This window comes from Equus quagga, chromosome 12, assembly GCF_021613505.1.
Source record: "Equus quagga isolate Etosha38 chromosome 12, UCLA_HA_Equagga_1.0, whole genome shotgun sequence".
Lineage (NCBI taxonomy): Eukaryota > Metazoa > Chordata > Mammalia > Perissodactyla > Equidae > Equus > Equus quagga.
Window position 1 is genome coordinate 97,540,093 of NC_060278.1, and position 449,591 is coordinate 97,989,683.

At 49.4% G+C, this 449,591-nt stretch overlaps 2 protein-coding genes across 2 annotated transcripts in view; one reads left to right on the plus strand and one right to left on the minus strand.

The window, feature by feature from the left end:
* The first annotated feature begins 126,278 nt into the window (after positions 1–126,278).
* Positions 126,279–378,069, plus strand: EYA2 (EYA transcriptional coactivator and phosphatase 2). Its single transcript, XM_046678181.1, has 16 exons — positions 126,279–126,717; positions 201,405–201,523; positions 214,548–214,602; positions 218,182–218,324; positions 226,898–227,014; positions 277,280–277,347; positions 279,216–279,393; positions 290,000–290,142; positions 296,026–296,109; positions 331,086–331,175; positions 354,254–354,312; positions 359,313–359,473; positions 362,452–362,566; positions 364,190–364,311; positions 369,371–369,471; positions 377,217–378,069. The coding sequence occupies exons 2-16, from the start codon at positions 201,415–201,417 to the stop codon at positions 377,295–377,297; spliced, it is 1,626 nt and encodes a 541-aa protein (XP_046534137.1). The 5' UTR covers positions 126,279–126,717; positions 201,405–201,414; the 3' UTR covers positions 377,298–378,069.
* A 13,063-nt stretch (positions 378,070–391,132) lies between these two features.
* ZMYND8 (zinc finger MYND-type containing 8) overlaps positions 391,133–449,591 on the minus strand; it is a 100,243-nt gene continuing 41,784 nt past the window's right edge. The window contains exons 8-21 of the mRNA XM_046678053.1: positions 449,558–449,589; positions 443,198–443,679; positions 431,116–431,256; positions 421,808–421,960; positions 418,690–419,196; positions 414,023–414,259; positions 411,761–411,951; positions 406,891–406,971; positions 405,053–405,131; positions 403,023–403,262; positions 400,865–401,025; positions 399,865–399,931; positions 394,604–394,687; positions 391,133–392,823 (exon numbers count right to left, since the gene is read on the minus strand). Of these exons, the coding sequence (XP_046534009.1) occupies positions 392,684–392,823; positions 394,604–394,687; positions 399,865–399,931; positions 400,865–401,025; positions 403,023–403,262; positions 405,053–405,131; positions 406,891–406,971; positions 411,761–411,951; positions 414,023–414,259; positions 418,690–419,196; positions 421,808–421,960; positions 431,116–431,256; positions 443,198–443,679; positions 449,558–449,589 (2,595 nt within the window). The 3' untranslated portion in view covers positions 391,133–392,683. The remainder of the gene's footprint in view (positions 392,824–394,603; positions 394,688–399,864; positions 399,932–400,864; positions 401,026–403,022; positions 403,263–405,052; positions 405,132–406,890; positions 406,972–411,760; positions 411,952–414,022; positions 414,260–418,689; positions 419,197–421,807; positions 421,961–431,115; positions 431,257–443,197; positions 443,680–449,557; positions 449,590–449,591) is intronic.

The following is a 449,591-nucleotide window of genomic DNA, read 5'->3' on the forward strand; positions in this document are numbered from 1 at the left end:
AGGAAAGAAGGAAGGGAGGAAGGAAGGAAAAGTAGGTAGATGGATAGATGGATGGATGGATGGATACATAGATGATAGATTGATGGATGCATGTCGGTTAGTGAGGAGCACTAAGAAGAGATAAGGGGCTAAAGAGAGATGGGAAGTGGGAGGCAGGTGGGGACATCTGCATGCTGTTTTAGCTAGGGTAGGCAGAGAGAGCCTCTTTGAGGTGGTGGCATCCGAGCAGAGACCAGCACGAAGGACTAGAGTGAGCCATGGAAAGAGCTAGGGGAAGAGCATCCCAGGCAGATGGCCCAGCAAGCACAAAGGCCCTGGGGTAAGACTGAGCTCCTCATTTTGGAGGAACTCTAAGGAGGAGTGAGTGAAGGGTAGAGTGATGGCAGAAGCAGAGGAAGAGGTCAGCAGGGGTCAGATGGTGAAGAATCTTCCAGACCACAGACAGCATTTCAGATTTGTTCTGAATGTACTGGGATGCCACTGGAGGATGCTGAACAGTGGACTGACACGATTTGACTTAATGCCGTAAAATACTCATCATTGATGATGTTGGTGACTACAGAAAATGAGTGTCAATTACAGAAATAGGAAGAAACCATAAAAATACTACGAAAGCAACACAGTTTCACTAAATTCTGTTGTCTACTGAGGGCTCTGAACCCAAGGCCTCATCTGTGTTGAAAAAGGGAGATAAGCAGGCGTGAGACAGGCGTTCAAGACACAGTAGCCAACCTAAGACTTTCTGCATGTGGAGTGAAGGCACGATGATGTGATTCAGCATATTTATATGACGTTTGTGACCCACCTAAAATCGTTTAAATGCTTCAGGTAACATGCTTCCCACTCTTTGTAAATACCAAGGATCAAGAAGTCATAAGCGTCAAGAAAGAGACAGGTGGCCTTTGTTAGTCCTGTGTCGCAGCCTCCCAGAGAGGAGCGTTGGCACCACCAGCGTGGAGCCAGTTGAGAGCAAGGTCCCCACAGCAAATGTCCTGGGAGGAAGGAGTGAAGGAAGGAGGTGGAGGAACGGGTTCCTCCGGTAGAGGAGAAGGCTGTGTAGTCGCAGTTACATCTTCCTGCTGCTTCTGAAGGGCTGGCCATCCAGAGGGAGAGGGGAGGAGTAAGAGAAGGGACAAGATGTGACACCAACCACCTCCCACACCTGAGGTCACCAGACCTGGGAGCGGAGCTGCCATCCCTGTCTTGCAGAGAAAGGAAACTGAGGCTGAGGAGGCAGATGACTGACCCCTTCCTCTCCAGCTCCTGCCAGCCTCGCCAGGGACCTCACATCCGCTGGATGACCCCTCATCCGTGTGGCCTCTCCTGGTTCCTGCACTGTGCAGTCCTGGGGGCCTCAAGCTCCACTTCCCCTCCTCCACCTTGAACACGATAAACCTCAAACGCTACTCACTTTAGAGGTTTTAAATCAAACACCCCAGTTCCTGGTCCCGTGTCCTGTTGTTTCTGCTAATACTGCAATGCTGCCCATGACAACAGTTCTCTGACCTCATCGAGACCTTGGACCTCTAAACCCACTGCTTTTCCAGCATCCATGAAGAGGTTCACTCTCCACGGCCTTCACTCTCCCTCTTGTCCAACCTATATCCCACCCCTCAACCTTATCATCAGTCCTTGCAAACACCCTCTTGTAGACGTAATCATGCTAATCCTGTATTAATTTACACACCTATCCTCTCTCTGCAGAGAATGTTGTAGGAGAAAAGTCATATGACCTGACAAACAGGTTTCACTTGAAATCCATGAACTCCAACCTCAGACTCACCCCCCAAATGCTCCATCTGCACAGCAAAGGAAACAGTCAATAAACTGAAAAGGTAACCTACAGAATGAGGGAAATGCAAACCAAAACCACTATGAGGGATCACCTCACACTTCTTAGGATGGCGATTATCAAGAAAGCAACAGGGGCCGGCCCTGTGGCCGAGTGGTTAAGTTTGTGCACTCAGCTTCAGTGGCCCCGGGTTTCCCCAGTTTGGATCCTGGGCGTGGACATGGCACCACTCATTAGGCCATGTTGAGGTGACATCCCACATGCCACAACTAGAAGGACCCACAACTAAAATATACAACTATGTACTGGGGGGATTTGGGGAGAAAAAGCAGAAAAGAAAAAAAAAGAAGATTGGCAACTGTTGTTAGCTCAGTTGCCAATCTTTAAAAAGAAAAAAAGAAAGTAACAGCTATCAAGTGTTGGTGAGGATGTGGAGAAAAGGGAACCCTGTGCACTGTTGTTGGGAAGGTAAACTGGTACAGCCACTACGGAAACCAGTATGGAGGTTCCTCAAAGAATTAAAAACAGAGCCTCCATACAATCCAGCAATCCCATTTCTGGGTACATATCCAAAGGGAATGAAATCAGTGTCTTCAAGAGATACCTGCACCCCCACATGCATTGCAGCGTTATTCACAATAACCGAGATATAGAAACAACCCAAGTGTCCTTTGATAGGTGAGTAGATAAAGAAAATATATATACAGTGGAATATTATACAGCCATAAAAAAGAAGGAAATCCTGCCATTTGCAACAATATGGATGAATCTTGAGGGCATTATGCTAAATGAAATAAGTCAGACAGAGAAAGACAAATACTTTATGGTATCAGTTATACGTAGAATCTAAAAAAAAGAAGCGAATTTCATAGAAACAGAGAATAAATGGTGGTTGTCAGGGGCTAGGGGGAGGGGAAATGGGGAGATATAGGTCAACGGTACAAACTTTTAGTTATAAGAAGAGTAAGTTCTGAGTACCTAATGGACAGCATGGTGACTATAGTTGATAATATGGTACTGTATGCTTGAAAATTGCTGAGAGCAGATCTTAGGCTTTATCACCACAAACACACACACAAGCGTTAACTATGTGAGGTGATGGATGTATTAATTATCTTGATGTTGCTAATCACTCTATAAGTGAGCAAAAGCGGGGCCATCTTGTTTCGCTGAATGGCCCCAGCCCCTCCTCTGTGTGACTATTCACTGCTCTGCACGTAGTCTAAAAAACTTCACATGTTCTCCTGATTTATGGCCTCCGCTTACATATGTACTCCCCGATAATTTGATAAATTAAAACTTTGTTCTATGAGTTTCTCTCCAGGAACAGGCTGACCACAGGTGAGAAACACACCTGCAAGATATCCATCACAGCTGACAGAAGAATGGAACAATGTGATTCCTGGAGCCCATCATGCCTGGAGACCAACATCCCTGGACCCCCTCCTTACTGACCGTTTTCCCTATATAACTGCCTCAAGATTCTGTAATCCTTGAGGATGGGTTTTTGAGACATTAGTCACTCATCTTCTGATTTGCCAGCTAATCTAGTTAAACTTCCTTTCTTGATCTCTAACTCATTGTGATTAATTGGTTCAGATTGCATGAAGCCAGCAGAGCAAGCCCATTGCTTGGTATCAGTTCCACAGTGCATATGTTTATCAAATCATCACATTGTATACTTTAAATATATACAGCTATATTTCTCAATTACTCCTCAATAAAGTTGAAAGAAAAAGATCCCCTCAAACCAAAAAAACCCACAAATGTTCCCACGGCACACTTCCCTGCTCCCTGACTTAGCGATTCTGTGTTGTCTCCTTGGTTGAACCTCTCCGGGCCCTTTTATCTCCCTCACTCTCAGTTGCTAACCTTGCCTCACACTTCACTGAACAAACAGACGTTCTCAGAAGTGGGACAGAGGCTGCCTCCTAATATCTGTTATCTCTTTTATGCATTGCAATAGAGCCCTGATGTTTAACTGGGAACATGGCCACCCAGACCAAACACTACATTTCCCAGACTCCTCTGCAGCCAGATGTGGTCATGTGACCAAGTTCAGGCCAACGTGAGTGAGAAGAAGGGATGTGTACACTGTCCTGGCAAGGCTTGTGGCTGAGAAGACTAATTGTCCCCCAAATCCACCCTTTCTGTTTTCCTTTTAGCAATAGAAATCCCTTTATTTTAGCTGGATATGTGGCCATCCAGCTAAAGATGACATTTCCCAGCTTCCCTTTCAGGAGAAGGGGTCATGTGACTAAGTTCTGGCCAATAGGATGTGAGCAGAAGAGATGTGTGCATCTTCTGGTCATGTCCTTCAGAGGGAACTGCTTGCACTCAATAGACACACTCTTCCCATTTCCGTGAGCCAGAACGAGTATGTGGTGGTCAGCTTCCACCAGGCAAAGACCAGGGCTGGTAGAATGACAAGATGGAAGGTACCTGAGTCCACGGGTAACTTTGGAGAACTAATTCATCCGCTGGCCCTATTTCAACACCCACCACTGGACACGAGAGAGGAGTGAGCTTCTATCTTATTCAAGCCAGCTGTTTTAGGGTCCCTTTTTGGCAGCACCATAGCCTGTGACTTAATTAATACATGTCCTTGAATGGAACGGACGTGCCTCCCTTTCGCCTTCTCCCATTCCCATTGACAGAAATGAGGACATGTTAGGGACAACCCTAGAATGTGCAGAAAAGGGACAACATCCTAGGGATGGTGGGGCTTCAAGTTGTAAGGAGCCTGGATCCCTGATGACTTCACAGAGCAGAGCTGCTGCACTAGCTCAGAGTTTTAGATGACAGAGAAATAACCTTTATCTCGTTTAAGCCACTGTCGTTTCATATATCCATTACTTACAAACTCAGCCTGACCAATCAGAGGGCAGCTCCCAAAATTACAGACTTGCTTTCTATCTTTATCCCCATCTTCTCCTTCTCTCTCCTTCTACCACAGAGATCCCTTTACATGAACTGTGGGGCAGATACCATGCCCACGTGACCTTTGGTGCGCTCCTCTATGCCCTAATTATCAGCCTCACTTCCTGTTGGGCCATTCCGAGCCCCTTATTTATTTCCTCCATGGCACTTACTTTGCCTTTTAATTATTTATTTTTTCAAGTGTCTGTGTACTAGAATTAGAGTTAAAATTCCTCCATCCTGCTTTCCCTTCCTTCTTCTTCCTCCAATCCTCCTTTCCAAAAGTAATTTGATTGGGAATGCGGATTTGAGCCAGTTATTCTGTTTGCCTGCAGGAATTCAACCTCCATCTCTCTTCACCTGCTCTGCGTCCGCAGGCGGCTTGTGTGGGCCCCATCAACGGGCCACCTCATGCTTCTGGCTTCTGGTTGGGTTTGGAGGACCAGTAGCCGGTTGTAGGGAAGGGGGAGAATGAAGGGGCCTATTTCTTCCCCAGCTGCCTCCCTAGGTCACAGCCCTTCTCAGGAGAGGCTCTCCCTACAGCCTCTCTCTCCAGGTTCACAGAATTCCTTCCACCTCATGTCCCGTCAAGACTAATGGTGGGGGCCGGCCCTGTGGCTGAGTGGTTAAGTTCGTGCGCTCCACTTCGGTGGCCCAGGGTTTTGCAGGTTTGAATCCTGGGCACAGACATGGCACCGCTCATCAAGTCATGCTGAGGCAGCATCCCACATGGCACAGCCAGAAGGACCTACAACTAGAATATACAACTATGTACTGCAGGGCTTTGGGGAGAAGAAGAAGGGGAAAAAAGATTGGCAACAGACGTTAGTTCAGGTGCCAATCTTTAAAAAAAAAAAAAGACAAATAGTGGTTGGCCCAGCCCCAGTGGCCTAGCAGTTAAGTTCAGCAAGCTCTGCTTTGGTGACCCAGATTTACTTCCCAGGTGAGGACCTATACCGCTTGTCTGTCAGTGGCCATGCTGTGGCAGTGGGCAAACACCAAAAAAAAAAAAAAAAAAAAAAAGAGGAAGATTGGCAGCTCAGGGTGAATCTTCCTCAGCAAAAGAAAAGAAAAGAAAAGACTAATGGTGGTAACACTCCCTCAATTACTTGTCCTGGAGCACTGAACTACCCCTTGTGGTTTCCTATGTCCTGACTACCACTTTGTAAATGGAGTCTCTATTAAATTTTCCTCAAACGATCCAAGTTGAGTATGCTCAGGTTTCTTTCAGTCAAGATTCTCAGTGGCAAACAGTGTTTCTTGGGGCAGGGGCAGAGAATCAGGCTTAGAAGTTGGAGTCAGGAGCGATGCCCCAAATAGCAAGACTGTCCAGTGGAGACCCCTCTGCTGCCACCACTGGGCCAAGACAGTGCAGCTTCACCTGCTGATGGGCAGTGGATGCCATGCTGGAACCTCTGTCAGTGCCGCCTCAGCAAGCCAGATGCTCCTGCCAGAGATGGCCACCCACTGCACCTGCTTCTCTGCAACGCCAGTTCTTGAATCAAAGACTTGCGTGGATGCACTTGATTCGTGGAGCTGTGTCACATGACTGCATCCTAGCTGCAAGGGATGCTGGGAAAGCACAATTCTGTCTTCCACCTGGGGAAGGTACAGGTTCATAAGATGGAAAATACCCCAAAACAGGAAAGTGTCCAGAGATGCTGGGCAGCCCTGTAGAGTGACAAACGTTCACTCCTGGGTGAGTTTGGGAGAGCCAGTGAGAATTGTGGGGTGGAGACCATTTCCATCAGTGCCTTTGCTCTTTCCTTAAGGTCTACTTGTTAGCATCAGCAGAGGCAGACATTAGAGATCAAGGGATCCAAAGTGTGGATGAATGGGGAGGGGGGAAGAGAATGATCTAGGTATTGCCAAGCGGGAACAGACAGGCAGGAAATGGAGAGGTCCGGCCTGTGTGTAAGGGAGATGCAGTCCCTTTCCCGTACCCTTGGGTGGTTTGGCCTGGGCTTTCTCTGCTCAGGTAGTACCTTCCACCTGGAATTCCCTTTCTGTTCCTTTCCTAGTTTACAAAGCCTTCCCATCTGACGTCACTTTTTTTCACTATGACAGAAGCCTAATCCAAACTGTCACAAGAAAAAGATGAATTTATTGGCTCACATAGATAAGAGTCCATTCATAGACTTCAGGCTCAGCTTGATCTAGCACCTTAAGTTATGTCACCAAGAATCTGACTCTCTTCATCTACTGCCTCTGCTTTCTGCTATGGCACCTTTTTTGTAAGGTGAGCCCTTGCCACAAGGTGGCAAAGATGGCCTCAGCAGCTTCAGGCTGACATCCTACTGGCTTAGCAGCCCCAAAGGAAAGAGCCCCCAGGGGCTGACTTACATTCCCCTGGATTGAGTTAAATGCTGTCTCTGAACTCATCACTGTGACTCTGCTTCACCAGGCTTTGGTCACATGTCCATTCCAAGAGCACATGTTAGGGGTCAGCTTCTGCACCCTGGTTGTGTACTATGGGCAGGACCAGTGAGCTACCAGCACTACCTCCACATCCGCCATGCACCCAGCACCCTCTGCCCTTGGGGAACATTATCTTTGGCTTCAAAGGGAAGGATCAGAGCAGAACACTTCTCCACTTCCTGCTGGGGCTTCTCTACCAAGGTCTTCAAGGCCACCCTACCCGAGCCCTGTCCCCCAGACTAGGCCAGGAGGGAGATGAAACCAGCGCTGGGGAGAGAACAGCGGAGCTGGAGGAGAGAAAGGGGCAGCTTCACATGGAGATCAAAGGGCTGGAGGCTCCCTGCACTTGCCCTGGGAAAGAAGCACCCCGGAGCCCAACTGAGGAAGTGACAGATGCCGCAGTTCGGTAAGTGGTGAATCTGAAGGAAACTTTTCCACAATGTCAGTAATAAAAACCGAGTTTCAAGCCACCATGCTAAAGAAAAATTTCATTATCTTTTTATTGTCTGTACAGAAAAAGATCTTATGATATTGTTGTCATAAGAAGAGAGTATGTACCAAACATGTAATAAAACAAGAATAACAGAGGAGCGTCAAGCAGATAACAACATTATTGAAAACTTGGTATTTTTTCTGATTTTGGCGTTTTTGTGGTATTTGCCAGCTTTTTAACATACGCAAGTTGTTGTGATCTCTTTTTTCACTTTAAATAAATATTCATTCCATATCTAATTTTGTGATTATAGTTTTATTTATTTTTTTCTTAATGAGAGCCCCTGAAATTGAATAAGCCTGGACCAGCCCCGGGCTGGCGAGAAAGGTGCCAGAGCAGAGGATGGGAGAGGAGCTGCCAGCTGTGCTCTCCAGTCCCTGGAGCCCCTCGCCCTCCCTCCCACCACTGGCTGCCTCAGGATCCAGCTGGAATAGCCAAACCCCAGAGCTCAGCCACAGGGCTGGCTCTCGTGACCATCTTTGTGCCCTCCAAGGCTGGGCAAGAGGTCTCTTCCAAAATATCATCCCAGGGATATATCAGGGCCCCTGAATCTTAGTTTTTCTGCATAGAGGTATGGAAATTAACAAAAGAAACCTCAACTAAATTGGAGTCTGGAAGGCCTGTAGGGGGAGTTCTCACCCCTATCATACATCGTCAATTACATCAAACAGGAAGGAATGGACGCTGGCATCTTAGACAGGAAGTAAGACTACTTTGCAGCTGAAGGAAGATTTCTCTCCCCACTGGGCAACAGCCCAGCCAAGAGAAACATCACAGTTCAGCCAATGAGAAGTGCTGCAGCTCAGCCAATGAGAAGTGCCGCAGCCCAGCCAATGAGAAATGCCTCAGCCCAGCCAATGAGAAATGCCGCAGCCCAGCCAATGAGAAATGCCGCAGCCCAGCCAATGAGAAATGCCACAGCCCAGCCAATGAGAAATGCCGCAGCCCAGCCAATGAGAAATGCCACAGCCCAGCCAATGAGAAATGCCGCAGCCCAGCCAATGAGAAGGCATTGCCGCCCTGAACTGTTACTTTGCCCCAATGAACTTTCCTTTAGAACAGCCCCTCCCTCTCCCCCTTTTTCTCTGTGAAAGCAGCTCCCCTTCCCTGTTTGTTGGATTTGCCTGTGGTTGGCACGTTCGAGTTGCAATTCTTTGGCTGTTGCCCCAGTAAACTGGTTTTGCGATAAAGTAAGGGGCAAGTTTGCTTTTAAGTTGACAGGAGGGGCCCTTACACTTCCTTCCATCAAATCACTCCTCCATTTCCATCCCTCAGCCCTTGCTCCCGAGCGGGCGTGAACTAGGATTAACCGAAGTCTTGAATATGTGTTTGCAACATCACTTTCTCAGTTATTTGCCCTCTTTAGCTGGGCTGGGGAATGGCCAGAAGAATCCAGAACTTATTTCTAGGCTCATTAAGAGAGATGAGTGAAGAAAAACCACATCTTGGAGGCTGTATGGGCCACATACCCATCCCGTGCTGGATTCCCTATAGTAATTAGAAATCTTTTAGACAGAAACCAAAACAAAACAGGTGTAAGTTACCATGGAATTTGTGTTCTAAAGTTCACAAGCAGACTCAGCTTGGTCCAGGTCTCGGATGATGTCACACGATGCTACTTTTTGCCCCTGTTCTCAGTTTTTCTCTATCACAAAGTCTCCTCTTCCAGCGGCAACTCTGACTGTATCTTTCCAGGTTCACATGGGGTGAGGAGGAGAAAGAAAACTATTCTTGGCTAAATGTTAGCAACCCCCTCCTAGCATCGTATTGGTTCTGCTTGGGTTAAACGTCCATTTCGGAGCCAGCCCTGGTAGGCAGGGAGCTGGGAGACACAGAATAGCTTGGATGGAGCAGGAGCTGCAGATGGGGTTGTTTCAGTGTCCTCGGGCTGCTCTAATGAAGTACCACTAATTAAGCAGCTTAAAACAGTAGAAATGGACTCTCTCACAGTTCTCGAGGCCAGAAGTCTGAAATCAAGCTGTCAGCTGGGCCAAGCTCCCTCTGAAGGTTCAGCGGACAAATCCTTCCTTGCCGCCTCCAGCTTCCGGTGGTTGCCAGAAGCCCTTGGCCTTCCTTGGCCTGTAGCTGTATCACTCTCATTTCTGCCTCCCTCTTCACATGGCTCTCTGCCCTCTGTGTCTCTGGGTTAAACTTCCCTCTTCTTATAAGGACTCTACTCATTGGATTGAGGCCCACGCTAATCCATTATGGTCTCAGCTTAACTTGATTACAGCAGCAAAGACCTTATTTCCAAAGAAGGTCACATTCACAGGTTCTGGGTGGACATGAATTTTGAGGGACACTATTCCACCCAGTACAGAAGTCGGTCACCCCAGACCCTATGGCTGAGATGGGGAGAGGTGAACACCCAAAGGAATGTCAGGTTACCCTTGGCCAGAGAAGAGGACGAGATGCCAGTTATCACTCAGCACATTTCTCAACACAACATCCTAGCCACCTGTGTGTCCCTCTCTGTTTGCACACCCCCACAGATGAGGGGGTCACTACTGAACGAGGCAGCCTGTCGCACGGAGGGGTGAACCGCAGGTGGCCCTGCCCTGAGGTTCACCCTAGGTTTTATTTACTGTCTTGGTTATGATTTGATCAAGGATCATGGGGTTCCGTGGCACAAAGCTGACCTGAAAGGAGTTGCAGGAGTGGGAGTGGGGTCCTTAGAGAGGAGGTGACCTGGCCAAGAGGGAGGGCCCAGAAAGTGCACAACATGTGCAGTTAGGAGACAGAATTGAGTTCTGCCTCGGCTACTTGCTAGTTTTGTCTCGATGAGCCTCAGTTTCCTCATCTGTAAAATGGGGGCAGCAGAAGGCTCTATCTCAAAGGTATGGGTTGAGATACCAGATGGCAAATCACTTTCCAAGCTGTAAAGGGCAGTGCACCCATACAGAGTGGGGTTCTGCAAAACTGTCCCCCAGAAGTGGGCAGGACTTCCCCTCCCACCCACGGGCTGCCCCCTGCCCCTGCTCTGATCCAGCCCCAGACTCAGTTTCCGTCTTTGTTTATTTTGCTTTCCAGCACAAATATGTTTTTCATCTGTGGCATAGGAGGAGGATGGAATTTTGATGTGAGACACAAAATTGTCACAGAGCCACGCTCTGAAAGTGTTTCCAGACCCCCCATGCTGGGACCTGTCCAGGATAGAAAAGAATTATCATGGGTGGTTTCACGTATGGTTTTGGAGTTTTCCGTCCTCATGAAATTTTAAAGTGGAAAAGCTCACAATCTGCTTTTAATTGATCCTCACAAGATGCAAAAAGTTCCCAAGTAAGTTGTTAGTTATGTTGAAAACTTCATATTCTAAATGAAATTAAATAATGAAGTCAAATGTATTTCTCAAAAACTATCTTATTTAATGTTATGAATGGTGGCACACCAAAATATTATACAGATTTCCAGATTATTATAGAATCTAATCTATTTAGCTCCCCTTTATACTAAAATTGTATAAAACATTTGTTGACTCAAATTTAGGTCTTCCTAAATTATTTACTTAATAGAGTCTCTCAATATTCATATGCATTCTTTCTTTTTTGTTAGAGGATTTGAGAATCTTTAACGATCGTTATTGCACACGAAGCCAATAGCTTTCACAATCTGTGTGTGCGTTTTTCCACTGGATTTGGCACTACAAAATTGCTAAGTTCTTCCAGATTTGGGCTCTGTTGCCATCCCAGCTCTTCTGATCTGAAAGGCTGGATTGGTGGTTACTGAGATGTGATCCCAAAAGCTCTCTCTGTAGCATGTTATTCTGGCAATAACAAATATTACATTTATTTTTAAGCTGATCAGTACAATTAGAACATCTAAAGCAATAAGGAGCTTTTTTTAAACCTCCCATCTATGTATAGAAAGTAAATAACATGCCTTGTGTATTTCATTGATTAGATGGACAAAGCATCCCGAATACAGAACCATTGGTGACACACAGATTCAGGGATGCCAGAAATAACTATAAAGTGGGAGTTCGTCTCTGACTTTGCAAAAGCTAAAGCTGAGCTTAAGGCGAAATGGCCATTATTGTCTGAATGCCACAGCCACCAGCAAACCTGCATCTACGTGAATTTCCTACTCTGAATAAATATTCTTCAAAATATTAACAGTGTTCATCTCTAGATAGGGGAATAAGAAGAAATTTCAATTCAGTTGACTATGCTTTTCTGTATTGTCAAAATTTTCAACAACAAACATATAAAATTTGTGATAAAATTTTAAAAGAACCTCAATAAAAATTACTACGAACCATAAGATCAAAGTGAAGTTCTGGTAGATTCGATTATTTTTCATCGAACAGTCACTCCCTCCCCACTCTCAGCTGAGTGTACTTTGTGGCCTCGCTGATACTGAGCTTGGCCACGTGACTGCTCTGGCCGGTAGGGTGTGGGCTGAAGCCGCCAGGTGCCAGTTCCCAGCCTCGACCTTCAGAGGCGTTGGGTGTTTCCTCGCTCCTCTGGGAACTTCCTGCATCTGTCACCAACATGCCCCAGCCCATCAGCCTGGGCGGCAGAATGAGAAACCTGTTACAGATCTGGACCCGACCCGCCACCTGAAGCAGGGCTGTCCCAGCCAACTTGCATAAAAACCTGAGAAGGAAACGCTCACTGAAGATTCTGAGCTTGTTTGTTATGCAGCAAATGCTGACTGATACAGAAACCAACCAGGTAGCAGTGTTTTCACCTCATCCACTGAGTACACCTTTGGCAAACCTGAAAACCCTAAAATTAATAATAATAATAATACAATCTTTGCTTTCAAAAATACAAAATACTAAAAAACAGAGAGAGGAATAAAACCACCATGCCCTACCACTGAAACACAGTCACTAGCAGCATCGTGGTGTCTCTCCACCTAACCTCTTACCTCTGATGACACACGGAGCGAGTTAGGAAGATCGATAAAAGGCAGCCTCGTCCTTCTAATCATTCCAATCAGAACTGGGAGGCATCCCTGACTCCTCGCTTTCTCTCTCACATCCAGTCTGTCAGCAAACCCCGCAGGCTCTGCAGAATTCAGTCTTTCTCACCACCTCCTCCATCACCATCACCACCACTGCCAGCATCTCTCACTTAGAACATCGCAACAGCCTCATAACGGTCTCCTTGCTTCTGTTCTCACCTCATCTGTTCCCCACACAGCAGCCAGAGGACCCTTTAGTAACGTGAGCCAGCCCCCGTTACTCTTCCCATCCGACCTCCCCATGGCTCCCCTCTTACTCAGGGGAGTGCTCATCACGACCTCTCAGGCCCTCCATGGGCTGCCAACCTTTCCTCTCTGACCTCATCTTCTCTCAATCCCCTCCTTGCTCGGTCAGCACCAGCTTTTTCCCTGTTCCCCCGACACACTCGGCCTCCCGTCCTCGGCTCTTTCTGTGCCCTGTGGAAGGAAGGTGCACACGGCAGGTTCTCGTGTGACCCACTCCCTTGCCTCCTTCCATCTGTCACTCAAAAGTCGTCTTCTCCAGAAGGCCTTTCCTGGATACCCTAGCTAAAATGTCACACTCACACACGCACACACACCGATACTTCACATTCCTCCTTCCCTGCCTCATTGTTCCTCCTTGGCCTTTGACACACTCGAACACACTATACGTCTCACTTGTTTGTTAATTCATTATCCTTATCCTCTGCTAGGACACATGTTCCACAAAGGCAGGGCATTTTGCCCAGGTTTTTTTTTTTTTTAACCACTGTATTTCCATTGACTAGAACAGTGCCTGGCACATAAGCAGACAGTTGATAAATATTTGTTGAATGAATGAGTAGATGAGTGAATGTAAGGTGCCTGGAGTGTTGCAGATACATAATAAAGGGTAATCATTCACATCAAAGAGGCTAAAGAAAGATGCTTTCAGGACCGGCCTGGTGGCACAGCGGTTAAGTTCGCACATTCTGCTTCTTGGCAGCCCGGGGTTTGCCGGTTCAGATTGTGGGTGCAGACATGGCACTGCTTGGCAAGCCATGCTGTGGTAGGCATCCTACGTATAACGTAGAGGAAGATGGGCACAGCTGTTAGCTCAGGGCCATTCTTCCTCAGCAAAAAGAGGAGGATTGACAGCTGGTGTTAGCTCAGGGCTAATCTTCCTCAAAAATAAATAAAGAAAAAGAAAAAGAAAAGAAAGATGCTTTCTTCCTCTTACATTGTAGATGCTGTAAAAAGCTGATATAAATTTTTAAATGGAGCATAAATATATATATAAAGTCATAAAGAGCACTGGCAGAACAAGTAATAATACAATTAATAAAAACAAGGAGGTGAAAGGAAGACGCGGCAGTGGAGGGGATGCGCGTGAACAAATTTCCTCACCTCTCTTAGGCCTAGGCATTGTTTAGAGCAGATAAATTAAGAAACAGCCCTCCACGTTTATTTCTTAAAGCAGAGGACTCAATGCTCTGGAATCTGGTCCTAATATGTATTCTATTTGGCACAGACATTGCTTTTAAACTTTTCAAGTTAGTGGCTAACTTTTGAAATTTGGCCTATTTCACGTATGACTCCGTATTTCTGCCTTCTCTTGAAATAGATTGGGCTGCACTGGGCCTGCCTTCTGAAGTCCAGCCACCAGAGAGCGCTGAGCATCCGCTCCTCCCGCTACACGTGGCTTGAACCCTCGATTGGTTACAGACCCCGCTCGGCTTTTCATTCCTGCTATAAATATTTCTAAAAGAAAATAGAAACAAAAAGTTCTAACAGTAGTTACCTCAAGGCGGTGGGGCCTGGGAGTCCTGGGAAGATGGGAGAAGAGAGTAGCTCCCCATTTAGAGCCTTCCATGCTGTGTGTGGGTGCACATGAGTTCAGGTCCCTGTGTCTTGTTTCTATAACAAAGGCACTAGTTAGGTAAAAAATTATTTAGAAGTACATTTTTCACTTTAGAAAAATTTCAATACTCTGAAAAATATAAAGATCAAAAATAAAAACTGCCCTACCAGTGACTAACAACATTTTGGTGTATATTCATCTAATCTTTTATCTATGACAATAAATCAAGCCAGTTACAAGTGAAGACCGCTATCTGGAGAGAGAGAGATTTCCCTTCATTGAGACCACTGTATGGAAAAGGTTCCAGCATTTACCTTTTTCGATTATCAAATATCTTCCACAAGCCTGAATTCATATCCACATTGCCCTCGCTCACGTTAAAAATTGCATCAGCAATTTCTCCCAGTGTCTGGCTTTTTCTTTACTTCTGAGTGTGTAGAAAATTGAATTATGTGCATACCAAGTCAACATTCCAGTTTCCCCGGCAAAAACTGCTTTCTGCCAGTGGAAACAGAGTGTTTTCATTTTCTTTCTTTCTCTCTCCCCATCATTCTACACTCTTCGGGTTTCTCTGTGTGCATATTTTCCCCCTAGATTTGGCACCATGAAGTGGCTAAGTTCTTCCAGATTTTGGGGTCTGATGCCATCCTAAATCTCTGGGTTTGACAGGCTGGGCCGGTGGTTGTGGAGATAGACTCCAAAAAGCTCTCTCTGAGGCCACCTCTCAATCAGATGTCAGCTCACGAGGTGGGAGAATTTGGCAGGTACGCTGTGTTTGGAAGCCAGAGGGCACTGCCTTCTCCCTGAAATGCATCTGCACAAAATAAGAGAACGTATGCAGGCTAACTTAAATAAGATAACTTATTTTGGCACAAAATAAGTTTTCACTACATCCTTGACAGTTGAAACCAGATCAGGTAGCTCTTGGCAGGAGAGAGAACATTTTTTGCTCCAGGTCAACTCTGCATTGCCCTCATGATCAACATCTTCCGATCTGAGCAGCAGTTAAAGCTTTCTCACGTTGTAGTACCAATGGCATACTAACTTCTTCTCTAATTCCATCGTGAGCTAATTTTTGAAGACAATGACAGTGTGACTCCCATGTTAGCACCTGAGATTTCCAGCCTTCCAGGGTCACCCTTTCTGTAACCTGCTCTGAAGCCTCATTCCGCACAAGGCGGGGGAAACCCAGATCTACCTGCCCGCCTGCCATCACGGGATCTTCGAGCTTCCAGTCCACGGAAAGAGTGGGAGTCAGAAGGTGCAACCATCAACCCTGTCTTCCCGCCCAGCGCCACGCACACACTCCATGGGAGAGTTCTTTACCTGGCCTCGCGTGATCTATCGGGCAGATCCCACAGCTTCTCTGCTCCCTCTTAGTGACCGATAACGATATGATGATGATAACAATAAAACGTCTTCCAGTCACTTCCAAGTGTAACAACAGTCCAAATTCAGTAATTAAAATGCGTAGTTGTGTCAAAACTCCAAACTTCATTCATGTTACACTTCTCCCCCCGCCCCACTCTTCCTTCTCCTCCCCACCCCCTACCAGACTCTGAAGAGGGAAGTGGACATGAAGGCCTTAAGTGGCCGGTGCTGGTAGGACGTGGCATCGTGCTTTCTAGGATCAGTGGGTGTTTCCTTCTCTTGGTAGGGTGTGTGTGTGTGTGTAGGGGGTTCTTGGCAATTCTCCCACTGGGAACCTCTGAATCTACTTTCAGATTCAAGTGGTATGTTCCTTCTGGCTGACCACTCTTCGTTTTGCCCACAGATTCGTGGCATCCCTCACATTTCCAGGTAGTCCTGCCACTGGGAATCCCAAGTGATCCCAGGCCAGCTGCTCCTGTGGGGTTCAGAACCAGTCCCTGGAAGAAACTCGCACCTCTCACCCACTCGAGAGCCACTGCCTGTTGCAGCTGGCAGTAATCCAACATCGTGCAGAAGCTGAGCAGCCTCCATCTCTAACTTCTAGACTTTTCTAGGCCTGGGTCTGTGCAGGAGACACAGGGCAAACGCTCCAGGACCTCCCCCACATCTCTCTGACTTGGCTTCAGTGAAGAGCTGGCGCATCCTTCTCTCCACCACAGGGCTGGGGTGCTGACCGCGAGGAAACCCCACAGCACTCCAGGAAATTTCTCCAAAGCAGGGTCTCCCCAAACAGTCCTTTCTTTCAGCCTCTCCAACCTCCTCAAGGTAGGTGCTGAGCTATGGGGTCTCAAAACCAACTGTGACCGTCCCCTTCGCAATTCCGGCGTAGGCGGAGGGGAGGGCGCTTGCTCCGTTGGGTTACTGTTGGCCTTTGGGGCTCCCCCCAAACTGGAGGCAGAGAGTCCCGTTCTCGCACCCCGGTGCGTTCGTCTCTCCCTTCAACGCTCGCCTGGATCCTCGGGCTCCGCCCCTCACTGTCTGCTCTGCCTGCAGCTTTGGCAGCTGTGGTCTCCAGCCTGCATCAGCACCGGCACGGGAAGCAGCTCCATTTTCTTTTGATTCTCTTGCCCCTTTCTGAAAGCATCACTCAAACAAGGCAGAGAGTCCAGCAGACGTTTCGTTTCTGGGAAGGGGAGAGTAGCAGAAGCGGACATCTGCTGTTTGGACACCAACCTCTTCTATTCACCTTCAAAGTTCTGGAGGATGTTCTCCTTGGGGACCCGCCCCCTCCTCCCGCCTGACCAATGAGAGCATTCCATCTCCCACCTGCCTGGCTACAGCGATTGGTTCAAGAACGGGGCATGACCATAGCTAAGCCAATCAGATCCAACGATACTGCATCCTGGGAATGATTTTTAAATTTCATGAGAGACCCTCTGTTTTTGCTGGGCTGCTGAGGGAATAGGATGTCTGCGCCTTCGTGCTACCAGCAAGGAGCACCCGGTTGAGGATGAAGCCGAGACAGAGGAAGGCAGAGCGAGGAGAGAGAGAAATAGATTCCTGATGACGTCATTCGAGCATCTCATGTCCAAAGTCAGACCCCTCCACGGACGCTTTAGATGCGTGAATCAGTAAATTTCCTTTTGTTCTTTTAACCAGTTCATATTATCTTGTCTTTCACTTGTATTCAAGAGACCTGGCTGATAAAGAGGAGGAAGCGTATTCCAGGAGGAGAAATGGCTAAGCGTTTAATGAGACACGCCTAGTCTTAAATGTCTCCTTAATCTAATTCCCATCAAGATTTTATCAGTTCACTCATTCAACAGGTATATCGAAGCACCCGATTTCCCTGACACCGCCAAAGTAAGGATTATTATCCAGATTTTGTAGGTAAGGGAATTCAGGCGTCAGCGAGGACACGATACCTGCCTGGTGCCGCACACTGGAATGGCAGAACGGGGTCTGCCCCGGTGTGTGTCCGGCTCCAGAGCCCTTGCTTTCCCATTGGCCTGCACCAGCAGCTCGGAGAGGGGCTGCGTTACCAGCCCACTCTGGGTGTGCGATCACTGGATCACATTCCATGAGTGAGCTCCCCGAGCGGCGGGGTGCAGGCTGGGCCACCCCGGGGGGTTGACAAGGCCTGTCAAGGCAGAGGCGAGCGGCCACCTCTCTACCTGCTAGACAGCCTTCAGATCACACCTGTGTGGCCCTGTGCGTCTCATTCATCCTGGAGTCTCTCAGGGGACGCAATGCCTTGCATCCCGTAGTTGCACAACAGTAGTTTACTGAGTGAAGAAAGCAATGGGAAAACTGTCTGCCACTGCAAGCAGTGCTGGTGCGATTCAAAGAAAGGACTGAAGACACATGCAATTCTCTAATAGTTTATCCCACAGATCCATTTGCACATAGACCCACATCAGGGCCATGGCGCAAGGTTGGGCAGGTTGTGCACTGCCCAACACGAGGGGGCACCTTTCACATTATAGGGGGTGGGGTGAGAGGCAGACAACTTTTACCTGTCTACCTTTGTGTGCTGTGCGATTTTTTTCTTTCTACCATAGTCATATATAACTTATTTCAAAGAAAATCTTTATATTAAAACAGTGAGTTTAAATTTCTTAATACATTGCTTGGCACATCAGCCATTGTTGTTGTTGCTATTTTTAAAGAAGTAGTTTTGAAAACCCTACGATGTTATTACACCATAGAGGCACAGGAGGGCGCACGAGGCAGCTATGAAACAAATGTTTGCGGAGCGGCTGCCCTGGGAGGCTGTAATTTTGAGAGAACAGGGGCGGTGGGGAAAACAATCTTGGGGGTCCTACAGGGGACAAGGGCGATTCGTGGCTCCACCTTGGTCCAGTCGGCCAGCCTCCTCGACGGAATACCAGGGCTCGTTTCCTGAATGCTTTCGTAATGGAAACCAGGGGGAGAGTCCGTTCTCCGGGGGTCGTGGGGAGGGGGCCGGCGAATGGGAGCGCCGCCCCGGAGCTCCTCCCACCCCCGGACCTAGCGTTCTCGTCTACGCAACAGGGTCATAAACCCAGCTCGCGGGGCTGTTGCCAGGATGAAGCAGGTACCCTCAGAGAGCAAAAGAAGCCTGAGCTAGTTCTCTCTTGGGGGGGGGGGGGGGGGGGAGAAAAAAAGCCCAAAATAGAGTTATCAAAATTGAAGTCACTTTTATAGGGTTGGGTTTTAAAACTCACGGCTCTGACGCACACACACACACACACACATACAACACAACCTAACGGTACTAGTCCCTGACTGGGGATAAGCTGATTTGAAGACAATACACTCAGGCCGGCGCGGAGGCCTGCAGTGGACAGATTGCCCTCCTCCCTCCTTCCTAGCTGAGGGAACGCCCCGTGTTCCAGCATAGAGCAGCCGGCAATGTGCTCAATGGAGAGATGCTCCACCCCCAGTCCCAGGGGGCCAGGTGTTGTTGGTCTCAACCACTCCCTTTTGGCAGCAATTGCTTTATAGATGGGTAGATGCCCTGGTTCTGTCCAGTGAGATGTAAGTGGGTGTCTCCTGGGAGAGATTTTCCTGTGTGATAGAGTAGAGGCCCTTGAGAAACTTCTCTTCTGTCTGTCCTATCTTTGAAAGTAGTCAGAATGTCTGGAGCTGCAGCAGCCATCTTGTGACCACAAGGAGAAAACCAAGAGAATTGCAGAGGCCCCCACCTTCATGTCCAACATAATTGAGCTGCTGAATTAGCCAACCTTGGAACTAATTCATGACTTCCTGTTATAGGACACACTTTCTAGGAAACTTAGAGTTTAAACCTCTTTTAGATGATTTGTTACTTGCAGCCAAAAGCACAGCTGATGATACAATGATGTTCACAGTGATGCTCATTGTGAACAGCATGAGGCACACGCCAAATGCCTCCTTGGGCAGAACCCAAGAAACCTGCCTTTCTAACAATAGCATGCGTCTCAGCTCTTTCTTCATCTAGAGCAGGAGCCTGCCAATTGGGCAAAGCTCAGAGCCAGGCAGGTGTGTTTCAAATCTCATCCCCATCCCACAATGGCTGTGGGACCTTGGGAAAAGGAGTCAATATCTGTGGACCTCAGCTTCCTCATCTATAAATTGGGGAGGATAAAAGCACTCCTGGTTTTCTCCTCACGCCTGTTTCTCCACCAGTTTCCCGTCTTTGTTTGTGCAGCCCCATTCTTCCAGAAGTTGAGCCCCATATACTTGAGCCCCCTTACTGAGCTCTCCTTCACTCACACCCTACATTCTGTCTGAAAAACCTGTTGGTTCTACCTTCCAAATGCGCCCAGAGTCAGACCACTTCTCATGGCCTCCGTTGCTACCATCCTGGTCCAGGCTAGCATCGTGTCCCCCCCCCCCCCCCCCGGTGGTCCCTGCCTCCACCCTCACCTGGACACTCTGTGCTTCCAACACGGCCGGAGGGATCCTGGTAAAAGAAGGGTACATCCTGTCGCTCCTCTGCTCAGCCCCCGCACAGCTCCCACCTCACCAGTGTCGGAGCTGAAATCCTGCAGTGGCCTTCAAGGCTCTCACAGGTCTGGCTTCCTGGGGGCTTCTGACCTCAGCTCACTCCACACCGCACACACTCTCCTTAAACGCTCCAGGCAAGCTCCCGCCTTCTGCCTGGACGGGTCTTCCCCAGAGAGTCATGAGGCTCCCTCCCTCGCCTTCTTCCAGCGTCTGCTAAAATGTCACCTCCTCGATGAGGCCCACCCTGATTGCTCACCTAGTAACCCACCCCCCACCCAACTGCCCCTTTCCCCTGACACTGCCTCGTGCTTCTCCTTATCCCGCCTTGAGAAGGGTGTTATGTGTTTGCCTATTTGTTTATTTTCCCTCTCTCTCTATTTGAAGGTAATCTCCACGATGGCAGCCTCCATCTCTCACTCTCTCTTTTCCTTTTTAATTTACATAGAGTAAAATTCACTCTTTTTGTGGTTCAGTTCTACCAGTTTTGATAAATGCATAGAGCTGTGGAACTCCCCCTGCAGTCAAGAGACAGAGCAGTTCCATCGCCTCTCCAACAGCTTCAAGCTGCCCCTTTGCCAAACCCTCCTCCCAGCCCGCCCATTGGCAACCACTGATCTTTTCTCTGCCCCTGAGGTTTGCCTTTTTTGGAATGTCAGAGAAATGAGCCATATAGTATACAGCCTCTGGAGACTGGCTTCTTCCGCTCAGCACGATGCTTTGGAGGTTCATCCATGTTTCTGCATCTATCCATCGTTTATTCCCTGTTATTGCTGAGTCTCAGGCCACTGTGTGGATGTGCCACCGTGTGTTCATCCATCCCCAGGGGAGGGACACCTGAGCTGTTTCCACTTTGTGGTTATGAAGAAGCTGCTTTAAACCTTAATGGACAGCCTTTTGCATAAACATAGGTTTTCATTTCTCCAGGTTGAACACCCAGGGGTGGGAGTGCTGGGTCGCGTGGTGAGTGTGTGTTTACCTTTCCAAGAGGCTGCACCCGCCCACATCCCCACCAGCAACGTGGGAGGCTAACAGTTGCTCGGCACCCTCTCATCTGTGTTCTTCTCACCATTGTATCTCTACCACCCAGCACAGAGCCTGGCACCCAGTAGGTACTCAACAAATATGCACACAGTAGGTGCTTAACAAATATTTGCTGAATGAATAAATGATGACTAGAGGCTGTAGGGGAGGAAGACAATTCCTCTACCCTCATCTAGGTCCTTCTGGCTGTTCGAAGAATTAAATTGATATGAGACAGAATAACAGGAGAAAATCAAACAAAGTTTAATAACATGTATACATGGGAGAAACCCAGGAAAACTGAGTAACTCCTCAGAATGGGTGAAGCCATCACCTTAAATACCATCTTCAGCTAAAGACAAAGGAGATGTTGGGGGCAGTGGTTTGGGACTTCAAAGGAGAGGAAGGCAATTTACAGGGAGATGGAAAAGCAAGTGCTCGATAACCGTGTTTCTTGAGCCATCTATAGGCGGTGAGACCCGAAGGAGAACTGTGATAAAAATGGCCTGCTAGTGCCTCCTGTCTGCACACCGAGTTTACCGACATTACAGTTATCCCACGGGGACAGCTCCTTCCTGGGACAGGCCTTCTATCTGGAATTCTTTCAGGCAGTTAGGGGGAAGATCAAAGTTTCTTTCAGAGTCTTTTGTCCTTAAAAATAATCAAGCCAAGGAGACACATTTAGGGGTGGCCAATTCTGGTCCCCTACAAGGCTATCACACCGGGTGATGATGAGGATTAATGGGATAAAGTTTGTAAGCAGTGTCCGGCCCTTAACATATACTCAGGATCTGAATGTCGTTGTCAACGTCAGAGGGCACGGCCCCGGGGCGGGGTCCCCAGCTCCCCCCGCAGCGGGAGGAGCTCCAGCAGAAGCTTCCTCTGTTCTGATCTCTGGCTGCCTGAAGAAAGGTCTTGTCTCCCCAGGAACTGAGGACGTAAGACTCCCCTCTCCCTAGCAGGACCCCCAAACCTGCAGGCACTTTCCGAGCCGGTCTCGTGGCTCCCTTGCCCCAGCCGAGGAGGAGCCCAGGGCCCTGGATGCCGCTGTATTCTCCGGGTCTCCACACTCAAGGATGGGAGGCACACTGGCCGAGGAATGGAGCAAGTCTCTGTTTTCCCAGCTGGCCCTGTCCCCTCGAGGGGACACCAATGACCCCACGCCACTGAGGTTCTCCCAGTTTAGCCAAGCCATTTGGCCTCCTCTATCCACCCCACCGGGGGGCCATTTGCCAGACTCTCTCACCACCCTTTCTTTTTACAGTAACTCCCACCCTTACTGCTGTTGCTTTTCTAGGTTCATCGACTACGTTCCCCCGGCTGTGGAGGCCGGCAGAGAGCGCCAAGCACAACAGGCCCAGCGTGAAGGCAGCCTGGGGGGCCCACCCCACCTCTGCAGCCCGGGGCGCTCAGGCAGGAGCACGAGGACACTTCTGAGGACCAGGACTGCAGGTCACCTTGCATGCGGGCAGCAGCCAGCAAGAAGGGGGGTCAGGCTCCCTTTCAGTTGCCACTCTTCCTTCTTCCCGCCTTGTCTTATCAGAGCAGATAATCCCTAAATTACTCCTCAGTAATTCATGTTGGCGTTTTCTGAGCACCTTCTACCAGCAGAAACCTGCAGCGAGGTACGGGGTGTAGTAACAGAAACCGAGAGAGCCGTGTTCTCAACCAGGGGCGACTGCGCCCCCCAGGGGACGTTGGCAATATGTGGAGACCCTCTGGGTTGTCATGACTAGGGGATGGCGTGCTGCCAGCATCTCGTGGGTGGAGGCCAGGGGTGCTGCTAAACTTCCTACAACGCACAGGACGGCCCCACCACAGAGTTGTCTGGCCCGGAACGTCAACAGTGCTGAGGCTGAGAAACCCTGATTCATTGCAACCCCATAGGACACCTGAGGAGGCAGATCCGGGGCAGCTGAGGAGAGTCTCCAGTCCACAGGCACGAAGTGTCAGGCCCATTATTTCAGCCCAGAAAGCCCGCCGCTGCTGTCCTCCTGTGCCTCCCACTGCTGGAGCTCTTAGGGGGGTGGGAGGTGGGGGGCTGGCAGGGAGGGGCTCATGAAGATGGGAAGGCATGGGCTGTGGGGGTGGAGTCCTGGGGATCTTCCACCGAGGATGAGGGGACTGGAGAATCTGGAAAGATGCCCAGGGGGTGGGGGAATCTGTCATGATCCCGCCTCTCATCCACTTCTAGTACAGGGAAAACCCGCTTCCAAGCGCGGCGGGGCTCCTTTCCCCATCACCCCCAAGTGCTCCTCTTGGGGCAAACCCCGGAGCTGCGCTGCAGTACCAGGTGATGAGCAGCAGAGGGCGCAGGAGTCCCTTCGCTGCCTCTTCATTTACGGCTTTTTCATTATAAAGGAAATAGGTGTGCCTTAAAAAAAATGCGGAAAATACAAAAGAGCTGAACAAAGAAACATAAACCGCCCAGAGTCCCGCCTCCAGGGACAGCTCGAAATTTAAACAGTGAGTAATGTCTTCCTGCCTTTTCCCAGGCCAAGTTGTTTACGTTTTTTTTTTGTTTTGTTAGTTTTCCAACACAGGTGTAATCGTCCCAGACACGCGATTTTGTGGCCTGGATTTTCACATAACGTTACATCAGGAGGTTTTCCCGTTGTCTAACACGCTCTTCCTACCACCTGTAGTCACTGAGTGATGGCCGTGGCGCCGGGGTCCGCATCCATTCGACAGCCGTGTTTTAGGCTCCCGCCACATGCCAGACTGTGTTGTGCACAGTGGGGCGAGTGTGACAAGCAAGGAGACCAGAGTCTGGGGAGCGAGACGATACCCAGGGTCATTTCAGATCCAGAGCAGTGCCGCGGGGAGGCAGGACACACCCAAGGTGATGTGATGGGAGCTCCCGGGGGGTGGTCCGCGGGACAGCCCCTCGGAGGTCAGGACATTTGAACCAACACCTGGATGATGATAAGGAGTCAGCTGGTGGAGAAGGAGCTTCAAGACCGGTGCTTTTGCCAGGAACGTGCCCTGCACGTTTGAAGAACAGGCTGGGAAGGGGGCGCCTGGCTGGAGGTCGGTGAAGAGGAGAGAGTGGGCAGCAGCCAGCCCAGGGGAGCCCCGTGGGTGGCCACAGAGGGGACATCAGTATCCATTCTAAGAGCAGTGGCATGTCTCTGGGGGGTTATGCACAGCAGCGACATACATGCTCTTTACGTTTTTCCTTGGGGCCGGGGAGCTGCAGGAGGAGACCAGCGGGAGCTGTTTTGGTTGTCGAACAAGAGAGACCGTGGCCCGGCCAGGTCAGGAGGGCGAACAGAGGTGGGATCAAATTCAGGACCCGTTTTGGAGAAAGATCCCTGGGATTTGGCGAGGGATGGGATGTGGGGAGTGGAGTAAAGTGAGGACTTTCTTCTCTGTGCCTCCGGGGGATGGTGGTGCCCTATACAGAGACTGGAGAGGAAGAGCCACGATGGCCTGCCCTGCTCACCCTGCTCCCGAGCCCAGAGCTCGCTGGCCGGTCCCCAAGGAGGACATTCTGTTTTTCTGCTTCCTTAGTGAGAATAAAGAGCAGTGGTGCTGAAAGAGGAGGATAAAGACTCAATTTTGTTCTAATAAAAGTAGGACTCCCTTGCATTTCGTTTTGAAAGATGATCGTTTGCTCTTTCCCATTGCAGAAATAATCACCAGCCACTGTAGCAACATTTGTAAAACATAGATCAGCACAAAGGGGAGTAGTGGGGCCATGATCCAGAGACCCTCAGAAGCTTTTTGGAGTTTTCCTTTATACTAATATCTTTATCAATATCTGTTTCTGTGCCTCATTCATTCATTCAAAAGGTTTTTTTGAGCACCTACTATGCGCTAGTCACTCTTCTAGGTGCTGAGGGTGCAGCAGGGAATAAAAAGACAAAAATCAGGGGCCCAGGGTGTCACTGGTTTGGATCCTGGGCGTGGATGTGGGACCACTCATCAGGCCACGCTGAGGTGGCGTCCCACATGCCACAACTAGAGGGACCCACAACTAAAATATACACAGCTATGTACCAGGGGGCTTTGGGGAGAAGAAGAAGAAGGAAAAAAAAGAAGAAGATTGGCAACAGATGTTAGCCCAGGTGCCAATCTTTAAAAAAAAAATTACCAGTAATTCTGTAGTGGCACCAAAAATCCAGTCAGTGTTCAAATCTCCCTGATAGTCCAACTTAGTTTTACAGTTTATTTGCTCAAACTAGTATGCAAAAAAAGGCCCAGATATTGCAAACAGTTGATCTGTCCCTTCAGTCTTCTGTAATCTAAAAGTTCCCACCTTTTTTGTGTGTTTCTTCTTTTTTCCTTGCAGTTCATTGTTGAAGAATCTGGGCTGGCTGTCCTCTGGTGTTTCCCACATTCCCAGCACTTGTCTCCTCGTAATATCCTAATAATTTACTTTGATTCTTTTAAAAATCCCCCTCGCTCCCTCTAGAAAGTGGCCCCCCGAGGGCAGGGATGTTCCGGGCTGTGTGCCCAGCACTGCGCCTGCCACTGAACAGATGCTCAAGGACAGGAGGACTAACGCAGAAGGGGCGTTATTATCCTATTTTACAGATGAGGAAACTGAGGCTCGTCGAGGTTAAGGAAGCTTCTGAAGGTCACACACAACCAGGAAGTGAGGGCTTTGGGATTCTTCAGACTCAACCTTTCAGGCTTAACCATCAATTTAACCACCGTACCCCATCCTGTCTCCCGTGACCCACCTCCCTCCTTCCGCCAAAGATGGCGGCCATCTGTGAAAGGACCCAGCTCCAAAGACAGTCCCCCAGTGTCCTCAGTTTCCTACTTCCGAGGGGCCGGTGGCCTGCTGGAAGCTGCACCGCCCTGGAGGAACGAGGCTGTGCTGGGCCACCAAGGATGCTCGTCTTCCATGAGTTGAGAGGTTCTCGGTAGCCCCGTGGGTCCCAAACTCCCCTGAATTAGCATGAAGCCCAGTGGCCCCAGAGGGAGTGGTCTGCAGCACTGGTGGGGCATTTGGTCCTGTGCATGGTAAAGAAACCAGAAAGTCCTGGGCGAGGAGGGAGCCAGCAGAAATGACAGTGACCCGGCCCACAAATTATATGCCCATAAGTTAGGCCCTGGGAATACGGCAGTGAACAAGGTCCCTGTTCTAATTCATGTACACACAATAAACAAATACATAGATTATGTCAGATAAGGGCAAGAAAATAAAACCAGGTAAAGGCAGACAGTGTGGGAAGGGGGCAGGCAACATGAGGCAGTCAGGGAAGGCTTCCTGGAGGAGGGGACATTTGAGCTGGGATTTAACAGGTGAGGAGGAGCCGGCCAGGGGAAGAATCGGGTTTAACTACTGTATTTAAAACTGCAATCATCGCCCTTCCATGCTTACTGCACTTCTCACCTTCTGACATGGTCCCTGGTTTCCCTATTTATTTTGTTTATCGTTGGTCTCTTTTCATTGGCATGTCAGCTCCATGAGGGCTGTTTGTTTGCCAGTGAAAGCTCAGTGCTGAAAACAGGGTCTGGCACACAGTAGGGGCCTAATACATCTTTGTTGAATGAATGAATGTGGTTTCTTGTCAGTGGTGAGCTCCCAGCAGCCAGAGGGATCAGTCAGAGCAGGCAAAGGAGATAAACCCAATGGCTAGAGGGATTCAAGAAGAGGAGACCAGGGAATTGTCAAACTGCCCCGAGCTTCCAGCTGAAACCTATCTGTGGGCTTCTAAATCAGACTGAGTTTGTCTTAAACCCTGGTTCCACCACTATATAAGCTGTGTGATCTTGGACAAGTCAACTATCCTCTCTGAGCCTCAGTTTCTACATCTGGAAAATGGGGATAAATAGTAGGTGCTTCTCAGGGTTGTTGATAAGATTAATGAGATAACATATGTCAAGTGTCCCGAAGGTCACAGGAAGCGGGGGGGGGGGGGGGGGGCGGTCAGGACCACTGAGTTCCATCTTTAAGAAGACTCTCTGGGGGTCTAGTCCAGGTGCGAAGGCAGATGAGGTCAACACAAAGCTCCTGGGAAGTGGGGGAGCCGGGCGGGAGGAGTAGGGGCTGCTTCAGGGCCTTTGCACTTGCTGTCTCCTCTCCCTGTCCTCTCTTGCACCCCTTCTGGTCGTTCGGGTGTCAAGTCAAATGTCGGCTCCTTAACAAGGTGAGGTCCTCCCTGGTCACTCCATCTGAAGCAGCCCCCGCCCCTCCTGTCATCCTCTCCTCCATCATCCTGTCATTTCTGTCACAGCTCCCATCACCATCTGAAAGTCATCACTGATTTGCGGTCCTGTTTCTCGTCTGCTCACCCTCCACCAGCCACCCCTCCCCCACCAAGCCCAACCATAAACTCCACGAGAACGAGCCCTCGCTGTTTCGTTCGGCACCTGAATCTCCTGCACCTGAAGGATGTTTGGCCCATAGCAGGTGCTCAAGAAGTAAGTGCCGGCCCGGTGGCACAGTGGTTAAGTTCGCACGTTCCACTTCTCAGTGGCCTGGGGTTTGCCAGTTCAGATCCCAGGTGTGGACATGGCACCACTTGGCAAGCCATGCTGTGGCAGGCGTCCCACATATAGAGCAGAGGAAGATGGGCACGGATGTCAGCTCAGGGCCAGTCTTCCTCAGCAAAAAGAGGAGGATTGGCAGCAAATGTTAGCTCAGGGCTAATCTTCCTCAAAAAAAAAAAAAAAAGAAGTAGGTGTTCAGTGATGGAATAAATGAGTGAGTGAGTGAACGAATGGGTAGAATGGTGAGCAGAGCCACGGGGTGAGAGAACAGGAGTGAAGGGGGCCGAGAGGCCGGCCTCCCAAGAGACGGACTGCGGGGTCTCAGACCTTGCGGGTGGAAACGTAGGAACAGATCCCCAGGAAATACCAGGCCTCCTGCACCATTCCTGGTTTTTAAACGGAGCCTGAATGTGATTTGTGCGTATTGGGAGTAATAAAATGTAGGCGATGTCTGCTCAGAACAGACTCCCCGATTCAATTTCCACTCTGCTCACGAGCGTGTTGTTAAACTGTCTGCTCCCACGGGTGGAGACCGATAGACTCGCAGTATGCTGGAATCGGAAGGCCCAGGGAGGTGATCCAGCGCAGAGCTTTCCAGTGCTTTTGACGGCCGCCCACGATAAGAACCGCAGTTTACACAGTGACCCAGTAACGCACAAGCACATGCGTGTGTGTGCGCACACACACACACACAAGTTACAGGAAACTGACTCGCCCTTCTTCGTGCAATGCACTCTGCTGTTTTCTATTTTTTTCTGTCTCATTTGTTAAAACGATGGTCACAACCCACCAACTTGATTGCATGACCCATTTAATGGGTCACAGCTCACAGTCTGAAAATCAGAGGCCTAACACCTTCAGTTTACGGATGGGGAAACTGAGGGAGACCCAAGGTGGGCTGATGATCTTGCCAAGGTCACACAGCAAGTTAGTGGCAGAGCCAAGACAGAGGAACTTCCACTTCCTCCCAGTGTAGACATCTGGGAGCCTGAGTCCAGGGGGCAGCAGGGAGCCTTCGAAAGGAGGAGCTCCAGCATCCAGGACAGCGATTTCCCTGTAGTGTTCTGTCTGCTCAGTTAAACGCCCGGCCAAGCCACCCCTTGTCGCACCCGCCGCCTGATGGTCTTCACAGCTCTTGTCGCCGCTGACAAGAGCACATTCACTAGTTTGTTTCCCTGATGTCTGTCCTCTCCCCTCCCCCACACTGTACCCAAAATGTAATCTGCCTGCGAGTGATGACTTCAGTGTACTGTGCGCTGCGGCGTCCCCAGCACCCAGAAAGGTGTCTGGTGCATAGTAGGTGTTCAATAAGCCTTTACTGAATGAATACAAGAGTAAACGGAGCAGCTGGCAGCTGGCATCCAGGTTTTGATGAAAGTGAGTCTCAGACCACACCCAGTTTCCACAAATGGACATGTATTAACAGGCAGCAGAAAACGGCCACACAAGCCGGTCTGGAAACTCCATGGACTGCCAGCTCCCTATCCTTTTTTTTATTTTATTTTAGGAAGATTAGCCCTGAGCTAACATCTGTCGCCAATCCTCCTCTTTTTGCTGAGGAAGACTGGCCCTGAGCTAGCATCCGTGCCCATCTTCCTCTACTTTATATGTGGGATGCCTGCCACAGCATGGCTTGCCAAGCGGTGCCATGTCCACACCCGGGATCCGAACTGGTGAACCCCAGGCCGCCAAAGCAGAACGTGCGAACTTAACCGCTGCGCCACCCAGCTGGCCCTCCCTGTCCTTTTTGAGGCTCAGAAAATGCTGTACACAGAAGCCTCACTGGGGCAAAGGCAACAACATTCCAGCAACAGGCTTTGTCTAACACCCTTGGAGGGCAAGACCGAGCCATTTAGGATCAAGCCTAGGGCGTGATCCCTCAGGGTAAAGGGCACCCTCCCCAGGTCAGCTCTGTCCAGCAGAACTCTCTGCAACGATGAATGTTCTCCTCGGGCTGTCCGATACACTAGCCTCCAGCCACACGTGGATATTGAGCACTTGAAATTCAATTGACTGAGCAACTGAATTACCTATTTTAATTTTGGTTAATTTACACTGAAATTGAAATAGCCACCATGTGGTTGTGGCTACTGTATAAAGACGGCCCTAGATTATTAAACCCTGCTCATGCGAGGGCAGAGACCAGCTCTAAAATATTTTCTCCCGTCCACTTATCTTGAATAGCCCTGAAGTCACTGAAGAGAATGCATTTCTGACACATGCTTCGCTCATCACCGGCCATGACTCTCACCAATGACCACTTCTGTCTGACGTTCGTCGTGCCAATTAGCAAAGCCTCCGGTGTTGACCAAACATAAAGTTGGTAGGGCCAGTGATGTCACCGCCTCCAGAGTGCGGTCCCTCTGATCCCATGATAGGGGATCACCCCTGGAGAATAAATTCCTGGTGCGAACCACTGGCCACCGCTAAAGTGGAGACTGAAATTAATTAATACGTTTATGCCTCCCTGTCTCTGCAGAAGTAGCAGAAACATTAAAGAAATTTTCATGTAATTACACTTGTGCTGGGTCATGAAGGATGTTGAGAGAATGAATAATAGCAGAGGGTTGTGGTCAAGCCCAGTTTCCCAGAGGAAGTGATTTTTAAAGTGAAGATTTTTGAAGTTGAAGGCTAAGAAAGCCAGGGGAGGACAACAGGAAAAAGCACTGCAGGCAGAGGTCAAGGCATGTGCAAAGGTCCAGGGGTGCACTTGGTCTGCCTGAGGGACAGAACAAAGACCAATGTGGAAAACTAGCAAGGGGCGCAAACTTTCTGGCTGTGCTCTCGTGGCAAGGATTTTGGATTTTGTCCTCCCACCAGATTTTCTCATCCTTTGCTTGAGACGCTGGCAGGTACTGGGTTAAGCAAAGCTCAGAAGTAGCCAGAGATTTCCAGTTGAAATAAAATTCTTTGTATATGCTTTCTGCTATAAGATCCAATTTAGTATTGATATTCTCATTTAAAAATAATAATTTCCATTAGATTGAGGCCAGAATGCCCTGCGAAGCCTAGTGTGGTTTGCCAATTGATTCACAGAATGAAATCTTATCTAAAATCTTTTTATTTTATGCTATTAAGGACACTGGAGGGAGAAGCAGAGTAAAAAATTTCCCTACCAGGTTAATGCACAGGGTCAGCTGGAAACGGCCCCAGGGCTGTCTTACAAAGTTTGTCATTTGTGATTTCCCACTATTTTGTTTCCCGTTACCCGTAATTGAAATTTTTTTTCTTCCCTTCGGGTGAAGTTAATGGATTGACACCTCCTTGTTAGCGCCTGCGATCTTTATTGGCAACTCCTTCCCAGGACTAGCATCACCCCAGGGGCCCTTGGGAGGTGCCGGTGGTCAGCGTGGTTTGCTCACATTTCTCTCTGCTCCCTGGGCGGCGGGTGGCAGGAAGGAGAGAGTGCAGCCCACAGTCCTGAGACCACAGGCCACTCCGCAGCAAACCCTTGGAGAGTGGCGTCTCTCACGCTGACCACGCGATGACCCAGGGAAGGGCAGACTTGAAGGGATGTTCAGGTCTTCCAGGAAGCCAGTCACGGTGCAGCAAGGAGGGAAAACCATCAGCTCCACATGGGCCAGAAAGGAGGAGACTTCTTCCCTCGCCCTCTCCCTTCCACGCTCCTTTTCTCTTCCTTTAAAGTTAATGAAAGGCTTTTATTTCCACTATACCAGGGCTATACTCTCTTTAGAGAAAACACAGAGGGCGCAGCAAGCCACTGTCCCCTTCCTCCTTCTGCTCCAGCCCCACTGGCCACCTCACTGCTTCCTACACACTCCTGGACCAGAACCTTCTTCCCCCCAATATCCTCACTGCCTCCTCTCCTTCCAGTCGTTGCTCAGCTGTCACCTCCTCCATGAGGCCTTCCCATCGCCCTACCTGACCTTGCAAGCCCCGCCCCCAAGCCTGGCCCTCCCTCCCGCCGCCTGGCTTTATGTGGTTCTCCCAAGCACATGTCAATCCCCAACCTGCTCTGCAGGCTACTTATTTAGATGTTTACTGTCTGTCTCCACCCACCAGGGAGTTTTGCAATTTTTTTACTCACTGCTTTTTCTTCAATGCATAGAATAGCACCTGGCACGCAGTAGCTACTCAATAAATATTCGTCAATGAACGAAAGAAGGCGGCAGGAAAAAATCACCCACACTCCTTCATATTCAACCACCGGTTGAATTTTTTGTGCATTTGCTTATCTTTTTTCTATACAGAGAGTTTTGTGTTTATTTCTACAGTGGAGTCATCCCATACACAGGGGTTAGGTTATAAAGATAAATGCCTCTGGGGAGAAACTGCAAAAATGCCCAGGAAAGCCTGCTAAATTGCTCCCAGATGGCTTGGTCGACACACAGAGGAGCTGGCTTCCATGCTGCATGGAAATTACATGTCTTGAGATGCCAGAGGGGGATGCTAACTCAGCAGGTGAGATGCTCGCCGAAGAACTGTGACCCAAAGATGCTCCCCAGATTCTCGCCGCCCGCTCCACGCTCCATCAGTGGCAAGTTGTCAATAAATTGGAGGAGTTACGTGCACTGTGTAAGTGACTTTTTTCTCTCTGTTTCAGATGTTTTTGATCAAGAGAATATAAGTAAGTTTACATGCATGTAATGGGCACATAGACAACTCCCTGTATACAGCTCCCGTCATACCAGATAAAGTAATTTTGAACCCTGCTTTTTCACTTAATTGCATTGTATTCATTTCCCATGTTATTATGAACCTTTGTAAATATCATCTCTAAAGGCTACGTAATCTGCCATCAGGACATGCCCTCGTCCTGTATCCTGCTCAGCCCATCCCATGTTCTTGTATACTGAGATTATTTCTAATTTTTCACAGTGATAAATAACACAGAAATGAACATCTTCGTGTATAATACTCTTATTGGATTTCAGGCTCTTTCCTTGGGTCAAAAGCAGGGAGATTTCTGCCAGGGGGAGCCCAGGTAATCAGTCAGTAATCTGACAAAGTGAGCAATTGCAAGAAGATAATTTTGTCCTGGAAGTAGGGGTGGGGGTTGCAGCTGGAAAGTGTGCCCTCTAGTTAGGAGGGCATTCCATGAAGAGGGATGCCAGGAAGAAATGAAAAGAGGCAATCTGACCACTAGGGGAAGCTAGGGGGCGTATGGGTTAAAGAAAGATGGTATTAATGAAGATCTAAATTGGAGAGTGAATCCTAATAATATTAAACATAACAGCCTCTAAATTTACTGAGTGCCTGTGAAGTTCCCAGCACTGAACTATTACCATATGACCATCATCTCTAAGCCTTTCATAACCCTCTAAGGGAAGGATCATTATCCTCCCTTAGCATTGTGACTGAAGTGGGAATTGAGGCTCAGAGAGGCTAATGGATTCACCCAGCATCACACAGCCGGCGAGCAGCAGGGCCAAATGTTCAAACTCAGGATGGCAGACATCAAGGCTTATATCTATTTCTATATCACCTTAAAAATCAGACTTGAGGTCAAAAGGATCCAGGTTCATGGCCAGGAAGACCCAGGATGTGCCAGATCCGAGGGACAAGATCAGGCTGGCAAGGGGTGGGTAAATAATACAGGGATACCCAGAGGTGAGGTTGACACAGGGGCCTCTATTCATTTGGTGGAAGGTGGCCCACTGGGTGGTATGGTAATTGCCAGGTGTGACCTCGGCGTGGGGTCTTGGCTGGGCGTCTTCCATTCACCTCCTGCCTTTCTCCACCCTGCTCTCTCCCCAGGAGGCCCACCGCGCAGACCTGCCAGCAGGCTCCCAGGCCTGGGTGGGGTCAGGTTGGGGTCCGCCAATGGGGAGCTTTCGCAGGCCTGGAGTGAGCAGGGAGCTTTGTTCCTGGCCCCGCCCTGAGAGCGGCCTGTGCTGGCTGTCTCCCTCCAGCCGAGGTCAGGCTCTGGAAGTGGCCTCTCCCTGTGCTCTCTATCCAGGCTCCTGTAACTTCTCTTCTCCTCACACCTCCAGGCCTTGGGGCAATAACAGAGGCCCTGTGTTCGGGGCACTACTCCTTCTGGCTTCCCATACTTTGTAAATAGAAAATGCCCTTCAAATGACCCCATTTAATTGCCTCCCTGTTTCTTCCTTGGACCCTGACTGATACAGACCCCTGTTAACTCACATTTACTCTTTCCTCAGCTTTCTAAGCCAACATTGGTGGCCCCTGTGGGTTGAAGTTGGCTGTCACACGTGCTGCATTGATCCAGGCAGCGATCAAACATTCTTTCAAATTACAATCATGCACCGCATAACGATGTTTCAGTCAACAACAGACCACATACACAATGGTGGTCCCACAAGATCAGTACCACATCGCCTGGGTGTGCAGCAGGCTGCACCGTCTAGGTTTCTGTAAGGGCGCTCTGTGATGTTCGCACGACAGTGTCGCCTAACAACGCCTTTCTCAGAACATGTCCCCGTTGCTAAGTGAGCCCTGACTGCAGTCCACAACCTTTGACCATCGGGAGGGTGCGTGCAGGTGGGAGGTGGCGTAGAAGTCTAGAGCCAGCCACACTGGGGGGGCCTTCCCCAGGGTGGCTCTCAGCCAGCCTGCAGGAGCTGTGGCCTCGGATGTCTTCAGAAGCTGGCCTGAGCCCTCCAGGGACCACCCTCTCTCTCACCCATCCGTCTTATTTACATGACCCACCTGGCCCCCTTGGGCATCGGGTTCATGACCTCTCAGGTCGTCCAGGCTTCACCTGCCTCCAGGCTTGCGTCCTCGGGTTTGGGGGAGGAGCTCAGAGGGTGGTCAATATCTGAGAAACGGAAAAGCAGTGCTGGCCAGTGGGCTTGGCGGCCGCAGCGGGGTGGGGGCGGCCGGGCGGGCTGCGGTATAGATCTGCCCGAGTGGGCGAGACTGTGCTTTGATCGTGGGGGAAGGTAGTTCAATTTGGGAATAGCGGCCTCAGTAATTAGCCGGCTGAGTGGGAATGTGAGCACTTCTCGTTGAAACTCTGTCTGTGCGATATTGAGTTCAGATGGCAGCACGGAATCAGAAGCCTCTGGATAAAAGAGCCACCTGTGCAGTTCTCTTTGGGGTTTCGATGGAGCTCTGGGAGCGGGTAAGAGGGAGAAGACCAAGGCCCTTGACCTTCTAGTGAGAAGATGCTGCAAATTTCCCCCTATTTGCTTATCAAGTTTACCAGCTCACCCTCACCAAGTGCAAGATTTGGCTCAGAGAGAGCTCCCTTCATTGTCAATAAGCTAAGAAAGCCCTTTGGAAGGTTCCAGCACACACACCCTCCATATCCCAGCACAGGAGAGAGCTGAGAGAGAGCACGGGAGTGCGTAGGCAAAGGATCTCGGTTCGGGCTGGGGATGGCTCTGCGCAACAGGCCCCACGGGGCTGGTCCGGAGTGGGCACCGTGATTTTCTGATGTGGAAAGTTCAGGTTTGCAAGCCCCTAGGGGACACTGTTCAGCCTGGGGGTCTGCAGCACGGCAGGGTGGTCATCAACATCAGCATCGACTCTGGAGTCTGACAGGCTTCAAACCCAGCGCAGCGCTTAAAGCTTGGGCTTTAGCAGTTTAATCAACCTTTCCAAGCTGGTTTTACTTGTCTGTGAAACGGATGCCGGTCGTTGTAGCTGAGTGCTGGCTGCTCAGAGTGTGGCCGACGACCAGCAGCGTCAGCATCCCCTGGGAGCGTGTGGAAATGCAGAATCTCAGAATCACCCTGGACCGACTGATCCAGGAGCTGTGTTTTCACAAGACCTCCAAGTGATTCACGCACATGTTAAACTTGGAGAATTATCGATCAGGCTCCCAGGACTTTTGTGAGGAGTACATGTAATTCATTGATTCAACACATATTTATTGAGCACTTGCTGTGTGCCAGGCTCTGTGGCAAATGCTGGGAGTACAGCAGTGAACATGACAGATAAATCCCAGCCATTGTGGGATGTACCTTCTAACGGGGAGAGACAGACAGACAAGATACAGGTGTAAACTAGGGGATTTGTTAGACAGGATGAGCACAAAAGAGAAAACCAGAGCAGGGCTCCCAGACGGGAACTGGCAGGGAGAAGGATTATGACAGTACGTAGAATGACAAGAGGTGACATTGGAGCAACGGCCTGGTGGGGGTGAGGAAAGATGCATTGCAGGGGCCTGAGAAGCGCATGAGAGACCCGCAGCAGAAGCAGGCCTGCTGGATGTGAAAGGTCGGCCAGGAGACCAGCATGGCTGGAGTGGAGCCAGTGAAGGGAAAGTGCTAGAAGATGAGTTGGAGAGAAGTGAGGGCAGGGGCAGATGACGGACGACTTCAGAAGTCACTGAGGACCCCCGGCTTCTCCTCCAGCACTCAGGGCTCCGCTGGAGAGGTGGGGAAAGCAGCAGCAGCTTATGATAAGTAAGGGTGACCGCCGCTGTGGTTGTAACTCTTGCTACTGTTCAGAGGTTGTGGGAGCAGGTTGGACCCGCTCTTGAGGTTTCAGCTTCCGTGTCCCTTCTCCAGAATTCCCTCCCTGTCTGCCCAAGCCGGAGGAGGTGCAGCCGTCCACATGCCCACAGCCTTCCGAAAGCTTTTGGTGGGGCCAGAGTGGGGAGCTGGCCGATCCTATTCACGATCATATCTCAGAGCCCAGCTCCGAACTTGGCACTGAATAGATGCTCAATAAATCCTTGTTAATGAAAGGAATGGCCATATACCAAGGCACGGGGGTGTGAACCGGCGGGTGTGCTCAGGAGGCTGAGAATGTGGCTGGGGAGGAGTGGCGGGGTATTGTTAGTTGCAAACACCAGAGCTTAGTCCATTCAAGGCGCCCTCTGGAGCCTGACGCCCAGGAACAGGACAGCCCTGGCCGTTTCTGGTCACGCAGCTGGGTGAGGTAACCCAGAGGCCACAGGAACTCTGTGCCAAGAAATCCTAGTTTTTTTGTGGTGAACTTGGCGAGGCTCCTCCAGTCTCAGGGCCACCATATGCCTCGGTCTGGGCTCCTCCACAAAGCTTTCTCCCCAGCAGCGATGCTCGGGCACTGCTGGCCGGAGGACGGCCTCTCTGAGAGCAGGAGGCAGCGCTCAGAGAAAGTTACATGTGCGCATGCTCTCTGACGGGGCAGTCCGCTCCCAGGGCTAGAGCCCGGAGTGGTGCTTCTCAACCAGGACAATCTTGTGCCCTAGGGGGCACCTGGCAATGTCTGCAAAGCATTTTTGATTTTCCAAACAGGGGGCTTGCTACTGGCATCTGGTGGGTGGGGGCCAGGGATGCTGCTAAACCTCCTACAATGCACAGGACAGCCCCCAAAACAGAGAATTACCTGGTCCAAATGTCAACAGTCATCACTGTCCCCCCAAGGAGCCTTTTTAAACATTTTTTTCTAACTGCTCCCCAATGAAATTTCAATACCACAGTGATACTGTCTATACTGTACATTTATTAATGTGCTGTGGGTATAGCTGTGCTTTATACATAAAGAGTAAGATTTTTAAGATTCATCGACAGATGAGTGGAAAAACAAAATGGAGTATACACATATGATGGAATACCAGTCAGCCTTGAAAAGGAAGGGAATTCTGACACGTGCTACAACATGGACGAACCTTGAGGACACCGTGCTAAGTGAAATAAGCCCAACACAAAAGGGCCGATGCTACACGGTTCCACTTATATGAAGTACCTAGACTAGCCAACTTCAGAGATAAAAAGCACAAGGGCTGGAGCTGGGGAGGGGGCCCGGGAGTTGTTGCTTCATGGGTATAGAGTTTCGGTTTTGCAAGATGAAAAGACTTCTGGAGATGGAGGTGGTCATGGTAGCAGAACCACGTGAATGTACTTAATGCCACTGAACTATACGCCTAAAAATGGTTAAGATGGTAAATTCCATGCTATGCGTATTTTACCACAATTTAAAAAAAAGAGTAATGTTATTCCAGCCCCCTTCTCCAGAACCGATTCTTGTCCCCTTGGGGGCAATATCATCCCCATTGAGGATGCACGGTGGAGAGAGGTCCTTGCACAGGACACACGTGTTTGGATGTTCACGGCAGCACAGTTCAGGGTGGTGGAGGTGGAGAAACCTAGGGGTCCTCCCCAGAGACCTTGGGAGAAGGTCTCTGGGGAGGACAGTGCCCACCCGCCGTGCAGCGTGGAGGTACTGACGGAAGCCACTGAGGCAGAGCCGTCACAGAGAGACAGCCTGCCACGGGTGCTCCGCACTCACGCTCTCCAGGTTTCAGAAAATCCATCAACAGACAAAAGGGTCTGCTTCCTCTAGTCAATGACTCAAAGACAACTTCAAACTGACCTCTTCACGAAATGCCAGATAATCCATTTATCCCACTCATCTCTCCCAAAATGAGATTCACTGTTTCCAGCCAGCCTGCAATTTGTGTTTTCCTCTCACTTATAAATGCTGGGTTTCGCCTTTGTTCCCTGAAACAGCCTGGGAACGTGAGTCTTCCTCACATGAGAACTAAATAGCATGCCAACAACTAAACGCCTCTGAATTATCCTATGACGGTAAGTAGAATGTGCCAGCTGCACACCACGGAAGATTATGAGACGGTCACAAACAGCGCCCCAGATGTGCACTGGGGAGTGTGGAGAGGTCTAAAAAGCGCAGCACGATGCCATTTTACAGAAGTTAAAATTAGATGCCCACAAAGCAATTGTACGTGTTCTGCCAAACACACATACAAATGGAAGAAAACACTCCAACATGCCTGTGGGAAGAAGGGGCGTGGGGAATGGAGCTTAGAGAACCAAATAGATTGATGGAACAGGAGCAGGACCTTGCAGAGCCCAGGAGAATGATGTGACGAGCTGAGGAGGATGACTGACAGCCTTCTGCACCAGGGTAAAAACCAAAACAAGCAAACAAAAACTCAAAAAAGAGGGAAAGTAGTCTACCACATAATGCCACATATATAATTTTAAAATTCATGCACACAAAGCAATGCTTGCGTTATTTTAGGCAGAATCACACAAAATAAAAGACAGACAGAAAGCACGCGTGAGCAGCTGACAGTGGTGGAAGGCGGAAGTGGAGGACGGAATAAAGGGGAACAGACACAAATGAACACGTCAATCAAGGGTTGGGGCTTGTCTGGACCAATTATGATAACACGTCATTAACTGAGGAGGTAAGTTAGCCCACTGTCACTGCCCAAGGTCTAAAAAAACTGCCAAATACCCGTGAAGCATCCTGCCCGAGTCCCCTGTATTAGTTAAGACTGGTAGTTACAGCTGACTGATACCCACTGAGTTGGCTTCAGCCCCTACAGAGCCATAAGCTTGTAAAGAAGCTCTGGGGTCTCCCACACGCGAAGGCTGAGAGGCAGGTGGGCTTCATGCCAGCCCAGACGTAGAGGGCACCTGTCTCTGTGGCTTCTCTGTTTCCCTTCGGGTCCCTGCTTCCTCCTCCTCCATCTTCGGACCCACTGCCTCTGCTTCTGCTCAGAGAAGTGTCGCTGTCCTTCCTGGCATGGACTCACCCCAGACCGTCACATCAGCATTTGCAAGGATGAATTACAGCTGTCTCTGTGGACCTAGAGAGATTTCTATGAGAGATGTCTGAATAAAAGAAAAGCACAAAGTGCAGAAGAGACCAAAATAAAATCTCATTTTTATAAAACAAAGAATAATTGAAAAAACCCCAATACCTTTGCACAGGTCTGTATGTACCCCACAAACATAAACATAGGTATAAACGTAAGCACAAATAAAAATAATTTTGAAAGGATACGTTCTGCGGTGTTAACGTGGGCCGCCCAGCACGGGGCTAACAGAGATGATGAAGGCGACAGTGGGAGGAGATAGAAACCACAGAATCCAGCACTGCACTAAAAAGTATGCATCATGACGTGTGCTCCTTTATGTAAGATTATGTAAATTAGCTAAAATTATGTATAAAAAGGATTAAGAAAGAAAAAGAGAGAGCAAAAGAGGAAGATAGAAAAGTACAGCCAGACCGAGAGTCAAATCCTTAGTCACATTTCAGATTCCCAGGGAAGGCTCTGATTGGTCCAGTTTGGATCAGAGTCCACCGTTGGACCAATCACCTGTGACCAGGAAGCAGAGTCATTGGGTGCAAATGTGTCTGTTCCCCCTTTATCTGCGTAGCTAAGGGGAGGAAAAGAAAGATCCAGAAACCTGGGGGCTGGAATAGCTAATCATATAATACAAGTTTTCCACTTGTGTTTTTTTTCCTCTGAATTCCTGGGAACTTAAAGAGGAAGGATGAGCAGAGGAGGGGCGGGGACCACGCAGGGCCTGGAAGAAGCTGGGAGTGAACAGGCGGGTGAGGCAGCGGCAGCACATGCAGGTTCTGAGTAAGGCAGAGCCCGGACCCTCAGGGCTCTCTCAGCAATTCCAGACGGCTGCAGCAGGAGAGAAAACAGTGAGAGAAGAGAGTAGAGACGTCAGCAGGGCCAGACCTTGAAGGACCTCGGGAGCCCCTGCGGAGCCAGCTTGGCCCACGTGGTCTTGCACAGCATTCTAAGGACTCGGCTTTTTCTGGAGTGAGTTGGAAGCCCCTGGCGGGTTCTGAGCTGTGGTGGGACATAGTCTGACTTAGGTTCTAACAGGAAGGAGGTACCATGGATACCTGCCCCCCAAAACTCAGCCAGGCCCTGAAACAGATTGAGGTTTGTTACTCTCTTATCTCAAGGCGTTTTCAAGATGAGAATTTCAGCTCCTCACCCCGAAAAACAGTGAGGCCATTAGCCCCCCATCTTAATCAGATCTCTGCTATCCTATTAAGCAATTTGGGGCCGTTTCTAGAGAAGATTTTGTCATTTCCCTAAATCTCAGGCTGCTACATCGAGACCCGTGGCTTAGGCGGAATGCAATTAACACATTCCAAACCTGGTTTCCCCTGAAATTCAATCAATTGTAACTCGTTTTCAAATCACACCGCTTTCTCTAATTGTGAGCCGCGGCCTCTGCAGAAGAGTGATTTACGTCAATTACTGCATCGCCTGCATGAAAATTGTGCTATTCATGTTGGCAGCTCCCCACATTACTGATGAGCTTCCTCGAGCTAATGGAATAATGAAAACACAAAACAGATTTACCGTTCTTAATAAGAGAAAGAGATAATGAAGCCAAATTAAAATGGAAGCTCAGATCCGCACGGAGAGCAGGTAATGCGGTTTCTCCTTTTAAATGAACACTCGAATTCTCAGACGCTGATGGCGGGGAGGGCAGGAGCCACTCCGCGTTCTGTGGGACACAGTGCACCACTCAGGCTTGCTTTGGGACGTTGTGGTCCTCCATGGCCCTTCCTGGGGTTCAGTAACGGGACACTGTCAGGACCGAACCCCACAGGGGCACTACCCCCATTCCCACCTCCCGCCCCATTTATTAGAGTCAACTCACTTCCCACCAGCCACTAGGTTCAACTGGTAACACGCATTAGGCTGTTTAATCCTCCCCAAATTCTACTAGCTTGGTGGTGTTATTATTGCCATTTTGCAGAAAGGCAAAGTGGGGTTAAATAATATGTCCGAGGTTTAAATCTGTGTGTGACTCTGGCCCAGGGTTGCTCAGCTTCGGCACTCTTGTCATTTGGGGCTGGTAACTCTTTGTAGTGTGGGGCTGTTCTGCGCATTGTAGGACGTTTGGTAGCATTCCTGGTCTCCACCCACTAGATGCCAGCAGCACCCCCGCCCCCCTAGTCGTGACAACTAAAATGTCTCCAGACATTGTCAAATGTTCTCTGGGGACAATATCGCTCCCAGTTGAAAACCGCTGGTCTAGACTCTGGATGCTCACCCGTCGGCCCGGACGGCTCCTCTGGCTGCGGAGGGCAAGCAGCACAGGGCTGGGCGTCAGGAGACTGGGCTTGATGTCCCGCCCCTGCCTCATGATGGGACCCAGGACAAATCACAGTCCCTCGCTGGGCCTGGGTTCCCTGACCTGTCTAAGGGGTGTAATGACACCACACCCTGGACTCTGGCTTGGCCAAAGAAGCTGGCCAAGGTCATGGAAGGCTTGGTCCAGGGGAAGCGGGAGTCAGGGGGCATCAGAGAGGAGAGCAGCCGAGAGACACCAGGGGCCAAACAAGCCAGCCGGAGGGTCCAGAGGTCAGGCCAGCCGAGGCCCTGGAGGGCTGGGGGCCAGCAAAGACAGGCCCAGACCCTCGGAGGCTGGGAGAGGTGGACTTACACCTCCCTCCCTGTCCCATCGCCTGGGGCAGATGCTCTGAGCACCACCTGAGGCTACTGAGGATCATCATAGAGATCACAATCAGTCTCAAAACCATAGCAATGTACATGACGCACCATGCTAAACCCTCACGCGCATCACTCCGGAGGTCCCCCAACAGCTCTGTGTTCCCATCCTTATTAGCCCAGTTGGACAGCCCATTGTTAGGGGTCCCAGAGGATAAGGAGAGAGAAGAGAGGGCCTTTGAAGCCAAAGAAAAAGGAAGAGAGAAGGGAAATTTGCTGGTAAGAGCTGCCATTTAGTGAATGCACACTCTGTGCCAGGCCCTATCCTAGGTACCTTTGGTTTCACTCACTCGCCCCTTACCATACCTTCTTATCTCCATTTCGTAAATAGAGAGGCACAGAGAGGTTAAGCCAGCGGCCAAGTTTGCACAGCTAATAAGTAGTAGACGTGTGATTTGGACACAGGTGGTCTGGCTCTAGAATCTGTGCCCTTGACATCTGCCCCTCAGAGCCAGTAGCTGCACGGTGCACCTGGGGGATTTTAAGCCCTGACTAGAGGGCCCAAACATGGCATGAGTGATCCGGGCTTCCTGTCCTGAAGGGACCGTATGGGAACTGGCCATCTCATTAAGTGGGGACTGTGTACTGATAAGAATGGCCTCTCCTGACTCAGGCTACCCCAGGCCACAGGATGTTTGCACAGCACTTGGATGGGAACACCAAGAAGAACTGAGTTTGGCTTTCCCTACAGTTCACAGACATGGCATGTGGCTTGGAGACCAAAGGAAGGTGTTTAAGAAAATAAAGCAAAGCGAAAAAAAAAAATACCTGAGTTTGTGGACCATGAGTAATCCAGGAACAACACTTGAGTGGTAAGAAAAGTGCCCAGCACGGAGGCACTAAATGCTAGTTCCTTACCACCCCCAGCTTGGCCCTGACCCTGCTGCCTGGGGGTCCGCTCGGAGCAGCTTTTTTGGTCTTCTAACTGCTCTCACCTCTCATTTCCCTCAGGCCATTCTCTCTTGGTGGCTCATCTTTCTTTTCTGAGGCCAATGCTTAGCTGTGTGACCTTCAGCAGGTTGCTTGACCTCTCTGAGCCTCTGCTTCCTGGGGAATTGGGCAGGATCTGTGGAGTCCCTTCCTGCTCTAAAATGCTAAGGATCCCCACTCTGCTCCCTCTCGCAACCCCCTTCTCTCCTCTTTGCCTTCCCCTCCTCCACCTCGATCTGTCGTTTTCCCCTGATCTCCCAGGGCTGGGGTCGGGGGACAGGATGGGGAAGACCTCCTGCTTTTCTGAGGGCCTCAGGCTAGACACCAGGGCCCTCGGCTTGCCTTTTCGAGAACCTTCCAGCCTAGGTAGAGCTCCGCTGACGTCTGGTCGACAAGCTAAATATTTACGGAGCTCCTAAGATTTCCCACCACGTTAAGCCCCGCTTTATCTCCCGGCTGCACACGGCCCTTCTCTGCTGGCCTCGGGGCAGGCGGCTCCCAGAAGGCTCGGGTTGGGGGCACCGGCTCTCAAGGGGGCGATGAAACCCGCCCGGTCCTAATCACTTCCAGGAGCAGCAAGAGCTCCTCGCGTCGGCTAGGATTTCTCACAGCGCATGCGCACGGTGTCTCCCTCGCCGCTCGCAGTAGCCGCGGGCAGACTTTATCTTGAGTCCCATTTGGAGAGGCCGCTGAGCCACCTGCTCCGGGGATCACACCACGTGGGCAGGGCCGCCGCCGAGGGCCGGTCCCCGCGGGCCAGGACCGGGCACGAGGGAGCCCACGGACCCAACGTCTAGGATGCAAAGTGATAAACAAAGCGGAACATGTTTTTTCGCCTCCTCCCTGGATAAATATACGTGGAAGCCAGGTTTGAACTGAGGGATCTCGGACTCAGAGTTTCCCACTGGAATGTGCTAGAAGCCGTATTATGCGTGGCCTTTTTAGTTTCAGGAGCCAATAAATTTTCTTGATGTTTAAGCCAGCTTAAGCTTCTGTCACTTATGACTAGAGGGCCTGATACGACACGGCTGCGGAAGACAGACCAGGGGACAACACGGTAGCCAGGAGTCCCTTGAGGACTCGGAAGGTCAGAGACCCACAGTAATTGATGTCCAGACCTTTTAGATGAAGGAGCCGTAATATAAAGTGGAATCGAAGAAGGGGATCAAAGATTTATAAATCTTGGCACAACGTGCACACACGTCACACCTTTTTAAAGGAAGAAAATAATACAGCAGTACTGTGGGCACCTTGAATCCCTCAGCCATCGCTTACTCCTGTAGAGTGTCACAGCTCATCTGCTCCATCTCTCTTTTACAAATGAGGAAATTGAGGCTCTGAGAGAACAAATGACTAACTTCCTCCAGAATCATTCATCAGGGCCAGCCCTGGTGGCCTAGCGGTCAAGTTCAGCATGCTCTGCTTCAGTGGGCCTGGCACGGACCTACATGCTGTGCTCATGGCCCACATACTGAAAAACAGAGGAAGATTGGCATGGATGTTAGTTTGGGGCGAATCTTCCTCAGCAAAAAAAAAAGAAAAGAAAAGAAAAGAATCATTCATCAAATCAGCAAGTATTTATTGATCACATACCACGTCCAAGATTTTATGGTAAACATTGGGATACCACAGGGCTGGGGTCAGAAAACCGTGGCCCACCACCTGTTTTTGCAAATAAAGTTTTATTGAAACATGGCCCTGTCCATTTGTTTATGTATTATCTGTGGCTGCTTTTGTGCTGCAGGGGCAGTGTTGACGGCGGAAACAGGGACTGTGTATCATGAGAGGGATGGGCTCAACCTTGGGCTCTGACCATCTACAGGGCAATACACCACGTCTTGAAGCTTCCACCATCCTCAGTGGAAGCCCCAAGGATCCCCGGGTCAGAGGGGCAAGTTTTCCATCTCGTCTCTCCCCCTGGAAGGGGCCAGGGCGGCAATCTTGACTTCAGAATCTTTATTGGAAAATAAACACCATTAATGTACAAGAAATCCCATCCAAGGGTCCAGTCAAAACATCCCCGTGTGGGATCGATGCCATCCTAATGCGCTCCAGATGTCCCCCAGACTCTGTGTCCCGGTGACCTGAAGGCAGGCCCCAGAGGGAGACCCGGGGCGGGCTTGGAACCCAAAGAGGCATCTTCAGCCCCCAATTTCCCTCTCTGTGGGGAAGCTTGGGGGCCCCCTCACCCCACCCTGCTCAGCTTCACAGACCCTGTCCAGCTCTGCCCTCAGTGGTCTCTACAGCCCCTTTTCTTGAGTTTATTTACCCAACCAAAGGGAATGCCCAGCCCAGTGGTTCTGATTGTACCAGGGCCCGGAGCTGAGCGTGACTTCCTCGGGTCAGGCCGAGCTGGAGGCCCGAGTCTGTGCCAAAGCCAGCCACAGAGACAGCCTGGCGCAGGGGGAGTGGGGGAGGGAACTGGGCTGGGGAGGGGGCGGGGTGAGCAGTGCTTGGAGGGGCCAGAGAGAAGTGTCAGAGACCAGAAAGGAAGGCACAAGTTGGGGGCTGGAAAGGCAACCCCAGAAATGGGTCTATTGATAGTGTTTTTGAAGGTTGCTCTTCAAAATTACACCCTTACATTTCAGTGCCTGAGCTGGCCCCCCGCTCTCTCAGAGCTCGTTTCCAACAACACCCCCATCGCCCCTGGCCTGCTTGCTGTTCCTCCAGCAGGGTGAGAGTTGGTCCTGCCTCCAGGCCTTTGCAGTTGCTGGTCCCGCCTCCTGGAGGGCCTTTCCCTCAGCATCTCCACGGCCGCTCACTCGGCTTGGATGCCATTCCCTGGAGACACCTTCCCCGACCATCGGGTTCCCTCCCATCTCTTCTTCCGTCTCTTTTCACTTGTTTCATTTTCCTTCATTGCACGTCTCTCTACCTGCCGTTCGGTGGCGGATTTCCTGGTCTGTTCATTTCCTTGTCCCCATCCCTCTCATTAGACTGCCCGGGCCACTTGGGGGGGGGGGGGGAACGTCATCTTGTTCAGGGCCCGGCACCTCCCGGACGCTCAGCCAATATTCACTCAACAACTGCTGTTCTAGTACATTCTCCATGTCAAAATAGTTAAACAATCCAAGTGGATTATTTAAATAATCCAGCAGATCAGACTCATGCCCACGGGAGAGTTGGGGGTCCCTGCCGGGCCTCTCTGCCCCGCCCCTGCCCTTCCCTACCCCATGTCCCTGGAGTTAGGAGCAGGTGGCTGGGCCATTCTGTGATGCAACTGTGTCCATGTGCTCCCAGAAGCTGCCAAGGGCCTGAGAGCTGGGGGCATGTCTTACGGACGACGTCGATCTTCCTCCCTCACACCCACGTGGCTGCCAGGGCAGAGGGACGGCCACAGGGGAGGGCCCAATAACAATAAGGGCAGTAATAGTAACCCTGGCTAAAGGGCACAGAGCCCTATTGGAGCCTCACAACCACCCCGGACAGGAGATTACACACGTCATTACCCCATCAGCAGAAGAGGAAACTGAGGCACAGAGAGGCGAATATTTGCCCAGGGTCATGCAGCCAGCAAGTAGGGGAGCTGAGAGTTGAACCGCAGTGAAGATGGTTGGGGGTTTGGCCCCAGGCCCACCTGAAGCCAAAGCCAGTGTCCTTGCCTTTCCTCAAGGTTCCCTCAGTGTGCTGTGGGGTCCAGGAGCAGTAAGTGCTTTCTAGCCTCAGGTGTGGCTCGGAAGGGGAAAGAAGCCAGGGAGGAGAATTGCCTTTGTGGGCGGGGGGCCGGGGCAGCGGCGGCTCGCAGGCTGACCGGATGTACGTGGTTCTGAGGTTCACCCCAGCCCAGCAGTCACGGTCCAGGCCGGCCTTCCCTCCTCCTGCCCTGTTAGTGCCCGGAGGTCGGAATCAAGGTTTGCAGGAGCTGCAAGAGAGAGCCCCGTGCACTCCTGCCAGGCCGCCCTCACTGAGAGAACCAAACTTACAGATAACTCGTGATTTGTGTGAATTTCCAGTGATGTACACAATGCAGGTTTGGGTATATCAGCCAAAGGGAAGCAGAGACTTCTAGAAATCAGCCCTGCAAGGGGACTTAGAAACCAGCGATCTACTCTCCCTTTTTCTCCCCCTGTTCCACTTTCACTGCTGTTCCTTAAGCACACAGGGCAAGCTCTGACCCCAGGGCCTTTACATTTGCTGGGTCTTCTGTCTGGGACACAGTTGCTCTCCTTCCTGTCCTGGCTCAAATGTCCCTTCTGAGTAAGGCCTTTCTTACAGTTGCAAACCCCCAGCTCCCACCAGCACCTCTGCTCCCCTTCCTGCCCCCATGTTTTCCCATGGGACCCATCACGTCCTGACACAGCTGGCATTTTACTGATTTTCATGTTTATGATTGTCCTCCACCCTCTGGGATGTCAGCTTCACGGAGGCAGGGGTTCCCTCTGTTTGGACTCCCGCAGGATCCAATGCCACATAGGAGATGCCCAACACACATCTGTTGAATAAATCGATGTCTAAGAACATCCCATCTACAGGTGAGCCAATCGAGGCCCTGCAGAGGGAGGGGCTTGCCCGGGTCCATGCGGTGAATTAAGGCCTGTGCTAGTGTTGTAGGGCTGCTGTAACACCTTACTACAAACCGGGCGGCATAAACCAGCAGGAATTGATTCTCTCCCAGTTCTGGAGGCCAGGAATGTGGGATCGAGGTGTCGGGAGGGCTGCGCTCCCTCCGGAGGCTCCCGGGGAGGATGCGTCTTGCCTCTTCCAGCTTCTGGCAGCCCCAGCGTTCCTTGGCTTGGAGCTGCGTCCCTCCCATGTCTGCCTCCGTCCTCACAAGGCCGTCTCCCTGTGTCTCTCCTTCTTCTCAGGACACCAGTCACCGGGTGTAGGGCCCACCCTGGCTCCAGGATGACCTCCTCTCGAGATCCTTAACTAATTACACCTGCAAAGACCCCATTTCCAAGTACAGTCACGTTCTGAGGTTCCAGGTGGACACGAATTTGGGGGGCACTATTCAACCCCTACACTGGCAGAGATGACGAGAACCCAGGTCTCCCCGCCACACACAGGCCCCAGGGGACTCCCCAAGGAGCTCTGCTTCCGGAGGGGGAGTTGGAGCCGACGGCTGTGGCTGTCAGTCTCCCGCGAACTTGTCAAGAAGGAGAGGGGAAAATAAACTCCGGGGTTAATGAAAGCAGAGAGCTGATCCCGGCTGATCCCCTAATCCTTGCTCTGAGCTCGGCTTTCCATCATCAGTTGAGGGTTCTTTTTTTTCTTCTTCAGGGTTTCCCCAGAGAAGCAACCCTCCCAAATTTAATAAACTTCCCCCCGGCCCCTGCTTTCTCTGAAATAATGTAACAGCAGGATGATTTTCAAACGTCTGTCTTGTCCCCATGACTGATGAATCCAATGAGAAAAAACGGGGGCTGGGGGCTGAGGGTGGGGAGCGGTTGCGCATGTGGCTGTTTGTGTGTTTGAATCTGTGCGCAGATGCCCGTAAGCGGGCGTGCAAGCAGCTAACACGTACGTGTGCACGGCACTGTCAGGCCAGGATCTGGGACTGCGTGTGAGGGAAAGTGTGCATGGGCAGGCGGACACTGGTGAGCACGTACACGTGGATGAATAGAAATGAGCACACAGGGGGGCCGGCCCGGTGGCACAGCAGTTAAGTTCACACGTTCCTCTTCTTGGCAGCCCGGGGTTCGCCGGTTCAGATCCCAGGTGAGGACATGGCACCGCTTGGCACACCATGCTGTGGTAGGCGTCCCACATATAAAGTAGAGGAAGATGGGCATGGATGTGAGCTCAGGGCCAGTCTTCCTCAGCAAAAAGAGGAGGATTGGCAGCAGATGTTAGCTCAGGGCTAATCTCCCCCCCCCCCAAAAAAGAAATGAGTGCGCAGGAGCGTGCAGGCGTGTCTGCAACTGTGCATGTGCTGGTGCACATGAGTACATTTCCGAGGGAACGTGGGAGAGTGCACTGGAGTAAAAGGATGTGAGTGTGCGTGTGTGAGGAGACACGTGGACGTGTGTCCAGTGTGAATGTGTGTGTTTCCGTGTCCACAGGGCAATGTGGGCGAGGGTCTGAAGTTGTCGATGGGCCTGTGGGGGTTTGGGTGTGTTGAGTGTGTGATGAAAAATACGTGTAAGTCTTGCAGCGTGGCGACCGTAATTAACAATACTGCATCGCACACTTGAAAGGTGTTATGAGAGCAGAGACTTAATGTTCTCCCATAACAACAGCAACACCAAATGGTGGTTTTGTGGGGAGAAAGGCGTGCTAACTAACCATATTGGGGTAAGCATTTCACAGTACATAACGTGTGTCAAGTCATCACATTGTACAGCTTAAACTTAATGTTATATGTCAATTATATCTCAATAAAGCTGGAAGAAAATTTATGGAACCAAAAAACACAATGTCTGTATCTCTGAACCTCATGTCAATATTGAAATAATACCCAACTCCCTGCACAGTCTGCCCTCTCATTCACTTCCTCTCTGACCTCATCTTGTACCACGCAACCCCTCATGCTCTCTCCTCGAGCCACACTGAGCTCCTTGAACACAGCAGGCTCATGTCTGCCTCAGGACCTTTGCACTTGCTATTCCCTCAGCCTAGAATGCTCTTCCTCCAGAAACCCACCTGACTCCCTTCCTCACCTCTTCCTGGCTCTTCCCATATGTCACCTTTTCAGAGTCTCCTGCTGCCATCACCACTGCTAGCCCCCAGCACTCCCCATCCTCCGTCCCTGGGGTGGGGCAAGAGGTCAGAACAGACCAGGAAGAGGGAGTGGAGGAGTGGCCAAAGGTAGGCAGTGAGCTGGTGACTCCAGGAAAATTTCACTGGCTTGATAAGCTATCCCAGATCACGCAAAATTCTTCGCTGTCAAATTTTGGAAGGGAAGGTTTTTAGAATGTTTGGCTGGAGGGGAGTTTAGACGTCGTCTAGCTTCATGCTTCTTAAATGATTTGTGGTCATGAACTAGCATTAATCCTCTTTGGATAAGAAGTGACAAAAATATAAAACCTCAGACTGGCTTAAGCCAAAAAGCAAATTTGTTGGCTCAAGTAACAAACATCCAGAAGTAGAACCGCTTCACGCCTGGCCGGGCCGGGGACGCACCGGGCTCTCAGGACCAGCCACTCTCCATCTCCCGGCTCCGTTCCCTTCGTGTTGGCTTCAGACCCCAGAGCCCCCTCTGCTCGGTGGCCTCGAGTGGCTTCGGACTTTCGTTCAGTCAGCTTAGGGACTCCAGTTCACATCCCTGTGGCGAGAATTCCAGGGTGACCCTCGCTGGCCTGGCTCGAGCCATCTGCTCTCACTAGAAAGAGACTCGAGGTTCAGGGCATAGTGAGCGCCCGTATTTTCCCTGATCGACATTCTTTCACCAAATAACATGATCCTGCTTCTCCTCTGGGAAGACACCTTCTCCGCCACTCAGTCCACAAGCCGACCGGGTGATCAGGGCTCCTGGCCGGTGATCAGCTCGGGGGTCACACACGTCTCAGTCTGCTCAGGCCACCGTAACAAGACGCTGTCGCCTGGCTGACTTAACAGCAACATTGACCTCTCGCAGGTCTGGAAGGTGAGAAGTCCAAGCTCAAGGCGCAGGCCCATCCGGTGTCTGGTAAGAGCAGCTTCTGGGTTCCCAGACGCCATCATCTCGGTGTCTCCTTACATGGCGGAGAGAGGAAGCAACGTGTCTCTCCTCATGGCGGCACGAATCCCATTCCTGAGGGCTCCACCTGCGTGACCTAACGCCCTCCCAGAGGCCCCACCTCCTGCCACCTTCACACTGGGCATTAGGACTTTAATTTGGGTGACCACAAGCCCTCAGTCCATTGCAAGGTGGCTTCAGCCAAGCCAGGTGAATCCCACGGCTTTTGCTTGAGCAACTGTCAAGGGGATTTGTTTCTCTCGCCCTCCCGACTTGGCGTCACGAGGGCGTCAGGCTGGAGCTCCGTCAGCCTTCCTGACGTCCCAAAGGGAAATCCCATCTCAGAATCAGCCTGGGCGACAGCGTTGAGGGGTGAAATCATTCGAGCACAGGCAACAAACCACGGCAGAGCCAGCCCACTGAAAATGGACTTTTCAATTATAAACCCCAATAAATTCTAGGGGGATGAGGAGTTACTGTTGACTGGGTACCGAGTTCTGTTTGGGGTGATGAAAATGTTCTGGAAATGGCCAGCGGTGATGGCTGCAAGACATTGTGAAATGTACTGAACTGTACACCTAGAAAATGGTTAAAATGGTGAATTTTATATGTATACTTTTAACCACAATAAAAATACCAATAAATTCTTTTTTTTTTTTTTTGAGGAAGATTAGCTCTAAGCTAACATCTGTCAACAATCCTCCTTCTTTTGCTGAGGAAGACTGGCCCTGAGCTAATATCCATGCCCATCTTCCTCCACTTTATATGTGGGACGCCTACCACAGCGTGGTGTGCCAAGCGGTGCCATGTCAGCACCCGGGATCTAAACTGGCGAACCCCGGGCCGCTGAAGCAGAATGTGCGCACTTAACTGCTGTGCCACCGGGCCGGCCCCAATAAATTATTTTTTTGTTTAAGTGCATTTGAATCGCATTTTTACGTCTTAGACCACAAGTCCATGGCACACCAGTCACACGCCTTCACATACTGGAACATCTCTGTCCTGTGTCCCACCCCTCATGGGTCCACGGGGACTGACGCATCATCTGGATGAAGGTTTTGGCAGGTGCAATGTGCTGTCTCTTCTGGTGCTGCAGGTGTGTAATTACAGGGGTTCTGACGGGAGAGCTCACGTCACACGCGGGAGCCCAGTGGTGGGCGACCAGGCACAGCGACACGGGAGTGAGTCGGCTTCCCCACAAATCCACAGTAGAGTCACGCAACAAACAGCACTTCCTGAGCTCCCGCTGCCCGGGGGTGGCGAGGCCCCCAGCACACTGGGCTGCAGAGCCTCTGGGATTGCCATCCCGCAGAGCAGGCTCTCCCCCCACAAGGAAGCGGACCACGACAGGCCAGACAAGCGTCCCGCTCACCCCCTCTGCTTGGCACTAAGTGCTTCCCCAACCGGATTTTTGTCCCTGGGGCAATTACTGTGATTTCCTGGTGACAGATACTGTCAGATTCCAAGGCCCTCATTGGGCAGGCAGCTGGGGGCGCCCCTCCCTCCCTCCTCACCTTGTCTGGCTCCCTTCCTCCGCCTCCTGACCTCCAAATGCTTATTAAAACAATAAGCAGCATTTCTGGTCCAGCTGCAACATTTCTGACGGTTACTGCCACCACTCCAGACAGGGGACGCCACACCCCTTCAGGGGCTGGGACGGGTCTGCCCCAGAGGGCCTCCCCCCGATTTCTACAGCTCTGGGCCATCTGCTCAGTCACTCATTCGTTCACTCCTTCATTCCTTCGTTCTGGCCACCGTGACTTCTCTGACCTCATTTGCAGGCTCTCTGGTTTTGATGGTGGGCCTCTGTCTCGCTCACTCCTTTCTGCTCCTCCAATGTGCCCAGCTGCCCGCCCCCCTGCCCCACCTTTGCACTGGCTGTGCTCTCTCCCAGAACACCCCCCACAGAGCTGCCCGCGGCTGGCTTCTCCTCATCCTCCAGCTCCAGGTCAGATATGGCCTCCAGGAGACCGCCTTGACCACCCCGACAAAGACAGCCTTCTGCCCTGACGCTTCCTACATCATGGCCCTGTGTATCCCTCCGCGGCAGCAGCATTATCAGATGACTTCCTTGTTATTTCCTGGTGATCTTGTTTCTGATCTGTCCATCCCAACCAGAGGGCACGGGGTCGAAGGGGACCTGGCTACTTCGTTTCTGGAGACCAGAGCCAGGGCTGGTCCCAAGCTGGTCCTCCGAACCTCTGAGTGTCTTCAGTTGGGTCTCCCCAGAGGCAGACTCTGAGACGAGGATTCAAGTGCAAGAAGCGTATTTGGGAAGTACGGGCAACACCACTAAGCGGGTGGGGAAGGAAGGCAGCCCCCCAGCGTGCAGTATCCAGCAGGTTCCACGGTGGCCACTGGAGCTTAATCCCATTGGGGCACTCGGGGTGACGGTATAGCACACACACCTCAGTTACGCCCCCCCCCACCCCACCCCGGGGAGCGAGCAAGCTGGACTATGTATACCCCAACACCCATCCGTCACCAGCTGAGGACGCCCCCGGAGGGGAGAGGGCGCTTCATTCCTTGGTACCTCCCACCTGCCACGTGCGGGGCAGAGCTCAGCTCAGTGGCTGTGAAAGTCCTCAGGCAAAGAAATGCACATGTTGGCAGCTGGAAGCCAGGCTGGGGCGCCCGGGGTAAAGACCAACGGACGCAGGCAGCAGCTGACAGTGTCTGCTAGGTGAATACATGAATGAATGGACAAACGCAGTCATTAATTCCAAAGCCTGAGTACCTACAATATATAAAGTGCTGACGACAGAGGGATGCTCAGACAGACACAGTGCTTGGCCTCACGGAGCTGGTAGTCTGAGAAGGGGACAGAGAAGGACACGCAGATCATCGCAAACTTCACTGTGTAATTTTAATTGTGGTCCAGGCTCTAAGGAGAGTGGGGGCGGGGCTGGGGGGGGGGGCCTCTGAGTGTTTGTAAAGTGAAGATCTGAGGCTGGGGTAGTGGCAGGATGTATGCCTCTCCCTGAGAAGGCCACGTTGAACCTGAGCCCCATGGAATAGCTTGGAGGAACAGCATTCCAGACAGAGGGATCAGCATCGTGAAGGCTCTGAGAGAGGAGAGGAATTTGTTCCAGAACCACTTCATCAGAGCGCGTGTTTCTGCAGAGTTCTTTCTCCACCAGCCCGCCCCCGTCTCCACCGGCCCTCCCCCGTCTCCACTGGGGATCCAATAAGCATCTCGGATTAGCGGGTCTGAAAACAATTCTGGGTTTTCCACCCCCAAACTTGCTTCTCCCACAAAAGTTCTCCTCATCCTGGCCAGTGGCACTTGCGCTCTCCCCTGTCCCTCAAATGTCACCTTGTCCCGCTGACCGCCAAGATGAACACGAAGTAACGTCCCCTCCACCTCCTACCTCTTGACCCTACTTGTTTTTGTCATCGCTGGCATCTGCACCTCGCCTACTGTACAAGCTTGGTTCATCATCCGCCTCACTGGAACGCCAGATTCTTGGGAAGACAAACACTGCTGTGTCTCCTGGGATGTCCCCAACCCCCAGAACAGTGTATGGGACTAGTCAGTGCTCAGTAAAGATCTGCTGGAATAAATGAACGGGAGCAAGAATGAAGGAATGAGGGATTCTGTCTCCGCTAGCAGACTGGGAGCTGCCTGAGGACCAGGACTGTGTCTGACTCGCGGCTGAGGCTGCAAGAACCAAAATCCCCAGCCAGCAGTGGCTTGAGCACTCAAGACATATAAGACGTATTTAACAAGATCTCTAGAGCAGCCTTTCTCAACCAAGGGTGATTTTGCCCACTGGGAGACATTTGACAACGTCTGTGGAGACTTTTTTTGGTTTTTTTATTATCATGACTGGGATGTGGGAGCTACTGGCATATATTTTCCAATAGTGGTGGTCTCTACCACTATTCCTGGTGGAGACCAGGAATGCAGCTAAGCATTCTACAGTGCACAGGACAGCTCCCCACAAAAAAGAATTCTCTGCTCCCACATGTCAATAGTGCTAAGGTTGAGAAACCCGGGTCTAAATAGAAGTGGTTTCAGGAGTGGTTCAACTGGTCTGCAATGGCAGGACTCTGAGGTTGTGCCACTGCGATTCTCTTGAGTTTCTCCTCCTGGTTGCAACATGGTTGCCATGGCTCCAAGCATCACACTCATCATTCCAAGGAGAGACAAATCTCTCTCTCTTTTTCTCTCTCTGTCTGTCTCTCAAAGGAAAATCTGTCATTATACGGCCAGTGACACACACTGGGCCACATGTCCACCCCTAGTCCAATCACTATCCAAGGAAGACTGAGTTGCCATGGTTGGCTTGGATCAACTGACATCTCATGGGACTGGACATGGGACAGCACCTTGGAACAAAATCAGGGTTATACGAGCAAGAAAGAAATGGGAATGGCTGTTGGGTAGTCAACTCAACCAACAGTGTCTGTCATTGAAAATTATTTCATTTTTCACTTCTTATTGCTCTTACCACCAAGACCAAAACCAACCAAAAAAGGCCTTTCTCTTTCTTCCAACTGCTTTCCACTCAGAACCCCACCTTTGCTGACCCCACCCCACATCCTCACTTGCTGGAGAGAGGAGGGCAACTCTTCCCACGGTCCCCATCAAACGCATCGGGTCCTAGGTTTGCCTTTGAATACGGCTCAATCGGATGCCCCTTCCGGGGTCCCCTCAACAAAGCCAGGCCCCCTCTCCTTCCCGCCCGAAGTCTGTTGCTGGCTCGGCAGATCTAAGCTGCTGGTGGCAGGGGCACAAACATCCAAGTTCGGCAGAGAGGCCTGACCCCGGGGAGGCAGGTGGGAATTAAGCAGCCTGAGCCGGTCTGCAAATGCCGGACAGCTGTGCACATCTTTGGGGCAGAGACGAAAAACAGATACTTAATGTATCTGGTTGGAAATGAGGATTTTCTGCTTTGGTTATGCCTGTCATTGTGAATGTGTCTCTTCTATTATTTACAGCATTTGTGCACCTGACCTTGTCAGTTTCACCCCAGAAGCAACGTGGCGAGCCACCCTCAGAGCCCCACCCGGGGGCTGGGGGCAGCCCTCCACCCAGCCCCACCCCTCTCAGGCCTTTGTCCCGGGAAAAGGCCGGGGGAAGATGTTCGTGCAGGAGAAGGTTTAGGAAGCTGTAGATAATGCTTCTCAAGTCAGGGCCGAGCCAAAGCACACTGGCTTCTTGATCCTCCTCTGCCTACACCCCCACACCTGCTGATGGCCCCAACATCCGACCAGTGCCCAGCCCCACGGTCTCCAGCTTCTCCCGGTTTCCTTCCCTTCTCTCATATTGCACATCCTTCCCATCAGTAAGTCCTGTTGGCTCTTCAGAAAACCTATTTCCCAAATCCATCCCCTCCTCAACACCCTCACAATGCACAGGACAGCTCCCCACAATAAAGAATTTTCTGCCCCAAAATGTCAATAGTGCTAAGGTTGAGAAACCCAGGTCTAAATAGAAGTGGTTTCAGGAGTGGTCCAACTGGTCTGCACTGGCAGGACTCTGAGGTTTTACCTCTATGACTCTCTTGGGTTCCCCTCCTGGTTGCAACATGGTTGCAGTTGCTCCAAGCATCACACTTATCATTCAAAGCAGAGACAAATCTCTCTCTCTTTCTCTCTCTGTCTGTCTCTCAGAGGAAAATCTGTCATTATCTGGCCAGTGACACACACTGGGCCACATGTGCACTCCCATAGCCCTCAGCCTGATCTCAGCCCCTGTCATCTCTAAATTACAGCAGCTGCCCTCTCTCCGGCCTTCTTGCTTCTGTTCTCGCCCCCTTTTCAAACCAGTCTCCATATAGCAGCCAGAGGGATCTTTTTAAAAAGAAATCAGGTCCCTATCTGGCTTAAAATCCACTAATCACTGCATTTAGAATAGAACCCAAATTCCCGGCAATCGCCTCCAGGGCCAGCGTGACTGGTCTGGGAGCTCCCCTCCAGCCGGCCCACCCCATCGGTCACCATGACATCACCCCGTTCTATTTTCTTCACTACTTTCCTTCGGTCGCTTATTTCTTAATTCAGTTACTACCTCCCTTGCCCGGTCAGAATGTTCTCTCTGTGAGAACAGGTGCGATTCCTAACTTCCTTAATACTATTTTCCCAGCACCTAGCGTGGTACCTGGCACATAGTTGGTGTTCAACAAATTACCCCTGAACTGATTAATGATGCTCAGGAGTGGTCCCTTCACCAGGGAGTTGTTCCAATGTCCCCGGGCCCGGGACTCCTGCCCTCTCTGAGTCCCCGCAGCCCTGACTCTGTGGGGTCCTGCTCCAAAGAGAGGAGAACGCCCTGGTTCCTCAACCAGACGCCACGCTCATCAAGGACAGAGCCTGGCCTAGACCTGAGGACGTGCTAGATGGTGGCGCACGGAGGATTCTGCATTAGCGTCAGAGCAGCACCGAGCGCGAAGCAAAGATCGGTTCCTCCTTCCTTGTTTGCTCGCAGCAGCATCCATCTGAAAATTCAACACCTCTGACACGGCGCTTCCATTTCTGGGACTTAACACCCCAGAAATCGTCACACAAGCGTGAGGACAATGTGCGCGGGAGCCGTGTTTCCTGCTGCCTTGTCTGTCCTCGTTTTTAAGGGACTGGCTGCGTGAACCACAGTCACCCTGTATTGGGAAGTGCTCTGCAGGGACTTGAAGGCGTCAGAGGGCCGTGGGTGCCGACAGGGAAGTGCTGGGAAGCACTGCCGTTCCCTGAGCGCCTGCTGCTGTGCTGAACATCTGGAAGGTAAGGAAGGAGCAAGGAGAACAAAAACACCTGCTTGAGTGGAGGAAGACAAAAAAAACTAAATCAGAGAAAGAACACCGCCGCAGGTGAGAAGCGCTGTGGAGAAAAATGGAACAGGAGAGAGGGACCCGGGGGGCTGCCTCCTTGTCGCCGAAGTCATGTGCAGACGAGGGTCCTGGGAAGCGGGGTGACCAGGGTCTGGGCTTCCCGGGTGACTGATGTAAATGGGGGTCAAAGGCTGATCAATCCGGACGGCCTCAGGGACAAGGAAGGAGGAGGGGGCCTCGCTGAGAGTGAGACCCCGGCACCCCTCCTGTGCCGGCTGATGAGGGGGAGGGGAGGGGGCAGGAGATGTGGGCCTCCTCTGCTGCCCCCCAAACCCACCCTGGAGGACCCCCCGCCGAGGGTGAACCCGAGGGCCTCCCTTCCCCCAGCTTCCTGTGGGTTCCACCCATGGGAGGCCCCAGCAGGGGATGCGGGCGGGCGCAGAAGCAGAGCGCGGGTGGGGTCTTCATCCCCGCTGCTCCCTGCCAGGCCCACGTCCTCCTACAGAGGCCACAGTCTCTCTCCCACATCCCTGTCTGTGTCTGCTGACCGCTCCCTCCCTGCTCCCCTTCAGGCCTGGAGAGGCAACGCTCCCCACGTGGCTACCCCAGACGCCCCACACCATTCTGTATTGCTTTCCCCGCCCCCCGCACCTCTGGAGATATTTCCTTCATTAAACTCCCCTCTCTTACCCAGCCGAACGAGCCATCTGTTTCCTGAGGGGTCCTGACAGATGCAGAGGGTATCATCTCATTTGTCGTGAAAAGCAGAATTGTCCATGTACGTGTGGACACAGAGAATTGTCTGGAAGCAAACGCCGATCTGTCAATAGTCGTTACCCGCTGGAGGGCAGATAAGGGTGCTTGTCTTTCGTAATAAATGTGTATTGTTTTTGTAATTTGGAAAGTACAGGACTGGAAACCAAACACCACCAGCCCCGCTGGACTCACGGTGGCCTGGACAGAGCCTGCACCCTCCAGACTGGCAGGGTTGACAGATGTCCTTCTTGGGGAACTCGCGTGGAGTTCAGGGATGGTCCGACTCAGACAGTGTGAGGGTCATTGGAACAGCAGCTCCTAGAAGTCGCTTGGGAAAATAGCATGTGAACAGTACCCTCTGCCAGCACACCCGTCCTTCCCCGAGGCCTCCGGCACTGCTGTGAGGTGGCCAGATGAAGAGGCAGCCACACGCTGGGAGCTGCAGAGCCCTCTCCCGGAATTCGCCAATGATCCTTATGCAAGAAAGCTAGCATTCCCCAAAATCAAAGCTATTTGCCATTCATCTTCTAAAATTCCGACGTCCACTTCCGATTACAGCTCACCCTTCCACCATGGTACATAGACGGCCCTCCCAGTTGTTGAAGACGTACTTGCAGCTTGCGTGTGTTCATCTGCAGTTTGTATCATCTCGTGTCCATATATATCTTTATCTCCTGTAAATGGTATTGTGCTGCACAGCTCTGAGCTCTTGCACACCACACGAGGACTAGGTCCTTAGGATCCGGCCGTGTCGTGATGTGCATGTCTCCTCCATTACCCTCATGGCTGCTCTGAACTATGAGGGTGCGTCCTCATTTTATCCATCGACTCCCCCCACAGTGGACATCCAGTAACCTCCGTCTCCTCCCCACCACCGCTAACACGGACAACGCCGTTTCCAGGTCCTTTGATGACCCTCGTGAGAATGTGTCTGCGATTGGGACCCAGGAGCGGAAGGCTGGGTCCTACACTTCTGCGGGTGCTTCTCTGGCCTCAGCAGGGCCTGTTCGCTGTGCAGAATGGCTGCCTCAGGCTACCCTCCCTCCAGAAAAGTTTGCTTTCTCCATTTTTGATCACTTTTGACATTTTGAGTCTCCGTTATTGTGCATACCAAGATTCAAGGCTCTTCTTGGTGGGGTTTCCTCTGGTCCATATGCAGTTTCCTTCTTTGTCCTTTTCAAAGCTCTTCACCTTGAATTCTGTTTTGTTGAGCCCCACAGCCTGAGCACTTACCAATTTTCCAAGCTGCCTTTCGGACTCCAAACTCGTGCCTGCTAATCCTGTGTGATCGGGCTGTATGTCCATGCCTGTGGTGCGTGCACGCCCATTGTCCAGATGGGGTAATTCCTCTTGATGGATTCTTCAGAACAGCCTCATTCAGGCAAAGAAAAAGAGACTGACTGTCTGAGAGGTGCAGTGGACATCTGTTGTTTATGTCTGCCCAGAAAATTCCTTCTTCTTCTGGGCATAAAACCCCAGTTTCCATCTGGGGACCCACTGCTCCCCCACTCCTAGTCTATGAGGATCCATCTTTCCCCCAATCCAAGTTCTGGACAATCAGAGTATTTCATACCCAGCTACAGTGATTGGTTCAGCAATGGGCAACTGACCCAGGCCACTGGAGAAAATTTTAACCCAGGATATTAGGTGGAGATTTCAGGAAGAGGTGCTCTCTTTTCTGCTGAGGTTTCTTAGCTTGGAGAATAAAGTGTGGCCACCTTTGCCATGACATGAGGAAAGCCTGCTTGAAAAGGGAAACAGAGTCGAGAAAGAGAAAGAAAGAGAGAGTCGCAAGTTCATTATGCCATCACCATCTTTTGAGCCACTGGATTCAACCACACCTGAAGCCTGATTACATCTATTTTTTTTAGATACGGGATCTAGTGAAGTCCCTTGTTGCAAACAAGACAGCTTGAGTTGGATTTCCATGACATACAGCTGAAAAGGGTCCTACAACATGGGGTGGTAGGCAGTTTACTCCAATGCCTATTGAAAAAAACCCTGTCCATCAATTATTAGGTCCCTGCCCACCTCTTGAACTTCATATCCTACCTTGCACTCCATCACCCACTCTGTTCCAGCCACTCTAGCCTCCTGGCTATTTCTGGAGCACACCAGCTTGTCCCCATTTGTACTTGCTGTTCCCTCTGCCTGAAGGGTTCTGCCTGATTGCCATATGTCCACTTCCTTCTCATGCTTAGGACTCAGCTCAGACATCAGCTCCTCAGAGGGACTGCCTAGATGAACCTGTCTTGATGGGCTCCCCTCACTCTGCTCTTCAGCGTGGCACAGCAGTCACACCCAGGCGACACCTGCCTGTTTATTTACTCCTTCACTCAGTTGCTACTTGTCTCCTCCAAGAGAAGACACCACAGCCTCGATGATTAGAAGAATGCCTGGTTCATGAAGATGCTCAATAAATAATCTCAGAATGATGAAGGAATGAGGTTGGGAGGGAGGGAGGAAGAAGAAGAAAAGAAAGGAAGGAAGGACAGAGGAAGGGAGAGAGGAAACGAGGGAGGGGAGGGGAGCGGTGGGGGAGGACCGACTGATACCAGCGCTCCAGGTTTAAGAGCCCTTCCCTTTTTCTTCATACGCTCAGACTTGCTCCACAACCAAACTCAGAAACAAGAGCCTTTAAAATCCCATCTCAATGTCCCTCTGGCCTGCCACTTAATTAAATGACCCCATAATGAAATTTCTCCCCATTGAGTCTATATTTAATAATTAATTGACCTCTTCAGCCCAGCCACGCTTGGAGGCTCATCAATTATGCATCTCTCCCTCTGCATTCAACACTCACCTCCCAGGAAAACAGGCCCAAACAGGAGGGGCTGCGAGTGGCTGGAGGCGACAAGGGGTCCTCTGAGGGGTGAAGGTCCCCCCAGTGTTGACCTGCTGGAGACGGATGGGGAGGGGGGGCATGGGGATGGGGGGATGGGGATAGATCCAGGCTTTGGCCTGAAGCTTATACTAGCTGACGGGCCCTCTTTAAGAGGAAGAAGACAAAATTACCAACACAAAATCAGGCATAAAAGTAAATATTCACTTAGAAAAAAGAACCAAGTACTTTCTTAAATGCTGACACAAACCACAAAATCCAGCAAAAGAAATCCAATATTTTTATTAATTAACTACTTGGCACACTTTGGGAGTAATCAATTTAGCGAGTATTTAAGATTAGTCATTTCACAAGAAAACTTGAAATGTTTTAGCTCATGTAGGGAAGAAACTTGATCGCCATTTTCCCTTTTGACCACAGACTTCTTGATCATCTCTTCTTATAAATATCATTTTCTGCAGAGAAAAAAGAAATGGAACTCATTCTTTCTGCTAGAAAGGTCGATCTGGAAAAAAAATTAATTGACAGTTTAGAAACGTTTCTTTTGGCTCTGTCACCCATTATTGGTAATGTCACAGACTGTATTAGTTTGCTAGGGCTGTCATAGCAAAGTACCACAAACTGGGTGGCTTAGAAACGAGAAATTTATTTCCTCCCAGTTCTGGGGGCTGGAAGTCCAAGATCAAGGTGTTGGCAGTGTTGGTTTCTTCGGAGGCCTCTCCCTGGCTCGTAGATGTCAACTTCTCCTTGCATCCTCGCGTGTGTCTGTGTCCTCATCTCTTCTTAAAAGGACACCCGTCATACTGGGTTAGGGCCCACCCTAATGACCTCATTTTAACTTAATTACCTCTCTAAAGATCCTGTCCCTAAATACAGTCACATTCTGAGGTCCTGGGGGCTAGGACCTTAACATGTGAATTTTGGGAGCAACAGAATTCAGCCCATAATACATACCTTTGTAGGAGGGCTGTCAAATTTGGGGAAACCACTATCAAGTTTCTTTCCTACATGAGCTAAAAGCTTTCAAGCCATTTCAGGATTTCCAAGCATGGCAATTCATCTCAAATACTCACGAACTGATGCGTCTCATCAACCAGTTTGTCGGTGACATCCATCCTCATGCCGTGATGGTGACTCCGGGGCCACAGTGGGCGGGAGACGTTTTCTGGGAAGCCATTCTCACACCTGGAGGACAGGTGTGGACAAGCGATGACTTGACCAAGCACAGAGATGACCGTGAGCCACGTGAAATATCTCACGAGGCCAACTGGACGCAATCCCAAACAAACTTCCCTTTGGCCGGCTCCCTCGAGGGCCACAGCCACCCAGACACCAGGTGATGCCCTGGGAAGTGTGCCAGGAAAGTCAAAGCAGAAAGAGACAATGGTCGTAAGGGGCAGTAGTTCAAACATCATACTGCTGCAGATTTCACAAACACGGCCCCGTGAACGTGGCGTTCCGGCCCTCCCCAGGGTTTTGGAAGGGCAAGCGTCAGGCGCGGATGTTTAAACGTCATCAACTTCACAGGAAATCTGCCTCCAGGTAGGTCCAGGTTATGAGCTTTCCCTCCTCAAGCTCCACATGGTCCTGGCCAGGCCGGAGTTCCCGAGAGAGAGAGACAGCAAATGGGGCTCTTTTGGTAACGGAGGCTGTATTTGTTTCCTGGATCGCTGCAACAAATTCCCACAAACTGGTGGCTTCAAACAAGAGAAATTTATTCTCTCCCAGCTTTGGAGGCCACAAGTCCGCGATCAAGGCGTTGGCAGGTCCACACTCCCTCCAAGAGCTCTGGGGAGAAGCCTCCCTCGCCCCGTCCAGCTTCTCACGGCTCCTCGCACGCACTGGCTGCAGGCCGCATCTCTCCCACCTCTGCCTCCCTCTGCCCCTGCCCTTCTTTCCTGGGTCTCTGTGTGTCTTCTCTGTCTCTCACAAGGACACCCGCCATCGGATTTAGGGCCCACCCTGATCCAGGGTTAACTCATCTAGAGATCCTGACCTTAATGACATCCGCAAAGATCCTTGTTCCAAATAAGGTCACATTCATAGGGACCAGGGTTAGGGCTTGGACATATCATTTGGGGGGACACTATTCAACCCACTTCAGGAGGGTCAACAACGTCCTCCCCAGCCATGGACTCCGGAGAGCAGGCCTAGGCCTCAGTGGTTTCACTGAAAAGGAACGACCACCTGCTCATGATGGAAATCTCTGCTTCAGGCTCTGCTGGATCCCAGCGCAACCGTCCATCACCCGCAGGACAGGGCTCAGAAAGCAGATGCTCCAGGGGCAGGTTTTTCTCCAACACAGCAGAGCTGTCCAGCTTCAGTCATACTCTCAACTCTCAGGAGGATTTCCATGTCCACAAACCACTTAATCAACGTTTTATTATTCATTGACTGTTTTTCTTCAAACGGATATATATATTTTTTAATTCAGCCTCATCCTAAGCAATACTATCCATGAAACAGTACCCACAAAGGGGTCTGATATGCCTCTTCCGTTTTTTTTTTCCAATACACACTTGAATGGTTAGAGCTTGCACACATTGATCCGTAGCTTTGTGCCCAGTGGTCTCTAAGCCCTGGTCAATTAATCCTCATGGCAACCAGGCAAGAAGGAGCTTTTATTATCATCCCATTTTACAGGTGGGAAAACTTGGGTACAGAAACGGCAGGTAACTTGAGCCAGGTAATTCAGGAAAGAACAGGGAGCTGGGAGGCAAAGGGACAGAGAAAAGAGACAACAGACCAACAGATGGTTCTTGGTACCTAAGAGGTGGGTGGGGAAGGGCAAGGCGGGGAGGAGAGGGAGGGAAGTGGAGTCTGAAGGCGCGTCCAGGACTCGCTTTGCAGAAGTCCACTTTGCCAGGCACTGTTCTCCCTTCAGCATCACGATGAGTCCCAGGTCTGTCCTGCAGGTCAGGGCTGCCCTCAGGCGCTCAACACAGACACTCAAGAAGAAACTGCAGAGGATGGGAATCATAAGGGCAGAGCGGGTCTGAGCCACTCCACCACACTGCCCTGCCAAGCCACTCCTTTACTGGCTGCTCTCTCAGCCCCCGCCCCATCAAAGCTTACACAGCCTAGGCTGCCCCAGCTGCCTCTGCCTGAAATTTCCCCATCACCAGCTTAGCTTCTCCCTGCCCCCACCCAAATTCAGCCCGCAGTTCTCTCCGGCTCGTTCAGTGCTCCAGCTGGACCCACAGACCGCCTTGAGCTCGAGGCGCCTTCAGCATGTCATTCAGAAGGGCTGCTGTGTCCTGAGTGCCAGGCACTGGTCTAGGCACTGGGGAGACAAGCGGGAGCAAACTGAAGTCCTGCCCTCACACATCTGACGTTCCCTGAGGAGTGTCATAGTGCGGGCCCCCACTGCAACAAACAATCCTCAGGTCTCCATGGACTCATTTCTCCTTTTAAAAAAAGGTGTATTTCTCATTCACATCAGAGCCACTGCAGGTTGGCAGAGCAATGCTTCAGGGACCCGGCAGCCCCTTCCACTTAACGGCTCCGTGGATGCCACCTAACAGTATCTATGGACTTCTTTGTGGAATAATGTTTTTAAATGTAAAAAATAAAACACATAGGATTATAAAGGACACCAATTATACTGAAACATAGTTATTAAAATATATTTTTCAATTTGTTACACAGTAATATGCATGCTTCCTTATGAACACATTAAATAACAAGACACAGTAGCAGGTCTGACGACTACTGTAATTTCTGAGTAGTGAGGAGTATAAATGCAGAGGCAATAAGCTACCCGCCAGGGGCCAAATTGGGTGGGCCTGCCACCGGTTTGTCTAAATAAAGTTTTATTGGCACACAGCCACGCTCATTTGGTTACTTAATGTCTGTGGCTGCTCTCGTGTTTCAAGGGCAGAGGTGAGTAGTTGCGACAGAGATCACACGGCCTAAAATATTTATTAGCTGCATCTTTACAGAAAAAGTTTGCTGTAACCAATATTTTCGAGACATTTGCAACAACTATTGTGTAATACGAAAACATTTGTAAGTTCTCCTGGAAGTAAAAGGGACAGGGCTTTGCTGCTACTATTGTGGCTTGTTGGTGGCCTTCATAATTAGCATCACATTCATAATGGAAGGAAATGATCATTTTTAATTAGAAGTGAGTGAAAATAGAGATGTGATCTTTAAAAATCCAAATTTAGGGGCCCCTCCTCTGCCTTCTAGCCACAGATCCCTTGGGGGTCATTGGACCGACCCCAGGTTAGAAAGTCCGGCTTAGAAGTCTCTGCTCCAGGGTCTCAGAGCTTCCTGTCCCCGTCCTCTGCTCCCACAGCCCCTGAGGGAGGAAAGCAGAAGGGAGGATCCTGCAGGAGGTTTCCAGGTCCATCACTCCCACCACATTCTCTTGGTCAAAACTCAATCACAGGGTGACGCACACTTGCAAGGGATGCTGGGAAATGTAGTTAAGTGGTGTGGGGAGAACTTGCAACAAACAAACAAATGTATAGTATGTCAGAGGCTGATTAGTGCTATGGAGACAAATAAAGCCAAATAAAATGAATAGGGAGTTCTAGCATAGACCATGATTTTAAATAGGCTAGTCAGGAAAGGCCCCACTAAAAAGGCAACATTGAAGAAAGATCTGAAGATTCTAAGCATGTGAATTCCTGGGGAACAGTGTTGCAGGCAGTAGGAACAGCATGTGCAAAGGCCCTGAGGAAAGGGCAACTGTGATGATTTGAAGGACTGAGTTAGCCACACTATGCATTTTAATTGTCTGTTTCTTGTCTGTCTCCCCTGCTAGAATGCCAGCCTCGTGCCAAAGGGATTTTTGTCTGTTTTGTTCACTGCTATTTCCCAAGAGCCTTGAGCAGTGCCTGGCACACTGTAGGCACTTTATTGTGGAATGCTGCCCCAATGTGGCAGGATCAGCGCATACCAGGGAACCAGAGTATGAAATGAGGGCAGAGAGGTGTCCTGGAGCAAGGCCACTCAGGCCCATAGGCCATGGTAGGAATCAAAATTGTATTCTTGTAGAATAGAAAATTATGGGAGAGTTTTCAGCAGCAAGGGAAGAGCCCTGATTTTCATTTGGAAAAGATCACTCTGGTTGAGGCAGGTGTCTGACACTGGGAATGTGGGTTCCACCCCACTGGCCTCCGGGGCAGCCGGGGAGGAGGTGTTCTGAGAGGCGGGGGACGAGACCAGGAGCACTGTGCATCCCGGAGTTGCACTGCTGAGCAAGGCCCTCCTCCTGGGCCTTCCGGAACGACCTCAGTCCCAGGGACCAAGGAGCCGGCAAGGGATGCGAAGAGCAGCCTCACCACCCACAGAGAGGCAGCTCCCCACCCAACTGGACCCTTCGCCTCATTACTGGCTCACCCTGTCTGCAGGCCCCAGGGAATTATAATTGTACAAATAAGTCCTGTCAACGCCTTAGGAAAAAGCGCAATTTGATTGCACCTTGATTGGTATTTTGGGGGGAGGAGGGTGTTCAGAGGAGTTGATAGATACAGTCATTATAAACACGCAAAGTAGGAGAGAATTTCAAACTCCGGCTGCAGCATCTTATCTACATAGCTGGAGTGGTGAAACCGGGCGTCACCGAACACCACCGCGGGGCTCGGAGATAGCCCTGGACTGGGAGGCCCTGGCGTAGCCACCACTTGCCGGGTGTCCTTGGGCGCGAGGCCGGTCCCACCCGGCGTCAGTCTCCTCCAGGGAGTGAGGTCACAGGCGCTAAGCAGGTCCCAGGAGCTCGAAGGTCCTGGCGGGAGGAGACTCTGGGTGCGACAAACGGGTGCGGGGGTCCCTTCCCCGCCCCCTCGCCACCACCTTTGCCCCTGCGCTCTCTCCATCCACCGCCTCCGCGCGCCCGGCTGGAAGGCCCCGGGGAGACCGCCGCGGTAATGACCCTCGACAGCTGCGCCTCCGCTGAGCAGCCGCCCCTCCCGGCCCCCGCCCGCCGCCCCGCCGCCTCCGGAGACAGGTTCGCACCTGCTCGGGGCCATTTCTCATCAATTAGGCCTTGGCAGCGCCTGAATGGGGCCCGGCGGGGGCGCGTCCCGGCGGCCCCTCCCCGGGCGCCCGGGGCGCACAGATGGCAGCCCGGGCGCAGCTGCCCGCCGGGCTCGCGGGGCCACAATCGGCCCAGTGTTCGCGGCCCCCAGGCTGGGCAGGGGCCGGGCACACCTGCGCGGCACAGATGGTGCGGCCCGCGGCGGCAGGCACCGAGGCCCCTCCAGGGACTGGGGGGCGGCACGAGAGCAGGGCCCCTCCCCGCAAGGCGGTTGCTTTCCGAGCTTGGAATCTGGGGCAGGGGCCACAGAGAAAATGGTCAGGGCTGCGGTACCAAGCCACGCCCTGGTCCCTTCACCTCGCCGCGCCCTGCGCCCCTGGGCAAGCCCCAGTCCCCCTTGCTGCAAAAAGAGCGAGTCCCTTTTGGTAACCTAAATGCCCAGCGATAGGGGATTGACTAGAAAATGTGTGCCACGGCTCTGCGGGCCACTGACACGCAGCCGGGGGAAAAATATGCTAAAGAGGAAACGCAAACCACAAATCAATGTGCTCAGTGTAATGCTGCTTTGGGATCCGCTGCTGAATTCTGCTCCATCTCCTTGGAGCTAAGCAAGCATGGTCTGGTCCCTTCATCTTTTCCAGCACCGGTTTCCTCACCTGTGGAATGGCACTAGAGGAGAGCTGTTAAATGAGATAATGTCTCGAAAGAGCCCAGCAGAGGACATGGTACACAGTAAGTGCTTCATAAAGTATTTTTTCTTATTTCTTGTTATAAAAAATAACATTCTCATTGTTAAAAATTCACACTTTATCAAATTATATAAGATTCAAAGCTAAAGTATCCTATACTTTCACCTCCACCCGAAATAACCATCAGTAACAATTTTTCCCCATGATTTTTTTCTACATTAATAACTACGTACATAAGCATAGACTCCAAAATCAAATGAGAGGACGGTTCAACTTAGTGGCTAAAATCTTGGACTCTGGGGCCAGACTGCCTGCATTCAAAAAACCGGATTCTGCTAGGTGTCCCTCAGAAAACTACTTAACTTCTCTGGGCCCCGGTTTCCTCATCTATAACCTTGCAGGAGAGTTGTGAGATTCACCGAGCAAATGCACACTAAACATCTCAAACAGCGCAAATAGAAATATTCACCCTATTGTAGCTATTTTGTAACTTTTTTTGGTAGTGTTTCCTACATGTTTTTCTGTGCTGAAAAAGTCAAAGCAATCATATTCCTTTGAACAGCTGTAGAATCTGCCACCCCGTGACGGACTGTCACATATTTGAGGGGTCCTCTCTGAGGGGCTTTGGGGCAGGTGCCCCAGGACGGCAGGAAACACCGCTGAATGCACATCTCTGTGCCCTGCTGTTAGATTCTCTGCAGTGTCGGGCCCTAGAGGTGGTGTGGAGGGGGAAGTCTCCCTGGCTCTATAGGGCTGGGACCAGGGTGAGGCAACAAAGGCACGAACCCATGCACAAAATTTAAGGGGACACCAAAAAAACTCAGAAATCCGGATAAATCTTTTTTTTTTTTTTTTGAGGAAGATTAGCCCTGAGCTAACTCCTACCAATCCTCCTCTTTTTGCTGCGGAAGACTGGCCCTGAGCTAACATCTGTGCCTATTTTCCTCTACTTTATATGTAGGATGCCTGCCACAGCATGGCTGGACACGTGGTGCCATGTCCGCACCCGGGATCCAAACCAGTGAACCCCGGGCCGCTGAAGTGGAACCGCTGAGCCACTGGGCCGGCCCTTTGGATAAATCATATTTTAATGCAATATTTCTAAAAATCAAAATTAATGCTAAAAACAATTCATGAGGAACAAAATATCACAATTTCACAGACAGGATCTGGCAGAGCCATACGGAACTATACTGGAGCCTGTGGCCAGGGAAAATGCGTGCCACTGCGTTTATATTTTTCTGTATTCTTCAATGGTAATTTCTTCCAGAACATTGAAGTCGTTGACAAACATATATTGGAAAGTTGAAAACTAGGCATATTAAACTCACAGCATTATTTTATGTTTAAACATTTTCTTTCTACCCCAAACAGAATTTGTATCAATTTTAGTTTTTTGGCTTGAAAAGTAGCAAACTTGTCACTAATATTTTCAAATTCTGCTTCTGGAAAGAAATTAACCATGAAAAACAACGAGGTAAAAACATCTAGCTATCAGGGAGCACATTTTTCCTTCAGCCTCAGGCTTCAATATGGCTCTGCCAGACTAGGGGCTGGATGTTGACAATCTGCCTTTCCAAAGGATGATAACAATTGACGCTCCCACTGAGGCCGACTTGGCTTTTCAAGCCTCCTTGGGGACTCAGCTGCTTTGAGTAGCGGGTCATTACCTCCGCATTTGGCCCCTGTCTGAGAGGAGCCGGGAGCTGGCCTGCCTACCTGGGCTGGCTTTCTGTCCCCACTCGTTTGGAGGGACACCCGGATGGCTCTGCCACAGCCTGGGCGGCTCAGGCTCCTGCAGGCTCCGAGCTGCCTCATCTCAGATCTGCAAAGCCCCTGCCCGCACTTCATTCTCAGCCAAACCTTTCAACTCGGGGGTACACCCACCCTAACATCCCTGGAGCTGCCTGGGGGGCACCGAAAGCTGCTCCTGAATCGACTGGATCTGGGACCCCTGAGGAAATCATCTCACTCATGTCCCCTTCTCTGTGGCAGCAAGAGCTGCTCTGCCCTTCACGTGTTTATCCCCTCCGTGGATCCCCTGAGCCGCTGCTGTGAGCAGCCCTGAGGGAAGCCGTGGGCCCGAGGCGAGTTAGTCACGGTCCCCGGAGATCAGAGCTGCAGAGAGCAGGGAAAACAAAGAATTTTCAATACCCTTTCATGTCTGTTACTAACTCGCCACATTGTCCCCGGAGAGCGGGGAGCACACGGGCCAGATGTAATTGGATGTCAAGGGGCATCGCAGTCTAACATACGAAGCAGTGGTCGTAGTAATAGTAATAATTAATAGCAATAACAGTAATGACAGAGTGTTTACTGTGCCCGGACTGTTGTAGGCACTTTACATATATTAATTCCTTCAATCTTCATCGGGACCCTGGGAGGCACTTTTTAGTTCCATTTTATAGACGAAGAAACGGAGGTAGGAGGGACTTGGTCACTTACCTAAGTTCCTGCCGATGACAAGTGGCAAAGCTGGGATGTGACCCCAAGGGGCCGGCTCTGGAGACCCCACTCTTGACCGATACACTGTGATCTTCGATTCCTCCTTGTTCTCCCTCAGTCTTCCACATCGCAGAAATTGGCACCCCCCCCAAAAAAAGATCCAGGCACCATTTTTATTCCACTCTTACCCAATTCTTTTCACAACTGACTTCTTCTCATCACTCAGATGTCAGAGAACTTGGCCTGTGGGTTTCCCGGAAGCGGGTCCCTGAGACACGGCTCGAGGGCGTGCGGTTTATTCGGGAGATGAGAGGCGATGACTCAGAGGGAAGCATCGAATGAGTCAGGGGACAGAGCAGCAGGGTAGCTGCCTCATCAGCCAGTGACCACACGGGTGACCACAGCTTCATCCCTTGGACAAACCAGGGAAACTGCCGAGTCCACGCCTCAGTTATCCTGCCCGAGGGGCGAGGGGGCTGGGGTGTTTCTGTGCTAGCGCCTGAGTCCCTGGATGAGAGCTGCTGGGGGCGCAGTGTTACACGGTGGGCTCCTCTTCCTGCCAGCAGCAAGGCTCCCACCGTTTCCGGGAAAGGAGCTCCAGGCTCAGAGGCCGAGACTGGCAGTTAGAAGTTACTGGGGCATCCAGGGACCGTTTTCCTTGTCCCTCCCATGCTCCTTCTGATCCCCTCTCTCCTGGGACATACAATGTTCTGGACCAAATGTTGGTGTCCCCCCTCCAAAGTCATATGTTGAAATCTGACCCCCAATGTGATGGCTCTTGGAGGTGGGAACTGGGAAGTAATCAGCTCGTGAGAGTGGAGCCCCCGTGACTGGGAATAGTGCCCTTAGAAAAGGGACCCCAGAGAGCTCTCCAGTTCTTTCCCTGACAGGTGAGGACATAACAAGGGGGTTGGCAGTCTGCAACCTGGAAGAGGGTCCTCGCCAGAACTCACCCACGCTGATCTCAGCCTTCCAGCCTCCAGAACTGTGAGAAATAAAGCTCTGCTGTTTATAAGCCACCCAGCCTGTGGTCTGTTGTCACAGCAGCCCAAACGGACGAAGGCATAAGAGAAGACAGAGAAGAGAAAGAAGCCAGGAAAGCGTGCGTGACCAAGCAGGCTGCCACGGTGGGCAGCTGGGGCTGCGTCCCCCCCGGGGTGCTCTGGGAGGGAGCACAGGACACCTGCCTCCTGCGGGAGAGGGAGCAGAGGTGTTTATCCTCCAGCGCACATCTGTCCTTGGCTGAGGGCTGCTTCTGAGAGCATTCACTCGTCAGCAGTCTGGCTTGCCGTGAACATGGGCCAGGCACACTCCTGGGGCCACAAAAAGAGCCTCGAGTGGAGAATTGGGGGTGTTTGCAGAGCACATTCTTTGAGGGGAGGAGGTCAGTGCAAGAGGATGTGGGTGGGGCACCAACAGTGGCTGCTCCAAATGGCTTACTCATCAGAAGGACAACGAGGAGATGACGGCCCTGCTGCTTGCCTGGCACCACTCGGGGTGATTACTTGTATAAACTTGCTCACGTAGCCCCATCGGTAGATGAGGAAGAAAAACTTGAGAGAAGTTTGGACTTTGCCGGAAGCCACGTACCCAGTTAAACGTGGCAGATTAGGATCAAAAGCAGGTCTGTCTGATTTGCCAGACCCAATATCGTTCCCTTCCTGTTGTTTCTCTGGATTTCTCTGCATCCCTGAGATTCGATTCTCCCCAGCCTGGCCATCCGGGTAATAGGTACCAAATCCGTTATGAGTGCCGAAGCGAATAAAATGCTAATCCTCATCAATAGATTAAACTGAGAAATGCTTAAAGCAGAGATCTTCCTGTAATAAAAGCAACTGCGTTATTTCTTTGTAATTTGACTGCTCACATGAGCCCAGGAACCCGCCTGATGGCTTTACAAATCTGTGATAATTTCCTTCAACTTCTCCGTTTTATTGCTGTCATTAAAATCCCGTTGTGTTCTTAAAAGAGGAAAAAAAAAATGATTAAAACAGATGTGGCTCTTAAAGTTACAATATGAATTTTACAACCCCAGGTTTTATGATACTGAGAGAAATTTCAGCCACCCGGGTCAGAGGCAAGAAAAATGGGACCGGATTTCTGAAACGGGTTAGGGGAGGAGGCAGGAGCGGGGGGCGGGGGGGGGGGGGGGGCGAGGGGTTCAGAATGAGAAAGACAGCCCACAGAGCCAATTTCCTGACCGTCACATCCCTCTCCCAACTGTGCAGAATGTCACATTTGCAGCACTCTCTCTGCCCCCCCCCCAAAGCCAAGACCCTCGAATACTGAGGCTTGACGGAACCACTTTCCCTCTCTCCAGCCTCACTTTCAACTTCCTCTTCCCAAATCATACTTTCCAGTGAAACAGTCTGCAGTAGTCTTTTCGTCTTGTTTTTTTGAGGCGGCGTTTTGTCGTAAAAAGAGCATTGAGATCCAGGTTCTAGTCCCAGATCTTGAACAAATGCACCATGACTTGAACAGATCACTGAACTCGGGGCTCCTTCAGGTTTTTCGTCCCCAAAACCAAGGAGTGGTCGCAGGTCTGAAGTTTTCCCGAGGGACTGCAGCTCCATGACCTCACCTGCAGGAGCTCGGTGCCCGGTGCAAAAGGAAGTTCTGGAGATCCGTTGCTCGAAAAAATAAGTGAATTCCTAAATTCACCTCTATTTTTCTTTTTAGAAAAACCAAGTTATTAACTTCTACTAATAATTGAAAAAAAGAATTGGAGAAACTATGCAATTGGTTTCCTTTTTTTAAAAAAAAAAAAAAGATCAGACTGGCAATGATTTAAAAGAGCCAAACACAGTGCTGGCAAAAATATGGAGATATGGGGATTCCTCTATATTGCTGGTCGGAAGATAGAATGCTATAGCTCCCACTATCAGATGTTAAATGAGTGTATCCTTTGAACCAGCAACTTTACTCCCAGGAGTTTATCTTAAGGAAATAATCAGAACACATGAGAAAACGCCCACAGTAACAAGTCCCAGGAAAAGAGAAAAAAAGAATATCAAAACATATGTATTACATCAGTCCAACTTCATGTTTAAAAAAATAACTGCCTAGAAAATAATTGAAAGGAAAAAACCAAAATGTTAAATAGAGGTGTCTCTGGTTGGTAGTGCTGTGGATTATTTCTATTTTCGTCTTTCTATATTTGAATGCTGGTCTCACTCCCTCTGTCCCTCCCTTCAGGTCTCTGTTCGAATGTCACCGCATCACTGAGTCCCTCCCTGACCAGCTGACCTGAAACAGCAGACCCTGCTCCGCATCGCCCGTCGCTCTTTTCCCCTTGCTCTCTTTTATTTTTCTTCACTGCCAGACATTGTATTTTACGTGTATTTAATTATGTCCTCACCGTCTGTGCCCCACAACTTGAGTGTCACGTCCATGAGGCCTGTGTCCCCAGCACCTAAAGTGCCTGGCACATAGGAGGCACAAAAACATGAATGACGATTTGAATGATGGATGACGTGTGCAAATACATATACACAAGGATAATCATTGCAGTGTCGTTTATAATAGTGCAAAGGTGAAGGCCAACTAACTGTCTAACAGTAGGAAATTGGTCAAATGTCATATATCTGTACATCGGAAGGCTACGCAGTATGTTTTTCAAGTTTTTAAACATCTATGTGTGTGTACACGTCTGTGTGTATATGATTGTATTTTTCTCTCTAACAACAAAAGGAACGCGTGCTATTTGCAGCAAATCAATCAACAGAGATCAGTCTAAAAAAAAAACCACTCATGCTCACCCTGAAATTCAACTCACACCTAAGCTTTAGTCATTGAGTGAGAATCCTTCCATATACATTTTTCCTGATGCTCGTATAAACGACTGCCAACATATGGTCACATAAATAAGATCCCCACCCTTTCTAAAATTTGGTTAATCATTGTCCACTATAGACACTTCTGTGAGTTGACATACAATTTATTAATTTATTACACTGTGTCCATCAGGACATTCAGATTGCTCCCAGTTGACTGCCTGTGTAATCAGTGCTGCAATAAACATCCTTGGTGCTATGTCCTGATAATTTTCTTTATGTAGAATGGATTCCCAAATGTGGGATTTCTGAGTCAAAGGCTCCAAGCATTTTTAATTTAATAATACCATCATAATAATTTTAATTTAATAATACTTTCATAATACTCTTTAGTTGATGCTGCTTAATAATACTTCAAAAACCATTATAGCAATTCACGTTCCACCAGGAATCTGTGACTGTTTTGTCGCATCTTCACCAGCCCTGGGTGTCATCAGTCTTTTCACTTTTTGTCAACAAAAGAGCGTAAAGTAGCCCATGACTATTCAGATTTTCTTGACCATGAACAAGGTTGCAAATATTTTCAGGTATATTGGCCATTCTGTGAACACCCTTTGTCCATTTTGCATTGAAATGTTTGTCTTTCTCTCGTCAATTTCTAGGAGCTCTTTGTACATTAGAAATATCATATATTTGTCATTTTTGCTGCAAATTTGCCCCGTGCTATCCTGAATGTATATAAATGTTCTCTGAAGTATTATTCAAATCTTATTGTTATTTTCCTACATTTAGACATTTGATCCATCTAGAATATTTTGTATAGAGTATGAAGGAGAGTCTAATTTACATTCTTATAAATGGGCAGCCACTTACTGGAGTACCATTTTTTAATAAAATATCCTATTTCTCCTGAATTTAAATGTCACCTTTATATAGACAGAAATATATATATAAATTTCCCATATATACTTAGATTAATTTCTGGAGTTTCTATAATGTTCCCCTGTTCTGTTTATTCCCATGTTTTTCTTTCACTAGCTTTCTAGTAATTCAGCAGCCAGCAGCCAAGCAGAAAACAAATGGTCCACTCAAGCAGGACAAGGCAGGAGGGTTTCATAAAGAGGCTGTTTGCTAAGGGATGGACAGGGTTTATGAAAGCCAACGAAGGGCAGGCAGCAGGGGGCTAGTGACAGGGAAGCTATTACTATTGCTAGAGCTGAAAGGGAGGAGGGAGGAAGCCGAGGAATGCTGGAGCCAGCTCACCCCAGCTGGCAGCAGTCAGTTGTTAGCGTCTCTTTCCAGCTACTCACGACTTCAAATGGGTGACCTGAAATCAGCCACGGTGAGAATATTTTATACCAAGGAAATTGGCCAATGCTATCGATCAGAGCTCCTTGCTCCCAGAGCCTGCTGCTCAGCCCTTACCAGCACACCCAGAGGAGGAAGTGCTTTCGTGGAGAGAAGAGTTGCATGGAAAGGAACTGTGGTCCTGAGTAGGAGGACTGAGCCCACCCACTGTAGCCCACAGGGAAGGAGGAGGACAAATCTGCTGACTTTGATCTCCTCCTACCCTCCTACCCTCGCAGTGCCTCCCGCGCCCAAACTCCACATTTCAGAGGACTGGGGGGCTCAGACGCAGTCAGAGGGGTCAGCTTCCAGGGGCACGGAGCAGGGTGGAGATGGGTGGATCCAGATGGACACATCCAGCCCCAAACCGTTGACAATCTGGTAGGACTGCCTATCTAGTCCCCCCAGCCCATGGTCTTAATTTTCAAAAATTTCTCTGAGATTTTTATCCACATCCCCCAAAACTTTGTTGAGATAAGGGTTGGAATTTTATACGATTTAAAGATTAGTTAATCTTTCAAACAGGGAAGGACTGAAACTTTGTGAAATTAAATCTTCTCGTTCAGGAACATGAGCTGTCTCCATGTACGCCATTTACTTTGACTTTTGTTTCTAATTCTTTAATAAAATCTTACAATTGTTTCCATATGAGCCCTGTACTTTTATTGTTAGATTCTGTTGTATTTTATGGTTTTGATCACTGATACGAGTGAAATATTTTTCTACGTTCGTTTCTAACTGGTTATTCCTAATTTTTTAAAAAGCTATTGATTTCTTCATGTTAGAACATATTCAAGCAATTTATAAATTAACCATTTACAAATACCAAATAATTATGCAAATTTTATTTTTTTAAATAACCTCTTTTGAATTTTCTAAGCTTACAATGATATCATCTGCCAAAAAAGAGATAATTTTGCCTTTTGTTTTGAATATTTACACCACTTATTCCATTCCCTTATATAATTGCATTCACTAGAAACTCTGAAATAACAGTGTGGGCAGCAGCCATCCTGCCTTATTTCTTATTTTACTGGGTCTGATTCATGTTTCATAGTATCATAGTATGTCAACGTTAATTTATAATAATTTTTTTTTATTCTATTCATGTAGTTCCTTTCTATCCCTGGTTTTACTTGGAGTTTTTTCTAGGAACAGCTGTGGACTTTCATCAAATGCCATTCCAGCGTTTTTTATATAACCTCTGGCTTTCCCCACTTAATTTGCCGATATGATGAATTATAGTGTCAGGTCTAATGATGAGTCGTTCCTGCCTCCTGAAACAGACGTTATTTGCTTGTAATGTGTTATTCTTTCAATATGCCACTGAATTATATTTGCTGACATTTTATTCAGAATTTTAGCATCTCTGTTCATAAGTGAATATGATCTAGAGCTTTGCTAATTGTACTAGGAACCGCAAACCTTGGCATTAAGGTTGTTCTTTGCTTTGATAAATGATTTGGGACCTTTGTGCCAAGTTTTGTAAAACACTCAAATAACGTTTTGGTAAATTTTTTTTTTTTTTTAAGGAAGATTAGCCCTAAGCTAACATCTGCCACTAATCCTCCTCTTTTTGCTGAGGAAGACTGGCCCTGAGCTAACATCCGTGCCCATCTTCCTCTACTTTATATGTGGGATTCCTACCACTGGCTTGCCAAGCAGTGCCATGTCCACACCCAGGATCCGAACTGGCGAACCCTGGGCTGTCAAAGTGGAATTTGCGCACTGAACCACTGCGCCACCGGGCCGGCCCTGATTATGGTAAATTTTTAACCACTTCACTTTTTCCTATGGTTAGTTGTCTTTTAACATTTCTAACTTCTTCTTGAGTCAATTGTGGTCATTTATATATATTTTTTAAATCACCTATTTCCTCTAGATTTTCCTTGTTTTTGCCATAGAGTTCCCAAATTGTTTTCTTTTTTTTTTTAAAGATTTTATTTTTTCCTTTTTCTCCCCAAAGCCCCCCAGTACATAGTTGTATATTCTTCGTTGTGGGTCCTTCTAGTTGTGGCATGTGGGACGCTGCCTCAGCGTGGTTTGATGAGCAGTGCCATGTCCGCACCCAGGATTTGAACCAACGAAACACTGGGCCGCCTGCAGTGGAGCGCACGAACTTAACCACTCGGCCACGGGGCCAGCCCCCCAAATTGTTTTCTTGAAATTATTATTTTACTTTCTTCTTTCTTTGTACTTGTATTTCTCTCTCATACCTGATGCATATTATTTTCTTCATTTTTCCTCGAGAAGGCTCACAAGGGATTTATCTAATTTATCCCCTGCCCCGCCCCCTGGAACCAGCGTTTGGTCTTTGCCCTCAGAGTGGTGGGGGTGGCGAGATGGGAAGGGGCGTCGGGCACAAACGTCAGTTCTGCTGTTTACCAGCTGGGGGACGTTGCCAATCATTCACCTGGCTGAGCCACAGGCTCCTTATCTGTAAAGAGGAATCTGCCTCACTCCCGGGGCGATGCTGTAGACAGAACAGGAAAAGTCGGTAAAGCAGACAGCGCCGTTCCCAGCGCACAGTAGGACCCCCGCGTGGTTAGGGTGCTCCAGAGAAACGGAGCCAAGATCTCTCTATAGATATATCGCACATATTTATGGCTTATCTAAATCTTTCTATATCTATATAGATATTTATATAGATATATAGATATATAGATATTTATTGGTTCAATATATTGATATCGATATACATCTCCTATTGGTTCTGTTTCTCTAGAGAAACAAATACATAGAGAGAGAGAAAGAAAGGAATTGCTCACATGATTCTGGGGCCCAACAAGTCCCAGGATCTGCAGGGTGACTCAGCAAGCTGGAGACCCATGAGAGCTGATGGTGTAGTCTCACTGCAAGCCTGAAGGCCCCAGAACCAGGACCACCAACGGCATACTTCCAGGCTGAAGGCCAGCAGGCTCGAGATCCAGGAACGGCTGATGTTTCAGTGTGAGCTCCAGTTCAAAGGCCGTCAAGCAGGAAGAATTCTCTCTTACGTGGGGGGGGGGCCCCGCCTTTTTGTTCAAACTCAGGCCTTCAACTGATTGGATGAGGCCCACCTATGTTACAGAGAGCAATCTGCTTTACTCAGTCCACCAATTTAAATGTTAATCTCATCCAAACACAGCATCACAGAAACATTCGGAATAATGTTTGACCAAATATCTGGGCACCTGGTGGCCCAGTCAAACTGACACATAAATTTAACCCTCACATCAGTCATTAGGCATGCCACCCAGCCCAGACTGTCTGCTCCCAGAAGACACTGCGCCTCCCCACCTGAGCACTGATCATACTTTATTTTATTTCTTCCTATTTTATGTTGTTATTTGTTGCTAGTTCCCTGTTAGTCTTCTCCTCGGTACCATCCATGCCACTAGGACAGGAACATGCCCATCTTGCTCACCCTTATGGCCTCACCACGTAGTTCAGCACTTGTACTCATTACAGGGTGACAAATGGCTCTGAACAAATTGATTCTCCACCCCGTCACGATCTGATGTTTGCCATCGCGAGCTCTGGATGCGTCTCCCTGAGGCCAGAGGATTGCGCATTGTTCAAATCTGTATCGATAGGACTGGCTCTGAGACGGGCACACAGTGGGGACTCAAAAGATGCTCATTAAAGTGAATTCATCTAAAGTCAGGCACTGAGTAGGACTGAGGGTGGGTCTCGCGCGGTGGCATGGGAGGGACGAGAGGATGGTGACCTCTGTATGAAGTGGGGTGTTTTCAGTTGCAAGGGACAGAAACTCATCTCAAAAAGATTTAATTTAAAAATAAAAAGGGAGATGTTCTTGTTTAAAATAAGAAGGGAGATGTTATGGGCTTAATTAACTAAAAAACTGTCTATCTAGATATGGAGTTTAGGCGAAGTTGAATCCGGGAATTCCAGTGACATCACGAGAACTTCTGTCTCCGTCTTATAGGAGGATCCCCGTGTTACAGCGCCGGCAGCTCTAGGCATCCATTCTGAAAGCTTAGCACACTCCACAGAAACAATGTCATTTCCCCAGGAGGCGTCCTGGAGATGCCTCACTCCCACTCATCCTGAACCTTTGGCCAAGAGGGTGGAGTGTTCCCACCGGCCAGGCCTGAGTCATGTGTCCCCTCCTAGAAGCTGGACGCAGGGTCATCCATTCCTGAACCTGGCCTAGAATGTGCCAGCTTGGGGGTGGGGGGGCACTTTACTGGCCACAAGCACATGGCGTGGGATAAGAAACCAAGAGAAGAGTTTTAACCCTCTATGGAACCCATAAACATCCATGAATCCCCACAGTTAAGATCCAGCGTCTCATTTACAGAAACGTGACCCAGGCAGGAATATCAATCTTCCCTCAGGACTAACAAGTATTTGGAGGCAGGGGGTAGTTTGTAGAGTGGTAACTCTTACTACCATCGTTGTGCTCTCCTCTTCTCTAGCACCCTGAAACTCTAGCTCCCAGTTGCTCTGCACCAGGCCTGCTGTTGGGGTGTGCAGCCCCTCTCTCCTCTGCCTTGAGAAATCACTCAAGCAGCGTTGTCCTTTCTCCTCTTTGGAAAACAGAAGGACAAAGAGTAGGGTGCATTTTCCACCTCTTGGTGACAGCATACTTGAGAATAAAACGAACACAGGAGAGCAGAACCATGTGACCTTGTGGGCCTGAACGCTGACCAGACACCCTGCTACCCTGGCTCCAAGGCTGAGCATGTGACCCAGGCAGGGCCAATCAGCACAGTTCATTCTCCTGACCCCTGAGATTGGTTCAGGGATGGACACGTGACCCAAGGCAATGGAACGAGGCTCAATCCTGGGAATTTGTTTGAAATTATTGAGGAAAGAAATGTTTTCTTCCCAGTAGAGTGGTTAAACTGGCAGGAAACAAAACTGGAGCTACTGAAAGCCATCTTACCATCACAAGCCTTTTTCTTTGTTTGTTTGTTTTTTAAAGATTGGCACCTGAGCTAACAACTGTTGCCAATCTTTTTTTTTCTTTCTTTCTGCTTTTTCTCCCCCGAATCCCCCCCAGTACATAGTTGTATATTTTAGCTGTGGGTCCTTCTAGTTGTGGCATGTGGGATGCCGCCTCAGCGTGGCCTGACGAGTGGTGCCATGTCCTTGCCCAGGATCTGAACCAGCGAAACCCTAGGCCACTGAAGCAGAGCACATGAACTTAACCACTCGGCCACAGGGCTGGCTCCCCAATCTTTTTTATTTTTTCCTTTTCTTTTTTTTCTTCTTTTCTTTCCAGAAGCCTTTTTGAGAATGAAGCCAATACAGACAAAAACAGATAAGAAAGGCAGAGGGAGACTAAGTCCTTAGGACTTCCACTGAGCACCTGGATCCAGCCAGGCCTGAAGCCTTCACCCCTGTACTTATCCATTGTATGAACCAATAAAAGTCAGTTTTAGTTGAGTTTCTGTCACTTACAACTAAAAGAGACCTGAGTAACTCTGAAGGGTAACCTACAAATTCATTAGCAACTGATTTTTTGACCCAAAGGATCCCCTCTCATTGTTTTCACAGCCTCCAATGCTTCCACCATTGTGTCCGTAATCCTAGGGTGTGGCAACTGCCTCTTCTCGTGTCTGTCTCCCCCAAAGACTGCAGCTACTTGAGGCCAGAAACCTGCCTTTTTCATTTCTGTGTCCTCCAAGCCCAGATTAGGGTCCAGAACCAACAGTTCCTGGGAGCCTACAGTGTGGGGAGCTCACTCCCAATACTAATGCTTCCCACCCCTTAGGGAGACTGAGGCACAGAGTGGACACTTTCTTAGGAATTGAATAGGTGACAGACTCCAGATTTCAACCCAGGCCCTCCTAATTTCAAAGCGTCCTTTGCTGAATGCTTGTTGAATGAATGAATGACTCCACAGGCTGACCATGACACTGACCCTAATGAAAGTTTAGCTTGTTAGTTCTCACCCACAGATCCTGACACTCGAGGACTCCCGGAATTTTGCTAGAATGTGCCATGGGGCCTGGCGCTCCTAGGACAGCTGCTCCACAGCTGACTTGGGGCCTCCTTTTCATCACTGCTTCTGGGCCCCAATCCGCAGCCCCCTGGACCGCTGTTCTGAACAGCTGCCTCTGCCCGTCCCCGCCCTAAGCCCGGGCATGCCTTCCTGCGACAGCAGCTCCCGAGTTTTGTTTGTTTGTTTCTGAGGGGAGGCCTCTTTCGCAAATCCTCAACACCTTGATGCTGCTTCCCCCCGATCCAGGACTCCAGAAGACGTCCGCTTTCTTCTCTGTGGCCGTCCCTGTCCTGAGTCGCACGCTCCCTGCCTCCTGTTGGATGCCGCCGTCCTTCAGTTCCTCATGACACTGAATCTGCTTCAGTGCCCACTCGAGGCCGTGTCATCTCCCACGTCGAGGTCCCTGCAGCTCCACCCGGAGTCGTCTTCCTCATCCCAACGCCCTGGACCTTGCTTCCTTCTACTCATCGTGCAGACAGCTGGCCAAACCCTCTTCCACAGGGAGTTCCCCACGCGCCCCCACCCAGGAGCATCAGAGGCCCCCCTTTTACCCACCCCTAACATGTACTTCTCCTTAAGACCTCCCAACACACCTGTAATTACCCACCTGTCTCCCGCCTGCACACCTCTAGGCCGTGCACACCATGGGGACAAGGATGCTGTCCCGCTGGCTCTTGGCTGTGTCCCCACCCCTAACACAGGGCTTGACACACACCAGGAGCTCCATAAATACCTACCGACTGGATGAATGAATGCGATCATCTAATTTGTGATCAGATATGGAGGATTCTGACGGGTGAACAATCGGCCTGCCTCAGTTTACAAACTCACTGGCATGCCATCAGACACCTCTCAGTATTCACCTGGAGCTGGAATGGTGAGCAGCACAGCAGGTGACTTCTCACCTGGTCTGGGGTAGCATGAGGACACCTCCCACGCCCACCCCTCCCTGGGCTACCTCCCTCCTCCGGCCGAGGCCACACTTCCTGTCAGTGCAAAACTTCCTGCGTAACCTCTGCTCTTTCTCCCCGGAAAATCTCATCTTCTCTCAGCTTTGAAAGGATAATAAAGATAATACAAACCAGCATTCATCATGTGCCAAGCACTTAGCATGTTCCAGCTCCTTTAATCTTCCCACAAACCATATAAGTCGGGGTAAAATTATTATCTCCATTTTACAGACCAGGAAACTGAGGCCCAGAGAGATTCAGTCAGTTATTCAAGGTCACACAGCTGGGAAGGGATGGAGCCAGCCAGTCTGACCCCAGAAAAACCTCACCTAACCACTAAACTATATAATAATAACTTCCCCACATTTTTGACGGTGACTCATAGTAACAAATACTTTTTATATCATGACCCCATTCACACATAGGCCTTCACCTACCAAAGGCTGAAAAAAGTTTCACAAAGCAAGACTCACTTTTATTATGTGCTGTGCATTCTATCTAGCTCCTTAAAAATAAATGATGGTTATGACATCATTGTTGGGCAATTATTGGTTGTACGTTTTAAGTAGGTTAAAATGAGATATAGTCCACATTTGAAAGTGCCATGCTGCTTTTTATTAGGATTTAAATTGAAAGATGTATTTGCGTATGTATGCATAGGTTGTCTCTTAAAGGATGCTGGGCTAGGTGGAATAACGACCCTCGAAATGTCCACATTCTAAAGGCCCAGAAACTGCAAAAATGTTAGGTAACGCGGCAAGGGGACATTGAGGTGGCTGACGGAATTAAAGTTGATATCCAGCTAACTGAGGTGGGGAGATCATGCTGGATCATCTGGGTGGGTCCAGTGTGAGCACAGGGGTCTTTCTATGTGGAAGAAGAAGGCAGGACAGTGTCAGAACGATGTGGCTTGAGAAAGATGCGGCCGGCTATTGGTGGCGTTGACGATGGAGGGGGGCCAGGAGCCAGGGAACCGGAAGGCTTCCAGAAACCGGAAAGACAAGGCAACGGATTCTCCAGGGGGGGTCCTCCTCAAAGGAACACAACCCTCGTGACACCTTGATTTTAGCCAGTGAGACCTGTGCCCAACTTCTCTCCGACAGAACTAAAAGACAATAAATTCGTGTCGTTTAAGCCACTAAATTTGTGGCAATTTTTTACAGCAGCAGCAGCAGGACACCAATACAGATATCAAGGAACTGGGAGCATAGTTGCCTCCGGGAGAGGAAACAGTCAGCTGAGGGATGAGCGGAAACGCACAGAGTAAAAAGAGCATACCGTTTGAATTTTGAACCGGGTGAATGTATTTTTTTTTAACTTAAATAAAATGTTTTGAACGTTTGCAGACTCCCTCTGAGTCTCCCCAGAACCTGGTCTAGAAGCCACTGACCTGCTCCATCCCCCCTGCGACATCGCTAATTCTGTCTTCCCCGCCTGAATCCCCTCTCCTCCGGCTCATTCGGTCTGACTTTCCTTCTGCAAAAACTCTCCCACCCTCACTCTCTGTCCACGTGGTTTAGGGAGGTTGATCCGTGTCCCAGTGCCGGGGGCGGGGTGGGGGTGAGCATGTGACCCGGGCTCAGCCAATCAGAGCATTCCTCACCCAGCCCAGTGATTGGTTCAGGGTGGGCACGTGACCTAATCCTAGTCATTGAAAACGTCCCCTCTCCCTGTGCGCTGTGAACGGTTTCGGGATGGGCATGTGATCCAAGTAGAAAGAATCAGAGTCCAACTCAGGACTCAGGACATAACTAACAGCAAAGGGGGCTGTTGAACTAGTGAGAGGTAAACCTGGAGCTGGTGAGTCCCTCTTTGCCACAAGCAGGGGAAAAGTCCACCTGAGAGTGAAATCAAGACGGAGGATATCAGAGCCAAGAGATGAAAAGAGCCAGACTCCTGAGGCATTGATAGAACACCTGGATCCAGCTGTGCCTGAAGCCATATATAGTTCTATAAAAGGGTAAAATCCCTTTTGTGACTTACATCAGTTTGATTTTTTTTTCATCACTTACAACCAAAAAACCACTGATATACTACTCATTTTGCAAATGAGGAAACAGAGACCCAGAGCAGGTGTATGGCTTGTCCAAGTTCCTGCAGAGAGTCTGTGGCATAGCTGGAGACAGAGTTTGTTCCTGACTCACAGGTACTTTTGCCACCAGAGCACAGTCGGCCTTTCACTGACCCTCCTCCCATCCACACCTCCCCCGCACGCAGCGTCCCAGAATCTGATCTCACCGTCCCTTAGCTTGGACCAGATCTCCTTTGCATGGGGAGGGGGAAGAAGTGAGGAATGACCCTCAGTGTAAAACAGAAGATGTTTTACGAGGCACCCCAAATCTCCACGACCTGGGGGACAACATGGAGACACTTTCCAAAAACCCCACCCAGTTCATACTCAGCGAGCATGTGAGATCTCAGCTTGGACCGCACTTCCGGGGATTGTGAAAAGATTAAATCGGCCTGTGACCGGCCTGGACGACTCCCAAACGGGAGGACGAGGGCCCTAGGAAAGGGGGTGGTTTGCTGGTGGGGCAGGACCCTCGCAGGAGCTGTGGCCATGCTCTCAAATGTCAAGATAAGAGAGGGTCACGTGGAGAAAGGAGGACTTGTAAGCAGAGGAGATAGCCCCATCATTTAGAAACAGGGCAGCGCAGGCATTGACCAATCAGAACAGCCGCGGACAAGAAACAAGCCAATCAGAACCGTCACCAGGCAGAACAGCCTGACTCCTCTGGGAAGGCCTCTGGGGAGAGCCTTGCGGCTCTAGGCCTGCGCTCTGGAGGGAAACTAAAAGTCATCTTAGCTGCGCTGAGTGCCTACTCTGTGCCAGCGCAGCGCTGGGCCCTCCACAGGCTTTAGCCCAAACCATCCTCACTCCGAACAAGTCTTTGAAGCAAGTGCCATTTTATGCCCCTTTAACAGATGAAGAAACTGAGGCTCAGAGACGTTAGTTAATTTGTCCCAGTCAAATAGCTGGTCAGTGGCAAAGCTGGACTTCAAACCCAGGTTCCAAAGCCCAGGCTGGACTGGCTACCTAATTTTCAGAGCCCAGTGGAAAAAGAAAATGTGGGAGTGCTTTTTAAAAAATTATGAAGAATTTCAAGATGGTGACAGCACAGCATTAACCCAAGTGCAGGACCATTCGAAGCTGAGGCCCGTGTGACTGTGTAGGTCCCACCTATGAAGCTGAGCCTGGCCCCAGCCCTTAACCAGGAATGGCCTCCCCTAAGGCCACAGGCCACACTATTTGCAAGGGAGCCACCGTGGAGACAGGAGCTGAGGGAGGAAGCGTGGCGGCCTCTCCCAAGGCTGGGGGATCTGAGAGGGGCCTAGCAGTAGTGTCTAGACCAGTGCTTCATTGCTTTTCATTATTGCCTCCCTGAGGAGCCTCTTTAGACATTTTTTCCCTAATTCTGCCTCCCCTCCATGGAATTTCAATGCCACAGATGTACTATTTATCTGTGTTTTACACATAAAGAGAGTAAGGGTTTTGTTGCCCCTTAAGAACAAATTTTCAATCCCTTGGGGGCAAAACTCTGCCAACCCCTTTTTTTGGGGGGGGAGGGGGGTAAAGAACGGTTTATTACAAGCAATGGACAACACCAGGGATCTCTCCCAAAGCAGTGTCTCCCCAAACAAGGGTTTGGGGTCCTTTTACTGTTAGATCGTAGAAGGGTCCATGAATACTCGGTTAAGGAAAAAGCTCGGGGTTTGTTGCCTAATAGTCATGTTCCTTTAAGGCTCATGGTCCCCTCCCTCCTTTGGAGTGTACAAGGTCAGGATGAATAGAACTCATACTCTTAATGCCTGAAGCACAGAGGTGCAAATAGGACATAAACAGGTGGACGAAATATCTGTGTATGAAAATTTCATGGTGGGATGATTAAGAAAAAATTGTCTAAAAAGCTCCTTAGGATATAATTTTAAAGTTCCTTAGCAATAATTTTCAGAAGGTTGAGAGACTCTGTCTAGACAGGTGGTTTGGCGTTGCCCGGCGAGGCCTACATGGGGTTAGGAGTGTTGCAAGTGTCATGCCAAGGAGGGGCGGTGTCTTGGAGGGGCACCGGTGGGAAAGGGGGGCCTCTCTCCCTCTGGCCCTGAACGTCAGCAGGTAGCACGTAACCACCCGCTCACTAAAGTTAGGGTGTCAGAGTGGCCCATTGGCAGGCTTATTTGGCCCATCAAACATTTTTTAAGAGTTTGAATTCATTGCTAACATTTAAAAATTGGGAGATTTCACATCAAATACGGATTTATGGCTCTTTATAAAAAATTGGAAGATCTGACAGCACTGGGACCACGTTTCTGCATATCAACAATCAGCTGGAGTTGATTAGTGACTGCCCCATTCAGAAATGCATAACCTCTCTAGTTTACCACAGTCCACACCCCTCCTTAAGCTTCTCCATTGCTGAACTCAAGTGTCTGCTCCATTCGTCAATTTGGACATTCCATCATTCTTTATGACTGACATATTTCACTTGTTTACATTCCTGTCTGGCCACAGTACAGGGGTGGAGCAGAAGGAAGGGACAGTGGGAGAGAAGGCAATTTCTTCCCCACCCTTATTTCTATTTGTTAAGGAGCCTTTGGCAATTAATAATAATTTTTATCAAACACTTACCGTGTACCAGACACTGTATGAAAAGCTGAGCTTCACTATCTAATCTGCTCCTTGGAGCTCAATGGAATGTATGTAATATAATTATCTTCATTCGCCTGATTAGCAAACCTGGGCTCAGAAGGGTTAAGTAACTCACCCAAGGTCACACAGGAAGTTAGTGGCACATTCTAGTTATTATTCCTGTATGACAAACCACCCAAACTTGGTGCCATCAAAGAACCACCATTCTGTTGCCCTCCTGTGTACTGTGGGCTGGGGATACAGAAAGGGCACAGCACGGATGGCTTATCTGTGCTCCACAGTGTGGGGGGCCTCATCTGGGAAGACTCAAAGGCTGGGGATGAGTTGGTGGCTGGGGCTGAAATCGCTCACTCACATGCCTGGCACCTGAGCGAGGATGACAGAAACGCTCCACTCAGCGGGGACTGCCAAGCGACCAGAGCACCCACACACGGCCTCCCCTCCTGGCCATGGCCTCCCCAGGTGGCTTGGGCTTCCTCACAGCATGGCAGCCTCAGGGAAGTAGAACTTCTTAAGTGATGGCTCAAGGCTCCAGCAGGAAGGTTCCAGCAAAGGGGAGCAGTCCAGCCTTTTCTGACTTAGCCTCGGAAGTCCCATAGTTTCACAGTCCTGTCCAGACTCAAAAGAAGAGGACACAGATGCCAACTCTGGATGGGAGCAGGGTCAAGTTTACAGTGTAGAGGAGCATGGGGGATGGAAGGCATTGTCGCTGCATCTTGGAAAAATACAATCAGCCACATGGCAGAACCCAGACACAAACCAGGCGGGTGGCTTCAGAGACATTCTTCCCCACTACGCTATGTCCTACTAGGTGGCAGTGGGAGCTAAATGAGAGAAGGCAGCAAGTGTCCAGGGCAGAGCTCTGCATAGTAAATGCCAAGCCCATTACACGTTGCTTCCCCGATTCTGCACACTCTCTGCCACTGCCCCTACGTCTGTGCGTCACCTCACCCGCGCGCACCTGGCCACGTGCTTCTGGAAACCTGGTGTCGGCTGACCTAAGAGAAAGCCTGAAGTCAGTCCACTCCTCACGACAGCTCTGGATGAGAATTTCTCTGAGGTCTCACCCCAGAGGTGGCCGGGCCGTGTCACTGAAATCCCAGGTGGGGCCCGAGAGCCATGCCCTGGCCCCAGGCAACTGACCCGGGGAACTGAAGTTCAGAGTTGAAGAGTTCAAACCCGGCACAGTTCATGAGTGTTCCTGGGCCCCAAAGAGTAACCTGAGAAATTGTTTGTATCAGCTAGGAATGACTTAACTCTTGGCAAATCCTAGAAAACAGCCTCTCTTCCTGTTTCTAGAGGCCTTCCAAAGAAAAGAAACAGTTTAGGGTTTGCTCAGCTCTGTGGTTGACTGTAGACTCCCGCCCCGCACGGCACGGGGACCCGCGGGTGAGGTCTCGGCTCCCAGGAGCAGCGGGAGGGAACAGTCAGAGCAAACGAGGCTGTTTGGTTTTCTCTGGCCAAGGGGGCCTGTGAGTCAGCGTCAGGGACCCCCGAGGGGTGGAAGGGTCTTCAGCACTGATCGCAGTCTCTCTCCTGGAAACTGCACCTTCCAACCAAGCGAGGCCGGTCTGCTCACCGTCCCGACCCACCTCACCCTGTTCCCTTTCCCAGCACCCTGGCTCTGCACCTGCGGAGCCACCTTCCCGGAATGCCCGCCCTCCCGTGACTAAGCAAACCCATCTGAACTTTCAGCACCCAGGGGGAGCTCCGCGTCCATCACGTAGGAACTTCCCTGAAACCCGAGTTCAACAAACCCTTTTATTCCTCTCCCTCCACTTGCTACACAATTTAATCCTTCGCGCATTCATCCAACGGATAAGTTTTAGGGAAACCAGTTCTTAAGGTTTTGGGCCTCCCAACCCCTTTACACTCTTAAAAATTATAGAGGACCCCAAAGAATTTTTGTTTACGTGGGTTCTATCTATTGATTTTTTACCATATTAGAAATTAAAACAGACATTTAAAAAATATTTATTAATCTATGTGAAAAGAACAATAACAATTCCATTACATGTTCCTATCAGGGGGATGATGTCATCACATGTCATGTAACCTCTGGAAAACTCCACTGCACACTTGGGAGAGGAGAGTGGAAAAGACAAATAGCATCTTAGTATTGTTCTATGCAAACAAACGTAGTTTAGACCTTGTGGATTCCCCGCGGATCTGAGCCCAGGGTCACTGGAGCCCACGCAGAGAATCACTGTCATGGGGTAGTTAGCACCAAGACCTACCCACCCACTCTGTCCACAGGCCTTGTCATCTTTTAGGTATCACTGGCTTTTTGGTGTAACTCACTATTTATTTTACTGGTCCTGCTTAACATTTTTTTAAATTAAATAGATAAGGATAGGAAAGGAAAAGGAAAGGAAGGAAATATCTGCGTGCAAAGGACAGATTCTTAGTAAGGATTGGGGCTGTTATCTTAAATACTTTTGTTATGCATTGTTCTGGATACAGATGAGAATATAGATACAGACGTGAATATGAATATGAATATGGGTATACGTATTTGTTACCATAGGGTGTGGTCATAAAATTTTGAAAAATCGTCTATTACCAGACATTTTATGGAGGTTCCTCAGTGTAAGGCAGTGTTCAGTAAAGTGTGGGGCCTTTTCCCCTAAGGGTGTGGGAAATGGTGTTTTGGCGATGATATGAAATAATACTTTGTCACATAGCGATGGCATTAATCCTCCCTGTTCGGTTATTTTTCGATCGTTCTGGTTAAGTCCAGGAGAAAGCCTCATTTGGGGACTAGGATGTGTTTAACACTTTCCGACATTTGCTCATCTCCCTTTGTAACCGAGACAGAGACAGCCTCAGGCTCAGCACTCAGCCGGCCACAGCATCTAGATGGGTTTGAGCAACATCATTTTGGTTTCATAAAAAATATATATATATATAATATATAAAATATTATAGTTATTGTCTATGTGTTACAATGATGCTGATTTTCCATTTTGAGGAGAGAGGTAATGTTTCTTATTTAAGTAAATTTATTGCAGTAATAAAATGAGTTGATTTAAAGAAATACTTTAAGAAAATGCTATTGCAGGTCATGTGGGTATCTGGCAAAAAGTGTGAGGTGAAGGCGGTTCCTGAGTGGTTGAAGTTCCGGAAACACTGATGTACTTGGGAAGAGCGCTAGTGGGAGTCAGACATTTGTGGGTTCACATCCCAGGTCCGCCACCCACTGGCTCTGTTACCTCACGCAAGTGAACCAGCCAGTCTGGGCACATTGCTCCTTTAGGCTCTGAAAGTTTTCAAGGATCAAGGACATCCTAAGGTGACATCAGATGACCTCAGGTGACAGAAGGAGCCCAACAATTATGTCCCACACTCTGTGCTAAATAAACACTTCACAGCCCTTATCTTGTGTTGGGTTCACAGCAACCTTGAAGTAAGGCCGTTATTTCTACAGTTGGGGAAGGAAGGGCTAAGAGGAAGGACAATGACCTGCCCAAGGTCACACAGCTGGAAAGCGCAGAAGCGGGGATTTCAACCCAAGCCCGTCTGGGTGTGAAGTCCATTTTGTTCCCACTACGCCTGTCCATCTTCCCAGGGACGGTTTTGGAAGCAGGGGTGTCCACTCAGGCAGGGTGACTCCCTCCACCACCCCATCTCCTTCTGCCTCTCTTCTACTGATGCTGCTGAGCATCATGGGAAAAGTCGAGACCATTTTAAGCGTTAACCATAACTTAGCTTTACTTGCTTTGTAATTTACACATGGGAATAAAAACAGGTTCTTTTCCCCTTAAGTTCAAGAGACTAAGATCAGTGAAGTCATTGTCATTGAGTTAAATATTAAGAAGCTGGTTTGTAAATTCGAACTCGAGGTTACATTAAAAAAAATATAGTTGAATTGAGTTTTATGAGGCCAAGTTGTAGAATATTCATAAATCTGATAGGAGACAATCTTCCCATCCACCCTGTTAATATTTATATTTTTGAAGTCTTCACGGTCTGACTTACAAACATCCAGCGGTTTTCGCCCTTAGTTAGATAACCCGTTGTCATGGCTGGCTAGTGCTTTGTATTTTGCAGTATTTCATCAATAGTTCAAAATTTCTCTTTCTACTTAGATGCTATTAAAAACATGTGGCTTCTGATTGTGAATTTAATTTTACTCCAGACTAAATAAAGGAATCTTGGAATCATCATTTTAATTACTCCCAACCAACCAATAATCTTAGTTTCAAATTCAAATTTCCCCAAGGGAGGACCATTGCTGGGTACAGCTTTCTTTTTCTTTTTCTTTTCTTTTGTGAGGAAGATTGACCCTGAGCTAACATCTATGCCAATCTTCCTCTGCTTTATGTGGGATGCCTACCACAGCATGGCTTGACCAGCCGTGCGAGGTCCACGCCTGGGATCTGAACCTACAAACCCCAGGCCACAGACGTGGAGCGCACAACACCACTACACCACCCAGCCAGCCCTGGGAACAGCTTTTGCATCAGGCATTTAGGCAGAGGGAAGAGGAAGGAGAGAGCTCTTGAGCCGAGAGTGATCCTAGAGAGTCTAAGGAGCAGCCAGGAGGCCATGGTGCCTAGAGCCGAAGGATGGCATAAGATGGGGTCAGAGAGGTGATGGGAGTTGGGAAGGAAAGACCATTCAGGGCTTATTTTCCATTATAAGGACTTTGGCTTTTTCTCTGAATGAGATCAGAGGCAGCTGGAGGGTTTTGCACGGAGAAACAGGATATTCCATCTTAGGTTTTCATAGGATCACTCGGGAAACTGCGTCGAAAACAGACCTTGGCGGAGGGACTAGCAAGGATTCCATACAGGAGCCATGTGAGAGACCGTGTTGGCTTGGGTCAGCCCGGGATGGGGTTTGGGCCCCGCGAAGGTTGAAATGCCCATTGGACAGGCGATAGCAGATGCTGAGTACACGGGAGCGGGGCCGACTCCGGAATGCAGGGAAAAGTCTGGGCTGGAGGAGACACTGGGAGCTGGCCCCATAAAGATTGTGTTCAAAGCTGGAAACGTTTACTGAATGACAAAGGTGGCCGAGGGGAGAAAAGCTTTTCATTGAAAAGGAAATTTGAACGCTAAGAAGTTAGAGCTTCTCAAGAAACAGAGGGAGTTTTCTGAGCCCGGGCAGAGAAAGCAGAAGCCACAGGACGTCACCCAACCGGGACCCCAGCTCGAGGGTAGAGATTGCCCAGGCAGCGCTGTGGACCGAATGTTTGCGTCTCCCCAGAATTCGTATGTTGAAATCCTGGTGCCCGAGGTGACGGAGTTGGGCGGTGGGCCTTTGGGAGGTGCATTAGGATTGGTGCCCTTATCAAGGGACCCCACAGAGCTCCCTCCCTGTCCACCGTGGGAGGTCACAGTGAAAAGGCACCAGCTATGAACCAGGAAGCATGTCCTCACCAGACACCACGTCTGCTGGGGCCATGATCTCGGACTTCCAGACTCCAAAATTGGAGAAATAAACTTCTGTTGTTTATAAGCCCCCCAGTGTCTGGTGTTTTGTCATAGCAGCCTGAACAGACTAAGACAGGCGCCCCAGCCAGGGCCAACCGCAAGCCTGGCTGCAGAATCGCACCAGACATGTCTCTCGGAATGATGACTGAATCACAGGCTTCCGTCTCTTTAAAATATTTTCCTGGAGGCTCTTCTGGGAAAGAGTCTGCTTCTGGCTTTCCCATCCCTCTCTCTTTTTTGCATGGACCCGGGTCAAGAGAGCTACCTCTGGTGGTTGATTGTTTAATGGCCGCAAATTCCTCCCATCCAGGATGCACCCGCCTTTGCACCGGGACTGCTTCTCCCATCCAGAGGTGCAGTCTGTTTCTCCACCCCCTGGAATCTGGGCTTGACCCTGTGACTTGAGTTAATCCATATCATGTGGTGGAAGTGGCATCGTGTGAGTTCCAGTGTTTGGGTCTTAAGAGGCCTTGAAGCTTCTGCCCTCACGTTCTTGGAACCTGCCGCTATCCTAGAAGGAAGTCAGGCCAGCCTCCGCGGGCATGGCACACTCGGTGGAGGAGAACCAACGTCAACAGCCAGCCAGACGGAGGAGGCACGCTGATGAGCCCAGCAAATCAGCCGAGAAACCGCCCGGCCGAGCTGCAGAGCCGTGAAGAGGAGAAATCCCTGTTGTTTTACGCCAATAGTCACGGGAATGATTTGTCCCACACCCACAGAAAGCGGGTGCACCTTATCGTTTCCTCATCAGTGAAAGCAGGGTAGCAGTCCCCATCGAGTAGAGTTATTTTGCACATTTTCAATCTACTAGACGTGAAAATACTTACAATCTGGAAAAAAAAAAGATCAAGTGTCTGTTTATTGTTAACAGACCTAAAGATGTTGGTAAAATAATATCTAGGCTCCCCTGGAAAGGTGGCCTGAAAGTATTTTGGCATGGAATATAAAAATAAGAGTTACTGTGGGGCCGGCCCGGTGTCTGAGTGGTTAAGTTCACGAGCTCTGCTTCAGTGGCCCAGGGTTCACAGGTTCGGATCCTGGGCGTGGACCTAGCACCACTCATCAAGCCATGCTGTGGTGGCATCCCACATAAAATAGAGGAAGATTGGCACAGATGTTAGCTCAGGGCCAATCTTCCTCACACACACACACAATAATAAGAGCTAACACGAATAGAGTGTCTGGGCATGTGCCAGGTGCTGTTCTAAGGCCTTTGCATGCATTAACTCATTTAATGCTGATAATAAAGTTGGAACAGTATTTTACAGATAAGGAAACTGAGTCCCAGAGAGATTAAGAAATTTTGCAAATAACAGATGATGGAGCTGGGGTCTAACCCTGGTGATCCTGAGCCCTTGAGATAAAGGGAGGCAGCATCTTTAAGCACCTCTAAGGCACATCCACAAAGACACCCCACACAGTTCGACTTGGGAGGGAAAAGCTGTGCCCTGCTTTGATGTGGTGGGCAGTTTCCATCTGGGTTGTTATGTGGTGGTGGCTGGAGATGGGAAGGGGGAGGTCGATCGCCTCTGGGAGGCGGGCTGTTTCAGACACTGATTGATGTCTCCTCTGGCCTTCCATCACGTTTTTTCTCTCCCATTCAGAGAGGGGTCAGGCTCTGTGCCACCTTGTTTCAGGAGGGTTTTGTGGCAGGGTTTCCAGATTCCGTTTCCCAAAGCCATAGCCCGTTTGCAGAGAATTGGCATTTTCCTGAACTAGGAAATGCTTTCCCAAGCTGGGTAAGAGAAGAGAGAATTCCGAGGGTTCTGGAGCCCTGGGGCTGCTCCCCAGCTGCCCTGCAGATAAGGTAGGGCTCAGAGGGGGCAGGCACCACCCGCCACACCTGTCACTTTAGCTCCCCATCTCAGCCAAGGTCCCCTGCCCGAGGCATGGGAGGGGCATCAGAGCCTCTCTATATAAAGGGCCTGTGGGCTGGACCATGGGCCTCTCACGCACAGCCAGTGTGTGCCAATGACGGGTACTGCCTAAAACTCCAGAACCCAAATCTTCCTACAGCCCAGAGGCGTGAGCCCAAGAGCCCCAACCGTGACACCGATTCAGGACTCAGACTGCAAATGAGGTGGACTCAGAGCAGCATTTCCAAATTTCCAGTCCATTGAAAACCCCCTGCAAGCAGGGTTGCCAGATAAATCATGCTAAGAAGAAATTAGCTGGGCAAGCTTTTCTGGGCTATTTAGTCTGTTTCTCTCCTGTCTACCCTTCTCCCCGCTCCCCGCCCAACCCTGTATTTGGGATATACTTATACTAAACAGTTATTTGTTTATCTAAAATTCACATTTAACTAGGCACCCTGTATTTTTATTTGCTAAATTTGGCAACCCTCTCTCTAAGATTTTTACCATAACCACACGAGCTCATATGTTTTGTGAGAACAAAATGAACTCTTCTAAGATTTAGTTAATATTTTCTTTAAATTCACATTACTTTTTCATTTAGATAAAGTTATTCTTAAAGAGAACTTCACCTTAAGATATCACTTAAACAAATAAGCAATAAGATATCACTTATCATCTTAAACAGAGGTAACTGACAAAATGACATGCAATGAGAGCCAAGCAATTCACAAACTCTAGCTGAGCCCTTTGGCCTCCCCGAGACCTTTGCTGTCTGCTGCAGAAAGAGACGGGTCAGCGAGGTGTTAGGACAGGCAGGTCCCCAGGGAGACTTGGTCCTTGAAGGAATGAAGGGGCACTGAAGAGGGACTCAATTTCTCTCCGTGTGAGTCAATGTTCTATAAAGGTAGGTCCGTATACTGAAACCTGCTCTTGCCTGAAATCCCCGTAGCCTCATCCACACTGGGAAATAGTGATTTACAGAACAGAAAGGAATTCGGTATTTGTTGCCCACCTGAGTTAGTGGCCTGAGATTGGTATCCATGACCTATGATTGACAAAGTTCAAAAGTAATAAAATAAATCTCTGCACCAGACCCTGGGCATTTCACATGCGTGACCCCACTTGCTCCTCCCAACCATCCCAGCAAAAAAGGCCTGTTATTTCCTCATTTTTTCTAATGCAACAGCAGACATGTCACACCCCAGCGTCATCCAGCTAATTGGTAGCAGAGTCTGTGTTCTCAGCGACCTTGCCTGTATTCTCTTCCTGCGCCCTCCTCCCAAGCTGCAGCTGAACGGGCTAAGAGGAAAGTGTCTGAACAAATCTTTTGGGGCTGCTTCACCTATTTCTCCTCCCGACCACCCACCCCCCAGCCCTGCTCCCAGGTTATACTTGGAAAACTCAAAAATGTCCAATTTGAAGGCAATGAAAGTTTCCAAATTTCCCAGCAGACAGGAGATTTTGATCTCAGTGTTTCCCACAATTTGCAACGATTTGCCTTGTGACAGGCCCCGGATGCTTGTCTCTCCTGACAAGTCAGCAAGAGCCAGCTCATCTCTCAGGAGGGCTGAGGTTAGCCCGCGGAGAAAACACTTGTGTGTTTCGCAAACACCATCCAAATCTAGCAGAAATGTTTCCATTTTTATTTCGCTTTTTAAAAAATTCAATCAATTAACTTAGTTTGAAACTTTATTATTATTAGAACAACTCGAAACCTCCTCATCCCTCAGAAAAAAACCAAACACATCTTTAATCTATTTGCTTAAACATATATGCATATTTCTTTCTGGTCTTGTTTAACCCTTATCCACGTACGTCATTTGTGGTGGGAGCAATATAGTTCCAGTTTTTCGGTTTGCTTTTTTACACTTGATAAAATATTGTATTCACCAGGGATCAGCAAACTTCCTGTATAAAGAGCCAAATAGTAAATATTTTAGCCTTTGCTGGCCATAGGGTCTCTGTTGCAACTACTCAAGTCTGCCATTGTATTGCAAAAGCAGCCACAGACAATACGTAAGTGAATGGGTGTGGCTGTGTTCCAAAGAAATCTTTTTACAAAAACGGGTGACCTGTGGGCCCTACTTTGCGGACCCCTGGCACACACTTTTAAGTATGCTATACAGCCATGTGGTTAGGGGCTGAGGGTTCGGTACCGGGGAAGCCTGAGTTCCAATTCGGGCTGTTCCAGTAGGAGTTATGAGATCTAGTTGTGCACGTCATATGATATCTCTCTGCGCCAGTTTCCTCATTTGTGTGATGGGAGCAGCAATTGCTATTGCACAGTGTTGATGGGATTAAATGAGCTAAAGTGAGTAGCAAACTCAGGCCGGGCGCTGGGGCACAGGAGAGCCTGTAGGGGTGGTGGCTGCTCTGATGACCTACCACCAGGAGCCAGGCTGCTTGTTTGTCTTCCATCCGTCTGCAAGTTAGTCCGTTGAGTAAACACACTTTGATCTGCTTCATTCTATCTCTCAGACTGTCTACTTTAAAAATCATTCAACACCCTCGAAGCGTTGAGGATGAAGGGGAGAAGCTGATTTTCATTTCTGGACTAAATGTCTGGGTAAATGTATGTGCTTGAGGCGGAGCGTTAAAGACATAATCAACAGTGAAATACTTGCGCTGAGGAAGAATTTTCCTCCCCTCCCGAATCGAGGACGCGTCCACTAAAAGACGTGAATGCACTGCAGGATCCTTTGAGAGGTGGGTTGGGTTAGATCAACTCTTCGTTGAAAGTAAGAGAAATTTAAATAAAATCGCAATGGGGTCCTTCTAAACAAAACAAAGGAATTTGTTATGGGGAGTCGGGGTGTCCATGGATTCCAAAGTCCAGACTCGCAGGCTGGCCTCAGCAGACACGGGACAAGAAGGAGTAGCCATGGGGGCCGAGACAATGGCGCCTCTCATTCCGAGGCAGCGCAGTCTCTCCTCTCTGCAATTCCCGGCAGAAACAGGCCTGTCTGCAATTTTGCCCTTTAAATCTCGTTCTACGTGCAGCTGCCTTCCTGGGATCCCAGCCTCGAGACTTATTATCACAAGGTGGGTGCAAGGAATCGTTTCACCGTGAGAAGGTGGAGAGAAAAGCAGGCACCTGTGTCTTAACTTCCCACCTTGGGCTTTGGCCAGGCAACGGGGCCTTGCGTGTGACAGGTGTGGGAGGCACTCTGCCTCCATCCCCTGTGAGACTCTGGAAATGGACCTTCTCTCTGGCTTGCTCTGGCTCACTTGTCCACACCTAGAGATGTCACACAGAAGTGACCTTTGAGTGGCAAGTTGGTGAGGCTGAGGGCAGGCTTGGTGTTTGGCCCTCTCCCGCTATTCCTGGTTCCTGGTGACCTCTGTGGCTTCACAAGGTGGGACTCAGAGGCAACTAAGTTGATATTTAGCACGTCTGTCACGGGGCCCAGGGTGGTGAGGGCAGTGTGACCCATTGAAGAGCCTGGGGTGGAAGGGGGACTTTCCGGGCCAGAGAGCCAGTGGAGAGAATAGCAGCCACTCAGTGGGGGCGTGGCTCAAAGCTTAGGAGACAGCAAGTGAGCGGCTGGGTTCTGGTCAAGCTGAGGAAGAACAGATGCCCTGCAATATCAGCCATCAGCTTCCACTACAGAGGCCCCAGGGCCCCCAGTGACCCAAGGAGCCACCATAGCAGGACAAGCTGTGGGTGCAAGGACTCTCCCCTCCAGATCACCCAGGCCACCTGCGCTCACCTGGCTCCCAAACTCCTGGAGTCATGTCAGCAGAGCAGCCACAGAAGTCGGGGACCTGAGCTTTCCCCAGAACAACTTGAAGGGCTCCATTGGACGCTTTTTGTAAAACAGTTTTTAAAAAATGTTCTTCCGTAATGTAATATTTAAGGAGTCATCAAACTTCTTCTATAGTGGGCCAGATAGTAAATATTTTAAGTTTTCCAAGCTGTATGGTCTCCATCACAGACACTCAGTTCTGCTGTCGTAGTCAGAAAAGAGCCACAGACATTTGTAACCAAGTGAAGGTGGCCGTGTTCCAGCAAGACTCTACGGACACCGAGATTTGAATTGCATGCCATTTTCCATGTGTCATGAAATATTCTCCTTTTGATTTTCTTCAACCATTTCAAAATGTAAAAACCATTGTTAGCTTGCAGGTCTTACCAAAACAGACCCCAGGCCGATTCAGCCCATGGACTGTCGTTTGCTGGCCCCTGTAATATCTGATTCATACAAAAAATGACATGTAAAATATGTTATAAACATAACAATAAATCAAAACCCTGCAAACTCAGCACCCAACTTAAAGCCCGAAATATTACTTAACACCATTCCCTCTGGACGCCTTTCTCCCACCACCCGGCACAAGGGGAGCACATTCTCAATTTTGTGTTTCTCTCTCAGCTTTTTCTTTCATAGTTTTATCAAGTATGTATGTCTCTCTAAGCAACATTTTTCTTGGGTGGGAGCTTTATAAAAATGGTACCATCTTGTCTGTAATGCAAAAGAACTTGCTCTTCAAACAGGACATTTTATTGCTCAGATTTATCCACGTTGCTTCTCGCAGCTGTGGTTCATTCCTTCTCACTAGATAAAGTTTGAACCAAATAGAGATAAGAGTAATTTTCTTTCCATGGAAAGGGGCTCGTGAGGAACCAGTGAATTAGAAAATCACTAAAATTTCTCCGTACGGCCGTGCCCAGGCCCCACCACCTCCCCTGCCCACTGCATGCATTTGCGTTGTTTCCTATTTCACTTGAAGCTAATTTTTCCTTCCCCAGCAGGCAGCCGGGCAAGCACGGCCAGCTGCAAACCTGAAGCCCTTCTCGCATTGCTATTGACGGTTCGGATGGGATTATTGTTGTGGGCCGTCCTGTGCATCGCAGGATGTTTAGCAGCATCCCTGGCCTCCACTCCCAAGATGGCAGTAGCATTGTCCAAGTGGTGACAGCCAAAAACGTCTCCAGACCTTACCGTGGGGGACATAGTCACCCCACGTGAGACCCACTGCTCTGCACACATTGACTTGTTTTAAATTGAGCCACTGCCCAGACTGCTCGGTGATTGTGTGTCACACGTTCTCATTCCCTGGAGAGCAAATCTGATTGGCCCCGTGGGAATTAGGTAGGTCAGCGATGGCCAAGGAGGTGGGGTCATAAGGTAAACCTTTGGCCTCAGGCCTCCTTCCACAGGTCACTGGAGGCTGTGCTGAGCAAATGGGATCGTGGGCCAGGTAGATAACCCCAAAAGTGGCTGTCCCATCAGTTTATTTTATCAGTACTTGTCCAATCTCGTCCTTCGCAGAGGGAATTTAATGCATGGAATTGACTATTAAGGCGCGGGAGGGATGGGGGAGCAAGAGGAGGGTGTGAGGTGCCCAGAGTCCGCAGGTGTGAGGCCTCTGAGTCTGCTGCTGAGGAGAATGAGCCATTTGAGTGGATCAGAAGCCACGTCACCCCTGGCACCACTGCCGCTGGTGGGGCTGCCACTGTCCCCTGTCAGAGGCATCACCAAGAGCTGGGACAATGGCCTCTCCCTTCTCCTGCCTTCCATTAACCCACCAACACCTCCATCCAGTAGAAGCTGTAGGAAGGCAGCTAGCTAGCGGTCTGGGAACGTGAGGTGCAGCTTTCCAGCCCCCACAGGAGAGAAGAGAGCGGAGTGTGAGCAAGCGGAGCTGACAGCCAGCCCACACTGTCCAGCTCACTGATTTCATCCCGAGGAATTCTTGAAGTCTGTTGTTTATTTCTTTCTTAGAAAATATTGCAACCTTTTGATTGGTATGATAGCCGTGCTCCTAAATGCCATGAAATAGCAGCTGCATTCTGTTAGTCAGGGTTCTCTGGAAAAACAGAACCAGTAGGAAATATAAATATAAATATATATATAGAGAGAGAGAGAGAGAGAGATTGCTTTATTAGGACCAATTGGCTCGTGCAATTATGGAGACTGAGAGGTCCCACGATCCGCTGTCTGCCAGCTGGAGACCCCGGAGAGCCAGCGGTGTGATTCCGAATCTGAGTCCCAAGGCCTGGGAACCAGGGCAGCCGATGGTTTCAATCCGTCCAAGGACCAGACATAAGATATCCCACCCAAGCAGGCCGGCAAGAAGCGAAAAAGGGGCGAATTCCTCCTTCCTGCACCTTTCGTTCTCTTCACACCTCAGTGGATCGGATGATGCCCCCCGACACGGGGCGGGCAATCCACTTTACCGAGGCCGCCTGCTCAAATGCTAATCTCATCTAAACACCCAGAAATAATGTCTAACCTGAGCACCTGCTGGCCGGTCAAGTTGACACATGAAATTAACCATCGGAAGCATCTAGGAGAAAGAGGAGGAAAGTGTTGCTTCTGCCTGTCCTTCTGGCTATCCTAATCTGTGAATGAGGAAGTAATCCCCGGCCTCGCCCCCACTATGCGGGGAGAAAGAGGAGGCTGATTGGGTGGCCACAGATGTGACGTCTCCAATCTGCCACTTTGAAAGAATGTAGGTCTGTCTGTCACCAAAGGTTTATTGAGCAATTGTATGTCAGATCCAGAGAAGTTAGTAAAGCTCGAAAAGCCAAGGATTTGACCCATGTCTTCAAGGAGGTTATCATCTGATTGAAGACACAAGATATTCACTTGTGGAACAGATAGAGAGCAAAGAATCACAATTCAGTGAGAATACAGACCAAAGATGGTGACATGTGGCACACGTATCGCAGGGCTTCATTTCCAGACCTAAGACATGCATCACTAACCAATCATAGCAGTTTTTTGGTTCTTTCTTTCTTTTTTTTTTGTGAGGAAGATTGTCGCTGAGCTAGCATCTGTGCCAGTCTTGCTGTGTTTTATGTGGGACGCCGCCTCAGCACGGCCTGATGAGCAGTGTGTAGGTCCATGTCCAGGATCCGAACCTGCGAACCCTGGGCCACTGAAGCAGAGCGCACGAACTTAACCACTACACCACTGGGTGGGCCCCAGTAGCATTTTTTTTTTTTGATGAATCTGGATTCAGTCTCAGAATTCTCAACACAGTGATTCAGACATTGACTCTTAATCTCTCAAAATTGATAGCTGTAGCCTCCTAGATACAGGTTTAGCAATTTTAATTAAATAAGTAATTTATCTGATCAACAAAAATCACTAACAGCACGATCTACACCAGGCACAGAGCTGGGCACAGCAGTAAATATCACAAGAGGACTCATGCTTGTGGCTCAGAGGCTAGGGAGGGACCCAAAGAAGCCAAGAAGAAACTACACTGCAGTGGTATAAGTGTTAATATGTGGAAAATCCAGGGTTCTGGGGATGGACAGAGGAAAGACCCAACCCAGACCTGAGAATCAGGAAGGCCTCTAAGCTGATACATGAAGGATGGACAAGAATTAACCAAATAAAAGGCAAAGTGTATTCTTGAGGAAATTTTTAGTTGCAATTAACAGAAGCTTAGCTCAAGTTTCCTTAAGCCAACAGGGAAATAAGTTGGCTCATGTAACTGAAGTACATTTGGCTCATGTAAGTGGAAACGCCCAAAGTAGTTAGCTTCAGATATGGCTGGATCCAGGTGCTCAGTGATATCCTCAGGAAGCTGTCTATATCTCTTGGATATGCATTCTTCTGTGTGGCTTCATTTTCAAGCAGCCTCCCTTCTCATGGTGATAAAGATGTCTCGGAGCTCTCAAGGCTGACATCCTGTCTGCTCAAAACTCCAGTATAAAGCCACCTTACAATAGTGCCAGCCAAGTCCTGAAGTGGACCAGCTTGGCTAGACATGGGTCCTGTTCCCCCCGCGTAGTTTGGTCACACCAACCCAAATTATGCAGACAGAGTCTGGGGGAGGGTGGGTCCCCAAGGAGACTGAGATGGGATTGCCAGGAGAGGGAATTATGCTAAGCAAGCAAAAAATAACTGATCTCTGCAGGAAGAAGGAGGGAAGAGAGCATCCCAGGCTGAGGCCCTGAAGACCAAAGAGAACCAGAGATGCTTTGGAGGGACAGGGAAGGCTCAGGACGTGAGGCCTTGCATCTGAGCTTGGAGTGGGAGAGGTGACGCTGGGAGGCCAGGCCGGCAGAGGCCAGGTCCCGCAGGGTGTCTTAACCAGCTCAGGGTTGAGCCTAAATCCCAAGGGCAGTGAGGAGCCATAGCAGGGTTTGAAGGAGAGCAAAGACTCTGAACTGCCTTCACATGTGAGGAGCTCACGGCTTTGTGGGAAGTGAGGAGAGAGGGGAGAAGTGTTGCTTTTCAAGATAAGATTTTTTTTTTTTTATGAAGATCAGCCCTGAGCTAAGGTTAGCTGCCAATCCTCCTCTTTTTTTTTTTTGCTGAAGAAGACTGGCCCTGAGCTAACATCTGTGCCCATTTTCCTCTACTTTATATGTGGGACGCCTGCCACAGCATGGCTTTCCAAGCAGTGCCATATCCGCACCCGGGATCTGAACCAGTGAACCCCGGGCCGCCGAAGGGCAACATGTGCACTTAACTGCTTCTCCACCAGGCCTGCCCCAAGATCAGATTTTTAAAACAGCCCCATTAAAGCAAACCATACACTGTGGCAATCATGTTGTCCAGTGAAACCCGTCCAGGTGATGCGTGCTCCTCCAACTGGTGTAACAACCCAGAGACGCTTTTCTAGGACAAGATGGCCCTCTCTCCTCATGATCTTTGCTACCATTCATTCATGGGATTTCATCCTCCAGCTGAAAGAAGAGGTTGCTTGTACCAAGGCCACCGCACACCACGCACCCCACGATTTTTTTAAATGTACTTCTTGTAGCATATCCGACCAATAGCCCAAGTGCTTCTAGAAAATGGGCAGCATTAACCCTTCAGCGGACTCCGTCATTGCCCGACTGGCAGCCCTCGGCCGTCCTCTGTGGGAGGACGAATCCCACCTTGGAAAGGACGCTGTGGGGCCAGCCTCAGTCCCGCCCCTCAGTCAGTGTCTGCACGTCTGTTTCCAGGCGTAGTTAAATTGCACAGAAAGTACAACTGGATTCGGCCCCGGTTTTCCCATCAGGCATAATATAAAGTGGAGGCGGAAGGTAATTGAGTTCCGAGTTCACTGTGTGATGTCAGGGAATTGGGATTCTGGCAAGCAGTTCCTGTGCAGCATGTGTTCTGAGGGGTAGCGTTTTCACATGACCTCCCTGGGGGAGGAAAGTGTTCGTTCACCAGGACTGCAATCTTCAGAAAACAGGCTTCTGGGGCCCCAAAGGGGCTTTCACCTACGGTAATGGATAAAGGGCTCATTTTGCTTATGGAGACTTTCCTGCAATGGGGCATGCTCACGATATTTAAGAAAAGGTCATAAAGCCCCTGCCTTTCAACAAGAGCCATAAAGTCCCGGGGTTACGAACAGGGGCCCCGGAGCCAGGCTGCCAGATCGCTCCCAAGTGGGAGACCAGGGCTCTGATCATTTAAACCTGGGGGCCTCGATTTTCTAATCTGTAGAATGGAGTATTCAGTTGCACCTACCTGGTAAATTCACCGTGAGGATTAAATAAGTCAATATATGTCAAGCGCCCCCCGGAACATCCCCCAGCGTGGAGAAAGTGCCATTTGCTGCCTGTTTGTACTGAGCGCTTCTCTGCTGGGGCACAGCGCTCAGTTCCACACGCGCCTTATTTCATTTCATCGCCAAAAAAATAAGGATAAAAATGCTGTGGGTTAGCAAAGGTGGATTTACCTCGAAGCTATTAAGGTTTAAGTGTCAGGGCCCTCGCTTGTGTGGCCTCTTCTGAAGCCCTGGGAGGGCCCCGGAAACAAACTCATGAGGACATGTGTTGTGCTATTGGCAAAAGTAAGGCCTGTTTCTATCCTGTTCTCAAAAAAGACCCCCAAAGTTGTATAAGCTTCGGGCCCCACAAAACTGGATCCTCCCCCAGAGGAAAGGATTCTAACTCTGATTTCACAGATGAGAAAACAGGCTCAGAGAGGTGAAGTGACCTGCCCAAGGTCACACAAGCAGAGAGGAGCAAAGGCAAAATGCCAACCCAAACCTGTCCGTTTGGCACCCACTGCTCTCCACTGCCTGCCTCAAAGAGTGGACGAGCTCAGCCACAGATCCCTGCCAGCCAGGACTGGCTTCCTCTCACCTTTCCTGCCTGGGTCTGGCCCAGGTGGCCATCCCAGAGCTTGGCCCCTGGTAGGGACAAATGAAACATTTTCTGAATGAATGAATGATTTTCTAACCTCTCCTCCCATATCTAGTCCAACGACTATGACTGCTCTTCCCGCACTGCGTGTGTCTTGGCGACCACAGCAGTGTTGTTAGTCACTGGGGCAGTGTGACCCTCCTCTGGCCTAGGAGAAGGCATGGAGTGACACACATTAGGACAACCGAACACGAGGACAATAGAAGAGTAAACTGCTTATCTTGCCTTTCCTTGTGTGGAAAGGCATTGCAGAGTGGGAAATGCCAGGATGGCAAGTCCAAGAAATCTATTTTTCTTCCTTTGTTTCTTCCTTCTAACTTTCCTCCAAATTTTCTTCCCCACGTTTCTTTCTCTTGGGGAAAATTCACTTGTCTACCCACTAGAGTCCAGGTGAGTCCTGTATAAGGCAGTGCAGCTCTAAGATGGGTATTCCAAAGTCCTTGCTTTAAACATACACATACCCTATGAAGCAGCAATTCTGTTTTTACTCACCCTAAAGAAATGAAAGCATGTGTCCACACTAAGACTTGGACATAAAATGGTCACAGCAGCATTATTCACGATAGCCAGAAAGCGGAAGAAGCCAGGTGTCCATCAACTGGTGGATGGACAAACAAAATGTGATATATGCGTGGAATAGAATACTACTTAGCAACAAAAAGAAGGAAATTCTGTTCCATGCAATAACATGGATGAATCTCAAAAACGTGTTGAACCTGAGAAGCCAGACACAAAAGAGCAGATCTTGTATGATTCCATTTATACGAAACTCTAGAAAAGACAAATTCAATCTTTAACCATGGAAAGCAGACCACAGTTTCCTGGGGCCAGGAATGGGGGTGAGCACTGACTAGTCAGGGACACAATGGAAATTTGAGGGGTGATGCCGATGTTCTGTATCCTGATCACGGTGGTGGCTACACAGGTGCAGGCATTTCCCAAACTCACCAAACCATAACTTCAAACGCGTGCATTTCATTGTATGTAAATTACACCCCATTAAAGTTGATTTTTTTTTAAAAAAACGATCCTCTCGACAAGCTCTCAATCTGATTAGACTCTTAGGTGGGCATCATTCAATGATCAAATAAGTTCTGCATATTTTTAAAGGTAAAGGTTTGTTTTTAACTTTAAGATTACCTTTGTAACTCTAACGACATTCAATAAAATAAAATAATTTATTTGGCAATACCTAGTATTCAACAGTATGTGGGGCAACAGGAGTTGTCACAAGCTCCTGTTGGTAGAACAATCCATCATTATCCGGTTTCTCCCAAGGCCTCTCTCCTGGGCTTGTCGATGGCTGTCTTTTCTCTCTGTCTTCACATGGTCTTCCCTCTGTGCATGTCTGTGTCCAAATTCCCTCCTCTTATAAGGACACTAATCATAAAGGATTAGGGCCCACCCTAATGCCCTCATCTAACTTACTTACCTCTTTAAAGACCCCTGTCTCCAAATACAGTCACACGGTGGGATATTCGAGTTTAGAACTTGGGCATACGAACTTTAGGGGAACACAACTCAGCCCATAACAATTGGTTTCCTAATTCTATTTTAATTTTTGTATTAACTTTTAGCTATACTTCTTGCGTGATTTTCAGTGGTTGCTCTAGGCATTACAGTGGATATCTTTAACTTTTCCGTTGGTCCTGTACCACTTCATGTAAAATGTAGAAATATTGTAACTGTATGGATCTACATTATCCCATCTTTTATGCTATCCTTGTGATAGGTAAGTCAACACATGTTATAAATCCAACAGGACGGTACTATAATTTTTGTTTAAACAGTCACACGTATTATAAAAAAAATTAAAAGGGAAAAAGCAAAAACCTGGTCTTTGGTATTCTTCCAGGTATCTAACATGTGCAGTGGTCTTCTCTCTTTTCTGGGCAGCAGGTGTCCATCTGGTATAATTTCCTTTCACCCTGAAGAACTTTCATCAGCTTTCTGCTGGCAAAACAAATTCTCTTGGTTTTCTTTTATCTGATAATATTCTTCATTCTTGAAGGATATTTTCACTGGATATAGAATTCTAGGTTGACAGGGTTTCTTTTCTCTTTCTTTCATCATTTTAATGATGTTGTTGTGCTCTCCTCTGTGCTCTGTGCTTCCCCATGGGGTGTCAAACATTAATCAGGTCATTGTCTCCTGTATGTAATGTGTTGTTTTTCTCTTGCTGCTTTCATGATTTGCTCTTCAGGTTGACTTCAGCATGGCCTTTATCGTCTTCCTTCTTGGTGTTCATTGAGCATCCTGAATCTATGAATTTGTGTCTTTCATCATATTTGAGACATTTTCAGCCATTATTTCTTCAAATATTTTTTCTGCCTCCTTCTTGCTCTCCTCTCCTTTTCCCTGTCTCTCCACTAGATCCCCATTTCAAAACGTGATTTGAGTCTCCTGCAGGGTGAGGGTTGGGGAAGGCTTGTTAAAAATGCAGATTCTTGGGCCCCACCCCAGACCTGTTGATCAATATCTCTGGGACTGAGTCCTAGGACTTTGTGCTTTGATAAACTCACCATGTGATTTTTATGCATCACAAAGTTTGAGAATGGCTGCACAGCATTTTACAGGCTTCAAGGGCAGGACCCCATCTTATTCACTTCCAGGATGCTCCTTACTCATTCTGTAGTGCCTTGCACCATGCCTTCTACATAGAAAGTACTCAATACACATGATTTGCATGTAACATCCTGACTAATACATGGGATGGTTTATTCTTCATAATTCAAAAGGCATTCCTTATGCTAGTCTTTACCTCATGTAAAGAGGTAAAGGTCTTGCCAGGTCTTAAATGAAGTGGTTGTAGTTCATACCAAGTTAATCAGGACTCCTCTGGCTACTGGTTACAGGAGCACAAGCCTAACCAGCTTAAACAAAACAGAGGAGTTTTGTTAGCTCATGCAGCTGAAAGTCCAGTGGTTGTGTCAGCTTTGATCCCAGCTGAATCCAGGGCACTAACTACACATCACTGGTACCTTTCTCTCTAGCTCTTGCCTCTTCTTGTCTTTGGGTTGGTTTGTTTATAGGCAGATGGCATCCTACTTTGAAACAAACACCTTTGTCAGCAGTTCTGGGCTCACACGTCCTCCTACTTACGTTCTCCATGTAAATGGAGTGACACTTCCCCAACAGTTCCAAACAAAGCCCCAGAAAGGGCTCCTCACTGGCCTGGCTTGATTCGTGTGCTGCTTCTTGAACCAAGCACTAGAGGGGGGGAGATGGATGGCTCTGATTGGTCCTCCTGAGTCACATGGTCAGCCCTGAACTGGGAGAGGAAGGGCCATGCCGTTGACAGCCCCTCTGCAGGAGGAAGGAAGGGATGCTGAGCACAAGAAGTAGCAGATGTCTCCTACCACAGTCTTCGGAACAATGGACGTGAACTCTTGTCAATGCCTCTCAGTCGAGAAACTTTAGAATCACATTTGTGAAATGGGCCCCCTTCTCACTCCAGGGAGGTTACAGCAAATTCCATAAACCCGTCATTCCCAGTCTTGGCTGTAAATCAAAATCCCTTTGGCATGCTTCCTAAAAATACAAATACCTCCTCCCCAGACCTAAGGAAACAGAGTCCCAGTGGGTGTGACCAGGGAGGGGATGTAAGATTTGACGTGCAGCTTGGCAATAATTTTTCCCAGCCAGCATATGTTCCTCTTTCCTCTAGAAACCCCAGTTTTCCTTCTGAAAACCCCTTCACCACGTTTCAGTGCATGGAGTTGGGGAAGATGACCCCGCCCCAGTACCAAGAGTGAGCACATGACCTAGGCCGGGCCAATCAGAGAATCTGGTCCCCCTGTTCACGGCCATTGGTTCAGGGATGGGCACTCAGTGCAACCTGAGCCAGCGAGCCCCAGTCCCAGAATTTTATTGGAAATCTGGGATTTTATTGGAGCACCCACCCGAGAGCGAAGAAATGGAGCTGAAGAGGGAAAGAGATGATTCTAGAGATTCTTGGGGGAGCAACCCACAAATGGGTCAAGATGCAGAAGACCCAGAGAGCTGAGATCGTCACAGAGAAAGGAGGCCAGAGTCTTGAGAGCATCCACTGTGGCCCAATCCACCTGCAGAGAGAAGTCAGTTTGAGTTGTGTTTTTCTGTCACCTGTAAAGAGAATATTCCTAAGTCCTTCCTTCATGTTCCAAAGCTTATTCGTTCATTCCACAACTGTTTAGTGAGTGTCTCCTATGTGCTTAGCGCTATCCAGACACTGGGATTCAGCAGGAATCAAAACACACAGCTCCCTGTCCACATGGAGATTTCAGCCAAGAGAATGGACAGGCCGCCAGTAACACCTGTTTGCATACACGCATAAACATCAGTAAAAATAGCATGCCAGGTGGAGAGCCTGAAAGCAGAGGAGGAGGATAGAGAGGGCCAGGGCTGTGAGCTGGATGAACGGGGTCGTCAGGGAGGGCCTCACTGAGAAGGCGACGTTTGAACAGAGACTCAAGAAGTGAAGAAGCCACCAAGCAGATATTGGAGGAAGGAGTGTCTCAGGCTGCGAGAACAGCCGGTGCAAAGGTCCAGACGCGGGAGCATTTTCTAGGAAGAACGAGGAAGCCAGTGTGGCCCAGGGAAGGTGAGCGAGGGGAAGAGTAGGGTGGACGTCATGGGGACCAGATTGTGGGCGGCCTTGGAGACTCTTGTCAGGACCTTGGCTTTTCCCCTGAGTGGGATGGGGGCCACGGCAGGATTCTGAGCAGAGGAGGGTCAGAGTTTTGTGGCCTGGGGCAAGTCACTTTAGCTCTGTGAGCCACAGTTGCCTCGTGTATGAAATGAGGGTGAACCCCATTAGGCCGACACCATGGTAATAACTGTTGCAGCAAGATCCCCCCACAAATGCTGACATCAGTGGGCGAAAGCTTGCAGAGAAACAGGATGCTCGCATAGCCTCAAAGTATCACCCCCAAGACATTTACTAATTACAAAGGGAGATCTGGTAACTCTACAGTGGAGAAACCCAGCAGACACCAGTTCCACCAAGCGATCAAGGTTAACATTGTCAGTGAGAAGACATACTGACATCAAGTAGTCCCGGGTAAGACGCCCTGAGGATGCAACATCACTTCTGTAGTGTTCTTGCCAAAGATGCACAACCTCAGCATAATCATGAGAAAACATCCGACTAACCCAAATGGGAAGCCATAACTGGCCACTGCTTACCACAAGTGTCAAGGCCATGGAAAACAAGATGGAAAAATTGTCACAGATTAGAGGAGACTAAGAGACTAACCATCTAAATGTAATGTGGGTTCCAGAATTGGATTTGGGGACAGGAAAAGGACATGAGTGGGGAAAATGGTGAAATTTGAACAAGGTCTGTAGTTTAGTTCATCGGATTGCGCCGATGTTAATTTCCTGCGCTTGGTGATTGATATGTGTACTATGGGCAGCAAATTGTTCACAGTAGGGGAAGCTGGGAGAGGGATATATGGGAACTCCCCGTACTATTTCTGCAATTTTTTCCGAAAGTCTGAAATTATTTCAAAATGCCACATTTGAAATTAGAGTGAATAACAGTTCTTCCCATAGAGGGATGTTGCGCGATTTCGCACATACAGCCCGCAGTGCAGAGCTGGCTAAGCGTCCCATGAACCACGGCGACCTGACCGGCGGTTCCTTTATATCTGTGATCAAACACTTGTTTGCGTCGCGCCAACATGCTCACCACTGTTTGGTGGATTTCGCTGTCTCTTGACCTCAGCACTGACTTCTCTGAGACTGAGTAAACAGGATTCCTCAGATCAGTCCTAAAAACCAAGAGTTTAAACAAAAGCAAACTGTGCCTTCGGGCTGCCTGCATCACTCCGATTATGAAATAGAAACCAGAGGCTCTGAGTCCGAATGGAATAGACTCCAGCCCCACCCCCTCATCCCCCAGAAGCAGATGGCCTAATTTATTTGAAAAGGTCTAAGAGGAAAAAGAAGACAGCATCCTCTCTTGGACTGACCTGCAAAAGCATCCAGGACAGAAGGGGCCAGTTTGGGTTTTCTCCTGGATCACATTCGACCCTCAATCAGTGGTCTCCAAACTCCTGATCCGGCAAAACATTTCCAAACAACTCCCCCAATGTTTATCCATTTACTTGTAAATTATATGCATCATCGATTCTGTTAACATATCCTTTGAATGGTAACGCAGATGCAAGAAAAAACAGCAAGGGGAAGTGATAAAGAAGAAATAAATAATATTTTGAAAAAAATCATTCAATGACATTAAAAAAATCTTTTTACTTTCACTAAATTGTTATTACTCTTTGAGTATTGAAAACACTGTAACTCCATAGCCTTCATTATCTTTAAAAACTCTTTCATAAATGAAAAAGTCACCTCATAAAGACATGTCCTCCAACTGGGAGAAGAGGACCACTCGCTGTAGTGATTTTTTAAAATGCTTTCCATCTTTCAATTCTAGACACCAATTTTGCAAAGGCTTTTGTTGAAATTTGTTGGCTTATTTCTATCTTCTCTGTGGTTAAGCTATTGTTCTTGAAAAGTGTTCCGTTTTTACACTTTTAGCACATGAGTTTAAAACCCACTGAAATGTTAGGTTGGAATGATTTTTAATTATATTAGAAAATTCTATTTCCAGGTCTTTAAACTGTGTACAGCTTTGAGCATTTAAATACGTAATTGCCATAATTTTTGAATAATGTAAATATATCAACAGTAATCCCTTAACAAGAATATTTGCAAACATCTGTTTTCAAAGTGTTCTCTCTATAGTCCAATTTTCTTTAGAAAGCGATCCCTTTCTCTCTCGTTTTTAAGTGCCACCTTTACCCTGAAGGCCCTGAGTAAGTGTGTAGCTGACCAAGCGCCCGGAGCGGGAGGAATATGAACTCTGCCCTCTTCCTCTGCTTGCCTTGTTCCTACCATCTTCTCCCCAAGGAGTCTCTTTGGCCACTTGTTCCTTGCCACTTGGGAAGGGTTGGTTCAATCGAAACTAAGCAGCCACACAGCCCTCATCTTGGCGTCCTCCGGCTGTGCCTTCCCCATGGGGAGGAGTCAGCGAGGCTGTGGGGACGCACACACCCACAGTCCACGCTCAGTCTCCCAGACCAAGCACCCCCCTGGGCCGTGGAATTTCCTTCCAAAGCCACGTGAGCTTCTTCCCCAGGGCCGTCCTCCCAAAAGCAGATTGCATCAGGAAGGTACACACCTTGCAGCCCCAGAGGAGGCCAAGGGGGTGGGCGAGAGCTTAAACATACAGGCTGCCCCCTGCAAACATGCAGGCACAGAGCCCCTCGCAGTAGGATGGAGCTGGAGGTAAAGACAAAGGGGAGGTGGGCTGTGGGCTGGGTGACATTTCAGCCAGAACATGGAGAAGTCCCAGAATTCGAAACCCGAACCTGGCTCTCCAGGTCATCGTGAGGGTATATTTGTAAAAGCAGGGGGTTAGAACATGTTTTGTTGAAATTTTGACATTTATTGTAAGTGGGCCTCCGTTTGTACACTTGCCCTGAGTCCCACAAACTGATAGGGGCAGTCGATTGGGTAAAACTGGTGTCACTTGGCTGCCTCCTCTACGCGGACAGCCACTTCAGAAGGCCACTTGAGGGGCTCCTCTTTTCCCGGACGAGTACTGGGCAACCTCGCTGGAGCTCTGATTGCGAGAGGTCTCTCCGTTTCCACTTCCCTGGCAACACTGGCTGCAAAGTCCTTTTCCTTTGCTCTGTCCTAACACCCTGCCGTTTACTTCTGCTGAAGATGTTTACTCGCCGGGAAGCGGCGCCTCCCTAACAGAAACATTTGTCTTAGCTGTTGGGGCAAATCATCCATTTGCTGGGGGAAGAGGAAGAACAGCCAAACCTTTTCCCCCCACAAACATCTCGTCAGGCCAGCTTCTCAAAGCGTTGGCAGATTTGTTTCTCTCTCTAAACAGGGCAGAGTCGTCTTGGGATGGGAAGATGTGCAGACGGGGCGCAAGTTCACATCCCAGCACCCCAGATTCAGCATCTGACGGGGAGACCCCGACAATCACAGTGAAAGTTCACTTCCTTGCCATCCTAACACACAACGTCCGTGTGAAGACCAGCCTCCTCCCTTCCTCTTTCTCCTGCCCGTCTTTGTTCTCTGGGCCTGCTTCTTGATTGACGTTACCATATTTTTGAAAGGATTTCAGGTTAACTCCTATCCTCCTGGCTTCACACAATTTCATGCAAATGATCGCTGTCTAAATGCAAACTTCAAAAGGGACTCATTTAATTTGATCCTTCCATCTTAGCTTTGCCCTCCAAGTATGTCACAGTTACCCAGAGCCTCAATTTTTAATACAATCGTACAAAAAATTATGGGAAAAAGCGGAATCCAAATGATGGAATTGATTTTTTAAAATAATCAAGCAGGAATTAATTTTTCAAAATAATTGTCTAGAGGGGATGGAATTTCCCTCTTTAAATATGTATTTTTCGATGCTCTGTGGCTTGAAGGGACAATTTAAAATTAGTGTATATAGCAGGCTCTGAATCATAAAATAAAAACGCTAGCAGTAAGCTTTGTCATCCTTGAAAACGAAATTCTGCCTTCCTGATAAATCCTCTTTCCTCTCCCTTACCCCACTGTCTAAATAATCTCATCAGTGGAAAGATAGAGATAGCTGTTTTAGTAATTGCAACTTAGAGCTGTTGTGACAGGTGGAATTCCAAGACGGTCCCCACGATCTCAGCTTCCTCGTATTAACGCCCCGTAGAATTCTCTTCCCAAGTGTGGGGGGCACTGGTGACTCGCTTCTAGCCAATAGAATTTGGCAAAGGTGATGGAGTGTCGCTTCCTTAATCAGGTTACACTATACGGCAAAGGTGACGGGAGTCATTCCTGTGATTTTATATATATAAAATCTCATTTCTGCAATTTTATATATATATAAATTACATATATTCAATAATATTTATTTGGTAATATATACATGTAATTTATATATATACAACCACAGGAATTTTATATATAATAAAATTCACAGGAATTTTATACACAAAATCTGTATATAAAGATTTTATATACATATGTGTGTGTGACCCCATCTTGCTAGCATGTACTAGAGTAAGGGAGATTCTGGCCTTGAAAAAGCAAATAGCTGTGTGTGAGCTGCCTATGGTGAGGACGACATGGCAGGAAACTGCAGGTAGCCTCTGGGATCTGATGGTGGCCTCCAGCCAATGGCCTTTAAGGAGCTGGGCCCTCAGTCATACAGCCACAAGGAAATGAATTGTGCCAACAACCCAAATGAGGTTGGGGGTGGGTTCTCCCCTGTGGGTAAGACTCCCAGTGAGAACACAGCCCAGCCACACCCTGACTGCTGCCTGGTGGGACATTGTATAGAGGGCCCAGTTAAGCTGCCTGCATTCCCGACCCACAGAAACTCTGAGCTGGTACATGTGTGTCGTTTTAAGCCACTTAGCTTGTGATGATTTGTTACAGAGCAATAGGAAATGAATACAAAATTCATTGGTGAGGACTTTTGCAAAATGTGTCTAATCATAGACTTTTAATGCTGAGCCAGACTTCAGTCCAACCCCTTCATTTTACAGAGCAGCAACTGGGAATCAAAAATAGGAACAGTCACTCAGCAAGGATGTGATGTCAACTTAAAGAGTAAATTGTTGGGCCAGCCTGGTGGCATAGTGGTTAAGTTCCTGTGCTCCACTTTGGCAGCCCAGGGTTTGCCAGTTCAGATTCTGGCACAGACCTACACACCACTCATCAAGCCATGCTGTGGTAGCGTGCCACATACAAAATAGAGGAAGATTGGCACAGATGTTAGCTCAGGGCCAATCTTCCTCACCACAAAAAAAAAAAAAAGGTAAATTGGCCAGTTGTTTTACCTACAAAATGAGGTTATTTGTGAACAACCAAAAAAACTGCAACTCAGGAATGCAGGCTCCAGCTGACCATAGGCAATCCAGAGAAACAAAGCAAGAGGCTTTCTTTTATAGAGGAAAAGGGGGAGGTGGCAGGGATTGCAATAAACAAAGACTCCATTGGAGGAAACTGGGAGTCCAAAGTGTAGTGGCTTCTCATTGGCTGAGCTGCTACAGTCTCTCATTGGCTGAGCTGTTGTCAAGGAGAGAGATATCTTCCTTCCTCCTGCAGGTGGGGAGGTGGAAAACACACTCCTGTCGGAGATGGGAGCTGTGCCCCTTCCCATTTGGAGTAATTGATGATGTGTGACAGGGCATGAGAGCTCCCCCTACCGGCCTTCTAACTCCAATTTAGTCCAGGATTCTTTATTAATTTCACAGTGATAAAGCCAGGAACCTGGAATCCTGTCTCCTGGGAAATGGATTTTGTCAAAAATCACATACCTAAAAACAGAATAATGATGGCTAGCATTTAATTATGTGCCACATCTGCACTATGTGCTTTGCATATATCTTGTAACTTAAATAATTACTCTTTTAAAAAATGATGGGTCTTAAAATTTATTTTTAATAACCCCAGAAACATATTAGTACATTATCATCATTAAAAAAATCAAAGAATACAAATAAAATAAAGTTTCCCTTGACCTTTCTTGCACCCTTCTTCTAAAACCAAGCTTCTTCCCTGTAAGTAACCACTGGTATTAACTTTATGTGTACATTTCCAGAGTATGTGGTGTTTGGGGGCGGAGGCGGGGGCGGGGGTGGGGGGGAGACAGAGGGAGGAAAGCGGGGAGGGAGGGAGAGAGAGAGTTGTGTTTTGTGGGATTTTGTTTTTCCACAAATGGGACCACATTTTGCATATTTGTTTTGTAATTCCTTTTCATTTACTGACATATCCTGGCAAGTTTTATGAACGCACACCTCTACTTCATGCTTTTTAACTGCTGCATAGAATTTTTTTACTCTAATTTATTTAACTAATTTCCTATTGGTTTAACTGGTTTCCAGTTTTTTGCTGTTATAACACATGGATGAAAATCTTTATATATGCTTCCTTGTGCCCCTCCACCACTCTTCTTCTAAGATAGAGAAATAGAATTTGAATTTCTGGGCTGAAGGCTGTGCATGCTTTAAGTTTATATGAGTATAGATAAAAATTCAAAAAATATAAATGCATATAAATTTAAAATGTAATATATAAAAATATATACATATATTTTTATTTAACTTTTCTCTAAAAAGGCTCATCTGTCTCCCAATATTTTATAATCATAACCATTTCCTTACAACTTTACCCAAACTGGTTATTATTAATCTTTGCCATGTTTACTAACCTGCAAGTACAAAAGGATATTTCAGTGTGTTTTATTTGGGATATTCCTGATTTTTAATAAGGTTGAACATCCTTTTAATGTTTACTGGGCATTTTTCCTTCCCGGTTTATCAGTCGCATAGTCATACCTTTACTCACTAGCATACTGGGTTATCTGTCTTTTTCTTACTGATTTGTAGGAACCCTTTTTTTCTTTTAAAGATTGGCACCTGAGCTAACATCTGTCGCCGAACTTCTTTTTCCTTCTTCTTCTCCCCAAAGCTCCCCAGTACATAGCTGTATATTCCAGCTGTAGGTCCTTCTAGTTGTGTCATGTGGGACGCCGCCTCAGTGTGGCCTGACGGGCGGTGCCATGTCCGCGTCCAGGATCCGAACCAGCGAAACCCTGGGCCGCCAAAGCGGAGCGCAAACTTAACCCCTCGGCCACGGGGCCGGCCCTGATTTGTAGCAACTCTTGATAAATGTATTTGGAATTATTAATAATTTATTCTGTATTTAACAAATGTTTCTTCTAAATGGTCCCTTGCCTTTTAATTTGGTTTCTGATATCTTTTGCTATACAAAAGTTTTAAACCTTTTGCAGTCAAATTCATCGATCGTCTTCATGATGGATTTTTGTTCATTATTTTGTCTGTTTTGTTTTAGTTGTTGCTACTGTTGTTTGAGCTGCTCAGAGAAGGCCTTCCTGTCTTAATGGTATAGAAATAGTCCCATGTGATTTTTCTCATATCTTAATGCTTCCTTATTTTTTTGATGTGTATCTCATTACATGGAATTTAACGCCTAAAGAAAGGGGAGAATTAGCCTTCCGCGACGGGGAGCCGATGGTTCCAACAGCATTGACTAGGCCGTACCTCCCCCACCAAGCAAAACAGATTTGCATAAGTGTGTTTGTTCCTAGACTCTGTATTCTATTACATTGATCTATTTCTCTCTTTATGCCAGCACTTCTCGGTTTTAACTATTATAACTCCTTTATCTATTTTGATATCTCTTGCTCATTTTCAAGATGTTCTTGTCAAACATTTCCTCTTCCAGATGAATTACAGAATCAGCATCACACTCATTAATATTGATGTTAGCGTCTGCCCGTGTACATGGGTCTGTGTGTATGCGTCTGTGCGTGGCAATGCGTCTACATGTATCTGTGTACACAGCTCTGTCCACTGATGGGGCCTGAGAGCGGAGACACAACAGTAGCAATGGACACAATTAGTGCCTGGATCTTGGTTTATAAAAATTCTTTTCCACTAAAAGGAACCAGAGATTCTTGGAGAAGTGGCTATTCCAGGACTGAGTCAAGACACTGGAAGATGAACCTGAACACCTTCTTGTGCCAGAAAGGAAGGAAGTGCTCGGAGAAAGATGGGGACGTATCAAGTGGACACAGAAGCCGGTATGAAGAGGCTGCCCCACGCCATAGCTGGGACCATCTGGACATGAAAATAAATAGGATAATAACAGATTATACCCATTGAATAAAAGAGTATGAAAAAATAAGTTAACAAACTGGAAGTTCGATGAGGAACAGGATATGCACATAGTCTTGAAGGGGAGCCCCACAAAATGCTGATTGATTACTAAGGCAGAAAAGAGTAACTTGATAGCGGAGAAACCCGGCAGATGCCGCCTTCGTTAGGCATCATAGTTAATATCATCATTAATGGGACAAACTGAAAATACTTGCTACGAACCACACATCATCGCTTCTGTGTATCCTGACCAAAGATGCATAACCTGAATCGAATCACGAGAAAACATCAGATTACTCTAAATAGGGATATTCTGCAAATAACTGGTATTTTAATAGAATATTATATAATCTACATCATTATATTATAGTATATAGTGTTAAGTATTATATATTGTATAATAAGTAATTGTATATATAGTATATTACAGTATGTATACTATATATTGGAATATATCATTGTTTTCTTTTAAAATATATATTTTCTCTTAAAATATATATTCAGACATATATGTGTTTTCTTTTAAAATATAAACCCTCCTGAATCTTTTTAATATACAAATTCTTCCAGTTCTCTGAATATTTATAGGTGTGTATACACATATATTCTTTTAAAAATATATAAACACTGTCACTCACACTATTTATGACATTCTACAGATTACACATCTGGTACATACAGATTCACCTCCTTCTTAAGAACTCTAAAATATGGGTATACCAGGTCATTGGCCATTTCTCTTGGATTACCATTTGGTTTGTTTCCGTCTTTAAACTCCTATGTGCAAGGCTGGATGGGCATCTTTTGGCACATGCACACTGAGACTACTTTCTGTGTTTCTCTGGAGAGCAGGTGAGTAATAGAATCCCTGGGTTACACTTTACATTTTAATAGATATTTCCAAACCTCCCTCTAACAATTTGAACTTACAAGGAATATTTCTCAAGAGAAATCATGATGCACACAAGACTCAAAAACCTGTAGAGTTTGAAGTTGAAAGTGGCAGAGACTGACAGCTGCCCCTCAGTATCTGTTCTCCCTCTCTACTCTAGTCACAGAATATTTAGTTTGACCATGTCTGCCAAGACGAAGTCTACATTTCCCAAACTCCCATGCAATGAGGTCTGGTCATATCATTAAGTTCTGGCCAATAGGATGTGAATGGAAGCAATGTGTTCAACTTCTGGGCAGTTCCCTTAGGAGAACAGAGTTAACCTTACAGCTTTTTTTTCCTCTTCCTGCTGGCTGGAATGCAGATATGATGGCTGGAGTTAAGGCAGCCACCTTGAGCTATAAAATTGACGCCAGCTGATGATAGCAGAACAAAAAAACAGAAGGACCTTGGATCCCAAATGACCGTGGAGCCACCAAACTGGCCAACAACTGCCTACTCAGCCTTTTAAGTGAGGAAAAAAACGTATCAAATAAAAGCCACTTTGGGAGGATGTCCTTCTGTCACAGCAGCCAAACTGATGTCCTAAATAATGCAGTCACTGAATGCTGAAAGGGAATTACCTGGTAAAGGAAGTAATCATTTTAAATTGGGGAAATTATTTGATTTCATCTTCCCAAGAATTCTGTGAGGGGGGAAGTTTGTGTATTGGTATTTAACTGCCATGAATATTGTAAATTGCTAAAAATGCTTATTGTACAACTATTTCATTCCCCCTGGGATTCTTCTCCACTGTTGGAGAGGGCGGGCCACGGGCTTCAGCTCTGCGGAAGGAACCGGGAAAAAATGCTGTGTAAACCAACTGGGGTTTTGGCAATGAGTGCACATTTATTCACCAGTTGAGCGTTTGTTTAGATTCCACTGTTTTGAAAATTTAAATGGTTCAGTATTTTAAATTCGTTCCTAAGCCGAGTGTAACGAACGGCCTTTCTTCTCCTTAGGTCACGGAAAAGAATCTTCTTGTGTTTGTGGCTAATTCCTCAATGGCAGAGGCCCAGAGAAAGGGCAGAGGGATGCGTAGGTCAAAAATAAACACGAGACAAGAGACGGGTCCTGGATTTCCCGTGGCCTGTTCATTTCCAGTCATCCCTACTGTTACATGTGAGTTGGGTGGGTTCTGTATACAGAGTAAGCTGCGCACAAATTCTAGGAAATAATTTTGAATTACTGAAATTACAGTTTACCCAACTTAGTTTTTCCCCTTGAGTTTTTAAGACTCTTCAAATCTATTGTTCTATTTCTAAGAATAAAACAACAAAAATCAGCCATTGTTTTTAAGGAAACCACTGATTAATATTTGCTCCCATTTACAAGCTTAGCTAATTAAATGCCTTCGAATCTTTTAAACCGCCTTTCTAAATTTGATATTCTGGATATTTGACTGATCTTCTGGGTACTTCAACTGTCCAACATTTGTACTAACTCAATCCATTCTTATAAATCTAATAAATCACGCTTATACAGCCAATTTTAAATTCTCTTCAGTGTTTCAACGATTGTAATATAAACTCAGTAAGACTTCCTTTGAAAAATTGTCCATTTCAGCAACGATTCGGTTACCTTCTAAATTACAGTCAACAAGTCTGACCACGTTACTCCAACAGCTGAAGCCCCTTCAGCATAAATCTCTTAAAGTATGTAATTTACTAAATATGAACAGATTCCTTCTTAACAAAAAAAAATTAACATGATGATCTTGACCCTGTCAAATATTTCCACATTTATTTCTGAATCTTATCTCAGTTAAAATATACTTTCTGATAAAATCGCTTTCCCATTTAGGACATTTCTATAATTAACTCTAGATATTCCTGGAGTTTAAAGATGCTTACCAGGGCCCAGCCCTACGGCCATGTAGTTAAGGTCGTGCACTCCATTTCGGCAGCCTGGGGTTCGCCAGTTGAGATCCTGGGTGCAGACCTACATACCAGCTCATCAAGCCATGCTGGGGAGACATCCCACATAGAAGAACTAGAATGACCTACAACTATGATACACAACCATGTACTGGGGCTTTTGGGGAGAAAGAAAAGAGGAAGATTGGCAACAGATATTAGCTCAGGGCCAATCTTCCTCACCAAAAAAAAAAAAAAAAGATACTTACCTTCTAGGGAGATGATTGCCTTCAGGTAGCTGAGGTCGCTGCCAAGTAGAATTTTTAACCTGGAGTCCGTGGTTATAATTCATGGGGTCTGTAAACTTGAATGGAAAAAAGTATGTTTCTGTTCACCAACCTCTAACTAATATTTAGCAGCCCCTTCGAATACGAATGTGGCAACAAACCACAGTAGCGTTAGTGGGACCTGTGACTCTGTCACCAACAGGAATCACAGGTGTTTTCATATCACATTACGGTTGTTACAAATATCTTGAAATATCTTTTATACTCAGCACTACTTTGAAATTATGGAAATGACTGGGCCCTGCTGCTAGATCTTATTATTTAATGCATTAGTAAAGAAGCTCGTATGCCTGTACCACAATATTTTAATATTTATTGAGGCATAATTGAAGTATAATAAACTGGAAATATCTAAAGTGTTAAATTTGATCATTTTGGACAGATATCTGCACACCATGAAAACATCACTAAATCAAGACACAGGACTTTTCTGTCACCCCCACAGTTTCTTTGTGCCCCTCTGTAATCCACCCTTCCCCTACACCCATCCATGGGCGACCATTCCCTTGCTTTCTGTCACTATAAGTGAATTTGCATTTTTGAGAATTTTACATAAATGGAATCAAGCATTGAGTCTTTTTTGGGGGGAGGGCGGGGTCTGGCATTTTCACTCAACATAATGATTTTGACATTCACCGGTGCTGTGTGTGTCTCACGCCTTCCTTTTATTCCTTTTCGTTCCTGAGTAGCAATCCATCCTATGCACATACCACGTTTGTTCATTTAGCTGCTGATGAACAGTTCCGCTGTTTCCAATTTTTAGCTGTTAAAAATAAGCATGCTATTGACATTCATATACAAATCTTTGTGTGGATTTGCGTTTTCCTTTCTCTAGGGTGTCAAATGCCCAGGTCATATGGTAGGGGAATTTTTAAGAAACTGCCCAATTCCAAAGTGGTTGTCCCATTTCACATTCCCACCAGCAGTGTCTGAGCGTCTGGCTGCTCCACAACTTTGCCAGCATTCGATACGGTCACTTTTTTAAATTTCAGCCTATCTGATGGATACGTAGTGGTATCTCATTATAGTTTAATTTGCATTTCCCTGATGACTAAGGATGTTGAGCATTTCTTTATGCGCTTATTTGCCATTCATATATCTTCTTTTTTGAAGTGTTGGTTCAAATGTTTTGCCCATTTCTTTTTTTTTATTTGTTTTCTTACTATTGAGTTGTAAAAGTTCTTCCTGTATTTGCTCTATATATCCCATATGTATACGGGGCGTGACTGAAAGCTGGGCATGACTGACAGATGTGGGCGGTTCCATCAAGACTGTTGCTCCACGGTTGGGTTTCACAGTCAACAGACAGGAGCTTCACGTCTTCTCCTCTCGTCTGGCACCCTCTCTGTGGCCTCCGAACCAGTCCCTGAACGGGAGGATGGACTTCAGCCCCCGGGTCCCTCTCTGTTCCCACCTTCGAATCCGCAGGGTCTTTGCCGAAGAATAAATAGAAGGAGACAGCGTAAAAGAAAAAGAGAGGAAGAAAATCTCGACCTTATCTTGAGCTCTCTTCTGGTTCTTAGAAGATTGGGCTTCTCGGACACCTTTATTCCTGTTTATTTATTCCGGGGTGGGTGGTGAAGGCAACTGGAAAGGGCAATTGGTCCTTTTGTGGGCGCGGCATCAAAACTCACACCGTTTCATTTGTATGTGTCGTTCATTCTTCAGCTGTTGGTTGCGGGTCTACACACGCAGCGGACACTGTTCAAGGCCCTGGGGACGCAGCCCTGAACCAGTCAGCCCCTGCTCACGTGCAGCTGCTGTTCCGGCGGCAGCGACAAACGATGCACAGGTAAACAGGTGAACGCGGGATGTGGTGTCGCGGAGGGATTCGTGCTCTTGGGGAGAAGGATGGGGGACAGTGTGACCAGGCTGCTGTTGGACACAGGGGTCGGGGGGGGCCTCTCTGGGGTGGAGACGTTTGAGCAGAGACCTGAGTGGAATGAGAGTGAAAGCCACGGGACTCTATCCGGGAAGGGTGGTGCGGGTGGGGGACCAGCGTGTGTGGGCGTCTCCAAAGCCACTCTCCATGTGGGAGTAAGCATCTTCCACTGAACCCTGATGAGCCCGAAACTCTGATGCTCTGCCTGAAAATGCGCCCAAGAGTTGATTTCCTGTTATTTGAAACGGGAAAAATTGTAATGCATGACGCCTCACCCCAAGCCCCAAAACAATTTCCTAAAATGGAACTAAGCGCTTAAAATGCCTACCGACTACCAGACTAGCCTGTTAGGATACAAAATGCTTAAAGCATGGCTTCCTGACCCATCCCCGAATAATTCCTAAAGCTTTCAGCAAATGGTGTGTGTGTGGTGACACGGCCACATCGATTTCATGTCCCCCTTCTTTACTTCTTGGTGGTTTTTCAAAATGAGGTTCTGACGTCCTCTCAGTAGTTAAAATGTTACTTTCCCTGTGTGTTATTTTGATAGAAATGCTACATTGAGTTTTGGGGATACAAATATAAGTTTTTCTGTATAAATATTGGTCCGATAATTGTGAGAAACATGCCTTGTATGAAGCTGGGGTATTAAATACAAACGCAGTCTACTGGGAAGTTGTTTACTAGGGAGCTGCTCAAAGTTGGCTTGTATTTGTGGGTTATTACATTTGGGTTAGGAAGGATGTGAGGTTTTTTGTTTTTGTTTTTGTTTTCGTTTCGATGAAGGGGTATTTAATATTTCACGTGTTTGCGACAAACCCCTGCCCAAACCCCACATACCCACTGTGTCACATACCACCTCTTTTATAAGGATCATGGGGAAACTTCTCCCCTCTATCAATATCAGGCAAAGTTCTGATTTGTTCAAGTAGTTCTGTTTGTTTCTATCTTATAGGCATTGAGAATTATGAAGATAGTGAAGCACTTAAAAAAAATTTTTTTTTTGAGGAAGATTGGCCCTGAGCTAACATCTGCCGCCAATCCTCCTCATTTTGCTGAGGAAGACTGGCCCTGAGCTAACATCTGTGCCCATCTTCCTCTATTTTATATGTAGGTTGCCTGCCGCAGCATGGCTTGATAGGTAGTGTGTAGGTCTGCCCCTGGGATCTGAACCAGCAAACCCCGGGCCACTGAAGCAGAACCTGGGAACTTAACTGCTGCACCACCGGGCTGGCCCCAGTGAAGCACTTTAAAATCCATGGTTTTCAGTCTTGACTCTGCAGAGCTTTGGCAGTTCCCTCAAGACCCTTTACGAGTACCCACAGGAGAAAGGTGTGAGGCATGAGGCTGGGGCTGGGATCCCTCACCTCCTTTTTCCACACGGAGCTTCTGTGCATGCTGGCTTTCGAACAAAAGAAAATTTGAAAGTGCTGATGTAATTGATCACATTTTCCTCTTTGCATTGCCTGCCAGGAAGCTCAATCAATTCTCAATCAATTCCCATGCCTGACAAGTGCTCAGGACCTCTTAGCCCACGTTTTGAGTGCAAACCTCACCCTGGCTTTCTTTTCTTCTCCTTCCCATGTTTCCCCTTCACTGCTTTTCTTGTTTTCTTTATTCTACAGCCGTATGTATGTTTTTGCATACTGCCTCAAATCCCTTTTGGAAGGAGCCAAGCTTTAAATGAATGCATTTTTTAAAATGGAGTACTTTTTTGTAGAGGAGATCTTTCAGGTGAGAAAGGACTGTGTATAGAAATAAGGCATGATTTGGCACGGAGAGTATACATGTGTGTTTGTAGGATATGTAGATACACGTTGGCTAGTTGTGAAACTTGTAGTTTTCAGAGTTAAGCTGGTCTTCTGGCTTCAGAGAAGGTTGACTTGGAAGACTCTGGGGGGCAAAAATGTTTTACTCCAGGGTAGGCGTGTCTGTGGTCTACACTCCAAAGAATCTGCTTTATGGTTTAGCATGTGCAGATTTTGTCTGAGATTATTTTGCTGGTCATTATAAAATGAGAACAAATTCTTCCTAAGAAGAAATCAAGAGAAAGAAAGAGATGGAAAGGGGGCACTTGCCCCTACAGGGGAAAGCGGCAGGATTTGAAGTGGTTTTCGGTAAGAATCGGGAGCTTGAGTCCCAGCTCAGCTTCTATGTCTTCTGCTGTGAATCTGTGATCAAAAGTCCTCATTCTTCCAAGATGGAGACTCACCCCCTGCAAACGCCGGCATCCTCCCGGGAGCTTTAAAAAGTACTGATGCCTCAATCTCCCCCACAGAGGCTCTGGTTTAATTGGTCTGGGGCGGGGCCTGAGCATGGGGATTTTAAAGGCTCCCCTGGAAATTCTAATGTGCAGCCGAGTTGAGAACCACTGCCCAAGAGAAGGAAAAAATAAAATTAATAAGCACCTGCCTCCTTTTATCTCTCAGGGGGCCTTCGGGCGTGGCTGCGATTTATGAGCTAATGGGCCAGATTCTGGTGAAGGGGTCAAGTGGGTTGAGGGAAACCAGTTAACCCTTTGTACCCCTTAGAGTACCCCTCGTTAATAAGTGTTCTTCAGCAATTTCCCCCATGATCTGCAAGAAGAAATACATTGCACATCCTGACCCAGCTTCACACACACTTACTCTTATTGCATACAATTCACTTGATATTTTCCATTCCAGTCTCTTCCTTTAGGGAAAAATATTTTTTGCTTACTGCCATTGTTTAAACAACATTAGATTAAAGCTCACGGGCCAAGATAAATTAGATATCTCTGGAGAGCATTAAGAAGTGCAATTTATAAGGACTTGGAACTTTTGCAAAGATGCTATGGGAAGTGAAGTTGTGTGTACAGTAATAATATTTGTTGAGCGATGGCTGGTGCCAACTCCAGTCACAGCAGAAAGTCTTTTACGAGCAGATCTCAGTGAATTGTCACAATAATAATAATACAAGATGGGTGCCATTATCTCCGTCTTTGAGGTGAGAAAGTGAAGGAGAAGTACCTCTGGATGCCCCGCACCGAGAGAGCAGAAGACTCATCTTCAGCCAGGACCGGCGCGTCTGATGTCTACCTGGCTCGTGCGAGGAGAACAGCCAGGCTGACTGGATCCATTTGCTTCTGTCTGAAGTTTGGGAGTAGAAAGGGGACGGAAGAAGCTGTGACAGAGGTGGATCGAGGTGGACGGAGGCCTCTGCGTAAACAATTCGGGGACCCTATTTAAGAAAAAGAATACAAACTGATGAGTCCAAAATTAGGTCCCAAAGTACATATTTCTTTGAATTAACAAATCACAACAAATTCAGATTTTAAGATGCTGAAAAATACCACAAACATCACAAAATTCCCAACTCAACTTTCCCTCAGCTGGATCCCCAAAAGCCAGTGGCCACTCCCACCCCACCCGGCTCAAGGTCAGGGCCTGCAGTGGGAAATCACAGTGGAGAGAGATGGTGGTCTCTGCTGATTGGGGCTGAATGTCAAAAGCAAAGCACTTAGAAATTTTACATGAACAGGTGACCATGTGAACACATTTCTAGGCTCTTAGAAAGGGCCCTAGAAAGGGCACAGCAAGCGGGGGACCCGGAGCTTAACTCCATCAGCTTCCCAGTGGCTCTGTGTTTCTTCTCGAGAGCGAGGGCATTGGAGACGGCTGGACCTCACCTTCAGCCCTGGGTCGGCCACTCTGCCTTCTGAGTTTGGACTCAGTCATCGGTAACATGGGCACACTAACAGTGTCTGCCTTTGGGTCTCTTTTGAGGATTAAATGAGATAAGGAAGGCTCACCCGATGAGCTTAGGGTTGGCAGGTTTAGCAGAGAAAAATATAGGACACCCAGTTAAACTGGAATTTCAGAGAAACTGAATAATTTTTGAGTATAAATATATACCACCTATTGCAGAGCACACATATTAAAACTTTTTTCTTATTTCTCTGAAATTCAAATCTATCTGAGTGCCCTGTATTTTATTGAGCTTAACAAATGGCAGTAGTTGGTACTGTTTTCGGACTGAAGCACCCTAGGTGTTCCACCCCCGGAGTTCGTAAACAGTGGAGAGCGAGTGAGAGGGAGAAAAATATTGCACAGACTCCATTCCAGGCAGTTGATTGTGAGGAAGATTGAAAGAGGCGGCCTTCAGAGGAGGAAGTAAGTGGGGTGCCTTAATTTAAGGTGTGTGTGGAGGGCGTTGCCCCACTGACTTTGGGTAAGCCAGTTAAATTCTTGGGACCTCGGTTTCCCTGTCTGTAAAATGGGTGAAGGGTAGGGGGCGCTTCCTGAACTCTCCTCCAGGAGACAGCACCAGCAGGGGCACTTTCTCATAATACAGATGTCACCGCCTCAGAGAGGTCTTCCCTGACTGCTGTAAGATTTCGTGCCCGAGCCCCCAGTACATCATGTTTTCCCCGCCACGGTAATCAACTTTCTGAAATGGTCTTGCTTCTTCACTTGGTTGTTAACGGTCCACCTCCCCATGTGAATGTAAGTTCCGGGAGGGCAGAAAACTAGTCTGTCTCGTTCTGGCTGAATCTCCCACAGCTGGACCTGGCACAGGAGGTGCTCAATGTACCCTGAATGAATGAATGGGTGGGTGAATGAATGAATGTCAGTGTAATTGTTGCAGTTCCTTCCGAGCAGGCTTTCTTCTCTCAGGGGCCGTACCGGGTTGCAGAGGGAGGAGGTGTGGGTGTCGGTGGGTGGAGAGGAGGCTGGGCCCTCGCCTCCTCCGCGACCGGCGAGAGGGAGCGCGCTCGGCTCGGCTGCAGGCGCTCGGAGCAGCGCGGCGGCAGTGGCAGCGGCAGGGCCCGAGCCCCGCGCCCAGCGCCCCGCGTCCAGCCGCCGGGGGTGTGCGCCCGCCGAGCCCGGCGCTGCGCCTCGGAGCCCGCACGCGCCCACGCAGCGGCGCGGGGACCGGGCGGGGGCAGAGGGAGGGCCCGGCCGAGGGAGGGGAAGGGGCCGGTCCTCCCCGCGCAGGCGGCGGCCGCGGCAGCCCAGGAGGCGGAGGCAGCGGCGGCGGCAGCGTGCCCGCTGCAGTGGCCCGGCCGCGTCGGACCCGCGCCCGCACCCGCACCGCGCCGGGGCGCCCTCTCCACCGCGCGCGGTGAGTACCTCCCGCCGCGCCCGCCCCGGCCGCCCGCCGGGATTCGCCGGGCCGGGGTGGACGCGGGCACCTCGCCGTGCGCCTCTCTCCCGCACCCGCCGAGCGGGGGGGCCTCCGCAGCTGTTGGGGCGCTCGGGGGCGCACGGGCCGGATCGGGGCGCCCGGGGCTCCCAGGGCGGCTCAGGCACAAGGGCAGCGGGCACAGCGGGCAGATCCTGTCTGGAGAAAGTCCGTCCCGGGCTCGGGGCCTCAGTTTCCCCGTGCGCTTGGCGGGGAACGACCCCGAAGTTTGCACTCCCGCGCGCGGGACAAGTGCATGGCGCGCAGGCGGTGTAGACGCGGCTGGGTCCTCTGCGTTTGGTTTGTTTTATGACCCGAGTGGTTCGCGATGAGGGACGCTCTCAGTCGGACCGAAGAGGCGCCAGGAGCCGGGAGACAAACGCACGCCCTCGGGCGCTGTTTCTGGGGTAACCGAGGAGCAAGCGGCTGGAACCCCTGGGATGGGGCTGGAATGGCCCGCTGAGCCTTGTCCTTCTAGCTACACTGCGTTTTCAAAGCCCGTTTGCGCTCGGCCTGCGCTGGTCCGGCTCCCCGGCTTTGTGCCGGAGCGGACGTCCTGGCGCTGGCTGAAGTTGGGGTTGAAACTTGCAGAACTTTCCATCAAAAGAAGGTTTAGAAGGAAGCGAGGGTTTGGTTGTGATGGGAGAGAGTGGAGAATGGAATTGCTTTTTAGCCTCGCAGCCTGGAGGTAAAAGGGCCGTGCTGGCCCTCGCTCCTTAAATGTGTTTCCTGCCCCCAAATACGTAGTTTATAAGCTCAAGGAATATTAGGAAAGCTTGACCGGTGAAAATGTTCGCATCACAGAATCCTCAGTGCGCCTTTCCCGGCTGTTGGGAGCGAAGCGCTTTGGCCCTGCGGGGTTGCTACTGCCCCGAAGCGGGAAGCCCAGGCTAAGAGTTGACAGCGTGCACGCTGCTGCCGTCTGAGTTCTTTTTAAAGCAAGACTGATGCTGCATTTTTATGGATACCATTTTCTTCTCTTCCCCCTTTCCCCGAAATGTAAGGTAATCTTTAATTACTTGTTTTTTTATAACGTTGAGGTATAAATCACCCCCGGTGGGGGTACCTTTTCATTACGGGGAGCAGTGAATCGAGTGCACATCAGAGTTGGGTGTGTGAGCAGGACAGAGGGAAGCAGAATGATTTACAAACATAAAGTCAGAATGTGAGTGCCGAATTAGGTTTGAGTTAGGGAGCTCCCTTCCAAAGGAAATTATAACCAGCGGACAATTGTATTTCAAACCGAATCTGTTCATTTCATGAGCGGTTTCTTGCTTGTTTGAGTGAAATTTCTGCTTCCAGAGTATGAGAACCGAGCAAGTAGCCGCATACCAGCCTCTTGCCCTTTTGAAAAGAGAGAGAGGAACTCCGTTTCAAACCTCCTTTTAAAAATAATCTTTGTGAAAAAATCTTTTGGGCAACTTTACTCAAGAAACGTTCATCTTTTCCCTCTGTTCTCTCCGCATCACCTTAAACCCTTTAATCTTTCTACTTCCTTGCATTTAGACATCCTCAGACTAGGGAAAGTTAATAGATAATTTATATAACAAATGATGATTGTTTGAAACTTGCTTTAGACTGAGCGTGAAATCGTGTTTGCAGCCAACATCCCCTTGCCTTTGAAGGAAATTCTACATTTTGCACTTTCGAACAATGTGGCTAGATCTGAAAGGACCTGAACTTTTTAAAAGCAGTTCGTGTGTCCCATACATAGTTAGTAGTTACTCCATTCTCTTGTAACTTTAGCTTCACAATATTATTAACTATTTTATCTTAAAGGAATGGACATTTTTCCTCCATCTTGAAATAGCTCACCTAGTGTGCTGGCTATGTGTCTGAGAATACGCCATAAACACATAAATCTCTTTCCTGATATTAAATAACTAAAGGAAATAAAATAAAATAAAAAGATGTTATCCCAATACGTTGGGATTTTTAAAAACGTGTTTTGATCACTTAAGTTTTAGAATCTTCTTTTCATGCCTTTTGTGTTGTGTTAAACGCATCATAAAGAGATATGATTTGTTGACTTGTTAGAGGATTACCGTTTGGCAAAAACACCCAAATACGCTGTTTCAAATGTGTGGTATTACTTCTGCTTTAAATTGCATGTAAGAGATGGCGAGCCTTGTTCCAGACGGATAAATTGATAAAATGCTAGCTGCTGCTGGGAGAACGGAATATCCTCAGAGAAAACACTCTGTGCTGGAGCTGAGTGCGTTTTGAATTAGGGTGAGCAAGCTGTTGAGACCCTGGCAGTTTGTGAAAAAGTATGCGCAGTCCAGGCACGTCCACTTTAAGACATTTTTGGTTCGCCCATGACAAAAAGAGTCCTTTCCCACAAAGAAGAAACCGTTCCCTTATTTTTTCAGTTACTTTTCCAAAGATAACTTGTGTCGGGCACGAGAGACCAGAGTTATGCAGAACTCTAACCGTAACCGGCTCAGAACCAGGACTCATTCTTGCTCCTTCCACCAGATGTTTTTTAGGTGTCCTCAGCTGGAATGCCCAGTTTGAAACTAATTAGACCAGCAATAAACTCCTTGTATAATAAAATCGCAGGCCGTTATGGTGCATAAGTGGGGCTCCCAGCCACTTATGACAGATGCCTCTCTCTCGGAAGAGAGAGCCTGTGGCTGTCAGGAGAAAATGAAGGCATGGAGATGTCTTGTTTAGACGTTTGCCTGTCCCTAAAGATCCGCTAAGTATCCGTGCACAGCGCGTTATCTTCTGTAAGGGGTGGGGGGACGTTGCAACTGGGGTGGGGTATTGTCTTTGTCGGGCAGGCCTCCATTGCACAAAAATGCTTGGGGAAAAAATAAAAGCATAAAAATGAGGCAGTATCCACAGGTCTGAGGGGTATGTGTTGTGAGTTTGAGTATGGAGTGTGTGTGTGTGTGTGTGTGTGCGTGTGGGCTGGGTGAGGCTTCCCCTCACTTAGGCACACGTGAAATGTAAGGCCGTCCGGCCTGACGTGAATTCCTTGGGAGAGAGAACTTTCTCCCCAAAGATTTTTTATAAAGGGGGCATTTGCCTAACTCCGTAGTCCTCCTTGTCTGTGGGGTTGGTGGAGGTGCAGTGGCTGGTGACTCAGTTCCCTCCAAGGCCCACAGGTTCTGCCGCTTGCCAAGGCTGGGTTTTGTTGGTGGAAGGAAACTTTTTTTCTTAGCTGGCTGCTCTGAAAAAGGAGTTGGTGGCCTCCACTCAAAAGGAATCTCTTTTCAGAGAATTAGCCCCAGAGTTGAGAAAACACAGCCTGTTGACAGAACACACACACGCACTCACACACTCACACACACACGCCCCAGAATGCCTCGCTCTCTCCCCACTGTCCTCCCTCAGCCCCACCCCCAGCATCACAACAGCTTCTGAATGGCCCACTTCTTTCCCCTCTATCGTTTGTGGCATTTCAACAGACCCCACAAACCAAACACAAAGAAGATTCTGGAAGGAAACAATTAGCAGAGAACTCACTTGAGACAATGCTTCATTTTCGCTATTTGAAGATCTTAACTGGCCTAATGGTGTTTGAGTAACACCTCTTCTAATCTGAGGATAAACCCCCTCGGTCAGGTGGCAAATACTTGAAGTGACTGGCTGGGACCCGCTGGTCTCGCTGTGAGAGGGTCGGAGGGCAGGAAGGCACGCTGCATCTGCATCGCTGCGTCGCTTGGGGTTCCAAATCAGCTCAGGGTATGAAAGTACCACCCAGCTGTATTTAGGGGGAGGAGGACGACGGAAGTCACAAGCTTTGAAATTTATTTTTCCTGCTCTTTCTTTCTTTTTGCTCACTTTCATCATGTTGGTGCCTTTGCCTGTCTCTCCACTTACAAATTATATCTTTGTATTTGATAATAATGATGAAAATCACTGCCATTTATGGAGCACTCATATGCCAGGCCTGAAGTCAACTCCTGCCATGTGTTTTTAGCATGGGTTCTCATAACAACCCTTTGGCATAGGAATTAATGTTATTATTGTTATCCCAACTTTGTTAACGAGGAAACTGAGTCGAGAGTCCACTGACTCAGGAGAGGCCAGAAAGCAAGTGAACCCCGGGATCGAGGCCTTCCGACCTCCAGACTGTGCCTTTCCCATGTGCTGTGAAAACCTTAGCTCAGAGAACATTTCTGCTCTCGCTTCCCTTACAGAGAGATGCTGAATTTGCATGGTTTTAAATGCGCGGAACGCAATTATTTTCTGACTCTGCCGTGATGTTTGCTGTTGTTGTTTTAAACGAAAGAAAAATCATATTAAGTGTTCAGAGGACGCAGATATGAGCCCTTGTGAGTCACGATAGTTAGCAGGTTGTGTGTGGTTCTGTAAAGGAAAATGACTGTTTATTTACAAGGGCTAATGTGATTTGTGCCTTCTATGCTCTAACGCTGCGCATTTCGGTTCCTAAAAAGAGTCAATAAATTTACCGGCAGTGGCAAGGCCCTCCAATGTTACGGTAGGCGGTCCAAGTCCAGTTTCCCAGAAGGTGCTGGGTTGCTATGGATAGGTGGTTGTTTGGGGGTCCGACTGTAAACATTTGGAGAGGGAAGAATAATTTGGAACAGGTGGTCCCCAGAGTCAGGTAACCGGCACAATTTCTCTCTGCCACTTTGAAGGTTAAGGGAGGCCGCAGGCTGCCCGAAACTGGGACAGGCGGAGTGAGGGTCCGTGGGGCCGCGGGGGCCCTCCCTTTGGGACACAGCCTGGCAGGATGGATGGGAGGGTCTCTGCTCCCCGGTCTATAGAAAGCAGGGGCTTCATCATCTCTGTCATCGCCCCCTGCTAGTGCTGGTTCGGGCGCAGCTGCGTCTGCTCCTGCTTTTTTGAAAAGTCTGCCTCTGTTTTCAGATACGTACAGAAATTTAAAACAGGAACTTAGATGAGCAGATAGCCAGGACAGGTTCCCTTCTTGCCGGTTTGGAGAATGCACACACAGCCGACTGTCTTTGCCTGATAATGCCAATTTAGACATGTTTAAATGCACCAAGTGTTTAAAGGAGGTTAGAAATTATTTTGTCATTTAGTATCAAGAGCATCGTGTCCACAACAAGAAAATGTGTGTGATTTCAGTGGCCTTGGATTTTTTTCCCCGTTTTCCTTTTGAGCATCTAATAAAGTTAGATTTTTAAAATCTGTGTGTTCCCAGCTGTAACCTATCCGTGCATATCTACTCAGTCATTCCGAGGAGAATTGTCAACTCTCTGTGAATTTAACTAAAAGAAAAATGATAAAATCAACATTTTTTCCCCCAAAGAATGAGGAACTGGCAGGTCCTTGTCCTATAGAGATATGACAACTTACTTTTGTCTTGCATCAGCTGAGTGTGTCAGTTCTCCTTTCTTTTCCATTCTTCTCCCAGGAACCGTCTTTCATAACTGACCTGTACTGTGTATTAGCCAAAAGACATTTTAATTTTGTAAAGAAAAATCATGCCAGAGACGGCCGGGTCTGTTTCAACCATTATTGTTTCTGTATCGTGCATACTTTGGGTTTCATGGTAAGATGTGGGTTTGCCAAGAAAGAAAATTACAGCAAGAAACTATGTTGAAAACATATACACTTCTGTTTAAGAAATGGGAAAAACACAGAAAAATTCCGCATGGTAATTGCTTTAACGTGAGTTTTCAATGTCATTGTTTGACTTATGTCAGAAAGCCCCTCTTAGCTAATTCTCACTTAGGCCGTTAGCAAATATCGCACCTTAAAAACGGCAAATGTGGGTCTGAACTCGGACAATCTTTAAGACTTTGAGACATCCTTAACCCTGGTGGAAACATTCCAGATTTTTAGATTGTGCAGGCTGGTTTTTTTTTTTTTTTAAGGTTACTTAGATATCGATTTTATTTTCTTGACCCAAAATAAGAAAACACAGGGAATTCTCAAAAGCTTTTTACGGGCTGCTATTATGAGAAGAGAAGCCAAACCAACATGTATTAGGTCATGAGTTTGAAGTGCATAAATAAGCCCAATGAAGGTCACCCAAACAGGGCGAAAACCACCAATTCTCCTTCCGTCGGCCAAGTCTGCATTCCTGCCTGTTAGACATGTTTGGTTGAAGTGGACGCAGAAGAAGGCCCACGCTTGAAAGATCTCGATTTGATTTGGAGTCCTGAGGACGACTGAAGACGTTCTTGGGGTAAAGTGACATGGGGGGGCTGGAACTCCCACCTCCTTCGATCCCCCCTCACTGCTCCGAAGAAAAAGCAGATTCCGGGGCTACCCCTTACTCCAAAGCACATGTTTCATTCCTGATTGGAAATGCGGAAGCCAGAGGTGGAAAATGTCGAGCGTTCCTTGCGTCCGTCTCCTCACCTCCCACCCCCTTCCTGTAGTAACTTTGTGGTTAAGGTATTAATAGTTTGCGAAACAGTTTTTCATTCTTAGGAACGTGGATGTGTTTTTAGCATTTGGGGTGCACCATGTAAGTACAGACCTTTAGGACTCCCTTGATTGGCAGCTCCCCGAACTACAGAGAGAGATGAGAGTATGTCCACTGTATCCCCGAGTTTGGTACCAACCCTGGCGCTGATGGAAATTCCACGTAGGGAGAAAACTTCCTCTTAGGAGAGACAGCCAGGGTGTCCGTGCAGATCGGTTATTTCTTTTGTGGGTGTGTATTATTTGCACGTATGGAGACTTTTGTTTCTGGGTGTTCTAGAAACATTTGTCTCTCCAGCAAAGGTCTGAATGCCCGTCTTGGCTGGGAAGGGTGTTGGGGGGAAGGAGCACGGGGCGGATTCCTGCCCCTCTGGCCTTTGTGTGACTGGTACTGTAGGGGGAAGCGGTGACTCGCTGCTCGGATGGTGTCATGTGGCATAACAAGTTGCGACTTGCCTCTTGTGTTGTAAGCAGAGTTTTGGCCCCATCCCGCCGTGGAAAAGAAGGGGAGCCAAGAAGATTATCTGCTTCGGGTCTGCGAGGGGCCTGAGCTCTCTGGTGCTCTCCTCTCACTGAAGAGACTATACTCCCTGCAGCCTGTCATGTTGGGGTGTGGAGACAGGGAGTGGGGGGAGAAAGAATGTCTTAAAGTCAGGGAATGTCTGAAACGCTCCGAATATCTTCCGCATGGCTCTGGCACCCTCAACAAGACAAATGATGAAAGGATACGGAAGCAGACTTTTTTGGGGGGTGGGCAGAGAGATTGGGGGCCTTGCTAGTGGTTTGATCGAGAGTGGAGAATTTTCTGACACCTTGGGACCCCTGGAATGTCTTGCTGGAGTGTCTTTAGGAACCTGGTTTTGGAAGTGTTGTCTTTTCCTGAAGCTTTGCTGTCTTTTCTTTGTGCTTATTTTTAGTGAATTAGGTTTTTTGGTTTGTCTTTAAGAAAACACGAGACTTGTTTGGGAATAACAAGTGGCCCGTATTTATTGATCACTTATTATGTCAGGCACTGTGCTAAGTAAACACTCAGATTTCTGGCTCCAAATAGCCTTCGATGGAATGTGCTATTATTATGATTCCTTGTTTACAGATACGAAAATTGAACCCCAGGGAGGTAAAGTAAGTTGTCCAGGGTTACATGGCTTGTGTCATAGCCAGGACTGAACCCAGTTTTGATTCCTAACTGCTAAGCTATCCAGCCAGTGCCTCCACATGTCTGTCCTGGAGAAATGGATTTTAAAGTCAGTCTCCACTGTTTTTGTCTCAGTGATATTAACTGACGGTCAGGTACAAAGTTGGGCTCAGAAATAAGAGACATCCAGTGATTCTCAGAATCTTCAGCCTGTCCTTGAAGGAATTCTGAAGGTTTAGAGTTGGAATCTGTTGAAATGGGGGCTGCGTCACGGCAGTTAGCTGGTCTAAGCTGTTGCGTGTGGTGGTTTTTGTGCTAAAATGGCAAGGTTGAGTAGTCCCCACAGAGGTCACATGCCCTGCAAAGCCTAAAACACTCTCTCTCTGGCTCTTTACAGAATGTTTGCTGGCCCCTGAGCTATTGCAATATGACAAGATAAATTTAGTGGGTGAGGAAGGACATGCTCTCGAGAGGTTTCATACACCGTTTCGCTGCCTTATTATTTACCGAGTGCCTCCTGGGTGCCTCATGCAGGGCGTGGTGATGGGAGAAAACTGCGAAGGCATTCATTCTTTCCCTCATTTATTCAGCGGTGCTTGTCGAGCTGTGTTCTAGGCATTGGGCTAATTGCTAGGGATTTAGAGGCAAGAAGGACCCCATCTGGCACCTCTGATGGCAGGATCCCGTGCGCTTCCACCAGAAGGGCACTGCCTCTTCTTTTCCCCTGAGGATTCAGAGGAAAGTGGCATGACTTCTTGAGGCTTCCAGTGTTCAAGCAACAGGATGGAGAAAGAGACCCAGCTCTGCCGGCCCTCACCCGAAGAAGCCCTGCCTAATTCAATAAGAGCAGGGCGTTGGCTTCTGTGCTGAGAATAGCTTCAGGCAGAGCCCACGGCCCACTCCCTGCTCAGACAGACAACCTTCTGCTTCCCTTAGGAGGTGGTGGGGAACGGGCAGGAGCTGGGGAGTCAGACTCCCTGGACTTAAACCTTGGCGCTGACTGACAGCCTAGAGATGAAGAACACGAGCCCACGGGCCGGGCTGCTTGGCCTCAAATCCTCGCTCAGCATTAACCAACTGTTTAACCTTAGGCAAGGTACCAAACTTTCCTGTGCCTCAGTTTCTTCATCTGTAAACAGGGTGGATAATAGTGCGCCTTCTTCAGAGAGTTACTGTGGGTGGAGATCAAGTTAATAAATGTAAAGTGTCTGGAATAGTACGCAGCAAAGAGTATGAATTATATCAATGTCAGTTTTATTATTATTGTTATTATGATTATTATTTACAAGCTGCCTGACGTTAGGCAAATGACTTAGGCTCCCTGGATTTCTAGTTCCCTCTATAAAAGGGGGGTGATGATGATAATAATAATAGGGGCAAGCCCAGTGGTGCAGCGGTTAAGTGTGCATGTTCTGCTTTGGTGGCCTGGGGTTCTTGGGTTCGGATCCCTGGTGCGGACATGGCACCACTTGGCAAGCCATGCTGTAGTAGGCGTCCCACATATAAAGTAGAGGAAGATGGGCACGGATGCTAGCTCAGGGCCAGTCTTCCTCAGCAAAAAGAGGAAGATTGGCAGCAGATGTTAGCTCAGGGCTAATCTTCCTAAAAAAAAAAAATAATAATAATAAATAATAATAACTGCTTCAAAGGGCCATTGTGAGAATTTAAATGAGGTCATAGCTGTAAAACACTTCGCTGTGCTAAGCCAGCTGTCGTGACCTTTGAGGTGATAGGGAACTGCATACTGGGCCGATGATGGACATGAAGCCATCGGTCAGTCGGGTCCTTTGTCAGTGTCCAGGGAACGTAGGGCGGTGGTTAATAGCACAGCCCTGAACTCAGACAGGTCTGGTCTGAGCCTTAAATCGTCTCTCACCACTTATGTCACCTCGGGTCAGAGGCCACTTCCCACGCAGTGGAGGGACCAGCGGCTGTCCCCTGGTGGTGGTGAGGGTTAGAAGAGTGGGAGGCGTAAAGCACGTAGCAGGGTGTTAGGCACACGGTAAGCACTCCATAAACGATGGCTTGTATTATTATCGCCCCACTCCCGGCTGCACCCCCGCGCCCCAGAAAGCACTGAACATGAGTAAATTTTAATTTGAAAATAAAAGAACACATTTTAAAACTGCCAAACAGATTTAAAATAATATTCATTAAACAAAATTAAAATAGTCTATTAAAGCCAGACTTTGGGCTCAGACCAAATTTTTATAACCTAAGCTTAAAGGCCAAGGAGTTCCCCCAGCCACAATGGGGACATTGTGGTTGAACTTGAGACTTCAACGCGGCTATTGAGTGGTCTTTGAAATGCACCCTTCCCTGTTAAAATGCAGGGGAGGGAAGTCAGGGGAAGGAAAAAACGAGGTTCTCGCTCACCCCAACAAACCTTAATGAATTGAAAAAGAAAAACAAAAGATTTCTCATTTTTCTCATGCTGCCTCATCCTGCCAAAGACGCGTGGCCGCCTCCTAACCCCGGCGTTGAATGGTACCCACGCAGAAATTTCCAGATCTGATATGCTCTATGAGCTAACCTCGTCTAAATTCTGGTCTTCCCCCTTACAGATGGCCATGTGCCGTGGAGAGCTGGGACTCGGGGGCCCAACTGCCCAGGTACAAATTCCAGCTCCGTCATGCCTAGCCGTGCCTCAGTTTCCCTATCCACACATGGGAGATCACATGGCTCCTGCGTGGGGCTGAGTGAGCGTATGTAGGAGTTAGCTCTCTCTACTGATGTTTTGACCTCGTGCTGTTATCTAATGAATGAAACTTCCCCAGACTTCTGGCACTTTGAAGAACTAAAGTATACCCGTATGACTTTATCGGAGAATTTTGAATCAAAATAATCGTAATGTTCAGGGAGGGGAGAAGTGGGTTTAAAAATCTCTCAGGAGTTGCAATGTGCCAGACACTTTTAAAGCTCATTTACTCCTCTCGAAATAAAAATCCCATGACATACGTGTGTCTGTGTAATGAATGGGGAAGCCGAAGCTTGGACAGGTCAAGTGGCTGCGCAGTGACAATGCCGTTCCACGCCAGGGCTCTCTGACACCCACCCCCCGGGCCCGCTCCCCCACGTGGCCTGCATGCCGCCCCCGCGATCAGACACACAGACCACCGCAGAGGCTCCCCCTGAGCGACGGGTTGTTTCCAGTCTGTTCGTACGTGTCAGCGGCATCCTTTGCCTTCCCCGGGCCTCAGTCCTCGCGGCCTTTTACCTGCCCTTGCGCTGAGAGTGAATGGACTTGTTTCTCCAACAACAAGTGGAAAAAGTAATGGCCATGGATGGTGACATCCTTCTCTCGGTGGCATTCTCTTAAGAGCCTCTGACGTTTCTTGCCAGCGGGGCGAGTGACCTCCTCCTCGGGCCAGCCCTCGGCTGCGATGTGGGGCCACGAGGAAGAGTCGTGGGAGGTTGGGCAGCCGTTGGGGATGGCATGAGACAGGGTCCCTCCTCCGTCACCCCCCTGCTGGGTGACTGTGGGCAGGTCACTCGAGCCCTCTAGGCCCCAGACTCTTCACCAGCTCGTGGAGCAGACGTCGTCTATGTGGGATTTGTCATCCAGCTTAAATACGATGATGGGGGGGAAGCACTGCCATTCTGAGAGTCATGTTCTTAGGGTCCTGAGGGATTGCACCTGCCCCAGGATGCCCCAAGAAAGGGGTGAAGGTGAAGTCAGAGTATTCCTGACAGTTCTTCCGGTAGCTACAGTCTTGGGACTTCGTACATTCTGGAAGTTTCTACTAGTCTGTGAGGGGCATTCTTTAATGGAGTGTGTACCCTTCCACACTGACTTAAAACATGCATGAACTTTTTTTTTTGGAGTTCTGTCTTTATCATGTATTTGGAAAAAATATAACAAGCATTTCAAACAAATGGTTTCACCCGCTTTTACTACTTGAGATAAAAATGGTTTAAAATCAAGCCCATCAGGTACTGAATCTCCAGCAGAGCGGCGCACAGCCGGGGCAGAAATCCTGAGCGAAGTCTGAGAAACACGAGTCTGAGGATGTGAAACTTCCCCGAGGTCTCTGCATTTAGAGGAAGTCATTTCCTTCTACGGCTCGTTTCTGCAAGCTGCTTACAGAGAGTGCCCCTGATAACCAGAACCTTCTCCTACCCAGAATTGCAGTTCCGCCCTCTGTCCTCAGGGGAATAAAAGGAAACAAATGAGATCTCTCAAGGAGGTGGGTGAAGTCTCTCAGGGCACATCAGTGTCTGGGCACATTTATTTCGTGTCTCCTACCTTCTGAAAAGAATGGCCAGCCTTTGGATGAATACAGTGTTATTAAAAATGACCTCTGGGTGGTTATTCCATGCCAGGATCCAATCTGAATGAGTATAAACATCAGCTCATTCATTCCTCACAATTCTATGAGGGAAGTGCTATTAGTATTCCCATTGTAGATGAGGAAGGCAAGGCACAGAGAGGTTAAGTGACTTGGGCAAGGTCACACAGCATCAGCAGCAGAGCCAGGCTTTATGCAGGGGTATGGTTCTAGAGGTTGTCTTCACAACCCCTGCACTCCCTGCGTCTTTAACCGCCATGGAAAGAACTGAACCTACGTTCTCTCTGAACCTTACTTAACTGGACAACTAAATAGGGACAGGCATGAGAGGCAAACAGGTGACGTTGGTCTCAGCTGTAATTGCTCGTTTGTTACAAGGATGCACTCGTGTCTTCTGGTAGCTTCAGGTGCCTCGTGGCGCAGGGGTGAGGAGCCGGGCCGTCCAGGGTCAGTTCCAGAGTCCGGGACTTACTCGCTTCCCGACCCTGGGTTTCCTAACTTCTTCCAGCCTCAGTTTCCTCGTTGATGCAGTGAAGCCACATGCTAAGTGTCAACAGCTGTGACTGCAGAGGAGCACACCACAGCAGGTGATTGTCAGATGCTGCCGCTTACCTGCGGAGGAGGAAGTGACTGCAGAGACGAGGTGGCCCTGTGGGGATGAAGGCGCCTGGTACAGCTTGGGGTCTAGAGAAGGGACCGGTGCCTGGGACGTGGGGCGCAGGCTGGACAGCAGCTCAGGTTTTTCCAGATGAGTTAAGAGAGGGCGGGAGACACTGGCTTTCCTGGTCCCACGGCCGAGGCTGCCGGGACGGGTCCTCAGCAGGCGGCCTGGGAGGCAGCGGCCGGATTAGAATCCGCACAGGAGGCCCCTGGGGAGGGGCTTGTCACGCGGCCAGTCCCTGGCAGAGCCAAGACCCCCAGCCCCCACCAGGAAGAGCTGGGGACTTTGGGCAGCATGGATCAGAGGCCGAGAAGAAGCCTTGATCAAACCCCCAGGTGCTTGTCTGTGTGAACTCCAATGCCGCCCCGGGATCCAATTCCAGGATTTTCATCTTTCTCCTCATTTTCTTTCTTCTCTTGTGGAAAATGTCTTTTTTTCCAGAAGCAGCTGCCTGGTTTTCAGTGATGAGGTGGGCAGACTTTCTGGGTTTGCCTCCTTTCATCTTGCTCCTCCCCCTCAACCCCCTCCATTTCCTCTTGAGTATGAAAATTAAACTGCTTCATTTGTTCAGTCATTCATTCATTCAAAACCAGGTATTGAGCACCAGCTGTGTACCAGGTGCTACACTGGACAGGAGGAATACAGTAGAGAGAAAAAAAAACCCAAATCTACTCTTTCCTGGAGCTGCAATTAAATGGAGAAAGACCCAAAATAGACGCCTAAATATGTAAAGTACACAGGATGTCAGAGGGTGATAAGTCTGTGGGGAGAATCAAGAGGCGGCGGGTAGAAAGGCCCGGGTGGGGAGGCCTCACTGAGCTGGCGGCCGCTGAGCCCAGCGCTGCAGAGGTGAGGGGGCTGGCTCTGCGTGTATCTGGGGGAGAACATTCTAGAGCAAAGAAACAACAAGTGCGAAACCTTGAGATGGGAGCGGCCTGGAAGGGCCAGTGAGCGAGGGAGCAGGGGGGCGGGGTCAGGTTGGAGGGTCCCCGAGGAGTGGGGCCTTGCCCAGAATCCAGCGACCATTCTGTGTCGATTGGACCTGTCTGAAGTCAGAATTACTATAATTCTTGAATGACTTTTAAAAAAATACACAGGACCTAAATCTGAAATCAATAATTGCAAACTCAGATACCCAAAGTGGCCAGGTAGGTAAGGAAGTTAACGAAGTGGATGGTGTAATTAACCAGGAGGAACGTGGGCTCTATGTTGCCATGTATTCTGATTTTTCAAAAGACGCTGAAATCTGGATTTTTATGAGAAATTGCTCGATTTCTAAATCACCGCCAGGAATCACCAAAATGCACGTCCGGCTCCTGATTTGTGATCGCTCTCCTGAAGATCGCCACGACCCTGGGGATCTAATTTCAGGGAACAGGCATTAAGCGTTTCTCTTGCTTTCTCTCTTCTTTTCTTTTCACTAATTCCTGAGCAGAGGATGCCAAGAGATGCTAAAAATTGTTTCCAGGAAAAAGTAGGACTTGATTCTCCTGGGGATGGGAGCTGAGCCATCTTCCAAGGAGCAATCAGTGTGCCTCATTTTTATGTGTTTCTCAGGCCTTTTTCCTGATCAGCCCTCATCATGGGTAATGGCAACACGGCCCAGATCCATTCTCCTTCGGGTTTTCATTAGCTCCGTGATGATTATTATTTTGTCATCTGGGGTTGATTTAGGAGTGCTGAAATGTTTGCAGGTTTCATAAATGGTTGTCAGCCACTGTTTAGAATGGCAGAGAACTTCTCATGTTGTTCTCATTGCAAGGACTGGGGTGATATTTTCCAATGGCTACAGACGTGAGAGGGGAGAAAGGGGAGGCCCTGAAGGATTCCACACAAGGGGATTGGAACATTGAGTAATTAGGCAGGGGTGGTGGGGGTGCAAGGGTGAGGAAAGCTCTCAGAGCTTCAAGACCTAGGATGCCCAGTCTGACAACACTGGATTCCTAGTCAGCCTTCTTGACCCCAAAGCTGGAGTTAAGCAAAAACCCAGCCCAGGGGCCACATAGCTGTTGAGATTGTTCTGGATGTAAATCACAGAAAACTTGCTTCTGAATTGGTTTAAGTAAAAAGGAAGCTCATTGACTTGGGGAAGTGAAAAATTCTGGGGCAACTGGTTTCAGGTATGGCTGGTTCAAGCACTCAAATGTAGGTGATGTGCCCATCTCTTAATTAATTCCTGTTCAGGGGGATTCTGTACTTTGTCATGGGCTGCCTCTGGGACTAGGAATGGAGTGGAAGAAGGATAGAGTCTCAAACTGTGAAGTCAGCAGCATTTGCTAGAAGTAAGGGGCCACCTGTGAGGTTGGTACTTTGAAGACATGCTCCTATTCTGCCTCCCGCATGCTTTTTCCCACAGGCCTAGAGGATTATCTTTTACTTCCAGTAAGGGTCTTTGGGGAGGGTCATCTCTTTTTGTGGTATCTTGTGCAAAATTAGCACTCAAAATTTGGGACACTCCAGCTGAGCATGGGGGCGCACTGGACTTCAGAGGGACAGTTGGAAATGACTCAGGATCACTTGGAGGGGAAGGAGTGGTCCAGGCTGTGCTGTGCTTACATTCCCGGGCCTCTGACGAGCAGCCTGTTTCCTCCCCTCCTCTGGGCTTTGCCCTCCATTATAGCCCCCACTGGACTTTTTCATGTTCCACCAGTGGCACTGCAGTAACGGCTGATGCAACACAGAGGTTGCAAGCTGGAAGCCAAGATGCGTTTTGTTTGGTCTGCAGAACATTTAAAACAGAAAAGGGAGCCAAACATTTGAAAATCTGGACATTTCACACAAAAAATGCAGATTTCTGGCTTCCATTAAAAAATCAGAAGATCTGTCAACACTGTTCCCACATTTCCACATGACTTTAATTGACTACAGTTGGGAAAGGACTGTCCCTTTTAGATGGATAAGGTCTCAGTTCACCACAGTCCCCACCCCTCCCTATTGTCTCCCCAACGCTGGGACTCAGGGTTAGTTGTCATTGACCATTGGGATGGTGCTGTTGCCCATCCTACAGTAGATTTAAAAGGGAAAGGAGATCTCTCCTTTATCCAGGTCTCCATCAAAACTATGGAAATGAAGTGTAAACCAACTTGGTCATTAGTATGAAGAAAAATGAGAGAAAGCATGTACTTTTGGGTAAGTCAGGATTTCTCAATCTCAGCACTATTCGCATTTGGGGTTGAACAACTCTTTGTTGTGGAGGTCTGTCTGTGCATTATGGGGTGGCGTTTCACAGGGCCACTTATGGACCGTACCCCCTTTCAGAAGTAAGTAGCTCCCTGGGCTCTGGGCGCCCACCACCAGTTTGGTACAAAGAGTTACCGTAAGTGAGAAAAAACATTCTTGCTCTGAATCGCGCCCTGGCGGGCCCAGCATTGGCAGCAGAGGTTATGAGTTGGCTGATTTTGATTTAATCATAGGTGGCCTTGCCAACCATTGAGGCTGTTTATGACTGCCTGTCTAAGATGTTATAGAAGGAATTCAGCACTGGAGGAGAGGTTAAACATCTTAAAGGGTCTTTGGAGAATTTTCTTAGCTTTTAGCTGACAGAGGCGGTGGTGGATGCTACTTTCAAAATTTTTGCAAACAGTAGGTTCTACTCTGGAGTGTGGGCAGCGATCAAGGCTTGTCGGGGAGCGGAGGGAGGGACCAAGTGGCCTCTGGGTGTCTCGTCCAGCTCCGGTTCCGTGAGCTGTGGCACAGAGTGAGTTTCCCCAAGATTCGTTCAGTATGTTGCCTGCTGCATCTTCTCAGCTTGTACCGGTGGTCTGCGATGGAAACCCAAGGGGACGTGAAGGTCCGGGGAGGGAAGTCAGTCCCCTAGGCCAGCACTGTGTCCCACGTGGGGTTTCCTTTTTGACCTTTCACCTGTGCTCCAAATCCTGTCAAGTGTCTGAAATACCGTCCATGCTTAGGTGTCCCACGCTACCAATAATAGATGCCATTCATCCATTCCACACATATTTACTGAACACCTCCCAGGAGGCAGCCGCTGTTCCAGGCCCGTGGCAGGCAGCTGGGAGTACAGCTGACCGACTCCTTGCCCTCATGGAGCTTGTGTTTTTCGTGGAAGGGAAATGGACCATAAGTAAGAAGACAAGCAAATATGCATATAATGCGTTAAGTGCTAGGGAGAAAAATAGAGTAGGGAGCGGGCCTGGGGCTGTTGGGGTGGAGAAGGAAAGAGAGGTGTTTCAAATTTTAGTTCAGAATAGAGTGGTCACTGCAGGGGTGGCTGGTAATCTGGCTCACTGGAAAGAAAAGGCCTTGATTTGTGGCCACTTCCCGTGGTGTAAATTCTCCGATTTCAGTGGTTTCACAACCAGCTCACAAAATTCATGCCAGATTAACAGCCGTCACTCGCAGGCTGGTCGGGGCTCCAGCACAGCCCTGGCAGGGACGCCTCACTGTGGACGGTCAGGCGGAAGAGCCCTGCGTGGGTTGTGTGGGGTGCGTTCAGAAACAGCCAGGGTCCACTGTAGCTGGAGCAGAGGGGGTGAGGGCAGAGGTGTGGTCACGTGGTGTGGGGCATTTTACAGCGTGGTCCCGTGGGAGCCACCGGAGGGCTCCGAGCAGAGGAGGGACAGTATCTGACTTCGTTTTGGCAGAATCCCCTGCCTGCCATGAGAGCAGACTGCCAAGGTGGAGCAGGGAAACCTGTGAGGAGGCTGTTCAGGGCAGAGGTCCTGGTGACTCGGACCGGGATGTGGCAGCAGGCGTGGTGAGAAGTCGCTGGATTCTGGGTATATTTTGAAGATGGAGCCAGTAGGGTTTGCTGAGGCGATGGATCTGGAAGCGATATAAAGTCAAGGTGACTCCCAGGTTTTGCGTAAGGATCAGTGATGATGGAGCTGCCTTTGCTGAGAGGGGGAGGAGGGGGGGGGAGCGGGTGGGGAGGCGGGAGAGGAGCGCCTCCTGTGAAGGAGCCCCAGCAGGTGCTTCCACGCACCGCCTTCTCCCATGCCCGCACGTGGCTGCTTTCATCACCCCACTCCAGGGAGGAGGCTGAACAGCTCGCCCACGGTGGCCGGGCTGGAGCACGGCCAGGCCAGCCTCCCACCCCAACCCTGCTCTGCTTTCCCGCCGCGTCCTCTTGGCTCTCCCGGCGCCACTTCTCCTCTTTGTTTTGAGGAAATGGAGGCAGAGAAATTCTGCGAAGGAACCAGCCGAGGACCCGAGACGCTCTCCCTGTTCACCGGGAGCTGCCCAGCGGTGGTGCTGCCCCGTGGATCCGTGGCTGGCCTCTCTCCAGGACAAATTTGTTGGATTACCCCCATGAAGATTAATATTCTGTAGCAGAACTCACACTTAAAAAAAAAATTAATAGCCAGTAGCTTAGCAGGATTTGGATTTGTGTGGACATAGGTTTAAATCCAGCATTAATAGCTTTACCTGCCTGAGTCTCAGTTTGTCTTCCGAGGAGTGGGTGTATTAGAGTTCCTCTTGGGGGCTGGCCGGTGGCGCAGCGGTTAAGTGTGCACGTTCCGCTTCTCAGCAGCCCGGGGTTCACTGGTTCGGATCCCGGGTGCAGACATGGCACCGCTTGGCAAGCCATGCTGTGGTAGGTGTCCCATGTATAAAGTAGAGGAAGATGGGCATGGATGTTAGCTCAGGGCCAGTCTTCCTCAGCAAAAAGAGGAGGATGGGCAGCAGTTAGCTCAGGGCTAATCATCCTCAAAAAAAACAAGAGTTGCTCTTGGATTAAATGAGATAATGCACATAAGTGCTTAGCTGGCCTGGCCCAGAGTCCACACTCAGCAAATGGGTGGGGGTCTCATGACCATGTGTCGACCAAGGAAAAGTCCATGACAGTTTAAATAGCAGATATGTATCTGGGCAATTAGAATTGCAATTTGGGATACACAGATTCAGGTGGAAACCCAGAATGTGTTCCGGGGAAGACAGAGGAGGGAAGGGTTTATGAAGGCAAAAAAGAGAGAAGTCACACATGTGGTTTTGTAAAATTTGTGATGGGTGCCGGCAACAACCGCTTCTTCTTGGCTGCATGATGGTTGCTAAGGCCATCCCTGAGGGAGACCGTCCTTATCTTGGGAGTCAGCATATTTCTTGAAAGACGGTCAAGACGACAGCATGGGGCACAGTTCCAAAGTTGCGTTTCATCTGGTGTATGTACATAATCCCCATTTCCTTAATGGCCTCCCAGCTCCATTTTAGAAGCCTTGACATATGTTACTCCATTTTGTTATCGCTGTCCACAGATGCTTGCTTAAGAGAGGGAATTAGAAAGTTGGGTTTAATTTTAGACAAAGACTGTCTTGCCTCCAAAGCTGGGGTGGGGCCGGGAGGTCGTGAGGCACGTGGTGCCTGAGAGCTTGTGGTTGGGCCTTTTTCTTTTCCTTTTTTCGGGTCCTGGAGATTGGAGGCCTCCATCTGTTTCTGCCGAGCTCACCAAGCGGCCGATCCCCGGCCATTGTCTGCTCTTCCGGCTCCAGGAGGAGCCGGCCTCAGTCCCACAGTCTCCTGTCTTGAGTTGTCATTTCTCGAAGGCAGAACGGCATGTTCTCTCAACAAGCAGATCCCCAGATGTGAGCCCGTCTGGGGCTGCCACGTTTTTCCTGATGAAATTCCTGACTTGGTGTGTTGTGTTTTTTTAAAATACGCCCACTGCCTCCGAAACCCTCAGCCCGGGAAGAGAAACATTTCTCGTTGAATTACCGGTTTTTGAAATGGTGTCAAGTTATGCCCCACTTCTGTGGCCTCCGTCGCCACTCTTTCCACTTGCAGCTTTTGTGGAGAGGCTGGATGGCAGGGTGTGGATACTATCCCGGCCAGCCCCTGCCTTCTACGGATGGGAAACCAAGGCTCGGAGAGGCCTAGGAGGAACGTCGCTCACTAAATAGGTCTCAGAGCCTCAGCCAGACCCAGATCTCTGGATTCCAGGCCCATTTTCTGCCTCCTTTATCAGAGGTTGCAAACGGGCAGCCTGTGGCCACCTCTACCCCACAGATATGCTTTCTTTGGCCTAAGAGTGTTTTAATTTGAATGAGTTGCCAGCATTTAAAAATCAGGAGATTCCATATGAAAGCCCAGATTTCTGGCTTCTCTTGGACTATTGGGAGATCTGCCAAATGAGGCTGCATTCCTGCATGGTGACAATTGAGGATCGCAGTAACAACCACTCCCTCTAGCCAGAGCATGGCTTCAGTTAGCCGCAGTCCCCACCCCTCCCTCTAGTGTCCCTGGACACGGCAGCTGAATGTCATTTGCCATCATTGAACCCCCTTCCTGGTTCTCTTGTGGTGGAGTTAAGAGGAAAGTAAAGTACTCCTTGAACTTGTGTCTTTATCAAAAACAAAGAAACAAGAGATGAACCAAAATGGCTACTTGTTTAAAAGCTAATGGTACAAAGCATTAGTTCTTTGTGGCAGGGAAGAAAATTTCTTTGACTTTAAGATGCAAACAGAATACATCCGTGTCAAAATAGCCGGGCCCCTGTGCTCACTGATGCCACCGTCCCCTTCTTTGCCGGCATTGTATCGGTGACCCCTGCGTGCCAGGGCCGTAGTTCCCACTTATTTTTTTTTAAGGCAAAATGAAACTTCTTTGACCTAAATCTGCGCCCCCTTCTCTGAAACTTGAAATGCTATTAAAGCAAATTAAGAAGCTTAAAATTTTTTAAGTAATCTTTAATTGCTTAAGAAAGAGCGAGTAAGTATGAGTGAGTATGCGTGTGTGTGCGCTGGGCACATATGTGATGTGTTCTTTCTTTATGGGATTTCCCCTGGATAGAATTGGATGAAGGTGTTTTTCCCTGGCTCTGGGACTGGCACTTCTGGACTTTGCTGTAAATCTAAGCATGGCTGCAAAGCCAAGATGGTTTTAATTCTCCTTTAATGGCATATCCGTGAGCTGGGTTAAGCTTGGGTTAAGACTGACTTTCCTTCTTTCTGGGGCGTTGCGGGGGGCTCGTGGAGAGAAGAACTGGGGATACCAGGTTTTAAAAATGATCATCGCTCTCTTTCCAGGAGAGTTGACCGAGAGAAAAGAGACTCGCATTTTCAGAATACCTGCTGCGTGCCATAACTTCGTGTGCCGATTCACTTTCTCTGAGCTTTGGAACTTTCTTTTAATACTGACATGCCCATTTCAGTGTGTCAGGGAAAAATAGAGCGAGATAATCTGTAAAGTACATGAATTAGTAGTATTTCTTAGAACGAGGGTCAGTTTATTTAAGGAGGAATAGAGTCCAGCAAAAGAAAAATATGTAAATAGTACAGGTGGTTTGTGGATGTGACAAAATCATGAATGACTGATTTGATTTCATCCTCTCAGTACTGGAGAGGGTCAGGCGTCAGCCCACGGCGAAGTTTGTCAACCCTCCGAATATCTCGTACTTCGTCAGAGCACTTAAAGTTGTCATCAGATGCTGAGTTGTGTGATCTTTTGCATAATTCTTTCTAGCTCCTTCGAACTAGGAGGTGACAGTCATTTCATGGTCGTATTCCCAGCATCCAGCAGAGTGCAAGCACACAGTAGGTGCTCAAGAAATAACAGTGGGTGAATGCATGGACGCCCTGCAAGGCAGGAATTTCTGTCCCTGTTTTGTAGATGAGGAGAGTGAGGTTCAGAGGGGCGAGTGACTCGCATAAGGTATTGTAATGAGCAGGTGGCAAAGGCAAGATTCGAACTCGTGACTCTCAGGCTACAGGAAGCCTGTGGACTTTTTGCCAAACATGAAACAGAGGACTCAGGTCAGACCAGGACGGCTGGACCGTAGCCAAATGAGGGTGATGAAGTGGATGCAGGGAGTTTCACAAAGCTAGACTGGTTCAGTTTAAAGAATGTCTGTTGCTTTTATTTCCTTTCCATTTTGAGGGTCACCTGCCTTCTTTTGTATGGTGATAAAATGTCTCATTTCTTGCTTTTGAATACTTTACTTGACAAATCAAAATGGCAGCCTCCTTCTGTTGGTTCTCCCAGGTTGTTCTTGTTTTTGAGATCTTCTAGTTGGTGGAATCCTGGAGTCTGGGAATCCTCGGACGACTTGAGTTTCCTCTTGAGCTGTTCTCAAGGTCCCTGACCCTCTTTGACTTCCCGCAGAGTCACTTCACCGTTTCCCCTTCTCTGGGCGAGGGTAGGCATGTCTCCCTCGCTCCAGGCGCCAGTGACACAAAGATACAAACCAGAACAGTGTCTCCAGGACTTGTCCCCAGGCCCCTCCAGATGGCCAGAGCCTGCCCGTGGCGGGTCGTCCGGGCAGGCAGGACCCCCCACCCCTTGGGGGGAACAGGAGCCTCAGGCCACCTGTGGTCGACACGCCATCTCTTCCTGGGCTCTGTGCACCTGTACCGGCTTCGGCACAACGCAGATTTTCTTTTCCTTTTCTAGACCCACCCAGACCCCTCTCCTAACAGTTCTTCGTAACTACCTGCTGAGCAAGGTTTCACCTCTGGACGTTGCCCACTGTGGACCCCCGGTCACTTCTCCCCAGCTTGGAGGCTGGCCGGTGCCACCTCTCCACGCCCTGCCAGGACATTAGCTATGCCCAAACCTTGGCTGGCATTTTTTGTCCTTCCAGTTTTATTGAGAAATAGTTGACATACGTCACTGTGTGAATTTAAGGCGTTCAGCATGATGGTTCCTTTACGTATATGTGAGACGATTACCACACCTAACATCCATCTTCTCATTTAGATACGAGAAAAAACAAAGAAAGAAGAAAAGAGAAAATGAGAAAATGTTCTCCTTGGCATGAGAACTCTTCAGGTTTACTCCCTTAACCCCGCTCCTCCGGCAGTGTTTGCTGTAGTCGTCGTGTTGACATTGCCTGCCTAGTACTTACTTATCTTATAACCAGAAGTTTGTGCCCTTTGACCCTCTTCCTCCGATCCCCTCCCCCACCCTCCGCCTCTGGCAACCCACAGGTCTGATGTTTTTTCTCAATGAGTTTGGTTTTTATTTATTTTTTTTTAGATTCCACATATGAGTGAGTTCATAGAGTATTTGTCTTTTTGTCTTTCTCTGTCTAACTGATTTCACTTAGCATAATGCCCTCAAAGTCCATCCATGCTTTTGTAAATGGCAGGATTTCCTCCTTTTTATGGCTGAATGATATTCCACTGTGTGTGTGTATATACCACACTTCTCTATCCGTTCATCCATTGGTGGACGCTTAGGTGTTTCCGTGCCTTGGCTGTTGTGAATAACTTGGCTGGCCTTTCCCTGGGGAGACTCCAGGATAGGGTGGCTGTGGCAACAGCCATGGAGACGAGGCTGGAAATACCCTAGCCCTCCTCTCAAAGAGTTCAGAGTCAGGACAGGCCCAGATGTTTACTGGGGACAGGGTTCTAGGTCCTGTGCTGAGGGCTGGAGAATAATCTCTTATGCTTCAGAGCACTTCATAGTTTACAAAGGGCATCATGACTTCCTTGCTCTCGCTTCCTGTTTGAGTCCTCTGCCGTGGGTGATGCCGCACCCTTCCGTCTTCTGCTTTTCTTTTCTGGCTCCTGCGCACTTGCAGACCATCGTCTTATTCCTCAGTGTGGATCTGTGACCGAGTATAGGCTTTACCCCCGGTTCCAGGTGTAGACCCAGATGATCACGGCATTCCATCCCTCTGCCCTCAGGGACTGGTTCAGGCACACGGACGGGACTCAAGTTGAGCGGGACCCAGTCCGGGGAACTTTGCTGGAGCAGCTAGGACAGGTGCCTTTGCTGCTCTGGCTGGCTCACCGAGCCGGAGCTGGCCTTCTTGCTGAGGGGAGGCCTGCCCGCAAGTGAGGGCAACTCGGAGGGAAGCAGAGGCGAGACGTGGAGGCAGAAGATTCCCGATGACATCCCTTGAGCACCTGGACCCAGCTGCTCCCACAGCTAGATGACATGGGTTATTCAATCATTTGTCGCTTAAGAAGTTCGAATGGGCTTTTCTCTCCCACATGCTACAGATTTAAACAGTCGGCTTCCTTTACTGAGTTGCCTTGCTTCGACCAATCATAATAAAACTCCCTTTCATTTCTGAAGCCCCCTGGAAAGCCTTCTCACAGCGATCGGACTCCCTTCCTCAGGACAGCACGGGCCTGAGCTTGTTGCTGAGGGTTCGAGGCACAGAAGAGAAGCAGGTTAGCTCTTTTCCCCCTGCAGCATCCTCACCGACCGTCAGTTTGAGAAAGAAGAAGAGTTTTGGACGGCCAGGGCACCTGTGCTCCAGGGCGGGGAGTGCAGAGGGATTCGTGAACAGTCGGAGACAGCGCAGGGAGGACCCTAACAGCATCCCAGAGTCATAGTAAGGGCAATCCTAATGGTAATTTGAGATGCCTAGGAAACTTCTGGAAGATGGGAGGGGAAAGAGTTAACTGCGGTTACTCTGGGGCGTGGCACGGGGAGAGAGGAGAGTTTTATTTTCCACCTTATATACTCTACATTCTGAAAACTTTTACTAGGGGTGTGGGCTGTTGTATATTCAAATAAACAGTGAATTTTGAAATGTGACCATTGCTGACTTTCGTCTAGACAATTAGAGCATCATGTAGTGGATTACAAACCCTTGAAAAAATATGAATCCATGTGTCTGTGCCAATCATAAATAGAGAAGTAAAGAAACGGGAGAGAGAGGTTTCTTGTTGACGGTAGAATGACAAGGACCAACTGGAAATGTGAGGGGAGGGCTGGGTTGCAACCGTTGCGGTAAAGATTGGTTCCATCAGGGGTCGGCCGTGGATTCTAAATCTGGGGTGGGGATGTCGAGGAGGAAGGGGAAATTTGCATGCTCTTCCCGCGGATGGCTTATTAATTTCATAGGGGAAAATAGTCACTGCGCAGTGACAAAATCAGACCATGCATTGACCGGGTGATCAGTATTAACATCACCAGGGAGGGGAGGACGGATACGTGACACCCTCACAAGGACAGCCATCACCAGGTTGTGTTCTTGCTGAGAATGCGTGACCTGAATCTAATCGTGAGGGAGCAGCAGACGAACCTGGAACATGGACCATTCCATTTCAATACAAGGCACCTTATTCTTCAAAAATGCTAATGTTGTAAAAGACAGAGAAAAGCTGAGGACACCTAACTGCAGTGCCTAATTCTAGACTGGATCCCACGTAGGAGGGGAGACGCAATAAGGACATTATTAGTTAGCTGACAAATTGTAATACAGAGAGTGGATCAGATAAAATATTGCATTGGCGTTAAACTTACGGACGTTGATGATTGTCCTGTGATTATGTAAGAGAATGCCCTCATTCTTAGGAAATACACACTGAAGGAGTCAAGGGCTGTGATGTATGTAACTTACTCTTAATTGGTTCAGGAAAAAAAAGTTGAGAGAGTGTGTGTGTGTCTGTGTGTGTGTCTGTGTGTGTCTGTGCAGACAAAGAACAATTGATGAATGAAATGAGATGCTCACAGAAGGTGCATCTTGGTAAAAGATAGACAAGTGTTCTTTGTACTAGTAAGTTTGAAATTATTTCCAAGTAAAAACTATAAAAATTTACTACCGGCAAAAAAACAAAATAAAGTAAAATAATACACACACACACACACTCTCACACACACATATATATATGTATCATAATAATAGTAGTCCCTGGCATTTATTAAATAGCAGGATGCGGGCACACTGTCAAATACTCCTCCAGACCCCTAACATCGGGCACAGTTAACACGCTTGTCTTCACAGGAGGTGAATCGGAAGCTCAGGGAGGTGAAGGTGCCCCGGGACCCACTGGCAGTCAGCAGTAAAGCAGGTTCTCATGTAATTCAGTCTTTCTCCAGAACCCATGCTCTTACCAGCTAAACCAGTATGTCTCAAAGCGTGGGACACCTTCCACGTGATGGCTTTTCAGTGTGATACCAACAGAGCGTTGGATAACGTTAAATCACATAGTGATTTTTAAAAATCTAATTTCCATTCACTTTCAAATCTTTTAAATCCAGAAGAAAGTCTCAAGCTGGAGCTCAGTGGTTGTCAACACCAAGCACGTGCTGATTCTCATTGAATAACAGAGCCACCAGGCAGGCCCCGGAGGGACTGAACCTTTTGCATGTGGGTTCATTATCTTTATTTATCTAATCACCTTCTGTTTTGGGGGGGCAGGGGGTTTGGGGAAGGTTAGCCCTGAGCTAACATCTACGACCAAGCCTCCTCTTTTTGCTGAGGAAGATTGGCCCTGAGCTAACATCCGTGCCCATCTTCCTCTGCTTTATATGTGGGACACCTGTCTCAGCATAACTTGACAGTTGGTGCGTAGGTCTGTGCCCGGGATCCAAACCAGCAAACCCCAGGCCGCTGAAGCGGAACGTGTGAACTTCACTGCTGTGCCACCGGGCGGGCTCCTAATTACCTTCTGTTTTTTGGGGAGTGATTTATATTTGTGATTTTTACAAAACTTCCTTTTTAGGTATGTTAATTTAAGTTTTAAAAAGCAAATCCACCTAAAGAAAATATTAAGGGAACGACAGTGGCATGGTGTCAGGGGGACATGAATATGGCAGAGTTTGGGAAGGACTAAGGTTTGAGCAGCTGCAGGTGAAAACTCTCGAGTTCATGATATTTGGGTCAGAGTGATACTTTCCCATCGGTGGTCTCTACTCTCTTAACGCTGTCATTTAGGAAGGCCCTATCACTTACTCCATTCCCTTGTCCCTTCCTTCAAGGTTGTGACCAGAGTCACTGAGCCCTCTGTCTTTTGCCAATACATCACGTTTCCCTTATGTTTCACATCCTTAATTTCCAGAATCTGGAGGAACGAGGCATAGACTGGAAATTCAGAGCTAAGAAGCTGTATTCCTTTTCCATGGCTGCTGTAACAAAGTACCACAAACTTAGTGGCTTCAAACAACAGAAATATCTTCTCTCTGGAGTCTGGAAGCTCGAAATCAAGGTATCGGGAGGCGGTGCTCCCACAGAGACCCGCCTCTTCCAGCTGCTGGTGGAGGCCCCCGTCCCTGGCCGTGCTTGGCTTGTAGCTGTGTCACTGCAGTCTCTGCCTGTCCTCCCGTGGCCTTCTCCCTGTGTGTCTTCACATGGCCGTCTTCTTATAAGGACCCCTGTCACCTTGGATTGAGGGTCCTCCCTACTCCACTCTGACCTCATCTGAACTAATTATATCTGCATCAGAGAGGTTCACAATCTTAGGCGGCCAGTAAGTGGCAGAGAGAGGATTTGAAGCCTAGTCTCATTGATTCCAGAGCCTGGATCCATCACCACCCCCTCGGGGAGCTGCCTCTGGGGCGAGAGCTGCACTTTACGGGGCGCCTGGCACACGGCACCGGGCGTGCACAATCACCAGAGCTCGGGCGGTGATGTCACATTGGCTCGTGGAAAATTGACCTCAGCTGTGTTGGGGTCTCCCTGTCCTCCTCTGCTGGGTCAGGAGGCAGATGGCAGTGGGGGGCTTCAGGGACTGCTCTGTGGAAAGCGTTCTGGAAGGTTGTGTGGCCCGGAAGCAGCCCTGTGCTGATGTCGGGGGGCCGCTGCCTCCACCACAAGCGAGTTCTTCCCTCCAACAAGAGCACATTGTGTTCCGGCCCTGCCCTCCCACCCGGGCTACTTGACATGCAGGTCCCGCTGCCAACAGCTACTTTTAGCAAGGGCAGGCTATCATAAGGAGAGAAATTGGTGAGAAAATAGCAAAATGGAAGCATTGTTCCTGAGGGTTTGGAGCAGGCTCAGGGAACGGTAGGGTGGGAGAGGCCTGGAGATGTGCTTTGCCATCACAAATAAGTTGTACAAAAAATAATAACAAGAATAAAAACGTCACTTGAAGGTTTCCTTAAAGCTGAAAGGCAGGAAGGGCAGGCAGAACGAACCGTTGACAGGTCAGGATCCCTCTGTCCTGTGGAACCCCCTCTGAAGGAGCCAGGGAATGTGGGAGAGGGAAAGTCATGTCTGGAGGCTGAAGGCAGCACGGTGAGATTGGTGGCATGAATTTTTGTGAAGGATGTGAGGCAGGAGAATAAGCTTGTGGGCTAAGAGTGTAATGGAGAAAAGCCACTTTTTTGAGGAAATCAGAGTTCTCAGGGATGAACTAGGATCGTATGATAAAAGGTTGCAAGGACAGTTCCAACTCCACAGGAGTTAGAGCTTCTAATGCTGCAAGGTGGCTCCCTTGGGCAGTAGTGAGTGGACCGTCCCCAGAAGCATTCAAGCAGAGCCTGGGTGATGACACAGGGATTCCAGCTTTGAGCAAGGATGCAGGACTCGAGCCGAGCTTCACAAATACTGGTCCATGAGCCAAGGCACAGAGGACTGAGTAGTGAGGTTTTAATCCAAAAAGTGAATTTGATGTTTATTTAAAGGACTGCCCTTTGAGTCTGTGCCCTTCCTATATTTTGATGTTCCAGCGTACTTCATAAAATTGCCAGTTGGTGGAATGTACAAGTCTGGAAATATGAGGATTAGATAATGTCCAATTCTTTTCCATTGCTAAGATTCTGTGATTCTAGGAAAATATGCTTCTGATTTGGATGAAATAAGAGAGGGGGAATGCATGTAATCTCAAACCTAAAACTAACACATCAAGAAATGGCTGTGTCAGCATGTTATCTAGAGATGTGAGCTCAGCATCAAGAGGAACAGCTAGAGAAGCTGACAGTGGCTGCCCCTGGAGAACTGAGCTGGAGATTTCTCTTAGGTATCACTTCTGTATTATTATATGAATTTTGAAACTACATGCATGTATTATAAGATCTTTGATCAAAGTAAAATTTAAAAATAAAGGCAGATGGTAATAGCTGCCAATGCAATAAGGATTCTGTGCTAAGAGCTTTTTATAAATTATTGTGTTTGATTAATCCCATCTTAGAGAGGAGGAGACAGGCTCAGAGAGGTGAAGTGACTTGCTTTGCTGTATTGAGAGGGTGACTGTCAGTTTTTTTGACTTGAGAAGCCAAGTCAGGCTCATAAACACAATGCTCTGTTGTCCCCTGCCTAGGGGCAGACTTCTGTGAGGTTTGAGGAGAGAGAGAGGACAGAGAGGTGGGTGATGCTGCACAAAGGACCAGAAGGTAGCTGGAAGAGAGATGATGACCAAAAAGGAGGTTGCGGTTTGGTTTCTGGGTTGTACATTTTGAGAAAATCTGCAGAGAAGGCACAGATGCACGTTAAAAGAGAAACTAATAATTGCACAGGACGCTTTTGTTCTTTTCTCCTTTCACTTTGAACTTGAAGGGAGGGAGGCGGACCTGGAGAAAGCAAACTGTTTTGAAGAGTCTGGTCTGTGCCCGGCGCTGTGCTAGACACCTTTTGTAAATATCAGCCCATCTAGTCCTCACTGTGACCTGAGAAACAATAATATTCTCTCTGGAGCTCCCTTTGGAACGCCTATTGCGGGGTTTCTCAACCGCACACTGCTGACATTTTGGGCCGGATAATTCTGTCCTGGGGGGCTGAGTACTGTAGGACGCTTAGCAGCGCCCCTGGCCCCTGGCCACTAGATGCCAGTAGCATCACCCACCCATCAAGTTGTGACAACCAGAAATGTCTCCAGACACTGCCAGATGCCTCCAGGGAGGCAAGACCACCCCCAGTGGGGAACCACGGGCCTCATGTGACCGGGTGTGTCCTATGTATTGTCTTTAATCGCCTTGCCAACTAGCACTCATGATGTCCACTTTAGAGATGAGAAAACTGAGGCTGAGGGAAGGAGAGGGTTTCTCCCGGGGTCGCATAGTTGTTAGTCGTAGGGCTGAGAGTCGAGCCAAGTCTTTTCAGTACCAAACTTTGCAGAAAACCAGCTGATGAAGACGCGGGCCCAGACCTGACCCCAGGCTGGTCCTAAAACCAGATTGACTCTTTCCTTTTTTAACAGCCGTGGACTTCCTAGAGGAGGTGCTGGTGTTTGATTAAGTTGTAGAAGGAGGCCGGAGAGCACCAGAGGCTGGCGAGGATGTGGAGCAATGGAACTCCTAAACTTCCCTGGGGGGAATGCAAAGTGCTGCAGCCCCTGTGGAAGACAGTTTGGCGTTTCTTACAAAACCAAACACACTTTTACCAAATGATCCAGCCGTGGTGCTCCTTGGTAGTTACCCAAAGGAGCTAAAAACAGGTCCACACAAAAACCTACATATGGATGTTTATAGCAGCTTTATTGTTATTTGCCACAACTTGGAAGCAACCAAGATGTCCCTGAGTAGGTGAGTGGATAAACAGGCTGAGGAATGTTATTTGGCACTAAAAAGAAATGAGCTATCAAGCCACGGAAAGACATGGAGGAACCTTAAATGCATATTACTGAGTGAAAGAAGGCAATCACATACTGTGTGATTCCAACTAGATGACATTCTGGAAAAGGCGAAACTATGGAGATGGTGAAAAGCTCTGTGGTTGCCAGGGGTGGGGGACGGAGCACAGGCGGAGCACAGAGCACAGAGGAGCTGTAGGGCGGTTAACCTGCCCTCTGTGACACTATAATGAAGGGTACATGTCATTACACATTTGTCCAAACCCATAGAATGTGCACCAAGAGCGAACCCTCTGTGAACTGTGGACTCTGGGTGATGATGATGTGTCAGTGCAGGTTCACTGACTGTCAAAAATATACCCCTCTGGGGGCTGGCCCCGTGGCCGAGTGGTTAAGTTCGCGCGCTCCGCTGCAGGCGGCCCAGTGTTTCGTTGGTTCGAATCCTGGGCGCGGACATGGCACTGCTCATCAAACCGCGCTGAGGCAGCGTCCCACATGCCACAACTAAAAGGACCCACAACAAAGAATATACAACTATGTACGAGGGGGCCTTGGGGAGAAAAAGGAAAAAAATAAAATCTTTAAAAAAATATATATATATACCCCTTTGCTGAGATGTTGATGGTGGACGTGGCTATGCACGTGTAGGGGCGGGGATATATGGGAAATCTTGGACCATCCTCTCAATTTTGCTGTGGACCTAAACTGCTCCCAAAAAAATTGTCTTAAAAAAAAACAAGGCTGGGAGTGTGGGCTCTGGAGCCAGATGCCTTTATCCAGCCCACTTACCAGCTTGGAAACCTTGGCGTGTTACTTAGTGTCTCTGAACCTCAGCTTTCTTCTCTGTAGAATGGAGTTAATAACAATTCCTCTGCATAGGGCTGTTGTGAGCATTCAATGGGATCGTGTGGGTAAAACAGTGCCTGGCAGGTAGATACTCAGCATCCATAATATGAGCTGTTATTCTTATTTGCAGGCTTTTAAATCTGTTTCACATACTCAGGCCTGGAACTCAGACCCCAGTGACGTATTTCAGGGCCCCATCTCTGAAGTGGCTGACTCTGCTTCTTTGCAGTCAAGCCCTGGGGTTGCAATTTGGGTCGATTTTTCGCTGACCACTGAGCAGTCATCTCCGGGCTGCAGGAGTAGCCGGATTTGGCTTGAGCATCTCGGGGAGAAGCCATCCAAGCTGATCAAGCATTCGCCTTCCCCAGCAAGAGGAGTCTCAGGAGAATTATGGAAATATCTTTGCACATGGAAGAGATTAATTCGTGTGGCCACAAATAGCTCGAACACTGTGTCCTCAGTGCTGTGATCTCGCATCCCTGAAATTTACTCAGGGTGCCAGCTCGGCAGCCAGAAGAGCCACAGGGCTGCCTTAACTGCCCAGCGCGCCTAGCTGGGGGACTGCTCAGGAATTCTGGGGGGCGGGATGAAATCAAGGAGGGTTTTTTTTTATTTCACCAACCCCCCGCCCCCCAAACCTAGCCTACTTCTGCCCTCCCACACATCAGCCAAATGGAATTGTTGTATGGCCCCCTGGGTTCCCACCTCCAGGGGTTTTTCTGCTTAGTTCCCCCACCTGATATACGACCACCTTCCAGTCTCCACAAGGTTAAATACTTCTCTCCTTAAAGCCTGGCGCCACCACCTCCGCCTCGCCCCAGCAGGTCATACGGGGTTTTAGAGGGTGTGGGGTCTGGAATACGTTTAAACCCTAGCTCTGCTAAGCACAGGCAAGGGGCTTCGCTCTGAGAACCTCAGTTTCTTCCGCTGTAGAATGGGAAGACTGATCGGCACCCGCCTCCGAGGGTCGTTAGAGACAGAAAGGAGAGAAGGCGTGCTAGGCGCTTGCACTGGGCGCGTGCGGTAAAGAGTAAGTGTTAGCTCCGGACGGGTGAGGCAGAAGGGGACCCTTTTAGATAGCTGGGGGCTGCAGAAGAACATCGGAAGAGGCAACGGGGAGTGCCCTGTGGTCACACAGTCCCTAAGCAGCAGCGCGGTGGCAGCTGCTGGCTGGCTGGCCACACCTCCGTGAATTTGGCGGGTAAGGAGACAGGGCGCCCCCATGGATTTAGACATCAACATCGGCATGATGAGCCTGGTGTCAGCTTCACATCCCTAGTCCCGCAGGGCTCCTCCACCTCCCAAAAATCCTGGAAGCCCCAGGATTCCTCTCACTGGTCCAAACAGGGTCATGTGCTCTCCCCTGAACCGGTCACTGTGGCCAGGGATGGAACAAGGCTCTGACTGGCCAGGCTTGGAAGTGTGCTCATCCCTGAACCAACCACAGTGGCTAGGGATGGGACAAGGCTCTGATTGGCCTGGCTTGGGACATGTGCTCATCCCTTAGCTGTGGGATTTGGGGATGGTCCTCTCCATCCAGATACTGTGCAGGGAGAGTGGAGGAGTGGTTCTCCAAAGGAAGGCTGGGACACTGTTAGAGAAGTAGGTGGATGCTGGACAGGTACAGGCAACAGGTGTCCATGCACTAAACCCTCACAGAAGACGGTTCACTCGAGCCTGTTGTGTGGACTGAATGAGAATTGATCCGGTGGGACACAGGAACTGGAATGGGGGAAGGGAATCTCAGGCAGAGGGAACAGCATGATCAAAGGCCCAGAGGCATACAATGACATGTTTAGAAAGGTGCTCACATGAGTGGAGCACGGGGAATTGGACCGGGAGATGCGTAGGTGAGCAAGGTTGAAGAAGTGAGCAGGAGCCAGGAGGCCAGAGGCCTTGAATGCCCAGTGATTCAAAGGAAAGGGCTGTGGTCCAATTTGTGTTTCAGAGTTTATTCATTCATCCCATACATGTTTGCTGAGCACCTACTATGTGAATAAACTAAGTCTCTGGTTATGATCTAATAATGCCCAAGGGCAGCGGCGGGAGACCAGACTGGAGGCAGGAAGGCCAGGGGGAGGCGGTGCACCAGTCCAGGCAGGAAAGACTTGGCTGAGGTGGGGAGCGTGGGTCCCCGAATCACAGCTCTGCTCAAAGCCCAGCCAGCGCTGTGCAGAGAGTGCTCGCAGCGGACTTCCAGGCTGCCATTCATGCCCCTTCAGGGCACATACTGGCAGCAATTTTGTAGCATCTGCTTCAGAGGCTGCCACCCACAGAATTACTCGGCCTAGGTTTGAATCCTTGCTGCTCCATGCGCTACTGGCTGTGTGGCCTCTTCACCTCTCTCCTCTGTCTCCTCCGTCGAATGGCTTACTGATAGCCCCTACCTCGTGGGGTTGTCATGAGGATGAAATGGGACTGTGCCCGAAAGGTGCTTGGCACATAAGAAATGCTCAACCAACGGCAATGATATTAATTACTATTATTATTATGACTGTCTTCAAGGCACCTCCCAATACTCATCTTCCTCTCTTGGAAAATGGGGACCATGGTAGATAACGTGTATCTGAGCAGAGAGCTAAACCACTTAGTGGCTGTGTGACCTTGGGCAAATGATGTCACCTCTCTGTGCCTCAGATTCCTCATCTGAAAAAACAGGGCTAATATTAGTCCCTGCTTCAAGGGCTGCTATGTGAATTAAATAAATCATGTTAAGTGCTTGGAAGAGTTCCTGGCACACAGCATGCTCTCAATATATGTCAAAAAAATAAATAATGGAAGCAGTATCTTTTTAATGAGTAGAAGTGATCGTGATAATTAAGTGAGGTTATGACATAATAAGGGCTTATTAAATGGTGGCTATTATCAGTGTCATCATTTTCCCATCAGATACTTGGAGGGGAAATGACAACATTTGGTTTTGGGGACAAAAGGGACACCATTTTCCCTTACAAAGGGTGATGCCTTTCCCCCTAGAACACATAGATATTAAATATTGCTCCTTGGGTGAGGTGAAAAGACATCCATTGAGGAAAACTGCCCCAAACCCTTTCCAGGCAAGACGAGAGAATGAGGCTGGTTCCTCCCCGACCCGCTTTTCCCAGAATAACCTGAGGGGCGGGCCCCACTGCCCGTGATGCTTCTGTCGCTCCCAGAATGCGACTCCAGCTGGCGTTTCAGTTTCCTGACTCGGGGATTTCTTTTCTCCCTCATGCCTGGAATAATTTGTGGCTGTATTTACAAGAGGAAAGCTATTTGAGATCAACCCCACTCGGGTCCCAGAAGCAAGGATGCTTGGAAAACCGTTTGGAAAGGTCAGTTGAGGGGAGAGTCCAAAGTGATTTTAAGTGGCTCAGCTAAGTGCCCGGCCGAATGGGGAGCCTTTTAATTTATGACAGCCGTACCCTATGAAGAAAAAGACAACACTGCTCAGGGGCAGTTTGATTGCAAAGTAATAAATCCCTCTGTGTATATAAAAAGGACAGACATATCTTGCTCACGTTTCAGAAGGAAAAATGTCTCCGCTGGTTGGGGCACTGAGTTGAATTCATGTACGTGAACCTATAGGTGGAACTTCATGGAGAATAAGGATTTTATAATTTTTATACATTTTTAATTTATAAGGATTTGATCTGAGACTGTCTGAGATCACAACTCCCAAAGCTGTGTGACCTTAAGCAAGTTACTTCACCTCTCTGTGCCTCAGTGAAAAGAATAATACTACTAGTTTCTAGGGTTGTCATGAGGCTTAAATGGATTACTAGATATAAGGCAATTAGAACAGTGCCTGGGACAGTGGACACACTTGGTAAATGTTGGTTACTATTACCTTATGAAAACTTTTGTTTGGGGATTAGTGGCGATTTTCCACCTGAAACACAGGAAAGCCAGTCTAGAGAATGACCTTGTTGTTTGCAACAGAAAACTATAATTGTCCGTCTCTGCTTGGTTTTCCAGTCTGGGAGTCCAATGCACGTATTTCATCACGCTTTGACTTTTTTTTTCTTTTTTAATCCAACCGTTCAGGATATGCTTCCAGGAAGGCATTTTGGAATTCTTGAATTCCAGAGAGATTTTTCTGGCCACATGAGCTAACAGAAGAACTCTTCAAAACCGAGAGAAGCCTGCAAAGCACTGGTTAGAAAACTGACCCTTTCATTCATCCCCTCCTTCTACAAATATTTCTTGTGGGCTTACTCTGAGCCAGGTCTCGGTGCCAGGCTCCCGGGACGAAGTGAGCAGGACATAGTAACGTGGAATCTCGGGGGAAAGGCCCTGATTGAAGAGTTGTACGCACATCAATCCACTGAACCATCACCACGACCCTGTGAGAAGGTGCTGTTTCCTCCCCATTGTACAGATGAGAAGACCGAGACACAGAGAGGTTAGTGACCCCAAGGGCACAGAACCGGTCAGCAGAGTCCAGATTCAGACCCCAGCAGCCTGGCTCCAAAGTCTATACTCTTCTCTTTTTCTCTCCACTTTTTTAATTTAGAAAATATCAAACCTACAGAAAATTTCTCAGTATGGTACAACGGACATATACCTGTCCCATGGATTCACCAGTTGTTAGAAATTTGCCCCATTTGCTTTATCGCTTTCTTTCTCTATAAATTTTTGCTGAACCGTTTGTGAGTTACTTGCAGACATCCTGACTCTTCCCTCCATATTTCCATGTGTGTAGCTGTTAGCAATTGCTGCATAACAAATGACCCCAGAATTTAATGGCTTTTAAAAAACACAGATATTTATTCGATGTTAGTGCTGTGGGGAATCCAGGAATCTGGATGCAGCTTAGCTGGGTCCTCCGCTTCAGAGTCTCTCACTAGTCTGGGATCAGGGTGTCACCTGGGGCTGCTCTCATGTTGGGCATCATTTGAGCTCACTCCTCTGGCTGTTGGTGGGAGACCTCAGTTCCTCTCCCGGTGGATCTCTTCGTAGGGCTGTCGGTGACATGTCAGCTGGCTTCCCCCAAAGCAGATGATGAGATGGGGGTGGGGGGACACAAGGCACCAAGAAGGCAAGGTGAAAGCCACAGTCTTTTCTCACCTAATCTCAAAAGTGACATATCTTCACTTCCATCAAATTCTATTGGTCGCGCAGACCAACCCTGGTACCATGTGGGAGGGGACTTCACAGAGGCACAAAGATGAGGACGCAGAGATCAGTGTGGCCTCTTGGATGCTAGTCACCATATTGTGTATCTCCTAAGAACAGGGACAGTCTCCTGCACAACCCCAATACTGTTATCACACTCAGGGCAGTCATTATTAATACTATACTCCTCTCTAATAGTCAGTCCATCTTCAGAGTTCTCCAGCTGTCTCCGTAATGTCCTTTGATCAAATTTCTTACTCATTCTGTCCAGTTGAGGATCCTGCCTGGTACTTACTAGTTGTGTCTCTTTAGTCTCCTTTAACCTGGGGCGGTTCCTCAGTTTTTGTTGTTGTTGTTGTTTTGTCTTTTGAAACACTGGGGTTTTCTGAAGAAGCCAGGCCAGTTATTTTGTGTAATGTTGTCTGCAGAGGGCAATGGTCAGACGTTTGGAGGGGACAGAGGACGGACAGAGGGAGAGTCAGATGGATGCTGTGCATCGTCCCAGCAAGACAGAGGGTGCATCCTGAACTAAGTATTGGCCTTGGGATAGAGAGGAGGGGAGAGATGGAAGAGAAATCTAGGTTGAGTCTCCTTCTGATTGTGGACGTGGGAAGGAGCCAGGGAGAGGGAATCGGTCAGATTTAGGAAGAGAAGGAGGTTAAAGTGTTTTTAAGAAGTGGGGGTGCGGAGGTGGGGGCTGCGGTCTGGAATTCTGTGTACCAGCTTGTGGTGCTGGGGCCAGCGTGAGGATGGGAACTGCTCCTCCACGGACAGGTTCATCGTGGGGTTCAGATTCTGCCTCTCTCGGGAGGGGTATTCGGCATGGTGGTTGAGACTCGGCAACCCGCTGCCTGGGTTTCAGTTCCAGCGCTGCTCAGCTGGGCAAGTCGTTCAAATGTCTATTCTGCCATCTTTACATGGGCACACCCCCTCCAGGGTTGTCATGAAGAGAACCAGCCCATTGGTTCTTCCAGACCTGCCATTCCAAGCCAGGCCCAGAGAGACCGCTGAGGCTTGGGGCAGGCTGACATTCCTTCCTGTTCTTTTGGTAACTTGCCTTGGTTTCCCCTTGAGAAGCCCCTCATCCACTCCCAGGTGGCCTGCCTTTGCCTCTGTTCTCATCCTGTGTGTTGTACAGTTTCATTATTTTACCCATGACCCCGTAGTTCCACGATGAGCTCATACGTCCCTCTCTGCTATTGGACTGTGAGGTGCCAGTCCAGATCCATTCTCTCTCTTGACACAGGAGCACCTTGATTGTCTTTTTGGAAACACTCCCTCCTGATTCTCAGTCCAGGTGGTTCGGAAGGGGCTGACTCCCCTCTTCCCACCATAGGCAGGCATGTGACTCAGTTCTGGCCAATGAGTGCACAGCATCACCCTAGCCACAGTGATTGGTTCAGGGATGGGCACATGACCCAATCTGGGCCAATCAGAATAATTCCTGAATTTTAGCTGGAATTTAGCTACTATTAGGAAAAAGGTACTACCTTACCACTGGCTGGGGTCACAGGGGGTCAGGCTGAAGGTGCCAAGGAACATCTTTGCCAGCAGTCTAGGGGAGAGGATCGTCTAAAACGAAGGCAACATGGAGGAAAGCAAAATCAGGAGAGAGAGGGAGAGAGGCAATGACTATTATTTTTCAAATCCCTTGATCAAGCTATGTCTGAAGCTGGCTACTCCTAAGGTTTCCAGTTACATGAGTCAATAAGCTCCCTTTTTTACTTAAACCACTTGGAGGTAAATTTCCTGTCATTTGCCACAGAAAGCATCCTGACTAATCCATGCATCTTTCAGGGAAAGAAAATGATTTATGGTAAATCCCTACCACAGAAACTAATTTGTTTGCAGCTGAGTTGGTCTGAGAAAGCAGTGCTGATATTCTTCGACATCAGAGCTCTCTGCTCTCTGCCTTCTCTATGTAAGAGATGACACAGGGAAAGCTCGAGCCCTGCCACCTTCCCCAGTGGGCTTGCCCCCCCCGCCAGGAAGTTCAAGGGCCAGTGGTTCCGTGTGTTATTGCTGGGATCTTGGGTTAGTCACTTAGCCTCTCTCCGTCTCTGTTTCCTCATCTGTAGAACGGATCTATTATTGAGATAGGAAGTTTGAGGGGAAAGTAAAATAAGATAGTATGTGTTAAGCAGGGGGAAGTCCTGGATATACAGTAAGTGCTTGATAAAATGTAGCCATTCCTGATTCTTATTAGATGAAGGAGCTACCGCTGCCCGGTGTTGTGCAAGATCTGTGAGAAGACGCTCAGGAGGTGTGGTATGCCCACGCTGGCATCCCGGAAGGCTTCAGGGAGGAGAAAAGGGAAGATCTGGCCTTTCAGGGATTCACCCAAATTTAAAAACGTAAATAAATAGATAGAGGGCTTCCTCGCCAGAAGGGGCAGAAACGCAAACCAAGACTAGTCCTAGGTAACATTTATTGAGCACTGACTGTGTACCTGGAGTGGTGCTTCCCACAAGTCACCTCTCAGGATGCTCCCAGCAGCCCTCGAGGGTGGCTGTCATGGTGGACGCTTTTTCAGATGAGGACACAGAAGCACAGAGAGGTTAAATCATTGGCCCGAGACCACTTTGGTCCTAAGTGGGGACCCAGGATTGAATCCCCCCCCGGGGGGTTCTGCACCCGGAGCCCACATTTTTCACCACTCTGCAAATACTACTATTACTAGTTTAAAATAAATGAAAAGAACAACAATGTTAATTACTGAGGTCACACGGCTTATAAGCCCAGGCCCCAAACTCGAATCGTGATAAGGATGGAAAAGAAAAGGCACGAAGATCAGCCTTCTCGCCGGGGCTCAGGCCCAGCTCTGTTGGCGTCTGGCCCTCGAGGGGTTAAAGGCTTTGTTTGGTGAGGGTGGCCGGGCCCAAGCAAAGAACTCTGGGAGGGGGAGGTGACAGGCTATCCGAGGGAGCGGGGGTGGGGGGTGGGGGGAGCTCCAGGCAGCTGGTGGCACTGGGGGCTGTGGCCAGCTGTCTCCTGCTGACCGGGCCTGAGCACCCCAGGCCCCTCCAGGCCTCTCCCAGGCGAGGCCCCAACAGCTGTGGGCGAGGAATGGTGCCCGCCGGCTCGGGCGACCCTCAGGGCCAGCCGGTGACCCCGAGGTAGAAGATGTGCCTGCCGGCTCCTCAGCCTCCTGACTCGCCATCTGTCTCGCCACCTGGAAGTGCCGTTTCTGATTGTTCTCTTTAGCGTCAACAGCTACGCGGGCGACAGTGAGAGCTGTGTAGGTCGTCCCATCTTCCAGAAGCCCCGAGCCTGCCAGCTGCCAAGGTGTGTTTGGCGGAGAAGAAGGGTCAGGGGCACCAGTGAGGAGACCAGCTTGCCCCGTGGTGCCCAGGGAGGAGCTGTGCCGTGGACTCCCACCGGCCCGGGTTCAAATCCTGGCCTACCTGCCAGGGCTGTGGCTCAAAAACAATGCATTACAACCTGTCAAATGCCTAAGACACTTCAGTCGGCACTATTAAGAGAGGTCATTTAGCTGAGTGGTTAGGAGTACTGGCTCTGCCACCTTCCAGCTGTGCAAGTTACTTCCTCTCTCTGTGACTCACTTTCCTCATTTGTAACAAGGAGATAGTCACAGCCCCTAACTCGGAGACTTGTCCTAAGGAGTAGATGAAATATCAGCAAAGCCCTTGGAGCAGACATTGGCTCTTCCTGTTGTGAAAGTGCGTGTCTGTCGTGAAGTGATCGTTACTAGCATTCTTATTAACATTCTTTCTAGAACATTCCTCACCAAGGAGGGGGCAGAGGAGAATCTGAGGAAAAGCACCATCTTATAACAGAGAGACCCTCTTAGAGAAAAGATGAGGAATGGGGCAAAGGGCCCACTGACATTTGGGGACATTTTTGGTGCAGGCAAGAGAACCTGGGAGTTGGGGTCACCCAGCATCTCAAAGGCCTGCAACAACCAGCTGCACGTCTTCCAAGATGCACTGACCCACGCGGTCAGGCGTGAGAGGAATGACACACCCGGGCTCTGGGGAGAGACTCGCTGGGCGCGAGTCCCCTCTCTGGCACTAGCTGTGTGACCTTGGGGAAGGGCACGAGACTTGACCTCCCCAAGCCGGGTGCTGTCATCTGTAAAGTGAGGACACCCAGAGGCTGCCTCGCAGGATTCCCTGAGTGAATCCACAGAGAGCAGCGCTGCCTGACCAGGGCGGACTGTGCCCCGCCAGGGGACGTTTGACTGTGCCGCTAAACATCCTACAGTGCCCAGAACAGCCCCTCAGCAAAGACTGATCCAGCCCCCAATGTCAGTAGTGTCAGTGGAAATCCTGACCTAGCCTGCAGGCCTGAGCACAGTGCCCATAAGCGGTAAGTGCTCATGCTTGTTGAATGACTAAATGAACTTGCTCTTTCCAAGACTCAGTTTCTGCTGGCATGGAGAAAATATATATCTCACAGACTTGTCATGAGACTCAACGAGAAAAATCCACTGAAGTGCCCAGCCCAAGGCACGGTGCTCTCTGGGCCCGGTTACTGTTGTCAGCTGTTGAATGAATGTTGCAATCAGGGGGCACAGGGGGTCCCAGATCCAGGATGTGGTCAGAAAGGCTCACCCAGGAGGCCAGCTTGTGCTCAGCATGAATTTCTTCCAGCTCAAACTGTTTTCTCCCTGAAAGATTTCAAGCGTGACATATACCCAAACGAAAAAGGATGGCAGCGAAGTGCGCAGAAGGAAGCCAGAATCGATTGGGCCCTGGGTGACCCCTCCTCACTGATTTCCGAAGTTGTAAGAATTTTAAGGGAAACTTAATCCACGTAATTTGGGCGTAATTCATCAAAATGCCCTTCTGTGACAGAACCTCGCGTGGCTTGGTGCCCTCTGCACACTTTTGTTTTGATCTTTTCCTGCTGGCTCGTGTTCTCTCTCTCCTTTTCTTTCTCTTTAAAAAGATGCTTTTTTCTGTCAAGTACAGGAAGTTGGCTGGTGCCAAAAACAAACAGGGTGGATGCTGAAAGCTCCCGGCCATGTCGGAGCCTCCAAACCCTGGGCCCCGAGGGAACTCGTGCCTCGGAGCCTCCTCCCCTTTCTGTCTTCTCCGCTGGCCCGGGGCGCCTCAGGACGGCTGAGACAGGGAGGCGAGTGTGCGGCCGGGAGCTGCTCACTCCAGCCTGAGGACGGGGCCGGGCTGGGGACAAGGTGCCCAAAGGTCCCGTCCAGCGGTGGGCGTCTCCAATTCTGTGGCCGGTTTGTGAGGACGGCACTAGCTCCGGGCCGGTGGCAACCTCACTGTCCTCATCGGGGCAATGGGATAGCGGGGGGCGGGAGGAGGGACCATTCAGAGTGTTGGGGTGAGGGGCCCCTGAGGCGGGGGACACAGAGTGTGTGCCTGGCACTGCCGGCCGGGGCTCAGAGCTTCAGGGCCCCTGCATATTGGGAAGAGGCGTCAGCTGGAAAAGGAGGGGAGCGTAAACGGTGAAGGCACACGTGTGTCGTCTCCTGGCTATTCATCTGGGTCTTAGTACAGAATGTGCCTCCTGCAATGAATGGTGGGAGGGTCCCTCCTTTATCTGGTGGCCTTCGCCTCTCTGGGCCTTCGTTTCCTGAGCTGTAAAATGGGGTTCATTATAGTCTCTGCACCATCGGGGTTTGTGCAATAAAGGTGATCGTCTGTGTGCGGTGCTTAGAACGGGGCCCGCCATTCCTCGGTGCTGGGGAAGAGGTGAGCCGGCCCTGGGCGTCCAGGGGTCAAGATTCGGTCCTCTCACTGTGGGGCCGGGTTCATGTCTGGTCAGGGAACCACAACTCCCATCTGTCGGTTGTCACACTGTGGTGCCTGCGTGTGGCTGGGTTGCTGAGAGCTATGTCACCAGGACTTCAGATACCGCAGGGTCACTCGTGGTGGACGGGTTTGAGCGGAGCTTCCAGACTGGACAGACGAGGAAGAAGGACCCGGCCACCCCCTTCTGAAAAAATTGGCCACGACAACCCTATGAACAGCAGCAGCGGAGCATTGGCTGGTAGAGCCACGGAAGGGGAGAGGATGGCACAGACAGACGGGGCAGGGCTCTGCTCTGCTGCGCACAGGGCGCTAGAGTGGGCATGGCTCCCTGGCGCTAACAGTAATAGTGAGGGACTCGGCCACGTGGAGCCGCAGCAGCTGGAGTCTCGGTGGTTATCTGATGGACTTTCAGAAAGCTCAAGCTCCCTGTTTTTAACCACCTCTGGGCACCTTGGAGAGCCCAGCCCCCTCTCCCAGGCCTCATGTTTCCGTCCTGTGACGGGGAAGCTATTCTGCCTGCCGCCCACCGAGTCCCCGCAGAGCCACGCAGTGTCGCCGAGCCGCAGGAATGCTGCGGCAGTGCTAGGACTGCGATCCACGTCCTCCACTGCTCGGGGACCTGGGGCTCGGGCTTGTGCAGAGTTCTCGTGACTCTGCTCGGGTCATCGCTGGGGCATTTTCTGATGCTCGAAGGGTCCCCACGGTCCCCTTTGTGGCTGCGCCAGGCACTCCTGGGCGTGTTCGGGGGGAGTGCATCTTGCTCCCCTCTGCCTAGGCAGCTTGTGTAGTGAGCTGTTGATAGGACGGCTGCGTGTTTGGATTTAGCTTCACCACAGAGGGTGGGGGGCTGGGACAGTCCTGTGGAGCCATCGGCTGCCGATGTGGCCCCGCCCAGGTCTCACAGGGTGGAAGACGCACAGCTGTCCCCCTGGGGCTCATGTTGGGACAAGCCAGTGTTCCCTGAGTGCTGAGGGTCCCCAGGATAAGTGTGGGCCTCGGAATCCCGCTCCCGTTTCCCAGGGGAGCTGGAGTCCCTGCGGCCATGGTTGTCTGTCTCCAGTGCCGGCTTGGATTCGAACGTCCTCCTCCTCTGGACTGCGCCCGCCGGGTCCCCTCTGGACTGTCAAGCCCTTTGCCACGTCTGGCCATCGATGGGGAGGGCTGCTCCCTTTGTACTGCTGAGCTCGAAACCCCGGGCAGCCCTGCCGGTGGAGACGGTGTGCGTGGCTTTGTGTTTTGTTACTATTTATTGTTCTTGTTATTTTAACATTTACAGCGCACGTCTTAGCTGTGAACTCACTTCTTGAGCGTCACTGCGGTCAGAGTCTCTCCAGGGTGCGGGGCCCGGGGCTCCTTTGATGCGTATTTGGCTTTTGGCCTATTTACTTTATTAAAAATATCGTTCTCCTCGGGGCTCCCTTTGCTCTAAGGGCTTTTCTGGATAAGGCCCTGGGGCCGCCCTGAGCCCCTGACCTCCATTGTTTGAACGTGAACCTGGGCGTGTGCGAGGCCGTGTCGGCTGGGGGTCAGCAAACATTTTCTGCCAAGAGCCAGATAGTAAATATTTCAGGCTTTGCGGGCCAGATGGGCTCTGTTGCCACTGCTTGACTTCACTCAGTGCATGAAATCAGCCATGGACGGCATGTAAACGAATAAAACTTTATTTACAAACACAGACGGCAGCTGGAATGTGGCCCACGGGCCATCTTTCCTGGCCCCTGATGGAGATGACGGAGGTTTGTTCTAATAGGAGCTCATCTTTAGTCCTCCCAGTGCAGTCCTCCTGATATTTCAGCCGGTTTCGGCCCCTTTCTCTGGAGCAGGGTTTGGCAACTGCGGCCCACCGGTCAGATCCGGCCAGCCGCCTGTTTTGTAAATAAAGTTTTGCTGGAACGCAGCCGGGCGCCCTCACTCCTGTATCATCTCTGGCTGCCTTCCCTCTGCAGCGGTGGAGTTGGGAAGTTGCAACAGAGACCTCTTGGGCCCCAAGCCTAAAATATTTACTCTCTGGCCCTTCCCAGGAAATGTTTGCTGACACCTGCCCTAGAGAGTTGGAGCATGGCTGGAAAACACCCTTTTTTGTTCCCGTGTACACAAAGAGTGTCCAAACCAGCCTCTCCAAACTCACCTCCTTTGACCTTTTCTCCCAAGTTCTCTGGTCTCGTCGTCCAAGTATCTTAGATGTTGTGTTCGGGACCCTAAGTTTTCCCAAAGTTCTAGGCCACCGCCTTTACATACTTTTTACCATGATTCTCAGTAAGAAACATATTTATTACAACTTTGTAATGATGTAAAAAAGGAAAACTATGCATGCATACAGACATACCCCCCCCCTTATACACACACACAAAACACGCATATAAACACAAGTTTCAGGAAACAACACTTACTCTCTCCACGTGCGGTTCAGTCTTGTGTTGTCTGTTGAGATCAGTCGGGATGGGCTGGACTCTGTGGTGGTCACGAAGAACCCCACATCTGAGTGACTTTAACACCGCACATGTTTGTTTATTGTTCCTGCTCCGTGTCCCTCCTGGGTCACCCGAGGACCCCGATGCTACAGAACATCACACGCTGGCTCTCCAGGTGTCTTTCTAGAAGGATCACTCGTCGTTGCCTTTAACACATCTGTGGCCAAAGCAACTTGCATGACCATGACTTTAAACAGGGCGAAGAAGTGCAGTCCTACTGTGGACCCAAAAGATAAACCTGAAATATTGGGTGAATGGCATTCGTAACTGCCATCTTAGCTATCCCAAAGACAAGGTTTTCAGTTGCTATGGGTGCTTAGACCCTATTTTTAAGGCTTAAGAGTTCAGTTTGAAAATGTCCTATAATGTGCTTTATAAAGCAATTCCAAAACCATACAGGACTCAGTTTCTTTTATGGAAAAATTGGAAGTTAACAGTGAAATTGGGGAGCAGGGAGAGTTTAATGCCTTAGAAACTATCCTGCTAAGTATGAGAATGTCAGGCCAAACCTACTCTCACAGTCAAGACTTTCAGTTACAAGTGACAGAAAACCCAACTGAAACTGGTTTAGCCAGTAAAGGGGATTTATGGGCTGAAGGAACTGAATCCAGGGTTAGCTGCATTCAGGTAGAGCTGGATCAAGGCTCAGATGATGCAATCAGGATTCCCACACTTGCTCTACGAGAACCTCATGCTGGGTCAGCCCCACTGGTGTGGAAGCAGGGCATCCTAAGGTTTTTGTGGAGGAGTTTGCATTCCCAGTTATTTTAAGATGCAAAACTTAAGGCATTTCCCCAGGGAATGAAAGCAAAGGAATCACTCTATTTCTGAATACATGGAAAATGAGACTTCATCAATATTTCCATTTCACTCTGTTTCAGTTTTGCACAACTCATATAATTCAATCTTCAAATTTTATCCCACTCTAAGAGACCTGATGTTTGAAGTCCTGGAACACTAGTTTAAAAATATTTTAACAGCATTATTTCTCATATGAAAGCTTGAAAAAAGCAAAAGAGAGAGAGTTGAGTCATCATAATAGCTAACGTTTCTCTTGTACTCAATAATGTGCCGCTATTTGGTGCTTTATGTATACTGATTCATTTAATCTTCATGACCACCCTTTGAGGCAGATGTTAACCCCACATTACACGTGGGGAAAGTGAGGTCACAGGGCTCAGTAACTCCCCAGGTTAACTCAGCTGGTAGGAGGGGCCCAGAAGTTGTGTCCATAATGACCATACCATGTTAACCCAGTTATGGTACCCAACCCTAAGGAATATGATACTGTCATGGGCAGTGTTTGTAAAAAAATCTGGGGCATGGTTATGTCTTCATGTTCGGTGGCAAGTGCAGCATCGATGTGGAAGGCTCAGTGGGCGCTCATCTACCCTAACAATAAATGCACAGAAGAACTAGCAGGGTTGGAGGTAGGGGAAATGTCCCAAAATGTTGGCCTGGAGCAAGGTCTCTCAACCTTGGCAGTATTGACATTGGATTCTTTGTCGTGGGGCTGTCCTGGGCATCCTAGGGTGTGTGGCAGCGTCCCTGGCCTCTACTCACTAGGTGTGCCACCCGCCATTGTAACAACCAAAATGTCTCCAGACGTTGTTCAGTCTCCCCAGGGGACCAACCACCCTGGTTGAGGCCGTGGCTGTAGAGGCTAAGATCGCGGTGGCATTTTCCCTTCCTTTTTCTTTTCTCTGGTTTCCACATTTCCTTTAATAGGCATGGGTGTCATGATTAAGTTGGAACAAAGAAGCTCTCATTAGGAACAATCATGCCACTCTCTTGTTCAAAACGTTCCGGTGAATTCCCAGTATACTTAGCCTTCCCAAGGCTATGAGGGCCTGTGTGATCTGACCCCTGGCTCCTTCTTGGATGCGCTCTACTATCCATCTTGGCCTCACGCACCACATTCCAGCCACTCTATTATTCTTTCTGTTCAGACACACCTGGCTCATTTCCACCTCAGGGCCTTTGCACATGCTGCTCAGCCTGTTGGCTCTTCCCTACATCTTCTTCACATCACTGGTTCTTCCACATCACGTGTCTGCTCCAATGTCACCTCCTCCAAGATGCCTTCCCTGGTCACCATGTCTAGAACATTTATATGCCCCCTGTTCATTGTCTCTCTCCCCTCTAGAATGTCAACTCCAGGGGGCTGGGACTTTGTTTTGTTTACTGTTTCTTCCTCCAAACCTAGAACAGTGCTGGGTACATCCTAAAAGTTCAGTAAACTCTTATGAAAGGAGGGAAGGAGCAAGAGAGGGAAGGAGGGAGGGAGGAAGGACAGAGAACAATTAAGAAAAATAAAATCTGTAAGTTCAGGAGCTTAGAGTAAAGGGGCAGTCTTGCAACCCACACAGCTCTGTTTCTCTCTAAATTCCAGCTCATTTGGACTTGCGGTTTACAGACAAAAGACTTGCGTGGCAGATGGGCTCCGGGCAGCCAGCTCCCTTTGAGGGAGCACATTAATATCATTTTTATGCCGCGTCTTTCCAGAAATATCATGCTGACGAATGGCTTGTATTAAAACAACAGCAACCATAAAAACGGATGCTCCTCCCTCCAGGCTGGAGAGCGGCTCTAGAAACTCTCGCGCCTTGTTCCTCAAACGCCCAGAAACGCCCGGAAACTTCCGGAGCCACCTCTTCCTTCTCGTGGTCTTGTTCCAGCCTCGCACAGAGCTGTCATTCACACCAACCCTGGACGGGCCTGAGGGCGAATGTGCTCTGACGACGCTCCGGTCCCCCAAGAGGCGTGCGCAATGCCAGGGGGAGGCTGGAGCGAACATTTTTGGCGGAGGACTTATTCTAGGCTTTTCTGTTTGTTTGTTTGCCTTCATTTGGGCGGGGAGGGGAAGCCCCAGCAGTACCTTTGGTTGCTCTAAAGGTCAGAATGCAAGATGGGCGTGTCCTGCAGGCACGTTCTCGGCCTGGGTTCGTTTCCTGGTGCTGCTGGATGAGCGGACAGAGGTGGGGTTTCCTTTTCTTTTCTCTTCTTTTCATTCTTTGGCTGTATTTTTCGTTTTCTTCAACACTGGTTCACGTAGTCATCATACGTTTGTTAGTGAGCACCTGCTGTGTGTCCGCCAGGCCCCAGCCTGAAGAGCTGTGAGAAGTGCCTTCAGCCAGTTCCGCTGCACCGGCATCATTTACACGCTTTTGCGTTCAAGTTTCTTGTGACTTTTTTTCCCCTTATTGGCTTTAGTTTTCATTACAGAAGTAATTAACATGCTGATCGTAAAGCATTACGATGACACTGAAGTATATAAAGTAGGAAAGTGGACAGTCCCCAGGTCCCCTCTTCTGACGTGACCTCCACTAACTGTGGGGTGGGCACACCTGCGAATGAGTTTTAACATATACTCAGCCATCCTACAAATGTGTATAGTTTTCTTTTTACAAAAATGGCATTGTACTTTACACACGTTAACTTACTATTTTCCACGTTTAAGTTGTGGACGTTTTTGCATGTCAGCACCTCTCAATCTCATGTGCCTGATTACTAATAGTGGTTTATTTGTGGATATAGATAATGTTTATTTTTACTATGTTGGTCACCTGGAACAAGGATCAGCAACCTTTTTCTATAAAGGACCAGATAGTAAATATTTATGGCTTTACGGGCCACACAGTGTCCATTGCAACTCGGTCATTATTCATGAAAGCAGCCGTGGACAGTGCGTAAAGCAGGGGTGTGGCCGTGTTTCAATAAAACTTTATTTACAACTCAGGTAGTGGACCAGATTTGGCCCGTGGGCCATAGTTTGCCAACCCCTGACCTTTTAGTCTTCCACATTTTTCTCCACACTCGTGTGTTCCTAAACAGATGGATTTTGGTTTGGTTGGAGTCGCTTTTTGGTTTGATTTGGGGTTTTTTGGGAAGAAAGGAGAAGGCAAGGAGGACTCACTGGTTGTTTTTCTAAGATGATGTGTTACATGCTGAGCATCTTTTTTTCCGCCTCAGCGATATTATGGAATTGCCTCTGAGACAAGTAGAATAACTCTTACGTACTGTTTTCAAGGGCTGCGTGAACTTCCGTTGTGTGGAGAGACTGTCTTGGTTAAGGTAGTGCCAGCTGCTGTAACAAATAAATCCTGTGGTCTCAGGGCTTAACGCAATCACAGCTGATTTCTCATTCACGTAAAGACCACTACACTGATCCTGGTGGATCAGTGTCCTGCATGGGGTCCACTGGGGACTCAGGCTCCTTCCATTGTGTAGCCCTACCTCCTCCAGTGCCTCAGAGGAGAGTCCGTTTGGCAGGTAGATGCGGAAAGAGAGGGAACTATCAAGGGTTAGCGTCTTTACAGGCCAGGCCTATGTGTTCTGAATGTCACTTTCGCTCATGGTCCGTGGGCCAGAACTCACTTATTGGCCTCACCTAACTGCAAGGAGGGGCTGGGAAATCGTCTGGATCTGTGTTCAGAAGGAAGAAAAGCTGGATTTTGGTGAGCACACAAGCATCTCTGCCTCAAGAACTAAATGATTTAGTTGAGATAGAGCAGTTACCGCCCGGTCTGGGATGGCGGACGCCCTCGGCGAATGCTACCCCGGTTGCCGTAAACCTGTCTTCTCGTGCTGTTCTGCTGCTGTGATGCTCTGAGACCTGCTATGGGCCCTTTGCCTCTGCAGATAGCTTGACTTCTGCCTCTTTTTCTACTGCTTCTAGTCATGCAGCAGCTGGAAAGCAGACTGTCCATCTTGTCAGAATATCTCTATATAAAAATCAGTCAATTCTGGGTGTAGTAGATTGAACATGGCCCCAAAGATACCTGGGCCTGATCACGGGGACCTGTAAATGTTACGTCATGCAGCAGAGACTTTGCAAGTGGGACTAAATTAAGGATCTTGAGAGAAGGAGATTATCCTGGATTATCTGTGTGTGTCTCCCAAATGCCATCATGAGTGTTCCTGTAAGAGAGAAGCAGAGGGAGGTCTCACACACACACACACACACGAGAAGGCAGTGTGAAGATGGAACAGAAAGCGATTTGAAGATACTGGTCTTGAGGATTGGAGTGATGTGGCCACAGTCCAAAGACTGCTGGCAGCCACCAGAAGCTGGAAGAAGCAAGAAAGGATTCTCCCCCTTTACCTGCAGAGGGAGCGTGGCCCTGCTGACACCTCGATTTCAGACTCCTGGCCTCCCAAACTGTGAGAGAATGAATTTCTGTCATTTTAAGCCACCAAGTTTATCATACCTTGCTATAATAGCCACAGGAAACTAATATATGAAGAAGGTTTCTGGGGGTCTCTCATGAACGGCATACGTAGGCAGCTAACTTGCGTCTGTCCCAAACCCGACCCCGTGCTGTGCCTGCCAGGTGTCTCCTGCGGGCTGTGAACTCTGCCAGCTGCTCCTGGCTCCCGCCAGCGGCCCTGAAGCCTGGCTGCGTCCTCCCAGCCCCTCCCCTCTCTCATCCAGTTGCATCCGTCCTGAGTTTGTCAGAATGGCTCAGGAGGAGCTCTAGAGGCACTTCGTTCCCCCCTCACGCCCTGAGTTGCAGCGTTGGCATTTTTGCCCACCCCAGGACGTTAGCCTACTGAAGCGGTCCCCGTGCCTGCGCCCGGGCCTCCCTCTCCGCCTCTGGCCGTGCTGCTGCAGGGTGCGCTTCTCCAGGACTGTTCCTCCCCCGGCATTGTCCATTGGCTCTCCTGCTCCCAGGACAAGCGCCCAGACAAGCGTCGGAAACGCCCTCATCTCCAGCCACCTCCCAATCGTGATGGAGATGTTAGATGCGAGACAAAACAGGCCTGGTTGCAGTGAAACTTCATGATTTTTGATGAATCTGAGCCCATGTTTTCTATCATTATGAGAAAAACATGACCATATATAGTTTTTCACTGACAGTTGATGTGAAAGCAGTATGGAAATGAGAGATAAAATTCCCATGAGGGCCTCTCATTTATTCCTCATCACCCAACACATACGTCATGAGTCGCTTAACGATGGGATACGTTCTGAGATTACATTGCTAATCAACCTCATCGCTGTGGAAACATCGCAGAGTGCGCTTGCACGAACCTGGATGGTGCAGCCTCTACACACCCAGGCTCTATGGTGCTCATCTTAGGGGACCCCCGTCATGTCTGCAGTCCGTCCTTGACCGAAATGTCCCTATGTGATGCATGACTGTAGTAGATGCTCAAAAAGTAAGTGGTGAACGGATGAATAAATATGTGAAAAATGGATCTGCCTGAGTTAGGAAGCTCTTTGCAGTTGCATCTGCTTCTGTCGCCGTGTACAGTAAAATTCTTCCCCTTTGCTCCGAGTTTCTCAGCCTCGGCACCACGGAGATTCTAGACTGGAGAATTCTTTGTTGCGTGGGGCTGTCCTGGGCATTGTTGATGCCATACCAGCTGCCACTAGCCCTCCTCCCCAAGTTTTGACAACCAAAGATGTCCCTAGATATTGCCCAGTGTCCCCTGGGGACAAAATTGCCCCGTCACTGCTTTAGCTGATGATAGTGAGGTGTTGTTCCTCCATTCTGCCCCCGACAGGGTCCTCTCCTTCTTCTGGCATCACTTTGCTACTTGTACCCCCAACACACACACACACACACACACACACACCTCTCCCTTCAATTGTTCCCACTTTGGCATATGAAAGTGTCAGAGGAAAAGAGTCTCTCTCCCCCCCCCCCCCACGCCCACTGTCCATTTACTGAGCCCAGTACCCGGCTGTCATCGAGGGCGTCCCTTCTCTCTGAAAGTCCCCAAGCATCCCGTCCCATTGAAGTCGTCAGGAACTCCGGATGCAGAGGTATGGCGCCCGGGAATGTTGGGAACCGCCGGCCCCATGTTCTCCTCTGCCTCCTGAGATCTCAGGAAGGAGGTGTGTGGAAAGGGTTGCAAGAAGACAACCTTAAAAAGGGCCCCTCGGGCCGCCCCTCCCAGATGCAGGCTGGGTCAGGCAGCCTGAGCTCAGGGCCAGGGCTGCAACGCACCCAAGTTCTGTTTTGATTTGCTCTGTTTTTCCTTCGGTGTCATTCTGGGGAATAATAATATTGACTTTGGCTGTGGAGCGCTTACTGTTCACTCCAGCAGATCACTTGGCGTGAGTGCACTCCTTTCATCCCACAGCAACCCTGGAGCTGGGGACTATTGTCCCATTTTACAGCTGAGCAAATGGAGGCTGAGAGCGACTCCTTGTGCAAGGACACCCCGAGGAGGAGGAGCAGCTCAGGTTTGATCTCAGGCCTGTCTGCTTCCAGATGGTAATCATGAAAGTAGCTGAAATCTGATGTGTTTACCGAGAGCCAGGTACTGGCTAGAGTGCTTAACGTGCATTAATTTATTTAATCCTCCCAGCCACCCTGTGAACCAGATGCCTTTGTGATTCCCGCTGATGAGCGAGGGAACCAAGGCACAGAGGCCTGCCCAAGGTCACATGAATGGGCTCCAATAGTCCAGCTCTTAAGCCCTACACTGTAGTGCATGGGGGCCAAACTGTGTCTTAAGGACCAGATTTGGCCCACTGCCTGCTTTTGTAAATAAAGTTTTATTGAGACACGGCCATGCCCGTTCACTTATGTGGAGCTGGTGGTTCTGATGTGCAGAGAAGCTCTGGGCAGAGGGAACGGCATGTGCAAAGGCCCAGTGGCAAGAGGGAATATGATGCAGGAGGTTGGGCAGGACCAGAACTTGCAAGGAGTGGGTGGGGAGAGATGAGGCTGAGGGCTGCCAGGGCCTGGGTCTGGGAGCTCCTAACCCAGTGTTGTTCGGACTGCAGGTCTTACCCCATCGGTGGGTTGTGAAATCAGTTTGGTGGGCTGCGGCTGGCCCTGGGAAGAAAACAGAAAAGGATAGAATAGAAAATACTCGTGTGTGTCACACAAGAGGTCAAGGTGGCTTCTTGAACTTTTATTTCAAGTGTTATAAAGGTGTGCCCTGAGCTGCACCGTAAGTGTGTTTCTCACTGTGAGTCTTGGTCAAAGAGTTTGAAAGCCACTGTTTTTAGCCCCTGTGAAAGTTTGGAATTTAGCCCGAGGGCAATGGGGAGCCATTAAAGAGGTTTTAATGGGGGCATGACAAGGTCAGATTTATGTTTAAAAATCTCACTCCAGAAGGGTGGAGAACGGATTCAGGGGAGGCAAGCGGTGGAGCCCGGGGGCCCCGGGGGTACCGGAGTCCGTCATCGGTCATCGGAGAGTAAGGCTGGGACTGGGTCGTGCCCGGCGCGCAGAGGGCCTGCGGTAGCCGTTGACGGCATGTGTGTCCCCACAAGAGTGCCAGGGGGTGGAGGGGCTGGACGGTTGAAAGGTTCAGGTTCTGCCTCCCGCCTCCCTGGGGAGCCCTGACCCCGACTTGTCACCTTCCCTGTGGCCCAGGTCCTGCAGGGACGACAGACTTTGGGCTCTTCTTTGAATGCCTCCTCTTTGCCAGACACTCTGCTAAAGGCTTTCAAGGGTTAACTCATTCACTGCCCTCACAACAACCCCACTGGTAGGTACCCTTATCCCCATTTTACAGGTGTGGAAACTGAGGCCCAGAGAGGATAAGGGACTTGCCCAAGGTCACTGCTATCATCGAGTTTGTTGCTGGGATTCCGCCAGGCAGCGTGGCTCAGAGTCTGTGTTCTCTGGCACCTGCAGTGGTTCCGTGGGAGCCGAGTTGCTGGAGTTTGAATTTATCAGATAATGATAGCTACGGGTTGTTGTGAGGATGCCGTGCACAGTACGTTCAGGAATACACTTGAGCGGTGACTGATGGGAGCTTAGTAAATGCTGGGAAAATGCCAGTTCTTAGTGCTGCTACATTCCCCAGCTTGATACAGCAAGTAGGTGGTAGAGCTGTGTTCAAACCCATGTAACTGGTGAACGGGACGGCAGCTCCAGCTGCTAGGGTTCAAATCCTGCCTCTGCCACTTGCCGTCGGGGCTGCTGGCAAGCGGTAGGTACCGTGTTGCCTCTTGTCATTAGGCATCTGTGTCAAAACTTAGCACTGAGCCTGCAGTGGTGATCCCTTGCTAAGTGTGAGCTTTTGGTCCTGCTGTTCACTGTGAAACAGAAATACAAGCACCAACACTGGGGTTCAAGTCACAGCCAGCTTGGTGCTGAGCAACTAAGATCCAGTTTAAAAGGGGCCGACGCCAAGTTTGGTTTCTCTTCTCAAATCCTTCATCTTCTCTCCCTGACTCTAAGCCCAATAATGGGTCCAAGTTAGAGTGTCAGGCCAGTGGGGCCGTCAGGGTCCTGGGCACCCCAGAGCCTCAGGAGGGGGCAGCCCCCAATTGCGGCAGAGTCACGGCCGTTTCAGGGCCCCCGTGCCACCTGGCTCCCGAGTCGGACCTGGTGCGCCTTCTTCCTGTCTCGTCTCGGAGAACTGTTTTCCTTGGCGTGGGATGGAGGCAGGTGACCCCACCTGGTTGGTTCGGGCCCGGGCTTGTTCAGCCTCCCAGACACTCCTGGTCTCGGCCTCTCGACTTCCCCGGGTTGGCACAGCCTCGCCCGCCTTGGCTGCCATCCGCCATGCCGTTTCCTGCAAGGACGAGTGGCTCTTTCTAGAATGTGCTTGTCCAGTCAAGGTTGACAGGCTTCCCCAGCCACCGTCTGTTGACTTTCGTGGGAGACTGGCCGCTGGTCGCCGCGGACATTGCTCTCAAGACTCGTCTTCTCGCTTGGGGTGTGGAGTTGGCTCAGCAAGCAGGGGCCGGGCCGCGTTCACGGGATCATCTCTGAAGAGAAAGCCAGGGCCCGTGGGGGACTCGGCATGTAATCCACAGATGCAGCAGCGGGGACCGTGGGGAGAACTTTAAAATGCAATGCAAGCAAACTGTTCTTGACAACTGGGGTACCAACAAGGCGAGCTCCTACCGTCTCTTAAATTTCACTCATTCATTCGACAAACACTTATTCAGCACATCTTCTGTGCCAGGCACTGTTCTAAGCACGAGGGGTAGAGCAGGAACAATGTAGTGATGAACTCTTTCCTCGTGGGGCGTATTAAGATTTTAAGCAGCACTGTCTGATAGAAACATAATGTGAGCTAGAGAGGTCAGCCACGTGTGTAATTCTCAATTTTCTAGTAGCCACATTAAGAAATATAAACAGAAACAAGTGAAATTAGTGTTAATAATATATTGGAACCCAATATGTTAAAAATATTATCATTTCCACATATAATCAATATTTTTAAGATTACTAATGCATTATTTTACATTTTTTTAAATACTAAGTCTTTGAGATCTGGGTTGTATTTGGACACATCTCAGTTTGGACAAGCCGCATTTCAAGTGCTCAGGAGCCACATGTGGCTCATGGTTACTATAAAGGGCCTCATGGGAGAGGTAAGCATTACACAACTTAATACTCAGCTAATTATTAAAGCAATGGTAATAAAGGCCATGAGTGAAAAGTTCAGGGTGCGGTGAAAACTGCTCCAGTAAGGGAGGGTGGTGGCGGTCACGGAAGACTTCCTGGAGGCAGTGACTTCATGACACATATTCAGAAACTTAAATCAAGTTCGTTGCTGGACTCCTCCAGGCGGCATGGCTCAGAGTCTCTGTTCTCTAGCACCTGCAGTGGTTCTGTGAGAGCCAGTGAACACAGAACCCATGAACATGGCCCTGCTCGCTGAGCCAACTCCACACCCCAAGCGAGAAGGTAGTAAGTGAGGGAGGCAGGGTGAGCATCAAAGGCAGAGGGAACAGCTGTGCATTAGACCCCAAGGTGGCAAGGAGCTTGCTGCTTTAGCGGGACGACAGGTAGAATGTTGTCATTGCTGGAGGGTTGAGTAGTGAGGGATGTGATGGCAGACAGCAGTAGGAGCCAGGTCACCCGAGGGACCCGGCGTGCGTCCGGTGCACGGTGAGGCTGCACTCAGAATGACAGCTGGCACCGGAGAGTCGGCCGCGGCTCGGAGTTATTTCACGCATCTGGAAGATCGGCTTGGCTGGGAGTGTGGGATGCCTCCAGGACAGCCCCAGCTGACGGCTCAGCCAACAGCCGTTGCTCCACTTCTGGTACAGCAGAGCCCCACTCTTGTTTAGTTGGCCATGTGCTCAGGCCAGAGGGGTGCAGGATGATTAGACTAAGCCCCTTTACCGTGGTCCAGTTCTGACCCGTGAGACCTAAGGGGGTGTCTGCTGGAGGATGCTGGCAGGGATGCTCCTCCGAGATAAAATGAAAGGGCATGTGGGGGGCACCTCTTTTCCACTTCCTTCCTTCCTGCTTTAGATAGGGTCATGTCAAGATCTGTTACTTGGGGGCCGTGGTTCTCAACGTCTTGTGACCACAGAGGAGGCCAAGAAATAGGCAGAGGTGCTTGCCTAGGCCCGTTGTTGACCATCCTGGCCCACGTTGCCAGACGTCTTGCGAACTGCAGTCACCGTGCCTGTGCAGTTTACCGTGACGTGCGTGGTGTGGATGAGCAGGCATTTGCCAGCATGTGCTGTGTGCCAGGCAGTCTTCGAAGTGCTTCATCTCACATCGTCCTCTCAGCATCTCTTATCCCCCATCGTACAGGTGAGCCGGGATTCACACCCAGGTTTTTTGGCCGTTTTTAACCACCACGCTATCCTGTCTCTCCGGTTTTTAACGTGTTGGTTTCGAAAGTTTGTTTCACTCCTGGAACAGCTTTCCTCTAAAACAGGGTTTCTCAACCTTGGAGCTTTGGACATTTTGAGCCAGATGCTTCTCTGTGCTGGGACTGTCTTGTGCATCGTAGGACGTTTAGCAGCATCCCTGACTCTACCCACTAGATCCCAATATCACCCTTCCCGAATTGTGACAACCAAAAACAGCGCCGGGCGTTGCCAAGTGACCCCCCAGAGGACAAAATCGCCCCCCGCACTGAGTTCTCTGCTCTAAAAGATGTTTCATGGCTGGCCACCTGGGTAGCCCTGTATCCTTGTCTACATCAGTTAATCTTTCTGATCCTCAGTTTCCTCTTCTGTTAAAGGGAGGGACAATATTATTTACCTCGTGGGTTATGGTGAGGATTAGATGAACCAGTATATGCAAAGCACCTTACATAGGGCTTGGCGTACAATGAGCCCTTTCTTAATGGGAAGATTTGGCTCAGAGGTCCCTCTGTCCTGTCTGGCTTCAGCTCCCAGGAACTGCGAACTGGATTTTACCAGCAAGAATGAATTCCATGATCCGCAGTGAAATCTACCTGCGGTTGGCTCTGGGAGTCAGGGGCATCATCTGTCTTGCCCCCCCACTGGATTCCCGGGCTTTAGATCAGTGCCTAGCCCATGGTTGTTGCTCTGTAGTGCTTACCAAATGAGTAAGTGACTTAAATCCTTGTGAATATCTGTAACACTATTTTTTTAGATCTCTCTTAAGGTTTCTCCCATTCTTCTTTGTCTTCCTTTGTATTTGTTTTTATTATTTTTTGTTTTTTACTGTATTTCTTGTTTTTTGCTTTGTTTTTGCTGTCACTGTGTTTTTGCTACCCTAGAAATTACAGGTCCTGAGGATTCTTCAGCGCAGCTGTCGGCTGAAGCGTCATCAGCTGGGCCAACCTAATTCGGAGCCCCAAACCTGTTTTAGTAATCCCCTCGGCTGGTTTCAGCCCCACGATACGCCCTTTTGGGGTTTGTTTAATTTTTCCCAGCAGGTTCTGGCTGGATGTTACACCTGGCCAGGGGCAGGTCTCAGCAGAGAGGGCGTGCTTAAGGCTGTTGAGGTTAGGCTTCATTTAGAATTTGGAAATCCCTCCCCCTTTGTGTACAAACACCATGTAATTTATTATTAAGAGTAGGAGAGAAGGGGCACTCAGAGGGTCATGCAGTTTCCCTGAAACAGAGCCTACAATTGAAAGTGTGCCAGCCCATAAAAGTGAGGGTGTTGTTCCATCTCTGAGCCGGTTGTGTAAAATGTGTCTCACGTTCTTCCCCTGGATCCTCCGATTGGAGACATGATGTTAAAAAACAAGTCAACTCAAGGGGTCTTTGATTGACGAGGTAAATTTACAGATACTAGCTGCAGCTTTTGTGCAGAATAATGCTCAGGTTTTCAAGGTAGGCATGACGGAAGCACAGTGAAAGTATTTACCAGAATCCGGAGTGGGTGTGAACTGATATTTTTCTCAAATGGCTGCCGTTTTTTTGTTTGTTTCTTTCCTTTTTCTCCCCAAACCCCCCGGTACATAGTTGTGTATTTCTAGTTGTGGGTCCTTCTAGTTGTGGCCTGTGGGATGCCGCCTCAACGTGGGCTAATGAGCAGCACCATGTCTGTACCCAGGATTCGAACCGGCAAAGCCCTGGGCCACTGAAGCAGATCGCTCGAACCTAACTACTCGGCCATGTGGCTGGCCCAGTGGCTGCCATTTTGAAAGCTCCTGTTTCCATGTCTCTGTTGGCCTCCACTATAGAAATTGGAGTTTTCTACTTGCTTAAGTGTGTATATTTATAGGAGAGTTTCTCAACTGGGGTAATTCTAACCCCAGGAAATTTTTGGCAACGTCTGGAGATATTTTGCGTTCTTGCAAGTGGGGGAGAGGGGTCCCACTATTATCTAGTGAGGACTGGGGCCAGGGATGCTGCAAAACAGCCTGCAGTCCACAGGCCAGCCCTGCACAGCGAAGAATCATCCAGCCCAAAAGCTCAAGAATGCCAAGGCTGAGACATCCTGAGATAGATAGAGGTTCATTGCATCATTGATTAAAATAGCAAAAAACCCCATAAATAACCTGACCATCCATTTGTTGGAGAATGGCGAAATAAACTTGGGGATCTCATCTCAGTGGAATATTATGCAGCTGTTAAAAAGAATTAGGTGGCTCTGAGTGTACTGATGTCAAAAATTGGTCACAGTGTATTTTTAATTGAGAATTAAAAAATATACAACACAGTTTTTATTTTAAGATAATTTAATATCTGCTTTTGGTAATATTAAGGAATTTTGTAGGCATGGATAATGGTATTATGGCTGTGTTTTCAAAAGAAGTCTTTGGTTTTTCCTTTTTTTAGGGATTCATACTGAAGTATTTACAGTTGAAAGAATATGCTGGCTGGGATTTGCTTCCACGGACTATGACGGGAGAAGTAGATGGGGTGGAAATGGGATAGGATTGGCCATGAGTTAATGGTGGTTGGGCCTGGGTGATGGGCATAGGGAGATTCGTGAGATGAGTCTGGGTATTTTTGTGTGTGTTCAGAATTCCCCATAATATAAAGTTGTTACACACATGCACACACACACAGATACACACACACATAAATGCATTGAAGAAAGTCTCATAGAGATGATAGATGATTGATAGATACATAGATACAGACAGACAGACAGACATCGACTTGGCTGTGTGTAACACAGAACTGAAATCATAGTGGCATAAACAGCCTAGAAGATTGTTTCTCTCTCCTATAAAGTCTGAGCCGACCCCGCAGTCCTGCTCTGCGAAGCCATGGGCGGCCCAGACTGCTTCCATCTCGTCACATCATCCTTAAAGAGCCACCCTATCCCTCATTGTCCAAGATGGCTCCCCATCACGCTGCATTCTAGCGAGTAGGAATGGGGGAAGGGGGAATTCACCCCCTCCTTTAAGGACATGACCTGTGTGTCGAATGCATCACTTTCGATTCCATCTTGACTAGAGTTTAGTCACATGACCACAACCTAACTGCAAGGGAAGCTGGGAAATTCTTTCTGGGCGGTGCATGCCCTGTGAAGGATCAGGAATTCCTTTACTGTAGAAGAAGAGAGAGAATACTGGGGACCCCCCAACAGACTGTACCGCAGTGACCCTCAAACGGTGAGTGTTGTTAGTGCAGACCAGTGGAACTGTGGGGACCTTTATCTTTTTACATTGTATGTTGCTCTATTCAACTCTTTTACCACGAGCATTTATTTCTTTTTCTTTTGTAGAAAAGAGTTAAATGTAAAAAATGCTGTTGATAAATGGTGCATGCATGCTTCTTGTGTGTGACACTGTGAGGCTCCAGGGTCCTTATTCAGTGTTCCTTTAACTGCTCCTTATTGGCTGACTGTTTAGTGCCAGTTACAATTGCTGTACTAGATGCTAAGGATGCAGCAGTGAACAAGACAAAGTGCCCCTCCCTCATAAAGTGAACCAAGAAATATGCAGCATGTTTTAAGACAGTGATCAGATACGTAAAGACCAATGCAGCAGGGTCAGGGGATGGAAAGGGGGGGTGGTTGGAGAAATGGGGAAATGGGTTTGATAATATGATCAGGAAAGGCATCTCTGAGGAGGTGACATTTGAGAAAACACCTAAATGAAGTGAAGGAACGAGTCACGGAAAGATCTGGGGAAGAGGATTTGTGGTGGATGGAACAGCAAGTGCAAAACCGAGCGATGGCAACCAACTCACTAGGTTTGAGTGACAGCAAGGAGGGCAGCATTCCTGCGGGAGAGGGAGAAAGGGCGGGACGCCCAGAGGCGAGGTGGGAAGGGCGCTCCCGGCCCCATCCTGTGGCCTTGGATTGGGTGTTATCTTGGGCTGTTTGGGTATTACGCTAAGTCATTATGGCCAAAAGGTGTTTTATCTAATTATTTGCAACTATTTTCAAAATGTGGAAAAACATTTCATTGAATAGTGTAACCCAGGGGAATGAGATTTCTGGTGTGGGACCTGAGGACGTTTGCTTAGCCTGTTGGCCTCTCAGTTTCTTCACTTGTGAGGGTGGAGGAGGAGTTCACTCTGTGTCCTATTCCGTTGTAAGAACTAACCAAGTAGTCCATCCTTTCATCCTTACAGCAGCCGTAAGCCATGGGTACCATTTTTATCCCCATTTGACAGGTGAGAAATTGAGACAGGAAAGTCAACCAAGACCGCATGCCACCAGTAAGTGGCAGAGCCAGGATCTGAACCCAGGCACCTGGGCCCCCGACAGAGCTGCTTAGTCACCCTTCTGTTCTGGCCTCCTGCTGGCTCTGTCCACCTCCGGGGCTGGCTGGGAGAGTGCACTGAAGAAAGATTTGTGACAGCAGTTTGCAAGAATGTAGATGCTGGACAAGTGTATTAATATTACTGCCATACTCTTGAATCTCTCTCTTCATTAAAAAGTATTTTTAAAAGTTTCTAAACCCCTAATGAAATAATTGATTCGGGCCGTGAGCGTCAGTGGATGAACCCATTAGATCAAAGGTTTACCGGGAGCTTCCTAAAGGAGGAGGAGCTTCCACCTGGACCCACTGACCCCTATTAGTATTAGTAGAAGGGGGACACCTGGATGTGGTTCCCCTCCTGACATGGGGCAACGGGAAGAACTCAGCGCCGGTCCGAAGCCTTCCTGCTGCACCGCCCCCCCCAACTTCATCTAAACCTATTTTCAAGTGAATTTGTGGGAAATATGGTAGAAAGAGAAATAAGTTAACAACTCCATGAAGAAACAAACAGAAGAGTCCAGAACATGAGATATTCTGCAAGACAGCTAACCTAGTTTCTGCAACATGTCAATAGTCTGTATGTAAAGAAGGGGAGAGCTATTCTAGATTAAATAAGTGTGAGAGACACAGGAAGCAAATGTAGTGTGCAGACTTTGCTTAGATCCCGGATCGTATAAACCAACCTTAAAAAGGGCGTGTGGAGACAACTGGGAAAGATTGAATATGGCCTGTGTTCAATCTGGGACAAGGAATTATTGTGAATTTTGTTAGGTGTGATAATAGAAAGTGTCCGTGTTGTTAAGTGAGGTATGGCAGAGAGAAGAGACTTCAAGTTCAAATTTGTTTTAAAAACTTCACCAAAGAGAAAAATCAATCCAAAAGCTTAGAAAAGACATACGTGGTGAAATCTTGTTGAATCTGAGTGATGAATGCTCAGTGATTCGTTTTACTATTCTGTCTGCTTCTGCATATGTTTGAGATTTTTCATTAAAAAAACTTCTAGCCCTCACCATGAAACCATCTTACAAAGAAAGGAGGGGGAAAAATCACTATGAAATGGCGTAAAATTGAGCCAACCCCAAAACAAGAAGAAGGACGTTTAAAAACTCAGGAGTCATGGCCCGGCCTGTTCAGGTTCAGGGTAATGATGTAATTAGAGACGATCAGTCATTAGGAAAGATTAACTTTAAGACATCTGCTGCTGTGGCAGATGGCGGCCGAGCAGAACGTTCAAAGTCAGACATCCTGGCTTTCAATCCGCCTCTGCGACTTACCAGCTGCTTTTAGGGAAGTGACTTAAGCTTCCCGTCCTCGCTTTCCTGATCTGTGAAATGGGATCTGAGCTCTGCTGATCTCATAGGGGCTTTTGGGATGATTAAGAGAGCTCAAACGTGAAAATCACCTAAAGCGGTGCCTGGCTCCTAGACAGCGTTGGCTGCATGGGAAGGATTATTATTTTCAGTTTTGTAATGGTCCGTGCGTCACAGGGGCACAAAGAAGGGTCGGGGTAGAATGAAGATATTCTAACATTCAGTTTTTAGTATTCCGTTTCTTACCATTTCTCCGGATTTTTCTCCCACCCCTTCCCCTCACTGAAATTAGTATACCCTTGCTCTGTAGCCTCGGAACCAGTCTCTCTGTGGTTTAAAATGGGTCCAGGTCATGGCGGTGGGCTGTGGTTGGATGGGCGAGGGGGAGAGGAAGAGTGATGGGCAGCGATGCTGGTGTGGAATGTCCTGAGGGTCGGAACTGTAAAATGCCTTTGCAACCGGCGAGAATGCAGCCTCCCGCCAGCTGCGTGCTCACTGCCTTTTGGAGAGGGGGGGATCCTGGGGCTCCCCATGGCCTTCAGCACTTGACGTTCTCCAGCCATCACTGGCAAGGGCAGGCCTTCCCTTACGGTAAGAGTCTGTGGTGTTTTGCTCTGTGCCTTGTTTTGTTGGTTGCGGGTTGGGGTTTTTTTATGGCTCTGCATGAGAAATATTCTATAAAGTTCTGCGTTTTGCTCCAGGGCCCTGCTGAACCCAACCTGAAATCAGCAGAACGTGTGTGGTCCTGTCGTGGTCTGTCGCCACACACTGGGTGCTTCGCTGAAGGCCGCCTCTTGTGGGCCTCGTGAATACTGGAAAACGAGTTGTAAAATGCGGGCATCTGAATTTGAGTCACGTTAAAAAAAAAACAAATCTCAAGAGGTCATAGACTGTATGATTCCATTTATATAATGTTCTTAAAATGACATTTTTAGAGAAGGAGAATGGCTCAGTGATTGCCAGGAGTGAGAGGTGTTCGGGGGTGGGGAGGACGAGGGTGGGTGCACCCGTGAGGAGCAGGACAAGGCAGGACAACGGAGAGGAGGGGCTGCGGTAGTTCTGTCTGGATCGCAGTGATGGCTACACGAATCTACACGTGCGATAAAATGATGCAAAGCCGCGCACACGCGCACACACACACACAGTGCACCGATGTCAGTTTCCTGGTTTGCTATTGCACTCTGGTTATATAAGATGTAATCACTGGGGGGAAAGGGACTGAGGGGTACCCAGGACCTCTCTCTACTATTTTTTGCAACTTCTTGGAATCTATAATGATCTCAAAATTAAAGGTTAAAAAAAAAGTCCCGTGGACAGTGAAACTGGATCAGCCACAACAACAGGGCCCTTGTCTTTCGTGCTGTCAGGAGCGAGGGCAGCGTGGTAAAGCTCTCCCATCGACCTTTTTCCTTCTGCAGCAAGTTCACGTGAAAGAGCATTCATCAACTGAGTGAGAAAAGTTAGTCTGGGGCTAAGACTCTAGTCCCACGCTGGGTTTCCATTCTGACATGACTCTCCCTAGACCTTAACCTGCTGGGCTGAGTGATGGTGTTGAGGGGTAAACTGCTGTGGAGGCGTATTAAAATGATCACTCACGTCTTCCTAAGGGGCTTTTGGATAAAAGCTTTCAGATCAGGGAATAGAAACAGTGCAGAGGGTGAGGACAGGACGTGGCCATTGGGGATATAAATTGATTCAGCCACTCCGAGGGGCAATTTGCAAATGTCCTTTACAAGTTTAAAAGTGGACCCAGCAATTTCACTTTGGGGTCTTACTCCTAGAGAATTGCGTGCGTGTGCGCCCAGGAAGACCTGTCCTGAGCAGTGCGGCGTTAGTTATAATGACAGACCCTGGGAAACCCAGGGGCTGGCGGGAAGAGCTGTGGTGTGGACATACCTGGGGATCCTCCACACCAGCTAAAAGGAATAAACTAGATCTTGGTGTCATGACGTGGAATGAACACGAAGATATTTCATTATTAGAGCAAAAAACATCTTAGAACAGGATGTACACATCAGTGACATTGATAAAAAGACATTCAGAAGATGTTTATAAAACAATACTGTATGTTTTTAGGAAGATGTGTGGGAGTTCATGTGTGTTTATGACTAGGAAGAGGTCTGCAGAGCTATTCATTACATTAGTAACTGTGGATACAGCTGGTGGGAGATAGTGGCCAAAAGCAACTTTCATTTTATTTTAAAATTTTAAATTTTTAAAACTTATTTACAAACATCTTGAGATATTACTTGGGTAGTTAAAATTTTATCTTAAGAAAGAAAAGGCAATCCAGTTCTATTCACAGCAGCAGGAGACAATCTATGTGACTCTGCTGTCTATACCCCAGCCGTCTGAGGTCACCCAGTGATGAATGTCACCTAAGGCAGGACACCAAATCCCTCTCTAGAGTGTCGCCTTCATGAGAGCAGGAACTTGTCTGTCTGATTTGACACCATAGCCCCAGTGCCTGGAGCGGTCCCTGGCCTTCCAAAAAAAAAAAGGGAAATAAATTAGTGAGTGAGCTGCAACTCTCCTCTTTGGTGTGCCATGTGAAGAGTCGGCGATTGCAAAGGCTTGGCCGCCTCACTCAGTGAATGCATCAGTGAATGAATATAGCGTCAGCTGTGTCCCTCCTTTATCTGCCTTCTTCATCGCCTGTGGAGAGGACTCTGAAAATGTCTTGCTCATCTGGGAGGACGGTTCCCTCTGTATCCCAGCCCTGCCCCCACAGCTTCTATTAAGTGACACCTTCCCCAATGGAAGGGAGACGCGATGGGGGATGGAGATATGGACAGGAGGAGGGGCTTGTGGCCTCACCTGTGTAGCATGTGGGGGTCCTTCCCCCTGGATGTTGAAGTTGGCCACAGTGACAGCAGCCCCCTAAGTTCGCTGGCTGCAGCTACAGTTTACTCCTACCTGAGCGTCCACACTGAACACCAAAGATGTGATGAGCATGTATCAGAACGTGCTACTCAGAGGTAGTGTTGGGACCTGCCCTGCCAGCAGCTTGCGGTAGACACCTTCCAAGTTTCGTGTCCCGTGGGAGAGAGCATCTCTTCTCCAACAGTTCATCCTGGGGCTCTCATCGGCCCCCGTTGACTCACGTGACCACCACCCCTGAGCCAATCACTGTAGACGGTGGGATGGGAGATGCTAATTGCCAGGCTCGTGGCCTGTTAGTAGGGTCAGCACCACCCAAGCCATAGGGACAGAGTGTGAGGGAGAGGCAGTTCCCCCAAAGAAAGAAGAGATGCTACTGCCGCAAGATCCACCAGGCCAAAATGCCAGGAACCCTCTGCTCCCGCCACTTTCCTCCTGGGCCAGGACTTTCTCCTCCGTGCTGTGGCTCTGGACATCCCCACTTTCCCCTCCTGCTTTCTTAGCTCAAAGCAGGACCACCAAAGCCATTTTGCAATACATGCATGTATCGAATCTTCTCATTGTACACCTTAAACTTACACAATATATCGATTATATCTGAATAAACCTGGAAAAAAGATAAACCTAAGAGAGGGGAAGAAAGAGCAGGATGGCCAAGGGCCTGACAGCCAGGCAGAGCTTAGTAGTGTAATCACCATAATTAACAAGCACCTGGTGTCAATTGGACAGGAACTTTGGGACCACTTCTCCCTTCTGGGATGGCCTTAGGGACCGTAGCATCCCACGTGCATGTACCTCTGATCATGTCCTACATACGGTACTGACGCTGCACAGAACAGTAAACCAGGGGTCTCAGACTCCGTGTCCAGAGGGCCAGGAGGGGAGGTGGCTGCATGCAGCATCTGGGTGGTGACAATGACAGTGACTGGCGCAGTGTTTGGCACATATAATAGGCACTCGGTAAATACTGGTTGAATAAATGCAGTTCATTCATCAGCACATTCATTCATCATACAACAAATATTTATTAAATCTCAAGGGCAAGGCCCTGCAGATTTGGGGAATGTCATGGTGGATAAAATATTGGACAAAATCCCTGCCTTCAGGGAGCTTACAGTCTAGTTGGGAAGACGGATGGAAATTAAATAACACACAAATCCCCATAAACATTGTTATAGGGACTGGTGTGTGAGAGAGAGGGACGTGGGCCTGGGGAAGCTGCTGTAGGGGAATGAGATCCCCTCAGGGAGGGCCTGGGGAAATCGTGATACGGCTGAGACCTGAAGGGTGAGCAGGAGGGCATGGCGTTCCAGGCAGAGGGAACATCATGTGCAAAAGCCTCACGACAGGAGGGAGCGTGGAGTGAGAAAGGCCAGTGTGCTGGAACGAGAAGTCAAGCAGAGAGAGGCCCCATCAAGGCTGTGTTCAGAGGCCTTGGCTTCATTCTAAGAATAGTGGGAGGTTATCAGCAGGGATGAAGTGAGGGGGGCAGGTTCAGATTTATGTTATCGGGAGCCCCTCAGGCCACCCTACAGAGAACAAACTGCAGGGAGGCGAGCGTGGCTCAGGGAGCCGGGCCCAGGGGCCGTGGTAGTTGCCCAGGGAGAGAGGGTGGAGGCTTGGCCCTGGGTGATGGCCGTGCAGGTGGAGAGCACCCGGTGGGTTCCGAGGATGTTTCAGAAGCCGCCTTGGCAACACCTGGTGACGGACTGGATGTGAGAGTCGAAGGACAGGGAAGAGCGGGGCCGGTCCCGGGCTTTGGGTGTGAGCAAGTCCCCCCTCCCGAGGTGGGGAGACTGAGGGCAGAGCCAGCTTGTGCTTTGCAGGTGTACCTTGAAGGAAATCACCTGGGGGAGCTGGAGGCGGCCAGAGGCGGCCAGGTTTGGGCCACAGCTGTTGTCTTTCCAGGAGTGTGTGATGGCTGTCGCAGGCTTGGGTTTCTAAGCCCTTGAAAGATGCCGAGAGGTGGCCCTCTCGAAGCCCCTTGGCCGGCCTGCCATCTGTGCTCTCCATCCAGCAGGCAGGGCCACTCTCCTCAGCCGAGGTAGCCAGTGCGCTGGGGGGCGTGGAAAGGTGAGCCGCTCCCCGCCTGGGACCCTCCATCTGCTTTTGATCCTTCCCAGCCTTTGAAGTTGCCCCCGCCCCCACCCTCCAGCTGTCATCTCTCAGGCTCCTCAGCGCTCCCCCAGTGCTTCCCGGTCCCCAGGGACCGGGGTGGTGACAAGGGTAACAAATGGTGCAAGCCGCTGGCAGCAGCAGGCCAGGGACAAGGCCAGAGGGCCGGGCTCTTGAACGCCCCTTTCTTCCAGCTCTCTTGGCCGCTTCTGAAGCAGCAGGGCATCGGGGGTTTGCAACAATGCAACGCAAGAAAAAAAGAATTGTTGTAAATGAATGCCATGCCTTGGCTTCCTTTCTGTACCTCCATGAAAGAGCAGCGGAGTCTTCCTCCTCCCCCAGACCCTGCTCGGACTGTCTGCTTTTTCTCTTCCCTCCCCAGCGAGGAGAATAAGCTGGTCTCCTATTTCAGGTAATTGCCAGGAGAGGAGAAGGGGAGAACGTGAGGGAAGCCCCCCTCCTCATATTGCAAGAGAACTCAACTCTGCCCCTCCGACCACAATAGGACCAGGGTTTCTGGATAATCCTCCTGACAGTTCCCAGGGTCCACCTGGAATGAAGCTAATTGTGTGTTTCAAGCTTTTGTCGATGTGAATGCAAATCACGTCAGTAGCTACCCTGTGTGGAACACCCACCCGCTCACACCGCCTCTCACTTCACCTGCAGGGTAACCTGCCGGGAGGGGACTGTTATTTTCTCCATCCGTATGGATAAGGCTCAGAGAAGTTAAATAGCTTGCCCAAGGTGGTACGGCTGATAAGACACGTAGCTGGGGTTTGAAGCCCTGTAGCAGATGGCAGAGCCAGGACTCGGACCGGGTGGGTTAGCAGACACTGCGGCTGGATGGACCCTGGGTTCAATTTCTGACGCAGTTCTCCTTGCAAGCTGTGGTTATGAGCACAGACCCCAGAGCCAGACCACCTGGTTGTGAATCCTGCTTCCACCACTAGCTGGCGGGTCACTCTGAGCCTCAGTTTCCTTATCTCTACCCACTTCATAAGATTAAATGAGCCAATAGATGCCAAGAGCTCTTGGCCCCAGAGTCAATGCTCTTTAAGTGTTAGCTGTTTTTATTCCTAGTATCTGTAAAATGAGCACTATAATCGGCCAGGTTAAGACCTTCAGAGGCTTCAAAACACCAGAGAGATCAGCTTTGCCCCTCCGCTGCCCCGTGTCATTCAATAACAAAGCCAGATGACCCTAAATACAGACGGAACTCAGCGCGTGCTGAAATCTAAAGGGCTGCTTTTTAGAGCCTCATGGCGGAACAGGGTAAGGGTCACCAGACAGGAGTGATGAATGTGTCCCTGGTGCCTTTGGTTTGCTCAGACCCAAATCTGCGTTTAGTCGGCCTGTTGGGAAGTAGAGGGCGATAATGGTCTCTCCCAGAGCAGTTGAGAGAAGTAGAGAAGATACTGCAAAAGCGGTCGGGGAAGTTGCCCGGCACGTGATGGGTGCTTGGGAGATGGGAGCTGAGATTAGAGTTTTGGGGAGGATTTTTCACACTCTGAGCTGCCTTAAACTGTTTATCCTGCTAGACTTTGTGATCCGTCGTTTGCTCCTGGAAGGTGGCGGTGCCTGGAAGCTGTAGCTGGCAGCGGGACAAGAACAGCTGTCAGGTTCTTAAGTCGGGGTCCTGTTTACTTTGTGACCAACGTTTCTGTTGCTTTGGCTTTATTAGCAATATTCACTTATTTGCCTCCAAACGATGCTGTGTTGGCATTGCTCTAGGTGTGTTTGAATTTTAGATCTTGCCTTGCCTAACAGAGACCTACACTCGGTCTATTATATATGTCTGTATTCCTTTTCGGAGTCAAGACCATGCAAATTAACTTGCGGAAGGGCAAATTTTTAATTGTCGCATCTTGGTGGATTGATTCTTTTTTCATTACTATATGTTCCTCTAAATCTCTAGTAATAGTTTTTATTTCCAAGTGCACTTGAAATTGTGTCAGCCTTCTTTGATTTGCTGTTTACATCATATGGATGTTTCCGGTATTTTGCTTTAAATCTTTGAGTGTCTTTTTCTTTAAAAGGAATCTCATGTAATAAACATGTAGTTAGCTTTTTAATCCAGTCTTGTAATCTTTGTCTTTTGATGGGAGTATTAGAATATTCTGTTTCGATTTAATGTACTAATTGTAATGTAATGTAAAGATACATTAAATGTTTATATTTAACATAATTATTGATAAATTTGAGTTTAAATCTATCATTTTAGGTTTTTTTCTGTTTGTTCCATCTCTTCTTTGTTTCTTTTTCTCTACTTTCTTGCCTTCTTTTGGATTATTGTTTCTATTATTCTATTTTCTCCTCTGTTTTCACTATTATTCTCTAAGTAGTTGTCCTGAAGATCATAGCATACATCCTTGGTAAATCTTAAACTTTACTATAAATTGGTACTTGTATCTCTTCCAGGAAAATGCAAAGTCCTTAGAATATATTAACTTCATTTATCTCTTGTGTTGCTCTCCATTCCTTGCTGAATTTCATGCTTCCAGAGCATTTCTTTTGTCGTGCAGGTCTGCTGGTGGCAATAATCTTAATTTTGGTTTGTTTCATTTTTGTCTTCATTTTTGGAGCTTTTTGCTGGCACAGAATTCTCCATTGACAGATGAAATTCCGTTGTTTTCTAGTTTCCATCATTTCTTTTGAGAAGTTGTATTATTCCTTCTTTAAAGAGAATTTGTCTGTTAAGCGGAGTGTACAGTTTGACTGTGATATGCCCAGGAGTATTTTTCTCTGTATTTATCCTGCTTCTGGCTCACAGAACTTCTTGATTCCATTGGCTAGATGTCTTTCATCAGTCTTGGAAGATTTTCTGTCAGTTTCTCATTACATGTTGTTTATGACTTGTTCTCTCTCTCCTCTCCTTCTGTGGCCCCTGTGACATGTATGTTAGACCTTTTCTCCATGTCCCATATTTCTTTTATGCTTTTTTTAAACCTGTTTTCCCAGCTTCTTTCTGAAATTTGTCTACTGACTTATCTTCCAGTTCATTAATCTTTCCTTCTGCTGTGTCCCATCTGTGGTCCAACTCCTCTATTGAGTTCTAAATTTCAATTGTTGTATTTTTCAGTTTTAGAATTTCCATTTATTTTTTAAAGATTCGAGTTCTTGAGCCAGCGCTGATGGCCTGGTGGTTCAAGTTCAGCATGCTACATTTCAGCAGCCCTGGTCCGGTTCCATACCACTCATCTGTCAGTAGCCATGCTGTGGCGGCGGCTCACACAGAAGAACTAGAAGGACTTACAAGTAGAATACACAACTATGTACTGGGGCTTTGGGGAGAAAAAAAAAAGAGAGAGGAAGATTAGCAACAGATGTTAGCTCAGGGAAATTCTTTCTTTAGTAGCATCCTCCATCCTAAATCTATTTTCTTGATCATGTTATCAAGGTTACTGGGAATGCCAAGTTTGGTAACTCCAGTGTCTGCATCTTATATGACTTTGGTTTTTGTCTTGGTTTTTGATCATTTCATCTTCTTTCCTTGCATGCCTGGTAATTTTTTATTAAATGCTCAACATTGTGTGTGAAAAATTGTGGGAACTCTGGAAGAGGACATCTTCCCCAAAAGAAAAGTAGCTTTTCTTCTGGCAGGTGGTAAGAGTAGAGGCAGACCACACTGATCCAGTGATGGATTCAGGTGACTCAAGACAGGACCTGTTTGGTTTGCCCTTGCTCCAAGGGATTGGCCTTTCAGGTTAGAAGCCTGCTGTGTTTACCAAGGATCCTCATCCTTGATGGGCCGTGAACTCCACTTTCTGCCTCCTTGGTACGGGGAGAAGGTACTTGCCAAAAGCTCTGCTTGGTTTCCTGCCTTCTTAGCTGCCCCTTCTGCCTGGCTTCTCCGACTCTCACCCCATCCCACTTAGGAATCAGCACATGGCTTGAAGCTCGTAACCATCAACAGATGCTCCCTTCTCCGTGGTTCTCGCATCTCTAGGGCATTTGTTCTTTGGGTCCTAGCTGCCTGAGTAGCTCTGAACTCCAGTTTTTGTCCCTCCAGCCCAGTGAGACTGGAACACTCTAAGCTGTTCTTTTGTTTCTTCTGTGCTTATAAATCGGCAATGTCTTGAGGGGAAAAATAGGAGAGGTCCGGCTGAACTCAGTCCATGTCTCATCTCTCCGGGATCTTGGGCCCTCAAGCCCTGCCTTGGTTGCCCTCCAATGCCTTGAAACAATGGGTTGTAGCTTGTATTTCTTATTGTGAAAGTGAGATTGAACAAAAAACACAAACTACCCCATCACAGCCGGGAGGTGAATTCGGTTGGAGAGTTTAATACATATTAGGAAAAATGGCTTATTTGCATTTTCTCCAATATTGGAGAAAAATGGAACTTTAAACCATCTTAAAAGGAAGACTTCAGATGAATTAAAGATAAATCTGAAATGTAAAATTCCAAGTCAGTAGCTTAAAATGTAGACAAATTTTAATATCCCAGGGTTAGGGAAAGAATTTTTACACCTAGAAAAAAGGAGATTATGGGGCAAATATGTAAGAATTTTTTGTTCTATAAAATACCATAAATAAAGAGAAGAGACAAATGAAAGATTAAGAAAAGAAATTTAAAGCATCTAAAACCAACAGTGAACTGCTGCCTGGACTCTACAAGGCACTCCAGCAAACGAACAAGACAAGAAGAAGGAAAACAAAAGAAAACCCAGTAGAAAAATGGGCAAAGATAAAAGATATAAATAGTTCCCAGAAACTCATGCCCCACCATTATGTGAGTATATGTTCGAACTCACTAGTAATCATAGAAATGCAAATTAAAACAGCCATGAGATATCATTTTCCATCCATCAGTTCGGCAAAATTAGAAAGCTGGGCAATGCCCAGTGTTAGCAAGAACTCAGGAAACTAGACGCTTCCGTACTTGTGGTGGGATTCTAGGTTAGCACGGGGTTAACAGAGGCCAGCGTGCTAGTACTTGATCGGGTTCAGATCACGCACACCAGCGACACAGAAACCCTCCTCCTCCAATAGAATAATTGTAAGGATAATTTTAAGAATTACTTAAGAATTTTAAGAATATATGTGTGTGTGCACACATGTATATGGATATACATAAATTATATATATATATTTTTAATGAAGATGTTCGTTGCAGCATTGTTTATAGAGGCTGAGAGATAAAGGCTTCCTAGCCGTCATCACTGGGGCAGTGCACATGGAATCCTAGCTATCAGCTAGATAACCAGCCATCAATATGTATGCATTTTAAAATCAGAGTACAAGCTGAAAAAAGAAGTGTAATAGACAGAATGAGATCTCGTGGGCAACACTATTCATGTAAATTAAAACACACAGGGACCGGCCCCGTGGTGCAGCGGTTAAGTGTGCACACTCTGCTTTGGTGGCCCGGGGTTCACCGGTTTGGATCCTGGGTGAAAACATGGCAAGCCATGCTGTGGCAGAAGTCCCACTTATAAAGTAGAGGAAGATGGGCACAGATGTTAGCTCAGGGCCAGTCTTCCTCAGCAAAAAGAGGAGGATTGGCACCAGGCGTTAGCTCAGGGCTAATCTTCCTCAAAAAGAAAAAAACAATTAAAACAACATGGTATCATTTTTAAAGACATATTTAATATGTTAGAGTCATTGTCTAGCATGGGGTGGAAAATATGGATAAATGGGAATTTTTAAACATCGCGTTGAGAGAAGCTAATCACTCATTTATAGATTTTCTCCCTCCCTCCCTCTGTCCCAGGCCCTCTGCCCTCCATCCCTTCCTTCCTCCCATCTTGCAACAGATGTTAATCAGGTGACAGAATGAACAGGATTCCGTGTCAGGTACTGTGGGGGAAATAAGGATGATTTCCACATTGGCTTGGCCTTCAGGGATCTTAGGCAAGAGTGTAAGACGAATACGCCACAAGCTTTAGTAGCAATACTCTGTCCCAGAGGTAAAGTTCACAGACACATTCCTGCTCTGCTGTTAGGTCAACAAATGCTGTTTGGATGTGCTAAGAGCTCTTGAGGATGACAGCAACACTCAGTAAAATAAATGAGCTATGTGACTGAGGCCAGAAGTGCCACATTGCTGTGTCTTTCCTCATCAGGCTTTTCCGATGATGCGTATGCCAGGATCTCAAATGCAAAGCCCTATAGGGACCGGGAGGAAATACAAATGGAAAAAGAGAGTCAAATGTAAGGCACTAGGGAGTGGTGGGGACTGTGACAAACTGGAGCTCATATGCCTGGACCAAAATGGGCAGCTGCTACTCAGCTCCAGCTGATTGTTGCCATGCAGAAATGTGACAATATTTTTCCATTTTCAAGAGAAGCTGAAAATCTAGATTTTTATGTGAAATTGCCTCATTTTTAAATATTGGCAACCACTTCAAATCTTCAAATATTTTTAAACCCTGAGGAGGAGGAAAAAACAATTCATTTTGTTTATAACTGGATTTGGTCATTTAGCTAACAATTTGCTGCCTCAAATACCCATACTTATAACACCTGGAAATTTAGAGACGAGTGCTATTTTTTACATCATTGTTTATTTTTTAATCTTAAATTATTTGTACACACCCAAAAGGATGAAGGGAATGAGTTTGGATAAAATGTAAATTTCTGGCACCTACAGTCAGACGACAGGTCGGACGTCTGCTCTTTGCCGAGCTCCACACATAATGCTTTGATGTATTAAAGGAACGAGACACCTAGGCCTCTCTCCTGGAGGGCCTGATGGCAGTCAAGGGACAAGAAAACAGGCATTCAGGACATGCGTATACATGGGAGTGTTTAGGACCCGAACGTTTATCAGCTAATGTAAAGACATAAACGGTAGAAGCTGATTTGCATGAGATTCTCCCATCAGATTACAAAGTATGTATAAAGCGCTTCCTGTGGGCAAGTCCTGGAATAAGTGATGTCTTTTTAAAAAATTTCTAAGTGCATCAGGCATGCAAAGATGTATAGTAACCATATGGCAGTTTTCTCCTCACACCCTAAAACAGAGGTTGGCAAACTTTTCCTGCCAGATATTAACTATTTCAGCTTTGCGGGTCTCTATGCCCACTGCTCTGCTCGGAAGACGCAGTGTGAAAGTGATGGGGGACGGTACCGTGACCAGTGAGCAGGGCTGCGCTCCGAGAAAACGTTTCCATGGATGCTGCACCTTGGCTTTCACATCATTTTCACATCATGAAATGATATCCTTCTTAGGAATTTTTTCAACCATTTAAAAAGGTGAAACCTATTCTTAGCTCACAGGTGGCACAAAATCAGATGACAGCTGGATTTGGATAGGCCATAGTTTGTGTCAACCCCTGAACTAAAACGTTACAAACACAGTTGAAACCCCAGGGCACCACTTCCCAAACTGCAGCCCCCCTTTACCTGCAGTAAGCCGTTCTCCTGAAATCGGTGTTTGTCGTTCCTAGACATACTGCTATCGTTTGTTGCTTGTGTCTGCATCCCCAAACAGCAGACAGTATTGATTTGTGTATTTTTCACTTCATAGAAATGGTGTCATACCTTGGGCACCCTCGGCGCCTTTGCCCGGGACTCCGTTTGGCCATCTCTCCATCATGCTGTGTGGCGCTCCAGTTCAGTCTTTTTCCCTGCTGTATTGTATTCCGTTGTGTGAGCAGTCTGCTCCTAGCTATTCTTCCTGTGGTAGCCAATGGGCATTTAGGTGGCCGCCTGTGACGTCTTTTCTTGACACACATCGTCTCTTTTCGTCTTCACCTGACTGTCAGGGAGGTACTGTGATCATCCCCCTGGTCCAGATGAGAAGACTTCTCGCTTAGAGCAGTGTGCTAACTTGCTCAAGGCAGTGAGCGGCAAAACTGGAATTCGAATCCGTGATCTTTTCACAGAATCTGAGTTTATAACCACGTTGCTGTCAATCAGTGCGTTGTGTTTTATTCATGCAATGGTGACAGATCTGCCGAGGATGACCTTGCGACGCTATGTGGACTCAGAAAACTTAGCTTTCCCCTGAGGACAGCTTGAGTCGGCATCAAACCCAGCTGGTTGTAGTTTCGTCCTTTGAAAACTGCCGTGTGTGATGTTGTGCGTGTTAACCAGAACCCTCGTTTCCTAACCACGGTGGGTAGGAATTTTGGCGAAATAAGTACTGACATGGTGCAAGAGCTGGAAAAGTTTTCAGTAAAAAAAGAAAGACCAGGGAGACTCGTCCCCCGTCTCACTGGCCCCCGTCAACATGTTGTCAAAATCGTGAGTAATTCTGGAGCTGGTGTTTTCTCTCTTGGGAGGGACCACCATGATGGGCGGTGGAGGTTTGCCACCTAAGGGACCTGTTAAATATTGCCGACGCCTTTTGACCCTTTGTCTGTCTGTACAAGTCACACTGCGTCCGTTTTTCTCTCTTCACTGCAGTCAACTCGCACTTCTCCCCAAGCCTCTGGCTTTTGAAAATCCACATCCATTCCCTCTCCGCCTGTTTCTCCCTTCCTCTTCCAGGAGGTCTCCCTGGCTTGCTCCAGCTCATTTCAGATGACATTTGAAAGAGACCAAAATATAATTTTTCTAATGGCAAAATACAGTAGGAAGGAGGGGAAAGTTTTAATCGTGTGGTTCTATTCTCCAGAGGGGAGCAAATCCTTCATTTTAATTCCTCATTTCCCTTTGATGAAAAGTTTAGTGAATTTTTATTATGTAGAATTTATAAGACGGCTGGGTTTAGGTAATCAGCTTTAATATTTATACTCTTAGGGAAAGAAGTAGGAATCATTAGTAAGCATGCATAATTAATGAATAAATTATATTTCCCTTTGTTTTTGTTCAGGTACAAGGAAATGCTAGAACTGGTGATCTCACCCAACCTCTCCGTAAACAGTGATTGTGCGGGGAAACTGAAGCTGGGCCGCGCTGACGCCGATGTCTGGACTCTGAGTGACGCTGCAGGTAGGCCTCCTGGCGTGGGTTTTGGTGGACCCGTGGTGGTCCCTGCTCGCCCCGCTGAGTATGTAAGGGACTGATGGCCTTAGACACACGTCCTTCCAGAAGTACTGCCGTGTGACAGCTTCTCCTGCTGCTGTTTAGAGCGTTGCCACTGGACCGAAACTTGGGCATACGTAGCTGACAATTTTTGTCTAGTCATTAGAGGGAAAAGTGTGCTAGTCTGTGTTCTGAGCTTCCTGCCTTGGTCTCCAGTTTCAAGAAATGCCGACACCTGCCGCCCCTAGTCAGTTTCGGGTGTGTTCCAGGCCCGGCCCTGGGCGTGTCCCGCAGGGTCGCGGTCCCCCGGCTCCGAGCCTCTCAGCTCCGTCCGGCCAGCGCCGCCTCCAAGCAGGCGTCTTGTTTACCGGGTTTTGACGCTGGGACGAGAACTCCTCTGCTCTTTGCTTTCAGGTCGGGTTGGAGTCAAGGAAGCAGAGGAGAGTTAAGCTGTTTAAAAAATTATTGGCAAATGATGCAGCCAGACTAGTTTTCGCCAGAACAATTCCAGCTATTGTTAGCTCTGTTTGGGATCTGTCAGCCTTCCTGGGAGAGCTGGAGTTAACAAAAGGCATTTAAGCTATTATGTTTAACCCTCGGGCTTAACCCTTTCTTTAACCGGCTTTGGGATTTGCTGCTGATGTTCTGGAACCCTCGGCTGTCTCTCCTTCACTGTCTGTGTTTGATGCCAGCTCAGGGGCACAAATACTGTGTAACTGTCGTGGAAAAGCAGAGAGACGTGTGTCTAGTCGACTATAACAGCCCAAGGAAGTGGCTTTAAGCAACTCCAGGGCTCCAGGAGTAATTAGTGCTGTCCCCAAGACTGTGAGGTTTCCCTTGCATGCTGGTGATGAAGCTGGAAGAGCCAGGAGGGTCTGGGCTCCCTCAGGCCAAACCCACATGGCAGAGAACATGCCCTCGTTCTTCCTGGCCCTTTGCAGCATCCCTGTAAACCACCCCGGGCTCTTTGAGAGTTTGAACAAATTCACTGAGCCGTGTTCAAAGTCATCCTTTTCTTTCTGAGTAGAGGCACACGTCACCTGGAAGCTGGCTTCCTTTCAGAGCCAGAAGAGATAGGAGAAGGCATGGACTGTGGAGTGAGGAAGGGCGGACTCTGAATCCCGGCCCCACAGCCTCCCAGCCAAATGGTCTTGGGCAAATTCTTGAACCTTTCTGAGCCTCGGTTTTGTCACCTGTCCAATGGGGGCGTAGGGTGTTTACGGCAACAATTGAATGACATGCTGTGTGTAAAGTCCCTCACACCTGGGGGCATGGCGCGCTAGTTGAGTTTATTATTCCATTGTCCTTCTCCCCTGAATCAGATAACCACAGTGAATTCAAAACCACAGTTGCAGACCCCCAGCTCCTAGCCAAGTCTGACCCTCAGGCATGCCTGTGTTTGGTTCACACTGTGTTTTAAATAAAAGTGACCTTGTAAGGGGCTGGCCCCGTGGCCGAGTGGTTAAGTTCGAGCCCTCTGCTGCAGGCGGCCCAGTGTTTCTTCAGTTCAAATCCTGGGCACGGACATGACACCGCTCATTGAGCCACGCTGAGGCGGCATTCCACATGCCACATCTAGAAGGACCCACAACTAAGAATATACAACTATGTACTGGGGGTCTTTGGGGAGAAAAAGGAAAGAAATAAAAAAGAATCTTTTAAAAAAAAAGGTGTAAAAATCCGGCGAGTTCACATAAAAATCTGGATTTCTCTTGAAATGCCGAGTGCTTTGGCAACGCTGGGCCCACATTCCCACCTGGCTGCCGCTGGTGGACACCGAGAGGCACCGCCCTTCAGATGAGTCCCTGCCTCTTGTCTTTAACTTATGTGAGCACATACTTAGTGCCAGGTCCTGTTCAGAGCAATAGAATGTAGGTTAATCCTCCTCCTCTTCCTCTGTCATCATCCGAGCAAACAATTGGCACTTGCTGTGTGCAGAGCAATAATGTAGTAACTCATTCACTCCCCGCAACTCTGAGAAGTGGCTAGTGATATTAACCTGATTTTACAGATGAGGAAACTGAGGCACAGAGAGGTTAAGTGGCTCGATCGAGGTGACACAGTTAAGTGATCGTCAAAATTTGAACCTAGGTAGTCTGACTCCAAAGTCTGTTCTCCTAGTCAGTCGTGGACTGTTTCTCCTTCAATTATTACACTCCTGTTAGGGCAGGAGCCCCTTCTGCAGATGTGAAAGTAGAGGCACAGGGGAGTTAAGTCACCAGCCTCAAGCTGCACAGCTCACAGCAGGGCCAGGAATCAGCCCCCGGCCCTCGGGCCCCAGAGTCTCATCTCCCTCTCTCAACTCAGCATCACTTTCTGCCAAGCTCTTAAGAGTGTCCACAGCCCTGATGTCTGTCCTCACAGTGATGGCACCCACAGGCACACTGTTTCTCTCCTATTTTGTGACTGGGAGCTGTCTGCGCCCTTTCCGTTGCCCTGGAGCAAGCTGGTGCCAAGGCGACGGCTTGGGGTAGGAGCGATGGGGCAGAGAGAGGTGGCTCCCAAATTCAGAGTGGGCCAGGCCGGCAGGGTCACCTCGCACACACACACTTTCCTTTCTCTCCAGTGGGGTGTGGGCTCCGGGACTCTGCAGGGGACATTCCACCCCAGCTGTGGCCTCGAGTGCCAGGCTCGGCTTCCCTCCCTGCCAGGCCTCTTGATCTCCCTCCTTCTGGGCCCTTCCTTCTGTTACAGGGTCGTTGTTGAGTGACCGCAGCACCCAGCTCCAAGGAGGACCCCAGGGAGACCGAGCCACAGGGCCTGCGCCACTCAGGGCGACTCTGGGGGGAACGTGGACCCAGAAGCCCCCAGTGGCTCCTGTTGAGTCCAGCTCTGCCTCTTACCAGTCATTGGTCCCTGGCCTTATGGCCTAACCTCTTTGGGGTTAATTTGCCTCATCTATTAAATGGGAATAGTTATCCCACCAACCTCATAGAGCTGATGTGAGGATGAAGGGAGTTAAAACGTGGAGAGGACTTAGTGTTTTAAAAAAGTATAGAATACGATCTGAATTCCTCCCTCTGGCCGGCAGGGTCCGCTTGTCCGTCCCCGCCAGCCTCTCGGACTCGTCTCCCCTGTGCCCTCAGCTCGCGGGGCCCGGCCCCTGGCCTTGTTTCCTCTGCTCTCACTCACAAGCGTGGTTCGGCCCTCAGGGCCTTTGCCCTTGCTGTACCCTCCGCCTGGACCAGGCTCCCCCAGGCTCTGCAGGACCATCCCCTCACTCCTCAGTTCTCATCACAGAGGTCTTTCCTGGCAAAAGTAACGGTTCATTGATTCATTCGTTTAGCAAACGTTTATTCAGCCACATGCCCAGCATTGTTTCACATACTAGAAAGACAACACAAAAACCCCTGCCCTCCAGGAGCCTGTGCTAGGTTGCTGGTGGGGCAAGAGGCTGATAATAACAGTAAATAAGCAGAATAGATAGTGTGTTGGATGAAGATACATACTGTGGGGGCGGGGGGGACATTAGGAAGGAGCACGAGGAATGCAGGGAAGTGGGTTGCCCTGTTCCATTAGGGTAGCTAGGAAAGGTGTCACTGCGAAGATTACACTTGAGCAAAGACCTGAAAGAGATGAGGGAGGGCACTTGATGCAACATGGAAGAAGAACCTTATGAGCAAAGGAAACAGCAAGTGCAAAGGCCCTGAGGCAGCAGTGTTCCCAGAGCACTTGAAGAGCAATAAGGAAGCTGGTGTGGTTGGCCCCAGGGAGAAAGGGGACAATGGGGCAGATGAGGTCAGAGAGAGAACGAGGGTCAGACCATGCCAGAGTTTGTGAGGCCCTGGAAGGACTTTGACTTCTACCCCGAGAGAGATGGGAGCCATGGGAGGGTTTGAGAGCCTGCAGAGCCCTCAGAACACCCAGCCAGGCTGTCCCGTGTCCTGTTTCATTTTCTTCATATTCCTGCCCTCCTCAGAAGTCACATGTTGGCTCCCTTGTTGTCTGTCTGTCTCCCCCGTGAGAAGGCAAGCTCTTTGCATCCAAAGTTCCAAAGTTGCCTCCGCATCTGGGAGCAGGGGGTACTTAAGCACATAGTAGGTGCTTAAGAACGACTTGTGGAATGAATGGGCACAGAAGACAAAGCAGTCTGCAAGCCCAGAAGACTGAGCCATTGAATGAGCGCCACCCTCCGGGAGCCTAGTGTAGTTTCACACCTTACGGCCTTTGCACGTGCTGTCCCTGCCACTGCCTGAACAGCCCTTCCTTTCCTCTTTTTTTTCTGTGAAAGATCCATTTCTAGCCACCAGGTAGTACATAAATACACGATGCTCATAAATATTCGAAAGGTTAAGTCCATTCTCCTTTGCCGCATCCACCAATCTTCGTCTTTTCCTCCCTCCCTGGAAGTAACCACTGTTACCGTGTTTTGTGTGCGTCTTATGAAGACCTTTCTCTATGCAATTACATATGTGTGAGTGTATATTTATATAATTTGTGTATGTATATTTATGTCAATATATATTTATAAATGTGTATTAACTATAGACATCGTAGTATTGCTGGAAAAAATTTTGAGGCACGAAAGCCATCCTGCCCAACATATTTTCCATAACTCGCTTTGTTCACTTCAAGATACATTAAGTAATGATCCACTTCTTTTTTTTTAACTGAATCATGTACCAGAGAATGGCTGTGCCCCCGTTCGTTTTGTCATCTCCCTGCGGATGAACACTGAGGTTATTGTTAATTTTTTGGTCTTACAAGCGGTGCTGCTGGGTATCGTCATGCGAGCTGCTGTGTGAAGATGTGCACTGTCTCTCTAGAGAAGTTGCTGAGGGGTGGGAGGGCGGCATCGGAGGACTCTCTTCCCCTTCCCTTCTGCCTTACGACCGCCCCCCCCCCCCCCGGATCCAGCATCACCTCTGCCTGCTTGTGAAACTCCCTGAGCCCCTCCACAGAGAGAGGTGATGGTTTCTCATTCATCCCGTCATTTCTCCAATCAGGCAGCCAACAGATTATTCAAAGCACCTGTTGTGTACGAGGCACTGAGAATTCAGCGGAGAAACAAGCCCGCCCACTGCCCGCCTTCAGGGACTTGGCATCCTGACGGTCATTCTGCTCCCACCGGCACTTTTTGCATCTCCCCATGGTCACTGCACATGACATCCTACAGAGTGTGGGCTCAGCCTGGCCACGTGTGTCTCCCAGCCTTGTCACTGGCTCACTGTGTGAACCTGGGAAAATTCCTACCCCTCTCTGAGCCTCAATCTCCTCATCTAGACAATGCAGATTATGTTTGCTGTGTGTGTTTATTCAGCAAATAGTTCACGAGTGCCTGCTGTGGGCCAGGCCCTGGTGCAGGTGCCAGGGTTGTAATGGGGAACAAGACAGACAAGTCCCCCCTCCCACAGCCTAGGTTCTAGTGGAAGAGGCAGGTACTGAATTTTTTAACAAATAAGGGATTATAAATCGTGGTCATTTCTGTGAAGAAATGAAGCAGGAGTGTGATGGAGATGGACCTGCATGTGGGCCGGCGGCTGGGAAGGCTTCAGGGTGGTGATGTCAAAAGCTTTGCAGATGCTCAACGCTTAGAACACTCTCAGGAGAGGTTAGCTGTGTGTCTCTTCCTCTTCAATGTGCGTAGAATGACCTGGGGACCTTAAATTGCATATTCCGATCCAGCCTGAGAGTCTGCATTTCTAACAAGCTCCCAGGCGATGCCGATGCTTCTTGTCCACCAGCCACTCCGAGTAACGAGATGCTAGCTCGGTGGTCCTCAGGTTCTCCTGTGCATCCGAATCACCTTGGGAGTTTTGTTAGCGCTCAGATTGCAGGGCCCCATCCCCAGCATTTCTGATTCTATAAAAGTTTGGGCCAGGGCCCAAGAATCTGCATTTCTAACAAGTCCTAGGTCATGCTGATGCAGCTGGTCCAGGGACCACACTTTGAGAATCAGGCTCCAGCACTGGTTTTAAATCTGGATGTGCATCTCCTAGGAAGTTTTTGAAATTGTTAATAAAATGCTAATGTCCAGATCCCACCCCCATACATTCTTACTTAATTGGTCAGAAGTGTGGCCAGGCAACAGGATTTTTTCAGAGTTCTCCAGATGAGTTTACTGTGCACCCAAGGTTGAGAACTGTTGTTCTAGATGGTGAATTCCTCCAAGACAAAGACAATTTCTTATTCTTATGTATGTATTAAAATTTCTGTTTCTAATAAGCACACAGCTCAGTGCATGGCTCATGGTAGATCCTTAAAAATTATTCATGGGTGGGTGGGTAGGTAGATTAATGGATGGATGGGTGGAGGACGGATGCATGGATGGATGGATGGATGGAGGATGGATGGCTGGATGGACGGATGGATGGATGGATGAGTGGATGGATGGATGGATGGATGGGTGGATGGATGGGTGGATGGATGGACGGATGGATGGACGGGTGGATGGACAGATGGATGGATGGATGGAGGATGGATGGATGGATGGATGGGTGGATGGACGGATGGATGGATGGATGAGTGGATGGATGGATGGATGGATGGACGGGTGGATGGATGGATGGATGGATGGATGGATGGATGAGTGGATGGATGGATGGACGGATGGGTGGGTAAATGGGTAGATGGAGGGTGGATGTGTGGTGGATGAATATAGAGTGGTCTTGAGGAATCACAGATAACTTCAGGTTGATAATGGCTTTGAATCCTTAGTCAAGTTTCCTTAACTTCCCCGTGCCTCATTTTTCTTCTCGTAAAGTACAGATAATAACTTCCTCATTGGTTTAAGGGGAATAAAGGAGATAAGACTCATGCAGTCCTTAGCACACTGCCTGGCTTGTAGGAACCATTTGAGAAACATTAGCTATGGTTCATTACCTCTTCAAGGGAAAATTGGATTTGAATTGTATCCCGCCTTCTGGAAGGAGGGAAAAAACATTACAGAACTAAGGAAGCAAAGCTGAATAGAGAAAATTTTTCTTTTCAAATGCAGATACGCTTTGCAGAAGCCACGGCTATAATCTCATTAAGTGTTTCCTCGGAGGGGTGAAACCACTGCCCCACGGAACAGGCGGGGCCGTCACCTTTTCTGACTTCCTCCACCTTCTCTGCCCTGGGCGTGAGTGACAAGGTCTAATTTTCAGTTTGGGCCTCTCCAGTTCCAGCCGGGCTGGCAGATTTTGAATCATTCCGCCCAAGCCCGGTGGAGCTGCCCAGAGCTCTGCCCGGTCCTCACCTGGGCACAGATCAGCTTCACCTTCGCTGCCTTTGAGCCTTTCTCAGCTGGCTTCCTGGGGGTCTTAGCACCTCTCGAGGCCTTAACAGCCTCTGCCTGCACGGAGCAGAAATCACGCTGTGTGGGCTGTTGGCGTAGGACAAGGGAATTCCCAGGCCCCTGTTCATGGAAAAGGGCTCTGACTATTGTTACTATCTGATGCCCTCCACGGGTAGAGAACGTCCACCTGTGGCTGTGTCTCACAAACTTCACACATTCTCAAGCCACTTTCTGCTGTATATTCACACCACCAATCCTGTTACTTGCTTACTAATTTTTCTTTAAAACAACTCGCTTTCAATAAATTCATTTTAAAAGGACTTAAAACCAGCTCCAGAAATGAAAACTTAGGACCTTGATAGTCTTGTTGTGATTTAGTATGCATGACAATAAATCTGTGATGATTTAAATAGGAGAATGTGTGTTTACCTACCCCCGAAAATGCTCACGCTCTGGGGTGCCCTGGCCTCGTTCCTTTCAGTCCTCAGACACAGCCCTGAGAAGGACAAATGACTTCTTCACTGTCACACAGCCACTCAGTGAGAGTCGAAATTGGGATGCGCACTTCAGGACTCCTAATACGGTGCTCCGTCGTCCTGTCGCTGTCCCTGGTCTGGGAGCAATATAAACCGCTCACACGAGGGAGATGAGCTGTTGCGGTTTGCAGACACACACCTTTTATAGCAAAGACCTGCCTCGAGACGTCGCGCACTAGAAATTGTCTCATTCCACAAGGATCAGTCAGAAGTGGCCCCTGGGGTCCAATGAGGCAACATAATAGCAGTTGCTGCTTTCGGAATCATTAGCTTCTTAATCCTCCCAGTGAGAGGTAAAAAAAAGTGTGAACATTCAAATTGGACTCACAGATTTCAGTGGCTTAAGCAGGGGCCCCCGGAGAACGGAAAGCGAATAATAGCTCCTGTGTGTTGAGTGGTTTCCCTTGGCAGGTACCTGCCTGTGCAGTCCTTGTGCAGCGGCCCTGTGCGTACGACATACCGTCCCATTTTGTGGGTGTGGAAACTGAGGCTCAGAGAGAGGAAACAACAGGCTCAGATGACACAGTTGTGTTACAGCAGAGTCAGGATTCGAATTTGGGTCTGGCCCCTTAAGCCACATGCTTTCTTTGGAAAGAACGTGAAGTTAACAAATTAGGAGATTCGGGTTGTAGATCTGGCCCCCAGCAGGTGCACGGTGAACATTTGTTGACTGCGTGAATGAACGAACCGAGAGCGTGTGTCCTTGAGCAAGTCATTTGACACAATCACATACTCACATCATCACGTGTAAGTGTGTCCTCACACACACAGACCCCAGCTTTAGTTTCCTCAGATTAAAAGTGGACCTTATGCTTTGCTCATTTGTGTTACCTTCTCGGCCCCAATATGCGTTTGAGCTCGTGACTTCTGGAAGCGAGGTTTATCTTTGAACCCAGAGTTGTGATACTTTCTAATAATTTGCAGTTATTAGCCCATGGTCTAAACTCTTGCTACTCAAAGCGTGGTTTCAGACCTGCCGCAGCAGCGTCTCCTGGGAGCTTCCTGGACCTGCAGACTCGGGTCCGCACATTTACAAGCGCCCCTGGCGAATCCCGCTCACGTTAAGGTTTTAGGCGCACTGCTCCGTACCATCCACTTTCTTCCTTTGCGCCTTGTTATAATTGTCGTCAAGTTCTTATTTGTGTAATCATTTGTTTGCCATCCTCTCCCCCACTGAACAGGAAGCCCTGTAAGGGCTGGGACCCTGACTGCTTTTGCTCACTAGACTAACCCGGTTCCTGGCGCATGCCCAGTACATGAATGAATGAATGAATGAATGAGCTCATCCAGATGCTCTGGCCATCTGTTTGGCTAATCCTACGCCCCTCACCCGTAGGAGGCTCGGGAGGAAGAGGAGGCTTAGAGTTTTAAATTCAGAAGTAAACAGAGGCGGCTTTCTGCCCCTCCCCGCCTGAGAGCTGGCGGCCCCATTTTCTGTGCCAGCCACATCCCCCGAGACACGTGGAGAAGCTCGGTGTAAATAGATTTGGCTGTGTGGAGTCAGGTCACTGGGGCTGCTTCCACCACAGGCAATGTGGATGTAAGTCACCATCCGTGACTCCGTCGACCTCAACCTCGTCTGTCATGGCAAGTTCAATGGCACTGATGAGGTTGACAACAGGAAGCTGTGGTCAATGGGAAGTCCATCTCCATCTGCCAGGCACCAGATCCCACCAATATGGAGGGGGAGGGCGATACTGCTGCTGAACATGGTGTCCTCACCACCCTGAAGATGCTTGCAGCTCCCTGGAAGAATGGAGAGAAAGGGTCATTTGCCCCTTGTGCTGATGGTGCCATGTTTGTGATGGGGTGACCATGAGAAGTATGACCACACCCTAGGTTGCCAGCATGCTCGCCTCCCCCCACCCCACCCACCACTGCTGCCAGGGTCTGTGACACTTTGGCATCATGGAGGGACTCATGACCACAGTCCACACCCTCTCTACCGCTCTGGCAAGCTGTGGTTATGATGGCCATGCTGCTGTCCAGAGCATCTGCCTGCCTCCCATGGCGCTGCAAAGCCTATAGGCAAGATCATTCCTGAGCTGCACGGGAAGCTCGCTGGCCCGGCCTCCCATGTCTCCACCCTCAGTGTGTCTGTCTGGCTCTGACCTGCCATCTGGAGAAAGTGTCAAACACAGTGGCTTCCAGAAGTGGTGAAGTGGGCATCCAGAGGGCTCACTGAAAGACGTCTGGGCTGCACTGAGGACTACGTTGTTGCCTGCCCCTCTGACAGTGATGCCCACCCCTCCACCTTTCACAGGGGGGCTGGCGTTGCCTCCACGGCCACTCTGTCAGGCCCACTTCCTGGTGTGCAGGTCATGTGCGGATACAGCTGCAGGTTGGCCTCCTGGTCCTCATGACCTCTGAGGACTAACAGCCCTGGACCACAGCAAGAGCAGCAGAGGGAGAGAGAGGCTCTCTGCCCCGGGGGAGCCTCTGCCCCAGAGCACTGAGCATCTCCATCCTGACACCGTCCCACCCCAGACCCCTGAAGAAGGGGAGGAGCTTGGAGAGCGCTGCCTCATCACATTCCATCAGGATTCTCACTGAGCTCTGCAGCATCCTCACCAGGGAGAAAAGGAAGAAGGAAGGGAGGGAGAGAGGAGGGAAGAGGATAATGGGAATAATGCACCCATTTTGTAGGTTCTCAATTCCCCCACGTCTCCTAGGATGAAAACATTAAATGCGACACCAGTTTTTTTTTAATAGATAAAAAGCCTGTATTTTTCAAAAGTCACGCAATCTGCAAAAGGAAATGCTCCTTGACGGAATGCCTGTTTCTCGCCTGCACAGTCCTCCCGGGGGCCGCTGGGGTGGGAAAGGGAGACTGTTCTGGGTCTGCACCGCAGGAGAGGGAGACCTGCCCGTGTGGGAAGGCAGGCTGCTCCACGATGCCGAGGAACTGAGAAAGCCGGAGTGAGCACACATGCAAATCGTGGCACGGAGGCTGTGGTGGGGGAGAAATGGCTTCAAACGTGTAAGGATGCCGAGTTAATCCGAGCCCGTAGGAATGTTTCCGTAGATTTAGATTGTTATGAATATTTACATATTTATTAAAGAAAACATATTCAAAATGTTTAATTCAGTAACTTATGTATTACTAAACACACTCAAACGGTGGACTTTGATCGATAATGAGACTGGCTGCTTTGGAATGACAGTTCATTCTCTGGTCCTGGAGGAGAGTGGAGAAGGGGGTGCAGGAGGCCCGGCCTGGGGCAGCACACCCAGAGTAGGGGCCTCAGCCTTGAGTGAGCACCCGCTGTGTGCCGGGGCTTTCCATGGTGTTAGACCACTGCCGTTCCAACTTATTTTTAATAAGACACATAGTAAGAAATATGTATTTTTACACCGTCATGCAGCACACACACACACACACAACACACACCCATCACATTCTCGTATCTATAACTGGAACAAAAGTCTCACACAATTGCTTCTTCCTATGGGCAGTATTTGGTGATATTGTCTATTCTGTTTTCTTTTTTAGTCTAGTTGCAGCTCTCTAAATGGACTTCAGGACTCCCACCCCCACCCCAGTGGTTTGGGACTCAAACAGAATTTGACCCAGCCGGGGAGTGGACTTGGGACTCAGAAGTGTTTGGGTTCAAGTCCCAGTTGCCGTGCCCACACGCTGTGTGGCTTGAGCAATGCACTTAGCCTTCCTCAGTTTTTTCATCTGTAAAATGGGGATAATGACATTGCCTGCCTCCTGGTATTGTCATGAGCACTGAATGAGATCATGCATATGAGCAGTTAAAACGGGGCCTGGCCCGTAGTGCACTTCTAAGTGGATGCTGGTTGCTATGATGGTGATGGCTGTCATCGTGGGCTGCAGTGTTGCGGTGGAGAAGACAAACTCTGGAGCCAGAACACCTGGGTTCAGATCACAGCTCCATCCCTTATGATCTGTGTGGCCTTGGGTGAGTTACTTGAACTCTCTGGGCCTCCAGTTCTTCATCGATGACGTGGGGGTGTGAATAGAACCCTCCTCATGGGGTGATGATGAGGATTAAAATAATTAATGCAGGTAACGGATTTAGAGGAGAGCTTGGCACGTAGCAAGTGCTGGGTAAACGATGGGCGTCGTCATCATCTTCTCCTTGAATCCTTACCCGTCCTTGGGAGATGAATATTTTTCCCCATTTCACAGGGGGGACCTCTGAGGCCCAGCGACTCCAGGCAGCCTGCCCGGAGTGTCATTGCTGGAGGGTAGGAGCTGGAATTACATTTGGCCCGCTGAGCCTCCAGCTCAGGGGCTGAGAGAGGCTCGGAGCTCCAGGGACCTGGGGGCATTTCTCGGGAGGCACAAGGACACCAGCCTCTGCCCTCCATACCAGGGAGCGTGAACTGGCAATCAGTACACACGTTGTCTAGCATTTGCCAGGGCTCCACAGTGAGGCCCTTGAGTTCTGTTGTTAAAAATGACGCAGCACCAAACGCTCCCCAGGGAACTGTCCATCTGTGGAATTATCCTCTCGCAAACGTCCCTCCATCTGAATTCCACCGCCTTTCCGTCACTTCCTGCATTATTGTCTCCTGCCGATGGCTGGATGCTGGGTGCCCAGGAATACAGTGTGCACAGGGACACAGCCTCATCAGGAGCTGGGGCCGCTTCCGTCTCCCTGATCCATGGTCTGCCTTTCCCTGAGTGCTGGGGCCAGCCCCCCCGAACCCCCTGGCTGAATTTGGGAGAGAGGGGAGGAACATCAAGGTGATGTCGTTGGAAGAAGGGAAATGGATGTTGGATAATCAAAGCCAACGGCTGCCGGCCATTCTGGGGTTCTTGGGGTTGCCTGTGAGGCAGGGGAGGGACTGGTTCTCCATCCTGGAGTGGAAATGGCTCCAGCTTGGGAATCAGGAAACCCGGTTCAGGTCCCAGTAGTGCTGCTGTCTAGTCACGTGAGCTGGCTCAAGCACGTTTTTTCTGTCCCTTTGGCCTCAGTTTCTCCATCTGTACAATGGGTGGGGTGTGAATTCCCCTCTGATGTTTCAAGATGCTATAGATTCTTCCTGTGTACCTTCCATTAGTACCTGGAGACAAGGCGCACCCGGAAGGGGTTTTCAAGGAGGAGAACGCTCGCATGTTGCTTCTCGGATGAGCTTTTGTGGTTGAGAAAGTCCCTGGCAGCAGCTCTCGATTTCTTCCCGCTTAAGCTGCCGTCTAAAGTCACAGCTTCTGTGGAGCGTCGCTCTGACAGCTAAAGCCCTTCCAATTTTCCTTTCCCCCCAGGCATCACGGCATCAGCCCCTCCGGCCCCTCCGAGCGTGTCCCAGCTCCTCGCGAGGTGAGTACCTCTGGTTTCTCCTTGGCTCCCTCTTTCTCTTTCTCTTTCTCGAGGGCAAAGGCTCTGGAGCCAGACTCCCTGGACTGGAGTCTGAGTGCCAGCACTCGCTGGCTGAGCGACCTTGAGCAACTGACTCCACCCCTCTGGGCTCAGTCTCCCCATCTGGACAAAGGGGACAATCATGATGTCTGCCTATGAAATGAACTAAAACATGTAAAAAGCGCTTAGAAGGCACCTGGAACAGAGTGTTCTGACAGTGTTGGCTGTGGCTTTCTTCTTTTTTTCAGTCTTTCCTTCTCTTCTTTCCTATGATTAGACTCTTTCTCAATCCCTCCCTCCTTCCCTGTTTCCCTTTTTTTCCTCCTTCCTTTCCTCTCCCACTTTTTCTCCCTCCCTTTCCCTCCACCCCCTTATCCTTCTCTCTCTACCTCCCTCCTTCTATCCTATCTTCCTGCTCCAACATTCACCCAACACTCCTCATGCCAAGTCCCCTGCCGAGCCCTGGAGACTCAGAGATGAGTGAGACAGAGACCCTGCCCTCGGAGAGCTTCCAGTCTAGTGGGGGAAACAGACAGACAGACAGACCAGTCAGAGATCTCAACACAGCGGGCGGCATAAATGCCCCCCCTCAGTGTGCGCAGGGGCAGAGGGAGCTCGGGGACGGACACGGCTTACCCGGGGTCCCCCCGTGCCTGCCCTCAGGGAGCTGCCACTCTGCACCTGAGAAGCCCTGGGTTTGGTCTGGCCGGACGGTCAGCGTGCCCTGTCTGGATGGTCAGCTCCTCCGTATCTGGACACGCTCCACCCGTGACGGCCCTGGAGCAGCTGTATACGAGGAACATGCTTTCTCCACCTTCCTTTCCCTCCAGATGTTTTGGGGGTTGTGTTCAGTCGGCCGACTTCTCTTCACGGCCTCGGGTTAGAGAGCTGCTCTGTCCTTCCTCTGGGTTTTCATTTTAGCCCCGTTTACTCCGAGGAGGGTAAGTAGGTTTTGCTAGGAAGCAGGAGTTGGTCATCTCAGATTCCCACCTTCTGCTCCTAAGGACAGGTGTACATCGGGGACGTTCTCAGGTAAGGGTCTCCGCTCAGCACAAAGTCCTGATGCACCGCGTGCGTGTCCAGGCGCCTCACAGAGTGGGAATAATGACTAGCAAACGCCTTCCAGGAGTGGTTCTGGCGTCTCCAGCCCAAATGAGTTGTCATGCATTTTGGAACAAGTTCCTAACCCTTGATCATGTAGTAGTCAAAACGAAAGAGTGCATGAGAACATCTTTTTATAACTCCGTAAACTTTTGTATCAGTCTCACACCTGCCACGAGGCCTCAGATGTCGGAGGAACTCTGGAAACGAACAGGTCTTCACTGAGTGACGTACCCAGAATGGGATCAGACGCGGGTTTGGGGGTCTCATGAGCGTTTGCTGGGAAACATGATAGTTAGAATGCTTAGATAGAGGATGGCAGGTGCACGTGGCGCTAGTGTCCAGGTGTGTGATCTACGGGGCCAGGGGGCATGGCCTCTGCAGCCAGCGTTCAAAGTCTGCACCAGCGGTGTGCTTTCAGTGTGTCTCTCAGTCTCTCTCCGCCTGTTTTCTCATCTGTAAAATGGGGATAGGAATGGTCCCTCCCCCCAAGGATTGTCATGCTTGTTATGAGGTTTAAACGAGCTGATCAACATAGAGTAATTAGGACAGTGCCTGGCACATAGTAGGCATGAGTTGTTAGCTGTTTTCATCACAAAGTGAAGTGGGCCGTGGAGACTGTTGCAGACAGAGGGTGATAGTCTCAAGAGGTGGCTGCTCCTCACACCCAGCTGATGGTGCTACACAGGACAGGACAGACCCAGGCTTGCCAAAGCGTCTGCTTTGCAAGAGAAGGGGGAAATAAAGAGCATGTGTGTGTTTGTGTGTGTGTGTGTGTGTGTGTGTGTGAGAGAGAGAGAGAGAGAGGGAGAGAGAGAGGGCGACCTCCTGGTTTTAAAACATTGGCAATGAATTCAAATAAAAATAAATAAATAACTGTTCCAGCCAAAGAAATTCTATTCCCGGACCCCTGGACCTCGTGTGGCCCCTGGGCCGCCATCTTGCTCTCTTCCTATTGGAAGAGCCCACCTTGACTTTCTTTCCTGCTGCTGGCAGGGCCGGGTCCGTGGCAGTCTTGTTACAGGTGCTGGCTCTGGAGTAGGGTCCTGAGGTCAAGGTTGAGATTTCCCACTTTCTAGCTGTGGCTTCAGGTTTCTTCCCTAAATGAGAGCCAAGAGCCCCCACCCAGAGTGTCGAGATGAGCGTCTGTGGAGATTTCCTGCTCCCGTGGGGCCTGAGTATCACAGTTCCCAGCTGGTGATAAGAACGCAGTGAAGGGTAGCAGTCGTCACGTTGCAGGTGTCTCAGGTCAGCGGCCCTTCCCGTCCCAGCCCCGTGGAGCCTGTTACTCACCACGGAGGGCAGAATCCAGTTGAGTTCTTTAGTTGTAAGTGGCAGAAATCTACTCTGGCTGGTGTAAGACCACCAGGACTTTTTGGGGAAGGTTTGGAGTAGCTCAAAATGTAAGTCAAAGTGGAATAATCAGGCTTCAGGCAAGACCAAGGAGGGGCTGGCCCCGTGGCCAAGTGGTTGAGTTTGCGCACTCTGCTTCGGTGGCCCAGGGCTTCACTGGTTTGGATCCTGGGGGCGGACCTAGCACCCCTCACCAGGCCACGCTGAGGCAGCATCCCACATGCCACAAGTAGAGGGACCCACAACTAAAGTATACAGCTATGTACTGAGGGTCTGGGGTAAGAAAAAGAAAAAAAAAAAAAAAGATTGGCAACAGATGTTAGTTCAGGGCCAATCTTTAGAAGAAAAAAAAACCGAAAGACCAAGGATAGGACAGCTTCTGGGATCCAAGCAATAGGAAGGAACTAAAAGACAGCTCCTCTTTTGGTGTGGCTGTTGGAATGAATTATTCAGCCCAAGATTTAAATTCCCAGGGCAGAGTCTGATTGGATGGTCTTGCATCATGCACCCACCCCTTGGCCAAGAGCAGGGCATCTTGATTGACAGCGCTGCCAAACTACAATCAATTGGAAGGTGTCTAAATTAGGACAATGGCCGGGTGGGGCAGGCTCTGCTGCAGTAATCAATAAATGCTGACCTCATGACTAAACACCGCAAATAACAAAGGTTTGTTTCAGTGTGGGTCCGATGAGATCTCTCCTCCACACGCTGACTCGAGCATCCAGCCTGTGTCCGTATTTTGGCTCTGCCTTCTCCGCCTGTTCCCTCCACAGTCGCTGCCTGAAGAGGAGAGAGGGCAGGAGGCGTCACAGAAGTTGGTTTTATTGGCCAGACCTGGGAGCGGCTTATACCTTCTCTTGGGCAGAACCCAGCCACATGGTCTAATCTGACTGCAAGCGAGACAGGAAATGTCTCTTCCTGGTGTCCAGGAAGAGGGGAAATGAAGTGGGATTTGATGAACACCACACTTGTCTCTGCCCTGGAAAGAGTCAATACCCAAAGCAAAATGGTGCTGTTGAGACCAAAATCAGGAGGAAGGGATGCTGGGCTGGGCCTGGAGATTTAATCTTCTCTCCTTCCATGCAGACCCTGCGCGCGTATCCTACCCAGCCAGCCTCCCTCCGCCATGGCAGCCTACGGCCAGACACAGTACAGCGCGGGCATCCAGCAGGCCGGCCCCTACACGGCTTACCCGCCTCCAGCACAAGCCTATGGACTCCCTTCCTACAGTGAGTACCAAAGCAAGCCCTGCTTTCCCCCCGGGGTTCCCAACATCATGGTCTTTCCTTTGCCCTGTGGCCTCAGTTAAATGCAGCCAGCCTAATTTTGGATTAGAGATAGAGGAGAAGGATAGACGCCTTAAATATAGTTCAAGTTCTGCAGACTATATGAAGGCCTCTTTTAATTTCAAGAAGAAGAAAGTTAGCCCAAGCTGGCTTAGGGAAAATGGAAATTTAATGATTCACATACTGGAAAATGTAAAGGTACAGCTGACATCAGGTATGGCTGGATCCAGGTGCTCACATGACATCAGGAGGAAGATGTCTCCCTCCATCTTCAGATGTTTTCCTCTGAGTTGGCTTTACTCTTGCACTGGTTCTTCCCACGTGGCAGCAAAGATGGTGCCTATCAACTCTGGGTTTTCATCCTTTCAGCTCAGCACTCCCAGCAGTTCCACCAGAATCTCATATTGACCCCCATTGGCCCAAATTGGCCACATGACAATGCTTAGAACAAGACAAGGAGTGAGGGTGAGGGACATAAGGAGGTTGAAGCGTATGGATTGTACATGAGGGATGGATGGCTCTCTCAAAGGAAAACACAGGGGTGGTATCAGAAGAAGGAGAAATGGGTGCTGGGAAGGCAAAACCACAGACCCACAGACCTGGACTCTCAGAACCTTCCTGCCGAGAGCTGGAGACTCGGTGAGCCAGGCTCGCCACGCACTGCTCACCTGTCCCTCTGCGTTAGTCAGGGTTCTCCAGAGAAACAGAACTGGCGGGGTGGAGATAGAGATGTGTGTCTAGAGAGAGAGATTTCTCGTAGGAATTGGCCCGCCCAACTGTGGAGGCTGAGAAGTCCCAAGGTCTGCACTTGGCAGTCTGGAGACCAGCTCTCCAGTCTGAGCCCAGAGGCCTGGGAACCAGCAGGGCTGATGGTGTCGCATCTGGTCCAAAAGTCAGCAGGCCCAAGATCCAAGAAGAGCTGACTTTTCGGTTCGAGTCTGAAGGCAGGAGAAGATCAATCTCGCAGCTCAAGCACTCGGGCAGAAGGGCTCCCTCTTCCTCAGCCTTTTGATTCTATTTGGGTCTTCAACTGGTTGGATGAGGCCCACCACATTGGGGAGAGAACTCTACATAACTCAGTTTACAGATTCAAATGTTAATCTCATCCAGAAACACCCTCACAGACACACCCAGAATAATGTTTGACCACATGTCTGGACACCTCGTGGCCCCGTCCAGTCTAGTCAAGTTGACACAGAAAATTAGTCATCACACTGCCTGTGGTTTTTATTCATGCTATTTCCTCCCTTCTTAATTTGTGTGTCAACCGAAGCTCTTTTGGTAGCCTATGACAAAAATCTAGTGGTAATTAGATTAAGGAAATAGAGGAGTTTATTGCAAACTGAGCTGAAAAATCTTAGAGGACTGGCTTCAGGCAGTGTTGGATCCAGCTACTCAAGCAATAATATCAGGAATTAGTCTCTGCTCCATTTGCATGGGCTTTAATCTCAGGCAGGCTTTCCCACTGTGGTGCTGAAGAGATCTCTCTCGCTGGACTCCCATGGCCATCCCTGACCCAGACGCTGGGGCAGAGAAGATGGAAATGCTCTGGTCGGCCACATTTGGCCATGTCCACCCATGGAACCAGGGGCCAGGTCAGGCTCACTCGGGAGAACAGATCTGAATATGAGAAAGTGTATGTCAGGAGTAGGACGAGGGGCAGGTGGAAACCACGGATGGCCAAGCAGACGGCTTTCCAATCCAGCCACGTCCACGGCATCCGGGGAGAGACCACGGGGTGAGGGGCGGGAGACTCACCTCCCAGACCCAGTGCCCCTGCCTCCTCCAGGCCTCAGTTTCGTCAACCATAAAGTTAATGCACCCTTCTCGTCTTCCCAACCGGATGACGTGGCTGGCGTGCAGGGACTGAACTTTGCCTTCTTTTCTCTCTCTCTACCTCTGCCTCGTTCTCTCGCTGGTTCATTCGTTCAGTATTGGGGCCCATGCTGGGCATTCAGTGGTCCACGAGCAGGGCGGGCCCTGTGTTTGTGGAGCTTCCTGTCTAGATCGGAGGCTGCCAAGTGAAGGCTGATGGGTAATGTGGCCTTTGGCTTGTTTTTTAACCAGGAAAATATACTTGACATTTTTTAAATTAATGAACAATTTTAAAATGAGAAATGTTTACATAAGAATTCATATTTCTAATATCTTAAAAAAAAACAAATGATCCATGGGGCTGGCCCGGTGGCACAGCATTTAAGGCTGTGAGCTCCACTTCGGTGGCCCAGGGTTCACGGGTCTGGATCTCCGGCACGGACCTACACACTGCTCATCAAGCCATGCTGAGGGGGCATCCCACATCCAAAATAGAGGAAGATTGGCAACCAGTGTTAGCTCAGGGCCAGTCTTCCTCACCAGAAAAGAAAAAGATCAGGCAGCACTGGGCCCATATTTTCTGTGTCAGGAGTAAGTGGCTCTGAGTAGGGCTGTCCCCGTTAGCCTCAGTTCGCCATGGTCCCCACCTGGCCCACATCACTTGTTTGAATTATCTGTCTGTCCCCTGAAGACATTTGAGTCTTCAACCTCTGGCCTAGAGGGGCAAAGAAATTTTTTAATTCTTTAAAATTTTATGTTATTTCAAATGATCACGCATGATATAAAGGAAGAGGAGGAGGTCATGGGAGAGAACAGAGCAAGGAAGAATCAAATAAGTTCCAATTAATTGAATTCTAATTAATTCCTAAATTAGGTTCCAGCAGGGAAGGCCTTTTAGAGGAGGTGCTGACCCAGCTGAGAACTGAGAGAGGACTTTGTGCAAGCTCAGGAGGGAGAGCATCCGGGGGAGGGGACCGCCCGCGGGAAGGCCCGGGAAGGCACTTGGCAAGGCCTGGGAGCCCAGTGGCTGGACACAGTGGGGGATGAGGTGGAAGAGGTGGGCGGAGCCTTAGAGGCCTGGGAGGGATTCAGGATTTTATTCCAAGTGAAACAGGAACTCATCGCAGGTCTACAAGCAGAGGGCTATGTGAGACAATCTGGGTTTTTTCCTTTCTTTTTTTTTTTTTTGAGGAAGATTAGCCCTGAGCTAACATCTGCTGCCAATCCTCCTCTTTTTGCTGAGGAAGACTGGCCCTGAGCTAACATCCATGCTCACCTTCCTCTACTTTATATGTGGGACGCCTACCACAGCATGGCTTGACAAGTGGTGCCATGTCCACACCCGGGATCCGAACCGGCGAACCCCGGGCTGCCAAAGCAGAACGTGCAAACTTAACTACTGTGCCACCAGGCCGGCCCCGCAATCTGGGTTTTTAAGGATCACCTTGGCCGCCGTCGGGAGGTTGAGTTGGAGGGAAGCAGAGGAGAAACAGGAAGGCCAGCTGGGAGGCTGATAAGGCCTGGAGTTGGGCGCTGGTGGAGGCCTGGGGCAGGGCAGTGGACATTCAAGAGCAATTCTGGAGGTGGCAGTGACGAGTCCGGTGGGGCATCAGAGGAGGCGTTGGTCGTAGTCACGGTTGTTAAGTTGCCGCCACCCACGACTCTCAGTGCTCCACGTCCAGGAGTTGTTTTAATGCCCCTCAAGCCTACAAGGAAGTTCTTATCATTATCTTCCTTTGAGGGATAAATAAATGGAGGCTCAGAGAGGATAAATAACTTGCCCAAGGTCACCCAGCCGGTCGGCTGCAGAGGTGGAATTAAACCCTGGCAGCCTGGCTCTGGAGTCCAAGCCCTTAACCACTGAGCTCCCCGGCCCCGGCGTGCGTTCTGTAAATCCCAGGGGATTCCCTGTGACTCAGCTTCGCCAACAGGTGTGAGCATCTTTTCTAACTTTCTGTCCCTCCTGTGCTGGAAGACCTGTGACACAAGCACATGGAAGTTACCCTGCCTGGCTGACAGCCCAGAAGAATGAAGCCGTTGTATTTTTCAGCAAAAGCAAGAAAACTAACCCTGTTCCCAGACAAAACACAGTGTCAGGTGGAAATTAATTTGGTTCAAAGTCATTTTACCGTCTTAGTTACTGTCAGTCTGTTCCCTGACCCACAGCATAGGAGGTGAGAGGGCACGTCCTCGGTTCACACTGTACCTCTGCCTCTTGCTGGTCCCAAGACCCCAGGCAAGCCACCTCTGTTTCCTCGTTGGTGCAGTGGGAGTGATGCTGAGTCTGGCCTCCTCACAGCTGTTGTGAGGATTAAATGAGGTCATCTCCGTCGGAGGTCAGCTGCCTTTTTCTGTAAAGGCCAGCTAGCAAATATTTTCAGCTTTGTGGGGCAGACTGTCATTGTTGCAACTCCCCAACTCTGCCACTGTAGCGTGAAAGCAGCCGACACTATGTAAACGAATGGATGTGTCTGTGTTCCAATAAAACTTTATCAACACAAATAGGCAGTGGGCCACATTTGGCCCATGGACCCATACCCTTGATCTATATGAAGGGCTTAGCTCTCAGGGCCTGGCCCGTGGGAAACACTCCATCGATGCAGTAGAAGCCAGGCTGCCACACACACACGGGATGTCCGTGCCACTGCAGAATGACAGGTGGCATGAAAAGCCGTTTCCCTCCCATATGCCTGTGCCCGAGCAAGCAGTGTTTGCTCACTGTCTGGACAAACCTTGTTGAATCTTGTTAGGAAGTGTTTCTCATTGCTCCTTGGCAAATAGTAGTATTACCTTTGTTTAAATAGCTTCAGGGAAATAACACAATTGAGCAAACTAGAGGCAAGGAGGTTGGGAGTACTGAGTATTTTTTCCCTCAATTTATTATACAACGTTTAAGACATAGGTAAAAGCATAAAGAGTAATATTACCAACAGCCACAAACTGACCATCCAACTTAAAAAATAAAAAATAGAGGGAGGTCTGCCTCCCTTTCATCTCAGAGACACCCACACCCGTGGATTTGCTGTTTATCATGCTTCTGCATCTCGTTATGTGGAATAGGGATCAGTAAACTTTTCTGTGAAGTGCCTGATAGTAACCCTTGGCTTTGCGGTCATACATTCCCTATCACAACTACTCAAGCTACTGTTGTAGCTCGAAAGCAGCCACGGAAGATACGTAAATGAGTGGGTGTGTCTGTGTTTCAGGAAAACCTTATTTAGGAAAACAGGCAGCACGTCACATTTGGCCCATGGGCCACAGTTTGCCGCCCCCGATGTAGACTTATTTTGCATGTTTGTGGAATGAATGAATGCCCCGTGCATCACTGTTGTTGACATGCTTTCTGAAATGCACGCACTCACTATCGTGCTTCCAAGAGCTAAAGACAGCAAAATCTGTAGGTGGTTCCTGAGCATCTTATGGAGGCCTCCTTCTCTTTGCCACAAAGATATTCACGAGAAACACTTGGGGAGCAGGAGATCTGATGTGGTCAGACTGTCCCCAAACCGGACCTTCACCGGATTTCCTTTGATCTTAGTCTCTTGGAGCAGTGCTACTCATCTGGGCTAAAAGCCCGGTACTTATTTTTTGCTTTTTAATTTCCAGTTCTTTGTGGACTGATACTTTGGTAAAATGCAATAAAAATGAATTACTAGAAAAATGAAATTAAAATAACAAAACAGTGATACAAAATAGAAGCCCAGAGATATGACCTTAGATGTCACATGATGTCAAGTTGCTACGAAAGTTTCTAGATGTTTCTGTACTTTCTCATGGTAAGCTGGTGACTGGTCCATGGACACAGTTGGGCCGCCCTGATTTACAGGACTAAAGCCTTTCACGTGCTTGCCAGAGTCTCTTCCTTTCCTCATAAATTAGAATTTTGTGATCCAACCACTTAGCAAACAAAAGGAGATGTGAAAACCTTTATTTTGTTTTCTTCCATATTTGTTCATTGGGCAGACATTTATTGAGCGCCTACTGTGTGCCCAGCAGTGAGGCAGGTGTGGAATACCACAGAGGACAAGACGGGCCTGGCCCTGCCATCCAGGAGTTCTCAGCCTAAGGAGGGAACAGATGGTAAACAGATGAACTGTCATGAGTTCCCTGAAAAGAGTGGGGTGCTGTGGAGGGACTCAGGGGAAAGGGCCTGACTTAGGTCATGAAAGGCCTTTCTGGGGAAACAACATTTAAGCTGAGAAATTGAGGATGAGAAGGCATCAGCCTGGTAAAGACGGGGATGGGATGTAGTGCGTTCCAGGGCAGAGAGAAGAGCATGTGCAAAGGCCCCGCGTCTAAAGACATCCTTGCAGTTTTGTCTGCATCTATTTAAAATGAAAAATTTATGTACCTTTGACTCAGCAATTCCGCTTCTTATAACCAACCTAGACAAACATTCTAACATTGCGTGAGGAGGCACATCCATTCCATCCTGGGCTGTGATAGCAGAAACCTTGGAATCACCCTAGAGTTCATCGTCAGGGGACTGGCTGCATAGGCAGTGATGGTCCTCACTTGGATTTCCGTTCAGCCACTAAAATGAATGAGAGTGGCCGAATGCACAGCTCGAGAAGGGTGAGCGAAGGAGCTGAAGAAGGCAGGGGTCGGAGGCATGAGCCAAGCCCCTGTAGGACCTGGTCACCCAGAGAGTTTAGATTTTACTCCAGGTGCACCAGGAGGCAGCCTGCACCAAGTAAACCATTACCCGCTCCTAGCAGACTGAGCAAAAGAAGGTGCTTGTTGCTCTCATCATCGTTGTTACTGAAGTCTTGCACCGTCTACTGCATAAAGTCCTTTCACACCCGTTGGTAAGAGGCATCAAGAGAAGGAGAGGAAAACCTTGACTTCAGAGTTATCAGCTAATTGCGAGACCCCAGTTGAGTGGCCTGGCTTTCTGAACCTCAGTTTCCACATCTTTAAAAGGGAGCGAACAGTATTGCTTGTTTTGTGGGATGGTTGTGAGGATGAAAGAGATGTGTGCTTCTAAGTACCCCAGTCAGAGCCCTATATGTTCATCCTCTCCCCTTCCTTTAACCTCCTGACAACCTTCTGGTGGGATCAGCATCTTATCTCACAAGGGAGGAGACTCCCAAGCTGGGGTTGGAGGAGAAACTGCCCAGGTCACCAAGTAACGAAGCGAACCGTCCAGGACTCCAGCACAGGCCTCCAGACCCAAACTCCATCATTTTTACCCCACTAAGCATTCGCCTCATTTATGGGGATGAATGAGTGAGAAGGAGGGAAACCACAATTGCAAAACCATCCCCGGAACTAGAAATGTTCTTTAAGGAAATGCAGACTTAAACAGCATTGAGATACTCTTTACAGCTATAAGACAGAGAAAGATAAGCAAAGTTTGATAATGCATTTGATGCAAAAGGGAAGCAGACACCCGCTTATCGTATGGAGAGGATGTCCGTCTACCCTCCGGGGAGCACCGTTTAGCAGCATCCATAAAAATTTAAGATGCTCTTGCCCTTGGACTCAGCAATTCCAAATACCGGGATTAACAGAAAGATGTATGTGTACCCGAGGGGTTAAATGATGAGGCAGCCACACAGTGGAATACTGCACAGCCATAAATACAGAATAAGAGAGAACTTTATAAGCTGGTGGAGAATGATCATTATCATGTATTGTCAAGTAACAAAAAAAAAAAGAGGAAAATGTATAACAGTATAGACTGCTCCAGTTTATTTTTAAAAAAGAGGAAAAAATATATATATATATTGCACATACATGCATAAGTTTGTATTTGCACAGAACATGTCTGGAGGTAGATACAAGAAACTGGTAACAGTGGTCGCCTGTGGAAGGGGAGCTGGAGGTTTGGGGTCAAGGATAGAAGAGATACTTTTCTCTATGCCTTTGGTACTATTTGAATTTTCTACAGTGCATTTATTACATTTTCAATAAAAATACAATGTGTGGGCTACTGCTGGTAGCGCCCCTCCCTTCCCAGCCAGTTGCTCATGGAATCAGTGCCTGTGCTTTCAGGAAGCGTGTCAGATAAGCAGGCCCCCCCAACGAGAAGGGTGGAGAGTGTGCCTTAGGGTTAAGTGGCATTTTCTCTACAGAGGAAGGATGCTTCCTTTAACACCTTCACCCGAAATGCTGATGGCTGTTTAAACCATACATGGCTTCACTCCATGGTGTAGGGGGTTGTAACTCACTGCCCTCAGGGGCAGGCAGGAAGCATGAAACTGACCACATGTGCAAAATCCAAGATGCTCTTGGCCTGCCTTTCCCTTCGCCACTTTTGATAGTGTCCTAGAATGTAAAAAAGAAAAAGTACAAAAGCAATGAAAAATAGCACCTTAAAACCAGCCTCAATGCAAGGGATCCATGGTGATATGGGAAACACACCAATGGGGAGCTCCTGGGGGCAGCTTGTCATCACATGGGAATACAGGCATGATGCCACTGGATCATCTCGTTGCTCAAGAGAGCTGTAAGTCCAGATTTTTGGGTGAAATCTGCTGATTTTTTAAACAAAAGGAGCTAATTCAGGTTTTCCTTAAAAATATGCAGGCCAAGCAAAATATGTCTGTAGGCTCATCTCAGCTCACCAGCTACCAGTTTGCAACTCCTGGTTTGGAAGCTGATAAAATTGCGTGCTGTCTTGACTCAGTTGCTTTTCTGCAGGTGACAGGAAGCATCCTAATCTTATGTCCCTGGTGCTTCTTTTTCCCCCTTCAAAGGCATCAAGACAGAAGACAGCTTGAACCATTCCCCCGGCCAGAGTGGATTCCTCAGCTATGGCTCCAGCTTCAGCACCCCACCCACTGGACAGAGCCCGTACACCTACCAGATGCACGGTCAGTGTGGCGCTGCGGCCCCTCCCTGCTGGTCTCTAAGGCACCTCCCGAGTTGGGTGCCCAGTCATTCATTTCTTTATTCAGCTGATTTATTGAGCACCTACTATGTGCCAGGATCTATCTCAAGTAGCAGAGTTACAGTGGTGGACAGAATAGATGTGAGAGCTACCCTCGTGGCAATTACACGGCAGGAGAGAGAGATTGACAGTCAAGAAGACAACAGATAAATTGGCTAATTTGGGGTGGGCTTGGGTGCAAGGAAGCCGATAAACACGGTGTTTGGATAGAGCCTGGTGAACAGCTGCAGGATCAGGAGCAGTGGGATATGGTAACTTTAGATTGAGTCATCAGGGAAGACTCTTGGAAGAGATGACATTGGACCCAAAGGGTCAGCCATGTCAGACCTGGGGGAAGAGCATTCCAGGCAGAGGGAAGAGCCAGTGCAAAAGCTGTATGGAGGGGAAATGTCTTGATGCGTTTGAGGCACAGAACAAAGGCCAGCGAGGCTGGAGCAGAGTCAGGGATGGAGGAGGGAGCCTTGGAGAGAGAGCGGGGCTGAATCACGCCGGGCCTTGAGGGCTGTGGGCAGGAGCTGGCTTTGATGTGAAGCATGATGGAACTGGCAGGTCCACTGGAGACTCAGAGAAATGCCAGCTGGGGGAATATGGGGCAGGCGGGTAAAGGGGCTGTCATCCCGGGCGGCAGGTTCAAGGCTCTGCGTTCCCAGAGGGTGGCCTTAGAAAAGGAAGAAGGAACTCCAGTGGGTAACTCCCACTCCACAAACCCTAAGAGGCGGTGTGCTGGGTTCTCCTGTGTCCACCTCCACTCTTTCACCCTCCGAGAGCCCCTTCTCCTCTCTGGCGCCTCCCTGGGAGCAAGTTGCAGCTGATGCATGGAACAGAGGGTCGGTGGCAGTCATTTGGGGAATCCTCATCCTGGTATTTTATTCCTTTATGAAAGCTGGTTAAAATGACTACCAGGGGTCTGAAAAGTAAAATGCAAAAATGAAGGGCTAATGACAAGGTGGAGGACCAATGAGTGACTGTTCTTTTCTTTAAAAAAAACTATTTGTGGGGCCGGCCCAGTGGCTGAGTGGTTTAAGTTCTGCGTGCTCCACTTCGGCGGTCTGGGTTCGCAGGTTCAGATCTCAGGCATGGACCTACACCACTTGTCACCCATGGTGTGGTGGTGACCCACATCCAGAATAGAAGGAGATTGGCCCAGAGGTTAGCTCAGGGCTAATCTTTCTCAAGCAAAGAAAAGAAGACGATTGGCAACAGCTGGTAGCTCAGGGCAAATCCTCAGGAAAAAAAACTATTTGCAAGTATTGTCACTTCATCTTTTTAATTAAGGAAACAAGAAAAATGGATGTCAAGGGCAGCCTTTCAGGAAAAATCATTGAGAAGGGACGGAAAATGACTTTAGGGTATGCAAGAGAAAGGGGATGATGAGCATTAATGCCCAGTCCTTGGAATAACTTCCAAATAAAGATCTGCATCGGAGTCTGTTGGTGACACCATCAGCTGACATTGGCCAGATCTTCGCCGCCTGCCACGTGATGTTGCTGGATCTTATACCATCTTCAAGATGCTCCAAAGGATTGGTGCTGGTCTTCTTCCCATTTTACAGAAGAGGAAACTGAGGCATCAAGGGAATGACTTATCTGCCCAACATCAGGCCAAGGAATTTAGATTTGACTGCAATCAAAGGGACTGAGTGGAGTCTCCTGGGCGTCTGGGAGAATCCCAACCCCCCCCCCACCGAAAGCCCGCACTCTTAGCCATGGTACTCTCCTGCCTCCTCTGCCTCTGCTGTCACCTCTGCCTCCCCACAGTGGCCTTCTGAGTTCCACTGAAGGACATAAGCTGCCAGGACCCATCTCCACGTGGGAAGTGAATTATGATTCTGATCCCAATAATAAAGACTTAGAAGACCCTGAACTTGAACTTGCTTTTGGGTCAGTCTCAAGCCAGGTTTTTCCAGCTCGGCCAGTAGAAACGGAACTTACTGCCTCAGAGCTTCTGAGGCTACAGAGGGTGAACAGGAAACACAGTCCACCCTCCCCCATTCTGGCACCCCTCCCCCATTCTGGCACCCTCCCCCTGCATAATAAGTGAGTTGAGTTATGTAGGAGTGGTTCCCCATCCATTCATTCGTTCTTTGAGTTTTATTGAGCACCAGTTCTATGCCTGGCACCCTTTTGGGCTCTGGGGTCACAGCAGTCAACGAAGACAATTAATTCCCCCATAGAGAGAGATGGACATTAGTCAGTTAACAAATAAATAGATGGTTACAGATTTTGATAAAGCTTGTGAAGGACAAAAACAGGGCGGTGTGATGGGCAACGGTGAGGGGAGTGGTAACGGACATTGCCCAGCTTAGGGAGACCCAAGGCATGAAAAAGGAGCCGACCACCTGAGCAGCTGGGGACAGGTCAGCCCAAGCAGAGGGAACAGCGAGAGCAAAGGCCCAGAGGTGGAGAAGGACTCCAAAGGAGACTGATGAATCTGGGCGGAGCAAGTAGAGGAGATGAGACGGGAAAAGGGAAACAGGAGCCCTCCTGGACCAGGACATGGGGAAGAATGTTATTTCTTCTCTGGTCCTTACAGCAGCTACATGAGGTGGTACCGTCAAGCCTGCTTTACAGATGGGGAAAGTGAGGTTCAGAGAGAGAAGGTGACATGCCCAAGATCACAGAGCCAGTAGTGTTCAGAGCTGGGATTCAGACTTGGGTTTCTAGAATACCAGAGCCTGTGCTGGTCCTTCAAGTGCTATTTCCTGGACTCCTCAGGACTCCTCAACTCTGCGTACACCATTCCCCTAACCCTCCCAATAGCCTGTGAGGTGGGTTCCAGCATTACCGCCTCGTACAGGTGGAGACACTGAGGCACAAAGTGGTAAAGTAACTTGCCCAAGGTCACAGGGCTGGAGCAGTGGGATTTGAAGCCAGGCAGTGGCACTCCAGAGCCCAGGCACGTACCCCCCCACACCATCCCCCCTCCGCACTCCATGCTCCACACTCCATCTAGATGATGATTCTGCATGCCTGAGTCCTGGCCTGGACCCCACCCCCGACACAGCCCCCACCAGCCCCTCAAAATCGAGACACGTCTCCTGCTCGCTTCCCACCCGACCACAGGAATAATCCAGGTTATTTTCTTATTGTCCTCCTGGCCCCGATGCCAGAAGGGAGCAGCTGGACTTTGTCCCAATTAACTGCCGTCAGTCTAATGCTAATGGCCATAAACTGCTCTTGAGACAGCCCAGGCATTTTGCAAGCCTGACATAGTCGTCCTGAAGGATTTTTTTTCAAACACAAACACACAGAGCGCTCACACACCGTGCCCATGTGCTTCCTATTAACTTTTTTTTTTTTCGAGTTGCTCCAGAGGAGAAATAAACCCTCAGACGGCTCTGCGCACATTTCAGAATGGAAGACACAGGTCGGACTTCGTTTTCACGCTAAGAAGAGAATGAAGAGGGAGGTTGAGACTGATGGAGTTTTAGGCCCGAAAGCACTGACTTGGAGGGAAACTAGTCCACATTTATGAAGCTGGAATGAGACTTTTTTCCTTTGTAAGAATTAAAATCATAATTTTGCAGAGGCGAAAAGAACTTCAGTAGGGACCACCCCGTTGTTTACAGATGAGTAAACTGAGTCACGGCAGCACAATGGCTGGTGTCCAGTCATAGAGCAAACATTCGATAAGCTGGGATGCCTCCCCCTACGTCTTTTACCTAGTCTCAGAAACTTCCAGAAACTTCCGCAGAGCCAGCGCCCCTCCAGCCCAGATTTGAGAGCCTCGTCTGTTTGGATAACTTCACTGGCCCGCCACCGAACGTGCAGTCAACGTAAAAGAGAAGAGTTCACGGCACTCATTCGGCCTTTGCACGGTTGTTTACTTTCTTTTTTTAAGTTCACCTGAGGGTTTTTACAGCTGAAATGTGTTTCTTACGGGTTTGGTTTTTTTGTTTTCTTTTTGGCTTCTCCCCCTGAAACACTGCTATTCACAGAAATGACCGCAAAGATTAAAAAGAATAGGAAAAAACACCTTGAGAGTGTGTTCCCAGAGCTCGCTGGTCCCGTGGAGGGGTTGAGAGCGCTGGACCTGAGCCACAGGCAGTCTGGATGTGTCCCCCACCCCCAACACGACTTCCACGAGGCGCTTGACTTCTCTGTGCCTCAGTTTCTCCATCTATAGGACTGGCATCGCAGCAAGAGAGATGACCTCATGGGGCCGTCGTGGGGACTAAGTGGAGTGACTTGTGGGCACACCGGATGAGGCCCATAAAGATGGGGTGTCCTTGTTATCATTCCCATTGTTCCTTTGGTAACATGATAGTTTAAAGCAGTGACTCTAAAGTCAGGCTGAGTTAACTTCCCAGTTCTGCAAAGTACCCCCGTGTGACCTTGAGCCTAGTTACTTCTCAGTCCCTTGGTTCCTCCCCCTGTAAGATGAGAATCCCAAGTGCATCTGTGCATGGGGCGTGAATGAGTTAAAGGATATGAGTGTTTAGAACAGCCGCTGGCACAGACTAGTGCTCTACAAATGTTAACTGTCATTATTCTCATCCTAATTTCAGGTTTGATGGTCTTTGTGCTTCCCAAATTCACTTCTTTTCCCTGAACTCTCAGTTTTAGTTAGTAGTCGCGGTAAGAGAAAAGAGGAAGACTAGTTTGAGACTGTTGAGCTATCCACGTCAGCAGAAAGCCTCCATCGGGTGAACTCTGCGTTATAGGGGAACTTAAAACAGTGGGACCCTCTCAATGGGAATCCCTTTTGTATTTACCAAAGGCCAGGGAATGTTAGTCCTGGAGCTCAGAACCCAACATGAGCCATTCAGGAGCAACATGGAAATGTGTGGTTCAAGGATGCGTAGGAAAATTAAAAGTCCAGTCAAAGGGTTTGTAAGCCAGTGATCTCAGCCCGAGACCTCCAAGGCCAGTTTGTGTCGGCTTCCTGAAATCTGGCATCATCTCTGGCACCAGTAAGCTGTGACTTCAGACAAGTCACTGAACTTTCATAATCCAGTGCTCACAAGTGCTCATTGAACGAATAACAAGGTCAGAGAAAGTCAGGGTCAAATGCATTTGGTAAACAGTGGGTAGCACCAAGTTAACAGGTGTCTTCACTGCAGGACTTTCCAGAGCCTTTGCAGACTGATGCACCTTATGACTCACCAAGAATGGAATCCAGCAGTCAGTTTTCCCAGGTAGATTTGAACAGGGGCCCTCTCTCCAAACGAATGTTGTGTGCTCACTCAGAAGCCCTGGATGTGATGATCTTTAGGCTCCTTCCTGTATTATAATTCTTTGATTCTCTAAGTTTTTTAAAGTTATGAACATGCATGCATTCCCTTTTTTCTACATTTTAGTTTATTTTTTTGCTAAGACATAATTCACATACCATAAAATTCATCCTTTTAAAGGGTACAATTCAGTGATTTCCTATATTCATAAATTTCTGCAGCCATCACCACTATCTAATCCTACAACATTTTCATCACCCCAAAAAGAAACCCCATGCCCGTTAGCCATCTCTCCCTATTTCTCCTCCCACCAACATAGTTCCTTTTGTAATAAGAAAAAGAGATGTGTTTAAAGTTACTCTTCCTTTATATTAATTTTTGAGCAGGTTCTACATTTATCTAGTTTAAACATCTACAGAAATCTTTATCCCACCCTTATCCCACATCCGCTCAATTTCCAAACCCCCAAGGTTAACCACTTGTACTAGGTTCTTGTGAACCCATCCAGAATTTCCTTTTGCAAATATACACAAATGTGCACGGAGTCTATTATATTGCATATTTCTGTGACAAGAATTTACTCATAAATGATTCATAAATATGGAAATGATGTCAGTGTAACTCGGAAGTTGCATTGGTTCATTTGCTTTTAAGGTTTTCTCCTTATCACTGGTTTTAAGCAATTGAATTTGATGTGACTTCGTGAGTCGTCTTCATGATTCTAGTTCTTTGCATTCACTGAGCTTCTTACATCTGTGAGTTTATAGTTTTCATCAAATTTGGAAAATTTTTGGCCATTATGTCTTCAAATATCCCCCCCATGTCTTCAAGTTCACTAATCTTTTCTTCCATGGTATCTGATCTGCTTTTAATTACACTCGGCATTCTTTTTTTGGTTTCATTCATAGTTTTTTATCTCTAGAAGTTTGATTTGGATCTTTTTTAATATCCTGTCAGTACTTAAAGTGTCCAGTCTTTCTTCCAGCTCCTTGACCGGACAGAATACAGTTATGTTAGCTGTTTTAATGTACTTATGTACTGAGTTTGTCATCCGTGTCATTTCTGAGTTTTCATTGATTCTTCTGCTCATCAAGGTCATATTTTCTCCTGCTTCTTTGCATCCCCAGTACGTTTCGATTGGATGCTAGACATGGTGAGTTTTACCTTCTTGGGTGCTAGATATCTTTATATTCCTGTGAGTGTTCTTGAGCTCTGTTCTGGGATGAAGCTAAGTTATGTGGAAGTGGTTGGAGTCTTTGAATCTTGCTTCAAAATTCATTCAGGAGGGCAGAGGCGCATTTGGTCTAGGGATCTCTCTACCTAATGGCTTTTTTCCCATGACCCGGGCAGACCTTTCTGAACCTTCTACCCAGTGCCCCGTGAATTGTGAGGTTTTCCAACCTGGCTGGTGGGAACAGGAGCTGTTCTTGACTCTGTTATGAGCTCTGAGGATTGTTCCTCCTAATCTTTTCACGTGGCTCTCTCCCAGCCTTGAGTAATTTCCCCACAGGCGTGTGCTAATCGGTACTCAGGTGGATGCTCCGGGGGAAATGTCTGCAAGTCTCCAGAGCAGCCTCTCAGTGCAGATGCCTTTCTTTTTGGTACCGTACTCTGTGAGTTCTAACTATTTTGGCCTCCCTGGACTTGTGGCTGCGTCTCTTCAACTCAGAGTGACAACTGGGTGCCACCTGGGTCCCCTCCCTGGAAACTCTCCACACTGGGGCTTTCCTAAGGCTCACCTCTTCTTTCCACTCTCTCAAGGATTGCTCACTTTCATTGCCCGATGCCCAATGTCTTGGAAATCTATGGGGGGTTTTGGGTTTTTTTTTAAAGATTGGCCCTGAGTTGACATCTGTTACCCATCTTTTTTCTTCTTCTTCTTCTCCCCAAAGCCCCGCAGTACATAGTTGTATATTCTAGTGGGTCCTTCTGGTTGTGCTACGTGGGGCGCTGCCCCAGCATGGCTTGATGAGCGGTGCCATGTCCGCACCCAGGATCCAAACTAGTGAAACCCTGGGCTGCTGAAGTGGAGCGCACGAACTTAACCACTCAGCCACAGGGCCAGTCCTGGAAATCTAGTCTTTAAACTATTTCATGTGGGAGGGTAAATCCAGCCCCTGTGACCCAGTCTTGGCCGGAAGTGGAGGTACTCCTGCACTGGTTCATTTGTGTGTTTTCCCAGCACATGTGGTAACAGCAGCTGAATGCAAAATACGTAGCACAGTGAAAGGCAACAAGCCTGGTGGGAATACAGTTCTGTGCCTGGGGACGCATTCTCTCCCCTCATTTTCTTCTCCCAATCTTTGTGCATTTTGCCCTTGTTTCCATCATTCAACACTTCCATCGTCCTTACATCCCCTTCCATCAAGATACCGTCGCCTCCTTTTTAAAGCAAAGTCCTCTATTTAATGTGGCACTTCTCTGTATATTACTTATTTACTTATTCATTTTTTTCACTGTGCTATTATTTTTGTTGGGATCGTTATTGCTTTTGTCAATGCTCTGGTTACAAAGTTGCATTGTTTCAGAGCATTCTGCCCCAACCCTCCTTTTTCCTATAAGCTCCAGTATTTTAGTGCACGATTTTGCACAACACATGGCCTTTCAGGAAGGCATTAACATGTATGGCAGAAACACTTGTGTATATTCTGATTTTCATAGGTAACATGCTATACCCACTCTTCCATACTTTCGTTTCTTCATTTAGCTATGTATGTTGGAGAACTGTCTGAGTCAGTATATAGAAAGAGCTTCCTCGTTCTTTTCACAGGTGCCTATTATTCTGATAGGCCTTCAGTGATGTGTCTGTCAGATGTAACCAGCTCCTTGTTGGGTGTTTCCAGTCTTTTGCAGTTACCGCCTCTACAGCTATGATTAATCCTATATGTGCATCATTTTGTTTTCCTGCAAGTATTTCTGAAGGGCAGGTTGCCAGAAGTGGAATTCAGGGTCAAGGAGACAGTCTGTATTTAAATTTGGTAGCTATCTGCAAGCCACCCTCCACAGGGGATCTACCGGTGTGAACTCCCACGCGCAGCGTCTGAAAGTGCCTGTTTCACCAGCTCGGTGCCATCTGGTTGTTGGGGCTTCTGCCAATCTGATGCGTGAACAACAGCATCTCAGTGTAGTACTGATTTGTAAGTGTGTCTTACGGGGTTGAGCATCTTTCCTGATCTCTGACCGATTAGTGTTTCCTTTTCTGTGAACTAAGAGATTAGACTTGAAAAACTGTGCCAAAGGAGAGCAATGAGGTCTTAGGCATACCAATATTTAAACATATTATAAAGTTTCAATAATCAAAACAGTGTGGTTCTGGTATGGGAATGGAATAGTGGACTAGTAGAGGAGAATGTGCCGTACAGAAAGACAAAACGTATCAGGGAATCTGGCATTGAGGGCAGATGGCGTCCTAAGTCAGTGAGAAAAGACAGAGCATTCAGTGAATGATGTTGGAACAACTGGTTAGCCATCTGGTGAAAAAAAAAGATCCACCCCTATTACTAGATACCAGAAAAAAAATCCAAGTGGATTAACAGTTAAAATGTCAAAAGTAAAACCATAAAAGTATTAGAATGAGGAGCAAAATTTTTATAACCTTGGATTGCAAAAGGCTTTTCCAGCGTTGTCTCAGAGATCCAGAAGCCGTCATTGAGAAGATGGACAAGTTTGACTATGGATTTTTTTTTTTTCGCATGGCAAAGAAGACCAGAGGTAAAGTGAGAACAGCAAAAACAAACAAGCAAAACAAAAAACAAATGGCAAACTGGAAAGAAACAATTGTATCTCAAATCAGAAACAAATTGTTACTCTTTTTTAGATTATTCTGCAGTTCTGTGGATTGAATTCTGTGAGTTCTATGGATGTGGTTCTTCTAAATTAGAGAAGTGAGCAGGTACAGTGTTACAGGGAGTGGTGGGGACTGTGGCAAACTGGAGGGAACATGCCCATCAAAGCTGGGGGCGGGTCTTACTCAGCTTCAGCTAGTTGCTTCCACACTAGAATGGGGCCCCGCAGAGCCCAGATCTTTCCATTTTTCAAGGTAATCCTCAAAAGCATATTTTAGTGTAAAATCTCATTCTTTTTCAATATCGGCAACTGATTTAAACACTGTCTTTAAAGTACCTTGTGAAGCAGACAGACATGTATAAGGCTGGTCTCTATGCCTTTGTCTTACGATCTGGTTCCATATTTTCTTAACAGAACCACGGGTCATGGAATGACACCAGGAATGGAAGGAGAAAATGACAAGCCAAGTGGTGACTTGGGGAACTGGAAAGATCGCCCCTTTTGCTCCCCACCTCTGGCTTGTTTCGTCAGTGAGGCGTGTCCCCAAGGCCTTGAGTGATAGGCGTGGTCATAAGTCAGTTGGAGCCCAGTGGCCTCCTCTTGGTGAATTGGGTTATTTCCTATTTCTTCGTGGCAGCAGCGCCTTTCAGGCTGTCCCAGCCCAGCCAGTTTGGAGCAGGCTGAATCTGCCTGGTCTCACTTTGTCGGTCAAGGCAGGAGCCAGGCTTGGCGCCTCTTGGGTTCCTGGACTGAAGTCAGGTTTCCTGGTGTGAATCAGCAAGTCTTTTGCACGCGACGCAGTGGGTGGGTTTTCCAGCACGTCAGCCCTCTCGCGCCGGGCGGCGCCTCCACCCCGGTGGCCACCTTCTCATCACCTTCACGTGTGTTGGTTCCTGCTTGAGCTGAAGCCTTCTGGATTTAGGACATGTAGAGCTCAAGTGAATGGTCTGTGCCTCTGGGTGTATAACAAGTTTGGTCTGGTCACCCCCATCTCCAAAAGCTGCTGGAGACGACAGACGAAAACAGCTGGAGAGACTGAGTTAGTGTGGGGATCAGGAGGGGGTTCAGTAAACAATAGTTCGCTCGGGCAGTGCTGTCCTGTAGACCTTTGTGTGGTGGTGGAAATGTTCCAGAAGTGTCTGTCCAGTGTGGTAGCCACTTGCCACGTGTGGCTGTTGAGCATTGAAATATGGCTGGTGCAACTGAGGAACCGAATTTTTGTTTAATTTTAAGTAATTATAACATAAACCTAACTGTGGCTACTGGCCACCATATTGGGCAGCATGACTCTAAGCGATGATTAAAAGCCAGCTCTTAACCTCGTTACTGCAGCGGTGGGGGAGGGTAGTTGGTAGGTATTATGGACTGAATGTTTGTATCCTCCTAAAATTCGTATTTTGAAGCCCTAGCCCCCAGTGTGATGGTATTTGGAGATGGGGCCTTTAGGAGGTGGTTAGGGTTAGATGAAGTCACGAGAGTAGGGCCCTCTTGATGAGATTGGTGTCCTTGTAAGGAGAGGAGAAGAGAGAGATCTCTGTCTCTCTGCCCTCGGACACACTGAGGCAAGGCCACGTGAGGCCCAGCGAGCAGGCGGCCTCTGAAGCCAGGGAGAGGGGTCTCCTCGGGAGCCAGGTCAGCCGGCATCTTGATCTTGGGCTTCCAGCCTCCAGAACTGTGAGAAATAAGTTTCTGCTGTTTAAACAACCCAGTCTGTGGTGCTTTGTGACAGCCCCAGCTGACTAGGACAGTAGGTGTTTCTGAGATGTGCAAAAGCAGAGGCGGAAAAGCTGAGAGCTTGGAACGCTTTTTTGTTTCTCATTGGAGAAGCTTCACCTCCTTCTCTGCTTGCCCCATTATGAGAGGGGTTTTCAAGGCAAAGCTACAGAATGGGGGGCATGAGAAGCATAAGAAGCCCCCCCAGGGGTCTGCATGTGGAGTTGAGAGCCTGTGGGGGCAGACACTGGTGCCTTCAAACAGCCGTTCCTCCAGCAGATTACAGTGGAGCAGTGTCTCTGTGCCGGTGCTGTGCCAGGTGCAAAGAACACAGAGGTGAGCGAGACAGATGTGGGCCCAGCTCCCATGCAGTTCACAGCCCAAGGTGGGGAGACAGGCAGTAATCAAATGATGGCACAACACATGTAAAATTGCACCCATAAAGTGCTAGGAAGCAGAGCCAAGACAGACGCTGAGACTTCTGGCTCCAGCCGTGTTCTCTTCACTCTGCCGCTGGCCACAGACCGAGATGCCTCGGGAGACCAGCCCACAAGGCCAATGTGTGGGGCTGACAGGAGGGGGCCTGTGATGAACTGGGAGTCCTGGTCCTATTCTGTTAAAGCTGATTTTTGCCATGCAATGTGTCACTTATTCCAAATTAAAAAAAAAAAAAAAGAGCCAGCGCTAGTGGTCTAGTGGTTCAGACTCAGTGCTCTCGCCGCCATGGCCCAGGTTCGTTTCCCGGTCGTGGAACCGCGCCGTCTGTCTGTCAGTGGTCATCCTGTGGCGATGGCTCACATAGAGAACTGACCCTCAGGGCTAGGATACACAACCATGTGCTGAAGCTTCAAAAAAGGAGAAAAACTAGGAATCTGGAACTTTATAAGATACTTCCCAATTTAAAAAACTTAAATTGGTGGCAACAAATTAAAAGAACTACTATGCAGGCCAAACAAAGCATGTGTAGACTGGATACTGCCCGGAGGCTGCCATTTTGCTAACCAAGCCTGTCCTACACCGTAGAGAGAGCTGTTATCAGGGCGAGGGACTCTGAGCCCATTCTTCAGGCCGTGCCCTCCAGGAGCTAACCGTCCAGCCCACGGGGAGTGCTGACAGCCAGCGTCAGCACACAGCTCCCGGGTACCTTGTCTCTTGGGCTGTCTCTGTGGTGCTGGTGGAACGAGGTCATCCATTCATTCGACAAATATGGACGGAACCGAGCAGAAGATCCTTACCCTCCTAAAGCTAACATTGTGGGGTAGGAGACAGATCATAAAGAAGAAAAGCAAGTAAAATATATAGTATGTGAGATGGTGATAAGAGTTAAGGGGAAGACTAAAGAAACAAGTGCTGGGGTTTGCGATGTGTTTTTAGATAGACGGATCAGGGAAGGCTTCACAGAGGAAGAGAGAGTTGAGCACAGGCCTGCAGAAGGTGAAGGAGGGAGCCGTGTGGCCCTGTAGGGGAGAGCAGTCCAGGCCTCACGTGCTTGAGGAACGTCAGGATGGCCCGTGAGGCTGGAGTAGAGCTAGCGCGGTGGGAGAGAGGGGGAGAGGGCCGCTCCGGGGGCTGCAAGCTGTTGGAAGAACTTTGGTTTGTGCTGAGATGAGGAGCAGTGGAGGGTTTTAAACAAGGGAGCAACAGGATGCGTCTTGGTTCTAACAGGCTCCCTCTGGCCACCGTGTAGAGAATAAACTGTGGGGACGAGAAGGAAAGCTGGAGACCAGTGAGGGGGCGACTCCGGTAGTCCAGGCGAGAGATGACGGCTTGGCTCAGGGGTGACGGTGGAGACCGTGAGAAGTGCTCAGATTCTGGGTGTGTGTTGAGTTTGAAATTGACAGGAATTGCTGGTGGGTTGCGTGTGGGGTATGAAGAGATGGATATGGCGCATGGGGGGATGGCACGAGGCTGGAGGGGCACCATGACCCCAGGTGTGCTCCCTGTCCAGCATCCAGACTGTGAGAGAAGGAGGCTCCTGGTCTGCCTCCCTCCATGGCCTGGGGATGGAGCTGCATTTTCCAGCCATTTCCCTTGGGGAGTAGTTGGGGCCTGGGCTGAAGGGCAGTCTGGACACCAGGGCTTACACCCGTGGTTCTTAACCCGTCGGATCCAGTGCCCCCTTCTTACAGCAGGTGTCCTAGAAAGCCCTTTCGACATCTGGAAATTTAATTCATAATAATTTAACCTACTTATACATAATTTTTAAAAGTCAAACAGAATGACTTTATTGTAAAATAAACAGTTTATAAACTGTATTTTTGAACATGTGACTGCCCAACACGAACACACTAGATGACACTCATACGAACTCATGAGAATGTGGCTGACGAGCTGGGCTACACGGGCAACAGAGACACCACCAGCTGTGCGGCCATCAGCAACGTGACTTTCCAGCGGTAGACAACTCTTGGTAAAATCTGAACGAGACAAAGGACAGCCATCCTTCTACTGACGGTGGTGTCCTCGGGAAATTGCCCTGATGCAGTGACAGCCTCCAGGGACGTGTTATCCCAGAGGGCATGGGGATAAGATGCTCGGGTATGGTGGTTTATTAAATCGATTTAAGACAAACTGAGAAACGAGGGAAACAGATGGGAGCTGACACATTGAGGATAGGGTGCGCGGAGGTGGGAGGGCCGCACGGCCTGGATCCTGGGCTCTGTGTGTGCCCTGTGTCTCTCACAGCACAGTCAGCCTTCCCCATGATGGCGTGTGGTCCCTAGGACCAGAAGTGAAGCTGAACGAGGGCTCAGCAGGTGCGAGGTGCCTGGAGCCAGTCGCTCCTGCTGTCTGGGAGACGCACAGAGGTGGCTCTGCCTGGCCCCACTGCAGCACGTCAGGTCACCCTGATGGGCAGCTGCGACTTTTAGCCATGTTTCTGGGACAGAGGGCATGTGGGGCCAGCACAGTGCCAGAATGGTTGTCACCAGTGGGGGACGAGTTTGGGGTTGACATGACTGTCCGCGTAGAGGTGGCACGAACAGCTGCTTCTTACAATTAAAGGTTTACCTGATCCTTCCACCCCTGTCTGTCTAAAGGTAACACCTGTGTTCCTTCCATCTTTTTTTTAATCATTTCTTCTATTTTTAATAGGTCATACAAGGTTACTAGCTTTCTCATTCTCTGTCCTGAACACGTCTTTAGGATTTTGCCCGTATCTCCAAGCTTCTCGCTAAGTTTACATAACCCTTCCTGCGAGTGTCATCCATCTCATCTCTTCTTTTTGTTTTCTACATGGAAGTGACTACATTGTAGGACGGCACAGTTGCAATTGAACACATTCCAGTAGCATTCCCGCAAGGTTTGGTGCCTGTAAAACCCTGACAAAAAACCCTTTGTGTTTGTGTGTAATATGGACTGATGTGCTAGGACAGGGTGAGCAAACTTTTTCGGTAAAAGGGCCAAATAGTAAATATTTTAGGCTTTGCGGGCCGTTGGTCTCTGTCTCAGTTACTCGTAACTCTGCCATCGTCGCTTGAAAGCAGCCACAGACACCGTGTGAATGAACGGGCAGGGCTGTTTTCCAATAAACCGTAATTTTCAAAACCAGGTGGGAGGCTGCGTCTGGCCCTCGGGCTGTGGTTTTCCGCCCCCGAGGCTGTAGACTCAGGTCACTAAAGCCAGGTCTTCCCCTGCCTGAATGTCTGGTCAGATATTCGAAAGCCAGGGGGGTCCTGGGAAAATTCTCCATTTTGCTGGACTATTCCATGAATTGCAGACCGTCTAGCCCACTTGTCACCTGCCCACTGCTACTGGTGTCCCCACTGGAAGTGTCCCCACAAGTTTCCAGGCACCACCAGTAGACAACACCCTTGAGAATCACTGGTTTACACGGCAGCAGGCACAGATGTGGGGAGAGATGACTGTGTGTGCAGGGAATACCATCTGGTACTCACTCAGCAAACACTCATGAGCACCAGCTCCGTTCAGACAGCATGCTGGGTTCTGGCCATACAGCCCAGAGCTGACGGTCAAGCCCTGCTTTTATGGAATTTATCTCCCAGTGGGAGGATGCAGACCGTGTATTAGTCTGCTCCAGCTGCCGTAACAAAGTACCGTAGAGTGGGGGCTTAAAGAACAGAGTTTATTTGCTCACCGTTCTGGAGGCTGGGAAGTCCGACTGAGGTGCCAGCAGATTCGGTTGCTGGCGAGAGCCCTCTTCCTGGCCTGCAGACTGAGCCTTCTTGCCGTGTCGCCGTGTGGCCTCTCCTCTGTGCGCACGAGGAGAGAGAGATCTCTGGTGTGTCTGTTCCTCCTGGACACTGACCCCATTTACCTTAACTACCTCCCTAACGCCTCATCTCCAAATACAGTCACAATGGGCTTAGGACTTCAACGTATGAAGTGGGGAGGGGACAACACAATTCAGTCCATATCAGACAGTGAGCAAGGAAATGAGCAATGACGAGATGGCGTCGGCTGTGATGGGTGCTCTGAGGAAAGTGAACAGGGAGACGTAGCAGAGAGAGACTGGGGAAGAAGGGTCTAATTTGGGGGCGGGCGACAATCGAGCTGGTACATGCAGATTAAGAAGAGCAGCCAGGGTCATGAGTGTCGCCTGCAGGCAGGAGGCCAAGCGTCTGGGGGTGAAGGGGAGGCGGTGGAGGATGAGGTCTGAGGGGGGCGAGGCCGGACCTCGCAGAGCCCTGTGGCCCTGTGGAAGGGCTGCAATTTGTCTTGAGAGCACCAGGCAGCCCTCAGGGGTTCCGAACAGGGAGGGTGCTCTGGTCTGCATCTTAGAAAGACCAGTCAGCTGCTGTGGGTGAGTGGAGTATGGGGGCCCGTGGAAGATGCCAGGGGACCAGGAGGAAGGGCTCTCCCGCGACACCCCGCCCCTGGTCCACCTTTGCTCCAGTCCCTTAGGTCGGGCACAAGGGAGCCAATATTCACAGAACTTGCCTGTGCCAACACCTGCCAGGTCCCTGTGACTCCATTCAGAAAATTCTAGAACCATCCCCATTTATCCTTTCACTCCTAAAGGAACAAAGACCAGAGAATGGCTTTAAGGTTGTTGCTCTGGTGTCTTTTTTTTTTTCATTTTTATTTCTAATGTGTCCATGAAATAGGAACTGAGCCCACACCAGGTCTGTGTCTACAAAATTTGTTAAAAATGTGGTAGAATAAATCTCTCTGAAAATTGAGGTGGGGAGTGTAAAAAGGAAAACAAAAACGAACCCCAAAACAAAAAAAAAACACAGACACAAAAATGGAGAGTCCTGTTCACGGTGCAAGTCCCTGCTGGGCCGCGCCTTTGGGGTAAAAGGACGGAGCGGCGCGCTCCCAGCCCGGGCGGTGGGCCTTCTGCTCAGGAACTGAAAGGGATAATTAGGGGCAGGCGTCAGGGAAGGGGGACACAGCCTCAGGCAGGGGGCCGTGGATTAGGCGAGAGACAGACAGACACGGCAAATCCATCTTCGCTCAGAAAGAAGCCACAGGCAGGACGGAAGCCGGGCTGTGGGTACGTAATTTGCACCCTTAGTGCACCTCAGATTTTTTCTGCTCCTAAAAGTTCAGTAGGTAGAGGGGGACCAGAGCCCAGATCCCCCTGGAGGCCTGTACCTCCCGCCCCGATCCAAGATAACTCGCGGGAATTTCTCTGATTCTCTCGGGTCAGGTTCTCTCTCTCTGCCTTATTTCACATTCAGTAGTTTCCACCTGCCCCAGACCCTAATAATCCTCCAGAGCCTAATCCACCTGCCTTTGTAGACTCCTTTTTAATTTTTCATAGATTTCTTTTAAATCACGTTGAGTAATATTAGTGTGTATTTTTCTGGAACTTGTGTGTGTGTGTATTTTTCCTCCCAAAACTGAAAATTTCCCCTTTTTTTTTAAATAAGTGATATCTTGCTGTGCATCTTGTTTTATAAATTGCCTTTTATATTTTTCACTTATTTAGTCAGTTCAAATAAACCCCCGTTTTTCTGTTTTCTGGCTTCCTGGTGCTCCATAGAGAAAGCCAGGCGCCTAGGTTTGAATCTGGGGACCCTCAGTTGCTGGCTGGGTGACTTTAGGCAAATGACGTCTCTAAGACTTGATTTTCTCATCTGTGAAATGGGTTCTATAGGAGTGGCTGCCTCATGGGCTATTGTGGAGGTGGTAATGCATGCGCAGGACTTGGGACAGTGACGGGGACAGTCAGGGCACTTGGTGAGTGTTGGCTGTTGTCATTCTTATGGATACAGTGTGGTACTAGCCGTCCCCTTTGGTTGGGCAATGACATTGTTTCCATCATCTGTCTGTTTTTACCTCGTCTGAAGCCCCCTTTTCTGCCCCTGGAGTATGGTAGCTGCGCTGGAACTTTGATGCTAGGCCATTTGCTGCTCCTGCTGCTTTGTGCTGGGATCCCCATCTCTCTGTGTGTGTTTGTTCCCGTTGTGGCAACCGGGGGCCCTGCCAACTTCTGTGGCAGCCCCACCGCTCTCGCCAGACCTTGCGTCTCTGCTCCTACAGCCCTAAATTGTGGCCTCCAGGAACCGGCTGTTCGAAAGGCTTGTGCAACCCCCAAACCGTAGCCCGGGGCTCTCTCAGCTGCTGCTGCACGGGGGCCCCGGTCAGCTGCCTGACCTCCAAATTCTCCAGGCATCTCCGACTGGTCTCCTTACAGACCCCTGGGACCAAAATAGGGCTGTGGCTAAAAAGATGCCCAGGACTCCACCTTGAGAAAGGCGGGGGGAGATTTGTGACCGCAGAGGCCCAGAGTCTTCGGATTTGCTGATGCTGAGGCTTTAACTTTTCTCGTGCCTTGTGACCTGCCCTGGGGTCCTTAATCATGTGGCCGGGTGATATTGCACATTGGAACGGCCGCCGATGGCCCCGGCCTGGAAGGTTCGGGCAGGTTCTTAAATGGGGCAGGTGGACTCATCTGGGGTGTGCCCAGTGGGGGACGATATCAGGGATAACAGACCCTTCTCTCTGGGACTCAGCTTGCCCATCCGTAAAATGAGGGAGTTGGACTAGGAATCGGTGGCTTCAGCCTCTTTTGATCACAGTCCACGCTAAGAAAGTCCACACATCACAGCCCAGGACACGCTTAACAAGGGGATGTTTGCATGCACATGAGTCACAAATGTTCTACAAAAGCAACGCTCACTGTTAGCATGTGTTCTGCACTCTGGTATTTTCTCTTTTATTTCACTGAAGAAAAACAGAAACATCTACAGCTGGCCCGCCAGCAGCCTGTGTTTATAAATAAAGTTTTATCGGCACACCGCCTCGCCCATTCATGTTCGTATCGTCCACAGCTGCCGTCTCACTACAGCGGCAGAGCTGGGTGGTTGCGACAGGGACCACGTGGCCTGAAAAGCCTTAAAATGTTTACTCTCCGGTCCTTCACAGGGAACGTTTGCTGACCCTGGTCTAACTGATGATGGCACAGGGAGTATATTTGCATTCACAGAAGTGTGCCGTGTTTGGCTATTTCCTCCTTCTTAAGGACATAGATTAAATGTATCAAATGTAATTTGGTAAAAGTCTGACGTTTCCAGCTTGCTTTGGTTCCCAGAATGAAATGTACATGACAAAGTTAAAATGAAGTAAAAAAAAACATGTCTTTGTATGTGATGGTACTATGGTTGGAGTAGCCATGTAATTTATTGCCTGAACCTGGATGTTGTTTTAGTATGAAAGGGAACACCATTAATAATTATGCCAGGACAATAGCATAATCCAGGGTGGCCAAGGGTCCGTAGGGCACATCCTAGCCGTGGAGAATCCCTGGAAGCTTGTAGAAGAGAGGCTGTGGGTCCTGGTCTTCCACTAACTGCTGTGTGACTTTGGACAGATCAGTGTGCCTCTCTGGTCCTTCGTGTTCTCCACAGTCATGCCAACTTCCCCAAGGCTCTTCTGTGAGTTACCAACACCCAGTTCAAACCAGGATGGGGTTGAAAAAGGTCTGTGTCGGCTCGTGGCAGCAAACCACCTGCCGGGGCGTGGAGCTGGCCTCAGGGACCCGGCACCAGAGACGCAAGCCTCTCACGCCTGGTTCCCTCCTCTCGTGTGTGTCCTTCTGCCAAGTGGCTCCACAAGGCTGGAAGCACGGCCCTCTGTACCTTGGGGCGAAAAGCTTCCCAGTTTTACGACCAGGGAGGAAAATAGGCTTCTGTCTCCCAGCTCCAGTTTTAAAAGTCCCAGAGGAGATCTCTGACTGGTCCTTAAACCGTCCCTGCGGTCAGGGGCTGCGATTGGCCAGCCTGGGTCTCGCGCCCATCCCTGGGGCAAGACAAAGTAGGGAGAGACGGGGGGGCAGATGGAACCGCAGACAGCTGATGTTTGCTCCCCCTGTCTGCCAGCCGGCCGACGCGTGGAGCTGGTTCTTTGAGATGAGAAGAGCCGTTCGTTTTCAAGTCTTGTTTGTCGATCTCTCCACAACGTTCCCTGTGCGGAGAGCTGCTGTGGAGAAAGTGGACCGAGGCGGGGCCTCACGCCTGAGCTGTCTCTGGGGGAACTTTCCCACCGTTTGTCTAGGTTCCAAGAGTTTAATAGACATGGTAGGTGTTTTATTCACTTTTAATAGCATTAACTGGAAATCCTACTGACCTCAGTCTCAAGAAGCAGAGCCAAGAGGGGTCAAGTGAGTGTGTGGCCTCTGGCGCCTGGCTGCCAAGGTCTAGATTCCAGCTCTGTGACTTTGGTGGAGTTACTTAACCTTTCTGTGCCTCAGCTTCTCCAGCCAGAAGGACAACAGTAGTCTCGATTCATGGGATTGTTGTAAAGATGAAGGGAGTTAGTCTTTATGGACTACACAGAATATGTGCTGAATAAACGTCAGCTTTGTGTGTGACAAATTCTGTCATTTTTTTTTGAGCAGTTATCTTTAATGTTAGCTGAGGACGCAAGGGCATGGAGTAATTTCGGCCACTGAAGGACAGGGGAATAGAGGCCAAGAAAAAGCAATGTCAAAGCTGGCTAGAGATAACCCAGGATGCAGAATTGCACTTGTGGAGGGGTGGGAGGGATCCTCGAGGTCATGGGTCAGCAAACAGCCGAAGAGTAGGCCGTACAGCCTGTCACAGCTATTCAGCTTTGCCGCTGTCCCGTGAGCGCTGCCACAGACGATGCCTACACGAGTGGCACAGCTGTGTCCAGTGAAACTTCATCTGCACACACAGGTGGCAGCTCCCAGGCTGTGGTTTCCCACTCCTGATGTGGACTGACACAGGTCGACCCCTCCCTCAGTCCGGGCGAGTCACTGTGGCTGCCGTTAGTCTTACTGCTAACTCTGAGTGAGCCCAAAGGACCCAGAGTGGCAGGATGGCAGTTATTGCCCTTCTTGTAGCCGAGCAGGGCTGTGGGGGGAGGCAACCAATTAACTCTGGCCACTGTGCTGAGAGTGGAAATGACCACGTGCCTTCTAGGCCCCGGCATCCCACAGCCAAGGTGAGACCCTCCAGGAGCTCTTTTCCTCAGACAGTGTTCAGAGTGGAGGGTGCCCCTCTGGAGACAACACTGGATGTTGCTTTGGGTCGATGCCCCTGCTGACCCTCAGGGGACATTCAGCATGAAAGAGAGAACAACTTTGATCGTATTCAAGCTGGTAAAGTATTGGGGATGTTTGTTACAACGGCGTACCATGACCTCTCCTGACTGATGCACTGGCATGGAGGTTATTTCAATGGGACGTGGAGGTGGCAGTGTAAGCCGTTGGTTCCCGTAGTGAGGAAGCCTTTCCCTTTCTGTTCTCTTTCAGTCTTTCCGCTTCAACAGTAGAGCGAGTAAGGGAGTCTCTGATTAGTGCTAGTCTGTCTTTAACGCCTCTCTCATCTCTGCAAATACTTATTTTTAACCAAAGGAGAGCAAACCCCAGGTTTAAGGCCTTTAGCAGGCAACAGTGTTTAGCTAGAACAAAAACCACCTATTTTCTATGTATTTTCTATTCTTATGTTTTTATTATTAATGGCAAGTGACATTGGCAAGATTTTCTCTTTACAGTAGTGATATAAAGTCTTTTTCTCAGACAAATTTATTTAAGTAAAAACAATGAGTGATTTCATAGATATTATGGCTTAGGACAAAGCTAAGTTTTACAAAAATGTGAGTCAATCTAAAGTGGATTTAAGGTAAATATTAAGTAAAATAAGTACAGATGGTTTGAAAATATGGTAAAAAGCATAAAGGGGTAGGGAGATGAGTAAAGTTGAGATGCAGGAATCTGGTTTGAGATCTTCCTCGCACAGATGAGGAGGCTCAGAGAGGGGACATGCTCTCCCTGGGGTGACCCAGCTTCCCAGTGGCAGCGCCAGGAGGCATCCCCACATTTTGCAGTTGAGAGGCCGGCAGCCCTTGTGTCCTTGGCCCTGTCCTGGCAAAGTTGGAAAGAAAACTGATAAATGCCGGCAAGTCAGCAGGGTCCCCTGTGTTCGCTTCTAAAGCTGCCATAACAAGGTACCACAAACTGAGCAGCTTAAAAGCACGTCAGTGGATCGTCTCACAGTTCTGGAGGCTAGAAGTTTGAGATCAAAGTGCTGGCAAGGTTGGTTCCTTCTGGGGGTTCCGAGGGAGAATTTCTTCCATGCTTCTCTCTCCGAGCTTTGGGGCTGTTGGCAACCCTTGGATTCCCATCTCTCCCTCAGTCTTCACGTGGTATTCTCCCCGTCTGTCTGTGCCATTTCTTAGAAGGGCCCCAGTCCTTGGATTAGTCCCTCCCTAATCCAGGATGACCTAGGTCATCTTAAGTTGAGTCCATCTCGAAAGACCCTATCTGTAAGTGAAGTCACATTCGCAGGGCGCCGGGGTTGGGAGTTGAATGTATCTTTTCTGGGGACACAATTCAACCCACAGCATCGCCCCCCGGGGCTCCCTGCTGGAGCAGCAAGAGGCTTGGGGCTGAGGGCTGTGTTCTGTCCCCAGGACGGCCGGGCTTCGCAGAAATTGAAACCACCCAAGCGGGAGGGGGGGTCAGGGCCCGTGCCGCTCAGCTGGCTCGCATTAGTCTCAGTGCAAGCCTGTGGCGGCAGAGGCGGTCCGGACCCCGGCCCGTTCAACAGGGAGAGGCCGCCGCCAGCAAAGGTCAGGGCTGGCTCTTTACAGTATAAATATCGCCCTTCCCGCCACCCCCTCCCAGAGCCACACAGTATCTCTTTCAAAGATCTCAGAACACCAAAGCAGACCGTACCAAATTGACTTTATTGTTTTAAAACTGGCCCCTTCTGTCTGCCACCACCCGCCGCCCCCTCCCCGAGGGGAAAGAAATTCATAATGGGTGTCTCTCCAGCGTGTGCCTCTCTGTTCTCTCTGCTGGCAGCTCCGAACCCTGAGGCGGTGACTCTGATGGTGTGTCCTGACACCCAGCATTTGACAGATACTTAGTGACTGCCATCCTCACACGGCCACCACAAATCCAGGGCCAGTTGAGTGGCAGGTGCGAATAATCGTACAAATAGCTGACACGGCATGATGAGCGCGTTCAGGGCTGGCACCAGGCTGAGTCCTCTGCCTGCCGTTACTCCTGAGGTCCTCACTCCAGCGCTCGGGGCGAGCTCCTTGCCATCTGACGGGTGGGAAGACTGAGGCTCCGAGGAAAGAAGTCACAAAATTGGGAAGTGACATAGTCCAGGGCCGGGACTAAGGTGCGGCAAGGAAGACATTCTCCTGGGTGCAGAAATTAAGGAGTTGCCAGAAACTCAGTAATCAAGATAATTTTTTTTTTCTTTAAGGAAGATTAACCCTGAGCTAACATCTGCTGCCAATCCTCCTCTTTTTGCTGAGGAAGACTGGCCCTGAGCTAACATCTGTGCCCATCTTCCTCTATTTTGTATGTGGGATGCTGTCACAGCATGGCTTGATGAGCAGTGTGTAGGTCCACTCCTGGGATCTGAACCCACGAACCCTGGGCCATCGAAACAGACCATGTGAACTTAACCACTAAGCCACCGGGCCAGCCCCTCAAGATAAATACTTTAATGCAATATTTAAAATAGTCAAAGTCAGTGCTAACAAACTCGGATGCACAAAGTATCACAATTTTAAATAAAGCCAGACTGTTGGTCTTTTTCACAACTTTGCAGTCTTGTGCAGGGGAACCAGCCGCTTCCAATTGTCCCGTGGTTCCAGTACACACGGTCATCGAGGGCCTGCCAGCTGGGTCTGTGGGGGGTGCCAACACGGGGCTTGATGTATAGTCATGTTTTTGTTGGGTTTTTGGTTTTGGGGGGTTTTCTGCTGAGGAAAATTCGCCCTGAGCTAACATCCGTACCACTCTTCCTCTAGTTTTTAGTATGAGGGCTGCCAGCTCAGCATGGCCACTAAGAGAGCAGTGTAGGTCCATGCCCGGGAACCAAACCTGGGCCACCGAAGGGGAGCACGCTGAATTTAACCACTAGGCCACTGGGGCTGGCCCCTATAATCATGTTTTTTTTTTATTGTAGGCTGTTTAATAACTTTTCCCACTTGGTTCAAAATATGGGAGGATGTTTCAGTAAACGCATATAGGAGCCTGCGTGTTTCCTCTTGCCTGTGGCTTGGCCCGCACCAGAATTCTCCTCCAGGCAGCCTGAACAGAAGTCTCTGTCCTTAACTATCCCCTTCTGGGAGGTTCTACAGCTTTGCACAGGCGGCCTCATGGAATCCTCATTACCAGGTGTGGGGGCTCGGAACGTGGCCTCTGATCTCAGGCCGCCTGAGTTCACATCCCCGCCTGACCACGTCATCGCTGTGTGGTGCAGGCAGGCAGCTTCTCTTTCCTGGGCCTCAGGGTCCGCGTTTGTCAAGTGCGGTCACAGGAGCCCCCCCTCATCGCTGAGTTGTTGTCAGGTTGTTGTAAGGACCAAAGGCGTCCGTCCGCGGAGGACGCTGGAGTAGAGCGTGGCACAGAAGAAACCCAGTGTGTGCATGAGTATCCTTATTATTCACGGCAATTATTATATTCATTTTCTATTGCTGCTGTAACAAATTATCACAAAATTAGTGGCTTAATTTGGTATCTTACGGTGCTGGAAGTCAAAAATCAGACCTGGCTCTGATGGAGCTAAAATCACGGTGTCGGCAGGGCCACATTCTTCCCCGAGGCTGCAGGGGGGAATCTGTTTAGTCGCCTTTTCTGGCCTCTGGCGGCTGCCCGCGGTCCTTGGCCTGTGGCCTCTCCCTCCGTCTTCGGAGCCACAACAGCGGGTCAAGTGCTGCTCACACCGCATCCCTCTGATCTTGTGGAGTCATCTCTCCACCCATCCCCCATGCCTCCCTCTACCACTTTATGGACCCTGAGATTATGTTGCACCTGCCTGGATAACCCAGCATACCCCCCGTTTGAAGGTCAGCGGGTTAGCAGCCGTAACCCCATCCACAGCCTCAGTTCCCCTTTGCCATGTAACCGGCTTAGTGAGAGCTTCTGGGATTGGTGGGGGGGCATTACTCTGCTTCCCACACTTGCTCACCCATCAGTCAGCATTTATTCACAGTATCCACCGTGCACCAGGTGTGCGGTCACAGCAGTGACAAAACAGATGAACACTCTGTCCTTGCAGAGCTTACATTCTAACAGGGAGATAGACAATAAACAAGATTCTTTTTTTAGGTAAAACTCATAGTGTTTTGGACAGTCGTGGATTCACGGGGGGAAATAGAGCGGGAGAGGGGACTGAGCAGCTGGCACGGAGCAGACATGCTGTGAGGTAGGGGTGGGGGCTGGCGAGAGCAGAGACCGAGGAGAGGAAGGGAGCCCCCAGGGAGGTCTGGGGAAGGGCATTCCCCGCAGAAGGAATAGCACTTGCGCAGGCGGCTGCACCTGCGTGTCTGAGGAGCAGCGAAAGGACCAGTGTGGCTGGAGGGAGAAAGCACAGAGTGATGCCTAGAGCTGGTGATGGGCCAGGGCGGGTGGACCACTGGGAGAGCTGTGGCCTCGTCTCGAGTGAGGTCAAAGGGCGAGAGGAGGGACGGGATCTGACTTGGGTTCTGTGTCACTTTCCTGTGGCTGCTGTGACAAATTAGCAGGAACTGAGTGGCTTGAAACAACAAACATGTATTCTCTCGAAGTTCTGGAGCCCAGAAGGCTGAAGTCAAGGCTCAGGCGGGCCACGCCCCTGAAGGCCCCAGGGGAGAAGCCTTCCTTGCTCCTACAGCTCCAGGGTTCCTGGAGTTCCTTGGCGTGGAGGCGCTTCCCTCCCATCCCTGCGCCATCCTTGCATGGCCCTCTCCTTGGGGGGTCTGTGTCCTTTTCTGTCTCCTACAAGGACACTGTCGTTGGGTTTAGGGCCCACCCTCATCCGAGAGGATCTCACCTTGGTCCTTACGTGATTACATTTGCAAAGACCCTGTTGCCAAGGAAGGTCACATTCTGAGGTTCTGGGTGGACATGAATTTGGGGGGAGACACAATTCACCCCACTAGAGGTTCTAGCAGGATCTGCCGTGTGGAGCGTGCTCTGTGGGCAGACAGACAAGGGCTGGGTGCTGGGAGCCCGGGGACCAGGCCACTGCAGTGGTCTGGGAGAGGCGGGGCGTGGGCCGGGGAAGCAGGAAGGCGGTGACAGCCCTCAGCAACCCTGTCCTGACCTAGCCCCAGAGATCGTGGCTCCTGTGGCCCTGGGCAGGAGGGTCAAAGTTCAGGGGAGGGCGTCCTCTGTCCCCTGCCCTCAGGGACACAGATCACTGCTGCTCTGTCCACACGGATGCCCCCAGGACAAATCTACAGAGGCCAGAAGAAACCCTGTGCAGCCTGTGTGTGTGTGTGTGTGTGTGTGTGTGTATTTATTGTAGCAAAAAACACCTAACATAAAATTTACCCCCTTGGCCATTTCAAGTGTACAGTATAGTAGTGTTAACCATGTGCACATTTTTGTGCAGTCGATCTCCAGGGCCTTTTCCTCTTGCAAAATTGAAACTAAAGCCATTGAGCATCTCCCCATTTCCCCTCCCCCCACCCTGGCCACCACCCGTCCACGCTTGCTCTGAGAGTTTGGCTGCTTCTGATGCCTCCTAGAAGCAGGATCCTGAGTATTTGTCTCCTGAGAGGGCTTTTTAGAGAAGAGAGAGACTTCTAGAAACAGGAGGGCGGGTGTGGACAAAGCCCTGTAGCCGTGTCAGACGGTTTTGACCTAGACCAGGTGGGCCAACCACGCCGCCTGGGCCATCTGTTTTTGTCCAACCCGGGAGCTTAAAATGGTTGTTACACATTCAGACAGTTGGGGGAAAAAATCAAAATAAGAAGAATATTTCAGGACACATAAAATGACATGAAATTCAAATTTCAGTGTCCCCCAGTAAAGCGTGGTTGGCACACAGCCCCTTCCAGTCACTGACATCTCGCCTGTGGCTGCTTTCGCACTGGTTGAGTGGCTGCCACAGAGACCATGTGGCCAAAGCAGAAAATATTTCCTGTCTGGCCCTTCACAAAAGATGTTAGCCTGTCCCCTGACCTAGACCCACAGAGAGAAATACAGTTTATGTTTTAACACTATGCAGGCACTCGGGTAATTGAAAGAAAGTCCCGACACACTACCACTTACCCCGACCTGAGATAGATCCGTGTTTTCAGTTCTCTTCTCTGCTGTTGTAACAGGATCTTGGAGTGATAAGAACACAGACTGAGGAGCCAGGCTGCTTGGGTCCAGATCTTTGTTTTGCTGTTGGCTGTGTGACCATGGGAAATTGATTAACTTCTCTGTGCTTCAGCTTCTTCACTCCTGGGGTGGTTGTGAAGATTAAATTACTTCATAGACGAGCAGCATTTAGCCGTGCTTGTTGCACATGGGGCCCCAGACAAATGTCAGCCACTTCAAGCACTGAAATTCATCTTTTCTACGGTGATGGTTCCGCCTGCTAGATTCATTTCATGGCCCACTCGGGGTCCCCAGTTTGCCGATACTGTTCCAGACAGGAGTGGAACAGTGAGGTCTTTGAAGAATAATGTGCTGGGGCTAGACCCCGTCTCCAGGACCTCAGGAAAGCTTCTCCCATGCCCTGAGCCTCGCTTTTCTGCTCAAGTACACGACGCTGTTAACAGCAACAGTATCAACAGGAAGGTGGTGAAATTAGCCTCATATGACCGAGGAGGAGACTAAGGCACAGAGACGTTAAGCAACTTGCTTGAGGTCACACAGCTAGGAAGTAATGGAGCTTGAGTCTGAGGTCAGGCTTTCAGGTCAAGATTCAGTGCTGTTACCAGAAATGGGAGTGTCTGGGGGGCAGAAGGAGGGGAGGGGGATCCAGGGGCTTATCACTGAATGGCGCTGTCCGGCTCAGCCCTTGGTATGCCCCCCGCTGTGGCCTCCGAGCTCCAGGGGGCCAGAAGCACCCGATGGGGCTCCTGCAGGTAAGCAGCCTGGCTGGATGCATTAGCCACCCCCGCTGCTGGAGCAGGACAAGGGGCTCAGCTGCCACCTCCTCCCCTGGGAGTTGGAATTCTGTGCACAAACCCGCTTTCCGTTCTCCAGTGTTTAAAGGACCCTCCGATTCTCAGGAAATCCAGAAACTTTGGCAACTCCAACTTACCAGAAAACCCCCTCCCCAAGCCCTGTCCTTCCATGATAAACTAAGCTTTCTGGGTGGTTAACTCATGCACGTGGTACAGAGCAGCAGTTACGTCCTCCTCCCGTGTCCTGCAGCCTCCACGACTCTCCGCGGAAGCAGCCCTGTCCCCGGTTGCTGGTGTCCTTCCCGAGAGTCTGTGCTTGTCTGAGCGTATGTGTACACTCGACACTGTTTACTTAAATGGTAAAAACCCGACCCCCAAACTACCAGGACTCCTAGCCTTCAGCTGCTGCCGGCGGCCGCTCCGCTCCACTCTTCCCATCACAGGTGCAGCGTCAGGTTCTGGATTCTGTCAGAGACCCGGGCCCATCGGGGACGCCATCAGTGAATTTCCTTCAGTAACCAGCTGCGGCCTCGTCGGCCTCAGTGGGAAGGCGTGCGGGAATCAATTAGTGATGTCTGCCGTGGCCAAGGGAGCGGATGGGCGGGGTGGGTGCTGCAGACTTTCCTCCCTGGGTTTAGAAGGTGTCTCCCGAACTCCGGGCCCTCAACTATCTTATTCACAATTTTGTCACATCTAAGTACCACCTGTACTATTATTTGATTTCTTTTTTTAAATCTCCAGGCTTCTTTTGGCTTAAAATAAATCCATTTTTAAAAAGGCAAATTTATAGCGCTGCCTTTAGTGGAAAGCCGGCATTGTTTGCCATAAATGGAAAGAATTGGTAAAAATAAACTCGTTGGAAATAAAACAGTATTATTAAACTCTTCCCAAGGCTGCAAACCTGAAGCCAGGGCTCTCTCAGCTAAAAAGAGAGACGAGCGAGTGTTAGAGATTTTCTCCCGGGCCCAGGAATAATCAATACACACTGAATATTCACTGTGTCCAGGGGCTGCCTCATTAGATGCTCGCAGCTGCCGTATAGTACAGAAATTATTATCACGTCCATTTTATAGAGCAGGAAACTGAGGCACAGAGAGGGCGGATCCTGTGTTCAAGGTCGCTCAGCTAATGAGCAGGGAAGCCAGGATTTGGATGCAAGCTGTCTAGCTCCAGAGTCCAGGCTTTTAACCTCTGAGCGAGGCTGCCTATGAGATAGGTTGAAAGAGTCATTTAAAATTGTCCTTTGAACCACCACTGGGAATTTCTGTCCCACTCTGGGACCCCTGGACTAGTAGAAAAAGCAAAACTAGATTAGGATGTAAGTCTGGATTCTAATCTTGTCTCTGTTACAAGATCATCTGTGGCTGTGGTCATTCAGTCTCTGATCCTCGGTTTCCCCATCTGTAAGGTACAGGAGTTGGGCTGTATTTGAGTTTCTAGAGGGCAGGAACCGTCCCTTATCTCGCAGGACCTATGACATCTGGGACACATTATCTGTTAGAGCTCATCCAGTCCCAGGCAACAGAAAACGCGGTGTCCTGGCTTCCCTCTAGCTTTCATCCTAATATTCACAAGATGGCTGCTTCACCTCCAGCCCTTACCTCCATATTCCAGGCAGAAAGAAGAATCAGGAAGGAGCAATGCCGTGATCAGGAAAGCTAAAGTTTTCAGGTTTTGTTTGATTGAGTGGATTTGTGTCCTGTGGCCACCCTTGGCTTGAGAGGAGACTAGAGAAGTGATTCTTTTTAGTGGTTGCTTTGCTGTGGATTCTCTTAAGAATGGGGAGGAAATGGATATTGGGTGGGCAGCCATCAGACAACTCTAAATACTTGAAGAAGGAAAGGGGAGCAGGCTCATCGCTCAGACCCCTTGCAGCTGTGCAGAGCTGTGATGAAAGAACATTCATCCTCGCCTCCCGTGCAGAGCTCAGTGCCCAAAAGCTCGAATGTTCTGTTTTTCCATAAAAGGGCTTCTCTGTGAACCTCTACATGACGGGGCCACTTTTGTTTTTACTGGCAGACTGGCTCCAGGGGAATGAGAGTTCACCGCGGGGCAGATGGAGATTTGAAATCTGCAGGAGGCGCAGGCAGGGAGCCCTCGCGAAGGGAAGGTTTGAAGAGGGGAAGGCAAACCTTCAGCCTGGAAGGTCACGTAGAAGTCGTTATGTGTCAGGTGCCTGCCAGCTGCAGCCGAGGGCAGGATGTGGCCTTGGGGCCCGGTTACCTCTCCCTGGTTCCCCGGTCCTGAGCGTGGACCCCATTTCTCGCCACAGTGGCCCACCGGCACCCTTCCGATGCTGTGTTCGTAAGGCGGTGTTTCTCCTTTCCTTTATGACCTGGCCTGACTTAGCATTTTTCCCATCACTTTCCAGCTGGGCGGCCTTAGACAAGTTTCTTAACCTCTCTGTTCCACAGCCTCCTCATCTGCGTCGTGGGCTGAGAATAATTCCCACTCCGTAGCATTGTTATCAGGTTAAATGAGTTAAACATATGAAGCTCACAGGCTTTCCTGGTGCATGATGAGCTCTCCCTTCAGGTTCTTGTATCATTGTCATCATTGTCCCACATGAGGGGGTGGACAGAAGTTGACACCTTCCCAAACAATGTTGGGTGGGTTTGGGGTAATTATCTCCTTTTTGCCGTGGTCGGGAGGAAAAGTTCAATGTGATGAGGTTTCTAGATCCCGATGAAGTTATCCCAGAACATCTTTAACCACAGGCCTCAATCCGTGTTTTGGAGGGAGGGCGTGGGGGGTGTCCATGGCCCCCGTTGGCGTGGAGCAGCGCTGGGCACCAGGGATCAGCACAGCCCTTCCCGTCGCCTCTGCTTGTGGTTTCACACGACTCCGGGGCGCCCTTCCCGTCAGAGTCATCATAGACCGGCCTCGTCATCAGGACGGTTTTCAACAGGTGGCGCTCAGGTGTCAAGAAGGCGATGGCTTCTTCCAACGGGGCTGCTTTTCGTCCGCTCGCGCCCACGCGTCCAGGAGCCGCGGGGCCCACCAACACTCCCTGCATTTATTCGTTCATTCAGTGAGCGTTTGTTGACACCTGTGGGATGCTGGGCATTGTTCCAGGTGCTTGAGATGCATCAGGGAAGAAAATAGACAAGACTCCACTTTTGTGGTGGGAGAGACAGACAGCCAGCAACAGAGGTGATGGAATGAATAAGCACGTCGTGCTGTGGGGTGGTAAACGCGATGCACGAAGAACAAACCAGCGTCGTCAGGAGGCCTGGGGCGAGGTGGTGGGATGGCAGGCTGCACCTTTGGTGGGCGATCAGGTGAGGTCTTTGCTGAGAAGGAGGCACTGAGCCGCTGGTCCCTTCAGCCACCGAGTATCTGCAGAACTCGGTTATGCCAGTTCTTTCAGTCGCTCACTCAGCGAGCGTTTATTGAGGGCGTGCTGTGCCCAGACACCGTGCCGGGTGCTCGACTAACAGTCGCTCATTTGCTCCCACGGAAATCCCGTGAGATAAGTACTCATATTTCTCCCATTTTGTAAATGAGCAAATCCAGTCCCAGAGAGGTCAAGTGACCTGCCCAAGGCCACACAGCCAGGAGTGGCAGAAGCTGCTTCTGAAGCCAGGTCTGAGAAGCTGTGTGTACACGTCCAACCACTTCAGTGTACTCGGCAGACACTCCCACTAAGCACATCCCTGCCATTGGGATCGTTGCTGTGAAGGACGAGCACAGGGCCCTTTGAGGAGCAGTGACTGGGCCTGGGGAAATGCAAAGAAAAATGGAACAGTTCCTGCATATAGATTGGCTATTGCTGTGTAACAAACAGCCCCAAACTTAGTGGCTTAAGACAGCAACAATGTATGACTTCTCAGGGTTTCTTGGGTTGGCTGGGCTCAGCTGAGTGGCTTTTCTGCTCTTCCCGGTGATCCCTCGGGTCCCTCCCGAACCACATTCAGCCGAGACGTCCGGGAGGGCCATGCTCGCTCGTCTGGCGGTTGGCGCTGCCATAGGCTGAGCGCCTTGATCCTCCTCCACGTGGCCGCCCCTCCGCCAGGTGTCCAGCCGGCTTCCTTACATCGGGGCGGCTGGGCGCCAAGAAGAAGAAGGCGGAAACTGCCAGCTCTGTCAAGGCCTGAACTTGGAAGTTCTGGAACATCACTTCTGCCACGTATTGCTATTAGTCGGAGCGAGTCACGAGGCCAGCCCAGATTCAGGGAGAAGGGGAAGCTCCCCCAGGTGGGGGAGCATCCACGTGCAGGGGTCGGAGGAACTCCTGGCAGCTGTGTCTGAGGGCAGCCTACCACATTCTGCCTTAAAAACTGCTCGCAGGTTTCCAGAGTAGCTGCAGGGCAGTGTTCCCGTCAATTTGTCGCTGGAAGGAACTTTCGTCTGGGGCTGCCCCGTCCTTTTCCTCAACATCTTTTCCTGGACAGCCACATAAGCAATGGAATTGCCATAGAACCAGGAGCCCTTTTCTCAGGAATTGGCAGGGCCCGGCCTTTGAGCACGTTGTTTGGCATCTCTGGTGTGTGAGGATTTGCGAATTTAAGGGGTGTGCTCAGCTGCTGGAACAGAGACCACAAGTGACATAGGTTTGAAGGGACAGCGGTTCGTTTCCCTCTTACGTGACAGTCTGGGTACGAGCAGCTCTGCACAGTGAGGGACCCAGGCCCCTTCCATCTTGTTCTTCCACGATCCCTCATTGCTGCCCTCATCCCCATGCCCCGGGACGGCTGAGGCCAGGCCTAGTCCAGGCGGAGGGAAGGGGGAAGTGGGGGTCACACCTTCCTCTTAAGGACACATCTCTGACGTTGCAAACCACCCATCATCTCAGGTGATGTTGGCCGGATCTAAGACGCTCGACCACACTTAGCTACAGGCCAAGCTGGGAGATGCAGTGTTTGAGACCACGGCCCAGCTCAGACCTGCGAGCTTTGTTACTATGAGCGAGAAGGAAAGAACAGACACTGGGGGCAGCTGTCCGGCTCTGCCCCGCATGGTGATGAGGGGAACCAGCAGATGGACATGCCCGGGGATGACGGTGACCGAGTCTGCCGTGATCTCTGCACAGAGCACTTGGCCACAGGCCGCCCTCTGGAGCTCCCAGCCCTCTGGGTGTAAGCATCCAGTGTGCGGGGAGCCTCGTGGTGGGGGTGGACTGGCTCCACGTCCTCCCAGCTAAGCGTGAAGTTAGTGCAGATCTGCTTTTTCTGGACCAGTCCTTTCATCTGCTCACAGCGTGTCGCCAAGTGGCTGCAACCACAAACCGGCCAGCCCACGGCCAGCTCTGGGCCAGGTTTGTCACTACAAAATGTGCCGCTGCTTAAGTGCAGGCTGTTCAAGTGAGTTCAAGAGTTCAGCAGCTTGGTGTGTTCCTGGGGGAGGTTCCGACCGACAGATTGAAGCTGCTTCGTGGAGAAACGGACCAAGCACAGGCTCTTCCTGGAGCTAGCTTGCCGCTTACCAGCTGTGCAACCTTACACATGTTCCTTAACTTCTCTGAGCTTCAGTTTCCTTATTTTTAAGATGGTCAGGGTGGGGTATGATATCTGTCCCCTGACCCCAGGCTATTGTGAAGGCAAAACTGAAATAGTATCAGGGCAGCTTGTCCATTTTCTAAAATTTATTTTGTGTATTTCTCAAAAAGTGTGATTTGTCTCTTTTCGAAGCTTAGATGTTCTACTTAATCCCCTTGAATATCCACTTAGACTGTAAGACCCTTAAGGGCAGGGAGTGTCTTATTCTCCATGATATCCTCAGTGAGGGAGTAATTAGAAGCATGCATGTGTGAATGAGTGAATGGATGAATTAGTGATACGAGGCTCCTGTGGGATGGGGTGGGTTGGGGCACAGCAAATGCAGATGCTATGGGAGCAGGCAGGCTGCCCAAGTGCATAAAGTGGGCTGAGCCTGAGAAGAATTGGCTGGCCCTGCTGTATTTTTCTCTTTCTTACTTTTGGTAGAAACATAGTGCTGTGTTAGCATCCTCTGGTGCTGTAACAAAGTACCACAAACTTAGTGCTTAAAGCAACACAGATTCCTTATTTTGTAGTTCCAGAGGTCAGAATTCTAAAATCAGGGTGTCGGCAGGGCTGCATTCCTTCTGGAGGCTCCAGGCCAGCATCCCTTCTGTTGCCTTTTCCAGCTTCTAGAGGCTGCCCGCATTCCTTGGCTTGCGGCCTGTTCCTCCACCTTCAAAGCACATCGCTCCAGCTTCTGCTTCCAGGTCTCATCGCCTCTCTCACGCTGACCCTCCTGCCTCCCTCCTGTTAAGACCCCATGATCACATTGAGCCCATTTGAATATCCAAGATAATCTCCCCGTCTCAAGATCTTTACCCTAATCACGTCTGAAAAGTCCCTTTTGCCATGTAGAGTAACATAGTCACAAGCTCTGGGGAGGAGGACATAGACATCTTTAGGGGCCATAATTCAGCCAACCAGATACACAGAGACATTTTTTAACTGTAAGAAAGATATCAGGCCTACGATGATAGGATTAATCCTCAGCATTGGGGAGACAATAAGGAGGGGTGGGGAGTGTGGTCACATGGCGAGCACGTGCTCCATGCAAAAGGGGCAGCCGCTACTCATTTCTAGTGTATGACTGCATGTGAGAAAGTGGGTCCAGTTTTCCAGAGCTTCCCTCACTTCTTTGTTCAAATAGAAGCCCCCAATCTGGATTTTTGTGTGAAATTATTAAATTTTGTTAGTTTTAAAAATGCTATGTAGCAGTTCCCTGGCAGATGTATGAAATGTACCAGGTCGAGATGCTGTAAGAGGAAACCGAATTACTGTACATATTTCACCTCATTCTCTTCATCAAAAGAGAAATAAATAGCAGAAGTGAGAGCAATGAGAATCATGATATTAACAGTGGTTGACACGAGTTCCGGCGTTTCTGAGGACCTGATACGGTTCTCAGCACATTCCGTGTATTTATTCATCCGATTCTCACAATGCCCCTGTAAGGTGGGTGCTATTTTTAATGCCCATTTTACAGACGGAGAGATTGAGGCACGGAGAGTTAAGTAACTTGCACGGGGTCGTGTAGCCAGTAAGTAGCAGATTCGAACTCCATCAGTCAGAATCTATGTTCTTTTTCTTTTTTCAACTTTTTAAAGTAAGTTTAGAGTTAGAGAAAAGTTCCAAAGACAGAGAGTTCCCATGCACCCTTCACCCACCTTCCCCTAATGTGACATCTTACCGAACTGCCGTGCAGAGACCAAAACCAGGAGATGAACCTTGCGCCATGCTGGTAACTGAACCACAGACCTTATCCGAAATTCGCCAGTTTTTCTACAAACGTCCATTTTCTGTTCGTCATCCCACATTGCATTTAGTTGTTGTCCCTCTTCTGGTTTTGGGTCTGTGACAGACCCCAAGTCTTTCATGACCTTGACACTGGTCAGGCATTTGGCCAAACGTCCCTCAATTTGGGTTTGTCTGATGTTTGCTCGTGATTAGATTGAGGTTGTGCGTTTGGGGCAAGGAGACCACACAAGTGATGTCGTGTCCTCAGTGCCTCTGATCAGGGGCTGCATGGCCTCGGTGTGTCTTATTACCGTGCCATTAACCTTGATCAGCAGAGTCCACGCCCTATAACCCCTGCGTTTAAATGCATTCCTTGTGCAGAGAGAGGAGAAAATGAAAACACAGAATATTCAGGATGCGTCGGCCGGCTTCACCTGTCCCTTGGGCTGAGCTGATACATAGGATGTGCTTTGCAAATGTGGATGGCCCTCCGAGTTTTAAGACAGGCTTAAAAACACCCGCTAGTGCCGGTGGGAGCAGGGACGAACAACACCCGAGTTCTGGGACTTTGGGATCATTTGAGCTGCAGAGATTGGAAGAGCGGGCCGGAGAAGGGCAAATAAATCCAGCCGAGATGAAAGGCGAGGGCCGCAGCTGCTCAGACCATCAAATCTTTAAAAGCAACGTGAGGTTTCAGGGCGAGGGGTGAGTTATGGCTCTTAGGACCCAGGACAAGACGGCTTTGATCTAAACGTGGGAGACATCTTAAGGGAAGCTGTGGCCTTTGCCTAAGTTATTCCAGGGGTGCATTAGGGGGACCCGGTTGGAATTTACAGGTCTGCACAAGGAACCTTACTGCTAATGGCAAACACTTGAACCAGGCAGCTTTGTAAGCAGAGGAGCGGAGTTGACGTTGGAGGGAACCGGCCGGCGCTCCTGCGAGGACCTGACGGGGAGGCACGTTTTATGAGGCTCTTTGCCCGTCATGCCGGACAGATGAGGATTTGCGATCTTAGGAGGCGGTCAGGGATTGCCGTGGGAGGTCATTTCGGTGCGCACTTGACCTCTCTATTTGAAAAAGTATCAATTTGGAGAAGGCTGTCTTTACTGGCAGGAAACTTTAGACCAGAGGCCTTCCCGTGGCTTTTTGGACAGCCACCCTGTCGCAAACCAGATGTTGGCCTCTGTTTGCCCCAGGGCGAGCCCCTGGCCTCCAGCGGGCTTTCTCCTCTGTGCCGAGCCAGCTGCCAGGGAGTTGTACGAGTGCCTTCTGCAGGGCCTCGCCGTTGCCACACAGCCTCGGTGCCTGCGGCTGGCGTCGCAAACCTGGTCCAGTCAGCCCAGCCGCAGGGACAACACGCAGGGGTCACGGCGAGGAGGAGGCGGACAAGGGTTTTCAGCCGGGCTAAATCCAAACCCCGCTGAAGCTATTAATGACCCTTCCAATGGGAGGGAAACTCCAGCAGGTGGGAGCTGGAAGAGCACTGAGATGAACAACACAGGCCCTGCAGTCAGACAGTCCTGGGTTCAGATCCCGGCTCTGCCACGTAGGACTCTGAGTTGCAGGTTGCAAGTTTCTTAACCTCTGTAGCTTCGATCTCTCACCTCCCACAAGTGTTACTGAAATGTGGAGCTTTCCCTGGCCACCCGCCTGCACCCCGCCTTCCCTCGCCCCCGCTCTCACCGTCTGACACGTTATCTTACACACTTACTCACTTTTAGCCCTCCCCGCTACGATGCCGGCTCCACCGAGGCAGTGGTTTCCGTCGTCTTGTCCATTGCTGTGTCCTCAGTGCTCAGGAGAGACTGGCACATCCTAGGTGCCCGGACAACGTTGGTGAGATGAGTGAAAAGGGGTCACCCTAGGGCTGCTCTGTTCTTGTTCCCCCTTGTCGGGCGGGAGGTAAACCGGAAAACCAAGGAAAGGGGCTTCGCGGAGCTCCCGGCGCGTGGTACGTGCTCAACGGTCAGAAACTGTCATCAAGGTCAGTTCACTCCCTTTTTAATTTATTCACTCAGTGAATAGCTATCGAATGTTTGCTACTGCCAGGTACCGTACTGGAAGCTGGAGATAGTGCCAAGAACGAGACAGACATTCTTTTTTGTTTCCAAAAATTATTTCCAGAGAGCCACGTGCTGCCTACTCTTCTAGAAACTGAGCAGAAACTGAAGAAAAGACAAAGTCCCCGCTCTCAAGGAGCCACATCCTATTGGGAATGAGAAACAATAATGTGTATCTCACACATAAGATGATTTCCGCGGGTGGACGTGCTACCAGCAGAAAAAAGTCAAAACCCGGGTAGAGTATAAGGTGGGGCTAGAGGGGGCTGGGGGCCACTTTAGCTGGACTGGTCAGGGGCGTTCCCTCTGAGCTGAGACCGACTGAGGAGCAGCCAGCTGGGGGAGGGGTCAGGGCCTCCCGCTGTGGTCCCCAGTCTCACAGCATCAGCACCACCTGGGAGAATGAGAGAAATCTCAGGCCTTTCCCGGAACCTGCGTAATGTGCTTTTTAACAGGATTTCCAGATGATTCCTGTGCCCACTAATGTTTGAGAAATGCCGGGCTACCAGAGGGTATTCCAGCCAGAGGGAGGAGCAAACGTAGAGGATGCTCTCGACGGCCAGGTGGCTGGAGGGAGGGGAGAGGGGTATCTTGGTTTGCTAGGGCCGCTGTAACAGGTACCACAAGCTGGGTGGTTTGGAACAGCAGAAATTTACTCCCTCACAGTTCTGAGGGCCAGAAGTCCAAAGGCAAGGTGTCTGCAGGGCTGGCTTCTTCTGGAGGCTCCAAGGGAACATCTGGTCCTCGCCTCTCTCCCAGCTGCTGGTGGCGGCCAGCAATCCTGGGCGGTCCTTGGTTGTAGACTCGTCGCTCCAGTCTCTGCCTCCATCTTCATGCGGCCCTCTTCCCTCTGTGCCCCGATTTCTCTCCTCTTAGGAGGACCGCACTCGTGGATCCGGGCCCACCCTAACCCAGTATGACCCATTTTTAACTTGATTACATCTGCAAAGACCCTGCTTCCAAGTAAGGTCACGTTCATAGAATATATCCTTTTGGGGGACACAGTTCAACCCACACCAAGGCGGAAAGGTGGGGCTCAGTGAAGCCAGAGCGGAGACGGGCCAGCCGGGCCTGTGGACGCAGTGAAGGGTTATAAGTGAGAAGCCAGGGAGGCTGTGACCGACCTGGAAAGGAGCTCTGGGCGGCTGTGAGGACAATGGACTGAACCCGAGGCAGGGTGGCTGCAGGAAAATCAATGAGGAAACCGTGCAGCCCCCGGGCAGGGAGATCCTCGGCAGTAAGAATACAGCCTTTGGTCTTGGGATCCACTGTGACCCCCGATCTGTTTCCACCGCCCTGAGTGAAGAAGTCGCACAGTCAAGCCTTCCCTGTGTTGTATCAGATCACGTCACTCCCCTGCTTAAAAGCCTCTGTCTAGGGCTTCCCATGCAATGAGAGATAAACGCCAGCGCCTTCCTGTGACTCCCTGCCGCCAGGCCCTGCGTGACAGCCCTGAAGCCCTCTCTGATCACATCATAACTTCTGCTACCCCCACCCCGTCCTCTCCATTTCACTCCCACTGGCTTTCTTTCCATTCTTCCCACCTTAGGGCGTTTGCACTTTGCTGTTCCCCAACCTGAAATGCCCTTTCCCCAGATCTCCATGTGGCTGGCTCCTCCCCATCCTTCTGCTCAACTGCCACCTCCTCCAAGAGGCCCTCCAACTTCATCAGTGCTCTGCATAACTGAAATTAACCAATACCCATGCCTGGTCTGGTGTGATCTCACAGTGGCCTCGCGACCCTGCGCCGTGCCTGTCATCACCTGGCGCCGCGGCCTGGACATCTTTTCATGCCGCACGTGTGGATCCGCGTGGGGTCGCTCTCTCCCCGGCAGCGTTTGTGCCCTCTTTGGCCCCTTCTCCCCCATCTCTGCCCCGGCAGTATTCCGACTCGTGTGGCAGAGACGCAGTGACAGGGCAGCCTGTCTGAAATGGCATTCTCAGGAATGCGGATTGCTTTATTGCCAGTTAAATGTGCTCTATGCTACCTGTGAATGAGGCCATTGTGACATTTAGCAACTGATTTGATCAAACCCAGATGTGGACTGGACTCCACGTGGAGCAAAGATGCAGGGGGACAGGCTCGGGGTGCGCGTTTTGGGTTTTTTAAGTCAGCAAAATGGGGAGACTACTCAGCGTCAGCAAGACAGACGTGGCGCCGCCCTTGCTGGCCTGTGGACCAGGCGTCCTTGTTGGTCTCAGAGCGAGAGCTCAGTCTGGGTCCCCCCAGTCCTTTGTTTTCATTTGGGGTCGGCTGTTTGGCCCTATCCAAGTTGTTTTGGTTTTTTTTTTTTTTTACTCTTCCCCGGATATTTTTGTTCCCGTTAATATTTTTTTAAATGGCAGGTCAATGAAACACGAGCATTGTTGACACCTCCGATGGTAATTATTAGCACACAAAGAATAATAACCCCAGCTACCATTTATTCACCGCTCACTCTGTGCTCGGCTCTGCCCTTTACCTGCCTCATCTCGCAGAATCCTTGTAATAAACCAGATCAACTAGGCTTAGTTCCATCTTACAGAGGGGGAAACTCAGGCTCGGAAAGGTCAACCACTTGCCCATAGTCACCAGGCCACATCCTGTGTGGATTCTCTGTTGTCTTCCACTTCTTCCAAGCTCTTAGATCCAACAAGACAGGACCCACCTCTTTCTCAAGGTAGAAACCTTGGCACCTACTGGGCACTCAGCAAAAGTTCATGGAATCGATGAGTGAATGTCTGAATGGAGGAATGCAGGTCGAGGGCGGGGCCAGCCTTGGCCTTCACCTCCTTGTATTCTGGGTGAAGAAAGGAAGCAAAGGCATCAGCCTATGAAGATCTGTGGGCTGTGCGTCTCTGGAACCTGGGCCGTGGTTGGGACCTGAGGGGTGGGGTCTCATTCAGGCTCACCTCTCTCTGCCCACCGGTGGCCTCTCCATCTTCTGCATTGTCTGCGGGCAACTTTTTGTATCAGCCACCAATTACATAGCCAGCCCTTTGGACTTACAGGCCTGGTATGTTTTCAGCACTTTTATTTTAACATTGACATCATTAGGACTTAATTAAGATGAATGAATATGTGCTTTTGAGTGTCGCTGTGGACCCAGAAGAGCAGGTCCCCCTGCTGTGGGGAAAGAAGTTGTAAGATGGATTCCAAAGTGGGTGACATGATGAGGGGCAGCTTGTCCGCTGGGCTCATCCGTGAGGCCTTCTTTGCACTGCCTGGGGTGGCCTGTCAGATCCGTGGGGGACAGTGAAGTCGAGTTGGCGGAAAAGAACTGAGGTGGGCGGTGACTTGTGCCATTTGCCACGGCTGCTGGTGGGCGGGCTGCACAGTCGCCGGCAGGGAGCCTGGCCTTGCCCTCTGCTCTGCCACCTCCTAACAGGACCCACTTCCTAGGTTGTGCTGGAGATTAAACAAGATAACGCGTGTAAAATGATGAGCCCTCAGGCAGGTAATAAGGGCTCCATAAATGGAGCTATTACTGTTACTTTATTATTATTTGTCCAACTGCTGATGCCAGGAACTGAGAGGCTTCCAAGGGCCTGGATTAAGTTAAAGCTGAGGTTGGCCCAGGAAAGGGAGGAGAGGTTTTCCGTAGTGACTGTCACCATCTCCTTAAGAGAGGAGGAAATGCCGAGGCCAACGAGCCCCAGAAGGGATGTGCAGAGTCCCCAGGAATCAGAGAAACGTGAATTTAAGACAACAAATGGCTACCACGTTAGTCCTACTAGGAAAGCCAAAATTCGCAAGTGCAATTATGCCAAGTGCTGGTGCGGCCGCAGGGCTGTGGGAACTGTCAGCACGCCGATGGGACCGTGCACCTGGCATCCCTGCCGGGAGCTGTCACCCACCCCTTAGGGAAGTTAGGTCTGGATGGCCTCGGCAGCCAGCTGTGCCTCTCCCGGTGAAACATCCTGAGGAAGCTCCACACAGGCCCACAAAGGCACGAGTCCGAGGATGCTCACGGCAGTCTTGTTGTGCATGGAGATGGAGGTATCCCAGGTGGTCTCCTGGAGGAGGGAGCAGGAGAGACATGGAGAACGGCCCTGAGGGAGGGCCGGGCCGCTGCCAGGACGACTGGCGAGACGCACCCACAGCAATGTGGATGGAGCCCGAGCACTTAATGCTGGGCGAAAAAACTGAGAAACCACATGAGATATAAAGTAATGAAATGTAACAGACAGACACACCCACAGCAACATAGATGGGTCTTAAGAACTTGATACCGGGTGAAAAAAATGAGAAACCTAAGAAACATGACACATCGAATTTACAGAAATTATATACCTGCCCACAAAACACTAGTGCACTTTTTGCAAGAACACATACCAATGAAAGGATGCACGCCAGACACACTAGTTATTGCCTGTGGCTTGATGGGGAGTGAGAGGAAACAAATTTTTAAACCAAGAGAGGTCCGGGTGCACTACTGAGAAAATGTGTCATGAACTGAATTAATTCAACATTAGCCCCTGATGTTTTGCAGGATGAGAAAAAGGGATGCTTTCCATACGAGTTCCCTGACGTTGGTGGAGGCACAGTTCCAGGGACATAAAGAATTCCTCTGTCCTCTGTATAGTAGGCACATATGTCAGTCTGTGAGCTCAGGCAGGTGCAAAAATAGAACGCACTTTATTCTTGGTATTTCAACAAAATTTCTATTCTGAGCCGCCGTTCCCCTGGGCTGGTGGGAAAGTTGCATCTTAGACTTTTAGGGCTTCCCCTACACTCTCCAGAATTTAGGCCGTGCTTCTGGAATCTTACCCAGTGCCAGTGTGTTGTGGGGTCGGGGGCTCATCCGGTCCTCCAGCACTGTGACCCAGGCTGCCCCCGAGTCGCCCACTCTCTCGGTCCGTGAGGCCCCTTCTCATCTGCAGCTCTTCACTGCTGTGTCTGCCACAGCAGAGGCACAGGAATCTTCCACTGTTTTGCCTGTCTAGACGAGAGGTCACAAACTGGAAACCCACAGGCTGCATACACCCTGCACGTGTGTTTTTGTTTTGTCCGACTAATCTGTATTTGTTGCCTACATTTAAAAATCAGGAAATTTCATGTACAAACTCAGATTTCTGGCTTCTCTTGAAAAATCAGAAGCCCTGGCTACACTAGACTCATGTTTCTAGGTGACAGAGGTTGGCTGGAGCTGAGCAGCGCTGTGTCAGTTAGCAATGCATTTGGCTGCAAGTAACAAAAAGCCCAACTAACATTGGCTTAAACCATAAGGTATTTATTGTGTGTTTGCAAGAAGTCTAGACCCCAAGGTTGATTTGGCAGCTCACATCCTGAGGTGGCTGCTGTAACTTTAGGGTGTTACATCCTCACATGATCCAGGGGCGGAGCCAGCAGGGGAACAAAAGAAAAGTCTTTCCCAGAAGCCCCTTGGCCAGAACTAGGTTACATGGCCACCTGGAGCTGCTATGAGGGAAATTGGGAAAGCAAGGAGAGAAGCTGACAAGGAGAAAGGAGTTGGGAATGCCTACTGGGAGCCAAATAGTGTCTGCCACAAACTGCCACTGCCTTAATAGAAATTGTGCATTCCAGTTTGCCTCAATCCCCACCACTCCCTATTGTCCCCCAACACTGAAGCTCTGTGTCAGTTGCCATTTATTGTTGTGGCTGCTCTAGCTTCTCCCTCACCTCCCTCACCTGTTGGACCCATAAGGTTTTGAGCTCAGCCTATCTCAGACTGAGCACACCCGGCCACTTCCAATTCGGGGGTCTTCCTGCTTTCTCAGCAGCTGTGTGTGGATACAGAGACCAGAATCTCTGCCCCATGGCTCCATGTTCATTCTCATTCTCTTTCTCCCCCCGCTCCTTACCCTTCCCTCTTGCCCCACCCCATTTCTCTAGCCAGGAGAATTGCTCCACCCTTAAGAAAATCCCCCTTCCTTCGTATTTCCTATGAAGCCATTTTAGCTACATCAGTCTAATTCTTAGCCCGCCAACGGGAGTCAGTCCATGAACTGTTACTGGCCTGTGATCACATAAATACAGAACCAAGAGTAACAGTGAGAAACTGCCACAGCAATTAGATGTTGCCCCAACATGCAAGCACATGCTCATAGATTCGGCTCATAGTGCAGAGTGTAGACCTCTTCAGGAGTTCTTGAATCACACAGGGAATTGCTTGTGGCATGGGTCACATGCTAGTCATGCGCAGCAAACCACGCCTTTGTCCCCAAAGGGTTAAACATTTTATAACTAGTCCTTCACGGAGAGTTCCAGAAGCATTAGCCTGCACCTCAAATCCTCCAGACTTTGGGGCCTGAACTTTGGTCCACGGGAGCCAGGATAAGTCATTTCTGCTATTTCTCCTGCCCACTTGCACATCCCAGCTCAGGGCCCGTGACCTGGCGGTGACTGTCTGGGAGGAGAAATCCCATCGTACATCAAAACGTGGCGGTGACACGCTTGCCTTCCTCCCCTCATCCCGGACGCGCTTTCCTCTTCTCACTGTGATGGCGCGTGAGGAGTCTCCGGTGGGGGAAGGGAGAGTGAAATCGAATCGTCCACCGCGGGCCACCACGGTTTCTAATTGTCTGATCCATCGTGTCAGATCTGCCCTGGGATCCAGCAGGCCGCTCCGCACGGTCCTCTGGATTGCACAGCTGGTGCGGGGCGCGCGGGGTTCTGCCGTGTCGCAGGCGGGCCCCGACCCTTTTATACGATCGTCTCTGGTCCTTGGGCAAACAGGAAGGCTCAGGATTGTGTACAAATACCTGCGCAGTAAACACGTGCGCGTGCCGATTTACACGGAGCGTGTCCCCCCGGCAGACCCCGGCCCTCCTCTTGACAGCGTCATAAAGGAGGATGGGTCTCTTCGAACTGACGGCATTTGAAAGATCCCAAATCTCACCATGTTGTAAGCGGGCGGCCCCTGCGTGCAGGCGCTGTTTTGTGATCTGAGCGAGTGGCGCGTGGTGCCTGGGCAGCCGGGCCAGCTCGTCTTCCCTCGTTGGGGAGAGCCTTCTGCAGGGAATCTCTGCAGCCTGCTTAGATGAAGCCACAATATTTGCCAGCAAAGGCAGAGAAAAAGATGGAAAGGGAGCATGAGGTTGATGCTGAAAGAGTAGGGACAAAAATTGTTCCCTGAACTCGGCGTGGGGTGGGGGGAATCCCAGAGACGCAGATGCCGTCTCTTCTCTCAGGGCTCAAGGTGTGGCGGGTCCAGAGTTGGGGCAGAGGGAGGGATCCTGATCTTTCTGGAGCTCTCGGGACCCTTCCTTTGCTGTTGTCTGAGAGCCAGGCTGTGAGACAGTCCTGGGAGGCAGCGAGAACAGCAATTTTCTTTTCCTTTTAATTGAGGTAAAATTCACGTAACATAAAATTAACCATTAACCATTTTGAAGCGTTAGAGTTCAGTGGCGTTTAGTGCATTCACAATATCCTGCAACCTCCACTTCTATCTAATTCAAAACATCTTCCTTCCTCAAAGGGAAACCCCATACCCATTAAGCTGTCACTCCCAATTCCTCCCTCCCCCCACCGCCGGCAACCCCTTATCTACTTTCTGTCTCTATGGACTTGCCTATTCTGTATATTTCATATAAACTATGGAAATAATGCAACATGTGGCCTCTGGTATGTAGCTCCTTTCACTCAGCATGTTTTCAAGACTCACCCATGCTGGAGCACGTATCAGTACTCCCTTCCTTTTTACAGCTGAATACTACTCCATTGGGTGGATGGGCCACATTTTGTTTATCCTTTCATCACTTGATGGACATCTGGGCTGTTCCACCTTTGGCTGTTGTGAATAGTGCTGCCGTGAATGTGAGTGTGCCAGTTTTTGTTTGAACACTTGTTGTCAGTTCCTTTGGGTATCCTCCCAGGAGTGGAATTGCTGGGCCCTATGGTAGTTCTCCTTAACTTTTTGAGACATCATCAAACTGTTTTCCATGGTGGTTGCACCATTTTGTATTTCCAGCAGCAACGCACAAGGGTTCCAGTTTCTCCACATCCTTGCCAACACTTATTATTTCCCGTTTTGTGTTCTTTGGGGGTTTTTATGGCCAACCTAGGAGATACGAAGGAGCCGCAGATTTCAGCTCAGATGTTGTTGGCGAGTCACGGGGCTGTCCCGACTCGGAGTTTCTGTAGCTGGATGACGCTGTCCCCCTTGGAGCATGGACCAGCAGCATCGAACAAGTCACTACACACAACAGCATCCAATGCTGGGAACGTCTTTCTTGGTACCAATGTCCATCTCCCGGTGCGGTATCACCCACTTCACATGCTCACTGTGGTGAAGGACCAGGAGTTTTCCTTAATTTAGTGTAAAATACAACAAAAATGAATCACTAGAACGTCCTTTCTCAGTGGGGACAATATCACCCAAGGGAGCAAAAACTGGTTTCCAGGAGTGGCGGGGGCAAAAACATCTTACTCTTTCGCTTTTAAGCACAAATATATATAAGTACCTAGCAGATATACAGTATGTCTGAAATATTAACATTTCCTAGGGGAGTGGCAATTAGGGGGAAAGTGTTCAAAAGGATGGGAGGGGGGAGAAGAATGGAAATAATTAAAAAATTTGAGAAAAAAGGAAAATTTTTGAAAGGCGTACAAATGACAAGCTTGATTTTTTGCTATCAGATTCAGCGGACAATGGATGTCCTACCCCCTGGCTCTGGATTTCTGTGTTTCTCTCGTCGTGGATTGGTAATAAACAGTTTGCAGGCAGGCTGCAGTCTGCCACCCACTCTTTGGTAGTGCCACACGAATGCACCGCCACCTTTTGATCCATTGGGAAGTATCTTCCTTCCTGTGTATTCACTTGATTGTGTTCTATCTCTCCTCTCTGAACGTAGGTGTCAGCTCCTTGCTTATGGTAATATCTACAACAGTGCCTGGCGCAGTAATATTTGGTACAATCACTAGGAAATGAATTGTTGATGAGTAAATGAATATCCACTTAAAAATTGTTTTATTGAGCCAGGTGTTAAAAGGCTACTTTTACTTAAAACCCAAGAAAACCAAGCAACCAAAAAAAAGATGGCAGTGCTTCGTGAGTCAGGTGACCTGCAGAATAGTGGTATCTTCAATGAGAAAGAAGCATATTTTGTTCTCACCTGGAAGTCCAAACTGATGTGGCGGTTCTGGTCTACAGACATGACAGGGGCCCAGGCTCCTTCTGTCTTGTTGCTCAGCCAGGGGATCCAAGACGGCCCCATGCCTCAGGGAAATGGGACCCAGCCCTGCCCTTCAGGGCACAACCAGGAAGTTGCACACTTTAATTTACCCCACGTCCCTTGTCTAGAATTCTTCACACCGCCACACCACCCACAGGGGAAGCTGGGTAATATAGTGCTTATTCTAGTCAGCCATGGGCCCGGCTTGAAAGCAGAGATTCTGTTCATATGAGAGGGAAGAGGTGGATGGATGTTGGGGGCCTCCAGCAGGACCTGCCTCCATCACCTTACGAGAGAATGCCTTCCTCCTCTTGTGCTTGTCTTCCCCAACCTTCAGTGGACGTTCCACCAGCCAGACAAGGGCAAGAAGTCAGAGTTTAACATTCCAGCTCGAGGCAGGTCCATTTGCAAAACCCGCCAGAGACCACCTACTGCGGTACAAGATTTCCAGGGCCACGTGCCCCCTTTTGGCCGGGTCCTCTCTGGCATGGGACGGGTCTCCCTGCAGGGGCCCATGACTGCCCTCGGCACACTGCAGTGTGTTCAGCTGTCCATTCTTCAGATGACCCTGGGTCACAAAATAAAAACACACTGGAGGCTGTTTTGGAGAAAGGATACCAAGGGATGAGTCTGTGGCCTGTTTGTTTCCAAACCTGCCCTAAGTCGTCACTGAGAAGGTTGACACAAAAGACAAGAGAAATCAGGAGAGAAACACTGCATCCGGGAGTCTTCCTAAGGCAGGCCTGATCCTAAGCTTCACAGGTACGGTTGCCATGGCAACCAGGACCCAGAAAATGGCCTGGAATGGAATAGGCTGGCCTGGATCTTCTGCTAGATGTGTCTGCACAGGCTCTTGAGGACAGAATGGGATCCCGGCATGCCACAGCAGTGTGGACAAATTCGGTGGTTTCTGGCCCTTAGACAGGCCCCGAGGGAATGGAGATCGGGAGAGAATGCTCAGAGGTGGCCATGTTCCCGGTTCTTGCTTTCTTCACCTGGCTAGCTCCTACTCATCCTTCAGAGATTAGTGTAGATGTCACTTCCTCCAGGAAGCCTTCCCTGGCCCCAACCCCTCCCAGCTATTGTTATAGAACCCCTCGCTGTGCCCCTCGAGCTCCTGGGGAAAGCACATCCTGGCAGCTTCCTTCTCCACCACCTTCCCAGTGCCCAGCCCACACCCCGCACCTGGATAGAGAGATCGTTTATTTTGTAGACTCACTTTGGAACCATTTCACTATTTTCTATAATTATAAAACACATTTGAAAAAGTAATTCCTAAAGTTTGATAGCAAACTGTTATGAACATAACTGTATGTTGAGCTGGCGGCATAACCAGGCAGAGAGAAGAATTTATTTACCCATATTTTCACTCTTTTTTTCTCTTCCTTCCTGATATTTCAGGATTTCTTTTTTCTCTCTCTCTCTCTGTCCAAGAACTTCCTGGACCCTTTCTTTCGAGGTGGATCTGTGGTGACAGGTTCTCTTCCTTTTCCTTCATTTGAGACTGTCTTGATTTTCCCTTCATTCCTCAAGGATGTTTGCTCTGGATGTGGAATTCTCGGTTGACACACTTGAAAAATGTTATGCCACATCCTTCTGGCCACTAAAAATTGACAGACCTGTTCTCAGATTGATAGGTCAATGCCAAATTTACCCATAGAAGCCAAAACAGTCTTGAAAAAGAGAATTTTTTGGAGAAGTTACACTACGTCATGTCAAAACTCACTGCGAAGCTCCAGTAATCAAGACAGGATGGAATCGGTTTAGGGTCCATACATCAGTGGAACAGACTAGAGAGTCCAGAAATAAACTCTCACATTTATTGTCAGTTAATTTTTGGCAGAGATGCCAAGTAATCCAGTGGAGAGAGGGTAAACTTTTTACAGGGGTGCTCGCAGTACTGGATACGAAAAGATTAATTTGGACCTTTACCTCACCCTGTACCCAAAAATTAACTTACAGTAGGTCATAGACCTAAATGTAGCAGTAAAACTATGAAATCTTTAGAAAAAAACATAGGAAAGAATCTCTATGACCTGGGTTAGGCAGCGAAAGTGAGACCCCTGAAAGAAAAAATTGATAACTTAAAAGCTTTTCTGCTTCAAAAGATGCCGTTAAGAAAGTGAAAAGGCAAGCTACAGACTGAGAGGTCATATTTGCATATCATAATCTGATAAAGAACTTGTGTCCAGAATAACAAAGGAACTCTTACAACTCACTAGTAAGAGGACAAACCTAACTTGTCTTAAAAATGGGCAAAAGATTTGACTAGATCTTCATCAAAGAAGATAAATGGCTGATATGCCCATGAAAAGATGCTCACCATAGTCATTAGGGAAATGCTACTTCGAGTCACCATGAGATGCCACTACATACCTGCTAGTCTGGCTGTAATCAGAAAGACTGGAAATACCACGTGCTGGAGAAACTGGAACCCTCGCGCATCGCTAGTGGGGGTGTAAAATGACACAGCCGCTCTGGGAAAGAGTTTGGCCGTTTCTTAAAAAGCAAGACATGCTCTTACCACGTGTTTCCACAATCTTACTTCCAGGGATCAGCCCAAGAGAAAGAAAAGCATATAGCCGCGCAAGGACCTGGACACAAGTGTTTACAGCAGCATTATCCATAGTAGCCAAAAATTGGATGTAGTGCATCTGTACCATGGAATACTATTCAGCAGTAAAAAGAAATGAACTATGGATATACATTACAACAGGCATGGGCTTTTTAAGCGTTATGCTGAAGGAAGGAGGCCAGATCATATGAGTACATTTTGTATGATCCCATTTCTAGGAAATTTCTAGAAAAGGCAAAACTCTAGAATCAGCAACAGGTCAGTGGCTGCCTGACGCTATGGGGCAGTGGGAGTTGACTGCAAATGGCCAGGAAGGAACTTTGGGGATGACAAAAATGTTCTAAAACTCCATTGTGGTGACGGTTGCACAGTTATATCAATTTACTTAAAAAATCATCCAACTGACACTTACACTGGAGGAATTTTATAGTATATAAATTATACCCTGAAAAACAGTTTTAAAGAGAAGCAGCAACAGCAGCATAGAGTCGTGTTGAAAACCCAGACGGGAGCCAGACTGCCTGGGTTCCAGCCCCAGCGTTGTCACTCGCTCTCTGTGTTGCCTTGGGTGCATTACTTAACTTTTCCGTGTCTCGCTTTCCCCACGAAGAGCTCAGAATGGAACCTGACACACTCGAGCTCGCGGCTGTCGTTGCTGTGGCTCCCGCTTCTCTCTGGGCTCCTTTCCCGTGGGCCATCCTCCTGTTTCTCTACCTGCCGCGCTAGTTCCTGCCTCAGGGTCTTTGCACCAGTGACTGTGAATACCCCTCCCCTGGATGTTTCCATCACTGGCTGCTTCTTAGCTTTCATGTCTCAGCCCACCGGTCACCTCAGAGGCCTTCCCAGACCAGCCTATCTTCAACGACACCCACCCACTCATTCGTGTCCTCATTCGAATACTCACTAAATAGCGTTTTCTAGTAATGGTAGTGTTTCTATTCCCATCCCATAGATGGGGCAACTGAAGCTCAGAGGGTAAAGTCACGTTATTCATTTATTCAAAACGTAATTATTACCACCTCACACCCCTTAGGACGGCTACTGTCCAAAAAAAGCAGAAAATACGTGTTGACAAGACGTGAAGAAATTGGAACTCTGCTGCACTCTTGGTGGGAGTGTCAAATGGTGCAGTTGCTGTGGAAAACAGTATGATTGTTCCTCAAAAAATTAAAGACAGAATTACCATGTGACCCAGCAATTCTACTTCTGGGTGGATACCCAAAAGAACTGAAAGCAGGGTCGCGAAGAAACATTTATACACCCGTGTGTCCACGGCAGTGTTATTTGCAATAGCCAGAAGGTGGGAGCAACTCACGTGTCCATCAGCAGAGGAGTAAATGAACGGGATGTGGTCTACACTTAGAATGGATCACTATTCAGCCTTAAAAGGAAAGGAATTCTGACACAGGCTACAGCGTGCATGAACCTCGAGGACATTGTGCTGAATGAAATAAGCCCATCTCAAAGGACAACTACTGTATGATTCCACTCATACAAGGCCCCTAGAGCAGCGAAATTCATAGAGACGGAAAGAAGAATGGTGGCTGCCAGGGGCCGGGGGAGGGGGATGGGAGTCAGTGTTTAATGGGTGCACAGTTCCGGTTTTGTGAGGTGAAAAAAGTTCTAGAGATGGATGGTGGGGATGATGCACAGCCATGTGAATGTACTTAATGCCCTGAACTGCACACTTAAAAATGATTAAAATGGGGCCGGCCCAGTAGTGTAGCGGTTAAGTTTGTGTGCTCCACTTTGGGGCCTGGGGTTTGCCGGTTCGGATCCTGGGTGTGGACATGGCACCGCTTGGCATGCCGTGCTGTGGCAGGCGTCCCATATATAAAGTAGAGGAGGATGGGCACGGATGTTAGCTCAGGGCCAGTCTTCCTCAGCAAAAAGAGGAGGATTGGCAGCAGATGTTAGCTCAGGGCTAATCTTCCTCACCAAAAAAAAGGTTAAAATGGTAAATTTTATGTTATGTACGTTTACTACAATTTCTTTAAATAAATAATTTTTTTAAAACATGATTATCGAGTACCAGAAAGTGTTGTGTGCTATCTTGTTTATTTCTCACCACAGTCCTTTGATGAAGGTGTCATTTTGTTCATTATGGAGAACACTGAGGTTCAGAGACATCTGGTAACTTGCTGAGGCCACAGGTCTGTGCCAGCCAGTCAGTCCTCACGACCCCAGCTCTCCACTGCATGCCTGTCCTCCATGCCCCCTCGGACTCTGACACAGCTCACCTGTACCCTGTTCCTCCTTCCGCAGGCACGGCGGGCATCTACCAGGGAGCCAACGGACTGAGCAACGCGGCCGGGTTCGGGAGTGTGCACCAGGTAGGCGTAGCTCCCCGCTGGTTGTTCCCTCCATTCTTTCCTTAAATCAGGGCGCCCAGAGAGCCCACTCGTGCCCACGATCCCCGCCAGAAACCCAGCCTCTTATTCCCTGCGTTTGGAGACTACAGGAGCCAGATTGTGCCAAAGGTCATTGGAAAGACAGAGTGTACAGGCAGAGAAATGAGAATTCCTAGAAGATTTCCAGAAAGACACAGACGGTATCACATGCTCCATCTTGACCTGAGCCCAAGACCCCCATTAACTGTTGACTCTAGAATATGCGAATGCAAAGGCCGTGTGCTTTTCGCCAGGCCCTGAGCTGCTCAAGGGTGCAGATGCATCTTCTGGCCTCTGCATCCCAGAGTCGAGGGCCCGGCGCACAGTGGGGGCTTTACAAGTGTTTTTTCTATAGAACTCAGTCACCTGGAAAGATGAGTAGTGTGATTCTCTTGGTTTCACTTCGAGAGTGAGTTAAGAATTAACCTGCTAAGGGCGTGTGGGGAGCCTGTACTGTTTGTGTACCTTTCCTCTCATTCTCCAGTTATTTCACAGCCAAAGGTTAACCTGCGTTCAGGCTAGCGTTTCAACAAAACTGCCCTGAGGAGGGGGCTTTAGGGATATTTAAAATCTTGAAATATGAGGAATGCACTGTTTCTTCCTCAGTGAGCTGAAGAATCTAAATGAGTGAAACCTTGGAACATAAGAAAATTGTTTCCTATAAGTTGATATTATTCCAGTGTCTTATATACATAGATAAAATACTTGTAAATGAGACAGTACTTTTTACTGTGTGTTCTTCACCCTGGGTGTCTGTCCTTTTCACCGTAAGAGCTTGTCAAAAACACAGCCTCCCTAAATGCCCCCCCTGGGAATTCCAATTCTGTAGGCCTGGGATGAACTTTCCTGGGTGAACAGGGTGAACAGGAAGCTGGACTTTCCCTGAGTCTCTTGCAAGCTGAGAAGCGCTGGTTTCTGGTGCCGGTGGAGCAGAATACTTGGAACAATGACTGTGTGGGAGAGTGGGAACCTCTCGTTGGTTTAAGCACAGCTTGATCAAAGAGGATGGGCGTTCTTCAGTTTATTCTCCAAGATTCCTCATACAAGACTCTGGGTCCCTAGTGCTGTGTGGGTGCTGCGTACTTGCTCCCGTCACGAACCTAAAGCATCATCTAGTCTCCTGGGTACATGCGTGTGGTCTGTATCACTCATCCATTTGTTCATTAATTTATCCAGTATTTATTGAGCTCCTGTAGGTGCCCCACACTTTTCCAGGCACTGGGGATACAACCGTGATCAAGATGGCTCCCATTGGGTCCACCCCCACGTCCCTCAGGGTGCCCCTGCTGACCTCCAGTTGCCAGTCTCTGCGTCCCCCTGGGCCCAAGGGTGTTTTCCAGAACCAATGATGGCACAGGCAGGATCTGCTGGGGGATTAAAACCCTGAGGGGAGGTGGGCAGCTCTAAACAAAGACTGGCTGGTGTGTAAACACCCCGGCTCGCTTGCCGCTGGACGGATCGTTCTGAGATGTGTGTTTTATCCGATCCCAGCATTTGCCCAGTAGAAGTCAGCCCCAGTCCCCACTCAGAGGCCCCCGTACCGGCTGCCCTCCCTTCTTCCCTTCACTGTCTCCCTTCCCCAGGCCCCAGCGGGTGCCCCCTTTCCTCGCAAATGTGCTACTTGTGCTTGAATCCTTGCCTCAGGTCTGGGGGAAGCCCCTGCCCTCATACAGCTTTTATTCTAATGCGAGAGAGACTCAGAGACCCACCCCACGAGGCCCCTTGCCCTCATCTGCCTGTGGCTGGGCCCACTGAAGGCCCAGGTCCAGACAGGCTGCCTCACTCACCACCGTGTGTCTGTCCCTTTCCAGGACTATCCTTCCTACCCCGGCTTCCCCCAGAGCCAGTACTCCCAGTATTACAGCTCATCCTACAGCCCTCCGTACGTCCCAGCCAGCAGCATCTGCCCGTCCCCCCTCTCCACGTCCACCTATGTTCTCCAGGAGGCATCTCACAACGTCCCCAACCAGAGTTCTGAGCCACTTGCCGGTACGTACACTCACTGTCATTTGGTCATTCGTCCCTGTGGTCTGAGCTCTTATACGAAGGATGGTTGGGACATGGGTCCCTATTGTGATGAAATGGTCGCCCAAGGGCTAAATCCAGCCCTCAGACAGGTTTTCATGGCCTTTCTGTGTGTGTGTGTGTGTTTAATTGCACTCATGTTTAAAAGTCAGAAATTTTTACCTAAAAATTATCATTTCTGCTTTCTCCTGAAAGAAGATCTGGTCACTCTAGGTCCACATTCCAAGTGATAAGCTTGGCTGGAGCCGAGTCATATCTGCCCCCTTTAGACAGGCACTCACGATTCCACGTCCCGCCAGCTCCCCTCACGTTCATTACCTGCCCGGCCCGTGTCGGTGCTGCATTTTCTGAGTCCCGGTCCTCAAGGAAAGGGAACTGGGATTTATTGCTCATCCACAATGAGCCAAGCACATACCCATGTGGTCTTCTCTAATCTCTTATTTACGTACTGATTCAACAAATGTTTATTAACTATGCGCTGTTTTCCAGGTAACCCTTAATTTGAGAAATAAAGTGAGGTGTAGGCTTGATCTTTGCAGACGGTAGTCAGACGGCCTCACAAATACCTCATTACAAGCTGTGACAAAGAAAGTCATAACCCTCACAAAGTAGGCGCTCAACTGCCCGTCTTTTCCAGATAAGAACCATGAAGATCAGAGAGATGGGTGACTTACTGGTAATTGGTGGGGCTGGGATTTGAACCCAGGCCCGCTGGACTCCATAACCAGTGCTCCCGCCCCTCATAGCCACACACAGCTGAGACTGTGTTCTCTAAAACCCATTTGAGAACACAAGGGCAGAGCCCTTCAAACCTTGGTTCTCTCTCTAATCCAGGTCCTCGAGAATTCTAGAATCTTTCACAACACCCTTAAGCACTTGCCTTTCCAATGGCTCAACAGTTTTAGGAAACCCTTTTGTTAGTCAGGACTTTTTGGCTTCAAAGATAGAAAATTCAATTCAAGCTAGTGTAAGCAAAAAAAGAAGGAGTTTTTAGATGTATGTAACCAAGATGCACAGGGATTCAGGGCTGCGTCCAGGGGCTCAGATGACATTGTTGGGACTCCATCTCTCTCTTCCTTCTGGCTCTGCGTTTTCCTGGGTTCGTTTCACCCTCAAGCAGGCTCTGGCTCTCTGGTGGCAAAGATGGCTGCTGGCTGCTCCAGGATCCAGTCCTGCCTGCTATCCACCCTGGCAGAGAGATAGTTCCTCATTCCTAATGGTTCCTGCAGAAGTACTAGCTCATGCTCCCATTGGCCCAGCTTAGGTCAGATGCCCATTCTCAAACCAGTCTCTGTGGCCGGTGGGATGGACTGCCAGGACAGGACAGGAGACCTTGTTCTCATGCCCACACCTAGAGCTGGAGTTGGGGTCAGCCCCACCCAGATCACATGGACTGAGAGTGAGCGGGAGGTGATTTCCCAAAGAAACCCACAGCACTATACCCAGAAGAAGACGGAAGAGGCACTGAGTGGGCAAAACTCACAAATGTCCACAACTTTGCTATGGATCCCGCCTAGATTATGAGCAGCATGTGGCAGAGTCCACAGCCTGGCCCTTTGGTGATGTACATCCCTGTGCAACTCACCAGCCTATGGATTCATTCATTCATTGCGCAAATCTGCTATGCACATGTCTGTCTTTTATGAGATGCTTTGGGTTTATCAACATTAAATGACATGACAGCAGTAAATTAGGCCGTCCAAAAGAAAAATAGATATCCTTGTGTTTTGTTCTTTTTTTCTTCTTTTCTGAAACCTACTGATGTTCTGGAGCTTTGTAGAAACTAAGCTAGCGTGATGGTATGTGGACATTCATTCAATAAATATTACTTGATTGATGGTTAGAAAAAGAGCAATAGTGAAGACCCACCTCATTCGTTCCTGGGGTTCTCTATGCAGTTGTTGCTTTCAGCCCTTATGTTTTCCACCACTGGGGGTGGGCTGGTTATCCTTGGTTTGGTGATCGATTGAGACAATGTGACCAAGCATTTTTAAGTCAACTTTTGGGGAAATTTAGGGCTTGAGCATTGATTCTGGTCACTGTGATCTCATCACAGAGTATTTAATGAGTGCATAGTATCTATCTAACAGCTTCCAAAGCGCTTTCTTTGAAGGGTGTGAAATTTAACAAACTTTCCTTTGTCATAATCCTGAATTGTCTTCGACCGTCCCTCTTTTCAGAAAGTGGCCTCTCAGAATGCTTTGCAAAAGAGAAACAAAAAACTAATGAGAAATTAGGGCAGAGAGGAAATACAAGCAGGAAATCTTCAAGTAGATGCCACTATCTATAATTCAATGGTGAACCAGATTCCAGAGACTTACTTCCCAAGAATTTGGGTTATGTGCGCAAGTCATCTTTGTTCCCCATCAGGAGAGAATATAAAGGTTCATTGTGCCTCTTTGAAATTTTTCTTTATTGTTTCCTCCTGTTCTTCTTTTATCCCTTGGTCTAGGGTTCAGCAATAAGTGGTTGAGATGGGTTTTACTGTGTGTCTAACAAGCTCACATAAAATCTAATGACATAAATAATTGTCAACTATAACCAAGGTCTCTTGCCTCTTTTCCCCAGTGTCCATTACAAAGGAAGAGCATGTAAGAATATGTGTGCACACACACACATGCACACACACACACACTCATGCACTGTCTTAAAATTTCCCATAAAAACCACTTTTGAAATTAGCCAGGATCTCCTTGAGTGGTTGGTTCCAAACTCCAGAGGCTCAAGAGGTTTCCGTGTTACTGACAGATCATGTTGACTCTTTGTGTTGCCCGGATACGGTGTCCTGATGCTCCTCTCCAGGCCCAGCCCCCAGCCCAGCCGCAGGACCGTCCGCGGCGACATGCATTCAGTTATCTGAAGCCCCAACAATTTGCAGATGATTGCAGGGCAATTTGCTGATGAAGAGAGCAAAAGCTGAACATCTGACGTTACTCAAGAAAAAGACAAATCAGTAGTGCTTGTTTCAGGACTTTTTTCTTTTTAAATTTTTGAGTATGATACAAATTATCTAAAAAGAAGTTGTAGGAATTTTTTAACTTCTTAGATCGTCTGCTTCAGTCAATAGAAGGAGAAATTGTTTTGAATCTCTCCAGAAGAAGCTTGGCAGGCTCTTTTCTGCAATTTGGCGACATCTAGCACAATTAAAAACGCATGTCCTCTTTAACCCAATTATTGCACTTCTAGGAATTTATCGTAAAGAGAAACTCCCACATAGGTACAAAGATGTAAGTAAAAAGAATATTTGTGGTAGTATCGTCATAGCAAAAGACTGGAAACAACCTGAATAGCTATTAACGGGAGTCAGGTTAAATAAATTATGGTGCATCCATCAGTGACACACTATACGTCTGTTAAAAAGAGTAAAGTAGATATATTTACATTAATACTGATCTCTCTTGGAACTATTATGTTAGGTGAAAAAAAGCAAGGTGCAAAACTACGGCTATAATAAGATCCTGGGTTTTTTAAAAATACTAGTTTAATACTCATATTTGCATAGGAAATTTCTGGAAGGATGCAAAAGCAACTGTTAACAGTCATTTTCTCTGGCAAGGGAACTAGAGTGAAAAGAAAAGACTAGATGTAACCAACTATCCATAGGCCACTCCACGCAACACAGCAAAATGCACATTTTTTTCAAGTGCACATGAGATGTTTACCAAAATAGACATATTCTGGTTCATAAATCAAGTCTCATTACATTTAAAAGGATTCAAGGCATGCAAAGTATGTTCTCCAAAAACAATGGAATTAAATTAGAAATAAAGAACAGAAATATTTCTGGAAAATTCCCAAATATTCAGAAGCTAAATAACACACTTCTAATTGACCCATGTGTAATGGTTATTTTTACGTGTCAGCTTGACCAGGCTAAAGGATGCCCAGATAGCTGGTAAAATGTTATTTCTGGATGTGTCTGTGAGGGTGTCTCCATAAGAGACTAGCATTTGAATCAGCAGACTGAGTAAAGAAGGTCTGTGCTCACCCATGTGGGCAGCATCATCCAGTCCATCGAGGGCTCATATCAAACAGAAGGGCAGAGGAAGAGTGAACCCTCTCTCTTCTTGAACTGGGACATCCGTCTTTTCCTGACTTCAGACACTGGAGCTCCTGGCTCTCGGGCCTTCAGTCTGCAGGACCTACACCAGCAGGGCCTGAACCTCATCCCCTCCGCCCTCCTGGTTCTCAGGCTTTCAGACTCGGACTGAATTATACCACCAGTTTTCCTGGTTCTCCAACTTGCAAATGGCAGATTATGGGACTTCTTGGCCTCTATAACTGTGTGAGCCAATTCCTATAATAAATCCTTTTATATATATTTGTGTAGATCCTATTAGTTCTGTTTCTCTGGAGAACCATGACCAATACACCAAAGGTCAAAGCAGAAATCAAAGGGAAATAAAAATTATTTTGAACTTAGTGAAAATAAAAACACAACACAGCATATCAAAATTTATGGAATGTCACTAAAGCAAAACTTAAAGGGAAATTTATAGCACTAAATGTCTATATGAGAAAAGAAACTGGAAAAAAAAGAGCAAAGTACACCCAGAGAATCAGAAGAAGGGAAATAATAAATATCAGAATGGAAATCAATGAAATCTGAAACAGAAAAACAGTAGACAAAATCAATGAAACCAAAAGCTGGTTCTTTGAGAAGATCAGTAAAATTAATAGAACTCTATACAGACTGATATGGAAACAAAAGAGAAGACATAAATTACCAATAAAATGAAAGAGGTTTTATCAAATAAAAAAAAATTTTTTTAATGAGATGACATCACTACAGATCCTACAAATATTAAAAGGATAATAATGCAATTTTATGAACAACATCATGCCAATGAATTTGATAATTTAGATGGAATGGACAAATTCTCTGTAAGACAAAAACTTCCAAAGCTCACTCAAGAAGAAATAGATAACCTAAACAGGCCTATATTTTATAAATAAATTGATTCTTTTGTTAAAAATCTTCCCACAAAGAAATTGTCAGGCCCTCATGGCTTCACTGATTAATTCTGCCAAACATGTAAGTAAGAAATTCAGTTCTACATGAATTCTTTAAGAAAACTGTAGAGGAAGGAATATTTCCCAACTCATTCTGAGGCCAGCATCACCCTGATGCCAAACCAGACAAAGACAGTATAAGAAAAGAAAACTACAGGCCAATATCCCTCGTAAACATAGATACAAAATTTCTAAACAAAATGTTAGCAAATGAAGTCCAACAATATATTAAAGAAAGAAAATGACTTAATGTGATTTATCCCGAGGATGCAAAGTTGGTTTAAAGTTTGAAAATCAATATAAATTGCCGTATTAACCAACTGGAAAGAAAAAAATAGAGATCATCTCAATAGACACAGAAGAAGCATTTGACAAAATCTATCATCTATTCCTAATAAAAATTGCAATTAGGAGTAGAAGGGAACTTCCTTTATCAGAGAAAGGCATGCCATAGACCGAATGTTCGTATTTCCCCCAAATTGGTGTATGGAAGCCTTAATCTCCAATGTGATGGTATTTGGAGGTGAAGTCTTTGGGAGGTAACTAGCCCATGAGGGTGGAGCCCTCATGAATGGGATTAGTGTGCTTATAAGACGAGACACAAGAGAGATACATCACTCTCTCCACCACGTGGGAATACAGCAAGATGGTGGCCATCTGCAAACCAGGAACCCCATTGGCCAGCTCCTTCATCTTGGACTTCCCAGCCTCCAGGACTGTGAGAAATATCTCTCTGTTGTTTAAGCCATGCAGTCTGTGGTATTTTTGTTATAGCAGCCCAAACTGACTGAAAGAGGACAGCTGCCAAAGACCCACAGCTACACCCCAAGATCAGAAACATGACAAGGATGTCTACTCTTACCAGTTCTGTTCCACATTTTACTAGAGGTCCTAGCCAGTGCAATAAGGCAAGAAAAACAAATTAAAGTCATCCATATTGGAAAAGAAGAAGCAAAATCTCACGAAGTAAAAAGAAGTGAAATGACATGACTACCTCTGTAGAAAATCAGATAGAATCTACAAAAAAAGCTACTGGAAAAAATAAGTTTAGCAATGTTGCAGGGTAGTAGGTGACTATATAAAAATCAATTATATTTCTATGTGCTAACAACAAATAGTAGGAAATAGAATATTTTTAAATGCCATTTACAATAGCATCAAAAAACATGAAATACTTGGGGATAAATCTGACAAGATCTGTAAGACTTGTATACTTAAAACTATCGAACGCTACTGAGAGAAGTTCAAGAAGAGACTTTAATACGTGGGAAATATGCCTCGTTCATGGTCGGAAGATGTAATATCATTAAGATGTCAATTCTCCACAAATTGATCTGCAGACTGAACACAATCTGTGTCAACATCCCAGGCCTTTTTGCAGAAATTGGCAAGCTGATTCTGAACTTCCTGTGGAACAAAGGACCTGGAATAACCTCAACGTCTCTGATACGGAAGAACAAAGTGGGAGGCTGACAATACCTGATTAGAAGACTTATTACAGAGCCACAGTAATCAAGAGAGGATGATATTGGCATAAAGATAGCGGATCAATGGACCAGAACAGAGAGTTCAGAAATAAACCCACATGTAAGCAAACAATTGACTTTTGACACAGGTTCAAAGGCAATTCAACAGAGAAAGGATAGTCTTCTCAACAAAAGATGCTGGAACAACTGGATTCAGAAGACTACTTTGATCCATATATCACCTGATATACAAAAAATAAGACAAAATAGATCGTAGACCTAAATATAAAACTATAAAACTTCTATAAGAAAACAGGAGGAAATCTTTGTCACTTTGAGTTAGGCAAAGAATTCCCATATATAACCCCAAAAACATGATCCAAAAAGGAAAAAATGATATAAGTTGGATTTTATGAAAATTTAACTTTTTTTTTTTTTTTTGAGGAAGGTTAGCCCTCAGCTAACTTCTGCTGCCAATCCTCCTTTTTTTGCTGAGGAAGACTGGCCCTGAGCTAACATCCATGCCCATCTTCCTCTACTTTATATGTGGGACCCCTGCCACAGCATGGCTTGACAGGCGGTGCCATGTCCGCACCTGGGATCTGAACCGGCAAAACCCCGGCCACCAAAGCAGAACGTGCAAACTTAACCACTGTGCCACTGGGCTGTCCCCTAATACTTAAAACTTTTGTTCTTCAAAAGACACGGTTAGGAGAGTGAAAACACAAGCCACAGCCTGGGAGAAAGTAACTACAAAGCAGATATCTGTTAAGGTAAGTTGTGTGAGTCAGAGTTCTCAAGAGAAACAGAACCAGTAGTATACATATACGTTTAGATAAGAGGAGATTTATTATAAGAATTGGCTGGTGTGGTCATGAAGGCCAAGAGGTCCCACGATCTGCCTTCTGCAAGCTGGAGAATTAGGAAGGCCGGTGGTATAATTCAGTCCAAGTCAGAAGGCCCGAGAACCAGGAGCTCTGATGTCTGAGGGCAGGAGAAGATGGACGTCCCAGCTCAAGAAGAGGCAGAATTCGCCCTTCCTCTGCCTTTTTGTTCTCTTTGGGCCCTCAGTGGATTGGACAATGCCCACCTACATTGGTGAGGACGATCTTCTCTACTCGGTCTACTGATTCAAATGCTAGTCTCCTCCAGAGATGCCCTCAGAGACACACCCAGAAATAAGGTTTTACCAACTATCTGGGCATCTCTTAACCCAGTCAAGTTGACACATAAAAGTGACCATCCAGAATATGTAAGGAACTCTCAAAACCCAGTAATAAGAAAACAAATAGCCTAATAAAGAAATGGGCAAAATATTTTAACAGACACTTTACCAAAGATAGACGCATGACAAAAAAACCCATGATTAAGATGCTGATCAATAGTCATTAGGGAAATGCAAATTAAATCCACAATGAGATGCTACACCTGACCCGTAGAATGGCTATAGTCACAGAGACTGACCATACCAAAGGTTGGCAAGGATGGGGAGCAGCTAGAACTCTCTTACCCTGCTGCTGGGCATGTGAAATGGTACCACCACCTTGGAAAACAATTTAGCAATTTCTTAAAAAGTCAAACATAGACCAACCCTATGACCTAGTGGTCACGCTCATAAAGAGAAAGCTTACATCCATGCAAAGTGTGAATGTTCATAGCAGCTTTATTCCAACCAAAAACTAGAATCAACCCAAATGTCCATCCACAGGTGAACAGATGAACGCACCATGGTATATCCATTCAATCGAATATACTCAGCCACACAAAGGAATGAACTGTTGGTATATATAACAACATTGAACGAATCTCAAAACACTTCTGCTGGCTGAAAGAAGCCAGGCAGAAATATACATACACCAAGTGATTCCAAAATGCCAGAAAATGCAAACTAGTCTGTAGTGAAAGAAAGGAGATCCGTGGTTGCCTGGGGAGGGGAGCAGGGGGAAGAGACCCCCAAGGGATTACAAGGAATCTTGGAGGCGCTGGATTTGTTCATCATCTGATGATGGTTTCATGGTGATGAAGCCATCACTATGGTTTTCAAAGACGTATTGTTTCAGTGATGGTTTCATAGACGTAGACACATGTCAAAACTTGTCAGATTGTGTGCTCTAAATACATAATAGTTGACTGTGTAAATTAGACCTCAATAAAGCTGTTAAAATATGTAAGTAGAAACATAAAAGGGGAGAAAGAAAAAGAGTGAAATTACTCCAAGAAAGGTCTACATAAATTTTTCTAGCCTGTGTACCTCTGACTGTGACCTTCAACTTTGCCTCTTCGTTCTCAAGAACGTGTAAGGTTGGGAACAGGACTGTTTTTTATTTTTTTTTGGCACCCCTAGTAAATTGGCTTCCCATACACCTTATTTAGATGTTTCTTAGGTGGCTGGTGTTTCTCCCTTTTCTAATAATATTTGTCTGGATTTTAACGGGGTCAACAAATGTTTTCTAAGCTTCCTGTAGCCTTAGAATTGCCGGCTGAATCAGGATAACCCTTATTTATGACTCCTAAGCATCTGTGAGTTTAGTTCCAGCCTGTTCCTCATCCTCCAGAACAAAGTCTTTGCTGGATGGATGTTTGGGGTCTCTGCTGCTGTTTCCTGAGAAGGCGGGGGAGTTGCGGACGGCCCAGCGGTCCTGACAACTCAGAGTCACGTCTTCTCTGATTATGTCCTTCGTCTACTGAGAAGTTTTATAAATATTAAATAAACAAAGTTCAGTCCCTTGGGTTTTAGAGGGAAATAGTCCTTCCAGGTTAGGAAAAAAAGTCAGTCCATTGCCAAGTATTTTTAGACAAAAGCATTTCCCCTCGATGATCCAAGAACTGGCGATGGTGGAAGGAGAGATGGAGTCCACAGGGTCCATTTGGAAGCGAAAACAAGCAGCTGTAAGATGAGAAGCGGGACGGGATGTCCTCTGAGGCTCCACCCTGGTTTACAATTCTGTCACTCTGGTGACAAGGACAGGCCCAAATTTTCGCTCTGGCTCTGGCTTTGATTTTCAGGGTAACCACAGGCTTTGGTCATCCGCTAAGCCTCACTTCCCTCATTCGTTAAATAAAGATAATAAAGTCAAATAAAAAGCCGTGTATTTAAAGCTTCAGTGCCTAAAAAACAACATGACCTGGATGCTGGCTGGAGGCTCTAGATCCCGGGAGGGTGCTGCTCACTTGTTCAAGGTCATTAGAGTTGCCCGAGGGCGTGAATGTGGCAGCCTCTCAGCGCCCCGAGTCCAGAACTACCACCTGGATGAGAAGCAGCAGGTGCCCACCCTCTGCCTGCACCTTCTCACTGATCCTGTGTATGGATCTAGTCGCGCCAGAACTCGATTCAAGTCATTTATTGACATCTCCTAATGGCCAGCCCTGTGCTGGATGCTTTCGCATATGTAATCTCATTTAATTCTCAGATTGACAAAGCTTAAAGAACGTGCTCTTAATAGGGAGTAGAGGAGGCCACAGAGGGACAGGAGCTTAGAGAATTCTCCTCCGACTCCCCCGTTTACTCCAAGGGAGCGGTCTCTTGAAGAGTTCACTGCCCAGCTCCGTACAAATGTTATTTCCTTCCTCTCGTTGGTCTAGGGATTCTCAGGGTTCGGGCTATATAGACAGTTGTAACACAAAACCCTGTTCACTGTAATTATAGCTCCCCCAGGGGCCCCGCCCTCCCTGCTCTAAGCTCCCTGCTCAGGTGTCCCCTTCTCCCCTCCCTGACCAGCCCCATATGCGTGAGGAACCCCGCAGCCCTCCTTATTCCCCATCCGGTTTATTAATTCTCTCTAACGTGTCTCCCCAGCCGGCATGTTATCTCTTTACCTGTGTGATGTCTCTCCTCTCTCTAGAATTTGGGTGCCATGAGAACCAGGGCCTGGAGCTGTGCCTGCTCAGTCAGTCTTTGTGGGGTGAATGAAAGATTGTGGGTGGGCCATTTAAGGCCCTGTCAGAGTGATTTTGATTCCCTGTGGTCTTTGCCTTCGCTGCTGCCCTCGAGGCCTCCCACTCTGGGGTTAGACGGCTCTGGTGGGATATTTCCCGGGACGAGACACTCAACAAAGCTTCTCACACGTCCACCCTTCCCTTCCCCACCCCAGGTGAATATAGCACACACAACGGACCTTCCACGCCGGCGAAAGAGGGAGACACGGACCGGCCGCTCCGGGCCTCCGATGGGAAGCTCCGAGGCCGGTCTAAGCGGAGCAGCGACCCCTCCCCAGCAGGGGACAATGAGATCGAGGTAACTCCACACGGCCTCTGTGTGACTTGGTAAATGTCCTCTCCACCTGCAGCCAGAACAGGAAGGTGGGGCACAGTCCTGGCCAGGTACATGGGGGAGAATGGCCCTTTGTGTTCAAAGTAACAGAGAAAAGAGCACGTGATGGAAAAGGAGGGGAGAATTATATTGGCCCTACGGAAGCACCGTTGACTGACCAGGCTGGGAAAAGGGACCTAGAGACAGTAAAGAGCCGTGGTTCTCAGACTGGAGCAGCAGAATCACCCAGAGGCTGTGAGAACCCAGACTGCTGGGTCCCACCCCCAGAATTTCCAGTTTAGTAGATTTGGGGCAGGACCTGAGAATTTGCGTAAAGACAGGAGTGGGCAAAGGACCTTCCCAGCTGAGCTAGAGTGGTTCTTAACCCTGGCTTCATGGTATAGAATCACCTGGGATGCTTTTTCAAATGCAGATGCCCAGGCCCCATACCAGACTATTGAAATAAACATTGAGGGATGGAGTTCTAAACGCTCCCCCAGTGGTTCCAGGACGGCGCCAATACTATCTACCTGGAGACGGGAGGCTGGCTCAGACGGGTTTGCGTCATTTCTGCGAGTCTGAGTTTCTTGGGTGGTTCTCACTCTGGGCTGCGCCTCAGAATCTCCTGGGGAGCTTTCAGAAACCTTCGTTCTCAGCTGCACCCCAGATCAGTTAAATCGGATTCCCTGAGGGGGGGACCCAGGCATCGGTATTTTTAAGCACCGGGGTGATTCCAGAGTGCAGCCCAGGCTGAGAACAGCTGGTCTCAGGGATGCTCCAATCCTTATTAGAATAAAGCAAGTGTAGGATTAGTGGTCAGGTACTGACGTCCTCCCAAAACAAAGTAACAGAAGAGAACAGTACGCATGAGAGAGCGGGGAGGGCACTGGTGGGGACAGAGGCAAGATAGATGCCCAAAAGACAGATGTAAGCAACTGTCATCTATCAAGGGAGAAAAACGGGCGTGTGCAGCAGCTCATACTTCTTGGCAGAAGGCAGTCAGTGACTCGTTGGCTTGAGTGTGCAGTGGGTACCTGGGTAGTGTTGGCAAAGCCTGTGCCAGTGCCGAGAAACTCAAATACCTCATCCTCGCATCCCTGTTCATAATCCTGGACAGGTTAGCTGCAAAGCTCAGCCCACAAACTCAGATATGCTAAGAAATACCATTTTCATCATTTCCTTAAAATCAATGTAATTTAACTCTGAGGCCCCATCCCACCAAGGTGGTAGGAAATTCCATCTCATTCTTGGGGCCTTTCCCCCCTCCCGGAATTGCATGAGAATCTCAGGGCATAAGTGTCTCAGAAAACAGAATAAGAGGCTGCGATGTCCAGTGTGGCTTGGTCACTGCTGCCTTCCTCTCGGTCAGTACCTGCAGAGGTCAGTGCAAGTCCAGCTGTTCTCTGGGGTCTCCATACCACACCTCAGGCGTAGAAAACCTTATTGCGGACAAGAGCTTTGGAGTATTAGCTACAGTCCTTTGGTTGCAGGCAACAGAAACCAGTTCCAGTGACTTAAGCAAAAAGGAATTTACTGGGAGGGAACCACGTGGAGAGGAAGAGAGACAAGCAGGGTTAGAAAGAACAGTAACCAAGGCCTTGCCGAGGAATCTCGGGCACCTGCAGGGCACCAGCACATGCTGGAGAGTGAACCATTTGCCATTCTAGCGCCGCTGCACTCGATGTCGGATCCCACGGAGACAGCAGCCCGTTGGCCGGGCTTGGGTCATGTACTTGCTCCTGATGGACGGTCCCACCAAAACAGCATACAAGGGGCAAGAAAACGAGGGTGCTCTTTTCAGAAGGCGGTGGATGCTGGGGGCACACACAACAAATGCCTCCCACCAGGGCATTTGATATTTCACCAGTGTTCACTAGTAGGGCTGTACTAGTTAGCCAGTGTTCACTAGCAGGGCTGTAGCAGACGTTTATGGCTGGCGTCTGCTCCAGTCGTCCTAGAAGGTGTTAAATATTTTGAGCATCACACTTGTCCCCTACCTTGGTCAGCCTCCTGAGGATACAGCAGCCACCTCCTCTGAGAGCTTGACCATCCTGGGGACCTGCCACAAAGCGAGTGGACGGGACTATTCTCAGTCCAGGGGACTCTGTTCTTGCTTTTCCTCTAATTCTCACGGCTCCCCACCTCCCAAAACCAAGGGGATTTTGCCCAATCCCTTCCGTGGGACTAGGCCTTTGCAAAAGGCCAGAAGAAAATTGATTGACTTCATGTTTTCCTTGCTCTCTGCCCTCCCATATTCTGAGGATTTCCTACCAGCTTGACATTGCAGAGCGATGGAAATCACAAAGAGCAACACCTACTTTAATATTACAAAAAAAGAAAGAAAAAACTATTGGGTCCCCTAATGTGGCTTCTGTTCTTGGTAGGGGTGGAGGTGGAGAGACATTTTTCCATTAGACTGAGAAGGTGGAGGTAGCATGGACGTCGGGGATTATGGGGTGATATTATTCTGGAAACATCTGCTTCTCGATTGCAGGGTAAGGACCACTGGGCAAGCGCAGTTGCAAAGGTGTGAGCCGTGTCACTTCTGTGCATAACGTCAGCGTGCACGGGTCGCACCTCTTAAGTCTTGGCAGTTTTGCTAATGGCCGAGCCCACAAGAGAGAAATTATGTAGAGAAGTGGAAAGGAGGAAAATTCTGAGTGTGTATTAGTTAAAATCCCTCGACTGCAGGTGCCAGAAATGCTCTCGAGCTGGCTTAAGCAAAAAAGCAGAGTTTATTTTTAGGATACAGGGATTCTCAGCGAATCCAAGGGCAGAGGGACCGTGGAGTGTCAGCAAGATACTGGAATTAGAAGGTAGACGGGGCAAGGAAATGCGTTTATGCCTGCTCTCCCCACGTGCCACGGGGAAGGTGCTAGAATGCCCAAACAATAGTGTCTTTGCAGTTCCCCCTTGCACTGGTTACTGGGCACGGCTCTCCTCCAGGCCCCTCACTCTTCTTCCATCTGAAACCAGGTCCAGCAAGTGTTGGGTTATCTTTGCATCTTTCACCCCTGTTCCTCTCTTTCTGCAGACTGGCCTTCCCTGTCCTTCAGATCATGTGGCCACCAACAGCCACCCAAAGACAATGAATTTCTTTCTAGGCCCCAATTTTTTAAGTTCCCAAGGAAAGGCCTCTGACCCAGCTGGGGTTAGGGCCTCACCCTGGCCCAAACCTCAGCAGGCCAGGGGTCACCTGCAGAACGGCCACCAGGAATTCACCCGCGAGGCATCTAGGGCAGGGGGTAGAGTGGTGGGGTAGCGGGGAGAGGGACAGACCTTCTTCAGAGAGGATGTAATAGATAAATCAATGGGATCTGCATTAAATTTGAAAATATTCCCTGATTTTTAAAAATTCTCTTACCAAAATTTCTGTTTGACTGAACCGCTCAGTTCAGATAAATTAGGATTTAGTCTATTTAGACCCCAGAAGCTTTCTCCAAAAACAATGGTTTTCAAACATTTTTTTACTATGACCCATAATGAGAATGATACTTAATATTGTGACCCAGCGCATGCATACATGTAAATATAACTAGACGAAAAAAATCACAAAATAATACTCAGGTCTGCTAATTGCTTTGAAAACCTCTGCCCTGATTGACCTTTTTTCCTTCTAGATCCCACCTTTCTCTCCTTTTAAAGGCATGGCAAATGCCAATGTGTAGATAGAGCCACTGGCTTCCAGAGAGTTGTCAGATGTGGCCCATTCAAGATGGCGGACTGAGTAGGTACACCTGCCCCCGCCAACCCCAGCTACGTAAATGATCAGTCAGTCCCTTTGTTCTTAAAAATAATGATCTCCAGAAAAATGGGGAAAACCAACAGCATGAAAAATAAAGGCCAAGCTAACTAAATAAATGACGGGAGGTAATTTAAGAAACAGAAAAGAACTTAGAAAAATTCTGACTGGTTTTCTTACAAAGATTTAAGAAGATTTGTATCCATAAAATAAGAAGTGGATCCTCTTGGGAGGGGAACACTCAGATGCCAAGTAAGAGCTTTTGGAAATTTTAAAATGATAGCAAGAATCAAAAGTTTAATAGAAGGGTTGAAAGAGAAAGTTTAAGAAATCTTCCAGAACGTGGATCAAAAAGACAAAAATTATAGAAAATATATTTTTTAAAGGATAAGCAATATCAATCTGAAAAGTCTAATTTGACTACAGGGAATTGGAGAAAGAGAGAACAGTGGAAAAGATGGGAATAGATTATTTAAAGGAATAGGATTGGAAATGCTTGAGTGCTGACAGGATGAATGAAAAAAGACTACCCCTAGATGTGTCCTCATGGGACTTGAGGATACAAAGTATGAAGAAAAGATCCTAAAAACTCCAAGGGAGGAAAAAAGTAAGAGCTATGAAGGAGTGATCAGTGAAACATCAGACTTTGCATCAATCCTGCTGGACACTATAAGATAGTGGAGGAATTCTTTCCAAGATCTAGAGGACATTATTTTCCAATTGGAATTCTGCACCCAGTGGAACCATAAAGCAAAATAAAGACAACATCAGATTTTCAAGCATTTGGGAAGATTACTTTCCATCCATCCTTTCAGAAGGAGCAACTTAAGGATGTACTCAAGCAAAACAAGGAAGAAAACCAAGAAAGAGAGAGACTCGGGATCCAGGAAACAGTGGATTTGACCCAGAAATGCAGTAAAGGGAAGTCTCATCATATTAGCTATGTAGGAAAGCCTAAAAATGATCCAGTCCACACTGGAGCATGCTGTCACCGAGGATGAGCATCTTTAATATGGTGGATGTGGCTGAATTTGAGATCATCATGAAGGCACATTATTGCAAACAAGAAAATAATTAAAGTGATTCATAAACTCCAGAAAACAGAAAAAAGTGATACCAGACAGGCATGATTCCTATGTAACAAATATGGCATGATTTATTCGGGATAGAGTGCAAGAAAGGAGAATGCACATGACCTTGATGATAGGAACAATCTCCTTAAAGTGACTCCGGGGTTAAGACATTGGACACCTAGAGAAGGAAGTGAAATCCTAGCTCATTACTTGGCTCTGCAGCGAACGGTAATCTCAAGATAGAAATGCTGTTTACTGGTTACCAACTTTTAAAATCTACATATGGACAGAACACAGAAGACTTCAGTATAGTTATAAAACCAAATTCACACACCAGTGCATCCACACTGACGATGAAAAGTAAGCTCAGGCTGATGGGTATTAGAGAGAGGAGGAGGCAGGAGAAAGGGTGGGCACCCATATCTTCCTTATGGGGTTTACCGGTTTAGCGAAGGGAGAATGTCAAAAGCGCATGGAATTGGAAATAGAAAGGTTCACATATGTGAAAAATATAAAGTTCAAGAGACATGAGGGAAATTACCATGAGCAAAACCCTCATCTTTCACATTGCCCAGTCAAAAGACATTGTCTAAAGCTGGCAAATCGATAAGGTCTAAGTGTGTGTGTTAGAGTTATGGAGGTGATCACCAGAATTGCTCGAAACAGAAATGGTTAGAAGTAGTTGGGCTTATGGCGAGCAGTGAGTGCAAAATGGTAGTATTTCATTTCGTCAAATGAGTTATGTGACTTTTATTGTTGTTTTTGGACTGAACTCCTCCTTTTTTGAGGTTTTATATGCAAGGCAAGAACAGGCTTCTCGGTTCTGGCGTCTCTCGCGTTGATAGGAGCTCAGACACTGGCCATCCGAATATACTTTGCACAGCGGAGGTTGGATGGGGGCTCCAAGACGCATCAGTGGGTCGCATGTTTTATAACTTAAAGATAATGTTTTTCAAGATTTCTCTTTCCTCCCAGGCAATTAATCTCTGCAGACGTTAAGTCAGATGCAGGCAAGTCCATTTGTCTCCATTCTCTTCCTCTCTTTCATCACAGCGTGTGTTCGTGTGGGATCTGGACGAGACAATAATTATTTTTCACTCCTTACTCACGGGGACTTTTGCATCCAGATATGGGAAGGTAAGAATCCATTTTCTCTCTCTTTTTTTTTTTTTTCCCACAAGACAGTCTGTCCAGCTGCTTTGTCCCGGGAACTGTGGGGGCAGTTTATGAGGCAGCTTCTCCAACAAAAGCTGCCCCCTTGGGTCAGCCCAGGTTTGAGAACTCCTACAGAATTTTCCCTGGACATGTGAAAATTTAATTAGTTTCCCTTCTACTGTCTCCCACGCCTTTTCTTCCAACCCATGAAGCCTTCAACATCCACTTGATAGGATGTAAGCTCCCACATAGTCTTTAGTTGTTTCCCTCCTAAGGGGGCTAGGATACACGGCAGCCAAAAACAGTCATCTCAGCTAAGAAACGAGGTAACGGATTTTGCTCCATCCCTGTTGTTTATCTTAGTGTCTCCGGCAGATGAATTCAATTTTCCTTCCGTTTTTCTGAGACAAGGGGGAGGCGTTTTGTCAGCCCCAGCGTGGATCTTAGCAACAGCTTTGCAAATGTATCATGGACCAATTATCTTGAGGAACCGCCCCGTCAGAGTTCTGGGCAGATGCTATCAGCTGATTGGTGGTGAATGGAGGAAACGTTGAAACCAACTTCCTAACGCAAAAATGACCCCAGCTGCTAAAACCCAGACCCTGCTGGATTTTTGCGTTCATCCCGTGGGATTTTCAACCAACCGCCGGCGGATGCTCCAGCTGGCTGCCCTCTCTTTGGGGAGACAGGTGGGGGTGAGGGGCAGGGCTTGGGAGGACTGGCCAGTTATCATCTCACCCAAAGTGAGCGACCTGTTGGCAGCCGCTTCCACGCCTGGGTAGGAACCAGGCGACTTACCAGCGCCTGGAAAATATTTCTGTTTCTGTTTAGAGACCAGGAATATGATTTGACATCACCTCATAGCTTTTCCAGCTGCTCGTGGTTTTTATGGGGGTTATAACAAGCTGGATGTGTAATTAGCAACATAGATTTATCGTCTGCCATTAGGTTGTAAAGAGTCTAAAAATGGTGTTGGTGGTGCAGAAATCTCTTGCCGCGTAGGAATGCCGTTAATACGTCTAGCAGTGCTGCGGGAAATCCGGCGTGCGTTTTTGGACCGTGCACAGCTTAGGTAAAGGATGGCAGAGTGGAGAGCTGCTGAAAAGCCCAAGGCGTGGGCCTGGCAGCCTTTGTGAAAAGTTGGGCCGCCCCCAAGGGGCTACAGTAATGGGTTGCCCACTAGGTCTTGGTGTTCTGTGGGTTTTTTAACCTCTCCAGTAAAGTCACCTCCCCTAAGAAGCGTCCCTTGGCTCTTCTTGCCCTTAGAGAGAGCCCTCTGAAGCTCTGCAGCCCCACGCGACAGTTCAGTTCTCATGGATCCCGAGGACTTTGTAATCTTGGGGATGGTTTTTGTGTCTGTGTCTCACCATCACTCCTTAAACCGAATTGTGCGCTCCCTGAAGACAGGGAGAAAGCCCAGAGCTCCTTTCTGGGCCCCATGCCACCCGGTCCGTGTCATTCCTTATTGCCTGCTCCCTCTCTCCCGCCCTACCTCCTGACTCCGCCTTCCAGGGTCTTTCATGAGCTCTCCGGCTCTGTTTCCTACTGTTTGTCCTCAGTTGCTTTCTGTCCTCATGCCTGCCACATTCCCCCCCATTGCTGCTGGGCTCCTCCCAGAAGCAGAGCCTGAGACAAGGAGTGAGTGCAGGTGGTTTATTTGGGGGAAGCACCTGGTACAGAGTGGGAAACTGAGACAGGGAAGGGAAGGTGGCCAATACAGGGTACAGAAATAGTTATGCTGCGGTAACTGGGGCTCAGCCCCACCAGGGACCCCTGGGAGACTCTAGAACAAACCTCAGAGTTGACCCACCCAAGGAGCAAGGATGCTGGGATATTTATCCACAAATCCCCTTCCATCATGGGCTGAGGACTTCTCCTAGGAACCTTATCTCCCGGCCTTGCTGGCCTGCCCCGAGAAAGCCCTGGGGCAGGACTCGCAGGTGCTAACAGTAGAAAACCGCTGCGTGTATGAGAATAGCAACAGCTGAGGGGACACGAGGGCGGGGCACTCTAGAAACCTCTGAGATAATCCAGAATGTTCTAGAAAGTTCTTTTACTGGATCAAATCTTACTTGTCTTTCAGTTCTCGTTTTAAATATAGCTTCCTCCAAGGGGACTTTCCTAACCGCTCTCCTCCATCTAAATTGCGTCTCTCCCCATAACTATGTTTTTCATTTGTGTTATAATTATGCACTTATTGTCTGTCTTCCTTCCATGCCATACATACCACAAGGGCAGGGACCATGAACATTTTTTATTGACCCAGCTAAGCTCAGGGCCAGAGTGACTCAATAAATATTTGTCGCCTGGATGTATCAAGACAGTCGCCTAGAATGAAAGCTGTATGACGACAGGCACTGGGTTTTTTTCTGTTTTGTTCATTGCTTTATCCCCAGTGAATAGAACAGTGCCCCACACTCAGTAGGCGTCAAATAAATATTTGCTGAGTGACGGAAGGAAGGAAGGAAAATAGTATGAAAACAAAAAATTCCTAACCGGTGGCCACCCGCCAAATGCAGCCTGCAGACATTTTTGTTTGGTCCCTCAAGTGTTTGAAAAAATGTGAATTTAAAAGTCAGGAGATTGCACAGACCAAAACAATCTAGATTTCCAACTCTTCTTGAAAAATTAGAAAATCTGGTAACCCTGCATTCCCATGTGGCAGCAATCCACAGGAGCCGAGGAGTGATGGCCCTGGTCAGGGGCGGGGGGGAGGGAGGTGGGAGGGGACACGCTCTCCAGCCCATCCGCAGCCCCTGCCTGGCCTGAGTAACCCATTTACGGGACCCTCCTGGCCCCATTGGCATCCAAGTTTTGACATCCATCGTAGAATTTAAAAACCACAAAAGGTCCCAGCTGGAAGGACCATGCTGGGAGACCGTCATGCCCAGTTAGCCTCTGCGGTGCCTCAGGAGAGACGAGACCCAGAGAGAGCAGGATCGTGCAGGAGACAATGGGAGTCAGCCTCAGGCTCGCTTGCCTACTTGTGTGTTTCCAGGATGTCCAGGGAAAGCCGAGGTGAGGAGCTCTTACAGCCCCCAGGTCTCTGGGACCATCTTCATTCCTTTTTTAGAATGTTCCACTCCCTCCTCCAGCTGTCTTAGGTGAGGAATGAGTATTTTTTTATTTGCTAAATCCATCCACCCCAAGAGAGACCCAAAATGACCATGGCTTAAACAAGATAGAAGTTTATTTCTTTCACCTAGCAGTCCAGCCACACATGGTTCAAGCTGGTGAGGCTGCCACACAGAGCAGCCGAGGACTGGGACCCCTTCGTCTTGTTCTCTGCCATCCCTGGAGCGTTGCCCTCATTGGCAAGATTGTCTGCATTCCAGCCAGTGAGAAGGGGAAACAGGAAAAGGAGAGTTTACCCCTCTCTTTTGGATATTTTATTTGTATTTTTTTCCTTCTCTTTTAAGGGCCAGACCCAGAGGTGGCACATATCGTTTCTGCTCACATCCCCTTGGCTGGAACTTGATCACATGGCCACATCTAGCTGCAAGGGAGCTGGGAAATGTAGTCTAGTCACCTGCCCCATTAAAATTCAGGGATTCTGTTAGAGAGAGAAAGCAAGAATGGATATTGGAGAAAACTAGCATTTTCTAGCACAAAGTATCACGTAACACAAGGAAGAAGAGTAAAAGAGGAAAATGTTGAGGAAAAATAAAATTAGTTCTGTTCAAGAGACCTAGAGGGCAACTGTATTTATGGGTCTGAAGCTCCAAAGAGAGTTCTGGGCTACAGTTACAAACTTGGAAGTTGGAAAAGTGTAGAGGATCTTGAGGAGCAGGAGTGTGAGTCCCATTTTGCAGACAGAGTAACTGAGACACAGGGAGGTCATGTAGTCAGGGTATTCGTAACAGAACTGAAATACATGACCTTGACTTTTGGCCCACAGCTCTTTCTCTTTATGCCTTTCCAGCAGCCACAGCCATATGGAAATATTAACAGCTGGTATCAAGCAGGACTCTCAGTTTGAAATACGTAGTGTTTAAGCTACAAAGGGAATTTATTGGATTGCAATAACTGAAAAACCCAGAGATATCTGGGATTCAGGTCAGGCTGGATCCAGGAGCTCAAGCAATGTTCTTAGGGCTTGGTCTTTCTGCATCCCTCAGCCAACTTTCTCCATGTAGTGACTCCCTCTCAGCAATCCTGACTAAAATAGAAGATCTTCTATTTCCCAACTTCCAGTACAACTCCCAGGCTTGGATCTCATTGGCCCAAACGGGGTCAAGCCCATCCATATGCCAACTTCTGTGGCTCAGATTGGCCAGTCTAGACCGAGAACCCATTCCAGGCATAGAGAGAATGGTGGAGGAACAGGTCAGCTCCATCCCAGCCAAATGGATGGAGTGGGAGAAGGACGGTCCCCCAAAGGAAACTGAAGTGCTCTTTCCAGAAGCAGTGCGGACCGTGGAGGTCCACACGAGAGGGGAAAGAGCAAAGCAGCTCTCTGCTTGTGGCCATTGTGCTGAGCGCTGTACAGGAAGCAGAAATCATCTCCACTGTGGTCCCAGCCAGAGGAGCAACTCCCTGTTTACTTAGGGAAATAAGACCAGCAGAGCCAGAACGATTAAGGGATGATTCAAAACAGAGTGTTTGAGTTTTAAAACAGAAACTGGGCTCCCTTCCTGGTCCCAATCAAGGCATGTGCTGCTCGAGGCTGTCATCTCTCCACTTCCTTTCCGTCTCTTCCCACCCCAAACTCAAAGCCAGAGCCAGAGCCTCCCTTTGGTAGCTGTGCCTCCCGCATCTTGTGGATCCATTAGGATTCCCTGGAGAGCCGCAGCAGCCAGCGTTCCAGCCCCTTTCCTAGCCTCCCCTCACTCCCACCTGCCTCCCCGCGGTCCCTGAACTGTTTTTTTCCAGCTGGGATCAGGCAAATGCAGGGTGGTCGGGAGCGTCCGTTGATGGCCAGGAAGAGATTCTAAGATATTAATCAGCAGTGCCCCCCCCCCCCAACCCCGGGAGGGCACAGTGGCTCGGCCCTGCCTCCTCCTCCTTGGAAACCTTGCCTTCCAGGCAGCTCAGTACCAACTGGAAGCCCAACTCCAGGACCAGTTGTGTTTTTTTTAATAACAGCTCCATTGACGTCTAATCCACATACCGTAAATGTACCGTTGCAACGTGTACAATTCAGGGGTTCTTAGTGTATTCACAGAGTTGTGCAGCCATTGCCACTATCCAATTTTAGAATGTTTTCATCACCCCACCAAAAGAAACGCCACACCCACTGGCAGTCACTGCCCATCTCCCCTCCCCCCAGCCCCTGGCACCCACTCATCCACCTCCCGTCTCCGTAGATTTGCCTCTTCTGGACATTTCTTAGAAAGTGAATCATACAGTAAGTGGTCGTCTGTGCCTGGCTTCTTTTGGTTAGCACAGTGTTTATCCCTGTTGTCGCATGTGCCATTACTCTGTTCCTTTTTATTGCCACGCAATCTGCCGCTGTGCCGATGTATTGCATTTTGTCTGTCCGTTCATCAGTTGACAGACAGCTGGGTTTGGGCTGTTTTGGATGATGCTGCTGTGAACATTCGTGGACAAGTTTCTGCACAGACACATGTTTTCACTTCTCTTAGGTGCTCACCTCGGAGTGGAATTGCTGGGTCACGTGGTAACTCTAGGTTGAACGTTTTGAGGCACTTTGTTGCCAGATTGTTTTCAAGAGTAGTTGCAACATGTTTCCTTCCCATAAGCAATGTATAAGCGTTCCAGTCTCTCCACACCCTCACCAACGCTTCTTATTATCTTTTGACTATAGTCCTCTTAGCGGATGGGGGGTGGTATCTCACTGTGGTTCTGATTTGCATTTCCCTAATAACTAATATGTTAACTAATGACTAATGATGTTTTCATGTGCTTATTGGCCATTTGTAATATCTTCTTTGGAGAAATATCTGTTCCAATCCTTTGCCCATTTTTTAATTGGCTTATTTGTTGTAAGAGTTCCTCATATATTTTGGATACCAGTCCCTTATCAGATATGTGATTTGCAAATATTTCCTCCCATTCTATGGGTTGTCTTTTCCCTTTATTGATGCTGTCCTTGAAGTATGTAAAGTACTGCAGGGGGAGGGGCTTGAAATTAAATTTGAGAACAGTCGGCCAAGGAAGGAGGCCTCCTGGAGAAGCTGAGTTTTTTTTAATATACACAAAGTTTTGAGGTTGTATTCAACGTTGTATTTTAATCTTACATTGTAATCATTTTTTAGAGGGCAATCTGTGTCCAGAATGATGAAATTACATGGCGATAAATACAGTATTCAACCTAAAGAGACAAAAATACAGAAGGGCACAGAGCAGTAGTCTTATCGGTGCGACACATTTTAAAATTTACTTTCACATGCTGAATCAGAGGAATTTAAGCCTAAATTAAATTGTTATTTTTATCTGTACAGTTCTTTAAGCTTTGAAAGTCATTTTTAAAGGCCAACGGCTAAATAGTGTCAATATTCTATACTTCTAATCACAAATACATCTTAACCTCCTGGATTCTAAAGACACGGGCCACCTAAAAATCACGGGCAAACACGCACCCACAGACACGCACACCCCCCACCATAGAGGGTTAGAGGGTCAAGCTTTGACAATTCTTTAAGTAAACAGTAGGCAAATTCAAGCTGATACACATCTTAATGAAAAATAAGCAGCCAGAAAGAAATCCATTTAAAAAATAGATTAAGGAGCAACAGAGACTTGAATCTGTTAGTCTTTCTGGTGGAGGGGAGACTGTTCCGTCTACGCCTCGAGTAGCAGTATTTTCCCCCTAAGAAACTCCTCGTGTAAGTGGCACGGTGTTTTTAAAGGGCGGCAAAGGAGGAATTGCACGTACATGATTCAGTTTCTTGTTTGTTGTTGAATCCAGCTTGGTGGATAAAATGGATTCAGAACATCTTACTAGGAACAGCCGCAGGCCCGGCTGCCCACGAGAGCAGAGGGGCAGCAGCTCCTCACTGTGTAGGAAGCTGCTGCTTATCGAGCAGTGATTAAACTTAAGGACTTGTAAGAGAGGTGCGAAGATCAAGGCATTTTACCCCAAGATTCATATTCTTATGAAGAGAGTATATTACCTGCAACACTCAGGGCAGCAAGGGGAACAATCTAAAAGACCGTTAAATGAGGGGACCAGCTTTGTCAACAGTGCCAGTCCCGCTGCCGGGAACGTTAAGGTAGCTGTCACTTCATTCCCTGGACGTTCAGCTTTGTAGGACTTTGGGATTATTCTCCGTAATCACGGGCGCAGTCGGGCGTCCGGCTGACGTGCCTGCTTCTCGCCCTGCGCCGGCCCCAAGTCCAGACACACCCTGGCCTGGACGAGCCCTGTATCTGTCGCCTCGCACTACGAGGCAAACGTTTCCTGTAACTTCCACGCTGGCTTAAAGCAGCTCATAGTTAAATATGAGCGTTCTATACAAGGACAGTTACCCTTTACAAAAGCAAAACCATCCTACAAAAATTACTGGAGGCTGAGTTACAACATGAACTGTGGTTTGAAATCACATTTGCGTAAGTCTCAAATTTACAAGAAAAAAAAACCAGTTCCAGGGGTTGGCCAAGTGGTGCAGCGGCTAAGTTCACACGCTCAGCTTTGGTGACCCGGGCTTCACAGGTTAGGATCCCAGGCGTGGACCTACACACCGTTCATCAAGCTGTGCTGTGGCAGCATCCCACATACAAAGTGGAGGAAGATTGGCACACGTGTTAGCTCAGGGCAAATCTTCCTCACCAAAAAAAAAAAATCAGTTGTGGGCTAGCTGCTGTACTGCTGAAGTTCTCTGGTGTGGTCACTCTCAGCTCTGTCATATGCCCTTTACAGTGGAGGAGGGATGTTTAAAAGGTTCAGCAAAGCTGAGCTGTTCTCTCCTTTGGAGGTGAAAGTAAATTCCGTGGCTGGATGAGCAGTTTTACCACTATCATCAGTTGATGGAGAGTCAGTGTCGTCATTTTTGTAAGGATTCAGTCTGTTGTAAAGGGCTTCAGTTACATTCCACTGCCTTCTCAGTTCACCCCCTGGTGGGAGACGGGATGTTCTCACTCGATAATGTGCACATCACATGCACTAAGCCAGGGACGCCTTCCCCCTGAGAAGCCGAATTTTGAATAAAGACTTAAAAGAAGTGGAAGAAGAGATATCTGGTGGAAGAGCAGAGGGAACAGCAAGTGCAAAGGCCCTGTGGCAGAAGATTGCCAGGTGGATTTGAGGGACAACAAGGAAGCTGGTGTGGCTGGAACAGAGCAAGCGAGGGGGAGAGTAGTACCGTAAGCAGCTTTTACTCCGAAGTGGGAGCCATGGATGTTTAGAGTAGAGGCAGGAGAGGGTCTGAGTTATATTTCTAAAGAATCCCTCTGGCTGTTCCCCGGGAGAGTAGACTATAGAGGAACGAGGTTGGAGGCAGGGACACCAGGGAGGAGGCGGCTGCAACAATGTGGCTGAAAGATGAGGGTTGTTTACACGGAGCCGAAGAGATCGGGGTGGTGAGAAGTTAGCAGGCTGGATATATTTTGAAGGCAAAACCGACCACGGAGCTTCCTTACTCACCTCCTGGGCTGCAGAGATGCCCCATCCTCTGTCCCTGGTCTCCCTCGGAAGGGACCTGATCTGTCCTCCCCCTGTCACCAACCAGCAAAGTCCTCTAGAACAAATCCGCCGTTTTTTGCCCGTTCACGGTGAGCCAAGTCCTGAGCTGTGGGCGGTGTTCTTTTTGGAGCTGGACCTCAGATGCAGAAGTTGAGTTATTCACGTTCTTGGTCCACTCGAGGCCCCTTTCTTGTTTCACGTGGGTTCGGATGGGTGCTTCCTTCTGGACCCGTTCGTCCGCTCCCCGCCCCCCCCATAGTGTACTGTGTAGCTTCTCGCCTGTTTTCCTGTCAAATACGCATCGCCCTTCTGCGTGCATCTCTTTGCCGCGTATGTAAATGGCGTCGTTTAAATGCCCCGTGGCTCTCCCTTTTCTCTCTCTGCTCTGTGGTTTTCCATCCGTCCATGTCGCCGTACATCCAGCTCCATCGCTGGACCTCAGTGGTTCTCAACTGGAGGCGATCCTGCCCCACGAGGGACATTTGGTAACGTCATCAGTGTTTGTAGTTGTCATGACTTGGGGGTGTGCTCCCAGCGTCCAGTGGGTGGAGGCCGGGGATGCTGCTAAAACGTCCTGTGACGCGCCGGACAGCCCCACAGCAGAGGATTCTCCAGCCCCAAACGTCCATAGGGCTATGGTTGGGAGACCCTGCCATCTAACTGCTGCTCTGAACCCCAAGGTGCCACGTCCCCTTATCCCCCTCCATGGGGAGGACCCCCGGCTCCCCCAGCTCCCCCACAGCACAGACAACGCTGTATCCTTCAGGGACTGCTCTGAGCCTTCCACCTCTCTCTCCCTGGCTCCTCGCCACAAACCTAGAAACTTGGCACCTCCTATTGTACACATTTCTGGAGAAACTGAGGCTCAGAAAGGTGGCATGATTCAGCCAGGGTCACCCCGCTTGGAAGGGATGAAAGCCAGGATGTGGCTCACAGCTCTTAACCATGTATCTCAACCGCGTCCCGGGGATCCCCATGAATGTCCTCAGGGTAAACAGTAAAAGCCCCCGGAGTGAATTCTCCGCTTGACTGTGAGGGTCTGGTGTGCTCACAGCTTCATCCCTGGGCACCGGCTGTGCCTGGCCTATTTGTGGAATAAACAAAGAAATCAATAGCAGACGGGCAGGGAGTTTTCAGCGTGTGTGGTTGCAAGCCCTGTAGAAATGAGATTGCAGGGTGCCTGCCCCCCAGGGAACGAATGTCCACATGGGTGACAAGACAGGGGCCTGTCAGCCTCTCCCCAGGGCCAGGATGCTGGGCGCCAGCCTGGCCTGGCCTCACCCCGGGCCAGGGGTTCAGCAAAGCTGTGGGGTGTTCAGCCAGTAGTCCCTGGAGGCAGGCCTGGGGCCGGGGACACTTGGCAGGTGGGGGACCTGGGATGGGATCAGGTGGCCCTTGGTGCCATCCGTGCAGAATCCTCTCCTGGGTTTCCTTCCATGTCACCCCTTTAAAGGGCCAGGCCCTGCTCAATCTGAAGAGATTAGAGGTTTCGAGCTGGCAGTCTGGGGCCAAACGGCCTGAAAACAGCTTTAGTTTGGCCCCGTGGTGTTTCCTTAAGGTCCAGACTCATTGCTTATATTTTAAAACCCGATGTCTGACATGAACATCGTGAGGAGTGTGACTCCGGGTGAATCCCCGCCTCAGCCTCATCCTGCAGGGAGCTGTGGGGGAAACACACCCGTCCTGGACATTGTCCTGCCTCCAGGGACGAGAGCTGGATTCCCACCCCTGCGCCTCAGTCACTGGGGACAGGCATCCGCACGGGGCAGAGACTCCCAGGCGCTTCTGGCCTCAGGGCATCCTGGCCAAGTGGCCCCAGGAGCCCAGGGTGGGCCTCAGAAGAGAGTTGGAGATTCCAGTCCCCTTGTGGGCACAGGCTGCGGCATAGGCGCACAGCACTGGAAAAGGGGATCAGGGTCTGGACGGAGCACCAGTGGCGTTCACTCCTCCGTCCGTCCATCCTTCCGTCCATTCATCCATCCGTTCATTCTTCCATCCATCCTTGTATCCATCGGCCCATCGGCCCTCCATCCATTCCTCCATCCATCATCCCATTTATTCGCTCATTCGTTCGTGAACATTGTGTGAATATTGATGTGTCCAGCCCCGTGCCAGGGTCCAGTCGGGGGGCGGGAGTGAATGCATGGACGAGGTCTCTGCTCCCTTGTAGCTCAGTTATAGGGAGGGGGATGGGCACAGGTAAACACGTCGTTGAGTCCTCCCCAGTGTCTGGGAGACTGCGTGGCCCACCTCTCCAGCTGCGTCTTTCACCTTTAATGAACACCCGCACAGACGTTCACTCATTCTCCGTTGTTTGGGCCCATGAGCAGGAGTCAGGTCCTCCGTGGGTGGGGAGCTGAGCAGAACTCACGGGGAGCCGGGCGTCACCCCACATGAGCCTCCCACCTGGGCAGGGAGGGCAGCCGGGGCATCCTGCCCATTTTACAGGTGAGGACCCTGGGGCTCGCCATGCTTACGGAGCAGAACCGGAAGCCTCCAGAAAGGGTCCTTGGCACAGGGTTTCCATTCCCCTTTAGGGTTTACTTTTTAAGCTTTACCACTTTTTTTTTTAGCTTAAAACTTAGTAGTTTTATTTCTTAAATAAAAATTATATGTATCTAAGGTGTACAACAGGATGATTTGGGGTGCATCTAGAAGGGCTTGGGAGGCTCCAGCCTCCTTTGAAGATAATTTTGGGCATGACAAGGGAAGCTGCCAGAAGGGTCTTTGTGGCTGAGTCGGCTCCATGTCCAGACTGCCCGCCTCCCCGCTTCCCTCAGCAGCCAGAGGAGTTGCTTGAAAATGCAAATCAGTGCCGTCCACCCCCGACCGAAACCCAGCAAGGATTCCCACTGCCCCCGGGGGGGGGGGGGGGGCGCACTCCTCACTGGTCCACAGCCCAGTTCACGATACCGCCCCGAACCCCTTCCCTAACCACCACACGGGACACCTGTCAGGTACACAGAGGCACCAAATTCCCATCTGTCTCTGGACCTTTGCATATGCTGCTCTGAATTCTTGGCATATTCTCCATCCTCCTTCTCCACCCCTGTTACCCCTTGGGAAACTCAGCTTATCTGTCATAACACAGTTCAAAAGTCACTTCCCTAGGGGTCTCCAGACTGTCCAGGCCCCGTTATATGCGCGTGGAACTCTTTTAACTTTTGGCCTATCCTCATTATCATTCCTAAATATCTCTTGAGTTCCACACCCTTCTCTCCATCTCTACCACCACCTCGTTCGTCCCAGCCACCGTCTCCTCTTCTGCATGACTGAGTCTTGTAGGACCCAAAACTGCTCATCGCCAGAGCCCTGTTGTCCCATGAGCCCTCCTGGCCATCCGAAGTGTGGTCCAGGGACCGGCATCACCATGGAGCTGTTAGAAATGCAGTCTCGACCCCCCCAGATGTTCCGAATCAGTGTGGGCATTTAAAGTGACTCCTTCACGCCTTAGTCTGTGACACAAGATGTCAGCCGTGGATTCACCTGGTGACGTGGATCCAGCCAGCCCGCGCCAGCCTCTCCAGTATCTAGAAGAGGCTGGGCGGAGAGAGCCTGGCGGGATCTTGACTCCGCAAGGCCCCAGCTCCTCTGCGCCCTCCGACCAGCGCCAGCCCTCCCCAGCCCTCAGCGGGTGCTGTTGGGTGATTCCGGCTCAGATTCCGGAACCCAATTCCCAGCGCGGTGCCATCAGCGTTCAGTCAGATCCAGTTGGTGATACATGGCTTGACCTGTCTGTTACCGCTTTACAAACTGAGAAGAAATAAAAAACCCTGGTTTTATGACCCGGCAGTGAAAGACTATTTGTCGAAGTCGCTAAGGTCCAAATCAAAGTGCCCCCCCGGAGGACTGTTAGTTGGTTCAGGGGCCCACAGAGTCTTCCCTCTTCTTTCTCTTTCTCCCGCGTCCACCTTGAGAGGGAGTGCTCATTCACTTCAGCCCGTTCAGACATCTAGAGCTTTCCATCCTTTGACAAACACAAGCCAAAGTGCTTCAGCACATCTGTTTATTTGATTTCTCTAATGAGAAAACCTTCCAGTTTCCCCGGGCTCAGCTGTGTTTATTGACTTTGCGTTAGCTCAGTGAGGCAAGCACCTTGAAGTTGAAAGGCCTGGCCGGGGCCCTCGCCGCGGCCTCCAGCTCCGAGCCGGAGCCAGCCCTGCCCAAGGAAAACAGAGGCCTCGGAACTCTATAAAATAGATTTTCAAAATAAATACTGCCTAATTCGCTCGGTGGATGTGGATTAAGTCAAGATGAATACAATTTGGAAAGGATTTTCTGAGGAAGTCGGAGATTTCTTTCCCCCACTGGGGGTTAAACCTTGTTCTTCAGTCTTTTTCTTTGCCTCCCCCTCCAGCTCTTTCCCCTTAAGTAAAAGGTGGCTAATAGAGAAACGGTGACTTAGAATGACCTTCTCGGTGATGATTATTGACTTTGTAGGACAAAGGGTAGTGAGTTAACCAGTCGCTTCATTCTAGCCGTAACGGCAAGAAGCGAACATCTGCCGCTGTCATCCGAGGGGGTGGATGAGGACAAGGGTGGGGAGGCTTTGAGAGAGGTCCTCGAGGTGAGTGACAGTTGGAGGGGCCGGGGCAGGGTGGCACCCTCTGGAGCTTCAATCCCCCATGATGGTGCCTCCCTCAGCCAGTGGGCCATCACGCCAAGTGCCTCTGCGTATGTATTTTTAAAGCATTAAAAGGATTATATCCAACAAAAAGTATATCTCGGCGTGGTTTGGGGCTCTCAGAAGAGTGCCAGTTTGCGGAGACTCTCTTTGAAGCCTGTGCTCTCGGCCCGAGGCGGGCAGCCTTCCCTCGCAGCCTCTTCCACTGCGGCTGCGGGGTTTCAAGCCGATTAAGACTCCTGAGCACTTCTGATTTTCCGCCCACAAATTTAACAAATGCTGGCTGCTTCCCCAGACTTCCTTTGCCAACTTTTTTTTTTTCCTTCTCTGGTCCCACGTTGCAGTGAATGCTGACGGGCATCTGAAAACAAACCATCATCAGAAGAGGGCTTTAGATCTCCCAGGGAAAACCCTCGACAAATTGTCAGTTGGGGTAGAGTGAGAAGCTCTTTTGTCTTTCCTGAATGGAGGGGTTGCTGCTCACAATGGTACGTGGTGAAAAAAAGTCCAAGGCACCTTGCGAACCTCGATAATGGGACCCATTTTTCTTCCGGCTTAACTCGCAGGTGGAGAAGCTGTCCGCCCCCGACGCCCCACCTGCACTTTCTATGGTGCTTATTTGCCAACAATAGGGCGCCTGAGCTGTCCGAAGACCGCTGGGGTTCCCATGAGCCTTCAGTGACGAGGCTGTCACTCAGTGAATGGCAGGAAGGTGTCGACGCAGTTATATTGGAGGTTGACTTTGACAGGCAAGAGGAGGGCCCCCCGCCCTGCCCGCTTCCCACCCTCCCGCTGTGCATTGGTGACCTTGCGGCCCTCCTGATGGCAGCGGGGGAAGGCCCAGCGCAAGTCCCCGGCTGGGGCCCAAGTCAAGGTGGAAATAGGCAGTTTCAGAATCTCTTTGGAACCATCCATCAGCAGATGGATGGGTAAACACATCCTAAGTTATTCACACAATGGAGTCCTTTTCAGCTGTCAGAATGCATGGGGTACTGGTAGGCTGCAACGCGGACAAACCCCCAAAATGTTACGCTGAGTGAAAGAGGCCAGACATGACAGTCATACGCTGCGTGAGTCCGTTTAAAGGAAATATCCAGAATCGGTAAATCCCCGGAGACAGAACACAGATCAACGGTTACCAGGGGCTGGACAGGGGGAGGGAGCAGCTGCTTTACGCGAACAGGGTCTCCTCGCGAGCTGATGAGGAGGTTTCAGAACCAGAGGGGTTTGCTTATCTGTAAGATTGTAGTAACAGTTCCTACTCCGCTGACCGCACAAGACCAGAGTCGCATCTCCCGAGGGTGCTGTGGGTCCTGTTGTCGGGCCCCGAGCTGCCTGGAGCTGGTAAAAGATGCACGATTTTTACATGAAAAATCAAGGTGGTTTTTGATACTCTCTTCATCTGGTTTTGGGGTCTGGGTAACACTGGCCTCATAAAATGAGTTTGGGAAGTCTTGCCTCTGCTCCCGTTTTCTGGAAGAGGCTATGGACAGTTGGTGCTAATTCTTCGTGAAACGTTTGGTCAAGTTCTCCCGGGAAGCCGTCTGGGCTGCAGATTTCATTTTTCAGAGGTTTTAACTAGGAATTCGATTTCTTTCATACGTGCCGCTATTTCATCCTGGGTGAGTTTTGGTAGTTTGTGGTTTTTGAGCAACTGGTCCATTTTAGTCATCGTCAAATTTATGTGTCTAGAGCTAAAAAAAAAAAAAGTGAAGTCTTCCCTTTTATGGTGACGTTTGATTTGTAGCATAGCCCGCACCCAGAAGCTTTGAAAACGTAAATCTCCCCCCACCCCCCGTGTGCACGGCAGCAGGTCCTGAGTCATCTCCTTCGTCCTCGAGACAAGCTACGAGGGAGCTGTGGTGATCCTCATTGTGTCCAGCAGGACTGAGGTCCTGCCCAAGACTGCCAGGCTAGCAAGCGGCAGAGAAGGGATCAGAGCCACAGCTCCAAGGCCAGTCCAAGCCCCTCTGCCACCCAGCTGACCACATCCGTTCACGAGGCCCCCAAGTTCCACGGCCAGCTTTCAAACCTCAGGCCAGCCTCAGTTCCCTGCTATGCTAGACGTCACACTAGGGGCAAGGGGGGTTCTGCAGGCCACACCTGACTGGAAAACATACTTTTTCCTTACTTTTTTTAATTAGTTGTCAGTATTTAAAATTGAGAGATTCCACATAAAAATTCAGATTTCTGGATTCTCTTGAAAATTCAGAAGATCTGGCCATGCTGCACCCCCAATCCCAAATGGCACTACTTGGCTGGAGCTGCAGAGCAGCTGTCCCTCGTTTAAATGGAGCAGGCAGGCTCCAATTTGCCACAGTCCCCACCTCTCCCTATTGCCTCTCTGACACAAAGGCCAAGTATCAGTTGTTGTTACTATCTCCTTGCCATAGTGTCTTTCTCTAAGGAGAGTTAAGGGGAAAGCTAAATGCTCTTGTATCAAGAGTTGGAAAATGAAGGACCACAAGGCCCTGTGTCTTGCCTGGGCCATTTCGCTCATTTAAGTGAGCTGTTTCGTCTCTGTAAGTCTTGTTGTCTTTTGTGCCTCGTCCACAAATAAAGTCCAAACTCTCTGGCCTGGCTTCCAGACCCTTCACGACCTAGTTCCTGCCATCCTGTCCTGCCTCATCTCTCAGACTCTCAGCTCGATGTTTCAGGCCACAGTCTTGCAGTTGCACCAGCAAACCCCAGGCCTTTATCCATGCTGCTCCCTCTCCCAGGAACGCTCTTCTTCTTGCCACCATCTGACCAGCTAATGCTTACTTAGCCTTCAGCTCTTATCTTAGATGTCTCTGCCTCCAGGAAGCTTTCCTTGACTGCAGCGAGTTCCGTGTGCCTCCCATGTGTCCCTCAGCGCCCCGTCCTTGCCCCTGTTGCAGCATTTATCACTAAGGGTTTTGTCACCTGCTTACTCGTCTCTCTCCCCAGCTAGACCAGCACCTCACGTGCAGGCATTCTGACTGTGTCTCAGTCCTCTCTCTGTCCCGACTTTCCAGCACAGCACACTCTGTGTGCCCCATAATTAGTTGTCAAATTAATGTTCTTTCAGTTATAAGTAACAGAAACCCAACTCAAGCCGACTTAAGCAGAAAAGTGAATTTATTGGCATTTATAACCAAAAAGTCAGGGGCACGGCGGAATCCAGGGGCTCAAGCTATGCCAACAGAACTCAGTCTCTCTCCATCTCTTTGCCCTGTTTTCCTCTGGGCTGGCTTCATTCTTTGCATTTGCGATGGCAGAAATGCCCCCCAGGCAGCACAAGGTCACCATCCTGCCAGCTCGGTAACCCCAGGACAAAGAGAGTCCCTCCTCCCCCTAGGTCCAGCCAGGTGCCAGACGGGGCTGTCCTTGGCCTGGCGCGAACCAGTCACTCAAGGCCAGTGGTTGGGGTCGGACCCCTCGGAACTACACAGGTAGGGGGTGATGAAATTCTGATTCCCCCAAAACACTCAGGAGGCTGTTACCGGCTGGTGGGATGGACGCCGGGCGGACAAGACAGCAGACACTCACTTCCACCTGTGTGTTGAAGCCACATGGGGGCCAAGAGCCTCATGGCTTCACCCAGCACACAGCAGGTGCTCAGTAAACATTTGAAGTTGAAGTATAATCTTCAGCTCATTGCCTCTTCACCTCTGTCACCAGGGTCTGTGCCCGTAGATGCGGCCCTGCAGGATCCGGCCCAATACATCAGTGTCCTCATCTCCTAGGACTCCACCCTCTGTCACTCTGTCCCAGCCACACTGGCCTCCTCAGTCGTTCTCAGAACTGCCAGACACACTCCCACTCTAGGGCCTTTGAGTTCCCTCTGTCTGAAATGTTCCTCCTCCCGCATGGCTTCCTCTCTCTTCTCCTGAAAATCTGCTTAAATGCCACCTTCTCAGCGAGTACTTCCCTGACCATCCTATGAAATTGCGTGCTTCCTACACAGCCTACAGGACAAAAATTCTTTGCTGGTTTTCCTATAGCATTTATCCCTTCCTGGCAGGGCATACTGTCATGTAGAATGTGCATTGCCCAACTCTAGGAGGCACCACTTTCATGGTGGCCTGTGTGAATGGTGCCCCTGGAGTTGTGCAGTGCACAACCTGTGCAGCCATACACAGCAGCCTTGCCATCAAACATACTACATATCTTGCTTTATTCATTAATTTGTGACTATTTTATTTGCTGCCTTATCCCAGTGCCTAGAACAGTCCCTGGCACATAGGAGACACTCAGTAAATATTTGTTGGATGAATGAGTGAATTTCTCTCCCGTTCAACCATGCTGTAGCTTGACAGCTAATTTGGGCCGTGAGGGAAGAGAAGCCCTGTGTCCTGACGGATGCTGGCAAGAACGTTACCGAGGACTGGAAGAAGCCCCACACAGTGACCACTTGTCCTTCTCGGGCCCCTCCGTAGATGCTGGGGAGTCCAGCTCTCAGTATGTTGAGTGCTCTATCGTCCTTTAAGAGGAAATTGACTTTGTTACTCAAAAGGGTTGTTTGTTCTCTCCTACCCCCGCCCCTTCTTCAGGTTCCAGGGGGGTGAGGTCCCTTCTCGCTGTTCATCACACCGGGCCACTCCCTCCCAGTGTCGGTGAATGTTCAGCTTCTCTGCAGACTGAAGTCAGGCCAGCACTGGCTCAGGCCGAATGCCCTGGCTTTCCTGATACTCCACACAAAGAAACCTGTGGGCTGAGTGATGACAGTGGTGCAGGCGGCCACAGTTAGGTCCTGGAGGGCTGAGTGGCACAAGGAGGAAAGAATGAGGTTGGAGCAGACTGCCCTGGAGCTGAGTCTCAGTCCTGTTGCTTAATAGGCTGGGGTTGTGCTGAGCCTCAGACCGGCGTCTGTAAAATGGGTACAGTAATACCTCCCTCACTGGGTTTTTGGTTGGACAGATGACACAGTGCCATAAGGCAGCCCCAGTGATCTATTTTGTATGTAAATGAGATCTCTTCATTCTCCTTGCTTGAAACCATTCCCTGGTTTACAGTTACGTTGAATAAATTTTGAACTCCTCCCCATTGCCTAGAATCCCCTAAATTTTCTGATTCTCCTGCCTGGCTCTCTCCTTCTTCCTCTCCCACTTACTTATTATACTCCCTCCACACTGACGTTTTTTTCTGATTCACAAACACACAAAGCTTGTTCCTGCCTCAGGGCCTTTGCACTGGCTATTCCTGCCACCTAATCATCTCATGGCTGGCTCCTTTGTTTCATTCAGGTCTTTGTTCAGATGTCCCCTCCTCAGAGAGACCTTCCCCGACGATCCCTCCACTAGTAACCCTTCCCAAAACACGTAGACACAGACACACTCCATCTGTCTCGCTCTCTCTCTTTCTCTCCACCCTCCAGCACATCTTCATATTCCATTTTCTTCAGAACCTTTGCCACTATCTGAAATGAAATGTTTCTTAGTTTTTCACAGCCCTCCCCCTCCCCTAAAAGGTAAGCTCCATGCAGCAAGGGACTCAATGTCTGAGAGCAAAAAGACAGTACAGCAAGTGCTCGAGAGCAGGAGTCGGCAAACCACGCCTATCCTGTGGGCCGAATCTGGCCCAGTGCCTGTCTTTATAAATAAAGCTTTATTGGCACACAACCACACCCATTCATTTACCGATTGTCTGTGGCTGCTCTCACGCTATAGCCACAGAGCTGAGTAGTTTTAACAGAGTCCATGTGGACCACCGAGCCTCAAACATTTTTACCCCTTGTAGAAAAGCTCCCCCACCTCTGGTCTGGGGGGGCTCCAGAGCCAGATGCTCAAATTCAGGCCAGCTCCACTCCCCTAGCTGTGTGACCTCAGGCAGGCCACTTTGCCTCCCTGTGCCTCAGTTTCCATCTCAGTAGCATGGATAGAATAGCAATAAAACTCACTTCATAGGGTCCCCGGGGGAGGATTAAATGAGCTAATCCTGCTGCTAGGTAGGAAACAGTTTTTGTAGAATAAATGAATAATAAATGTAATCATAGATGAATATCTTTTTAAAAACTGCATCTGTAGAAGCGCGTTGCCGGCTGGGGGAGAAGGTCCTCTCTGTGGAAGGGCCGCTGAACGAGCTCCTGAGGATGCAGGGATGGCGGGAGGGCGTGGTCAGTGCAACAGAAGCAGCGAGCCCTTGCAGGGGTCGGGCGCTGTTGCAGTCACTTGCAGGAACTTCGCTGATCGCGCTGGTCTCCCTGCGTCAGACGCCCCTCCGTCCTGGGCCGTGACCCATGTCAGGGCCATCACCTCATCTGGAACTGTCTGGAATTTTCCCAGTTTCGGCGCTCGAAGTCCCCAGTCCCGGGAGCCCCCTCTGCTGGGACCCTCCGAGACAGTTGGGCCCCCTCCTCCACCGTCACAGCTCCGGTTATCTATTTATTATTTTTTTGCCTTTAAATTGACATCCTCAGAAAATGCTTTGACAGCAGCTGGACACCTCCAGCTGAAAGACATTTTTCAAAGGATAAAAAAAAAATCTGAGAGTCTGTATAGTTGCGTAAAACCCCAAACGAGGAGCCAGTTAGACGTCTCCGCTCCCTGGACTTTGACCGCGATTTTGTCATTTGTCGTCGGTTTTCCTCTCCGGTGACTCAGTGATGACGGGATTCGTCCTCTGGTTTTTTCGCTCAAGCTCTTGTTAATGCAAATAGACCCATTGCTGAGCCCGGAAGATCTTTCCTGTTTTCTCTGTTCTCTGAAACTGCCAAAGAAGCTGAGTGGTTTTGTTTTTTTTTTTTTAGCTCTGCTGTTTAAACATGCGAATCAACCTATTTTTTCTTTACAACCATCATTTTCTTGTCTTCCTCTTTCAAACATGCTGATCTCTTTTCCAAGAGTTTCCAAGTAATTAAACCTAATTAGAACCATTAAATTCTTTCTTTTAATGACAACTTTATTATTAGAAGCCAGCCACAAGGAGGAGATGTGACTGGCAGAGCCCTCCATTGTGTGTTAATCCGGCCCTAACCTCTGGCTGACTCTTCCAAGAGATAAACCCCACAGAATGGCGAGGCTGGCTCTGTGAATAGCTTTAATTAATACTTTGCTTCCTTGTGGCAGAGTCATTATTTGTTCAGCTTGTAAACAGCTACCAGGCGGTGATTTTTTTAAAGACCCAGTTGGCTTCCATGGTGTGATGGCTTTGATTGGTTTTGTGTGTTTGTGGGTTTTTTCTTTAAAAGAGAAAGAGGGAGCAAGGTCTCCATTCCAGAGTGGCTGCAGGAGCGCATTGTCCTGAAATTGGGGACGTCGGGGTCGGCGACACAGAAGAAAAGCGAGGCCAGCACAGGTGGCAGGCTACCCGTGTTTGCGCCCCGTCTCCAGAGTGGGCAAGTCTGCCCTTCGCAGCAAAAGTCGGCAAGCCCAGACAGGGGTCCCGCTGAGCCGCAAGCCTGGCTCAAGGTCTGGGTGCTGAGAGGAGGAGGGAAGAGCTGAGATCCGAAACTGCCAAGCCAGCCTCCTGCCCCGCGATGCCCTGACCTTCCCTTCCGGTGGCAGCTGAGAAGGGACAAGTACTGTGCAAGAAAATGACTCAGCTGCCAGGAGTGCTTGCTCCCAGCCCACCCCCCAGCTGGTCCTGCCCTGTGTCAGCTCCATGACTGTCACCGTCACTTTAGGAGGTCCGTGCTGCTCTTACGCACGTTGTACGGACAAGGAGACAAGGCACAGCGACTTATCCAAAGTGCCACACCGTCCTGGAGGAGGGGCAGAGCCGGGGTTTGCAGACAGCTGTCTGGCAGTGGCCGTGGTTCTGATACTGGGACAGGAAAGCTGCACCATCCACTCAGCTGGTTGGGAGATTCCGATTTTTATCTATTTATTTATTTTTCTGCTTTTTCTCCCCAAATCCTCCCAGTTCATAGTTGTGTATTTTTAGTTGTGAGTCCTTCTAGTTGTGGCATGTGGGATGCCGCCTCAGCGTGGCCTGACGAGCAGTGCCATGTCCACACCCAGGATCCAAACCGGCAAAACCCTGGGCCACCAAAGCAGAGCACATGAACTTAACCACTCAGCCACAGGGCCAGCCCCCTAACTTTTATTTTTAATTGAGCTCGTCACTTAGTTAGAAAGCTGGCTTCATTAATAAGCTTGCCCGCTCTGTAATTGCAAAGTTGATTGCCTAACACTAAGGACAAGCCTTTTCATTATTTTAAGAAGATTTAGAGCAGGGGGTAATTTTGTCCTCCTGGGGACATGTGGCACTGTCTGGGGACATTTATGGTTGTCACCGCTGGGAAGCAGGGTGCTCCTGGCATCTGGTGGGTAGAGGCCACAGGTGCTGTAAACACCCTCCAATGGACAGGACAGCCCCCGGGCAGAGAAGGAGCAGGCTCAAAATGTCAACAGTGCAAAGGGTGAAAAACCCTGATTTATGGGATGCTCAGATCTTTTGTTCTAGAGGCGTTCTGGAAACACGCAAAAGCAATGTTCATGCACCCACCTATCAGTTTCCCTGATGCACTGGGCCAAACTCTTCTTTAGAAATAAGTAAGTGTTGGGGCCGGGGCTGGTAGCACAGTGGCTAAGTTCGTGCGCTCCACTTCTGCGGCCCGGGGTTCGCCGGTTCAGATCCCGGGCGTGGACCTACAAACCGCTCATCAAGCCATGCTGTGGCGGCATCCCACATACAAAACAGAGGAAGATGGGCACAGATGTTAGCTCAGGGACAGTCTTCCTCAGCAAAAAGGAAAAAAATAATAATTAAGTATCTTAGTGATTTTGACTGTTAACCATGCCACCAAAAGTTTTTCAAAAACACATCTAAGGAGCTAAGAGTTCTCACCCCAAAATTAGCTACTGATGAACTTGCCAGGGCAAGAATATTTGCAGACCACTCCCCAAATTCCCAAACGTCAGCCTCTGCTCATTTATTATACAAGTGTCCTTAAGACAGTGCCTCGTCGGGGGCAGGAAGCAGGTTAACTGGTTTCGTCATCCAGGCAGCTGTGCGCTGAGAGAAGTGTTCAGAAATCCCCAGATGCGTCTTTGGAGCCACCAAGACTCCCCTCCTCTCCCCGGGGATTCTTGGAGATGCCCTTGGAGCAGGGAAGAGGCCCACACTCGGGGAGGGCTTCCCCTGGGCTGGGGGCCTCAGAGACTGGAACGGGGTTCACGCGTCAGAGCTCAGAATTCCAGCATCATGGGGTAAAGACGGTGGGCTTCCCGTCCTCATCTCGAAGGACTGACGGTGGCCTTCCATCTGCCACCCCCCAGGAAGGGTGGAACAGCTGGCCCCCGGGAAGCAGCCCACTGAGCTCACTGTGAGAACAAGATGGTGTTCACAGAGTCGGTTTTTCCTGAAAATGACTTTTGGAAACGTTGCGTTCGATGCCATGAATGCATCCAAAAAGGGCCTGAAGTTAGTTACCAAAATGGGTCTTCCCACAACACACCTCTTCCTGACTCCTGCGATGACATCCTAAAAACTTATGGGCTACCAGTGGGGGAGGGGGGGTGACAGAGCAGGGACTGGGAGCCATGCAGGCCGGCTCGAGCGATCTGGTTTCCAGTCTCGCCGGCCGGGGTGTCTGGTTCCCGCAGAGCCACTCCTGGCCGTGGGGGCCCGGAGGAGGGCAGCCGCGGAATGAGAGATTTACCGGGGAACTCGGCTTTTCCACATCGAGTCCAGGAAATGAAAGGCACAATGTTCAGAGGCAATAAGGGGAGATTCTTTGGCCCCCAGGCTTCTCTTTCATCCTCTCGGAAGCCCGGCAGTTATTAGAAAGGAGGCCAGCCTGAGATCTGAGAAATGAGTCAGGGCTGGTTTCCACCTGGCAGCTGCTGGTCATTTCTCCCAACTTTCGAAGGGTAATTTAATTAAAGGAACCATTTATTTCATTAAAAGTAGACGTCAACAGTTTTAAATCAGGCATTTCCCCCCCCCCAAAAAATCTGATTATAATCTGCCTTAAGCTTCTTTTCCCTAATAAAATACTTTATGTTATTAATCTTGTGGAGACATATTGTGTGAGTAAAATGGTTAAGATTTTGGTTTCTTAGGTAGTCCTGGGTTTGAATCCCAGCTCTGCTGCCTATGAGCAGGGTGACCCTGGACAAGTCACTTCATGACTTCAAGTCTTGATTTATCTGTAAAACAGGGAAGAGAGAATTTGAGGAGGAAAGGTGGTAATGTGGAGCTCATACGCGCTCCAGTATTCATTTAAAAAGTATTTCACTGAGCATCCTCTGTGTAGTGAGGTACGTTTCAGGGACAAGGGACACAGTAGTAGCTCTCACAGAGCTTGCCTTGTGGTTGAGGGAGAAGCACTAAAAATCATAAATAAGAAAGATTATTTCCAATAATGATAAATGTTATTCCTGTAACAAGTAATGGGATGTAGAATGAGTTGGGGGTCGGTGTCTGGGTTACTTTAGATGGAATGGTTAGAGAAGGCCTTTCTGGCACTGAAAGTGGGAACTGAAATCACAAAGGTGTCAGACGTGAAAGCACCTGGGGAAAGGAAATTCCAGATAGAGGAACCGCAAGTGCAAAGGCCCTGAGGCAGGAGTGAGTTTGGCAAGTTCAAGGAGCAGAGAGGTGGGTTGGAGTGGACAAGTAGGTGGTGGCCACTGAAGGATGTCAGCTTTCCTCAGAGGGCCAGGGCAAGCTAGTGGGTTTTATATGAGGAAGGATGGCTCTGGTTTTTGTTTTAAAAAGGTCACTCTGAGGGCCGGCCCCATGGCACAGCGGTTAAGTTTGCACGTTCCACTTTGGCGGCATGGGGTTCGCTGGTTCAGATCCCAGGTGCAGACCTATGCAACGCTTGTGAAGCCATGCTGTGGTAGGCGTCCCACATATAAAGTAGAGGAAGATGGGCATGGATGTTAGTTCAGGGCCAGTCCTCGTCAGCAAAAAGAGGAGGATTAGTGGCAGAAGTTAGCTCAGGGGCTAATCTTCCTCAACAAAAAAAAAAGGTCACTCTGGCTGCCGTGTAGACAATAGATTTGGGGGAGAGAAGCTTGCTGTCTTTGTACGTAGCCCAGCACCCAGCTGCGCTTGTTCTCTTCCTGCCTCCCTGTCTCCTTGTCTCAGTGACGAACTTAAGGCCCCTTGGAAATAAGGGAAATGACACGACACAGGCGAAGGGCCCAGCACACAGCAGGCGCTCGAAACCAGGAGAGCTCTGAGAATGAGTATTTTATTTGGGGGAAATGTCTCTTAATCCCTTGCTTCTGAAGAAACCAGGAAGTTGAGGTCTAAGGAGAAAGTGACATGTGGGGACGAGCCAGGTGCCTTTGTGACCTGCAGTCACTGGGGTGCAAGGCCACCCCACAGCCAGTGAGTAAACTGCCTCCAACAGACAATGGGATGGCCGGCAGTGGTGGCCCTTGGCATCAGGATCTGAGTCACTTCCTCAGCTCCCAGGTTTTCCTAAAGCAGAAGATTTCACCTTTATCACACATCCAAAGCCCCTTTTTAAAATAAATAACTTGAAATGCCCGATTTACTACCCTAAAATGAAAATCTAAATAATGTAGCCCACCCAGTCACTAATTTGAAAAAAAAAAAGAATATAATTTCCTAACTGTAATTTAAAGGAAAGAAAGAAAATTTGTTTTATTTCAATATGTAAATACTCAGGCATGGCCACGAGAGAAGGCGTAAGGAAGGACCGTTCGCAGGTGCCTGCTTCTCCTGGAAAAGGCTGCATTTAAGAGAAGGAAGAAAATCCAGAGCTGTTCTGGCTAGTAGGAAAAGTGGATTTTTATGGAGGCTTCCTGACAGAGGCGTGATGGGTGAAATCATTGGCCATTGGCAATTGAACTCCGTCTCCAACCCCTCTCGCCCCACCCAGGTCAGGGGGCATGGCTGAAAGTTCCAACCCCCTAATCACATGGTTGGTTTCCAGGCAACCAGCACCCATCCTTAGGGCCTTTCCAGAAGTCGCCTGGTTAGGTAAACTCGGTGTGGTTGGAGGGGCTCGTTATGAATGGCAAAGACACTCCTTTCTCCGTCATCGCTCTCATCGCTAAGCAAATTCCAAGGGTTTTAGGAGCTTTGTGCCAGAAACACACACAAAGACCAAATACATACTTCTTATGGAAAATCACGATACCGCACACCCCCAAACAGGGCTCCCCCCAGTTACTATGACAACCCAAAATGCCCCCCAAAATTTCCAGATTACTCCCTAGGAGGAGGTGCCACCTCTGCTGAGAATTCCTGCTCTAAAACCTGGTGCAGGAGCCGAGGTGCCCAGAAGACCAGCACTTCGTCATTTTGTCGTTGCATGCTGTGGAAGGCAGCCCAGTGGCCCCCGAAAGATGTCCGCGTCCTAGTCCCCAGAACCTGTGAATGTTACCTCATATGGCAAAAGGGACTAGGCAGGGGCCAGCCCGGTGGGGCAGTGGTTAAGTGTACACGTTCCACTTCTCGGCGGCCCAGGGTTTGCCAGTTTGGATCCCAGACATGGCACCGCTTGGCAAAAGCCATGCTGTGGCAGGCGTCCCACATATAAAGTAGAGGAAGGTGGGCACGGATGTGAGCTCAGGGCCAGTCTTCCTCAGCAAAAAGAGGAGGATTGGCAGTAGTTAGCTCAGGGCTAATCTTCCTCAAAAAAAAAAGAGACTAGGCAGATGTGATTAAGTCCTCCCAATGTCATCACAAGGGTCCCCAGAAGAGGGAGGCGGGAGATCAGAGTGGGTAGTAGGAGACAGGAGGACAGAAGCAAGGGGCTGGCGTGGAGGGACCACCTGCCAAGGAATGCAGGCAGCCTCTAGAAGCTGGAAAAGGCAGCCGTGGGAACCTAGTGCATATTGTCTTCGCGGTTACCTTCCGGTCATGGGGAGTGGAGCAGGTTTGCCATTACGGTCGTGACAACTTTCTAAAACTAAATGCGTTTAAGTTTAAAAAGGCGGGGAGGTAATTGAACTAAAGGAAAATACTAGGTTAAATTAACATGGTTGCTCTGCAGTGTGGCAAAACTTGCAAAGGTGTTACAAGAAAGGTCATGGTTTTGAAAAATACCGGGTTAAACTATTGCATGGGAATAACCACAGGGAATCGGTTCCAGGAACCACCCTCCAGGGTACCGAAATCCCCGGATGCTCAAATCCCTCATGTAAATGGCGTAGTATTTGCATATAACCTATGCACATCCTCCAGTATACTTTAGAGCATCTCTGGGTTACTTACAATACCTAATACAATGTAAATGCTGTGTAAATAGTTGTTATACTCTATCACTTAGGGAATAATGACAAGAAAAAAAAGTCCATACGTGTTCACTACAGACGCAACCATGGTAGGCCTCTCGATCCGAAGTTGGTTGAATCTGGGGATGCAGAACCCACAGACCCAGAGGGCCGACTGTGATAACTAAGCAACAGGAGCAGGTCCCGTCACGTGCATTATCCTCCAGGAGCCCTGGAAGGGATTCACTGCTTGTATTCAGATGAGGAAACTGAGGCCCTGGGAGGGTGAACATCTCGTCCAAGGTCATGTCCCGGAGGGATGGCAGCCCCGGGATTTGAACCTGGGTCCTGCGGACTCCACGGGTGATGCTCCCAGCCACGTTGCTTCCGGGAGCTTCTTGCCTGTGGCCGCTTCATGCACCTCTTGTGAAGGTGGAGGCCGTTTGTGCTGGTCCTTTGGGGGAAGCCATCTGCCCAGCAGGCAATGCTTGTGTGAAGGAGCGATTGTTGCTCTCAGACCAGATAACAACTCAGACCCTTCCGTGGACGTGGCTTACACCACCTCGGGGCGGGGAGTCGGAGGGGCCAGTGGAAGAGAAGCCCTTCAGTCTTTCTGAAGTGCTGCCTGGTGACGCTTGATCATTGCTAAGATGTATAAGATCGCTTGAGCTCGCCCACGGGACGTTGCCAATGTTGGAAACATCTGTTTTTTGCAGGGACATGGGGGGTGGCAGGCAGAGTCACGAAACTTTGGATTATGAGTGACAGACACTCAGTGCCCATGAGTTCAAGCCAAAAGTGAACATTTATTGGCTCATGTAACCAAAATGTCCAGAAGTGGACTTCGGGAACCGTGGGATCCGATCCCCAATAATTTCCCCTGCATCTGTGTGCGCTGTCAGGGAGCTCTCCGTGCTGACGGACAGCTACAGCATCCTCCAGCTTGCCTTCTACCCGCTCAGCCACCCCAGGGGTAAGGGGGGCCTCTGTCCCAGGAGTTAGAGCTAAAGTCCTAAGGCCAATTCTCATTGGCTCCATTGGCCACATGACCATCCCTGGACCAGTCTCCGTGATTCTGGTCAGGCCTAGGTTATGAGATTGTCCTGGAAGGCCAATGATGGGTATTATTTTTACTAAAAATTGTTAAGTGCTAGTTCACAGGCATGAAAGTTCATTCCCAGAGACATCAGGGATCTCTACAATATCATGCTGCCCCTTTTGCCGACCAGTTGGTGTTTTTTCAAGGTGTCTAATGAAGACACTATGTTGGGGGCTCCCAAGACCACCCAATGAGTCGATGAGTCCCTAGAAAGGCCCACAGGACTCAGACCCGTTATACTCATGGTTGCAGTTTACTACAGTGAAAGGATGCACATTGAAATCAGCACAGGGAAAGGCATACGGAATAAAGTCCAGGAGAGACCGGGCACAACCCTCCACGTGTCCCTTCCCAGGAAGCACAGACACCCCACTTAATTCTCCCAGCACTGATGTGCGGCAGCGCATGCCAAGTGTTGCCAACCGGGGAGCTCACCTGAGCCTTGGTGTCCAGGGTCTTTTTGGGTTCAGTGACATAGGCATGCAGCCCCTGCAGGACTGACCTCAGCTACTCAGACTCCAGGCCCCCAGAACAAAGACAGGCCTTCACCATAAATCGCGTTGTCGGCATCAACTTTCTGATCCACCAGGACTGCGTGGCCCAAGGGCTCAGAGCTCATCTACCCAGAGCAGCCAAAGGCAAGTCTTGAAGACAGACCTTCTTTAGGAATGTGCAGGGTTGGAGCAACCCAGGCCTGCTCAGTTAACCCTTTCCTGCACAGACGGCCTCTGAGTCTTCACAGCAGGGACTTGGGAGGGAATCAGTTAAATGGAGACCGCCAGATAGCACAGAGGCCTGGTGCATCTGAGCCACGGAAGGCAGACACTCCCACGAAGCGAAGAAGCCATAACAAGCATTGTGGCGTCACCAGAGGATTAGGGAATCTGGAGTCAGAGCAGACCTGAGCTCCAGTCCCAACACTGCCTCTCACGTATTGAGTAACCACAAGCAAGTCACCCAGTAATAACAGAAATAGCAATATAAATAGTAGCTGTCATTAAACTAACATTTATTCAGCATTTACTGTGTTCCAAGTGTGGTTCTAAGCTCTTTAACAGTCATTAACTCACTGGGTTTTTTGTTGTTGTTGTTTAACACAGTCACGGTAAGAAACACATTTTACATCATGACCCAACTCACCTACACGCACGCACTCCAGCTGAAATAGAAGGTCACCCTTATTGCACGTGATGTACTCTGATATTTCACCATCTAATCTAGGGGTTGGCAAACTTTTTCTAAAAGGGATAATAAATATCTTAGGCTTTAGGCTAGGCTCTGTAGCGGCTCTCGACTCTGCCACTGTAGCACAAAAGCAGCCATAAACGTTAAGTGAACAAATGGGTGTTGCCGTGTTCCAATAAAACTTTATTTACAAAAACAGACAGTGGCCACAGTTAACCACGCCCCCTGGATTCTGTTGTGTTTCTTCCATTCTTTTCTCTTTCTTAACGTTGGTCATTAAAGTAAACTTTCACTAAAAGGATTATTATGTGCACTTTGAAAAATTCATTTAATGTTTATATTAACCCTAAAAGGTAAATAACCCCATTTTATAGATAAGAAACTGAGGCACACAAAGGTTAAGTAACTTGCACAAGGTCACCCAGCTGGTTAAGAGGTGGAACTGGCTGAGGTTCAGAGCCCACCGTCTGAACCCTGACTCCCAGGCACTTGAAGACTGGCTATTATCATCATCATGCAGCCAGCTGTGGAAGAAGCTAAAGGCCCCCAGTCACGTAGCCCATTTCAGGTTGAAATGAGGTTGTGCCTTTTGTTCAAAGGGTTGTGATGCTGTATAAATAGTGTGGAAATTCTAAAATGGACAAATAGAGTTGTGATTTCATTAGAACAACTTTTTTTGTAAAAACCAGACTCCTTTTGAAATGACAGTGGTGAATATTTCCCACTCTGCAGGGACTGGGGGTAAAGCTCTAAGAACGCAGCTTCACCGGGGGACCTCGTAAAGTTGGCTATGGTGGAGACACTTAGAGGACAACTGCTGTCATCTTATTTAACCCTGAATAACTTCCGCATTCAGATTTTGACGCCTCCACGAATACACAGACCGTTTTCTCCCTTCGTGTTTATTTGACGTCAGATGAATTTCGTTTTAGGAAAGACTTTCTTTTTTATGCTCTTACCCTCTCTCCTCCTTCCGGGAAATACAACCATACGTCACAAGATAACTCACTGATGCCCGAGGCAGGTCTTAGAGCCACCCATATGGCGAAAGGCCCCCTCCATCCTCCTCTAATTAAGAGACTTCAGCAAGAATGCGTAATAATTAGGTTACGGAGCCGCATCCAGATCCACAGCGTCTGCCTCAAGGGGGGTTCCAGTGCTCGGAGCCCCCTCATCAGCCTCCTAAATGCATGCACGCACAGCTCACCTCCCCGTCTTCAAAACCGAGCCCTGAGAAATCTGTGGAACATTAGAGCGCATTGAAACCATCTACAGAACCTTAGTCTGATTTGTGCCTCCCCTGGGGTTCTGAGAACCACCCACAAACTCTCGAGTCAAACAAGGATGACATTCCATCCACCCAGCCCCACCCGCCCCCAGCACAGCCGTTCGACGGTTGGCTTACAAATTGAAGCCTGTTGTGGAAAAACCCCCTTTTCTCAGTTCTCCCTTCTCGTTTAAATTGATCATTTTTTAAAAGCAATCTGTTTCTGCTGTTGCTTGTTTAGGAAATTAACCACTGATTTTCTTTTTAATCCAAAGAGTATGTAGTGATTAAGAAAATAGTTTTCATGTGAGATGGTGCTGTCGTAAAGTACCATCTGATTTGGGGTGCTTCTGCTGGGTTTACAGAAACAAGCTCTTTGCTTAAGGGTGCGAGGAAGTGGACTGGGGGGTTTGGACGATAACCAACGCTCGTGGAGTGCCTGCTGCATACCCGGCTAGGTGCTGACACGAGTGCTGTCTCATTTAGTCATCACTGCAGGGTTAGGTGGTCGAGCCATCCGAGTGGATACGAGTGGGTCAGTGGCTGAAGACCATGGTGTGAAGGTCCCACATTTTAGGCTTTATTTGACCAGGAGCCATGCGAGGTCAGAGAGGGGGTCCTCCCCTCAAAGCTGCCCAGAGTGACCGAAGCCAACAGGCCAGGGCGGTGTGTTGACGGAGTGTATTAGGGACCCGTTCCGCAGGCAGCGGGAGGTGGAACCAATGGCTTCCTTCCTGCCCTCGCTCCAGATGTATTTCACATTAATTAACGCTCAGTCTCCACCCATTTTTCTTTTTTCTTAGTTTCTCAGTCTTTGCAACCCTGGAAAAGCACTTTCTACTTGGATAAAGGGGTCTGGCCCCGCTAACAGTTTGTGCTTCTCTTAGGCTATTCCAGACTTTTCTGCCCCTGCACAACTAGTTTTTATCAAGTTCCTTGGAAGGAGGTCCCACCTGCACAGTTTAAAACACTCCAAAAGGCAACATGCACACAGATTTTAGGAAAACCTGACGTAACGAGAAACCTCAGGGAGTTGACGGGTATTTTAAAGATTCTCCCCAGAAACGTTCAAGTGTCTTTAAAATTTTGTTTTAATTTTTAATTACACAATAAATGTTTGAATCTCTTCTCCTTTAAAAAGTTTTTAGAATACTCTAGACGATGCTAAAGTTCACTTTGATCATCGTCTCTAATTCCAGTCCTCTCCTCTCTGCCTTCCAGAAGTAATTAGTGTTCTGACTCTGGGTATGTCCTCCCAGATATTTACAATCTAGAAATGCCCATGGAAAATATGTAATAACATTTTACGTGTTTCTAATAAATGCTAATTACATGCAGTATGTAACTTTCAGAAAACTTGCTTTCACTCAATATTTTTTTTGATGTGTTCATGTTAATACGTGGAGATCTGGTCCATTTCTTTCAACTGAACTTAATTTTCCATCGTGTGACTATGTAGTCATGCACTGCATAACAATGTTTCGGTTGACAGCGGGCCGCGTATATGACGGTGGTCCCATAAGATGAGGACCACACAGCCTAGGTGTGCAGTAGACTATCCCATGTAGGTTTGCGTAAGTACACTCTGTGATGTTTGCACAATGACAAAATTGCCTAACGATGCATTCTCAGGATGTGTCCCCAACGTTAAGTGACACATGACTGTAGTATCTCATTTAATCCTCTGGACAAAGTCCAAGTTGGACCCATTTTACAGAAGGAGAAGCCGAGGCTTTGAAATAATAACTTGCCTGAGGCCACAGAGCCAGTAGATCTTATAGGCGGTGGGTCATTTCTGTGACGGACGTGTTTGGGGTCAGCTCAGGATGGAGTGAATCAGGTATGTAATGGATTATGCAAGTTGTAGTTCCTGAGAGGGTAGATTTACTTGTGGGGCAGGTTGTGATAGATGGGGTACAAAATAGATTTTATTATATTAATGTTTTATATTATACTTTTTATTTCTCTAGTCTCCTTTAGCTGGACAGCTAAATCGTTTCTAATCTTTTGCTAGTCACCAACCATTCTGTAATTAACATCTTTTTACACACCCCTTGTTCACACGCACAGATTTTTCTCTAGGGTACCTAATAAGAAGTGGAATTACTAAGTATGTTCCCTTTAACTTTAAATTTTTTAATTCAAGAAATATATGCATATAGTTTAAAACTCATGTAGCTCTCCACAGGAAAGCATTGCAAAAAACAGCCGTCCCCAGTGAGCCCCACCCACGCTTGCTTTCTGCTCAGAGGCAACAGCTTCCAACTCACCGTGATTCTTTTGGTCCTAACCTCCAGATTTCGAAGCAACCTGCTTATGTTGCTGCTGCCTGATTTTTTTCTGTTCTAGGCATGATCTCTGGCTTCCCAAGCTAGAGGATAAGGATTTAGCTCTCTTTTCTCACCCTGGCCTCCATCCCACATGCAAACTTCTCTTCACATCCTCCCAGTATCAATAAATCATTTCCGCTTTATCAGTATAGAGCGTTTGCCTTCTTATAACTAGACAAAGACTTTTCACAGATAAGCCAGTCTGGATACAGTAATTGCTATTCCTGTTTTATGTGCTGGCCTGGGAGAGGACCTTTTTCTAGATAAATCCTTTAGGGGGCTGAGTCTGGATGGCAGCTGCTTGCTCCTCATCAAGCACGTCGAGGGCTGGCCATCGAGGCTGAGGTGCTCAGACAGCCTCGCCAGGAGGGGATGTGCAAGCAGGCAGAGGTGAAATGGTCTGGGTATTGAGTAATGCATCGGAACACCCCCAAAACCTTTTCCCAGGTCACACAATGACTCCCTTTTTGGCCCTGAAAAGTTTTGTTTTCCTCATTTTCTCTTCACTGTTCACTGAATTCTCTCCCCTGCCGCCTCCCAGCCAGGCCCCGGCGGTGCTAAGCTTTGGCAGTCGGGGCCCTGACGAGGTGTTTCTTCTCGTGGCTGCGTTCCTGGGCTTCATTCTTCGCAGTCGTGAGTGAGAAGCTGAGATCACCAGCTCCTTCTTTTTTTTTTTTTTTAAGGGTCTAGAAGGGTTTGTGTTGTTAATTGTTTATTTTTATAGGAAAACTAATTCAGCCTCCCGGTTAAAAAATTCAAACAGGAAAGGAAGTGTGTGGAGTGACAGTTCAAGGTCCGCTTCACCCTTCTCCCAACCCCGGCCCCTCCGAGTCCCCCCCAGAGGAAGTGTTGCTCTGGAACCAGATGACTTGGGTTCAAATCCCAGTGCTCACTAGCTGGTGTCCCTGAGCCAGCTACCTAAGCTTCTCGAGCCTCAGCTTCCTCATCTGTAAGTTGGGAAAACAATAGTGCTCACCCCAAAGTGCTCTGTGGGAATTAAATGAGTTAATATTTATAAAGTGGTACAGCAAAAGCACTGAATAAATGTTTTAACCAGGAATCTTATTGTGTTATATATCCCTTTAGACCAGTGGGTCTTAAGCTTGGCTGCACATTGAAATCACAGGGAGCTTTAAACATTCCTGATGCATGGACCCCCACCCTTAGCAATTCTGAGCTTATTAGTCTCCATGCAGCCTGAGCCTGAGGATTTTTAAATGCTCCCGAAATCATCACGGGGTGCACCCACGGTTGAGAACCATTGTGCTACATAATTCCCACGTGTATCAGTCAGGATAGCTGAGGGGAGGCTGCAGTAACAAACATCCCCAGAATCCTGTCGACTTCTCATGGACGGTACATGTCCGTCGTGGTCTGCTGCTCTGACCCACCTCATCTGTTCTCTGGAACCCACACCAAACAGCTTTTATCCTGAACATTTAGTCTTGTGAAGCGGGAAGAACCACGCACAGGTTCTTAAACAAACATAAACTTCTGCTCAGATATCCTCTGCCAAAGCATGTCACGTGGTCACATCTGAGTTCCACAGGGAGGGTGTACACCTGGGGCCGGCAGACCTTCTGCAAAGGGCTAGACAGTAAATATTTTAGTCTTTGGGGGACATATGGTCTCTGTCACGACTACTCACCTCTGCCTTCAAAGCACAAAAGAGGTGTAGACAATACCCTATCAGAAAATGTAAAAAACTGGGGCCTGCCCGGTGGCATGGTAGTTAAGATCTTGCCCTCCGCTTTGGTGGCCCCATGTTCGTGGGTTCGGATCCCAGGCACAGACCTACACACCACTCATCAAGTCATGCTGTGGTGGCTTCCCACATACAAAATAGAGGAAGATTGGCACAGATGTTAGCTCAGGGCCAATCTTCCTCAGCAAAAAAAAAAAAAAAAAAAGTAAAAATCATTCCTAGCTTGTGAACCACACAAAAACAGGCAGCAGGCCAGATTTTGCCCATGGGCTGTAGTTTGGCAACCCCTGGTATGTATCATCCTCCTACAGAGAGAAGCTCTTCAGGAAGGGCCCTCAGTATGGGCAAAGAGAAATGCCATCTGTCACACCACGTATATAGAAAAGAGAGGGAAGAGCCCCTTTCCTGGCACAGTTGTGCTTTACAGGTTCTGCTGTGATGCAGCGTGCTTTGCTAGTTAATACTGTATTTCTCCAGAGTAGTTTCCTATCAGTAGCTCTCGCATGACTTACACTTTTTTAATGGCTGCCTAGTTTTCCCTGGTATGGATGTACCCTCGTGGGTATTCTTCGTGTGTTTGTTTTTATAGTTAACCCCCCTTGTTGGAGAAGAGTGATTTTTGAAATACCAGAAGTAAGGTAGCGTGCCCAGAGAGATTGTGTAAGGAGGGAAGCAACATCCGCCTCTCCCAGTAGTTGATAGTGTTTATGCTGCTTTCTCTGGAATCCTCAGGCCTCCCCGAAAGCACGCTTTCCCAGAGGCCCCCCTTTATTACAGCCATTTCTGGTCCCTGCAACACTGAACATGGGTGCAATTCCAGGGGCATTTAGGGGGAGGTTTGGATACTGAAGAGGGTAGATGGAAATGACGGAGACCTGGAAGTGAAACCTGAGGCTGAGCAGCGTGGCCACGCTGACCCACACGGATACGTGTGCTGGGCGGGGTGCGAGCCGTGCAGATGCGGAAAGACCAAAACCGCCTTTCCGAGGGGGACGGGCGGGAGGGGCGGCGAGCTGACAGTGGCTGCCCGTGCATGAGCCTGTCCCCCTTCTTCCTGCCAGGACACCACGACGTCCGTGCGCATCGGCCTGATGATGGAGGAAATGATCTTCAATCTCGCGGACACGCACCTGTTCTTCAATGACCTGGAGGTTTGCAATTGCTTGTTTCGCTTCATATTCGTGGCTTTGGTCACCGGCGTCTGGTTTGGGGGGAAAGATGCTGCCTTTTCTTTTTTCTTTTTGCCCTTCTTCCTTTGGAGGCTGGAAACTTTCGCTAGCAACCCCCAAGAAGGCACAAAACAGTGGGCAGGGACGGTTGATTGGAAACACACGACCAGATCACGTCCCCGGCTTCCCCGTGTGTTTACCGGGCTTTGCTCTGCTCGAGTGCCGATGTCCACTGGCAGCTTCACTAATCCAATAAAGGCTGTGTCGTTTCTTCCTCCTGAAATTTGCTGTTTAATAAGTTTATTAAGGCAAATTAGTACAGATCCTCCTGGGTCAGTAATAATTAGCGGTGGGCCAGGATGGAAGCTTTTAAAAACAATTTACATTCTCCTGAAAACATGTTTTACAAAGAGAGAGAGCCAGCAGAGGGACTACGCTTATTTAAAGTATCTGCTCCTGTGCCCCTAAGCCAGCGGCAAGGGAGATGGAGAAAAGGGGGAAAGCAGCTTCAGAAATAAATTTAATTCGTTTGTTTATGCCCAGCCTGTGTCAGAAAAATTTGGGAAGAATTTCAAATGGAAAACATATTTAAAATAGAGCTATTAAAGCAAAAGCTAAGGAATAGAGAGTGGTATAATGGAGACGGGTAAGGCGCAATACCAAAAAAAATTCAGCTCAGGTCAACTACTGCAGTTAAGTTCAGAGTTAATCTCTGTGCTCCCTGGTAGCCAAAGCAAAAAGAGAAATACAATGCATTACTTACCTCTCATGAAAGAGCAGCTTTCTCCAAGGTGAAGGGTTTTTGGCTGATAAGAGGATTAATGTGGGCATCTTCTGGCTTTGTAAATTACATTCACATTATTGGTTTAACAGATTGAAAAATAAAGGTAACCTACAATAAAACTGTACGTGAAAGAACAATTCTATTTTTCCCAGTAGGAATATTTTTTCTCAGAATCTAGGAAATTGCCGGGGACTAGACTGTGAAGTAGAAATATGAAGACTATAAATTCTAAATGTGTCCTGGCTAGCCCAGAGCATTACTAATATTTGTCATCAGCAAAGGAGACAGGTTTTCCTTTCTGGTCTGTAGTCCGAGAGTTTTAGAGGAGGGAAATCCTTGCTGGAATGATCAGTCTTGGGTTCTGGCCAGGTGGGCAAACCATTTGGGCCTCAGTCCTCCTATCTGGGAAATGCAGTGGGTGTTCTCTGCCCAAGGTCTGTTTCAAAGAGAGGATCTGTGCAGAGAAACTTGTCGATGACAGAAGAGAGCTCTGGAGCGGTGGAGAACACCACCAGCATCAGGCCCGGGACTGTCTCTTCAGCCAAAAGCAATATGCAGCCTTCCTTTTCAATGACCTCTCATATCTTAGGGAAAAAGAGACGGGGGAGAAAGCCGGAGGGAGAGAACTTACAAGCAAACCAAAACAAACATGGCAATTGAATTCAGCAAGTATTTATGGAGCCTAATGTAGTCAAGACTCGGGGGGAAATTATTGGCCCTTGTAGTTGAAAAGTCCAGCGTAGATTTAGTTTTTCTCTGTCTCCTTCTTAGAATGTTAGTTCTATGAAAACAGGGACCAAAACTGTCTGATTCACCCTAAATCCCCAGTAAGCAACCACACAAATCCATGAACGAGAAAGGATGTGAAGAAAATAAAACAATGAGGTGTGACAGTGAGTGATGGGAGAGAGGGGGTACGATGGGGGATCAGGGAAGGCGTCTCCAGGAGGCGACACTTGAGCCAAGGCCTGAATGATGACAGGAGCTAGCCAGGTGGAGATCTAGGGAGGTGGGGTCAGCAGGTGCAAAGGCCCTGAGGTAAGAACTAGTGTGAAGGCCACAGGGACCAGAGTGAGTGAGTGAAAGCATGGGGGGACTTGGGTAGATGAGTCCTGAGGGGGAGGCGTGGGCCAGACACGAGTCACAGACAGCAGAGTTTATTCTAAGTGCCGTGGGCAACCACAGGGTGAGGAACAGCCGTGTGATCTGTTTATGTTTTATAAAGACCGTTCTGGCTCCTGCGTGGAGCAGGGGCAATAGGAGTGGACGGGGGGCGGGGTTCAGGGAGAACAGCAGGGGACTGCTCCTGTCATCCAAGCAAAGGAGGAAACATGAGTTGGGTCCAGGTGATGAGAAGAGGTGGCTTCAGGATGGCCGTGAACCCAGAGGCGTCGCTGATGGGTTGGACGTGAAGTGAGGGGGAGAGGAGTCAAGGGGGCTCCTGGGCTTGGCCTGACCGGTGGTGCCATTCTCTGAGACGGCCAAACAGAGAAGACTCGGGAATGCAGTGGGGGAGACCACCCGTCTGCGGGGGGCACACAGGGTCTGAGATGTCTGCCACACGCCAGGGAAGATGCCACATCGACCGGCAGATGCCTGAGCTGGAGCTGCTCTGCAGTAAACACCCAGACCTGTGGCTGGCACTTTGTACCTCTTGGTTGACCCTAAGGCTCAGAGCCGGGTGCTCCGCGGGCCCCGCGTGTGTTTCAGGCCGCTGTCTTCGAAACCTCGCCCCCTCTGCGGTTCCTCGCTGGCCCCGGAGTCCAAGTCGCACCTCCTCCAGAAGGATCCTAATTAGCAGCTGGACCTACTCAGAGGGAAACCAGTTTGTTTTTATTCTCTAAATGTTTTCCAAAATGTCCCTAGTGCCAGAAGCCCCCGGGGCACCTCGGCAGAATTGAAACCATGTTACGCGATGGAGAAGTTAAGACTTGCACAAGTGAAAACACATTGCTTGCCGGAGCAGGGAGCCCCACTAGGAATCTAAAGGGCAGCCTCCCGAGGCTCCCCAGGGAGCAGTGGCCTGCAGGGGTCCAGCGCGAGGCCCGCCGGCTCCTACGTGCCTGATCGGCTTTAGGGAGCAAAGTTGGATCCCTTTCTGCTCTGAGCCAGCAGTGCCATCTGTAAGTTAGGAGGTGGGTACCGCCCCCAGGAGCGATGGATGGAGTGTGTCCCATTTGCCAGGCCCTCCTCCAGTGCTGCGGGTTCGGTGGCAGACAACAAACACACAGCAAGACTCCCGCCCTCAAGGCATTGATCCTCCAGCTGGGGAGGCAGACCATAACCAACTGGATGTATAACATCAGATAAAGTGCTCCGAAGGGAGACCAGCAGTCAGGGAGGGGACAGTCACAGGGGTGGTTATTTTACTCAGTATAACTAGGTAAGGCTTCTCTGACATCTGAGCAGAGACCTGAAGGAGGTGAGGGGGCGGGCCATGTGGGTATCTGGGTGAAGAATGTGCCAGACAGAGAGAACAGCAGTGCAAAGGCCCTGAGGCATGGTCAAAGTTAGCCGGTTCCAGGAACAGGGAGGAGGCCAGTGCAACAGAAGCAGAAGGAGCAAGAAGGATTGTGGAGAGCCTTGGGGTAGGGGGCAAATGACATAAGGCTTCAGATAATATTCTAAGGGTGACAAGAAGCCATCGGAAGGTTTTGAGCAGGGGAGGCAGGTGATCTGACTTATGGTTAGGTGGCTCCCTCTGGCTGCTGGGTGGAGAACAGACCAAAGCTGGCACAAGGGTGGAAGCAGGTATCTGCTGCCATCAGTGGTCCCCAGACCCCCTGGGGGGAAGTGCTCACAGAGAACCCAGGAGCAGTACCAACTAGTCAGAGACGAGGTGGGCGCTGAGTTCAGCGGTGTCTCCCGAGATTCGGCCGTGGGTCCTGAGTTTCGGGCAAGTGCCTTCTAATCAGTTCAGCCCGCCTTTGAGTCCCGGCTCCATCATCTCCTGGCTGTGTGACCTGGGCAAGCCGCTCCATCTCCTTGAGCCTCCCTTCCCTCATCTGTGAAATGGGTAGGAGAAAAGCCCCTACCTCCCAGGGCGGCCCTGATGGTGGGAGATGGAGGAAAGCAGTCAGCACAGAGCCCGGCACCGGTACCTGCCCGCACACGGGCCCCACTGCCAGTGGCTCCATGTGCCACTGGGACTGTGCAAGGCAGGATCCACGGTCCGCGGGAAAGCGTTTAATTTAAATCGCTAGATATTTATCTTACTCTGGATTAGAAAAGTGAAACTAGGTTTCCCAACCCCTGATTTTACAATAATCCAGTAACAGTACGTGTAAAACAGAGATAAGGCCAAGATGTCGACAGTGGTGTGCAGCCTGCCCCGAGCCACAGCCCATCGCTGGAGTTGGGGCAGAAACATCGACAGCCACCACTCCTGCTCCCGGCCAGCGTGCCCAGGGCAAGAGCTGCCTGTTTTGCAGCAAAATCCGCGCTGGCGGGAGCGTCATCAGAAACGTCGCTGGGTTGTGGGGCGTGGGAACCATCCTGGGGCTCGCTGAGCGGCACGCTCTGAAAGCCCTTTCGTGTGAAGCGGGAAGCCTGCAGCCTTCTACGGGCAAGGCAGTCACCGCCGAAGCCGGTGCTAGACCCAGCGCGGCGGCCTCCATCCCTGCAGCATCCATTCCGGCTGAGCGGGCTGAGCGCCCTCCGGAGCACAGCCCCCTTGGGGGTGACCTCAGGCTCTGGGTGCTGCAGAGGAGGACCTGCCGTTCGTTCAACATGGCCCCCTGCAGGGAGAGGCGATGGGGAAGGCAAGGCAGATTCCTGCTAGAGAAAGCCCCGCCCTCACTTCTCCTGTCTTCCCTCTTTCTTGCTTCCCCCACCCACTTCTATCTTAGTGTCCTCTCTCGGTCTTCCAGAACCCCCCATCTGTTCTTTCCTCTTACCTTCCTTTCCTCCCTTTCTCTCCCACCCCTTCCTCTTTTTGCCGTTCCGTTCTTTCCTCCTTTATCCATCCTTTGATCCCTGCCTCCCTCCATCCATCCCCCTGTATTGCCAGTCCATCATTTCCATCCAGCCAGCGTTCTATCCCTCCATCCATTTTTCTTCTTTCCCACTCGTTCATCCTACTGTCCATTCATCCATCTTCTCATCCATGTATTTTTCCATCTTCTTTCCGTTCGTCCCTCTACCTTCCTTCTCTCTCTCTCTGTCCTTCCCTCCTTCCTTCTGTCTGTCCACCTAGGCTTCCTTCTTTCTTCTGTCTTGTTCCTCCATCTTTTATTCCTCCTCTTAACATTTGTTGCCCATCTATTATGTGCCAGGGGCTCTGGTCACAGAAATGAGCCAGGTGTGGCCCCCATCCTTGAGGAGCCCAGCTCCTGGTAAGGGACACACATGTAACACATCGTGATAGGACCAGTGACTAGGACGGCTCTGATGGGCAGTCCCGAGGCTGTTGAGCAGAAGCCCAAAGTAGGAAGTGAGTAAGTAACCCTTCTGGTTGGGAGGAGGGGGAACGGGGGACCCATCAAGGAGGAGGAGATGCTTTAGCTGGGTATTAAAGAAAGAGTGAGGACCTGCTCGGGGTTGGGGAGGAGGCATGGGAGAGATGGAAGAAGAGTGTTCCCGGGCCAGGGAACAGAACGTGCAAAGGGGAAGGGGAGGAAATGGACTGGTATGTTTGGGGAACATACAATACAGAGGTGGTTAATCCTCCTGCAGACAGATCCATTTTTATTAACTTGTCTCACCTTCTCAGAGGGAAGTGCGTCTCAGAAGTGCCACCTGGGCACTTCAGGGACTTGGAGACAGAATCTACAGTGTGAGAGCAGTTGCTCAGGTCACACTCCGTCTGTTTGGGGTGCGTGAACCCCTGACGTTGAATGCAACGTATGTGCGCATGCTCAAGCATATGTGTCTGGAGAGGGGGGTGGGATCCAGAAGCTTGCTCCTTTTCCAGAGGGTCCTGTTATTCTAGGGTTAAAATCTGCCCAATATTAAGCCTTGTAGCTCTGGGAGATGCACCGGCTTGGTTTCCCTTTCTAGCTCCCCGTAACCCTGGCAAACCAAGGGAAGGCGAAAGAAAGTGTACACTTGGAGCTGAATTAGAACCCAGCTCCTCTGTGAGGGGACTTCTGCAGTGAAGGGCAGCACTCAGAGCTCTGGCCAGGGCGAGGTGCCCCGGGGGTGACCAGGGAAGGCCGGAGCACAGCTCACCCCGAAGCTGGTTCCATCGTGTTGCCAGGAGTGGAAAGAAAGCAGCGTCCTGACAGTCCCCCCGCCCCCGGGCACATCCCCGCTGGGCACATTAGCGCCCGCGGCTGGTGTCGGCACGCAAGGAGCCTTTTGTGCTGAAGCCGGGCCCAGCCTGCCCAGGGCTGGGAGCCGTCTCTTTCCTCCCTCCGCCCCGGAATGAGTGAGGCGGCTGCAAAAGTGAGGTTGGCAGAGAACCCCGATGTTCCCGCAGAGAAAACGCCCGAAGAAGCAGGTACAGGCTTGAAGTCAGGCGGCCTTTGACGTAAACCCGGTTTTGCCACTGGCTGGATGACATTACACAAAGTTACGCAAACCTTCTGGGCCTCAGTTTCCTCTTCTGTAAAATGGGGATTAAAATATATCTCATCGGTTGGTGTTAAGACCAGAGACGAAGTGTGCAAAGCCCTTAGCCCGCGGCCGGCTCCTCGCCGTGACGGGATCACTGGCGCTGATGCTGCAGGGCGCCAGGCTCGTCGTGAGCGCACAGCCACGGCAGCTGAGATCATGGCATGCGGCACAGACCTGCGGGGTTGACACGGTTTGTCCTGCGCCCCCAGAGACGCAGAGCAGAAACGCCCTGAGAAGTGGGAGTCAGAGGCCACGCCCAGATCCATGCCTGAGAAGGCGCCTCCTGGGGGTTTGTTCCCAGACCCCTTCGGCTCTGCCTGGGCCCCCTCTGCTTCAGGGACCGTGGGTCCTTCCTTGTTGACAAGTAAAGGAGGAGACCCGTCAACCCAGTGCAGCCAGCTTCACAGGAAGCACAGAGCAGTCCTACTCGGTGCCCGCCCAAGTGCCTGGCACAGAGCTAGCATGCTGTAGATACTTTTTGAAATGACTTTGATGGCTACAAAAAGCCAAAGGATGAGCTGCAAACATCCCCTGTCCAGTGGCCTTTATCAGAGGCAATGTGAGGGAATAGTCCAAGCAAAAGCTCTGGGGCCAGATGGCCTGGGTTCATATCCCTGCCGTGTGACCTCAGGTAAGTTACTTAATCTCTCTGTGCCTCAGTGTCCTCATCTGCAAAATAGGAGTCATAATACCTGCTCGTCAGATTACTATGAGAATGACATGAATTAATATAGAAAGCACCTGGAACATAGTGAGCACTATCTAGCTGAGCATTATTAGTATTATTTTATTAATAATAATTTTCATTATCTTATTTGCATATAGAATAATCACCTGCTAGGTGCCAGGAATCTGTGTGCTGTGCTGTGCAGTAAATCCTCTTTATTTCCCCCATTTTATAGATGAGGAAACTGAAGTTTAGGGAGGGTAAGGGATTTGCCCAAGTTCACAGAAGCTGTAAGTATTAAGCCCAAGGCTCAAACCTGGGTTCGCTGGACTCCGGGCCTGCGCTCTTAGAAAATGCAAATCTTTAAAACGAGAACTCATTATTTATGTTTCAAGATTCATATGGTAACTATGTTTCAAGATTCATACTATAACTTTGATTAAAAATAAATAAAAAGGGGCTGGTTCAGTGGCATGGTGATTAAGTTCTCATGCTCCACTTCAGCCACCCAGGGTTTTCAGGTTCGGATCCCGGGTGCAGACCTGCACACCGCTCGTCAAGCCATGCTGTGGCGGCGTCCCACATGCAAAACAGAGGAAGATTGGCACAGATGTTAGCTCAAGGCCAATCTTCCTCATCAAGAAATTAAAATTAAAAAAATAAAAAATCGAGCCCATGTTGAATGACTGAGATGCTCTAGGGAGTGGGATTAGGTGTGTTTCCAAATTCTAGCAAGAGGATGCTCAGTTTGGCCATGAAAAAGCAGTTCAACAAAGGTGATTGCAGGCAAAAGTGTTATAAGTGGATATGGAGCTAAAAGGAGAAGGATGTAAAATAAAGAGAGCCAGTGAAACTGACTGTCCGGCTGCAGGGTGTTAATTATCGGCTCATCACACCGCTGAGGCTCCCAGGCGATTGGTCATCACATGAAGTGTGGACCCTAAAGAGCATAGTAGCATCTCCCGTTCTCTCGGTTAAAACGGCAGGTGTGTTGACAAGAGCTGTCTTGGGCACCTCTCGCCCTCCAGCTTCCACTCTGTTCTTCGTATGTTTTAAAAGAACACAAAATTTGCAGGCAAGATGCAGCAGAACCCTCAGGGGGACCTCCTCACTCTCTGTCGCCTTAATGGGCAGGCTGCCAGTGTCAACCCGGGAGGAGCAGGTGGATGAGGGTGCTCTCCCTGCAGAAGGTGTCCAGGGGCTGGCACAGGGAGGGCAGTAGTGAGAGGGAGGCAAACGGTTTGGTCCCAGGAGGGAGATGGCGGGGACAGTAAACCCAAGGGGTGAGATCAGTCAAACTAGCAGAAGGCAGTCACACAGCAGCAGGTTGAGGTACCTGGCGCCGTCCTGTCTTGCCTGAGTTTCTGCAGCCTTCTCCCAACTTGCCTCTGGTCCCGGCCCCTGTGCACCTCTCCCCATCTCGTTTGCTACCTCTGTCATCCAAGAAAGGTAACAGCGGGGGCTCTGTTACAGTCTCCTCGACATGTCCCTGCTCCCACTCCTCCCTGTTCTATATTTATTAGGATCCAAGCTCACCAAAACAACCATGGTTTAAGCAAAATAAGAGTTTACTTCTCACTCGTGAGAGAATCTGAATGGGAGCCATCTGGGGCCAGTAAGGCAGCTCTTCCAAGAAGCGGGAAGCCCAGGTTCCTTCTCTCTTGTTGCCCTTGACCACACGGTCCGTCACCGCAGCTACCACATGCGCATTCAAGGGCACCACCCAGAGGATGCATTTATAACTTCTGCTTACATCCCATTGGCCAGAGCTGAGTCACATGGCCGCACTTTCCTGCAAAGAAAGCTGGGAAATGTGGTCCTTGTTCTGGGCAGTCACATGCCAGTGAAAATTCTGATACTATAGAGAAAGGGGGAAATGAATGTTGGGGTCAGCTTGCACCGGTTCTGTTCTCATCACAGTAGCCACCGTGGTCTTGGTGAAGGGAAAATCTGAATGTGTCACTCTCGGCTTAAAGCTCTTCTATGGCTTCCCTGTGGTCTTAAAAGAGAAAAAGATATAGCCAAGCAGAAAAATAAAAATAAAACATTCACGGATTGGCCCCAACTACTTCTCCAGATTCTTTTCATACTGTTTTCTCTGTTGTTTACCCCACTCCAGACCCACTAGGCTCTTAGGCTTTTTTCAGTCCCTTGAACACACCATGCTCCCTCCTACCACGGGATTCTGCACGTCCCGAGCCCTCTTTCCAGAACACGCTTCCTGTACATTCCCTGTCCCCTCTTTCTCGAACTCCAAGATCTAGCCAATTCCTCTTCATCTTTCACATCTCTGAACCAGCGCCGCTTCCCCAGGAAGACTTATCTGATGTCCCCCAATAAGGTCAGGTTCCTCTGTTATCTGCTCCCAGGACACCTCGTACTTGTATGGTGCACTTTGCACACTTGTAACCAGTTCATGAACTGTTTGCAATAATTTATGTGAGGCATGTCCTCCCCCAGCTGTGTGTTCCATGAGGACAGAGAATGTGTCCACTGTGTTCTCTGCTACGTCGATGGCAGAGTAGGAGCTCAGGAAATCTTTGTCGATTATTGGCAGTCGGTGATCTCGTCCTCTGACCTTTACGTGCTAACAACTGCCTGCTGGAGTCTCCGACCTTAACTTTGATTTTATTAGAGATAAAGGAGATTAACAGTGGTCAGCGCAAACTGCAATGTATTTCTCTTGTTGTGAAACTCCAGAAGTAGGCACTCCAGGGAGCTCTTCTTGAAGAAGGAGAAAGATACCAGTTCCTGCCAGAAATGTGGCTCCACCAGCCCTGGAGTGTCTTTCTTGACCTCAGGGTGACATCTAAGTTCCAGGGAGCAGAAGGGAGGAAGGGACAAAGAGGAACTGCCTTTTCTCTTTCAGACACCTCTTAAAGAGTGTTTCCCGGAGCTGCCATACGACACTTGCACTTATATCCCATTGGCCAGAAAAAAGAAAATCACCATGGCCATGCCCTCCTGCAAAGGAGGCTGGGAATTGTAGTCGTCCTACTGGACAGTCATGAGCCTCATAAAAGTTCTATGACCATGGAAGGGGGAGAAGAGAGTTTGAAGGGAAACTGCAATGCGCCACAGCACCTAATCCTCCTCTCCTCTTTTACCGACCTCATTTTCCATTTACTGCATTTTGTCCTCTTCAGATCCTAGCCTCTCGTTCTCCAACCCCAGCCTGGCGCCTGGACCCTGGCCCGTTCTCCTCTTTTGCTGGATGGTTTGGGCTGGCGTGTTTGCCCTGGGGTATCCCTTAACTCTGAGCACAGCTCCCACCACCTCTCGTGTGCACCAGCAGCCCTGTTCCTGAATGATGCCATCTGTGGGAGAGCATGGAGGGTCTTCCCATTTCTTCTGGAAGAACAGGCATCGTCAATATTTGCAACCTTGTTATCGTTCAGTGTGTTTCACTGGACCCGAGGGCAGTGCCATCCTGGGGGAGGACGCCTTTGGAAATGGGAGGGGAGGAAATGTTGATTGTCGTATGAAGGGGAAGAACTGCTGACTTTTAGCGGACTGACAGGACCAGGGGCACCAAATAATCGACTGTGCTGAACTGCCTTGTCACACCCCAAATGCCAGGGGCACCCCATTGAGAAACACTGCACTGGGCCCTTGAGAGCTGTCGATCACTGCCCAGTATGGATGGATCTCCTGCTGTACGCCACAACCCGGGCGTCATGTTGCTTGCTTTTACTTGGGATACAAAAAAAATTGTTGAACTTATGGGTTTTTCTTACTAGTGTTTTGGGGGGGAAATGACTGACACATTAAGCCAGTGATTTCATAGGTCATACTTGCTGGGGATGGTGCTCAGTTTTTAAACATTCGAAAAGGAGAGTCGATTGAAAGATGAATGAGAAGGAAACAAACATGGGGCTCCTCTATGGCACAATCCATGGAGGTCCCACAGGAAGGGCCACAAACCTGGGAACCACTGCCCTGGGGGCTGCCCTCCACTGAGAAGCCCCGTGTTGTGGAAAGAGTGAAGATGCTACTCGGGGTCCAACGGACCCACGTTCAAATCCCAGCCCCACTCCTTCTTAGTTCTAAGACCTTGAACAAGGTATTTAGTTTGCTGGGTCTCCGCTTCATCCTCTGTGAAAGGAGGGCACTGGCAATCCACGGGGCAGCTGTGGGGACTAAATGAGGACGGGTGTTGAAAATATCTCATCCCGGCCTTGGTACTCGCCCATCCTCTCTTCCTCACCCTGCTTCGCCCTGGGTGGGGAACGCTAGCATTCTTCTAACAGCAGACTGTGACCCACTGAAAGGGTCAAGACCAGCATAATTTCTTAAATAATTAAAGAATAAGGAATAAAATAGACTATGATAGGGTGCATCACAAATAATAGTGGCAAATATTGTTTAAAAAATTGTTTCAGTGGTATAAATTATGTTTCAGTAATTTAAACCTCGATGTGATACAAAGTCTATTTTTACTGAACGCAACAGTCAAAACCATTTGAAATCACAGTCAAAACCATTTGAAAGCCAGTGCTCTCCAGCGGTGCCATCCAATAGAATTTTCTGCAATGATGTAAATGTTCTGTTCTGCCACTAGCCACATGTGGTTCCTGAGCACTTGAAATATGGCTGGTGCAAGTGAAGGCCTCAAGTTTTCATTCTGTTTAATTTTCATTAATTTTAAGGTAAGTAGCCCCATGTGGCTGCTGGCTCTCGTATTGGACAGAACAGAACATTTAAGTCATTGTAGAAAGTTCTATCAGACAGCGCGACTCTAGAATCCTAAATTTGTAAGACTTGACCTGCATTTTCAGTGATGATGATGATAACAGTAATCATAGCTGACGTCTGCTGAGCACTGACCAGGGACCAGGCACTCTTCTGAGGGTTTACGCATGTGGGCAGATTAATCGTCACTGTGGCCATCCCCGCTGTCTTAGTCAGTGGGGCTCCCATAACACAATACCCCGGACTGGGTGACTTAAACAACAGAAATTCATTTTCTTGCGGTTCTGGAGACTGGGGGTCCCAATCGAGGTGCCGTCTCATTTGGTTCTGGTGAGGACTCTGTGCCTGGCTTGTGGAAGGCCGCCTCCTGCTAGCTCTCCACGTGGCCTTCCCTCGGTGCCTGTACTTGGTGTGGAGGTAGGGGACAGAGAGAGCAGCCAGCTCCGCTGTCTCTTCTTATAAGGACACTAATCCTGTAAGAACAGGACCCCACCCTTATGACCTTAGTTAACCTTAATTATTGATTACTTCCTCAGAGGCCCCATCTCCAATAGACCCACAGCAGGGGTTAGGGCTCCAACATATGAATTTTGAGGAGACACAGCATTCAGTCCATTACACCCATTTCACAGGTGAAGAAAGTGAGGCACAGAGAGGTGAAGTGAGCAGCCCAGAGTCACACAGTTGGCGGTGGCAATATTCAGACGTGGGCTGGCCTGGCTCCAGAGTCCTCGCGCTTATCCGCTGTGCTCTGCCGCCTCTCCCAGGGAGAGTGATTGCCATCTGGCTGGAGAAGGAAGACTCAAGCAGGACATCTAGACTCATCCAGTGCTGCGGATGGCGGGTTCAAAGGGAGAGAGAGAGAGCAGGGAGGGCTGGAGGAGGACAGGCAGGTTCTGGCAGCAGGAGGAGGAGAGATCCCCGGTGGAAACGAAGGTGACAAAGCGTGAGAGCTCTCCGTGCATCGGCACATCATCTTCACGTTGTTCGTGCCAAACAAAATCGGACAACCAACCACAAAAACCACGCTGAACCACGACAGCGCCCCCTCTCCCCACCCTGAAGGTGAACAGAGCAATATACAGAGATCTGAACACGTTTCTGGAAAGAAGGACATGGGCCGTGGATGGAGCTGAGTGGAGGTCAGAGATGGGAATAATGAACAGTCACGGCAACCGCTGGCACGTCCCGCATGCTCACAGCGCCAGACAGCGACCGGAGGGCTTGTCCGCGCTTGTTCGTTTAACCCTGACAGCAGCCACAGCGGGGAAATGCTGCTCCGTGTCCCCATTTTAGAGATGGGAAACTGAGGCACAGAGAGGTTAACTGGCCCAGCACTCATGTGTCCTGAGCTCTTACCCATGCTGGGCATCACACATGCGTTTTCTCACTGAAATCTCGCAGCAACCTGCAAGGGAGATTTTTGCAATCTCTCTTTTACAGATGAGGAAGCTGAGGTCCAGAGAGGCCACTCTCCCAGGGTCAGAGGGCTAGTGAGAGTAGTATGGAGATTGGATCCCAGGCCAAGCTGACTTCTAAGCCAAGACATTTCTCCTTCACGGAAGATACAGTCTTGAGATGGACTGTGAAGCAGAGAAGGAACACGGATCAGCAGAGTGGATGGGAGAAGAGAGTCCTTCGTAAGAAGCTAGATTAACCTGGCGGTTTTGGCAGAAGCTATTCCCGGCACGATTCAGGAGTGGCCAGGCGGGCGGGGGGGCCGGGGCGGGAGCGATTCAGCACTGCCGGAGCTTTGGGAAGGATCTTTCTGGAGGGACTCAGAAGTGGCTGGAACCTGGGCAGGCCGTGGCTGCGTGCCTGACATGCAGGCCTGATTGCTAAACCTCTGATTTACGGTTCTGCAGGAGCTATCAGGGAGAATAATATTTCAGCGTGTCAGCGCCGAGCTGCTCTCCAAGGCGTCCTGCCCAACCGGCCATTAATGCAATACGGCCCGCGGCCTCTTGAGTGCTCTTCAGATAAGTTAAACATTTAGACAACACAAGAAAGATGGCCCGGGTTCCCTCCCAGGGAGCAGGCCCCTTTTTGGCTGGTCCAGAGGCAGCATTAAGCAATCTCACTTTAAAAATATACCTGCCTCAAAGGAGAAGGAGTGGCCAGGGAGTCCATCTGGGCTCTGACCAGAGTCATTTTTCTAAAGCAAATTTGTCAACAATTTCCTTCTGCATTGATGTCTCCAGGCAGCCAAGGACAAAAAGTAATGGGATGGGACCACGGCAGGGTGAGCTGGGAAAAGCCCAGCTGTCACTGGCTTAATCGGAACGAGATCAATAGGTATTTGTCACCGAGCTTATTGTTCAGCAATGAGCAACGATGAGAATACTAAGTATCAAAGCCTGTGGGATGCAGGTGAAGGATGATCCAGACGGGCATGTACAGCCTTAGATTACATTTACTAGAAAAACAGGAACAGTAAGCACTGGTCATTGAGAAGACCATTAAGGTAGATAAGCCTTTGGCAAGCATGAACAAGAGAAAAAAAGAGAAGAGGAAGAGATCAGTAAACCACGTCCAAAATGAAAGGGTGGACATTACTACAAATTCAGAGATTCATTTTTTTAATAATGAGAATACCATGTATAATATTATACCAGCGAACTTGAAAACCTAGATGAAACTGGCACTTTTGGGAAAGATATAAATTACAAAATTAACCCAAGGAGAAATTTAAAAACAAATAAAATAAACCAATGACCATGAGAAATTGAAATGGGAGTTAAGGATGTGCATCCCAAAAAGGCACCAGGTCCAGCTGGTTTTAAGCAAGAGTTCCAGCAAACACTCCAGGAAAGGGTGACGCCTGTCCTGCACACTCCAGAGCAAAGGAAAAGATGAGATGCTCTCAGGCGCATTTATGAGACAAGCGTCGCCCCGAAACTAAATCTGGACTGGGAGCACGTGACAAATGGACAGGTCGCAGCCGTGGCTGATGACGGATGGGACGTTCCTGCAGTCCCGTGCCCTGTGACTCTGTGTAAGTTCCATCTGTGCCCTCTCTGAGCTTCGGTTCCAGACCCCTGGTGAAGGAGGGGTCCGGACTATAATCGGTACCATTTATTAGGCCTGCCACCTGCCTTGTAATACACCTGCAAGTGGATGCATTAACCGTGTTCCATAATTTAAAAAAAAAAAAAAAACTGGCGACTTTGCTCTGTTGCCTGAGAGGGCCCAGAAGCAATGACACCCCTGTGGCAACAAGCACGCCCGGCACCCAGATCTGGGTTTCTAATCCCATTTTCCAGTAAAAGGAACCAAGGTTCCTTGGAGAAATGGCTGATTCTACGGCTAGGGGAGGGAAGACACATGGTAAACATGGAGCATCTTATAGTCCCAGATGGTAAGAAGTACCCAAAAAACCCTGGATGATGGGGTATGGCAAAGGGACGCAAGAGCTGCCTGGAAGAGTGCCCAGTGGCCAAAGCTGGAACGATCTGGGTGCTCAGATAAATAACACAGTATTGGATTCTGAGTACAAAGTAAGTATCTGTGAGTCCACACTGATACAGATAAGTAATTGAATAAATGGGTAAGTGGGAAAGAACAGACAAATCTCCCATACAGAAAAATTCCAAATAATTGATGGAGATACTCCACCCTAATTGTGAGCTTTGCATAGTGACTTCCTTCCAGATGTACGATATGGAAAGTGGGGGATGAGTCACTTTAGGGGGAGAAACCCAACGAACACTGAACCAGGTGATCAAGGTCAACACCAACAGCGATGTCCTGTTGACGATAGGTACTTTCGATCTGATGCAATGAGAAGGGCCCTTTACCTCTGTGGTCTTCCTCACCAAAACCCCTAACCCCAGTCTAACCATGAGAAGAACATCAGACAAATCCCAGCTAAGAGAGATTCTGCAAAATACCTGCCCGGTACTCCTGTGAACGGACAGCAAAACCAAGGGAAGTCTTGGAAACTACCATAGCCAAGAGGAACCGGAAGAGACAAGATGGCAAAATGTAACGTGGTACCCTGGATGGGATCCTGGAAGAGGAAAAGGACGTTAGGGGGAAAACTAAAATCTGAATGAAGAATTGACGTTCATTAATAATAATAGAGCGATAGTTATCAGTTGTGACAAATGTACCATACAAATATGTTAATAAGGGTAATTGGGTGCGGGGTATATGGAAACTATGCTATACTCGCAACTTTTCTGTAAATCTAAAACTATTCTAAAATTAAAAGTTTATTTAAAAAAAAGAACCTGAAGAGACAAAGGTGTTGCATGGCCCAAGATCACACACCCAGAAAATGGCGGGGCTGGGACTGGAGCCCGGGGAGGGGCATTTGAACACTGACTGCGACATCTAGGACGTGGGAACTGACGTCTCCGCCCCAGTCCCCTTCTGCCCTCGTTCGCTGAGATGCGTTAATGCCCAGCGTCCTGCCACGTCCAGAGTTTGGACTGAGGCATCCAGTTTTCTGCTCTGCTTCTGAATTGCCTCATCAGCAGAGTTGACCATCCATGAGCCACTCGATGGTGGACCCAATTTGGTTTGACCACTGCTGCACCAGGCACAGAGTTTGGGCCAATCAAATTCAAAAGAGTAATAATAGCAGTAATTTTGGCAAATGTGTATGTGGCATTTTCTACAGGTGAGGGGCTTTTCAGAGTGCTTTCTCTCTATTCATTCATTCGATCCTTACAGTTCCCTGTGGGGTAGGCACAGTTCAGTCCCTCAGTTACAGGTGAGGAGGCTGAGGCTCAGAAAGACTCGGTACCTGGTCCAGGGCCGTTCACTTAGTAAGTAGCAGAGCCAGATTTTGAACCAGGACCCAGAGCCTGTGCATTTAACTGCTGTACTCTCTCACCTTGCAAAAATCAGCAAAAAATGGGCACTACCATCAGGGTCTCCTGACTTAGTGTTTGAAAGAAGAAATTGGCCATCAGATCAGGCCTAGGTTAGTCCTAGAGGCCCCACAGAATGGGGCAACAGAGATGGAAGTCATCTGTCCCGATGTGGGGCGGAGCTCTTAGGGCAGTTTTTATAGGACATGACTCCACAGAGCCTTTGCAGGCTTTTGACAGATGGAAAGAGAAGGGAAAGGCATTCAAAGCAGAAGGAACAGCAACTGCAAAGGCCCTGCAATAGGAGTGTGCGGTTGTTGAAGGTACAGCGGGGGCTGCTGTGTCTGCGAGGCAGTGGAGGGGCAGGGTGTGGAGTAGGAGGGGGTGCAGACATGTGGGGCCGGGGTCATTGCGAGGACTGTGCTTTTGCTCGGAAGGGAGTGAGAGCCACCGTGCTTTTGGGCAGGGGAGGGACAGTATCTGACTTCGGTTGAACAGGATTCCTCGGGCTGCTGGATGGAGACGAGGCTGGGAGGAGGGGGCAGGCGGGGCGGGGAGCAGGGAGAGTGAGGAGGTGGCTGTGCAGTCCGAGTCAGGGGCAGAAAACTTCCGTAAAGAGCCAGATAGTAAATATTTTACACTGTGTGGGTCACACCGTCTCTGTCTCAAATACTTCGTTCACCCCTTTAACCCAAAGCAGCCGTAGACAGTACATGAACGAATGAACATGGCTGTGTTCCAATAAAACTTTATTTACACAAATAAATGGTGGGCCAGAGTTGGCCCACAGGTTGTGGTTTGCTGACCCCTGATCTGGGCAGGAGATGATGGTGGCTTGGACCCTGGTGGGGGCAGTGGAGCAAGTGAGAATAGTCAGATTGTGGATGTGTTTTCAAGGGAGAGCCAGCAGGATTCACTGATGGACTGGTTGTGGGGTGTGAGGGAAAGCGAGACGTCAGAGCCAGCTCCGAGACACATGCAGGGTCCAGACTAGTGTCGGTGCATAGCAGGCGGTCAGTGCATACACGCATTGAATCAGCTCAGCGGTTCGGTATTTCATGTGCGTTTACCTCATCTTTTCCAGGGACGTGATAAGTACCTTGAGAGCAAGAGCCAGATTTAGTCCTTGAAACCTCCCCTCTCTTGACCCACGCATCATCTGATGCGGTTCTGGGCCCATCCATGTTTTTATAAATAGCAAGTGTTTTTCTAAATAGTCTGGGATGGTTGGCTCTCTGCCAGCACAGGTTCTGGAAGCAGACGGATGGCTCCTGGGTTCCTCCTCTCCCTCAAGGTGTAGGCTTGGGCATTATATTAGTTTCTGGGGCTGCCATAATGAAGATCCAAGACTGGGTGGCCTAAAACACCGGAAACTTACCACCTCACGGTTCTTGAGACCAGAAGTCCAAGATCAGGGTGTCAGCAGGGCTGGTCTCTTCTGAGGGCCGTGAGGGGGAACCTGTGCCATCTTCTTTCTCCCAGTTTCTCGTGATCTCAGACGTCCTTCACCCCGTCTCTGTCCTCGTGCTCACATGGTGTTCTCCCCGTGTGCATATCTGTCTCTCTGTCCAAATTCCCTTTTAATAAGGACACGTCATACCAGATTAGGGCCCACCCTAGTGACCTCGTCTTAACTTGATCATCTGCAGTGGCCCTATTTCCAAATAAAGTCACATCCACAGGTACTGGCGCTAGGACTTCAGCATCTTTTAGGGGACACAGTTCAGCCCATAATACGCCTGTTCCTGCACTTTGTCTGCTTCTTTTTCTCTTCCATAAGGTGGGATGACAATGGTGCCCCCCTTAGTAAATGTAAAGTTCTGAGCATAGCCCCCCGGCACATTGGGAGCAAATAAATGTTAGCTTCCATCCTCCAGTGTTAGACCCTGTCTCCTCCCCAGTGAGATCTTTTCAATTAATTTACTTTCAAAAGCAATACATATATGCATTATCCTTGTCAAAAAAAAGAAAGAAAGCATTTCAATAAGTTTAAAGCTTCCTTTGACCACTAGCCCAACTCCAGTGCCTTCCCAGATGGAACTGCTGCTTCCAGTGGGATGGGTGAGCTTCCAGAACTTTCTTTCTCCATTTATGTATATGCATACATCCACATAAAATATCTTGTTTCACTTTTAGTGGGTTTTTATAAGTACACACGCTATGGTACTGGATGGGTCATTCTCCAGCCTGCTTTTTTTCACACTATGGGCTGCCTGGGAAGAATTTCCATGTGCTAACATAAAAATCTGCCTCATTCTTCTGAACTGCTGAGAAGGATTGCCCTGAATGGATATACCACATTTCACTTAGCTGTGATCCCAGCGAGGGAACTCACGATGTTTTCCAGTTTCTCGCTGGGTCTCTGGACACCCTCACACAAGGCTCTTTGCAGGTGTTTCTCTGGGTCAGAACGTGTAAATTTCTTGAGGCCAGGATTGCACTGGGGCCCCTGGGAACCCTTCCTCTGTGTTCACCAGCAGTCCCCCTCGGACACCCCAGGATGGTCGCACTTTGACCCAGGAGAGGCCGGAAGACCCCTGGGCTGTGAAAAGCTGGCGTCCTGTGCCGTAGAGGCCGGCCCCCCATGCGGCACAATTGAGGGGCATAGGCTCCTTTTCCCCGGGAGCTCGGTCCCCTCCTCATGTCCTCGGCATTGTCCTGCTCCCGTCGTCCCGGTGCTGGGGTAGCCCGAGCCGAGCCGGGTCAGCTGGGGAGTATGAGGTAGCGTCTAGCTGAGCGTCACGCTCTTTTATTAAGTCCGAAATGTGATCGCTACTGTTGTCACACTTTAGCGCCCCCAACAATCCCCTTGCAAATGAGAAAACCAGAGCTTCCGCGCATACCTTTCCCCTGACCTCAGGGAAGGCTCGGGAGCCTGCCCAGGGGCCGGGCCGCTGACCCGAGCAGCTTTCCAGCTTGAGCGAGGGGCTGGGCTGGGGGAGCTGCTTTTCCAATTTCAGGCAAAGTAATGGACTGGGGGCAAGTCTGCCAGTGATCTTGTTTTCTCTGTGCCTGGGTCTGTAAAGTCCGCGTTGGCCTTTAAACACAGTTTTCATTAGCACGCCAGGCTTGCTGGTTCCATCTCTCTAAGATGGCTACCGATCCGAGGTCTCAAAGTAGGGTGCCCCCGGGGGCCCCGTAACCAGGTGCTGTACAGTGAAGAGGACCCAGGAGAAGACTGTGAAGAACTGGAGATGGAGGTCGAGGCTAAGGATTGCCAGGACATGAGAATGCCCCCCCCTCTGCTGCCGGAGCGTGTAAATTCTCAAAGTAGCTGAAAACTGGAGAGACGGAGAAAGAGAACGAGAACAGGGAAAGAGAGGAGGGAGAGAGAGAGAGATCCCCTGAGTTTATGTATGAGCTACTGTTCCATAAATGTTTTTAAGCACAATGTGGGTTAAATAAGATATGTCTCCAGGCCTGCTTGCAACCCTTCCCTAATTGAACTTATCCACACAGAGAGAAGTCGTCAGCCTAGTTCCTTCATCCCTGTAGCGCAGCGCGTCCGATAGAATTTTCTGCGATGATGGAAATACACGCGCCATCCAGTATGGTAGCCACTGGCTACGTTTGTCTACTGAGCACTTGGAGTAGGCCTAGGGAACTGAATTTTTTATTCTATCTAATTTTAATTAATTTAAATGTAACTATCAATAACCACATGTGGCTAATCGCTACTGTATTAGACAGCGTGACTATCGAATCTCTAAATTTGGGGCACGCCATCGTGCTCGACTACCTGAGGAAAGGACGCTCCCTCTTGGGGACGGGGATCATTTATACCTGAGACCACCAAACATCGATGAGAATCCTGGGTACGTGGAAACAAAGGAAATGGAATAACGAGCAGAAGAGGTTTCAGTGTAAGCCAGATATCTACTGGCTCGAGAGTAGTCACTCAGTGCCCCCCCCCCCCCAGTTTTTTCCCCAGCATTCTCCAAAGAGTTTCTCAACTGGGGTCACCATTTAGCATCCACCATGTTCTTTACCATCTGCTCCAACGCCCATGTGCCCATGGTTGACCCCTAGGGAGCCACTTGGTGGGACTTCCCTGCTGCTGCGTCATCCAGGCCCATCAGAGCACACCGCTGCCCATGTCCAGGCACTGTCCCCGGCCCACGGACACGTGAGGTCCCCTGCAGCGGGAGAATGGCGGCTCCTGGACAGAGTCATGCTTTGTCACTGCCACAGAGCTGTGGGCCAGGGTATCCTAGGGACTCTGAAAGCAAACCTCGCCTTCCAGCCAACCCCTTTGCAATGCAAAGCCCACTCAGGGACCAGCAGCCGCACCACCCCTTCTCCCAGGGTCCAGCCTCGATCCCCACAAAGCAGCCCAGGTGGCCCCAAGCCGCTGTCCCCGCTCCCCGCCCCCACATGTCCGTAACAGCGAAGTTACCTCTATATACCTTTAAACAATTAATGAGGAAAGGGGGTTCCTGTCGTCCGTCAGCAAAGCTCCTGGTCTCAAAGATGAATTCAAGCCTCTTCCTTGTGTAAAAACAGATCCACTCAAAAGGTTGAAAACGCTGGTTTTTTTCAGTTTCTATCCTCCCATCAGGGGTCCAGAGATGTTAACAACCAATTTTTTCGCAGAGGTCAAGCTTGGAGTTCCATGTGCTTCTCCTCTTCCCAGCAGTCTTTTCGAGGAGATACCTGCCTCCCAAAGTTACCTTGCAACCAAAATGTGGGCATTTCTAAATCTTAACACAATAATAAAAACTAACATTGAGGTAGCACCTACTGTGTGCCAGGCACACTGGATGCTCTCAGTGCACCATCCCACTTCTCACATCAACCCTGTGAGGTGGGTCCTGTTATCATCGCCATTTACCAATGTGACTTCTGAACTTCAGAGTGATTACGTCACTCGCTTGAGGTCACACAGCTGGGAAATGGTTGGATCCGGGATCCAAACCCAGGAGGTCAGATTCCAGAGCCTGAGCTCTAACACAGCACACTCACAACCTTTGCCTTATCAACCTGTCATCCACACGCACTTTATGGTGAAGATAGAGTTGACAGGGTTGGCGTGTATTTCGTGTGGCTTCCGTTAGGAGTGTCACGTCGCTCTGGAGTCCTGGTTGCAAAGTGACAGAATCCACCTCCACAGCTTAAACTGGAAAGTCCGTGCCTTAGTTTCCTGCTGCTGCTATAACAGATTACCACACACCTAGTGGCTTAAAACAACACAAAGGTGTTCTCTGCGGCTCTGGAGAAGAAGTCCAGAATGAGTTTCAGTGGGTGCTTCCTCCCGGTGGGTCTGAGGGCAGAATCTGTCTCTTTGCCTTTTTTGGCTCCTTGTCACCACCTGTACTTCTTGGCTTGTGGCCTCTTCCTCCATCTTCAAGGTGCGTTGCCCCAAGCCCCGTCTCCTGTCCATCACAAATGTCCCTCAGCCTCTTACTTGTGAGGACCCTCCGGACTACGTTCAGGGCCACCTGGATGATCCAGGATAATGCCCCATCTCAGGATCTTTAACTTAATCACAGCTTCAGAGTCCCTTTAGCCGTGTAAGGGTCGGGAGAGTAGGACGTGGGCACCTTTGGGGGCCGTTAGTCAGCCAGCCACAGTCGAGGTGGCCTAGTTTCACTTGTGGCCGAATCTGGGGGATCAGCTAGTGTGCCCAGGGCCCGCTGGGTCTCTCCAGCTCTCGGACCTGCTGTCCTCCGGCAGGTCCAGGCTGTATCCCACCATCCAGCAGCCCCAGGGCGAGAAGAGCGCCTCCTTCCCAGAGGTCCCAGCCAGAGTCCCAGGGCTGGTTCTCCCGGGTCCAGCTTAGACCACATGCTCATCTCTGAAGCAATCACTGTGGCCGGAGGGATCCTGGGTCTCTCTGATTGGTTGAGCCTGGGTCATGTGCCTGCCTCCATCATCCCCTCCCCTCGGCTTAACTCCCCTGTGTTAAGGTGTTTCCCCAAAGAGAACCGAGAGATGGATGGGTGGTAGAAAATGGCGTGGCATTGGAGTTCGTTGAGTGGCAACATTGGGATGCCTGGCACCTCGTGAGTGCCCAATAAACGATGATCACAGATCATGGGCACAGAGGGGGACTTGGGGAGGGGGTACCTCCAGAAGCTGATGCTTGAAGAATACAAGGTGCACAAGCAGATGAAGGCGGAAGAGCATTCGGAGCCGAGGAAACACCTCGAACGGGGCGAAGGCTTCCACCGATGGCCTGGGTGACCAGATGTACCTGGGGCGGAGGGAGAGGGTCCCCTTTTGTGCCTGTCCTTTCAATGAAATATTAGTAGCAGCCCCCTTTACCTGCAAAACTATCTCAGTTTGCATGATAAATGATATGGTCACCCCCCACCTTCTCACCAACCCGCTCCTTTATAAGGAAACCAAAGGCAAAAGAGGGGTTGAGACTTAACCCAAGGTCACCTAACCTGTGGTGACAAAGCTCAGACTAGAATTCAGGACTTCTGACTCCCAGTGCAGTGCTCAGTCCCCCCCCAGCTTATGAAACCAACTCTTGAGGGCTGCGTCAGATTAGCCAGTCATGTTTCTCCCTCTTTTTCTTTTCTTGCCAAATTCTCCGTAGGACTGTGACCAGATCCATGTGGACGACGTCTCGTCCGATGACAATGGGCAAGATTTAAGGTAGGAATTTGGGGAGTCAAAAATGCCCCTTCTGACTGGTTATCAGGAGGGGCCGGCTGCTTATCAGGACAAGATGTGCCTGTCTCCAGCCAGAGCTGGGACGAGTTTCTCTGAACTCGAAGACCGCAGCCCCGCCCCTCACCCTGCAGCCTCTTCCAAGCCGCCCCAAACCACGGAGGCCGAGACGTCCACAGATTCTCGGTGACTCTGCTGAGGTTTCTCTCTCTGTGGTTTTCTCCTGCTCCCTAAAGTGATACGTGCATGTTATAAAAACTTCAAACACCACTTCTCAGCTTGCCTCCCAGAATCACATGATCGAGAGTTCGGTAAACCTTCTTCAGAGGTTTGATTGCATTTGTTAGCAGACGTATATTATTCAACATAAAAGTTGATACCAAAAAAAATTTCTTTTTTTGTTAATTATTTTTATTCCTAATTTTATTTTTTTCTTATTTTTTAAAGATTGGCACCTGAGCTAACATCTGTTGCCAATCTTCTTCATCTTTTTTTTTTTTATTCTTCTCCCCAAACCCCCGCAGTACATAGTTGCATATTCTAGTTGTGGGTCCTTCTAGTTGTGGCATGTGGGATGCTGCCTCAGCGTGGCCTGATGAGTGGTGCCATGTCCGTGCCCAGGATCCAAACCGGCGAAACCCTGGGCCACCGAAGCAGAGTGCGCGAACTTAATCCCTCGGTCACGGGGCCAGCCCCAAAAAGATATTTCTTGAATGAACAAGTGGTATGTCTGGTTTTTAGAGGGAAATACTCCTGGGACATGGGTTCCAGAAGTAAGGTACCCAACCGCTCAAAAGGAGACTGCTTTCAAAGGAATGTGGCTGGAATGTTCCAAGCCTGCCCCTGGGGAAACTTTATAAAAATGGAACCATGATGAATCTGTGCTTGTCCAGAATTATCACAATTCAACACCTCCAGGCCCATCAGAAATATCAGCACAAATGGTGTTTTGCTTCCACGGGACCGGTCGTTGTGACTCCACTTTGTTTCCTAAGTGTGTCTTCCAGCTGACTGCAGAAAAAGAAATCTCAGTTTCTGCCACTGAGCCCTGCGCGTCTGTTCACAGGCCAGCACAATGAGAAGCGATGGGCAGGCAGGTGCCTGCTTCATTTTCATTAGCCGTTCCGGAAATCCCTCTGCAGTCAGGACCGGCCAGGAGCAAGCCTTCGGTGCCAGCCAGGACCCCTCAATTTATGGAGTAAATAAAACCCAGATCAAGGGTAATTGTGTCCTTTCCATGAAGTCATCGCTGGGAACCACTCTCCCTTTCAAAGCAGCGAACACCCAGGGTTCCGTTTTTATGAAATTCCCCTGTAGCCGGCTGGCTTGGAATTCAGAGCAATGTTCCTCTGAATCCTCTCTCATGCTGAGCTGTTTGCCACCTCACTTCAAGAATCCACAATGCAACAGGGGTGTTTTTTTCTCCTAGAAACCAAATTCCCCATTTATTCATTCAAGAAACATCTATTGAGTCCCTGCTGTGTCTTAGGCACCAAGCATCCAACGCCCCTTCTTTTGTTTTTCTTTTTCTGTTAACAGTAAAAGCCAGCCTTGGTAACGCCCTCATTTTGCACCAGGCCCTGTTCCAGATGCTTTGTGCGGATTAACTCATTGCATCTTCACAGGAACCCTAGGAAATAGATGCTCTTATCATCATCCCCACTTTACAGTTGGGGAATGGGAGACACAGAGAGGTTAAGTAACCTGCCCAATCTCACACAGCTGGCGAGTGGAGGAAGCAGGATTCATGGACGCCCTTCCCTGCCCTCCACCTTTTGGCAGAACATCCAGGCATCACCCTAGGGTATCCTCTGAGCTTCGAGTTACTGTTTTTTTTTTAAGAATAAATTATCTAGCCTTTCTGCACTACCCAGAGAGGGGTCCTCGAGGCATCGTCCTGGGTTCCCCATGTAACTTGCAAGGAGACTTTCATGACGTCCGGAGCCCATGATGTCCTGCAGATGGAGGAGGAGGATGTCCTTGCATTCCTTGCAGCGGGAACCCAGTTAGGTGGCACCAACCTTGCCTTCCAGATGGAACAGAACATCTGTAAAAGGAAAAGTGTTGGCATCCACATCATAAATCTGCAGGAACCTGGGAGAAGCTTCTGCTGGCAGCTCGTGCCATTGTTGCCATTGAAAACCCAGCAGATGTCAGCATCCCATGCTCCAGGAATGCGGGCCAGCGGGCTGTGCTGAAGTTTGCTGCTGCTGCTGGCACCGGCTCTGTTGCTGGACGCTTCACTCCTGGAACCTTCGCTAACTGGATCCGTGCAGCCTTCCGGGAGCCGTGACTTCTTGTGCTTCCTGATCCCCGGGCTGACCCCAGCCTCTCGCAGAGGCTCTTGTGCTAACCCACCTACATTGCTCTGTGTAACACACTCCCCTCTGTGCCATGTGGATGTTGTCCCCATGCAACAGGGGAGCTCACTCAGCGGGTCTGATGTGGCAGCTGCTGGCCTTGGACGTCCTGCCCGTGCGTGGCATCATCCCTGTGCGTGAACACCCACAGGAGGTCACCCCCAATCTCTACTTCTGCAGACATCCTGAAGAGATGGGAAAGGAAGAGCAGGCCACTGCCGAAGAGGAATTTCAGAGTGGGTGGCCTGCTCTGGCTCCTGAATTCACCGCTCCTCCACCCGAGGTCACAGACGAGTCTGAAGGCACGCAGGTGCCCTCTGCGCCTGTCCGGCAGCTCCCGCGAGGACCACAGCGCCCAGCCCGCCGCTGAGCACTGGCCTGCCGCTCCCACTGCTCAGGCCACGGATGGGTGGGAACCGCCACTGAGGGGTCCTAAGCTGTTCTTCCATACTTAAACAGAAAACGACAACACAGTTGATGGGAAATAAACAGTTCCTAAAAAAAAAGAACAAATTATCTAGCAAGATGGGAACCTGTGCAGTAGAGAGGAAAGACCCCATGGTGGTTAAAAGTGTGGGTTCTAGAAACAAGGGGTTGAGATGGGATAAAGTCATACAGCCCCTTTCTTATGGGCTTACGAATGTGCTGGAAAAGTGCCCAGCACACTGAGTCCTTGGCAGGTGGCTGCCTTGCCCCTGTGACTCGATGTTGTCCTCCCTTTGACTACCTGGGTATATTTCACTCATTAGCCCCTGGTCACCACCACCCACGGCCGGGGGGCGGGGCTGAGAAGGAAGAAGCAGCAACATGTCTGTGTCATAAACCCACTCACATCTTTCGTGGGAAAGAAGTTTTTGTGCAAACAAGTTATTAGAACAGTCATATCGTATTCTTCGTGGATCTTCTTAAATTTGAGTAATTTGGTCAACAGCAGAGAAGAAACTGTAATCGCCCATATTCCCACCATCTCGAACTAATGGCTTTGTGACCTTGTGAACGTGACTCGCTTCCAATTTTATACACATTCACACTCACACAAGTGTCTGTGAGAAATGACACAGGTGTGTGTGTGCGTGTTGGGGAATGTTTGTGTGTGTGTGTTTACACTGGCAAGAATTTAAAGATGTCTGAAGAACGATTTCTGTAACTGTGCACACAGCCTGCTCTGGAGGGAGCACCGGAGTCTGCGTTTGGGATCAAGTCACTCAGTCCTGGCCCCCGGGGTGAAATTTGCTGTTGACTTTGAGACATCGCCCAAGGCGTTTCTGTGGCTCCCACAGGGTTCCTGTTGTCGCCACACAGCCTCTTCCTGCGGAGAGTTTTATATCGGGGCAGCGAGGCCTGGCCTCTGCTCAGAGCGAGGCTGACCCCATCACAGGATACTGGGTGACCGCAGCCAGTCACATCATGCTGTGTTCTGGCATCAACACGCCCACAGGGAGGATGACCCAGCGCTTCACACTTTTCAAAACCCCTTTTATCTTAAACTGGAGGTCCTTACGATATAATTTCCAAGTGCTGTTTCATTCCTATTGCATTGCATCTTTTTAAAAAATAAAATGTCTTTTTCCATTCCTAAACTTGTCCTAGAAAATCCAGAAACAGCAGTATAGTTAAAGACAAACAAGTTGGCCAAACCCACACCCTGAGGGGGCCTTGGAACCACAATGACCTGCTTCCTTCGGGTCTTCTTCTCTCTGAGGAGACTTTCCTTTCTGAAGCTTTTGGTCAGGCTGGACACGCATCCTTTGTTACACCCTGGTTTTCCTCGCGACGTTACGGCATAAGCGTTACTCCCGGGATTTCGCAGACCTACCCAGAGCTGGTCGAGGGAAAGAACGCGGCGTTCTCTGAGGCTCTGGGTTTTCATGCTCACACCGCGGTTGCCGTTGGTGGCGAATCGCCCACGCTTTCCCCTTCTGGTCCCCGGCTGTCATTTTGTCGCTGACTTTGTGGGACATTCTGACCTGTCCTACACCCGGCCGCGTGTAGAACTTCGTAGCCCAGCACGCTTCAGTCGGGGTGCAGGGTTATGTCGCACAGCACTGACAATTGACTCTGCCTAACTTAACAAACAAGAAAATCAAGATCAAGAATTTCCGTGGAAAGATACAGAGATGCCCACAGAATGGGAAGAGAGGGGTCAGCAGCCAGGCCTTAGAAGGGACATGAATCAGGGCAGGTTTGGGGATCAAAGTAGCGAGAACTAACTGACGTTTTCTTCTGGAATCTTCTGTCAGGAAGAACCAGTTCCAACCACTTTTTGCAATTCCCTTCCAGCTTCAAATTCTAAAGGGAGAGAGAGAGACTCTTAGCTTGGCCACTGCACGCAGGGGGCAGGGATCGGTCCCTCCCAAAACACAGAGATGCTGTTTGATGCCAAAAGAGAGAAAAGCGGATGCTGATGAGGCAAGAGCAAAAGATGCCACCGTGCTTTGGGAAGCGTGTAAAGCTCTGGTCCTCCCCGAACGCACATGCTCACAGCACCTCGCCCATACCGGGGGTTCCCGGACGCCCCACGCCCCACCCCTGGCTCCCGCAGGGCCCGTGGTCTCTTGGTAGAGCCCCCACCTCCCGACATTAACACTGTCTCTCCTCCCTCCCCTGCCCCGTCCCCTTGCCCAGCACGTACAACTTCTCCGCGGACGGCTTCCACAGCTCGGCCCCGGGAGCCAACCTGTGCCTGGGCTCCGGCGTCCACGGCGGCGTGGACTGGATGAGGAAGCTGGCCTTCCGCTACCGGCGGGTGAAGGAAATGTACAACACTTACAGGAACAACGGCGGCGGGGGGGGGGGGGGGGGGCAGGGGGCTCGGGGTCCGCCTGGCAGCCTGGGCGTCAGGATCCATGGGGCGCCCTGGCTGACCCCCGCGTGCAGCCGAGGTGAGAGCCGCCGCTTCAGGAGCAGGAAAGCCTGGGTTCCTGCACTAAATGGGAGTCTGGAGGGGGCAGGTGGTGAGGCTGGCCCTAGACCTGTTTCTGGAATTCTCTAGGCCAGCAGTTCTCAGCAGGAGGGGACACTGCTTCTCCCCGAGGGGGAGGGGGGGGGGGGGGGGGCGGCGTTCGATTGTGACAATGTCTGGACCCAGCTACTGGCCCATAAAGGGACAAGGTTTGAGTGGGCGGCTCACAGTATCTGCCATGTGCCGCTCGGCCCCAGAAGCTTCCAGGGCTCCCCCCACCACCCCCGGGAACAGTCGAGTCCCAGGAAGAATTCAGCGTCTCCGCCAGAATAGAACCCACTTCCCGTCCCAGTGCTGCCACTTCCCGGCCGTCTCTCAGAGCCTCAGTGTAAGTCTGTGAGATGAGGATGGAACAGGTCTGCTGCCCCGGGACCGAGAGGTCGCAGCTAACACGCAGGAAGGGCGACCCCGGGCCTGGGCTGCAGCCGGCACCCGTGAGCGGTGCGGTCATCACTAGTTCCCCCCAGTGTTGCGTGGCCGTCTCGCGGGTTCTCCTGTGTCTTCGGCTTTCCCGGGATAGACCGTGAGCTCTTCAGGAGGGATTTTCTGTCTTGTCCTTGGCTATGGTCCTAACGCGGTCCTGGCGAGGCCAGTGTTTACTGAGCGCTTCCTCTGTGCCGTGCTCTCTTATGAGGGCTTTGCATCTAATAGCTTATTTGCCCTTCAGAACATCCCTATAAGGTAAGTGCTTTTATCGTCCGTGTTGTATGAAGGTGGAAACGGAGATCAGAGAGGTTAAGTAGTCTGCCCAGTGTCACACAGCCCAGGCGGCAGAACCACGGTGGCGCCCTAGGCAGCGCTCAGCTCCCTCTGCCCACGCTCCATGGCCTCTCCCATCCGAGTCTGTGGACTGCAGGAGTGAAGCAGAGAGCTTTGGGGTCGGCTCTGCTTGTTCATCACCCCTCCGCAGAGAGAGGAGGGGAGCGAGTGTACTTGGGGTCCGGGAGACGGGGTGGAGTCAGCCGACAGGGGCCCTCTGCTCCCTGTCCAGGTGAAGCCCCGGGAAATGCCCAGGGCTTCTGTCGGGCTGGGTTGCTTTCCCGTAAACTGAGGGGAAATTCCCCGATGTGTGAGCAGGCAGGACCCGAAGCTGGCAGGATGCCGGCTGGCGGCCCCCTCCCGTTCCTCCTTCTGCACGCTTCCACCCCCTCCACTCCCCCAGCTGTTTGTGCCTGACAGAACTAGCCTGCGGAGGACCGCGCCTCCAGCCTGGGGGTCACCACAGCCCCCAGGATTCCAAGGGTTTTGGAAGCTTGCTTGGAAGAGAGCCGTGGGCAGGATACAGGATGAAGAGAAAAAAACACTTAAGTCGACACCTGGGAGGCAGTGGTTGGGCTCAGAGGCCTTTGGCTGATTTCACACCTCCCTCTGCCAAGTCCTGTGTAACCCCGAGTAAGTTTCTTGACCTCTCTGTGCCTCAGTTTCCTCAAATGTAAAATGGGGATAATGCTGGTGCCCGTCTCACAGGATGATGTGAATTAATTTGAGAAGGCGCTTGGAACAGTGTCTGCCGCACAGTAAGCGCTTCCTAAGTGTTGCCGTTGTGGTCTGGGGACAGTGGGACCCAGCCTGGAGGAGGACACTGAGGGCAGGGAGCGAGCTGACAGGAGCCTGAGGCACACTTCCTACAGGGGGAGAGGAGGGGCGGTTGACCCGCTGTCTACACGGGCAGCACGCGTGCGAAGGGCCCTCGTGAGTGTGTGTTGTGATTAAGGGCCCCAGCTAAGGGGCCGTGGGGAAGGTGCCGAGAGAAAGGAGAACCAGAGGCCACCTGCTCTGAGTCTGTGGAGGAGACGGGACATGCAGCGGCAGGGCGATCCACTCGTGAATGCGCGTGTCCATCACCAATGACCTACTGTGCAGATACAGCTGTGGACACGAGGAACAAGGTCCCCGCCCTCAAGGAGCTGGGATTCAGTACGTGGAGGAGACAGACATAAACCAGTGCACAGATAACTTTAAGTTCTGGATTCCGTCATTTCAGAGAGGATAAGGCCTACGAAGGAAATAGAAAAGAGGGATGCAGCAGAGAGAGCCCGGGGGCTGAGGGCTTCTCTGAAGAGCGGACCACAGAGGACGTCTCTCAGGAAGGGATCTTTGAACTTACTTCCACATGATGATAACCAGGGGCCTAGTGCTGAGGGGTGACCAAACCAATACCAGCAGAGGGAGTGAATCAGTTAGGGTTATATTCATCTGCATAAATAAACAACAAAAAGACAAAAAATAACAATGCCTGAAACCAAATAGAAATTTATGGCTTTCTCACATACATGATCTGCAGGAAATCCAGAGCTGGCAAAGCCCTTCACAGTGTTGAGAGCCCAGGCTCCTTCCATCTTGTTGCTCCACCATGTTCTGTCCATGGCTTCTACCTCATGGTCCAAAGAGGCTGCTCAAGCTCCAGCCATAATATTCCAACCAGCAGGAAGAAGGAAGGAAGCAAATAAGTATAGACCTCTTTAAGGACCGTTCCTAGAAGTTATACATGACACTTCCACTTCTCAATGGCCAAAACTTTAGTCACATGACCACACCTAGCCGTGATGAAGACTGAGGAAGTAACCTTTTAGCCTGGCAAACAGGCAATCAGCTAAAGATCAAGGTTCTTATTACCTAATTCTTCTCTAATAAGAAAATGTTTTAGATTTTTATTTTTATGAATTCCTAAAGAGAAAAATGGATAGTGTCATCTGATGTGAAACCTCGAGTTACCATAGCTGGACCCCCCTCCCCTTACCGCTGCCCGCCCAGGCCTTTCTACGATGGTAGCGACCACGTTTTTGTTTCCTTTGTCCATAGGCTTGATAGGGGCCCCCAAAAGAGAGACCTGGCTACAGCTGCGAGCTGAGCTGGAAGCCCTGACCGACCTCTGGCTGACCCACTCCTTGAAGGCACTCAACCTCATCAACTCCAGGTAAGCGGGAAGCCTCATTTTCTTTGGTGCCGCTGAACTTTCTCCCTTTCGAGGGTGGTGTCTCCTGCATTTCCACACTTGAGAGAATTGGGCACTCCAGATTCTCGCTTGCACACTTTCCAGAGATTTGACAGAGCTGAGGTGTGCAAGGCCGTGGACACCTTGCACCATAGCTGAGCAAACAGCTGCAGAGGTTTATCAGGGTCCGGCTGAGCGGGAGACCTTCGTGCGTAGGTCCACCATGTCGCATCCACTCTTGCCCACAGCACCTGCCAATCACAACATCACCCTCGGAAAACCATTTTATAGGACGCCACAGATCATCTGGTGGGTCCCTAGTGAGGTAAGGAGGGTCCAGCTTCGTTCTAGGCCTCCCAGCAAATTGCCTCTTGCTCTTAGATAGGATCATCCGGGCCAGAGAGCAAATGGCTTCTCTGCACCAGCATCAAAAAATCTTGTGACACAGCACATGCATGGTTACAAAGTGGCAGCCCCTGAGCTGAATCTTTGCTACTGATGTGTTTTAATTGGCAAGCATTTTGTCCCAAAGACTGAGAAAATTAATCCATAGCTCCAGGTTTCTAGGTTCTCCCAAAATATCAGAACTGGGGGCCGGCCTGGTGGCGCAGTGGTTAAGTTCGCACACTCTGCTTCAGCAGCCTGTGGTTTGCTGGTTCAGATCCCATGCACAGACCTATGCACCACTTATCAAGCCGTGCTGTGGCAGGCATCCCACATATAAAATAGAGGAAGATGGGCATGGATGTTAGCTTAGGGCCAATCTTCCTCAGCAAAAAAGAGGAGGATTGGTGGCAGATGTTAGTTCAGGGCTAATCTTCCTCAAAAAAAAAAAAAGAATCAGAACTGGCATGTGCTCTCTAGTTTCCCCCAGTCCCCACCTCTCCTTGTTGTCCTCCACTTATTCCATAGCACTCATTTCCGTTACCCAAGGCCCCTGCAGCTATTTAAGTGTATGGTCCTTACAATAAACAGTTGCTTTTTTGTTGTTGTTGAGTTCATAATAGCTTACATCATTGTGAGATTTCACTTGGACCTTATTTCTTGACTGTCACCACATAAGTGCTCCCCTCCACCGCCTGTGCCCACTCCCCACCCCCTCCCCCTGGTAACCACTGAACTGTTTTCTTTGTCCGTGTGTTTGTTTATCTTCCACATGTGAGTGAAATCATATGGTGTTTGTCTTTCTCAGTCTGGCTTATTTCATTTAGCATAATTCCCTCCAGGTCCTTCCATGTTGTTGCAAATGGGATGATTTTGTCTTTTTTATGGCTGAGTAGTATTCCATTATGTAGATGTTACCACATCATCTTTATCCAATCCTCAGTCAGTGGGCACTTGGATTGTTTCCATGCCTTGGCTGTTGTGAATAGTGCTGCAAAAACGTTTACTTTTTAAATAATAAAAGTATTACACCCATATTACATTTCAACGTGTCAGGCAGCTTCAGGCTTAAAAGAGAAAAACAGCTGGAGCATCCTTGGGCCCTACCCTCGCCTGAAGATGCCTCAGCCAGAGCTGCAAACCGCACCAGCACTCCTGCCGACTCCAGGCTCTTGCTGCAGGTACCTTGGAGTTCTGATCCCCACTCTCCTTTGTCCTCAGGCCCAACTGTGTCAACGTGCTGGTCACCACCACTCAACTAATTCCTGCCCTGGCCAAAGTCCTGCTGTATGGACTGGGCTCCGTGTTTCCTATTGAGAACATCTACAGTGCAACCAAGACAGGTAGGGGGGGCGCAGATCTCGGGGGTGCAGGGAGGGAGCGCGAGGTCAGCTCTCCGTCCCGGGGCTGGGAAGTTAAAGCGCTTGCCCACGGGCGTGACTCGGACCCCAAAACAACCCCCACAACCCACTGCTTCGACCTCTGCCCGTAGGACAGTTTTCCCGAGTGTGTGTGTGTTAGGATATCCGCAAAGCTGCTCTAACAAACACACCCCAAATACAAGCGTACAGCAGGGTCAAAGCTTATTTCTCCCTCCCATGTCCGCAGACCAGAGGTGAGTGAGCCAGGCTGATGGGGCGTCCCCGACCTCACACTCACCCAGGAACCCAGGTCCTTCCGGTTTATTTTCCCACCATCCTCTATGGTTTTAGTCTCATGTGTGACCAAAACTCACTTCCTATTGGACCATCTTAGTCATGTGGCCACAACTAGTTGCAAGGGAAGCTGGGAAATGTAGTCCACAGCTGAGTGACTGTGAGTACCAGTTAAACTCATGGGATTCTGTTACTAAAGAAGAAGAAGGGGCCGGCCCCATGGCCGAGTAAGTTTGCGCACTCTGCTTTGGCAGCCCAGGGTTTCGCCAGTTCGAATCCTGGGCGCGGACATGGCACTGCTCATTAAGCCACGCTGAGGCGGCGTCCCACATGCCACAACTACAAGGGACCCACAACTAAAAATACACAGCTATGTACCGGGGGGCTTTGGGAGAAAAAGGAAAAATAAAATCTTTCAAAAAAAGAAGAAGAGGAAAACAGTTTCCAGCACAGCATGGTAGGAGGTGATTTTAATTTAGGCGGTACAAGTCATCAGATAACCTTCGATCTAACCTTGAGCCACACAGAGAGAAAATTACTGTTTTTAAAATTCTCTTTCAAGGCAAGAGTCTCAGTTTGGTGCTAGCCTGCTTTCACACTTCTCTAATACTTGCTGATCTCCCTTATTACCAAAGAGAAGGAGCCTCAGGCTCAGAGCTTTCGTCAGCTAAGAGGGTCCAATAACCAGAAATTAACAGCCACGTTCATCATCAGGCCAGGTAATACTGGTTTCTTTAAGGGGAGGAAGAGGACTGATTTTTTTATTCTTATATCACCTAAAAATGTATAATAATGCGAAATAAATCTAGTTAGTTAAGATGTTTTAATTAGAAATTTTTACCCTTTTTTTTAGTGGAGCAAAAACCCAATTTGTAGTACTTTAGAAGCATTTTCTTAGAGCAGTTTTTGCCTTTACTGAATTTCTAGATCTGAACATTATATTCAAATGTTTTTAGATTTTTTTATTGCAGTAACATTGGTTTATAACATGATATAAATTTCAGGTGTACATCATTATGTTTTGATTCCTGTGTAGATTACGTCCTGTTCACCACCCAAAGACTAATTACCGTCCATCACCACACGCATGCCTAATCACCCCTTCTGCTCTCCTCTCTCCCCCCTTCCCCTCTGGTAACCCCCAATCCAATCTCTGTCTCTATGTGATTGTCGTTGTTTTTATCTTCTACTTATGAGTGAGATCATACGGTATTTGACTTTCTCCCTCTGACTTATTTCACTTAGCATAACACCCTCATGGTCCATCCGTGTTGTCACAAACAGCCAGATTTCATCCTTTCTTACGGCTGAGTAGTATTCCATTGTGTAAAATCATAGAAATTGAGGCCCCACATGGCCATTAGAAATTCTACAGGACCTTATGAGTCTTTTTATTTTCTTCCTGAATACCTCTAGTTATGTGCCTTTGCAGGCTTATTTAGAATCTTTTTTTGATAACTCTTTTCTTTTTAATTGTGGTGAAATACATATAACATAAAATTTAGCATCTTAACCATTTTTAAGCATACAGCTCAGTGGTGTTAAGTACATTCACCTTGTTGTGCAACCATCCGCACCTCCATCTCCAGAACCCTTTCCATCTTGCAAAACTGAAACTCTTGAACCCATTAAACAACAACTCCCCACTCCCCCTCCTCCAGCCCCTGGCAGCCACCCTTCTACTTTCTGTCTCTATGAGTTTGGCTGCTCTGGGGACCTCATGTGAGTGGAATCATGCAGTATGTGTCTTTTTTGGGCTTATTTCACTCAGCATGATGTCCTCAAGGTTCGTCCACATTGTAGCCTGTGTCAGAATGCCCTTCCTTTTCAAGGCCAAATGATATTTCATTATATGTATACATCACATTTTGTTTGTCCGTTCATCTGTCGATGGGCACTTGGGTTGCTTCCACCTTTTGGCTTATTGTGAATATGCTGCTATGAGCATGGGTGTGCAAATGTCTTTTCAAGACCCTGCTTTCAGTTCTTTGGGGTACATACCCAGAGGTGGAATTGCTGGGTCATATGGTAATTCTATTTTTAATTTTTCAGGGAACTACCATACTGTTTTCCACAGCAGCTGCACCAATTTGCATTCCAACCAACGGTGCACAGGGGTTCCCATTTCTCCACATCCTCACCAATGCTTGTTATTTTCTTTCTTTTTTTGATAAAAGCCATCCTATTGGTTGTGAGGTGATAGGTTTTCTTTTTAATTTAGTGATTCTATTCTCTATTTAAATGAATTTATTTAAGTAAATATAAAAGTGTGAGTTGATTTTAAGAGAAATTAAATAACAACGGTTCTCGGATTTGGTCACAATTGTGAAGATAGTTCTGGAACGTTTAAGAAACAGTGGTCCAGGGGCCGGCCCAGTGGCACAGTGGTTAAGTTCATACTTTTGGTGGCCTGGGGTCCACGAGGTCGGATCCTGGGTGTGGACCTACACACCGCTTGTCAAGCCATGCTGTGGCAGGCGTCCCACATATAAAGTAGAGGAAGATGGGCATGGATGTTAGCTCAGGGCCAGTCTTCCTCAGCAAAAAGAGGAGGATTGGTGGCAGATGTTACTTCAAGGCTAATCTATCTCAAAAATAATAATAATAATAAGATTTAAAAAAAAAAAAGAAACGCTTGTCCAGGATGGCATTTCTCTAGAGACAATTCATGAACGAAGTATTCAGTCAGTGGTCAGATAAGTTTGGAAAACTCCCAATGAACAGGAACAAAGGTCCGTTAAGTCCTACCATAAAACTTTTCAAAGCAAAGTTGCATTTGACAACACAATCTTTTCTCTGTAGAATTCACAAGAAAGGAGTCTCTAACGCAGACACATTTAAAATGTTCATCTCACCCGTTGATTCTGTTTCCATGTTAGAAGAAGCATACGCCATCATGGGCGTGGAAAGCGACCCTTGTCTCTCACTTCAGGAGCCTGAAGATCAAAGAACTAAGAGTAGTCGGAGTTGAGCTAGGATGGAAACTTGGCCTCCAGCTCCCTGTCTTCACTTAAAAAATCATAATTTTTTCAATAGTCAAGTTTCTGCTCTGATAATGCTGCGTAACAAACATCCCGACACTCAGTGGCCTACAGCCACCAGTTTCCATTTCTCACTCGTCGTTCGACGAGTGAACTGTGGCTCTGCTGGGCTAGACTCCAGGCTCTGGCTGCTTCTCATATCCTCAGTCTGGGGCCAGCAGCCATCCAGGGGCCCATTCTTCTCGTGACAGATGGCAGCAGGGAAGGAGGCCAAGACAGACCACCCACACTCATTTCTCATGGCAGGTCCCCAACATTCCATTGGTCAAAGCGAGTCACACGGCCAACCCAGTATCAGTGGGGTGGGGAGTAGGCCCCATCCTGTGAGGGGGGTGGCAAAGGACAAGGGTATATAGTTCCCTAACTCAGCCCATGGCTCCAACCCGCTGCTCTGACCCAGCCTCTGCTCCCATGGAGGAGGAAGCAGGCACAGAGCTGGTTCCTATCCAGAGCCGTGGAACCCAGCCGTTCAGAGCTCAAGTGCAGGCAGGCAGCCTGGGTTCGAATCCCGGCTCTGGCTTGTCAGCTGGGTGCCCCTGGAAATAGCTTCCCCTCTCTCTGCCTCAGCTTCCTGCTCTGTAATGGGATGATCACAATACCTCTAAGCACGTGATAAAGTGAAGCAGTGCAGGCAAAACATTTAGCAGGTCCCAGCAGAGCACAAGTGCGCACAGATAGGAGCTGTCTTATTATTACAACTCCCCCGCCTCCCCCTCCTCCTCCTCCACTCAGCTTCAAGGCGCTTCACCAACCCTGAGCCTCAGTTTCCCCATCTCTGAAATGGGGATTATATTAATTCACAGGATTGCTGTGAGAGTTGAATGAATGAATGGAAGTCGGTGGTTCCCAATGTGGGTGAGGGGGCAGTTTGCCTCTCAGGGGACATTTGGCAACATCTGGGGACGCTTCATTTTCACAACGGGAGGAGTTGCTGCTGGCCTCAGGGAGATGAGAGCAAGGATGCTGCTCAGCATCCCACAGTGCGCAGGGCAGCCCGCAGCAAAGAAGGATCCAGCCGGAATGTCAGCAGTGCCGAGGCTGACAAATCCCAACGTAGGGGAAGCGCTTAGCACGCAGTAAACTCAGTGAGTGACTGCCACTGTTGTTATTATTATTACTGCCATTTTCATCATTATTACGGTCACTAAACTTGCTGACACGATCAGCATGAACTAAGTGCCTGGATTTATGTTGCTGCCCACACACCTGGGAAGGAAAGTGCCCAGAGGTGGTCATCGACAGGTGACAAGGAAAGAACTACAGGGGAGCCGCCGCGAGGGCCAGCTCTGTCACGGGGCTGTCCCTCTGTGGAAACGTGCGTCCCGGCGCCTCCGCCTCCGCACTCTGGGACCCTGGGCAGATCGCTTCACCTCTCAGCCTCGTGTGCTCACCTGTGAAGTGGGCCCGGCGCTCCCGCCAGACAGCTGCGTAGACCCCACAGCCTGCCTCCAGCCCTGTGCTGCCCCTTCTGCTGTGTCACCCGGGGCGAGCCACTGAACTCCCCGCCCCTCGGCGCCGTCGTCCGTCCTGTGGGGATGGTGACGGGGCGCACCTGGCGGACCGCTTAAGGATGGAGTGATTGACAGCCGGCCCTTAGGAGGACCGCTGCGCACAGCGAGTGAGCACTTACCCAGGGTTGCCGTCCTCCGCGGCCCCGGGTCCTCACCCAGCTCCTTTCTCTCTCTCCTTCTCGCGCGCGCGTGCAGGCAAGGAGAGCTGCTTCGAGAGGATAATGCAGAGGTTCGGCCGGAAGGCCGTCTACATCGTGATCGGCGATGGCGTGGAAGAGGAGCAGGGAGCGAAAAAGGTACTCCTCCCGTCTCTCATGCTGCTGTTTGCGCCTCTCTTGAGCCGCCTCGTGGTTTTCAGGGCTGTTTACACCGGTTTCCTCCACCTCCCCGTCGCTGGCTGGGTCCCCTCCTTTCCAGGCTCTTTGCTCGCTGGTCCGTTCCCATTTGCAAATCGCAGAAGCATCCTGAGTAATTTCCTCCTGCAAATCCCCCTCCGGGGTGCCTTTGGCCACTGCCCCTGGTGGCCCTGGATTGTTTCTGGGACAAGTGCTGGGGAGCAGAGACACTCTGTTGGGGCAGGCGGAGCGGCGGGGGGCGGCACACGTGCATGTGTGTTTTATTTAATGCTCACTGATCGTATGTTCCAGGAACCCTTCCCAGTTAATAAAGACAGCATTAAGCTAATGAAAAAGAAAATCCTGCATTTGTGATCTCGGGCCCATGAGGAGAGGGGCAGGGGGTTCTGGTGGCCGCAGCTCTGTTCTTGGAAAAGAAACAGCTGCCAAAGCCCCAGGCCTGGACCTGTCAGCAGCATCCCAGAGCGCCTGCCACCCCCCACCCAGAGGCCTGGGAAGTGGATTGTTAATGTCACAGAGCTTAATTTGGGGGACCTGGTTTCCCCCTTCCCTCCCTGGCAACAGATTCCAAGGAGATGCAGAAATGTTTAGGGTCTCAACAGATGAAGCCCACAAGACGAGGGAGGTCCTGAGAGAGGGTCTCCAGAGAGGGCAGCTTAGACGGCTGTGCAGATGCTGTTCCATCTGCCTGGAAGGCTCCTCCCCTTTCCCCGGCTCTTCCAGACCCCTCCTTCCACAACGCTTCCGGTGGGAACACTCCCTGACCAGCTCCCACTGCCCCTGCCTGCTAGATCAGGCTGCCTGGGACTCCCCCCAAGCTGTCCACACCCTTTCTTCAGGCCATTGTCCCCTCTTGTCATGAGAGAATCACTGTGTGATTGGTCTACTAATCCCGGATTCTCCAGCTGGAGTGTAAGCTGCCTCCTGTGTGCCAGCCACTGTTGCAGGCCCTGGGGACCCTGCAGTGAGCCGGACAGACACGGCCCTCACCCCCTGCTCAGCTCACAGCCCGGACAAGCAATAAACACATACATGCAACATGCGTGTTGGGCGGTGACCAGAGCTTTGGAGAAAAATAAAGCAGGGAACTGGACCAGAGGGGACTCTGCAGCTGGGGCACGTCACAAGTGTAGGTAGTGGTCAAGGCGGGCCACGCTGTGAGGTGACATCTGAGCCAAGCTGGGAGGACAAGGGGGAGTGAGCCAGGGGGCTGTCAGAAGGAGGACATTCCCAGAGAGGAACCAGCAAGTTCCCAGGGTGCCAGCATGGCTGGTGAGGCGAGGCCGGGGAGGTGCCGGGCCTCGAGTGGACATCAGCTTTCATCTGAGCACTTCTTAAAGCATATTTCTCTAACTTCAACAATGAATTGACTTAGAGGAAACAGTACTAAGGAAATCATAGTCGCAGAGGTGATACACAAGGACATGGCCCAAACCGTGGCGTAAATCACCTGAAACATCGCAGGAATTGCAGGGGCTCCAGACACCCCATGCCAGGCAGGTGTCTGAGGTGACCTGAACCCAATTCTGGGGCCCAAGGGGGCCTCCCGAGCCCCTCCCCCGCTTCCAAGTTCAGATCTGGCGGAAAACTCTGCCCTGGGACAGTGCCCACAATGAAGCTTTGCTCCTGTCAGCGTTGGGTGGGGGCCCCAGCTCAGGCTGTGCCCTGTCGTTCTCACTGGAGGGTGACGGGGACGGCCACGGAGCAGTGGCCACCACGCACCCGCCTCTTCACCAACTGGAGACGATTTATCAGGGTGGCGTAGCAAACGTTCTGAAATGACCCCTTTATGATCCTGAAAAGAAATACTAATGGATAATATAAGCTGCTGATAACCAGAAGGTCCCAAAGATCAGTTTCTCGTCAAAGAGAAATAAAGGGAAAATCATTTATGATCAGAACAGCAGGGGCCTCCGTGTGTAAGTGTGTGGGCACAGAACCCCAGTGCTCGCGCCCAGTCGTGCCGTCGCTGGGGATGGGACCTGGCGCACGCAGAGGGACACAGGCTTGGGGTCTCGACCCTCCATGAACTGGGGCAGGGGCCACGGCTGTTGCGTGATTCCTCCCCCACTGAAGCAGCTCGCGGCAGCGTTCTCGGGGAAGCAAAATACAGACTCCCCTTGATTTGCACAGCAGAGGCTCCCCTGGAAATTCAGGTTTTATTAAAAGCATGCAAAAGAAACTCTAAATTTATACGTGATGTGTACCGTGCAGTCAGGGGTCCAGGCTCAGGTTATTATGAACGGCTTTCTACTTCCTTGAATATCTGGCCGCACGTTCAAAGCCACCCAGGTCGAAGGTGTGTGGGGTGAGACAGGACACCTGCCCCACCTGCAGTGCCCCCGGATCATTGTGACAGTCAAAAATCACAGCTCTAGAAATTTCCACGGTGACCCCCTAGAGTGCAGGCTTCTCCTCCTTTGACAACGGCTGGTCTGGGGTCACCCTCCCGCCGCCTTAATTTCCGTGTCCCAGGCACCTCCCTCGCCTCCCCCTGTGGCCAGCCCTGCTCCCACAGACACGTGTGGCCAGAGCAGCACATTTTGCCCTAAGTCCTGCTGGCTGTGCCGTTGGGGGCCACGTGGGCTTCAGCAGAAGTCACCCGCTCTCTGAGCTGCCTCTCTGCATCTGTCACAGCCGCTGGGCACGTGCCCACAGGCCCAGCAGGGGGGCCATGCAGAGGGAGCAGAGCCTGAGCTCTCTTGCTGTCACTCCCCAGCCTGGGGGGCGGCGAGGGGTAGCCCGACATTTGGACATCCAGAGGAGGGTCTCTCTGCTGGGGAGCCGGTGAGAAAGAAAGGACGAATGCTAATTCGCACCCAACGTGAAAACTCACCCAGATCTCACCGCGCCCCCGGGAGCTGAGGGTGTGGGGTGTGGGTGGGCTGGTCTCTGGCAGGGCTGGGTCCGAGGGTCTCAGCAGGGCCGGTGCTGCCCCGGGTTCTGCCAAGTGGGGCTCGGGTTGCTGTGGATGCCGGACTTAAACAATAGAGAGATGTCTTCTTCTCTCGCGTGAAACATCCTCAGCTGCCAGGATGGCTGTGCCGGCACCAGGGACCCAGGCTCCTTCCAGCTTGTGGCTCTGCCAGGCCCAGGACTGCTCTTTCCACAAGGTCCCAGAGGGCTCCCCACCACCCCGAGACCACACTCCCGCCACCAGGCAGGGCAGGGAGCAAGACCCCTCTTCCCTTTAAGGGCACAGCTGATACAGGCAGACATCCTATTGCTCCTCACAGCCTATTGGTGCTCACATCCTATTGGCTAGATTTTAATCCCATGGTCACACCGTGCCACAAAGGGAGATGCAGCCTTTATTCTCAGCTGCCATGTGCCTAGCTAAAAAAAAAAAGGAGCTTCCTCTGAGAGAGAAGGGGGGAACGGATGTGGGGGGCAGGTGGCAGTCTGTCACACCTAGCATGTGGCCGGGCTGTGACTGGCACCTAGGGGTGCCCGGGCTGACCCCATGCCCTTAACCACTGCTCTTTGTTACTGACGTCATTGTTTTATTTAATGCTCAAAACCCCCCTGCAAAGTGGGTATCGTTGCTCTTCATTTTATAGAGGATGGATTTGCGACTCAGAGAGGTTAATTAATTCACCTAAGGTCACACAGCTGGTACATGCAACCTGATGGCTGTTTTGCTCCAAACACCTGGCAGGAAGGCGGTGGGCTTAGGAATTTCAAACACTGCCAGTCTGCACCCCTGAGCTGGTCAGATGAGAGGGAAGTCCACCAAAGAGGATTAGGGCGCACACACACACCAAGCTCCCCTAAAAACCTGTGCCAGCGTGTGAGGCAGCAGCCCCAGCCCATTAGTGAGAAATTCTGTGTGCCAGCAGCTTTCGCGCCTGATGGATGGGCGTCATTAACCCCGGCCGCCAGATCCTGAGCGGCGTGAAATATGGCGCCAGGACGAGGGGCTTTGTCTCGGCTGACAGCGTTGCTAATATCTCCATTTTAGCGGGTCGTTTGTCTCCAACGCTCCACAAGTGATAAATCCACTACACTCCGGAGCCGTCGGCCCGGCTGGAGGCAGCAGAGACCTCCTCCACCTTTGCTCGTTTCCTCCTGGAAAAATGAATTACACTCTTTAAAGGGGGACGGGATTGGCCGGGCAGCACCCGGATCCGTCTTTGCCGAGAAGGGGAAGCTCAGCCTCAGTGAGGAGAGCTGGGGGAGCTGGGCCGCGGGAAGTCGTTGAAGGGGTGGCATCTGTTGCCCCTGATGGATCGTATTCTGCCCCCCTTGAGCAAAAGAGAACATTCTAAGTGTCGAAGGCTGGTTCTGACCAAAGCTGGTGGTCCCCGGTCTGTGAAAACAAAAAAGAGAAAAGATGTGTTTGTGGATGACTTTGCTTGAGAAACCCACCTTCCCTCTCTTGCTCCCCCCTTCCTCTTTTCATTCCTTCCATGAATATTTCTTGAGCACCTTTGTGCCAGGAGCCACGCGCTGCAGCAGTGAACGTGACGCTCCACGTTTGAACCCCCTCAGGGCCTTTGCACTTGCTGTGTCTTCTGCCTCAACTGCTCCCCCACAGCTTTGCACGGCTCCCTGCTTCTCATCCTCTGCCCGCTTACATATCGCCCCCCAGAGGAGCCTTCCCTGAGGCGGCTGCCAAAAGCAGACACCCTCCCTGCCACTGCTGTCTACCCCTCCCCCCCCGACACACACACACGGGATCCGTTTCCTTCATGGCACTTAGCACGAGGTGACGTTGTCTTGTTCATTTCTTATACGTGTGTGTTATCTGCGACTCCAGTGAGAGCCCCATGAGTCTGGGCCACCCATGCAGAAGGCCCCTCTGGGGACCCAGCAGTGGACGGTCAGACGAAGTCCCTCCCCTCTGGCTGATCTCCCCATCTCGAGATCCTTTATTTGATCACGTCTGCAGAATCCCTTTTGTCGTGTAAGGTCACGTATTCCCAGGCTCTGGGGACGAGGATGGGGAAAGGTGAAAGAGGAACCGTGATGGAAAGAGTTGGCTGAGAATAAGTGCAGAGCCGCAGAGGGAGGAAAGGGTGACGTGCTCCGGGAACCAAAGGGACCCCCGTGTAGTTTCCACCTCGTGGGCATAAAACCTTACGGAGCAGCAGAAGTACCTCAAGAACTCTGGACCTCCCTCTGTTCATCAAGCACCATCTGTTCACTCAGTAAATAATTTAAGGCCAGTGACTGTCTTGAGGAGGCTCAGTAGCCTCAGTGTACCCTAGGATGTTTCGCTGGGTCAAAAATTCACCAAGCATCCCTTTCCATCATTTTGCTTTACCTTTGTAACCATCTTTGGCTTTTTACTTTGTGGTTTCTTTGCCTCATGATCTCAAAAGGGCTGCCAGAGCTCCAGGTATCACTTACTAATATGACAGCATCCAAATAGGAAGGGAAAGGAAGGATGAAGGAGTTCTCCTCAGGTGCTGCCCTCTAATCATGGTGGAGAACCTTCCCCAGAAGCCCCCAGCCACCTTTCTCTTTGGCTTCAACAGGTTACAAGTCAGGAAGCATACAGGATAAATGCCTGGCAGACAGGGCTGAGGTTGTGCTAGCTCGCTTAAGCAACCATCACTCATCCCCTACATCTGGGCACGGTGCCACCATGTTTGAGGTTCTGGAAGCAAGGAAGGAGGGAGGGTGGCCACTGGGCAGGCAACGACTGCAGCCAATGGTTAAATTTTCCAGTGATAATAAGTGTAGTCAAGTTTCTCCTCTGGAGCCGGACGTGACCTCCCTGTGCCTCAGTCTCCTCATCTGCAAAATAAGGCAGACCGTGCCCCCTCTCCGAGGGCTGCTGACCAGGTGAAATGGATCGTCACTGCCTGCGAGGTGCTCAGCACAGGACGCAGCCCTGATGGGCACGTGATACGTGGGAGTGGCTGTGTGATGACCGTGGTGGGCTCGCCAGTCGTCAACTTTGGTGAAATCGATTCTCTCTTCTCTCTCTCATCCCCCACTCGAAAAAGATGTTTTTGTTTTCATTTCTGGGTTTTGCTTGTTTTGCTGATGCGATGAGATAATAACCCTAACATGCCCAGCTCAGCACCGGGACATTTAGAAGATTATTATTTCAAAGGTCGGGTGTCACAGGCTTACACAGTGAAATCCGCACTCTGCATCACGACCCACGGGAACTTAACCGGCCTTTCTCCCCTCCCCACCCCTACAGACACACACACGCATGCCCCCACACACACGCGCAAACACCACGCCAGAATCATTCTGCATGACTGCATTCCCAGTCACCCCCAACCCCGCGTCCCTGCACGTCCTCGTGGCTCAACCAGGGACACCCTCCCAGGGACACTCTCCCCTTCAGCTCCCTGCCAGCCGTGAAACCTTCACCCTTCAAGGCTCCGTTCTCACACCCCCCTGCTCCTCTGGGACACCTGTCCTGGCCCCACCCCATTCTCCGCCACCAAAAAAGAGGCTGCTTTCTCTTGTTGGCTCCTGTGGCATTTTATTTGCACCTGGAATGATTTTTTTTTTTTTTTTGAGGAAAATTAGCCCTGAGTTAACATCCACTGCCAATCCTCCTCTTTTTTGCTGAGGAAGACTGGCCCTGAGCTAACATCTGTGCCCATCTTCCTCTACTTTATACGTGGGATGCCTACCACAGCATGGTGTGCCAAGTGGTGCCATGTCCACACCCGGCATCCAAACCAGCAAACCCGAGGCCAGCAAAGCGAAACATGTGCACTTAACCACTGCGCCACCGGGCTGGCCCCCTTAATGATTTTTTTAAGTGTTCATGATGTAATCTTATTATTTCTTAAACTACTGAAAATCCCCCAAATTCATCCCTCCATATGCATACCCAATTTGCCCCGCATCCTCCCCGACTTTGTCCTCTATTTATATGGCTGTGTCCTTGTGGACATCGACATCATCGTAATGGCAGCTAATATTTATCGAGGCATCGTGAAGAGCCACAGCGACCGTGTACAGCAAGGACGGCCCCGGGTTACAGACAAGCAGCAAAGGAAGTTGCCTGAGTCACCCAGCTCCTGAGGGGCGAGCAGCGCTCCGGACCAGGCACCTTCTGCTTTTAAGCCTCAGGCTATAGAAATATTTCACAAATTTCTCTCTGCACGTGAGTGATTTCTTGCCACCATCGACATACCGCCTCTTACACCAGTCTCGACTTTTGTACGAGTATCTACTTCATGTTTTCCTTTCAATCAGCTCGCTCAGATTGAAAATTGAAAACTTGATAGCATGACAACACGGAGCAAGAAGAAAAGGGAAAGGTGAAAACTGTGTCTGGGCCGAATGGAGCTCAGTTAGCGTGAGGGAGGCGTTCGAGACACGCCAGCACCCGGCTGGGACTGTCTTCTTGAAGTAGCAGGATGGAGAACACGGTTTTAAAAAGAGATCGCCTCCTCGCTGCGTGATCTAATCCCACGTCAGCCCATCACCGAAGACCACGCTGGTCGCAGTGGAGGGGAGAGGGTGGGACAGTCGCCGTGCCGGGCAGTAGGCTCAGAGGGAGTAGAAACGGTGTGGTCAGTCTGGTAGGTTCTGGCCACCTAGGGGTCTGCCAGTGACGTTCTGTGCCCCCTGGTTTGGGAAACGGCCACGTGCTACGCTGACCCGGGTGGACCTCTCCTGTGGCCCTAAGCAGGGGCGCGGGATCCAGGGGCTGCGGGTGGCACGGAGCAGGGCCCTAACCGTGTGGCTGGTGTTCTGTGTTCCAGCACAACATGCCGTTCTGGCGGATATCCTGCCACGCCGACCTGGAGGCGCTGCGGCACGCGCTGGAGCTGGAGTATCTATAGCGGGAGCCGAGGCGTCGCCAGCTGCTGCCACGGGGGCGTCCCACCCACCCAGGCCCCGCGCACCCCCCGCCTCCCCGCCGGATGCTGGACACCGGGCAGGGTCCCTCCAGCCGAGAGGACGTGTCCGGTGACCATCTCAGAAGTCCTTGCAGTCCAAATGCGGGTCCTGAGAAACAGAGCAGCCAACAGTGGCTTTGGGATGTTTACCTTTGGGGAAAAGGGCTGGCTCAGAGTCCAGACCCTTCGACCAGACTCACAGAACAAAAGCAAGGAATTGCTGATTTGGGGGAGGGCTGCTGATGAGAAGGGGACAGGCTCTTTTTTTTTTTTTGTCATTTTAATTTATGGACTAATCTCATTGTTCCGTATTATGCTCTCGTATCTGTGTCGTTGGTTTTCTTAGTCGTTGGTTTGGTTTGGTTTCTTAAACTGGCATGTGGGGTGGTGCACAGTTCTCATTTAAGCACTCTCTGCTCCAAGTTGTGCTTTGGGGGGACAATCATGCTTTGAACATTAGTGAGGGAGGCACTTTGGGGCTGTCGGGAAAACTATTGCTCATTTTTGTTTCTAAGGACCTAACCTGACGTCATGTGGACAGTGCACGTGCCTTATGCTGCCATCTTGTTTTCTAGGAAGAGGGGACCCTGGCTGGGGAGGAGGTGGTACTTTGTGACGGAAGAAGGCATTAAATAAAACCACGTTTACATTTTGGAATGGGATAGGGTGTTGCTACTTTGTTACCACTCTTGAGGCTTCCAAATGTGTTGATCTTTTCCAGAAACTTTTCAATTGTAAAAGAATAAACTCCAACTCAAACTGGCTTAAGGCAAAAAAAAAAAAGTGTCTCTAGGAACTTTGCATGATGTCTGTCTTCAGGCATAGCTGGATCCAGGTGATCAAATGGCTTTCTCCTGTATGGTCTTACTTCTCAGACAGGCTCTTCCCCATGTGGCAAAGATGGCTCCAAGAATCAGCAAAACCACACCAGCAGAAAGAGAGCACTTTCTGCACAAAGTTCTGACAAAAACCCCAGGATTGTGTCTCATTGGCCAAACCTGAGTCACAGGCTACCCATGGAGCTGGAGTTAGGGTTTGATCCCTCATGAACAGAAAGTTGGGGAGAGCTGGTCCCCCAAAGGACATATCAGTGGGCTATTACCAAAAGAACTGGGGAAAATGGGGTTTGGGCTGGAAAATACAACCGACTTCCATTCCAATCATAAGACTTTATTTTCCAGTGGGTGAGCCAAGGATCCTGTGTAGGGGGGTAAGAGGAGACATCTGGAGAAGTTCCAAGGACATCCTGAGCACCGTTGCTGCCCACAGAGTTCCAAGCAGGGCCTGGATCCATCTGATTGGATGCTAAACATAAGCATAGGCTCCTCCTTCTATCCACATTGGTGAAATCCAGGGTTACCAATTGGCTGTATCCACGTCAGTGGAGATGGGAGATGACTTGGTGTCTCAGAGCTAGAATCTCTGATGGGTAGAAAGCCATCACCAAGGGTGAGACAGACTCCCCCACTAGGCTCTGAGCTCCATGGGGGCAGGGACTGTTGGTTTCATCTCTGCATCCCCAGCATCAACACAGAGTGATGTGCTTGGAATCGGTCCACAGCGTGGATGCTGACACAAATTGGAATCCCATTTATAGATGAGATGGAAGGAAGGATAGAAGGATAATTGGAATCACAGTCAGATTGGTGAATGGACAGTTGGACAAAGGGATGCATGGATGGTTAAATAGTTGGGTGGGTGGATGGATGATTGGTTAGGTGACCAGATGGTAGAGCAGTTGAAAGGTGAATGTCTGGCTGGCTGATTGGAGGGTGAATGGATAATTATGTTGGGATGACCAGACAGGTGGTTATATAGATTATGAGTGGATGGCTGAGCGGATGGGTGACTGGAATGATGAGCGAATGGTTGTGTGGTGAGATGAATGGATGGATGGTTGTTTGGATGAGTGGATGGTTGCATGGCTTTATGGAAAGACAGATGGACGGTTAGGTGGGTGCATGAGTGGATAAGTGAGTAGGTGGATGTTTGGATGGGCAGGTGGATGGAATCCATGGATGGTTGATAGTAATGCCATGACGGCGGATACGTGGATGTGAGAATGGTGTAATGGTTAGATGGATGGATGGTTCAATGGACAAGAATCTCTAAGCTGCCTTAAAAAGCTGGGTCAGCCTCACTGTTGTCTGCCAGCTTAGATTTCTTCTAGAATGAGTAGAGGAGTTTTACTGGATGAATTGGCTTCTGGCTAGAGTGGAGACAGAGGCTGGAATAGAGCCACCCTGAGAAGCCAACGATGTGAACTGACCCCTGGGCCCTCTCTGTCTCCCCATTGGTTAGCACCCCTGCCACTCAGGCACCCATTTGTAATCATGTTCTATCCATCCTTCTCTCCCTACCGCCTTCGAAACCTGCTGTCAGGGAAAACTCTGTTACGAGTAGAACAAAGAGTAAACTACTTGTGAAAAGTAATTTTTCTTTTAATAGGCTTCTATTAGAGGCCTGATAGACTTCCAGCCCTCCACACAGGAAGAGGTTTGCGGTGAAATCGGCAGACCTCCCCCTTAATCTTGAAATGAACTATGTAGGTGGTTAACTGCCTTTCTTTTCTGATGACTAAATGTTGAAGGCTGGTTCTGACAGAAGCTTGCAATCCACAGTCTGTAAGGTAAGAGTTTTAGCCTGAATTCTAGACGACTCAGAGCTGACGCTGGGCAAGGACAGTGTCTTTCTCATTCTGTATGCTCAGTGCCCATAACAGAGTGTGGCACAGAGATGGCACTTAATGAGTGTTAGGTGATGGATTGGGGTGGGAGGGATGATGGGTGGCTAAGATTCAGTGGTCCCAAGTTGCTGGCCTTCACTGTTCCCCTACCAGTGTCTTGCTGCTGTCTAGAACATTCTCAGAAGGAGAGTAACTGGACTGTTTAGCACTCGCGAACAAAAGCCCTTGGCTTCCCAGAAGTCTGATCGCGGCTCCAGAGCTTCCTGACCAGCCCAGCAGAAGGACGGAGACCCAAGGATGCCCTCAGGTTACCCTGCGGCTGAAGATATTTGCCTGTCCAAGGGATTTAGAAGTCAGAGAGCCACCAGTGGGATTTTCTTCAGTTGCAAATGACAGAAACACAATCAAAGTGGCTTAAATTCAAAAACAGAATTCTTTCACTCACTTGACTAAAAGGTTCTGGAATGTGTGACCTCTGACCTACCCCTAAGCTCCCCCCAAATGCAGAATTCAAGTTATGTCTTTAGAATTTTGAATTAAGTCTCTTTCTCTCCATCTTCGGACTCTGTTTCCTCGGATTTAGTTTCATTCGTAGGCAGTAATCCACATGCTTACAGTAGAAGCTGTGCAGGGAGAAATTCAACAAAGATTCCCCCTGTTGAAGCGTTGCTTAATTCTCAAAAGGATAATTGCTCCGGAAAGACAGTCAGCTTACATATACTGTGTGAGTTAACAAATGTCCTTATGGTTTCAATGTTTTGAGTTGCTTCTTCCTTAGTTATTTGCAGCCAAAAGCATCCCAACTTCTGTAGCACATAATAAGTAGCGGTAGTGGTAGTTTTGTCATGTCACATGGGCTCGATTTCTACTCAGGAAATCAATCATTCGTGTTACCAAAAACTGGAGCAGGGCATTTTTCATCAGATATTAATCAAGCATCTAAAATGCATTGGCAGGGTCCCAGGCACAACAGACACAAATTGAGCAAGATATTGTCCAAAGAAAAACATTGATAAATTCGACCACCTTAAAAAAAAACTTATTAAAAAAACATAAGCAGAGGGGCTGGCCTGGTGGCACACTAGTTAAGTTTGCACGTTCCCAGGTGTGGACCTATGCACTGCTTGTCAAGCCATGCTGTGGCAGGCATCCCACATATAAAGTAGAGAAAGATGGACACAGATGTTAGCTCAGGGCCAGTCTTCCTCAGCAAAAAGAGGAGGATTGGCTCAGGGCTAATCTTCCTAAAAAAAAAAAAAAAACATAAGCCGAGACAACAGTCAAATTGAAATTCAAATCACAGATAAGAGCAAGAGTCAATCCCCTTAATATATAAAGAGCTCTTAGAAACCAGTAGCAAGCCAACCACCAAATAAAAAGTGGTCAAAGGCCATGAACAGACATTTTATATTTCTTTTAAAAATACAACTGGTTCTCAAACTTATAAAAAGATGCTCAATCTCACTCATAATTGAGATAACATTTTCCACATCAGATTGACAAAAATCTGAAAGTTCCATGACTCACAGTACTGGTGGAAATGTGGGACCCTTCGTGCATTGCTGGTGGAAGCTGAAATTGGCATGACTTCTAAGGAGGGAAGATTGACAATATTTATCCAATTTGTAAGTTTGACTCAGCAGTGCCACTTCTGAGAATTCATTTACAGATATATTTACATAGCTATGAAGATTCTGTACAGAGTTATTTTCTACAACATTATTTGTAATAGCAAAGAATGAAAACAACCCAGATACCCATCAGTAGTGGACTGTTTAAATGATATGGCCAGGCAATGGAATACTATGCAGCCATAAAAAAGAACAAGAATGTTCCTTATATATTAGTTTGGAAAGATCTAAACATATCACAAAGTGAAAAAGCACAGTTGCAGAACAGCATGTGGTACATGCCACTTTTGTGTAAAAATGGGGGAAAAAATAAGAAATATATTATCTCATTTCCTGAGTAGAAATCGAGCCCATGTGACATAACGAAACTACTACTAACACTATTTATTATATGCTATATAGGTTGGGATGCTTTTGGCTGCAAAAAGAAACTTTGAGAGACTATGTAAGATATTAATAAAAACAATAACCTACAGGCAGCTGTCAGACATGTGGATGACACGTGGGAGAGTGCCTTACTGAACTTGGTGGAGGGATTATGGAAAGATCTTAAAGATCAGACGTCAGTTCTGGAGACTTCTCTGCCAATAGCCCATTAGCCTAAGGAGCTTGTTTCCAGTCAGTTTCTCCCAAGGGCCCCCCCCCAACCCTTTCTCCCTGGGCCTCATGGTGCTGGTGTGAAGGCTGAGGAAGACTATTCTGGGAACGGGGCAACCTCGTTCCGGCCCCATCCCAGGAAGCCTCGCCCCCACTGAGCCATCACTGCCAAAAGCAGGCCAGTGGTGGTCGCAGTGCTTGGAGTCGGGGACACCTGGGAAAGCCCTGCCAAGTTTCAGAGCCCCTGTGCTCCATCCATTCCACCGGGTTAAGCCAGGGTCCACCCCTTACCAGGCGCTCTTCCCGACCTCTGGATGCAGAGCTGAAAGGCCTCTCTCATGGAGCTGACCTTCCTGCACAGGAAACTGACACAAAGCAGGCAAATTGGAGCTGGCCCGATGGCGTAGCGGTTGAATTCACACACTCCACTCCGCGGCCCAGGGTTCACAGGTTCAGATCCCAGGCATGGACCTAGCACCACTCCTCAAACCACGCTGTGGTGGCATCCCACATAAAATAAAGGAAGACTGGCAACATATGTCAGCTCAGGGCCAATCTTCCTCACAAAACAAGAAAGCAGGCAAATTAACCATGGGACCAGGACTTTGCCACCCATCTCCTTGTCCCACGAGAAGAAAGGCAGAGAGCGTGGGCCAGCCAGAAGCAGGACTGGCACACACACCCCGGTCCCTTTACACACCCGGCCACAGGCTTGCTTTCCCACTTGAGCCACAACCTAAGTCGCCTTCCAAGAATCGCCTCGAGGTCAGGACGGGCCATGTGCCCCTCAGCGGGGAGGGCAGGTGGGTCTTGGAAGCCTGTGTCCGTCCTGAGAACGTCCTTTGGAAAGACCGCAGACTCCGTCGGTGAAAGGGTCAGGGCCATGCAGCAGCCCCGCGCTCAGCCACGGGCGGACACAGGGACAGAGGGACGGCCTGCTGGGTGAGAATGACTCTCAGAGCGCGAGCTGGGCTGCGTCCCCTAACGATGCAGGCCAGCTCCTCCTCAGACACTGGCCGGAGTCTGAGAGGAAGCACTGGGGTGATGGGGCGAACAGCATGGCGTTCGGTGGGCGGCTGGTCACCGTGAGGAGGGGACATCTGAGCTCGGACCCAGGTGACAAGAGAAGCCAGGAAAGCCTCCCAGGGCGACACACAGGAGGTACACGCTACCCGTGAGCAAGCGGGGGCTTCCAAGCCCGAGGGACAGAGGGGAGCTGGCGGCCAGCACAGAGGCCCTGGGGTCGGAGGGCAGGGCCTGGCCTGATCTGGTTGGACCCTTTTGGTCATGGATTTGGGATTTTATTGGAGTTTGGATTTTATTCCAATGAGAAGACACCCCACCCGAGAGTTTTAAATAGGAGAGTGGCCTGATCTGATTTATGTTTTAAAAGCCGCGCTGGCTGCCGTGGGGGAAGGGTTTGGAGGGGGAAGGGCGGAGGCAGCATGTCAGAAACAATGGCCCTGGGCTCCTCAGGAGCTTAAAGGAGATTTTAAGTTTTGTTTTACAGTCTACACAGTTTGCACGAACCTCAAGGACGCATCTTGATGTATTTTTTACATCTGGGGACACTGGGGTAACCACCACCCAGATCAAGATGGAAGATGTTTCCAGGGCTCTGGAAGGTTCCCTCGTGGTCCTTCCCAGCCTCCACCCACATGCCACTGCTCTCCCGGTGACTGTCACCAAGATAGTTGGGCCACATCTCGAAGTTCCCTTACACGGACTCAGGGTGAAGGTGCCCTCTGTGTCCGTCCTCGTTCACCCCTGACGTTTCCGAGGTGCCCCAGGTCGTGCATGGGTACATGGTTCATTCCGGGCAGGAGAACTGAGTTGAGAACAGGCCACCCTTTCCCCACGTGCCTTCGGCCCCGGTTGGTGCCAGCTCAGCACCGGCAAAGCTGTGCATACCAGTGACCACCAGAGGGCAGTGCGACCCCGGAGCTGGCCCAGGCTCAACAGGGCCTGGAAACCACCTGGGGTCACCCTTGAAAGAATTCCAAGGCATCTCCTCCAGGCCGCGCCTGTGCTTCCGAGATTGCTTCCATGAAATGGCAGCGCCATCCACGGTGTGTTCAGGCCCGAGAGTTAATAAGCAGACTCTCCGCCGTGGCCACAATGGGGATCCCAGCAGAAAGCAGGGTCTATACCAGGAGACGGTGGACACTACGGTGGCCTCCAGAGCAATCCGGCAACCGCAGGGCTTGGAAGTGCTTATTCCTAAACTCTGCCTGACTTTAAAAGTTAGCAGCTCTAATTTTTTTTTTTTTTTTTTTTTGGTAAGGAAGATTGGCCCTGAGTTAACATCTGTTGCTAATCTTCCTCTTTTCTCCCCAAAGCCCCAGTACATAGTTTCATATCCTAGTTGTAGGTCATTCTAGTTCTTCCATGTGGGATGCTGCCACAGCATGGCTTGATGAACAGTACGTAGTCCGCACCCTGGATCCCAACTGGTGAACCCAGGCCACCAAAGCGGAGTGTGCAAATTTAACCACTCAGCCACACGGCTGGCCCCCAGCTGGTCTGATTTTTAATAATACAATTGTAATAACAGTCTGGAGAGTTAGGACCTGCGCCTTGGGTCAAATCCCAGGTCTTCCTTTTACTGTCTGTGGGAACTTCACCTCTCTGACCCTCGGCTTTTTCAGCTGTAAAATGGGGCTGAGATAGAGCCAACCTCACAGATTTGTTGAAAGCACTGAATGCAGTCAGACACGAATAATGCTTTTTGACCGCTCTCCACAATGAGAAAGGCTTGTTACATCAAGACAGATACACATGTGTTTATGTACATAGTACACCGTGTGTGTAACTGAATGTTTCACACAGCAATGCCTCCCCGTACCGCTGTGATACACCCTGTTCTTTTCCATCCTGTTCTATTTTATTTTTAAATTAAGCAGATCACCATCCACTAAATCGATTTCAGAACCCACTGTTTGGAAAATACTAGTTTAGAAAAGAGTTTGGCAAGCAATGTTGTTTTTATAAGCCCCATTTTACAGAGGGAGAAACTGAGGCCCCGAGAGGGGTTGTGGCTCACCCATGACCTCCCAGCCGGAAGGTGGCAGAGCGCAGACTCCAACCCAGCTTCTCAGGCTCCTCAGTTAATGCTCCTCAGCCCGAGGTTGCAAGCTAGCGGCTTACAGGCCAGCTCTGGCCCACAGATAAGATTTATTGTTCTTCAGGTTATGTTTGCAAACTTTGATCCAATGATTTAAAACCTGAGAGATTTAACTCAAAATCTAAATTTTCAACTTCTCAAAAGAGTGGACCACCTGGTGACAGCGGGCCTGCATTTGCACGTGATCAGGTGGCGCCACACGGCAGCTGCCTCTTTTAGCCGCTGCAGGTACCCTCCAGGCCCACCCAGGCGCCACCACACCCTGCGGACGCTGAAAACTCCATTCCTCAGACCGCCTTACAGCCAGGGCTCTGGAGCATTTAAGGGCCCACCAGCCAGCTGCGGGCACAAGAGACCCCGTGGTCGGCACTAAGGGGGCATCCAGCCTGCAGGTGCAGCCCCGAGCGCGCTGGGCCGTCTGCCCCTCCCGTCGGCAGCAATGCTTCCTGGTTCCGTGGGAGCGGCAGCCCAGCCCGGCGGCTCAGTCCTGCAGTGCGGCTTCCTCAGCCCTCTCTGTGATTCTGTAAATGCCTGTAATGTGCCAATCAGAGCCAACCAGGAAAGCAACCAGGTCTGACCCACGAGTTTGGGGTGAGTAATTTATGATGGCAGTTACACCTCCACCACCAAAGTGAGTGTGCCAAGGGCCCTAGTAGAGACATCGATGGGGAAACATTGCCTCTGCAGCCAAGTGTCCGGGCGTGGGCCAGGTGCTGGTGGCCAGGGGTCAGCAAGAAGACCTGGACGCAGTGCGGAGGACAGCAAGGACAAGCGGGAGCCTGCTGGCCTGTCTGCACGGTCTGTTGCCACATCTAACGACAGCGACCTTGCAAGAGAAGAGACGGCTGCTTCCCTTCCGCCTTCTAAATCTCACACAAGTTCCTCTTTGGGTCAATTTTAAGTCGGAACCGTTGGTGGAAAGGGATTCTGGGAAATGTAGTTCCAGCCTCGCCATGTCGCCGGTACAGATTACAGACCACCCTGCTTTACTGGCTGGGTGGATTCTGCTCTCTACGACTGACCTGACTGACAGAGACTTTGGACAGTTCTGCAGTGGGCACCATCAACGTTTTTGTCAGCCCAAGAGCTTTCCGTAGGACAATCTCCCGCCTTAGTAATCTGTACCAGAAGCAGCCTGAATCTCACTTTCCCAGCCTCCCTTGCAGTTAGGCTGTAAGCGTGTGACCTAGGCTCAACCAATCAGATAGAGCCAGATGGTACCCAGGCGCAGCCAGTCAAATACATCCAGATGGAGCCTGGGCTCAGCCAGTCAGACACACCCACATGTGAAAGCAATGGAAGGGGATTCTGGTGCGTGGAATCTAATCTAGCAGCGAGGCAGAAGGGACGTGCCCGATGTCATTCGTGAGAGCGGCAGTGTCTGGGCCCGGTGGCAGTGTTGGGAAGGCCCTGCACTGTAATTTGGACGTTGTTGGTGGCCGTGTAGTCTCCTAGCCAGTGTCTCTGGCCCTCCCTCCTGGAGATCTGTGAGTCACTTGATACCCTTTAATAAACTCCTTTTCTGCCTAAATGAGCTAGAATGGATTCTGTTCTTTGCAACTAAAGCCCTGACCGCCTCTAAATTCATGTAACCCTCAGTCTGGGTTTCCCAAGCCTTACAAAGAGCAGAACAACACCCACCCCCACGGGCAGCTGAGAGGAGTCAGGGGAAGTGCACCCAGGAGGTGCTTTATAAACTTACCCGGGGCCGCGACGCATGGGCAGTGTGAGCTGATGGGTCACTGCACTGGCTTGGGAATCAGGCGGTCTAGCTTGAATCCTGGCCCTGGCACAGACCTGTGAGTGCCCTTGGGCAAGTCACTTTCCTCGTCTGGAGAATGCGACTGATCAGTGCCTGCCCTGTGGAGTTATCACAAAGACCAAAGACTGCAGCATGGAAATCCCTCAGCACAGAGCTCAGCATGTGCAAGGCGCCCACGCCAGTGGCACTGGAAGGAATATGGGTAACCTTTGTTTTGACAGATTAAAGAAAATGCGTATTAATATAAGTGGTGTCCTGATGTACCTGCTAGGAAGGTGGTCGATGAATGTTTAGGTTTGGAAAAAAAAAATTTTTTTTTTTGAGGAAGATTAGCCCTGAGCTAAAATCTGCTGCCAATCCTCCTCTTTTTGCTGAGGAAGACTGGCCCTGAGCTGACATCCATGCCCATCTTCCTCTACTTTATATGTGGGATGCCTGCCACAGCATGGCTTGACAAGCGGTGCCATCTCCACACCCGGGATCCGAACAGGCGAACCCCAGGCCGCCAAAGTGGAACGTGCACACTTAACCGCTGCGCCACCAGGCCGGCCCTGGAAAAATTTTTATGTTCAAAACATAACTCTGATTAATGCCACTAAATTAATTGTACACTTAAAAATGGTTAATAGGGCAAATTTTCTGTTATATATATTTTATCACAGTTTTTTAAAAAGTTAATAATGTAATATACCAAAAACCACTGAATGATATTAAATGGGTGGGTTGTATGGTATGTGAATTACAGCTCAATAAAGCTGTTGACAAAACTACCCACCATGTCCTTTGAAGCACAGTGCGACCCCTCTCTCCCTCTGATCTCATCAGCTCCCCACGCCACCCCCAGCCCTGCATCGCTCCATCCTGCCTCACTGGCCTGCCTCCTCCCCCGGAGCACGCAGGCCCCACCTCTGCTCTCCTCCTGCCCAGGATCTTCTTCCAACCAGGTTCGTGGCTCTGAACTCGGCTGCCCATTAGGTCACCTGGGGAGCTTTAAAAAGTACAGACGCCCATGCCCCACCCCAGACAGTCGGGCAGCATTATTCAGGGAGCGGGCTGGCATCTGGGCACTTTTGGCTTGTTGTTTTATATCTTTTCAAGTGCTTCTAATGTTCAGCCACTGTTAAAAACCGCTAACCCAGGGGGCTGGCCCCGTGGCCGAGTGGTTAAGTTCGCGCGCTCTGCTGCAGGCGGCCCAGTGTTTCGTTGGTTCGAATCCTGGGCGCGGACATGGCACTGCTCATCAGGCCACGCTGAGGCAGCGTCCCACATGCCACAACTAGAAGGACCCACAACGAAGATTGTACAACTATGTACTGGGGGGCTTTGGGGAGAAAAAGGAAAAAAAATCGCTAACCCAGACATCACGGCTCAGTCCCCACCTCCTTCCTGCTGCTGCTCAAAGACCAGCTCCTCGGAGAGCCTGTCCGCAGTCCCACAGCTGCTTCCCCTCCAGACCCTGCTGGTTGACCTTCAACATGTCTGCCCGCCCGGGATTCTATTATGTGCATATTGGACTCGTTCCCAAATATCAGATCAGTGAGGACAGAGGCCGAGATTGTTGTGTTCGGCGCTGTGTCCCCCGTGCTTGGCTCATACAGTGTGCTCAGGAAGTCGCCTGAACGCCAGCCTCGGCCCACCTCCTCCCTGTGGCCCATGGTCCAGCTCTGGCTCTGGGGGCTGCAGTTCTGCTGGAGGCCACCAGGTGGCGAGAGTGCCTGCTGCATCGAAGGTCTCAGGGCCAGCCTGATGCAGGGCCATTGCTGAAAGAGCAAGGACTGTGGCCCCTTCCGCAGGGTTGCCAAACCCCCAAGGTGTCCCCCTCTTCTCCTCATTCAGAGGTTCCGAGTCATTGAGCATCTGACGACCCTGGACCCAGACCAAAGTCAGAGGGCGAAGGCCCTGCAGCCCTGTCTGGAACCCCCAAGTCCTTCTCTTTTCCAGCCACTCATTGACCCTCTGGTGCAACCACTTGGGATGACTCCCGAGGGTCCCCTCACACGGCTCGTGACTCACCCCCAAGCGCAGGTCAGTCTGCCCTGGCCAGTGTTTGCAGACGATCTGGACATCCGTCAACTGGGGGCTGGGACATGCACCGTCCTCTCCCGTGTCACAGGATCGCACACCTGCTAAGAGGAACGAGGCAGCGCTGGACAGGTACCAACATGGCCATACCCCAGGCTTCAGGGCAATTAAAAAGGGGACAGAAGTGTGTGTGATCAAATGCTGCCATTTATGTATAAACACGGCGGGAAAACTTGCTGTCTGCATTGGTCTGTGCGTGCAGTGACTCAGGGACACACAGGAAGGGACCCGAGAGGACCAGGGAGGACTTCGCACTGGGGGGGCCTCATATCTTTCACATTCCAGGCACGTGACTGTATTACCTAGTCAAATAAAAAGGAGAAGTAAAACTCAACCTTTTTTTAAAAGCAGCTACTTCTCTACCCGTCAGCCGCATCCTTCTCAGGTCTTTTCTTCTCTGGGAGGGAGGCTGCGGCTGGGGCCAGGAAGGGCCGGAGTTGGAGGTGCGGGGGACCGGGACACTCAAGGTGAGCAAGGCTCAGGGGCTGCCCCCCCACTTAGGGGTCATGTGACCTTCATCATTGGCTCTTCCAAGCCGAGGACATGGCAGTGGAGAGCTGTCCCCTCCCACAGCTCACATTCGAGTAGGACAGACACACACAAGATAAAGTCATAAATACGTACAGACTTTGCTCAGGAACATGAAGGAAACTAGGAAGAGGATGAGACAGAGGATAAGGGTGAGGGGTGGCTACTTCAGAGGTGACATCTGAAAGAACCCGAAGAATAAGCCGCCAGCCCCGGACAGGGGGTACCAGGCCAAGGAAGCAGCAACTCTAGCAGCCTGGAGACGGGCAGGGGTCTGGCTGGCTGGAGCAGAAGGATGACAATGAGGTGACCGTGCCTTCCCTCTCGCAGCCTCGCCCTTGTCCCCTACAATGGGGCTGTGGCGCCGCCCCCTCTGTGGTCTTCAGGATAAAATGAGGTAATGCAGGGAGGGCGCACGTGCATGCCCAAAAAAAGGAAGCTAGACACTGTTTTAACTTAAAAGATGACAATGCCCCACCTACTGGAAAGAGCACTTACATAGGAGTCCAGTTAGACTCCTTCAGTGGCTCTATGGCCTTGAGCTAGTCACTTTTGGGGCCTGTTTCTACAACAGCCAATGGGAGGTCACATCAGGGTAGTGAGTAGCCCTTTCTGGCTTGGCTCATACCCCAGGTCACGGGGAGATTGCAGCCCACCACAAGAATGCCTCAGACCACTGCCCTTCTCCACCTCACTCCTCTAGGCCACCCAGCCTCCTTGCTCCTCGTTGACATGTGAAGCTCACAGTACCCCAGGGCCCTTGCACTTGCTGGTCACTGTCTGGATCGCTCACCTACTTTATCTTCCCACATCCAGCTCTTCCTTCAGGTCTCAGGTCAAATGTCCCTTCCCAAGAGAGGGCCCTGGCATAGTCCCAGCTAGGGTAGCCACCTTCACCCCTTGGTCCTGTTCTAAACCATCCCTGTTTTGTTCCTTTCATAGCACTGGTCAGCAAATGGCCTGCTAGCTAAATCCAGCCCATCCCCTGCTTTTGTACGACGCATGAGCTGAGAACAGTGTTTCATTCTAAACGGTTGGAAAAAATCAAAATAATATTTTATGACACATGAAAATTAAGTGGCCATCTGCCTGGGCCAAGGTCACGCACTGCCCACTCAACTGAGCCCAGGCCTCCATCTTGGCCATGAAGAGACAATTCACTCCCCTCCCCGTTCGCCTAAGACTCAGCCAGGACTTCCCTTCTGTTTCACGTCTGTCAACAACGGCCAAGGAACTGGACGTCCCAGGAAAGCGCCCACTTGTGGAGATGCCCTCACCTCTGGTGGCCCCGGCCCTGTGTTTGGTCATGCACACCTGGCACGGCCATCCCAACCAAATGGAAAACTGCACATTTGAGGACGACCAAGCCATTTTTCCAAAACAGTTTAATTAAAAAAAGGTGAAGAATCTGAAAAAATCGGGGGGAAGGGGAGGAACCCAAAAGAGCATACCGTGTGAGTCCACTGGCTCAGTCACAAAGAAACACCATCATCAAAAAAGATATTTAAGTTTAATACAAATTTTATACAAAGAAAATGTGAAAAAATACTTCCATATGCTAAAAGCAATTATGCTTCACAAATAAGGCCAGCTAGGCTATTTTTTTTTTTTGACAACTGCAATTCACAAATGTTCTTTCTCTCCTGTTTTCTTCTAATACGCTCTTTTTATTTCTTCTCTAATATGGGTAACTAGCTGGAAACTGTACAGATCGCATCCTCTTATCAACAATGAAGAGAAAGTAAACGAGACTAAAATGTACAACCGAATGTACTGGAATGATATCGTACAATTAATTTTCTCATATACATACATCACCTTTGTGTTTGCTCAATGCTTTTTGTTTTACACAACATACAAAATGGGACTACAGCATACGTAGTGTAACAGACAGCATGGCGGGGTCTGGCCTTCTCTCGCACTGCCTTTGTTCATGCTTCCATAAAAACGTAAAATTCCATCACATAAATAATACATACATGCTTCATCCCAGACTCAAACGTCCTCTGCGTGCGTCTTGCCTTTGAGTTCCTGCTCCCGAAAAGCAGAGCATCTCTTCTTACCAAGTGTGTGTGAGTGTGTTTAAAGGAACCAGAAAGCAAAGAAAAGGTCGCTCTTTGTTTCAAAGCTGATGACTCTAACAGTCTCTCTGTTCTCTTCTGTGACTGAGCTGAGCAGGGCTTGTTTCTGTCTGTCTTCTGTAAACAAGGACATCATTTTTTCCCTTTTAGGAGTAGAGTCATCATTGAAATCACACAAAATAAACCAGCCTCTCCGTGTGTCCTTCGGGTTCCAGAGAGCTTGCATTTCCTAACATCATAACAGAGTATCTAAAAGGGGCCGATGTCTTGATGTGACATGCCCACGACGGCACAGAATCTGCACCACAACTCCTGATCCCAATGTGCTGCGCACAGACAGACGAGTGACAAGGGCTCACTTTCCCCCGGGGCAGCCAGGGAGGAGGAGGACCTGTGTGCCACAGTGATCCCAGGGCCCCATCTCCACACCACCGCGTGACGCAGGGGCTGCCTGACCATCCCTTCTCCAACACCAAAACATTCTTTTTGTTATTGGGGTTTTTTTTAATTGTTTTTCTTTTTTCTTTTTTATAAGTTAAAGTCGATACAAATATAAAAAGGGGAAGGTACTCTAGATTCAAGGACATCCACAGATTGTACATTATTTACATCTAAAGCATAGGTTTCGTGTGGGTCCAGCCGTCCTCAGTCAAGGCTAATGCTGAACGCTGTGTAGTGTTGGCCGCCCTATGTGCAGGCGCCAAGGCCCAGTCCCAAGGCTGGGAATTCTCAAGTCTGAAGGTGGTGGTTCTGTCTCACGTTTCTTTACTGTTTCCTGTTTTCCTGGTGTCTGGTTTTTTTCCTCCAAGGGGTGGGTGGCTTGTGTCGCAATTTGTCCCTAGTCCCAGAAGGTATCCAGCCGAGACTCTTTTGGGAGAAGACTCTTGGAACTGGTACTGGCGTTGTGCTCAGAACGCGACGAGCCTCGCTTCTCGTCGCTGCTGCTCCAGCAACTGGATTTACTGCTCCGGGAATGGTCTGGGGGGAGAAAACAGAAAGGCATGTCAGCATCCCTGCTCGCTTCCACCGAGGGGAACTGCCCCACCCTGTGACCCGCATCTCCTACCCGGGAAGCCACCCTCCCCTCCCCATTCCACACGACACTGATGCCTAAAATACCGCCACCAGAGACGTCCTTAAATTTGTGGGTCTGCAGAATACAGAGGTAGAACAACTTAATTTTCGAGGGTTTAACAACAGCTGATTGGAAAAACAGTAGGGGGTCACGCTCACAGAGAACAAAGATTAGTGAGAAAGGTACTAAATTGCCAAGGAAGGCATTTCTGTGTGGCACCGGGAACTGTAAGCCCTTATTACGTGGCTGAACGACATCAAGATCCCATGCACTTGTAGCCAAACCTTGGCCACTGGAAAAAGGCACCAAAATTTGGCATTCGATCCACTTACTTGTACTAACAGAGTTTCTTTAATCATTAAATTTATAGGCAACTCAACAAACAGGCTTATAACCAAACCACCCAAGGGAGTGGATATAGAAGAGAAGAAATGTGGACGAGAACGGTCAAGTCCAGCTGGGAACGCAGACCCACTGACTCCCAGGAAAGACAAGGTGAAGGGTCACTGAAGGAGGCAGAACCAGAGTAAGACCGAAGAGAGCTCCAAGGACGTGTGTACCACAAGCAGCTCAACACAGGCTGAGTGAGCAACGAGGAAGGTGATGGAAAAGCCGAAGGAGCCATCTGCGCAAGTGAAGCAGCTCAGGCCGCAGCCGCAGCTGGACATCCAGGTCGACCGCGAGACCCGTCAGCAAACAAGTAAGACCATCGCAGCTGAGATCCTTTCCCACGTGTGGACAGAGTGGGGCAAAACTTTCTTCTGCAATGTCTTGAGGTGGGGTGATAATACGTGACTGAGAGAAACCGACTGGCAAGCTTACAGACAGAGTCAGAGGGAGGGAGGAAAGGACCGCGTCCTCGCCCGGGACGACGTTTCTTATCGCCCCGTAAAAAGGGCCACGTGTGTTTGGCCATGCGTTCTGTTTCTGGAAGATAAGCAGGGAAGAGAATGATAAGGATCTCCACAGTGCTGTAGTCAACTCAGGGCACAGCGCTTTGGAATCACACGCATCAGTGACCGAAAGGAGGCGGGATTCGGGTGGGCAGAGCTGGGGTCAAGGGCCGAGTCTTCCTGACAGCCCTGAATCCACCTCTTCCACGCCTCCTTCCCTGTTTGTGATGCCAACACCGTGAGTTCTTCCGGAAGGTCTTTGGGCAGTGGTGTAAGTCGGTCACCACCATACATGAGAAAATCCTACGACAATGGCATCAAGCCACATCAAGTCCCCCCTGCTCGCCCGGCTCCGGTGAAAGCAGAGAGCGGCTGGGGCACCAGAAGAAATGGGAGCAGGGCTGAGCTTAGCACAGAGCCTGCATCACAGAGCCAGGCTGCGTCTGAGAGCCCAGCTCCTCACAGAAAGAGGACACAGGGTGCTTGGCTGGTGTGGCCAGTGACTTTGGGGCAGGCTCGGTGTTAACCTAGAACCCTTTAGGAAAAGAGCGAGAATGATCCCCTCCAGAAGCCACACTACACGCTCGGCTCTCTCAGTTCCCACTGCAGTTTCCGACGGCCACAGAGGCACAGCTAAGAGATGCTGCAAGGAAAGGCAAGACCATCACTCAAGAGAACAGGAGAAGACACGCCCACAAAGAAAACACACACACACACACACACACACACAAGCCTTCTGCATGCCAGGAAAAATTCCCCGGCAGCTTCCATGAGACAGGGTCATACTTACACTTCTGGGCGGGGTAGGTGGGGTGCAGCTGGTGGTCTGTGGTGGTTGGGGCATAGGCAGGCTGCTTGTCACACCTTTTGCTAACTGAAGAGATAGCACAGGTAGCCTCAGAGTGTGTCAGAGAGCTCAAATCCGCACAACCCCAAGTGCTCCCTATTCTGCTCCTCGATAGGCTACTGTCCTCAGACCTGGGGGCTGCTTCCTGAGTCACCATTCTCCAACGTAACGCATTCACGGGAGGCTCAGGCTTGTCAAAGGCCTGCTGAACCATGAGCTGGATAACTGGATGCAGCCCAGCATTAGAGGTGGGAAAGGAGGTACATAATGACATAAAAGCAACGTTGTAAGGCTCTACGTCTCAGAATCTTGAAAGCAAAACCCTCAGAACCACTAGAGCTGCCCAGAGCCTAACTGAGCCAGGGCACAGAGGCGCCAGCACCACAGCAAGGCGGGAGGCAGCACCCAGGAGTCCAGACTCCTCGGGGCACCGTCTGCTGCCAAGGACAGCGAGGGGAGGGCGGTGTGCCTGCGGTGAGGCGGACTGAGGACAGGGCTACAGACGAGACACCAAGTGGGCCACACCCTCAGCTACAATGGTAGGTCACCCACAAATGATATCTGACATTGAAGAGTCAAAATCAGTGAGAGGAAAGGAGTCTCAAAATAACTGATATGGTGAAGAGTTTGGTAGAGAAGGAAGGGAAGATATGATAAAGCAAAAAACAGAGACAGTCCAGGAAAAAGGAAAGCTGGACAAGAATGGAAATGTAACCACAGTACACTCACTATTTGACTCTGCAACAAACGGCATGATCATAATGATGGAAACACGGATTATCGCATTTCACTGTCTTAGACTCGGCCTACAGCCGAAAGCGAGCAGAGTCAACTGCACTTAGAGAAAAGAACGCACGTGTTCTCAGCCTCGATGATGGGAAGTCAGAGCAGAGAAGGTGGAAAGTCTGGATACGACGGGGTCGAAGCGGGGAGGAGGAGACGGGCTGCCGAGAGATGCTGTCTCTAGCCGACAGAACAAGAACCACAGAGAGTTTTATTTGACCAAGGTAAGGCAGAGAACACAAAATAGTGACAAGAGTAGTTTGGAAGGAGAGGGAGAAAAAAAGTCATAAATGACCTCAACGCTCATCTTTTAAAGTGAGAAGTCAACAAGCAACGTCTAAAGATAAAGTCCAGAAACAGAAGTATAGGGAAGCACATTATTTATAAAGAAGGAGATAAGTACCAGACGCACAAGGCAGCGGTGAAGGTTGGGACCAGACACTGGTATTCCCTGTGCGATTTTATTTTCTCTAACTATATGCATGCATTGCTTTGATTAAAGTGAGAAGACAGGCAAACAGGAGAGGCCCACGCGCCCCCACGGAGGACGCTCAGACCCCCACCAAACCTTTCTCCCTCCCAGCTAGACTCCCCGTCTGACCATCCTCGGACCAGGGGCATACGAGGAGCTCGCTTAGAAACCTCAATGTTTTGTGAAGCCCCCTTCCCCCCAGGAGATTTTATCTGCATTGTCACCAAACAGCAACAGCTGGCAGAAGTCAGGTCAGACGTACGAGGGATTGGGAGAGGACCGAAAACAAGTCCGTCTTTCTGCTTTGGCACAAGCGTCAGCACGAACTGCTCTGAGGAGAAAACAGCTGTCCTGCCCAGGCCCACGGACTCCTGCGCGCCTCTCTGCTGCTCGGACCCGGCGGCCACAGCGCCTGAACTCGGTGCAGTTTCTGCCAAGGAGCTGCCTGGCGCTCCCACCTCCCTGAGGCGCCTTCTGTCCCGCCTCCTCCAACGTCCTAACTGCAGACATCTCCTTAACTGTAGTCCCGGTTCCACCTCTTTCTTTCCCCAAGACCCGCAGAGAGGGACCCTTCCGATGTGGAAATTCTGTGACTCTAACCGATCCCAGCTTCTTTGTCAGACAAGGTCTCAAAACGACCTTTAGAATTTAAAATGTCCTTGCTTGTCAATGACTCAGGGCTCAATGGTGACCATGGTAAAAAGACTTTCAGGTGGCGTATTGAAACAGAAAGCATGTTGCAGGAGCGGGTAAGAAGGGGAAATGGAGGCAAGATGGAAGGACAGCTCATAAGGAGACGCCTAAGTGGGCAGGGGAAGTCGACAGGACAGGTCTTCCCACGTGCTGCTCAGTATGGTACCACTAGCTACAATGTTGCTATTTAAAGTTCAAGTCAAACAAAATGTTCAATTCCACTCCTCAGTCACACTGGCCACAGTTTAAGGGTCCAACAGCCAGTGGTGCTCACAGCTACCATAGCAGACAACGCCGGCACACAGCAGCGCCAGCATCACAGACCCTTCTGGGGAGGATGCAGGGTGTCAAGGGAGGAACCCGGAGACACAGGGGGACGTTCAAATGCCCAGGGAAGGAAGCAGCTGAGAGCAGGAATTCAGGCCCTGACCGACAACAGGGAGGAAAGGGGAGGTGCAGCCGCAGGAAGGGTGGGATGGGGGACAGCTTGGCTGGTGCTCCTCTGCAGGAAGAGGCAGTGTTCTTTGCTCACAGTGACGGTGGAGGGGACAGGTGGGAGGCTGGAACATCGGTTGAAGGAAGAAATTTGGTCAGACAACCAGGCAGATGAGAACCTCTGCTCTGAGGTCAGTGGTCAAGGATTTTTGCGTGTGTGGCAGGACGAGTCTGTCCTCCCGTGTAACTTTTTCCAGCTGAGCTCGGATGCCTGGGTGCAGGTGAGTAAAAAGGAGAAGGCTGGGGTTTCTCCGAGGCGGGGTTCTGCCAAACGGACATGTTGAGAAGGCAGGAAGGCATGGGGAGACCAGGCTATGCTCACGGGGTCGCACTGGGATGAGCCGTGGAAACTATGGGGAAGGGGGGAGGGCAGGAAGTGAAGAGAGAAAAGAGTGAGGAGATGGGAAGGGGAAAAAAGGCCACATCCGCAGCCTTCGCTTCCACCACAGACTAGTGTCGTCTTAGCTGAGCCACACAACGTACCAGTAATCCACCATTTCTGAATTACAAAAATAGCAGTTTCATACAGGTCAACCTCAGAATCCCCAGCACAGTCGTTGAGAGCCCAGGTCTGGAGTCAGAGAGACGTGGACTAAGTCCAGGCTCCAACAGTCACTCGCTGAGTTACTCGGGCATGTGCATTAACCTCTCTGGGCCTCGGCTTCCTCATTGGAACAACTCCTCTCTCAGAGATGTTGGAAATAACACATGATGCGCTGTGTACGTGCCTCACGCTCTTCACACTAAGCTCTGCTGACTTCCCGTGACGGCTCCTAAAGACAGGAGCTGCCTGGCTCCTTCCCCTCTAAGTCCCCAGCCCCAGCCCAGGGCCTGGCCCCAGAGTCACTCAACAAACCCTGTGGACCTCCAACCGTCTACACAAAGCCCAGTGCCATGCACCCTCCACGAACCTGAGGAGAAGTCGGGATCTGGCTCCTCCTCTCTGCCCCCCCACCCCTTTGTGTCACCAGACTCCTTGGGATCCTCTTCTCCTCCCCCACCCTCCTAGCAGCAAGTCACCAGCATCTACCAGGCTTCTTGCCTCCTCTCTCCAATCTGAACCTTGCTTTCCACCCCCTCGGACAGCCCACGGGCCAGATCCAGCCCATCGCCTGTTTTTCAACTACAGTTTCACTGGAGCACAGCCACACCCACTGACGTCCTATCTGCTTTTATGCGACAACGGCAGAGTTCAGCAGTTGCAACAGAATCCGTGTCGTGTCACCTTCAAAGCTTAAAATGTTTACCGTGCGGCCCTTTGCAGTTTGCAGACCCCTCGGCTAGCTAATAGCTCAATCACCTCGGAACTGGAATACGACACATCTCCCAACCCCCTTCCTGTATGCAATGCTGCTGATTCCAGAAGATTCCATACACCACGGCATCATTGATCTCCCCGATTCCGTGGGGATCCCACCACCGTGCTGCTCCGAACCGCTAAGAGCACCCCAGTCTGAAGCAGCATCTCCTGGACTCGGCCGTCCTCACGCCTCCTTCACAATCGTCACACACCCACAATCCTCCCACCTACGACTTAGTTCGTGTTTTTATTTTAAACTCATTTTTAAACTTAAATAAAACAAACTCTTGTATCACCACTTAAAAGCAGAAAATCAGTAATACTTGCCATACACCAAAGGCAACTCTACAAACAAACACAAGAAAAACCAAATTGCAGCACTAAATTCTCGGTGGGTCCCATGCTACTAAGTCTGCAGCCTGCTCTGTCTTTGTTGAAAAGAAACTAGAAAAGATCAAAGAGATGAGAACGACATCTTAGCACCAGACTGAACTCGTTCTCAGAGACCAAGTCCGGGGACTGATGGGGAGTTCCTTTCTCAAGGGGTGGTTCAATCGTATTTACCACCTAGTTTCTATTCTCCCTCAGTTGGCTCAGGCCACTCCCTCCTATGCACCCCCCCAATGCGAATACCACTCTCCAGCCCCTTCCGGAAACCTTCTCCAGCCACCCTAACAAGGGACATCACTTCTTTGTCTATGCACTTAATATGCAGAAGTGAAATAAAATTTTTGGTTTTCAGCTGAAGAGAATCATCTGGCAGAGAGAAAGATCCTGGAACTGAAGGACATTGAATCAAGCACAATTGTCGCCAACGAGAGAGGCACTTTCTTTGAACCCTTCTGGAATGACCCAAAACTAGTTTAGGAGGGTGCAGGAGAAAGATCCTTTGAGCTAGGAAAAAGGACAGCTCAAACCCCACTGAAGAGAAAAACGAAAGTTAGTCTCAGAAAATCCCCCAAAACAGCCTACCAGGTGATTGGCCAAGAGGAAAGGTTTTTACAGCAACTTCATCCACCTAAAAACTTTTCTTCTTTTTTCTAAAGGCTCAAGTGCCCTCATCCACCAAATGCGGGTGTTGGGACCTCAGGAACAAAGTTTCACTTGGTGTCGTTCACTGTGGTCGTTTCCCCGAGGGCAGAAGACCTGCCCAACCCAAATGTGCGTCTTCTACCCCAGCCCGGGCCAGCACAGAGCTCTCTGTCCAAAGGAAGTTTTAGGTGGAACCCCAATAAATAAAACAAAGACAAGTCAATGCCAAGCAGTTTGGAGGGGCGCCTGAAAGCCGACTTGCCCAGCCACCCCTCACCCCCAAGCCCCGCCCAGGGCGCCCCCAGGGATCCCCGAGGACCCACAGTCGCTGGGAAGCCCCCGCCATAATGAAAGCTCTCCCTGAGGAGATGGCTGCCCCTCTGCCTGCGCGGACTGAGGACGCACCATTCACCCACGGGGGCAACATACCCGAGCCTTGGCTGGAGCCTAAGAGAATGGAGGAGGGCGTCTCCCTGGAGCCAGAAAGGTCGAGGGTCTAGAAATACAAAGAGAGAGAGATGGACTCAAGGCCCTGGGGCCAATGTAGCCCCCCAGGGAAGCCCAGGGATCCACGCTGCCCACAAGGCCCCTTCGTGCCCTCTGCCCGGCGGGAAGGCCAGGTCCGCTGGGGTGCCCCACACTGTACGGTGACTCCCGGAATGAGCAGGCTCAACACGGCACTGGGGTGGCCCCTTACTCAACCCTATAGCCTCAGCTTCTAGAACATTCACTGCTTCCTCCACTTCACTCACTGACCTGCACACCCTCCAGATTCTTGCCATATCCAAAAAGGAAATATAGTACTTCAAAATCAATTTATTTTTAGTTCACATTAACCTCTTACTAGGCAATAATATCAACAAAATCAAAGGGTGACTGATGGGATAAAGGCTTATTTTTACCTAATACACACTGAAATAAATACAGGGCTAAAAAGGTAAAAAGTTACCAGTGTGCCGCCTAAAATAACGTTTGCACACAATCCACGTTACGTATCCCACACGACACTGGGAGCTGTGAGGTGCGACCTTCGCCGTCCACCGTGGCAGCCACTAGCCACATGTGACTCTTTGTATTTAAATTAATTATAATTAAATAAAATTTAAAATTCCGGTCCTTGATCAGACGAGCCACAGTTCAGGTGTTCCAGAGCCACACGTGGCTAGTGGCTGCCATCCTGGGCAGAGCAGATACAGAACATTTCCATCATCACAGAAGCTTCTACTGGACAATGTGGTTCTAAATACACACCTGCCCACACACCCACTGGTTAGAAGGAGCCAGACTAAGATTCTCAGATTACCCCGCCTTGAAGAGAGAAAGCCCCTCCAACATGGGACTTGCCGGGCTGGCAGGCATGGGGACGGGTCCTGAGCCTCTGCTTGGCTCCCAGGGTAGTGTCGCTGGCTGAGGGCAAGGGGATACTCACTGAGCCACTGTCCTTGCTTTTCTCAGCCGGCGTCTCCTTCTCTTTCGAGGCACTGGCCGCTTCCGGAGGGGCTGCCTGGGCACTGGAGGAGCTCCCCTGGGATGACTTGTTTAGTGTTTCTGTGCTCACCTCGGCATCTGCTTCCTGCTGAGGGGCAGTAGCTGGGGGCAAAGGGGCAGAGAAGCCACATATAAGCGGAGGATGATGGCTTCAGACATGCAGGGAGCCCCGCTCTGCAGGCCCCGGCCCCGCGGCTCAGCACAACCCTGACCCCAGCACCATCCATAACGGAGGCAGCGGCTGCTCAGCCCCATCTAGGGCACGAGTCAGGCCCAGGGCCACAAAGTTTCCCAGAAGCTGCAATTCCAGACTTTGTGTGCAAACACGCTGATTTTTAATAGCTAGCAATTCAAGGTTTATTAAAGCATCCTGGAGACGAAACCACGTTCGTGGAACAAACGTCGGCAAGAGCCAGCTACTGCGGATCTAGAATAACTCATTTCACCATTTCTAACTTTGGACCTACTTTAGCCCTGTGGATTGATTCCTTCTGAGGCGGGGCAGGGAAATCCACGGGAAAAGCAACATGACATCAGAGGCACAGAGTATCTGGAGACGTGAAAACGTGGATAAAGTGAAAACCAGGTTGTTCGAGAATAATTTCAGGAGGATGGACCTTATGACACCACAAAGAAAGGAAAGCTGAAGGACAGTTGGGCCACCCTGTAGCAACAGCGGAGGGGCCATCGGACACATTCCAGACCTCAGGGGAACGTACCTCCACCACAGGACGAGACAAAGTCACTAGGAAGAAGACGTCTCCCCAAAGAAGGTTAACAACACGGCAATGGATGCTTCAATGCTGCCGTTTTAAAAATGACAAACTAGAGAGCTGTCGAGAGCAGGGGTCGACAAACTGGTGCCACCCGCTTTCGTAAATAAAGTCTTATCGGGACGCAGCCCCCGCCTGCCACTACACATTGTCCGTGGCTGCTTCTGCCCTACAAGCCGAGCAGTTTCGACAGATTATACAGCCCAAAAATCCTCAGATATTTACTCCCTGGACCTTCACAAAAAACGTCTGCCAACCCCTGGTCTAGAGAGAACTTCTCACACTTGCTCATTCATACGTCACCTTTGAAAATTCTGCCAATTCAAAGACAGACTTAGCTTTGTCATATTACGTTATTTTTACTTAAATAAATTCTTTTAAATGGAGACTTTTAATTCTAACCATATAAAGCTAACATTTGCCATAAATAAAATCTAACTGTAAAAATTACTTTTAAAATATTATTTTATTTTTTTTTTTCCAGCCCTGAGCTAACATCTGCTGCCAACCTTCCTGTTTTTGCTGAGGAAGACTGGCCCTGATCTAACATCCATGCCCAACATCCTCTACGTTATACATGGGACACCAACCACAGCATGGTGTGCCAAGCGGTACGTATGTCTGCACCTGGGATCCGAACCAGAGAACCACAGGCCACTGAAGCTGAATGTGCGAACTTAACTGCTGTGCCACCGGGCCAGCCCCATTAAAATATTATTAATAAATTCTAACTAGACAAGTGTTTCCTACTGGAGTCCCCTGGCCTGAGATCTGCTCACTCTGTGCTGGAAAGTGTTATGAAGACAGATTAGTTCTAGAACCAACACTTTTCCTTCACATAAGAAGGGGGAATCCTCATTCTTCAAAGCCGGGAGTCCAGGATTACCTAAAAAGCAGGGTTTCTCCACTTCAGTACTATTGACAGCTTGGGCCAGATCATTCTCTGTTGGGGGGAGCTACCCTGTGCCTTGTAGGGTGTTCAGCAGCATCCCTGGCCTTGACCCTCTAGATGCCAGTAGCACCCTCATAGTTCTAACAGCCACAAATGTCTGTGGTCATTGCCACTGACTTTTGGAGGGGGAAAAGGTGGACAACCACTGGAACTCCCATGAAACCAGAGCCATCTGGGTTGTCATTACAAGCCCGAGACGTTGGCAAAGGCCAGAGGTTCAAGACGCCTGTGCCTCGCGTCTCAGCCCTGTGCCTGCATGCTGCCCTCTTGTGTGTAAGAGACACAGCTGTTTGCGAGTGACAGTGGCCAGGGCCTTGCCAAGCCACCCCTGCCACGGCAGCCCCCTCCGTGGCCCCGGGGCGCCCCGCGCGTACCTGACTGGGTACAGGACTTCATGTGCTCGGGCCAGTGGGCCTGCTGGCAGGGGTAGTCACAGTAGCTGGTGTTCCAGCAGCAGTAGAAAATGGCCTCCTTCTTGCAGTTGGCGCACCACTGCTTCTTTTTGGTCTCGTCCACCGCCTGCTGCTTCTCCAGCTCCAGCTGCTTCTTCACCTCGGCGATGAGGCGGTCCCGCTCCTGCTCCAGGCTCTGCCGCATCTCGGCCATGGTCAGCTCTGAGGAGGGGGACGGGACCTGGCTTCAGCCCCCGCCCCGGCCGTGGCCATGGGGTAACTCACACCAGACAGAGAGGGAGGCCGTGGATTCCGACAGGCAGGTGGGAAGCCTGGCCGGAGCCGCCCAGCTGTGAGGCCCTGGGAGAGGAACCTCGCCCCCCAAGCCCCAGCATCTCGTCTCGTCCATAAAACGAGCTGCTCGTCATAATGAAGGTGGGGCGCCTCGAACCTGAGGTACAGGAGCCCCACGGCGATTCTGTGGGAAGCCTTCACGTAAACCCCGAAACAACTTCCACTAAATTCACTTTGGGTTTTATGTATAAGCCTTTTGTTTAATCAATCACATACTTACGCAGCACGTACTGTATACAGGCGCTGTTCTAAGTACCTTCTATTACCTCATTTAACCCTTATACCACTCCCATGAGGTAAACACTACTGTAAACCCCTTTCACAGATGAGGAAACTGAGGCACACAGCTACAGAGGCCAGAGCTGGGACTAGAACTTGGACGTGCTCTCTTTCCAGTGTGTTCAGTGGCAGTGGATCCAATCCACAGACAGGGCGCTGCGGCTGATCGTGATGCTCACAGGACAGCTATCGCACGGTTCAGCCTGCTGACATTTCTCTAATCTCACTTTAGACAGTAAGTGCATTTGCAATTCACCTGGGAGCGACCCGCACATCGAAATAAAAGAAAAATAAATGGTTCCTCAATTCCTTAAAATCCTTTTCTTGAAATTAAAAAAAAAAAAAAAACCCTCCAAAATACACCAATAAAGAAAACTAACCCCTTGTGAAGAAGACAAGAAACACTTGTGGCCAGAAACCAGCTTTCCATGAGCCACAGCTGCCTTGAACCGGGAGCTGCAGCCCGCGGCACGCTCTAGCCAGCCCAAGCGGAGGGTTTTCAAATGTGCGGCCAATATTTAAACATGGAGAGATTCTGCATAGAAACAGACCCCTTGCCTCTACTAGAGAAACCAGCAGCAACAGCAACCAAACAAGCTTCCTTCACGGCAATAAGCTGAGGGACCAGGGGCCCCTTGCCCGCTGGCTTCATAAGGGTGTGGGGTTCGCAGCACGTGATTTAAACATCTAGCACCTGTGAACAGGTGGGCACACCTGGGCGGGCTCCCGCTGGTTCCCAGCATGCTGACTCTGAGGCTGATACCAGGTGAGAGGCTGGAGGAAACTGCTCTACCTGTGGTGGGAAACCTGTAACAGCTACACAGAACGGCAGACGAAACATCAGTCAGTCCAATCCAGGGAGCAACAAAGCAGCTTTGCCACCGCGTAAGGCACAGGGAATCTGTGAAAATCCCTAACATTCGATGGTTAAGCAGGGACGGTCTGGAGCCAGAGTGCCCAGCCTTGAATCACGGCTGTGTGACTTTGAACACCTTCCTTAAAATATCTGTGCCTCAGTTTCTTCACCTGAAAACTGGAATATCAGAGCCCTTTATAACGGTTTCTGTAAGAGTTAAATTAGTTGTTTCGTGAAAAAGTCTTTAAGACAGTTCCCGGCACAAGCCAAGAGTTCAGTAAGTAGAAGCTGCTCAGGTGTTACTGTTATTTTGTTGCCGATGCTGGAACTGATGAAGAAAGGAGGGCGGGGTCCCACCGACACCTGCTTCTCTCTGGTTTCTCCAGGAGTCTCACATCTCCCCAGGAGTGGTACACCCCCCTAGCCTACTTTGGACTCAATTCACATCTGGCCCTGACTCCAGGGGTGCCAAGAAGTTCACATGTAACAGCTCCCCGAGGACAGCCCGGCCCCCAGCCCTTACCCAAGTTGTGTTTCATCTCCGACAGCTCTTGCTGGTGTAGCCACTGAAGCTTCTCGATCTCGATCCTCAGCCTGCGGATCTGTAAGGGGGAGAGTGAGACTTCAACGGCGCGTCTGGGCGCCGTCACCAACAGGGCTCAGGAGCTGCAGCCCTCACCACCCGTGAGGGGGAAGGTCACTCGGGGAGTCGAGGGGCAGGCAGCCCGGACCTGTGCTCATCTTCCCACAGCCACAGTCCAGGGAGGTGGGTGCCCGTGCCTTAACCCAAATTCACGAGAAATTCTGTTTCAGAAAACCAAATACAAGCAGTCCATCTTTCCTGAGAAATACTGGTTCCAGGAAAAGCCACTTAAAGGGGAAAAAATGGACCAGATTTTCATAATAAATACACAAAAGGTTTGATTAGGACTTTGGTGTAAAGAAATCAAAGTAAAACAAAGATAGCTTTATTGCATCTCTTACCTAATATTTCAGGGGAGCTCCATAGTCAGTTACCTGAAATTCCAAAGCCTAATGTCTCTAAAATCCAAAGGGGATGGGGGGAGGAGTCTGGGGCCAAATTAATTTGGAGGGGAAAAAATAAACTCAATCTGAACTGATACGAGGCTATTACAGTGTTTAATTATCACAGCGGTTCTCAGCTGGGGGGATTTTGCCCTCCCCTCTCCCTCCATGTCACTGCAATGTCTGGGGACATTTGGGGTTCTCACAACTGGGGGTGCTACTGGCATCCAGTGGGTAGAGGCCAGGGAAGCTGCGAAACCTCCTCCAACAGACAGAAAACCCCAACAACAGAGAACGATCTGGCACAAGCGTCAGCAGTGCTGAGGGTGAGAAATCCTGATTTATCCCACATAGTGTGAACAATTCTGTTTCACTGCAGAAATGTTGTATCTAATTGCATATTATCTCTTTAAAATCTGGAAAATTCTGGCACACATCCGGACCCAAGGTTTCAAGTGAGACATTATGGATCCGTACTTTCAACCACATGCCAGTTCTTAAAATGAACAAAAAAGAATGAAGTATGGTGGCGGGTGGGGCGGGGTGGGGTGGGGAGGTTTTTCTGAGGAAATATTTTCCATTCTTGTTTGACATCCCCAGCATCATCGTGAAGAGGGGCACAGCAGCAAAAATATCCAAAGGGAGTCCTTTCTCTCAGGGCTGTCTCAGCCCGGTCTCCTCACCCCGGTCTCTGCTGGGAGCCATCGGGACACCGTCCTCTTTCGTCTGGGGGCCAGTCTACCCCTGCCTCAAAAGTCTGGCTTTGCATGGAATTCCCGCAGTTCTCCAACACCAGCTGCGTGACCTCAAGGAATGCCACCACTGCATTCCACCTGGTGACCCGTCTGCGTCTGGCTGCAGTGAATTCGCCTACGAGCGAAGCTCAGGAAGGTCTCATTTTATAAATGGTCGCTTCATAAGCAGACATTTTAATGTTCTAACCACTCTAGTCACTAGGCGATCACATAATTGCACAGGCTCAGTACACAAATTCTCAGACAGCAAGGATCACTTGTATAAAAATGTCCAAACTTACAGAGAAGATCAAGGAGACAATTTTACATGGGGCCAAAAGAACGGGTTTCTGGTTTCACCAATGGGTTAACTCAGGCTCTAATTTTCTGGCTGTTTTACTAGAAGTAACTGATTACACAAAGCAGGGTGTGTCTCCACAGCGCCAGCCTTCTGGCCAAACGAAGAAATACCCGCACCAACAGCCACAACCAGCAGAGCATGCTCAGCAACCGGATTTCCAGAAGAGCTTCTTGATGGCACCATCCTATTGCAGCCCATAAAACACTCTTAGCAAATAAGGAATTATGTGTCACCTCTGACCTCGGCTATTGTGCTTCCAGTAGTGTTTTTAGAAAGATCGTTATATATTTCTGTCATCGTTCCTTTTATTGCATCCATCATCTGAAAGATAAAAACAGAAACAATTAAGGTGATGACTTCCCTGAGGCTTTTCGAGATGACAGACATCTAGAATCCATGTGGATAAAGCAGTGGCTCTCAATTGGAGGTGATTTTGTCCCCCATGGGACATTTGACGTTTTTGGTTGTCTTGAGTGATGGTGTGGGGGGTGCTACCAGCATCCAGTAGGGGGAAGCCAGAGATACGCTAAATATCCCACAGTGCCCAGAACCGCCCCCACAATAAAGGATTATCCAACCCAAAATGTCACTAGCACCAAGGCTGAGAAACCTGGTCCAAATCAGGGTAGGAACTCACGCACAAATTCCCTGCCTCGCAGTGTGGGCGTAGTTCACACCCATGAAGCTGGTTTCTATGGCTACAGACTCAACTGGGCAGACCGAACGCGGCCCCCAGATGTGTTTCATCTGGCCAGCACACTGTGTTTGAGGGATGGATTGATTTGTTGCCGCTGTTTTTAAATTTTTTCCCCTTAAAAAAACAACCATCTAACTGCAATATCATTCATGTACCATACAACCCACCCATTGACAGTGTACAATTCAATGGCTTTCAGTATATCCAGAGTTGGACATCCAGCACCACAATCAATTTCAGAACCTTCTCATCACCCCAAAAAGAAACTCTGTGCCCCCTCAGCCTTAACCCCCCAAGATCCCCATCACCCCTAGCCTCTGACAACCACTAACCTGCTTTCTATTGGCTTAATCTAGGTATTTCTTATACATGGAATCATATAATATGTGGCCCTTTGTGACTGCCTTGTCAACTTAGCACAAAGTTCTCAAGACTCATCTGTGTTGCTGGGGGTACCAGCAATTCACTACTTTTTATGGACGAATAATAATAGAGTCCACCGTGTGGACAGAGCTGGTTTGTCACTTTTAATGCCTTTGGTCAGGGCACTGCCTTTCCAGTTTGTTTCCCATCTTCCTTTTCTTTAATTATCTGATCCCCTAGGGCATCAGCGAGTTTGTGACATCCGTGCAGGTCCACACAGCAGGCACCCAGATATCTGCTGACCGACTAAAGTGTTTGTAGGATGGATTCCTCTTCTAGCTCCCACTTGCCGGCTGACCCCTCCTGCGTCACAGGAGAAAGAGGACGGGGCAGGAGCCCAAGCTAGGTCTCAGGCCCGGCCTGGCCACTGTCCAGTCTCCCCCGTGCTTTGCAGCCCGCTCCAATTCAGTAAGAAGGCAGGACAAAGAGCCCTCGTGTGTGAAGCTCGAGATTGTTCCCACCATTACCTCTTACCATCCACACCCTCTCTCAGCCTCGGCTCCCCATGCAGAAAACAAGGATAATAACAGCGCCCCCTCGTAGGGTGTGCCCAAGGATTAAATGAGAAGACCACATGAAGGCTGTGGTTGGGTACCTGCCACAGGGTAGGTGTTCATGAAGAAATACTTGTTCATCTTCTTTTTACAGAAAAATAAATTCACATGAGCATGGAATTGCACAACTCCTGCCAACTCCCAAAATAGGAATCCCAAATTCACCCCAAAATGGGAGGAAAATGAATAAAATATCTGTTGAGATTTCTACTCCCAGCTTGTTGCGGGGGCCCGGCCGGGAGGCTGCCAGCAAGAATGTGCTTTATGCAGCTTGACGGGTCGGGCACTCTGTGTGGGCCTCCTTACCTCACTGTACCAACCACGTCAATTTAAAATATTAAAACAAAATTGCTTTACAAGAAAACTTCAGCAAGTGGATGAAATTCAATACATTACTAATGCAATGGTCACATTCCATTTTTAAGAAATCATGAATTTGTAGACCGACTTTCCCTCTTACTTCCAAATATAGCAAAGAACTCCACATTAATAAAGAGGGCCCTTCTGCCAAAACACACAAATCTGGATCTTCAACTCCGGGTCACCTCGGAGACAGGAAAGTTCATCAGCTCCAAAAATATGTCACTGTGCTCATTTTCTTAACTGCAAAGAAAACGTCTATCAGAAAGTCCATTCCTCAATTTTGCTAAGAGGAAAGAGAAGGCAGAAGGTTGGGGAATAAAAGTGGCTTCAGGAGCTGAGAAAAATAGCTCAGTGCCAACCACCTGCATATCCACAGTGCCATAGCCACTTGGTGTGCCTCAGTTTTCCCATCTGCAAACAGACAGCTTGGACCAAACTGATGGAAGGTGATATAAGACGCAACTGCAAGCAGAACAAGAGACCATTTCGGCAATACCAGACATCTTCTTAAATCAGTGATGAAAAGGTGCCCCCCCCTTTCAATTCTCTTCTAATCCTACAGATCGTCTTAGGAAGGAAGTCGCAGTTGGGTGCCAGCACGTCTTTAACATTTTCATGACAATATCTGTTTTTTGGTTTTTGGGTTTTTTAAAGTTAATTTTTATTGAGTTTATGATAGTTTACCATCTTGTGAAATTTCAGTTGCACACTGTTATTGTTATGTTATTGTTACGACAACATCTGTTTTTAAAAAAAAGGAAAATGGACTTAGGCTTCAAGCCTTGACAAGGAACAGTATCTTGCAAGGTTAAGCTTAATTATATTTAAGCTCTTTAACTAAGTCAATTTAAATCAAATTTAATTTAACTTAAATAAAAATATTAAGTCAATACTAGTTGAGGTAGTTGAACAGGTAAGACAAAAAGCTTGAGGACGACAACAGGTAACCGACACTTGAATGCTTCCTGCTCTGAAACTGGGGGACTCGGTAACAATCCACGCGTTTTATTCAAAAAGGTGACAGACGTATAAATAAAGAGACAAACTTATCCCCAGGACTAGTTCTAATGATCTCTTTAGCCACAGTGAATCTTCATTAAGTGGGGCTGCTTAAAAAGAGCCACAGGCAAGAACAATCAGTTTGTGGACAGTGGACGTCTGTGGCCAGCAGGCTTCGGGTGAATTCAGAAACCAGCTCAAAGCCGGGTAAAGAGGCCTTGCTAGATCCTGGCTGCTACCATTCGGATCCCTAGACAAGCTGCGTAACCTCACTGGGCCTCAGTTTTCTCATCTATAACATGGGGGTATATAACATCTATAACACAGGCACCGACCTCATCAATTTGTCACGAAGACTGAGTAAGTAACACACAGAGCGCTTGGAGCAGTGTCTGGCCCCACGTAAATGCCATGCAAACATGAGCTACTGCAAGTGTCACCTTACCTATTGTGACAGACAGACTCTTGTGTAATCCCCTCCCCTCGAGTGTGGGCTGGCCTAGCAACCTGCTTCTAACCAGGAGAATATGGCAAAGGTGATGGGACAGTTCTGCAATGATGCTACATAAGACCATGACTTCCCTCTTGCTAGCAGGCTTTCTCTAACAGGCTTTGAGGAAGCAAGCTGCCATGTTGGGAAGGCCTACCTGGCAAGCAACTGAGGGTGGCCTCCAGCCGACAGCCAGTTAGAATGGAGGCCCTCAGCCCAACAGCCCTGGAGGAAGTGAATCCTGCCCCAGTCAAGCCTTCAGATGAAACCTCAACCCTAGCAGATACCTTGACTGCAGCCTGCCAAAGGGCCTGACACAGAGGACCCAGCTGAGCCGTGCCCAGACTCCCGACCCACAGAAACAGTGAGGTAAGAAATGTGTGTTGTTTTAAACTGCCACATTTTGTGGCAATCTGTTATGCAGCAATAGGTAACTAATACACTTAGATACAAGGAATGAGAAAATGACCAACAAAAACTCATTGGTAAAAAATTCCACAGACTGTCTCTCGCCATCCAGAACTAAAAGATTCTACCTTTAACAGGACATGATAAAGCAACTCTTTATCATGAGATTTCAAAAATCCTAGAAACGACTGTTCTCAACTATTGTCATCCATTCTGTCTATAAACTTCAATAGCTTACTCATTATTATTACTGCCCATTTAGTAATTTACTAAATACTCTTAGTAGATTATTACTCATTAGCTACTATGAACAGTTACTATAGTAATAAGCCTGATGACGAGAAGTTAGGCAACAACATGCATTCATTTGACAACTATGAATCAAGCACCTACTGTGTGCAGACACAGTCCTAGGCCCTGGCAGTGAGAAAACAGACAGAATCCTGCCCTCATGGAGCTGACAGTCTGGTGGTGGTCGTGACTGCCGAGTGGTCTGTTGGTACACACCTGCGCCTGTCTCCAGGGCACTCATATGATGGCGAGGAGAGCTGCAGGCTTTATCCACCCAAATTCAACAACGAACATAAAAGCACTTGGCAAATTAAAAGAGAAAAAAGCAAGGGCTGGTGCTGAGAGAGTGCCCACGAGTGACCCCACAGAGGGGAATCCTGCCCACTAGGCCACTCAACGAAGTGTGTGCCCCAGAGGATGGGCAAGTCCGGTGGGGGACTCCACTACTCCCCTCTCCATCTTGGTTTCTAGAAAAGTCTAGGTGTGGGCATTGTGCCTTACGAGTCTCATGTTTAAGCCTCTGTCACTTCGGTTCCACGTGGCTTCTCCATGCAAACCAACCCCTTGCTCTGTTGTTGACTGAAGGAACAGAAATTTGTTCCAGTGCTTAAAGAAAATCTGAAGGGTAATTCTGATTCTATGCCATTTCCCTGCCATGTACGGACTTCGGAATCTAAGCCGTCTCAGAGCAAGATTCAGTCCAGTCTATATTCCTCTGCTGAGATCCAACTTTAGACCCAAATGGAAGAGTCTGGTCTTGGAGATCCTCAGTACAACAGGGTCTTCCCTCCCAGATTCCCCCCAAAACCTGCGAGGTCACGACCCCGTGGTTCCCATCAGGAAGCTGGTCCTCTGACATCCCGCCAGGGGCCTGCTGGCACTCACTTTGCTAGTGTATTTGGCGATGTCCGCGGCGACATCGGCGGAGGCGGTGGCGATGGGCAGGTCTGCACTGACTGAAGATGTGAGGGTGCTCGTGGACCCCGAGCTGGTGACCAGGGGCGACGACTGAGTGCTGGTCACCAGGGTGATGGTGGAGGTGGACGGGCTCTGGGTGATCTCCTTCTGCTGGACAGCTAGGAAAACAAAGGACCCCGGTCACCCACTGCTGCGGAAGGGCCCGTCCCAGCACAAAGCTGTGGTGAGGGGGGCGGAGCCCCTGGCACACACCCTGTGAGCTTTTCTGCTTTCAAATGACAAAAATGCTCCCCCTGACCAAACCAGCCAGGCTCCTCTGAGCCCTTTCTTGACTAGGCCTCAACTTTGGCCTAGCAAGACTTGGGCAAATACAAACAGAGCTTTGAACAGTTCAAGGCAGCATGCCTAGGGTGACCCCATCCCTAGGTGGCTTAAGGGCCTGCCTGAGAAGACTCAAGGCTGCCAACTGGATGGACCGTTCCAGCCAACATCTGAAGACAGGCTCTGTGGGAGGGGAGAAGCCCAACTTCAAAAGGCGCGAGGCAGCCAACCCAGTTTCAGGCGGGCCAATCCCCCTTCCCGCTTTTTCTAAGTTTTCACATCCTGATTCTACTGAGTCCGCACTCGCCCACCTCCCTTCCCCGCCATTCTCCCTTTAAAACGCCCAGTCACCTCTGTACAAATCGAAGTTGACCATAGTTCACCCTGGACTCTTTTCTCTATCGCAAGAGCGTATTACCAATTAAAATCTGTCCTCACTTCTTTACCTAGCGCCCAGCTTTCTTTGACCCAAGACAATCTGCAAATTGAGAAGCACCCTGTCACGGAGCCTGTTCTTGCCGGCACCTATGCTGCCCTGGGGGAGGCTCATAACTCTTACGGGCTACGAAGACGGAAGGCCGGACCTGGTCGTCGCAACCTCACAAACCACAGCTTCAGTCCTGCCCACCAGCTCTGTGAACAGCAGGATCCAGCCGGCTCTGCTCCGCCTTCGCCCGTCCGATCTTTCCGTCTTCCCTCCCCCCAATCTTTGAGGGGTTTCCTTGGGGGCCAATTCAAGATTCGGCTACTTTTCAACTTCATATCCTGCCACTCTTAAAGAGTTCTGCTCACTAGCGTGCGCTCACTACACAAGAACTTCAACCAAGGGGCCTGACCTTGAAGGATCTAGATACAGGCTTCCCCGTGGAACAAGATCTCCGTAACTGCTCACAAAAGCTGGGCACACTGGTACCCTTCAGATCAGCACTTTCTTTGGCTTTGCATCAGCTCCAGATGGAGCCTCCCGCAAGGCTGGTGGGAGTTTTGATTCTGCAACTTCAGCAACTGGCTCCTGATGCTGGCTCTCCTTTTGTGTATGGCTAGTCCTTAGCCACTAAGGTAGCCTTTGCTACCAGCTTCTCACACTGGACTCTTTCCCAAATAATGCCAAGGGGCTCATGCATATGCACAAGGAAACTTATACAAAGATGTTCACTGCAGCACCGCTTGCAAAAGGAAAAAACTGGAAGCAACCTAAATGCCCATCAGTAGGGGAATACTTTCAATAAACTATGGAATACTATGCAGCAGTCCAAAATAAGGCAGAGCTCTATGTACTGACATAGACAGACCTCCAAAACATGCTGATGGGTGAAAAAAGCAAGAATGGTACCATTTTTATGTTTTAAAAAAAGGAAAAAGGAAAAAAAAAAAGTACTATTTTTATGAAGAGTCACATATATATAAATATATATGCATACATGCATAAAAAAGAGTTTTACGCTTAACAGTGGCCACTAAGAAAGGGTGGAAAATGAAATGGACGGTCAATCAAGACAATAGTTCTGTGTAAATATTTTACCCCTTTCGAAGGAGAATCTGTGCGTGTATTGTTTATAAAATAAAAAAAGTAATAAAAAAATAAAAGTAAAAAATCAAGTCGCAAAACAAGTTTTAAAAATAATGCCAAGTGGAATGTGTAAGGCCTGTAGGATACAATGGCCAGGAAACAAAGGAGAACTGAAAAAAACAAAACAACAATGGTGTTTCTCCTGTCGGTGTGGCAAAAAGGGAGCGGGCGCCACGGAGAGCAGAGGGGAGGCTTGGTACCTTTCACAGCCTGTCTGGTCTGATATCTCGTCCCCTGGGAAGACTGAGGCTGCTGCTGCTGGTTTTGCTGCTGCTGCTGCTGCTGCTGGCGCTGCATCTTCTGCATGTGCCACTTTTGGGAGGACGTTTGAAACTTACTTGATGAGTTCCACACGACCCGCTGCACGGCCGGGGCAGTCTCCTTCGGTAAAAGCGGCCTCTGCTTTTTCACCGGGCTTCCCGTGGCGGTGGCGGCCGGGGCCGTGACCATGGACGTGGTGCTGGTGGTGGCCGTGACACCAGCCGTGGGAGTTTGGGAGGAAGAGCGGGTGAGGACCGGCGTTTCAGGGGGAGACTGGCTGCCTGCCGTAGTGGATGGTGGAGCTTTACCTACAACTAAAGCCAATGCGTAAAAAAAAACAAAAAAAAGGTAATTTGATTCAGGGTCGCCTGCAGGGTCTTTACACCAGCAAGTTCTGGGGGGAACAACCCAAGGCCAGGAACACCCAACTAATTCAGCACCTCAAGGATGCCCCAACCGAGGAGCACGTTCTCATCTTAGACACTTAGACTGCTTCTGCAGCATCTTCTATCTCAGACAGCATCCGCTTCCTTCCGTGAGCACTGCTCCCATCTGAGACACGTGTCAAGGCCTCTGGGGGAAATGGGGCAAGTGAAACCCAGCTCCTGCCCTCAAGCTGCCCCCCAACTAGTGGACGAGGCAGTGGATGACCAGAGCCACTGCAAGCATCTTACTTTCCAAAGCTAGAATGGGTAAGCACCTTTGAGAAAGACCCAGCCAAGGCCCATCCAGAAACTAAGAGAAACCTTTTGGCTGGGGAACCTCTGGAACATGGAACCCAGAGAACCAGATGGCTTCCCAAGGGCCAAAGTCCTGAACAGCATTGTCACCCGGAAAGAAAAGCATCCCTTTAAGCTTTTCTGATTCCATCCAGGACAAAGTCTCCGTGTGGTGCTGACAGCCTTGAGACCTAACACTAAAGGGCACTCCCCCCCAAGGCCAGACCCTTCCCCAGCACAATGGTATCTATGTAGGATTCGGGAACCTTGCTCTCATTTTGGCCATACTTATTCCTGCCGCCATCTTTTCGGTACAGCATCAGATACCGGCTGGCCTAACGTGTGCTGATCAACTTTAAGTCTAAAATGAGTTTAATTTTTTTTTAAAGAGCGAGTTGCTTCAAATAAAAATGTGAAGTCAATAATTATACAAGCAAGACAGGAATGGCAAAAAATAGCGCATGTGAATGACTCAAGTTCGAAAAAGCTGCCATAAGGAGACTGTCTTCTGGGAGGATCTGGGCCATGGGGGTGCGGGCGGGATTTCAACAGGTGGAAGTGAGACTCTGGAGGGAACAGCCAGCCGCGCTTAGGAATAGGCAGCACTTGGTAAGTGAGGGCAGGCAGTAAGGCGTGGCCGGAAGGCAGGTTAGAGCCAGAAGCGCCGAGCAGCGTGGCAGGGGGCGACCATGGGAGTGCTGGTTTGTAAGTGGGGGTCTGTTGCCTCTGCAGGGGTCCCAGCCACTGGTGAGGTGAACCTGCCCCCCAGAGAGGATGCCCAGGGATCACACACAAAACACGGGTGCATGTCAGCACCCCAATCTCAAACAATGTGCCTTGACATCAAACTCCTTTCAATAAGGATCACACCTGACTGTTTAGATTCATATCACCCGGAAAAGATGGGAGCTTGATTATTCTCTGGAGGATTTTCAGTAGGCTGTGGGTCTGGGGAAGCCGAGGAGAGAGAAGGGAAAGGACAAGCTGACCTTTCTGACTGGGGGGCTTTCTCGGCGGTCATCAGGGGTGGCTGGCCCTCCTGCTCCTCTGGAGAAGAGAGTTCAGCCAAATGAGTGGGCAAGAACATGAGGCGGGGCTGGAAGGGGAGCTCTTCTCACACGGAGGAGGCCCCGCCATCCTCAGGACGACCTGCCAGATATTGGATATGGCCCCCGCCTCCTCAAGGAGCGGAGCAGGCTTTGATCTGGGCCCTTTAAGGGCCCTGCACAGGTTTCCAGTCTGCAGAGGCACCCTCGATGCCTCCCTTCTCTGCCACGTGATCGAAAATATATGGTTATTTAGCTTAGCCAGCCCCTCCTCAGGAAAACAGCGACCACAAAAACGTCCTTTCTCTCTCCTGGTTTGCAAAGGCCACCAGCCAGCTGTGCAGAAGGGGTACCGCTCTGCAGGGGTCATGGCGGCCGTCTTTTCCAAATAAACACCTGGAGAGTGCAATCCAGAAAGAGGACGGGTTCGAGGCCCTCTGGGGGTTATCCTTCAGACATGAAAACAGTTTAATTTCTAGGGGATTCTGATGGTTTATAGAGGGAAAAAAGAGGCAAAATGGGAAATTCCACTTGTCCTAGAAATTCAAAGTATGTAATCCATCACCTATAGCCCAAAAAGGGTGCATGTCAAAGGCCAGCACCGCAGAAGGTGCCCCATCAAACTAACCTCCTTATTCCAGAGTCTGGTCACGGTCCTGGACCCACAGAGGGGCCTTTTTAAGAGAAGGGTGGAAAGTACTGATGGCACAGGGAAGCGTAGCAAAGGTCTCCATGGAACCTCCTTTGCCTCTGCTCTGAGAGCACCAGCTGTGAAAGTGCCGTGCTAGCTGAGGATTCATATTGTACGCATACGCTGCACTCCTAGCGGGAGGTAAGCTGGAGGTCACCACGGCACACTCTGAAATGTCCTTCACTTTGATAAACTCCTAAGTTAAAGGCCATCGTTGAAAAGATGCTCTACGTGGAGCCTGACACGAAGCCGATCCTCCAGACCCAAACTGCCATCAGGGGGCCCTGGATTTAAGGTGCACTTGCCCCACCCCTGAGAAGCTGCTCTAACTGAATTACGTTTTCAAATCATCTTTAGCTTAATCATCCACCACACACTTAGGGGCTCCTGGAGCAATTTCCTTCAGACATCAGTGAGAGGAAGAGCTCTGCTTCATTTAATCAACTGGAACGTTTTTCTATTCTTTGGAAAATAAGAGATCTTTTAAGGGACAGTTTCTCTTCTTGCTTTGACTGCTAGGAAGCTCAGAGTCAAAATGGAAGCGCAACTTTGTTAACTCTGATGCTGGAACAGTACATATTTCTCTACACAATCTCTCCCCAGACCTCTCACTATTCTCCCTTCACCTTTTACACTGATTTCTTTATATTCATCTTGTTTCACGGTTATGTATCCTTGTCAATCTGTCACAAATCCTTTCCAGAAGAGGAATAAAACCAATCAATGAAAAGGTCTGTTCCAGAAAGAAAGGAACAGTGTAAATACATCATTCATAGGAACACTGTGCCCAGATATTCTCACAACCTCAGGGAATAAATGCTGCCCCTCTGTTCCCTGCAACATCAGAGGCGGTCCCTCAAACCCCGAGCCACAGGATAATGGAGTTTTTCCAAGGCCATCCACAAATCTAAGAGATGACTCAGGGATGGTGTGATGGTCTCCTTCCTGTCACACTCAACTGCTTCTCTCTCTCCCTCCATCGCACCATTCAGGGGCATTGCATCCTCTTTGGATGCATCTCCCTAATAAGCAAGGTTCCAAGGCAGCCCGGGTTGACCCAACCACAAAAGCAAGATTCTCAGGGCTCATCCCCAACTTGCTTCAAGCAGCCAGACTAAGATCCCCAGGGACACAGAATCAAATCTTACTCAAGGGCTTGGCTGAGAAGTTAGCACCGAAGTCAGGCAGAGTCAAAAACTGAACCTGGCCATCCCTTAAGTGACTCACACAGTACAGGAAGTTTTCCGGCTACAACCTCTAATTTGTCCTTCGGCAATGTTTCTCCAGGGCCCTCAATTAATTCTTCATTATCTTTCTGGGGCCTGTTGGAATCCCCTCACACCCACTTGCCAAACCAAGTGAAAAATGTGCTGGCTGCTCTGTCAATGGACAGGACACCCTTCGAATCCTTCACACGCTCCTTCTGGAGGGTCTGCCCCCACGCCAGGCCATGGCAGGCCTGAGGGCGGCCGCTGCCTGGTCGGTCTGTAACAGCACCATGGAGACGCAGACAGAGGTTCTCCACCAGGGGGATGCTGCCTCCTAGGGGACATGGGGCAATGTCGAGACATTTCTGATTGCCACACGGGGCAGGTGCTACTGGCATCCAGTGAGTGGAAGCCAGGGGATGCTGCAAAACATCCTCCAGTGCCCAGGACAATTATCCAGCACAAAATGTCAACAGCACCTGGGGTGAGGAAACCCTGGACTCAGGTCACTTACTGCGGACATGGCGGAACACGAACTCAGGCACCCCCAACAATGCCCCTCCCATTTCTAGCACCCCGGAAGCACTCAGCGCTCGCACCACCTACCCAAACGGTGCCGTATTCTAGTCAGAAAACGCACTTTGAGATGCCTGGCAGCGTGAAGGCAGGAAAGGGAGGATGAAGTCCTCAGCAAGACCTTTGACCTGAACACTTCTAACAAGCTCAGCCTTGTCCAACGTCTAAACATGGACGAACCCTTTAGGGAAAGGAGTGAACACGCTGGGGAAGAAGGTGCTTAGACTAGAAATGACTTGACCGCTAAAAGCATCAACTATTTTCTAAGAGACCTATTTTTTCTGGGCTCAAAATCAACCACGTTGGGTAGCGGGCAGGTGAAAGGTGGGCAGAGGCTCAGGTTAAGTCCTGGTCGTGTTCAGTAAGTAGCTAGGTGACCTGGAGCCAATCAAAGCTTTGCAGTGCCTCTCCATGAAGCTAGAGGGTCACACAACTTGTGATAACACAAAAGCAAGCTGGCACTCTAAACCGAATTGAGAAACTGGAAACCGGTACATCACTTACCCTCCTGCTTGGGAGATGATTCTTTGGGCTCCTTCTTATTTTTTCGACCCTCCCGCCCAGAATGGTCTTCTCCTAAATCTATGACCAGTTCGCTCTCTGAGTCGGAGTCCAGGCCCAAATGTACTGTTGGGGAATCCGTCTCATCTTTCCCCTTCAGTTTATCCTTTGTGGGATGGGGCGAGGGTTTTGCTTTTTCTGCAAAGTCCTTCTCGGGCTGGGGGCTTGCCTTTTCCTTGACCGAGCCCGGATCTGCCTTCTCGCTGGCTGGCAATGTGCTTTTCAGCTCCTCTTTAGTCTCCACTGGGTTTGTCAGTTTGGGCTTTTTTTTGACAGATGGCTCTTTGTCCATCCGACTGCCCTCTTTCTCTTCCGCCTCTTCCGGCTCGTTCTTGGACTTCTGCTCCTCGTCACTGATAAACTCACTATCGCTACTATCGGACTTCTCGGAATCGTCCGAATCGCTGTGCTCTACGGCCGTATAAACATCTTCCGAGATTTCATTTATGCCTAAATTCAAAAAGAAAACCCAGCATGTGGCGTAGTCACAAAATAAAGAGCAGGACCAAAGACGCAAACATTTTCCACGCCAAACGCTGGAATCAAAAAACACATCTCAAATCGCATCACGGTGGCCTAGCAGGGTCAGCAACAGACTATGGGGGCAGCTGACTACCGCTGACAAGGGAACTCAGGCTTGGAGAGCTGTTAACATTCAAGGACGACATGGGACCCAACAACATAAATTTTAAATTGACCCTGAGCTAAATCTCTGCAACACTGCTAACTATCAGGATGCAGAGGAGGGGAGGAGTGGATGGCAACACTAGAGATGAGCTGTTAACACGGATCCATTTTAGAGATTAGAAAATAGAGGCTCAAAGAAACCACTTGTCCTAGGACACAAAGATAACCAAGGCAGAGGGAAGGCCAGAACCCTGGGGTCCTGACTCGCCCCCGGTGCTCGTCCCACGTGTTCCCAAAGCATTCAAGTCCTTCACCCTTCGTGTCCAGGGCTCAAAGAAAGAAGCCACAGCCTCAGAGCAGAGGTTGCCAACACAGCCCACAAGCCACATCTGGCCAGCGGACACATTTTCTTTGGGAAGCAATGATTTGGCCCACAGGCTATTTTGTTGTTTAATTTAGAATTTGTTGCCCAATACACAAATCAGGAAATTTTGCATCGAGATCAAGATGGCAGGCTTGTGAAGAAAGAGTAGATCTGGCCACTCTGGGTCAGAGGCCTGCAAGGCCACAGCTGGCTGGGGCCGAGAAGGCACCGGCCCCTTTAGGCGAGAGAGCACCGTCTCCAGGAGACCCGGGTGCCCGGCCCCCTCTGGCTGCCCGCACTGATGCAGAGCGTCAGCTGCCATTGTGTTTGCATTGTTCCTCCATTTATAAAGGAGTCAGAGGAAAGTCACACATTTCCATGTCTCTAAAAGGGAAAAAGACAAAACAGCAGGAGTTTCATACACACACTGACAAAAATGGGCAAAAACCTATTTCCAACAATAGTTCCACTTAACTCATTTATGTTTCCTGCTCCCAGTAATGAGTATCATCCGGCTGTAGGTAAATGATACTTTATCCTAAAATTTTGAAGAAGAAATCTCAATCGATTTATATTGTCTTCATTCTAAAGCAATGGCCACCATGAGTGGACAAGAGCCACCAACAGCCCAGGGCACTGGACACCAGCAAAATCATGGGAGAATTTTGCCCATTGCCACCAGGGCTCAATCAAAAACAGGAGAAGTCAAAATACAAAAACCCAGCTCTGGTATAATTTCTAAGTACTAGAGCTGGTGCTACTGGGAGCTGATGGCTGGAAACAAGAAGGACAAGCATGAGCAAAGGTGACAGGAAAAGCCTGGGTCCTGGAGCCCAAAGGAGATAAATTCAAATCCGGCTCCTCCACTTTTATTCGCTGTGCAACCCTGAACGAGTGACCTACCTCTCTGAGCCTCAGTTTCTTCATCTGCAAAATGGGACTGATAATAGTGTCGACCTCCCAGGACAATCTATGCATGGTGCTTGGCACAGTGCGGGGTGCCTAGGAAGCACTTGGTAAATGGAAATTTTAAAATTCTTATTAACAGTAGTTAATAAATCAAGGTCTTGGACCAGCTGTGTGGAAGGACCCAAGAAGGATATTTAAAGGACCTGCAAAATGTCATGCATGCCACTCAATGTCCTAACCAAACAGGAACCCCGACAAGGAATGCTCGCCTCTGGACACCCCTTACAACTCCTAACTACAGCTCCTTTCTCACCCGAAGGTCCAGAGCACCCACTGACATGTAAACCTCACTTTGGGGGGCTCTCTCCTGAGACCCAGCCATCCCCTACTTCTTTATATATGCCCTCTTGGCTTTGTTTACTTATTCAACAAAATATTCCAGAGCATCTACTATGTGCACAAGACCAAGGACCTTGGAGAAGGCAAATCCTTATAAGGCAACCTCCCTGCCCTCAAGGGTCTTCCAGTCTAGATTGGGAGGGATACCCCCACACAAAGGGACCACTGATGCTGCCGGGCAATAAAATACCAAAGGAGGTGGCAAGATGGGGAGGGCAATCAGAGGAGACTTCCTGGAGGCAGTGAGACCCAAGCTCAGCCTTAGGGACAGGATTCAGGAAGGCAGTGTGAAGGCAGGCAGCATGGGGAAGAGGGAGGGAGGCAACAGGTACAGAAGCAGGATGGGTTTGCCGGGTGGGGAGCGGCCCAGTCTGGAGGGGAAGGGGTTTGTGTTGGACATTTGTGGGAGAAACTTGATTCTGATGTTGAGACACTGACGTGGACTGAGAGGGAGCACAGAGGCGGACTCAGGAGGACCCTTCTGCTTCCAAACGTTCTCACAACCTGCACCTCGAGTCTGCAGGCTGCCACAACCAAAGAACAAACTCTGAGGAACTCAAAGAGCCTTCGGAACAATTAACTAGCAAGCCGGAAGTATTCCGCCACGAGTGGAAATCTATTTGAGTTCAACAATTAATTCAAGGTTAAACCAGCTGCTATAAGCGGCCAGGATCCAACTCTTATTTCATCCAGGCAGTATCTCTACAAATGATGCTGCTGCTGCTGCTGCTGCTGCTGCTGCAAGCAAACCAGAAGACATACCTAATTGTGCTTTGCAACTTTCTATCGTCTTGTCCAGGTTGAGCTGGAACCTGCTGCGGATCTGCCGCTTGGGGGAGATGAGCGGCACGGGCGTGGACTGCTGCTGGACTGACTCGCTCAGCTCCTTCAGATCCATCTCGGCCTTGCTCCGATCTGGAAGACACCAGCACACCCTCGTGAGCCCAGGCACCGGGTGGGGGAACAAACAATGCCCATCACTCACAGCTTCTGCCTTGCAGACACACGTCTTAGAACACCAGGGGAAAATCTTAAAGCGTCTTTGTTGTTTGTCCCGGCAACATCATGTGCGCGACGACACGGGCTGACTTGGAGATAACAGCCCGAGAGAACACTTGGCAGGTTTACTCAGTCTACTGAACAATCGCCTGGGTGGCTTTCAATATTTAAAATGCACAATCCCAGCCAGATGGCTGACTGTGGAAGTCAGCACCATCAGGGATCTTGAAAGCCAAAGGTTACAGTAATGTGATCAATCTCAGTATGAGCCGAGAGTGACACTGAGTCTGGCCGGAGCGTGCTGTGAGCTCCAGGCCTGGGTGTGGGAGGGCGTGGATCCGAGAGCGCTGAGCCCCTCGGAGAACACGCTAACTGCGGGCCCCGGCTCCTCATTTATCAGGAGGCTTCGTGCTTCATCCTCAGTCGACCCGGCCTGGAGCTCCAATTAGAAAGGGCGGGAAAATCTAAGAGAGGCAGACCTTGCGGCCAGTCTGCTGCACCTCTCTCTGGCTCACAGCATCTATCTGAGAAAAGGTAAACAGACTGGCCCTGGATGGGAAATCTGCATCTCCTCGCTCAGGTGAGACTCCAAGCTTCTCACCGGAATACAAGCAAAGGCCTCTGACTGATGACGCAGGCCCAGGGTCCTGCCCCAACTTCCGCCGCAGGCTCTCTGTATGGCCACCTGAACCAGATGGCAAAGGGTCCGTGAGCTTGCATTCCTTGAATTCCTTCCCCACCTCCCCTGCTGCCTCCTCCAGGGCCCCAAAACAGAAGAAGAGGACAAAATGAGGTGGCTGCAGAGGCCCAGAAGGCAGGGAGCACTGACTTTCAGGCTGCCTGCCACCCTCTGGCATCCCCTTCATGGACCCCAAGCAGAGAATGTGGGGCATCTGCCCTACGCTGGCTGGTCCCACAAAGTCAGTCAGAAAGCTTGCAGCATCCATCAAGGACAAAGAGAAGAAGCCAGCTCTGCGCCTGCTCCCACCAGCTGTGTGCTCACTCCCTGACCTTCCTCCACCTCCCTGCTCTACCCACCCCGATGTACCCCCGCTGCCCACCCTCCCCCAGGACACAGGCCAAGAGCCGCACTGCGGGGCTTTCGCAGCCTCCATGCTCTCTCCTCGTTTGTTTCCGTTTTGTTTTCCAACATGACCCACACACCTTCCCTTTCACCCAGGAAGCGGCGTTCTCTTACGCTGCACCTAGAGATTTGTTCCTTTAAAATGACCGGAGGTGGCCTCCCAGAAACCCCACTGAACCCACTCAGAGGTGACCAGAGCAACAAATGGCTCCAACTTAATTCTATCACCATAATGAGGTCCCCACCAAGGTTAAGACTTGGAAGGGCCCTTTCCCAAAAACACACTCAGGGTTGCCCGCCAGGGCAATTCTGGAAGTGAGTGCTTAAAGGAAGCAGCGACAGCATCCTTGCCGTTCAAGAAAAGGCTCTAAAAAACATATCTGTGTATGTGTATGTGTGTGCGCACACGTGGACATGGTGCGTGCACGCGTGACAATCAGAGGCTCCTCAAAGGGTCTACCAGGGCCAGGACCAAAGACGCTCCCAGAGAAGACGGTGGGAATGCACAGCCACTTGAGAGGCAGGAAGAACGTTCATGCAAATTGACGGGAGAAGCACCTTACAAAGAGAACAGAGAGTGAAATGGTGATAACACAGTAAGGGGAAGGAGGAGGGGGAGGAGGACCAGGGGGACAAAAAGGAAGATCAGATTAAAGGGGAGTACAAGCAGGACTTAAGGACGTCAACGGCTGAGCTGCGGCTATGACAGCAAAAGGGGAAGGCTGTGAGGCCTGTCTCGTAATTTCTGCTTTCAGAAATGAGGAACATACTAGATTCCAGAGGGAAAAGGCAGCCTTTTCAAGCATAAAGTTGAAAAAGAAGCATCTCACAAAAATACTTTCCACGAAGGGGGCGGGGGGCTGCCCAGGCGATATGCTCACCAGGGTCCCCAACAACATCCCCATCTGGTTAATAGATTCCACACAGCACTTACTGAAACACACACTCTACTATACCAGGATGCAGCAAACTGTTTCTGTAAAGGGCCAGAGAGTCAATCAGGCTCTGTGGGCCACGTAGGCTCTGCTGCAAAAGCAGCCATAAATGGTATGTTAACAATGGGCGTGGCTGTGTTCCAATAAAACTTTATTTACACAAACAGGTGGAGGGCCAGATTTGGTCACAGGCTGCAAAATCTGCCATCCCCTGTGCTAGTTCAGTGACTGCTAACCTCAGCTACACACCGAAATTGGCTGTAGAGCTTTAAAAGAATCCTCATGCCTGGGCCCCACCCCCAGAGATTCTGAATTAACTGGCCTGGGGGAGGCCTGGACACTGGCCTTTAGAAAGTTCCCAGGTGAGTCTAATTGGCGTTTCAGGCTGCAAACCTCTGCACTGGACCAATCTTCCACATGAGTACAGAAAACTCAGGATCTGCCTTAACCCTTGTGTATCCGTGTTAGCATCTCATAGGTCATAAAAAAGAGACCTTGGGGCCAGCCCCGTGGCAGAGTGGTTAAGTTCACGCCTCCGCTGTGGCGGCCCAGGGTTTCACTGGTTCAGATCCTGGGCATGGACACGGCACCACTCATCAGGCCACATTGAGGCGGCGTCTCACATGCCACAACTAGAAGGACACACAACTAAAATATACAACTATGTACTGGGGGGCTTTGGGAGAAAAAGCAATTAAAAAAAAAAAGAAGAGACCTTGGGGCCGGCCCGGTGGCACAGCAGTTAAGTGCACATGTTCTGCTCTGGCGGCCCGGGGTTCAGTGGTTTAGATCCCAGGTGCAGACATGGCACCGCCTGGCACGCCATGCTGTGGTAGGCATCCCACATATAAAGTAGAGGAAGATGGGCACGGATGTTAGCTCAGGGCCAGGCTTCCTCAGCACAAAGAGGAGGATTGGCAGCAGATGTTAGCTCAGGGCTAATCTTCCTCAGAAAAAAATAAAATAAAAAATAAAAAGAGACCTACACCTCACCAGGATAACTGTATGTGTGTGTGTACACCTGTGAATGTATACAGGGAAGGCAATCTCAATTTTAGCCTAAAAAGACTGAACTTTGGAATATTCATAATCAAGAGGGAATGAAAAGAAGGTAAAGCCCTTCATGTTACAAAATAAGGTTTCTCCCATCAATAAGCCACCGTAATGTTTATTCTAACAAGAAACCACCAAAAGCCAGGGGGCTGGGCTCACAACCTGGGAGCCGACCTTCAGGAGTTTAGCTAAATGAATTATCTTCCTCACACTCTCAGCTGCTTTTTCACTCGCGACTCCTCCAGGGAGGAGAGAAGAGCTTCTCCTTCTCATTTAGCTCTAAGGAGCTGATCGGGGCTTCCCCCTCCCCTGCCCGTCTATATCGGGAGTTTCTGCAGAACCCACCCTTGCTGCCAACATTTTGAACTTTTCAGCTGATATGAAGACAGCTTAGGCTATAAATGGAAACCATGGACAAAAAACACCCACGCAAGGGAAAGAGGCACGAGCTTACATTTCTGAAGGATGCGTAAATCAGCACAACCCCCTTACAGGGCAATTTGGCAGAATCTCTCAAAATGTCAGCCGCATGTGGCCTCTGACCGGCAATGCCACGTCTAGGAATTTATGCCAGGGATGTACTCCCTTGTGGGCAAAAGGGTCTTCACTGCAGCTGTTTTCAACAGCAAAAATGGAAAACAACTAAGTCAGTAAATAAGGTGCCTGGATAAATAAGTTAGAGTTCACCTCGAAATGGATTAAAATACAGCTGCTAGAATAAAACTGCAGCAGATCTTTATTGCTGATATAGAAAGGCAACCTGTTAAATGAAAAGAAGGTGACGGGGTCGGCCCGGTGGTGCAGCGGTTAAGTGCACATGTTCCGCTTCGGTGGCCTGGGGTCCGCCAGTTCAGATCCCGGGTACAGACATGGCACCACTTGGCACACCATGCTGTGGTAGGCGTCCCACATATAAAGTAGAGGAAGATGAGCATGGATGTTAGCTCAGGGCCAGCCTTCCTCAGCAAAAAGAGGAGAATTGGCAGCAGTTAGCTCGGGGCCAATCTTCCTCAAATAAAAAAAAAAGAAGAAAGAAAAAGAAGGTGACACTTGGTAGAGCACATTAGCATTGGTGTGGAGGAGAAAAGAAGGAAGTGGAACATAGATACGGATATCTGTGCTCCTGGGGTTTCTCAACGTCAGCACTACCGACATTTGAGGCTGGCTAAGTCTTCGCTGGCGGGGGCAGAGCCTGTCCCGTGCACTGTAGGGTGTTGAGCAGCATCCCTGGCCTGCTAGATGCCAGGAGCACCAAAATCCCAGTTGTGACAATGAAAATGTCTCCAGACATTGCCAAATGTCCCCTGGGAGACAAAAATCACCCAGGGTGAGGACCCCTGGTATTGATCTAGAAGTTCTCCAAGGAGACAAAAGAGGCAACAGCAGCCGCCTGTGGGGACGGGGCACACAGCCAGGGGATCGGGGTTACAGACAGACTGGCTTTTCATTAAATGTCTTTCTGGACTTTGGAATTTCTCTCACCATGTGCCTTCATTACTTATAAAAACAAAAAAACTTTTAAAAAAAAAATATTAGCACTTCTTTTTCAGTTAAAAAAAGTCAGTCTCCTTTGTTCAAAAGCCGTAGGCAGACTATAACGGATGGACATCCAGGAGCCACAACATGGCAGCTCCTTCAAAGGAACAATATCCTTCAGACAAGACACACTGGCAGATGCTCTCTTACCAATCACAGCCAAGCAGAGACCTTCCTCACCTCACTCACTGTAAACAAAAAACAAACAAGACACAAGACAACACCTGGGAACCCTGGGCGCCCAGCTCTGCGTCCACTCTCAAAGAAAGTCTGCCTTTCAAAGTGTGGCTTTATTCAGAGAAGGGAAGCAGGCCTCCCGTCAGCAACTCAGCAACTCGAGAGGAATACAAGGCGCAAGGCCCCGCATGTGACAACTCCCCATTGCTGTCTCGGCATCTCTGACGAGTATCAAGGCACGTTCTTGACACTAACAGGACTACTGAACTGCCGCATCTGTTCGGCCCAAAGCAACGGCCTCTGTGAGATAAGAGGAGGTAAGAGGATTCGCAGAGAAAGCAAAGAGGAGTCTAGAAGAAGAATGAATCAGGCCCTCCCCTCTCTGCTAGTCTCATGAACTCATTCCTACTCATGACATTTCTAACTGCTGGAGTCACGGAAGGGAGCCGGAACGATCCACCTTGTTTCAGAGCAAAGAGGAGAGGCCCAGGACAGCAGGTGAGCGGCCCGTGCCTCAGCCGGCAGGGCGACAACGGTCTGTGTCATGCACCAAAATTAATTACGAGTAAAGTATCCAGCTGATGACCCATGGGCCGGTTTTTGTATTTTTGACTGTATTTGTTTGTGTGGCCCCAAGTAGAATTTTTGTTTGTAATGAAATTGATGCCAAATTTTAAAAATTAGGATCGTTCACATAAAAATCTGGATTTCTGTTGTTCTTGAAAACTCAGAGTCTGACAACACAGGTGCACAACTGGTGGGAGCTGCTTCTTTCAGAAAAGCACTTTGACCTCCCCATGATGGCCCCTTCCAAATCTGCACCTTACCCGCTGACCCCAAGGGCCCGTGAAAGGCAAAACACGGCCCCGCCTTGTAGCATTCCAGCTCCTGCATCCGGGTGAGGAGCCCATGCTACGCAGCAAGCACACAGGCCTGCGTCTAAAAGCCAAACTTGACCGCAAAACACGTGTGACCCTGGGTCGCTAACCTGGCTTCTCTCCGCCTGTTTCCACTTCTTTGAAATGGGCTCCTATTACCTACCCTGAAGGTTGCTGTCCTTTTTTAACAGTTTTCATTTACAGGGAGTAAAACTCATGTTTTGGGGAATAGAGCCCTGTGAGTTTTGACACCTACCTGGATGCATGTAACCACCACCACCACAAACAGAACGCGGAACAGCTCCACCTGCCAGACAACCCTCCTCAGTCTGTGGTTAACCCTCCCCCAGCCCCAACCCCAGCAATCACGGCTGTGTTCTCCATCTCTATAATGTTCCAGTTATTCCTTTTAATGAAATACTGTTTTGTAATGTCAGCATTATCCCTGACACTCTGTCTCGTTTCTGTCTGCTCAGAGTAGTTACACGGATGCCAGGCATCATCGAGCCACATAAAGCCTTTGCCCCATCTCTGGGCAAGCCCTGGAGAATTATTTAGCATTTCCCTCCACTTGGCAAAATTTCTACCCACCCATGGCCCTTTTCACCAGTCCCTATCTGATCCTCTTGCTATCAGGTAATTAAAATCCCAGCCCTTAAAAGGCCCACACTCCCAACGCTTTCATTCCCACCAACAAAACCAGGCGGGTCACCAGGAGGGGAAAAAGCTGTCAGGGAGCTTCCACATGGAGGAGTCTCGGGTCCCGCCAAGGCCACCCGCCGGGACACGCAACAGGAAGAGCGCTCTCGTGCCCACCGTGGGTCCAGACAAACAGAAAGACCCCCAGCACCACGAGGATGCCCAGGGACCGCCCGGTCTAGGAAAGGAGCTATTCTCGCCACACATGACTGGCAGAGAGGAAGCACGACCGTGAGAACGCCCCCGCACAGCAATTCCTTTCAGGGTGGAGGTGGGAGGAGGGTATGAGAAAGCAAATCACTGCTGAGAACACAAGTGTTCCCCAGGCCAGCAAAAGAGTTCCGTTTTGTTCAAGTGAGGAAGCCTGGAGGCCCCAGAACTGCCGGCCTGGCTGCCCCATCACAGCCAGGCTGCACGAACAGGGGACCCAGGGGGACAAGATGCTGGCCTTCCTGGAGACACAGGCTCGCTCCAGTCCTGCCACCTTCTGGCTCTGCCATCTTGGGCACCTGGAGCTCCCCTCTAGGCCTCAGGTTCTCCATCTGACAATGGGACTGCAGGACAAGATGAACCAGGAGGGCACTGACCACCAGACGCTGTGAACTCACGCTCGAGCATCCCTCCACACAGGTGGCCGGGCCGGCCCTCCCTTCCTAAAACCTCGTATACTCAGGCCCCCGGGACAACATATGCCCCTAGTCTCGCTTTCTCCTTGTCCACTGCTCGTTTCCAGCCTCCTTGCTCACTTCTCTTCTTGAAGTCTACTTGCTCACAAGGTCCAGGCCCTCACTCTTTCTTTATGCTCCACACCAGGGTCTCTCAACCTCAACCCTACTCCCATTGAGGCCGGATCATTCTCTCTGGTGGGGCCGTCCTGTGCATTGTAGGATGTTCAGCAGCGTCCCTGGCCTCCACCACTAGACGCCAATAGCACCCCCACCCCCCGCCCCCCACAGGCCCCTGTTGGGAGAACTCCTGCTCTAACTCAACCTTATACATGAATCAAGATCCCCAGAATTACACCTCCTGCCCCGGCCTGGCCCCAGGGCATCCTGCCTCTTTCTCCAACTGCCCTCTTGACCTCTCCACTTACCAGTCCAGCAGGCATCTCAAACTTACAGAATCTAAAACTGAACTCTTGGCTCCTATTTCTCCTGCCATTAACCAAATCTGCCAAGACAGTTATTGGCACAACCCAGTAATCTTCGTTGTGGGGACCAGTTCTATGTACTGTACCCACTAGATGCCAGTAGCAACCGTCCCCCCAAGTTGTAACAACCAAAACTGTCTCTAGACATTGCTAAGTGTTTCCTAGGGGTACACGGACAACTGCCCCCAGTTGCAAACGGCTGGCAAAGGCCATTCTCAACCAGCACTCGGCGAGATCCTCCTGAAATGCTACCTCAGTTCACATGCCTCCTCTGCTCAAACGGCTCCACACCCGAGCCCACTAGGTCCTGTGCTCTGACCTCATCTCCTAACCTCTCCCCATCACCCACCGGGTGGGTGATGAACACACCAAGTTCATCTTGACCCTAGGGCTTTTAATTTCCTTGTCCCTTCTAGAATTTTCTTCCTCCTGATGCTAGCACGGTTGGTTTTTCCCATCATGCAAATCTCTGCTCAAATATCACCTCCTCAGAGGCCTTCTTCCCTAACCAGCGTCTCTTGGCCGCCACGCCCATCCCTTATCACATTAACACATTTTCCCTTCTGTGATGGCATGAACTGTCTTGTTTATCTACCTTGATTACTGTCGCTCCCCCTCTAGAACCAACCTCCATGAGAACAGGGCCCTTGCTCACCACTTTCCGCTCCATGCCTAAAAAGGACACAGCACAGAATAGATGCTCAGTAAAAATCAGGGCTCAGGATGGAATGAATCAATAAAATAACTTCACAGTTGGCTAGTTAGCATTTCTGGTGCCAATTTTTGCTGAAGACTTTGGCCGAAGGTAGTGCTTTTAAAACAACCAAGTGAAACCCAATGGGTAAAAAACAAACAAAAAACCTACTAAGTCAGAGGATGAAGAGCAGCATTAAAAAAATTAGGGGCCAGCCCGGGGGCACAGTGCTTGAGTTCGCACATTCTGCTTTGGCGGCCCAGGGTTCGCCGGTTTGGATCCCGGGTACGGACATGGCACCGCTTGGCAAGCCATGCTGTGGTAGGCGTCCCACATATAAAGGAGAAGAAGATGGGCACGGATGTTAGCTCAGGGCCAGTCTTCCTGAGCAAAAAAGAGGAGGATTGGCAGCAGATGTTAGCTCAGGGCTAATCTTCCTCAAAAAAAAAAAAATTAGAAGAAGAGAATTAAGGAAACAATACATCAGAATATACTGCACATAGGAAAGGTCAATACTGATTCATAAAATTTGATATGTATCATGTCTCTGTGTGTGTGTGTGTAACTCTAAATATGCATATATTTACGTACAGAAGAACTGGGTGACAGTGCTCAAGGGCAAGTAAGACTGTAAACAGTGGCCTAACGGCCTTCAAATAAACAACTCGGCATGCCAACCAGCACCAGGAAATCCCTTACTTGTTCCTTTTCCTGATCTCTCGTCATCTTCATCCACTGTACCTTCTAGCAGTTTGCACAGAGAAAGGACTTCAGAGTTCAAGAACCACACACAAAAGGCAACATCACAACCTGCAAAAATGTTCACACTTGCCACAGAAAGAGACTTCCAAAGATTCCAACTGACCCAGGTTAAGATTCAGGATGCTTCCGGTGGTGGACGTTTTGTCCGTTTTCGTCGTGATCGGCGCTGCTGCTTGAGGAGAGAAAGGTTTCGGGCTGCCAGATAAACTTCCTGCTTGTCCTGTCTTCGTGGAGGCTGGTGAAGCTGAAAAAGTAGGTTAATTGTTAAAAGACAAATTTACAAATAAATACACAAATAAAACTTGTGGGTGTGGGCAGGGGGAGAGAAGAGAAATTGTATTTGATTTCAGCGAGGCCTGCAAGGACCACAGAGCGGGTGGAGCGGGAAGGGCTGGCCATTTATTTCCAGCAAAGGGCTGTAACCCAACGTGCAGCAGTTACAGCCACAGAGGAAGAGGGTTCCCCAGTCATTCTATCAGACGCAAAGCTCTAAGACAAATCGGCTAAGCCGCCACTGAAATTGGTTTGGCCCATTCACGGGTGTAAATCTCACAATAAACACTGATTAAAACCAGCCTCCACCGCGGTCCAGATGCAGAGACCGGAGCCAGGCTTCCACATGGCATGTCATCCGTTGGTGGGAGACACAAGGGCCGGCTCACTCAGCCACTGCACCTGCCGGAGGCCAACTCGAGCCCTTGGGAGATCTCGGGCTTCCCATTTCAAAGGTCCTGCAGCACTGAATGAACCAACTTGGCACCAGAGCGCCAGGCAGTAAGGGGACGGTGGTAATTACCTCCCTGCTTACTGCCTTTCAGACTTTCACAGGAGGACAGAGAGCCATACCTATGGCTGGGTCTTTTAAAAATGCGTTAAAACTACCCACATAATGCTCCCCTGAGCCTCGTCCACTGGCTGGGGGAGAGAGGACAGAAACCAAACTACTGAACAAAACCAAGTGTTCAGACGGGCCACCCGGAGCCTCCTGGAGATCCTTCAGACCCGCCCCTTTGCCTAAAGGGCTCCACATTCTTGGGACCATACTGTTACCAAACGCACGACAGGCAACAAAATGGCCAGCTCTCCTCAGATGCACAAGAAACTTGACTCTGAGGCGATCTGGTCCTTAAAGCTATGTGTGGCAAAGGGGTCAGGAATTCAGACTTCCTGGGATTTCAAAGTGCTGACACTTCATTGGGTGCTCGCCTCGGTTTCTCTACCTGCCAAATGGGGGTACTGATAGTGAGGATTCAATGGGTGGAACCTGTACACCAGCTCAGCCAGTCAATATACATGAGCAAACCTCAGGACCTGCCAACGCTACTTTAAATGTAACAGAGCAGGAAAGACTGTAGACCTGGAGAGAAGCAAATTCAAGCACAGATGGGGAGCCAGGCACTGGATTCAAACCTCAGCTCTGCTGATCACTTGCTGTGTGACCTTGGGCAAGTTACCTGACGTCTCTGAATCTCCTTTCCTGGTAGCCACAAAGAGGGATACTGATAATACAAAAGGGTGGATGAAAGTACCTGCCTCATGAAGCTGTAAGGGCCAAATAAATGAAGCAATCATCTAACAGTGCTGGCATCTATCAAGTGCAATATTACTGTTTGCTATTAGTGCAGTATTATTTTGTATTTCCCAATTAACCTCCAGGGTTTTGGTTTCAATCATCTAAACCAGTGGTTCTCGGCCAGGAGGGACTCTGCCCCCAGGGCACGTTGCACAACGTCTGCAGACATTTTTGGTTGTCACACTCGGAGAGGGGGGTCCTCCTGGCATCTAGTAGGCAGAGACCAGGGATGCTGCTCAACATCCTACAATGCACAGCTCCCCACAACAAATAACTATCTTTGGCCCCAAATGTAACAGGGCTGAGGCTGGTAACTCCACAAAGGGATGATGCAGGCGTGTCTCTGGGCATCCCTGACCTCACCTGCCAATGAGGAGAGGAAGTGGGATGAGATGAGCCAATCCACGCCAACCAGTGCTTAGCAAGTGCTCAACAAACGTAAGAATTTTTTTTTTTTTTTTTGAGGAAGATTAGCCCTGAGCTAAAATCTGCTGCCAATCCTCCTCTTTTTGCTGAGGAAGACTGGCCCTGAGCTAGCATCCGTGCCCATCTTCCTCTCCTTTCTATGTGGGATGCCTGCCACAGCATGGCTTGCCAAGCGGTGCCATATCTGCACCCAGGATGCGAATCAGGGAACCCCAGGCCACCGAAGTGGAACATGCGCACTTAACTGCTGCGCCACCAGGCCGGCCCCAGAAATTATTTTGAAGAAATGAGTTTTACTGTAAGGTTTAGCAAATGCCTGGCCCAGCATACAACATTCTCGCAACTGAGGGCTGTTATTATAATTACTGTTCCTACCACTGATATCATAACTTGTCCACAAAGAAACAAGAATAAAGACAAAGCCATTTCAAAAAATTTAAGTATCACCAAGAAAATCTTTAGTATTAGGAATTTTTTTTTTATTATTATTCACTCATTTATGTTTTACCTGTTTCCAGGAGATCTGCAGTGGCTGAAAACATGGGTGTCATGCATTGCCTGCGAGGATTAAAGACCAGGGCCTTTCTGATTGTGTTCTCTTTAGCAAATGAGCAGCAGGTGTGGGAGGGAGGGTCTCACATCATCAAAAGTGCCGCCTGGGGGAGTGCAGGGACCTTGGACACTGAAGCCCGACCCCTCCACGTGCAGAAAGAGAACCACGTGGACGTGCTGTTGCACACAGAGCCCAACCACGCGAGTCACATCCGCCTGCCTCATGGGTCATGTTAGAAAAGTAAAAAGGCGAGGCCGGCAGGTGGTCTAGCCGAGCCCTGGCCCACGTGTCCTGCAGGGGACTTTAGCAAGAACACAGGGAAAATCATTATTTTTATAATGCTGCATATATATATTCATCTGTAGTTTAAAAAGAATAATTGGGGGGCTGGCTCCGTGGCCGAGTGGTTAAGTTCACGCGCTCCGCTGCGGCGGCCCAGGGTTTCGCAGGTTCGGATCCTGGGCGCGGACATGGCACCACTCATCAGGCCATGCTGAGGTGGCGTCCCACATGCCACAACTAGAAGGACCCACAACTAAAAAATATACAACTATGTACTGAGGGGATTTGGGAAGACAAAAAAAGCAGAAAAAAAGAAGGATAATTGGAACAATGACTCTTTAATTTCACAGACATATAAAGTTTCCTTTGTTAATAAAACTTAAGTATTGATGGTTTAAGAAATACATTCTAAATTTTTAAAAAGTTTTTTTTTTTTTAAGATTTTATTTTTCCCTTTTTCTTCCCAAAGCCCCCCAGTACATTCGTTGTGGGTCCTTCTAGTTCTCGCATGTGGGACGCTGCCTCAGCGTGGTTTGATGAGCAGTGTCATGTCCGCGCCCAGGATTCGAACCAATGAAACACTGGACCGCCTGCAGCGGAGCGCGCGAACTTAACCACTCGGCCACGGGGCCAGCCCTAAAAAACTTTTTTTAACATAGCCCTTGGATATGGCAAGAATAAGAGCACACTGGTTTCCGGTGCAGACGGGTCTGGTGCCCTCTCCACGCGGCCAGCAGAGGGCAGGGACCACCCTCACAGGCATCTAGGATGCAGGGCTTCAAAAGGACAGCAGCTCGGGGTCACCTACAAGCCCGGGTCCCACACTGCCAAGCTCTCCTCTGAGAAGGCGATGGCCCATGCCCACCCCTGACTGCCACCCACCCCACCTCCCCCATTTGTGGAAGACCCTCTACCTGCCTCGACCTCCCCATTATCAGTTACTGCTATAACACTCACCCGGTTGTTCAAGGCCCACCACATCTAGACCGCCTCAATTCCTCCTTTGCTCCCCTGCCTCAACTTACCCTACTCTTCAGCAAGGCGTCTGCACTCCACTTCCAAAATACATCCCCAACCTCACCACCGCTCTCCCTCTCCACCAACATCACCCGCGTCCGCACATTCTCCACGGGGGCAACATGGCCGCAGGGGCAAAAGGGAGTTCTTAGGGCGTGAAACTAAAAGCTCACTCTTTTCATGTCTAAAGCACAGATACACATGCAGCACAAAAACAGATAATACTTTTCAATTTCATGAGGGTCCACTGCCAGGGACACACCAAAAAGAACCGAAACTGGACACTGCTCAAACGAATCCTATACATGAGCGTTCGCAGAAGCACCGTCGCAGCAGCCCGCAGCGGGGAACAACCCACGTGCCCATCCATGGATAGACAGACTGTGGTAGCTCCACAATGGGACGCTACTGAGCCAGAAAAAGGAAAGACCTTCTGATGCATCGCAGATGACCTTGAACTCATTATGCTAAGGAGCCGGACCCAAAGGTCAGATTTGGCATGAGTTCACGCCAATCAGATATCCAGAATAGGTAAATCTATACAAATAGAATGCAGACTGATGGCTGCCAGGGGCGAGTGGTGCAGCACAGACAGGGGTGGTGGGGAGCGGCTGCTGATTGGGTACAGCGTTTTATTTTCAGTGATGGAAATGTTTTGGGACTAGATAACGGTGGTGGTTGCACAACATTGTGAATGTACTAAATGCCACTTACCACTGAACTGTTTACTTTAAAATGGTTAACTGTATGCTAGGTGAATTTCACCTCCATTTAAAAAAAAATTTCATGGGAGGACAATTAGGAAGAAAACATCTAAAATGGCTCCTTAGTGGAGAAAAATGAAAGAAAAAGGTTGAAAAACACGCCCTCGCCCATCATGTCCCATTGAGACCCTGGAAGAGCATCCCACGGCCCCCTGGCGTCTGCCACAGCATCCCACGCCCGAGGACCCTCGCTCGGCAGCCAGGAAGGCACCGTAACACAGAAATGACAGCACTTCACTCCCCATCTAACACCATCCGAAGGCGTCCCATCCCCCAGAAGAAATACAACTGCACGGCCGACCTTTCCTTGCCTCACTCTGGAATCTCCAGCCGCACTGACCCTTGTGCTGTTCCTCCCAGATCAAGTCTGCTCCCACCTCCCGCCTTTATACCTGGGATTCAGGAGGAAGGGCCCTGCCCCACCCGGATCACACGGGCTGGCACTCTCGGTGTTCAGGCCCAGCTCAAACACCACCTCCCCGGAGCCCTCCCCACTGGCCCCCTCTCAGGCGGCCCAGGTGCCTGCTGTTTACTGTCCCCCTTCTGCCACGAGCATATCAGCTCCAGGAGAGCAGGGTCCCTGCCGGCTCAGACACCACGTAGGACACCTAAGACATTCACAGCGCGAGCAAACGCGCAAGATAAGTAATTGAAGGATGAGATCTCCATTTCTCTTCTTACTGTGGTCATGAAAAGCAGTAACGAAATGACAATGACAATCAAAATAAATCTTCTTCATGCAAAGATACCAATTTAAACGATCTTCTCGATATTATGCCGCAACTAGCAACAAGGTATGCTAACAGAGTGATTAACAATCCAAAGGAGAGAGATGCATAGGCAGCTCACAGAACAACACTCGTGGGCCATGAACAGGTGGAGAGAGATCACTGAGCTCCACGGAATGAATGCAGATAAGGGGACACGCATCCTCCATCCTTTTCACCCGACCGGTAAACTTGTTTCATAAACCACCACCTGGTGTGGAGGCTGGTGAGACAGGAGCAACACTCAGGGGAATTGTCGCCCGTCAGCAGAGCACTTAGGTGATACTGAGATTATCCAAAATTATAGTGTACAGAACACTCGGACCCCAAAGTCCCACTGCTAGGAATGCCCCCAGAGAGCCACGTGTAAGTGCCGCCACGACACAGTACCCGCACCAGAAGTTTCGCTGTAACGATACTTATCATAGCAAAGGACTGGGAGAGGGCTGATAAATGTCTGTGAACTAGAGCCTGGCCAAATAAAGTACGGTGTAAATGCTAGACACACTTTAAAAAAAAAGATGCAGATCTGTATGACCTGACAAGGTGTAGTCCCCACAAATACAGGCATGAAAAAAAGAAGTTAAATAAAGTGTGTATAGAAATGCCCCTGCATGAGTAAACGTTTCCTAAAAGCATATGCACTTCTTTTCTAAGAAGATTCCATAAACTCTCAATAGTGGTAAACTTTGGGAAAAAACTGGAGCTCAGAATGTGGCAGTAAAAACACCTTTACCTTTTATTTTATACCTTTTTCTACTGTTCTAATATTGCCTGGGGTTTGGTTTTGTCTTCATTTTAACCATGTGTATGTATTACTTCTACCATTAAAAAAAAAGGTAACTAAAGGTATTTAAATTATGGGCCATTTTGCCCTTTTAAAAACACTTTTAGGGGGCCAGCTCAGTGGCACAGTGGTTAAGTTTGCACATTCCGCTTCAGTGGCCCAGGGTTCACAAGTTCAGATCCCAGGTGCAGACCTATGCACCGCTTATCAAGCCACGCTGTGGCAGGTGTCCCACATGTAAAGTAGAGGAAGATAGGCACGGATGTTAGCTCAGGGCCAATCTTCCTCAGCAAAAAGAGAAAGACTGGCAGTGGATGTTAGCTCAAGGCTAATCTTCCTCAAAAAAAAAAAGAAAAGAAAAAAGATACAAAATTAAATATTGAAGAGCTTCAAAGATGAATGTTAAGCAAACAGAATTTTGTCATCAGTGCTAAAATTCAAAAGCATAACACCTTAAGTCGATGGTTCTCAATGGGAACTGGGGGGTAACTATGCCCCCCAGGGGACACGTGGCAAGGTCTGGAGACATTTTTGGCTGTCATAATTGTGGGCAGGAGTGCCACTGGCATCTAGTGGGTGGAGGCCAGGGATGCTGCTAAACCTCCTCCAGGGCACAGGACGGCCTCACCGCAGAGAATTATTAGCCAAAAATGTCAACAGTGCTGAGATTGAGAAACCCTGTTTTAAATCACACCAGACATTTTCAAAAGCAAAAAGACATTTAGAAATGCTAGTTTCAATTAAGCTTTGAAACAGATGCCAATCCTTTTAGAAAGCCATAAATCTTGCCCAAAGGAAGAACTAATTGCCTTTGAAGTCACAAATAATTTAATCAGATTTTATACTCTGATGTACAATGCACAAGTGTGGGCTAAAACCCATCATTTATTTAACTACATTTACAAAATCCTAGCCGGTGCTAAGTGCCATTCTGACTACATGAAACACATCTAGGAATTAAATCAGAAAAAACACCCTTCCCTCCACACACAGTACTCAGGGTGGGCTGGGGTGGAGGAGTTAATGATTCGTGCTAAATTTCCTCCACTTATAAAATCTCGGAAACCACCTATACGTTCAAAGGGCTGCGTCTTGCTCAACGCTTGGTGGCCCACACAGGTGAGCTACAGAGTGGAGAATCGCTGGAGGGTCGACGACAGGACGGAAATGCTGTTTTGAAGGGTTTTTATTAACATGGAAAAGTATCCAGAACACAAGGCTAAGTTAAAAAAGATAACCCTGGAGGGGCCCACCCCCATGGCATAGTGGTTAAGTCCAGCACCCTCCGCTTAAGGGGCTCAGATCCCAGGTGTGGACCTACACCACTCATCAGCCATGCTGTGGCAGCACCCTACATACAAAATAGAGGAAGACTGGCACAGATATTAGCTCAGGGCTAAACTTCCTAAAGCAAAAAAAAAAAAAAAAAAGAGGAAGATTGGCAATGGGTGTCAGCTCAGGGCAAATCTTCCTCAGCAAAAAAAATCCCACAAAAAACCTAGAGGCTACACCAGACATGAACCAAGTAGTTCATAGATGCATTTGATGCAATATATAGCTGGGGTTTTTTTTTGAAGGAAGATTAACCCTGAGCTAACATCTGCTGCCAATCCTCCTCTTTTTGCTGAGGAAGACTGGCCCTGAGCTAACATCCATGCCCACCTTCCTCTACCCTATACGTGGGATGCCTGCCACAGCATGGCTTTTTGCCAAGTGGTGCCATGTCCACACCCAGGATCCGAACTGGCGAACCCAGGCCACTGAGAAGCAGAACGTGCGAACTTAACCGCTGCGCCACTGGGCAGGCCCCTAGATTTTTTTTTTTTAATTTGAGCCAATAAGTAAACGTTGGGGTAGTTGGCATTTTAAAAAAATATTTGAGACCTCTCCTGAACTACCAGAAATCTGGCAATACTGAGCCCACATTCCCATGTGGTTCGAACCAGCAGGAGGAAAAGGCCCCCAGTGCCCTTCAGAAAAGGCACACTTGTCTCGCTCAGTGCATCACGCAAAGGGTGAGTAAGCACTGCTTTGGGAAGTGTTACGCACACGGGCACACGCCCATGTGCAATCGGTCATGAGGAGGAGCGCACTTCTGCTCTAGGTCACTCCCGTCCCTCCCACTTCCCAACCTCGCTCATTCCCGTATCTGCCTGACCTCTGAAGTGGCTGGGTTTCAGCTGGAGGGTATGACGTATAAACCAGCACGGAAGTCCTGGAAACGGCATCTAAGGGCTGACTGTGGGAGGTGGTTTTTGTAATTAACAATTATTTTACGACACATCCGTATTGGTTTCACAGCAAAAAGGGAGTATACAAAAGCGTTTTCCCCTCTCCTTAAACAGTAACCCACACGGAGCCATAAGACCAGAGGATCATTAGCTCGGGGGGGGAGAGGGGGGTGAAATGCAGGCCTCAGGGGTCTCACCCCAACATACATTAATAACTTAACTCAGGATCCCGAAAGCCAAAATGGGCAAAGGCATCAATTCCGGCCAGGAGGTCTGGCTACAGGAGCAAAGAGTAACATCACTGAGCACATCAACCCCTCTGACCATGAAGATGACAGGGTTCCAGGGCACCACAAGCGAAAGGCTTCTGGCTGAGAACAGTGCTTCTCAGAAAGCTAACTCCAGTTCCAAGGACCATAGACCCATGATTCCGAGCTCTCGATCCCCAAAGGAAAGTTTCTAAACTCTCGTAAAAGTTTTATTCAATAACTTACCTGGTTCAACTTGTAGTTTCATGTTGCTGGCTACAAAATTCTCATTGCTGACACTAACAAGGTTTTCCCATCCTATGATGATCTTTTCTCATACAATCTCATCCCAATTATACTCTCCCTGATTGTGGGGAGAGAATATTATTATTATACTAAATTTCAATAAATATTCCACTAAATGCTATGATCGCTGCTAACAGCAGAGGGCAGTAGGGTGCAGTGAAAGAAAACAGGTCCAGATTCAGGTTCTGGCTGCTCTGGGGACACGGGCCCCTCCCCACATCTTCACAGGGTTCTCAACTTGCCTTCTGTAAAATGGGGAGGCTGACTTGGCGTTTCTTCTAACTCTTAGCCTATAATACAGGTTGGCAAACCAACCTATGAGCCAAGTCTGGCATAACCCTTGTTCTGGCATGCCCGCAAGCTAAGAAGGGTATTTCCCATTTTTACATAGTTGAAAATAAAATGAACAGTTCACGAAATAAACAAATTATGTGAAATTCAAATTTCAGAGTCAGCCACATGCTGCCCATGGCAATATGCTTTAGTAACAATGACAACAGTGTGGAATACCTGCACAGTGTGACAGAGACCCACAAAACTAGAATATTTACTATCTGGCTCCTTACAGAAAAAGGGCCATGTGTAAGATTAAAATAATTTTGAACATCACCCTCTCTTCCTATACTACCCATCGGACATCTAACTCACGATTAGCAAAATGACCCCAGCACATACGGGCAAAAGGATTATATTTTGGGAAGACATTAAAGTCTACTGAAATGGGGGATCTAACTTGTAACCTAAAAAGCCACTCAAATGATAAGGGATTTTGTCAGGAATTCTGACATCACTTCAACCTCTGTACCTCCCGAGGGAAGACAGAAGCTTAATTAAACACATTATACGTGTTCTCATATTCCTATGAAACTACTTCCTGAAATATGGTGCAAGAAAACCAACAGTGGTTCACAGACCCACACGTTTTATAAGTTATGTCTTAATTCCACGAATATTGGAAAAAACACAACAAACTATTTCAACACAGGAGCTGACACATTTCATTTAGCTTAGGATAAAGCTAAGTTGCAGATTTAACATCTAAGAATGTGATAAGGTAGGTGGTACTAGAATTGGCAAAAATCACAGCGATGAAAGCTGAGGCCACAGCGATTCCTGCCATCGCTGCCACTTTCTCGCAAGCGCGTCCTCCACGGGAACTGACTGGCCAAGGAATCTGTGTGACTACACCCCAGGCTTTGTTAACTCGGCTTAAATGGAACCATGTCATGGAATCAAAGTAAGCTTTGAAGTTAGAAACCAAGGGACAAAAGGGGGTTTTTTTCCTGAAACGATGTCAACACAAGTTACAAGTTACGGTCATCCCAGAAGAAAGCTCTAAACCGCGACTGTGAGGAGCCAGGACCCACGCAGCTGTGATCACCCTGGAGAAAGAGACCGCGGCCTTTCCTCTGAAGAACCAAGAGCCACGGGCACTTCACTCTCCTTACCCACCGACAGCCATTTGGGAGCAGCTACAACTAGTTCCTGAAACTAACCAACCAACCGGAAACAAGAACTGGCACAATCAAAACGGGCGGGATTCTTTGAGTTCACAACTAACCAAGTTCCCATCGTTTTGTCTTCTGGGGGCACTGATGGTCTCTGAAAGCACTGCCGCCTGCTCCTTAAAGAGTTCTTATGTGAAGAAGGGAAGGAGCGAGGAACAGAGGGAGGATGGGAAGGACAGAGGGAGTCTGAAAGGCTCTCCAAGGTCAACGCTTTGGCCAGAAGTCTAAAACTGGTGGTTCAGGGGCCAGCCCAGTGGCGTAGTGGTTGAATTTGCGCCCTCCACTTCGGCAGCTCCAGGTTCACGGGTTCAGATCCCAGGCGTGCACCTACCTATGGCTCATCAAACCACACTGTGGTGGCATCCCACTTACAAAATAGAGGCAGACTGCCGCAGAGGTTAGCTCAGGGCCAATCTTTCTCAAGCAAAAAGAGGAAGATTGGCAACAGATGTTAGCTCAGGGCCAATCTTCCTCTCCAAAAAAACAAAAACAACTGGTGGTTCAACCTACAGAGATGCTTTATTCATTCAAGAAAATATTCTAAGACATTTTGAGCAGACATTGAATAACTGGAGATTTTATATAAAAATGCAGATTTCCCATCTCTCGGAAAAACGTTAAGATCTGAAAACCATGAGTCCACAGCGCTGCACAGTGAACACGGGCTGAAGCCCATGAAATGGAGCAGCAGCCCCACGGCCCACCAGTCGCTGGCCCCTCGACAGTCTCCCCAGCCCAGAGCTGGGAGTCGGACGCCTTTATCATCACGTTTCGTGTGTGCGCAAGCTCTTCTGTGACTCTCAAAGGCAGAACAACAAAGAACCAACAGTGAAGGCCGTGTTTCAGGAAATGAGCGTAAACCCATTTCCTTGTAGAAGGAGTCAAGTTCTTAAGTGTCTAACATGCAACCAAATTCTGTTGGGGCAGAAAGAATTCAATTTAAGTCAGGACTGCTTTCTTACACTCGCCTGCATCCCTCATTTGCATCAGCTCTCTGATCCGTGCAGGCATCTGACCAGCAACCATCATAAGACAGAACGTAGTAGCTGACATTTTTGCAGCTTTATTTCAGGCACCGCTCTAAACCCATGGTGTGCTGATCCCTACAAGAACCTATGAGGCAGGTCCTATGATTATGTCATGTCAGAGAAACTGAGGCACCAAGCGGTTAAGGAGCTTGCCTAAGCCACACGGCCGGAACGGCTGGGCTGGGACTGGAGACCGACATCTTCGCTCTTCACCTCTCTCCCATGGCAAGTCTCAAAATGCAACACGCTTGTCAAACAGGGTGACCTTTAAGAAGGGAGACTGCTCTAGGGAGAGACTGTTTCCCTCACGTGTTGCTCTCCTATTTAAGCCTTAAGTAACGTGAATGTACAGTTTTGACAGAAAAATAATGTTTCAACTAAAATAAAATTCCTGAGAAAGAAAAAACTGTTACAGGAAACTGTTGGGTTCTAAACGGTTTGGAAATAAACTCTGCCCACTGCTAAGCATGACCTCCCGCTGGCCTTGGGGGACCACTTTTCTCAGTTTTTGGTCCCTAACACCAAGAATCCCATTGGGTTACTCGCTGAAAATTTGAATGTGCCCCACCGGAACAAAAGCCCCTGCATCTCCCTTTGCTTCTGTGATGCTCGCCAGCCAGGACCCAGCAGGTGTGGCACCGATGGGAACCCCGCGTCCCAGGGGCCTCCTCCACCCTCCCCCGCCCGGGGCTGACCTGTGCTCTTGTCCAGGAAGTCCATGGACTCCTCGCTCGCACTGAAGTGGCTGGAAGTGGCCTTCTTCTCCGCATCCTGCTCCACGTCGGAGCCCGTGTGCACAGAAGAGTTTGTGCTCATGGGGGAGCGAGGCATGTCCGACAAGGAGATCCTGCGGCCCGTGCCCCCGCTCAGCATGGGCTTGCTCATGAGGATCTTGGGGGACGCCGTCATGTCAAAGTTGAGCTTGACCTTTTCCTGTTTGTCGATCTTGGCGGCGCCAGCGCTGGGGTTGGTGGGGTCGAGCAGCATCTGGTGCTGGCTGTTGGGCGTGTAGGGTGTCCTGAACGGAGAGTAATTAAACACCCCAAACTTCCTTCGGATGTTGTCCACATAAACCTCCATCTCCTGCATTGCACTGTTGAAGATGCTTTTAGTCTTTTTCACAGAAAAAGGAATTTCTTTAGACATGAGGTAGCAATTATTTATTGGAACCCAGGCCCTAAGAATACAAAAAGAGAGACTTTAAGTCAACTTTGGTCCTTTCCAAGATTCCTCTTTTTTTTTTTTTTTTTTTTTAATTTTGGGGCCAGCCTGCTGGCATAGTGGTTAAGTTCATTCACATGCTCCGCTTCGGTGGCCTGGGGTTCACAGGTTCGGATCCTAGGTGCAAACCCATGCACTCCTTGTCAAGCCACATCTTGGTGGCATCCCACATAAAACAGAAGAGGATTGGCACACATGTGAGCTCAGCAACAATCTTCCTCAAGCAAAAAGAGAAAGACTGGCAACAGGTGTTCCCTCAGGGCCAATCTTCCTCACCAAAAAAAAAAAAAAAAATTATTGTGGTAAGAACAACTTAACATGAGCTCTACCCTCATAACACATGTTTAAATGTGCAATAGGTTATTGTTGACTCTACAGGTACAAGGTTGTCGAGCAGATCTAGAACGTACTCATTTTGTTTAACTGAAACTTTATGCCCGTTGATTAGTAATTCCTCATTTCCTCCTCCTATGAATATGACTATTTTAGACACCATCTCGTATGAGCGGAATCACACAGTATTTGTCTTTCTGTGACTGGCTTATTTCACTCAGTATAACATCCTCAAGATTCATCCATGTTGCCACACACTTTTTAAGACTGAACACTATTCCACTATATGTACACAGCACACATTCCTTACCTATTCCCCTGTCTACAGATATTTAGGTTGTTTCCAGAATTGTTTTTTCCTTAATGCAAACCAAACTAGCCTAGTTATGTTTACCAAGATTCTTAAATACATATTCCATTTTTTAAAAATGACTTGGTCTGGGGGCTGGCCCCGTGGCCGAGTGGTTAAGTTCGCACGCTCCGCTGCAGGCGGCCCAGTGTTTCGTTGGTTCGAATCCTGGGCGCGGACATGGCACTGCTCATCAGACCACGCTGAGGCAGCATCCCACATGCCACAACTAGAAGGATCCACAATGAAGAATATACAACTATGTACTGGGGGGCTTTGGGGAGAAAAAGGAAAAAATAAAATCTTTAAAAAAAAAAAAATTTGATTTGTTAAAAAAAAAATGACTTGGTCTGAATGGTCAATAAATGATTAACCATTAACACGTAATGGGCACGTTCTGTCACAGGGACAGAACATGAACAACAAGCTTAGCTAAAACATTAAAAGTTTCAATAGACTTTAATGAATTCAACTAAATTAAATTCAATAGAATTTAACAAATTAAAATACTCACTTAATTCATTAAAAAAAAACAAATCTCCTTTGGCTTTGGGTTGGTAGAGACTAAGAAAAAACAGTGCACCCTAGACCACCCCTCCAAAAAGAGAATTAGTCCCCCAAATCTCATTCTTCTGCGCTAGACATGAAGAGCTTTTCTCTTTTCATTCTTCTTCGTTTTTTTTTTTTTTGAGGAAGACCAGCCCTGAGCTAACATCTGCCACCAATCTTCCTCTTTTATTTTGCTGAGGAAGACTGGCCCTGAGCTAACATCTGTGACCATCTTCCTCTACTTTATATGTGGGATGCCTACCACAGCATGGCTTGCCACTCGGTGCCATGTCCGCAGCCAGGATCCGAACCACAAACCCCGGGCCGCTGAAGCGGAATGTGTGAATTTAACTACTGCGCCACTAGGCCGGCCCCAACTTTTCTCTTTTCAAATTGGGATTCTACATGGGACTAGGAGGAAACGTTGGAAACCCATAACTCTAAAAGGAGGCGCGTGGTTTGAAGGCGAGATCATTCACATGGAAAATATCCAGACAGGCCTTTGGCAGTGGGGTATGCCCTGCACCTCCCAATGCAGGCTGGTTCCGTCTTCCTGCCTTCCATACCCCACGTCCCAGCGTGCTTGCCAGAAACCCATGAGAGCAAAGACACCAGTGGCTGCTTTTCTGGAATTAGCGACCTGAGCAACTGCAGGCAGGAGATGAGAACACAACCAACCACCACGGGTGAGGGCAGAGCAGACACAGGACATCCAGGACGCGGCCTCATCACATGTGATCCCCCGGCCGCAACCCAGTTTGCAGCTGGGAATCTGGTGGGAAGGAGCTTTCCCAAGGACACCTTCTGGACTTCACAGACTGTCAACTCAAGCCCAGTATAAAGGATCAGGGAGCAAAGCGGACTGTGGGGAAGCAGAGAACTCACGGCCACTCTGCTCCAAGCACCGTCGACGCGGGCGCTATCAAAAGTGCCCAGGGAGGAATCTGGACCCAACGCCACCAAGTCTTCCAACGTTATAAAGAACAGCAGAAAACACGGACTTCCTATATTATGTTTACATTTTAACAATTGGCATTTCATTCCTATTTTTAAGAGAAAATGACCCAGGAGAAATAAGGTGGGGCCACGGGGCAGAATTCAGGGCACGGGCTGGCTGGCTGCAACTCTTGGTGACACTAGACTATGACACAAAGTAAAACCAAACACCCTCAAAAACCTGGCTGCTCTCTCCGAGTGCTGGAAATTCCGCCTCTCCTCCACTCCGACTTGCTGCTGTCATTCTGCAGAGACCTGAGCACTCACATCTGCAGCCAGAGGGAACAGGGCTGAACAGGAGCCAAGCGCCCTCAGGGGAGACTCCGCGGGTCACGACTGGGTAGGCAGGAGCCCAGACTAGACAGGGCGGCTCTGAGGAGCCGTCAGGGTCCCCTGGCTCCCCCAAGAAGTGACTCCCCCCTTCCTGAGCCAGCCTCAGCCCTGTCATCGGTGAAATGGAGGATGGGCCCCAACCTGGAGGGTCGCCAAGGGGGGCAAATGAAATGCACCGAAGCGAGTCTTGGCACCAGCAGGAGCTGGTCGGCCAGGCACTGCTGCGAGCACCTTTCCCCTACACACTTGTCTGGCATCCTCCACTGCTTCCTCCCAGGTTCCCAAGCGTCTTCAACCAAGTTGCCTGGTGAGAGATTTCAGGAAAAGTGTTCCTCTTCCTTAAAGCGGGCCCAGAAAACACTTACAGGGAAATCAGATTGGCTTTATAATATAAATCGTCTGGGGGACAGTGTCAGGAGAGGCCACAGAATCACGCAGGTGAGCTCCTTCCTAGCACTGGGCTTCAGTTTTCTTATCAGTAAAATGGGTATAAAAGCAGCTTCTACCAAAAGCCCTTAAAACAGGACCTGCTGGATGGCAGGCACTCAATTAAGGCTACTTCTTTTTTAGCTCTGCAGGCATTTAGCAAAATATTTTCCACATTTTTTATTTATGTGTGTGAGCAAAATAAAGCTTCAAAAAAGCAAAATCTTTCAAAGGACAAAAGCACGTGACGAGACTCTTTAGAACATGCCTTGACTTGTGCAAGGGCCTCCCCGGGCTCTCTCTAGTATTTATGAACTTGACAACGAACATGGGATGGTCTGTGGTATTTCTCACTCTGCCGTCCTGACCTATTTCGCTTACACACGTCCAGGCTCGACTTCTGGCTCTACGACCCGGAAGCGAGTCCCGGAGAAAGGGACAGCATATTGCAGCTCCCACAGCCTCCCTGTAAATCGCTGCGTCACATTCCCGGGTCTGATTCAGAGCAGGTCGTCAACAAACCTGGCCCATTCCGCTTTAAGAACATCTCCAGGGAGGGAGGGACACTTCTCCTATTGGGAGTGCCTTCCGAAACAGCTGTCAGTGACCGCCTGCCCCATTCCTACAACTCCAAGGTAGGTTTCCTCGGCCACTGGGGCACATCCTTAACAATTTCCCCCAACGAGCAGCCCTCCCCCAAGATGAGCCCAACAGCTTGGCACATTGCCTGCAAGGGGACAGAAGACACCAACGGGGGTTAGGAAAATCTCCTGGGCAGGAGACTTATGCTGCTGTCTTTTTCAAAACACAAGGGGGTCCAGCTTCCAGGACGGCTCGCAACCAGAACCAACCTACACCTGCATGCTCAGGGGAAACAGCCTCTGGAACCAAGGCTAGCAAAGCGCGTGCCCCTCAGCCGCCCCCAGTGGCTGTCAGTCAGGTGGGAGGACGAGGTCGGTGCGGAGTGGGCACAGCTGAGAGAGCAAAATCAAAGACTGAGGGTCGGGGAACAGCCGGTGACGAGGCAAGCACTGCCTGCCCCCAGCCACCCGCATCCTACGTATAGCTGCAGTGTGACACTACAGAATAAAAACAATCCCGAATCATCGAGATGGTTAACACGGCCCTGCTCTAACGAAGAGGCAGGAAAATGTACAACCTGCCACCAATTCCTCCTGCTCTTCAAATAAAAGCCAGCCTCCTGCACAGCCCCTGCGATCCGGGTCCTGCCCGGCATCCTGACCCCATCTCTCACCGCTCTCTCCTCCCTGTTCCTGTTCAAACCACACTGGGCTTTTCCGGAGCATGCCGGGCCTTGGCCCTCCCCTGCCCAATCTCTGCTCTCCCTGGTCCCTCTACCCACATCTTCACTCGGCCCCACTGTCACCTCCTGACCCAAGATCAGCTTGCCTGCTTGTTTCCTTGTATTTAATCTTTCTTCCCTACTAAGATGTCAGCCTTCCGACAGGCAGGGGCAGCGTCTGCCTGCTTGCTCCTGTGTCGCCAGCATCTAGCACACGGCCTGGCACCCAGCAGGCACCAAATACATATTTCTTTGAATGAATGAATAAATGACTTTTGGAGAGAATTCCAACAAAAGTGGTCAAAATCAAATAAAGCGTAAAATTCCTATTGAACCCAGGACCATCTCAGCTAATTTCCATTATGTCTCCTGACGATGGATGGGGTGCCAGGATTCCTGGCAAATGATCTGGCAGATTCCTTTGGAATTCACTCTCTTCTTGATTTGAAAGATGACAAGCAAAATTTAACAGAGAGAGCAATATTTCAGCTTCTGGTGTTTAGAATTATAAACTGTGGGGCCAGCCCAGTGGCACAGCAGCCAAGTGAGCACGTTCCACTTCAGTGGCCCGGGGTTTGCCAGTTCAGATCCCAGGTGCAGACATGGCACGGCTTGTCAAGCCATGCTGTGGCAGGTGTCCCACATATAAAGTAGAGGAAGATGGGCACGGATGTTAGCTCAGAGCCAGTCTTCCTCAGCAAAAAGAGGAGGATTGGCAGCAGATATTAGCTCAGGGCTAATCTTCCTCAAAAGAAACCCTAGAATTATAAACTGTATTTTCTGTATATTCTCTGGGTGTGTGTAATTTTTAGAATATGTCTTTTAAATATTCTCCTCTACAAACTAACACTTTCTCAAACTGCTTGCTTGGTAGGGCTTCAAAGATGTTTTGCCTCATTTAATCACAATGTAACTCGTGAAAAAGGAAGTAAGATATTAACTACTGCTCATCTCCGTTGACCTGTGGTTCTCAGGTACATGGGGCTACAGAAAAGGAACCGCATTAGCTGGAATAATTCACCTGGCTGTGAACGAGGAAAAGGGGAAGGCAGAAAGGCTGCGAGGGAGGGCTGGCAGCTGTCAAAACAGCAACCCCTTATAATTTCCCATTTTAGCTTCAGAGAAAAGGGAACAGGAGGGAACCCAGCACAATGATAGGAGATTCATTCACCGGCAATCTGGGAAAACACTTCTGATCCCGGAAAGCATTATTTTTGAAAAGCAATTTGCGTGGCGGTTTAATTTACTCCAGAAAACCCAAAAAAGGAACAGCAGCACTTAAAATAGCCATGGAACCTGTTCCGAGGCTGGTTTCATCAACAAAACCACGAAAGCGAGATTCTTTTCTAACATACCTGAAAAACCTGAAGCCGACGCATTATCAGGCTGCACAGCACAGGAAAATAGTTTTAAATTACAAAATCACTGGTTGGTATCATGACAATAAACAAAATAATAGCAATACCCTCCACCCCATCTCGTACCCAGTGACAGCATCAAAGGTTCAGTTAAAGCCACACGTCTGAAGCCTGTTTTAACTCCCACCTGTCATGTTGTCCAAAGAAACGGGCATCGACCT

Excerpts from the sequence above, each read along its gene's own strand:
- EYA2 (XM_046678181.1), top strand. The coding sequence starts at position 201,415 with ATGCTAGAACTGGTGATCTCACCCAACCTCTCCGTAAACAGTGATTGT. Across the intron at positions 214,603-218,181 it reads GTGTCCCAGCTCCTCGCGAG|ACCCTGCGCGCGTATCCTAC; the intron begins GTGAGTACCTCT and ends CCTTCCATGCAG. Across the intron at positions 354,313-359,312 it reads GACAATGGGCAAGATTTAAG|CACGTACAACTTCTCCGCGG; the intron begins GTAGGAATTTGG and ends CCCCTTGCCCAG.